Below are 416,436 nucleotides of genomic sequence, written 5' to 3' on the forward strand. Positions count from 1 at the left end.
ACCCAAATGAGTAGGAAACCTGAACCTTCACATTCCCATTTTTGCTTAATGGAAGTATTGAGAAGCAAATTAAAGAATAATCTGGTGTAATCAAATCCAAGCAATACCCTGATGTGGTAGCGTAAGTCTGTAATAATGTTCTTGCCGCACACCTCTGTCCTATTCTTTACCAATTAAAACCTACTAAAGAGTCTAAAGACAGCTGGATCAGGTTCTGCTTCATGCCAACATTATAGTTTATAATCTGCCCTCCAGTGACTCTGAAATACAATAAATGGTATAATTGTGGTTCCTAAAAACTAGAAGCAGGTGCAGGATTTTTCTTGAATTATTGTGTTGAACAGGTCTGAGGGGACAAAAACACGCAAGTTTGCTACAGTAACGGTAAGCATGATTGATATTTACTTTAAATTACTGAACACATTGTGTCAATTGGTTAGAATTAATTTTGTTTTCGTTTTTTTACCCTACTTGATTATTTACATAGTGAAATTACATTCACAGCATTTGCTTGAACTCACCTTATTTATATTAAAAAAAAAAAATATATATATATATATATATATATATATATATACATATATGTATAAAAATTTTTTTTTTCTTACTATATTGTTACTTGAATTGTTTTCCTTTGTGGGATTCTCTTTCCAAATGAGCGACACTAATGATTTTGTGTGTGTGAGAGTCAATAAATGTTTTGTAATAAGTAAAACTATAAGTAAAAGTACTTTTGTTAAAAAATACATTGTAAATGTACAAGTAATCTTAAGAAAACTACTGAGTATTAATTACTTTTAAAATGTTGCATATATATATAATAATGAAACAAAAGTTTATGAACAGTTTAAACATCCCCAATTATCTAAGACAAACTAACCAGTGAACAAGTGTCATTGATAAGCTTCTAATCACAGTGTATTAGCTGAGATTAGCTAACGTCTTGTAAGCAAACAGAAAGTTTGCATCTGGATGTCGTCACCTTTTCTCCTTCAATAAATGAAAAACTCCTCCAGATATGGACATGTGGGCTCGTCCTTATGAGGGACATTATTAGCGCACTCAAAAACACATGCATACGCTTAGGATTGCATATCGCTTTGAAACATTGCGTCACACACTTGCAAATCACATGTGCCACTGACACAGGTTTGGTCAAAGGGCGGGGTCCAACAAACGAGGAAGGGCGACAAAGGAAAAGCATCCCAGAAGTTAGCCTCTCTTGGCTAACCTGGGAAACTAAATGCTAATCCAATCAATGACAACATTCAAATGGAGATTTATATTGATATGCATTGACCTTCTCCATGTGTTGTCCATCTTATTGGATTTGTCCGGTCTGTCTGGGACCTGGACCAGTATCGGTGGGTCAGGCAGATCAAGGAATGAACAAAATGAACTGATTGAAAACAAAAATGATTAATTCATGCGTTTGTACATTAGGGTTTGTCCTGAATCCTCCTAAGACTGAGGTCACAAACTGGGAGATAGATGTTCTCCAACATGTCCTGGTATTGATGGGACCTCATACCATCATAGGGCATCCGTGGCTCAGTCGTAAAGTGGGTCGTCCAATAACTGAACAGTTGGGTTTGAACCCTGCTCTATCCAAGTCATTATCATTGTGTCCTTGAGCAAGGCACTTTACCCACATTGCCTCGTATGAATGGGTTTCAATTGTGCATGAATGCTGGTGGTGGTCAGAGGGGCCGTAGGCGCAAAATGTCAGCCATGCTTCTGTCAGTATGCTCCAGGGCAGCTGTGGCTACATTGTAGCTTACCACCACTGGAATGACTGATGTGAGTGACTGGGGTTACAGACTAATGGTTTCTTTACGTGCTTTGAGGGGCGACCCCAGGGAATCAGGAGTGCGCATCTTCTGCACGTTATGATGCGCCCACAATCCATTTAGCATGTTTCCCTCTGATGAAATAAAAAAAATAATAAATTAAAACATTTGTATATGTTTATTTTGTTTTCTACATTATTAAATGTTTATGCAGCTGACAGATAAGTCCACCAGCCTCCAATTGAACTTCTTCAAATGTCAAAAATGTTCAAAAAGACGCCGCTGATACCCGGCTCCCTCCACCGGACACCGCCCCGCCGGGTCACCCGTCCCCAGTCCGCCCCAACCCTGGCCACAACGCTGAAGGGGGCCGACGACAGCGGCGAGGCCAGGAATTGGGGGGGAATGCCACCAACGCGGTGAGGACGGCTGAGTGTCTGTTTGTTGATTTTTGCGTCAGTGCTGCGGTGCTTGTTGCCACGAGGGGCGCTTGAAGTGAAAGATACAAGTCTAGCGCCCCCAGTGGCCAAAAGTTACACAGTATCTTTAAAAAAAGCGCTATATAAATCCAAGCCATTTTTATTAGTATGGTTAAAACTCTGTCCTTTTTACAGGAATATGTGGAACAGGTAAGAACATTAAGCATATTGATCCCTAGTTATCCATTTGCTCAATGACTAGTTTTACACTGAAAACACATGGATGACCATGCCTTGTTCAGGGGGATTTACAAATCCATCGAAATGACTCGGTTTCCCACCAAACGCAAAGTGTCGCCAACAATCCACCAAAAGCTTAGATGTTGCTCTTCACAGCTAATATGGTTTCATGACAGTAGTTTCACTTATTCATGTGACGGAATCCACTAAAGAAACCGTTTAGTTTAACAAAAGTGTTGTACACAAGGCAGAAAAAAGAGCAAGAGGGACAAAAAGAGACAAAATAACAGAAGATTTGAATGAATAATATCAGTAGGAAGCCCCTCCTGGTCTAGCAAACCTCCATGGAGGGTCAGAGAAGGAATTTACCACAAATGACTAATAAAAAAAGAAACTTTTAGGGAAAAAAATTAAGGTTAAGGTCATTTCAATTTCTTGATGAATTAATGCCATTCTGTGTTTTTTTCTTGCTTGCCTTTAGTTTGAATTAATTAAGTATTAGTATTAGTATTTTGGGAATTTTTCAAGAACAGATTTTTTTATTGCATTTTATTTATTTTGATCTATTTGCATATTTCATTGCAATAAAGGTAATTCACTTGACTCATCTCTGATCTCAGGTAACTTTATTAATAGTTCTCTCAAGGGTTTTAATAGCATAAATTTTCAAACCTTACGGAGGACAACTACTTTTCTACTATCAGGAGTGGACTCGTCATCTGGCATACCGGGCATCGTCCCGGTGGGTCATCAACCCGAAGTGGGCTGGTCGGGTCCGCTACATTTTTGGTTTTGACGAGCGAGTGGTAACAGGTGGCCAAAAATGGCCAAAACGTGGCAATGAAAGAGTGAAAAGTGACTAAAATTGGCCAAAACCAGTCAAGACTGGCAAAACATTGGCAAATAAAGAGGGACCAGGTCTTATGTAATGGCAAAGGGTAGCTTAAATGGGCAAAATGTGTCAAACAACAGCAAAAAGGGGTAAAACTGTGGAACAAATAAAGACAAAATGTAGGGGAAAAAGGATATCTAGTGATATCAATTGGGCAAAAGTCAACAGATTTGGATGAAAAGTGGCCAAAAAATGTTTGAAAAGGGGCAAAAACAGGACAAAGGAAATTGGTAAAAAAGGGTTCAAAGTTTCCCCATTTGAAGGTTTTTCTGGGTGAATAATAATTAAAATGAAGACGTAAAGAGCCACATGTTGAGCATCACTGACTTAATAACGTAATTTTTGTCCCAATCCACCCATGTCTACTATATTCAATTCTAAAGCATATTTCAGGAAACTTCCAGTACCTTTGAAGTATTTCAAGGCTCCTTTTTAGCGTTTTTGAAAGCCTTACTTTCCTCACTGGCTTGTTCCTCTGGTGTCTGGGCAGCTGAATGACATTCAATTAGAAGTGTTTTTATCAGCTTGGAGGTTAGGCCCTTGTCTAATTCACTCCTACTCTGTTGTCACAACATTAAGACCCACCAACTTACCTGCTCCTCCCCCTGTTATCAAAACTAGACTCATTGGCTATCAGATAATAATCCCTGATTATGATGTGTACCCCCCCCCCCCCCACACACACACACACACACTAATTCATTTCAAGTTAAATGAAAGCAGGGAGCAGACGAGCTGCCCTAACAGCATTAAGGTGTTGGCGAAGGTACGGTTTCCAATCAATTTTATCCAGGACGAAACACGAGACTTACCAGCATCATTAGTGAGTAGATATAATGTAATAATCACCAATGACTGCAGTGTGTGTGTGTGTGTGTGTTACATTCTCAGTGGTTGGAGGTTATTAAAAGTAAACTTACTTTGTGAGAGCGTTTGAGTACATGTGTCATTTCCATCTGCAGCAATGATTACATTTGAACCTGTGTTGGTAAAGGAACAAGTGAACATAGAGGTCATTTATTTATCAAAATGAGGTGTCATTTACACAGTGTGGGCAGGTCATTAAAAAGAATGGAGACAGAATAGTCAGACATGGAAAGTGAAGAGAACAAACTGAGTCAGACACTCATATGTTAATAAACATTCAACACACGCAGATTCAGGGTAATTAAATAAGAAATACAAATAATAATAATAATAATTGCATTTTATATAGCGCTTTATCATAGACACTCAAAGCGCTTTTCAGAATTAAGGAAATATTCTTTCACTCCACACAAGCTACTGTTGTAGCCACAGCTGCCCTGGGGCAGACTGACAGAAATGAGGCTGCCATAGTGCGCCATCGGCCCCTCCGACAACCACCAACACTCACTCACACACTACATTCATACTAGGCAATGCGAGTGAAGGACACAATGACAGATACCACTGGAGCGACTGCCCCCCATAAAGCATGTGTATTGTTTTTGTTAAGATGCCTTTTGTTTTGCATTCCAAAAGCGCCTCACAAAGAAATGAGTTTATAAACACTTTGCTGAATGTTAATTTCAATATCTAACCAATTACAGCGATGAAATGATGAGGGTGTGAAACAGGGGTGGACTAAGACTGAAATTCAGCCCTGGTGATTTCTGTCCAGACCAGCTTACTGCACACCATACAGAAGCCATTATTAAGTCAGTGATGCTCAACATGTGGCTTTTTATGTCTTAATTAGGGCCCGAACAACAACGGTGCTTAGGACCCAATTGTAATGCACCTTGTTTTTATTATTATTATTATTATTATTATTACTATTACAAACAAGTGATCACATTTTTGAGGGCCTCACCATGTTCAAAAACTCATGAAAATTTGATTGTATATTCAATTTTATATTTTGGGGGAATTGCACATGTGAATGGCAAAATCACTCAGTAGGGGGCTAATACAATTAGTTTTTTATATCAAGAATTTCTGGCAACCTCAAATATTTTTTTTCTAGAATTTGTTTTTGATCATGTTTGAGCTCAGACACATTTTACAATTTACTGTATTTTAGTTGAACTCGAATTATATTTCACAAAGTGAAAATCACAAAGTGAAAATCACAAAGTGAAAATCACAAAGTGAAAGTATAGAAATACAGTTCTTTAAGGTTGGGTGTTTTGTTAAAAAAAAAAAATTAAAAATTTGAAAATTAAAAAAAAACATTTTTTTTTTTCCAGAAATTCCAGGCAAAACCACATCTTGCGCCTGCGGTGGGACCCAGACTTCAAGTACCCCCTGTAGTGCCATTACATACCCCCATTTGAGAAACACTGATTTAATGGTAGGGTAGGCGATTTTCAAAAGCTAGCATGATTTTGAATGTAGCTTCCCCAACGGCTGTCAGCGGTGATGTGCTTTCAGTGTGAGCTCGTGCATGCAAGGGGTTGAGAACGAGAATGGAGACAGGAAGAAATGATTGGTTAAAAAAAAAAAACAGTTTGTTTTTTTCCATTGGTCAAAGTTTTTACAGATTTACAGCTGCTGCAATAGATGGATTTCCTTCGTTCCTTTTTCAGAGCACATAATATCTTAATTTCTGTCAGGACATGAAGACAATTTCAGTGATGAAGGTGATACAAATGTGTGAGGTAAAGGTGAACACTATCCATGAGGCAGACTATCTCCTTCCTCTTGATCAAGCAACATTTCATGAGTGCTTTTTCAGCACAAGGATCAGAGTCAGAAACAAAAGCAACAAGGGAGAAAATGTAATTTATACGACATCTCTGCAAATGTTTTTCAGTCATGAATACTCCATAAATAACCTTCACTTTAATGCTCAACTTTTTGATACACCTTATGGAGTTTAGGTTTGCACATCATTATCCATTAGAGCAAAATGATTAACAACCAGCACAATATAGTAAAAAAAATAAAATAATTAAAAAAAAATAGGATGGAGGACCTATGTGAAGAAAGGGGAGTGCCTCTTTAGGTGTTCCATGAAGCAATCATAGCACTACAAAGCTTTTCCACTCTGTGTGTGTGAGTGTGTATCTGTGTGGTTAAGTGGGCTTTTTGCAGTCCATCTCCACGCTGCAATTCTGTACTCAGGCTCATGTATGACATTGTGAGTGTGCCAACCTCTCCTAACCTGCTCAGTGCTCACACATCCTAATAGAACGGAGTCAGGTCGTCACTGGTAAACACAAATGGCCCAATTCACCAAGATTCCAAATAAAGAGTGCTAAATATGGTGCACAAGCTAACTGTGTGTTTGCTTGTTACATGTCATCTACTAAGATCTCACTGTTTATATAAGGAATCAGGGTTGGGGTCAATTATAATTGCAATCATGACATTGGTAATTAATTACAATTAGGATGTAATTACAATTGAAATTGTAATTTACTTTAGAAAAAATGTCAATGTACAATGTAATTAAACTGGGGAACCATGTAATTCTATGATTTATACATAGGCCTATGTAGTAAGTAAAAGATTATTAAAATGTGTTTCATATCAAGTAAACCCGTTTGTTCTCTTGAGGATCATTGTATCATTAAAAAAAAAGTTGAAATCTAGAGGTATACTGACAGAAAAATGATGAATTCTGTGCTGATTTAGACAAAGGTTGTCAATGATTTCATCACTCAGAGCATTGAGTCAGTGCAGCGATGCATCGGGTAGAATAAATGTTCAGTAGAGTTGTTTCACTGCTGTTTGTCCACCAGGTTGTCAGTCTATTTCTTGAACCCCACAGGATTTTTGATGTCATTTCCAACAACTTTTGGAGATGTTTCCCATCTTGACCATTGGGTATAAAGCAGTCTAACCCCCCTGTATAAGACGCCACTCTTATTGCAGGGTTTGAAAGAAACAAGTTGGTGGTCACCAGTAGGGGTGTGTTTTTTTTTTTACTGAAATTTTTTTTATTTTTTTTATTTAAAGGGGACATATCATGCTAAATTCACTTTTTTAGCCCTTATATGCATTTTGATGTATATTTAGAGTGTTTAGAAGTACAGAAAAGTTCAAATTAGTCTCTTCAGGTGCTCCATTGATATCTTTATATTCTGTTTTGGTCATATTTTTCAATCTGTTTCGATTTTTCGATTCTCTATTACGTTTTTTGAACAATGACGTCACAGTATTTGCAGCGGAACTGCCAAATTAGGACATCAACTCCAGGCCCAACACTTCGAGCAATCCGCCATTTTTATTTCTCGCTGTGATTTTGTAGTTCAAAATGTTCGGTTGTTGGATGTAGTAACCCACACGCTTCATTACACCGTCTCCCAGCATCAGAACCTTTTCGAAGTGCCTGGTTGAGTTTTATTTTTCACGGAAATGTACCCACATCTGTGGGTAAGGTCATTTTTGTGTGTGCAAAGCACTTCAAGGGTGACTGCTTCATCAACCTCCACCAGTATAAAGAAGGATTTGCCGAAAGACTTTGTCTGATTGAGGGTTCAATTCCTTCTATCTTTGGAGACGACGAACATTGCACTTCGGTAAGCTGTAAATAACGCTAAAAATTGTGATGATAAGACGTCCCTGTCATTGTTTTGTTAGCATTAGCAGTTGCACCGTCTTCATTTGTTAGCGCTCGTTTTAGATCTTGATGATATGGCCTACATGGCTTAATTTAAGTCTAAAGTTTTCATTATTCATTTCATTTTGCCATTTTTGTCTCTGAAAAGACTGTATTAAAATGCATTTTGTGACGTTAGCTTGGCGCTAGCGTTAGCTTGGTGCTTGTGTTAGCTCACTTGTTAGGGTTCTGCAGGTTCTTCATCTTCATATTCATCTCGCTCCGCCAGGTCAGACTCTGGCTCGAACATGTAAGGCTGGATGGACAAGTCTTCTGTGGTTGACATTTTGTAAATAACATGTGAATAAAAAGTTTCTGCGCCGCTAAATAATCGTATCTCTTCTATCAAACTACAAAAATGGCTGAACAGGGTGGAGTTGAGCCGAGTGTCACCTGAAGAGGGGGCGGGGTATGGAGTGTCTCATTTGCATTTAAAAAGACCGTATCAAAGCGAGTTGCTCTCAGAAGCACATCAGAAAAGGGGTAGAAAAGGGGTGGAGCTATAATACTGAGGAATTCAGACCCAAGCATTGCAGTTCCGCTTTATATAGACCACAACTGTATGATTTATATCTAAAAAGGAAGGACTTAAATGCATGATATGTCTCCTTTAATGTTTAATTTTTTTTTTTTTTTTTTTTGGGGGGGGGGTATTTAATCAATATTTTTGTGTATTTGTGAAATATTTCAGTGGTTACAATGGTTTTGTGTTGCAATGGTTATTTGATGCACTTGATTTTATGATGGCAGTGTGTAATGTCTACAATATTTATGTATGCACAGGCATTTTATTTTCATATAATCTGTTCAGATCAGTGTTTAAACTGACACAATAAGATAAATTATAAATTGTTCTTATTTTTGTGCATTGTCAGTAACTCAGGGTGATTTGTCCTTAATGTTCTCACTTACCTTTGTTACAATGCTGTAATAATGTTGTCATGGTTACTTTGAGACTTCTACACAGTAGTTTCAGTGAAAAGAAACTTCATTTTATGATGGCAGTGTGTAACACTGCATTTCATTTTTTTCAGTGAAGATGTAAAAAACACTAATAATAAATAGGATGTTATGAAGCAAATGGTTTTGACTCAATTTGTCCTCTGAATGATCAATATCTTCTGATTAACATATACAGCAACTTGATTTTTCATCTCTATGTTTAATTTTGATATTAACTGGGTAGAATATCATGATATATTGTGACATATCACATTGTCCTTGCCAATACTCACCCCTAGTCACCAGCAGGACTTGAACCCACGATCCGTGCCCTGAGAGGCAGTGATGCCCACCAGTGCACCCACAGAGTGACCCTGGAGAAAAGTCACCTCTGCATCTTCAGGATTCATGCATTGAGCAAGACAATATCTGTCATCAAATGTGTTGAATGAATGCTAAGTTTTAACACACACCACAATAACTCATCACATCTCTACTCCAGACAAATGTCTTGGTATTCACACATCAGTTGAGTCAAATTGAATTCCTACTTCTCTGCATTATTTCTAATGATGTATCTTTCTCATGGTGGTTTCCTTCTGTCTATGGGCCTCTCTAACAAACATGATTTATACATGCAATTTGGCTTTATTTTATTGTCTTTATTTCTTTCATTCATAACATTTAACGGAGAAATAAATGTCTCAAATTGGATTTCTCTCAATATCAGCTGGGACTTTGTATGATGAGCTTCTGCCTAAGACGAAATAAAGGGAAGTGTGGCACAGCAGCCCTGCTCGATGCTGGATAATGATGGAAAATGTCTGTTTGCTTTCTCACAAAGGATGTCCAACAAGTTCATAACATTTACCAACCGTTAATCGCTTCTTTGTCAGATAATAATCTCACCAGCCAAGATATAGAATAAAGTGTGATTTGCATGGTTTCATGGGTTCAGGACAGGGTTTCATGTCCACAGGGCGTCCCAACCATTGAGTTTGAATGGGAGCAGTTTGAAAATAATGATTAAATTGTCGATAGTGCTTCGTTTTTTACCGTAGAGTTTAGCAGTTGATGAGATAATAAAGAAAGAAAATGAGAAAATGTCTTTAATTCATCATAAAAGTTATACATGGTCCCCAGACGTGTAAAGAGTACGAATATAACCTACTCAAGTAAAAGTACTGTTTCTTGATTAAAATTGTACTAAAGTACAAGAGTAGCTGAAATAAATAATACTCAAAGTAAAAAATACTTGTTACTTTCCACCCCCTACGTTTATTTTTGGTAATAAATCTTGCTACCGTGTCATTGTCTGAGTTTATCTCGTACTGAGATCGATTATGAGCATGTGCACTACTGGAAAATGAATTTTTGCAAGTTCCGCTATGAGTTTTGCTACTTCCGCCATGCTGAGATTGAAAATTCAATTTCAAAGCTAATGTTCAAGGCTAATGTTATTTGACGAGTGCTGAATGGTTCCTTTTCTTGGGTAAAAATGTATAACTGCTCAATATACGAGGCAGGGGAGGTTCCAACGTCACAAAGCCTATAAACTACTGGCCCATATCTAAACTTCCGTTCATTTAAAAAATCATGGAAAAAGTGGTGACTAAGCAGTTGACCTAGTTCATGGAACAACATAATATTTATGATAAATATCAATCTGGCTTTAGATCAATCCACTCCACTTAAACTGCTCTTCTGAAAGTTTCTAGTGACGTGATGATGGCCGCTGACTCTGGTCGCTACTCAGTTTTGGTTTTACTTAATCTGACAGCTGCCTTTGACACTGTAGATCACAGTATACTGGTTGATAGGCTTCAAACCGAGATAGGATTTTCTGGTGCTGTTCTCCAGCGGTTTAGTTCTTATATAAATGGAAGAACTTTTTAATGTTGCTTTTAACGATGTAATGTCTAATGTGTCGGACCTGTCATGTGGAGTAGCCCAGGGCTCGGTTCTCCCTGTTTTCTTTTTGTTGTACCTGATGCCTCTTGGTCGGTTGATCCGTGGTTTTAAAAATGTGTCCTATCATTTCTATGCAGATGATATTCAGCTGTATTGCTCTTTCAATGATTCTGAGTTTCACTTCTTATCTGAATTCCAGGAATGTGTATCTGCTATCAAAAACTGATTGACATTGAATTATCTGCAGATAAATTCTGGAAAAACAGAAACTCTGATCATCACAAAAAGTTCCCTTTGATCAAGAACTCCCTTGGTGTTCTGGGAACATCTGTGAAAAACAGTCTCAGAAACATTGGGGTTGTTTTTGATAAATCATTGTCTTTGGAGGGACACTGTCGTCAACTGACTAAAAACTGTTTTTATCATCTGAGAAATATCTTCAAAGTGTGGAATTTGTTGTCCAAATCAGATCTCGAAATGATCATACACGCGTTCATCTCGGCACTGATTGATTACTGATTCGGTTTTTCCCTGTTTTAACGAGTCAACTCTAAAGAGATTTCAGATTGTTCAAAATGCTGCTGCCAGACTTTTGACCGGTGCTCCCAGAACAGCCCACATTCTTTCCGGTTTTCATTGGCTTCCAGTCAATTTTTGTATTGAGTTTACTTACTTTCCGTGCGATGCATGGTCAGGTCCCTCAATACATCACTCACTTGTTGTACCCCTACACTTCAGGGCGCACCCTTCGGTCATCAGGCCAGGGTCTCCTAATGATCCCAAAAACTAATTTTAAAACCCGGGGTGACCTGGCGTTCCAGGCGGTAGCACCAAGACTCTGGAATAGCCTACACCAGTCCCTCCGTGAGCTTGTCTGTGTGGACTCTTTTAAAAAGCATCTAAAGACCGCGCTTTTCAGAAAAGCTTTTGGTTAAATTGCTTTTCATTTTTATTATCTTTTTATGATGTTCCAATACTGTTGTTTTAAATCATCTTGTGTTTTATTATCCTTTTGTGATGTTGCTGCTGTTGTTTTAGTTTCATCTTTGCCTGTACAGCACTTTGTGATTTTATCTGTGAAAAGCACTATATAAATAAAATGTACTTACTTAATTACTAAAGAAAGGATAGACAGGTGAATCTTCTTCATGGTGAAGGGTAATTCATTATAATATACATTTTTTTCAAACATTAATCATTGTTTGATTTTTTATTGGTGGTCGACTGATGTGATGTTTTAAGCATTTTTTAAATCAGTACAGCAATCTCTGTGCATGGCTAATCCAGCACGGGTACATCTCAGTACGTAGCGGTCACGTACTGAAATTGTAAGAGAATCACAGTACGGAGGTAAACTCAGACCGTGACACCGTTTCCCTTGCATACAGTAAACATCACATGCATGAACTGAAAAAGGAAGAGACGACATCTTGCACTATTGGAACTTACTTTTAATTTTCCACAAAGGCATCTGTACAAAATAGGTGAAAAAGGGTTTGTCTAAATGTACAATTGTTATTTAAATAAAATAACCTCAATAAATTCACTTCAAAATAAAAAAAAATATCAGGCTCTAGATATAGCTGCATTTATGAACTCTAAAACTGAGAAAATAACCTCCATTTAATGCTGTTTTGGCACCATGCATTACGTTTAATCTGATTGGTCGGCTATGATGTGATGCATTTGATTGTTGTCTGGTCGTTTTATTTTTTGTAGTTTCACAATGTCTGTTGATTGTTTTAAAACAAAAAATAATAATTTAATCAGTTACTTTTGAGTGTAGAAATGTAACAAATTACTTATTTTGAAACGTACTTAAGTACAAGTAAAATCACTGATTTGGAAATATACTCAAAAAAAGTACATGAACCCATAAAAGCAACTCAATTACAGTAACGTGAGTACTTGTAATCTATTACTTTCATCCCTGATGGTCCCAACTTACTGCTTAACATGCAAAAACATAAATAACAATACATCAGTTTTATATAGCGCTTTTTTGGACACTCAAAGCGCTTTACACTTTCTCTACACTTAGTGGTGGTAAACTACTATTGTAGCAACAATAGTACGGACGCGCAAAGTGCGCCATCAGCCTCTCTGACCACCACAAACACTCACTCACACACTACATTCATGTCGGTGAAGGGTCTTGCCCAAGGACACAGTGACAGATACCACTGGTATGTAGCTACTGTCCCCCACTGTGGCACCTGGAATTCTCCGTGGTCTCCCATCCAACTACTACCCAGGCCCAGACCTGCTTAGCTTCTGAGATCTACCGAGATCGAGCAATGACAGGCTGGTATGACCACAAAACACGTGCTACATAAAGAGCGACACAGTCCCAATGTGATGTGATGTCATCACACACTCATGATTGTAACCAACTTTGATAAGCAGTGTTTCAGATCCTTCAGTGTCTAAATGCTGAAGTCCTTCTTCCAACCTGTGGTGGCCAATCCTATGTTAGTATTTATTTTTGTTGTTCTTATACTGTGTTTCTGCAAATGTGAATTTCCCTTCTGGGGATCAATCCAGGTGTATTCTATTCTATTTCTAAACACATACACTGAGGAAGTTCTGTGTCCTGTCATGTACGTAGATATTAAAATATTGTCAATTTTTAGGTTTTGTTTTTTTTAAAGAAATTCCTTCCCTACAGGTACGTCCACTTATGTCATCTGCAGTCAACAGAGTATGAATAATTTAGGTAATTGTAACGTACGCTCTCAGAAGTTTTGGGAGAATTCCTGCTACAAGTCACCGTGTCCATCACAAATGACCCCATGACCCGTGACATCACCAGTCCCCTTACACAGTTATGAAAAGGTTGATCATGGTCCTTGGAAAGGGAGCAACATGGGCAGGGAGAGATATTAAATTGAGATTAAAAACTAATATTGTTATTATTGTCCAAGTGTCCTTCAGTCGTATTTGCAAAAACACATTCCAATGTGTCTTTAAAGTCTCCAACACTTTGCCTAATATGAGTGCATTACACAATCAAATCAAATATTCTACTCAAACACTTCTTAAACCAGCGTCTATCATTTGGCATAATGAACAAAAGCCCAGTGGGTCCACCTCTTATTAGAGATGACTGTAATGGATTGATGATGATGACAATGTGATGATGCCTCATGTGCACACACACACACATACGCACACACGCACACGCGCACACGCACACGCACACCTGCGCACACACGCACACACGCACACACACACACACACACACCTGCAATTAACGAGAACAATTGCACCTTAACACAGCATGAAATTGAAACAGTTAAAATTAATGGAGATGATCAGATGGGTAATGTCAATGACATCTTCAAATTAATGCCAGTGATACACATGTACATGTCTAATATCTAATGTCTAAATGCTCCCATTTACCTTTCTATAAAACTTTTACAACTTAACATATTCTACAAGAATCTGTTCTGTGTGTGCGTGTGTGTGTATGTGTATGTGTATGTGTATGTGTATGTGAATGTGTATGTGTGTGTGTGTGTGCGTGTGTGTGTGTGTATGTGTATGTGTATGTGTGTGTGTGTGTGCGTGTGTGTGTGTGTGTGTGTGTGTCCGTCCTTTACTAATCACCCTTGATACAATGATAAGACCAAGCGTCACAGGGCTTCAGTGGTTTCATGTATTCCAACAATGAGATTTAATGTTTTTTATGAACTTGATTTTTCATCTATTTGCTAAACCAATACACATCACTCAGTAATGTTTCTATATGTTAATACGAAGATGTACTGGTAGATTGGAACGATATACTTTATTTTTAAGGATTTTATTAGACAGGGTTGGTGTCAATTATAATTTTAATCACGTAATTGATAATTAATTGCAATTATGATGTAATTCTAATTGTAATCGTAAACGGAAAATATATGTTGCTGCTGTAATCGGAATCAAGTTCATATAATAGGCTTTGTAAATGTAATTGGCCTGCGACCCTGACAAAGGATCAGAAAATGGATGGATGAATAAAATATGTTTGTTTCAAGTTTACCTGTCAGTTCTCTTGAGGATCATTTTACCATTTAGAAAAAAAGTTTAAATCTAGAGGTATACTGGCATAAAAAAAGGTTCAGACTCCCACACACCAAAAATATTAACATCAATATTTCAATTGACTAGGAAGCCTAACAAGGTAACCAGGAGATGAGAAACAAATGATGGATAATAATATTTAGTGTATTTTAAAGGTGATTTAAGACATGGGTCAAACTGAGCCGTTATCATAAGTGATGCTAGCAGAAAGCTAACACAAGAGTCTTATGGGGTTATTTATTAAAGGCTCAGAAATTGTGATTCATTGTAATTTAACTTTAGTAATTGAGAACGTAACATGAATTGACTTTCAGGGGAAAATAATAATTGTAATTTCAATTGTAATTGGAAAAAAATGTTGGTCAAAGTGATTGAAATTGAGTTGTAATTGAACATGGATAGTTGAAGACGCAATTGTAATTTAAAAATGGAATTAACCCCAACCCTGATTATACTGTAGATATATTTTTTTACTTATTTCTAATGCTTAAAGCAATCAGTAAAACATCCATCACACTTAATTTCTGAACATAATCCCTGAGATTATGAGAGTGAACGAGGAAATTTCCTCGCTCCTCTTTTAAGAGGATGGATTGAGTGGCTGAATCATGTAAAAACAACCTAATAAAGAATGAAACTATAATATGGATGATCTCATCTATGAATAGGTGCATATCAACACTTTGTAACATAACTAAATGTCACAGAGTAAATGTTTAGCAGGGCTCTATCTAGCCCTCACATCTCTCTGGCTGCCAATAGTAAATGAAATAGCAATTAGTTGAAGTCATTTGTTAGCCTGTCTGACACCTGACCAGCTTCGGGGAGGTGCAGGAAGACAAATGGTGCGCACCACAAGAACAAAGTCAACAGGTGAAGATGAAGTGTCTTTAATGAGGCCATTTACCTAATGTCTTTCAAGACTGCCTGATTTTTTTTTCTCAGTCAACTGTGATGAAACGGTGGCCAAACATTGTGAACGATAACAGTGATGTATGTTTAATCAATGATGCAGATTCAGTTTCCTCTGCACTTCAAAGCATGTCAAGATAAATCCAAAATGTGTCACTGCAGCAGCTTCTTTTGTGTTTTTAAGCTTAGCTGTAATGCTGGAATGATTAGAAGTTCAATTAGAAAATATTTTTCTTTGTGTTTTATTTTATTTTTTTAAACAATAACTATATAACATTTGTGATAACATTTGTTTGGATTTTGTTGTCCAGCTATTGATCTAGATCAGTGGTTCCCAAACTTTTCTCAGCCCCTTACCCCTTCAGATATTTAACCTGAAGCCATGTACCCCCCAATCCTGCTCACTAAAAATATAATAATGTATTGTCATATACAATGTAACCCTACAGTGAATTTTACCTATCCCATTGAGGAATAATAATAATAATAATAATAATAATAATAATAATAATAATAATAATAATAATAATAATAATAATTGCATTTCCTGAAGAAAATGCAAGTAAGGATGCAGATGCTGACCTGCATCACACTGCATTAGCTTATCATTGGCATTGGCTAGCTTTAGCATTAGCTTTACAATAGCAATAACCTGGCAATAGTATTAACCTAACATCATCATTAACATTAGCATAGCATAGTATTGCCATTAGCCTAACATTAATATTGACCTGGTATTAGCATTCTTATTAGCCTAGCAATAGCATTTGCCTAGCATTAGCCTAGCAATAGCAATAACCTAGCGATAGCATTAACCTGGCATTAGCCTAGCAATAGCAATAATCCATCAATAGCATTAACACAGCATCATCATTAACAATAGCATAGCATTAACTTAGCATTACCAGTAGCCTACCATTAATATTGACCTAGTATTATCTTTAACCTAGCATTATCATTAGCCTCACATTAGCATTAACCCGGCATTAGGATTAGCCTTGCATTAACATTAACCTAGCATAACATTAACTGCTCTATTTACATTCTAGTTTCCAATGTTACATATGTCATCAGCAGTGGCGGCTGCTGGTCTTTCATGCAGGGGAAGCTCATTTTCTGCCTACTTCAGAAAATGTATCTGTTTATTTAAATGTGAATTCTAGTAGAATTCACATTTTGTTGTCAACAACTATTTGTAGATTATCGCGCACGCGCGCGCGTAGCTGCTGCGCGCTGGAGTGTGAGTGTTTGGTCAAAAGTCTCACAACACAAGCAGTAACAGTCTCCACAAACACCAAAAACAGACACTAGGTTTGTCAGAAGTTAATTCGCTATGAGAGGATCAGCAAAGTCTCCGTGTCAACACAGAGCAACGGACTGAAATATTTGAAAAACCCGCCTGTGTGCTTATCAATCAATCAATCTTTATTTGTATAGCGCCAAATCATAACCAATGGTATCTCAAGGCACTTTACAGTAGAGCAGTCTTAAGGACGGACTCTTCATTTTATGGATACACACATATGCATATATACGTATATACACATACATATGTATCCCACACCCAACATGAATTCATCATGGCGGCAAGGAAAACCTTCTGTTAAGCAGCAGGAACCTTGTGTGGATCCCATTCCTATGATGAACAGCCATCCACGTTATGCTGTGTTGGGTGTGTGCAGAGAAAAGGGTGGAGACAGAGCCGCTGAGTCTCTGTAACTCCACACTGCTTACAACGTCATACTCTCTGATTGGCTCATTTCGCTGTCAATCAAAATTGAATTAGCCTGAGACAGATCATCCAATCATCATCCATTATTCCAGCGTCCGGAACAGACAGATCCAGCCCACTGCTCCATAGACCTCCTGTGAAGCCCGGCGTCCGATGGGCGGGACTAAGTGCGTCATAACCGAGCATTTATCCAATGAGCGTCTAGTTTGACTGCAGTGGCTCAACCACTAAACCCTCTCCCATTGAAGTCAATTGAAGCTGAACTTCACCACTGTTTATTAACACTGTGACGCTGCGGTAATGAATGAAGAACGTCACGCTGTCACTGTCAGTTTCCTGTTATAAGAAGCTGATTCTGAACTAAACATACATGTGTTCTGTCATATATTTAGTCAATGAAATGTACACACAACACTACATATTTGACCACTGATTTTAGGGGAAGCTGAGGTTCCCTTGTAGTCTTAAAGCATCCGCCACTGGTCATCAGGGCTGCCAAGTTTCAGATAATGTGAGTGAGAGTGAGACTTTAGTGACATGATGCGTTCCAGCGAAAAAAAATGTGTCCTTTTTTAACATGGCTTTGGCCTGTTTTAACATTGATTTCTACCTTCAGACTGATGTCCTCACCTCAATACCAGCGACTCTTCCTGCACTGTGGCCTCCTAATGCTAGTTTTAATCTTATTTAAATTGGGCAGTCAAGCACAAGTGTTTAAGCATGTAAGACGGGGTGTGAAACACATTTTAGTTCAGGGTTGGTTGAATATGGATGGGTTTTGGGCTGCAGATTTTTGGTGGAGGAAGAAAGAGCAATTTTAACATTATTGTGCTGTAGTTTTCAGTCCATGCAGGGTGTTCACTTCATAAAATTCATGATTTTGTAACCATTTTTTGTGGATATTTTGAATGTTTTTTATTTCTTTCCAAAATTTGTTATAAAAAATGACTGCATTTATTTGATATACAGTAAGCATTCTTCTGTGGGACAAATTGGATGCTCTAAAGGGCCAGATTTGAGTTTGACACATGATGTAAAAGATTTAGCAAGCTTTATTTTAGATTGTAGTAAATCTTCCCCTCAATGTGAAAAAATAATTGTGCTCTAAAATGAATTATCTACCGGTGTTTCCGTGCTGCTGCATCCTCCATCACCTTAGGTTGAGGACACCAACCCCGCCATGGATGTTCTCCTGCTGGATTTACTGCAGGGGATGGATACTATCAGTCAGAGCCCATTGACAGTCATAGATCTCTGAACATGTGGTCTTGCCCATAAACATGTGTTGGGTTTCCTGGGATGTCTAGTGGTTCCCAAACTTTCCACAGTACCGTACCCCTTCAAACATTTATACTGAAGCCATGTACACCCTACTCCTGCACACTTAAAAACATAATAATTTAATGTCATATACAGCCCTAAAGTGAATTTTACCTATCCTGTTGAGGAATAACATATGATAATAATAATAACGAGAATATTTGCATTTCCTGAAGAAAATACAAGTGAGGATGCAGGTGCTGGCCAGTGTCACACTGCATTAGCTTAGCATTGGCATTTTCTAGAATTAGTATTATCCTAGCGGTAACAATAACTTGGCAATAGCATTAGCCTAGCACCAATATTAACATTAGCCTAGCATTAGCATTAGCATTAGCATTAACACTAGCCTAGCATTAGCATTAACCTAGCATCAACATTAACATAGCAATAGAATTAGCCTAGCATTCACATTAGCCAAGCATTAACATTGACCAGTGACGTGCCGTGAGCACTAGGATTGGGTAGGCAGGGCTTTGCAATGTCAACACCAATGACAATTCCAGATGTTTCTGCTGGCAAGTGTTAATTCAGTTCAATTCAACTTTATTTGTATAGCGCAATTTACAACAAAGTCATCTCAATGTGCTTATCAAAATATAAAATTCATAATAAGAAAGAAAAAACCCAACAAGATCCACATGAACAAGCATTTAGCCATCAAACAAAATCAACATCGTATAACACCATTGAAGAAAATGCTACAAAATGCTGACACTTTCAAACTTGTAGGTACTGTAGGCAATCGGAAATTGAAAAATAAATGATTAATAATTATATTATAATTAAAACAAATAATCAAAATATCCATTCACTCTTGGGTAGGTACTGCCTACCTTGGCTACCCTGACTGCACGTCACTGACATTGACCTAGCATTAATTATAACCTAGCATTAGCCTAGCAATAGCATTAACCAAGCATTAACATTACCTGTTCTATTTATATTCTAGTTTCCAATGTTGTCATTGTTTCCCACTTAGGCTGTAGGGGGAAAAGTCAGGGTATGAGATACTTTTTTCTCATCCATAGCACTACAGACAATGTGAGGCAGGATTGGAGAAAAAGAACATTGACAATTTAACATCTACATAAAATACACACGGAAGCACACATACACATACACTCTCTCATTTCATGACCCCCTAATGATGTAAATAGCAGAGAACCTTTGTTTTTAGAGTCTTTATTGCTGCTCTAAGACATTAGGATTATGGTTTTCTGATGATGATGTAAAAGTCAAATGTCAATTGTGGAGCCTGGCTCACTTTTAATGACTGTAGCAGGGGATCACTTCAATGAGAAGAAGCCAATTAACTGTGACCTGCTCATCTTTGGCTACTCTCGTATGATGGCGCAGACATACAGCAGATGATAAATGTTTGATGCAGTCATCAAGTGAACTATTTGAAGGTGAGCACTAAGATATTAGAGTCGGTCTGGAGTTGGTCGAGGGAATACCTAAAGTCACTGACAGTCCATTAATATCATTCAGTGTTGGACTATTGTAAAAGGTTAAAACACCATCAAAGAGAGTGAACAGGGCTAAACCCTTATTCAGATCAACTTTATACTATTTTGCTCATTCGCCTCTAATTCCTGTGAACAACATTGATGGAGAACCAGTTCTAAGTATCTTCATATAAGAAAAAAGCTATAATCATAGTGAACTTTAATGTTCGATATTAATTATTATTCATGTACAGCACGTGTTAAACTCATGGCCCAGAGATCATATCTGGCCCTTTGGAGCATCCAATTCAGCTTGAAACACTGTGAAAATGAAACTCAACAATATTTGCAGGTGCTCACAGTTTTCCCAGTACTTACTGTATATTGCATGATTGCATTCCTAAGGTTAAACTATTGAAAAACTCGAAATTCTTTCAAAATCCTTAAATTATTACAAATGTTTCCCCTAATTAAATAGAAATTGGTCATACAATTTAGGAAACATAAAGTGAAGATCCTGTTGGGACTGATATCTGTCACTTATTGCTTGGATACAGTTTCTTATATATTTAGTATTTTTGTATACTTATAAGTGCCAACTAGGGCACAATATTGTCGAAAGTACTTGTTTTTCTGCATAAAATCTGTGGCCCATTTAAGATGAAACTATTCCGTAGTTGGCACCCTGAACTACAATAAGTTTGACGCCCCTGTTGTACAGTAAGTTAGATGAAATATGATCTCTGTTGAAGAACAGAGCCATCTAAACACCAAGAGATTTTTACCCTTTAGGAGCTTAAGAAAGGCTTTTAGGAGGTATCCACTCATCTACCAGTGAAGGCTTTTTAACACATTAATGAGAGCAGGTTTTGAACGTTTTTCAAAAACTCAAGAATTCTACTGTCTCGTCCTTTCAACGTCCAAATTTATGTCTCTTGCAGATACATGATTATAGATTATTAATTAGGTCACATGTACCTTTGTGGCTTTTTTAACCACACAAATGAGGCAGGGGTTCACATACGTGTGTGTATGTGGAAAAACAAACAAAATCAGATGATATGAGTGTGATGGGGATTTTTTAGCCACACCTTGTTGGTCAATTTGTGTGTCTATGTCTGTGTGTTAACAATGAGGAGTGCAGGGGAGGGGCTAAAGACACACAGCAGCATGGTGCTCTGCTCAAACAGGAGGGAAGGAGCCAGGTTTACTGACAGAGTGGACATGATGGAAGTGAGGGAAATGAGTGAAAGAAAACAGTAAGATTTTGACACAAGTGACTGTAGTAGACTGTGTCTTAAAGGGGACATATCATGCTAAATCCACCTTTTTAGCCCTTAAATGCATTTTGTTGTATATTTAGAGTGCTTAGAAGTACAGAAAAAATCAAATAAGTCTCTTCAGGTGCTCCGTAGATATCTTTATATTCTGTTTTGCTGATATTTTTCAAGCTGTTTCGATTTTTCTATTCTCTATTACGTTTTTTGAACTATTACATCACAGTATTTGCAGCGGAACTGCCAAATTAGTACATCAACTCCAGGTCCAACACTTCGAGCAATCCGCCATTTTTATTTCTCGATTTTATTTTGTAGTCCAAGCTCAAGGATGCAGAAGTTACGAGAGGATAAGTCAAAATGTTCGGTTGTTGGATGTAGTAACCCACACGCTTCATTACACCGTCTCCCAGCATCAGAACCTTTTCAAAGTGCCTGGTTGAGTTTTATTTTTCATGGAAATGTACCCACATTTGTGGGTAAGGTCATTTTTGTGTGTGCAAAGCACTTCAAGGATGACTGCTTCAGCAACCTCTGCCAGTATAAAGAAGGATTTGGCAAAGACTTTGTCTGACTGAGGGTTCAATTCCTTCTATCTTTGGAGACGATGAACAGAGCACTTCGGTAAGCTGTAAATAACGCTAAAAAGTGTGATGTTAAGACGTCCCTGCCATTGTTTTGTTAGCGTTAGCAGTTGCACCGTCTTCAGACTTCATATGTTAGCGCTGTGTGCTCATTTTAGATCCTTGATGATATGGCCTACGTGATTTAATTTAAGTCTAAAGTTTTCATTAGTCATTTCATTTTGCCGTTTTTGTCTTTGAAAAGACTGTATTAAAATGCATTTCGTGACGTTAGCTTGGCGCTAGCGTTAGCTCGGTGCTTGTGTTAGCTCACTTGTTAGGGTTCTGCAGGTTCATCATCTTCATATTCATCTCGCTCCGCCGGGTCCGACTCTGGCTCAAACATGTAAGGCTGGATGGACAAGTCTTCTGTTGTTGACATTTTGTAAATAACCTCTGAATAAAAAGTTTATGCGCCGCTACATAGCCGTAGCTCTATCAAACTACAAAAATGGCTGAGCAGGGTGGAGTTGAACCGAATGTCACCTGAAGAGGGGGCGGGGCATGGAGTGTCTTATTTGCATTTAAAGAGACCGCACCAAAACGAGTTGCTCTCAGAAGCACATCAGAAAAGGGGTAGAAAAGGGGTGGAGCTATAATAATGAGGAATTCAGACCCAAGCATTGCAGTTCTGCTTTATATAGACCACAACTGTATGATTTATATGTAAAAAGGAAGGATTTAAAACCATGATATGTTTAGAGGAAGAGTCAGACGGAGATTGATGATGACATTTTGAATGAAAACAGAACAGCCAGTGCTTTAAAATAATAACTATTGCATGTGCTTTAGGCAAATCAAACATTTGGACAGTTTTTAGGCATTTTTTAGAAAGCTCTGATGAAGAACAGATATTTTGTTGGTCAGCTTCTGTTCCTTTTTGGTTCAAATTACAGTTTCGAGTTTAAAGTACCGGTACATTTCATTTCATATGAATAAGCATCAACCTTGGGTATTCCCCTCAGCCCGAGAGGAAAACTTATTATGTGCAGTTAAAAAAACATCTTATTTTTTAAACATTGTGAAAAATGTGTCTTTGTTCAGAAATTTGAAAAAAAAAAAAAAACAAGTAATAATTTAGTGAATAATAAAGATATAATTTTTCACCAAATAGCATCATTATGTCATCACATGGTATTACCATTTAGCAGTCAAGACCGAGGAAGCTCACGTTACAAAAGAAAGAGCAAAAAGAAAAAGTCATTTTAAAGAAAAAACAACACACATTGAATCCTGCCTGTAAATGACATCAGCTGTACAGTCAAACAATGACAGCTTCACTCGTCTCCTCTTTCACGTTATTTCAAAGGCCTACTAAGAATTGTAACAGTTTCTTTGACAGACAGAAAACAGAACCTCCCACGCTAAAAGAGCAGGAAAAACTGTAATCGCCCACAGACTGAGAAAGTGCAGGCCAACAGGTGGGGGGACATGTGGGTGGATATTGGTGACATGGGGGGTTTAAGGATGGAGAAACAAAGAAACACATCATCATCAGAATATATAAATCTTTTTTTATTATACGTGAAGGTTCTCATGTCACCAAGTCATGATGTTGATTCTGGTTGCTTAGGTTAGGCAACACAAATATACCTGAGTCAACTAAAACCTGGGAGCCCTTAGTCTATTGTTTGACTCATTAGCAAACTAAGGCTTAGTCTGCTTCTGAATATCTCCTTTCCTTTACACTTTTCCTTAACCCCATGGATGGCGTCACAGGCTTAAGGAAAGGAGTTAGGAGACCTCCTAAGGGAGTTAGAGAAAGGCCATTACGTTGTTTTGACAATCAGACACACTTCCACTAGGTGACGTAACAATCTGTTGGTGGTGAAGGTTAGTGACATCTGCCTTGGTGAAAAAACTACAAATTTCCTAAAATGGATTATAAAAGCACAATTATAACAATTTCCCCTGTGCCTCTAACCGCTGATATAAACTCAAATATCACAAGCTTTGGAAGTAAATCAAAGGAAAAGAGGCTACCAGGCTACGAGGAACAAAAGTAAAACTAAAAGAACGTCTTAAATCCAAAATAAGTATTAATTTAATTGTTACATTTATGCACGATATCGGCCTACATAATGTTGTAGGAATACACATGTACAACCACACAAAGTATTCCTAGGTGAATTAAATATGTTGAATAAAACGTAATGTGGCTAAACATGTCTCTGATACCTTTTTCTTGAAAGACAGAGTGCTCTGTTTTCAGTCATTGTGAACACTCAGATGAGTGAGTCCCTTTAAATGTTGTCGCCGCAAGGAATTGTGGGTCAGCGTTATCTGGTCTCTTTTGGTATAGGATGCATCAGTTTTTCCTAGGCTAAAGGAGGTTTTAAAGGAAGCATCGAGTCTCCTTCCCTTAGCTTTTAGAGAATTGGAACGCTAACGCTAACGTTAAGGATAAGTTGCTAATAAGTCACACAAGAAGCTAATCAAGGCTAATCAACTAAATTCTCAACTTCAAGTCAAGTTGCCACGACATTGTTGTACCAACTTTAGTTATATGTTGCTTCCTAGAAAATAACTGACAACTAACTCATTTTCTAATGATTTTACATTTTCTAACAATGTTAAATTTTAACAAAGTTTCTTAGATGAAAGATGAAAAAAGTGTGAAGTGTCAAAATGGTGAAAAAGCTTGGATGAGACTGAAATAAAGTAAACCTTGACACTGTCTAATCAACAACTGTAAAGATTTGAGAAATGATTTTAGTGCTGCTCTGAGCTTGAGCTACACTTACAACTTATACTGCAGGCATTTTATATTACAGAGATAGGAAATTTAAGAGGATTTAGCTCAGTTGGGAATGTACTTACTGTGGATCTTTAGTTTTAAAACTTGAAGTTTATCTGTAGATCAGTGTCTCCACTGATCAAACCCAGAAAGAGAATTATAAAAGTGTGTAAAAAGTTGTTGAAACCATGGATTAGTTCATAAATTCAGTCATCCATTGTACAATCATTTCCAGCAAGATTTATTTTGGTATTTTTCAATGTTTTGTGAATTCAATTAATATTAATCATTCTGATACTCATTATTTGTACTCTTAAGACAAAAAGAACAAAGAACAAAAGTAACTATATTGAATCAAATGCAGAGTGCAGTTGTATTTCCACATGGTGTTTGGAGCTTTATTTGCTGCTCCACAGATATACAGAAACCCAACGGGATCATGTAAGGCTCTGCAGTGGAGGAAACATGATTGATGTGGAGATCAGGGATTCAACGATGAAAAAATGCAGCGGCCTGTAAGATGTGGATCTGCGAGTGATAGGCCTTCAAAACCCAAAGGCCTCATCAGCCTCTGGGTTTTCTCCTCCCCCACTCATTTGTTGTCTTTTACCAATTGTCTTCCCCTCGACTTCTGATACTCCCATTGTCTGTAGAATCATTATAAATGCTTTCATTTCATTTCCTCTCTCATCTGCTCCAAACCCAATGACATTTACTCTCCTCTCTTCCTTTATGGGTTTGATCTTTTTGTTGTGTAGTCCAATCCAACAGACGTCCTGCTGGAGCTGAAACAGTAAACAAATTAGGGCTGCAACTATAACGATTATTTTAATAGTCGACTAGTCATCGATTATTGAAACGATTAATCGACTATTCGGATGATAAATCGTACATGTATTTGCTCTATGATGCTACAATCTTTAAAATTTGGCTTGGGGCAAATTACGACAAATAAATAAATAAATAAATAAATCAAACAATTCCCAACTTAGTGTAAATAGGTTCCTTACAAACACAAAAGAAACTGAATACATCAACCCTAGAATCTGCTTCAGTAATAGCATTTACACATTAAAAAGTTTGTGCATATTGGTCATTCCATTAGTGTTATTGTATATAATTATTTAATTTCCTCATTAATAATGAAATTATTTTCTAAAAAAAAATAAAAAGCACATGAAAAGCAAAAGTAACTGCATTAGTGTTTTTACTGTTTAATATAAACCACTGCTGCTGAATCTAGTTTAGTTTATATCTAATAAATTACATAAAGTTATGGTTGATAAATATCTCTCTGATCACTATAATTAAACCAGATCAAGCTGATGATTTAATCATTCAGGAAATTTAGGTATAATAATCACAGTAGTTAAATTACTGTCTAATGGGACCAGCTTTGTCTATGAAATATAATGAAATATATTGCGTTTCATAAGCTGGCGACGGCGTAGATGTGACGACACTTGCACTGGCCAGTTCAGACGTTGATTTCACACAACAGTTTCCTGCGATAGCTTAGCTGTGGCACTATCCACTCGCCATAGCAGCTAGGAAACCACGACTCCACCCCAAACCCCCCCCCACACACTCGCCCTTCACTACTGACTGTCTCTCCAAATTAAGTCACATTTATACTAAGGTAGGGGGTGTTTAAATCAGATGGGCAAGAACGGGACGCCCTCCTCATGCCATGGAAACACGTCTCGTGCCGAGATGATGTTTTTGTTTTCCCTTACATCACATGTGTCAAACTCATGGCCCAGGGGCCAAATCCGGGCCTTTTGGAGCATCCAATTCGGCCTGCAGGAGAAAGTAAAAATGACAGAGAAAACATGAATCATTATGTAAATGAAACTCAACAACATTTGCAGCTTCTCACAATTTTCCCAGTGCTCATATTGCATGATTGCAGTCATTTTTAATGTCAAACTGCTGATAAACCTCAAAATTCTTACAAAATCCTTCAACTTTCCTCAAATTATTACATAAAATATCCCTTATTTATTAGAAATTGGTCACAAAATTTAGGGAATTTAAAGTAAAGATTCAGTTGGGATTGATATATATATCACTTATTGCTTGATATTGTCAGTTTCCTCCATATTTAGTATTTTATGTATACGTATGTCCCTCCCTAAACATCACTGCCTCTGCCAATCTACCAGAAGCCACGCCCCTACTTTTGTGCACGCCCATCATGTAACATAACAAGGTTGCGTTGATATAGGTCTATGGGTCATTGTTATTCTTGTGGCAATGGACATTTCTGAGGTAAGAGCCAGAATCATATTTACCTGTTTGCTGTTGTGACGCAAGGCCTTGTTACGCGCACGCATTCACTTTGATTGACAGTCTCTGCTACAGGAAGTTGAAGCCTATTGGCTGGGCGATCGCGGCGCAATTTTTTATTTGTATAGGGGTCTATAGGAGGAAGGCGGGACTTATATACATTGACGTATATGAATGACCACCGGCAGTCTACCATAGTAAAAGACTAGTTAGGTATTTTTTCGCATTTCAAAAGGATTAAGTATAAGTAATTTATTTATAAAGCACTTCTTGCCGATAAAATCACAAAGTGCTGTACAGAGCTGTGGGGAAAATAATACAAGTGCAACATCATAATAGAATAGTAAAACATGGGTGCATATACATCATAAGAGCAGCATTATAAAAGGATAAAAAAAACATTTCAAATCTAGTTAAATAAAAGTTTTTCTGAAAAGCAAAGTCTTCAACAGTTTCTTAAAAGTGTTCACACTGTTGAGCTTCCAGAGAAACTGGTGCAGGTTATTCCAGAGTCTGGGGGCCACAGCCTGAAACGCCAGGTCTCCTCGGGTTTTAAATTTAGTTTCTGGGATCTATAGGAGACCCTGCTTTCACTGATATTAGGTCCTTTTTTAGTTATTTTTTCATATTAATCTCAATTATTCTTCATAGCCTTTTTTGTGTCCGTATATGCTTTCTGTACATTTCCTGAACCCTATCACTTCTCGAGTAGATTTTCTTCATTAACTATGTTTTATCCACTGAGTTCCACGTCCCCGTTGGACACATCCCTCTTTCTCCTCCTTCTTTTTAAGGGGCTTTCACAGCTCCCTCTCTTCTTCACCACAGAATGCAAACATTTTTGTGTCTGTGGGCGAGACAAGAGAAAACAGGCAGCATTATCTCAGGACCTTTGCGCAGCCAAACTGTTTCCTCATCTTCAGTTTGTGTAGGCGTACGAGAAACATTCCTGAAAATGCAAAACATTCAGATGAGGCTTATTAACGCCAAGGCTTTTCAAAAGCTTCCAGTGTTCTGCAGGAACTTAGGAGCTTTTGTGGTGGTTGGGCTATTGTCAATGGACTGCTCACATAATCAGCATGTCATGTTTGTGTGTGCAACCTCACTGTGGTGCATGCTGCTTTTAATGATCTATTAAATAATGACTCTTTGATATGATGTGTCTGTTTAATAATCATATATAATGTTGATTTCTTAACCATTGGCGGTATATTGACAATAGGACTTCAGACCAGTGGAGACAGTGGACACACACACTCATCAACACAAACCTATTCACAATATGTCTACAGTTTGTTCCTTTTATATTTTATGCTATATTTCTAACAACACTTTACAGCCAAACACTGTCTCACCGACTCGTGTGTCAGAAAAACCAAACACTATCCCTGGACACCAGAGTGGTTCACAATATGATGGCATAAGTAAACGTTTTCAAAAAACGATTGACATTCTAAACATCTGTACCAAAAATTGAGCCAATATAACTTCAGTAAAGGGTGGCACAATATGTACTCGACAAAAGAATTCACAGAAACTTGAATGATATAAATCTAAGTATGGTCATTCATAGTCTCTCCCTGTATTTATACTAAATGAATAAGAACATTGGAATAGTTCAAACTCCCAATTACAATTGATACTTCGTTTTTATTTGCTTTTCTATTATTTCACATTATTTCTATTATATTTTCCTATTTCCTTTCATGTGTGCTACCTCTTTATTTTTATTTTATTTTAAGTTTACATATGCATACTTATCTTGTCAACACCGTGATTGTGGTACATTGACTCACTTTTATTTTTATTTTTTGTTCTTCTTCTTTTTGTAATTATTTGAAATGATCACCCTCTGTGTAACAAAAAAAGAAGCATATATGCCTTGTAGAGCCTGTATCAATGTTGTTTTACGCTTTTGATAACGAATACTTGAAACAAAACAGTTCAAACTCTATTCCTGATAATTGAAAAACATCAACATTGTGGAAAAAGTAATTGACTCAATGTCAATTGGAACAAGGCAAAAAGTGATCTGACAAAATTCGATGAAAATTAATTTTGTGAACCACTCTACTGGACGCTGAGGGGCCCAAAAAACTTCCTGTGGCACCAGTTTTGCCAATCAAGCTAAACTAAACCCCAGTACTGTAAACCAGTGATTCTCAACTGGTGGGTCGGGACCCAAAAGTGGGTCGCGGACCTGTACTGGGTGGGTCGTAGACAGCTGGTCAAAAATAAATACTTAATGTCTCTCATTGTTGGACTTGTCTTTTATTTTGAAAGAAACGTTTATTTTGACGTGAATGTTGCACAGGAAAATAAATAGATTTATGTTTAAAAGAATATTACATGTTGAAATTCTAAATATTGGTTGGTTGAATTCTAAAAAAAAAGGGGGTCGCGATTTAATGAACATGACAAAATGTGGGTCCCAGGGTGAGACCAGTTGAGAAACCCTGCTGTAAACAGCATGTTACATTACAAGCATTAGGTGACAGTTTACAGTTTACACCACTTCATCATTCATTCTGCTAAAGTAACATTCATCTATGACCTGATCAAAACCATAAAATGACCATTTCCTCCTTTCATCCTCTAGAAAAAAAACCAATAGAAAAATTGTGCAGAAAACCTTAAACCAAGAAACAAAACTTTACTTTGACAAAGGGGGAAATTCATAGCGGGAGGCTAAAGAAAAAAATAGAATTAAATATATAGACCGCGCCAAACACAATGTGTATAACATATGCAATAACGCAAAAATTATTAGTAACATAATTCATAATGTTGACTGCAAAAATTTGCGTTGACACGTCATATACGTCCACTGTCAACATGCATGTTGTCATTCATTCATGCTCTTAATGGATTAAATGCTTCTCGAATACAGCATATATATATATATATATATATATATATATATATATATCTTTTTTAAATGAATATATATACAGTATACAGTATATACCATTTGAAAACTCCTCATCTTTAAAGTGATGCTATCAATAATAATAATAATAATAATAATATACATTTGATTTGAAAAATCAGCACCTTTCAGGTCACCCAAGGTCAATTTACAGTGCATAATAAAACCACAACTGTGCATAGTATAAAATCATAATAAAAGTTAAGCTAAAACCATATAAAAACAACAGTAAAAGTGAAGCTAAAACACAGAGGCAGGTGCGAAATGCTGTTTTAAAGAAGTGGATTTTGATTCCGGCTTTGAATAGTAAGAATGAGTCCATGTTCCTGAGATCCAGAGGTAGTGAGTTCCATGGTGGTAAGGCTGGCTGGGGGAGTGAACAGATCAGTCAGGTAAGGGGGGGGCAGTGTGGTCAATGGACCTAAAAGTTAACAGAAGGATCTTCAAGGGGATGCAGAATTGTATGGGAAGCCAGTGAAGCTGGTGGAGAACAGGGGTGATGTGGGAGATAGAGGGGGTTTTGGTGATGATGCAGACAGTTCTGGACTAACTGGAGTTTATGGAGGGATTTGCTGGGGAGACCAAAGAGATATATTCCATATATAACATATATTCCATCAAAAGTGGTCTCAGAATATTCCAAAGACACTCAACAATCCAATGAATCTCAGCATTTAGTCCAAAACACAGTAAAACTCCTGTAAAAAAAAATAAATAAAAAATAGGCAGCTCTGCCCTGATTTCTTCATTCTTTTTCTTTTTTTTATTTTTTTTTTAGCTCTGTGAGGCTGATTGTGTCATTAAAAATTCATGATAAAATCAGGCCGGCAGCCGCTTTCTGCTTCATTTTTGCTGCAGTGTACACAAACTCGAGTGCCAAAAAATAACTTGTATTTTTAAATTAACAACAAATGAATGAATATAAAACAAAGTCTAGATCGTATGAAGTAAAAGTGGCTATTTTTACAAACGAAATCATTCAAATACAACATGGTGTTTATTATTTTACTAAAAAGGCAGCAAAGGTAGAAAACCCCAGAGTTTAATAACGACTGAGGGTTGACTTAAAAGCTGCCAAAGAGATTTCAATGGTACGTTCTGACACACCCTGTGCCGGTCCAGTAGTAAAACTGTAGTATTCCAGAGTAAAATATTTGTTCTTAGACCAGCGTGTTTGAAAATAATATTGTTTTTGTGATCCACTGAAGGTATTAGATGGCAGAGAAACATGTAAAGAGGAGCCGGCCATGTAATCCAGGGTGAATAACTGTAGAAAACATTTGCCAATAGTCTCCAGAGGAAGCCGATGACCTACGGGTCAACACTGTTGATGGGTGATGGCCTCATTATTCACAGCTTTCACCAAAGCATTGTATGTGTGTGTGTGTGTGTGTGTGTGTGTTTCTCCTCTAGCATGCATCATGCACAATATATGTATGGGCATGTATATTCAAAGTTAGTGTGTGCGTGCATGTGTTTCCTTGTGTGTCTCATTTGTTTTTCGTCTTTGCGTGTCCAACATGTTCCTATTGACACAAGCGTCACACGGCCTCAGAAGCTTTGTAAAGCAATCTGTCACATTAATGTGTTCACGTGTGTGTGTGTCTGTGTGTGTGTGTGTGTGTGTGTGTGTGTGTGTGTGTGTGTGTGTGTGTGTGTGTGCAATTCAACACTTCTAATTCCTCGAGTGTTCAGGCATTGGTCTTACAGAAGAGTTACTGTGGATTTTTTAGGACTCAAAATGCCACTGTTCTCCTTATTGTTGTGTGCACTAGTTAAAATCACTACTATTCTGTTACTGGTGAACAGATCAGGCTGAAATTTGGTAGCTATAATCTACCCCAAGGGGCCCCAAAAGAAAAAAAAAAATCCTAAGTCGATTTCTCATTTATTTGCCAGTCAAATATTACGACGGTTGGTGGTACTGAATCATTCATTGGCACATACATATATATAAATGAGGCCCATTACCCCGTACGTGTCACAGGGATGCCAGGGGGTCCCCGGGGGCCCCATTTTTCGAATGACTACTCCTCCGTTAATGCTCGGTGAATCGGGCTGTAATTTGACATGGATATTCCATGAGCAGATGTCAAGAGCCTCTAGGAGAGCTTTTTTTACTCGGTGGAACTGAGTCATTTCACTGAATTCTCAGAAACGTACAGCTTCTATTTGGCATAGAGACGTTCTACGGGCCTGGCCGTAGTTCATTCGAACTTGTTATGTATGTGTGTATGTGTGACAAGCTGCTGTTTTTCCAACTAGGACTCGAGTTTTCTATTTTGGTGATATAGAAAATTACAATATCGCCGATATTGATGTATTTCTTATAGCTTATTTTGTTTTAAAAAATACTTGTTTTAGAATTTAGAATTCATCCAAATGTTGTCTTTTTCTTTTTTTCTTCTTCTCCTAAATGTATTATTATTTTAATTATTATTTTTGTTATTATTTGTTAAATTCCTTTTTGTATTGTTGGTTTAGTTTTTTCTTCTCTTTGGTTCTCTTCTTTTAAAGAAATGTAGGTCCATAAGCATCATGGGGTGGGGGTGGGGGTGGGGTGTATGGTTAGTGTGTTACTACTCATGAAGTTGTTATTAAAAAAATGACTTTCAAAATGTGTAACTTTTTTGTATTGCGCGATGTTGATTGTTAGAATGTGAATGCTGAAGTGGTGGATCTTTCATTTTTCAATAAAAAAAAGTCTATAACAGCATTAAAAACACACTTAGATGAGTTTTCTGAATGCGTACTAACCCAGACTTTCCCCTAAACAAGCCACACAACAGAACTCACTCACACATGCTGTCCTTTATAGGAGATAAATGTGTCTGTGTGGCATTTTGTTCCACCCTGAATCATCTTTTTGGTCAGACTTCATTTGAGTTAAAATGATCAAGATTTACATTGTATATCACTATTTTGAGAAAAATGATTGAGATATGAGTTTTGGTACATATTGCCCAGCCCTAATTCCAGCAGCACATCTTTATAACACACAGGTTTGTCTCATGAGATCATTGATAAAGTCCTTCATGAAGAAAAAGGATCATCACTACATTGTTTTTTGCTGTCTGAGTTTATGATGATTCAGACATTTATTACAGTCATTTTACACTTAGAAAGTCCAGATTAAACGTCCCCCTGTGTTTGTGTGGGGATTTTTCCTCCCACAGACGAAACAGATATTGTGGATGTCATAGTTTGTCTTGCTGTGATTAAAAAGTTAGTGTCTGGAGCTAACTAGTTAGTAGTAGCTGATCAACATCACAGAACAACAGTGTGGTTTGAGGATTTCCACTTAGGGTGGGCTGTTGGAGGGTTGTGAGTCAGAGCACGAGCACCACAGCAGCACCACAGCAGCACCACAGTGTGGTGGAGAGCAGAGGTGGATGTGATGGAGAGGATGACTGCACACGTTCAGCTCTGAGGCTCCACTCTGGAAGCTCACAAGGGTGGACACATTGGTTAGATCAGTGCTTCTCAAACTTTGGCTCAAACTTTTGAATCCCCTTTGTCCTACTGCAGCATTTTTCTCAGAATACGATGAAAACATACTATAGAGCATAATGATGGAATAAATGAGTGATAACACATTTAAATTTTGTAAATAAGAGAATGAAACAGTATTCAGTGTCTCCTGAATAGATTTATTTCTATAGTTTTTATCATTTCTGGTCATCTCCCACCTGACGTGGGGACTGACCTTTGTATTTTCAGTTCATGTTCTAATCAAGATCATTTCTATCATCATTTTGTGAGTTTTTTGTGCATATAATTTTGTGTTCTTAGTGTAATTTTGTATATTTTGTTGTTGTTTGTCTGTTATTTTTATTATTCAGGATATTTTTCTCTCTTTTTGTGTGTTTTTGTTGTCGTTTTTGTGTGTTATTATTTAAATTATTCTGTGTTATTAATAAGTGTATCATTTTTGTCAATTTTGTAGTGATCTTATGTATTTTTCTCTCATTTAATGTCATTGTTGTGGGGTGTTGTTGTTGTTTTGTGAAAGATTATCATTTTTAACTAAAAATAAATATTATAAACCCCCATATTTCTAATGCTTTCATTTGTTTATTTTCCTCTCTCTCTCTCTGAAGTACCCTCTGTAGTGCTAACGCGTACCCCTAGGGGTACACGGACCACCATTTGAAAAGCCCTGGGTTAAACGAGAGGAACGCATACAGCACAGAAACCAGTCTGTTAGAGTCATACCCAATAGACTTCTAATTCTACAGTAAATATGTCAAACTATTTGTTATGTTTATTTATTTGCTGTAACAATGCTTCTTTGTAACAAATCTTATACCATTGGAAAGCCTGTTTATGTACCTGTACATATGTGACAATAAAGTATATTTTATTCTATTATTTTACTGTAAATGGGGCCACATTTGTCAGGAACACGTGTTTGTGGGATGAGCATTACAGCTGATATTGTGGGTTTTGCCCATGAAAAATTTGCCACATGCCAAACAACTTATTCTCCCTCATTGTTCTATGGAGTACCAAATGTAAAAACTTGATCATTGTTTCATTGCCGACGTACTTTAAACTTTTAACTCACTTTCCTCGCATTTATCTTAATTTTCTTTCTATTGAGACAAATTCATGTAAAACAAAATGTTCTTTATCATTGTTAAAAATGTGCACACATTACAAGAAAATCTAAATCTAAATGTTAAATCTAAATCTAAATGTTAAATTGGTCGCCAAGTGTAAAGCTAAATGTTTAAAAATTATACAAAGTGGGCTGGTCAGCGCCTGTCAATCATGAGGCCCCGCCCACACTCCACACACATCTGAGGGCACTTGTCCACACATTCCCTCGGCTGATGTGCAGCCCACACATCTGTCATTACCACTCTTTCGAGTTCGTCAGTTTGGAGCAATCCCGCAATGTCTCGCTCTTCCGATCTAATCACTCACTGAGCCGCAGTCAGTGGTGTGGGCGGGGCCTCGTGATGACAGGCACTGACCTGCCCACTTTGCATAATTTCTAAACATTTAGCTTTACTCTTGGCGACGAATTCAGATTTACATTTAACATTTAGATTCCACATTTAGATTTATATTTAACATTTAGATTTACATTTAACATTTCAATATACATTTATTTTTACATTTCAACTAAACATTTTGATTTACATTTAACATTTAGATTTCGATTTAACATTTACATTTCGATTTAACATTTACATTTCGATTTAACATTTACATTTTGATTTAACATTTTGATTTACATTGAACATTTCAATATACATTTAACATTTACATTTCGATTTCGATTTAACATTCTGATTTACATTTCGATTTCGATATACATTTAACATTTACATTTCGATTTAACATTCTGATTTCGATTTAACATTTATGTTTAGATTTATTTTTAATGTGTACACATTGATATAGAAGATTTTACATTCTGCACCTCATTATTCAACCTGCATTTGTTAGAAATTAGCCGACATAGCTAATATTTGATTATTTGTAATCTATATCACACACACATTTTGTTCAGCTTTTATTTGAAATATCTGCTGAATCCTTGCCCTCACTGTACAATTATAAAGACTGAAGTCAGTTCACAGTTGTGCAGTTTACCTTGAGCACACACTGAGTGGGTCTGTCTGGGACAAGGCCTGCCTCTATGTTGCTCGTAGCTCACTCTGTATTTTACCTCTTTTATCTCTTTCTGGAGTTGTGCTCTTTTCTTCTTCTGCATTTTGGACCAGTATCAGAGCTTTTCCTCCTCCTTTCATGTTTCACACTGCAGCTGATGAAAGCTGTTAGTCAGAGATACAACAAAGCTTACAGTCATGGTGGCGGAAAAAGCAGCTTTAAAATAAGACCTACAGGTTTAAAACCAGTGACCACCAGAAATGCAGTAATGATGTTTGCCTATCAAACGAAGTGAAAAAAAGAAAAGTGAAAAAGGAGGCATTTGTCTGCCAATAAGTAACAAAGTAACATCAAAAGTTCTCTGTGTGAGTGACACCTTTATGTGTGTTTGGTCATCCAAGCCAAACCCACTTTAAGACCTCATTTAGTACCAAGAATGACTGTGATACTATGGGCTGTATGATGCAAAATGTGTTTCTCAAATGGGGGTACATGTACCCCTATGGGTATGTGATGGTACTACAGAGAGAGAGAGAGAGAGTTGACTGTGTTGACTGGAAATAATAAAAACTATAGAAGTAAATCTATTCAGGAGCCACTAAATCAGTGTTTTTCAACCTTGGGGTCGAGACTCCATGTGGGGTTGCCTGAAATTTATGAAAAATAAATTAAATTATTATTCTTTTTTTTTTTTAAATTAAAACAACACACAATCTTAAACAATTGTATGTCTATACTTTAAAAAAAAATGATCTTTTGGGTTGCAGAAATTCTTGATATCAAAATGATCAAAAAAGGTTAGTAACCACTGCACTAAATCCTTTTTTTCCCACTTATTTACAAAATGAGATTCTTTAAAATGTGTGTTATCGCTTGTTCATTCCATCTTTATGCTCTATAGTTGTTTTCAAATAGTTTTCTAAGCAAAATGTTGTAGCTGGACAAAGGGGGTACTTGGATTCAGAAATAAGAGAAAGGGGTACTTGAGCCGAAATGTTAGAGACCCACTGATCTAAAGCATGCAGGAATGTTGAATGTTGAATGGTGACATGAAAAAGTGAATAACTTTGTCCTGTTACTTTTTAGGACCTGTGGTGCAGGTCCTAGATTAAATTAAAAAATTTATTATTATTTTAAATTATTAATAAATGTAAAAAAATATTATAAATAACCAAAATTCAACTTGAATTGAACTAAGTTAAAATCAGGACTCCATCAAACACAAACATGTGGTAGTTTTTTTTTTTTTTTGAATGCTTACACTCAAGAACACAAATGCTTAAACCTCTGACCAAACTGTAACCATACCTTAAACACAACGTGGCCATATAGACCAGGGGTGTCACACTCATTTTAGTTCAGGGGCCAAATATGGACCAGTTTGATCTGACGTGGGTCGTAGATTTAGGCGAGAAAAAGAACAATTTTAACATCATTGGGCTCTAGTTTTTCATATCTTCACATCAAAATTCTTGATTTTGTGACACATTTTTGTGTCATTTAGAGGAATTTTGTGGAATGTTTTGTAAGAGATGCCAAGATTTGTGGAATTATGATATAATATCATGTGATATAAACAAAGGAAAACTATGAGCCCCTAAAAATATTTCAGTTTCAATAAATTGGTGAATTTGAGATATCTGCTGCTGGATTAATTGGTAATTCATACAATAATTCATGTTATCGCTGTCATTTTATTTGCTGAATTGGATGCTCTAAACCCCGGACCTTGAGTTTGACACATGCCTTAGACCCTAGGTTCCCAAAGTGGGGTACGGGTACCCCCAGGGGTACTCGAAATGTCATGGGGGTATGTGAATAGAAATCAAAAACAGTGTGACAACATTAGAAACTAGAATATAAAGAGAGCAGCAGTAAGGAGCCTCCATGCATTGCCACAAATTACACATCTAACAAAAAGCAATAATATGATGAGAGCTACATTACTTTGCGCTAACCAAACCTTCATGGTGACCTTTCCACCACGCACTTGTGTGAAAGGGGATTTTCATCAATACAGAACAAGCCTTTGCGTGGAGAAAGAATTCAGCCAAACATTGGTGGTGTGCATCCTGTCAACCTCATGCTTCAAATGTTTGGTATATTTTTCCAAATTAAAGGAGATTTTTTTTTATTAAATAAATCAGGTGATAATTCTGAATAACATGTTTTATTGTGTGAATCCTGAACAGGAAAGAAACAAATTTCACTACAGGGATACAATGTATATGACATTACATTATAGTACATGTTTTCAGGAGTAGGGGTAGGGGTTCAGGTTAAATGCCTGAAGTTTGGAAATCACTGCCTTAGACACATGTGCTGCTTTGAAGTGTTTCTAATTCACACAAGAAAACAAGACACTATGTCACAGAGGAGACACTTTGCTCACACCAGAGACAAACAGCACAAAGCTCTAATGGAGAAAAGTGAAGAGCAATCAGTCAGTGCCTGAGCACTGTTTACGTGGTGGGTGGAGTGGGACAGGTGGTGGAAGAGGGTTCGTCTTCTGATTGAGAGGTTCAGGGTTTGTTACCAAGGTTAAAGCTGTTCATGTGTGCCAGTGTCCTTAGGCAAATACTGTACCCTAAATTATAATGACTGATAAGATTGCTTGGCTCACTTTTACAAAACTCCAAACACAAGCACTAAGTCAGTGGTTCCCAACCAGGGGTACGTGTACTCCACTGCAGGGGATACTTGGAAACCTTGATGAATCTATTTCCAACATGCTGAGTCATTTTTAAGCTTATTTCAGACACTGTACATGAATATCCAACATCTTTTCCACCAGTTGTCAATAAACGGCACTAATGGAATAAACAATATAGTGGCCTTAATATCCTACTAAATTGTTACGAACATGTTATGCACATTACTAAAAATGGAGGTAAATATATTCTCTGATATACAATAATTGTAATTCACAAAATTGATATTTAGTGTGTGTTAAAGGTACAGGTTGACATTTTCAAGCTATTTCAGTGGCCAACATGTTAACAATATGTAAATAAAACATGAAAAGTTATTCAGTTGGAGTGACAAAGGGGTTCTCCTAATCTGTAGAGAGGCCTCAGGGTTACATGAGACAGAAAAGGTTGGAAAACATTGCACTAAGCACTAGTAATAGGCCAATAGGGGTTAACCAGTTAAACTGGACACATGTGTTACTGCTGTACATTCCTGGAAACGATGTGGAGAACATCTTTACCACCACTGGAGCCAAACCAACGTTAATATCTGCTGCTCCCCAACATGAAAGAAAGATTTGATTGTTTTTGCTCGTTTTATATTTGTTTAAGTGCATTGTGTAGTAATGTATATACAGTATACTAAATACAGAGTTGATACATTACTTATTTATCTTTCTGTTTTGGTTATTTTGGAAATAGTTTTAAATGTGAAAAAGATGCTTGATATCTATTTTGAGCTTTTATGTGTGTAACTTATTGTGTTGCTACTGATCTGAAATTATGTGCATATAATGAAAGTGACATGTGTATCCTTTGTCATTAATATTGCATGTTCACAAATGATTTTTGATGACCTTGTTTTAAAAGAAAATCTAATAAATTGAGGCTTCTGCCTTTATTTATCATCATATATATTTTACACATATAATTGCCATTAATGTGAATTGTCTATTTGTAGAAGTTGTGTCTTTGTTAAGTTTTTTTTTACCTGGTAAGAAAAGTGTTTGTAAAATCAGTTCAAGCAACCACAAAAAAACCTAATGCAGGTTATATTATGTAGTTTAATCTAACAGGCCTATTATCTCTTTACTAAGAAAGTTATTACAAACATAAATTATAAAAAGCATAAACATATTTACCAATAAAAAAGAATCATATAAAAGTATCCTATGAGCCAGTGCAGGGTAAAGCTGGAATAAAATCATTAATTCAATTAATTCAATGGATTGCTTTCATCTACTTGAGGAGCAAAGTCTGAAATATCCTGTTTTTTTTAAAAAAAATCATAATAGTATATGAATGATATACATACATACATACATACATACATATATACATACATACATACAGTACATACATACATACATACATACAGTACATACATACATACATATATACATACATACATACATACATACAGTACATACATACATACATACATACATACATACATACATACATACATACATACATACAGTACATACATACATACATACATACATACATACATACATACATACATACATACATACATACATACATACATACAGTACATACATACATACATACATACACACATACAGTACATACATACATACATACATACATACATACATACATACATATATACATACATACATACATACATACATACATACATACATACATACATACATACAGTATATGCATACACTCATGTCTAAACACTACACACTGTTTCATATACAAGACACTTTGTTCAAAGATAAAAGGTTGTTGTTACCATTAGAAAAACACTTTTGTTTGTGGAATACTTCGACTCATACCTGAAACACTGACTCAGAAAACTGAACACTAATCAGTCATTGCATAGAAAGGTTTCAGGTTTGCCAGTTAAACAAAGAGGGCGTGGATGAGGAAAATCAGCCACGACTGAGGATGGAATCAGAACAGTATCATAATGAATGAACTCTTACAGGGTTTTTCACGAATACACATGCTTTGTTTCATAGTTGTATTTGAAATTCACAAATGCACACGTTCTGTTTCGCAAATATATATTTTATGCAAACTTGTAATACAAATCCTGAAATGCACACCCTCTACTTCACAAATATTATTTTGAAGCACAGTTGTAATATAAATCCACGGATAATGCGAATTGCTGAATGTGCATTTACAAACTGCTTCTGTGCTGTGAAACCTGTGTATTTGTGAGAGAAATGTGTGTGGTGAATTTTAAGACTGCCCTGACGTCACGGGTCAACGAACGTCACCATTGGCTGATAAAACTGATTGACAGATTCATCAGCCAATCAGGTGTGTTTGCTTTCAGCCAATCATAGACTACAATGGCGGACAGAAGAGACAGCATGGAGAGACTTGCGTCATGTTGACGACATGCCCCCGGCGTAAGTCCTGACGCTGAACTTTAAACCAGGCTTTTGGTAAATTTAAGTCTGGTTTAAGGTTCAGCGTCAGTACCTACGCAGGGGGCAGGCCGTCAACGTGACGCGGAGGTTGGCCCTTTTATTTCTGCGTGGAGGGAATGCCTCGTTATGCGATTGGCCGCCATGCCGCTAGGGGGTGTGGCTGTGTGTTGTTGTTACAAATGAGCATTAAAAAGCCCTTGTTTATTTTCCGGTCTCAAAAAAATATGTGGATATCTGGATTATTACTTACCTACTGTACCAAACCATGTGTATTTTGTGAACACAAACATTAAAACAACGGTTTCAAAATGTACACTTTATTATTCAATATAAACATAGGCAACACGTAAACAAAGTATAAAAGTGTATCGAGCGGACTGTCGACTGCTCTGGTCAACAGTCACGCCGGGGTGAGAAGACCCCGACCCCATTGTAGAGCGGAGAAAGCAGCGAGGAAACAGAGTCCACGGCCCCGGGAAGTGGGGAGTTGGAGCGGGACACCACTGTAAAGTTTACTTTAAACATAACGTCATGTCTAAGTGAATTCATTATGATACTGTTCTGATTCCATAACTCAGGAGGCCCTTTTCAGATGAAATGAGGATAACTTTAGTTGGTAGATGGGATGTTGATGAAGCTTTGTGACCAGATGCCAAGAGACGACATGACCAATAAGCCCACACAGTCACTATCATAATTTACAAGTATTTACAGTACAGTCATCATTTTAATTAGGTTTTATTTTACCATTGTTTTATTGTTATTTTTGCATGTGCTGCGTTTGCGGGGGAGGGGGATCATTGCAGTTTTCCCAAATTAATTAAACACAAAATTTATATAAATAATAACACAAATTGATTCTAACATATTACTTAGTTTCACGTCACAGATGTTAGTTCTACCTCAGATGTGTAGTATACCTTTTCAGTGAAATTGTTCCAAACTTTTGAGACTTTAGGTTGGTTCTTCTTCTGTTGCGCAATACTTATTTACAACGTAAAGAGTGAAGCGACACTGCACCCAGCAGTTCATGTATGGTACTGCAGCAAAAATTAGGCAGACAGCGGCCGCCAGCTTGATTTTATCATGAATTTATATCGTTAAACAATGTATCAACACAAATGTTTGTAGTCAACATTATCATTTATGTTACTAATCATTTTTGCATTATTGCATATGTTACACACATTGTTGTTGACACGAATCTTGAGACAGTCTATATATTTAAAGGGGACATATAATATCAAATTTTCACCTTTTAAAACAGGTCCCTGTGGTCTAAATGACATATCTGTGCTGGTGTTTGGTCAAAACACAACATGCATTAAGCAAGAGGGGAGGTTTTTGAGAGCACTCTCTTTGCAAAGACCTCCTCCTTCCCCTCCCCTCTCTTCCACGGTGTGGCACACACTAAAGGTGCATTCACACTGAACGTGACTGAAGTGACAAGATTACATTCAAAATCAATGTAAATGATGCGACTTCAAGAGGTCCTGCGTGACCAAGTCGCTCAAAGTTGAAAAATTTGAACTTTTTAAGCGACAACTCCCCCGCCCTTCACTGCCTGTAGAGTCGAGGCAGCAGCGTCTCCCTCCCACTACAGTGAGACGGCTGCAGTAGGAGGCTTCCTCAATTTACCGGGGCAAAATTAAAGCAGTTAACTTCTTGAATAAGCCTACATTCTGAGTGAATCATCCTTTAGTAACTTCATAAGTTGAACATTTAAACCGTAAAAAACGGCGTTGTTAATGAAAAGTGCTGTAAACATACGGCCGGAGAAAAATTGATCAGCCCTCTCTCTCCCCCGTCACTCGGCTCCGCACACACACACACACACACACACACACACACGCACACACACACTGTTCACTGGAGCGATGAAGTGACAGAGTGACCAAAAAGCACCACTATGTTCAAGCGACTCATGATGGGTGATTGAAGTGACTGAAGTTTGGTATGAAAAACAATGGCGGACTTTCGCAAAAGTCTTCATCAGGTTGGGGGTGGAGTCCATGGGTGGAGTTACCAGCAGAGGGGAGGGTATTTTCTTTCCAGATTTCACTTGTGACATCACAAACTTAGAAAGTTTGAAATTGAGCAATTTTCTCTGTTTTATAAGACTCATACATACCACAAACAAACAACTGGATGGTTTTATTTCACATTTTGTGTGCTGGTGGACACTTAACTTACCTCAAATGTGATAAAAAAAAAAAAACTGCAAATGTGGATTTTTCATAATATGTCCCCTTTAATTCTATTTTTTCTTTTGCCCCCCGTGGCAAACTCCGCCTCTGTATTTTTGTGCATGTATACTAATATTTTTGAGCTGACGCCTAATGCAGTACTAATTCCATTGCTTTTTCATGTTTGGCTGTTGGAAACTATTTGTTGTGAGGCATTCTGTTCTGGATCTGTTTTGTGTATTTAGTGTGTAGCCACTGATTTTATGTAATGTGTGTTAAAATAATGGAAGTGTGCTGTTTCATATGACAAAGGATTGTTAACCCAATCGACACAAACTGCAATTATTAAATCAGGTCCAAATATATGTAGTTGAATTAGTAAAAACACTGGTGACATTCCTGCCTCAGGTGACCTAAAGTCCAATGAAAGCACCACAAAAGACACTTTTTTTCATTCTTGTGTTAAAATGTGACAGATCTGTTTGACTATTTATTTTTAAACCAATATCACAATCATTATCTTTGCTGATTTCATAATCAATAGGAAAACAACTATAGAGATGGGGCTTTTATTTGAAATAATCTCGTGATCCACTTTGCTGAAAACATAAAGTTACATTTTTCTATTTGGTAATACTAATGTTTTTTAGCACAAACTACAGTTCAAACCCCTGCAAGAACATCACAATGATTGGTGGTAATGAATTAAACATTTCCATATTTCGAGTATCGAGTTATAACTAGAAAGTTTTATAATTATATATATTTTAAAAAAAAACATTATAAGATGTAATCTAATTACTTTATAGCAATGAAGATGGTAATTTGGTGTTTTATGGTGTCACCCAAGAAGATATTACTGTAAGATTAAAAAAAAAAAAAAAATCCCTGCCAGACGTTGATGTGCTTTTTGTGTTGTTTCACCAAATCAATCGCCCCCATTTCTAAAAAAAAAAGTTGTTTTTCTTCTATAAATATCTGTTCAGGACCGCAGCCAAACGTTCCATGCATCAGTTTATTCTTTCAAATTAGTCATCACAACAGAAGTTTCCAACCCCGTGTGTGTGTGATGGACTAAACACACACCCATCCCTTCTTTATCAAAGCATGGTGTGGTTCACAGTGTGGGTGGCTCATCGCTACAAAGACGAAGAAAGAAAAAAGCAGACATTGAGAGTGAAGCAGAAATAAAGCTGAGGGTTTGCCACGTATTTAAAAACACAGTCGACAACACTGAGAACGTTCCGATGATCATTTGACGAAATTGAAACCACACATGGAGCATCAGGGTGTTCCCCATCGCACCGGATACAACCTTTTATGGCTCCAATAAGCCGGAGGTCCTCTTTACAAGTTGAATATAACACAATTATTGCAGTTGTACAATATGCGATTAATTCATTTTTATTTAGTTGTTTGCACTTTGTGTGAGTGAATTTTATTTCTGTGCGTGTTTTTCTTTTCTTTTCTTTTTTTTTTCTCTCTTGCCGTTATTGTCGTCACGGAGCTTTCCAGCCAATCATCGTAGACGCGCTCTTCCACTTTCACATCTGCCAGCCTACTACCATATAAGGGCAATGACGTGTGTAGGGGCATTCTGAAGGATCCCCATTTATAGGCCCCGCAGTGAGGGGCCCGGTCCCGTTACTTTAGAGAAGCCAGCGGCCACGGAGGATGCACAGCTGACCCTCAGCTTTAAAAGCCACACACATTTGAAGGCAGCTCTGCTTGCTTTGCTCCAACATGACTGCGAAACCTCTGGAGAAAGTTCCAGTGAACCTCGGGGGGTTCGTTCACTCGGTGCCGGAGGGTGTGTACGCGGTGGATGACGCGTCTGTGGCTCTGTTCTCCAACAGCGACATGGGAGCGCATTACGAGCACATGGGCACAGGTAAGAACCTAATTTAATACTTTCATTACATTAATACTTTAAACTGCAAACACTATATATGGCGTTGTTGTTGTTGTTGTTGTGTGTGTGTGTGTGTGTGTGTGTGTGTGTGTGTGTGTGTGTGTGTGTGTGTGTGTGTGTGTGTGTGTGTGTGTGTGTGCTCATGCTGATGCTCAGGTGTGTGTTTCTATCAGATGCTGTGATGGGCGCAGAGATGAGCGCAGACAAACGCTCCCTGGACCTTTCCTGCTATTCCGGAGGCCTTCCTCAGCCCGCGCCCCACCGCGGACAGACCTTCACCTACATGGGCAAGTTTTCCATTGACTCCCAGTACCCCGGGAACTGGAACCCAGAGGGGGTGATCAACATTGTTTCTGGCATCTTTAACATGAGTCAGCCTCCCGCGTCCTCCGCCTCCTCCTCCCCGGCCTCCTCGGGGGCTCCGTGTCACTTCCCCGGCGGCAATCTGAGCCAGGACCCGGACCACCAGCACCTGTACTCACCCCCGCCTCCGTACTCCTCGTCAGGCTGCGGGGAGTTGTACCCAGACCCCTCCGCCTTCCTGCCCTCCTCCACCTGCCCAGTGGCCCCCTACCCTCCTCCCTCTTACTCATCACCTAAGCAGCCGGGCTCCGGGGGGGCGGAGGCTGGGGGCCTTTTCCCCATCATCCCCGACTACTCCAGCTTCTTCCAGCCCACCTGCCAACGGGACATGCACGGAGGAAGCATCCAGGACCGAAAACCTTTCGGAACGTGTCCGCTCGACACGTTCCGCGTCCCTCCCCCTCTCACCCCGCTCAACACCATCAGAAACTTTACGCTGGGTGGGCCGGGGGGTGGGGGGGTCTCTGAAGGAGGGCCACCGAGGCTTCCCTCAGCCTACAGTCCACAGAACTTACCACTAAGACCGATTCTGAGGCCGAGAAAGTACCCGAACAGACCCAGTAAGACGCCCATTCACGAGCGTCCATACCCGTGTCCGGCCGAGGGCTGCGACCGCCGCTTCTCGCGCTCGGACGAACTAACCAGACACATCCGCATCCACACAGGACACAAACCGTTCCAGTGCAGAATCTGCATGCGCAACTTCAGCCGCAGCGACCACCTGACCACACACATCCGCACGCACACGGGAGAAAAGCCCTTTGCCTGTGACTTCTGTGGACGCAAATTCGCCAGAAGTGACGAGAGAAAGAGACACACTAAGATCCACCTGAGGCAGAAGGAGAGGAAGTCCTCCACCGTGTCTTCATCATCTTCTTCATCATCATCACACTCGTCCAGCAGCTCCGGGCCAGAGCGGCTTCCTGTCGGGGTTTGTTCGTAGGTCGGATCATCTCACGGTAACACACAACTATCCACGTGGGATTTTCAAACTGCAGCGGTGTTAAACTGGAAGCATTGGAAACAAACTGATCTTCGTGCGTAATGACGCGCGCCATGCAGTCTCTTTCCGCACAGACATTAAAGACTGATAAAATTGCACTTTGGGCGCACTGACTATATTGAAAGTAAATAAAACCATTAGTCCAGGGGTGTGTGTGATTGAGTGGGGGGTCCCAGACCCGGGGCCAAGCACGGCCCTCTCTTTGTAAATGTGTAAAAGCTGCAATAACGCCTGTTATAGGCGGATATAAGTTCTGTAATTAAAACACCTGCTTTGAACGTGTTGCTTTACGAGTGTATTTCCCCGTATAGTGCCTTTCTGTGTTTTTTTTCCACGTTCACTGACACTGAAGGACATTTCTATTGTTATTTGTGTCCACCCCCCCCCCCTTAATTGCAAAGAAAAACATCTATTTTTGTAACTACTAAACCCTTCCCCTGTTCAGAGTGTAAAGTTGTAAATATGTTGACATGGTACCTGACTATTTTGTTGTATGTGCTAAAAATTATTAAACTTCATGAGGATGAGAAACAGTTCAAGTTTTGCTCATTTTTCTGATTTCAAACGGACCGTCTTCAGTGAGTCACAGCGCCATGTGCGCAGCGCGCGGACGGTTCTTCCCCTTATGGCGTTCAAATGAAAAATGAAGTCATGATTTTCTGTTTTCTGAGCAATAAAAAAAAAACACACACACAATTTTAGACACTTTCTAACACCTGACATGGTCAAAACCTACTAATATGAAGGAACAAATTATATAAAACTAAAGTGTTTTTCGTCACACACTTTGTTCTTTTCTGCGACCATTATTATTATTATTATTATTATTATTATTATTATTATTATTATTATTATTATTATTATTCGTGGTTTTGTCTGCAAATGTTGAGGTTTTGGGGAAACTTAAATTGTTTAGTCATGAGTAATGGTGCGTTTTTGGTTTTGAAGTGAGTCTCCTGACCGTGGGTCTTCTCATGTGTAGCTTTGCATTTCCATCCGTCATTTATATATATTTTTAAGTTAAACAGTTAAATCTGCACGAGTTAAAATGATCTACAATCCAAATTCTATTTTAAAATGTTACCATATATACTGCCGAAAACGATTTCTTGCCAAATGCCTGCAAACATCCAAGAGTTCTAAGATCCTAAACTGCAATGATTGCTTTAGTTTTTTAATCTTTGAGATAAATAAATAAATGTTTTCAGATGTTTATACAAGTATCGGATATATATGCTACTTTGTAAATTAATGTGACCTCAGAATTTTTCTTTTGAGAACTAAAATAGATTTACCTCCTACTTTCGATTCATTTATTTATAGTCTCTTTGTAAAACTTGTGCATTTTACTCCTCAAGTCCATTTTGATCATATTGGTTGGAAGTCTGTCCCAAATGATTTTCTTGCTGACTCTCCAAAACACAAAGCTGTTAAAAAAAGACAGCATAGCTAAATGCAATGTATCATGTCCCCTAACGTATACCTAAAGGTATATGCATGCTGTCTAAACATAGATCTATTTACTTCTTTTTCTCCTGAAGAAGTCCTGTCTGTAATGACGCTGTAAAGCAGAGGATAATAATTCTCATTAACTCTATATTTTTGCCTTATTTTACATCCGGAATTAATTGGGTTCGCTGAGCTTCTCAAAGAAGGTGGGAATTCATCAGGTAAACTTTGTTATATTTCAAGACTAAAAACCCTTTTTTTTGTTAAAAAAAATGCAACAATAATCAACCCATACTTACATCTTATTCAGAAATTAATGCATGCCTTAAAACTTTTTCCTGTGTTCTTTTGGTAAATAATAAACTTAAAAAATAAATACACTGACTTTAATCTGCACATGTGCTAAATAGTTAGTATAGTAAGACAGAGGAAGGTGTTTATATCATGTTTACGCCACATGTTTCTATATGCTTCAACTTAAATGAAATAAAGAGTATGCAAGTTATTGATGAGCATTGGGATCTGATTTATTATTCCACATTCTGTCAACAAACGTCTCATACACACAGCAGCAAAAAAGGAAATGAAGGCAACAGTAAAGAGCAACAAGTTTATAAAAACAAACGTCAATGGGTTCCTTTAGAGTCCTCTTAGATGATCAATCGTGATCCTTAACTGCAGCATGCTTGTAGTTGTTGTTAGCATTTGAAAAAAAAAAACAAAAAAGATCAAGGTCCCACTAAACCTCCCAACGCGTGCTGCGTTCAGGGTACTAACTATAAAATGGTTCTTGTGAAAAAAGTCTTTAGTGTTAAGAATCTTAATTCTTCTCCTTTAGAAAACATATTTTATAATTCAAATGTTCATCTGGAGAACTTTAGTTACAGCTAGCATAGTATTTGACTAAAATGCAACATAGTCAGTATATAGTCATCAGGACTATTTCACTTATATATTTTAGTTTCAGTCAACTAAATGTCATTGTAGTCACTCAATCTGTTCTAGATGTAGATGACTAAAATATAAAGTATAAGAGTTTATGCAATTAACATTAATCAACCTGATTGGATTTTATTCCAGGTGTTGAAATTATAGTTTTGTTTTTCTTGGTTGATGAAAATACAACATGATTTGTCACTTAAAAGAATGTAGTCAATGAAAATTTTTGGTGAACAAAATTAATAGTAGTCACAAGATGCCAAGCTATAGCATCCAGTCCATATTAAAGCTGCAGTATGTAGAACTGTGGCTTTCTCCTCTGACACCAGTACGTGGTGCGGACTGTGCGAGGTAGCGTCCGTTCTGCGTATGTTCCACCCGAATATGTTTGGGCTTTGCCGTGAAAGCCACGATGAGGACATTTTTTCTGCCGAAACGTCCGCTGTTGCACCTTCATAGGATGTGAGCGCGCATGCATCGACTTTTGTCGAGCAGCCAATAGTAACACCTAGAACAGCTGATGGGGCACATTGTAAGTCTACGATTGGCTGAAAAGTCGCATCCCACGCCTTGATTTCTAAAGCTTCAACACAGAGAAGGTGCCGAGGCTAGTGTCCTCAGAACACTTTGAATTACAATATGCTCAAAGGTTGGAATGGATTTTTCACCAAACGACACACACACTAGAGCTGGGCAATATATCAAAATTGAAGATATATTGAGTTTCCTATTTTGGCAAAAAAGAAAATTACAATATCACATATCGATATATAAATATATATTTAAATTTTGTATCAAAAACCTTGTTATGGGAGTCACTGCTTTTACTGGTCAGAACAGCATGTAAAGCTCAGTTACTGGATCACTGAGTGCATCCTAACCCACACCTTCCCCTAAACAAGCCACAATACAGAACTCACTCACACGTCCTGTCCCTTAGAGGAGAACATTTTACCAACAATTGAAAAAATATTGAGATATGAGTTTTGGTCTATATCGCCCAGCCCTAGCACACACAAACAATTATTACATACTGCAGCTTTAAGGATAATTCCAAGACTTTTTGAAGTGAGTTTTTCTTGGTGCCTGTGTTTGTTTACCATTTCAACTAGTTATTGGAAGCTTAGTATTTCTACATTTTTGTGATAAAAAGGAAGCATCCCAAAAATAATTCATATAGGCACACTATTAAAAAGGGCTTATTATGATTATCATAGTTAGCATTCAGCTATATCCTTTAAATTATATTTTGTTTTATTCTTCTTCTGACACTTTGTTTCGGCTCGTTCTGTTTTTAAATAACAAGGCATTTTATATTTAAGGGCATTAAAAAACATAATATATGTTTATCATTAATGATTTGTATAAAACAAATAAGTATTTGGAAACATCATATATGTACAGATTGAATATTTATATTCAGGGGTCTTTGAACATATTTTTGGAATGGGGAAAACTATAAAGAGTCATTAAAGCACAGAAACAATGAAGATAAATCTAACAGAAACCATCTATTGAGACTTAGAGTCCAGTGTGTACAATGGAGATTCTATCAGGTGGGGATGGTTAACAGATTGTTACATGCTGGGCGGGTTCCCTTCACATGGACACAGGGGGGCCGGGGTAGGGCTCTCCACCACACCAGAAGTCCTCCGGCTGAGGGATTTCAAGCAAATACACCTCTTTGGTCTCCTCCTGCTGCTCCTCACTATCCACAGCTTTGTCTGCTACAGTTTGCAGAACTTTGTAATAGTGACAGTCTCTCCCATTGTCAGGGTTGTAGGGAGGGGCCAGGATATCCAGGAAAGCAGCAGGACCGTCCACTGCATCGATCTGATGGAGGTTGTCCCTCATGGGAGTGAGGAGGCACGGACCACTGGGCTCTGAGTACTCGGTGATGGAGCGGAGCTTGGAGCGCCACACGGAGCTCTTCTGCATTGGAGCTAACGGGGGGTCAAAACAGGGTGGGGCGGGGCTTACGGTCAGGCTGTCCTCCATCTTATCAAAACAGCTGACACTCACCTTTCCATAAAGAACCTGGAGGAGACAGAAACATGGTGAGTGTAAGGACAACACTTCAATCAATTATTACTAAAGTTACAACTAGTGTTTCTGTTTGTCGTCAGCCTGATCACTGATGGTATGTTAGATCAGCGCCCATATCTGTACCATCACCATGTGCTTCTTTTCAGGAGAACCTACAGGCAGTGAGTTCAACCTTCTGTAGGGGCATAGAATTTCCACGTTAAAGGAATCATGGACGGAATCGACCAATGAAAACAGAATCCACTGTTGAACCCGGAAATGGACAGAATGTGAATAAAACGCTGTCACCGTGAGGCAAAGAACGTTTTTTTTTTTTTTCTGGGGAAATCTTTATGGGTACTGCTCATTAGGTGCACCGCCCATCCTGGCTGCTTCAAACACCAACTAAACCAGGGTTTCTCAAATGGGGGAACACAATGGCATTACAGGAGATACTTGAGAGAGAGAGAGGAACATTAACAAATGAAAGCCTTAAAAATATGGGGTTTTATCATGTTCATTTTTAGTTAAAAATGAAAATCACACTGAATATTACGAGACACTCACAAAACGACAACAAAAACACATGAAAATATACATAATAATAAAAAGAACAAACAACAAAATACACAAAATGACACCGAAAACACACACACACAGAGAAAAACACTTACTATTACCAGCAAAACACAAAATGACAATAAAGGCACACTAAATGAGAAAAAAATACACAAGTTCACTACAAAATAGACAAAAATAAGAGAAACATACAAAACAACATAAAAACAACACACACACTGAAATAGAATAATTGAAATAACACCAACAACAAACAAAAACACTCAAAATAAGAGAAAAATATTCTGAATAATAAAAAGAGCAGAAAAACAACAACCAACTACATAAATAAATCTATTGAGGAGGCACTACATACTGTTTCATTTCACTTATTTACAAAATAAGATTATTCAAAATGTGTGTTATTAATCATTCATTCCATCATCATGCTCTACAGTTGTTTTTTTTTTTTCAGAATTCTGAGGAAAATGTGGTCGTCAGACATAAGGGGGGATTAAAAATGAAGAGAACTTCAGCCCGTAAAAAAGTTTGCGAAACACTGGTCTAAACAAGTGGTTCTCAACTGGTCCCACCATGGGACCCACATTTTGTCACGGATATTAAATCGCAAATTCAACCAACAAAATGTTGTTTGTCAAAAATAGCTGTTGAAAACACATATATAATATTTTTTCCAACATAAATCTACATATTTTCCTGTGTAACATGCATTTCACAGCATGCCTATCCAAAGAAAAGTTTCTTTCAAAATAAAATACAACATGACAGACATTAAGCATTTATTTAATTTTGACCAGCTGTCCGCGACCCACCCAGTACACGTCCACGACCCACTTTTGGGTCCCGACCCACCAGTTGAGAATCACTGGTCTAAACCACCGGAAACACCGGCGAAACTGCCAAAAAAACTCATCACTCACTCCAAAATACGGAGCCACCAGTTCCCGCCTAACTTTTATGTGAAGCTCCGCTCGTTTCTCGTGAAGCGCTGCAAATGATGGAGGGACGTAACCTTCATCAGCTTCACCTGCTCAGTGTTTAAACAACATCTGATCAGATCTACAGACGATCTGTGGATAAAATTGTTTTGTTGTTGTGGACGAGACCATTGATGTCAGGGATTGTAGAGTCTGAAACATCGTAGGTTAATGATAACTTCTGATACTGTCAAATATTCTGATCCCTAGTGGTGAAATAACTGATGCATCCTTGCATCCATTTGTTTTTGTTTCATTATTATGGTCTGGAATGATGTCATCAGGATCATTTAAATTAGGTTGATTAAAACTTAATCAATAAACCTGCTCAGATTCAGTAAACCATTGATCCCTGAGGTGATATTAATGCTGCTCTCATACATCTTTATATTACATAAATAATTAAAAAGGAGCAGTCAGAAAAATCCATGTAAGTACAACTTAAATATACTTTTAACTGTAGCTTATTCATTATTTTAAATTACATTTTTATTTTTGACATACATTTTTATTTAATTATGGTTTGTTTTTTTTTTCATTAGTATTTATTTGTTTCGTCACAGGGAGTTAAAAACTAATATTTTCTGAAGAAATTAATTAATATTTCTAAAAAAACGTGGAAAACGGGAAATTTGTAACAAAATAAAATGGACCGTGTTTATTGTTGACATTGAGTCCAGTCTGTGTCCTGATGTCAGTAAAATCATCAAGGGACCAAAATGAATAACTGACATAAAATCAAGAGGCTAAACAGAATTCATATCTATTTATTCACATGTCTTTGTGTTATGTTTAAGTCTATAAGGAAAGACTGATACGAAATAATGCTTCACCAAAATATTGTTAATGATGTTTGTGCAAATTAACTTTAAATCATTAAAAACAAAATGAATGCAGAAAATACTAAGTTGAGTGCTAATACTATCAATTTCTGACACACGTCAGTGCTGCTTAACAAGCAGAATGAACTTGTTTTATGAAAACTGGAAAATGTCACTGCATATTAAAAATAAACTTTTCAGTCAGTACATTACCCTGGCATCAATGGTCTCGCCAACACAACATGCAACTTTTCCAACGGATCTTCTGTATGCGTAGTTTTTTTGACAGTTTAGATGGTGTTTCAGGTGCTTTAGGTGGTGTTGAAGGCAATCAAGATGGGTGGGGGGAGGGCGGTGCACCTAATGAGCGCTCCCCAGAAACATATGATTCTGTTTGCAATTCTGTTAACGTGGATTTTATAGCGCCCTATACTTCCCTTGAGTAATAAGAAAAAAAATATAATTTTTTTTTTTTTTTAAATAAATACATTTAAAAAAATGTAAAATAAATATTGATATTAGACCTAGTCTAAAATACCAACATTTTGAGCATATTTAGTATCACAACATTGATTAATAATCACAATAAACCAGTGTTTCCCAACCTTTTCTGTGATGTGTACTCCCCAAACCTCAATTCAAATGAAAAGTACCCGCAGCACTCAATTTACGTATGTTTGTTTCTGAACTCTATTCTGCAGCAAGAGCAACACTGGCTTCTACACATCAACACTATAACTGTTTACTCAAATTTAGAACACTTTTTTGCCATTTCTGGTGAATACAGGTCTGCTTTCCCCTCCGATATTCTATGACTAGAGATACAACTCGTAAAACTACCTAACTTTTTCCTACTATGTATTCGAACATATTCTATAGCTGATAATAATTTCAAAAAAAGGATGCACTATGCAATTTTTTTTTTTTTTGCGTCATCAGTGGCAAAATGCCACACAGGCACATTTATTAACAAACAGCTGCACAATATGGGCCACTTTAGTCTTTTTCTCCTTTGAGAGACAGCACGAGTGAGTCGCCACAGTTACATGACATTATTCTAATTCAGAATTAAGTATTAGGAATTAAAGTGTTCTGCTTCATGTTTACATGGAAATAGTACTTCCAATTTGAGGTTTACATGGGAAACAGGTTTATTCGGCTTTATTCAATTCCGGTTTAGATCTGGGGGTAACTGCTTCTCATATTTCACTTATTTAAGTATTTGTTATTTTGGCCTTGTTTTTTTCTTTTGCACCAATACAAATTCCTTGTATATGTAAATGTACTTGGCAATAAAAACCAATTGTGGGGGTGGGGAAGGGATCTGATTGGACAGGGGGCTAACGTGAAGTATCACATCTATCGGATAAACAAAAAAACAAAAAAAAAACAAACCTTTTCTTTTCGGCTACAACATGATAGGAACTATTTTCACTTTTATTTTGATTGTAGTTTTAAAGCAGCAGCTCAACGATAACACACTTTCACTTTTGTCTGCTGAGAAGGAGAAGTTTTCCATTTTGGTGATATAGAAAATTACAATATTTCCAATATCAACATATATTTCTTGTAGCTTATTTTATTTTAAAATACTTGTTTTAAAATTGTGAAGTTTTTCTTCTTCTCATAAATCTATTATTACTTCCATAATTATTTTTGTTATAGATTTTTTTTAATTCCTGTTTGTGTTGTTTGTTTATTGTCTTCTTATCTTTGGTTCTCTTCTTTTAAATAAATGTAGCTCCCATAAGCATCATGGGGTGGGGGTGGGAGGAAAGGGAAGTTAATTTTGAAGTATATATATATATATATTATTCAAGATTGGAGGTACCATTGTTTATTATACCTTTAATTTCTTTGAAATTGTTTTACTTTTTTGTTTTTCTAGATGTCGTCACCATTGCCACAAGCATGCGCAAAACAACCAGAAATTATTTATTATTTAAAGCAGAATTAAACATGTATGAGATCGAGGAATTTTTCCATTCAGAAGTCAAATCAGAATAAACCAGCTACATAATTTGGATTTAAGTTTTATTGGAGTTGGCCATTTCATTTCAAAATTAAGTGTTTTTCACAAGGTCTGTTTAAAGACGAATGAACTTTTATTCTGAATTAAAGGGGAATTAAAGCTCTCATGTTAATGTGGTCAGTGAGTTCTGTAGTGTGGCTTGTTTAGGAGAAGGTCTGGGTTAGGACGCAGTCAACAATCATAATATATTTCCCAGCCCTACAAGAACAAATAAGGAAGGATTTCATAGATATTTATTCCATTGATGCTGTTAATGTCAGTCGGTGAAAATACTACTTATTGGACACATACAGTGTCTGAAATAGGGTATGAAATTATAAATGATCCTTTCAATCAGTTATGCTAATGGGCAAATATTTACCATTTTTAAAATGGTGTTTTATTACAGATGTCATCAGGTAATTTAATCAAGTTGAAGAATGTTACTTAAACACTGCACTACGTTTTTGAACGTCTCTCTGCACTGACATGATGTGAGATTTAAAAACTTTTTTTCAAGAGCTGCTGATAAATGTGAGGCTTTAGAGACCTTGATCATGCCGTTCATTCCTGGGTGGTCGTGCAGCGGTATGGATACCCCGGTCCTCAGGAGGAACACCCCCATGCTGAACACGTCGCTCTCACAGATGTGCATGTAGGTGACCGGAGGCTCTTCACGCCCCGCCGCCCCGGAGCTCGGCTTACATTTCCGGGGAGCGATTTTCAGGTCCGCAGCCCTGACGGAGGACACCAGAGAGATGAGTTCATTCAGTTTGTCAGCGAAGACTTCATTGTCCTCATTGGCAGAATAGTTGAAGCCTTTAAAGGTGATGAAGGCCTGCTTGGCTATTTTCTGGATAAGCGCAGTTTTGTTGTCCCGAGGCATTGTAGCTGGGAAAAACTAACGGTGTAGCGGGAACCGTCACCCCGGCCGAATACTTCCGGTAGTTTGCCACCAAAATCACCCAGTGTCGAGAAAACCTGGACTGAGTTGGCCGAGCAACGTCAACTTATAACGTAAATCCGAGTTTTGGTAAAACAAACCAATGTTGCTGACGAAAACGTGTGTTTTTTTCGAGAATAGCTTCTGTCATCTTCCTTCTTTTGGCTTGCGTTCACGGAGCCTGCGCACAAAACGAAAAGCATCATGGGATATGAAGTCTTCTATATTCCACAACAGCAGTCATTAATAATAATAATAGAAATATGTCATCACTGAATTACATAGATTGTCCCATTTAGATTATTTATGGAAGAAATATCAAATTAATATGAACATATATGCTCCATATGCTAAAGCAATCAATGTCTGCTTTTACTCGAACTACATTTCCCAGAAGTCCTGATGACGTTTATGGTACGTGCCTTGGAGGGGGAAGGACTTCCAGGCCATTGAACTCTGGCAGTCGACCGTAGCTTACATTCTCCACGCCAGGAAACCATCGCATTCCATCCGCTGTCCAATTCCACTTACATTTATTCTGACATATTGTGTGACTTTCCTGTTCTGTGGAGATTTAAATCTTTATATATTTATATTTCACAATGTCTTACTCATAAATTCAACTTTAAAAAAAAAAAAAAAACATAATATCAGAAGGTGAAAGTAACTGATTACTCACGTTACTGTAATTGAGTTGCTTTAATCGGTCCTTGTACTTTTTTTGAGTATATTTCTAAATCAGTAATTTCACTTGTACTTAAGTATGTTTTAAGTATGTCATGTAATTTGTGATATTTCTACACCCAACTGTTACTAAGTAAATTATTTTATTGTTTTAAAATGATCAACAGACATTACAAACTACAAAAAAAATGAATTGTCCAAAATACAATCAAATGCATGGCATCATAGAGATTAAGATTAAAATGTTATTCACGGCGCCAAAACAGCATTGAGTGGAGGTTATTTTCTCAGTTTTAGAGTTAATAAATGTAGTTATTCTTAGAACCTGATACATTTTTTTTGGCATTGAATTAATTGGCGTTATTTTATTTAAAATATTATTTTATTTCATACAGATGTTTATACATGAGATGTTTTCTGTATGCAAGGAAAGTAACTATTACATTTTACTTTGAGTACCATTTAATTGAGCTACTTTTTACTTCTAGTTGAGTGTTTTATGTATGAGTTGTTTGTACAAGTACAATTCCAATCAACTAACAGTACTTCTACTTGAGTGGGATATATCAGTACTCACTATACCTTTGCATAATATTATCTAATTGTGGAGCCTAAGGCATTTGCAAATATTACAATATAAAATACCAAACCAAATGTGTATTGTGAATAATTTTTCACAGCTGCATAGTGATTGGTTATTGGGAAAACTGCCAGGTCTGTTTTGGAGCCAAAACCCAAACTTGTAAAAAAGGTCCCAGTAGGATAGTAAATGTGACTGTGTGTGATTTTCCATGCAGAGATACTAACAAAGATAAACTATTTATGCACAGTGTAAACACAACAACTCAAAGTTAACCCAACAGTTAACACAAGACACTAACGCTTCTTTGGCTCTGCAGATCATGTGAACAAACTATTAACAAGGACAGGTGGCAAAAGTACAAGTCTTCAGTACTCAAGTCAAAGTATAGATACTTGAATAAAAAATGACTGGTAAAAATAAAAGTATTTAAGTTGCTCCCTTACTTGAGTAAAAGTTAAAATAAAATAAAAAGTGCATGCTACTAAATGTATTTAAGTAAAAAAAACATTTTTAAAAAGTAAAACAAATGTCACTTCAATAATAAGATTGGGTTTTTAAACCACTAAATTTCATATCTTTTGTTTTTTTTTAATGATTTGTAGAAAACTGGTACATGGAAACAAATTAAATATGTTACCTTTGAACACCTGGAGAATTTAGCACTCATAATAAATACATTTTGTAGATAAAATGTGTCAAGAAAAAGAAATGTAAATGCTAAAGTAAACCCAGAGCAGCTTTGAGTTTAGCATGTTAACTATAAAACTAAGGGACCGGTCTAACAGAACAAAAAGCTCAAACTACCACAATTTTGGAATGGAGACGTGTCCTATTAGGTCTGAACATGAGTTGTGCTGCTGAAAAGCCTTTCACAAGCAGCAGAAACAAGTAGTGGCGTGTTTGGTTTGAGTGACAAGTTCTTAAAAGGAACAAGCTCATTTTTATCACGTTCTGATGAATTATAGCCGGACCCGCGGAACGTCTCCGTGCCGAACCACGTTCCCGAGAAATCAGTGAAATGACTCGACTCCACCGAGTAAAACAAATCAAATTGTGCGACGTATACTGTAATGGTAATCTACGATGAATTGCCTTTGAAACATTATATCACACGACAATGTGTAGATAAATCTAGAAATTACTGGAAAAGGGGATGGGCCCCCATCCCCCTCCCTTTCAAAAAGGTCTCCGAGAAGCTCTTGACATCCTCTCATATAATATCCATGTCAAATTACAGCCTGATTCAACGAACATTAACGGAGGTGTCAATGATTTGGTACCACCAACTGTCACAATATTTGACTCACAAATAAATGAGAAAACGACTTTAATGGAAATTGCTTAAAAAAGGGGGACGGGCCCTCGGGGTCCTAATCGAATTGTGCAAGACATAATCGTAATTTACGTTGAATTATCTTTTAAACCATATATCACACGACTATGTTCCCATAAATTTGGAAATGACCGGAAATAGGGTAATTTGGGTAATCCGAGCGTCTCATCATATTTATTCATAGAGCATTCATGCTAAACTGCATTCCGATCTAACGAGAACTAACGGAGGAGTTGTCATTTGAAAAATGGGGCCTCCAGGGTCCTCCGTGATGCGTACGGGGTAATGGGCCCCATTTATATATTAGTATGTGCCAATAATTCGGTCCCACCAATCGTCATATAATTTGACTCGCAAAAAAATGAGAAATGTATTTTTTTTTCTTTTTGGGCTCAGAGCGTTAATGCGTACACATTCATAGATTATAACCTACCAAATTTCAGCCCAATTCGTTCACGTATAACAGAGGAGTAGTGATTTTAATAAGTCGTGTACACAACAACAAGAACAAGAAGAAGAACAAAGTGAGTGGCGTTTTGAGTCCGGTAGACCGACATAAAAAGCAAAGATTAGAAAGTACAGATATTTGTTTAAAAAAATAAGGAGTAATTCAAAGTAAAAAGTTATAAAAAATAAATAAATACTTAAGTACTGTAGCAAAGTATTTGTACTTAGTTACTTGTCACCTCTGAATAAATTAGTGTCAACATTTATGTTCAAACAACAAAATGTGCTTGAACTTGCACGCCTTTAAACACAGTTTGTCTCGCTTAACACGTTCAAACTACGATAGAAACATTGATTTTGAAAATATTTTACTGAAATGTAATTGTTGATGCAGTGATTCTTTGTGAATGTGAAACTTGAATAAGAACAATAATCTAGATAAAAGTGAGTTTTATGTGCTAAAACGCATGTACGCTATATAAATGAAGTTAAAATACAGTGATGATGTTTCTGTAAAATGTCATTTTTCCCTGAGGACAATGTTGAAATAACTCCCTTTGGTGAGTGATCCTTTTTGCATCCCAGTGCATAAAGCCAACATTATTCTCAAGCTGTTTAATATGTGCATGACTTGCATTGTAGGAAGGTCAAGCAAGCTTCATCCAGCTGTTTGCAAAGCTGGAGCTGAGAAACTTTATTTTTTTTTTTTGGGTTGTGTTGTATTTGCATAGCAATATGTGCAAATGCACACACACACATGCACACACACACTGGTTATTGTTTCTCATGCGAACTCTATCAAGATCATTGATTGAGGTGGAAAAAAAAAACAGGTTTTATTTCCAAAGCGTTCTCTTTAATTCTTCCACTCATGTTCTGGAGGGTGTTTTCTGCAGCTTCCAGACTCTGCATGCAGTTTCTCTTTGCAGGCAGTTTACACACACACACACACACACACACACAAAATTACATTTATACACCTTATGCTGTGGCATAAACAAATATAGGCTATTGGAACAAAGTACACACACATGCAGAGAAGCACACACGTCTCTGTTCTTTGGAATCAGCATATTGCAACAATGAGACAATGATAATAGCTGCTTATGAATCACTTTATGGCCTTTGTGCTCAGTCAATGTGCAGCTTGTTTTCTGTCATCAGAGTTGTCATTATTTTGCAATGTGTGTCACTGCTGAAAACACAGGAAGTCATTGTGGCCCCATGCGTACCCGTTGAATCAGGCCTTCATTGTGAATAGGACAACTTTGTTGGCTGAAAAAGAACGCATACAACTCTGGCCAAAATTAAAAATTCATTAACTTGTTGGAAAAATACCTGCATAACTTTATTTCTGGCTTTGGAACAGGGATGCAGCGCTAATGTTGGTTTATCCATCACATGTTTGCTTTCTTCAGATTGGGCTGTGATTTTGATGATATTCTATTTCCACTTCTTTCAACTAACTTTATGCTTTTGTTGAGAAATTTTCTAGACAATTCCCTCATCCTGTCATTGAGTAGAAAATCATCCATCTTGTCAATATTCTCTGTCCACATCTGTAGAACGGGTTCATTCCCTTTAGTGACGTGTTTAGGAGAGTTTTGAAGAGCCCAGATGAAGGTAAAGTGAAGAACTACAGCTATTATTACATGTGTTGCTTACCTCAAAAAATTAAATCAAGCCTTATTTATGTTTAACAATTTCATTTCTCAGCTGTTTCATACACTGCTAGCAGCAGTAAGAGTAATGTTTGTTTAGCAAACATTGATAACATTATCTTTAAAGCTGATATCCAGAGTTTCTGAGAATCTATTTTTATGTATGATTCTTTTGAAATGCGAAAAAAAAACACTTAACTTGTATTTTACTATGGTCTACTGCCGGTGGTCATTCATATACATTAATGTATATAAGTCCCTCCTTCGTCCTTATAGACCCCTATACAAATGGAAAAGATCCCTGAGTGCACCCAGCCAATAGGCTTTGACTTTCTGTTTTTGAAACTGTCAATCAAAGTGAATGTAGAACTGTGCATGGAAACAAGGCCAGGTAAATATAATTTTGGCTCTTATCTGATCCATAGACCTACATCAATGTGACCCGATGTGACCTTGTTATGTTCCACAATGTGCGTGCAAAAAAGTAGAGGCGTGGCTTCTGGTAAATTGGGAGAGGCAGTGTGAGGAAGTGAAGCTGTTTAGGGCGGGACATTGAGACGTTTCTTAGAAACTCTGGATAGCAGCTTTAAGACTCCTTAAAGTATACGACAAAATAGAAGCCTCAGAAATTTCCTCATCGAGGTGAGTGTGGTATGTGTCACATCTTTCACTTTCCAGGATTCCAGTTCGTAATCAGTCATCAAGCTGGAAACATCGTCCTTTGCTTTATTGCGTCATTCATACATGGGCTGCAGACCCTGACCACCCAGATAAAGTGTCGTGTTCACTAATGATGACACAATCACAAAAACCGGCGCACCGGAAAAATAGGGGGAGAGTTAACAAACTAAATACAAGAGAAAAAAATGCAGGAAAAACATGAAAATTCAATACTGTACATCTTTGTGAGTAGTGGATTTATGCATTAAATGTGCAATCTAACTTGAAAGGACATGGTTCAAACTAAGGCTGAACGATTAATTGCATTTACGATTTTATCGCGATATAATAAAATGTAATTTTCTAATCGCAAAGGCTGCAATTTTTTCTCTTTTTCATTGTCTGCACATACAGTCAAAGGTTGTTGGTTAAAGCAGATATTAGTGACTTTTTCTGCACTTTAGTATGTGTGATGTTACTGACTGGATATTAGTAATCTTTATTCTTTTTTTCATATATATATACAGTATGTGTTTATTTTGTTTATTTATAGACTGTCCTGTAAAGTTCAGAGAGTGTTAAGGAAGTGCAGTCCACATGTTTACATGTTTCATGAAACAACAAGTTAGTTAGATATGTTAAAGAGGTAAAGCCACAGATTTGTTTGCTTTATTGTTGTAATCTGTGCTTTAAAATGTACATTTTATTTCTATTTAAAGTTTAAATACATCTGAAATGGTTTATTATCAAACAGATTCATATATTGCTTGTGTTCATTGAAAAATACATGACAAGAGGCCCTTGAAAAAATAATCGCACATTAAATCGCAATTGCAATATTGATGAAAAAAAATCACAATTGGATTATTTTCCATAATCGTTCAGTCCTACTTCAAACTGACATGTGACATCCAAACCGGGACAGGAAAGAAGGTTCAGGATTCATTCTAAACATTAAAATAAGAAGAAGTATGTTTCAACTTTTATCTTTTATTATTGTCAAGCACAAGGACACCCAGTTTAGCTGTAATATTAATAATAAGTAACTACAGACTTCTGTCAGAGCAATGACCCCTAGCGCCCAGTTAAAAAGTGTGGAAAAAAAACTATAATCAGATTATAACTGACATAAAACAGACACTCTGTGGTTCTAGAAAAAGGGATCAGAGACATGTTTAGCCACATTATGTTTTCATGTTATAAATGTTTGTTTAGTAGTCCATTTTCGGAGATTTGTAGATTTTTCGCCACGACAGACCGACGTCACTAACAAACATGATGGCCTTTTCCTTACTCCTCTCCTAACACCTTTCCTTAACCCTGTGACGTCATCCATGGGGTTATGGAAAAGGAAATAGGAAAGGAAATAGGAGGAACTATTCGGATGCAGCCAAAGTCTCAAATCACAGAAAAATTATTTTCCTTGATGAGAGGATGGGTGTGTGTACGTAACTGTTGGACACTTAGTACTCACGTTACTGTAATTGAGTTGCTTTTATGGGTACTTGTATTCTTTTTTTGAGTATAATTCTAAATGAGTAATTTTAGTACTTAGTTACAGAGGAAAAGAAGTAAAGTCATTTGTTACATTTCTACACCCAACCGTTACTGAGTAAATTATTATTTTCTGTTTTTAAATTATCAACGGACATTGTGAAACAAAAAGAGATGAAACGACCAGACAACAATCAAACGCATCACATCATAGTCGACCAATCAGATTAAGCATAATGCACGGCGCCAAAGCAGCATTGAATGGAGGTTATTTTCTCAGTTTTAGAGTTCATAAATGTAACTAAATATTAGAGCCTGATATTTTTTTATTTTGAATTGAAATAATTGGTGTTATTTTATTTTTAAAAAAAAGTATAATTTTGACAAACCTTTTATTACATACAGATGCCTTTGTGGGAAATAAATTTAGTACCAATTGTGCAAGATTTTGTCTCTCCTTTTTTAGGTTTATACATGAGATGTTTATGCAAATGAATTATTTATTACCAAAAATAAACGTGGGGGGGTGTAACTAGTAACTTTTACTTTTGAGTACTATTTAATTGAGCAACTTTTAACCTGTACTTGAGTATTTTATGTATGACTTACTTGTACTTGAGTACAATTTCAATCAAGTAACAGTACTTGTACTTGAGTAGGATATATCAGTACTCTTTATACCTCTGTTAGTTTGTTACCTCGACCAAGGAGCTTATATTTTTACTTGTGTTCATTTTGTCTGCTATCAGGATGATGTTAAGCTAGTGGTTTTTGACAATATTTTAAACAAAGGCAGACCTTTTTGCCATGGATGATTCCATTACATTTTGGAGCAAGATCCGGATTAAGATACTGATTCTACATAAGTTTAAAAATGGAAAAATCTCTCATCATTGGGGAAATTAAAAAAAATCCTATCTCTGTTCTTAATAGACCAATCTTTATGAAATTAGGAAAATTCCTCAATTACCCCACAGAGTTTCTTCCGGATCTGATCAGGATTGCGCAATTTATTGAGATTGTTCATAAAACTAGTATGTATTGATATTTAATGTTGTATTATGTCACAAAGCTAGATTAGTGAGTGACCTCACAATCTTATTCCATATTATATATGTATTTGCTTCCAAACCATTAGAGTGGCTACAGTAAATTCGGTGATACTTAAAATTTGAACAGACTTGATCCTCGTGTCACAGCTGAGAATGGTTAAGTTTTGTGAAAGACCCCAAAGATGAGGCAGGATTAGTGCAAAACCTAGAGTCCATACAATGCCAAGCAAAACAAACAAACAAAACCAAAAGGACAAAAGTGTCCATCAGTGCACAACTCAGACTGTTTAAAAAACAGACCATGAAAACCAAATTAACTCAATGGAACAGACCAACAGACACAGGGGACAGCAGCAACACATGAGATAATGCAGATAATGCAGCAGCATCTTGTTGTTCTTCTTCTTCTTCACTGTTTTTTTAATAGACATTGACAACCACTCTGTGGGAGCATTATCACTACTTACTGGGATGGAATGTTGGACATTAACACTAGAAGTCCCAGGGATTTCTATATCCCCCCAGAAGTCCCAGAGCAGGGTCAAATGAACTCTAGGACCAAACTGACGACTCTGATGGCTACAATTTGCATCTATTCATTTGTAAATGAATCACCTGAGAAATCAGCAGGGGGGAGAGCCTGACTCTAACAATGGAAGTCTGGAATGTTAGGGGGAAGTGCCCTGGAAGCTAAAGTCACAATGCCCCGTTTATTAACTCGTTCTGCTTGATGCTGGGGGAGAACAAACACAGACTACAAACATTGAAAGAAACAGAGTCACCTCTTCCAACACACCTGATTCAAATGATTATCAGGCTTCTGCAGAGCTGGATGATCATTTGAATAAGGTGTGCTGATTAGTGGCCCTCGAGGACCGGAATTGGACACCCCTGGAATACCCTGTTGTCATGCAGCCTTTTGTGCTGTGGGGAATAAATAGCTGGCTGCTTCCACCTGCTGACACTCCACACTTATTCTACTCAAAATGCAGAGAAGATTTACCACTCAAGAAGCATTGGAATTGATCCTGAACAAGGCAAACCCTTGTGACTCAGATGGAGAGGACATAAACCTTCAGCCAAATTTGGATTCGGACTCTGAGCTGTCTTCAGGTTAGATTTCCCAAACATCCTATTTTCATTTCCTGACTTTATTTTTATTTAAAACCGAAGAAAGGAATAATTTGAATTTGTTCACATTGCAGATGACGAGACTGCTCCTCATCTGGAAAAGAGAGCTCGGTTGGAGAGTGAGCCCACAGAGACGGCGAAAGAGGGCACAGTGTGGCATGAAGAACATGTGGGTACAATTCTCCGTTTCACTCCAATGGAACCGTACGCTGCAGATGGAGAGCCAACAGCAAAGGCCAGAAGAAGAATCAGGAGTCGCCTTCAGAGCTTCCTCTGTTTCATTACTGTTGGCATGCTCCGTCCCATTCAAGAATGGACTATTCAGCATGCACGGCAAACGGAGCAGACGGACTGGTTCATGATCCTCCATGAACTAATGGCATTTATTTCTGTTATTATTTTGAGGGGGGTGACCAAGGTTCCATCTCTGCATGACAGCTGGTCAGCATGCCTGGGAAACCCACTTATCACTGGAATTATGTCACGAAACCGTTTCCAAGACATCATGCGTCACCTACGATTTGATGACATGTTTACGCGCAGTGAGCGAGTGCAGACAGATGAGTTTGCTGCAATTTCGGATGTGTGGGGATTGTTTGTTACCAACTGCATCACATGCTACAACCCTGGTCGACACATCACAATTGATGAACAGCTTTTCCCATCGAAGACTCGCTGCTGTTTCCTGCAGTACATTGCAACAAAACCCGACAAATTTGGCATAAAGTTTTGGGTGGCTTGTGATTTGAAAACAAAGTACATCTGCAATGTCCTCCCATATCTTGGAAAGGACCCCAGTCGTCCCAGTGAGGAGAGACTTTCTGAGAGTGTGGTGATGAAGCTGATGGAACCATTTATGGACAAAGGCAGGACGGTCACCACGGACAATTTCTTTACATCACTGACACTTGCACGACGACTGCTCAGCCGGAAAACCACCATCCTCGGGACAGTCAACAAGATTCGCCGGGAAATTCCTCAGTCAACTAGAAAGATGGACAGCAAGGAATTCACCACTCAGGTATGTTGTTGGTCTTTTTATTCCATCAACACCTCTGAGTGTGTCATTGTGTTTAAAACCGCTATAATAACAACAATTTCTTCTTTTTTAGGTGTTTTCCACCACTGGTGCCACGCTGACGGTGTATGCGCCCAAACGAAAAAAGACCGTCTACATTCTCAGCAGCATGCACAGCGTGGTTGAGACTGAGGAAACCATCAAAAGGAAGCCAAACACCATCACCCAATACAACACCACAAAGTGCGGAGTGGATGTGATGGACCAGATGGTGCGGGAGTACAGTGTGCGCACAGGAACACGGCGATGGCCAGTCGCCGTGTTCTACAACATGATCGACATGGCGGCACTCAATGCACATCTGCTTTATCAAGCATGCACCGGGGTGCAGGAGAGACGGGTGGACTTCCTGGTTCAGCTAGCAAGAGAGTTGGCTAACTCTCATGTGAGTGAAAAGAAGGCACTCAAAGAGCAACTGCGCCAACAACAACCGCCTACACCTGGCCCTGGGAAAAGGGCTAAGTGTCAGATCAACCATTGCTGCAAGAGCAATCGCGCAACTGTGCGATGTGTTCATTGCCACAAATACACATGTGGCAAATGTAGGAGAGAGATACCGTGGCAGTGCCAAGTATGTCACGAGTCTCAATAAGAGGATGAAGGAGATTCTTCTAAATATGTGCACAGTTGCTTTGTTATTATCATTATTTTTATTTATTTTTTTTTTTTTTTTTACACAAATAAAAACCATTGAAAACAAATCACAGTTGTTCTTTTGCACATTTCTCACACCACACTGTCATTAAAAATAAATAATTTTTGTGTTCTCTTTGGGTCAAATGACACCTCTCTGGGTTTTATAGGTAAAAAGTTCATTTGACACCTCTGTGGGACTTCTAGTGTTAACCACCTATACCTGTGTTCATTTTTCAGTGTTCAGCATCCTAATCAGAGTCTTAATCTGACTGCAGTTCATCATCATTGCCAACTTGAGGTATAGAAATAAACAAGAAATAAAGAAATAAACAAGAATCTGCCTGCTAGTTTTTCTGTCCCTGAGAGGAGAAAGTAGGGGCTACAGACACAGAACTGTGCACTAAAAAGATGACGTGCACAGGAGAACACGTATTCAGACATGGAGACTACATAGTTGTGGTTAGGGAAATGAGTAAAAGAAAACCGAGCAAAGATTTGGACATATTTTAATGTCATGGACCATTCCAGAGCAGAGTGTAGACTGAACTATCTAAACATTTAATATCACCTGGGCTCCACAAACAACCAGTGAGACATCCATCAATGACACTCACTGCACTTGAATGTATCTTTTGTTATTGTGGCACTCATTTTGAAGTTAGGTATACAAATACACCCAGCACGGATCATAAACTGGCCAAAGGAGGAGATTGAATCCACAGATAATAAGACACTGTGCATGGAGGGTTCCACTCCAGGTCCAATACACTGAGGCTGTACACTTATCAGAAAGAGGGAGACCAAGAACTGGTCAGCATCAGAGCTAACATCCAGGATGAAACATTCAAACTTAAGGGGTGTGAACCAACTAGTCTATCCATAAACTCTGGGTCAACATACCCCGCGATGGGAAACTCTGGGTACTGATTCCATTACAGCAGGTATAAGGTGGGTCAATCAACCCTGAGTATGTAAACCTTGGGTTACTTACGTGCACGCACGTGATAAAAAGCCACCGGGAAGAAAGTGATTTATTCATCCTGATGGGTGAAATAAGCCTGCGTTTGAGGAACATGAGCCTGTTCTAAAGGTGCGTTCACATTGAACGCCACTTCAGTTACTATAGTGGCTTTAATCACCTGTGATTAGTTGAGCTTTTTGGTCGCTTCATCACTTTATCGCTTCAATGATGTGACTAATATAAATAATATAAATAAAATGTGTTTGAGGAGACGTGGCAGCAGCATAGGATGGCTGCATAGAGAGCCCTCTAGTTATACTGACTATAAAGACAATGACTGCCGCTCTATATCGATATAAATAGTGTTCTCATTCTAATTTTTGTTGAAAAAAAAAAATAAGAATGAGCAAACGATGTGCCTCTAAATTAGCTGGACTTACCCAAACAACATTTAGTCAAGTCGTAAAAAAAACCTTAAATATCTACACCCATAAAAGGCAAGAGATAATACACAGATACCAAGAAATACTAAACAGATAAACACAAGTACAATCTACAAAGCAAGGCCACTCGTCACTTTAAGGCATATAGTACAACAACTTAGACTATACAAAATGTATCTATAAATACATATCTACAATTACACAAATTTAAGCATATATACACAGATTTACACATTTTTCTTGGTTTCTTTTAAAACACTAAATACTAAATACTCGACATAAACTGTCAGTATATTCTCCTGTATCATGTAGGAGCCCTTAACTACAACAAAACATTTGTTTATTTTCCATTTTCTTTTGTGTATATGATATTTGACCACAATTACCACTATGTTACAATGTCGCTTTTAAAGCGACCACCAGCTAGTTTCCCCAGGAGATTCCTGCCATACGTCACAATGCCATGTACTATGGGTAATTCCTTAACGATAAGTCTGCAGAGATGGCCACTAACGGAAAGGGCGCAAGAACGCCTGAAGAAGTCACCGAAAGTTCCCTCTCGCACTTCATGATTTTCCCAATGGGACAGCCCTGAGCCCTCACTGACTTAGCAGGAACCTTAAAGTCAATGAGTGTGTGAGTGTGGACATTGGGATTAGACTATTGCTTGTTCCCTCTCCTGCTTTTTACTGCTAAAAATACATTCTAAAAAACTCAATGATGCACAATCTGTTGAAGGCAGTGGTTAACTTAATGGTTAAGGAAGCAAGGTTGTAACCCCAGGGACAACGGTCTGAATCCCACCTGGACCATCACTGTGATATGTTGAGAATTCCCTCAACCCTACCTGCTCCCAGGCCGCTACACTGTTGCTGCTCACTGCTCTTCAAGGATGGGTTAAGATCAGAGAACATAATTTGTGTATGTACCTGTACATATAGTACATGACATTAAAGTTTATTCTATTCTAAATCATCTCCAATGCACAATTTGAATTGCAGCACATAAAAAACAGGCAGCTATTGATAACTTCGTCAGTTTGGATTGATTCTGCCCATTGTGCCCAAATCCAGAGCAATCCCTATGTTTAAGCAGCCCAAGTCCATCACTTAAAGCCTTGATCTCAAGCTGAGGCCATGTGTCGACATACAAATGTATAGTGTAAGATAAAGATAAAAACTACTCAAGTTTTCACATGCCTTCAATTCTAACGGATGGAAAATGTCAGTTTCACAAACATACCTTTGTTCTTAGAACTGATGTAACCTCTTAGACGCTTTGCTTTACTCCACTGGTTTCTCCCCACAGTCCAAAAACACATATTGTTTCAGTTAATTGAAATCTCTCCATTGCCCCTGTGAGTGAATGGTGTGTCCTGTCGTCCTACGTTTAGCACAAGTGACAGAGTGAACCTGCACCTAAATATAATCTTAGAAAGGCCTTCTCTATGCTTTGTTGTCTCACACTGAGCTAATGATGGATTCTGCAGCACCTTTCTTTGGAGAAAAAGATATAAAACAATGAAGCGGAAAAAGGCCATTTGTCACTGTTGTTGCTGTTTTGATAGCACTATAACCTCTGTGTGGACTGTCTAGCTCGTATGTGTTTTGTGGAGGTGTATGCCCCCCATGCAATAAATTAAATTGAAGCATAAAGATAATGGTGTGTGTCACATGGCCACTTAGCAACCCCGTAATTATAGTGGTTAGCCCTTTGACCTCACATCTGAAACGCCATGGGTTTAACTCTCAAAGCAGAACTGGATTTTTGAGGAGAATTACAATGTTTTCATTTGTATGGGTTTTCTCTGCATTCTAACATATTCTTCTACAGTCAAAAACGTGTTTCGTTCAGTAAAGGGAAGTCTTTAATCTGATGTAAACATTGATGTAAATGGGTTTGTAATATTAGTTTTGGCAACTGGGGAACCATTTCCGGTGTACAAAGCACCTTTCTATCTGTACCCCCACATTCTTTTTAAATGTAAGTTTTTGTTTTTAATGCTCTCTCTCTCTCTCTCTCTCTCTCTCTCTCTCTCTCTCTCTCTCTGTCAAACTTCTTTTTTGTTTAAGTGCCAAATACAGACCAGTTTGATCTCAAGTGGGCCACAGATTTTAGATTGGGAAAAAGAACAAATTAAAGTCGCTGCTGGATCTTCACTTAAAAAGTTCTTGATTTTGTAACCAATATTGTGGAACTGTTAATGAGAAATTGCAAGATTTGTGGAAAAATGAGTCTCCACAATTTTCAATTAAAAATGAGTGCATTCATGTGTTAGCCCCCAAAAATATTGTTGAGTTTCAATAAATTGGTGAATTTGAGATACTGAAGCTACAACTGGGTCATTTGGTAATTTACACAACAATTAATGTCTCCTGTGGGCCAAATTAGATGCTTGTGTTGTATGAGAAGAACAAGTCTGAACCCATATGCAGACACAGAGTTGGCTTTAGAGTTTAAATGTTTAATCCACACCGTGTTGGCGAAATCAATACAAGACACATGTGTGGAGGAATGAATCAGGGAAACAGCAAGGTTCAGACAACGGGAAGTCAGTTCGATTGTGCAGAGTAGTGATGTTATGAGATGTGCCGAGGCTACGAAGCCTGTGTTGAGTAATGGAGGGGGCGTTTCTGCAAAGCAGGCATACAGACTTGCTACATTTGGGGGAGGAGCCAAAATGATGATAAACGAAGCTTTGCTGCCTGGCTGTACCACGTGACTGCTTTAGGAAGCGGTTCAGCGTTTGTCGGGTGGTTTGACAACATCATAAGCCCCCAGGCCTTGTTAAACCTGTAGGTTTTTATTTATTATACCTTGCCACAAGTTGTCGAAGGGGGATATAGGTTTGAGCTCCGTCCGTCCGTCCGTCCGAGTCAAAGGGGACAGCTTTTCTCAGAAACTGTTTAAGATATGATAACCAACGTTGGTGTGTGGCTTCAGGGTAACAATACCTTGATGGAGTTCAAAAATGAGAAGCAGGCAATTATTTTTTATGGAGTTATTGCCCTTGTTCTATTTTTTGGACTCTGTTTGAGGTATCTTCAAAGGGGACAGCTTTTCTTAGAAACCGTTTAAGATAGTAATTTTATACTCAGTGCTGTTTCACTTAATCAGAATCAGAAAATACTTTATTTAAATAAACGACCAATTAACAAATCCCATAAAGTTTACAGAGTATATAATTAATCAATTGTATTTGTCAAAATAAATAAATGGAGGTTGTTTTGGCAAATGTATGGATCCTGGCTACACTGTTTAGGCTCCATAAAGTTTTCTAGGTATATTGCACTGGTATGATGTACAGTACTAAACATGATAAAAGGTCAAAATAATGGTAAGATTCAAGTGATTAGAAATAGGCAATACAGTATATTCTGTTCTTCTCTGTGTATTTTCACCATCTCACAGTACCGCTACCATTAATATAAGTTTATTTATCTGTGACGGAGCAGCGCCGTCACTAACCGAGCAGCAGCGCACGCACACAAACACACAAACACGTCACACACATTCTCTTTCTCCCCTCCGTATTTCTCCTCACATCATGTATTTAACTAATCTCCTTTTTCCCCAACTGTTGCTAGAGTCAGCCAGGGGTGAACACTTGACTGTTCTAGGCTTCACCTGCTGCACAAACATTCACACATGCTCACACACACACACACACACACAGAAACTCTTACCGGTGACATGACCTCTCTGAGCAGCTGACGGACAAAACGGGGCGGAGTTAACTAAGGGATTATGTAAGGCAGTAGCGCAGGGTGGGAGATCATGTGATCAGGGGTTATTTTGTCTTAATTGTTTTTACATTTATATGGGGATTAATTTAGGATGTGATTTGAAAAATGCATTTGTTTATTAGAAAATCAGTTGTCATTTGAAAAGGATGTGAATATTGTTTTTGTTTGTATTCCTTAATAATTGTTTTTGGTTTAATTTAAACCACACCCATGGGAGGGGCAAACCTGTTAAAAACAGTGTAGGAAGCTGCATAGAGGGCAGTTTTTCTCTGGAGGTGCATGTGGGAGCAATGTACCTGGACATTTCTGAAAGCCTCTCAGCTGGAAGTAGAGCTGGGACCAGGTTGTGATTTTCTTTTCTTTTCATGTAAATATTTGTGTTCCACTGTAAATATTGAGCACCGGCACCATTTTTGGAAAAATAAATGAAAGTCGACTTGCCATATGGATGGTCGTGGTTCTTCTTTTAGAATGAAAATCGAACCCCGCCACAGTTGGTGTCAGAAGTGGGATATGGCAAGTCGAAAGAAAAGCGTGCGTCTGCCAAGACAGCGCACCGGACTCCGGTCTCAGCAGAGGAAGCAGCAAGAGGAGGATGCAGCAGTTGGTGATCCAGCATGGGAGTCTGTCCCACCATCATCATCTGAGGAGGATGAAGGAGAAGGTGGAGCTGGGTTAGCCACAACGTCAGTGGGTCAGCCAGAGCCTGAGCTGATGACTCTGATGAGAGGCTTCCTGGAAGCACAAACCAGGAGAGAAGAAGGACTGTTGAGAGAGCTTCGCAACATAAGAGCTGGCCTTCCGGTGAGCAACCAACCACCTTCACGTGCCACTGTGTCAGCAGCTCAAGCTTTACCTGTGACACCAAGTACGCTGACCGCCAGCAGTCCCAGGTTTGACCTGCCCACACCAGCGCCAAGTCATCGGCAACAGTCGGCAGAAGCAGCCGCCTTTTCGGCACCAGTTGCCAGCAGCAGACTTGAGGAGCAAAGACCTGACCACAGGAACTACAGTGACCCCAAAATACCCCCTTTTAACACAGGGGAGGACATTGAAAACTATCTCCTGCATTTTGAACGCATCGCCAAAACCTGGAACTGGCCAGAGAGTGAGTGGGCGTGCCGGCTTGTTCTGCTTCTGTCGGGGAAGGCATTGGAGGCCTACACGGCGATGGATGAAGAGCGGGCTCACTGCTACAGAGACTTGAAGGCAGCGTTGGTGGTGAAGTTCGACATCTCACCAGAGACCTATAGGCAGCAGTTCCGGACGACGATTGTGCCAGGAGGAGAGAACCCCACGGAGACTTACCATCGCCTAAAGGGACTCTACCGATGCTGGATTCGTCCCGAGCAGCACACCAAGGAGAAGGTCGGTGAAATCGTCATCCTGGAGCAACTTCACGTGCTATCCCCGGAGGTGAGGACCTGGGTGAAGGAACACGAACCTGTTGATGGGCTTGCAGCTGCCAAACCGGCTCTCCAGTACCTCAATGCCAGAAGAGGACCAGCTTCACGGGCTAGTGGTGCAGCACCTAGACCACCACCACTACCTCAGCATCAGCCAGCAAGGAGGGAGTCGGTGAGCCAGGAGCCACGAGGAAACCCCTACTCTGCCCCAAATCAACGAGGATCTGGTAAGGACTTTGTTTGCTTTTATTGCCAGCAACCGGGTCATAAAGCGTCTGTGTGCCCATTAAGAAAGACAAAACTGACTGGTGCCTGTTATGCACCCAGACCTGAAGCAGGAGATGAGGGTGAGCGGTTACACTGCTACAAAACTGTGACTGTAAATGGACAAAAAGTAACTGCACTTTTGGACAGCGGAAGTTGCAAGTCTTTAATTCGACAGGATATGGTCCCTGTGGGCTGTCTGGACTATAGCCAGCAAGAGGAAGTGACATGTGTGCATGGGGATAAGCACCCTTACCCGACAGCTGAACTCACATTGACTATAGATGACCAGCCCTATCTTATAAACTTTGGTGTCGTTGAGAGATTGCATGTTGCAGCTCTTCTGGGTGTGGACTTACCTATCCTTTTAGACTTGCTGGGAGAGAATAAGCAAACTGTTTTTGGGGAAAATGAATATTAACAGTGTTGTCTCCTGTCCTGTTTTAACTCAGTCCATGACTAAAGTGGGTGCCCAACCACTCCCAGACCATAACAGTGGTCTGCGTGAGCAGGACACCACAGAGTCCACTGATGACCCTTGCGTTAAACCATTTGCAGACTTTGACCATAGTCTGTTTGATGGGGGAACGAAGGGCCCAATAAAGTCCCGTCGCCAGCGCCGCTTTGAGAAGCAACTGAGGCTGGTAGAGCCAGACACTTTACAGTCAGATACGTTGTGGAATGTGCCTGATAACATTTCTTTGCTGCAAAGGGAAGATGATACTTTAAAAAATGTGCTTTCCAAGGTTGTTGGGGAGGCAAAAGAAAACTGTGTGGGGAAAGAAACTTTTCTTATGGACAATGATGTGCTGTATGCTGTTTGTAATGACCACAAACGTCTGGTAGTACCTGCTATGTGTAGAGCACTGATCATGCACCTTGCACACACTGTTTCATGGTCTGGACACCTAGGTCGCCACAAGACATACTTACGCATCAGTTCACGCTTCTATTGGCCTACTATGTACACAGACATCCAACAATATTGTGCAACATGCCCAACATGCCAAAGAACATGCCCTGCCCGTAAGTCAGACCGTGCTTTCTTGCAACCTCTCCTTGTCATCTCGACTCCGTTCCGCAGGATTGCTATGGACATTGTGGATCCTCTGGTGAGGAGCAGTGCAGGACACCAGTACATCCTGGTAGTATGTGATTATGCTACCCGGTTTCCAGAGGCTTTTCCGCTCCGCACAATCACCGCCCCAGCTGTCCTGCGAGCGTTGGTGCAGCTCCTTTCCAGGGTCGGAATCCCTGACGACATCCTAACGGATCAAGGTACAAACTTCACCTCAAAACTCATGCAGCTGTTTCATAAACAGTTGGGCATATCTGCCATCAGGACTACACCATACCACCCACAGACAGACGGCCTTGTTGAAAGGTTAAACCAAACCTTTAAACGCATGCTGCAGAAATTTGTGGATGACACAGGCAAGGACTGGGACCGTTGGTTGCCGTTTTTGCTCTTTGCCTACAGGGAGGTACCGCAGGCGTCCACCGGTTTCTCCCCATTTGAACTGCTGTATGGCTGGGAGGTTCAAGGGCCATTGGATCTGCTGCAAAAAGGTTGGGAGGCTCCATCCACAGAGGCGTCCTGCAGTTTGTGCTGGAGATGAGGGAGGGACTGGCGAGGTACCGAGAGGAGGCGGAGGTCAACCTACGTGAGGCCCAAAGAAACCAGAAAACCTGGTACGACCAACAGGCCCGCAGTCGTGAGTTCCAGCCAGGCCAGAAGGTGCTTCTTCTCCTTCCCTCATCCACCCACAAACTCCTCACAAAATGGCAAGGTCCGTATGTTATAATTCAGAAAATGGGTCCAGTCACATACGAGGTATCGCACCCAGAAAGAAAGAAATGGAAGCAGACGTACCACGTGAACCTTCTGAAGGAGTGGAAGGACCGTCCTATCCAGGCATCGAAGGTCGTTCTGCTGGCGCAAGAGGTGGACAGCGATGAGGAGCTGGAGACAGGACCACAGACCTTCAAGGATGGAACATCTAGGACTGTGCTGGCCCACCTTAACTCAGAACAAGAAATTCAGCTCCTTCAGGTCTTCAAAGAAGCGCCATCGTTGTTCTCTGCTCAGCCTGGTAAGACCACATTCGTTGAGCATGTTATACGCCTTAAAGACAGCCAACCCATCCGTCAGCGACCTTACCGGGTTCCACAGCAGCTGGTCAGGAGACTAAAGCAGGAGGTGGAGGAGATGCTTCAACTTGGGGTAATTGAGCCATCGAACTCTGAGTGGTGCAGCCCAGTGGTCATCGTGTTCAAAAAAGATGGTTCACTTTGCATATGTATGGACTTTAGAAAGCTTAATGCAGTCTCAGAATTTGACGCCTACCCGATGCCAAGGATTGAGGACTTGCTGGAGAAGATCGGGACAGCCAAGTTCATCACCACCCTTGACCTATGTAAGGGATACTGGCAGGTGCCATCGGCAAAAGAAAGTCGGCAATATACAGCTTTCCGGACCCCAGCAGGATTGTTCCACTTCACCATGATGCCTTTTGGCCTGTATGGAGCCCCAGCTACGTTCCAGAGGCTGATGGACAGAGTGCTCCAGGGGTGTGACCACTGCAGCGCTGCCTACCTGGACGATGTGGTGATCTTCAGTAGCACATGGGAGGAACACATGCAACACCTGACTCTGGTACTGGGAAAGTGTGAGTGGGCACGACAGGAGGCACGATACTTGGGCTATCAGCTTGGACTGGGAGAGGTGAGGCCCCAATTGGATAAGGTGGAAGCTATCCGGGACTGCCCTCGACCCCGCACCAAGAAAGAGGTCCGCTCATTCCTAGGTTTGGCTGGCTGGTACCGGAGATTTGTGCCTCACTTTGCTAGCATCGCTACCCCACTCACAGCTCTGACTTGCAAGGAGAAGAGGAACCCCGTTACCTGGACAGATGACTGCGAGAGAGCCTTCAGGACACTTAAGGCCCTTCTCTGTTCATCCCCTGTTCTCATGAGCCCAGATTTTTATAAGAAGTTTGTGGTGCAGGTGGATGCATCAGAGGTCGGACTGGGAGCAGTGTTGGCCCAAGGAGATCCTGAGGAAGAACGGCCAATCATGTACCTGCGTCGGAAACTTCAGCCCCGTGAGTCCAGGTATTCTGCGGTGGAAAAAGAGGGCCTGGCTATTAAGTGGGTGCTGGATAGCCTGAGGTACTATTTGCTTGGTCGAGAATTTGACCTCGAGACCGATCATCGAGCACTCACCTGGATCAACACCATGAAGGACCACAGCAGTCGGCTTACACGGTGGTATCTCTCCCTGCAGCCCTTCAAATTTGAAATCAGGCATCGAGCAGGAAAAGTCAATGTAGTAGCAGACTACCTTTCCAGGTTGCTGCACATCGCCAACCTCCGGGAGGAGGGGGATAATGTGACGTATGTCCGTATTTCTCCTCACATCATGCGTTTAACTAATCTCCTTCTTCCCCAACTGTTGCTAGAGTCAGCCAGGGGTGCACACTTGACTGTTCTAGGCTTCACCTGCTGCACAAACATTCACACATTCTCACACACACACACACACACACGGAAACTCTTACCGGTGACATGACGTCTCTGAGCAGCTGACGGACAAAACGGGGTGGAGTTAACTAAGGGATTATGTAAGGCAGTAGCGCAGGGTGGGAGATCATGTGATCAGGGGTTATTTTGTCTTAATTGTTTTTGCATTTATATGGGGATTAATTTAGGATGTGATTTGAAAAATGCATTTGTTTATTAGAAAATCAGTTATCATTTGAAAAGGATGTGAATATTGTTTTTGTTTGTATTCCTTAAGAATTGTTTTTGGTTTATTTAAAACCACACCCATGGGAGGGGCTAACCTGTTAAAAGCAGTGTAGGAAGCTGCATAGAGGGCAGTCTTTCTCTGGAGGTGCATGTGGGAGCAATGCACCTGAACATTTTTGAAAGCCTCTCAGCTGGAAGTAGAGCTGGGACCAGGTTGTGTTTTTTTTTCTCTTGATGTAAATATTTGTGTTCCACTGTAAATATTGAGCACCGGCACCATTTTTGGAAAAATAAATGAAAGTTGACTTGCCATATGGATGGTCGTGGTTCTTCTTTTTGAACGAAAATCAAACCCCGCCACATTATCTTTTATAATAATAAACAATATAATTTATATTCATCAATTGTATTCACACATTCAGCTAACCATAGATTATGCCAGACACATTATTTTTTGTGACTCCTCGTCCATTACAAACAAATAAAAAATCGGGCTCCAAGCGTCGATGAGTACACATCCATCAGTGACGTGCAGGGTAGGCAGTGCCTACCCAAGGGTGAATTGATATTTTGATTATTTGTTTTGATTATAATATAATGATAATATAGTTATAAATGATTTATTTTTCAATTTCCGATAGCCTACAGTACCTATAAGTTTGAAAGTGTCAGCATTTTGTGCTTTTCATAGCCTAAATGACTAAACATCGCTATTTCCTGGTATGACAGAGACACTGCGCAGTCTCACTCCACCGTATGGCAGGAGGAGGCCACACCCCCTCCCAAAAGCACATTGCTGCTCTGCCTCTGTTTCCATAGCGTGTTTTTACATGTTTGCGCATGCACTGTCAGTTCCCCAAGATGAAAACCATTTACGTAAAAAGGCAGTTCTCTTCGCTGCCTTTGGACGTAACCGTGCTATGCTAAATGCTATATGTAAGTTCACAGTGCATTAGTGAATTGATACAATGTGGCCACTGCTGCTACGTTCTCTAGCTAGTGGGCGGGATAACACTACAGGCAGGATGACAGCGCTAGAGACGATAAAGAAACTCTCTTTTGAGGAAAAACGACAGCTTTCAAAAGATGGGAGACCAACATCTGAGCTACCAGACCTTCAGCAAAGGTAAGGTCAGGACATCGTTCATACTTTCTACAGTGAATGGTACAAAAGGAAGGATTGGCTTTGTGCATGCAACTCACTGCGGCTGTTCTGAGTTGTTGTTGTCATTTTCTCCATGTTTCTGTGTTTCCAACACAAACAACAGATGTGCTGCCGTGTCATGAGATATATCTTGTTAGGAGAGTATGGAGGCTATATTAAATAATTGTTTATGTTTCTTTTATGGTGTTTTACAATGTTGATTTTGTTTTTTAATAACACTTGCCAGCAGAAACATATTAAATTGTCATTGGTGTCGACATTGGTGGTCTCGATTTGCAACATGCCTACCCAACCCTAGTGCTCACGGCACATCACTGACATCCATAGTGACGTGCCGTACCAAATTTCAGCCCGATCCATTCACAAATAACAGAGGAGTAGCGATTTTAACTAAACTAGTGTACAAAACAACAACAACAACAACAAAGTGAGTAGCGTTTTGAGTCTGGTAGCTTGGCCTAATAAAAGCGCAAATATTCAATGAAACGTGTTCGTTGAAAGCCGGTATAGGTGAGTAACTGCAGTCTGAGTGTTGCACTTGTAATATATTGGAATGTCAGATAGATTAGGCCTACCTTTATTGTACAAAAAGTCAGCTGAAAATCTCAGCGCATAGCACAAATAGTGTCTTTTTACAATATTTTTATACCTCTTGATCTATGACCCACGCAGGTCGCGCATGCACACTTCCAGAGTGTGAAGAGGCTATTGGCTCAAGTGGTACGATGCCTCACAAGGCTTCATCTCACCAACTCTAGTGCAGAGGCACTGCAGGATCATCTGAGGAGAGAAGAACCAGAGGTGATCAGAGTGGTCATGAGAACTCAGACAATCTGGCAACTGCATGAGAGCCTAAAGAGTAACTAAACCCCAAACCATGGGCACATATTTGTGACTATAGCAACAGATGACAGCTAAAACATGATTGGCTGAAAATTGCTTAATAAATATACACCACCTGGAGCAGAAAAAAGTGTGTATGAAATAACATATGATTTCAAAGGCCAGCAATTCTCACAATCCACAACTGGTGAAAGTTGATTTTTATCTGGATTATTTTGGGGGATTGTAGAACAAGGTAAATGAATCACGTGATCTACCAATAATAACTAATATCTATACTCATGAGATACAGAAGAGCTCAACCTGCACTGAAGTTTGAGTAAACTTTGAATGAATAAACTTTGCCGAATCAACCCCAGTAGTTTTTGTTTTTTTATGCACCTAATGCAGTGTTTCCAAACTGCAGTCAGAGTCAGGCATGAACATTGCCATCGAGTGTTTCTGAATGCATGGGGGAGGGTTGGAGTGACAGTAGAGATCCTCATTTCTATGCTAATGTTCACTTTGCCAATTTTAACTAACACAGGCTCCCCTCACAGGCATTCTCTCACCACGACGGTACATGGAAACACAGTTCCATTAACAACGAAAGTTGAGTTACCTTTTTAATCGTCCTTTACCTTTTTGATGCTCCATTCTGTGTGATGTCAGCAGCATTGTAATCATTGATGGAAAATGAAGAGTTAAAGTCAATACAAGATGCTAAATCTGTATAACAGCATGTACTGTTCGGAGTTTTGTCTTTTTCAAACACACACTGCAGTAAAATGTCCTCCGTTTTCTATTGTGTGCACTGCAGGCTAGCTAATCCTAATCCTCTCCTGTTTCTGAGATTGAATACATTTTTTATTCAAAACGTAAAACATATTTTTACCTAGTCTTATTCATTATCAAATGGATTTGGACATATACAGTAGATGAGTAGGTAAATGCTTTAAATCTGTGGTTCCATTCAACCCTTGGGGTTGAATGGAACCACAGGTTAGGAGCCAAATAACATATATGAGGCCTGATCAGAGGTGAAAGTAACAAATTGCAAGTATTCACATTACTGTATTTGAATAGCTTTTATAGGTACTTGTACTGTTTGGAGTATATTTCAAAATCAGTAATTTTACTTGTACTTAAGTACGTTTAAAAAAAAAAAAAGTAAAGTAATTTGTTAAATTTCTACACCCAACCGTTACTGAGTAAATTATTTTTTGTTTTAAAATGATCAACAGACATTGTGAAGCTATTAAAAAAAAAAACAGCATTGAATGGAGGTTATTTTTTTCTCAGTATTAGAGTTCATAAACGTAGCTATACTTAGAGCCTGAGAATTTTTTTATTTTAAATTAATTTAATTGGTGTTATTTTTATTTATTTATTTTTTTAAGAATTGTACATTTTATTTTATACAGATTGTGCAAGAGTTGGTCAAAGTACATGAGATGTTTACTGTTTGCAAGGAAACCGTGGGGATGAAAGAAATTAGTAACTTTTACTTTGACTTGAGTTTTTTATGTATGACTTACTTGTACTTGTACTTGAAAACAATTCCAATCAAGTAACAGTACTTCTACTCGAGTAGAATATCAGTACTCTTTACACCTGGGCCTGATTTACTAAATGCGTTAAAAGTGTCCTAACTTTTTTTTAAAAATTTAATTGTATTTAGTTATTGATTTATTTGACAGGAACAATACAATTCAACATAGATACAAAAGTTTGCAGCTGATGTGATGCACATGGAGGATGTAGCTAATGCTATTTCACAACTTCTGTCCCTGGTTAAGCCTTTCTACACTACAGTGACATACAGTCAAAACAATACAACTTACCAAATATTATAAAAAAAAAAAAATGTTTTAAAATCAAACAGGCAGCACGTGCAGTTAATCGACTGAGAGGAGAAGATACAGGTAGGTCTTAACTGTCACAACTCAACACACGATTGGCTGTAGTGATGAGTGAGAAGGAGGCGTAAACAAGACAAAAGTAGATTTTATATGCTCTCGTCAACATTTTTCAAAAGATTGAATAATAAGTCTTTTCCTTTGTGTTTTTTATATCTTGCCTTATTTTCTTGACTTCATCTGCCACTTTTTTACCTGCCATCATCTGCGCAGGCATTCTTAATCACCTACAACAGGTGAACAAACAACAATGTGTGCAGTCTGTTGTCATGCGCCCCTATTTTAGATCTCTTTATTTGGCATCTTAGTCTATCAGGCCCGTATCAGTCTGTACATGTACAGTGTCTAATGAAAGCTTTTTACTGAAGGATTTGTGGTTCAATCAACAGTTCAATGAAAAATTATATGTAAAACAATGTGTAAATTTATTATTATTATTTTTTGTGAATATCTTGTCTTTGTCTTCTAAATATTAAAAAAATGTATGTTATTAATTAACATTTGTACAATGTATTATTATTAATAATAGAAATAATAATGTCTCCATTAACTGATAATAGTTGCAAGTGTGGGGCATGTAAATTGCAACACTTGTTCTTTGCCTTGATCTAAATGAAAAAAAGTTCAAGCCACATGTAAATAAAAGTATGCACACTACCATACAGGTGCACATGGGCCAATCTGGGTGGATTACTTTGATCCGTTCAATTAAAGCAGAACATACAGTGAAAAACTGCCGTCACGCAGGCATTACACAATTCATTTTGTGGAACAAAGATCTTAAAATAAGTTTAGCCATAAGGCTAATTCTAAGTCTGATCAATCTTCAATCAGTTTGATGTGGATGTACTTTGGGGATGACACTGAGGGGAGCTAAAGGGGTGAGGGTCTCAGGGGCAGGAAGGATCCACCTCTTCTTTTAACCCCCCCAACCAGGCCCTTTTGTTCCCTGATGATGTATGAGACAGCGTCTCTTTTGCAGTACTACAGGAACATGACAGCAGAGCAACAACACTGTCCTATAATAGAGACTGATGAGACGGCTCCTGCTCTCTTCACTTTGTCCGCTACTAAGATTGAGTTGGCGAGGCACTCGAGGCTTTGAAGGGCCTCTTGGACAGCTCCAACAGGAGCCCTCGTAAGGGAAGATTCAACCTGACAGCAGCTCACGCCTGTTGACTGTACTGTGTCCTGTAATAGATGGATGGATGACGGAGGAGTTGATGGGTGGGTAGATGGTCATATGGGGGACCTGAGCAGGTCTTTGTGGAATGGTGACAGTAAAAGTGAGGTGAAGGGGGATCCTGGATACTTCGTTTCTGTTGGAAATTCCTGAGATGACTGAGCTCACAGAAATGCTTCAAATCAGAGCATTGGGGGAGCTTTAAACCACTGGTGATGTGATAAGGACAGACAGGCGCGTCTCACCAATGGGGGATGCAGGAGATGTGACACCCGGACTTTCATAAAAGCAAAAATTCATCCACCACACTTTTTACAAAGGGATTCATTGTTGAAAGCCTATTGGTTTGATTAAATGGGGATCAAGCCAATCACAGCCATTTGACGAAGCCGCCGTTCCAAAAAAGTAAACAAAGAGTTGTAAAGTGGCAAAAAATGGTCAAAAAGTGGCAAAAACGTGGCAAGAAAAGAGTCAAAAGTGACTAAAATGGGCCAAATGTAGTCAAGAGTGGCAAAAACATTGACACAAAAGTGAAAACAGTGAAACCCCCCCATATGACCACAACATAAATGCACATACATTTCAAATTTGTATTTATTACAATTCAAAGGAAACAAGACATTTAATGCCAAGCACTTTTAAAGCAACAACTCAAATACCACATTTCTGGAAGCTATTCTTAGAACTGCTCTCAGCATCTACATCAATGAATTAGTGGTAACTTTTTTGTTTTTTTGGGAAAGTAATTTATTTTACAACATACAAAGAACAAAACACAACAAAGCACAGATGGGCAAAAAGAAATAGGCAGGAGGAAGATTAATCATAATGAAAATGTGTACAATTCAAGAAATAGTGTTAGATCCAGGGTTTAGGAGCACTTCAGTCCATTTTATTTTACTTGTCCATAGTCTTTCATCTCCATCAAAACCGAGCGGAGGCCTCTTCATATAAGTGTACGAAGAGGGAGAGTACATCGAATGGGTAATTAGAAAGCATCCTGCTCAAACAAACAACAAAACACAATAGTTACATAGGTAACATCCTGTTGTGAACAGGGGCCATTTATTCAAGATATAGTTCATTTGTCCATGCGTATGTTCAAGGGAAAAAGTCAGTTTTTCCATGTCATATATTTCTTTAACAATAGCAATCAACCTCGTTTTTACTTAGTGATAACATGTATAAAAAATATTAAATTTCCTCCTTCACTAACAAACATATGCTGTACTTTTATTAAAACATCTGACAGGATTCATTGTTCTGCAGTTTTGCATGTTGACTGGTATTTACCTAACTTTTTGTCCTTCAATTCCAACCAAGATTGCCTGTTTCTAAATTCCCCAGCCTGACTTTCGGTCCACAGGGCTGGCCAGGAATTCACATTGAGAAAGAAGAAAATATTAAAGATACTGTAGCAAAAGCATTTCTAATTCTATTATATCCACATCCACACGCGCACATGTGGCTTTATTGGCTCCACAGAAATGTCCACATTACATGCAATTCTCGAATTAGCTTGACTGACAACTAGATACAAAACCAGCTAGCATTAGAAGACTTACAGAAACGCTAGCGGAGTCGAGCTCATCTTCTTTGCTAGAACCTTCATCGGGAGCCGCTGAAACCGAAGGGCGTTTTTGAAAACAATCAAAAAGTGTGGCTTGTTTTCGTTTCATTTTCTGAGCCAAAAATCAACACATTTCTTGAGGAAGGGGTGGGCAATATGGAAAAAAAATATTTTTTTCTTTGTAAAATCACAATCACGATTTTTTTCATTCAGGTGATTTAGACTTTTTTCATGTTATTTACAAGTAAACAAACCAATTCACCTATATAAAAGGTAACACACTAATGTTTAATAAAATACAACTTTAAGCAGTGTTTGAACCCCTCATTTCCCACAGTTTAGACAATCATATCCTTTACAAGATAAAACTTTACTCCCTTGGTTACCTTCTGTCTCAATGATATGGACCAATATTCATATCACAATATTTTTCCTAAAAATGGCAATAGGCAATTTAATCTTGATTTATTTATTATTCACTACATTTTTACAAGAAAAATAATGAGTTAAAGTCAGTGGATAATTTCATTAATCACTAGCAGCTCAATATCAACATTTTATTCCACTTTTGTTTTTGTTTTCACGCGTGTTGATTTTGAAACTAATGTGACACCATAGCCCCTCCCCCCTCTGCTCAGCGCAGACAGAGACACATACTGACCAATCAAATGCGGCATGAAGAGGAAAAAAAGAGAGAGAGACACAAAGTTCCCGTCGTTCACATCCAAGAGCTGACTTTCAGAGCCTGTTCGTACGCGACCAATACGTCACTAACACACAGTGTCCACATCTATGGCAGAGGTGACTGTTGGAAGAACAGGGAGAAAATTAGCGAGCGCGAGGTTTATTTACACTGGTACGTATCACAGGGCAATTTGTAGTGGGTATACGGAAATTCTGAGGGTTTCTTAGTGGTTATACAGCGTATACCTGCGTATCACGTAGACTACACCACTGTGCTGCACAACCCAAGAGCGCTTGAACTTTAAAGGTCCCATATCATGCTATTTTTCACCCATTTCCATTTGTTCTAAGAACCCCAAAAACATAGTATTTTAGGTTTATTTTTCTGCCTGTTTTCCAGAGTTTTAGCCTCTGAAAAGTCACTTTCTGAGCAACTCTGCACAAACAGGCTGATTTGCATCCTACTTATGCATTTTCAGGAGTGGGCGTGTTTATAGATGGGACACTAATTTCCTCCTCCCCGCTTGGTGACATAGAGCCAGAGAACGGCCCGCCCTCCTCCCATCCACTCCGTAGCCGAGCTCATGCTGCTTTATAAACCCAAGACAGAGCGTGGGGGCGGGGCGTTCACCGGTACATACATAGACCATAGAAAATACATACATAGACTGAAGGACGCTGAAATGCTCACCTTCTTGGGCATGTCTGTTTACATGTCAATCACGGCAGAGAGCTTCCTGGAGGCGTGGCTTCTCCAGCTCGGTGCCGCATCAAATTAGTCATCAAAGTGGGAACGCGTCATCAAATTGGAGTTCATCAATTGATGTTTGGGCTCACCCTGCAGTAAGAAAGGAGCAAATCACCCTCGATCTAACAATTGAGGGAATCAATGAAAAAAACACTTTGGGCATGTGTATGAAGCCCATATAGCACTTTATGATGTTTAAAGCACAGGAAAGTTGATTTAGCTTAACATGGGCCCTTTAAGGCACACACTTATAGCTGGACATTCACCTTCAGGATATTCTGCTAGATGGCACAATTCATTGTTTTATCAATCACAGCAAGTCATGGAGCAGCCCTAGAAAATCACACTGCCACCACCATGTTTGACTATTGGTACAATGTTATTTTTCTCTAATGCTATGTTATTTTTATTTCAGATGTAACAAGCCGAACAACTTCCAAAAAGTTTAGTTTTTGTCTTGTCGGTTCACAGTATATTTCTCCAAAAGTCTTGGGGATCATCAAGATTTTTCTTGGCTAATGTGAGATGAGCTTTTGTGTTCTTTTTTTGTGAGCAGTGGTTTTCGGTGTTCTTTCGATGTCATTCTGGGATCATTTGTGACCTCCTGGATAACTTGTCATTGCTCTCTTGGACTAATGTTGGTTGGTTGAACAGTCCTGGGAAGATTCACCACTGTTTCCAGTTTTCTCCATTTGTGGATAATGGCTCTAAACGCTGTAGTCCCAGAGCCTTGGAAATGGCTTTGTCACCTTTTCCACACTGTTAATTTCAATCACTTTGTTTCTTATTTGTTCTTGAAATTCTCTTGGATCCTGTTTAATTTTTCGATACAATACGATACACTTTATTGTCTCTGTAGGGAAATTTGTTTTGGACTCTTAGATCTTGTAGCATACTTCAGTTTGTCTAACAACTTTTATTTAAGTGATTTATCTATTCAACAATCATAGCAATAATCAAGCCTGTGTGGCCAGTGAAACTGTAAACTCACATTTCCAAAGAAAACTTTAACTCAAATTGAGCTGGAGATGAGCACCAGCAGTTGAATCATATTTTAACAATGGGGGGAATTATTTTTTGACATTGGGTCAGATGGGTTTAGATTCCCCCTCCCCTTAATAAATATAATCATCATTTAGAAACTGCATTTTATATTGATTTGGGTTGGCTTTGTGAGATAATAAAAGTGATTTTATGATCCGGAACATTTATGGAAAGTGTCATAAATTTTGTGTGATTGTGTTAGGAACATAAACAAAAGCAGCGTGTGTCACAAGGGGAATCCACACAACAAGGAAGTGAAAGCGTCTGATCAACACCAACTCATAGGTCACAGATGATAGAGTGACAAGGCCGAACTGATTTGAAATGTCAGACTGATAGACGTGACCATTTATGATTCTGCAACATGTGACTCAGTTAAATGAGTGGGAGGGACCACAGGAAAAGAGGATGTTTTGCAGCTTTTTTGATGTCATGAATCGGTGTTAGTCAAATTTAGCCGTCAATCACTATATAAATAGCTTGCTGTTGACATTCAAATCTAAAATAGAAAGTCATTGTTTATCATAACATTGCAAAACAATGTGGAATAAAAGTTTTTTATTTTTTATTTTATTTTTTTACTGATTCATTTTACACTAGAATGACCAAATGTCAAGCTGTGGTAATGAGTAGTGATGCACCAAGATGGATTTGATTTTTTGAAACAATTGCTGATCAATTCCAACCTTTTCTGGACAAAAACCTCTGGCGAAAAAATCCAACGACTTACATTTTGTAAACAAATAGTAGTGCCTTTGTTACTCTTTTAAACAACAAACAATGAAGTAAAACTATTATAGTTGATAATTAGTTGATTACTTTTGTTTAATCTTTCTAACAATACTTTAGATAGAAAAAGCACAAATATCAAAATGAACCAAAAATTGCAAATAATAATAATTTAAAAAATGAGCCTCCCTTAAAACATTGGTTTCGCTAAAATGGTAAAGCCCAGCCAAAGTTTAAACGGCCAATGAAAATGTATCGTCACTGCCTGTTTTGGCAAATCTTGGAGATATTATCACTAGAATATTGTGCGGTTGTTAAATGGAACCCATGTCTGGGCTCTAAGCTCTATTTAGTGCCAGTAACAGTTTTCTATTTGTGATCTGCTGAAGCATGACAAAGTTCAAAGTTAAAGGAAAGCAATTGAACAGATTAAAAATGATTCAAAATGCTACCTCCCTCATTACAACAGCTGGAGTTTAACCGAGGAACTGTTAACTAAGAACAGCTTAGACATTGGCAACTTGCGGTCCAGGGGCACACATGTGGCCCACATTTTTTGCGGCCCCCAACGCAAATCCCCAAAAAATTTAATTGAAGAAGTTGGAAGGAATATGAAACTTAACATAATACACAAAATAACTCCCAAAACACAGAAAACGGCTAAGTACACCAAAAACTCCCAAAGTACACAAAAAAATCCCAAAATACACAAAATGGTCAACGGTTTGAATCCCACCTGGACATCACATAACCCTAACTGCTCACGGAGTGCTACACTGTGGCTGCCCACTGCTCCTCAGGGTTAAATGCAGAGATTTGACTTCCCCCCCAGGGACAAATAAAGTTTCTAAAGGAAAATAATAATAAAAATACAGAAAGTGACCCCAGAAATGCAAAACTTGACAACACAAATGCAGAAAATGGTCGAACACAAAAAACAAAACCAGACATACATAATGATCCTTATAACACACAAAGATTACTAAAAACAGTGAAAACCACAGAAAAAAAGTGTTATAGATCTGATAGGTCATTATTCTAAATTCTGACATTAATGTTAATAATGTGGCCCTCTGATCAATCACATTTTTCTGGTCCTCGCTGTGATAGAGTTGCCATCGATGGCTTAGAGCAACTGTACAATATGTGGTAGAAAACAAGCAGCCTCTTTAACTAACTAGCATGATAACATGTCTGGGCAGCACTGGTAAATGGTACATCAAACATATAACATAACGATAGTGAAGTGTCTGTGAAGGTTTTCAGTCATCCAGCTCAAACGGACTGAAATGTTTCCTCTAAGGTGTTTCAGCGCTCATAGAAGAGACAACTTATGGTCTTAAACTGACTGGGAACCTGGGATTGACACTGCCTGGATTAACCTATTATTAATGAGTATTATTCTCTATTCAATAACAGTAGTGATTGAAGGCTATAAAGGCATTAGTTGGACTCAAATGTATTTTGACAATAACTCATATAATCAGTGACGTGCCGTGACCACTAGGGTTGGGTAGGCACGTTGCAAACCGAGACCACCAATGACAATTTCATACGTTTCTGCTGGCAAGTGTTAATTCAATTCAAATCAACTTTATTTGTATAAAGCAATTTACAACAAAGTCATCTCAATGTGCTTATCAAAATATAAAATTCATAATAAAAAAAAAAACCCCCAACAAGATCCACATGGACAAGTATTTAGCCATCTAACAAAATCATCATCATTAAACACCATTAAAGAGACATAAACAATTATTTAATATAGCCTCCATACTCTCCCAACAAGATATATCTCATGACACGGCAGCACATCCGTTGTTTGTGTTGGAAACACAGAAACACGGAGAAAATGACAACAACTCAGAACAGCCTCAGTGAGGAGCATCCACAAAGCCAATCCTTCCTTTTGTACCATTCACTGTGTAAAGTATGAAACATTTTCTGATCTTGCCTTTGCTGAAGGTCTGGTAACTCAGGTGTTGGTGTCCATCTTTTAAAAGCTGTCGTTTTTCCTCCAAAAAAAGTTTCTCTATCATCTCCAGCGCTGTCATCCTGACTAGTGTTATCCTGCCCACAAGCTAGAGTGAGAAACGGGTGCAGAGGTCACATGGTATCAATTCACTAACGCACTGTGAACTTACGTATAGCATTTAGCATAGCACGGTTACGTCCAAAGGCAGCGTAGAGAGCTGCCTTTGGACGTAAATGGTTGTCATCTTGGGGAACTGACTGCGCATGCACAAACACATAAAAACACGCTATGGGAACAGAGGCAGAGCTGCAGTGTGCTTTTGGGAGGGGGCGTGTCCTCCTCCTGCCTTACAGCGGAGTGAGATGGCAGCCGTTCCAGGAAATAGCACTGTTTAGTAATTTGGGCTATGAAACGCATGCAAATGTGGACACTTTCAAATTTATAGGTACTGTAGGCATTGGAAATGGAAAAATAAATAATTTATAATTACATTATAATTAAAACAAATAATCAAAATATCAATTCACCCTTGGGTAGGCACTGCCTACCCTGACTGCACGTCACTGCATTTAATAATAACTCAGTAACCCTAATCCCTCCTAACCTGTATAGTCAAATAGTTACAATGATATTCTGTTGGGAAAATGCATGGAAAACAGTTCATTAAAGTCTTTTTGACTCCTTTTTCTATTAGTATTGTAATATTTAAAATTACATCTTTCAAAATAATGACGTGGTTTCATTTGAATGTGTCTGCAGCCAAAGCAGCAGGTAAACTAAGCCTGCTACTTAAACCTGGTCGGAACAGGTTCAAGGGCGGTTGGATCCTGGTTTATCTCTTAGTTAGTGATGATGAACCATCACCACATTATTTGAAGCCCTGCTGGCCTCCTAGTGGGGGCTTTCCTTGTTGCAACAGTGTGTTGTAACAGGGTACTACTACTTATAATACCCCACCTACACACTACAGGTTTGTTTTTAGTTCAAAGAGCAACGGCTAAAGCCAATGATGCGGAAATGTTGGACATGGTTTTGTTGTGGTGTCATTCATCTCTTCATTAGTCCTGGGCCATTGTCTCTCACGCAGCTATAACAACACACTAAATGACACATCATTCAACCTCAAAGATTCGGGTGCACAAAGTGAACCCATTTATCAGCTCCCCTTTAAACTGTGTGTAGAATGTGTTTGTGAGTGTACGTGTGGAAGGTCTGAGTGTGACCTTGTTCCTCTTTTGGAACAGTACTTGAGTACACTCCAGTTCTCTGATTTAAACACTTTTTTTTTCTTTTCTTTTTTTTTTTTTTTTTTTACTAAATATTATTTTATATTATAATAAAAAAAAAAAGATATTGCAATTAAATCTATTTTGATAACGTTTAAAGTGGCAATTAGGCCTGGGCAATATATCAAGATGAAAGATGTACCGAGATTTCTATGTTAGCGATATAGAAATTTACAATATCACCAATAACTACAGATTTGTATTTTATTGCTTATTTTGTATTAAAATACTCATTTTAGGATTCGCTGTTTTTGCTACTTCTCAGATCAACATGAAAAGCACAGACCGAGACCTTCCCCTAAACAAGCCACACTACAGAACTCACTCACACATGCTGTCCCTAATAGGCGAAAAAGCCAAAAGTGACACACATTGTGCAATTGTTTGTTAATTTTAAAAACAGGCTCAAGACCCAATTTTTCAAATAACCTTTTAACAAATTATTTACTTATTTTAGGATTGTTATCTTTCATGTTTTTATTGTTATCTTTTGTGTTGTTTTTATAGTTTTTAGGTTTATTTTTTAGGATTACTGTCCCAATGTTTCCTCAGAGGGAGCCCTCTGCACTCGGGGCTGTGATGGGCCGTGGCTGCAGTGCTGCTGTATCGTGGCCCTCAGTGTTGGTGAATAGCATTTGCTATTTTACAGGATGGGGGCAGACAGAGCCCCCAGTCCTGCTCCTGGTGCAGGCGGCTCCTTGTGATGTCTCCTTACCTCGATCCTCTGTACCCAGCCATGTGCCATTGTCCTTGTTTTAACTTGTGTGTCTGTGTGTGGTGGACGGGGTTTGTACGGGGTGGGTGTATTTTTAGACCGGGCTACCGGACACAAAACGCCACTCAACTTGTTGTGTACACTAGTTAAAATCACTGCTCCTCTGTTATTTGCAAATGGATCGGGCTGAAATTTGGCAGGTGTAATATATGGATGTGTACGCATCGATGCTTGGAGCCCGATTTTTGATTTGGGGCCCAGGGGGGGCCCAAGTGGCCCCAAAAGAAGAAAAAAATGTAAGTCGATTTCTCATTTATTTGTGAGTCAAATATTACGACGGTTGGTGGTACCGAATCAGTGACACATACCAATATATAAATGGGGCCCAGTACCCTGTACATGTCACAGTGGCTCCAGGGGGACCCCGTTTTTCAAATGACTACTCCTTCGTTAGTTCTCGTTAGATCGGAATTCAGTTTGGTTTGAATAATATGATGAGATGCTCAGAGCTCTTTTTTTGAAATAGGGTTGGGGCCCGAGGGTTCACCCCCTATTTCCGGTACTTTCCAAATTTATGGGAACATAGTCTTGTGATATTCAACCTGCGAGTCCTATGTGAGAAGTACAGCCAGCATCAACAGGACATATACCACGTCTTCATTGATTTCAAAAAGGCGTTCGACAAGGAATGGCATGAAGCATTACGGGCCACAATGAGGAAGTTCAACATGGGACAAAAGCTCATCCAGACCAACAAGGAGCTGTATGCAAAAGCAACCAGCGCAGTACTTGTCCAAGGCTTGCTGACATTGTTCAACATTTTCCTTGAGCACATAATGACCGATGCTTTAGAAGACCACACTGGCACACAGGAGGGCAGACAGTCACCAACCTCAGGTTCGCTGATGTCATCGATGGACAGGCGGGAACCGAACAGGAACTAGCCAACCTGGTGAACCACCTGGATGAAACATCCTCCAGATACGACATGGAGATCAGTGCCGAGAAGACGAAGCTCATGACAAACAATGCCCAGCCAATCACTACCAAGATCAATTAAATTCAACTTTATTTATATAGCGCAAAATACAACAAAGTCATCTCAAAGTGCTGAACAAAATATAAAGTCCATAGTAAGAAAGAACCCAACAATATCCACATGAACAAGCATTTAGTGACAGTGGGAAGAAAAAACTCCCTCTTTTTTTAGCGGAACCAGGTTCCGAGTTGGCAGCCATCTGCTTCGACTGGTTGGGGTTAGTGAACAGAAGGTCAAACAGAATAAGATAGAAGGATAGTCCATCCAAGTGTCCCAGACTAGTTGAGCCGTGAACCATTGATCAGTCTATCACAATGTCCCACAGATCACAGTCAGAGGGAAAAAAGCTTGAGACTGTGGATCACTTTAAGTACCTTGGAGCCATCATTAGCAAAGAGGGTTCTTACTTACTGTCTTTCTGCACAAATTGCAGACTTGCAAAGGAGGATCCAAGCGGTGGAAATGAGATGTCTCAGAAGACTCCTTGGCATCTCACACACAAATCACATCACCAACAAAGAAGTCTGACAAACCATCACCCAACAAGTAAGGTACTATGAAGACCTGCTGACCACAGTTAAGAAGAGGAAGCTCAGATGGTATGGGCATGTGACAAGCTCAAATGGGCTCTCCAAGACCATACTATAAAGAAACAGTGCGGGAGAAGAGAAGACGAGTTCGACCAAGGAAGAAATGGGCAGATAACATCACTGAATGAACCAAGAAGCGCTCCACCACAACTCAGGCACTTGCCCACAACCGACACGAGTGGAGCCAGCTGGTGCAGCATTTGTCACGGCAGTGCCCCTACGACCCCGGCGGGTTATGGGATCAGTGACCAGTCGTGTGATATATCGTTTCAAAGATAATTCAACGTAGAATTATCTTATGCCTCGCACAATTTGATTAGAGGCCCACCCCCTTTTTTAGGCAATTTTCATTAAAGTCGTTTCCTAATTTATTTGTGAGTCAAATATTGTGACAGTTGGTGGTACCTACCAAATCATTGACACTTACCAATATATGAATGGGGCCCATTACTTCATATGTGCCACAGGTGCGCCAGTTGGCCCCTGGGGGCTCAATTCTTCAAATGACTACTCCTCTGTTAATACTCGTTGAATCGGGCTGTAATTTGACATGGATATTCTATGAGCAGATGTCAAGATCCTCTCGGAGACCATTTTGAAGGGGGGGGGGGGGCACCCTTTTTTGGTCATTTCTAAATTTCTAAATTTAACCCTGAACTGTTTTTCTGGTAAGTCATTATTTAGTTCAAAATATTGAGATTTATATTGTATGTCGCCATTTTAATAAGAAATATTGAAATTTGAGTTTTGGTCTATATCACCCAGCCCTAGTGGCAATATCTAATGTAGATTGTAGAAATTAATTTCCTTCGTATTAGGCCTCACACAGATTGTCATCCCACTATCTATGAGCTCTGTTAGGAAATCTGTGGTCTATGTGCATGTTTGCTTCATAATCCTAGTTGGCTGAGTGCGTACATATGAGGACGTATTAGGGAGAAAGTGAAAATGGATCATCCACTACATAAGCACTTCAGGGGAACACTACAGAGGATGTTCAAAGAAAGCTCAGGGTTTATTGACTCTTCACAGCATGTTGCTAATGAAAGCAGTCATATCAGTGGAGTGCTCCATAATAACAGTGACGACAGTGATCATAATGATTGCTAAGAGTCAAGCATGCAGGTCAGCCAGGTGAAATGCATGAAAAACTGCCTCCCCTTTTTAATGGTGAGTCACTCAGTCCTTTGTCACTTTGGCTTATTTTTACATCTGTAAATCCTACTCACATGTTACACATTACATCCACTGGCACCATCATGTGGAGGGAAGGTTTCACTGTCGCTACATAGTATCCTACAGTTTGACCCTATCTCAACCCAGTGGTGAAAGTAACAGATTACAAGTACTCTGCTACTGTAATGAGTTACATTTCAATCAATCAATCAATCAATCTTTATTTGTATAGCGCCAAATCATAACCAATGGTATCTCAAGACACTTTACAGTAGAGCAGTCTTAAGGACGGACTCTTCATTTTATGGATACACACATATGCATATATACGTATATACACATAAATATGTATCCCACACCCAACATTTATGGGTACTTGTACATTTCTAAAGCAGTAATTTTACTTGTAGTATGTTTAAAAGAAGTTATGTAATTTATTACATTTATACACCCAACCGTTACTGAGTAAATTATTATTTTTTGTTTTAAAATGATCAACGGACATTGTGAAACTACACAAAATGACAACCAATCAGATTAAACGTAATGCACGGGACACCAAAACAGCATTAAATAGAGGTTATTTTCTCAGTTTTAGAGTTGTAATCTATGTATCTATACTGAGAACTTACTTATTTTGAATTTAGTTAATTGGTGTTATTTTAATTAAAAAAGAATTGTACATTTTGACAAACCTTTTATTTTATACAGATGCCTTTGTGGAAAATAAATTAAGTTTCAGTTGTGCAAGATTTGGCCTCTTCCTTTTTAAGTTTATTCATGAGATGTTTACTGTATGCAAGGGAACCGTGGCAAGATTTATTACCAACAATAAACGTGGTGGGGGGGGAAGTAACTAGTAACTTTTACTTTAGGCAATATTTAATTGAGCTACTTTTTACTTGTACTTGAGTATTTTATGTATGACTTGTACTTCAATAAAGTAACTGTATTTCTACTTGATAAGTAGATATCACTCTTATTACAAGATCCATTTATGAACTATTAGGGAAACAATTTGGCACTTTACTTGACATTTTATACATGACATTACGCTTCATTATTATGACACAACACCTGCCATTAGCATGAATAAGGTGTCATGAAGGCTACCATCAAGTGTTGTTTGTTACCCTAACCCTAACCCTTTGTTACCCTAACCCTAACCCTTTGTTACCCTAACCCTAACACTTTGTTACCCTAACCCTAACCCTTTGTTAACCTAACCCTAACCCTTTGTTACCCTAACCCTAACCCTTTGTTAACCTAACCCTAACCCTTTGTTAACCTAACCCTAACACTTTGTTACCCTAACCCTAACACTTTGTTACCCTAACCCTAACACTTTGTTACCCTAACCCTAACACTTTGTTAACCTAACCCTAACCCTTTGTTAACTATCCCTAACCCTTTGTTAACCTAACCCTAACCCTTTGTTAACCTAACCCTAACACTTTGTTAACCTAACCCTAACACTTTGTTACCCTAACCCTAACCCTTTGTTAACCTAACCCTAACCCTTTGTTAACTATCCCTAACCCTTTGTTAACCTAACCCTAACCCTTTGTTAACCTAACCCTAACCCTTTGTTAACCTAACCCTAACACTTTGTTAACCTAACCCTAACACTTTGTTACCCTAACCCTAACCCTTTGTTAACCTAACCCTAACCCTTTGTTAACCAAACCCTAACCCTTTGTTACCCTAACCCTAACACTTTGTTACCCTAACCCTAACCCTTTGTTAACCTAACCCTAACCCTTTGTTACCCTAACCCTAACCCTTTGTTAACCTAACCCTAACCCTTTGTTACCCTAACCCTAACACTTTGTTACCCTAACCCTAACCCTTTGTTAACCTAACCCTAACCCTTTGTTAACCAAACCCTAACCCTTTGTTAACCTAACCCTAACCCTTTGTTACCCTAACCCTAACCCTTTGTTACCCTAACCCTAACCCTTTGTTAACCTAACCCTAACCCTTTGTTAACCAAACCCTAACCCTTTGTTACCCTAACCCTAACACTTTGTTAACCTAACCTTAACCCTTTGTTAACCTAACCCTAACCCTTTGTTAACCTAACCCTAACCCTTTGTTAACCTAACCCTAACCCTTTGTTAACCAAACCCTAACCCTTTGTTACCCTAACCCTAACCCTTTGTTACCCTAACCCTAACCCTTTGTTAACCTAACCCTAACCCTTTGTTAACCAAACCCTAACCCTTTGTTAACCAAACCCTAACCCTTTGTTACCGTAACCCTAACACTTTGTTACCCTAACCCCTAACCCTTTGTTAACCTAACCCTAACCCTTTGTTAACCTAACCCTAACCCTTTGTTACCCTAACCCTAACACTTTGTTACCCTAACCCTAACCCAATCTAATCCCACTAGATTCCTCCACCTAACCCAAAAAAATGCCAACATAGCTCCAAAGGCGTCATAAGATAGCAAACGCCACTTAATGACAACTTGACAGCCTTCATGACACCTTGTTTATGGTAATGACAGATAATGACAGCGTAACGTAAGCTTTATGTATAAAACTTCAAGTAAAGTTATGCCACATTTTTAAATTACATATATATATTTTAAGTAATAGCTATCATTAACATACTAGGGTACGCTGGCTTCCTCTTACAATCAAAAAACATGACTGTTAGGTTGACTGGAGTCAAATTGCCTGTAGGAGTGAATAGGAGAGTCAGTGGTTGTCTGTGTTGCCCTGTAATGGCCAGGGTGTACCCCCACCTAATGAGAGTTGGAGATAGGAACCAGCAGACCCCGGTGACCCTGAAAAAAGGAGCCAGCTGGTCATTCTTATATTATACTATTATTTCTAGAAGTTTTGATAAAAGTTTCTTACTTAAATATATATATAAATCGGATCTCAAGGCACATCAGGAGGAGATCAGGGTTAAATATAGGAACAAATGGTCAGTTTGTAAACAATAAATAATAAATCTAGGGCAATGGGACATTTCAGCTAAAGTGTCTTTTTGAACTTTGGCTGAGGAAAAAAACAGGACATTTATGCACATAAACATATCTACGTAAGGCATATACAAATAAATACATACATAAACAGGTGAAAATAACACGTCAATTTAAAACAATAAATTATTAGCAAAGTCTAAACATAACTTATTTCTAGGGCCAAAAAAAACCAGTTTGAAATCACTGATAAATCCGTAAAAGGAGGGCCTGTTTTTTTCTCCACTTTGAACAATGACTATGACACATCCCCAGGAATAAAATAATACTGACAAAATCTGAAATGAAAGAATCCAAATTGTCCATCTAGTAAACAATATGTTGTAATTCAAAGTTTGGAACATCAGTTATTTTTTGTGAAATCAAATTATTAATATTTTACCAAACGGATTGAGAGGCCTGACACAGAAAAAACAAAAGTTCTATAGTTTCATCTACGTTGTTACAGAAGCAGCATAACTCCGCCTCAAAATTAAATCTTTGACACAGGATATATGTTATTGTAAGATTTTTAAATGTGTTTCTTTATCTTTAGGTGGAATAGGCCACTTAGTATATTCAGAAAATCAGAATAGGTTTTTTTTTGTGGCAAGGTTCCCCAGCTTTGGGCTTTGCTATAACCCCTTGCAATAACCATGGAATATTTAGCATTTTAAAACATAGCTAAAAAACTTGTTAATTATTTTATGAAACAAATTACATCAATCAAAAGGTTTTGTTCAAAACAATTACCAATAAAAACTGAATTCCTGCCAATAATAATTACTCTGGTGTTCCATATAAATGAAGAAAGTGTCTATTTGTACGATTGCCGTGCGGGGACAACCCCCAGTGCTATTGGTACGGTTACCAAAGTACAAGTATGTAGCATCTTAGGGTTAGGTTAGGGTTAGGGTTAGGGTTAGGTTATAACCCAATATCGCAACAATTTTTAGGATTAGGGTTAGGGTCAAGTTTAGTCTTAGTCACACGACTTAAACTGACCAATGACTGACCTATCACATAAACTGGCCAAATGGGGCACTGTGGACAAATAGAATGTCGTATATTGATACGGCAACCGTACGTATAGCAACTGCCATAAATGAATTGTGAAGGGAAAAGTTGTGGGAAATAACCATTTTGGAAAAAGAAGAGCCTGTTTATGGAAATTAGACAATTTTCTAGGAATTCTCTTCACTCAAAATCACAAAATCCAAGTCTCCTATTTGCTTAAATAAAGGTCTTGGCATGTGAAACCACATAAAGTTTGGTTGAAAAAGACAAGATGGACAATAACGTATCCAGTTCAATCTGTCTGCATAAGAGAGAGTGATTCTACTAAAGACAGTCCCTAGACCATAGATATCATATAATAAGGGTTAGTTGTCTTAGGGCGGAGTTTCCAACCTCATCATCAGTGGTCATCTTACGCAATGGTAGAATCTGTGGTACCTGGGGAAAGGTGAGTGATCTTACAAATGTTTTTAACATGACTACAAGACTTAATCATGCAGCATAGTTGTGTAAGGCAGAGACCACCAGACCACTGGTTAAAGGAAGATGTCAGACATTTGTGGAGCCATACGGGTGCTCTAATCACCGTTGTATTGAAACCAGTGCCCGTGGGATCACCTTTCATCTGTAATATATTACAATCCTATCACCATACTTAGGATAATCGTTAGTTACTTTGTGGAAGTATTTCAATAAGATCCTGTTACAAAGGAACAGCGGGCTGACAGAATATTGTTGTTGACACAAGGTTTTTTTTAGAATATGTTTGTTTAATCAATCACTGAATGTTTACAATATTATATAATACAATATTTAGTAAGGATGCAGGAGGCATCTGTATAATTTATTGTGGTTATTATTATTCTTCCGTCCAGCTCTAACTACTCCCGCAATTTTCAACCGATTTCAACAAATTTGGTCTCAAACTGTTCAAATAATTTCTGTCATTTATGCGATGCTCATGTTTTTTTTGTAACTATCCAACTTATTGAGTTATTGCCCATGCAACTTTTTTCTCCCATCCACTTTCAATGAAACTTTTAGGCCCTTCATTTACAGCCATTCTTCAGCTGATTCAAACCATTCAACCTTAACATGTTCAGCTACTACCTTCAACCCATTTCAACTTTTTTCAACCAATTTCAACTTTTTCAACCCATTTCTATGTCTTTCAACCTTTTTCAGCCTAATATTTAGCTATTGCTAGGTTACTGCTATTTCTAGATGAATGCTGATGTTAGGTTAGACGAATGCTTTCGCTAGGCTAATGCTAATGCGATGCTAATGGGATTGTTGGGCTATTGCTAACATTAAGCTAATGCTAATGCTAGGCTAATATTAATGCCAGGCTAATGCCAACGCTAGGCTAATATGATTGCTAGGCTAATGATAATGCTACATTAATGTTAACGCTAGGTTAATGCTAATGCTAGGTTAATGCTAACACAAGGTTTTTGCTAATGCTAGGTTAATGCTAACACAAGGTTTTTCTAACGCTAGACTAATGCTAATGCTAACCTAATGCAGAGGCAAGCAGCTGCATCCTCACTTGTATTTTTTTCAGGAAATGCAAATATACTAGTTTGAATTATTACTTGTTTAAACTAATCATGTAATAATTAAGATTATTTTATTGCATATATTCCTATCATTAAAGTATACATATATGTCATGATATTGATTTGACAAAATTACTGTGTGTGTGTGCGTGTGTGTGTGTGCGTGTGTTTTTGACCGGAAGTGTAACATAATTATCCATAAGTGCAGTGTTATAACTACACCTCTGACTTTTATAACAAACAAAGCAGTTTGAAATTCGGTAGAAAATTGAGCAAGTTATTGTTATTTACAAAGTACATGCACCACTACTACACAATAAGTGACTGTGGCAAGATGGCCGCTACCCAAATTAATATGTCTATGCCCTCGACAGTCAATGCATCGTCTATTGGGTATGTCTATGGTTGACACGTGGCTAAGGATGTCCGGGTCAGAGGTTGTGCTACACATGTGAGCGAACAGGCGGTTTCCATAGCACAGAACTCAGGTATGGACCTAAATATAGATGTTTTCTCTGCTTTGGACGTCTTATGGTAGTGTTACACAGTCGGTAAACTGCATTGTTTATGTTTTTTTGTTTTGTCGTGAATGAATTTAAAAGCTGTTGCTATTAAGGCTATTTTTTTTAGCCCTTTAAGATACTTTTTCGGGGTCCTAATATTTACAGATTTGGTTGTTTTCCTTGTTCTGTTTGAGTTTACGCCTCTGACTGGGGGATAAACGTCAGTGTGAGTAACATTTAAAACAACTAAAACTGTTAAAGATTAAAAACTGTTCATTGCAGACGTGAAGCCGTCAAAGATGTGGGTTTTTAAAGACACTCAGCGGAAAATGAGGTGTTAGCATGTTTGGTTAGTATCAGTTCAGAACTCAGGGATAACAGACACATTGTGTTCTTTGCTCTAAACCTTGTTCACACTGTTCTAGTGCAGTGGTTCTTCATTTTTTAGTCCCTTGTACCCCTTTGCATTTTGGTCAAATCATGTGTACCCCCTCTTCATATCATAAGTACAGTCTCTATAATTGTTTATGCCTGCCTTATACCTGTTTCCTAAGGCCTAATCTACCGATTCAAAACAATGAATGTAAATTAAAGTGGAATTTATTTATTTTTTAGACATTTAAAATTAAAAAAAAAAACACTAACTTTTATGTGATTACTTCAATAGTAAGCAAGTAGTTCATTATTGTCTCCTGTTGTCTGATGTGTTGGGAGTAACTAATTAATTTTGTAATATATTCCTTTTTGAAGTAACTCACTATTAGTGTAATTCATTACAAAAGTGAAAAGTGGTCATATAATACTAGTTACAATTAAAGTAACTCAAGTTACATGCATATTTAATTTAAGTGCACATTTGTGTTGTTTTCTCACTGTTTGCAATTATTTGAGGGAAAAAAGATGATCATTATAGTTAAATATAACTTATGGGGAACAAAAAAGAGCTTTTTGCTCCTGAAACAGCAGAAGTATTTAAAAAAACAAACTTGTTATTCGAACACCATCAGTGTGATATAATTATAATTAGTGTTTATAACTCAAAGTAGTGTAACTCAGTTAACTTTTAAAATACAGTAATATTGTAAAACAAATATATAAAAATTTTATCCCAGTAACTAGTAATATAAATATATAACACATTTAGAGTAACTTAGCCAACGTTACTGATGACTTCTACACCATAAAATAATCCTGTTTAAAAAAATTACAAGAAAATATAGTATTTTATTATGCAATAGTTCAGTTGTTAGTTTGTAGTGGATTTGTTAAAAAAAAAAAAAGAACTAGGAATATTTCCCAATTATTTGGTAAATATTTAGTAGTTATATTTCATATAGTACCGCCTGCAATGTGCTCCTGTACCCTATTTTGAGAAACACTGTTCTAGTGCATGAAAAGATAATATTAGCTGTAAGTGGATTTTGTCTATACAAAGGTGATGTCCAGTTGTAAATTAATACATTTTACAGGGAAAAGTGGCTTGAATGGAACCATTTTCCTGAACCAAATACATCAAGATAATGTTGCATCAAAATGCTCGACTTCACAAAAAAGTAAACAAGTCTTTTATTTTACTGAGTTACAAAACTTCAGGAAACATTGTGCTTAGAAGCTCTACGTGAATTTGTTTTCAAAGTGTTTCCTGTGTTAATCTTAAAGCTGTGAGTCAGCCGTGACCACTGAGTGAAGTTCCTTCACTGTTTACAATATCAAATAGTTATCTTTTAATATCCAGCAAGCAACGTTTTTACTCCAAACGCCCTTAGGGCGGCAGTAGCTCAGTCCGTAGAGACATGGGTTGGAAACCGGAGGGTGGTTCAAGTCCCAATGCGGACCAAAATACAGAAGTTGTTCTGGTAGCTGGAGAGGTGCCAGGGCACATCTCGAGCACTGTCGCGGTGCCCTTGAGCAAGGCACCAAACCCCAAAACTGCTCTGGTGTGCTCCCTTCATTGTAAAAGCAGCCCCACTCTGACATCTCTCCATTAATGCATGTCCACAGGTCCTGTTTGTGCATGTGTGTGATTCGGCCTATGTGTGTGAGAAGCATGTCCCTAAAAATAACAATGTAATTTCCCTTCATGGATTAATAAAGTAATTCAAATGAATAATCCAGGTGTAATGTGGATGAGTGAGATCTGACCCTGTTCCCCTCAAACTAAGCTTGTTTGAAGAACCGTACGCGTTTGTTTGTTTGTGTCGTGAAGCAGCAGCAGCAGCAGCAGCAGTGATGGATGGGAAAGTAAGAAAACCAAAGCAGCATCAGCAGAAACACAGCGGGCCCCAAGCTGAGAAAAAGAAACTGAAGAAACATGGAGCCTCTACAGAAACAGATGAACGTAAACGCAACCCCAAAGCATTTGCGGTTCAGTCTGCTGTTCGGATGGCAAAGACCTTCCACCGGTTTGTTGTGATGATTGTCATATCTGCTGAGTCATCAGTGTGTATCAGTTAACTGTAACGCTGTTTCTGGATGTTTTTAAGGGCCCAGGATATAAAAGCCAAAAAACACCACATTCCTCTGGTCGACCGCACCCCTCTGGAACCTCCTCCAATTGTGGTGGTGGTCGTCGGGCCTCCAAAGGTGGGAAAAAGCACACTGGTTCGTTGTCTGATTAAGAACTTTACTCGGCAGAAGCTTGGGGAGATAAGTGGACCTGTGACCATTGTATCTGGTGAGCACACTTTGACCTTGAAATATTACTTCTCTCATCTTCATCTTCTCCTTTAATGAGGCAGACGCTGTGTGATTCTCCTCAGCTCAAACTGTGCGACTCAGTTGCAGAGACCGAATGTTTGCAGCTCACAATTCATGTTCTCACACTATACGGACTGACACGACTTGACTGCTCACACTGTACGTTTATACACGACACGTCGGCGTCTTGTTTCTGGAAATGCAATGTAAAAATTAGAAGACGAAGAATAGAAGCGTTGCCATTAAATCAGAAGAAAAAGAACCAGGAAGTGGAGAGACACTCACAATGCTAAGTAAAAAGAGCTTCACAAAAGAAAAGGCGTTGATGTGTGTGGACCAGGAACTGGCTGGGCAGACATGGGCAGTGTCAGTGCCTGATATTTTCAACGCATTCGCGAAACGAGTATTCATCCGTTTTGTCTATTTTATGGCAGTTCACTATTTAAAAGGTTGAAATTCTACTATTTAGTAATTAGTGTGTGCATTTTAAATCTGATGCCAAAATGTCCCAAATTATTTGAAATGTATGTTTTGAGTGAATTCCGATTTATTTTAGTTTTTATTTTATTTTCTGTTTGTTTTTTAATTGTAAATGTTGTGTATTGTGTTTTGATCCATTTTTGTATGTCGTCTTGTGGTAATTTTTCCTTTTTGTCTTTGTTTTTTTCTTTTTTAATTAACACTTAAAAACACCACAAAAAGTTACATATTTACCAGTACATGTGTACTATTAAAATATTATCTAACAAACGTCATGTGGTTGGTCTAAGATTGCGAGTGAGTGAAGTAACGTAGTCTACGCACATGCGTGGAAAGGATAATGTCTGTGAAAGGGTCGGGCACTGACGGCCAGTACAGTCCGTCAATTTTACAGCGGTCCTACGGTGTTGGCACATGCGCAGTGTGAGAGTTTGAGGTAACCCAGTCAGTGGCACTGCCTCAATAGTGTGATATCCTCAGGAGGGGTGACCAGGATTCCACACAGGTTTGATTTTTTACGATTGCTGGTCGTGAGGTGTTAATCGCTTCTTGTGACCCCATGTATACGACACAATGCACGACACACGATTTGGCCGAGACTCGGCCCGATCCTAAAAATCTGCTCAAAATGGTCCAAAAATCCCACAGTGTATGCCCGCCTTTAGTCAGCAGCACAGCAGTGTTTATTATTGTGACATTTCTGTAAATTCTCTTGAGTCATGGTGATAAAATTAAATTGGGCAGCAGGATGTATTTAAAAGAAATGACTTTTAGTTTAAGGACCACCAGTTACAATTCAACCATAAACTCTGTTGTGAGAGGCAAAGATACATTTTCCACAAAGGTTACACCAACAAGTGGTTGGGAATCACTTATCTGATCCCTTAACATGCTTTATGTCTTTTAATCAGAATTAAAGATTCATTAAATGAACAAAGTGAAGTCTGTATTTAACCTTAGGTGACTTCTAAAATTCACTGTTGTTGCTTATTTTCAGGTAAGAAGCGTCGTCTGACCTTCATGGAGTGTAACAATGATATCAACACAATGATTGACCTGGCCAAGGTGGCTGACCTGGTACGTGTAGGAGGTCAAAGTTAAACAACTACGTAGAATCTCAGTCTGCGTTTCCAAACTGTTTTGCCTGCAAACCGTAGAACATTTGGACATTTGACTTTTTCCTCAGTGGTTGGTGTTAATCTTTGGAATGCATTGCACATTAAAAAGTAAAAGAAATGACTTTATCACAATTACCCATTTCTCTGTGTATCTGTTTGGAATCCTAACCAGGGGCATGTTTTAATATAGCCAAGGCTAGAAAATTGGATGGCATTGACTTAGTAACATGCATTTGTCCCAGTCAAATAAATTAAATAACTTATTCATTTTGATTTAATGCAGGTCAGCTATAGATCAGCCTGGTGTTGATTTGATGCCAGAATAAGAAAAAAATGACTTAATGTCTTGTCAATGGTTTTTTTTTTTTGTCTCTAGGTTTTAATGCTGATTGATGCCAGCTTCGGCTTTGAAATGGAGACGTTTGAGTTTCTGAATATTTGTCAGGTGCACGGCTTCCCTCGAATCATGGGTGTTCTGACCCACCTTGATTCATTCAAAAATAACAAGACACTGAGAAAGACTAAAAAGAACCTAAAACATCGTTTTTGGACAGAGGTGTATCAGGTAAGTGTGGATTGTTTTCACTGGTTAAATTAACCATAAAGACCTGAGAGTTTGGCTAGTATTATATTATTTACTGTATTTGAATAGATCTATACTTCTATGATGTATGTTTGCTCCCATCAAGGGCGCCAAGCTTTTTTATCTGTCTGGGATGGTGTACGGTGAATATCAGACTCAAGAAGTGAAGAACCTGGGCCGCTTCATCTCTGTCATGAAGTTCCGTCCGTTGGTGTGGCAGACCTCCCATCCCTATGTGTTGGTGGACCGGTGAGTGAACCTCACCTACGATAAAACAAAACGACAACAAAGACCCACTAAATGAGAGAAAAATACACAAGATCACTACAAAATAACAGAGAAACATACAAAATCACCCAAGAAACAACCACACAACACCACACTGAGAGAGAATAATTTAAATAATGCCAAAACACAAAAACGACACCAAAAACACACAAACTAAGAGAAAAATACACTGAATAATAAAAAAACAGGCAATAACAAAATGCACAAAAAGACATTAAAAATGCACAAAATGACACAAAACTCAAAAAGTGATGATAGAAATGATTTTGATTAGAACATGAACTGAAAATACAAAGGTCAGTTTTGATCCCACACCAGGCGGCAAATGACCGTAAATAATAAAAATAATTTTATTCAGGAGGCACTAAATTCTGTTTCTTTCCAATTATTTACAGAATGAGTTTCTTTAAAATGTTTGACTTATTTATTCCATCGTTACGCTCTATAGTTATAATTCTGAGTAAATTGTTGCAGTCGGACAAAGGGGTACTTGCATTAAGAAGTAACAGAAAGGGGTACATGAACCACTGGTCTAAAGTGCTGGATCAGATCTCATCAGGGTTGGCAGACATTGTGACGTTTGTCGGGGTTAACTTAAAGCAAAAAGGGTTTACGCTGGTCATGGTGTTTCGGTTCAACTTGTGACCACATTGACTGGTGAACCCCTGTTATATTAAAGAAAAAAATCTACTAGCCCTTTAACTGACTGTTATAAAGCAGTTAAATGTATAACAGTTTCATGTGTTAATACCGGTTAATCAGAATCAGTTTCAAGTCGCCAAGTACGTTCGCACATACAAGGAATTTCTTTTCGGTTGCTGGTGTGTCTCTAAAATAAGAAAAAAAAACTAGGTGATATTGTATTACCTATATTGCCAAAATAGAAATCTCTATATATTGCCCATTTCTACCACAGCTACGTTTTTAACATAAATTAAACAGTAAGTATGGACATCATAATGCATTAAGAGCTGAATTCATAAATCACATTTCTACATGTAAGCTTGATGGGCATCTAAATAAGAATATTATTCTATTTCTTTGCAGAATGGAGGACTTGACGGACCCAGAGAAAGTCAGGATAGACCCAAAGTGTGATCGAACTGCCTCCCTCTATGGCTACCTAAGAGGGACACATTTGAAAAACAAAGGCCAGATCCATATTCCAGGTACGCGCTCCACCTAACAGAATACAGTATTCCCTTGTTTCAGTGAAATGCAAGAAGCTGTAGTGCAGGATGACCTGCTGCAGTCTATCATCATACTGTGTTTTTCTAATGGAGGGTTTTTAGATCCATTAAACAGACTAAAGTTTGCCTTTATAAACTCCTGAGTTAAAAATGATGGTTTGAAAAACCACTTGAAGAATATGGGGGCATGTTAATAACATGCACTGGCCTTTAGCGCTTTGTTTATTGTGTGGAAAAATCTGTGCAGGTGTCGGAGACTTTCAGGTGAAGGACGTGAACTTCCTCCCCGACCCCTGTCCGCTGCCTGATGCTCAGAAGAAGAGGGCTCTGAATGAGAAGGAGCGTCTGCTCTATGCCCCCATGGCTGGTGTCGGGGGGGGTCGTTTATGACAAAGATGCTGTTTATATCGACCTCCCTGCCAGCCATGTCAATCAGCTGCAGGTGTGTGTTTGTGATGAGTGTGGTCTACCTATAAACTAGGATTTACGCCCATTTGATTGACTATACCGATATTTAGTATTTTATGCAATTAATGTGATCGACTATAAAGTCTTAATTCGCCGATCCGATCAATGACATCATTGTCGCGATGAAACTTTCTGTAGATGCTCCCATTGCATTATTTTATCCGTTTCATTTACACCGTAGAGTTCCACACCCCCGACATGTTTGCTCTGCGTGACACGGCTTTATAGTATTTCACGCACATTTGTGCACAAAGGTGAAAACCTATGTGCGAACGGTGAAAAATGTCACTGGTTGGAGCAAAGCAGCTGAACCTGAGTCTACCAGCTCTGTAAGCAGGCTGTGTGTGTGTGTGTGTTTTATTTAACCCGTGCAGCTGCATGTTTAAGGAAAGTCCTAAGAGAGTTTTTTTCTCATTAATACTTGGCATTTCTGTCTGTTTCAGGGGGATGGTGGACACAGACACATGTGTGTGTGTGTGTGCCCCACCTCCGCTCTGAATAGGCACTTAAACAGCAGGATTTGCGATGAAACCGAACCAGGAGATACTGTATATCTGTGCACTTCACGGATGATTCTCAAATACATTATACCTGCTGTTTTTTTTCATGAATTAGAACCAGATTGTGCCGAAGGAATTCTGTCGGTACCTAAAACAACCCAAAAAACTAATTCGGTAACCATCCTTACTCATATGATTTTAAACTTATTAAATGGTGATCGGCCCAAAAATACTGATCGTGTATAGCCTACTTTAAACACCACTTGTCCTCTCATGGAGGCAACCGTGTCCAAAGTCCTGTTTTTAAAGAGAGGAGAAGTAGTGATGTGTTGTTTCTTTGACAGGCCGAGATGCAGCCCACCACAGAGCTCGTCCAGTCTCTCATTGACACGCACGCTACTTTGGATGCCAAAATGGCCGCCAGCAAGGTGTCTCTCTTTAGTGGTTCAGCCACACTGGATCCCACAGACATCAGTGAGCAAAGCGGGTGAGTAATCTCTTAAATCATTAAAGAACATAGCTGCATGTATCTGTAGATTAAACAGTAAATCATATTCTTTTGATATTTTCCTGCTAAATCCAGGTAAGCTACTACCTCCATCCATTTTCTTCCTCTTTTCCATTGCCGGGTCGTAAGGGCAGTATCCTTAGCAGGGAAGCCCAGACTTCCCTTACACCGGCCACTTCTTCCAGCTCCTCCGGGGTGGATCCCGAGTCGTTCCCAGGCCAGCCGAGAGACATAGTCTCTGTCAGCGTGTCCTGGGGATGAGATCCTGCTCCAAGTGGAGGAGTTCAAGTACCTCAGGGTCTTGTTCACGAGTGAGTGAGGGAAGGATGGAGCGAGAGATTGACAGGTGGATTGGTGCTGCATCTGCAGTGATGCAGAGTCTGCACCGATCTATCGTGGTGAAGAGGGAGCAGTGCAGAAAGGCGAGCTCTCGATTTACTGGTCAAGCTACATTCCTACCCTCACCTATGGTTATGGGCTTTGGGTCATGACCGAAAGAACAAGATCACGGGTACAAGCGGACGAAATGAGTTTCCTCCAAAGGGTGGCTGGACTCTCCCTTAGAGATAGGGTGAGAAGCACAGTCATCTGGGAGGGGCTCAGTGTAGAGCCGCTGCTCCTCCGCATTGATAAGAGCCAGATTAGGTGGCTTGGGCACCTAATTAGGATGCCTTCCTTGTGAGGCGTTCAGGGCACGTTCCTCCTGAAGGAGACCTCGAGGAGTACCCAGGACACGCTGTAACCTACTGTATTTACCAGATAAACCAGGGAAGAGAAGTTTCTGCAGACTTGGGATATCATGATCACGATTAATTGCATTATTAAACTTTACGATTAATTAATCATAATGTCTCCTAAACACTTTGAAAAATATAATGCTTGAACCCTATTGGTGGTACATCAGCACATCTTGCCTGGAACAAAAACTGTTTATCACTGCCTCGCGTTGCTTCGTGCAGGTGTGTCACAGTCCAAAAACTAAAGCATGAAGATGAACAGCTGTTCTCTCTGAATAAACCAATTTAGTGGATACATATTTATATCTGCCCATATATGACTAGACAAAGAAATGATTAAATAGATTTAAAATTATTAATAGCTTAAACATTAGTTTATGATATTCTCTCTGAAGATTAACATTTGGTCTTTTACATTTTTATTTTTTTAGTCACCTGCACCTTCAGGTCACTTGTTTTTGGTATGGCAGCTCAACAGCCGACTGTTGCAGAATCCTTGGCAAAAATAATCTTGATAATTGTGATTATTTCAATGAAAATAATCCTACCATTAAAATGTGTAATGGTGATAAACCAGGATGGGAAAGTGTCTGTAAACCTGTTGTAATACAGTTGTTGGTGTGTTATCTGTTTAGCACCTGCTTTGTTTTGCATTGTGCACCTGTGGCTTCTTTTAACTTTTTTTCAATTTTCATGTTGCTCAGTTGTCATGTTCAGAGTTGTTCTCCTAGAATGTAAAACATCTCTAATGTGTAAGGTCTTCATTGTGGTATTTGTAGCAGTTTGTAGAGGCAGAAATAAGTTGTGTCTTCTTCAATTTGTTTCACTTGCTTCTTTTGATGTTTTTCAGAGAGCAGGCATTGTGGGACCCTAAAACTCAGAGAGAAAGGAGGAAGGTGCTCTTTGCTGAGGAGATGAAAGACGATGATGAGGAGGACGATGAGGATGAGGAGGAGGAGAGCGAAGGAGGAGATGAAGGTGAATCCAGTGGCGAGGATGACCTGTCAGAGGAGGAAGACAATGAAGAAGACTGCTTGTCTGCATTTCTTAAAAAGAGCCGTGGTGACAGTGTGAAGGCGTCAGGTCCACCTGTGAAGAAATCCAAAGTAGAGGCAGAAAGTGAGAGGCCGGTGTTTGCAGACAGTGAAGATGAGCTGGAAATGAGCGAGCATGAGAGTGAAGGAAAGGACCAGCCTCTGGGAGCGGGAGACTCTGGACATTGTTCTGAGGATGAGAGTGATGAAGAATCAGAAGATGAATCAGAGGAAGGCTGTTTGATGTCAAACACAGTGACGAAGCAGAAAGAAGAGGAGGAGGACGAAGATGAAGAGGGTAGGTGAACTTCTGGATGTCCATCTCAACAAAGCATTGGGCCCATTTAGCACTGCTCCATGCCATGGTGTGGGAACATGTTTTCTCCAAATCTTATTACAAAGCCTTTGAATTAAGTCCAACATCTTGAAAGAAAACAAACATAGAGCAGTAGAGCTGAATCAGTTACAACAATAAGGTTCACATTACAGTAAAGGTGTAACGATTCATCCATCAGACCAATTAATCGATTTATATTCCTACGATTCAAATACATCGATTTGTGCTCGGCAAGCTGGCCTTCTTGAGAACATTAAAGCTACAGTATGTAGTTTTTTTTTTTTTTTGGCATCATTTGGTCAAAAATCTATCATCGTCTTGTGTAATGACAGACGTCCCAGCAGAAGTCTCCACAGCATAGCAAGCGGAAATAGGCAGACCGAGGTGGAGAAGCAACAGTTTAAAGGCACAAACATAGTCGTAAGGACCGGGCAGCTCTGCATCCTCGCGGATCCCCGTTACTGTGCAGTGTCTGCACTATGTACTGGTGTCAGAGGGAGAATGGGAACAGATGGAATACATTGCGTGTAAACCTAAGCTTATCCAAGGATGGAGAGAACAGACACAATTCATTTTGCTGTCTGGATCCCAAGTGATGGTTGTCACTCAGCCCTGAGCGGCAGCTGAGATCACAGCCTCACATGGCATGTTGGAGAAGCCGGCGAACATGAAATTAATCAATCCACCTTTGATGTCCAGTGTGTGAAAACACTTTGACTTTTGCACAGATGGAGATATTCTAAAGGAGACGCTCACTGTGTCCACCACCCACCACCACGCCCTTCTGGCAGTGTTCACTGCTGCAGCAGCAGTGCATGTAGCGTTAGCTTCTTAGCATTAGCTCTACAGAAGCTGCCTCAGACTCACCATCACGGTAAAACAAAAGTATCACGTTCAACCACTGCTCATTTAGCCTGAACAGATCTTGGTTGCACTTCATTTCTGATGTTGTATTATTTTTATGTTGAAAAAAAACAAGCAGAAGAGTCAGGTAAACCTAATATGTATTTTTATTGAAAACATATTGGGCATTGAAAATTAGAGCAGAAAAGTTGACATCCTGTTAATTTAAACTGAAGTGTTGGTTGGACTTTATTCAAATAAGATGTGAATACATTTTGACATTAAATGTTGTTTACTTGTTTATGTCCCTAATAAATGTATAGACTATTCCCTTACAAGAAACAGGAATCTAGGGATTAGGGATTTGTTTCAGTCACACTGGTTGAATTATTAATTTTGGCTAAAAAGTTACTGAATCAATTTCAAGTCACTGAATTGTTTTGGATGTAATCGTTACTCCCTACATTACAAACATCAGACTCTGGGAACTATTTGTATCTTTAGCAAGTGAAAGAAACTCAGCTCTCTGTAGGGTTTCTGTTCTAAAGGCCCTGTGTGTAGTTGACTGTGCAGAACTCCATGCTTCATTCTCTTTGTCTCTACAGGTGCTCTGAAGTGGAAGGAGAACCTGCAATTGAAGGCCTCCCAAGCATTTTTGCGGCAACAAGAATCTGCTCCAAATCTAAGAAAACTAGTTTATGGTTCAGGTATGTGTGTAAAAGTCTCTGTTCACAGCCTTCTTGTGTTTTACACGCATTAGCTGAGATGTAGGGCTGCCAAAGTTTAGTCAATGGTATCAGTTTTAATACCATAAAAAAAAATGCAATGCACTTATATAGGTGATAAAGATTAAATATCAAAATAATGTATTTAATGTCTTAACAAGATTCTATGTCCAGTTATAGCTCTGTGTAAGTGCATGTTGCGCTGCAACAACAAAAAAGTGTTGCACTTCAGCTGACAGTGCAGTGCGCTGTCCTCAGAGCAGAGGGGGAACAAATTAAGACAGGCTTGAAGCAAGCATCCACTGTGAAATCAATCCTTTTTCTGTACAAGAACATGGATTATCCTTATATTTGATACATGGATTTATGTAAATAGATCCACTGCCGTCTCTGACGCAGCGGGCGCACTGCACACCACATGCGCTGATCTGATGTTGACATCAACAGTTTATTAATAAAAGCATGCTTACCACGAAAACAAATGTAAATATGTCATTTGTATGAGGAAAAAAATAGGTTTTAATTGTCGGTTTCGGGCCGGCACGGATATAAATACCTAATGTCTGTCGGACCTGTAGGTTTCACTTTTGCTTTGTTGTGTTCTGGTCAAAGCTTGAATAAGGTTCATATCAGAAATGGTCTGTGTTTAACCACAAAATGCCAAAACAAAATATTTGTCCGTCTTTGTTTCTCATCGTCCTCCCCTGCACCTTCTCATTCATTCTCCGTTTTTTGTTTTTTTGTGTCGACCAACCATTTCCTTAGTTGACTACAGCCCTACTGAGATGTGCACTAAAGTTTGACCTGTAGGTTCTGGAGCCTGGTTCCACATTTCCTGAGCTTAAGCTTCACAAAGCCACTTGCAAATACATTTGGATTTTTGGTTTCAGAAAAATGGTATTTGTTTGTTTAAAGATGCTGGAGATGATCATTTATCAGATAAAAACACAGTGTCCTCATAGGTCAATGAATAAAGTGTGTTTTGATCCCCATTGTAAACACTGACATGTCAAAAAAAAACAAAAAAAAGCATGCGATGGGTCATTGCCATGGTAACAACTACAGATAACAGTAAAGGTATAAATAAAGGCTGTGAGCTCTCTGGGTGGCACTAAAGCGACTCTGCTGAAATGTTTTACTGTAAAGTAAAAATTAATATCTATCAGACTGTATTTCTCAGTGAACTTGTGTCCTTTTCTCTTTACAGTTGTTGAGGTGGAGGATGACGAGGATGAAGAGGAGCTGGGTGGTCTGTTTCGTGTCAGCCGCCCTCAGAATAACAAAAGGTTTCAGGCAAATGATTTGGACTCCTCCCACTTCCACCCTGACACCACCCACAACTGGGATTTGGAGGAGGTACAATGCTTTACAATATTCTATAATAATATTATTATTAATACCAGTCATATAATCGTTATTAATTAAGCTTCTCCTGATCAAATTCCTAACAGGCTTGGTAGAACATGTCATGTTTTATTAATAATTATTCACTCTAAATTATTCAGAACTTTATCACATTTAAGTTACAAGCAGTAAAAAATAAAAAACAATGGACTCTAAAAAAGGTGTCCATTTTAAGCTAGCACATTTTTATTATCCATCACATGATCGTTTAACGTTGTAGGGGGGGCTCATGGAAACTCATCAATCGATTCATTACATTAAAGGTTAATTTGGTCTAAAAGAAATCTTGACAATAATGTTCATCGTCAATAATTTGTGGGACAATATATTTATCTTCCCAGGCCTAACGTCAACAACACTAGGAATAACATGAAAACTAATGTTTAGTTCAGTATCAGTTAGTGTTGTAGTAGTCGAGACCGGTCTTGGTCTCGAGACCAAATTTTAAAGGTCTTGGATTTTGACTCGGTTTTGTTTCAGACTCAGGCTGAACGGACTTGGGATTTTCCCTGAAGACCGTTCGAGACCAGCGCTATTTCCTGCTATTTTTAACCTTTTTTATAATGCGATAATAACAAGGAGAAGAACGGGATAAAACAATATTTTATTAATTCTTTAATTCACCCCGTGTGTGTGTGTGTGTGTGTGTGTGTGTGTGTGTGTGTGTGTGTGTGGGTGGGGTGGGTGGGTGTGTGTGTGTGTGTGTTTGTGGGTGTGTGTGTGTGTTTGTGGTGTGTGTGTGTGTGTGTGTGTGTGTGTGTGTGTGTGTGTTGTGGATGAGTGAGTGTGTGTGTGTGTTTGTGTGTGTGTGTGTGTGTGTGTGCGTGCGCGCGCGCGCTGGATTGCGGAGCGGAAGGGAGATAGAAACTAATCACCAGTAAAACTCCAGAAAATAATCACCAAGAATAAATATTAGCTCTGGTAAAATGATAAACTCGTGATATTACAGCCTGTACATGCAGTATGGGGATGCATTTACTCAGCCTCTGGGTCCTAGTGCCTGCGGTCCGGTGAAGCTTGTTCCGTTTACCGAGGTCCGTGTGTTTAATAAGTCCGTGTGTGTTCGTTCGAAAGTCTGCATGTTCATGCCTTCGTCCATCCACTCTTTTCATTATATCCATGTCTTTTAAGGCTCTTATTAAATGGTGTCGGCTGTAGTTCAGGCCGCCGCCATCTTGGATTATGTCGTCACCAGCACGTCATCGTCGCAAGTCGCGCAAGTGCAGAATGACCCAAATAACTGTAAAGAGGTCTTATATTAGTTTATTTTCTTTTTAAAGTGGTGTTTTTTTGTGGCTTTAGACTCCAATTACATATTTGTATATAATATGTTCCTTACAATATAAATAGGTTCACAATAAAACAATTTTTTATAGTTTCTGTTTCCACTGTATCCAGAATAATAATAATAATTCTCAACAAGAACTGTTGATTGATTTGTCACATGACTGTTCCAGGGTTTGTTTGAGTTTGTTTCACATCTACCTGTAGCTCTTTGTTTTTTACACTGCTGCTACGTTTGTAGTTTTATTTCATCAAGTTTCACTTTTACAATTACAGTCGGGACCTTTGTGATTGAATACCTTAGTTACATTACAGCAACCAAATTAAACTATATCAACTCAGTGAATTAATAAAAATGGCCTATGTAAAGGCTTTTTCAAACAAAAAAATTATCTTGTGAAATCTCTGACCTGTTGACCTGCACAACTCAAAGAATCGGAATCGTTATTTCTTGGCAGAAATACTTTTAAACACTTGCTGTACATTCAGCTGACATAAAAATCTTGCTTTCAAATATGTAGAATAATTGTGAATTTAGCAGTAGTAGTTTTAATATTTTAGTTGTTTTTTTGCAGGCACCTTTTTTGTCCATCAAATGTATTTAAAAGAAACTGAAATTAAAGAGAGAATGTTATTTAACTGTTGAACCTTGCCATAATTTTATTTATTTATATATATTTTTTTAATTGAAAAAAAAAAAAAAAAATGTTTATGGTCTTGGTCTTGTCTCTGTGCATTCTGGTCTTGGATAGTGTGGTCTTGAACACAACACTAGTATCAGTTAATACTGATAAAGGCACAGCAGCACCAAGATAAATCCAACTGTTATTTGTTATGTAAGATGATGTGACCTGAGAAAGTATCAAATTAATGAAATATTCTAAAATTTTTTTAATAGATGTTGAATTCGATCAGAGACTGTTTTGTAACTGGGAAGTGGGAGGAAGGCCAAGATGCAGCCACACTCCTGAAAGAGGACGGTAAGAGGACAGAATCAGAGTTGGGCATCGGTCAAACACTTCTTTTCCTCTTTTTTGTCAGTGTAACCACAGCATTGTATTTTTAATGATAAAGACTGAACACAATAAATACTCATGTTGTCATAGTGTGCTCTACGTGGTCATTTAAGACCTGTATCTATTGTTTACTTTTTTCAGAGGAGCTGTATGGAGACTTTGAAGATTTGGAAACAGGAGAAGTTCAAAAAGGCCAAGCGATGCGGGAAGATCTTTCTGAGGTAACACTCACAACTAGGGATGCACTGAAATTCCGGCCACCCTAAACTTGAGGTGGAAAATGGCCCAAAAGGGCATTTTTGGTTTTCGGCCAAAACACTTTTCTTACCAGAATAAACCGACCAAGCAGGATGTTGTAAAGATGTTTGCAAACACAGCGGTCAGTGCATGCGCTTGTCTGGAAACGGGACAACTTGTCCGTGGACTCACGGAGCGGCTGTAATTCAATACATCTGAGCACTAAAGCATTTACTGAACCAAGGTTAAAACGGAGCATGTAAAAATTTCTCTGTGGGAGTATCCCCCAGACCCAGCTACGACGGATTTTTTTTGGTCACCTTTTTCATGCTTTGGTGTTTGCATATCTGCATATGTTAAATAATATTGTACAGTCCTATAACTGACTGAGCTGCGGCTAGAGTCAAAATAAATATGTTCTCTCATTAAAACACAAAGTGCATTTAAGTCACAGAGCATGTGCATCTCTAATAAGTGCCGTGTGCATCATTTCTTGTGCGCGTTGCTTTTATCCCATCAAAGAAATTATCTTATTATGCGAACCAAGTATCGTTGTGACTCGTGATGTAGTAAAAGGATCTCTGTTAAACGTGCGCTGATGGACTGAAACCAGATTCTACTGCTGAGACGAAGCGACACGCATGGCTGCTGTGTAGTATGTGTTAACACGTGGCGTAACTACAGTGTTGGCGTGACACAGAAACTCACACATGCGTGCTTCGTCAACTCTGCTTAGAAAAATACAGCCACTCCGTGAGTCTGCGGACATGTTGGTCCGTTTCCAGACCAAGCGCTTGCTCTTCATCAAAACATCCTGTTTCAGTCGGCTTTATTCTGTGATGAAAGTGTTTCATCTAAATCTTTTCTAATTTGGGGTACACTCTCATAATGAACCATATTGATTGATGTTGGTGAACTCACCCCCCCCCCCCCCCTTTCCTCTCATAAACATATTTATTTACTACTTCAAATTAGGGTCCTCCTCAACAGAATCATCCGACTCAGACACATTTTCTTTTACGTCACTTTCACTGTGAAAGAACTGTTCCAAAACCTCATTGACAATAAACCTTTTTCTGGAGGACATTTTCAAGAGAGAGAGAGCGAGAGAATTGCTATATGCACAAATCACAATAAGAAATGAATTGGATAAAGGACTGCTAAGCAAGCTTTTGTGCATGAATATATAAATATTAGTTCTACTTGAGGACATTCATGCCCATGGTGTGGGAAATTTCTCTGCAGATGTGGAGATGTAAGGTCACACACAGACAAGTTTTGCATAGCTAAAACAGCTTGGGGTCAGATTAACCCCAGAGGAACACCAATGTGTGCAATGTGTTCAGCACATTGAAAAAATATCATCATGATAATTTTATGCTTAATCAATTGTACCCATCAAATTAGGAAAAGAAAAGAAGTCAACTATTATTTTTTCAATGATAAACATTGAATGGGGTCAAACAAAAATCATAATTTGCACTGGAGAGGTTCCAAATACTCCCTAATTTACGCTTTTACGTGATTTGTCCTCCCATCAGAAAAGTGAGGCAGATAGCGACGATGATGGTGATAATGAAGTGGAACAAAGTGAGGTAAAGATGGATGAAGAGGAGTCTCGGAAAAACAAGCGCTTGGAGAAAAAGCGGCGTCTGAAGGAGCGCTTCAATGCAGAGTACGATGACGGTGACGCCACATACTTTGATGACCTGAAAGAAGAGCTGCAGAAGCAAGCTGAGGTAAACTGATGCTTCAGTTATTACCATCTCTGTGTTAGTGGAATTATCAGTTTTTAGCTGGAAGCATTGTTCTGTTCTTTGTCCTCAGCTGAACAGAGCAGAGTTTGAGGATGTGGATGATGAGACTCGAGTGCAGTATGAAGGCTTCCGCCCTGGAATGTATGTCCGATTAGAAATATCCTCTTTACCTTGTGAGTTTGTCACCAGCTTTGACCCTCATTACCCCATCATCCTGGGAGGCCTGGGCTCCAGTGAAGGAAACGTGGGATACCTGCAGGTATGTGCTCGCATCTCTTCACATGGAATACAGTGCAAAAGAGTCTATAAAGAAATGAGGTCAGAGATGTCTTTCATAATCTACACAAGTGCTACAATTTAAAACTACCAGTCGTGTTTTCAAAAAATCTGTTTAACCTCTCGAGGCTTTGTTATAAAATTTGCTCGCATCTGAAAAACAGCTTATCTTGAATATTTACTGTTTAAAGGTGAAGTTTCATATGTGAATTGTTATTGGAAAGTGACTTCTGATTAGTTGTTCGGTGGAGGGAAATTAAACAAAAAGAAAAAGGTATAATTTTATATATATAATCTAGGGCTGAGACTTTAACGCCTTAATTGCGATTAATTAATTACAGAAAAATAACGCACTAAAACAATAATGCAGTGGATCACTTTTTTTTCCACTCTAAACAGCGCGGAACATTTCTCATTTCACGAGTTCCCTGTATAGCCATAATGCTGATCCACAGATCGGAGAACCTGAGAAGTCGCTGCTGTGCTTCGTGGGCATTAATTTTAGTTTATAATAAAACCGGATGGAAAACAAAAACTCAGTTGTTGATCATCAGAGCTCTTGCAGGACCCGCTACCACCTCAATGCTAAACATGTAGCAGCTAGCACAGACACTACTCCGAGCAGGCAGTGTCTCCAATCAACACTCAAGATGACAGGGTTCAGAGCCAAAATGAATAAGTCAGTGGATAAATGATTGTAGTGGACAATCGACCACTTTCAGTGGTAGAGGATGTGGGCGGGGCTAGAAGCGCTGCTACAGATACCGTCACCTAACTTATCTACTGCTATTTAGAAAGACAGTTTTAAATTAAAGCCATCAGCTTCATCAGTTCGTTTGTTAATTTGTTTTGCAATGTTCAGTTTCCACTCCTCTGGACTGTTCTGTTCTAATTGCTGTTTTTTATTTTAATACACAAAAACACATTTGTTTTAGAAAGTTTAAAAAATAAATGATCATAAAAAATCTAAAATAATTACGCAATTACAATTATAATTGACCATAACCCTGGTTGTGTTACTGTATCAGATGCGGCTGAAGAAGCACCGATGGCATGACCGTATCCTGAAGACACGGGACCCCCTCATCCTGTCTTTAGGCTGGCGGCGCTTCCAAACCATCCCTCTCTACCACATCGAGGATCACAACGGGCGCCACCGCCTGCTGAAATACACGCCACTGCACATGCACTGTGGAGCGTCGATTTGGGGTGAGTCGCACCACAATCTAACAAACCAGTGGCCACATTTACATGTGAGCTTTAAGTCTCCTTTTATTCAGAATAAAAGTTAAATCCTCTATAAACTGAACTTGTAAACACTTCATTCTGAATGTAACTGTTATTCCGAATGAAACTTAAATCCTAATTAGGTGGCTGGTTTATTTCAGATTTTAATTCCAAATTAAATATTCATTCGATCTTGTAAACTTAATTCTGCTTTAAGTTAATTCCGGTCGTTCTGCACATGCTCCACTTCTCGCGATGACGCGCTGGTGACTACATAGTCCGGGCTGGTCGCCCGGACTGGAGCCGAGACTATTCATTTAATAGGAGCCTTAGAGGATATGGAGAGTGGATGTTCGAAACATTAACATGCAGACATTCACACGGACTTCTTACGCACACATGGACATTGGCAAAAGGATCAGGCTTCATCTGGACATGAAGCAACAGACCCACAGAGCTTCACTAATGATGTGTGGATCATTATAAAGATATAAAGAAAGAAGGTAGAGCAGCTGCTGCATTAACCACTGGCTTTGATTGAGCAAAGTACAGTTGTCTGCCTCCCTTCTCTGCTAATATATCTCCCTCTGAATGTTATTGTCGAGCTGCTGCTTCAAAACTACAATCAAAAGTAAAAACAGTACTTACTATGTGGTCTTCTATGTTGCAAAGAAAAGGTTTGTTGTGTGTTTTGTCCGATAGACGTGAATGTCACGTTTGCCCCGTCCAATCAGAACCCTTCCCAGCCCCCAGACCTAAAGCCGAATAAACCTGTTTTTCATGTAAAAACGAAGCAGAACACTTTAATTTCGAATAATTTAATTCGTAATAATTAATTCTGAATTAAAAAACATCATGTAATCATATGCACTGGCTTTAGTGGAATATTTATTGTCCTTTCATTTAGGGATGTCCCGATACAACTTTTTCGTTTTCGATATGATACCGATTTTGCCGCCTTGCGTATCGGCCGATACCGATATTGATCCGATATCAGCATGAATCATGCATACTTTTATTACTTTAAAAAAAATAATAATAATAATAATTACTTATTTTGTAGTGTGGAATGATAGAAAAGTCTTGATCAAGTGATGTTACTTGATTCAACAATAGTCAGCAACAGTAGGTATGAGAAAAACTTAACCATCTATTCTTAACCAATTGGTTACATACATTTTAACCTTCAACATAATATCTACAGCATTTTACAATTGAATAAAATAAATTAAAAAAAATTAATTGCAAAAAATAAAATAAAAAATCTGAAATTTTAATCTAATATTCATTTTCAAGCTGATATCGGACTGTAATATTAATTGTTGCAATATGAAAAGAACGGAAAATAAGGCTACAAAATTTGACTGGGAAATAAAAATAAAAAGTTCATTGTTGAGCTTTGGTTAAACTAAATGTTTGCTTCCTGTATTCTTGTACACTGATCATAGGTCCTCAAGAATTTTTTTAAATTTCAAAAGTTCTGAGAATGATAATTAATGACCATTATTGTCCTTCCTTTAAGGACCCATCACACCACAGGGCACCGGCTTTTTGGCTTTGCAATCACTGACAGGAATCAAGGTAAGTTAAATTCTGTTCCTCACATGCTCTGCAAACAGTTTCTTATGTAATGAGGAGCCCTAGAATTTTAACAAAAAATGTTTTTAAATTTGGTTGGATTTATAGTAAACACATAGACAGACCAGTATGGGCAGTATCACTGTGTGATGAAGCACTGGTTTTTCTGTTCTTCAAATATAGTTTTGACTCAAACTTGGAAGTCTGATGGCCTTAAGCAAATCTTTCTTAAAGGGCCTATATCATACTAAATCAACTTTTTTGAGCGTTTAACCTCGTTACAATGTTAATTCCTTATCAAAACACCCCCAAATTATTATTGGGCTTCCTTCCTGCATCTCTGAGAAATCCTCACAAATCCTGCTTTCTGAGCTGCTGTTCTGCCCTCTTCTGAATTCTAAACTGTTCCTCCAGGAAGTGCATGCTGCTGAGGCGTTCCATTTTTAGTATTCGTTATATCGCCTTGTATCTTTGACTTGATCTGACGTGTTTGTGACACAATGCGACGCAGTGGTTGGACAACAAAAAGAAAATCGCTTTGGTTATCACTGTTCTCCCTTGTGAGAGCGAGGCTGCGAGGCAGGAAGTCAGCGTCTCCAGACACGCCTACTCGTGAATATGCATGAAGGCTCCAAAACAGCCAGTTTTTAGAACTGCTCAGAAAGTGAGTTTTCAGAAGGCTAAAACTCTGGAAAACAAGCAAAATTGGGAAAATAAACTTCAAATACTATGTTGTTTGGGTTCTTAGAACAAATGGAGATGGGGAAAAATACATAATACTGGACCTTTAAACTTCTGCAGCAGCTAGAAATACTTGGTAAAAATGGTTTTCACTGTGATTTTTAAGCAGTGCTTCTTTTTTTGGTTAAATTTCCTTGTCAACCTTTCCTTTGAGGCTGAATGTTCTATGGGTTATTGGCTTTTGTTTTCCACATGCATGATGTAGATTAGTTCCCATTCCAGAGTGTCAGCATGAGAGGCCAAACAACATTTTCCTATGAACTCAAATGCAGGTTTCTGCAAGGAATGTCTGCAAGTTTGTAGGTCAAGTGGTTTTGAAACTGAGTACTTTGTTATTTCAGTTAAACTAAATTTTTAAAGCTTGCTGTGGTAGACGAACCCTTGGTTTTCAGCCAAAAGTGTTTTTCAGTACTATTTTTTTAGACAGTAGTCATCACCAGATATTAATCATACACATATTACTAAACTTTTTATTCTCTCTGCAGCCTAACTTCCGCATCGCAGCGACGGGTGTCGTCTTGGACCTGGATAAATCAGTGACCGTTGTAAAGAAGCTCAAACTGATCGGATATCCCTACAAGATCTTTAAGAACACCAGCTTCATTAAGGTTTGAAGGCTGGCCTTTCTGTTTAATCAGTCGACACCTGATAATGCACACCTCTGTTTTTAACCAATGAGAGAGCTTAACTTAGTAACTTGTGCTTAGCGCCCCCCCCCCCCCCCCCCCAAAGGTCTCTTTTGGTTGTGTCACTGTCGTAAACACAACCAAGTGAATTTGTAGACAACCATGTGCAGCCACGGGGCTGGTCATAATCTAGCATTAGTTTGTATTGGGCTGCCGTAAAGCAGTATGTCTTGCCACCGGGTCGGAGGCAGGAGAGTTGCAAGTGCAGTTTTCTAGCCAGAGACAGCAGAGGGAGACCCCCCAATCACCCCATAAACACTTGTATTACCCTCACAGGGACTATGAGAAGGATTTATTAAGGTGAAAATGTTACTCGAGAGGAAGTTGTGATTCGGCCATAGATAATTACACCAGTGTTGATATTTCACACAACAGGACAATCTCAAGTGTGATATTGCTTTTATAAAACAGTTCTACAAGCGCATTTTATTAGTTAACATTAATAAGTACATTGCTTATATAACTAGACTTCCTAACTCAGCCCTACGATAAACTTACAGGCCTTTCTTCAATTCACCTCCAACGGGAAATGCAAGATAAATCAAGGTTCCTGCCTCTGGTGGAGCGAATCCTTAGCCCCCAACCTGCTGAAGCAGTGGAAGGGGAAAATTGCTGATGATGAAGTGACATAAGATTATGATTTGTTCAGGGCAATTACAGGGGAAAGGATAAAAAGCTGCTACAGGCGCTCCTGGCAGCAAGCAAAAAGAAAATGGCTCAACCCACAACCACCCACAGTAGGTGATTGAATTGGAGTGATTTTGGAAATCTTTAAAATGCAAAGGTTGACTTATCTTATGAGGATACAAAAGGACAGGTTTTATGTTATTTGGATCACATTTATTGCCTCCATAAGATCAGATTTTGTTGAACCATTTTAATTGAGTCTAACTACTTTTTTATTTGTCTTTATTTCAAGAAAAAGGACTTGAAAAGATCACAGGCATATATTATTGTATCTGTCAAATTGTGTTGTATGCCGCCCTATGTTAAGTCTATGTGATTGTTCAAACAAAAATACAGAAAAATAAAGAATGGCTCCACCAACAAAAAATACTTCCAGAAGTGGACATATGCGACCTGTATCATTGAAGCCGCTGACATCCCTCTCCCACCACTGTTGACTCTGACTCCACATCCAAACAGTCCGTTGTAAAGATATAGCAGCATCACAGCAAACAGCTAGAGCGATAAACCAGGATCTCATATTTTTCACTGTCCTTAAAGTTATGAAGTGCTGACTTATGTTGGAAAGAAACTTAATTAGCGTGTCCTACACTGGACGCCTCCATGTTTACTTCAGTAAACACTGTACATGCCTGCAGGGTCATGGGTGTCCTGAGGACCTTTTCTGCACATGCGAATCACTTCTGGGTCGCATTCCGTTCATACTCCAAACTGATTGAAGACGCATTTAATATGTAATATGAACAATCACACGCAAAAAAATCAGATTTTTAATAAAAAATCTGAATTGTACATTAAGACCTGCAGTGTGAACATAGTGACTGTGTACCATGGTGTAATGGTAATTAACGGTAGTTAGATCAGCTGTAAAGCGGAGTGATATGATCCATAAGAAGTCCTGATGCTGTTGTTGCTCTATATCAGCACTCTTTGAATGTCTGTCGTCCAATCAAATCACTTGGTCAGAACTAACTGTTGTATAATAGCCTTTAATTGCGAACATGCTTTTTGTCTCTACAGGGCATGTTCAACACGGTCCTGGAAGTCGCCAAGTTTGAAGGAGCCTCTGTTCGCACAGTGTCCGGCATCAGAGGGCAGATAAAGAAGGCGCTGTCGACTCCACCTGGAGCTTACAGAGCCACGTTTGAGGACCGCCTGCTCATGAGTGGTCAGCCACTTCCTCTGTTTGCTTCTGTTAACATTTGATTTGATCGTTAAAATTGTCTCCAAACTGCTGTGACATGCAGAGACGTACAGTAAAGTACATTGAAGAAAAAAAAAAAAGCATTGGCCATCAATGTTGTGCTGTGGTGGGTATAGTGTTAGAAATGAACATATCTTCAGTCTAATGATAGTGACGGACTGGATTTGATGCTCGTGTGTTCTTCCTGTTCTGTGCAGACATCGTGTTTCTGCGCTCCTGGTTTCCCGTGGCGGTTCCTCAGCTCTATAACCCCGTCACCTCTCTGCTCCTTCCCATTGGCCAGAAGGACAGCTGGTCAGGCATGAGGACGCTGGGCCAGCTCAAACATGATCTCGGCATCCGCTACAAACCCAACTCTGACTCTCTTTATAAGGTAGTTTAAAAACAACCCACCTGGAGTTTTGGGGAAATCCTCACATGAACTGTTGGAGCTGGAACCAAGACTACGTTCCTTTTGTGTCTGAGTGTTTCTTTTGTCTTCTGTCCCATTCTAAACCTCTCTTTCTTTCTAGCCAATAACACGAGCACCAAGGCGCTTCAACAAACTCCACATTCCCAAGGAGCTCCAGAAAGCTCTACCTTTCAAGAACAAGCCCAAACAACAACAACCCAAAGGAAAAACGTCCAGGGACCTGCAGAGGCCCAGCGTGATCCGGGAGCCCCACGAGAGGAAGGTGAGCAAAGGCACTCGGCATTCATTGGCCTGGCTGTTGAAATGTTTCACAGCTGCTGTTTATTGATGGTGTGTAAACATTTAACACGATGAGTATCACTTAGTTCAGGGATTTGACAAAGTTTTCAAAAAACCCAATTTTTTTTTTACTCCCTCGTGGTTGTTGTTAATCTACACGTTTCAATTGCAATATGCTGCTTCATTAGCATTGCTGTTTGTGTCGGGTTGTTTAATAATATATTGGTGTTTATCGTCATGATAAATTGTAGACATAATTTCATTAATGGATTTTTTTTTGGATTGATTTTATACTCCATTAAATTATCATGTTAACGATTTGATCGAATTGTACAACGCTGGAATGTTGCAAAACCTACAAACTTGACTTGAGTCTAAACAAAGCAGAAAACACAGTATTTACAGGATTATATACTGAATTATTAGTCTAGGTTTTAACATATAAAGACTGCATTTGTTGTGAAAGTGGATAAACCAACATGAGGACCATTGACAAACATTGGCCCTCATGTGTCCTGAAAAAGCTTACAAGTACTGGCGTACTGAGCAAAAGACATCTAACAGGTCAACCAAGGAAAATGGCAGCAGTTGACAGCTCTGAATAAAACCCCCAAAACATCAGTGACATCACCAACAACCTCCACAGTGCAGGGGGGAAGGTTTCACCAGAGCAGAAATATAAAGACTAGGCTTTACACAGATACACGGCTATGATGGATCAGCAGATATTTTGCATTTAATGCAATTAATGTGATCGACTGTAATGTCTTAATTCACCGATCCAATCAATGACGTCATTGTTGTGATGAAACTTTCTGTAGATGCTCCTATTGCATTGTTTTATCGTCTCATTTACACCAAAGAGTTGTTTGCTTTACGTGACACGCCTTTATTTTACTCACATTTGTGCACAAAGGTAAAAACCTATGAGTAAATGTCTGTCGATTAGAGCGGAGTGGATGAGCGCAGGACCTCTTCCCCAGTCTACTGGCTCTAAAAGTGGGGACAGCGTCTGCTGTTAGTGTTTGTGTGTGTGTGCACGCTTCTTTTCTTTATTTGTTTATTATGCATGTTAAAAGGGAGAGTCCTAGTGAGGAACAATGTGCTCCCATTTACTTTTTCTTTTATACCGAATACTTCTGTCCATTTCAGTGTGATAGTGGACACAGCAGTGCGTGTGCGCGTGTGTGTGCCCCACCTCCGCACCTGTAAACACTGACTTATAAGCCACAGCAGGTTTTGCGATGCCACAGTCAGTAAATATTGTATTCGCTCCTAATGCTAATGCTGATGGAGGCTTCATTTAGTTCCAATGTGGTCTGCCTCCATGGCTATCCTCAGCTTCGGGGTTAACTTCCTGGCTTCACAGCAGTCATTAAGTATGACATGGGATTTCAATTTAATTCAACTGTTGCAACGGTTATTTTGCCAATCACACAAAAACGGCAGAAAGCTTATTATCTATCTGCTCCAGACACGCACGGTTACTCACTCCACACACTGATCGAGTGACCATTACAATCACTCGCAGTTAAAGGGCCACACAACCACACACTTTAACAACAAATGTTATGTTCAGGTCCTGCATTGAAATTCTTAAACTCTTCCACTCCCTCACAGTCACAAAGCTGCATTTAGGTCCTGAATCATAGTACCATTTAATTTTCCATGAATCTGTATCAGGTAGTACCAAAGGAATTTGGTCGGTACCTAAAAAAAACAGCCTGAATTCATATGATCGCTGATTTTGTTTTCTTTTTTTTTTAACTCACTGATCGGTGATCGGCCCAAAAATCCTGATTGTGTAAAGCCTAATAAAGACTGTAACATAAGATGCCAACAACTCATCAGCAGTAAGATTCAGAAGGTTAGATTAGGGTTTGCGAAAAAGAAAAAGTACAGAGATGAGCCGCAAAAGTTCTGAAACCCAATCTTATGGACTGATGAGAACAATCTGTACCAAAATGATAGAAAGGCCAAGGAAGTGCTCCGTTCTTCAGAAGTACACAGCTACATATTGTCTGCCAATTTACAGATAACTGCATCTAAACTAATCAAGAGGAAGCTAAACCTAAAGCACTGCCAACAAAACAAAGGACTTCATCAGAGGAAAAGTGGAAGGTTTTAAGCTGACCTTAACTCAATAGATGATGGATTTCACCTCCTGAAGAGGAGACTTTCAGAGAGAAACCCCCTGAACTGAATAAGCTGCTGTAAATGCCTGGAATAGCAACAGTTTAGTGATGTCAATGGGTCACAGGTCTAAAGTAGTTATAACAAGCAAAGGTATTATTTGTTCTTTTACCTAAAAATGTTGTGGTCTATTACTACATGTGGTATGTTCTAAGTCAAATAACACCTCTAAATGTAAAACGCAGGATAGAAGCTGAAAGCCAGAGGTGGTGATTCAAGCACTGAATGATACCGTCTCGTGACGCAGGTCGAGTGTAATACCAACAAAATCACGTGTGATCCCGAGGACCTGTAGTCTATAACTTCCGGTTCTGTCCGAGGTTCTGACTCTTCAGAATCTACTCGCGAACTGAGGATTCCGAATGACTGACTGCTCTGGCAGCCATCCAGGGTTCATAGAACTGCACTTACATTTGTAACTCTCGTTCTATTTCACCCTTCCTGACCGCCAGAGGCGGTGCTTCAAGCACTGGATGACCCCTACCAACAAAGTCATGAGGGACCATCATCAACCACCTACCTATTGTGTAGATGAATGTGAGAAAACCATGCCCAGGGGATGTGGGAGAGCAACGTTCACCCTATAAAAACTTGTAAAGGTGTTTGGCGATGTCCATGATGCCGTCGCACAAATTGCCTCCCTAGGCCAGTTATGCTCCGAGTGGAATGGCTCCTTACTCCTTGGGGCGGAGAATCACCCTTTGCACAATATGCATCGGTGATGGCATCAACAACCGAGTGGGAAAGCCTTTGTTTGGATAAGGCACGCCCCTTTCGGGGACCGCTGTGACACACAAACAGTTGATCTGAACAGCGAAAGTTAGCTGTAGCTGCCATATAGGCACTCAGTGCTCGGACAGGACACATTAGCTCAGATTTCTCACTTTCTACTTCAACTGAGGGTGTAAATCGTGCCAGTTGAATAGGCTGGTTACTATGGGATCCTGATAGAACTTTGGGCAAAAAGGCTGTATTAGGCCACAGAGTAACCCCAGACCCATCTGGGTTCCACCTCAAGCATGACTCACTGACTGATAATGCATGGAGCTCACTCACATGCTTAGTAGAGCTGATTGCCAGCAGGAAAGATGCCTTCTGACACCCATGCCAACCCCACCTGCGGCAAGGGCTCAAAGGGGGGAGAGCACAATCCCTCCAGGACTGAGGGCAGATCCTATGATGGAGCCTTTGGGGCTATTGGCGTCCTAAGCCTTTAAGTGTGACACCAGTTTATGAGCTCCCACGGTAGCACCTTCCACCCGCATGTGTTGGGAGGATATTGCTGCTACATACACTTTCAGTGTGGAAGGAGAATGCCCCTTCTCCAAGAGTGACTGGAGAAAACCCAGGATTACTGGAACAGAGCAGTGTGTAGGGTTCTCCCCAATATTTAAACACCAGGCTGAGAACAGCCGCCACCTATTCTCATATTGTATCCTCGTAGAAGGAGCCCTGGCATTAAGGAGTGTATGGAGGACAGCATCTGAGCACTCACTTTAGGATTAGGATACCAAATCCGACCTTCCAGTTAGGACAGGAGGTCTGGCCTGTTTGGTAGACTCCTGGGTGGAGCACAACAAAGCTGGCATGGCAGGGGAAACCTGCTGGAGAGCCCTCTGGAGCACCGCTGGGATTAGCGGTAGGGAGGGAAAGCATACAGAAGCCCTTCTGGCCAATCGTGTGCCAGGGCATCCTGCCCCAGTGGACTGGTGTCCTTGGTCCAGGAGAACCACAGGGGGCAATGTGTTGTCTAATCTGAGGCAAAGAGATCTACCCCCACCCTGCCATACCGGCCCCAGATATGGAGTACCTCCTCTGGGTGAAGCCTCCATTCCCCCAAATGAGGGCTGCTGCGGGATAGGAAGTCCGCAACCTGATTTATCCGACCTGGCAAGTACATCGCTTTCACACTGGCCAGGCGGGACACAGCCCAAGTCAGGAGATCTTGGATTACTTGCAGCAATTGTGGTGACTTTGTGCCCCCTTGGTGGTTGACATGGGAGACAGCAGCAGTATTGTCTGCCTGAATCAGTGCGTGCCTACCCCTGAGGTAAGGGAAAAAAATGCCTCAGCACGGCATGCATGGCTCAACTCTAGCACGTTGATGTGTGCTGGGAGCTCCTGGGCCGACCAATGTCCCTGGGCTATGCGGTTCTACTAGACCGTTCCCCACCCTGCTAGGGAGGCATCTGTTGTAATAATCTCCCTGCGGTCCGGGACATGGTTATGCCCTGGAGCATGAAGGACTGATGAGTCCATTCCGATAGGGCCTGGATGCACTGTAGGGATACTCTTTTTTTCTGTGCCTGTGACTGTGCAGCCTGGTGTCCAGGCACAAGCCAATTAGCCAGCGCTGGAGTGGGCCCAGTATTCCCAAGCGGCACATAAAACGGATATAAGGTAGCCATGACCGCTCTCGGAAATTGAGGGAGAAGACTCAGGATGTCGTCTACCCACCATCTTGATGGACACGCCTTCATGACTATAGTGTCCAGATCCACTCTAAGGAATGTTATAGTCTGGGAGGCAACCATGACACTTTTTACTAAGTTCACCCTGAGGCCCAGCTGAGCAACATGGCCGAGAAGGACTGACGTGTCCCGAGTTACCTGTGCCTGGGAAAGGTGCACACACCAGCCAGTCGTCCAGGTAAGGGATTACCTACATGCTCGTGCTGAGAGAGCTGCTGCCATACACCTTGTGAATACCCGGGGTGAAAGAGACAGGGCGAAAAGAAGTACCCTGACTTGAAATTGTTGTCCCTGGAAAGCAAAGCGCAGGAATTTCCTGTGGCGGGGTATGATGGGGATGTGAAAGTTGGCATCCCTGAGGTTGATCGATGTGAACCACTCTCCCCTGGTCAAAACACGTAGGACCGCTATAATGGTTAGCATGTGAAATGTAATGACTTTCAGGTAATGGTTGGGACCCCTGAAGTCCACCGTCCCTTTTTGGGACAAGGAAATATGTGAAATAGAATCCGCCGGGCTGAACCTGGGGATCTCTCCGCTCGATGGCACCCTTCTCGAGGAGAGCAAACAGCCCCTCATTTAGGGCAAGGGCTTTTGCCGGGTCTTTCATGATGGTCTGCCTGACCTGGCAATAGACTGGGGGCCGGCGTTGAAACTGCAGTCTGTTACCCTGGGTCAAGGTTGCAATCACACAAGGGTCCATGGTGGAAACAGCCCAGTAACTGAGCTGCTGCTGGGAGAAGCAGCCGACAGCTGGCCCCCAAAGCCTCAGGACCTCACCTAAACAGGCTTATAACTGAATTTAGTCAAGCTAACTGCGCAAATACCAGGAGAAGGGAGTGAAACACACTTCCTTCACCTATAAATTCTTAGATTAAAACTTTGCCAGTACTGGGAGAGCGGAGCAGAGACACTACCTTCACCTATAAAGGCTTATAATGTAATTAATTAATTAAACTGCGCCAATAGTGGGAGAGGGAGCAAAGACTCACTACCTTCACTATAAGACTTAGACCAACTGTGTCCAATATCAGGAGAGGGTAGCAAACAAATACTACCTTCACCGAAAAAGACTTAGTTTAATTAAAGTAAATTAAACCATGCCAATAATGGGAAAGCGGAGCGGAACACACACTCCCTTCACCTATAAAGGCTTATGAAAGTATTGGTTTAAACGGTAACAAACAAAGCAATGCTGTAAACAGAGTAACTAATGAAGCACCCGCAGAGGAAGAGGGAAGCTAACACGTTGCCTTCACCTCTGCAAGGTGTGTACCAAACAACCTCCACATGGAAGCGACGCACGCGCCCCCCGGGGAGATGTGAAAACGGGAAACAAAACAAGCTGTACTCACAATTTATCGGTGCGTCCTTAATCGTCTCAGAAAGGAGTGAGTTACAGCTTATCGGGACAGCTGCTGCAGCTCCTGGAGGGCGGGTACTCAGCTACTCCTACCGTAATATGTCACGGAGCGGCTACAAGATAAACCATGGGCTTCCTTTTCAGTGAAGCCACGGGCACTGTCAAAACACAACCTACATACGCGAGAAGATTCAAGAGACAGAACCTCGACTACTATTGACTACCGGGTCCTCTGGGTCACACGTGACTTTGTTGGTATTACACTCAACCTGCGTCTTCATGAGACGGTATCATTCAGTGCTTGAAGCACTGCCTCTGGCGGTCAGGAAGGGTGAAATAGAACATTTAAAATCAGCAGAAAATTTTAAACCAACCATAACATGAATAAAAATCTCCCTCTCAATCATACGCTGGAGAGAAAACGAGTGCCTTTAACTTTGATTTAAAATTGTTCACATGTGATGCAAACTTCAGGTCAGCTGGCAGTTTGTTTCACTTCTTTGCAGCATAACAACTAAACGCAGCATCACCATGTTTACTGCGAGCTCTGGACTCCACTATCTAGTGTTGTGGTAGTCAAGACCGGTCTTGGTCTCGAGACCAAATTTTAAAGGTCTTGGTCTTGTCTCGGATTCTGAAGCATTTTGACTCGGCCTTGTCTCGGACTCGGGATTTTCCGTCAAGACCGTTCGAGACCAGAACTAATTCCTGCTATTTTTAAACTTTTTTATATTGTGATAATAACACGGAGAAGAACAGGATAAAACAATCCTTTATTCATTATTTAATCCACCCCGTATAATGACCACAACCTTCCTTAATGTGACTGAGTGACGTGTGTGACACACTCATACGTGTGTGGCTACGGTGTCAGTTTGGACCGCAGAGCGCAAGGGAGATATGAACTAATCACCGGTAAAAATCCCAGTAAAACTCCAGAAAACAATCACCATGAATAAATATTATCTCCCTGGTAAAGACAGTAGCTCTAATAACTGGTAAAATGATAAACTGATGATATTACAGCCTGTGAAGGCTGGATAGGGGACGCACTTACTCTGCTTCTGGGTCCTAGTGCCAGCCGAGCGGTGAAGCCTGTTCCGTTTACCGTGTGTACTGAGGTCCGTGTGTGTTTAATAAGTCCGTGTGTGTCCGTGTGAAAATCCGCATATTTATGCCTCTGTCCATCCACTCTTTTCATTATATCCATGTCTTTTAAGGCTTTATTACATAATGTCGGCTGTAGTCCGGGCCGCCGCCATCTTGGTTTATGTCGTCACCAGCACGTCATCGCCGCAGAGTTGCACTAGCCCAGAATGACTCAAATAACTGTAAAGAGGTCTTATATTAGTCTATTTTCTTTTTAAAGTGGTGTTTTTTTTTTGTGTCTTTAGACTCTAATTACATGTATGTATATAATATGTTCCCCACAATATAAACAGGTTCACAATATAATTATTTTTTATAGTTTCTGTTTCCACTGTATCCAGAATAATAATAATTCTCAACAAGAACTATTCCAGGGTTTGAGTTTCACATCTACCTGTAGCTCTATGTTTTTTAGACTGCTGACAACTTGTTTGTAGTTTTATTTCAGAAAGTTTCACTTTTACAGTTACAGTTGGAAACCTTTGTTAATTAAATATCCTAGTTATATTACAGCACCCAAATTAAACTATATAAACTATGTGAATTAATAAAAATGGCCTGTGTAAAGGCTTTTTCAAACAAAAAAATTATCTTGTGAAATCTGTGACCTGTTGACCTGCACAACTCAAAGAATCAGAATCAAGAATCATTATTTCTTGGCAGAATTGCTTTTAAACACTTGCTGTACATTCAGCTGACATAAAAATCTTGTTTTCAAATATGTAGAATAATTGTGAATTTATCAGTAGCAGTAGTAGTTTTAATATTTTAGTTAATTTTTTGCAGGCACCTTTTTTGTCCGTCAAATGTATTTAAAATAAACTAAAATTAAAGAGAGAATGTTATTTAACTGTTGAACCTTGCCATAATTTTATTTATTTATATATTTTTTTAAATTGAAAAAAAAATGTTTATGGTCTTGGTCTTGGTCTCGGCTTGTCTCGGTCTTGGTCTTGACTCGGTCTCGGCTCCCGAAAGTCTTGGTCTTGTCTTGGTCTCGGATAGTGTGGTCTTGAACACAACACTACCACTATCTGACCTGTGGCAAAACTTACATTCTTAATTAAAAAGCACAAGGATAAGATTCTACTCAACAATTTAGTTTTAACAATGTCAATGACTTCCATGCTGTAAAAATTAAGCTTTTCACATATCTGATCTTATCCTATAGGTGGCAGCACTTCTGCAAGCTCTGAGCACCGTCCACAACTACAACAGGAAGAAGACTCACATGGTGCAGCACTCCAAACATAAGGAGTTCCTTAAAGAAAAGGGAAAGCAAGAGGACGCGAAGCTGAAGAGGCAGAAAGAAGCTCGAAAAAAACTGTACCGCGTTATGGGTCAGATGGACCAGAAGAAGCAAAGGTCCAGTTTAAAGGGCGCACCTCAGGATGACTGATGGTTCCGTCTGATTGGCTATAGAGTGCTTTTCAATAACTGTGATGTTCAAATGTTGTATTAAACTACAAAATAAACCAAACCATTTTTACTTCAAATCTGCATATTTAACCAGAGTTTACCTTGTTCATAACTGATGTAACTATGATGTCATCATGATGACGAATAGGTGTGGGTGTGTTCGTGAGCAACCTAAATAATAGCAGCATAAAAACACATTGGTTGGACTCGTGATGAGTTCACTGCCGATTGTTATAAATGTCCACTTAAGTTATTAGTTTGCTTTGGTTGTTTGAGTAATCCAAATAAATGACAGTAAATATGTCTTAACATTGGATGCCAATGCCTCATAGTTTTCATGGCCTTAAATAAAAATGCGGTTGTCAGTGTGATGCTGAAAAAAAGAAAATCCATGTTATTGTGAGACAAGGTCATGTATTTTTAATGTTAAAACATCTCAGTAACTGATTAAAAGAAGTCATTTATTCATTTTAAAATCCTACAGCAGGAGTATTAACAGCAGTGAGCAGTATAGAGCATATGTTTCTCCAGCTTTAGCTTTTCTTCACTGGCTTCCAGTAAAGGTTTTGTGTAGTTGTATAGTTTTAGTTTGAGCTGCTCTGGAACTTTTTCTTTTTTTTTTTTTGGTGCACTATGAAAGACTTCTGTAACTGTTTTTACTTTCCATGACACTCTTATGCTGCCTTTAAACAATGTAAAGTGATTGAAAGGAGAACATCTTGAATATGTACCTGTCACATTATGTCCAGTCATTTAAAAAGTAAAAGAAAACTTGAAAATTTTGGATCAAATTAGAGTCCTCTTTTTAAATGTAGCTTTAGATTTTTTATTCTGACTGTGACTAATGATCAAATTTCAAGGGAACCAGAAAACACAATCTTTCTTTTGAAGTTACCAATATACGGGGCAGTTGTATATACTGTATACAGGTATGTGTCCTACAAAGAAGAAAATCCATTCAGCTTCAAAGGTAGTGAAGGTGAGATGATGTATTATGTGGGAACATCACAATTTTGAAATGTCACAAAATGTATAGTCAAGGGTAGGAGCGGTATCACGATGGGGTTTTCATCAAAAAAATTCCTTAAACTCAAAATAAGTAAAACTAAACAAAGTTTCATGACTTACTGCATAAGTAAGTGAAGAAGGTCTCCTTTGTAAAATATAGCTATTGTATTGTCTGATATTGTCACAAGTGTGGCATCTACAACATACATTAAACATTGAATACATTACAACAAAGGACTTTTTTAATGAGCAACATTATTGGTAGTTTGTGGTAAATTTGTCCAGGGGGAAAAAAAAGCTTATAAAAGAACTATTAATGTTCTCTTTTTATTTTCAAATAAATTGATACATGTTTGAGTACTCACTGCAATGTGCTCCTGTACCCATAGGGGTACGCAAACCACTGGTTGAGAATCACTCTGATTCAGACTATTGTATAAATCTTTAAATAATAGGACATAAATATGTAAATTGTGATTAATTACATCATAATAAAGAAGATATTGGAATCAAATTTTCTTATACTTTAGTTAAATTAAACAGGGTTGGGGTCAATTAGACTTTTCAATTACAATTACGTCTTCAATTATCCATGTTCAATTACAACTAAGTTATGATTACAGTTACCGGCATTTTTTCAATTAAAATTAAAACTATGTTTGGCTTTTTTTTTCTTTTTTTTTTTTTGTTGCCTTAATTGTAATTCATTATCAATAACGCGATTACCCCAACCCTGAGACTACTAGTCTGATGATCTGTGAAATGTTGCGTGACCTTTACTTTGAAGGTTCAGGAGCGGAAGTATTCAGTCAGTGTGTGGACGCAGACAGCAGACTGGGGACACTGGAGAAAACGTGTTCTCCAGGTTTCTTACCGTATCACGGAGGTGGACCGCGGTGCTTCGTACCGGGATGGCTCCGACCAACGTGTCGACCGGGAGCCCCCCCGCACAGGCCGGTAAACACGCCACACACACCGTGAGCTTCATAAAGTCAGTCTGGCAAAGTGGAGTCGCACAGTTTGTTGGATCGTTTAGCGATTTCACGGGTCGAAATGAAAGTAATAAAAGCGTGTAAATGCAAACATAACATGTTATAACGTAAACAGTTCACTAACACCGCTCTGAACAAACTGGGGCTCTGATCATACTTGTCAAGTTTTGGATTTGAAAATAAGGGAAATTTCCTGGCGCCCACTACAAGCCGTCCCACGCGCCCAACCAAGCTCCAGTATCCCTTATATTTTAAGATAAGTGTACAATAAATCTAAAATACCTACTTATCAACCACTTACTAAATACAATTATGTGATTAGAATCTGGTAGGTCGATCTTTATTAACATTGAAATGCTATGAACATTCCTAACTAGGGCTGGGCAATATGGACCAAAACTCATATCTCAATATATTTTCTCAAAATGGTGATATTTGATATAAACCTCGATAATTTTACTAAATAAAGTCTGACCAGAAAAAACTATTCTGGGTTAAATTTGCTGATACAAAATGCCACACAGGGACATTTATTAACAAACAGCTGCACAATATGTGTCACTCTTTAATCCATCTAACTGAGCTTTACATGTTGTTCTGAGAAGTAAAAGCAGCGACTCCTAAAACTAGTATTTTGTTTCATATGATATATGAAATATTATAGTTTTCTATTTCGCCAAAATAGAAAACTCGATACATCTTGAATCTTGATATATCGCCCAGCCCTAATTCCTAAATAATAAAACAGCCTAAATAAAAACATAAATGTGTATATGAAGCATGTGTTTATTGAATATACTTACAGTTTATATATAATTCAACACATTGCATATTTACTGTTAATTTCACATTGTCTTTAAGTTAAAGATTAACATTATATATTATATTATATATTAAATTATATTAAATATTATATATTTTCTGATAATTTCTCATGCTCACTCATGTGGTTCTCTGGTATTCACTTATGACTTATTAGACACATTTTTTACAGACTTTATATTCTTTAACTCTTTTTAAAACAGTGTGTATTTGTGGGGCTTGTGATTGGCTGATTTTTATGGTGACTTGCGTGGTTCTTTCCACTGTGGTAGACGTTAAAATCTCAGTTATTAATCTAACAGAACGTGTAACTGTGTCACATCCTGCTGCTCTTTATGAAGATAAACTCTGTCACATTTTACAACGTATTTACACCAGTTCTTAGTTTTTTTTTCTCGCTGGAACGTCTTCATTCATCATCTCTGTTCTGAGTTGTTTTTGGGTTTGTTGCCGCTGTCAGCACTAATATCACGAGAACTGTCACTCAGTCCATTTCAGGTGGCAGTTCTCGCGAGGCTAGTGACGGCGTTCAGTTTAGTAAGGCATCTTTGAATTATTATTACATTAAAATACAGGATATTTACGGGAAAATAATAATACGGGACGATGGCGGGAAAGAGGGGTAAAATACGGGAGTTTCCCGGCCAAAACGGGATACTTGACAAGTATGCTCTGAGTGAGTTTGGATCCCTCACCCCATCTCTAATGTATCATCAGTTCATAATGATCATATAACATGCATTTAACTTGACAACCTGTATTAATATCAGAGGTGACAGTAATAGATTACAATTCACATTACTGTAATTAAGTTGCTTTTATGCGTACTTGCACTTTTTTGAGTATATTTCTTAATCAGTAATTTTGTACTTAAGAAGTTAAGTAATTTGTTACATTTCTACACCCAACAATTACTGAGTAAATTATTATTTTCCATTTTCAAATGATAAACAAATATTGTGAAACTATTAAAAAATAAAATCACCAGACAACAATCAAATGCATCACATCATAGCCGACCAATCAGATTAAACGTAATGTATGACACCAAAACAGCATCGAATGGAGGTTATTTTCTAGGAGTTTTAGAGTTCATAAATGTAGCTATAGTTGGAGCCTGATAGTTATCTTATTTTGACAAACCTTTTATTTTATACAGATGCCTGTGTGTAAAATAAAGGCAGTGGCTATCACTACGTAACACACGTATTTATAGGCTCGTTCAAGATGCGGCTGCGGCTCGCCTGGATGATCGATGGGAGTAGACGGGTGCAGCAGGGGCGGGGCTACAAATCTGCTGCCAAGTCAGACAACTCTGTCAACAACACGATGGCTGAAGTCGTGTTTGCGTGAGGCTTTATTATAAATCCAACGTTACATCCTGAAATGCAAGTGAAAACTTGTCAGGGAGATCACAAATGTTGAACATTGCATCACACCAGACTGTGGTATTTGGGAATTATACAAAATCATGGCACTACTTTGAGGAACATTGTATTACTATAATAATGATTATAATCATAATCGTATATGATAGATAGATAGATAGAATGGTTCTTTTACAAATTCTCAAGCTGAAACCAAACGTTTCTCACCAGCCACACAGTGTAATAATAATGATTGATATTTTATTTTTCTAATTTCTTTTGTGTATTTCACTTGCTGCAGGGTTATTTATCCAAGTTCACTTCTGTTTATTTTTCCTTTTTTGTTGTGGGTACCATAAATTATGATGACTTGATAGTTCTAAACTCAGGATTAGGTGTGTGATATTTTTTTGTCACTGAACTCTGATCCAATCATCTGCCAGTTCTCTGCTGACAGGTGGGCGTTTTCCCATCATGCACGGGGCCATGTAGTCTCTGCAGTTGCTATTGGGGTACTGCAGCGGCTGACCCAGATGGCAAGTCTCGTTGGGGTCTCACGAGCTTTCCGTGCCCCATGTGCCCGTGACATCAGAGCAAGTCTGGAGCAAGTTGGTCAGAAATCTAACCAGCATGCACCGTGCGTCTGCAGTCGGCTGTCAAAACTGTGTTTGTCTGGCTCATCTCGAATGAGCCTAGTATAGCATTCTATCCGTACGCAAACGCCACTCATTGGCCATTTAGGTCACAGTAATCTCCAGCCCAAACTAAAATATCAAACTTACTAAGATGGAGTAAGGAGCAGAAGGAGGTGTTTTCTAATGGCCCTTTTATACACCACCTCCTCCCTCCACCTGATTACTGTTCAGAATCAGGTGGTTTAGGTGAGAAAGGAAGGAAGGGTAGGCTGACAGGCCGCAAGGCACCAGTCGTAGTAGTGAGGTATATATTTATTTACATTGAAACCGATCGTTATTCATAGTTGTAACATGTTGTTCATTTTTGAACCATTCTGTGATGAATGAGTTCTATCTCATATATGTATATATATACATACTAGGAGTGGGAACCTCTGGGTAGTTCATGATACGATACGCGATACAAAACTCACGGTAACGATTATCTCACGATATGACTATCCAGCGATTGTCGGTATATTGGTCAGAAATCAATCTATGATAATCTATGACACAAGAAAAAAAAAGATTAAGTGAAAAAATAAAATTTTTATTTTATATTTATGAAAGACAATAAATTGAAAAAGTGTCCTATGAACAGTGACACTATTTTAGTGAAACATTTCTGTACATAAGTGTCAACATACCAATGTAAATTATCTCTAATAGTGCTTTCTGTAAACAAAATAGGGTCTTTCTTACCAGTGACATCATTATAGTGTAATATTCCAGTAAACAATATATCGGTTTCTTCAACAAACAGTGACAACATTTCTGTGAAGATGTACCTGCACATTTTAGTGAAAAAGCAGAAAAGGTTTTGAAGAAAAAAAAAAAGTAAAAATCGATACTTAGCGTGAGCATATTGATAATCGATCGTGCGAAAAAATATTGTGATATATCGAGATATCGTCACACCCCTAATACATACAGTGCATATAAAAAGTCTACACACCCCTGTTCAAATGTCAGGTTTTGTGATGAAAAAAAATGACACCAAGATAAATAATTTCATAACTTTTTCCACTTTTAATGTGACCTATAACCTGTAGAATGCAATTGAAAAACAAACTGAAACCTTTCAGGGAGGTGAAGTAAAAATATAAAACTGACAGAATGAGGTTGCAAAAGTGTGGACACCCTCTTATAACTGGGGACGAGGCTGTGTTCGGATTTAATCAATTACATTCAAACTCATGTTAAATTGGCGTCATCACACACCTGTCACCATTTAAAGAGCCTCTGATTAACCCCAGATAAAGTTCAGATGTTCTAGAAGCTTTTCCTGACATTTTCTGTAGCCACATCTTCCAGCACAAGCCATGATCCGCAGAGAGCTTCCAAAGCATCAGAGGAATCTCATTGTTCAAAGATATCAGTCAAGTGAAGGGTACAAAAGAATTTCCATGAAATTAAATATAACATGGAACACAGTGAAGACAGTCAATCAAACTGATGCTGGTTTGAAGGCAGAGGTTTGTAACACTAAATGTTGCACATTTTGATTTGATTTTGAAGGCTAAAATAACATGTTATAAATGATATGAAAACTGTATTTCTGCAGTAATTCTGCTTTCTGTTCAGGTGGTTCCAGTCTAGTGGAGTCAGAGCTGCAGGCCGTGCTGAAGAAAAGGATCATGGTCATGGATGGAGGAATGGGAACTATGATCCAGCAGTGGAAGCTGGATGAAGAACACTTCAGAGGAGAAGAATTTAAAGAGCATCAGCTGCCGCTCAAAGGAAACAATGATCTCCTCAGTATCACACAACCAGATATTGTTTACAAAATTCACAAGGTATCTCATCCAGTGAGGGAGTGGGTCCATCAGTGGAAGCGTAGTTTGTAACCTCTCTTTAATGTGAACAGGACTACCTGCTGGCTGGTGCTGACATCATAGAGACCAACACATTCAGCAGTACATCCATCGCCCAGGCAGACTACGGACTGGAACACATGGTACTCTCTCTATCTACTTGACCGCTGCAGGCCTAAATCACTAGATTCTGAGCTGACCACATTGTCAAGTCTGTTTGGGTTTTTTTCACCACTGCCCAACTTAATAGGCCAGAGAGGAAGACAGAGGATGCTGAGAACAAGTCAATGCTTGTTTGACAGAAAATGATATTCAAACTATTTTCTCATGCTGGGATTTTATATATGCGTTTAAAATGAAGAAACTAAATTTACCAGTACTTTTAGTTTTAGTTAACTTGATCCCTTTTAAACAGTATCCGCTCAAATGATACTTGCACAATAAACCCATACACAATATTCTGTAAATCAAACCTAAAATGGACTCAATTTATAAATAGTTATTATAAATAGTTATAAATCCTTAGTTTTAAATGTATTTTTACCTAAAAAAAAAATTGTATTTCCAATTAAATATGTATTCATCTATTTATAAAAGCAAGAAACTTCTGCGTGTGTGTGTGAGTGTGTGTGTATCTCCCCGATGTGGTGTCTGTTCAACCTCAAACTTTGTCAACGACTTCCACATACCCCGAGTGTGTGCATTTGGTTCACCAGTTCATGACGTCACTGTGTCGCAGTTTGTTTAAAAAAGGTCAATATTAAAAACGTTTTGTACTGCTAATAGTTATTTAAGTTAATAATTAATCGTTATTTAGAATTATTCAATTCAACTAAAGACTTCATTTTAATGATTTTAATGAGTTATTAAACCAAATAGTTCCCTTCTCTAAACTTAACATGTCTCTAATCAAATTGACAACAAGAGATGGCGTTTACCTGATCAGGCCATACCATCTTGTATTTACATGCCTGTCAAACTTGTGCCTTTGTCCTAGTATTTCCTCCATAACGAACATTAACAGCGATTAACATACCGATGGCGTCTCTGCTCTTCTCTCACACAATTCACTCCCGTGTCAGCTGGATGGTTCTGTTTCTGAGGTTGCTTTCTCTGGCAATTACACAGCTTCTCCAGCTGATCCAAACCAATCCTAATGGCCCACCGCCCTTTTAAGGCCCTGTCCCACGTAACTATAGACATTCCCGAATAAGAAAATGATTTAGTTTAAAAGAATGAGAAGATGAGAAGAAAAGGTACAAATAAGAAAATGAATATTTATAATTCTTCTTTGGATCGTTTGGACTTCACACATATTCTACATGCGGAGAGGAAATCCTCACCAGCTTCTGTGATCTCACTGTTTTCTCCATCTTGGACCTCAGCTGAAAGATTTAACAGAAAAGTGCAGCACGGAGGGTCTCTGTTCAATTATGCAGTTATTTATAGATGTGCTGCTGCAGCAGGAACCACACACTCACTCTCTCTCTAACGGTTCATCCAGTTTTCACCCATTTTAGGAGAGGACTTAATTATCTACTAAGATGTTGCTGGACAGTGACCCTACCATGTTTGACGTCTCATTGATAATAGTCTTAGATTGTTGTAGCGCGTGTTTTCCGGAGTTTTAGCCCTCTGAAAAGTTACTCTCATGACGCTTCTAAAAACAGGCTGATTTGGGGCCTTCATGCATATGCACAAACACGTCAGATCATGTCAAAGGTGTTACAAGGTGATATAACGACTACTAAAAATGGAACTAATTGTGAGCAATCACACTGCACTTCAGATTATCTATATACTAGATTATCTATATACTGAACATAGATATATTATCAGTGTATAAAGGGACTAGTGGTTAAGGGAGCAGGCTTGTTATCATAGGCTCAGTGTTTCTTATATTTCTGGTCCATCACTGTGGGATGTTGATCAGTCCTTTATATTAACCCTAACTGCCCACTGCTCTAAGGGAGGGGTTAAATGCAGAGAACACATTTTGTGTATGTAGCTATACACATATGACAATAAAGTATCTATATAGAACTGCAGTGTTCGTTTTACCTGGGAGGTAGTTTGAGAGGGAGGGGCTCACATTCTTATAGGGTAGGAGGAGTCTCCGCGATGTGACGTTTGAAGCTGATTTTTTTTACAAAATATGGAATAACAAGGGAGATAGGAAACTCTTGACTTTGTCCCTCTGAATGAGGCTAAAGGAATGTAAATCACTGTAGCAAAACCATTAGAAAGTGATTTTTTTCATAATACTGCCACTTTAAGTCACCTGGATTATAGATCCTGATAACTTTTCAAGCAGGTGTTGTTTTACTTCTTAACAGTTTTCCAAACTAGGATTTTCTTTCTCCCATGCAGCGATCTTCCGACAGAGTGGCGTTCTAAACGGTCCGACTGGATCCCTGGTCCCTGCTGGCCCTTCCCCAGAACCGCCACTGCTTGCTGTTACATTTAATTAAAATATTTTGTCTCAATCATTATTCATTGCTCTCAGTCCTAAATGAACAGTGGCGTAAACTTTCAAAAACAAGCCACTTACGTCATCAATCAATCAATCAATCAATCTTTATTTGTATAGCGCCAAATCATAACCAATGGTATCTCAAGGCACTTTACAGTAGAGCAGTCTCAAGGACGGACTCTTCATTTTATGGATACACACATATGCATATATACGTAAATACACATACATATGTATCCCACACCCAACATGAATTCATCATGGCGGCAAGGAAAACCTTCTGTTAAGCAGCAGGAACCTTGTGTGGATCCCATTCCTATGATGAACAGCCATCCACGTTATGCTGTGTTGGGTGTGTGCAGAGAAAAGGGTGGAGACAGAGCCGCTGAGTCTCTGTAACTCCACACTGAGGATCCCACGGACCTGCAAGACAAAAGCCAGAAGGAGTACAGGAGCAAACACACAAGGGAAGAAGCAGACATAGAGGGAGTGTTTGAGAGAGGAATGTGACCCTCTCCGGTCCCTCTCTAACCTAAATGACCTCTCTCTTAACGCCCTCTCCAACCTCTCTCCAACCGAGCATGCCAGACCCCCCCCGGCAGTCTATGCCTATTGCATCTTAATTATGAGCTATGAGCTGGTTCCTAACTAAAAGCTTTATCAAAGAGGAATGTTTTGAGCCTAACCTTAAAGGTAGAGAGGGTGTCTGCCCCCCGAACCGTGGTTGGTAGATGGTTCCAGAGAAGTGGGGCCTGATAACTGAAAGCTCTTCCTCCTATACTACTTTTAGAGACAAATGGAACAACGAGTAGTCCAGCATTTTGAGAGCGTAGTGTTCTGGGGGAATATTTGGCACTACAAGCTCCTTGAGATAGACTGGTGCCTGTCCATTTAGGGCTTTATAAGTGAGAAGAAGAATCTTGAATTCTATTCTATATTTTATGGGAAGCCAATGCAGAGAGGCTAATACAGGAGTAATGTGATCTCTTCTCCTAGTTTTAGTCAGTACACGTGCTGCAGCATTTTGAACCAGCTGAAGTGTCTTAAGCGACTTGCTCGGGCAGCCTGCTAAAAGAGAATTACAATAATCCAGTCTAGAGGTAACAAAAGCATGGACTAGTTTTTCGGCGTCGCCCTGAGACAGGATAGATCTGATTTTAGCAATGTTACGGAGATGAAAGAAGGCAGTTCTTGAAGTTTGTTTTATGTGAGAGTTGAAGGATAAGTCCTGATCAAATAGAACCCCAAGGTTTCTAACAGTTGTGCTTTGTGCCAGAGTAATGCCATCTAGGGCAGTTAGGCTAGCATAGGTTTCTCTAAGGTGTCGCGGACCCAGTACAATGACCTCAGTCTTGTCTGAGTTGAGAAGAAGAAAATTTTGGTCCATCCAGGCCCTAATGTCCTTTAGACAGGCCTCAAGTTTAGATAGCTGATTTGTCTCACCTGGCTTCATTGATACATACAGTTGGGTATCATCAGCATAGCAGTGGAAGTTAACAGAGTATTTTCTCATAACATTACCAAGGGGGATCATATAGATACAGAAGAGGATTGGACCTAGCACAGAGCCCTGAGGAACCCCGTAGCTTACTTTAGTGTACACAGAAGACTTATTATTCACGTGTACAAACTGGTACCTATCAGATAGGTAGGACTTAAACCAGTTTAGGGCAGTCCCTGTGATTCCAAGTAATTTCTCTAATCTCTCTAGTAGAATATAGTGATCTATAGTGTCAAAAGCTGCACTAAGATCTAATAAAACCAGCACTGAGAGTCGTCCTTCATCTGAAGCCCAGAGTAGATCATTATTTACTTTAACTAAAGCAGTCTCTGTGCTGTGTTGAGCTCTAAAGCCTGACTGGAAGTCCTCGAACAGGCTGTTGTTTTGAAGAAATTCACAGAGCTGAGCTGCCACAACTTTCTCAAGAATCTTTGAAATAAAAGGAAGATTAGATATAGGCCTGTAGTTTGCTAAAGTGCTGGAATCAAGAGTAGGTTTTTTGAGAAGGGGTTTGATTACAGCTACTTTAAAGGACTGTGGCACGTAGCCTATTGATAGGGATATATTTATTGTCTCCAACAAAGATGGGCAGACTAGGGGAACAACTTCTTTAAACAGCTTAGTTGGGATCGGATCTGAAAGGCAGGTCGATGGTTTGGAGGATGAAATAATAGAGTTAAGTTCCCTCATCAATGCAAACTAGGGATGTAACGATTTACTCAACTCCCGATACGATTCGATTCACAATACTGGGTTCACGATACGATTCTCTCACGATTTATTTTACAAAATGAGAATGTAGACAAATTTTTTTTTTGGGAAAAAAAACTAGAAAATACAGTACTATTTTCCTTTTATTTTTCATTGTCAAAAGAATTCCTTGATAAACTATTCAAAACAATGCAATTTAACTAAAAATAAATCTTGAATGAAATAAATAAAGAAATAATACAAATGAAAATGAAGCCTATTAATTTAAATTCTGGTTCTATAATAAACAATGCAAAACTGCATAATAGGTATTTTTCTTTTTAAAAGTGCAACTGAAAATGTATTTTGTGCCTTAACAATTGGACTTTAAAAAAAAAAAAAAACCCGTGATTGCACTGATTTACATCATATTTGTTTGGACCAGCAGAGGGGGCTGGTAGCACAGTGGTCGGTTGGCATGCAGATATTCTAGCAGTGAAGAAGAGAAGCTATGCTAGCAGACAGAGCTAATAGAAAAATGTGACTTTTACAGATATTCAAGTAATATTACAGATATTCTTTCGGTGCTAAAGGGGTAATGAATCATTTATTAACATATTTAAGAGTAGAAGGCGGACAGAAAGAAAGTATTAGCAGACTCCGCCCGCCGCCTACACTTGTGGTTAAAAAAAGTACTGCGATTCAATTTTCAGAAAATCGATATCAACCGTGATACCTATGAATCGATTTTTAACTGCCTTACGATTAATTGTTACATCCCTAATGCAAACACTATCTTTATCTGGTCCTTTGCTAAATTCCTGCAGCTTTGTTTCCTTCAATCCGACAGCTTCTGTCACTCTGTCTCCTCTGCACATGTTCAAACCATATCAGCCTGACTTCTCTGACCTTCTATGACTGCTGCTCCTCAGCATAAGCATAAGACGTTCTCACTCCAAAAAAAAAAAGTTCAGCTGTCTCTAACTCAGACTGTCTCAACTGTCCATCATGGCAGCTCTCGTTTTCAGAGGGAAAGATTGGTTCTGTCATTCAATCACACATCACCACCAGCGGTGGGAACCTCTGGGTGCCTCACGATACTATGCGATACAAAGCTCACGATAACGATTATCTCACAATATGACAATACTGCAATTATCGATATATTGGTCAGAATTCATAATACGATAATCTATGACATAACAAGAAGAGAAAAGATTAAGTGAAAAAATACAATTTTTATTTTATATCTCTGAAAGACAATATTAATAATTAATAATGTCCTATGAAGAGTAAGGTTGGGCATTGTTTGGATTATTCCGATTCACAATTTCGATTCCTGTTCTTCTCGATTCCGGTTCTTTGAGTTGTGCAGGTCAACAGGTCACATATTTCACAGGAGAATTTTATAATCACATTACACCAAAAAACAGACATTTGAGCAACTACAACTCAAAGGAAATCAATAACAATAAGCCTTAAGAATTTAATGTCATATGACACACGTGTGTAATACAATGTGTTTAAGAGAGAGGAAAAAAACAACTGCTAAAGTGACAGCGTGACTTCAATGCTCTCACTTGCTATAGTAACAATCAAATTGTTGTTAATTCTTAAATGAAATAAAACAAGAGGGTTAACCATGTTTTTACACTTTTCAGCATCCATTGCTTTTATTAAAAAGCAACATTAGATAAAACGATTCCTAGTTAAATTAAAACACCATCATGTATTGCTGCTCATTATAATAATGCTGTGATTAGTCCTCGGATCCAGTAGATATAGACCTGTCATTTTGATAAGTCTATATATTTATTATTAGTATTGACAGGTGTGGTTGATTCAGCATGTCACACACACACATGCACTAACGCTCACACATACACAGTACACATCTCTCCTATGGCTACGGTTGTGGATGAGGTGTTGGACCCAGATGCAGAAAGAAAGAGGATGACGAACGAGGGAATTCAAAATAAAAGTATTAGTTTAAGGAATCAGAAAACCAACAAGCAAATTAGAAAACAAAGATTAATCAAAACAAACTGATTGACTGACCAGAGGGGTATTCCATCTAACCCAGCTCAGGGTTAAGTCCAGGTTTACTGGAACGGGAAAACACCTTAGTTACCAGGCTTGGCTTAAGCTGCACTCTCATGAAACCACGTCTTCATTAATAAAGAAGTCATTTTGTGGTGCTTTAAAACACTCCACAAATATCTACAAATGGAAAAAGGAGTCTTTTAGACTTCTGTTATACTTTTTCTTTTTAAACACCGCTTTAATACAATATTTTAAAAGGAAATTAAACAGAATATCATGGTAAATGTTTAAATGTGATTTTTCGATACAAATGACGATAGAATCATTGTCATATTACATGTTTAATGTGTACCGTATTTTTAATTAGATGATCACAGTCTCCATGTGTTTAAACCATCAGTTCTAATATGTCTATATAAGGATACATGTGTATCCATCGCCTCCGTTTACAGCACGGTATAAATGTGTTCATTCATTGATCAGCGATTAACAATGAGAAAGCTCTGAATACAGAGAGGCAGAGGCTGTTCAGGGACAGTCACAAGGCATAGTGAAGGCAATGACTACAATTTCAACAAACACTCAAAAGTCTCATAAATGACATATCATTTGTTTGTGAGTTACAGCATCTATTTTATTAAATGCTGACAGGTGTTAAAAAAAACTCACATGATCAGTGTATGATCACATGCTTCAGTTGTTTTCTATGATTGTGTGTGTGTGTGTTGGGGGGGGGGGGGGGGGGGTGCAGCTTCACGTGGGGATAGTGTGTGTGATTGTAATATTTGATTACAGATGTTACTGTGCGCTGTGAGTGGGCGTGTCTTACTGTGTCAGCAGTAACGCCCATAATCAAGGCAGTTTTTGAATTTCCCCCTAGTGGCAGGTGAGCAGAAAGCAGGGGTTTAGTTACTCTTTAAGCTGAACACTGTCAGCTGATTGGCTCAGCTGGGCAGCTCCAAGCTGAGAAGAGTTTGATGGAATGGGAAAAGCCAGCAAGGTCACGGACGGCTTAGGTAAACCAGGTTTAAACTGTAGGCCTAGCTCTACTAAGAAGGCTTTGATGAAATACCCCCCAGGAACAAGACTTAATGACTGACTTGTAGGGAAAACAGAAGACAATGAATTAGCAACCATTCTCTGTCCAAACACACGTCTAAATAGTGAGGGATGCTAATAGGTAATGAAGCCCACCTTAGATCCACTCAGGAGGAGCCTATTAAAGAAACTGGAAAAAAAAAACATACATGTTAGGAACTCTGAAGAAAAACACCTAAGCCTTTTAAACTTTAACCCTAAGGCCATAAATGTTATTGTTGTGTTATACTGACCACAGTCGTTCCTCTACCCAGACCCAGGATTTAACACACACACACACACACAGACATCATGATGACTCTAGATTCAAGAAATTAGGAGCACAAAAACATTCCAATGCAGAAAACAGAGGATGTTGCTGTTAAAAGTTTCAAGAAGATCCAGTGCAAGCCTTGTTATCTATTAGATAAGATAACGTGATATAGGACATATTCGCAGTGTTAGCTAACCCTCCATACAGTTCTGTCAGATGTTCTTCCAGACTTTAAAACTATAGCGAACTTACCTGTATGTTAGACACTGAGCATTGTAGATGGATCTGTACTATATTGTTTACTATGGCGTTTTTTTATTTTTATATTTATTATTGTGATACGGTTCCCCATTTGTCTGAAATTAAGATTAATATGATTACAAGAACAGTCAGAAAGTTCCCTAAACATCATCAAGCACTACAACCAGCCCAGCTTGTATGGTTCTGGTGAACGTTCATACTGCTAAGATCTAATGGGTTCAAACAACCCAACAAAGCCATGTTGTCCCCAGTGTGAGGCAGTGTAAAGCCCTGAGGCTGTGAACCAATAGCTTTTAAGCTCTGCATTGACAACAAACTGGATGACTCGACTCATTTTAAGCCAAACAGGCACAGCAATAATGATTTCAAGCAGGGGTCACCAACCGTTCTGAAACTGAGCTGCTTCAAAGGTACTGAAGAAGCCAATGGGCTGCTGGTTTGATCACTTTTAAATACTAAACTTTCACGGTTTGACTAAATAAAAGGTAAGATTATAAGGAAAACTAGCAGTGACAAAAAGGTAGCTAATGTTTACTAGCCACTAAATACCTTTTTTTTTTTTTTTTTTAAACTAAAACACATTTATACTATTTCTGGGACTTAAACGCATTCATTGCGATTAATTAATTACAGAAAAATAACGCACTAAAAATGTAAACAATTTAACAATTTTGTAATCAACAAAAATATTTGATCACAATGGGCAGCTTCTTTAATCAAATTCTATTTGCAACACTTAAACAAATTTGTCCCGATGTTTCAGTGAAAATAAACATTTAAAGATGCTTAATTGAATACAAAAACGTATCAAGCGCAGCAGTATGTAAATCCGACATTGCACACCCTTGAACCAAGCAGCAGCCATGTTGAAAGTCTCAGGTCAATTTGAGCCTGATTCGCAGAGATTTCTGAGGAACACACACACACACACACAGACAGACAGACAGCGATTCCTTGCTTTTATAGAGAGATATACGTTGTACTTTATTGTCAGATATGTAAAGCTACATACACAAAATGTGTTCTCTGCATTTAACCCTTCCCTGAGGAGCAGTGGGCAGCCACGTTGTAGCACACGGAGCAGTTCAATTTTTATTACCCGTTATATCGCCTTTGACTTGATCTATTTTGTGTTTGTGACACAATGCGATGCAGCGGTTGGACAAAACAGTGGAATGTCACCTTAAATGGACTATTCCTGTAATAAGTAGTGGAGAGGAGGAGAAGAAAGCGACGTAGCAGCTCCGGTGAGCAGCAGCTGACTCACTAACTCCGCTGCTGCTGCTGCCGCACACACACACTCACAATAGCCGCTTAAATAGCCATGTGTTTTACTGTAATGAATATGCATAAGTAGGCCCCAAAACAGCCCGTTTTTAGAAATGCTCAGAAAGTCACTTTTCAGAGGTCTAAACTCTGGAAAACAGTTGAATTTGGGAAAATAAACTTCAAATACTATGTTGTCGGGGTTCTTAGACAAATGGAGATGGGTGAAAAATAGTATAATACTGGACCTTTAAAGGGTACAAGACCAATGAGATTATGGTCTGTATCTGTTTGCACTTCATCTGTGGTTCAAAAGATAAACTCATCACTGCCATCATGCAGTTTTTCATGTTTACTTACTGGAATCTGTCCAGGTGTTCTGAATTATTTGATACCGTTGGCTGGGATTTTTACAGTTTATTGCTGATAAATGTTAACTTGAGTTTTCACCTGTGCTGTAATTCACCTTTTAGCCAAACTGAGATGTTTTTCTTCAGTTAGTTTATTTGTTTTTACTAGATTACAGCTTTGCCATATGAAAGGCAACCCCCTTTAAAATCTTCTGTATTTGTTTTTCAGGCCTACCGCCTCAACAAGGCTGCAGCAGAACTTGCGAGAAGAGCTGCAGATGATGTGGCCAAACAAAGCGGTGTGGCAAACACTTCCAATCGACTGGCAGATGCTTCAAACTTTAGTCCTGAGTTTTTCTAATACGTGTCTGTTATCAGGCTGTAAACGCTACGTGGCTGGAGCAGTGGGTCCTACAAATAAAACCCTGTCCGTATCACCTTCAGTGGAAAGACCGGACTTCAGGAACATCAGTTAGTGCCCTCACCACCTTCTATATTCTGGAAAAGAAAGAACATTCACCATGCTTTTAGCAGCAATAGTTTGATTTTTACTGTTTAAAAATCTGCAAAGCCTCTTCATTTATTAATACTTCATTCACACAACAACTTCTAGTTCACCATGGGCTTAAAGTTATCCATGTGTCTTTTTAAAAAGAAAAAAAGCACAAAACCTAAATTATTATCACCCTTTGAGAGGTTCAAATCTGATATTCTGGTATGGTCTTCTGTTAGGCTTTTTGTTTGACAAAAAAATACATTTGATTGTCCTCTTAAGTCATGGAGAAATGTGTGTTTGCCCTTTTAAAGCCTTTGATGAGCTGGTAGAGGCATACACGGAGCAGGTTCGAGGTTTATTGGACGGAGGAGCAGACATTGTCCTGGTTGAAACCATATTTGACACTGCCAATGCCAAGGTAGCTTCTGTTGACATTAAACGATGATGATGATGATGAATAATTTGATGACTTCAGTTCTCTATCTTTACAGGCTGCCTTGTTTGCCATTGAGCTGCTGTTTGAACACACATATGAAAGAAGACCTGTTTTTGTGAGTTTGTGCATTTCATTAAAGCTATAAAATAAGGAATAGGGGCTTGAATGTGTAAAGTAGAGCTAATTATTTTTCTTAAAGGGGCAATCTTGTGAAAAATTTACTTTATAATGTTTTTGCTACAGTGACATACATTCCTTTAGCCTCATTCGGAGGAAGTTGGAATAAGTTCTGTTTTATCTTTGTTTATGTTGCTATTCCACATTTTGTAAAAAGTGAGCTCCAAACGGGCGAGTTGGATTTTTGCCACCTTATGACTCATAAGGGGTAAGCTCCTCCTCCTGACAATCCTCACTCCTCCTACCATATAAGAATGTGAGCTTCTCCCTGTCAAACTCGTTCCCTGGATAGAGTCCAGGCTGGCTAAGCCTGGAAGTCTCTCCCATTGATTTTCCAAAAGTGTTCAGATCGGGCCGAACAAGGTATAAGCGGAAAGGTCTGATCCACCTGAGTTCGAATATGTTCATCATTCCCAGGCAGAGTCCAAATTGTGCCTGGTAGAGTTGAAATGCACAATTTATGTGCCAAAAAAAAGTCCTCTCTGGTCAAAAAGTGGTATCAGCATACAGGTTTTATTTCCCCGAGTCCGAATATGTGATCGGTTTTTGGCTAGAGTCCGAATTGCACCTGCTGAAGGACTCTAGCTAGACTTAGCAATGAGGGTGCTCGTTGCTAAGTCCCATCAATGGGACCATGGGCATCTCTGGTGACCTTTTGGCCGAGCAGGGTGTCTCGTCCCTGGGTAGAGTCCTGGCTGGCGGCGCCTGGATATCTCTCCCATTGATTATCCATAAGTGCTCGGATCAGACCAAACAAGGTATCAGCGGAAAGGTCTGATCCCCCGAGTCCGAATATGTGTATCATTCCTGGGTAGAGTCCAAATTGCGCTGGAGGCTTTAAAATGTTGGTTGTTTCCCTCTACGAGGGTTAATGGGTCAATGGGTGTCGGCGTCTACAGACACGTTTGCATAGACTCATGCATACTGTATGCATGAAGTCCCAAAAATGGCCTGTTTTTAGGAGCGTTCATGAAAGTGACTTTTCAGAGAGCTAAAACTCCGGAAAAATAAACCTCAAATACTATGTTGTTAGGGTTCTTAGAACAATTGGAGATGGGTGAAAAATAGCATAATACTGGACCTTTAACAGTTGCATTGCTGTCTCACAGATTTCCGGCACTATCGTTGATCGAAGTGGACGAACTTTGTCTGGTCAGACAGCAGAAGCCTTTGTAATTAGTGTATCCCATGCTAAACCATTGAGGTGAGATTTTATACATCCTTGCTTACACATCAGCTTTTCGCAGTGACCAATGGCCAGTGGTCCTCCAGTGAAAGCGCTCTCTCCTCCTCCATTGCAGTATTGGTCTAAACTGTGCTTTGGGGGCCGCTGAGATGAGGCCGTTTATTGAAGCCATCGGGAAAAGCACTACAGCTTTAGTAATTTGTTATCCCAATGCAGGTAATGGCTATATTTATTCCTGAAAGTATTTTTGCAAAATATAATGCATTCCTTTAGATTTATTACATATCTTTAGAGCAATAATGTATATATGTATGTATGTATGGCCTGTAAATACGTATAAATACAGCATTTTAAGGATTGAATCAAAGCTTTTGTATAGTTCTAGCTGTTCGTTACATGCTCATCTATAATTACTGTACATTCTTGTTAAGTTAAATGTTAAAAGCATGCACTGTCTGGTCTTATTGGGTTTGGGTTTCCACTTTTCTTTCCTGCAAGGCCTTCCGAACACATTTGGAGGATATGATGAAACACCCCAAGTAATGGCCTCCAGCCTAAAGGTGAAGTTATATTTATTTTATTTTTTATTATTGACTCAACTTCTCTAAAGCTAATATGTTGACTACCGTTGTGGGACTTACTGGGAAATGAGATTGATTATTAAAGAATCCCAGATGACCACCTCATTATTCTTTCGTGCTTATTCTCAACTTTAAGAAATATTCTCCTGAGTCGCCTGTGGGCCCTTGAAGACCTTGGAAAGGCTCCTGTATGTTATTTTTTTTACAAGAATCTGGGAATCATTGGAATAAAATTAAAAACAACCTTCCTTATGTGCACCATTGCCAAATTGAGGCTAGCGTTCATGGATACTTGGGTCATTCACATACAATCCATGTTTGTAATGGTCCTTACAATGTGATGTTACTAATATCCCAAATAAATAATGCTAAATGTAGTGTGCACACAAGGTGTTGGCCTGCTATTAAGGATTTGCATCATAACGGGGGTTTCCAGTGACGTAACTGATGGAGTAACAACTCAACAACACAGCTCCGAAGAGTAAAATACAGAATAGTGAAAGAAGTAAATAAAGGATATTGATATAATATATCCATGTTTCCAAGACAAACTGAGATGGAATGATAACCGAATATATCAGAGTCCATATTAGAGTAAAGGAACAGATATGGTTGGGTTTGTAAAAGACATGCTCCCAAAGGTACTCAAACTGCCAGCAGGCGTAAACCTTTAGATTAAAACAGCTCACTGTGTACCCAAAGACAGCAGCATCCCCACAACAATCATAGATGTAATTCTAAAGTAAGGACTGGTCTGTTTCAAAGGCAAACTGATCTTCTATCCATTTGTTTGAACCAAAGTTTACAAAGTGTTGCAACCTAAAAAGAAGAACATACAAAATCTATGCAAATCTGAGAGTTACACGTTCTGGTTGAAGTTTATCTGATTTCAATATGAGTGGCGCACACTCTCTCTGACCTTTACTACCTTTGTATATAACCCACATCATCAAGGGTTAGACATTGGCAAGGTTTAAATAGGGTGACTAATTGGGAGAATGGAAGCCAACTTTTTTATGTTCTATTGATCATATGTTCTTTACTAAATAGTTTACAAACATTTTATTTTTGTACTGTCTTTCGTGCATGGAAAAAGATAAACTGAGGGTATATGCAACAAATATGACTTATTTGAGATTCATTAGTTACAATGTAAGAGAAATTAACAACCCAATTAAAAAAAGTGTGACGTATCTTCTTAAGATAGCACTGTTTGCAGATGATGTTTTAGTTTTCATAAGAAACCAACCTCTTATGGAATTCCTTCATAGCTACTGCTCAATCTCTGGCTATAAAAATATGAAATGCAAATTCGAGGCCATGATGGTTTTCAGGTTATGGCCAAAAATCTAAATGCTGGTCAATATATGGCTTTAAAACTTAAGGGTTAACCTTCAGTTACTTTATTTGTACCCGTTTGTAGTAAGGTGAGGTGACACAAAACACAAGAATGTAACAAGGAAGCCATACATTGATTAGAATACCTTTGGTTCCACAAATAGAGGATTCAAATATTTAAAAAAGACAAAGATAAAAATTCAGGAAAAAAGTAAGAGCAAATAAATGACTTATGTGCAAAAATGTGCTAACAGCAGCAGGAACAAAGTCTTTTGAGTCTGTTTCGGCATGTACAAAAAAAAAATGTAAAAAAAAAAAAGTGAATGTAACCATGTCGGAAATAAACTGAATAAATAAATAATACATTTTTGGAAATTGAACTTGAAGCTTAAAGTGCAAGAGTTGGGATTGGTCACTTAAAATGAGCTAGCTATCCTCTGTACCTGCCCACTGTACAGCGAAGCTGAATTTAGCTGTGACTCACCCAATGGTGCACTTGACCATTTGGTTGATGGACTTCTTTTGTGTTTTGTCACACTTAATAAACACTTTTCTTTGATGCAAATGATAGTAAGTTAACTACGCTATGAAAAATGACCTGATACAAGACCACAAGAACAATGTTATAAACCCATCACAATAGAGAATTACATTACAGACCTTTGGACATTTAGCATCAACCTTTTGAATGTGTTGAATAATAGAACTACTGAATAATAGAAAATAAATGGCATGTGCTAAATTGATCCTCCTCCCAATATTTAGCACGCTATAACAATTCTGTCTTAGCTTATTTAAATTGCACACACAATGACATTAGTTCTAATTATTAGGCATGCAAACTGTTAATAAATCAGACCCATAGACATTTATATATTATCTTAGTAGAGCAGAGTAAAGCCTTTGAGTGTTGACTTGAATTTATTTACATTTCTTGACTTTTACATGATAACTTTCCAACAGCATGTGACCCAGTGTAAATAGTTCATGGGGGAAAAGCTGCACTGAAGTAGTCTGAGATGTATTTGTTGGGACTGTTGCCAGCTTATGATGTCATATCATATGCCTGCAGGAGTTTGCTGCTGATGGACTGCTGAATATTGTGGGGGGCTGCTGTGGGACCACTCCACAACATATCAGGTCATTATCATGTGTTGTAGATGCCAATGAAAGGCCAACTAGTCATTTTTGGTACCCTCTATTTTATTTTTACTTGACATCATTATCTTTTGTTATTGCATATGATTTATTTTTAGTGAAGATGCAGGATGCCAATATTTATGCTTGTACTTTTATAATTTGTAACTTTTACACTTTTTGAGTTATTACATTTTTTGTGAAACTGCATTGACTTTTCAGACCTAATCCCATTGTTAGAGTGGACAGCTGGTGAAGCTGAGTGGAGCTGCTCCAGTTTGACCTTAAAATCTTTGCAAACAAGTTACCGGTAAAAACCATTCAACCTTTAACATGTTCAACCTTTTTCAACCTTATTGCTAATGTTTAGCTATTGCAAGGTTAATCCTTAGCTAATGCCAGGTTAATGCTAATTATTGGCTCATGCTAAATTAGTGTTAATGCTATTGCTAGGTTAATGCTATTGCAAGGTTAATCCTTAGCTAATGGTAGGTTAATGTTAATTATTGGCTAATGCTAAGTTAGTGTTAATGCTAAGTTAATGCTATTGCTAGGTTAATCCTTAGCTAATGCTAGGTTAACGTTATTGCTTGTCTAATGCTAAGTTAGTGTTAATGCTAATGCTAAGTTAGTGTTAATGCTAGTGCTAGGTTAATGCTATCGCTAAGTTAATGCTATTGCTAGGTTACTGCTAATGCTAGGTTAGGTTAATGTTATAGCAAAGGCTAATGCTAGGTTAATCCTTAGATAATGCTAGGTTAATGCTATTTCTTGGTTATTGTTATTGCTAGTTTAATGCTAATGCAAGGTTAGGTTAATTTTATAGCTAGGTGAATGCTAATGCTAGGATAATGCTATTGTTAGGTTAATGCTAATTCTAGGTTAACGTTATAGCTAGGCGAATGCTAATGCTAGGTTAATGCTATTGTTAAGTGAATGTTAATGCAAGGTTAGTACTAATGCCAGATTACTGTTAACATTAGGCTAATGCTAGGTTAGTACCTAATGCTAGATTACTGTTAATGTTAGGATAATGCTAAAGATAGCTAGTTCTAGGTAATGCTAAGCTAATGCTATGCTAATGGTAATGCAAAGACATGGGCTAGCATCTGCATCCTCTTGCATTTTCTTCAGGAAATGCAAATATTCTAGTTTAGTTTTACTTTCATGGTCTTTTCTTTTTGCTGTCATTTATTTTGTTGACATTATTTAAAGACACTTTTATAAAAAAGAAGCTACCAATTTATTTTACACTTCCAGATAAACTGCTGTGTTGTTTGAAGTGTTTCACCTTTTTGCCCCATCATGTCTCCTATGATGCCACTGCTATAGCTAATGTCATAAAAATAAATGAAAAACAAAAGATTTATACTTTACAAATACCAGTTTGAATAGAAAAACATACTGTAAACACGTGTGAACCTACTACCCCTTTGTTCAGTTTACGTACAGTGCATTACAATATTGCGCTAATGCATTTGGCATGTGTATATTACGTGTGTATTACTTACGTTCCTCACTAAATGCATTATTATATAGTAAAACAACTGAAGTAAGTCACAATACCAATCTACTTTGCAAAACAATCATCAGTCACATTATTTTGAAAATAAAAATTAAACTAATAATGATAAAGTACATTGGATTATATATGTCAATTCATAATATATGGATTATTAATTGATCCAGCGTTTAATGTAGCCGACCTTGTCCTTCATCCATATAAACTTTAATTGTTTCTTTTTATTATTTTATATTTATTTTTTATTTTTTTCAATTTTTAAAAATTGTATTGGTTTTATTCATAATCCAATGTTTTCAATTTATGTTTCACTGTTGTTTTCAATGTTATTTGAATGCATTACAACTGTTGATCTTTTTTCCCCACACAGGGCCATATCAGAAGCAGTCAAACACTGTCGGCCAAGAGTTCCCCCTGCAGATGTTTACCAGGACTACTTACTGCTCTCAGGTCAGAAACCTCTGGGTATAGATATTTATAAGATGACATCACATGACCTCTGCTTCCATCATCCAGACAATCCTGGATGCTCTTTTTTTGCATTCACAGTATTTCACTTGATTGAATATTCACTGTTGGAAAATCACAATTATAATTTTGATCTGAATTTGGAGTGACATGGACATACTGTTTGACATGGACGATGTCACATTGTATGTTCACATATAGCCCTTGTCACCCTTTAGGTTTGGAGCCATTCAGGATTGGTCCATACACCAACTTTGTAAATATTGGCGAGCGTTGTAATGTGGCTGGTTCACGCAAGTTTGCTAAACTAATCATGGCCGGAAATTACGAGGTGACAGTTTTAATGTTTTTAATTGCTTTAAGGGGGGAAAAAACCTGATTTTAATTCATCATATGTGTTTGGTTTTCTGTTCATTATGCAGGAGGCGCTGAGCATTGCTAAAGCCCAAGTGGAGATGGGAGCTCAGGTTCTAGATATTAACATGGATGATGGGATGCTGCAAGGACCAGTCGCCATGGCCCGATTTTGCAACCTCATTGCTTCAGAGCCAGACATTGGACGAGTAAGACACAATATACGGTCATTTGTGGACTATAAGCTGCTACTCTTTTCCTATGCTTTGAACCCTGTGGCTTAAACAATGACGCGGCTAATTTGTGGATTTTTTCCGGTTTTACAAGTTTCATGTTGCCAAAAAATTTAGCTCCGTCACATTTGACGGGGTGGACTAATGAAACTGTTTACATTAAATCGAGCACGATCCCACTGAATCATTGTGATTAGTCATCAGACACGGATAAATGCATAGGATGCAGCTTTCAAGTTGTCACAGACAGAAAAAGAGAGGGAGACAGCTCTGCAGCTGCCTGGATAAAGTAAAAGTCAACCAGTTTGTAATAGAAAGAAACAATATTATTAAACAATATTATTATTATACATCAGTTTTGTATAGCACTTTTCTGGCTACTCAAAGTCGCTTTACAATAAACAACATAACGTTGTTAAATCACTGCATTAGGCTTGTTCAGGAGCGATAGGTGCTCTGGACTCTGAGGCTGATGAAGAAGCGTACGTAAGGAAACTGACAGACGGAGAAAGAGCAGAGATCAGAACAACCTGGATAAAGTAAAAGTCAGCCAGTTTGTAATAGAAAGAAACAATGAACAGCATAAAGTTGCCAAATAAAAGGTTTAGTCTCAAAATCCGGACTCGATGTGATCGCTCTGTGGTAGTTCACGGTAAGAAGAACAGACGGAGGAAGTCACGTATTAGTCTGTTTCCAGTAAAAAGTGACCGTAAAAAGCTGTAAATGGACTGATATGCAGACATGTGATTTGGATAACATTAAAGCTAGGGTTGGTAATTTTCTCCAGGTATACTTTTTAAGTTTTTGGTTGAAAGTTTCTTTATGTCCTGACAGAAATTAAGATGTTGTGCGCTCTGAAAAAGGAGCGAAGGAAATCTTGTCATCTGTAGCAGCTGTAAACCTGTAAAAACTGTCTTTTTTTTTTTTTATTTTTTTTAATCAACCTGGTCTAAAGGCAGAGCCCTCGGAGAATGCTTCATTCAAAATCATGCTAGCTTTTGAAAATTATCTAGCCTGCCTTTAATTAGAAATTTCTTAACTTGTAAGGATTCTTTCAAACAAGATGTTATTTTATTTTATGGACTTGATTTAGGAAAATAAATTCTGTGATTGGTTTAAACCTCATTACCTCCACAACCTGCAGGTTAGCTACAATTATTTAAAGTCACTTCTTTACACTATTTTGTTTACTACTATTACTGCTTTGTACTTAAGTTTGTGATGATATTTTATGTGTTAAATAACAACTACACTACAAATACATTTTTTATGTCACACATTCACTGGTGGAAGGATTTAAGCAGGTGTCTAGTCGACTAATCGAAAAAATAATGGATATATTAGTGGACCACAAAAATAATTGTTAGTTGCAGCTGTAATCAGTTGAAGCTGAGTATACGGAAATCTCAGCCCGCCTACTTGCCTGTTCTGATTGGCTGAGTCATCTGAAGGGCACCCTCATCAGCCAATAGAGAGCGACCTATGTGACGATGCTGCCTTTGTTTGGATTTTTCTTGGAAAATTGCTAAATTATTCAAATGCGGCAAATACAGCTGTACACTTTATAGTCCGGAAAATACGGTTATGCTGTAGTTAAGAGAGTGTAATCCCTTCTGGAATAATGAAGACCAATTATTAGTCATAACCTTATAGATATTATGGTTAACCTGCTAAATGACAATAAAAACCTTCCTTAAATAGTGTTTTTCTAATAATGATAAATAAATAATACTTTTTCTGAATTATTATTATTATTATTGAATGAAAATGAAGAGTTTCCCTAAATAGTGTTTTTCTCCACCAGGTTCCGCTGTGTATCGATTCCTCTAACTTTTCAGTGATCGAGGCTGGTCTGAAATGCTGTCAGGGGAAGTGCATCGTCAACAGCATCAGCCTGAAGGAAGGAGAGCAGGAGTTCCTGGACAGAGCTGCCACTGTGAAGCGCTATGGCGCCGCTGTGGTGGTCATGGCCTTTGATGAAGAGGGACAGGTGAGAAGACGCATACACAGCCGGACACACACACTCACAATCAATCAATCAATCAATCAATCAATCTTTATTTGTATAGCGCCAAATCATAACCAATGGTATCTCAAGGCACTTTACAGTAGAGCAGTCTTAGGGACGGACTCTTCATTTTGTGGATACACACATATGCATATATACGTATATACACATACATATGTATCCCACACCCAACATGAATTCATCATGGCGGCAAGGAAAACCTCACAACGTCACAAGCAGGGACGTAGCACCACATTTTGGGCCCTGGGTACAAACCATCTTATTGGGCCCCTACTGTAATTAATTTACACTTTTTTTCCACCTGGAAACTGTACTAGTATTCTTGCATTATTATGTAAGCATTGTTTTTTTTTTCACATTAACACAGAAGTTCCCAACCTTTCTCGTGTTGTGACCCCATTTTAATATCACAAATGTCCAGCGACCCCGAGACATTTTTTTTTTTCTAGATTTAGTTTTTGATTATGTTTATTAAAGTGTTATAAATACAGAGTAGCCAGGGTTAGTGCACAAAGTGACAAGTGTGCCACCTCTGAAATTTTGTACTGCATTTTATTTGAACTAGATTTATATTTGAAAAAGTTTAAGTATAGGATACAGTTATTTGATATTTACTGTGAGTAATGTGTAATAACATTAAAGGCGACCCCCTTTTAATTCCAGGTGACCCCACATGGGGTCCTGACTCAATGTTGAAAAAACTGCAATAACCTAATGACTCCAATATCCATTGCTTGTATTTTATAAATCTGTTCTACTATATTTTAGTGGTTTATTGAATATTGTTTGTGACATATTTTTGCTACAATTTAGGGGCAGCTGGTATTTTTTAAATTTTATTTATTAATTTTTTTGTGGGGGGGGGGTATAACTAACACACACAAAGAAAACGTGTACAAAGGTTAATAAAAGGTACATTTATAATGATTAGAATCATGGGGACACTCTGGCCACCTACTTAAGACTTGGTGGCAGCAAAATTTTGTCTTAAAAATATATATATATATATATATATATATATATATATATATATATATATTTTAATAATTGTTTTTCCAATTAAGATTTGACTTGCAAAAGGAATGTTCCAGGTTTTAAATCTGCAACAGTGCACGTAGTGTATTTAAAACAAAATAATATATCGCCTGGAAAAATTGAGTAAGCAGCAGATTTCCCTGATTTCACATTCTCTCCCTCTCCTTTCTTTCTTTGCGTTTTTGGCCTGATTTTTCTTTCTTGAGGAAAACATGCTGCTGTGTATCTCCCTCTCCATCCATAGCGCAGCAGCAGCACATGTGGGTCGTACCATTTGCACTGTTTTAAAGGGGGTGGTAGGTAGGGCTCTGATGCTGCATAAATAATGGTGTTAATGCAAAACTGTGATTAACAACCAGCTTATTTTCACACAGGGCCCTTTTCATTCCAATACAAACAGTTTAAAATGTTTAAAATGCATTTTCATACCCCCCTGCCTTGCCCACATCACATCACTACACGGTGTGCAAAGAGCAATTTGTACAAGAATGAATTAGGATTTTGTTTCCTCATTGAATTGAGTTTTTAGGGCAAAGTCCTTCAACATTTAACGCTTTGATTGGTTTCTAATAATTGCTCTAGATTGCGTCACTTTGTGAGGTTGTGAAGGATGTGTGAGTGTGTACAGATGAGTGTGTTGTTCTTTCCCAGGCCACAGATACACAGCGTAAAGTCGAAATCTGTACTCGGGCTTACAAACTGCTTGTCAGCAAAGTGGGATTTGATCCCAACGACATAATCTTTGATCCCAACATCCTTACTATCGGCACGGGAATGGAGGAGCACAATGACTTTGCTCTTAATTTCATCAGAGCTACCAAGCTTATTAAGGTAATCAAAGTAACACACACACACACACACACACACACACACACACACACACACGGGACAGAACAAGCAATGAAATCACAGTTGTGATTTTGAAATGACATCTTAATATGGGGTTATTCATGAGCATGCAATTAGTTAAAATAAGACACATTTTCTTCAAAAAGAACAATCAGAATCAGAAATGTTTTATTGGCCAAGTATAGTTTTTAGGACAGTGCAAGGAATTTGTCTTGATAGTTGGTGCACGAAACAAAGAAAAACGAAACAACCCAGCAATAATATAATAATGATAAATATAAAGGATGAGGGATAAATAAAGGATAGATAGAGAATATAGGATATATATATATATATATATACACACACAGTGCAGCAGATAATGTCATCATGGAGGTGGTGATCGGGTGGTGGGGGGGGCTCAGTGGGTGACTTGGGGTGTGTTCATGTGGCAGAGGGAAAGAAGCTGTTTTTGTGTCTGGAGGTTCTGGTCCTGATGGACCGAAACCTCCTTCCAGAAGGGAGAGATTGAAACAGTTTATGACCGGGGTGGGAGGGGTCGGCCACAATCTTTCCTGCACGCGTGCAGGTCCTGGAGGGAGGGCAGATTGCAGCCGATGACCTTCTCTGCTGAGTGGATGATACGCTGCAGTCTGGCCTTGTCCTTGGCCGTAGCTGCAGCGTACCAGATGGTGATGGAGGAGCAGAGGATGGACTGGATGATGGAGCTGGAGAAGTTCACCATCATCTTTGTTGGCAGACTGAACTTCTTCAGCTGCCGCAGGAAGTACATCCTCTGCTGAGCTTTTTTGATGAGGGAGCTGATGTTCAGCTCCCACTTGAGGTCCTGGGTGATGATGGTCCCCAGGAAGCAGAAGTACTCTACAGAGCTCACTGTAGAGTCTCCCAGGGTGAGGGGGGCTGGGTTCTTCCTGAAGTCTGCTATCAGGAAGAACAACAATGTTGTCTCACAAATGCTCTCATTTAATATTGTTTTAACTTTCCACTGCTATTGCTGATGCCAACATGAAAGTTTGGAACACGTCCACATCTGAGAAACTTTTACCAACAAGTTTAAGGAAGCATGTAATCAGTTCAAATCCAACCTGGTCCATCACTGTGGGATGTTGAGCAAGTCCCTGAAGCCTGACTGCATGTGTTGCCATTGCTTTGTATAAAAGCATGTGCTAAATTAATTTGTAATCTTGTTATTGTTTCATGGCAGTCTTAGATTAAGAAATCATAGAATTCATTTTACTATTAAATAAGACAAATAATCTTATTGTAAATTCATTTTATATCCCGTTTCTGGTTCATTTTATCTTATAATTATCTGGTATATCTAATCTAGAAAGATATAGTGGCATTTTCTTAAAATAAGATTGATAAATTAGATTTTCTTTTTGGGCTAGAATTAAGACTTATTTTCTTGATACAAAGCTTTTTTTACTTAAATTCATTTTCTTTTGTTGACGACATTAGACAGTTCCTGAGATAAACAACTTTCTTTGAAAACATAGCCTAAAGGTTGCACGAAACAAAGATGAAATACTTCTTCTGAAAACAGAAATGTACATGATTGTACATGATTCCTTCTCCAACTGATCTCAACTTTTGTACCATGCGTGCATGCACATGTGTACCTGTGTGCCAGAGTTGGGGTCAATTTCATTTTTCAACTACAATTACGTCTTCATTGTTATGCAATGTTATGCATTTACACAATTACAAATACAATTATTACTTTCAATCAATTACAGTCACAAATTCCAATTAAAGATTAAATCGGGGCTTTCGCCTTTAATTGGCCATGTAATGTTATTACATTAATGGAATTTGTCCTCTGCATTTAACCCATCCCCGAGGATGCAGTGGGCAGCCATTTTGCGGCACCTGGGGAGCAGTTTGGGGTTAAGGGACTTGCTCAACATCCCACAGTGATGGCCCAGGTGAGGCTTGAACCGGCAACCCTCCGATTACAAGCCCAGCGTTCTTAACCACTAGGAACCACCACTCCCCTCACAATTGCTGAGCCTGAAATAAATAAAATTATAGAACTTGTCTTTCCTCTTGTGCTTTCTGTTAGCATCTCTTATGATGTGTGTTGGTTTGTCCTAAATCAGCTGTAAGATACACTAAGAAATATTATCTATCATCCAATTTGTTTTTCATCTCCTGGTTACCGTGTTAGGCTTCTTAATCAATCAAAAATATTGAAATCAATATTTTTGGTGTGGGCGTATACCCAGAGATCTTTTTTTAATGGTAAACTGATCCTTTAGAGAACTGACAGGTGGTGGTTGATATGAAACATATTTGAATAATTGTTTACTATGTATGTGTAAGCCATAGAACTGTAACAGGTTGGCATTTAAAGCTACAATGTGTAATTTTTTTGGGGCATCATTTGGTCAAAAATCCATAATCATCTTTGAGCTTATTTTATTAAAAGTGTTTTGAGTGGTCAGTGAATCTGATCTCTTTCTCCTGGCTCTGTAAAAGACATTTATAAATCCTAGTATCTGGATTTCAGCCAATCAGAGATCTTTCTACAAGCACGTGTGCTCCATGAGCTGTTTTTTGCATTACTATTGGCTGCTCGACTGAAGTCAGACACTTTCAGGTACCCTTGGTTTTAAAAGTGTAATGACGGACGTCCAAGAAGTCTCCATCGCAGCGTTAGAGACAGGAATAAGGCAGACCGAGGTGGAGAAGCAACAGTTTAAAACAGAACATAAGTAACTTGCAATTAGAACACCCCCTAAAGGTCCATTTTGGTTATGTCCCTGCACCTCCCGCTGCCTGCCCCACCCAGTTACATGCACACCTTTGGTCTCCCAAGATGATAGCAACCGATCACTGAAATGTGTGAACAATATGAGGAAAAGAGACAAGTAAAATAAATGAATGATGTGGGAGTAATACGGAAGGGAGTGTGGAAATGTGTGTGATGTGTTTGTGTGCTGACAAAGTAGCTCTGAAAATGGATGGATGGATATTTGTGTGTGTGCTGCCTGATGGAGCGCTGGGTTGCGCTCACACACACTACGACGACTGTGTGTGTGTTTCTGCTGAGCTGTCACTGCATGGAGTTGCTCAGTTCCTTGGACAAAGGTCTTCTCTACCTTTTTAATGCTGACTCTGCCATTATATAAGTTTGCGAAAAGTTAATTTGTAGACAACTGTGTGTCCATAATCTAGCATTAGTTTGGGCTGCCTTAAAGCAGTACGTCTTGCCATCAGGTCGTAGGCAGGGAAAGTTGCAAGTGCTGTTTTCTAGCCAGATACAGCAGGGAGAGATGAATGACCCCCAATCACCCCATAAACACAGGGACTACGAGAAGTATTTATTAAGGTGAAAAAGTTACTTAATTCTGCTTTAAGAGGCACAAACACTGAGGAGGAACGGATCGCTTCCTCTTTGTGTCCTCGTGGACCTCCTTGACTAAGGAGGTCCGCACCACACACACACTGGTGTCAGAGGGAGAGAGAGAACAGAGGGGATGAATCATGTGTAAACCAAGAGAAGCTTATTCAAGGTAAACTAATTTTATAGTCTGGATGCGGAGTGATGGTTATGAGTCCGCTCAGAGCGGCAGGCAGCTAGGATCACAGCCGACGGAGTAATATGTGTATTCATGTCAGAGTCTCTAAAACACCAGAAAAATCTCCAATAACACACGATAAAGTTCATACACTTGTCACTCGTCTATATTGAGATGAAAGTTGCTAAGAGCGTTCACAAAAGACACTGGTAAGGTAGGTTGTGGATGGAGGATTCTGCTAACTGCAGCTTTAACTAAATTGTAATTGACAATTTTTACATAATTTCCATGCCAATTACAATGACAAAGTCAATTATCTGAGCTCAATTAGGATTACAACTGCAACAGATTATTTTACAATCATAATAGTCGTAATTGTAATTAATTATCAGTTACACAATTACGATTAGAATTGACCTCAACCCTGTTGTGCGCGTGTGTATGGTGACGATCATGAGCAGATTCATCACAGTCAGACTGTGTTTCTCTGATTGTAGCCTGTTGAGCGTAGAACTTATGATAAAAGGCTTTATCCTCTTTTCGGTTTAAAAAAACATGTAGAAATAAATGAAACAGCTCCAGAGCCCAACATCATCACTTAACTGTAACTCAACAACAAATTCAACATGACAATCAGAAACGTACATAGTTATATCAACAATCATATTTGTTTACTCTTCTAATAGATTTATGATTATTTATTCAAATTCACGCCCTTATTACATCTTCTGTGTGCGTGTGTGAGTAGGAGACGCTACCAAGAGCCAGAGTGAGTGGAGGTCTGTCCAACCTGTCCTTCTCCTTCAGAGGAATGGAGACTATCAGAGAGGCCATGCATGGGGCCTTTCTGTACCACGCTATTAAGGTACAAACACTCATAACACTGCTGTTCTGTCAAGCTTTATGATCCACACCCTCACCCATAATCTTGTATTTTTTTATCTTTTGTTCAACATGAACACTCCTCAGATGCATTATGGAGCTTTATCCATTTTATTACTGTTCTTATTACCGTTTCAAATGTAATATTTCCAAAAAAGATTGAATTTTATCAACACAGTAATTTTTTTTTTAATTTAATTTTGTATTTTGCCCATTTTTAGACTTTGATATGAAAGTTTGAGAGCCGCGTACTGTCATGTGCTCTGAGTCCTGTCCTTTGTGTTGTCAGGATGGGATGGACATGGGAATCGTGAATGCTGGGAACTTACCAGTGTACGACGACATTGACAAGGAGCTGCTCTTACTTTGTGAGAATCTCATCTGGAACAGAGATGCTGACGCTACCGAGAAACTGCTGGCATACGCACAGGTACGCACGCACGCACGCACACACACATAAATCAGCTGTCTCTCTGTTTGCTGAATGCATTTTTAACTCTTGTTACCAGAACAATGCAGACAGAGGAAAGAAGGAGGTTCAGATGGAGGAGTGGAGGGAGAGGCGTGTGGAGGAGAGGTTGGAATATGCTCTCATCAAGGTAAATCTCTCACATTAATGTACATAGAGGTGTAAAGAGTACTGATATATCCTACTCAAGTACAAGTTCTGTTACTTGAATTAAGTTATACACAAGTACAAGTAGATAACATACTTAATTACAAGTAACAAGTAGCTCAATTAAATAATACTCAAAGTACAAGTTAACAGTTACTTTCACCCCCCAAGTTGCCACGATCCCCTTGCATACAGTAAACATAAAATAAAAGGTTTGTTAAAACATACAATTCTTTTTTGAATAAAATAACACCAATGAATTCAATTAAAAAACAAATATAGATACATTTATGAACTCTAAAACGGAAGAAAATAATCTCCATTCCAATACGGTTTTGGCGCCATGTATTACGTTTAATCTGATTGGTCGGCTATGATGTTCAAAAAAGTACAAGAACCCATTAAAACAACTAAATTACAGTAATGTGAGTACTTGTACTGTTACTTTTACCTCTAAATGTACATTGGAACTCACTGAAAGGGTTACACTGGATTTCCACTGGATGCGTATCTGCTCGGCTGCGTAATTGCAATGCAATCTGCAGTCCGACACCCCCTCCCCCTCCGTCTGTTATGCAAATCTGTTGCAGCAAGGACTCTGGAGATCCAACTAATTCACATGTAATTGCGCGATATAGCGAGTTGTAGTCGATATAAAGAGAAGCACAAAGTTCATTGTGTCCATGGTGAAGAGCAGAAGGAAATCCACTCGGTCCTGCCCTGTAGATCTTTTGGATGGAATTATGATCAATCAATCAATCAATCAATCAATCTTTATTTGTATAGCGCCAAATCATAACCAATGGTATCTCAAGGCACTTTACAGTAGAGCAGTCTTAAGGACGGACTCTTCATTTTATGGATACACACATATGCATATATACGTATATACACATACATATGTATCCCACACCCAACATGAATTCATCATGGCGGCAAGGAAAACCTTCTGTTAAGCAGCAGGAACCTTGTGTGGATCCCATTCCTATGATGAACAGCCATCCACGTTATGCTGTGTTGGGTGTGTGCAGAGAAAAGGGTGGAGACAGAGCCGCTGAGTCTCTGTAACTCCACACTGAGGATCCCACGGACCTGCAAGACAAAAGCCAGAAGAAGTACAGGAGCAAACACACAAGGGAAGAAGCAGACATAGAGGGAGTGTTTGAAAGAGGAATGGGACCCTCTCCGGTCCCTCTCTAACCTAAATGACCTCTCTCTTAACGCCCTCTCCAACCTCTCTCCAACCGAGCATGCCAGACCCCCCCCCCCCCCCCCCCCGGCAGTCTATGCCTATTGCATCTTAATTATGAGCTATGAGCTGGTTCCTAACTAAAAGCTTTATCAAAGAGGAATGTTTTGAGCCTAACCTTAAAGGTAGAGAGGGTGTCTGCCCCCCGAACCATGGTTGGTAGATGGTTCCAGAGAAGTGGGGCCTGATAACTGAAAGCTCTTCCTCCTATACTACTTTTAGAGATGAATGGAACAACGAGTAGTCCAGCATTTTGAGAGCGTAGTGTTCTGGGGGGATTGTATGGCACTACAAGCTCCTTGAGATAGACTGGTGCCTGTCCATTTAGGGCTTTATAAGTGAGAAGAAGAATCTTGAATTCTATTCTATATTTTATGGGAAGCCAATGCAGAGAGGCTAATACAGGAGTAATGTGATCTCTTCTCCTAGTTTTAGTCAGTACACGTGCTGCAGCATTTTGAACCAGCTGAAGTGTCTTAAGCGACTTGCTCGGGCAGCCTGCTAAAAGAGAATTACAATAATCCAGTCTAGAGGTAACAAAAGCATGGACTAGTGATCCACTTTGAACACGAGTATTTTAGTTGAAAAATAAAGGGGACATTTTTTATGTGTCTGTGCACTACTTCCTGTCCTGCATGGGCTTATCTTTGTTGAATTTATGCAGCACAGCTCCGGCGTCTGGCAAAAAATAGAAGGGCTGTTCAGAGGGCTCTGGTGTGCTGGAGCAGATTCGAATGACACATTGACTTTCAATGAAATCAGCTGTGTTGCTGTTCTGCAGCAGGTTTGGAGCAGTTATGGATTGGTGGAAATAGAGGGTTAGGTTTAATGCTGTGTGATATGAATATATATGTTGTAGTGCGATATAAAAACGACATAAGCTTCTATTGTTGATATTGTTATTTTTAGTGATGCTCTGAAAATTTGCATTGCATTTACGGTTTTTGTCCAAAACACTTTTATCACTGAAACAGGATGTGATGACCCAACAGACCACCGCAGGATACGGGTTAACGTGTCCATGCAGGTGCCGTGTTTCAATACATCTGAGCACTAAAGCATCTTCTAAGCAGAGGTTGAGACAGAGCGAAAACAAAGAAGAGTTCACACTCGAGTGAGATTTATATTTGTGTCGCGTCCACGCTGTAGCTACGTGTAGCCCTCTGCTCTGTGTCGACACAGACTCCAAACTACGCATTAGCAATATGAGTTTGGTTTTAGAGTCTGTCAGCGAATGTTTCACAGAGATCCTCTGCACTTCATTGCGACTGTACTTGGTCCACGTTATAAAGATCATTACTGGGATATGGTATTTAATGCAAGGCGCACATAACATTTATTATTATTATTATTATTATTAGTAATAATGATAATGCACCAATTTTATATAGCGCTTTATCATAGACACTCAAAGTCGCTTTACAGAACTAAGGCATTATTCTTTCACTCCACACTTAGTGGTGGTAAGCTACTGTTGTAGCCACAGCTGCCCTGGGGCAGACTGACAGAGGATAGGCTGCCATAGTGCGCCATCGGCCCCTCCGAATGTAGTGTGTTTTTTGTGAAAATAAGACGTTGCTGGTCAGATGCACACATGGATTACTGTCAAAGTTGCACAGGCAGAAACAGACAAACATGCCTGTAGCTTCAGCAGATTTGCTTGGGGTTCCCGATGAATATATTATTGCTTAGTTTTTCACAGATTTCAGAGTAAAAAGTTGCTTATTCAACAGACAGTGACTTTTAATTGCACTAATGTGTTTTCAGTGTATGTAGAGTTGAGTTTGTGTTCATACTATCACGCTTTAACTTTCTTAGTATAGATATATTACTAATAATAGAAATAAATTGTCTCCATCTTGTTATTGTTCTTAGGGAATAGAGAAGTATGTGGTGGAGGACATGGTGGAGTGTAGAGCGCAGGTAGACCGCTACCCTCGACCTCTTCATATCATTGAGGGCCCACTGATGAATGGCATGAAGGTGGTTGGAGACCTGTTTGGTGCTGGGAAGATGTTCCTGCCACAGGTATGATGAAGTCATCCATGTGTTCCTTACTCAGATGTTGCATATTATAAAGTTTGCCTTGTAAGAGACAAACGCTCTCCGACCTTGTGTCTCAGGTTGTTTTTCACTGTTCTGTACAGTGTTTGAAAGTCTTTCCAACAAGTTTCTTAGAGTCCTGAGCACACAGTAGTTTTTTGCTGACAGATAAGCCGCTGAAGTGTGCTCAATCCTGTTTCAACAGGTGATTAAATCAGCCCGTGTCATGAAGAAGGCTGTTGGTTATCTCATTCCTTTCATGGAGAAAGAGAGAGAGGATATGATGGCATCATCAGGGTCAGCGGATGTCATGGTCAGTTTGAACGCTTTTCTGTTATGCAAGTGTCTTTCCTCCCACATAAAATATGACACATTTCCATCTAACAACCTAATCTCATATTAATCCCACTCTTTGGATTTAATCAAATTGTTCATGAGTGAGTGTTTTATTTTATTCACCGGTTCATTGTAGCAGGAATCTGACATAGGTTTGTTTCTCAATGACATCATTACACACAAATGATCCTCCAGTTTAGTCATTTAGTCGTTAGGTTGTACAAAAGGGGCGATGAGTTAAGGTGCGCCAACAACAAGATTAGTTTAAAAAAATACATTATGTCAAGTTAGGAGACATCTTTAATACAAACACACACAGGTTTTTTCTACAACAAATCGTTGGTAATTCAAGGCCGTATATGAAGCAGTATTTGATTAGTTGATTCAAGGCAGAGACAACTGTGAGTGCAAACAGGCTAACATGGCTTTGCTGGCTCTCACCGTCCACCACTGCACGTACAGTATTTATCAGCATTGTGTTGTCAATGCACAATAATAAATGAGTGCTTTAAATGTCTGAAGTAAAAGTTCATCAAGATAAATTTGTTAGATACAATTAGCGTTGTATTAATATATTTGTAAATACACAGACACACATTGATGTAATCAGTGCGTAAGACCTCATGATCACATGAGCTCTGATTGGGATTTTGTCCCATGTGACGAAACTATAGTTTATTAGTTGACAAAAATATCAATATATTTTGATGTAGTTTTCGTTCACATGTATTTATTTTTCTTTTTTAAGTAGTCATTGTCATATATTGTCACAAAATGTTGTCAATGAAAACTATTTTTAGTCAACAAAATTACTGTGCTTGTTAGGAAAAGTCTCATGAAACCGTCGTAGAGAGATGGTCCAGTGTTTTTTGGCCATAGCCCCAACCCCATATCTGTCACCTGAGACCCCACTTTGGAAAGGTGAGGGTGAGGCCAAAAATGAATTGCAGTGGAAGGCCACAGGCCAAAATGAAACATTAATGTACTAGTCCATGAAATATAATGTACAAAATAAACACTTAAAGTAATTTTGAAATTGAAGAACACTTTTCTTTATTGTGTTTCATGGCATAAAATTATGAAACAGCAATACAAAAAACAAAATAAGACAACATCCCCCTATATGAACAAAACACTACATTTTCCCTGCCTTGAAAAATTAAAAATAATGTAAGTGGACCTCAGCTTTATTAATAATAAAAATAAATCAGTTTTGTATAGAGCTTTCCAAAGAAAACTCAAAGACGCTTTACAGGAAGCTTTAGATTTGATTGGATGGCCCTGTTTTAAAGAATCCTACAAAGATCGTTTGATTTGTAGAAATGACATTTGAATTTCATTGTCTGCCTGCAGGATCCCTATCAGGGCACTATTGTCCTTGCTACAGTGAAGGGGGATGTTCATGACATAGGCAAGAACATCGTGGGTGTGGTGTTGGGTTGCAACAACTTCAGGTAAAGCTTGTTTACAGGGTGATTGTTGAGTTGTTCAGTTTACTGTCTATGTTCGATTTTCCCAGGCTCATCCGAGCACATTCCTAAGTCTGTTCTTTAAAGTATTAAACTGATAGTCATCGAAGATACCCCTACGTTGTGGTGTCAAAATCAACTGCTGCTGCTGTTGTAGGTTTGAGTAGTTGTGTATGCTCAAATCACTTTTTCAAGACACACGTCTTCAAAAGTCACTGTGCATTTCCTGTTCATTATTAACCCTTCCAGGTATAGTTAACCTCACTGATGACCTCCTGCCATTGGGTGGAAAAAATAAGCAGCAGGTGAACATGTTCTTCTCAAATGTGATGTGTTAAATGCAAGAAAAATGGACATACATAAGGATTTGAGTCAACTTGACAAGTACCACAGTGATCGGCTAGATGACACTGTCAAAAGTGTCAAAATGGCAGCGCTTGTATGGTGTTATTGAAGCCTGATGTATAGTTCCGCATCAAATCTACGTCGTAGACGCACGTGGACCCACCTCCCCGTAACCTGACGTGCGCCTCCCTTAAATCCTGACTGCGCATCGAGGCGACGTGTAACATAAGGGCTGTGATTGGTCAGCTCCAAATGAGCCCCGGTCTCTACCTTTTCCAGTCAACACCGCTGTGTTTCAACTTTTCGCGTAGCGATAAGGGAGTTGTTTCTACTGTGGATTGAGTCACAGAGAGAACCTAGATGGACTAAAAGTTCTTTAGAGTTTTATTATTTCCTTTCATGCCTGCAGCACACGTGAAGCACCGCCAAACGGAGTCAATCACAGACGAAAGGTGTGTGTTTACTGTTATCACTACTACTGCCTCGAGTGTGTGTGTGTGTGTGTTTCATTAACGGTAAACAACGACTAACATGCCGTGGAGGCCAGAGGAGCAGACATGACGTTATGTTTAAAACAAGTTTTACATCAGCTTCCCAGTTGCCGCTTACCGGGGTTGTGGATCAGGTTACCTCGCTGCTCCCTCTTTGCTCTATGGCGAGGTCGGGGTCCCGTTGCCCCCCGTGTGACTGTTGACTGGAGCAGTCAACAGTGCACTCATTACACTTTTATACTTTGTTTACATATGTTGCATATTTTTATATTGAAAAATAAAGTGCATGTTTTGAAACCGTTGCTTTAATGTTTGTGTCCTATGAAGCACATAGTTAGGTACAGTAGGTAAGTAATAATCCACAAATAAATTAAAAAAAATTTTTTTCCACTTTGTCTGCACATGCTGTCAAAGGTCAACACTACAAGAAGTGCATGTTTTGTTATTGCAATTAAATAAATAAATGTATTTTATTGCATAATTGTGACCATCACCAGCCCTCCCCAAGGAAGGGTAAGAAACACTTTATTAAAGGAATAATATAAAAAGAGAGGGCAGTGTTGGGGGGTGGGGGGAGGTGGAAGGGGAAGGGAGCACGGAGGAGAGATTCAAGGTAGAAAAATGGAAGGGTGGGGGAGAGTTGATTATTGTAAAGTGAGAGTGAGATGTGAAGTTGTAGGCTTGAGGCTTAACTATAATGGTGGTGGCTGTGGACAGAGGGAAGGAGTGAGTGGTAATACCTGAAACAGGTATTTGGGATCAACGTGTCTAAAGTTAAGCCCACTACAAGTTTTATCCCACAGTCCAAGGCATGCCAGTGCTTCGTAGACAGATGTGCAAGAAACCGCCACTGCAAACCCAAGCGGTGCCCTGGACCCGATGATGCAGCCAGGCTAGCAGAAAGAGCGGGGGCCAGGGAGCGTATGTGTATGTGGGGGGCAGTGGCTGCCCCCCACATACACACCCGAGAAAGCACCAAGGAGCCCAGGACCCAGGCTCCTACCCACCTCCCTGTTATGGTGTCTCTCCATTCCCCAATGGAGAGGCACCACACAGGGCACCACAATACAACGCCCTCTACAGGGACCCCAAAACGCTCCCTCAAAGACCCACCCCCGGGGCCCCCCCGCCCTGGCGCAGCGCCCACGGGGCCGGCGCACTCAGCCAGCAGACCAATTAAATTACATTTTAAGATGCTTAAAACACCTAAAAGTTTTCTGTTACCGGTAAATAAACAAGGGCTTTTTAATGCTCATTTGTAACAACACGCAGCCACAACCCCCTCGCGGCAAGGCGGCCAATCGCATAGCGAGGCGTTTCCTCGACGCAGAAGTACAGTTGGCCAATATCTGCGTCACGTTGACAGCGTAGGTCTTGACCCAGGACCATAAACCAGGCTTGAGGATATATGAAAAAAATCAATTCACCAATTTATCCCGATATTTCACCCAGCGATTATCGTATCGATCCAAAAAATGTCCAAATACATTTTAATCATGTCTATTAGCAAAAAAGCATATAATTGCGCTAACAAATGCATAGCACGTAAACGCCTGGTCACTAGGTGTCAGTGAACCACGTCAAACCTTGTTAAATTAATTAGCTGGAAGTTGATTGCACTTGATTTTCATAATAATAATTGGATTTACAGTATATAGCACTTTTTTCAAGAAGTTTCAAAGCTCATACAGAAACCATTATTCATTTACACCAGTCATACCGGTAGTAGCAAGCTACATTGTAGCCACAGCTGCCCTGGGGCATACTAACATAAAACATACTGAGCACTTTTATAGATGTATGTGGTTTTAAAGAATTTAAGAACTTAATAGAATCTGAATCTGTCGTAGAAGTAAAAGTTAAACTTTTATGCAAAATGGAATTTGACAGTTTGATAAACATACCATTTGTTTTTGATGTTGGTACTTGAATTACAGTTAGTTATCATTTACTTGTTCTCACAAGTTTAGAAAAATTTAATGAATTGTATTTCATACCATTTTGTACTTATAAAGGTGAAATTTGTAATTATTGATATTGCGATATATCATGATGTATATCGTATTGTATAGTATCAGGATATATCGGGGTATATCGTATTGTGATATGCACATTGTGAATCGTATTGTGTCGTCAGATACATGGCAATGCACACCCCTAGGTGCTGGTCTGCAGTTCTCAGTCGATCCCAAGGAGCTCAAGTAAAGAGAAACTGATGCTCATTGATGCACGTGTGAAGGAAAAGCTGGCCTGGAGCTCCAACTATGGAAGATTATTGTGCTTCTACTTAGCATTGACCAAATGTTTAATAAACAAGGAATGTGTAATAACATTTTACTAAATAAAACTTCATGAAAAGTGTAATAGGTTTTATTGTGATAAAGTATATTGCATGAGGTGTAAAAGCTTGCCCTTGAACTTTTATCTGTTTAACTACCAAAGTTCATCAGAGAAATCTAAGCTTGTTAACCTGTGCCCTTTTGTTTTGCAGAGTAATTGACCTCGGTGTTATGGTTCCTTGTGAAAGAATCCTCAGAGAAGCCGTGGCACAGAAAGCAGGTACCATATTTTAAAAAGTCATTAATGAGCAAACCAAAAACCTTCATAAATATCAGAGGACCACATTTCGTTCAGTCTTATGATGTTGGTTAGCCATTCATGTCTATACGCACACACACAAGGTCCGCGTCAGGTGTTGGTTAACTAATCCAATCTGATGGCAAATGGGTTACTCAAACAAAGCAAATATGTACGAGGGCGAAAAACACAGAACTGATCAACTGTACCCACAATCCTAGAGAGAGGGGATACATGCAGAGCATAAGGGACATCAGAACCTTCAAATTCCACAAACTAAGAAAACTATGAACCCTCTTGTTGCACAGTTTTACAACATTCCTAGCTGCCAGCTGCTTTTCCATGTCATTAACCCCTCCACAAAAAGAGATTGTGTACCAAGCCTCAGCAGATATGAACAACCTCAATGAAAGCTGCTGACCTGAAAAGGGAGATTGTGAATACAATGGAAAACTGGATCCTGAAAAAACTACCAAAGCTACGTTGGCACAAAACTTCAGACAATCTTTATTATAAAGTTATAAATTCTGCCTTAAAGAGTAACTAAACCCCAAACCCTCTATTTTCTGCTGAATACATAAATATTTGCGTATCAAGCAGTGCTGTTGATTGATCCTAGTCCAACTTTTAACATTTTAGTAAAAGTATTTTAATTTTGCTTATTTTGTTGTAAGGGTTGAACTCCAGCTATTACAATTGAGTTTTGCTATTGGCTGAGACAGATTATAGGGCAGAGGTGGGGAACCTCCGGGACGTATATGGCCCGCGAGACCATTTCTACCGGCTCACAATGCAATAAAAAAACAATTGTGTACATGAATAAATTAAAAAATCTGGGGAAAAACATAAGCCATTAGTTTTCTGAGATAAAACGGATATGGATGTCCAAGTCAATGTCAGGGTCAGTAAATGTAGCATGTGATGCAGGTGCACACTGCGTAGGAGTGATTGAGACATATGACAGGTGAAAACCATGGCGACTCTCAAAAGAAGGAAGGTAGATGCACAAAACCAAATATTTCAGGAAAATGGACAAATTATTTTTTCTTTGTTGAGGTGAAAGGCAAGCCAGTGTGCCTAGTTTGTGGCGATGCGCTGGCAATAATGAAAAGGGTAAATTTGGAGCGCCACTACAGCTCGAAACATGTTCAACTCAACGAATTGACAGGACAAATGCGCTTGGATGAAATTAAAGCTCTTCGTCGCAGTTTGGATGATCAACAAGCAGCTTTCACGCGACCATAAACCAACGGAGAGAATATTACACGTGCAAGTTTTGTGGCGTGTGAATTAATAGCCACAAAGCTGAAACCTCATGCCAAAGGAGTTTGTGAAGGAGTTGCTCCCGCCTAACAAAGTGAAGTTGTTTCAAAGTGTCAGTTTGTCTCGAGGAACCGTAGCAGACAGGATTACTGATGTGGCACAAAATATTGAAAAAACACTGAAGAACACCCCAAAAGACTTTGAGTGAGCCTGTGATGAGACAACGGACATCACAAACACAGCGCAACTTGCCATTTTTGTGCGTGGAATTACGGCAGAGTTTTAAACAAAGGAGGAGTTGCTGTCTTTACAAGCCATGCATGGCACTACTAAAGATGAGGATTTATTCAATGAAGTTATTGTCACCATGAACAATTTTGAACTTCCATTTAAAAAGTTGAGAGGGATTGCCACTGACGGAGCACCTGCAATAATTGGCGCGCAAAAACAATTGACTCCATTAATAAAAAAGAAAAGAGCCATCTGAGTCTGGATCCAAGTGATTTTGTTGTTTGCCACTCTATCATACACCAAGAGAGTCTATGTGTACATTCCCTGAAGCTGATGAAAACCGTTGTGTCCACCATGAACTTCACCAAAAGCAGAAGGCTGAACAGCCGTCAGTTTAAGGAGCTTCTGAATGAGCTTGAGTCAGAGTACGGTGATCTTGGTTTATCACTGTGAAGTGCAGTGGCTGAGTCAAGCAAATATGCTCGCGCGGTTTTATACACTGCAGGAAGAAGTCAGAAACTTCATGGAGATGAAGGGGAAGCCTGTCATGGAGCTCAGTGATGACAGGTTCCTTAGTGATCTTGCATTCATGGTGGACATCACCAAGCACCTTTCAGAGCTAAACATCAAGCTGCAATTTCTCAACCAGCTCATCAGCTGTGCTTTACAAAGAGAAATCATTTGAAGTTAAGTTGAAGCTCTGGTAATGCCGAATCCCAATCACCATGATGTAAAAAATATACAAAGGGAGCTGAACATGTTGTAATATACAAGAATCTGATGTGCCAGAAAACCTCCAGATGGAAATAATTGAACTGCAAAACAATAGCAAGCTCAAAGCTAAGTACAACAACCTCTCTCTCTGATGGACGTGTACAAACTGTATGTTTCTGCTGAGGATTTCCTTATCCTGAGGAGGCATGCCTTGAAGTTTGCATTTCTGTTTGGGACAACATACCTCTGTGAACAGTTCTTTTCAAAAGTGTCTAGCAGACTTGCTTTCGTTCAAGACTAACTGACCCAAACTTGGAAAACCATCTTCGAGTGGCATCATCATCACTGCCAGCTGACATCACATGCCTCGCCAAAGAGAAACAGTTCCAACCATTGCATTAGATGAGTCTCACATGCATAGAAATGCAGCAATCATGAGGCTTAGTGACAAAGTGGGTATATACTTTTTGTTTGTTTATTTTGCATCTCTATATATGCGTTCATAAAAGTGTGGCCCTTGGAGGCCTTTATAAAAATATAAAAGGCCCTTGATATGAAAACGATTCCCCACCCCTGTTTTAGGGTTGTCATTTGGACCATTGTGCATCGACAACTGTCACAGTTGGCTCCGCCCCTCCTATAAAAACTGGGAGGAGAAGGAGGGTTTCCTCCAATCACAGACACGTGTGTGTGTGTGTATTCCCGTCAGTGTCTGCCTGTGCGCGAATGTGTGTGTACTTTTTTTTTACCGTGTGTGCGTCTTCCTGGTTTGTGTGTGCGTGAGGTGGTGTTCCAGGGCTCATGGCTGAAATAGAGCAGAGGCTGTTTGCCCCTGAGTGCTATAGTGTCTGTAGGGCTGTGTGTGCATATATGAGCTTCAGGGATTCTGTGTGCCTGTGATTGTAGTAGTAACAATTGTAGTAGCAGAGCAGTTTTTGAATTCCCCCCTTGTAGCAGGTCAGCAGAAAGCAGGGATTTAGTTACTCTTTAAGTAACCTCCCTAAAGGTACAAACACTAAGAGCAACCAGCTGATCAACATCAATAGTAATCCCAGACATGCTTGAATATAAGATGGAGATGGTACATAAGAACCACAATGACAGTTAGAGGCCAAGATAAAGGCAAAAAGAGAGAGATTAGCCTGCTACCAGAGCTATACAGGGGCAATGGGGTGATTAAAGGGGCACCAAGGAACTACAACAAGCACTTGTTTCCTGAGGCATTTCAAACTGCCAAACAAAGACTTACAGCCATGACCATGTGACTGAAGAGGTGTAGCAAAAAAGTGAAGGCCAGGAGAATAAACAGGACATTCTCCACAAAACCGGCTAAGGTGTCCTCTTAGTGGTAAAGGAATAACGGCAGATTAGAGCCACCACGAGCTGCGATGGAAACATACTGGAAAAGCATATAGGAAGAGGAAGCATCACATAAGATGTCAGATGGCGAGCACTACTCATGCACAATGGATGACTCAAGGGACTGTCATGTCTCGTGTGTGCGTTCGCGTGCGTGCACGCATTGCATCTTAAACTGTAATGGTTAGGGGAAATGTGCACTTTATTTTGCAGAAGAAGCTAAATAATCTAGTGTACAGTAGTATGGATAAGAGAGCAGGAGTTCAGGTTTGATAAGTGCACAAATCAGAAGCGTAAACAATCAAACTTTGAGTGAACACAAGGGTTAAGCAGAAACACACAAAGATTTAAGAAGTTCTTTAGGACACAAACATCCTCAAAAGAGAAACTGCAAAGAAAGGTCGTAATGTCATTTCTCAGCTTTTTAAAGGTTTTCATTTTTGCATTTTGCTTATGATTCACCAGCAAAATCGGAAAACTCTGAATTTTCCCCTTAGTCTTGAAATCTTGTGCAGGAAGGTATTGCCAACCCCTTGCAGGATATTTTACAAGTTGTGTTCTTGGCATCGTAAAGGTGGCAGCTTGTCCCTGTGCCAGATCAGAGTCAAACTGTCCTCAAGCGTGATTTGCAGTCATATGCACTCATTGGAAAGCCTCTTTCTGCCTGTGGGTTTGACTCGCCAAGTTACAGCCTTATTGGTGACTTTTCACATTCAGACAATGTAACGCTCTTTCACTGTTACCACCCTACAATGGCCACTCCTAAGCTTTTTGTCCTTCTTATTGTGTTCTTGCAGATATCATTGGTTTGTCTGGTCTCATCACCCCCTCCCTGGACGAAATGATCCATGTAGCCAAAGAAATGGAAAGACTAGGAATGACAACACCTCTATTGATAGGAGGAGCAACGACATCAAAGTAAGTGAAACGTGCATCCACACACACGCACACACACATTCGTCCTTTGGATTCAACTCAAAAACACCAAGTGCAATGAGGTAATAATATCTTTCTGATTAGAACACACACTGCAGTGAAGATCGCCCCTCGCTACACGAAACCTGTGGTCCACGTTCTTGATGCCTCCCGGAGTGTGGTGGTGGTAAGGATGTCATACTTTGTTATTATCTATGTGGGTTGAAATCCTCATATGCGTGATTTAACACTAATTACATCAATAGATTTGACTGACTCAGGAAGCTGTACTCACTCAGACTCTGGCTGTAGTTTGATAATTGTGTGATTGTGTCAGTGCTCACAGCTGCTAAATGAAGCGCTGAAGGAGGAGTACTTTGAGGACCTGCAAGAGGAGTATGAGGAGATCAGACAGGAGCACTATGACTCCATGAAGGTAAGGAGGGGTTGAACATCATCATTTGTGAGAAAAAGATTTGCATGTGGCTTATTAATGTAAAAGAAGTCTAATAAAATACACTTGATGTTGAAGTTTTATGGTGTCAGGCATTTATTGTAACTTTCTGTGAGTGTTTGTATTAAACCTAGAAAAGTCTGACCAGGCATTCCTTTGGTTTCATGTTTATTTTGCTCTCTCCTCAAACTAAAAACCCTAATGTTAAAAACTGTTACTTTTCTCTGACGGACTGAAAAGTAAACATACTTTTTGAAAACGCAGAACGTTCTGGTTCCTCGGCCTGGGGTGGGGTTGGATGGTTCGAAGACCAACCCTCCTCAGGGCAGTTGCCTGCCTCACCCCAAAGTTCACCACCCGAGTCACCCCAGTGCGGACCCCCGAGGGGCCCTCGCCTTTAATGGTTTTTAAAGAGGGGTCCGGGTCGGGTGGCTCCTTCCCCCTCTGTTGTGGGCAGGGGGTTGCAGTCCGTAAGGGTTCTCCCCCACAATGCCCCCCGCACCCTGGTAGGTTATTTGTCGTGCCAAGGCAAGCTGTCTGGGCGAGTCCCCCTTGCGCCTACATGGAGACTTCCCACCAAGCAAGGAGAATGATCTGGTATCCTACAGAACGTCATTATCATCATCATCATCGCTCTCATTCTGTATTCCTGTACTTCAGCACCAATAGCAGTGTCCCCTAGCGGCCAACATTATTCAAATTTGGCTCATACCCACACAGCCACATTCCAACCAATGATCTCAGATTTGGTGTTAACATTTATTTTGATCGAGATATGCAACAGTTCGCGTTTTTATTTCTAGCTAGAAAATAATTAATTTGCACATATTTTAACAGAAAAAAATTATTTACAGAACTTTAGATCAGGTCCAACTGATGACTCTACGTGCCAAGTTTCACTCTGATTGGACAAAACCACAAGGAGGAGTTCAAAAAAGTAGGTTTTCGCGATTTTGCGTCAACACAATTATAGGCGGAAATGGGCGTGGTCCAGCCCAGGTGATTTAGGGCTTTTCAGGGAATCTGTGGATATGAGGTTTTTGAATGTGCAACATTTGGGAGATATAGACACAAAGTACAGTGACCTTGGTTATAGTGCCACCTGCTGGCGGATATATGTGAGTTTTTGCGTCCGAAGTACGTATAGGTTTTCCCAGCCGATCCTCAAAGATCAAGCCGATATCTCAAACAAACACAAAACATCTGCCTCTAGTGTTATTGTGATTACTTACACTTGAACTTGCATGATTTTTCTAGTTTGTCCTGACATTGGAAATAAAACAATTACTTTTTCTCTCAAAACTATAGGTTAATGCATTCATGCTACTCTAAACTACAGAAGAGTGTATTTTGTGGTTCAAATGATGTCTATAGTAATAAGGGTGGAAAGGAGAGAAAAAATGTTTCATGTTTCTTCTCATACCTCTCACCACTTTACTGTGTTTTAGGATCATCGCTATCTGTCTCTCTCCAAAGCCAGGGATAAGGCCTTACATATTGACTGGGACTGCCTGCCCACACCAGGTGAGTAAAGAGCAGAGGCCACTAATTCAGGTTGAACTTTAACTGCTGATTAACTTCCTAATGATTAACAAGAGTTACTCTAAAATCTGGAATTTAATTGATCAATAACTCAATTTAAGCCAGACTGAATGTCAACAGTGTTTTGCTTTTTGTTCCCCTACCTGCTGATAGTTTCTCACAATATGCAAAGTAATCAAGCCTCAGCCCCCAGTAGGGCTGGGCGATATGGACTAAAAGTCATATGTCAATATTTTTTCTTAAAATGGTGATATACAAAATAAATCTCGATAATATAATTTCAAATGCAGTCTGACCAGACTGACAATATAGGGTTAAATTTGCTGATGCAAAATGCCACACATATTTATTAACAAACAGTTGCACAGTATGTGCCACTTTTGGCTTTTTCTCCTATAAGAAACAGCATGGGTGAGTGAGTTCTGTAGTGTGGCTTGTTTAGGGGAATGTCTGGGTTAGAATGCACTCAGAAATCCATCAAAAAAAAATGATATGGATGATATTGTAATTTTCTATATAGCCCCCTGCTCACACTGGATTTCCACTGGATGCGTAACTACTCCGTAACGTCTCCGCTGCGTAACTGCAGCCCAATCCGTTGTCCTTCAGGCCCCATCTGTGATGCGTATCTGTTGCAGCAAAGACTCTGATTCACATGTAATCATGCGTAATGGCATCAAAAAGTGGAACCAAAAATAGCATTGCGCATGCACCGCAGAGACCTGAATAAAAATGGACGTGTTTTTTTTCAAGCCAAATTAAAACATCTAGCGCTCAAGACTAACAATGATTGGCATCATTTTGACTGACCAAACTTGTTTCCAAACTTGTGAACAGTTGTGGCAAACGTGGGCATCCGCCTGAACTTTTTTGTACAAAAACATGTCTATCATTGGTCTAATGTTTATTATCATCACCAAACTTGCTGCAGTTGATGTCCATACATTAGTTCAATTATTTCTGTTTTTACAGCCTTTGATAATGATAATTGGCTTTATATTTGAGATAAATCTCTAGGGGTTTTTTGGGCGGACTTCAGATTTCTGTATTTAAAACATGATTTATTGTAATTCAGTATCATGTATTCTAAAATTTCCCATCATCTGTAACCACAAAGAGTCCTACTTCAATCTGAACAAAAATTAGCCATGTAGGTCATATAGAAGCTTAGAAAAACAGTATTTGTTATGGGTAAGTGATTTTTGGCCAAAAGTGGCTGGGGCTTAAGAGGTAAATAGTTTTCTAGACAAAATGTTATAGTCAGACAAAGGGGGTACTCAGAAATAAGAGAAAGGAGTACTTGAGCCAAACAAGTTTGAGAACCACTGGTGTAAGTAATGTTATTTACATACTGTATGTAACATTCTACTTTCATGCAGAAGTGGCATGTCTGTGTCTGTGTTGCAGTGTGTCCTCAGTTCCTGGGCCCACGAGTGTTCCCGAACTACGACCTGAACCGACTGATGGAGTTCATTGACTGGAAACCTTTCTTTGACGTGTGGCAGCTCAGAGGAAAATACCCCAATAGAGGATACCCCAAGATCTTCAAAGACAACACTGTTGGTAAGAGCATCTTCTCATCACGTTTGCAATCAATGGTGAGGAGGAGGAGGAAGTAGTGTGACATCCATCGTCCTGCAGGTTCAGAGGCTCTCCAAGTGTTTGAAGATGCCCAACGACTGCTCAACCAGATGATCGATAATGGTGCTTTAACGGGGCGGGGCTTGGTGGGCTTTTGGCGAGCTCAGAGTAATGGAGATGATATCAATGTGTACGGAGATGACGTCAAAGTAGACAAGAATACGAAGCCCATCAGCACATTCTATGGTTTACGGCAGCAGGTTAGAGATGGAGCTCAGCCTTTAGTGCAGAAAAATGTGTCTGCTTCATTTGTTTCTCAAGTGTGTGTGTGTGCGTGTGTGTGTGTGTGTGGGCTGCAGCTTGAGAAAGACAGCTCGAGCTCAGAGCCCTTCCTGTGCGTGTCGGACTTTGTGGCCCCTGTGGACAGCGGCGTTGCAGATTACATCGGCGTGTTTGCTGTTGGCGTGTTTGGAGCAGAGAAGCTGAGTCAGCAGTTCCTGGCTCAGGGAGATGATTACAGCAGCATCATGGTCAAAGCGCTGGCTGACCGTCTGGCTGAGGTACTCACAAAGGTTTTCATGAAAAACACACATTTTGAAGAGTTATACATGCTGTTATTTATATATGCAACTGTTCACTGAGTGAGTGTGTGCAGTTTATCAAAGTAAAAATAAGTAATGTTTGTATGCACATATTTCACCCCCTTTTCATTGAATAAAAGTCATTAATTACTTTGAACAGAACCATTTAAAATGTGACCTGTATCAGATTCAGAATCAGAAGTACTTTATTTATCCCAGGGGGAAATTACTTTCATTACATAAATACGGATTAAATACAGGTGCACACATTACAGTACAACAAAATAAAATAAGATAAATAGTATTAATACACGTGCAAATACAGATATATACAACAATCAAATCTGTCAGGTTAAAGAGTTTGATCACCACAGGCAGGAGTGATTTCAGGGTGAACTGACCCACATGCACATTTTTGCGTTTGTCTCAAAGTTTTTATGCAGTGGAGAATGAATGATCAGGTGGAGGAGGACGAGGAGAAAGAAAGAAACAAATATTTTGTTTGCTGAATTGCTTTTAAACATGGTATGAACCAGTGTGCTAGTGTTGGAGTCACTTATAATTGTAATCACGTAATTGATAATTAATTATAATTATGATGTGATTATATTAATTGTATTTGTATTGTAATTGAGAATGTAATTGCAATTGATAGGGGTGTCCCAATCCTTTATCAGCCTGAAAACGAATATTGGATATTGGATTCAAATTTCCATTTTTTTTTTTTTTTTGTGATTAATGTTTAATTTATTTTATTCAATTGTAGAATACTGTAGATATTATGTAACCAATTGGTTAATAATAAATGGGTCAGTTTTCATATACCTACTCTTGCTGACTATTGTTCTCTGTTTGATCACTTGATCAAGCCTTTTCTAACATTCCACACTACAAAACAAGTAATTATTATTTTTAATAAAAAAAATAGTAATAAAAGTATGTATGATTCATTTTGATATTTTATCGGATCAATATCGGTATCGGCTGATACGCAAGGCTGCAATATTGGTATCATATCGGAAATGAAAAAGTCGTATCGGGACATCCCTATTAATTGACTTTCAGGGGGAAATAATGATTGTAATCTTATTTGTGATTGAAAAAACTGCTGGGCACTGTCATCATAATCTCTAATCTGCCTTGGTCGTTCACACTGAGGTCCCACTGGAAAAAATCAGATCTGTATCACATTCAGAACCACATATGAGAGTGGTCTAAATCTGTTTAGAAAAACACAGATATGAGCCAGATTTTAGTGTTTACATTGCTTCTAAAAAATCTGACCTGGTCACTTGAGTCCTCAAAAAAAAAAAATCAGCCATTTTTGCCTGCAGTGTGTGAACATACCATGGTTGGGGTCAATTAGAATTGTAATCGCGTAACTGATAATTCATTACAATTATGGTGTAATTATAATTGTAATTTTAAAAATCTGTTGCTGTCATAATCATAATGAAATTGTAATTTTGTTCAGATAATTGACTTTGTAATTATAATTTCCATGAAAATTCTATTAAAAATGTCCATTTTAATTTAACACAAAACTGAGCAACCATGTTACAGTTCTATGTACAGGTCTACACATATGTATAGTAGTGAACAATTATTGAATATGTTTCATATAAATCTTTCCCACATTTTACCATTTAAAATTTTTTTTTAAATTGAGGCGTAAACTGACACAAAAAAAGGCTCAGACGCCCACACTAAAAATATTCAATCTTTATTTTCATTGATTAGGAAACCTAACATGGTACTGTAATCAATAAATAGGAAATAAATTAGATAGATAGATATTTGTTTTTAGTGTATTATACAGCTGATGTAGGACCCGTTATCATAAGAGATGCTAACAGAAAGCTAACACAAGAGGAAGGTTAACTATTTATTTTTTTATGTGCCACTTTTGGCTTTTTCTCCTTTAAGGGACAGCATGTGTGAGTGAGTTCTGTTTAATGAAAGGTCTGGGTTAGGACACACTCAGCAATCCATCAAACTGAGCTTTTCATTCTGTTCTGAGATGTAGTGAAAGCAACAACTCTGAAAGTGAGTATTTTAATACAAATCAAGCTATAAGATATATATCTCAGAAATATAGAAGTAGTGTAAAATGGATAAATCAAAAAAAGATCTATTTTGATATAAGCGATATTGTCAGTTTCTATATCGTCAAAATAGAAAACTCGATATATCTTGAATGTCCATACATTGCCCAGGCCTACACACTACACATTTATATTGTTAGCAAACACACTCGCAGTAATACACATTTTCTTTTTATCGCTGAGCTAATGTGGAAGCTTGGAATGCTCCACAGAAAAGAATTCACCAATAGGAAGGTGTTTGTGCTTCTCCACCTCCACCTCCAGGCGTTTGCAGAGGAGCTCCATGCCCGTGTGAGGAAGCAGCTCTGGGGCTACAGCGCAGATGAATCTCTGCAGGCCTCCGACCTCCACAGAGTTCGTTACAAGGGCATCAGACCTGCTGCTGGTTACCCCATCCAGCCTGACCACACGGAAAAGAACACCATGTGGAGCTTAGCAGGCATACTGGAGAAGACGGGTGAGAGTGCAATCATTCACCCTTTACTGCATTTTTACAAATATTAATTGGTAACACTTTATAATAACTATCCGTTATAAATAGTGAAGCAAATATTCAACAAGCCATTTATAACTAATTAACTAACACTTTATTAATGATCTAACAGTTTGTTTAGGATTTATAACTGTGCCTTATAGATAGTCAATAGATAACTTACAAGCTATTAGTTAACAATTTATGAATCACATGTTAACTGTATGTTAATGATTTAGAACAGTGGTTCTCAAACATTACTGGCTCACGTACCCCCTTTCTCTTTTTTCTGAATCTAAGTACTCTCTTATCCGACTACAACGTTAGAATATTCTAATCAAGATCATTTCTATCATCATTTTGTGTTTTTTGTGCCATTTTGTGTTTTTTGTGTCATTTTGTGTGTTCTGCTGTAGTTTGTCTGCTCTTTTTATTATTCAGTATATTTTTCTCTTATTTTGTGTGTTTTTCTTGCCGTTTTGTGAGTTTCTGCTAATATTTACAATGAGAATCATTTTCAACTAAAAATAAACAATTTAAACCCCCATTTTTTTTAATGCTTTCATTTGTTAATTTTTCTTTCTCTCTCACGTACCCCCTGCAGTGCCATCGTGTACCCCTAGCAGTACACGTGCACCCCTTTGAGCTCAGTCCGCGGGGGCTTGGGCTGGGAACCGGAGGGTGGCCGGTTCAAGTCCCGGTGCGGACAAAATACGGGAGTTGCTCTGGTAGCTGAAAGCACTGCCGAGGTGCACTTGAGCAAGGCACCGAACCCTGACACTGCTCTGCAACATTGTTGATCCCAAACGTATCAATAACTAATGGCTTATTCATGATCTATTATGTAATTATGAAATTGTTAACTAACAGCTTGTATGTTATCTATTGGCTATCTACTGTATATATAAAGTGTTACCTGTTTGTATTTGTGATCAACTTTTTATTCAGGTGTGGTTAGCGATTGCAGTTTAATTTGTTACTTTTTATCCCTCAAGTCCATTCCCCTAGTGATGGGCATATTCATAAATATACACAAATGAGTTTAATACCCATAGAAATCAATTCCTTAAACAATAAATAAATAACAATTCAATTAAAAGAAATAAAAAGAAGAATTATAAAAATAAAGACAACCTTGTCCAGATTCCCCCAATGTATAGAATTATGCAATAACAATATGTCATACAGTACAAAACAGGTGCTGATTTACAGAAATAGCAATATATACATAATAGCTATGCACAGTACAGAGTAGTTAGCAAGGTACATATGGTTATGGAATTTACTTTCTCAATTATTTTTCCTCAAATTTAAGAGAAAATTATATCAGGTGTTACACTGTGATGTTAATAGTAGTCTAATCCAGTCCCATTTTAGTTAATAAATTAGACCAGCAAGACGAGCTGAATTATATCTGTACGATAGGAGCCATTTTTAACAGCTAATAATACCCAATGATTATTAATTGATACATTTCATTTTGAAGTATCATCAAGCACAAAAAAGCCTTGACGTGCAGGGTGTGGCTCTACCAGTAATATTGGACAGTTTATTTGCTACAGTTTCCCAGAAGTGAAGAACCTCTGGGCATGGCCACACTATGTGGAGAAAAGTGCCTACAATATTGTCTGGACAGAAATCACAATATTTAGTCTTTTAGTTTCATTTCATGTAGCCTCCTGGCATATAGGGATATATTGGATATATTACTCTCCTTTATAACATTTTTATATCCATAAATCCAATCTAATAAAGGTATAAACTTGAGTGAGATCTGATGCAGTTAGTGCTGGCATTATTATAACAGCTGGAGGTTCTGGACGATTGGCTGTTGAAGTTCATTCAAGAGCAGAGCAGATGGAGGAACCTGCTCACTGATGCTTTCCTTTGGCTTCTGTCACTGTTTCTCCTGCTTGTTATGAATTAATGGGACTCTACAGCAGCATTTTGATGAGGTTTGATGAGGATTTTAATACTGGAAAAGAGAAAATAGTGTAGTAGATCAATCCGTGTACTGTTCGTTTTTTGGTTATTCTGTTTTAAAACCAAATCAAAATAACAAATAAACGTTGTGGTTATTTTGTTTTACTGATTTAAAACCTAAACAGAAATACAGAAACATCAGAAACCAGATAAGCAGCGTTTTTCTGTTTTTAAAATATTAATGGCAAAATCTTGTTCTGTTTGTGAGATATTTAGAAATTTACAGGGAAATTAGAGTACCAGTAGATTCATTACACCTCCTCTGGTTCCTTTAATCACATATAATGTGCATGCTTTACATAACATCATCTTTTTGTTTTCATTTATTTATGTATTAATAACATTTCATTTCACCATTTCATCAGTAATGTGACTTTATGCGTTGCTTCTTTGTTGTCCAGGACTAAAAGTCAGCCCCCGTCTGTGGGTCTCCTATGTGTGGTGAGCTTAAAACATTAGGCTCTTGTCGTAGTTTCCCTAGAATATTCAAATATAACACAAACAGAACGATATTTAATTTTAAAGCAGAAAAACGCTGCGTCTGGTTTTTGATTTTGATCAGTAAAACAAAAATAACCACACCGTTTGTTATTTTCATTTAGTTTTAAAACGGAATGACCAAAAAAACAGTCAGGTTAATTCTGTTTTCATGGGTGAATCCATCTTGCATTTTGATTCACTGCTGTAAAGAACTGTTGTTTGAGATCATTTTAAAATGTATCAGGTTTCCTATCCACAAATCATCTCTTCTCACAGGTTTCCTGTTTACATTCACTGTGCAAAGCTGAAAACTACCTGTGCACATCCGTCCCACGTATTGATCTTATGTTCTTGTGTCTATGTGTGTGTTTTGACGCACTTATCAAAGCTTAACTCCTTAGATTGGTGGTCCTTGACATGTTTGTTTGTTTTTGGCTATTTTCTGTTTTTTTGGGGGTTTTTTCAAAGTCATGAAAAGATAAGACAATCCTTATGTAACAGTAACCTGAAATGACTTTTGTTGTAGTTTTACATTTTCAATATATATAACTTATAAGAAGTTATACAAAATGTATTTTTAATGCATTTTAGATAAAGAGTAACAGGCTATTTTTAGTCAAAGCGTTTTTAATTTGGCTTATTTAGTTGTAAAATGTAAGAGTGACCTTCAATGGGTTGAATCCAGGTATTAATATTGAATCTTCTTATTGGCTGAGAGAGGAGGTTTGTGATGTTTTGGTGGCTTCTTACATCACTGTTGGCCCCGCCCCTCCTATAAAAACTAGCAACTGTTGATCTGTGGTACATAGGTTGGATCGAGAGAACTGTGAATAGAGAGGTATAGTGAGTATTGAGTTGCTAGTTAGCATAGCATAGAAAATCCCCCTTGATGTAAAAAAAATAAAAAATAAATAATTTATACATATCACATTTTTTATATATATATATATATACACCGTATTTTTTGGACTATAAGGTGCACCGGATTATAAGGCGCACTATCAGTGAATGGGTCTGACTGGGTCTATTTTCATACATAAGGCGCACCGGTTTGTTGTTGTTGTTGTTGTTGTTGTTATTAAGAGGTATTAAGTGAAACAAAATAGTCACATAAGTCAAACTTTATTCAACTCATTAACAATAACTCTCAACATTGTTCAGGTTTAACACATAAAATACAGAACATTACACTCACTTTTTCAGTTCAGTATGTTGAAGCACAGTACAGGTACATATCACTCCACGAGCCGCCTGACTACGGTAGCCCTAAAGCGCCAAAAATCCATCAAGAGGTGCAGCTTCATAGTTTGCCAAAGTTGTACTAAAACATTTTGACATATTAATTTCATATATAAGGCGCATTTTTGAGAAAATTAAAGGATTTTAAGTGCGCCTTATAGTCCGAAAAATATGGTTTATATATATATGTACATTTGTCACAATTTTTCAGTGAAAATGAAAATTTAAAGAAAGTTAATTTCATAAACTTTATCAGTAGTATTTAACTTTACTAAGTAGAACAAACTACATCTCTCATCTGTATGTATCTTTGTGAGTTTGAATTTGAATTGTTTGAACCTGACTGGTAATAAGTCAACAAAGACATTGTTAGCTGTTGTTTCTTCCAGGCGGCTCTAATAATAATAATACATTATTCCTTACTTTCCCAAACTTCTTCCTAAAGAAAATGAAACTTCGCCCAAAAGTTTTTCTGATGAAATTACAGTGACTGTTAATGTTTTTAGAAGCAATTTCCCCCTGGGATTAATAAAGGAATTCGGATTCGGATTCTGATAAGACAAAATATCTTTAGTGTCTCACCACATGTGATACCTTTAGTTGAAAATGTGACATTTTTAATGGTTTTAAACTGTTGCCTATATTAGTTATATATACTGTTAAAAAGACTTCCTTAACGCTATAAAGAATTGCACTTCCTCTGTTTGATAATCCTGTGTGTTTTGTGTCCGTAGGTATCAGCTTGACGGAGTCCCTGGCCATGACGCCAGCCGCTTCAGTGTCTGGACTTTACTTCTCCAATCCTCAGGCCTCATACTTTGCTGTGGGAAAGATCACCAAAGAGCAGGTTTTTAAAAAATATATATTTTCATTTTGTAAGAGCATGAAAATACAGTGCACACTTTCAGACAACATACATTGATGCATCTTTTGCCACTCACAAATAAGATTTTCATACTCCAGAACAAGGAGCAAAATACAGAAGGTCAATTGAATTACTTTTGAAAGCTCAAGATACAATCATAAACAAGAAGACATAGTCAACAACATCCCCTGTCAAGAAAAAAGAAACAAGGGCAATAACTCTGGAAAAAATAATGTGCGCTTCACATCTATGGGAAAACTCATGTATATGCTCATGCTAACATTTACCGCGATCGGCATTGATTTATATAACACACCGTTTTTGCATAACTTTCACAAACACAGTCTTAAGGTGCTTTCACACCGAACGCAACTGCAGCGCTGCAGCAGTTTCCATCTCCCCTGATGTGTCGCTTGCACATAGTGGTACTTTGGTCACTCCATCGCTCCGGTGACGCGATCACTAGGGAAGTAAGTGTGTGTGCGTGTGCGTGTGCGTGTGCACAAATCATTAGGCCCAATAAAGTATACTGCTAAGAAAGAAGGTCCACACAACTGCGTGGTTAGCTCCCAATTTCAGTTTTAATTTACAGAAAAAACGTGACGTTTCGGGCTGACCGCCTTTCATCAGACATAATAAAGTATACACAGAGAATTATAGTCATCCATCCACTCCTTCTGTCTGTTAAGGGTTTAACATATCTGGTCCACAACATAACAAATGTGTTTTTCTGAAAGCAAAGAGAGAAGGTAATCCTTTCCATAAGATTTATGTAATTTACTACATATAATTCACTCATGTATTGTGGGCGGGTCAGGGAGTAACCAACATTGTTAAATTTGTTCATTGATCTCAGTAAAACCAATCACTTAATTCCTCTCAGATGTTTAAAATCCAATCATACTGACTTCATACAGCCAAAAGTCAAATGTAGTTTTCCAAAGTCAATACAACAGAAACATAACCTACTGCAGGTTAGACCCGACACAGCGAGGGTCCAACAGAACACAGCTCAAAACAGAATGAAGCAAATTTTTTTCAGTTTTTTTTTTTTTTTTAAATTATTTGGTTTTTCACATTTCACAGAGAAACTCATTCGCCCTCATTTATCAAAAGTTCTTACGTTCAGAGCGTTCAACCAAATTCATGCAAGCTCTGGTATATACAGTATATATAAACAACATATATCTGTGTTTCTCTTCAGGATCTCTGCCCTGATATGAGGTTTGGTCATTGTGCAGCGTGCATGAGGGGTGGGGGCACATGGGCTCACACTCGCCAGCCTGATGCGTCTAAATGTAAAGAATTATTTTTAGGATGTAAATGAGTAACATTTCATTTAAACCATAATTTGCTCCAATACAGAAACGCTGTTCTGTGCCTCCGTTATTCTCTTCCACAGAGCGTTTAAATGAGCTCCTTAAATTCCAGTTTTCACACTACCAAAAAGCACATTTTTGTTTTTCTTCACCTCAGCTGTGAGAATGTTGCTTTTCATCTCGGAAACGTTTATTTCTTTGCAAATATTTGTTTGACCTCAGTGGGCGGGGCCTCCAAACCTGGAATATTTGAGGGCGTAATATGTTAATGACAATTAAATCCATTCGCAGCATTTATCAACACCCGATCGTTGGTGCGCTTTGATTGGTCAGATACGAATGTTTCATAAGTCCCACGTTGGTCCTGTCACAATGGGAACTCAGATTTGCACCTGTTTTCACGCAAGGTAGAGAAATGACTGCATTAAATCTCGATTTCTTAGCCTGATGATCTAACCTGCAAGCGACTGCCAATGGCGTCCTTTCTCGCGGAGTGGGTCTCCAGCTGCGCTGCTTGGCGCGTCCCTGTTGCTGGGGGCTTTCTTCACGGGGTCTCTCCGGGCAGTGTTGGCCCGGCGGGGCGTGGGGGTGCCGCTTCCCTTTGGGTGTGGCTTGGTGCTTGTCTCATCTCCTGGTTGCCTTGGGGTTGAGGTCGGTGGCGGGGTGCGTTGGGTCCTCGGTTCCTTGGTGCTTTCTCGGATGTGTGTGTGGGGGGCGGTGGCTGCCTCTCGGCTTGGGGTCATAGGCGCGTCTGGAGGGCTGCTCGGCCGTAGGGGGGTTTCCTGGGCTCCCTGGCCCCCACTCTTTCTGCTAGCTTGGCTGCATCTTCGGGTTCGGGGAAGCGCTTGGGTTTGCAGTGGCGGTTCTTGCACATACATTGGTCTATGATGCACTGGCACGCCTTGGACTGTGCTTAACTTTAGACACGTTGATCCCAAAAACCTGTTTTAGGTATTACCACTCACTCCTTCCCTCTGTCCACAGCCACCACCATTATAGCTAAGCTTCACGCTTATCACCACACTGGCTTGATTACACAACACAATATGCACAACTACAACTTCACATCTCAGTCTCACTTTACAATAATCAACTCTTGCCCACCCCTCCCTTACCCCTCCACCTCCCTCCCCAGCCCCTCACCCAGGTGTAACACTGTCCTCTCTTTTTATATTCTCCCTTTAATAATGTGTTTCTTACCCGAGGTTTCCACCAGATACGTCTCCGCTGCGCCACGGCACCCATCCGGTATTTCACCGCTGTCCGCCGTCCGGTAATTCACACCGGTTGCGTTTTGAGTGCGCCGCGGTGCTCTCCGGTTGAACGACTGTGATGTCACAAGACAGAGCAGTTCTCACGATATTTATATAATTGCGCGAGAACGCGGTTAAATGTATGTGTTATAAACACAACAATAAACAGATAAACAGATCAGTGTTCCTAACGAAGGAGAACAAGAAGTTTGGACTCTGGATTTGTCAGAGACACATTTTTTATCAACAACCAACAGAGAAGAGATAAAACTGCACCAGTAAAACATGAACTAAATCAAAGTTGCTGCAGTTTACAGTGAGTTACAGTATGAGAGGAATCAATATAGTGGATGTGAATTTGTTTTTACACATTATGATGTTTTGGTGATGTATTCACTTGAAATATAATCTGAAGTGTTTTATTTTGAAAAGTAACCCGATATTTTATTGCGGAGTACGTGCTTAATTTCCTGTTTAGCTTCATTTGCTCTGTGCTGATTGATGCGTCGTGCTCCGGTGTCCGTCAGAAATAGAAGTCCTGCGTATATCTGGTGGAGGGCACCGGACTACCGCATCTGGGAAGGAGCAGACACACACCACAGCGGACCCGGTGGAAATTAACACATAGACTAAAGTGGAAACATATCAGCTCCGGTGACGCGGCGGTGACGTAATGCAGCGGAGCCGCATCCAGTGGAAACTGGGGGTTCCCCTTCCTTAGGGAGGGCTGGTGATGGTCACAATTATGCAATAAAATAAAGTCATTTATTTAATTGCAATAACAAAACATGCATTGCTGTCTTAAAAAGATTACACTTACGCTTACAGCATGTGCAGACAAGTAAAAAAAGAGAAATGAGGGCCATTCTGTAGGAACAAACATCCCAACACCTGAGGAAAAGGAAGAAAACATATGCATACCTAAAAAGACAAAATAAAAATTGACATAGCAAAAATAAAATATATAAATCGATTAGCTACAGAAGTATAAAAAATAACACTTGACATTCAAGGACTGTTCGCATTGATCATTTGACATAACAAATTATAGTAGATGCTTAGATGTACAGCTTCAACACTATTGTAATATGTGCCCGAACGCAGCACGAGGACGAGTCGTTTATATGTTCACTTATCACTCATTCATTTCATTATTATGCTCTATAGGCGTTTTTTCATAGAATTCTGAGCAAAATGTTGTCGTCAGATAAAGGGGTACTTGGATTCAGAAAAAAAGGGGTACTTGGGTCAAAAAAGTTTGAGAAACACTGGATTAGAGAAACACTGAATGTTGCACAGGATAGCAAGGACTGATTCAATGACTGCATACTGACCCACTATCAAGAAAAGGAATTAAAACATCCGACAGACTCACTCACAGACATGGGGAGAGACGGTGGAAGAAAATGGGAGGAGACGTACGCTGACAGAAAATCACACACGCTTCTGTATCCCTGGACTTTTTGGCAGTAATGAGTCACTGTTGCTAGAGTCTAAAGTGACTGTAAAACAAGTTCTAACGTTTCCTTTCCAATTGTTTGCAGGTGGAAGATTACGCCCGCAGAAAGCAGCTGAGCGTTGAGGAGGTGGAGAAGTGGCTCGCGCCCATACTGGGCTACAATAGTGATGCATAGACTACATCGATCAGTTCACTGATGCAATAGCTGCCTTTCTTTTAATTCTGTGTCAGTATTCACTGTGCGCTGTAACTGTACATTATGTGGAAGCGTTTGTGTAAACATGGACCTGTGTTTAAGATGTCTTAAGGATTACACGATTATTCATTAGTGTCACAGACAGTCTTAATGGTTTGAAGATCAGGGTTTTCTGGGACCCACTGTGTTTCATTGATAATGTTTAGTCAATACTAAAAGTTCTCAGCTTATATATTTCAAATGTTTGATTTGGATGTTTTTTTATTTCCCCCTAAAATATAGACCAGGGATTTTTTACTTCTGTGCTAGAGCAGACTGAAATGTGCCTTGAGGAATTATAAAGTGTTAAATTCTTGAAATTTTTAATTTGATGCTCCAGGAAATGTATTATTGGTTTATTGCAGTTGTTTCATCATTGAACAGTCCATTGAGTGGCATTCCCTTCTGTATGCAACCTTTGTGAAGGAGGACATCAAAAGCCACATCAACAAAGCCAGGCATGCGTTCCACTTGGAGATTCAGAACACTAACCCCTCACAACAAGATCAGGACCTTTAACACCAATGTTAAGGTGATACACCTCTACAGATCTGAGCCCTGGAGATGAATCTACTCCACCAAACTCCAGAACTTCAACACATCCTGACCATCAGATTGCCCAACAACAGCATGTGGGAAGAATCCAACCAGAGCTTCGTTAGCCTAAGACATCAAAGATACAAGTGGGGATGAATTGGTCACACCCTACGCAGACCAGACGGCACTAATTATCAAACAGGCACTGAACTGGAACCCTCAAGGAAAATAAGAGTTGGGAGGCCAAAGCAAACATGGAGACGATTTGTTGAATGATGCAAAGGCAACCGGTATGAGTTGGGCTTAGCTGAGGAGGGCCATTCCAAAAACGGGGCCGTTTGCTGTCCAAGGAGTCTAGAAGAAGAAGTGTTTGTTTTACTGTCAATCAGCAACCGTGCCTTTAAATTTAACAATGACTGATAGAGTAAGCAGACACTCTTTCATCTCACCTCCTGACATTAAGGAGTTTAATTGGGTGTGCCACGCCTTAGACCTAATACAAAATATTCCTTGCTTTAATCAATGAGTGTGTTCTCAAGCTGTTTAAGTTTATCTTCCTGACACTCACAGCATTAAAAGCAAGAGCAGCTAATTTACTTTATGCCTGATTAGGATTTTTTCATTTCATTCAAATTTGCCTTTACATTTGGATGGTAAATAAAGGTCACGGCCTGTGTGCATGGTATATAATGGTCTCTGGCCTCTATGGGTTGAAACCAGTGGGCGTGCACTGTAGCTGTTCCCACTCAACGTTCTTGAAGCCAAAATACGGCGCTTGCAAATTTGATGTCATTTAGAACCAGAGTCTGCACAGTAGGGTCCGAGGTAACACGCCCGCCGATTTAGTGTTCTGCCCTGATGATTTACGCAGCCTAGCTACGCCAAGAACATAAGTATCTTTCCCACTGGAAATTCTACCAATGGTTGTTCAGATCATTGAGGTTTGTACAAAACCACCATATATTTCAACTCAAATATCTAAACGTACTCTATTTAAAAATGAAGAAAATTATGCGTCTCTGCTTTCCTTCACAACGTAACCGCTATTCACAAAGACAACTCTACGGCTGTCAATCGTCATATACAGTATGATGTAAAATCCTGTTTTGTTGCTTCACATAAAGCAAGTCATGTAACTCTGCGACACTCCCGTCCCAGACACATTGATCACTAATACAGGTTACGTGGGTGGGGGGCCCGACGGAAGAGAAGGGGCGAAGGAGATGAAGCCAGGGGATGCCAGGACGATGCTCTCTTTCAGCTTCCGGAACACGTGTGATGGAGTCCTGGGGGCCAGCGCTGAATAGTACCTCACTCACGCATTAATCTTATCTGTAATGAATGGTGTCAAATCCATTCCTTCACTTCATCTTCATTATAAGTGTATCATCATAAATGTGTGTCTTCCTCCAGCATTAAAGAACCGAGCGGGTTATCAGCTCCGGGCGGGACCGGAGCGCATGTCGGCTCTGGTCGTCAGTGTAGATCCTCTGGGGACCGGACCAGAGCACATGTAAAGAATACAACCCAACACCTCCTGAACGAAACTCGGCTTTGCACATGCACACTGTGGAACTCTGTGCGACTGTTTTCTCAATAGAGACCAGTAACAATTGCTTTAAGATGGCCGAGTGGTCTAAGGCACGAGACTCAAGGATTTTGCTGATGTGGGTTTGAATCCCATTTCTGACATTTTTTTTTTCTTTTTCATTTTAACATATTTATTACGGAAAATTACACCTTTAAAAATACATATACAAAAAAAAGAACATTTTAGGGTATTTCCAGGGCTAGGGCTAAAAAAAAAATTTGACGAAACTATAGCTAGGTCAAAACTACCGGCATGCGGACGCATGCACACAGGAAGTGCCGGTGAAGTGTAAAAGAACCCGACCGTGAAAGTTTCCTATGGTTGACGATTAGCAAAAAAAGGTAAGAATTTTTCCTTTTATTTTTAGGAGTAAGGTAAGAACTACGATTTATCATAGTAGGAAAATTTAAGGTCGCAAAATATTGTACGCATACATGTAAATATTTACTTCGCTATTAGTGCGCATGCGCCTGTAGGACCCTTTCACGCATATGATTATTTTACCCTCCACCAGAACTATAGTCAGGTTTGTTTGAGGTCCTTGTCCAGACCAATAGCAACAGCCTTATTATTATTATTATCATTATTATTATTATTATTATTATGAAATGTTCACTGTGAGCAAGGGGACCGTAGTAAGATTTATTACCAAAAATAAACGTGGGGGGTGAAAGTAACTAGTAACTTTTACTTTGAGTACTATTTAATTGAGCTACTTTTTATTTGTACTTGCGTATAATTTAATGTCAATGTCAGTACAATTTTAATGAAGTAACAGTACTTCTACTTGAGTCGGGATATATCAGTACTCTTTACACCTCTGGTTTTCCCTCACATGTACAGTATTTATTCTTAATTAGCCATAGTTGTCACTTAAAAAGTATTTAGCTAAGACTATGAGGAATATTTTTAGTGAAGTTGTGGCTGAAATACACACACACACACACACACACAAGCTTTGATTTGTGGATGATGAACATTTTCGTCAGCAGGAGAAAGGACGTGCCCACGCGAGATGCCGTGCTCGCGCACGCCCGCTCACACCTGTGCTGCCCCGCCCCCGCAGGGCGCGTGCTATCCAATGAGAGGGCTTCCCCTGCACGCACGCGCGCGCTTGCACATCGTCAGACCGCACTGTGCACGCAGACAGAGAAATACACCATGGCTGAAGCAGCGGAAGGTGACGATGAAATTCAGTTCCTGCGAACCGTAAGTGTTCCGTTCTTGTAACGGGGGGGTGTGTCCCCGCTCCGGTGCTTGTGTCGCAGGCTGTGGTCACGGAGTTTACCGCATTACGGAGGGTAGAGGGCTGAGCAGAGCCTCCATCAGGATGGAGCAGGAGTTTGGATGTGTGTGTGTGTGTGTGTGCGGGACGCAGTGCGGTGAAACCTGCTGCTCTCTCCTGTGTGTGTGTGTGTGTGTGTGTGTGTGTGTGTGTGTGTGTGTGTGTGTGTGTGTGTGTGTGTGTGTGTGTGTGTGTGTGTGTGTGTGTGTGTGTGTGTGTGTGTGTCCTCTGCAGGGCTCTGACTGCACACTGACACAAAAGGCAGATGACTGCAGTGGATGTTGATGAGGGAGTGAGTGCACAGTGGTGAACCAGTCCCAGTCCACAGCTGGGAGTTCAGCACTTCATATGGTCATTGTTGCACAGGCAGCAAACTGGGGAGCACTTAGAGGTTCAACTGCATGACTCAACTTTAAATGATAAAATCTCTGAAGATTATTTTTTAAAATGGCAAATATTGATATGAGTCCTGTGCATCATCATCATCATCATCATCATCATGTTACAGTCCTGTCTGGGGGTTTGTTTTTCTTACTCAGGGTTGGCAGCTGTGGAATTTTCACAGCCAATTTCTGAGTCATAGTCTTTTGAATAAAATGCAACTTAGTTTTAGTAATAATTTTGGTTATCAGGACTAATTCAGTTATACATTCAAGTTTTAGTCAACTAAATAATGACTGTGTTTTTAGTGTATTAAATCTGTTACAGATAAAGTCGACTAAAATATAAAGCACAAGATGTTTTTGCATTTAAAAAAAGAAAAAGAAAATTCAATTGGAATTGATCAACCTGATAACGGATGGTATTAATGTTTGTAAACACACAGACATATTTGATGTGATCAATGATAAGAACACATGATCCGTCCTACATCCACAAACAGCTGACTTCCTATTGGATCACTTACCAGCTTGTCCCACCATCCACGCAACAAAAGTAGTTGTTTGGAAACCTTAAAAAAGACACTTGGTTCAGATTTGATTTAGTTTTTATTTGCTAACAAAATTTTTGTTCACATTTAAAAAATTTTTTTATCAGTCATAGTCTAGTTATTGTTGCTTGAAAAAAAATGTAGTTTAGATTGTAGAATGCTTTATGTGGGCACCCATGGATTCAGGTTGGACTCACCTGGCTTAAGTGAACTTGTTGATAACCAGCTTTGTAGTACAGCTGCTCGGTGAATGTTTGGTTAGCTGAAGCTAACAGAGCAATATCAGATATACTTATCCAGCTACAGGCCCTAAGTACACAAACTGATGGTGGACATACAAACACAAAGAGGTGGACACACACACGCACATTCACTCATACACTGATACATTTGGACACTTTGAATTTCAACCCCTAAATTCTTTATTGTCAGGCACCAACAATAGCTGTGTTTCCATTACCCTTGGAAATGCGCAAAATTTAAATAGCTCAATAAAAACTGGTAACGGAAATACCTGAATTTAGAATAAAAACACTAGGGATGTAACGATTATTCGTAAGGCAGTTAAAAATTGATTCATAGGTATCACGGTTCACATCGATGCTCTGAAAATTGAACCGCAGTACTTTTTTAAACAGCAGAGGGCGCTATATATCCTTCTCGTCTAAAAGTGTAGATGGCGGGCGGAATCTGCTACTACTTTCTTTCTGGCCGCCATCTACTCTTAAACATGTTCATAAATGATTCTTTACCCCTTTGGCACCCAAAAAATATCTGTAATAGTAATATAATATCTGTAAAAGTCATGTTTTTCTATTGGCTCTATCTGCTAGCATAGCTTCTCTTCTTCACTGCAAGGATATCTGCATGCCAACCGACCACTGGGTTACCAGCGCCCTCTGCTGGTCCAAACAAATATCTGACCTAAATACAGTGCAGACTGTTTTCTTTTTTTAAAAAAAAATTGTGACGGCACAAACTACATTTTCAGTTGCACTTTTAAAAAGAAAAGGAACTATTATGTAGTTTTGCATTGTTTACTATAGAACCAGAATTTTAATTAATAGGCTTCTTCTTCATTTGTATTATTCCTTTATTTATTTCCTTCAAGATTTATTTTTAGTTAAATTGCATTGTTTTGAATAGTTTATCAAGGGATTCTTTTGACAATTAAATGTAAAAGGAAAATAGTACAGTATTTTCTAGTTTTTTTCCCCCAAAAAATAAAGGAATATTTGTCTACATTCCCATTTTAGAGATGAGTGAATCGTTACATCCCTAAAAAACACTTAATACCGCTAAAAAGTTTTCATGCTTTCATGAGGTTTTTCAGAGGTTTCTATATTGAAATGTGTCGCAAAAGCGCTATGGAAACACTTTTTCCACAACTACACTTCATAGAACGTGACGTACATGGTCACATGACCATTTCTTTCCGAGAAAACAGGAGGCGTTACGTGTGGACAGAAGAGGAGACCGGGACATTTTTTAGCATTCTACTACTATTACTGCCACATTAGACGTGAAGCAAGAAAGCAATGCAGAGTGTTATAAGGAGGTTCTGAGCGTCCGTCTTCCTGCGACAGTCTCGCGGGATGAGATTTCATGGCAGTAACAAGTCTCCTGCCCAAAACAATCTTCAATGGGAACACGTTCAAAGCGCAATTATACTTGGTCGACATTAGGCCTAGGCGATTATGCCTGGAAAAAAAAATCTCAGATTTTTTTAAAGAAAAATTTTATTCGATTTTTAATTTATTTATTTTTTAATGCACCTAAATATTACTGCAGACATCAGATATATTGACAAAAGTGCAACTTTATTGCTGTGATTGTCCTCAAGAGTTAAAATGCATTGAACAATCCCAAAATAAAAAGTAAATGAGGCTGTCATTCAAAAATTTCAAGCTTTAACCCAGGTTTAAGCAAAAGTGCAACAGCAACTTCACAGTAGCTTAAAATTTCTGATTAAGAAATCAGTTAACTACATATTTTATAACATTACAATTAAAACAATAATAAACTCTTTCCTTAGCATCTCAGCATAGTGCGAATAAAAAATGAACGTGGGGGTGGCCTGGGCTCTCTTGCCCCCGCTCTTTCTGCAGGCCTGGCTGCATCTTCGGGCCCGAGGCAGCGCCTGGGTTTGCAGTAGCGGTTCTTGCACATACACTGGTCTACAATGCACTGGCACGCCTTGGGCTGTGGGATCAAACTTGTACTGGGCTTAATCTTAGACACCTTGATCCCAAAAACCTGTTTTAGGTATTACCACTCACACCTTCCCTCTGTTCACAGCCACCACCATTATAGTTAAGCTTTACACTTATCACCAGACGGCTTGATTACAAAACCCAATGAGCACAATATGCACAAGTACAACTTCACGTCTCACTTTAAAATAATCAACTCTTCCCCACCCATTCCATTTCCTACCTTGAGTCCCCCCCCCCCTCACCCAAGTGTAACACTGCCCTCTCTTTTTATGTCCTCCCTTTAAAAAAGTATTTCTGACCCTTCCTTTGGGAGGGCTGGTGATGGTCACAACTATGCAATAAAATAAATTAATTTATTTCATTGCAATAACAAAACATGCATTGCTGTTTTAAAAAGATTGCACTTCTTGTAGTTTGACAGCATGTGTAGACAAAGAAAAAAAAAAAATATAAGCCGCGACTGTGGCTCAGGTGGTAGTGGGTCGTCTTCTGATCGAGAGGTTGGGTGTTCGATCCCAGTACCTGACTATGTGTCGAAGTGTCCTTGGGCAAGACACTGAACCCTAAGTTGCTCCCAGTGGTCGACTAGCACCTTGCATGGCAGTCTGTCCCACTGGTGTGTGAATGTGAGAGTGATTGGGTGAATGAGCTGATATGTAAAGGGCTTTGAGACTGCTTCAGTTTGGTGATAAAGTGCTATATAAAATCAAGTCCAAGTCCAAACAAAAGCACCAGCTAACTGAGCATGCTCATTAAACCAACACCGAACCAAATTGTTCATATTGGTAGTCCTTTCCAGAGGGGGCTGATTGGTCAGTGGGTGTTTTGTTGGGATTGTGAAAACATGACTTTTCCTAAAGCAGTTCAGATTTGCTGTAGCACTGAAATTTGCGATCACGAGGCTCTAGTTTGACTGTAAACTATATCTTAGTGGGAAACTGAAGCTGCAAAGTAAATCCTGAGGCTGCATTATCAAACACAAACAGTCTGGGCTGCTTGTCAAGATTTTAGTCTGCATGAAAGTAGTGCAATGGGAAAGGAACCCACAGTGGGCAGTGCTGAAAAATTACGTTTTTATTAGAGAGGCGCTCAAATAAAAATTATTGGACAAAACCAAAAATGAGGAAAAAAAGGCCGAAAAACAAAAATGCTCTTTTGTGTCATTTTTAGCTTAAAATCTTCAGTGCATCAGTAATTTTTTATTTCTATACTTGTGGTAAAAATGTATAAATAATGAAAGCGATTCTTTGCCCTTATTTCTTTGAATGCAGTCACTCAGAAAAGGCAGGAGCTTCCCGTGATTCCTGGGTGTGCGTGCGTGGCTGATAGGTTTGGAGAATGACACCAAGTAGATTGTTTGCTTTGTGAGTCGGGACAAGGTACTGTTGTTAATAGTGATTCAATTTCATCTAAGGGTGCAATGATTAGTTCACATTGTAGAAAAAAATCAACAAAAAAAACCACAAATGTTTGTAATGGATGACAATTGTCTGTTACGTCATCTTTTTCAAGCCGTGGATGGAGCGGAACATTGTTTTTAACGAAGAGTGGCTCATCTCACCTTCTATATAGGGCGACCGTGGCTCAGGTGGTAGAGGGTCGTCTTCTGATCGAGAGGTTGGGGGTTCGATCCCAGTACCTGACTATGTGTCGAAGTGTCCTTGGGCAAGACACTGAACCCTAAGTTGCTCCCAGTGGTTGACTAGTGCCTCGCATGGCAGTCCTGTCCCACTGGTGTGTGAATGTGAGAGTGATTGGGTGAATGAGCTGATATGTAAAGCGCTTTGGGACTGCTTCAGTGTGGTGATAAAGCGCTATATAAATCAAGTCCATTTACCATTTATATATCTTTGCTCAGAGCTGTATGCACGTTACGGACGTGATTAGCGGGAGATATATCGTCAAAAACATTTCCACTGGTAAGAATATGTCATCCCACGATAGAAACTCTAAATTGTCTTAAATTAGCGAGGGCCACGGGCCATTTGTCTCTCAATTTAGCCAAGAATGCCACTAAAAATCTTGTTCCATGGGCCAAAATTGCCTCCAAGTCTTTTGTCAACAACTTATTATTCTCTGGAGCGCTGTTACAGGGAGCTCCGCGCTGTCGACATTGATGACACACACGTTCGTCACAGCCTGAAGCTGCCATGCAGCAAAGTACACATCACACACCACTACTTGGTTAAAGACCAGACACCCAACAAAGTGCACCAGTCAAAGTTCCTCCGTCAGATCTGTCCAAAGTTCCTACAAACATGTTGACAGAGATGCATCTGCTCTACTAAAGCATGCTAAGCTAACCCACAAAAACACAAGCCTGGACTATCGCTAATGCTAACGACTTCATAAAAGGAATAGATCAAGTAAAAAGTACACGGCTTACTGTCACCAAACCACAGAGAGCCACCAATTTGCTTTATGATCAGATTTAACACTTTTATGGAAGGATAAAAGCTAACATGTCACACGTTGTGTGAAATACATTTTAGCATTAAACTAACCTCACTATTCATCTGTCCCAACTGTGAAAAGCAATATTTAAAATTCTATTTCATGTGTTTACAGACAAAGTTGGCCCCATTAGACAGTAATGTAAATATTGTGATTATTACACCTAAATATCCTGTTATTACTGCTCTCATGAATTAAAGATTAAAACATCAAGTCTGATCTGGTTTATTTGTAGGAAATCAAAGAGATATTTATCAACCCTAACTTTATATAACTCATTATCAGATATAAAATAAACATGATGTATATTAAGCAGTAAAAACATTATTGGAGTTATTTTTGCTTTTCATGTTTTGTTTTTTTTTAGAAAATAATTTTATTATAAATGAGGAAATGCATGTATACAATAACACTAATGGAGTGACCCACATGCACAAATATATTTTATAAAATATCAGCCTATGAAGATTCAGCAGCCTTTTTTAATGTGTAATTGTTATTATGAAGCAGATTCTAGTGTTGATGTATTCCATTTCTGTTTGTAAGGAACCTGTTAACACATTAAGTTGGGAATTGTTTTATTTACTCTTTTTATTTGGCATAATTTGCCCCAAGCCAAATTAATAAGATTGTTGCAACATAGTTGTACGATTTGTCATTGGATTAGTCGATTAATCGTTTAACTAATCGATGACTCATCGACTATTGAAATACTTGTTAGTTGCAGCAGTTGTATTTACTGTATTATAACAAATTTCTAATGTTGATTTTTTATTTTCTGCCATTTCATGACAATAAAATCTTAGAGTTCAAAATGACTTTAAAGTGTAACTAAACCCTAAGGCTTTGGCAGACTTGGCTGGAATTTAAAAAGATGCCTTGATTATGGGAGTGGCTAGTGGAGAAGTTAGACATGCCCAGTCTATACTATAAAATCTCCAAAGAACAATCCATGCAATGCTAACTACCTACTTAATACTCACTAGACCTCTGTTGATAATTCTCCAGGGTTTTCACCAGGAATTTTTCACAGCATAGGGGGATTGTGTGGTGTGCAAATTTAGTCAGTAAAGCTAAAGTTTTTTCTTTCATTTTTGTTTTTTGTTTCAGCCTTACTGAAAGGTCCCATATCATCCATTTTTCACCCATCTCCACTTGTTTGAAGAACCCCCAAAACATAGTATTTGAGGTTTATTTTCCAAAACTCACCTGTTTTTCAGAGTTTTATGCCCCTGAACAGTGACTTTCTGACCAACGGGCTGTTTGCTGCCTGCTTATGCATATTCATGAGTGGGCGTGTCTATACGCTGACTTGCCCGCGAGGCTCCTGCATGACTTCGTCTGAGGCAGATCATTGATCACCAAAGTGATTTTCTCTTGCTATCCACACACGGTTGTTATTGTTTACAGCCAAAAAACTGCACATTACAGTAAAACATGGATATTTAAGTGGCTATTTTGTGAGTCCGTCTCTGACCTGAATTTTAAGCTGCTAATTCACTTTCTTCTCCTCATCTTTATTAAATACAGGAATAGTGCATTTGAGGTGATAATCATTTGTTTATCACCTCAACCGTTGCATTGCATTGGGTCACAAACACGTCAGATCAAGTCAAAGGCGATACAGTGTCTGCTCCCTGGGTGCCTACACTGCAGTGTTCACCCTGGAGGTGTGGCACCGGCAGCAGGCACTTCCTGGAGGGGACGGTTCATAATTCTAGTGACGTCACTAGCATTTGAATGGCCCGTTTTTCAGAAGGGGACAAAAAAGTTGCATGATATAGGACCGACCTTTAAAACTTAAAGCTAAAACGTATTTGTTGATGGTGGTGATGAATGTAGTTATAGAGTTACTCATGCGTGGTATATATCCTCCACTATTAAATACACACACTAAGAGACAATAATTAACATTTTATTAAAAAAAACTGTTCCAAGACATGTTTTTCCAATTTAAATGAGGTATTATATGGGACCTGCAGTAATATTGGAACACACACACACTCTCACACGCACACAGTAGAGCTTTAATCAAACCGAAAAAAGACCTGTCACGAGAAAACAAAATGAAGCCCAAACACGTTTCAATTTGACAGTGTTCACAGTCGTGCGCGTGCATGTAGAATGATTCGTTATAAGTTATAAGCATGATGAGCATCTTCATGTGCGCTACGTCTGGTTGAAGCTACACTGTTTATATTGGACGATGCACACAGGCAGCATCGGGGGCAGCTAAGTGGCTGCAGGGGTCCTCTGGTAAAGACGGAGCATCTGAGCAAATCGCCTGTATTAAATAGACGGTGCGGCTGATGTACTGTATGTGTTTCTGGGTTATTCAGATTAAAAAGAGGGTTAAAACAATCTGTGCACATCTGGAAGTCCCTTTTGTGTCCAAGTGTGCAACAATTATTACGACAGTACCGATTAAAAAAGAAAAAAAACAAGAGAAAATTCCCCCTACGTTGCTGAAAACTGAACGTAGGGGGCCCCTGCGCCCAATAGCGCTGGCGATAACCCTGTTCTCTCAATCTAAGATTCTAGAGGTGCTAGTTTTTATAGGAGGGGCGGGGCTAAAAGTAACGTAAGAAGCCCCCATTACATAACGAACCTCCAATTTCAGCCAATAGCAAAATGTGATTGTAATAGCTGGGTTTCAACACAAAGAGGTTTATGATTCTCTCACAGGTGCTGATCTAAGTGAGCAACATTTTAAATAAATTCAGACTTTACCAGGTTCAGGAAGCTCAGTGATGTCGAGCAGAGGGAACTGAAGAAGGATTGCTTTGTTTTTTAGCTCATTTATGAAGTGCTTTAGCTTTAAGATGATATTTATTTATTACAGAACTCATTAAACACTGACTTGCTAAATTATTAATATTTTGTGAAGATGACTGTTTTAGCACATTTTTTGTGTTTATAATTAAGTTAATGTTCAGAAATTAAATGTTTAACATTTAAATATATTATTTTATGAACTACTGTTACTGCCTGTTATCGGCTGTGCTCAGACTCGTGTCAAGGTTGTGATTTTTGCCACATTCGGTGTCCTTTCATTCAGCAGAGGACACACGAGAAGTGGCAGATAGCCTGCCGAGAGTGTTAGTTTAATTTGAGAATTGAATAATTTCACACAGATATGTGGACGTTTGATGCATATAATTTATTTGATTTGATTTACACTTTATTGTTAAGAAGATATTTATGTTAATGATTTTGAAACACTAAATATTAAAGAATAGTTGGTTCATTTGTATCTGCTTGTATTCACTAATGAAAAAGTCACTACATGCCTTATAAAAGCCTTATGTTATGCAGTGTGAGATCAAAAACAGTCTCAAGAAGATACACAGCTTTATTAAAAATAGCTGAATTTGTGCACTTCCTGTTCAAATATGGAGATGAGCATCACATTGAGACACAGATCTGCAGAGCCTGACCTTGGATCGCTCACCAACTGTGCTGCCTCTTGTGAAACTAGCTTCTGTCTCTGTCTCTCTGTCGTTCGCCATCTTACTGTTCAACGCTTTTATTAAACACTATGGCTTTCTGTAATTCTACATATCATAGATGTGTGTGTCACATGTTTAGTCATTTGTAAAACCACAGTGAAAAGTGGGTGAGTGAGGCAGAGTGAGGCCTTTGGAATCACTAATTCATTATAAAATTATAATTCAAACCTCCCCCAAGCTCCAAATCTCCTCTTTGTCACATATTTTCAGTTATCTGGATCATTCGCACGTTAAAGACTAGCAACGGAAGTTATGATTAGAGCATGTAATGCACAAAGTGATCAGCACGAGATGCTGTAGAACCATCTCAAAGAGCTGAACATAGGGATTTATCCATTTGAAAACTGATCTGGATTATTGCCAAAATCTAATCACTTGTTCCTGATCCCATTTCAGATATTTCATCAAAATCTGTGCATTAGTTTTTCAGTTAGACTGTTCACAGAAATAAATAAACAAAATAAAGCTGGCTAAACCATGTCCTCGTTTTCAGGCATAACAATGTGGCTAAAATAGTTCAGGGAGATGAAGTGATTGAGATCAGGGCTCTACATTAACTTCAAAGGTCACTTGTCATTTCGGGAATCCAATCTACTCGCCACATGATAAGTTAAGATTTTGTTATCAAACCAAACGATTCAGTATATCATTTTGTAAAAAGGCTACTTATAAAACGTTTAGCCAGTCTGTCATCATCCTAGGTGTTCTGCATGATATAGATGTAGCACAACAGCAGCCCCTGGACAGCTTTAGGAGAACTCTGAGCGCTGAATGAGGAAAGATCAGAGAAATACGTCTTCAGCTGAGACGTGTTTTAAAAGAAATTGTGTTTCAGAGAACTTGAATAAGAGATGACGTTTAAACTGGTTTTGTTGGAGGTTTTCATGTTGTTGTTAGTGGAATTGCATGTTGAGATTTTTAGGGATATTCACGTCCTTATGTTGCACCTTCATTATTTGGAGCGACCAGTCATCACATTGGGCCCTATTCTTTGGTCTTTTGCCTCTCTCCTGCACGTATTCTCTGGTCCAGGTTCGTGACACACCAAGTCCACCAAAGGCGGGACACGTGACTGACGTGCGCGTGCATACTTTGTACAGAAACCATGTGGTTTACATATGTGACGCTTGAAAAACAGAAAAATGGCAATGAATGAACCGCTGTTAAGGCTTGAAAATAGTTCGTAGTATGTAGAAAGTTTGTCACCTGAGGACGCTGCCGCTTATTTAAGGAAACTCATTTTAAATACAGGTGAACGATTGCAGGACCCGTGCAGCATTCCTGAAAATGAGTGGTCATCTGATGTGCGCTCCTGGTCCGTTGTTCACTGGCCAGATATTTATACATATCTGATAGAAAAACCCAGTGTATATACAAAAGAAATCCTAAAAGCATACTAGTCTCTAGATGCTTATAACTACTTGTTATGAACGGGCAGGTAGGACGGCTGCTGTACTCCTGTTACTGAGGGTTTTCTGTGTATATTTGCGTATTCTGAGCAGTTTCAATGGATGAGTTTCCATCTCTACATTAAGTCTCCTCCTCACTGTCCCACGTCTGCATATCAGTCCATTTACAGCTTTTTATGCTCACTTTTTACTGGATCCAGTCTGAGATATAACGCTCCCGTGCACCATTGCCTCAGCAATCCTCTGGTTGTTTTGCACCAAGCCTGCGTGCGCATGCACCTAATTAAGTATTTTGTAAATTTTGTAAATGGGTCTATATAACCCCTGTTTAAAATCTGCATGATGGGTGAATGCCCATACTCTGGGGGCCTCTGGGCCGCCCTTCCAGCCCCCCCATAGCTCCGCCCCTGCGCAGTGCGTCTTGCTTTAATCTAGAGGAGGTTTTAAATATAAATTGTTTAAAGCCTTATGGAGCTGATGTGAGTGAGTCCGAACTAAATATGAGCCTCATTGAAATACATGTGGGAACAGTTTCTATCAATCGTTTAATGCATATTTCACCAACCTCTGCATATGACAGCTTGTTTCACTTATTATTTACTCTGGAGTGGATTAAACTGTGGTTTTACGTTGGACATAGTATGAAAATAGTTGGACATCCCTGCGACCAATGTGGACAGAAGTCTGATGTCTGTCAGTTTCCTTTATCAAGCATCAGCAGCAACTTGGGTGAGCATATCTGGTCAGCTCCACGACCCAGCACCAACTCTCTCTGCAGAAAAAGGAGTGGACAGCACAAACAAAATATAATGAAACGTAACACATTTTGTCTCATCTAGAACTGTTAAATGTGAACATATTGTAACAGTGTGACAGTGTCAGTTTGGATAAATTCTTTCTGGGAGTCTCTTTTGAAATATTATGAGTCGGTGTCTCTTAAATTGTAACTAAGTCCAAACTTCTTGTGAAATTTAATGTTTCACCCTCACGGAGCGCTGCACTTATTCCAGGTTCAGAAGCGCATAAGAGGAAAAGAACTAAAGCAGACGGGAGAATGCGAGCAAGGTCGGATTTAAATGGGAACGCCTACATTTCAGGGTTGCTCCACCCAGAGTGCGTAGCTGGGATGGCGGCGTGCAGTGACGGGCTTAAGTACAGGGGGAGAATAGCACGTAGCTTTTTTTAACTTTTTTGACGCGCATAGGAGAATAGACCCCATTGTGCCATAGTTCACAGTAGCTGTTGTTACACACACATCAGCTTCAGGGAAGTTCTTTGGGCTTGACTTAAGATCTGTTGGATTCCAGCCAGGTGTAATCACCCATCTGTTCACGCTCACACTCATTGTACTGGAGCAGTGTGATGTTTCACCCTCTTTATTCTTTCGACATGTCACTACACTGGCTCAGCAGTTTACACTCCACTGCATAATAGTAACATCACTTTAGACTTTTCATCAAAACCAAAAGTGGCTTAGTGCTAATCCTTCCTTTTAATGTCCCACCCTAACTCTCTCTCCCTTGATTCCCCCTCACTATAGGGCGTAACACTGCCCTCTGTTTTTATATTTTTCCCTTTCTTAAGATTTATCTTATCCTTCCTTAGGGAGGGCTGGTGATGGTCACAACTAAGCAATATAATAAATATATTATATTTTTGTTGTGTTAAACAACATATGCAAACAAAATAGAATATCTAAATTCTGTTTTAAAATCATCATTCCTGTATACCATATGTTAAAGTGAATGATTGTTTTAGAATATTTTCATCAGTTTTAAGTGATTTACATTGAGCTATATTGAATGGAGGATTGTCATGTCAAAAATACATTTATGTTGTAACATTTTAAAATATTATGTAAAAAATACAGTTCTAAAAAAAAATGCATACTTTAGCTTTTGCTATTTCAAAAGTGGCTACTTTGAAATCCTCATACATCATTTGACCAAGTTGCAGTTTATTTAGGTTTGTCAGTAGTGTGAGTCAAGGTAAGTCCATCTGAGTTTCAGTTGTTTTCTTCCTGTCTGTCTACTGTTGAGTTTAGCTCCAACCAGAGACATTTTTCTATTTCCTTTCTAACGAAGACCTTCACAAGGTTGTCCTGGAACATGGATTGTTTAAAGGTCCAGGATCTTCAGGAGAAGCTTGATCTAGTGAGACACATGAGTTTTGTTGTTTTTAAGGCCAGAGTAGTATGGAGTTCCTGAGATAATGACTCAGCTAGAAAAAATACAGTAGAAAACTGCTGCTTTAGGGATCCAAATCAATATTGTAAAATTCTGTTTAGCTTTACTGTATCTTAGCTTCTGACCTGCTCAAACCAGCTTACATTGGCTGCAGAAAGGCCACTGAAATCCATCCTTTGTTTAACAGTAGAGCATTGATTAGCAGTCATAAATGTAGATGGAAGCCGTTAGTTTCTCCTGGTCTGTGCACTCTCCTCTCCCCTCTTTGTTCATTTTATCTCCATTCTCTCCCCCTCCGTGCGTGCATCCTTCTGCTTAATGCACTTTGAATGCAGACCATCACATGCTTGTTGGTCACTGCTGACGTCTCAGCACAAAGCAAACAGTACAGTAGCACTCATGTGTTTAAGTTTAATCTTAGGTATATGGGTCATCTGTGTGTGCAGACTGTTAATAAAACTAAGTACAGATGTCATTTCACCTCATTATATTTTGTCCTCATTAGAGCAAAAAATGACAGAATGTTTTCACTATAATCACACAAAAAGGATTTGACACCAGCCTTGCTCACATTATCTAGTTTGGCTTTGATAAGGTGGTAATTTGTTAGATTTGAGCCTTAGAATTATTAAAAAAAAAACCCAATGAAGACACTATGTTGTAATTCATATCTGTACAAGCGTGGGTTTTTTAAAAATTAGGTGTGAGGCATGAACAGGCAAATGCTTTAAACAGTTTTAGTAATATTCAGCATGGTCGGTGTACAGAAGTTCAGCTGGCAAGGCAACAATAAAGACGAGAGCAGCACAAAAATCAGTGCTCCAGGTTATTATTTCTGCTCAAACTGAGGTGGAGGTGCTACTGGCCTGATCTTTCACTTTTGTGCTGCTCAAAATGGAACAAAGTACTCTTTTAACAAGCAATGCATTTTGTATTAATGGGATGCTATGAGAATGTTTTCAATTCTTCAAAGGGTGGGTGCAACAGAAAAAGTTTGGGAATCACTGAGCTAAAGGATGAACACATCTGATTTAGCTTCTTATAACACAGCAGAGAGAGCTGCACAGGGTTGTCTCTTTAAAGCAACTCGTTTATGGACCACACTGTTTCCACGTTACGGAGGCGGGGCTGCTCTGCTATAAACTCGACTTGCTCTTTTTTCTTAGGCAGTTTTGGGAGGTTCTTTCGACGTGCTGCTCATACAGCGCCCCCTATAGCAGTGGAATATCTCAGCAAAGAACAAATCTGATGTTCATCTTGTGCAGCGCTTGTAAAAAAACACCTAAAGACACGAGAGGCAAAGACGGTATGTCACAAAACAAAATCATGGCAAGCTTGGAGATGTCGACTTCTAGAAAGCAGGAACATCCCTGTATTCCTGTGTTAGTTATGAACCACAGGAAAAGCAAGTGAGTGTAATTGGGGGTAGGACAGGAACTGCAGTGGGAGCGTGACAACAGTATCAGTCCAACAAAAAAGCTAACTTACTTCACTAGCTGGAGTAATCCATCATAAGGAGGGGGCACTCTCTCCCTTTTACTGCAAACTAGAGCTGTAACAATGAGTCGACGCGTTCTGCAAACTATGCAAAAACCAAATGGCATACCACACGAGTACGATAGCAATGAACGAACATTTGAAAAGAAAACAATGGAACGCACTGTCACGATAGCAACAAAACATTGAGTACTATTTCCTATCTCACTTTGGAATGTGTGATTATTAGGGCTGGGCGATCAATTGAGATTCAAAATACAGTATATCGAGTTTTCTATTTTAGAAAATGACAATATTGCCTTTATAAGGATATATTTTTCTTTTTTTACTTGTTTTTATTTATACAATCACACAGTATACTTCCTGAACCAGTCACGTGATACAGCCAGGCAGCGAAGCTAGTCATCATTTTGACTCCTCCCCCAAATAAAGCAAGCCTTGATGCGCGTTTTGTGGAAACGCCCCCTCAATTACTTTACAGAAGCTTTGTAGCCTCGGCACATCTCATAATATCACTAGGTATTACAGAGCGGTTAAGTACACATATAACTGCAGCAGTCCCAATAAAACTTTCTAAACTACATACTGTTTCTCTATGGTTACTAAGTGTAGTGATGAGAGCTCCACTCATCTCCTTTATTTAAAATACCTGCTAGCTTAGCTTGCTAGCATGCTAAGTGCCACTTTACACTCATTCACAGGTAAGCAAATGTTCACTAAGCAGCTATGGCAACAGACTTAACTCATGAAAAAGAACACCATTCTATCTGATGGCATGATGTTAAAAGAGTTGAAATAATGTATTTTAGCTGTGAGAAGAAGCTGTATGCATCATATATCACCCTAGTCTTGGGTTAGTCCCATGACAAGTAGCATTGATCAAGTAATGTTAAATAATCATTACCTGTGTTACAGTTGAGTGAAGTTACTTTGTAGTTGTTCAATCCTGAGAAGCATCAGAGAGACAGAGTCAAAGTTTTTGCTTTGAATCAATCAATCGTTTAATAACAGACTTTAAATGAACAGAAAGTGAATCAATGAGAATATCAAGTCAATAGGAAAACAAGCACTTAACGGCTCTGTTCTTCCATGCACGTAAGTCAGAAAAGCCTCGCAGTGGTGCTGCTTTTGGCCGCGTGCTATTCTGCCCCTGTACTTAATCTGTGTGGAGTGGCCATGGAATGTGTCCATTCCCATTCAAATCTGACCTCACGCGCATTCTCCCGTCTGCCTAAGTTCTTTTACTTTTTCGCACTACTGAACCTGGAATAAGTGCAGCGCCCTGAAAAAGTGAAACATTTTATTCCACTAGAAGTTTGGACTTGGTTACAATTCAAGCCACACGGACTCATAATATTGCAAAAAATCTAAACTGACACTGTCAGATTGTCGATATTGTAGATAACAAGTCAAACATTGATGATGATGACTAATGCGCGCTGATCATTTCTGAATGCAGGAATGTAAGAAGTTATTCAAAGATTTGTGTAGTGTAGTGGATGCACGTGTGTGTAGTGTGTGTGCGTGTGTGTGTAGCTGCATTTAATCTCCCTCGATCTGGGGCTCCACGCAAGATCTCATACCGTGGGGTCAAAATGATCACTAGAACGATGAGCAAAAATCCCAGAACCACACAGGGGTACCGAGTGAATGATCTGCTGAGAGCTGGGACCAAAGTAACAAAGGCTACCATCAGTAACACACTACGCCGCCAAGGACTCAAATCCTGCAGTGCCAGACTTGTCCCCCTGCTTAAGCCAGTACATGATCGGGCCCATCTGAAGTGTTTGCTAGAGAGCCTTGGGATGATCCAGAAGAGGATTGGGCAAATGTCATATGGTTAGATGAAACCAAAATAGGGGGGTGGTAACATCATGCTTTGGGGCTGTTTCTCTGCAAAGGGACCAGGACGACTGATCCATGTAAAGGAATAATTGAATGGGGCCATGTATTGTGACATTTTGAGTGAAAACCTATCAGCAAGAGCATTGAGGATGAAACGTGGCTGGGTCTTTCGGCACGACAATGCTCCCAAACACACCGCCCGGGTAACGAAGGGGTGGCTTCGTAAGTAGCATTTTAAGGTCCTGGAGTGGCCTAGCCAGTATCCAGATCTCAACCCCATAGAATATCTTTGCAGGGAGGTGAAAGTCCTTGTTGCCCAGCGACAGCCCCAAAACATCACTGCTCTCGAGGAGATCTTCATGGAGGAATGGGCCAAAATACCAGCATCAGTGTGTGAAAACCTTGTAGACTTACAGAAAATGTTTGACCTCTGTCATTGCCAATTAAGGGTACATTACAAAGTATTAAGATTAACTTTTGTTATTGACCAAATACCTATTTTCCACCATAATTTGCAAATAAATTCATTAAAAATCCTACAATGTGATTTTCTGGATTTTTTTTTCTCATTTTGTCTTTCATGATGAAAATTACAGGCCTCTCTCATCTTTTTAAGTGGGAGAACTTGCACAATTGGTGGCTTACAAAATACTTTTTTGCCCCACTGTCTTCATTCATACTCTTCTATAGCAAGACAATATGGATAGTAACATGAACCACAGACAAATTATTAAGTTTAGGCATTTATTAATCAAACAAGTTACTGCTTCTGGGCCTGGAGGCCTCACAGCTGAGATGTACTGTACACCTAGTCCCAGGCTGGCCTTTAACAACGTTAGCAGGCTTTGCCCTCGTGTGGGCTCTTAGTCGCTCCGCTCACAACAGTGGGGGAATGGAAACTTTTCTCTGAAGTGCGCAAGATGTAATAAAACACTGTGATGTTACAAAGAAAAATATAAAATAAATTAAAAGATATTGACGATATTGCGATGGAGTATCCGGCGCCTGTGGATACTCGGGTCAGTTTTGGCTCCCGTTGTTTTTGCATGCACATTGGTCTAGGATGCACTGCCATGCCTTGGGCTGTGGGATAAGATCATATTGGGCTTAAACTTAGATAGGTTAATCCCAAATATCAGTTTTAGGTATCACCACTCACCCCTTCCTTCTGTTCACGGACATATCATGATAGTTAAGCCGGGTGGCGTTTCATCCGCTTCAATTTCTCCACACTGTCACCAGACTGGCTTAACTAATGGTAAATGGTAAATGGACTTGATTTTATATAGCGCTTTATCACCACACTGAAGCAGTCTCAAAGCGCTTTACATATCAGCTCATTCACCCAATCAGGACTGCCATGCAAGGCGCTAGTCGACCACTGGGAGCAACTTAGGGTTCAGTGTCTTGCCCAAGGACACTTCGACACATAGGTACTGGGATCGAACCCCCAACCTCTCGATCAGAAGACGACCCTCTACCACCTGAGCCACGGTAGCCCATAATAGTTACTAATGACTGTAACATAACATTGCACTCTCACCTAAAATAGTCAACTCTTCCTTACCCCTTTCATTGTCCTACCCTGATTCCCTCTTCCTTGTTCCTTCCCCCTCAGCTAGGTGTAACACTGCCCTGTAATTTTATACTTTCCCTTTAACAAAGTTTTTCTTACCCTTCCTTAGGGAGGCCTGGTGATGGTCAAAATTATGCAATATTTTTTAAAATGTATTTAATTGCGATAATAAAACACATAGCTGTCGTGAAAAGATTGCACTGCATATAGTGTTGACCTTCTGCAGCGTGTGCAGACAAAATACATTTTTTTAAAAAGGAAAAGGATAGAAAATATATGTAACCAGGATGAAATAACTGTATTTTATTTGATTTCCCCAATCTCAGAGTTTGGGTTCAAAAGGTCAAGAGAAAGTACGTACATTATGCAGTGCATGTCTGCAGTATACAGTCCTTTGCAGGCTGGTTTCATCCCACAGGTTTGTAGTCGGGCACTAAACTTCTGGTTTAAAAGGTTTTCGGCTCTGTGTTTGTCGACAAACTATGGCTTTGAAGGTGACCTTTAAAAAGTTCAAAAGATGAACACAGACTGATGTAGGAGGTGGCAGGCAGAAAGCAGTGACTTAGCTTCCATGACGGTCGGGTGTGTTTATGAGATACTAAGAGGCATTAAAAATGCAACACTGAACTAATTTTATAATTTTATCACTATATTTAACCATATCAATAACATGTATAATTCCAGAATAGATATTTCAGACCAGGACAGAGGTGAGCATAAAAACAGTGTTGTGGATCCCATGTGTTTTAAGCGTCTGTAGCCATTAGCCGTTGATGTTTCTCTTTGTGATTTGATTTATTTAGAACCTCTTTTATTTTATTTTTAAAATGTATTTATTGAGACTGATATTAATGAACATTTACATAGAATATGCAAGATTACAAAATTACAGTACAGTACAAGATAAAATTACAAAACAACAAAAACCTTTATAAGTATCTAAACGTGCAATCGTGCATACATGTCAATAACAAAACACAGCTACACATACCACGGAAACATAATTGCCAATGCTCACACGTTTGATTATCTAAGATTCAGTTCTTTAGTTGCACTTTAAAATTCCCAAGTGACGTACACTGATATCGATGAACAGCTTGTTTTTTTCCAGACATCGCTGAATGGACAACACATTTTTGGCAAATGTTGTGCGTCTAAATTGCACCTGACAGTCCCTTCTTTGTTTTGAATTAACTCTACTGGTAGTTGTAGTCTGTAGCACCAACCTTGTTTATTAGGGCCCGAGCATTAGGACCCTATTGTTATGCAAGTTGTTTTTATTATTATTATTATTATTACAAAAAAGTGATCTCATTTTTGAGGGCCTAAACATGAAAAATGTGATATTTTTGGGGGATTGCACATCGCAAAATGACTCAATCGCGCCCCCTTGAAAATTGGCCTTTAATGGCGTTATTGCAATTAGATCCATGACATCATCAATGTGGAGATAGGACTGATGAGCCTTTGCAGGCTTTGATTACCTTTGCCTGATTGTCTACAAACTACATGGTGTCTGATTAATAAATTTAATGGCCATTCATAAATATACATCTTGCATCTAACACTGCACTGTTGAAGTACTTCATACATTCATATTTTTGTTTTCAACATGCATGGTTATTTGGTTGTGTTATAAAACAATCTTGACAATAAAGTTGAATCTTTATAGATTTAAATATTGAGAGTTTGTAGAGCTAAGTAGATGCGTTATGATTTAACCCAACCGTTATTCATAGTCATAGCGCCGCCTATTGGTAAAAGGAAACCATAGGCATTATATTTGCACAGAACATTGCTAACCCTATAGCGGCTTAAATCACCCATAATTAGTCACACTTTTTGGTCGCTTCATCACTTTATTACTTAAGTGAAGTGACGAGCGGTGAATAATATGAAAAAAATGTGTTTGATGTGACGTGGCAGCAGCATAGGGTGGCTGCATAGAGAGCCCTCCTGTTACACTGGACATAAAGACAGTTAATGCTCTGCATCCACAATGTTATAAAGAAAACTACCGTTTGCACACAAAAAAAAAAAAAAGACATAAAGCAACACAACATTAGTAATGACGTAATGACGTGAGCACGTCTGTGGTGTGTGATTTTACTAATGTGTTTCAGAGAAGAGTGTTAAGGTTCATTTAGGTGTTCAGAAACGGTGTTCAGGTGGGCGGAGCCAGGTAGAAACCCAGGGTTTCTTTGGTATACCTGCCAGTGACCAGGTTTAGTTCACGGACAATGTTGCCAGGGTAACATACTCAGAGAAGAACATACCTCACGTTTAGGAATGAGATACTCAGAGTTTCTCTCATTTGAGCCTGAACTCAGAGTTTGAACATAACCCGCTTTATGGAATACCCCTCTGATGGCTTTCTGGAGGTGGCCTAACTTGTTGCTATACTATAGCCATTAGGCTCAACCAAGACCAAAGACAAACAAACATGCTGTACCAAACCACATTTGGTTAAGGATAGGCTCCTGATGACTGAAACCACTTCTGTCGCCAATGATGCGCAACACCTAGGGGAGTCGGGGGGCTTTTGGTGCATTAAATTAGTGTAATTGTGGCTTTTAAGGATGTAACGATTCACTCAACTCCTGATACGATTCACGACACGATTCTCTCACGATTTATTTTACAAAATGAGACTGTAGACAAATGAAGATTGAAAAATCTGGCTCTACAGTAAACTATGCAAAACTGCATAATAGTTACTTTTCATTTTAAAAGTGCAACTGAAAATGTATTTTGTGCCTTAACAATTGGACTTTAAAACAAATCCTATATCAAAGAAATAATATAAATAAACAATGGCTTTCATTCTCTCTCATTTCTCCCTTTCCTCTCTGTGCCCCTCTTACCTTGGATTTGACATGTTCTTTCTTTCTCACTTCTTTCATTTTGTCTTGGGGAAGCTTACACACTTCTGATTTAAAACACAATGGTCCGTCCTGAATTTGAAATTCTAAATAGATAGCGCCCTTTGCTGTAAAAAAAAAAAAAATTAAAAAGTACTGCGATTCAATTTCAAAGTATCGATGTGAAAGGTGACCTTTGAATTTTTAACTGCCTCACGATTAATCTTTATATCCCTAGTGGCTTTTCTTCTGTCTATTTTGTAGCACTTTTCTTAGCATGATGTATTTTTTCACCTAGTTTTTTTTTGCGTGATGCATTTACTAGTTGAAATCTGGTATCCATGGTAATGATGACAAAGAATTGCGCATCATTATCAGTTTACCTCTTTCCATTTGAAAATGTACCAGCTTATAGTATACCAGTAGTATGAGCGCTTGGTCTTTTAGTAGTCCTCTGTAGAATGCTGTCTGGCACTGTAACATATCTGCATGATTAACATAATTTTTGTAATGCTACGTGCTAGCAGACAGAGCTAATAGAAAAATCTGACTTTTACAGATATTCACAAAATAGTACAGATATTCTTTCAGTGCTAAAGGGGTAAGGAATCATTTATGAACATGTTTTAGAGTAGAAGGCGGCCATAAAGAGAGTAGTAGGCGATTCCGCCTACGCTTCTGGACATCCCTGCACTTAACCCATTACACACACACATTCACACACCCTGCTTCATGTTTGGTGGTTATACCACAGGGACAGTGAGCCAAATAGTAGGCTCCATATTTGTACGCCTCCACTACAGCAAACACCTCTCATTCACTTCCATTCAATAAAATTATTATTATTATTATTATTATTATTATTTTATTTATTTTTTTCACACTTGTCTGCACACGCTGTCGAAGGTCAACACTACAAGAAGTGCAATCATTATGAGACAGCAATGCATGTTTTATTGCAATAAAATAGATTGATTTTTTTTATTGCTTAATTGTGACCATCACCAGCCCTCCCTAAGGAAGGGTAAAAAACCTTTTATTATAGGGAGGATATAAAAAGGCAGAGCAGTGTTACACCTAGGTGGAGGGGAAGGGGAGCAGAGAGACTCAAGGCAGGAAATATAAAGGGTGGGGAAGAATAGATTATTTTACAGTGAGGGTGAGATGTGAAGTTGTAGAATATATTGTGCTTATTACGTTGTGTAATCAAGCCAGCATGGTGACTAGTGTGAAGCTTGGCTATAATGGTGGTGGCTGTGGACAGGGGGAAGGAGTGAGTGGTAGTACCTAAAGCAGGTATTTGGGATTAACGTGTCTACAGTTAAACCCAGTATGAGTTTTATCCCACATCCCAAGGCGTGCCAGTGCATCATAGACCAGTATATGTGCAAAAACCGCTACCGTAAACCCAGGAACTGCCCTGGGCCCACAGATGCAGCCAGGCCAGCAGAAAGAGTGGGGGCCAAGGAGCCCCAGGCCACCCCCCCACGGCCGAACTGCCCCCCACACAGTCATCCGAGGAAGCCTCAAGCAGCCAAGCCCCCCGCCAGCATCCCACCCACCCACACCTAACCCCAGAGAGCCCCCCGCCTGAGACCCCAGCAGAGGACCCAAGGCCCACGCCCAGCAGACGACCAGAGCCGCGCCGACGGGCCCAGAGCCAGCAGAGACCGGACCCCAGGCCAAAAGGACCCGGAATGGAAGCCGCACTGAGAGCAGCGCCCCCAAGGATGACGACCACACCCATAGCAGCCTAGGGCACCAAGGGGACGCTGCAAGTCACCCTGCCAGCCCCCAGGTGCACCGACCGAGCACCCCAGAGCGCACCAGATCGCCTTTCCTTGATTCTGCCCGTGCGATGAGCCCTAGACAGCTCCCCCACCCCCGCCGAAGGGCCCAGCCACACCGCAAAGCCCGGCTCACAGGGCGCCACCCAGCGGCGCACCCGCATCCAACCTGTGTATATATGTGGTGCAATAGCTCCGGAGGGTGGAAGTGGTGGTCCCACCCTCCTGGGGGTGGTGTGTTGAGGTGTAATTAAAATTGGAGGGATTAGTAGGGCAGGTAGAGGTGGGAGTGCCGCCCCCACGCTACTACTTAGTAGCACAGGCGGCGGCCCCCTCCATCCCTAACCCCACCCTCCAGCCCCCCAAGGGTTCGGTCTGTGAGTGTGGTGCAACAAGTGGGTGAGCCAGACCAGCTGGGAGTGAGTGACGTGAAGTGTCCATGTAGGAGGCCTGTCTGGTCACCGGAGAGGGTAGATGGCGCAGACGGGCGCGCGGCACTGCGGCCCTCAGGGACGCGCCGAGCAGCACAGCCGGAGACCCACCCCACGGCACATCCCGAACCATGCCGGCCACACGCCAGGACCCCCCACCCCCCAGGCGCAGCCAGGCACCAGCCACATCCCCCAGCGGTCCAGGAAGCGACTCCCGCCGCCTGCCAGGCTAGAGCGGCCCGCCCCGCCAAAGCAGGTGGCGGCCGAGCAGGAGAAAGGCCAGCGCCAGCACAGGCACCACGACATAGCACCCTCCACAGGGAGGCCCATCCGACGAGAGAGGACGCCACCAACCGCCGAAGCAGGGCCACCCCACCAGCCACGGACCGATAGGCAGGCGAACCCAACGGCACCCTCAGCGAAGGCGCACCCCAGGGAGCCAGGCCAAGGCGCCCAGACCGGCTGGCGGAGCAACCCACAGCAACACCCCGCCACCCAACAACCCAGGACACAAGCGAGAGTAGCTGTATATGTTCATAAGAAGATATTGATCATTCAGAGGATAAATGGAGTCAAAACTATTTGCTTTAAAACATCCTATTTATTATTTATTATTAGTGTTTTTGCACATCTTCACTAAAAAAAAGAAAATGCTGTGTTACACACTGCCATCGTAAAATAAAGTGCAACAAGTTTCTTTTCACTGAAACTACTGTGTAGAAGTCTCAAAGAAACCATTACAACATAATGACGGCATTGTAACAACTGTAAGTGAGAATATTAAGGTTAAATCATCCTGAGTTACTGACAATGCACAAAAATAAGAAAAAATATTTTATTCTCTTGTATCAGTTTAAGCACTGATCTGAACAGATTATATGATAAAAAAAAATATTTCAGGCATTACACACAGCCAAATGTGGAAAAAAAAAGAAATCGGCACCCAAAAAATCTCGATATATCATGAAATTGATTTTTGTTCACACCCCTACTGCCCTGAACAGTAAAAACCGGGATTTATCCGTGAAGAGAACACTTCTCCAATGTGTCAGACGCCATCAAATGTGAGCATTTGCCTACTCAAGTCGGTTGCGACGACGAACTGCAGTCAGGTCGAGACCCCGATGAGGATGAGCATGTAGATGAGCTTCCCTGAGACGGTTTCTGACAGTTTGTGCAGACATTCTTTGGTTATGCAAACCGATTGTTGCAGCAGCTGTCTGCATGGCTGGTCTCAGGCCATCATGAAGGTGAACATGCTGGATGTGGAGGTCCTGGGCTGGTGTGGTTACACGTGATCTGCGGTTGTGAGGCTGGTTGGATGTACTGCCAAATTCTCTGAAACTCATTTGGAGGCAGCTTATGGTAGAGAAATGAACATTCAATTCACAGACAACAGCTTTGGTGGACATTCCTAAAGTCAGCATGCCAATTGCACGCTCCCTCAGAACTTGCGATCTGTAGGTTTCCAAAAACCTAATGTTTACAGTGGAGATAGAAACAAACTTTAAAAATGGCATTTTCTACTTTTTAAATTGTTTTTCCAGCAAATGATCTTCTATTGTTTGATCTATGAGACCTACACTATGCCTTATCTGATTTTAAAAATATCATCCCCAGCAGCTTAAAGCATATGCCTAATGCTATTTTTCATTTCCATGCAGATCTTTGTACATGAGGTCCCAGAGAACTTGGGTTGGCAGAAGAGCTTTTTTTTTTTAGCTTTTTTTAGTAGGGAACAATAACTCATAAAATTGTTCTAAAATTGTTCTAGTGGATTTGCCAAAATAATTATTTCTTTGCTTGCTTATGTAGGGTAACTAGTAAGTGTTTTTCCAAAGTAATCTTTATTAAGCCTTTCAATAGTTTAAACTTGGTTTTAATTTATTTTTACTTTTAAGTAGGGCTGTCAAAATTGACGCATTAACATGTTAATGCAAATTCCCTTAACGCCACTATTTTTTTAATGCGCAATTAACATTGTTAATCACCGTTGGTCAACTTGCAGGAGATTGATTGAGCTTGGAGCTGTTCCCCGCACTCCCTGTCAGTAGAAGGTGGTAATGCCCCAAATGGTGGAGGCAGACCACCGGTAAAGACCACAAAGAAGAAGAACATCCGGGCGGCCCCGTGCGTGGTTGGCAATTTAGGTAGCAATGTGTTTGTGGATAAAGGTAGAGCAGCGCAGAGCTATGGACACGGAAAAAGGGCTTTTGGAATGAAAGTTCAGCTTCAAAGTCCTGCCAGATGGTTCACGCCACAAAACAAAAGTCATATGCGTGTATTGTCGGTGTGAGTTGGCATATCATAGAAGTACGTCATGTCTAAAATATCACCTGCTTGCTAAACATACAGCCGATGCTGCGGCCCCACCTCCTCCACGCCAAAGGCAGACCACGTTAGATTGTTTACAGAGGAGACTCGACAAATCGACAAGCAACAAACTTTCAACAGCAATCGCTAAATGGGTGGCTCCATCCTGCAGGCTGATTAGCATTGTGGAGGACGAACGTCTGCTTGAAATAATTTGCATCGCATCAAATGCCTACACGTACAAAGACTATGCTGAATACAGTATGAGAGCTGTGAATGGCACAATTTCTTTGTTTTAGTTTTTTTTTTTTGTAACACCCTATGTTGAGCCTACTTTGTAGTCGGGGATGATTTTATGTTTTATTTCTACCCATGTGAGGTGGTTTGGCACAATCATGTTGTGTGCTATTTGCTTTGAGGTGGTACGTTTAGATGACGAATTGAAAAAGTCTATGCTGTGATGCAGAAGGATCAGTTATTTATTTTATGATCTTTGAAAACTGGATGTTTAATAATTCTTTCCAAATGTTGAGTTGGATACTACATTGTTGATTTTGAATTCATGTTAATGCTCCCATTTGATGATTCCTGTTGGGTTGAGTTTTAAATGTTGCAATAATACATATTTTTGCATAATGTAAGCACATTGGTCCATTCCTATGTTTTAAGAGTATTATAAAGTTGAAAAATATCCTTTTAATGTACAATCAGAACAGATATAAAATATGCGATTAATAATATTTATCCTCATTAATCATGAGGAAGTGGTGCGATTAATTAATCGTTTGACATCCCTACTTTTAAGATTATCCTCAAATTAGAGTGATCAATTGTAAAAATGTGTGTAAAGTAGGGAAAACAGGGACATTTTTTTTTGACTACAGCTTCTCTCTTTTACAGCTTCTTACTGCAGTGCTCTTATGTAATCTGATTGATCCTAACAGAATGTTCCAGTGCAGAGTGAGTGCAGGGAATAAAGATGAGGAGGAATGGAAGCTCAGGAGAATGTGGAAAAGGAAAGAGGGAAAATGAAATAAGATGGTGAGTAGGTTCTGGAACTGGAACACCATGTGAGTGTGAAAGCGCATTGTTTAGCTCACTTTACTGCACCCATAAATGGGTGCAGTAAAGTGATGAGTCATTAGGCTACATCATTAAGAAAACACAATATATATCAGTACTTAAACTTCTACCTCAACTAAACATGCTTTGTGCTACAAACAATTGTGATCAACTGCTTGACACTAGGGCTGCAACTAATGACTATTTTAATAGGTGGTAGAGGGGTCGTCTTCTGATTGGGAGGTTGGGGTTTTGATCCCAGGCTATACCCGTTTATATACAATAAATAAAACTATTCCCAACTTAAAGTGTAAACGGGTTCCTTGCTGACTCAAAGAGGTCAAGGGCTGATATTTTATGGAATATATGTGTGCATGTGGGTCACTCTATTAGTGTTATTGTATGCAATTCATTTATTTCCTAATTTATAGTTAAATAATTAAAAAACAAAAAGTATCTGAAAAGTAAAATTACTGGAATAGTTTTTTTACCCTTTAATATAAACATTTTTATGGAGTCATTAGCTTTAGCTCTTAGCCCAGTCTGTGTTTCAATGGGTTAGCTTAGCTTAGTTAGCTTTTAGTCCAGTTTTCAGTTGATAACCGTTGTCAACGGAACTTTGTGACTAATTCCGTTATCGATTTTTGTCGACAATGTCCACTAATTGTTGCACCCTTACTTGATGCACACTGTCAGTTTGATCACCTGCACTCGATGGCACTGTCTTTATTTGATTCAAGTTTCCAGAGTTCAAAATATTTAGCAGCTCTTTCTATCACCATCAGAAAGTTAGTGGGAACATTAGGAGCATTTGCTAGGAGAGCAGTCAAACCTTTTGTATTTGATGGCTAGTGTTTTTAAAGACCTATACTGCTAATAAAAACACATCCAGCGTTCTCGACAAAATCATTTAATGTTGCTGTATGAATAGACTGCATCTCTTTCCACTATGGGCTGCGAGTCGCCTGCTGACACTGACCTTTAGGGCTGTACATCTTTACTGGTCTCACAGTTATCATACCAGTTTGATTTTAAATTTTACGATGCATCACAATGGAAAAATAATGCTGAGCAATCTCTTTTATCCTCTATTTTCTACACCACTTTTTCATCAGTGAATACATGCAGTCAGGTGAGTCTTTTTTTAATCCAGAAAGTGATTCAGTAATAAAAAAAAACATAAATGTATTCACAATGAATTATCTAGCTTCCCTATATCTGTGAAATTATTCAGTCAACAAAGAAAAGTAACACCTTTGCAGTTTAACTGCTAGTATTTGTCCTCTGCTGAAGGAAAATACACAGAATGTGGGAGAATTGACTTTGAAAATATTACTTATTTATTTGTACATTAGAATCTGCTTTGTGAAGTACATCCAACTCAAAAACTGGGAAGAATAAAAGTTCCCCAAACAGAACAAGAGGCAACATGAACTGATCCCAATACAAGCAGAAGAAACACATTATTGGAGGATGTCTGTGAGAAGAAACAATAAAAAGCAGATAAATTCAAGAAAACATGAACAGATGTAAAAAGGAAAAAAATACTTCCTAAGAGAAATGTTTCTTTGTTTTTTTACTTTCTAGTCATTTAAACACACACTATCAGTGCACATATCTGGGGCTGCAGCTAACAATTATTTTTTTATTAAATTAAATCACTTGAACTTAATTTAATAGTAGGATAAACATTCTTATTGGCCGACATAGTTTGAATTGAAAGCAGAGATCATCTTCTGGAATCCTTCATCCTCCACCATGGACAGTGACATGTCTGTGATAATCATGTTCAGAATGTTGTCTGTGAACTCGGAAGCTTGAGCAGTTGAACATGATGGAGCCCTCTGTACGAAGTACCAAAAGTAGTAGTAGAGTATAATTAATTGTGTTATTTATTCATTGATTACTAGGCCTAAATGAATGGCTAATGTACAACTGATGACCCTACTTTCTGCTATACAAATAAGATGAATAAACCCAATATATTGTAAACATAATATACATAAACAAATATCAGACGTGTGTGTGTGTGCCAATACAATTATTTCCCCTGTTAATGATCAGCCATTATTCAGCTACTGTATGTGTATGTTCTTTACACGCTGTAATCTACACGAGCAATCCCTGATCTAAATGAAATACTTTTGTGGACGTGACATTAACATTGGACCTACCTGTTGAGTCCTCTCGGCATGCTCGATGCATACAGCGGATACTTTCGGCTCAGGTGCTATAGTATTTAAGAAGTGTTGTTATGGAAAGCTAATTCTGTCTTGCAGTACACGCATTGTACTGTGTTTTGCATCAGATTTAGTTTATAATGGTCCCACACTTTCAATAGTTTACGTCAATTTCTTTGCTCTCCCTGTCGCTCGTCTCTGTCTCCATTTTGCATTCTGCGCTATGCGTGGACGTGACAGCATCAAAAGTGGAAGTGGCTTAAACGAAGCATCGAGTCAGAGAATTTTGCCTCGACACATTTTAGTAATCGAATTATTCAAATAAACTCAAGGACGCGTTGCACATATTCAAAGGACATTTCATTACCTTGGCTCATGGTGGGATGGTCACATAAATTAGATAATAAAAGCCAAATTTTGAATATATACTGTAAAATTACTCTAATCAAAAAATAAAGTGACAGTGGTGTTTTGAGCGTCATAATATTGACTTTGCACTAGTTCACCAGGTATTTCACCTCCTCCCTGTAGGTCAGTTTGTTATTGTCCTGGATAAGGTTTACAATAGTTGTGTCGTCTGCAAGCATCAAGAAGTGGTTGGTGCTAAATCTGGGACGACAGTCGTGGGTCATCAGGGTGAACAGCAGGGGGCTGACAACACAGCCCCGGGGAACCGGTGTGCAGGAAAGATTCTTTCCAGTTTGTGCATGTTTGGATTTTGTGTCTGTATCTTATTAAAAAAAAATAGGCTATGGATAGTGTGATCTACAGACTAAAATGGGAACGCATGCACGTACACACACACACACACACAAACCTTATCTGACAACCACACGTCACCCAAATATAATAACACTCTGGAGTTCATGAAAGTTGTATTTCACACGCTTTTGTAGAACCTTCCAAACTAACTCATTTTCTTCGGATCTGCTACAAATATTGCTGTTAATCAAAAAACACAACTTGGTCCTGGATTTTTTCATTTGTAACTGCATGAACAAATAAATGTTGCAGTTGAATTACTTACCCTTGTAATCAGGATCAAATCTGTTAAACACACAAAATACACCAGCAATTTATTTAGTGTGTTTGCCTTTATTGAATATGCAAATATAATAGCGGAAAGTGGAAGGAGGAGATGCAAATACATCATTTAGCACCTGCACTGGGGTTTACACAAATGTAATTTTTTTTTCCACTAATTAGTTTAATTATTGAGTTAATTTGAAAAACAGGCATTCACTGATAGCACAAAGAAGCCTCTGGCTGTGTCCAAATACTCCCTCCTATCTTCTTTCCTATCCACTTTTCCTTAACCCCGTGGATGACGTCACTGGGTTAAGGAAAGGTGTTAGGGAAAGGACATCAAGTTGTTTTGACAATCAGATGCACTTCCACTAGGTGACGTAATATTCTGACGGAGGCGAAGGTTAGTGACATCTGCCGCGGTGAAAAAACTACAAATTTCTGAAAATTCTCCTGTGCCTCTAACCGCAGATATGTCAAATATCACAAGGTTTGAATGTACTGTAAATCAAAGTAAAAGAAGCTACTACGAGGAACAAAAGTGAAACAAGAAGAACGTCACATTGAGAATGGTTGCTCACACTCACCTTCTGCTCAGAAATCAACATTAATCCAAATTAAATATGATGTGCTCTGTTTTATGTCGATTATAATCTGATAATATGATGTGTGTCCCTTTTCTGTCGTTGTGAGTTTACTTGAATGCTCGGATGAGCACGTCCCTTTAAATGTTGTCCCTGCGAGGAATGGTTGGAGCAGCATTATCTGGTCTCCTTTGGTAAAGGATGCATCAGTGTTTCCTAGGTTAAATGAGGGTATAAAGGAAGCATTGAGCCTCATTTCCTTAGCTTGTAGAGAATTGGAATGCTCCTCATCATGGCCACAATTTAAACTCTTCCGGGGTTAAGGAAAAGTGGATAGGAAAAAAGATAGGAGGGACTATTTGGGCGCAACCTCTGCTGTTAATCACAATATAGGGGCATTAGACTCTGTCTCTGTCAGGCTCTCATTACTTATGGGCTAGTTGTTCAGATGATGTAGTGGGCTTCCATACCTTCTTTGAGGGTGATGTGGTATTCTATTGGCTTCTGAGATGATGTGTCTGTCACAGGAATGTCTTTCCTAGGGCGGTGTATGATGCTGATGTCATACTGTAACTGTATGGTGTGGTTGTGGCTGCTAAATAGCTTCTTTAGGATGGATTCTTAAGACTTGTGGTCAGATTCGACAAAGATTTTGCAACCATATATGTACTGGTGAAAATGCGTACAGTACTCCATAAAGCTCCTTCTCAATCTGTGCATAGTTTTTTTTTTTTTTTTTTGTTCTAATGCCTCTGAAGCATAACTGGCACCAAGACCACTTTTAAAAGGTAAATGGACTTTGTTTATTAAGTGCTTTTATGACCACCGAAGTAGCCCCACCCCACCCCCAAGTGCTTTACAATATCACTTATTCATGCTTACATTCACAAACCATGGGACAGAGCTGCCATACAAGAAGCTAATCGACCTTTAGAAGACCTAGAATTCTGTGTCTTACCCAGAGATACTTCAACACATAGACAGGTATAGCCTAGGAATCAAACCTCTCAATCAGACCCCTCCACCACCTGAGCCACAGTAAATAAAACTTGGTGCATGAAATAAAATCAAGTAAAAAGTGCAGAGGACCCCTATACCGCAGCCTGATGCACCTTCAAAAAATTTGAACTACGCTGCCGATGCATACATTAGACTTTGGAGTCTCATGTTCCCAATGTGTTGTCAATGAGAAGAGGAACATGTTTCACTGGAATAAAGCAGAGACGCTGCTCTTCATTAAGAACTTTAATACACTTTAAGTTTCAATGAGAGAACATTTAATTTGTCAGTTATAGGCCTATACATTAATATTTAATGAACACATAAGTGTTATTTTATATTGTGCATTGTTGGAATGTCAGTGCTAAATAACTGATTTGTTCTTTGATGCATTATTCCCAATTTATGCAATGGTTTAATTTTAGTCAGGCTAGTACACAGTCTTAGCCATGAATGCAGTAATTGGCATAAATAATTAGTTTGGTGTTTACGTTTTTGGCTTTGGTTGCCTTTTTTCATTTTTCAGTGTCAGCCAATAATCTTAATCTCTACTTTAAAGACATTAGTGTAATAAAATGAGGGTGGGGGCTTCTTGATCATTTACTACCCTAATCCTAATGCCTTGTATAGAAGGGCAATAAAGCAGAAATACACTTAACCTAAGGGGCCTGTCCTGGTTTTTCCTCCTAAAGACAGACAATATTCTGCACATAATAACTGCCAAAAAGATTACTGTGCTTTATCAGGCGTTATTTTAATCCAGGCCACTACAGATGTGACACTGATTACATGACCTGGAGGTCAGCTGCCTGTCATTCTACTACACTCATTGATGAATGACTTGAAGAGAAACTTGCACTGCGTCAATAAGATGGAAAGAGTGGAGCCCGGTCTGTGGTAAATTGGTTGGAGTGCATACGGTAATGTTTAGGTGCTGAAACATCCAGCTTAACCGTCTCCTTTATCTCACTGCTCTGGTGTAATAATCAGTTTGCTTATGTCAAAGTTGTATCTGGTGGTCTCATAAATCTGTCTGGCAGTGTAACTCTTGAAGATGTCTTAATGGGGCTATTGTACAATTATTATTATTTTCTTTGCAATAATCTCTTCATCCATTGGTAAGTCTGGCCGTATGGCTTTACTTCCAAATGAAGACGAGGTTTACATAACAGCAGGCTCCACCTTCCATCCCTCTGCCTGTGGACCTGCGCCATTTAATCCTTCTGCTACGTTCAAGTCTTAACCTCTGTTCTGTCCGCCTCCCAGCATTAACATGGTTTTATCTGCAGTCTAGCTTTGCGCAAGCCATACAGTGCAGCTTTTGTTGTAATTACAGAATTATTCATTTCTTTGCCAAGATTATCACGGTGTAGTCCTGTGTGCGCGTGCGTGTGGTATTACTGCTGTCAGAGAAGTGTTGGCAGCACTTCCTTGTTTAGAGCTGAAATCCTACAAATCCTGCTGGCAGCTGTGAGTTATTGGTCCATGCTTAGGCCAGCTGGAGCAATAGTATCATACTTGTGATGCAGTGGGAGCTTCATGAGAGGAGGGAGAGGATGGTGGCCTTATGGTCAAGTAAACAGACTTGTAACTGGAGGGTTGCTGGTTCTCCTTGGTTCCTGTCTGGTCCTGCCTGTTTGGCTGATGTCATAGGTTCAGGGAGACTCCATGGTTCGCACATCGGTGGCAGATACACTGGCAGTCATTGGGCTTTAGGAAAGTTCACATTTGGGCTTAACTTTAGACACATGATGTCTCACACTCTTCAATCACTCTACATTTATCACCACAACCCCAACTCCATCTCCCTTGTTTTCCTCCCCCCACAGTGTTTGTCATTTTTTTTTGCAAGAATAAAATGTGCATAGCTGTCACAAAAAGATTGCACTACACACCACACTCAAATCCAACTCTAGGGGGGCCGTCGCTTATTTTTCCATGTAGTGGCACGGGGGCGGCACTCCCTCCTGAATTTGCTCTGCCAATCCCTCCAATTTTAAACACACCTCAACACACCTCCTCCCAAAGGAGACGACCGCTGCCTCTACCCTTCGAAGCTAATGCACCACATTCTGTATATCCACGATGGTTGGGTGGGGAGCACTGCCCATCCCCTTTCTTTTAATTGGACCTCATACATTCACTAACCACACACATCCACACACGGGTGTATATGTGGGGGCGGATGCACCCTGGACAGTACGGAAGTGGATTGTATTTCACATAAATATTGCACTTATCCATGTCTAAATTAATTAACTCCACAAAAGCAAAAGATCTACATGGCAGGACAGACCATTTTCATACGAGAGATGAATGCAAAGATCAATAAATCACAGATATTTTTTTCTGAAAAACAAGATAATTTAATCACATTTAATCACAAACTAATGTTAGAGGTTGAAATTGCTGCTCACAAGTTTGATTTTGACTCCATCATAAACGAACGGTTTATTGACAAATGGTCATGTGACTATTTTGCTGAAGTGAAATAAGTTTATTTGAGAAGGGTTTTCACTTGATTCTTGCTGTTATTTCTTGGCAGGCAAAGAGGACAGTGATACGCTTGACACCGTTATGGGTCTGATTTGTTTATGGTGTGAAAACATCACAAATGTCCCTTTGGCAGAGTTTTTGGGGTCACACTCCACATACTCATCAGTAGTGGATGAGAACAACTTTTGGATGAACTACAGGAATGGTTTAAAAAATGTTCACGTCCAAATTAATTTCATTTCTTCCGGTTTTTCCATTGTATTATTTCATAATTTTTCAGAATGTTTCCCTGTGTATGAATTGTAATATACAAATTTACTGCTCTTGTTCTTTGAGCTGACATTATAGTGACTGTAATAATGTAATGATTGTAAACTAATCTCCGGTAAATCACAGAGATAATGTAAAAAGCAGTTGTCTTTAGTCTGTTTCCAACCAACAAGAATCCCTTACCGTGAATAGTTTGCTTGTTTTGATGAGGTCTAAACACTCTCCTGAACTCTGATTTAAAAACATTTGTACTTTTGAAGCTTCACATCACAAAAACATGTCCTAAGGTTTTGCTGTGGTCCTATGTCTGTCCATTGGTGTGTTTATTATTATTATTTGATCCTGCTGGCTTCTCTATCACTTCTCTCTCTCTCCATAGAAGGTTGGAGTGCAAATGACTGCTGACAGACACCAGACTTCTTTGCTGAGGAGTTGTTTGCAGTCGCTGTATTAAATGTCACTGAGGCATGATTCAAGTTAATGACAAAATAAATTGTTAAAAAAATTCTAAGAGAATGTGTGAGGGAGGCACTCGTGCCATTACGTCGGCACCACAATAGAGATCCCAACAATCTTAACATCTCTCCTCCTCGCTCTTTCTTTCTCACACTCTACCTCTATCTTTTTCTTCTATTCTTTTGTTCTGCAAATATATTTGACTAGAAACAAGAAGCTAATTAGTGGTTCAAGGACTGTTTATCTCTTCTTAACACAATGAAGTTAAGAATTAGGCCTTGTGCTACTTCCAAGATAATTTTTCTAGATAAAGATGTACCAAACTGATTCAATAATCAATAGTTTTGAATTGTTATTGCTGAAAACTTATCAAGAAAAAAGTAAGAAAGTTAAATCTATTACAATTTATAACCAAACACATTCTAGTTTATACTTTTATTGCTTTAGCTGGAAAAAAATAAAATGTTCACATAAAATATGAAGACAAATGAGATCTAATCTCTTAAAACATCCATTCATCCGTTTTCAGACCCACTTTGTCCTATTTCAGGGTCACAGGGGTCTGCCGGTGCCTATCGTTGCCTCACACTGGGCACTAGACGAGGGTACACCCTGGACAGGGCACCAGTCTTCTTAAAAACATCTCTTAAAAAACTACACATTTCACAATACTTTTCTCACAGACAAGAATAGAGATATAATAGATCTGTTCCTGGCAAAGGTAAATTACTGAATGTAAAAGCTTTAACCAAAAATATCATTAAAGTGTACCTGTAGTAAACTTTAATAACTTCAATATAATATAAGGCAAAATTTGGCGAATTAACCCCTTATCATTGTACCTGTAGGCACCTCTGACTAATTTCCACTCCTTATTTTCCTCCAATTAAAATCACCACTTTTTACATTCATTTTCAGGTCAGATGCTTTTATTCTGCATATTTTGATCATTGTGTTGTGGGCCTCGGGAGGGTTACCCTAATCCTAAACCCAAACCCTAGCCTACAAATTAATCCCAAAACAATTTTAATTTAGAGAAGGAAAGTGAAATGCAGGCTAATTTTGCATATGATCTGTATTTGGGTGCAGTTTGTTGGATCCAGTGACAGCAGAAGCAGAATAAGCACAGTTGGTTCTTTTATTCAAAACAATGGTTCTTGTCTCCTATGAGGTGGATCTAATACAACAATTAGTGTTGTAGACATGGTGTATGTATAGTTTGTTGAGATGGAGAAACTTTTAAATGTATCTATAGGCATACAGTTTACTACTTATATACTTAATAATTTAACCGTGTAGGTTAGTATAGCATTTAGTTTTTGTCCCCTCCAAGAATTACTTTCTGAAAGTTTACTCTATAATGTCTACCGCCAACATTGAAAAGGGATTTTCGCCGCCCTTAGGTTGTATTAACATTGGATGAATATTGAACATAATGATTATTGCTTATCATACAATGTAAATCTTGGAAATGTATCTATAACCAATATTTGTTATTAATTAAATAGTAAGTAAAATCACATACAGTATCATAGTAAAGGCAACTAATTATTGTTATATATACTAGTACAGTGCCCGTCGGAAGTATGCATTCATGTGGGCGCATAAGGGGTATATTTGCGGGTCCAATTTTCCTGGTTTAATTCTATGGGACATGTGCATGACTTCATCATCACTTTTATATTTTTTTGTTTTGTGTGTTTTCCTGTAACATATGTTTTTTGGAGTCATGTGTATTTATTAGGGATGTAACGATTCACTCAACTCCCAATACGATTCGATTCACGATACTGGGTTCACGATACGATTCTCTCACGATTTATTTTACAAAATGGGACTGTAGACAAATACTGTACTATTTTCCTTTTATTTTTCATTGTCAAAAGAATTCCTTGATAAACAATTCAAAACTAAATGAAATAAATAAAGGAATAATAGAAATGAAAATGAAGCCTATTAATTTAAATTCTGGTTCTATAATAAACAATGCAAAACTGCATAATAGTTCTTTTTCTTTTAAAAGTGCAACTGAAAATGTATTTTGTGCCTTAACAATTGGACTTTTTTATAAAAAAAAAACCGTGATTACACTGATTTACGTCATATTTGTTTGGACCAGCAGAGGGCGCTAGTAACACAGTGGTCGGTTGGCATGCAGATATCTTGCAGTGAAGAAGAGAAGCTATGCTAGCAGACAGAGCTAATAGAAAAACGTGACTTTTACAGATATTCAAGTAATGTTACAGATATTCTTTCGGTGCTAAAGGGGTAAGGAATCATTTATGAACATGTTTAAGAGTAGAAGCAGAAAGAAAGTATTAGCAGACTCCGCCCGCCGCCTACACTTGTGTCTTCTGCTGGTTAAAAAAAGTACTGCGATTCAATTTACAGAAAATCGATATCAACCGTGATACCTATGAATCAATTTTTAACTGCCTTACGATTAATCGTTACATCCCTAGTATTTATGTATCTTTCTGATGTCTTTTTGTGCATAAATGTTTGCAGTTTTTTTTTTTATTTTAATTTTTTATGTTATGTATGTTTTTTGGGGTCATGTGTATTTTTGTATTTTTCTGTTGTCTTTTTGTGCATTGTTTGTACAATTATTGTTATGTTGCCATTGCAGTGTGATTCAGAAGTCATTTTGTGTATATTTTTTGTAAATATTTAGTTTTATGTATTTTTAGTATAAATGTTTAGTTTTATGTATTTTCAGTATAAATATTTAGTTTTGTGTATTTTGAGCCATTTTCATATTTTTGTTATATTTTTCTGTAATGTATGTTTTTTAAGTCATCATTTATGTGTATTTTTGTGAATTTTTTGTATAATTATTGTTTTTTGTTGCCATTTTAGTGTGATTCTGGAGTAATTTTGAGTGTTTTAGAAAATTAATATTTAACTTGATCCCACTCATGTTTTAATAATTATGTAAGTCTATAACTGTCTAAGCTTCATAAAACAGAGTCAAATTAACAAACACATATATATATATATATAAAATAAACTGTCATAATATATCCATCACAATCCTTTTAGTGGTAATACAAATTTCATAAAATAAATACACATCTTATCATAACCTAACCACTAGAGCGGACATGGGCTCGTCTGTGAGCGGTCGCATTTACAGACCTTGGAGTCGCTGTTAGCTAACCAATAAACAGGAAGAGATTTGTTTTCTTTTATAATAAGTGTTGACTAGGCCACTGGGAGTGGCCTAGTCAACCAGTCGACGCAGATGGCTGCCACCTCTGAACCTGGTTCTAACGGAGATTTCTTCATGTTAAAAGGGAGTTGTTTCTTCCCACTGTCGCTAAATGCTTGTTTATGTGGATCTTGTTGGGGTTTTTTCGATCTTATTATGAATTTTATATTTTGACAAGTGCATTGAGATGACTTTGTTGTAAATTGCGCTATACAAATAAAATTGAATTGAATTTCTATAACAGTTATTTATTACTATAATTGGCATTATGTTTACTGTGATGAAGTTGATGATGTATATAGTATAAATACTGTACATAATAGTGATAGACCGATACGGGCTGCTGTGTTTGCCGATCCACATTGTTTACAGTGAGCAGAAATATTTTTTTACTTATTCTTGTTCTACATCACCTGTTTTTAATATTTGTTAAATATTTTTTACTTGGTGTCATTTTACCTCACCTTTGTTAATTTAAATAAATGTTCCTTTTTTAAATATTGAAATTTGTACCATTTGTCATCATCATTGTGTAATTTTTATGATGTAAATTAATGCAGCAAAAGTAGTATCCTTTCCAAATATAGGCTCAAAAAATCGGCAGTCCGTATTGTCATCAGCTAAGGCTGATGGAAAAAAATCGGTATTGGCATCGGCCCTAAAAATCCATATTGGTCGATCCCGAGTATATATGGTTTATTGCTGGAGTTGATTGATTATATAAATCAATGCATATCCATTCTTTATGTATCAGTTATAATGTAATTATTATTATGATAAGGGGGTGTGACTTACCAAGTTTATAACTCTCACTGCTTCTTTTAGAACTGATTACTGTAATTTTCTTTATTATTATTATTATTATTATTAGAATTATTATTATTAATAATAATTAAATAAACTGAAGCTATACAATTTTTTTATGAGAAGTGTCTAATCTGAATTGAACATGCTGATTTATGATTTATTTTGTTTTCAGGATGATGAGGTAGTACTCCAATGCTCAGCTACGATCCAAAAGGAGCAGCAGAAACTGTGCCTTGCTGCTGAAGGCTTTGGAAACCGACTCTGCTTCCTTGAGTCCATCTCGAACTCCAAGGTAGAAAGAAATCAGTGTTTTATATTTATTGTTGTTAAGATACACAAGATAATTACAAATACATACATAAGGGTAACTATTGGTCAGTGGATTTAAAATCAAATCTGTAACTCAACATTAACATTTACATCACACATTTTAACATATAACTGTGTTCTTTTAAGAAGCAGAAAGTCTCGATCTTAAGTTCACCATATGCACAGCAGGCTAAGTGATTTGTTGAGACCACACACTCAACTGTGGAATGATGTTCCTGTTTCAGAATGTGCCTCCTGATCTGTCCATCTGCACTTTTGTCCTGGAGCAGTCACTGTCTGTACGGGCTCTCCAAGAGATGCTCGCCAACAATGAGGAGAAGGCTGAGGCGGTGAGTCTGTGTTTTTATGTCCTGTCCATAGTGGGTCAGTTGTTTCTTCATCAGAACCTGTTAGTAGTCCTTGTTTAGACAATCTGTCAGATCTTAAAGTCTGAGTAAAGCAGAAATAAATTTCTGTTATGAGTTTGTCACACCACAGAAACATGTGTCATTGACCACTGAGCCAAATTTGAAAAATGCCTGTCAGTTGGAGGGGCTGGAACCATGCCAGTGACGTGCCGTGAGCACTAGACTAGGGTAGGGTAGGCAGGGTGTTGCAAATTGAGACCACCAATGTCAACACCAATGACAATTCCATATGTTTTTACTGGCAAGTGTCACTTAAATTCAATTCAACTTTATTTGTATAGCGTAATTTTCAACAATGTCTTCTCAATGCGCTTATCAAAATATAAAATTCATAATAAGAAAGAAAAAACCCAACAAGATCCACATGAACAAGCATTTAGCCATCTAACAAAATCAACATCGTAAAACACTATTAAAGAAACATAAACAATTATTCAATAACAGCCTCCATACTCTCCCAACAAGTAATATCTCATGACACGGCAACGCATCCATTGTTTGTGTTGGAAACACAGAGAAAATGACAACAGCAACAACAACTCAGAACAGCCTCAGTGAGGAGCATGCACAAAGCCAATCCTTCCTTTTGTTCCATTCACTGTGGAAAGTATGAAACATGTCCTGACCTTACCTTTGCTGAAGGTCTGGTAGCTCAGGTGTTGGTCTCCATCTTTTAAAAGCTGTCGTTTTTTCTCACAAGAAAGTTTCTCTATCATCTCTAGCGCTGTCATCCTGCCTGTAGTGTTATCCCACCCACTTGCTAGAGAACTTAGCAGCACTGTGAACGTACGTATAGCATTTAGCATAGCACGGTTACGTCCAAAGGCAGCGTAGAGAGCTGCCTTTGGATGTAAATGGTTTTCATCTTGGGGAACTAACTGTGCATGCGCAAACACAAAAACACGCTATGGAATAAAGGCAGAACAGCAATGTGCTTTTGGGAGGGGGTGTGGCCTCCTACTGCCTTACATCGGAGAGTGAGACTGTGCAGCGTCTCTGCCGTACCAGGAAATAGCAATGTTTAGTCATTTGGGGCTATGAAAAACACAAAATGCTGACACTTTCAAACTTACAGGTACTGTAGGCTATCGGAAATGGAAAAATAAATAATTTATAATTATATTATAATTAAAACACAATCAAAATATCAATTCGCAATTGTGCATCTCGCCCGCTAGAGGCAAAACACACAATCGCTGTGCATTTTATTCCTCCGAGTCCGAATATGTGGTTTGTTTCCGAATTGTGCCCGTTGAAGGCCGCGTAAGTCTGGTGTGCTTCAGCAGCAGGGTCGGGTTTATGCTAACGATGGCTCCGTTATGTAACGCGGCTATGATTTCTGACCCGCCCATTAAATCCTGAACATTGAAATTTGATACACAATTCGTGAAGCTAAGCTCCACAATTAAATTTTTAATGGTTGAATGGCTTTTACATGTTTTAAGGAATACATTTATGTATTAATGGCTGAATTTTCTTTACACTGTCTTTAATATTCCTTGTTTGATTGGTTTGTCTCTGCCAAGTCCTCACTGCCATTTTTTTCCTAAGAGGACTGGACACTTGCCCTCTTTTTCACCTCACATCAAGATTATCTTCTGCTCTCTACTTAAAAAAAAAAAAAGCTGGTCTACCTCGCCCTATAGTCTGAAGGCTTTGGGGTGTGACCTGCTTGGCCATGCCACGGTAGACAGTATGTTGAGAAGAAAACAAACAGAGATCATCTAAATCAAGCTGCTTTCAAAATGAAGCACTGTTTTTCATCATTCAGACTTTGGCTGTTCATATCTTTAATCGGTTCCCTAGCTATTTACTTAGATTGGATAAAAATATGCATGACAAAAATAATAAAAAAGGATCTGAACCCTTCAGTACAAGAATAGAATGACTTCAGCTCCTGTTTTTGTTCTCGTCTCCAAGGAAAATGTTTTTGTTTACCTTGCTCTGAAGCTTAAACTAGTGTCTGCCGGTACGTATTGACAGCCCCAGTATAACTGCAGCGACAGATCTAACTTGCCTCTTGACTTGCAGTATGACAGTGGTGTAAAAACAATAGGTTCTATGAGGTGCTTTGATTCTCTGCTAATGCTGCTATGAAGGCCAATGGAAAGAAAAAATATGTATTATCACAGCTGACTGTAATTTTATCCTTTGTAATGCGATTTGTCCCACAGACGGCCCAGAGTGGTGGTCATCGGACTCTGTTATACGGACACGCTATCCTTCTACGACACTCTTACAGCGGAATGGTTTGTACACACACACACACACACACACACACACACACACACACACACCAGTAAAAAAGCATAGATAGTGTATATAAGACTCATTTCCAGATGCCTTTTTCAGAACATAGAATGGAAACCTTCAGTGTAGTAGAACCACTGGTGTTGGTTTTCCTTTTTTTTTTGCAGTACACAAATGTCTTTCAGGAGAGATCTGAGGTGTTGCTTGGTTTTCTTTGATCTGTGATGGCTGAGTTGATGTTCATAATGCTGAATATCTGCTCACACATGTAGGTCAGGCCAAGCAACATCATCATCATCATCTTTTTCCTTTCTGGGACTTAGTGTTCTGTAACTTGTTTGTCACTGATTACCAATCACATCTCTCTCTCTCTCTCTGTTGAATGAGTGCATGCTTCTCTGTTCATGTCTCTGTGTGTTAACAGACGATGTGTGATTTTAGCGCACAAAAAGGATGTGCATTAAAATGTGTATGCACGTACACGTATGTCTCATTAACCCTCTTGTTAGCCTTGATAACAAGGATATCATTTAATGTTTGACGTCTCTAAAATGTTTGCTAACAATATTTTATCTTCAAATGTCATTACTTTTTCTAGTTTAGCGGACACTACTGTACACATCTGTGTTTCTTGGGTTCAATGGTGGTGGTAGTGGTGGTGGGATTATTTAGTGGTACATTTTGAGGTGAGTATTTATTGTCTGGTCGTACGTTGTACTTACCTAATTTTTACAATGAATAAAGTAAAGATAAATTGAGATCTTTATACTTTACAAAAGTATAAAACACCAGCCATTCCAATTCAGAGAGGCTGATACTTCGTACTAGACAAGAATCTAAACACTGGCGTTTAACATTAGAATGTACATTTAGATATTAGTTGATCCTGTTGATTCTTTAATGTTGATTTTGATTTTTTAAAATTCATGAATTCTTCTGATAGTCGAGTCTTTTTTGAGTGTTTTTGCTTAGAATTCTTGCAGTCAAAGGTCAAATGTCCTTGGTTAAGTTTGTCCACAGAAACGTTCCTTCCTAAAATTCAGAATGTCCATCCTGTTAAAGTTTGTTGTAGCCAGTTTTACTATTACAACAACACATCATGAATAGGTTAAAACTATCCTGTCTTATGACGATATGTTGTACTGGTGTATGTTCAAACAACAAACACTTTTATTTTTCCTAAAAAAAATCTCGCAAAATGCCAGTTGGCCTATTAATTATATATATTGAACAAATGATTATTCTGAACAAAGATGTTTTCTTGTCTGATTACGGAATGTTATTCTTTTTATTAAATATTGTATAAATTTTACCGTAGGGCTACTTTGTACATTACATTATTCTGGTTTTTTTTTTTTAATGTGCAGGAGTAGGGGGTACGTGGCTTTAGGTTAAATGTTTAAAAGGTACGGGACTGTGAAAAGTTTGGGAACCACTGCTCTAGGGGACTGGCATTTTGCTCTCCTCGCTGACTGAGGTCCCCCTAGAAGTGACTGTGTGAACAGGTGGATGTTCACCTGACATCCCATTTCACAACACATGTACACAAGTACAGACTAACACACACACGTGATATTAAGATGTGTTTTTGGTATTTTTCTTGTTTTTTAGTATTTGTGCTGTTTGTCCACATCCCGATCATCCACTGACAAACTGGCTTTTGACGTAGGACTACAAGAAAACACTTCAGGTAGGTGCTCACTCTTTTTGGAACTCATTTTGGTAAATGGTAAATGGACTAGATTTATATAGGGCCTTATAACCACTCTGAAGCAGTCCCAAAGCGCTTTACATATCAGCTCATTCACCCAATCACTCTCACATTCACACACCAATGGGACAGGACTGCCATGCAAGGCGCTAGTCGACCATTGGGAGCAACTTAGGGTTCAGTGTCTTGCCCAAGGACACTTCGACACATAGTCAGGTACTGGGATCGAACCCCCAACCTCTTGATCAGAAGACGACCCTCTTTTTTTGAATGGCTGCTGCTCGCCTGGTAAAAAAAACAAATAATTCACTGAACCAGTTTCATCCAAAGGACACGATACCAGGACGTAAACAGAGCAGTGTAGTCCCTGCTGTCCAATGCAGTGAGGAATGCTCAGATCTGTACCTTAGAGAGACCAAATAATCCCTACACCAATGCCTGGCACCACACAGGAGAGCACACACCTCCAGTCAGGACTCATTACTTTTTAATTTAAATTATCCAACATTATTTCTTGTGTGCGTGTGTGTGTGTAGGGGAGGCTTGCTGGTGGACCATCCATCCAGCATCAAAGCAGCGTTCAGAGGGGGAAAAGGTCCGAGTCGGAGATGATCTCATCCTGGTCAGCATCTCCTCTGAACGATATCTGGTCAGTGGCATCTCAGAATCATTTATTAATGGCCACACAACAGAGTTGGTGGAATTTGTTTTCGGTACAACACATCATGCTCACATCTCCTGTGTCAGTCACATACAGTACATAGTTACAAACAGACAGACAGTTAAACAATGCAATATCACAGATATACTGTAAATTACTGTAAGTATTCATTTAGTGTCCGTATGGCAGTGGGGAGAAAACTGTTCCTAAATCTAACTGATTTGGCTGTCAAAGATCTGTAGCGCCTCCCAGAGGGCATGAGTGTGAAAAGGTGGTGTGGAGGGTGTGTGGTCTGAGGTTATTTTCAATGCTCGCTGTGTGACACGTCTGTGATACAAAGTCTCTATGGATGGGAGTGTGTGGCCAGTGACTTTGGATGATTTGTTTGTTGATTATGTTGGAGTTTTGTGCGTGGAATAATGTGTGCGCTAAGGTAAACACTGTTTGTTGGCTCTTTATTTTCTTTCCTTATGTCTTTGTTATGCTGATTTTTTGCTCTAATAAGAATTGCTACATTCACATTAGAACAAATGCATTAAAAAACAGTTTGGTTTGGTGACGGTATGGAAATATGGTTCTCAATAAATACATTTCCTCTAGGTATCCTCAGGGACTTTGTCACTGTGCCCAACACATGCAAGAGCAATAATCTATACTAGAGGGGTTTTTAACTTGTGAGTTGGTTTGTTTTTAGAGAAAATACGTTTGTACGCCATCCTAATGAAAATGGTAGAAAGTAATAATTCATCCTTTGCAAAAGTAGCTAGTACAGTAAGTCAGAAAAGTGTTGGCATCCCTGATCTGGACCAGGGGTCAGCAACCTATGTTTTTTTTGCCCGTCCCCTGAGGCTCAGTGACTAATCACCAGGCTTGTTGTCATTCAACATAAATAGTGCACGCTTACTGAGAAGTCTGAACACCAAAAGAGGCAATATTTTTCCCCAATTAATGAAAAACAAATATACAGGCATTGATTAGCACACACAGGGGTGGATTTATTAAAGGTTTAGGGGTATTAAAACGTGTGTAAACATCACTCCACATGCTAATAAGGGGTACAAACCCCAGGGAATCAGGACTGCGCTTGTTCAGTGCGTCACAATTCGCCTACAATTCATTTAGCGCATTTCCCTCTAATGAATATGTAATGTGGCGGATCTAATAAGGGGCACAAAAAAATGGGAGCAGGAAATGCAAAGAAAATTAATGCAGTGAGCGCAATGCAATTCATCAAATCTGGAACTGTTTGCGATGACTGTTTTCTGCACCGGAAAATAGTACGACTGACAAGCAGGTGAAAACTCACACAGAGATCAGCTGCAGTAAATGTTGACACAATACACAGCGGAGATGGAAAAAAAGGCTCCAGTTAACCTTTCTACTATAAGAAAATAATTTAAATAAAACAATTGTCAATATTAACTGCCACTGAAAGAAAATTCAGAGTAAAGTGTGTGTGAGGGAGAGAAACAGCTGGAGTCCAGTGTGGCTCCGTGCACGTCCTCTCCTCTCTGCGGGGCTGGGAGTCGCTGTTCACGATGTCGCTCCGGACGCTCCAGGGAGCTCTTATATCTTCCTCTCCATGTTTTAACTGTCACACTCTCGTGTCTCGTTGATGGCCAGAATCAGCTGCGTAATTTTTGCAGTGATGGAACAATGTTCACATCTTGAGTGTGCGTGACACAGCGCTGCTCAGGAGCTCCGACCTCCTGGATAACGTTTTTCATGGACTGATAAGAGCAAAGTTACAGGAACTGACGGAGCAGTCACATTAAGTAGGGGAAAAAATACATTAGGTTTTAAACTTTATTAAACAGCATGTGTATTTGTTTATATTGTTGTTTATATTATTGAATGTTTGTACAGCAGACAGAGAAGTCCACCTGCCTGCAATTGAACTTCCTCAAATGTCATTTTGTTCTTCTGTGCACTCATGTCTCCACATTGAACGAGAAAAATGTTCATTTAAATAGGGCGGTCTCAACAATAGTTGTTATAATTAATATTGCAACAACACATCATCAGTAGGGTAAAACTAACCTGTCTCACGACATAGAGCAGTTAGTTTGCAAGTATCTACAGTACATCATTCTAGGGCTGGGCGATATGGCCTTTTATAAATACCGCGATATTTTTAGGCCATGTCACGATACACGATATATATCTCGATATTTTGCATTACCCTTGAATTAACACTTTGATGCACAAAATCACACCAGTATGATGATTCTATATGTCTACATTAAAACATTCTTGATCATACTGCATTAATATATGCCAATTTTAAACTTTCATGCAAAAAAGGGGATATCACAACTAAGTCAAAGTTGACATAACTGTATTTATTAAACAGTGAGTGGCTCAAACATAAAATTGTCAACAGAAAGTGCACGTTCTGTGCAAAATTGTCACAGAGACATTTCAAAACAAGACATTAGTGCAGGATGCAACTCACATGGCATTTCAAAACACAAAATTAAAGTGCACTTTTTGTACATAATGCCACTACAATATTTTAAAAACAAATAGTGCCGTTTTGTGCATGTTGTCATTAAGATGACATTTCAAACAATTTGCACCTTTTGTGCATAATGCCACTAAGATATTTAAAAAAAAAAAAAAAAAAAAAAAAAAGTCCGCGAGTTTAACGGTATGGTCATTTTCAACACCGCACAGACTACAAGCTGCGATATATCGAGTATATTCGATATATCGCCCAGCCCTACATCATTCTGCTTAATTCTACCACAGCAAATCCAGCACATAGTGGCAGAGTGAAAGATGCAGGCAGGATCTGCAAAACCAAGTGGCTGGGGTCGTTTACAGAAACATCTGCACCCAGTATGACTGGAAGCTCCCAAATCCCCATGGAACAACAAGGCTAAGATTGTGTATGACTTCAGCTTTGAGACTGACCAACAGCTGCTGCTAACCAAGAGGACGAGGACATAGTGATGGTTACAATCCCCAGTAGAAGGCAGTGCTCATAAATACCAGCTGACTGTAACATCAGGAAAAAGGAACAGGAGGAAGTGGAAAAGCACCAAGGGATTCGAGAACAACTGGAGCAGATGTGGAAGGTCAACGTGGTCCACGGGGTAGGAAGAGACCTGGAGGCAGTGACCCCCAAACTGGGAGAACTGGTGGCTTCCAGAAACAGATTCAGTTTAGGAAGAGCTGAGATACTGAAGAACCCTCCAACTCGAACTGTTTAAGACATTTTTAGGCATCTTAAAAGTCCTCCTCACTACTGCTAACAGTTTTTCACTTTAGGAGCTCTCTTTAGGCCTAAGATGCTTTGTGAATTATTTTTATCCTAACAAGGAAAAATTCTAAGAAAAATCTTAAAATCGAGGAATTCTAAGATTTTTCTAAGAGTGACATCACTAAGAGCTACTTTTAGCCTTATGATGCTTTGTGAATACGGGCACAGATGACCATAGCTGCTGAAAGGCCACGTAACCAATCAGTGCACTGGATAGTTGAATCCTACTTCATCCCACTGCGTGTCTGCCTGACCTTGGATGGAATGGCAGGAAGTAGGTGCCCTGTAGCGTTCAATTGTGCCAGGTCAAAATGAACATTACAGATATCAACGGTATTCTGCTGAGGTGAAATTACGCCATCCCTTTCCCGTTGATGTTTATGTGGTACGTCATTACAAATTTTGAGGCAGAATAAAAGTTAACATCTTAAATGTCATTTTGCCTATTTAAATCTCACTTTAAAAATGAATTGATGTGAAGATCTATAATTGTATGATCTCTAACCAATATCCTGGATAGTTTTTAAATAGCTTGTCATAGCCTTTCACAACGGTGGTATTTGTTACGTGGTAACAGGTAGGATATCGCCGTCTGAATGTAAAAACATTGAGTAGAGTCATGATAATTCTTTTGTTTGGGAATTTGCAATTGCAGGCTAACAGGTGTTGAATTGTGATTTCCACTGCCTGTTTGTATGAACTGTCTTCGCAGCATCTGTCCTATGGTAATGGGAGTCTCCATGTGGATGCAGCCTTCCAGCAGACATTGTGGAGTGTGGCTCCTATCTGTTCTGGTAGTGAAGTAGCACAAGGTACTTTCAGTATTTCTATAAATTTTTTTTTTGTGTCTTTGGGGTGTTTGTGCTGGAAGCTAATACCCCCTGATCACTTGGTCTGTCTCTCATCTTTGTTATTTATGGATTCAAATCTTGTAGCGGTGTTGGTTGCTACTTGTGCCCATAGCTGTCTATTCTGCATCCCTCTTGTTTTTGTGTTTGTGTAAGTTCACATTTAACAACATCATATGCATCAGTTCTCTAGCTGATGGTTAAATACAATCAATACAGATCATTTTACAATGATTTTTCCAATTTCTACAAAACTTGGATGAGTTGATTGTGTCCCTGCAATTTCAATCAGCTGATAGTGATTTTCAAGTTTGTGCTGATTGATTGCCTCTTGTTCCTAAATATAAATAAGACATGTAATCAAGCAGGTTTTTTTTTTATTTTTTATTATAAAATATAAAAGACATGTTTGTTTATGTCATATCACAGTGATTACCATGGTCCTCTGTTGTTACTGCTGTCATCCCAATGGTCAAGTTTATCACACAGAATAAAGGAAAATGTGCTGTATGAAATAATAGTGCAGGTTTGACACCTCTGCTCTGTCTATTGTTGCTCAATTTTTGCTTTTTGGCTGCAGGATTTTTGATAGGAGGGGATGTCCTACGGCTACTTCATGGTCACATGGACGAGTGTCTCACCGTTACATCTGGAGAGCACGGAGATGAGCAGCGACGGTAACAATATCTGTGAAGTGTTCAGTCAGATTTTATCTCGTTACAAACACATTATGCTGTTCTATCCTTTAAAGAGGAATTAAGGGTTTTTTAGCTGCCAGGTGCTAAACTAATACAGTATCAAGCACAATGTTAAAGAGGGAGTTTAAATACGTGCATTGGATGAGTTGTCTGCATAATACTGCTACTGTTGATATGTTTCCAGGACCGTGCAATATGAGGGCGGCGCAGTGTCCAACCACGCTCGATCCCTATGGAGGCTGGAGACCCTGCGGGTTGTGTGAGTACAAAGTCAATATTGGAGGAAATATTGATTTTTAGGTTGAGTGGTCACAAGATATTTGACACATCCGGTGTTGGAGGTCCAGTGGTGCTGTTCTGCTCTGCTGTCTGACAGATGGTGGAGCCTTTGGATAGTTGCAACTCATCCATGCTAAGGGATTGTTTTTGATCAACACAAGATTACATTTTTAAACGTATCTACTATAAATTCTTCTGGCCCAGACAGATGGACTCTCTGCACTTCTCTTAAAAGCATGGTGTCACGTTTTCCTAGCATCCATCTGTGAATCTAAACACTGTACCTGCTCTCTGGAAAAAAAACCTCTTTCACAAAACCAATTAGGAAATCCTGTCCCACTGAGAGAAATGATTTTAGACCCATTGCCCTGACTCCATTTGTTATGAAATGCTTTGAAAAATACAGTACATTGTGTCTCTGCTTAAGGTAGAGGTCAACTCAGCACATGATTCGCTCCAATTCACTTCAAATCACAGGGCAGAAGAAGCACTGAACAGCATCACCCACCTCACTGTTAAGCACTGTTATTTGCTGATTTTAGTTCAGCTTTTAAGGGAGACATATTACACCATTTTTTCACCTTTTAAAACAGTTCCCTGTGGTCTAAATGACATATCTGTGCTGGCATGAATAAAGCATCAGGGGAGGTTTATGACCCTGTATTAACCAGCTCTTTCAGAGCGCATTGTTTTGGGGGGTGTGTCCCTGGAGTTGCAAAGACCTCCCCCTCTCCCCGCTCCTCTCTTCCGCGGGGTGTGCCGTAACAAGCCAAACATGCTGGTCTTTGCAATCTACAACCGAGCAAGTTCTTTATTTTGTTTTACCGGTAGCCATCACTTCTTCACTAGCGGACGTTCGCAAAATTTTTTATTAGGTTGGGGGTGGAGTCCATGGGTGGAGATACTAGCGGAGGGGAGGGTATTTCCTTCCCCGATTCAACTTGTGACATCACAAACTGAGAAAATTTAAAATTGAGAACTTTTCTCTGTGTTGTAAGACTTAGACCACAAACAAAGGTCTGGATGGGTTTATTTCACATCTTGTATGCCGGTGGACACTCGAGTTGCCTCATGTGTGTTCAAAAACACTGCAAAAGTGGATTTTACATAATATGTCCCCTTTAATACACTGCAGCCTCATCTTCTCAGTGTCAGCTCCTTTTTTAAATTTAAAAAATAAATATTTCTGCATTTGAAACAAAGTCAGCAGCATCCGTTGTGAGGGATCCATCAGTATAGATAACATGCACATTTGTGACAGCTCTCCAATCCTTTTTACACAGTACACAAATGAATGCACAGATAGCCATGCTGGGTATTTAGTTTTACGGCTATCCTCAGCTCACTGCAGAAAGACCAAAGGTCATCATCCTAATTCTGTACATTGGTGTGACTCTAACCCCCTCATTTTAACTGTCACTAAAATAAAGCAGATGGTTCTGGATCCTGGATCAGTGGAAAGGTCGTACGTGGTACAGATTTAGCAGGTTACTCAGACTAATATCTCAATGTGAACTTAGACTACATCTTAATTTGTTGTGTTCTAGAGCAGAGACTTTGCTCTAAACCCGCTCCAGGGGACTCAGCAAACAGACCTTGCTTTGGTTGGGCCGGGCCCAGCGGCTCTGCTCTGGCTGAGATGTGTATTAGTTAATTTTCTTTGGACTTGCCGTGTCTGGAAAGTCCTAAGAAAATTGGCGAGCTTTAATGTTGAGGCCTGCTATTTCACATTAATCCTGACAACTCAATCAGAGGATTGAGCTCCAAACTTCAATTCAATCAGGCCTTGAGCCCAAAGATGATAACAGCCTAGCTTCACCGTTTGTCTTCAGTGGTTTAGCAGGCGTTTTATCAAATTTCTCTCACGTTAGCGTTAGGGTAACAGTAACATGAAGAGTGCGTCCAAATAGTCCCTCCTATTTCCTTTCCTATCCACTTTTCCTGAACCACCGGAAGTCTTTAAGTGATGATGATAAGGAGCATTCCAATTCTCTAAAAGCTAAGGAAAGGCGGCTCAATGCTTCCTTTAGCCTAGGAAACACTGATGCATCCTTTATCAAAGGAGACCAGCTAATGCTGACCCACAATTCCTTGTGGCGACAAGCGTACCGAGCATTCATGGAAACTCATGATGACTGAAAACATTTTTAACCACATTATGTTTTATTCAACATATTTCATTCACTGAGGAATGCTTTGTGCGGTTGAACTTTTGTATGCCTACAGCGATATGTAGGCCTATATCTTGTATAAATGTAACAATTACATAAAATCACACTTATTTTGGATTAATGTTGATTTCTGATTGGAAGGTGAGTGTGAGCAACCATTCTCAATATGACGTTCTTTTAGTTTCACTTTTGTTCCTCGTAGTCTGGTAGCCTCTTTTCCTTTGATTTCAATTCAAACCTTGTGATATTTGAGATTATATCAGCAGTTAGAGGCACAGGGGAAAGTGTTATAAATGGGCGTTTAGTAGTCCATTTTTTGAAATGTGTAGTTTTTTCACCAATGGAGACGTCACTAACCTTTGCCGCTGCCGGATTTTTACGTCACCTAGTGGAAGTGTATCTGATTGTCATAACAACTTGATCATTTTTCCCTAACTCCTTTAGGAAGTCTCCTAACACCTTTCCTTAACCCTGTGTTGTCATCCAAGGGGGTTAAGGAAAAGTAGATAGGAAAGGAGATAGGAGGGACTGTTCGGAACCAGCCTTAGACTTTTTCTCACAGCTTTCCTCCTGTGATGATTTAACCCTTTCTACAGAACTGGGGAGGATCCATTGGTAACAGCAGTTATAAACACATACCCACTATAGGCTTTGGTAGATAAAGCTCACATTCTGTTTGGTCAAACACAAATTATACTCCAGCTTCCACATCCAAACATCATATTACATTCCCATTCATTTAATCTGTGTCAGTTAATAAGTGTGTAGTCAGATATTACAATTCTTAGAATAAATCTACAAATTTTATTTAACGAGTATTTTTTTTTTCTAAGACAGTTTTTTATTCATTTTTAGAACATAACACACATAGCATACATTAAAAAACACCACACAATGCCTATTTAGAAAAGTAACAAAGATAAAGCAAACCATTACACTGTTTCCCACACTCAAAGGCCTTTAACATACAACATAAATGGCCCCCATACACTCACAAAAACATTTTGTCTGCCCTTCAACACATACAGTAGGTGATCTTCTCCAGTGGGAGGGTTGACAACATCCGTTGCCTCCACTGATCCACAGCAGGTCCATGACCCTTTTTCCAAAATAATGATATACATCTTTTAGCATTCAGCAGTTTTATATTTCTGAAATTTTTTTGACTTTTTGTATATGTATTTTTCTTTGAGTATAAGCCAAATAAGAAAAGTTTTTGGTCCAATTTAACATTCTTACAACATATTTTTTCAATGACGCCCCTTATTCCTTCCCAAAACACTGCAATCTTCCTACAATACAACATAAACCAGTATTTTTGAATAAAAACTGTGAGGTTTATATGAGGCTTAAAATGGAGGTGAGGAATGGTGCCCTAACAGTTTGAGGTATTTTTTTAAGGAACAAATGTTAAGAACACACAAATGTGCAAATACTGCATATGCTACAGGAGTCGCTTACATCTGGGATACACCCGTAAAGAGACAAACACTCAAATAAGTCCATATTGCATCTACGGAACCTGATTAGCTGTGTATCAGTTAAATTTTCCATCTCTCTCATACCTTAAAATACCAAACAGCTGAATTAGTTTAAAGTGCATTCATGAGATGAGTTGCGTGTTGCTTTAAGAAGTACAGTAAATACAAATACGGATATATGGAGACTAAAGTTAGAGATGGTAGAACATTTTCAAACTTTCAGTCACAGTTTATTTCACCTTTGATATTTGTTGCAGTTGGAGTGGAAGTCATATCCGCTGGGGTCAGCCATTCAGGTTGAGACACGTGACCACGGGGAAATATCTGAGCCTTCTTGAGGACAAATCTTTGCTGTTGCTGGACAAAGAGAAAGCTGATGTCAAGTCCACAGCCTTCTGCTTCAGGTCCTCCAAGGTACAGCCTTTTCCACGGTGCTTCCTATAAACTCTAGAGTTAGAGTTCTCCAACAACAACAACAGAGTGTAACTGTGCACTTTATCAGGGTTTGTTTTTTTCCTTCAGGAAAAGTTGGACCCTGTGGTGAAGAAGGAGGTGGATGGGATGGGGGCTCCGGACATTAAATACGGTGACTCTGTGTGTTACATCCAACATGTCAACTCCTGCCTGTGGCTCACATACCAAACTGTTGATGCAAAGTGTGCACGAATGGGTGGAGTGCAGAGAAAGGTACAACACAACACTTATTGATACAGTAGGTTTTGGTAAATCTGTCTGTGCGAATCTCTGCTTTTTGGTTTATATATACTGTTTTTAGCCAACTGGATGATCCAGCTTTGGCAGAAAAATTTAATATTATGTTATCTCCAAAATTATGAAGAAATGTGTCATTGAGTAAAGCCAAAGATTGGATTTTATTGACATGTCTTTTTTTATGCAGTGTAGCAACATGAATGTCTGGCTGTCTACGTTGCCTTTTTTAAAAGTCCAGTATTATGCTATTTTTCACCCATCTCCATTTGTTCTAAGAACCATAACAACATAGTATTGGAGGTTTATTTTCCCATACTCGCCTGTTTTCCAGAGTTTTAGCTCCTCAAAAAGTCACTTTCAGATCGCTCCTAAAAACAGGCAGTTTTTGGGCCTTCATACATATGCATGAGTAAGCATGCCTGTAGATGCCAACTCCACGCCACAGCTGATTATCATAACCATTGTCTTTTGCTATCCACACACTTTTGTTATTGTTTTCAGCCAAAAAAAATCCACATTACAGTAAAACACATGGCTATTTAAGAGGCTATTGTGATTGTGAGTCTGACAAATGCTGCTTCAGCCTGTGTTTATCACTGCAGCAGTACATCATTAATAGTCTTTCTTCTCCTCCTCACCTCTTCTGACTACTAGAATAGTCAATTTAAGCAGATAGTCCATTTTTTTGTCCTGCCGCTGCATCGCATTGGGTCACAAACACGTCTGATCATCCCATAAAGGCGATACAAGGCAGTATGATGGCTGCTAAAAGTGAAACTGATTGTGAGCGCTCATGCTGCACTTCTGATTATCTATATACTAAACGTTAAGATATTAACAGTGATATTAACTATGACATCCACCTGGTTTCACCATTTTTGTTTTAAAGTGAGGTAGTTTGAGAGGGAGGAGCTCACATTTGTATAGGGTCAGGAGGAGGAGTTTCCACCTTTTCAGTCATAAGGGGGGAAAAATCCAACTCGCCCATTTGGAGCTGACTTTTTACAAAATGTGGAATTGCAAGGACAGAACTTTTTCAACTTTGGCCCTCTGAATGAGGATAAAGGAATGTACAGACCTTTTCCAAAAAATTAGAATGTCATGGAAAAGTTGTTTAATTTCCATAATTCCTTTCAAAAAGTTAAAACTTTCACAGATTATAGATTCAGGGCTGACAATTTAAACAATTTGAAGTATTTATTTGAAGAACAGAACATTGCACCCCAAATCATGACTGACTGTGGATATTTCACACTGGGCCTCAAGCAGCTTGGGTTCTGTTCCTCACCCGTCTTCCTCTAAACCCTTGGACCTTGATTCCTGAATGAAAGGTACACTTTACTTTCACCGGAAAAGAGGACCTTGGAACACTGGCCAACAGTCCAGTCCTTCTTCTCCTCTTTTTTCTGCAAAAACTAAGAAGTAAAGTGATTTCTTCATAGTATTCTAATTTTTTGAATTCCTGTTTTTGTGGGTTTTATCAGCTGGAAGCCCAAATTATGTAAAAATAAACAAATACTTGAAATTGTTTGAATTGTTGAATGGAATTATGGAAACGAAACAACTTTTCCATGATGTTCTATTTTTTTTAAAAGGGTCTGTATATCATTGTAGCAAAACCATTATAAAGTTAATTTTTCATAATACTGCCCCTTTTTTTGACTTGTTTCCACATGCTGCTGAAGGTCAACACTTCATGAAGTGCAATCTTTTTACTACAGCAATGCATATTTTATTATTGTAATTAAATAAATGAATTTATTTTATATTTGTGGCCATCACCAGCCCTCCCTAAGAAAGGGTAAGAAAAACTTTATTTAAGGGAGAATATAAAAAGAGAGGGCAGTGTTACACCTAAGTGAGGGGAACAGGGAAAAGGGGGTTTGGATAGGAAAACGGAAGGGGTGGGGAAGAGTCGACTGTTTTAAGGTGAGAGTGCAATGTGATGTTCTAATACTGCCTCTTTAATGTTGGAAGTTAAATCAAGCCCAGGACTGGAGATGGTGTCAGTCTTAGTGACATCAGACTGTGTTTTTAAGGCCATCATGCACCACGAGGGACACATGGACGATGGACTGACGTTGTCTCGCTCACAACATGAGGAGAGTCGGACAGCCAGGGTCATCCGCAGCACGGTGTTTCTGTTTAACCTCTTCATCAGGTTGTTTATCACAAACACACACACTGTACAATCATAAAATAAAGTTATATTTCATCTCATTGGTTAAAAAGTAAGCAGAGAACACTGAGACAGAGGCTTATTTTCTTGCAATAGTAGAACTTTCTCTATAATGAGAAGAACCTCCTCCATTTTGGACTGCAGGATTCCTTTATCTCCAAATCTTTGTTTGATTGGAGACCTGACAATGCTTCAACTTCCAGCAAACCAATCACAAACAATCCTTGCGGCACTAGCCATAGCAAAAAAAACAATATTACTAAATTGGAAAGACAAAAAATCCTTAAACATAAACCAATGGCAAAATCTCCTCACAGAATTTATTTCCATGGAAAAGATGTCTGCTCTCAGAAAACAAAAAAAAACAATGTGCTTTGAGGAGCGTTGGACTCCTTTTTTAATTGCATTAAATCTAAATTTTTAAAAGCCTGATGATCTAGCCTGCAAGCGACTGCCAGCACCACTAAAAAAAAAAAAAAAAAAGAGAAGAACCTTCACTATGTGGGTCATTTTCAGCAGTTTTTTAAGTCATTTATATACTTTATATATAAAGTTAATAAATGAAATATGTATATACTATAAATATATATACTTTCAAATTTTTTATATATAAATACTTTATTCAAACTAGTTTAAACACCACATAAAAAATGATCAATTGTGTTTTTCAGGGGTCTGGACACACTAAGAAAAAAAGGGAAAGGCCCATCTCTACAGCTTCCCATAGACTCTGTCAGCTTGAGTTTGCAGGATCTGATTGGTTATTTCCAACCACCTGGAGATCACCTGGAGCATGAAGACAAGCAGAATCGACTGAGAGCTCTGAAGAACCGACAGAACCTTTTCCAGGAAGAGGTTGGTGTGTTTATATTCACTCATGAACCGAACCAGCTTCAACAAATTGTCTGCTTTTATCATCAGCTTACTTTTCCACATGCTTACAACAAGCCAAGGTCCTACATCTCCTGGTATTTAGCATTAGCAAATAAATGTGGGTCTTTGCAATTATTTTATTCTGGACCTTTTTTTTTTTATCCCTTTGTTAGTGAAAGTGTTTTAGTTTGGAAGAGAAATGGAGGTGTCGGGGGCGGTGTGTAGCTCAGTGGGTTGAGCGCCCGCCCCATGTACGGAGGCTGTAGCTCCTCACCTGCAGCGGGTCCAGGCTCGATTCCCGGCCTGGGACCCTTTCCTGCGTGTCATTCCCTGCTCTCTCTCACCCCCTTCCTGTCAAGCAACTGTCATATAAAGGCCACTAGAGCCAAAAAAATCCTTTAAAAAAAAAAAAAAAAAAAAAAAAGAAATGGAGGTGTCGCTGGCATTGGCTTTATGTGCCCAGATGATTAAATGACCTGTGTGTTTTTAGGGGATGATCAGCCTGGTCTTGGAGTGTATTGATCGTCTCCACGTTTACAGCAGTGCAGCACATTTTGCAGAGGCAGTCGGGAGGAAAACCGCTGAGGCCTGGAGCTCCATCCTCAACTCCCTTTACCAGCTACTGGGTAAAAAACAGAGCTCCACTGCATACAGTGTTATCATGACTTTAAACTAGTGAGTCTTATTCAAACTTTCAGTATGATGAAGAGGGTTTAGCCAAAAGAGACTCACAGAATAGATGGAAAATAAAAATGTATTCTGCCAGATAAACTAAAGCCTCCTACAGAATCTTTGATTTCAGGCTCAGATGTGCCGTCTTGGTGTTTTTTCTTGTTTCAAGATTCAAAAGATTCAAAGTGTTTATTGTCATGTGCACAGTAAGGAAGATATTTCCCCGTACAATTAAATTCTTACTTTGACGTCCACACTGGATACCCCCAAGATTAGAAAGATCAAAAACAAGGAAGAACATAAAACACATTCTTTTTTCTCCAGCTGCTCTCATCAGAGGAAACAGGAAGAACTGTGCCCAATTTTCAGGGTCACTGGACTGGCTCATTAGCAGACTGGAGCGACTGGAGGCTTCTTCTGGTAGGTCATGTCCTCTTTCACAAGGTACTGATATCACATGATTTCAAGAGAAAGGATCTAAAGGTTCGACATGATTTTTGTTACAGAACAACAACAAACATTCAATATACAAAAATCAATATGAATATTAGGTAAAGTTTAGAGAAGTAGTAAGAGCAAATCATTTTCTATAGATATTAAACATTCTGTCTATATATGATTTAAACAAAATATATTGTTCTCTAACAAAGGGGAATAAAAGAGTAATGCTCATGTGGAGCAGTGGTTCCCAAACGGTGTGCTGTGGGATTTTATGACAACCATACATTTTTTGCAATACTGTATACAACTACACAAAAATAATATTTTTTTAATTTACTACTTTGTATGCACTTATTTCATAATACAGAGGCAAACTCTATACCTAAAATGTGTTTGAAATATTTCGTTGATAAATATTTCTTGAGTAATATAGTTGTCTTTGTCACATTTTATTTGCCGTTAGTAAATAATTATGCACAGATATTGCACTGTATTGTACTGTATTAGTGATAACAAGTGTTCTAAAGGCTATTTTGCATAATAGGTGTTCCTTCAGATTTGTACTCGTCCTTTGGTGTACCTTGGGCACGAAAAGTTTGGGAACCACTGAAATGTAGGATACCAGAATTCTCCTCCACAATCCCCGAATATGTCATCACCATCACTTAATGACTGATCAATGGTCATCTTAAAGAGGAAATGTTCCATCCTCAATCAGAATCATTCATTAACGAAAAAAGGACTTGCTTGAAGTGAGATGACTTTCCCCTTTTTGTCAGTTAATCTGCTCTATGTTCCTTATCTTTCTCTTTCTGCTCAGTGAAAGATTGTTCATGAAGTTTTCATGAAAGCCCTCACGTTACTGTACATGTTTCGCCTTTATGGGTACTTGTACGTTTTAAGTATATTTCTAAATCAGTAATTTTACTTGTACTTAAGTACGTTTTAAAAGAAGTACAGTAATTTGTTTCATTTCTACACACAACCGTTACTGAATTAATCATTATTTTTTGTTTTAAAATGATCAACGGGCAATGAAATACATCACATCATAGCCGACCAATCAGATTAAACGTAATGCCAAAACAGCAGTTTTGTTCATTAATTTATAAATTTAGCATAGCATAGAATGAAGTTACAGCTGAGTGATCAGCTTTCTATCATCATCTCTACCTCAGATTCTGTCTCTGTGATTGGTCTGTATATCACTTAAAACAACTTTAAGAAAAGGTCTTGACTTTGTTGTGAACAGTTTACTTTAGTTTACAATGATCTCCTTGAAGGTTTCACTATTTTAAGTTGTTTGGAGAACCTCCCTGGTAGATTTTCCAGGACTCAAATGGAATTTGATGTGAATTGTTTACAGGTTTGGGAAATAATGTTTTTCTTTTAATAATTTTTTATTGAAAAAAAAGGAAATTCAAGTAGACAGTTTTTCCACTATTTAGCAATATCCTGTAGGGGTAAAAGCTGCATCTTTCTACTACTGTGGACTGAATGGAGCAACAATGGGGAAATGCCAGGATTCTGAGGGGAATAGTTTGCAGCAGCTTATTGAGAAAAAAAGTACTATGAACTGGTTCATTTTTGGAACTCAGAGCTTAGTTCAGAATTTAGTATTATGAACTATGAAGTGAACTGGTTTATTTTAGAAATTCTTAACTGATCTTTTGAACTCGTTCATGTATGAGTGAACTTTCCAAACACTGGTTATTATGTTTGAAGTTTTGGACTGTGTTAATAAGCAAAGCCCCTTTAAAATGTATTGATTGTGTTAGTCATGTGTTCTTTTATAATAATGACTTAAATGTATCTTTTAGACAGGACATTAGTCCAATATGGATGTCTTCTTAGCTTGCTTGCTAACAGTTTAGGCTGTCCCTGCAGCCTTCCTCAGAGTGCTCTATGGACTGGGAAAGGGGGAAAGTTCTCTCATCTGGTAGCCGTACATTTAAAAGATGGATTAAGGAGGCCATAGAAATAATGGGAGTGGGAGCAACAGCATTAACAGCGATGAGTGGGCATACTGTACAGTACATGCTCCCGCACACCTGGGACACCTTTCTTGGCCGGCGGCGCAAGGACGGAGAGTTGACACAGCCAAGTCGAAGACTTTTATTTTGAAAGTAACTCATCCCGATTTTAATGTGTCACACGAGGAAGTGAGTGACAACATTGACAGCGCTGAGGAAGGCTGCAGTGACAGTGGAAACTTCTAGCAAGCAAGGCAAGGGAAATGTATTTTTATAGTGCATTTCATACACAAGGCAATTCAGTGTGTTTTACATGATCATAAAGTTCAACGGAAAACATTCAACAGCTTCAAAATAAATAAGAACATTAAAAAAAGCAGTAAAAACATGAAATCAACAATAACATGATTAAAAATCTCCCTCTCAATCAGACGCAGTAGAGAAAAAAAGTGCCTTTAAATATGATTTAAAAATGTTCACATTGGATGATGACTTCAGCTTTGCTGGCAGTTTGTTCCACTTCTTTGCAGCATAACAACTAAAAACAGCGTCACCATGTTTACTGTAAACTCTGGGCTCCACTATCTGACCTGTGTCCATAGATCTGAGAGATCTGCTGGGTTCATACCTGACTAACATGTCACTGATGGATTCTGGACCAAACCCATTCACACATTTATAGACCAGCAGCAGAACGTTAAAGGTCCTGACCTATATCATGCAAATCAGCTTTTTTGAGCTTTTAACCTTGTTACAATGTTAATTCCTGATCAAAAACACCCCCAAAGTATTATTGTGCTTCCTTCCTAGATCTCTGAGAGATCTTCAATAATCCTGCTCTCTGAGCTGTTTCTCTGCCCTATTCTGAAAATCCTTACCAGACTAATACACTGTGTTTGTCTAAAAGAGACTTTGGCATTTAAATGTATAACACATGTATTGTAACATTGTAACTCTTGTGTTTGAAGGTATACTGGAGGTGCTGCACTGTGTGTTGGTGGAGAGTCCAGAGGCTCTGAACATAATCAAAGAGGGACACATCAAATCCATCATATCCTTGCTGGACAAGCACGGGCGCAATCACAAGGTACTGACATCACACTGTGTGTGGATTTATATACAGTAAATATGCTTTATGTGCAGCATTGTGGTTGTGCTTTGTTTTGGGCAAAATGTCACAGTTAAAAAGAAAATCCAGAAGCGTACTTTCTGGACCGTAAACTGCTACTTTTTTCCCTACACTTTGAATCCTGTGGTTTAAACAAAGACGCGACTAATTTCTGGATTTTTGGCCGACTCGTCTGAAGGAGTCTCTTATTAGCCAATAGAGTGTGGCCTATGTGACGATGCAGCCTTTAAATAGATTTTTCTTGGAAAATTGCTAAATTATTGGAATGCGGTTAATACAACGCAACGCTTCATATTCTGGAAATTACAATAGAATTGATTCTTCCACAATTGGTCATCTGGATTGTTTGAGTCAAAGATTGTTCTTACTCTTAAATAAAAACCCTCTAAGGGTCAGAGCATTTGGTGTAGTTCTTGTAAGATTCTGGCAGTGTGATTTAATTGACAGCATGAAGGATGTGTATACCATGCTGCTCATGCTGTGATGACGTCCCTATAGGTTTTGGATGTGCTGTGCTCGCTGTGTGTGTGTCATGATGTGGCAGTGCGCTCCAACCAGCACCTGATCTGTGACAACCTCCTACCAGGAAGGGATCTACTTCTGCAAACGCGCCTAATCAACTGTGTGAGCAGGTAGCATTTCTATCTGTCATGCTGTCTGCTTCTGTAGCAGCCCGGTCACTGACGGTGTTCCTCGTCCCTTCTTCCAACAGCATGCGCCCCAATATCTTTCTGGGCGTTAGTGACGGCTCTGCCCAGTACAGGAAATGGTATTACGAGCTCATAGTGGATCAGGTGTTGCCCTTTGTCACCGCAGAAGCCACTCACCTCAGGGTGGGCTGGGCCAACACCAGTGGATACGCCCCCTATCCCAGTGGAGGAGAAGGCTGGGGAGGCAATGGCGTGGGTGACGATCTTTACTCCTATGGATTTGATGGACTCCAGCTTTGGTCAGGTGAGCTGCATGTGTATTAAAGAGCTCGATCAACATTGTTTCATGGTCTCATTTGCTGCTATATTACATACTGAACTATATATGTTGAATTAGACCTCCATGTTTATCCTTTTAACATTAACTTTAGGCTGTAATGATTCTCAGCATTTTATCAATGTGCAATTTTTTAAAAAACTGCATTCGTGGAATTATTAGTTCACTCTCCTTTGTAAACATTATTCTTATTTTGTCATTTATTTCTCTTGTGCAGAGAAAAAAAACATTATTGTGCGTGATGACAACATAAAAAAAAATCACAAAGGAAAAACAATGAAGTATTACTCTCTACGTATACACTCAGTTGTATATATATGTACACTAAAAATGAAAGGAAAAAAGGCAAAAATCAATTGGATGAAACTTTTAACACATTTTTACCAAATAAAGTATATACATAAAGGTAATGTCCAAAGTTCGGAATTGCTACCTGATAATGTAACCATGCTAGTATTTTTGCGTAAAAATTCCAGCAAGTCAATTTTGTCTTCTTTTTGAATAATATGTTAACGTTTCATTTATTGAGACAACATTTTTAGAAACTTTACTTTGATCTCCTGACATGTTTCAGCTGCTGACTTGCAGTTTTCCTCAAAGGTGTCTGCTGATCGCTTTGATGTGTAATTACAAGTTTGTTACAGAACTGTCAGGTTGGCCACACCCCCTGCTGCTCATTAATCTCTGGAGAAGAGACTCCCAGGTTTGGGAGAATGAAAACTCTCCCTTGTCCTGGTTGATGGTGTTGAAGCCCTGTTTCCTTGACCAGCCACAGGTACCTTGGTGTTCACTTGGATAACAATCTGGACTGGAAGAGCCATGCAGAGTCTGTTGCTTATTGGGGAGAGCCTTAACACAGCAGATAGGAACAGGCTCAACAAACGTATTAAAAAAAAAAAGCGGGGTCTGTGGTTGGTACTAAACTATCACCAGTCCAGCAGGTGGCAGAGGGGAGGATACTTACAAAACTCAAGGTCATCATGAGTATCTCCTTCCACCGCCTTCATGCCCTGGAGATGATTAACAACAGCACCTTCAGTCACAGAAAGTGCACCAAAGTGCAAGATGGAGTGCATCAGAAGGACCTTTATCCCATTTATCTATCTATCTATCTATCTATTTAATCTATCTATCTATCTATCTATCTATCTAATTTATTTTATCTATCTATCTATCTAATTTATTTTATCTATCTATCTATCTAATTTATTTTATCTATCTATCTATCTATCTATCTATCTATCTATCTATCTATCTATCTATCTATCTAATTTATTTTATCTATCTATCTATCTATCTATCTATCTATCTATCTATCTATCTATCTATCTATCTATTTAATCTATCTATCTATCTATCTATCTATCTAATTTATTTTATCTATATATCTATTTAATCTATCTATTTCAATGACTTCCTTGATCCAGCATTTGCATTCCGTTGCCCTCCATCCCTATTACTGAGTTGTCTAAGTCCATGACGTGATTCTGTGTTTTGCAGTGGTCCGTTATTGCAGATTTGTGATTTTCTTCCTTTTGTTCCCGTCCTTGTGAGTCGTCCTGCTGTCTCCTTTTCATACTGTCATGGCAGATTTTCAGCTTTATTTGTTTTAGACAGTATACTTGCACTGTGATGATGAAATCCAGATGGAGGCAATGTGAATGAAAGTAACAAAAATGTATTAAAACAAAATAATCTAAAAACATACTATATTATGTATCATGTTCTAAGCTAGAGGGAGGAGAGAGGAGAAAATAGAGAGAGAGAGGAGAAAATAGAGAGAGAGAGAGAGAGAGGATGAGGAGGATGAAGGAGGAAGAAGAATGGAGTCACTGCTATCTGTGTGTGTTTGCTATCTGACTGTTTTGGGTTTCTACGTGTGGAGGCGCTGCTCTCGTGACCTGAAGGTCCTGTACTAGGCACGTACTGTATCTCCTTTGAGGGTGTGTTATCTATTGTGACTCACCAGGCAGAGAGGCATGGGACAGGTCATTAGGAGGACATAGAATAAGAACTGCACAATGTGCAATTAGATAACACACTACAATATATGGAGCTTTGATGTGAAAGCACACAACTTTAATGAATCCCCACACATGAATATTGTAGATGTGGAGCATAGATATGTAATCACACAGATCATCACACGCAAATATATGATACATTAATTTTGCTCCAACAATACTCTATCCGATGTTCGTTTTTCCTTGTATTCAATGTTCTCCCAGTTTGTCCTACATACAGTATGTGTGTTGGCATGATTTGCATGTAATTTCATATATTGTGTTGGATTTTTTGTCTTGGTTCTATTTTTTTCTGCTTTCTGTCTGAGTTTTTTTTTTGTTTGGTTTGTTGTCCTTGTTGTTTTCCCATTTTGACGGTCCATGTCAGGTAGCTACTGACAGCACTTTAGTGCTTGTTTCATGTGTTTTTGCTCCTATTTGTCTGTGTCTGCTAGCATCATCACAGACGTAACAGACGCATACGCTGGATCAAGGAAGCCATCGAGATCAGGAAGCGGGGTTTCAACACCATAAATCATGACAAGGGAGCATTTTCATTTTCAGCCTGACAGACTTGTAGAATTACACAATGTAGGAGTGACAGGTGGTTAGATAAAATACATTCCTTAGCTCCTAATTAAAAAAGAGCTTATCAGTCTTTATGCAGACTCCTATCTCACGCTAAGCTGCTCATCACATATAGAAATAATGAGATATTAAATTGATCAAACTCAAATCCTGTCTCCTTTTCTAACTGATGGCAATCACTGCCTGTGAATGTGATAATTTTCTAGATGATTAGTAAATGTTTCTTTTAAAAAAAACTGTCTAATGTCCGTCATTTCTGCTCAGGTTGCATTGCACGAACTGTTAGCTCTCCCAATCCACACCTTCTGCGATCAGAAGACGTAGTGAGCTGCTGCCTGGATCTTGGTGTGCCCAGCATCTCCTTCAGGATCAATGGCCAGCCAGTTCAGGGCATGTTTGAAAATTTCAACTCTGAGGGCCTGTTCTTCCCTGTTGCCAGTTTTTCTGCTGGAGTCAAGTAAGTAAAACCCATAGAATCCATGATTGTTTATTTTTCACCTGTCACATTCTGATGAAGCAACGCAATGTGATCTGACTTTTTATCACTCGTAATGATCACTGTGTCACCACATTACGCTCTCCTGCATGTGTCCACCTCAACATTTAATACCTCCACCTCACATTGAGTGGAATTTGTTTTATTTGCTTGTTTTACCCCTCAGTCCGCCATGAAATTTGTATTAGTGAATATTATTTCAGGGCAATCACCTGATCGTTTATGGGCACCAAATGGGAGGAGAAAGGTGTTTCTTCACGTGCGCCAACTTTCGAGTTAATTGTGATTTATAAACGGAAACAGGCGTGGGACGTACGTGCGCCCTCGTTTATAAATCGTGAAAAAAAAGATTTGTACGCACTTCCTGGTTTTTACCACTTCCAGCTGAAGTGTGCTTACCTAGGCACACTTTAATAAATGAGGCCCCAGGTGTCTACTGGATTGGGATGGATGTGACTGAGGTGCAGTGCAGTCACCTCACCGAGGACGCAGTGACAGGCCTGATTTTTCAAAAGTAATCAGATCAGATTCTGGATCACGGATTGGATCAAATCTTGAAGAAGTTTGAAATACAATGCAAAGCAAGAGATGTGTTAAATCCATCATTACTGATTATCTTCAGTTATTTTGTATTTGTACATGTAAGAATTACGTACATATATGATCGTGTGACGATGCTAAGTTAACTAGGGCAGGGATGGGCAACTTATCACAGCAGGGGGCCACAAAAATGTGATTGTATCTGATCCGAGGGCCATATTATAAACATTCATGTTAGCATTAGAATAATGATTGATCTGAGCATGAATACGGAGGGCGAGGGGGGTTGTCTTTTTTCTTCTTATTGTAATTCTGTGTATTCTTCTGTCATTTTTTGCATTTATGTTGTCGATTAATGTGTTTTTGGGGTCACCTTTTGTATTTTTGTTGTTGCCTGTATTTTCCTGTCATTTTGTGTAATTTTGTTGAAAGGTTTGTGTTCATAGTAATTTTGTGTTTGTTTAAGTGGATGTTGTGTCTGTCTTTGTTGTCATTTTGTGTTTTATGAGTCATTTTGTGTATTTTAGGAACTTTTTGTGTGTTTTTGTGTACTTTGTGCAAGTTGCTGTCGATTTGTGTGTTTTTGGAGTTCTTTTGTGTATTATGTTGTGCTTTATATTCCTTCCAACTTCTTGATATACAATATTTGGGGATCTGTTTTGGGGGCCGCACAAAATTAGACCAAGAGCTACATGTAGCCCCCGGGCCGCCAGTTGCCTATGTTTGAACTAGGGCAAAGGTAGCCGATGAGTAAGGGACGACAACTGACATCGCAGATGTTGTGTTGAAGGCAGTTTTCTGGACTCCTTAAGAAAATCAACAGCAATACGAGGTTCAAGTTTGTGTCAGAAGAATTCATCACTGCTGGATTTCTTCCATAACCAGGGACCTCATTCATAAAACATTGATTAGAATTCATACTAAAAGTGTGTGCTGCACCAATTTTTTGATGGATTTCCCACCCTCAACACGCCCACATTCAACCATAAATTAAATGGTTTATAAATCAAAATGGCATTATATTTGGTGGTCACGGTAGTGGCATCACTAATAAATGAATAGCAATATAATTGCTGTAAATAGTGCCACAGAGAGAAAAGTGGCAGAAGTTTAGAAAAAGTGAGTTGAGATGACTGGATTTAATTCACCACCACCACATTGTTTTCCGACGTCTCCAAAATGTTCATGCACAGGGTCCTAGTTATCGTACCGATGGACACATTTTGGTTAGTGCCCAATTCTTTCAGATCTTTTTAACGATCAGATCAGATGGGACCAAAGGTTTCCTTTGGTTGTTATGCAAAGCAAAAAGAGATGCAATGGTAGTAGATATTTTCTCATGGTTGCCCTTTCATCCCACTACAGGGTACGTTTTCTCCTCGGCGGTCGACATGGAGAGTTCAAGTTCCTCCCTCCTCTAGGTTACGCTCCATGCTATGAAGCAGTCTTACCCAGGGAGAAGCTAAAGCTGGAGGCCAGTCAGGACCAGACTGTAGCCAGAGAACTGCTGGGCCCCACAGTCACTTTGAGTCAGGCCGCCTTCACCCCCACCCCTGTGGACACCAGCCAGGTACAGACCCCAGCACGCTTCCTGAGGACGACCCTTTGCACATTGTTGTTTTCTTGTTTGTTCACAGATTATTCTGCCGCCTCACTTGGAGAGGGTCAGGGAGAAACTTGCTGAAAACATTCACGAGCTGTGGGTGATGAACAAGATAGAGCTGGGATGGACCTACGGTGCAGTAAGTGTCAGAGCTGACAAATGTAAACACGCTGCATACCCTCTTAAACTTTAATTTTCATCATTGTGGGATCTAAAAGTCCTTGATTCTTTTGTCAAACCCAAAATAATAAATAGTGACAAAACATTTTTCTCTGCTCGTCAACTTTTGAAAATTTACTGAGGTCACCAGTGGTCTAAACAGACTACATGTTTTTTTAAATGTGCAATGCTTTATTTGTCACTTTTCCCTGTTTAGTATGTCACAAGATCGTCGCTTTATTATTTGTGACCAAATCTTCTCGGTTTCAGGTGAGAGATGATAACAAGCGGCAGCATCCTTGTCTGGTGGAGTTCTCCAAACTTCCTGAACAAGAACGAAGCTACAACTTACAAATGTCTCTGGAGACTCTCAAGTAATGCACTAATGCTGAGAGACATGGGACACTTTACATAAGCAAACTCAAATTTCATTCACTGACAACACGACACATTTTCCTAACTGTTACCTTTTTAACTGGTGGTGCAAAGGATGCAATAAAACTTACTGTTTGTTTACATTTTACAGAACACTTTTGGCTCTGGGTTGCCATGTTGGCCTTGCAGATGAACATGCAGTGGAGAAGGTCAAGAGCATGAAACTGTCACCAACGTAAGTTTCCCCAATGATCCGTCAGCACGTCAGGGTTGTAGAAACTCTGATACTCACCAGTTCTTGAACAGAACCTTCACTCACTGTTTGTGTGCAGCTATGAGCTGTCCAGTGGATACATCCCTGCTCCTCTGGACCTGGGTCATATCCGACTAACATCCACCCAGGAAGCTATGGTGGATAAATTAGCTGAGAATGCACACAATGTATGGGCCAGAGACCGTATTCGCCAGGGCTGGACCTATGGCATTCAGCAGGTGGGTCACTCACACATACTTACTGTGCATGTGCTTTGCCACTTACCAATCCAATTCAATTCAACTTTATTTATAAAGCACCTTTAAAAACCCAGAGGGACAAAGTGCTGTACATGGTGACATCATATGAAAAACATTTAACATACATTTAACACACATAAAACACAGTAAAACTCCAATATTAAAACAAGAAAACACTGTAAAAACACAGCGTCCATGAAATATTTTAAGTGCCGTAGGCCAAAGTGAAAATGTGTTTTTAAAAGAGACTTAAAAACAGGCAGAGATGAAGCCTCACTGATGTGAAGTGGCAGCGTGTTCCACAGCTTTGGACACACCTCTGAGCTTTATCCTCATGTCGTGGACCCTCAGAAGAAGCTGATCAGCCGATCTGAGAGCCCGAGCAGGGACAAGACCATGCAATGGTTAAAAAACAAATACAAGTGGGCAGCCACAGTGTAGCGCTCAGGGAGCAGTTATGGTGAAGGGACTTCCTCAATGTCCTACTGTGGATTTGAACTGGCGACCATCCAGTTACAAGCCAACTTCCTTATCCAATAGGCATTGATGCCATAACTGCCACGATTACAGTTATACAACAAGCAAAACTAATGAAAGAATAAAATTCAAACTGTGAAATCAGAAATTTTTAGGAGGGAGAATAAATCTTTGACATTTTGGTCTATTCATTTAGAAAAAAGAAGCAGAGTGATTGTGTTGCATCACTACAGTAGTTTGTCTGTTATTTATCTTGCTTGGCCTTTAGGATGTAAGGAGCCGGAGAAACCCTCGCCTGGTCCCCTACATCCTGCTGGATGACAGAACCAAAAAGTCCAACAAAGATAGTCTGCGAGAAGCAGTGAGGACTCTGCTGGGATATGGATACAACCTGGAAGCTCCGGACCAGGACCACGGTACTGTCCTCTTCTCTCTCTCTGTAACAGTTTTAAAGAAGAAGCTCACGAACCTCCGTCACTGTTTCTCTTTTCTTTTTGTTTTTCCTCTCTCATCTAGCAGCTCAGTCTGACCTGAGCAGTATGTCTGCAGAAAGGTTTCGCATTTTCCGTGCTGAGAAAACCTACTGTGTTAACAATGGAAAGTGGTACTTTGAGATGGAGGTAGGAAAATCCCTCCTTTTGAAAACAGGAAGACAGAAAACGTACTCAGGAATTACAATTATCCAGAACTCTAAAAGTATTAGTTAATGATTATTCTTTTTCAAAGACCCAGTAACTGGTACAGCCTGGATTAGAGCCTTGACTCACTTCACCATCCTGTGCTGTAAATACTACACAGGCTAAAATATGTTGACTGATTTGCAGGGATGGACCTATTTGTTTAATCTGTCATACTATTTTCTGTTATTTATGAAATCTAATAATCTAATCTTATTTAGTGATGCCTCGAAAATTCGGCCAATAAAAATGTTAAGCTAATAATTTTTTTTACTGAAACAATCCTGTCGAAACATGATGTTGTTATGATGAGACAAACAGGCCAACGTGTCCGCGGAGCGGCTCAAAACATCTGAGCACTAAAGCGTATTCTAAGAAGAGGTTGAGATGGAGCTAAAACTATTAAAAGTTCACTCTCAATTGTGATTTATGTTTCTCTGTCACGTCGACACTGTAGCTTCGTGTAGCCCTCTGCTTCGACGCCTGACTCGTGTCTCCAAAGAATCCTGACTACGCATTAGAAGAATAAATTCAGCTTCGGAATTTGTCAGCAGACGTTTCACCAAGATCTGTTTAGATCCTCTGCACTTCATTGGGACTCTACTTGATTCGCGCTACCAAAATATTTACTTGAATGTGGGATTAAGTACAATACATGATACACGCTGCAAAGGATGCAGAGAACCTGCTTGGAGACTGAGAAGAGCGTAGGAGATGGATAGCAGAGTGAACAATGTGAGATTGTCAGGAACAGACTTCATCAAAAACTTAAATACACTGTGGGGCGGATTCACTGAGATCTGAAATAAAGGGTATTAAACCAGGTGGGTCCCTAAATCCTTTGGTGGCGCTGTTTCCTCACCTGCTACCTACCGTAAATTGGTGCACGTGTAGACGTGGTTGAGACCGCCCTATTTAAATGAACGTTTTGCTCTTTCAACGTGAAAAGAAGCACAAAATTACATTTGAGGAAGTAAAATTGGAGGCATATGGACTTCGTCTGCTGCACAAACATTCAATAATGTAGAAAACAAAATAAACAAATACAAGTGTTGTTTATTAACCTTTAAAACTTAATTTTATTTCCCCCCTAATTTAATGTGGCTGTTTTGTCAGTTTCTGTAACTTTGCTCTCATCAGCCCCTGGAAAACATCATCCAGCAGGTCTGAGCAGCGCTGTGTCACGCACACTCAAGATGTGAAAATTGTTCCATCGCTGTGAAAATTGTTCCATCGCTGCGTAAATTACACAGCTGATTCTGGTCTGACACTCCTTGCCATCAATGCAACACAAGAGTTTCACAGTCAAAACATGGAGAGGAAAACACTGATGAAGTGCATTGTGCCCACTGCATTAATTTATTTGCATTTCCCCCTCCCATTTTTTTGCCCCATTTATGAGTTGCGCCTACATTACATATTCATGAGAGGGAAACGCGCTAAATGGATTGTGGGCACATTGTGACGCGCTGAACATGCGCAGTCCTGATTCTCAGGGGTTTGTACCCCTTATTAGCGGGTGAAGTGACGTTTGCACACGTTTTAATAACCCTAAACCTTTAGTGAATCCGCCCCTTTGTGTTTTGATGAGAGAATATATTTGTTTTTACTCTTTAAGAAGCCCTAGCCTGTACATTATTATTTAATGTATAATGGGGTCAAGTTAAACATTTTATTTGGTATTTTATTTTATATTGAGCATTTTTTCAAATTCATTTATTCTTTGAAAAACGTTAATATTAATTCATGCAATTGCAATTTTTTCATTTTAGTGAGGTTTGTACATAGTCAGAGCCAGAAATGCATAATAATAATTGGCATGACTATTTATTTCGGTGTTTTGGTTTTGTCATTTTCGGTTTTCTGTTTCGGCCAATAATTTTCTTTTTTGTGCATCCCTGCTCTTATTATGTGACCAAGTGTTTCTGTGTCTGTTTTCAGGTACTAACAGGTGGAGAGATGAGGGTGGGCTGGGCCAGGCCAGGATGTCTGCCAGACCGGGAGCTTGGATCTGATGACCAGGCCTTTGTGTTTGATGGCTTTAAGGTTATTAAAGTCCAGCACACTGCTTCAATCATCATTTGGTTTTTTCTGTTTTTTTCCTCCATCAGTGTTTCAAATTATTGAAAAAAAAATATCAGGAGTCCAATAAATTGATACAAATTGGTTATGGTATTTGAATATATTGGAGCTGAGTTCTTCTGGTCAGCTGGGAGCTACTGGTTGCTGCTGTCATGGTGAACTAGATGCTCTCATCCAATAAACAGTCACTCCAGCAATAATAGTAGCGTCTTGCATCATCAAGATAAAAAGTGATTGGATGTTGCATGTTGCTTGTGTTGGTTCCAGGTGCAGCGCTGGCATCAGGGCAATGAGCATTTTGGGCGTGCGTGGCAGCCGGGGGACGTGGTAGGCTGCATGGTGGACCTGAATGAGCTCACGATGATGTTTACACTGAATGGGGAAGTTCTACTTGATGATTCTGGATCCGAGCTGGCCTTCAAAGACTTTGACGAGAGTGAAGGTCAGTATCGTCTCTCTCCCAAAAACAGCTCAATTTATGAGTCATTCCTCAGAGATTCTCAACTTTTTGCTGATGTTTGAAGCTATATTACCAGTGCATCTTTACAGTGGCGTCATCCATTGGCTTATTTAGGGAGTACTTAAACCCCTGCTTTCTGCTGAGCTGCCACTAAGAGGGAAATTAAAAAAATACTTTGATTATGGGCGTTACTGCTGTGGCAGTCAGACACGCCCAGTCAGGCAGCACATAGCGCTGTGCACACAGACAGATGGTAATGCACACAGTGATGTGTCTGTTCACACACATATAGTGAGTTCACAGCTAAGATGTGTCACTACAACCACAGGCACACACAATCACAACGTGAAGCTCTCACACAGCCCTACAGCCCTTTCTCCCACCACCTCACGGACATAGTGATAAGACGTACACACATGTCCGTACACATGCAGAGACAGATGATAATACACTCATGATGTGTCTGTAAATACACACATAACTTGATAAATCATTTGATTAGCACAGAATCTGCACTTTATAGAAGCAGAGTCAACAACGTCACTGCTACAGCGGCTGTTTCACACGGAACACAGTGAACTTCCTCCTTTAGGCTGTCAATCAATATTCACTGAGGGCTGTGATTGGAGGAAACCCTCCTCCCTCCTCTCAGTTTTCATATGAGGCCAAAAGTGAAAATTGATGAACCAGGAGAAACCAAAGAATACGTCTCAGCCAATAGCAAAATTAATATGCAATAGCTGGCGTTCAACCCTTAGAGGCCAGTAACTCTGACATTTTACAACTAAACTTTACTTTACAACTAAAATTAAAACACAAATGTTAAAGGTTTTTGGGTTTAGATACTCTTTAAGTAAGAAATACAGGGTAACATACTGCTGTTACTGTTCTCTAATTTCTGAACAAAATACTACGTTAAAAGTATAATGTATTCTCTATTTATTTACCAATAAACTTTCCTAAATTCTGTCTTGTATTTAATAAATTAATAATCCAAAGGAAATATCATAAAAATACAGAACGGTCATGGAAAATATATTCCATATATATGTTTGTTGAGGCATTGAGTTTAATTACTGTATTAAAAAAAAAACCTCGCCCTGTATTACCACTTAATTCTATCTGAACAGCCAAAACCAATATTTGTTTTAGTTTCCACTCCGGCCACTTAATGCATATATATACAATATTTATTAAAGAAAATGAAACAAATATAATTTTTTTTTATCAAAAGCAGCTGTATTTCAAGCAGCAGAAATAACATTTGTTTCTATGTGCAGCTGGCTGCACACACATTTATACATGTATACATGTGTTATTTTAGTTTCACTTTTATCCCCACATTAAAAATAGAACAAAATTAGGTTTTTATCACTTGAAGAATGTAGCCAGAGTCCGCCCCATTCTCTCTCAGACCCACACGGAGATGCTAATGCATGCTTTTATCACCAGTCGAATTGACTGCTGTAATGCCCTGCTGTCTGGTTTTCCCAAAAAGAGTTTTTCAAGTTTGCAATTACTCCAGAATTCAGCAGCACGTGTCCTTGATAAAGACCAGGAGGCGGGAACACAATATACCGGTCTTCTGGTGCTGGCCTTTTAGTAATCCCTACAGTTAGGACACGCTCTCACGGTGAGGCTTTGTTCCAGTTTTATGGCCCCCGTCTATGGAACAGTCTGCCGGAGCACCTCAGGGCTGCAGAGAACGTTCATATTTTTACAGGCTCAAGACCCACCTTTTCAATTTAGCTTTTCACTAATTATTTATTCGTTTTAGGATTGTTATCTTTCATCTTTTTATTGTTATCTTTTGTTGTTTTTATACTTTTAGGATTGTTGTTTTTTATGTTGTTTTAGGATTACTATACTATCCCAGTGTTTCCTCAGAGGGAGTCCTCTGCTCTAGGGGCTATGATGAGTCGTGGCTGCAGTGGTGCTGTATCGTGGCCCTCAGTGTTGTTTAATGGTTTCTAAATTGTGGATGTATTTGTGAATGTTTTTTATGACAAATCTCTTCTCATACTACAAGTTTTAACAGATAGAAAACTGATGAGCATTGATAAAAACAGTAACAGTCAATGGCTCTGATCAAATTAAAGATTCACACAAGGTGAGCTTTGTAGCTTTCATCATTTTTTTTGTCAACCCATCGTGTTGCCTTTGAAATCACTTGGTCTTCTGTCACTTGCTGTATGAAGCTTATTGTATTTAAATATATATATGTATATACAGTATATATATAGGTTGTCATAAATAAGTATACAGCAAACAAAAGAAACTTCTGTCTTAGCCAAAAAAAAACCCAAATCAAACACAATCTAAATCAGTGTGAAAGTGTTATTTGTGTGATTACATCATGCGGAGTTGTAACTACTATAATCACAAATGTCTACCCTAGGGTTCATTCCTGTGTGCAGTCTGGGAGTGTGTCAGGTGGGCCGGATGAATTTTGGTAAAGATGTCAGCACTCTAAGGTACTTCACTATATGTGGCCTTCAAGAAGGCTACGAGCCGTTTGCCGTCAACATGAACAGAGATATCACCATGTGGCTCAGCAAAAAGCTGCCTCAGTTTGTGCCCGTTCCTCCAGACCACCCACACATCGAGGTGAGCCAACTTTAATTTTTAAGAACATTTCAGAGCTGTATCAAGTATGTAAAGACGTCAGGTTTCTCAATACATGATTGTATTCCAGGTGACAAGAATGGATGGGACAATCGAGTCATGTCCATGTCTGAAGGTCACCCAAAGGTCATTTGGCTCACAGAACAGCAGCACGGACATTACCTTCTATAGACTGAGCATGCCCATAGAATGTGCTGAATCTAGATCTCCACCCAACTTCTTCTCACCAATTAAGGTAATAGCTGTGTGTAAATGTATTACTAAAATCTCCTGTGCAATCGTTTGTTGTTGTTGTTATAAGGCCAAGCCCTATATGCAACAAACTTTTAGTTCCTTATTTCACTGCTGCTAGTCTCTGGGAAATCTGTGTAGCTCTGTGTTTCAGGAGATTATTTTATGTGCAAAATATGGAAGCAGTTGTATTCTACAGCCCTGTTTCTCATTTCCAGAGTTAAACTGCATTTAAGCAAGGTGTCGCTTTTGCCTAAAGTAGTCGTGATGTTCTGAAACAGTATGCACGACGTAAATGTCATTTTTTGCATTTTTGTGGAATTAGGTTGCTTTCTGAACAGCACACTGACAGTTGCTGCTAAACCTGCTGAAGATGGAGAAGTGCAATGCCAGTTTCTAGAACAGAGGAGAAACAGAGGCAGACTGTACCCGTTACATGCACATAATAAAAATAATGGATTGGATTTTATATAGCGCTTTTTCATAGACACTCAAAGTGCTTCGCATTGATGTGCATTATTCTTTCACTCCACATACAGTGGTGGTAAGCTACTATTGTAGCCACAGCTGCCCTGGGGAAGACTGACAGAAGCGAGGCTGCCGTAGTGCACCATCGATCCCTCCATCCACCACCAACACTGACTCACTCACCACATTCATATTAGGCATTGTGGATAAAGTGCTTTGCCCAAGGACACAACAACAATGACTTGGCTAGAGCAGAATTTAAACCCCCAACCCTTTGGTTATTGGACAACCCACTCTACACACACACACCCTCCCCTGCATTAACGTATAAATATGATACTTTACTTTCCCATTGTTGGACTAGTTGGGTATAATTAACATGGTCTGTCTAATGATTGGTTTTAAAAGCAAGTAGCGACAATGATTTCCTATTGTCATGTTATGTTCAACAATATTATGAACGTAGAGCTGTAATCAGGCATCAAGTTGATGCAGCCGTAACGAGTTGCAGCCCGACACATTCAGACGTGCGCTCAAGAACATTATTTATACATCAGAGGCCAGTATTTCATTCACTTCCTCAGCATCCGTTGGCATATCTTTGTCACGCTAGTTGAAGCACATCACTGCCCCGCCAGAATTCAGAAACGATGGAACATTGCTAGATAATTAATAAGGAAATAAGGTAATAAACAACTAAAGAGCAAACTATTTACTGTGATTGTGTGTGTGCATTTGTGTGTGTGGTTTTTCTAGGAACTAGAGGACTTTGAAACTGTGTCAGACTTTGAGGTGTTGATGAAGTCACCTCATGGACACAATGGTCCAAGTGGACTCGACAGAGACGAATTCAACAACCATAAAGATTACACTCAGGAAAAACCCTCCAAGCTCAAACAGCGGTAAATCATTGTTCTACTAACTCTAGTTTTCTCATGGCATAATTTCACTCGGTAAGCGTTGTCAATAAACCCCCTCCAATGATCTTCCAGGTTTACCCTGAAGAGAAACAAGCCAGACAACAGTAGTCCTTTATCAACACGTCTGACTGAAGAGCTCATTCCTGAAGACAGAGATGGTTATGACTTCCTTACACAAGTCTCTACGGTCAGTCTTTTACCACTGGATGTTATAAAGAAGAGCTAGATAAACTTTCAAAAATAATCACACTTGAAGATCCACAGGCTGTCATATTAAGGACATCTTGTCCCATGTAACCCATGTATAGAAACTGGAGTGAGCGTGGAAATGTGCGGTCTTTCACATCAAGTCCTGAGGTGGTGTACGTACATTTCTACATACAGTAGTTGATGCTTTAAATTCCAAGGATTTATGAGACACACTATCAAAATAATACAATACATTCACACATGAACCTCTGAGATGCTGTTGACCTTTATTATTTACAATTTGTTTTTGAGTTAAAGTTTATTTTACAGTATATTTTGTATCTGTCTAATTTGAGTCAGCCACATGTTGTTCACTACCTGTCAGAGCTCTGTGTGCTGGGATCTCCATGCAGGTGGTACCAGCCATCCTCTGAGTAACAGACATGGTTATGTCTGAACTCTTCATTAATGCTTTCAGTCCAGGATCATTAACACACACACACGCACACACACGCACTCCAACAGACTGTTCACCGCGACCAACCAGTACATGACGTGTGTGCGTGAGGGGGATCGGCGGTAGACGGGACTCGGTGGAGTTGGCGTTTGACGTATTAGAACAGAGACAAACATTAAGCCTGATGTACGCGATCAGAATGTCATATTTTGCAATTATTACCGGTATTATTATTCTTAACACACCCACAGTCAAGCATTCAGTGAACTGTGTGTCTATATTATTTCAAGTATCTTCACTGTTGAATCCTTTCTTGTCATACATGTTGCTGTTGGTCTCATAATTTAAAAAATCCTCATCTTTCCTGTGTTGCTGGTGGTTAGATCGCAGCTGTTTCTGAGCATGTTGAGGGGAATCCCAGTGTCGATCTCATTTCAATATGATTTACATATGTAAATAGGGGCGTGAACACGTGCACTCACATCCACGCTGATTCAGGTGTTCAAAGGATAGATGCGTGGATCCAGTCCTACGCACAGATTCAAACATCTGCATTTTTACGAGTGTACCCCTGTCTCTGTATCAAGACGTACGCTTTTTTCACACCATTTTTCATGGAAGTCTTTGTACTACTCGGCCACTTCTTTTACTTTGGTGCTCTCCACCACTTTTGTGCACACATTCTTGGTGAATCACATGCAACAGGCGGACACAGCACATGTATTCTAATTTAGCACCCTTTATTTGGGTCAATCAGACCCTGGGAGTTTAGCTGCTCTGAGAGGATCCAACCAGGTTTTACCACTATTTTAAAACAATGCTGCCAATTTGCAATTTTACTACTTAAACTTATCACACAGAACTTGTGTCTTTGTCTCTGCAGCACTACTACTCTGTCCGAATCTTCCCTGGTCAGGAGCCCAGCAGTGTGTGGGTAGGCTGGGTCACATCTGACTTCCACCAGCATGATCTGGGTTTTGAGCTGCACAGGGTCCGGACGGTCACCGTCACCCTGGGAGACGAGAAAGGCAAAGTGCACGAGAGGTTAACGTCACACTTTTAGCTTTTGGGAAGAGGAAGGTTATGACTTGGGGTGCTTACTGTGTGGCCCTTTGAGTTTCCGCTGTTGGTTATCTCTTAAAACACTAACCATAGCCATTGTAATGTCCAGGCATGGAACAAAAAGTGTCCCAAACTCTGCCATATCCCATGCAGCGCTGATTCCACTTGCTGCTGCTGCTTCATCTGCCCTGGACATGATTTGTTAGATTACTGTGACTGTCATAATCAAGTTGGTTGTTTTGATGGTTCTTAATTCAGTCATTGTAACATTAGATTGTCCTGTTGTGCATCCAGTAATCCAGTGATTTCAGATGGGCGGATCTTTCAGGAGGTCTGTTATCCCGCTCTTTGTGATGAGAGTGAACTTTTTCTCTGCAGTGTAAAACGTAACAACTGCTACATGGTGTGGGCTGGAGAGAGCAGTAGTCCTGGTCAGGGGAGAAACAACAATGGCTTAGAGATCGGCTGTATGGTTGATATCACTAATGGACTCCTGACTTTCACAGCCAATGGAAAGGAACTCAGCACATACTACCAGGTACTGCTTTATGTTGTTTCTTTTGATGGAAACACTGTTTCCTGATGCCAGTGGCCTCTTCGGGCAGCATTTTGCTCCCAGCAGCAAAGCACTAGAAGATTGAGAATAGCTTTAGTAGCACAATATCTGTTTGAGATGTGGACTTGGCCTCCAAATTCCCCAGATCATTTTACCCAAGTACTTATTTGACGAACAAAAACAGTCATCTGACAGACTCGCTAACGCCTTGGTTACAGATACCACAGTTCCCCTTCAGTGTGTAGTGGAGTCAATGCCTCACCTGAACTGGGCTGCTTGGTAGCTAACAGGATAGAACGCAGAATAGCAGGCAGATGCTAAGTTAGTGGTTACAGAGACATTTGGCTGTTGTTTAGTTTTGGCTTGTTAAAGAAAGTTTGATCTGTGTAATGTGTGAAGTGAGATCTAGGCCACGACCTTTCCTCTGTTACTCATCCTACCCACACTCCCCAGTTTTCATTGATGTTGCAGCGTCACCACTCATTGGGCATGCTGTCCTGTTTAGGTGGAGCCCAGTACTAAGTTGTTCCCTGCGGTTTTTGCCAAAGCCACCAGTCCCAATGTGTTCCAGTTTGAACTGGGCCGGGCTAAGGTAAGGAGCTCCAAATATTAATTTCGACCATTTATTTCCTGTATGTAGGTACATGTTTTGTTTTCCTGTTGTCTCTAACAAATATTACAAAGCACCAGACTTGTGCATAGTGATTTATTTTATTAAAACCTCTCACACCTGCAACACCAAAGTTTTCTGTGTGATTAGCCTGAATACAGCAGCCCTGATGTAAACTATCATTTCCTTTACTGCAGTGCTTTTTACTGTGGGACATACAGCTAGAAGGCCTTTGCATTTAAGGCTTTATCAACATTAAAATGACATGATTGGAAAATGTGTAAATGTGTCGGGTACTTTTTGATGTAGTTGAATTCGGAAATGAGGCAAAATATCTGCGTGGATTGTGATTCAAATGTGGTTCAATACATTATTAAATAGACATACAACCAGCCATACCATAGGTCGATTGAAAAAGGAAATCCATAACATTAAAAGTAAGTCATGAAGCTTGTTTCTTATTCTGATTGCACCTTTAAATGTTTTTTGGAGGTTTACAACTATCCTAAAGCCACACTCCTATAACTTTATTGATTTTGTCCCACCTCTTGAAGTTTGCTTAAAGGTAACTGTATTCACTCAGAAATAAATATAATCTGCTTATGACCCACAGTTCTTGGCGCTTGTAGTGTAGGGTTGTCATCATTCCAGGGCACAAAAGTGACTTCACTGAGTTATCTCGACATTAGAAATGACAGCAGGAGAAACACGTTAATAAAGCTGCAATAAAGCTTCAGCTCACATTACTGTAAACAATATACAAACAAATAATAAATGACTGATTGAATTAATGAAGGCTGGAGAGGCTTCTGTTGTTCTGGTTTTTGATTCTTTGTAGTCCTGATGCAGTATCAGTTTCTCCCTTTCAAAACCATTTTATTGTTTTTGTGTGATCTGCCTGTATGTTAAGGCCAGGTCACCCTGAAGGAAATGTGAGTAGCACCCAGACCTTTAATATCTGTATAATGAATAATCTTGGTAGCAGGAGCCTCCGTCTTCAAATAGTACAGGACCAAAGTAGGACCTCTCATCGACCCTGAAAAGAGTAGCAGGGGTGTGTTCAGGGGAGAAAGCAGTTGTTTGGAAAGCACCTACTATATATAATGCATTTGCTCCTTTGTCTGCTGTGAATTGTTCACTCGGTATAAATTTAAAAAAGATGTACAAACAGTAGAAGCAACTGTAACAAGTGTCTAACTAGGTTTGTCCTCTATTTATAATTTTTTAATGTGGATTTCTTTTCTAATGTCATCATTTCTTTAGACCAGGGGTGCCCAACCTTTTTGACTCACAAGCTACTTCTACCATGGAGAGCTCTTCATGAACTACTTTTTTTGGGGGGAGGTTAGAATTGTAAATAATCTGATCTTTCAATATTTCAACTATTACAATTATTACTAAATATTTGTATGTTATTGTTATTGTATTTGTTAAAAAACAATAATAATATTGAAGCAGTAACACTTAAAAACATTGATTTACGTTTATTTAAAAAATGTAATTACAATCAATAAAAGTATTTAAAAAATAAATTTTGTAAAAATGTAGCATTTTCATTTCATCATGGCAGAACCAAACCTGCGTGAAAGTGTAATGGTCAGCAGTTTGTTGATCTCAGATCATCTCACAGTTCTGTTCTAGCAGAATTATATGCACATTATACCAATCCACAAAAGCTTCAAACACAGTTGCTCACTTCATAAAGGCTCAGGTAGCAGAACACACAAATACCTTCTCTGCATTAACACAAATCTAGCGAGTTCTCTGAGAAGCTGCTGTTCATACAACTGAGAAGTAAAATGAGGAAAACCCGCGGAAAGCCGACTTAAACAAAGGAAAACACTTTGCAATCAAACCTGTATTGGTGACGGACTACATGGCTTATTACAGGAAGAAGCAGAATTGTTAGGTTCCATTTCTGGTAAACGTGACAGTGCCGTTCTCATTCATTTATGATGTCTTGTGGACCCTCGAATGTGATCGACACAAAATGCCTCTGCGATCGACGCTTTGGGCACCACTGCTTTGCCCACCTGCTCATGAGTACTATGGTCTGTGTCGATGCTGCCTGTAATCTGTCTCTGCTCTGTGATGTGTCTGTGCTGTCAGAATACCATGCCTCTGTCCGCTGGTCTGTTTAAAAGTGAGAAGAAGAACCCAGTTCCCCAGTGTCCACCAAGGCTTCATGTCCAGTTTCTCACACCTGTCCTGTGGAGTCGTGTTTGCAACCACTTCCTCAAGGTTGGTTTTATTTACTCGCAGGCTGTATGATGTTTGACTTATAAAATGCATGAGAAAAGCTACTAAAAGGCTAAATGTCCAATAAACAGCAATGGTAGAATACTGCTGTGTAACCATTCCACAACAGAATGACCCCCCGACAGAAAACATTGCACAGTGATGTCTGTATCATTTGATGCCAATATGGAAGGAAGACTGAATAATCAGAACCCCATCTGTTTAATTCAAAAGCCCTCAGTAAAAAATGACTGTGAATTACTTATATAGAAAATAAATTGTGAAATAGCAAGATAAAATAGAATGCAAGATGGGTTGATTCTTTGTGGGGGAAAGAATGTTGTAGCAAAAATATTGCATAAAAATCACAAATTATCTGTCAAACTATGCTAAAGGCAGCTCCGACCTGTGACTCTCGACCTTTAACCTCAACAGAATGAATCCACTAAATGAGCATCTATCAAACATTAGACATACATCAACTGTAGCAGGAGTAAGAGTCATTTAAGTTTAAAGCCTTTACATTAAGAAATTAAACTTAGATAAAAAACATATTGCAGAAGGTAAATTGTGTTTTTATTTTACCATAAGTAAAAATACTAACAATTGCTTTTTGTTTCCACCAGGTTTCTGTATCAAAAGTGAATGACCGACATGGCTGGTCTGTTCAATGTAACCAACCACTGCAGTTCATGTCCCTACACATACCTGAGGAGAACAGGTGGAACGCACGCACATATGGGGGGTGGAGCCATTCTAAATTAATGCGCACCAGTCTAATGAACGCGTAAACGAATGCGTACCCTGCCAGTCTGATTTACATTTCCTATAGACTTAGAATGGGTACTCGGGCACAATGCACAAGTCACATCCAGATGTGTGCTTGCAGACTTGTTAACGTTTGCAGATGCTTTAATGTGCATACACATGCACACATACGCCACAGCTGGATGTGCACCTAACAAACATAAATGTATCAGTCACACGTAGACGCAGGTGTGGTGTGAGTGAAGCTCCAGCGATCAGGTGTGCTTCACTATCAGTGACCGTCTACATGACATGTAAACACATTCTTAGGCCTGCCGGCATGTACACGTGTGCAGGTATGTAAGTGTGTGTGTGAGTGTATAACGGACCACCATTTAGTCCGGTTACAGTCTGTGTCACGACACCCGTCCATAGAGTGATAGTGACTGTAGTGTTACACTCTGAGTCAGATCGTTGCTGTGATTGGACAGGATACAACACTCACACTTATAGACGTACACGCATGTACGCGCCTGCACTCGTAAGCCCCTAACAATTTTTTAAAAAGTGTTTACATGTTACGTGATTGATAGTGAAGCGCACCTGATTGCTATAGCTTCAGTCACGCCACACCTGCCACTACACCTAACTACTTAAATTAGGTGAGTTTAGTGAAAGTTAGGCAGGCAGGTACACGTGTGATGGACTGGTGGGCATGAATTTAGAATGGATTCACCCCCCATACACACACACACACACACACACACACACACACACACACACACACACACACACACACACACACACACACACACACACACACACACACACACACACACAGGTTTTCTCATCTGTTCATCATCACGCTCTTGTGTCCTCTCTAGGTCAGTGGACATTCTGGAGCTTTCTGAGCAGAGGAATTTATTAAAGTTCCATTATCACACATTGAGATTGTACTCTGCGATCTGTGCACTGGGAAACAACCGTGTTGCTCACGTCCTCTGCTCCCACGTTGACCAGCCTCAGCTCCTGCAGGCCATAGAGAACAAGTACATGCCAGGTACTGTTCATACTGTCTAATGGAAAAGGACAAACTCATACTCTGTGCCCTGCCCAAGCACATTTGTCAGCTATATTTTGGATTGTTTGGTTTGATTGGGGCCCTTGAGCCCAAAAGTGGTGGAAAGAGTTTATAAGTTCCGAAAATGTATTGAAAGTGGAAAAAATTTGCAGAAAAGGCATTTATATTTGATGGAAAAGTGGCAGAAATGGGAGTAATGTAGCAAAATGCATTAAAAGGAGCTAAAATATGGCAAGTCTGGTGTAGTTGCAGAAAAAGGGTAAAAATAAGCAAACAAATGGGCTCAAACCTCCCAGTTTCTCACGACCCCAAATCTCGATATTTTGCCCAGGTCAAATGTTTGGGGCTGAGATTTCTCAGAAAATGCGTGAATGAGCCTGATCACCTACTTGATGTGTAAAAACAAAATGATTAAGCTAAATGTTGTTGTCTAACATGTCTTGCAGGTCTGTTACGTGCTGGTTACTATGACCTCCTCATTGACATCCACCTAAGAAGCTACGCTACTGCTCGGCTAATGATGAACAATGAATACATTGTTCCTATGACTGATGAAACAAAGAGCATTACGCTGTTTCCAGATGAGAACAAAAAACACGGCTTACCAGGAATCGGACTCAGCACATCCCTGAGACCCAGAATGCACTTCTCCTCCACAAGTTTTGTATGTAATCATGGGGCATCAGGTCGTAACAATACAAACAGTGGATCAGGAACAGAAGAGTGCCTCCAGTACAGCCCAGAGTTTCCATTGGACGTACTGAAGATAAAGACCATTGAGATGCTGACGGAGGCGGTGCGGGAGGGAAGCATGCATGTACGAGATCCAATAGGAGGCAGCACTGAGTTTCTCTTTGTGCCTCTTATCAAACTTTTTTACACAATGCTTATTATGGGAGTCTTCCAAAATGGAGACCTAAAGAACATCCTTCGACTTATTGAGCCGTCGGTGTTCTCGGAATGGCGTGTGGGGCAGGAGGCCCATTGCATCAATCAAAATAAAATGACAAAGGAAAAAACTGAAGCTGCCAAAGATGCAGGAGGAAAGAACCTCCCTAAAGAAGGACTGTTGCAGATGAAACTATTGGAACCTGTAAAACTGCAGGTATGGTTCTTTAAAGCTTTACCCTAACTTCTGTATTTATTTGCCATAATAGCCATGTTTGATTTCCACCTCTAATGATAGGGTTGATTCCTGGTAAGCTTAGTGAGGGTGATCGGACTCAGTCTTTCTTTAAAGATCTTTAACCTTTCATTGAAGGCTTCTGCAATTCTGAAACAGATAGTTTCAGTGTCCAGTATTTGATCTGGAGATACTGAGTTTTAAAGGGATCTTCCAATGATTGTACAAATTAGAAGATATATGCCTGACAAAACACATTTTATTTAATTGTCTTTTAAAATGGGACAACTTTACAATTTAAAATCCTATTTCCACCATCTTGAATTCACGTGATTGATGATGTCACAAGGCCCTACTGCCTATAAACATCCCATTGTTTTCTATTGTAGTGAAACATTCAGCCTGATTTCTAGATACTTTAACCTGCTTTTTCGATCAAAATGCAAACTTGTGCTCATTTTGGTTGCTCTAAAAAACCAGGAAAAGTTAAAGATGCTGATGTATTAGGGATGGGAATAGGTAAGAATTTAGCGATTCCGATTCCATTATCGTTACTGCTTATTGATTCAATTCCTTACCGATTCTATTATCGATTCTCATTGGGTGAGGGAATTAAATAATACAAATGGATTTGTTTGCTTTAACTCTTTATTATATTATCTTTGTCTCTTTAATTTCCTGCAGGAATATCAGCTCTCTTTTAATCCACCAGATATAGATCGTTTTCACTGGATAAAAATATATACAAAAGCACCATATAAAACTGATGAATTATTATTATTATTATTAGGTAACACTATGATTATTATTACAACATATGACACATTTTGGCTACAAACATTTGAGAATATTTACACTGCTCCTTTTGAACTTGAACATCTTGATCCAAAACTAATTCAGACATAAAACAAATAATTATTCTGTAAGAAAAGAACATATGAACCAAAAGTACAGCTGCAATTATTATAATTTATAATTGGTGAAGCTTTATTTTATCCTTTGTTTACATTTCTATAAATGGACCTTCAGAGACGCCGTCCCCGTTGTTGCGTGCGTGCATGCGATGCCTGCGTGCGTGCAGTGCCTGCGTGCGTGCGGTGCCTGCGTGCGTAGTAGACAATGAAGCAGAGAAGAAGAGCTTTCCTAAGGGGCCTTTACTCTCCCTTAAACAGTGCACTCTGATGGCGAAGCTAGCGAGTAATAAAGGACAATTGGAGACAGAAATCCTGAGGATAGAAGGGCTGCCAGTCCGCCCAATATATCTTCCAATAAGTATATTTAAAAGATTTTAGGGTATTTGTGGAGGATCCCTTTATCATAATGAGTCAATGGGCTGCTCACTCAGGGCTCTATTTTCCCATGTGCGTAAGTCCAAAAAGCCGCGCAGCGGCGCTGTTTTTGGCTGTGTGCTATTCTCCCCCTGTACTTAAGTCAGTCGCTGCGCGCCTTCATCCCAGTTACGCACTGTGGGTGGAGCAGTCCTGAAATGTGGGTGTTCCCATTCAAATCTGGCTTTACACGCATTCTCCGCATTCTCCCTGGAATAAGTGCAGCGCCCCAATAAAGTGAAACATTATATTGCACTAGAAATATGGACATAGTTACATTTGAAGCCACACGGACCCGTGCGTTGAGCAGCAGCAGCTGTGATCACTCAGCTGCTGCTGTGTAATTAATTAAAACTCTGACAGATCAGGTCGCTTTAAACAATTTATATTTAAAACGAAGAGTTACGAATGTAACTATGGTTCTGTAAATCCCGAATGATCCCCAGAGGCGGTGCTGTAAGCACTGAATATTCCCCTTCGCGCATGCGCAGTACGAGTATGTATACCAACAATGTCACCCATGACCCCTGGATGACCCGGAGGAAGTTTATATCTTCAGGTATCACTCCAGGGCACTTTCCTACAGAATCTTCTCGCGAGCACACGAGGATACACGAGTGACAAAGAGCTCTGGTGGTCATTCGGGATTCATAGAACCATAGTTACATTCGTAACTCTTCGTTCTATTTCATCCCTGCTGACCGCCAGAGGCAGTGCTTTAAGCACTGACGTAACAACACTCCTGGTAGAGTGGCACCGTACACCAGACGGGAGAGATGGTTACTTGCCCGATATGCATGGGCAATCACATCGACAATCCAGTGGGACAGGCGCTGTTTGGAGACAGCACCACCCCTGTTTGGGCCACCATAACAGAGAAAGAGCTGATCAGACCCCCGAAAACCTACAGTAGCTGCAATGTAGGCTCTCAGGGCGCGCACTGTGCACAACATGTCAGACTGGACCCCTGGCTCCACGGAAGAAGGGTTGAACCGTGCCAGCCGAATGGGCTGGTTGAGGTGAACGCGGGACAGCACCTTAGGGAGAAAAGCTGTGTTCGGCCACAGAGTGACTCCCGAGCCGTCCGAATGTCACTTCAGACATGTGTTGCTGATTGACAGGGCGTGCAGCTCACTGACACGCTTTGCGGAGGAAATGGCCAGAAGTCTTAAGGGAGATCCCTCCTGTCGGGAAGGCGCCACGGTGCGCCGTGACAGAGGCTGTGCAGCAGCGGGAACCAGCTCTTTCCTGGCCAGAAGGGAGCTACAAGCAGGATCCTGTGGCCCTCCTGAAGGACCCTGTGGAGTACCAGCTGAATCAGAGGAAACGGAGGGAAGGCATACAAGAGGCCATTCGGCCAGGGATGAGCCAATGCGTCCTGGCCTAGAGGACTGGTTGTCTCGGCCAAGGGGAACCACAGAGGACAGTGGGTCGACCGCTCCGAAGCGAAGAGGTCCACCTCTGCCCTGCCAAATACGCTCCATATAATGTTTGTTACCTCCGGGTGGAGGTGCCACTCCCCTGACGGAGGTTTTCGACGGGAGAGGAAGTCTGCCAAGTGGTTCTGCTCTCCCGGTATATGCATCGCTCGTATGCTGATCAAGCGGGGGGCTGCCCATGTGAGGAGCTCCTTTGCCACTTCCAGCAGCCGTGCAGACTTGATACTGCTCTGATGGTTTATGTGATACACTGTTGACGTGTTGTCCGACCGCACAAGGAAATGCTTGTCCCTCAGATGTGGCAAGAAGTGCCTGAAAGCTAGGTGAACCACACGCAGCACAAACACATTGATGTGTGCACCTCGGTCTTCCACAGGCCTACGCCAATGGGCTGTCCTTCTCTGCCACACTGCACCCCATCCCTGCGAGATGGAACAGAGCCTATAGGAACGCCTCTGAGCAAGGAAGCCCTCTCCCTCCACGGAGCCAGGGCACAAAGACACTGTTGTGAGACCTTGAGCTTCCTGCTGCTTGGCATCCAAGTGAAAGCTGTTCGGCCACCTCTACAGCGGGCGCAACGACAACAAGCCCAGAGGAACTACCCCCGAGACTGACGTTAGCTTGCCTAAAAGACAGAGGAAAGAGACATAGGTCAGCCAGCGGCCCTCCCTGAATAAGGCGAGCTCGCGAAAAATATCGTCTACACGGTAGGGGGAGGGTTTTGCTGTCATTGTTACACTGTTCAGTAAAACCCCAATGAAAGTTGTGACCTGGGATGGCACCAGGCAACTCTTTTCTACATTCACCTTGAGTCCAAGTCGAGCCACATGAGACAGGAGACGCTCTGTGTCTTGTGACGCGTGGGCCCGGGATGGAGCACAGATCAGCCAGTCGTCTAGGTATGGGAGAACCTTTAAGCCCTGAGACTGTAGAGGTGCTAGGGCTGCAGACACACACCTCGTGAAGACCCTTGGGGAGAGAGAGAGGCTGAAGGGCAGCACCCTCAACTGCCAGCGGCGGCCGCGGTATGCGAAGCGCAGAAAATGCCTGTGTTGCTGAGCAATTGGGACGTGAAAGTACACGTCCTTGAGGTCTATCGATGTGAACCAGTCCCCATGAGCCACTGTTCTGAGGACATCTGCTGTGGTCAGCATGTGAAAAGGTATGACCTTCATAAATTCGTTCAACCCTCTGAGGTCAAGGATTGGGCGGAATTTGCCTGTCTTTTTCGCCACTAGAAAATAGGTCAAGTAGAACCCTCCATGACCTGACTGAGGGTCTACAGGCTCTATGGCGCCTTTGGTCAGGAGGGCGGACAGCTCCGGGTCTAATGCGAGAGCCTTTGCCGGGTCGCTGATGGATGTCATTCTGACCTGGCCGGATGTGGGAGGCGGGCGGCGGAATTGAAAACCAGCCGGGGGGCCCCTAAGCCTGCCAGCCGGGGGTCTATCAGGAGGAGGCATCCGGAAAGCTGCTGCCCGGTTTGCCCCGCCTGGATGGTTCATTCCAGCGCTTCCTGGGCTGCTGGACCAAATATCTCCCCGGGTTCGACCGAAAGGCTGCGCAGCATTCTCCTGGCTGCCTCCGTTAAGTTCGACTGGGACAGCCAAACCTGACGACGAGCTTGGACCGAGATGGACATTATATGCCCAAGCTCTCTAGACATGAGCCCAAAAGCCTCCAATGAGGCATCGTAAAAGGTGACCGCATCGGCATGTACACTGGGGTCCGGGGTCACAATAAGAGAAGCAATGGCAGGCTCGATGGGCATTATGCATGGCTGCCAGGGTCCGCCCATCTGCTGAGAGATGGGAGCAAGCCTTACTGTCCCTCCAACAGGACTATAACTCCTTCAGATAGTCCTCTGAATGTGGAATAGCGAAGGCTGTGGGGGCAGGCCTGCGCCTGAAGAAGGCGCTTGCAGGTGCCGCATCTGCCTGCTGTGGGACAGCTGTGTGCAGCCGCTGTAGAGCCAGGCGCATGACAGCGCGCATGGAATTGTCTTACACCTCGGCCCCTGAACTCTGACCTGAGGAGTGGGAGCCCTGCTCAGACATCTGGGATCCGACATCCAAATTCTCCCCATAATCACAGAAATGGCTTTCCGAAGCCGCCAAAGAGAGTGTATCTTCCTCGGGCAGCATTGGGGGAGAGATCACATCTGAGCCAATTCAGCAGACAGCTGCTCGACTTTAGATGATAACCTAATTTCAACACAGGTATTCTAGCTCAACAGAGGGAGGGGGCGCGTACGCCTCCTGTCTCGTTTCACCCTGCACTCCTCGGGTCAGCCTGAGCGTAAACGCCGTAGCTTGGGCAAGTATAGAGACCATATATTGGGGAAGGGAGGCCCAAATATACTAAACAAAAAACAACCACCGTACCAGAAGATGAAGCTTACAGCCGGTGAAGCCGGTGAAGCTAATGTAAACAAATCCACGCTGGGCTCCGGGTGTGCGCACACGACCCACCAGCAAACAAACAAAGTCAGCTAACTTAAACTTTGGGAGTAGGCTGCGCAAACGCAGCCGTCACCGACAGTCTGTCTTTTGTTTTATTTTTCTTAAGACAAATCGTTGATCTGCCGAATAAGATGCTACTTACCTCGTCAGCATGTGTCGTAAGGGGGCTGTGCCAACAGAGGTTGCTAATGGCTGAAGCTACCGCTATCCAACACTCACCGTCGCAGCTCCTGGAGGACGATTGCATGCTGCTCCGACCTTCCACGGTCACGGAGCTACTAGCAACGGCAGCTGTATGAACAATATTCCAGCAAACTGCGCACGAGAAGAAAAAAAGGAAAGTGCCCTGGAATGATACCTGAAGATATAAACTTCCTCTGGGTCATCCAGGGGTCACGGGTGACATTGTTGGTATACATACTCGCACTGCGCATGCTCGAAGGGGAATATGCAGTGCTTAAAGCAGGGATGAAATAGAACTGTGTATTATGGAAGCCAATAGTTCTGTTTCACTGCAAACATCCCTCTGTATTAACGCAGGACTCTGCGGCCGTATTATTTCCTCATATCTCCAGCGCATCTAACTCGGTTACGCTTTACAGCAATGATGATGATGATGGTGATCAAGGAGAGATATTTTAACTGTGACTCAGTCACACTGCAATAATCTGATCAAATCAACCTGTTACATTGTTTATCAATTGAGGCGTTTCAAATTAAAAGTGAACTTTATCATTTTCACGGATTTCAATGAAGGAGAATACGCGTAGGAGAGAAGCGCGTAACTGCGGGAGCGCAAAAAAAAAACGCTTTAATCCAGACAGGAGAATAGACCCCTAAGATCTGGTACAATTCATTAACCCAGACGATGCTTCCATTTAAGGTATTAATGTAACCACAGATCTCCTAATATGTACAATTGGAACATATGATGAAACATTTGTAGAAATAGTAAAGGACTGGTTTAAAATGTTTTCTTTGTGTATTACAGTGACATGCATGTCTTCTACGGAGCATGTTTACTCGTTTGTCATCTGTGTATTTCTGCATAGATGTGCCGTGTCCTGCAGTACTTGTGTGACTGCCAGCTACGTCACCGCATTGAGGCAGTGGTGGCCTTCTCTGATGACTTTGTAGCCCGTCTCCAAGAGAACCAGCGTTTCCGCTACAATGAAGTGATGCTGGCTCTCAATATGTCTGCGGCGCTCACGGCCAAAAAGACAAAAGAATTCAGGTCACCTCCCCAGGAACAGGTAAGGAAGTGGATACGAACAGACAACAACGAGCGTGAAATTATCCAATTGGAAGCAGGAGGGTGGGCTCTCTGTTGTGAGGATATTTTATGTTAAGATTGTGCTCTGCGTATTTACAGATCAACATGCTGCTGAATTTTAAGGATGGGAAGCTGGACTGCCCATGTCCTGAAATAATCAGAGAACAACTTTTGGACTTCCATGACGATCTGATGAGACACTGTGGTCTGTTTAAAGCCCAATGAACCACTTGTAGCAAACACAAGGAACAGAGATTTAATTAGAATGATTCTGGATACAAGTTATAAGAACAACTGAAACAATTTAGAATTAATTGGACGCTTTAAACTTTTTTTTTTTAACACATCCTTCAGACGCTTGAGTATAAATAGGAGGTAATATAAGGTCCATTATTATGTCAAGGTAGAAGGTAGAAACTAATAATTTTATACAAGATTTTAGTACTAAACTTCTCCTTTGTGAATTCCTCAGAGTTGGATGAGGAAAGGGGGACGGACAGTGACAGTGACTTTACCATACGAGGTCGACTCATGTCACTGGTGGAGAAAGTTTCATATTTGAAGAAAAGGATGGCAAACCTACCCAAAGAGACAAAAGACAGAGAACCCAGTAAGTCATTTGGAAGAAACCCATAGAGTTTGTTTCTAGTGGGATTATTTGTAACTTTTTGTGAAGTCCAGGGACTCAAATATAAATTGAGGAAGGAGCACATGCTGTATATTGGTTGGAACCAAAATAATGCAAATTCATCATGTATAAATACCTACAGTAATAGTTTATCTATATCCTTAGATCAGCAGGTTTAGTTCTAGTTCAGATGTTGTACTTTAGAATGCGTATCATTAAAAATAGGCTATTCTGTCGATATACAGTACCTGAGGCTAATCTACAAGGCGTGTGTCTTTGCAGGTACGTTGCAGCAGTTGATTTCTGATACAATGGTGCGCTGGGCTCAGGAGTCCGTTATAGAAGATCCAGAGCTGGTCAGAGCCATGTTTGTCCTGCTGCACCGACAGTATGATGGCATTGGAGGACAGGTGTGTGTGTGTGCCTCAAAGGTCATCATATTACCACAGGAAGCACATTTGCTTGTTGTGTGCATGTATTAAACATTATTGGCAGGTTTTGAAAAAAAGGATTGATGGTTTTAAATCCGTGAACTGTTCGTTCTTTGGTGATTACATTCTAAAATCAAATCAAAATAACAAATAAATGGTGTGGTTATTTTGGTTTACTGACTTAAAACCAAAACAGAAATACAGAAAAATCAAAAACTAGATAAGCAGTGTTTTTCTGTTTTAACATGAAATTATTAATGGCAAAACGATGAACAGGACCAGAACTGCTGCACCTATGCACACACTAGGTCTGTTTCAGATTTATATATATATAAAAATCTAAAATATTTATTTTGCAAAAACAATTACATCTTTTTTGAGGGCAGTAAAAATATTTATTTTGCATTTTTTAATACCGCCAGCCACTAACAGCAGCCGTCAACACACAAGTTGATCACAAGAAATGAGGAGCACCAGTAGATTCATTACACCACCTCAGGTTCCTTTACGTATGCTTTACGTAACATCCATTTTAACGCTTTTTTTTTTTTAAATGTATGTATTTATAACGTTTTAATTCACCAGTTCATCATCCTAGTTTCACTTAAAACTCCAAATATCAGAAGATTTCATTTTAAAACAGAAAAACGCTGCTTGTCTGGTTTTTGATTTTTTTGTATTTCTGTTGTCAGTAAAACAAAACCACACCATTTATTTTTTGTTTTGGTTTGGTTTTTAAAACGGAATAACCAAAGACTGAACAGTACACAGGTTGTTTTAAATTACCAAAATATTATTGTTGCTCACTATTCTAAATGGTTTTTTTTAAGTCACCCAAAACCTTCCAGATTAATTGATTTTTAAATGTCCAATTTAAGCTGCTAAGTTAAACTTTTTCCACACTAGTTTTTGTTACACTGACAATTTATTATGTGAAAAAAGTCAAAGCTTAAGATGTTTAGAGAACAGTTAATAGATTAAATGAACCCAAACAGGTGTGTCCTTCTCCGTCTAGGTACGAGCTCTTCCCAAGACGTACACCATAAACTCCGTTTCGATCGAGGACACCATCAACCTGCTGGCTGCTCTGGGTCAGATCCGCTCCTTGCTGAGTGTTCGCATGGGGCGAGAGGAGGAGAAGCTAATGATCAGAGGGCTGGGGTATAAACACACTCCTTAGTGTTGCTTCTGCTTCAAACTAGGTCCATTCATAACATAAATCCTTAAATTTGCAGTGACATCATGAACAACAAGGTGTTCTACCAACATCCCAACCTGATGAGAGCTCTAGGGATGCATGAGACGGTCATGGAGGTCATGGTCAACGTTCTCAGTGGAGGAAACTCCAAGGTGTGTACATTCAGGGTATTTTGCATTGCACAACATGTTAAGATGCTAATTTTGTGACTCTGAGCTGGTTTTAGAGGAACATAGGGGCGGGTTCACTAAGATAAAAAATAAAGGGTAGCAAACTATGTGCGTCCTTGAAACCTTTGGTTAGCTCACCTGTGGGGAATTCACTAACATTGTGGCACAAATAGGTGAGGTTGTAGACATAGTTGAGACCGCCCTATTTAAATGAACATTTTGCTCATTCAACGTGGAGAGGTGAGTGAACAAAAGCACAAAATTACATTTGACGACGTTAAATTGGAGGCCGGTGGACTTCTCTGTCTGCTGCACAAATATTCAATAATGTAGAAAACAAAATAAACAAATACAAGTGTTGTTTGATAAACTTTCAAACCTAATGATATTTTTGCCCCCCTAATTTAATGTGTCTGCTCCGTCAGTTATTGTAACTTTGCTTTTATCAATCCATGGAAAACAGGCAGCTTTGGACAGATCAATAATCTGTTGATGCCATTGATCAGAGTTATTGCAGCAACAGTTAATCAGTCTGCTGCACTTAAAGATGATTTACTGAAAATCATCCAGCAGGTCTGTGAGCTGCCCTGAGTAGTGCTTTGTCCAAACCTTGTTCCATCACTGCATAAATTATGCAGCTTGTCAGCTGATTCTGGCCTGACACTCCTTGCCATCAACGCAACACAAAAAATGGAGAGGAGCATAGACACAGCTTAGGGGTGTCTGGAGGGACATCCATGGAGCTCCTGGCACAGCATCCTCTCTGCACCTCAGCCACACCGAACTCCAACTGTTTCTCTCCCTCACACACACTATACTTCCTCTGCATTTTCTTTCAGTGGCAGTTAATATTGACTATTTGTTTATTTAGATTATTTTGTTATACTAGAAAGGTTAACTGCAGCCCTTTTCCACTGTGTATTGTGTCAACGTTCACTGCAGCTATGATCTCTATGTGTGAGTCTGCACCTGCCTCTGTCGTACTATTTTCGGCGCAGACAGTTCCAGATTTGATTAATTACATTGCGTCCACTGCATTAATTTATTTGCATATCCCCCTCTCATTTATTTGCTCCCCTTCTGTGATCCCCCTACATTAGATATACATCAGATAAAAATATAAATGGATTATGGGTGCATTGTGATGCGCAGTCTGATTCCCTGGGGTTTGTACCCTTTATTAGTGCATGACGTGACATTTTAATACCCCTAAAACTTTAGTGACCTTTAGCATTTTTACTACATGATCCGTCTCAATCTCTGCTTGGAAGAGGCTTTGGAGCTCAGATGTGTTGAAATACGGCCGCTCCACGGACACTTTGGTCTGTTTCCAGACAAATGTGTGCTGACTGCAGTGTTTGCCCGCTCGCTGTTTCAGCCGAGAGAATATCCACTATCTCTACGTTGTCCACCAGCTTGTAAACACTGCAGCGTGTAAGCTACTATGGGAAGCAAGCAGGTCAAATGTAATCTTGCCCCTTCATGTTCTTGAATACTTTAATTTGTGCACCTTTGATTTTATATTGCTGTTCTTCTATATCGCACATGCTTAGATTTAATAAGATGTAATTGCATGAAGTAACTTCCAAAACAACTTCTTCAAACATGAGTCTGAAACTCGTATCTAGCAGCACCAAAACATTTGGAAATAATCTCAGCATGCACAAAAATATTTTTGTGATGGTGTCACGTGTCCGTGTGAGATGGTGTTCTGATGTTTCCTCTTTTCTGACCACGTTCTATAAACACTGGGGGCCGTTGTTAGGTAAATACATTGTAGGTCAGCAGGTATTAAGGTACTTTATTAATCCAACTCACTGTTGAAGCAACAGCATCAAAAACCAAGTGTATTCATTAGGCTGACTTAAGAGCATTTCAGACTTTTCTGTTTGTTACAGTTTTGTTTCCAAATAATCATTTTTAGTAATACCTGTGCTTGGATGTGTTTTGAAATGATTAAGGAAGTATGATAATTATTAGTCCTATTACTGGGTGGATAACAGCATCTTTCTTTCTTCTTTTTTAATCACTTCTTATAAATATATGCTAAAAGCAACATGATTCCCAGTTTTTTGTTCATTTATATTTCTTGTGTACAGGAGATCACCTTCCCTAAAATGGTGGCCAACTGTTGCCGTTTTCTCTGCTACTTTTGTCGAATCAGCCGTCAAAATCAGAAAGCCATGTTTGACCACCTGAGCTACCTGTTAGAGAACAGCAGCGTCGGCCTCGGTGAGAACTCTCAAAGGAAAGTCTAAACATTACACATTGGATCAGGCAAATGTTATTGACTTTCCCTTTAGAGAAAAGTATCTACATAATGAAAGGGAAACAGGATACATTTGAAAAGACACGGGGCGGGGGGCGTTTTTGTGTATATAGTATGCTTGGATATAAGCTATTTTCATTGCTCTTCTCCTTTTTGTGTTTGTGTTTATTTGAATTTTTTTGTTTTTTGATTGATTGCATTGTTTTGATGTGTATTGTTGTTGCTTCTGTTCAACTATATAAAAGTAAATAGATATATTGGGGGAAAAAACCTAAAACTATATGATGTAATGACAAATAACAATAAACAAGAATTGATTGTCCTCTAATTTCTCACTCTTTAGCATCTCCAGCCATGCGAGGATCTACGCCTCTGGATGTAGCTGCAGCATCAGTCATGGACAATAATGAGCTGGCCCTGGCTTTAAGAGAGCCGGACCTGGAGAAGGTGAGGTTGAAACAGTAGAACTGTTCTACTGTGAGCTTCAAACTATTTAATTAAAGGTCGACCGTTATATCAGGCTGATATATGGACTTTTTTCAATATATATATTTATTTTGTTTGTTAGTTCATTCATTCATTCATTCATTTAATTTATTTAGCACTTTAGAGTAGCCATTAAAGGAAAAAAGAAAGAACATAAATAATAATAAAAATAGCATGTGCATGGGAAAGGTAGAAGCAAATAGGCTTACAAATAAAAAGCCGATATAATAGGATAAGGATATAATATAATAGTGACTGATCAAATATCCTTGTCCTATTATATCCTTAATAGTTTAAGGATTTTTATTTTACTTGGTTGTGTACGGGTATATTTAAAGTTCAATAAATGTTAAGAGTTCTATTGATGTATTTAACTTAATTTCTAATATATACATTTATATCATATGAGTGTTTCAATTGTCTTTCATAATCAATGTGCTTTAAAAAAAAAAGTATATCGACCTCAAATATCAGCTTCCAAAATGGGCTTTAGATATCGGCCATCTTCTAAAATTAACATTTGCAGATTAAAGGGAAGATTATTGAATAAAACAACAACATACAAACCCATAATTACAGTGGGAACATGTGACTCTACAGTACCTTATGGATTTAAGATTATTTTTGATTCGAGATAGATATTTATAAGAGAGAACTAAATACAAATGTTTGGATGACGTGTTTCTCCTGTGCAGGTAGTGAAGTACCTGGCTGGCTGTGGGCTTCAGAGCTGTGTAATGCTGGTCCATAAAGGATATCCAGACATTGGCTGGAACCCTGTGGAGGGCGAGCGCTACCTTGACTTTTTACGATTTGCCGTTTTCTGCAATGGTGACATATCATGTTTTACTTTTGTTTTGATATCTCAACATATAAAACATGATGGATCCTGTTGGGTTTCTAGGGGAAAGTGTTGAGGAAAATGCCAATGTCGTCGTGAGGCTTCTTATACGCCGTCCTGAATGTTTTGGCCCTGCCCTTCGTGGGGAAGGAGGTGACGGCTTGTTGGCAGCAATGGAGGAAGCTATTAAGATATCTCAGGATTCCTCAAGAGACGGTCCATCTCCAACGTCTGAAAGTAGCAAGACACTGTAAGAAGGCCATTGATCTCTTAATCTTAAAAGTACTCTGCTCAGTGCTGGTTGGAATAATCTGACCTAGTTTTCATAGATGACTGATGCTATGAGTTTACATTGTCTTCTAGCAGTGGCATGCTTGAGGAAGAGGAGGATGATACTATCCACATGGGGAATGCCATCATGACCTTTTATGCTGCTCTCATTGACCTGCTGGGCCGCTGTGCTCCAGAGATGCATGTGAGTGACACACACGCTCTCAGACACACACACACACACACGCACATGAACACTGTCTGGAGTTCACTTTGACCTGAAATTAGTAATCCTAACCCTAAACCCTAAACAGCAAAAAAAAATCTGGGTCCTCAATGAAAAGGAGTGACAGCAGAAGGTGCCTTGACTGGAAACTAAGCCCTTCTCTGCTAAAAGCAGACGGTGACGTTCCAAGTGATTCTTTTCTTGTTATGACTTATAGACCAACTTATATTTCTCCATTACAAACCACATTTCTGATTCTCTTTGGAGCAACAACAATGACTTCTTTTGCTCAAAGGTCAAACCAGGAGAAGAAACAGGCAACTCAGGACTATGCAGAAACTTAGTATCAGTAAACAAACAAAGTTTAATTAGCTCTTCTTTAAAAGCTGCTCTGATGTTTGTATTTCACTGCCCATCTCCAAACACATGCACCAAAAGATGATCTGTAACTGTTTATTATCAAAGACCTCCAACACTTCCTCAGAGGGTGGGATCAGAATCAATGTCCACAGACATCAGAGCATTGAATTTGGACAAAGCCTTCACGTTGTCGCTTGATTTAGGGCAGACACAGTCATTGTCTTAAAGTGTAAGTACACCGTTTCTACTGAATACAAATATGATTAAGTTTGAAGTAATGTAGTTTATTGATCCTAGTCCTGCACTCTTCACATTTTAGTTTTAGTCATTAAATTTTGCGTTTTTAGTTGTAAAATGATGGGCTATGGGCTGTTGCAATTACATTTGGCTATTGGCCTAGATTAGATCAGTGACGTCACTAACCGTCACTGGTGACCCCACCCCTCCTATAAAAGGTGGGAGGCGGGACTAATTTTTTCCTCTCAAAGCCTCCAGTGAGCATTGATTGACAGCTCCATGTGGAACTGTGCAGCGCTGTGGGGGCGGGGCTGCTGTGACTGGGCGTGTACTCTCAACAACCATAATTGAGGCATTTTTTGAATTTCCCCCTAGTGGTAGATCAACAAAAACCTGGGGGTGTACTTCCACTTTAAACATGGGTTTATTTAGTCAGAATTTGCACACACACAGATCAATGCCATTGATTGAAATAGAGAGTGAGTGCAGCGCTGCACATTAACCGCTCCAGTCCAGGTGCTCCTCATCTCCTCCATTGGACCAGCACCGCCCTAGTAGACACAAACAGGGATTAGAACTCAGAGGAAGATGTCACACATATGTTGTTGAAAGTATCTGACCTGTAATTGGAGACTCTCACTAATAAACACACCACCTCCTTTTATCATAGCTGATTCATGCCGGGAAAGGTGAAGCAATCCGTATTAGAGCTATTTTGCGGTCCCTCATTCCCATTGAAGACCTGGTGGGAGTCATCAGCATTCCATTCTCGATGCCTAATCTGGCTAAAGGTGAGCAGAGGCTGTCACACTCTCACAAAAACAATTATACTGTTTGAACTTTTATTCAGAGGGTTGTAACTGTTCCTCCTCTTTTTCTGTGTGCCTTTTATTGCCTAGATGGGTTGGTTGTAGAGCCAGACATGTCGGCGGGGTTCTGTCCAGACCACAAAGCAGCTATGGTTCTGTTCCTGGACCGCGTCTATGGCATTGAAGATCAGACTTTTCTGTTCCACCTCCTGGAAGTTGGATTTCTACCTGATCTGAGAGCCGCTGCCTCTCTGGACACAGTAAGGCAGTGTTTTAGTTACTCTTAATGCTCTTTTGATTCTCATCCTTGGATGTGCTGAAAAGTTGTCTTAGTCATTGACCCATACATTTTTTGTGGGTCAATTAAAGAGCCAGGAGGTGGGTTGATGGTGTGTTCCGGGTAAACTGCCTTGACTTCACACTGCACAGCCCAGTGACTGAATGTGTGTGTGGCTTTGTTTGCATTAATACTGATAGATTTATGGTTGGATTAATCTAAAATAATATCACAATAATATCAAATTACCTGACTTCTTTGCTGCACAAAGAAATTAATAATCCAACAAAGTTCATCTAGAAATGCCAAACACAGGAATTTACTCTTTAATTTTCTTTAAACGAGCCAGTCTTGCCATTTGCTGAGAGGGGATTCCATATTTTTACCAGTGTTATTTATTTATTTGTTTGTCTGTCTTTTTGCAGGATTACATCAAAAATAGATAGATGTTGCAAATTAGCACATGCTAACACACAATCAATACATATGTGTCATAACCAATGTAATTGTGACGTCCATATCACAAAAATGAATAAAAAGACAAGATCTTGACAAAATTATAACCATAGGACATGAAAGATTAGGCAGACGTGAATCAGTGGTCAATTGGCTCGTCCAATAACTGAAGTCACTGTTGCTGTGTCCTTGGGCAAGGCACTTGACCCTCATTGCCCACTATGAATGGATATGAGATGTGCATGAATGTTGGTGGTGGTCAATAACCACGAATTGGAAGTCAAGCTTCTGTCAGTCTGCCCCAGCCTGGGGTAAAGAAGCGATTTAAAAAGTCAATTTAGTTTTTATGATACTCTAATTGAAAATGAATGCATTTTTGCTTTTGATTACAATAATATGCAAGTTTCAAGATGTACATTGGAGTACCACACACTTCACATCAACATCCTTCAACACTTTTCTTGTACTGTTATTGTTGAATTTTGCAATTATTTAATACTTTTTCTTTAAGATAGCACAAACCATGCCCATGACTCATACCCAGTGTCATTTGGTGATATTTTAAAGCAATGATTATCAACTGGTGGGTCGGGACCCAAAAGTGGGTCGTGGACAGCTGGTCAAAAATTAACAAATACTTAATGTCTCTCATGTTGGACTTGTCTTTTATTTTAAAATAACCTTTTCTTTTGACAAGCATGCTGTAAAATGTTTGTTTCAAAGAAAAATACATAGATTTATGTTTTAAAAAACATTATACATGTGTATGTTTTCAACAGCTATTTCAAATAAAAAGTGGGTCGTGATTTAATTACCGTGGCAAAATGTGGGTCCCAGGGTGAGACCAGATGAGATCCCCTGTTTTAAAGAAAACTGCAGCCTTTTAATATGTCTTAAACCTATTGTAAATCAGTCAACTTAAAACCAGTCTCAGAAAAGGTTTTTCCCAATGAGCTTTTTATCAATTCCTGAACAAATTATGCAAAATCCTTGGGATCATAAACCATGTGTCATTCAGCCTAAGCCATGTTCTGTGAATACAGCCAAAGCCTTACAGTCAGTTAACATTACAACACACTCTTTTATTGCTTCATTGATCAAGATGGTACGTCTGAATCACACACAGTGCCTCCTTTGTCTGTCTGTCTGTCTGTGCTAGGCGGCTCTGAGTGCCACAGACATGGCTCTGGCTCTTAACAGGTACCTGTGCACAGCCGTGTTACCTCTAGTGACCAAATGTGCACCACTGTTTGCGGAGACCGAGCCGTTCGCCTCACTCATCGACTCCCTCCTGCACACGGTCTACCGCCTATCCAAAGGCTGCTGCCTCACCAAGGCCCAGAGGGACGCCATTGAGGAATGTTTGCTGGCTGTTTGTGGGTAAGACTAATATCGTCCTACGGTATCGTAGAAAACTGTAAGGTTCTAAATGCAAATATAGACAGAACATGCATCAACACAATGTGAAGACAGATGAGCGACAGTTGGCATAAACCAGGGTGTGGTTGTCCAATATGAGGAAGACTAAAGAAACCAGTGATTGCAATAATTACAACCACATATTTGCATGCAAATATGTGCTTGTAATTATTGCATTCACTTTGCGCTTCATATGTTAAACACATAATTATCTGTTATCATGGGACACTGACATCACACAGCATGCACAGTATTTGAAAATTCAATAACAACATTCAGCTTCTGAGTGAAATATAACTTTACAAGAGTGTACCTGTTTTAAGTCGTCCTGAGTTGTAATGACTTTCTAAGCTTTGTAATCCTAACAACCTGCAGCAAACTGAGGCCTTCGATGATGCAGCATCTTCTGAGGAGATTGGTGTTTGATGTTCCTCTGCTCAATGAGCACACAAAGATGCCTCTGAAGGTGAGCACCTCTTCAAAAAGACCAATGCCTAACACAACTAAACAACCCTCACACCACAAAGTATGAAAACATTTTATTGTAAAACTGATCGAGTGTGGTTTTCTTTGAAGGAATCTACACAAATTACCTCATAATGATTAAGTAAACATCTTTTCAGATATTGTTCATTTTTTATAAAATAATGACATGTAAACATCAGATTTCAATTGATCTTCCTCGAGATTCTTCTACAACCTGAAAGGAGTCTAGCTGTAGTAAAAGCCACATCTAACTAACATGGCAGCCCGTTCAGTTTGCCAAAAAGCCCACCAGGAGAAACCAAATATTCTGGTCCGATTAAACCAAAATAAAACAGGTGTCATACCCAGAAAAGAAAAGGCACTGCTCATCACCTGGCCAAACCAATCCATATTGGAAACCACGGTGGTGTAGGGATTTTTGTCGCTGCAGGAAGTCAGTGACTAGTCTGCATAAAGGGTATGATGAAAGCAAAGAAACATGAAAGCTCAATCTTCCAACATAAAAATCTCCCAATGCACGAAGTCAAGAAAACAAAGATATCTGTGAATGTTTTCTGACTTAAAGCTGCAGTATGTGATTTTTTTTTTTTGTTTGTGTTATTTGGTCAAATCCATAATTACTTATTCTCTACAAAAATGCTTTATGAGATTGGCAACTTTTGTTCTCTCATTCAACAGAAGCTTCTGCTCCACTTTTTTAAAAAGTCAACATTGATTCAGTTTATGATATAAATATGCATCATATATATGTGTTTTATTATACATGTTCTTACCTTTATTTTAATCATCATCATTTAGAACCTACTTCAAATTAAATTCACCAATTAATTTACTATGATATTATTTTTTTATCTAATATTCTTACACAACGATGAACATACTGTATGCGGATGTATGTATGCATTTAATGTGTTCTTACTGAAATCTTGATTATTATTTTCAATTTTTCTCTCTTATAGAGAGGTGAGGTATAACCCTGATGGCTTTTTGACCTCTCCTGACACATTTTTGATATGTTTCAAATTAAATTTTATGTAATCCCTTATTGTGTGTTAAACTAATAAACTAACGAAACAGGAAGATGCTTCAATTTGTGTTTTTTTAATGTTTACATTGTAACTTCTTGCTTCTCTCGACGAGGAAAGTCGCACTCTCTGTTTCTCCCTCCCTTCCTTTCTTATCTCTCCCTGCTGCTGCTTTGTCTGGTCCTGTGATTCTAACAAGAGCCTCTCTCTGTAACTCATCCAAAACTGGAATAATGGAATTAATTAGTTGGTCTCTCAGTGCTATCGATCAGATTTTTTTGACGAAAAGAACCGGGGGTGGTGAACCCGCATGTCCAAGCGGGACATTTGCGGCTGGATACACACTTGACCCGTGGAACAAGTGGCGAGTTGTGTGTTTGTCCATCCTTTCCGTGGAAGACGTGGAGGACATCTACATGATTGGAATAATGATAGTAGGCATGTTGCTGATCGGAGCTGGTGGCTTCCTAATCTATCGAAAAGTCCGTACTACGCTGGCGACTGTTTTGGAAAAGCTGCCAGTGATTTCTGAAGGATGTAGCAGGGCTCTGAACACTCAGACTCATGTGTTGATCGATATCAAAAGCAAGCAAGAGCTGCCTTTGGATCATCTACGCGTTATGGATAACAATTAGGAAAAGATGGAGGCCCGGCTTGGAAGTAGTAGTTAGGCCACTCATTGGATTACAGCAGAGAGACCCAGGACAGAAGGCTATTGAAATTTGACATAGCCTGTATCAAATCACATTGCTTATCTCCCTTTCAGCTCCCCAGCCAGCCAAGGCTAAAGCCAAGGTTGTCTCATCTCTTATCACCAGGAAGTTTCTGCAGACGGCGGCTCTTACCCCTACTCCCTCCCTCTGCTTCTTTACATTCCCACCTGGAACTGTTGATGCTGAACTTTGCCACACGTCATCTGGCTGTTGTCAGCACAGCTACAGGTCTTCAACTTCAAATGCCTCGTCGGCCATCTTTCCCCACCTCCCTTCCGCAGCTGCATGGAGGCGTGGTTGCAGCGCCCATTGGCAGCACGCCCATGTCCCCAAACGGCTGGAATTCTGCTGTTCTTCTACCCGACCCCCTCCCCCAGCCAACCTCCCACCCAACCCTTCCCACGTGCCTTGTCTCGAGTTGTTTGACTGTGTCATGCTTACATTTATGTTTGCGGAGGCAGTTTTTTTCCTGGTTTCACACTGCTTTCTCTGTTTAGGGAAATCAGTTTCAAACTGGCAGTTTTTTTCCCCTCACCCCTCCTCTCCTCCTGTTGTTGATCCCTTTTTCACCTATATATGTGGGTGCCGCAAATTGCTGCTCCGGTGTGTTGATGTGTCTTCTTTCACTGCAACTACCAAGTCAAATTCCTTGTATTGTTCTAAACTGTACCTGGTCAATAAAGCTGATTCTGATTCTGATTAATGAATTCACACAAATGTCTGAAAACTTGATTTTACTTGGTCCTTATATAATTTTTTGTGTAAATATTTATTTTTTGAGTACACTAAACACAAATTGATTTTGTAATAAATGTTTAACATGTACAGTTTCTCCTCAGACTGATAATCATGCTCTTCACTCTCTTCAGCTGTTGACCAATCATTATGAACGATGCTGGAAGTATTACTGCCTCGCTGGAGGTTGGGCTCATTTCGGAGCAGCATCCGATGAAGAGCTTCACCTTTCACGGAAACTATTTTGGGGAATTTTTGATGCTCTGTCGCACAAGGTAAGTTTTTTTTATTTATCTTACTATTGGATAGTGACTTCTACAGTACAGAAACAAACAACAATACCTGTGGGTTTGATTAGAGATAAACAGCAGCTTTTGAGGATTTAAAGAGTAACTAAACCCCTGCTTTCTGCTGACCTATCATTAGGGGGTAAATTCAAAAAAATCTTTGATTACTGGTGTGGCAGTAAGACACGCCCACTCAGGCAGCCGGTCAGCGCTGTGCGCAGAGACAGATGGTGTTGCACACAATGATGTGTCTGCACACACACATAGCGAGTTCGCAGCTGAGATGTGTCACTACAACCACAGGCACACACAATCACGATGTGAAGCTCACACACAGCCCTACAGCCCTGCTCTCCCACTACCTCACGCACACAGCGATAAGACGTACACACACTCGCACACACGCAGAGACAGATGGGAATACACACGATGCGTTTGTAAATACACACATAGCTTGATGAACTGTCTGATTAGTGCAGAATTTACTCTTTATAGAAGTACAGAGTCAAAAACATTACAGCGGGCTGCCTCACACGGAACACATACCAGGGGACTTCCTCAGTGAGGCTGTCAATCAATGCTCACTGAGGGCTGTGATTGGAGGAAACCCTCCTCCCTCCTCTCAGCTTTTATAGGAGGGGCCAACAGTGACAGTTGATGACGCAGGGGAATCTAAAGAATCCATCTCTGCCAATAGCAAAATTCAATGGTAATAGCTAGCGTTCAATACTTAAAGGCCAGTAACGCTGACATTTTAAAACTAAATATGCAAAATTCAAATACTTTTACTAAAATGTGAAGAGTAGAACTAGGATTAATAACCAGCACTACTTAATATCTAAATATACATGTATTTAGCAGAAAAAAGTGGGTTTTGGGTTTAGTTACTCTTTAAAGAAACTAAATGAGTGAATTAAATGTATCATATTCCATTTGTATTGCTACGTTTGCTCTGTCTGTGTTTTTGTTATGTAGCAGTACGATCAGGAATTGTTTAAACTGGCACTGCCTTGCCTCAGTGCTGTGGCAGGGGCTCTTCCTCCGGACTATATGGAGTCCAACTATATGACCATGATGGAGAACCAGTCCTCAATGGACTCAGAAGGCAACTTTACCCCTCAGCCAGCAGAAACCACCAAGTATTTTTATAGTTTCATACGTATTATGATAAATGATTAACCATCTATCCATCTGTTTATATGTTAACCTGATGCAGTCACCGTTATGTTTGCTCAGCTGGTTTTTGTTTGTTTCTGATTATGATAATGCCTTCACCAGTGTGACTGTCCCAGATGAACTGGATTATTTTATCACCAAATATGCAGAGCACATCCATGAGAAGTGGTGTCTCGAAAAGGTAAAGTGGGCGTGTTTGGTGCCATATTTCATTGTTACCATTTAATCCTATTATAAGGACACATCAATGTCTTCTTTATTTTCAGTTTGCCAGCGGGTGGTCACATGGAGAACAGATGTGTGAAAGCAGCAAGAGCCACCCTTTACTGAAGCCATACAAAGGCCTCCCAGAAAAGGTGCATTTATAAAGAAAGGCTATCCAAAAAGCAAGTCAAAATTAAAATAAAAATCACATTATGACATAGCGAGATTGGTTTTGTTAAATGTATTGCTAATTGTGGCTAGGTTTCCCCACTGTGTATTCATTCACCTCATTGTTTGAGGTGGGGGGTCCGGGCAGCGGCAACTACGGTGGCCGCAAGGTTTGGTCCTCAGCTACCTGGGCTTGCTTTGGTGTGTATGAGGGGGCGGGTGCCGGCTCTCGGCCTAGGATCTGTTGGGGGAGGCCTGGGTTCACAATAGTGGCTCTTGCCGCTATTGGTCGTGGATACACTGGCATGCCTGTGAGATGAGCTCATATTGGGCCTAATCTTAGACAAGTTGATCCCAAATATCAGTGCAAGGTGCACTCACCTTTTCCCTCTGTTCATTGCCACCATTATTACATTTAAACCGGGTGTTGTGTCATTCTCTTTAATCTTTCCACATCTCTCACCAGACTAGTTCAATATATTAAACCCCACAACCCAGTATGCATAATTGTAGCATCACCTTATATTTTCAGCACAACCCTAATAGTTGACACTGTTGACTTGCCCCACTCCTTCCACTGTCCCACCATAACTCCCTCTCCCTTGTTCCTTTCCCCCTCACCAAGGTGTAGCACTGCCTTCTCTTTTCATATCTTTCCATTAATAAAGTTTTGATTGCCCTTCCTCAGGGAGGGCTGGTGATGGTCACAATTATGCAATTAAATAAATGTATTGTTATTTCATTGCAATAATAATACATGAATAGCTGTTGGAAAAGGATTGCATTACATGTAGTGTTGACATTTGACGAGGTGAAAAAACTAACAACAAAAACTATTAAGACTTCAGGCTGTGTAATGAGATGATAGTGAAATATGTTTTGTCTGAAACTCTGAAGTAGAAAGAAATAAGAGTAGCATGACTGGTTGGTCAGTCTGGGCCCATCAGTTAGTTATAGTAGGTGTTGACTGATCAATCATTTATCAGAATTAGAAATGTTTTAATGACCAAGTACAGTTTTTAGGACAGTACAAGGAATTTGACTTGGTAGTCGGTGCGCGAAACAAAAAACAAAGAACAAAGAAACAACCCAGCAACAATAATAATAATAATGATCAATATAAAGGATGAGGGATAAATAAAGGATAGATAGAGAATAAAGGATATATAGGATATATATACCTTTCTTATTTCAAGTAACTCCCCGGGTCAGCTTCCTAAAAGTTAATTGAAACTAAGCTATAACTTATTGTTTATGTATCCAACATGGAGGCTAACTTTTCCATTGTGATTGTAAAGGACAAGGAGGTGTACAGCTGGCCTGTTCGAGAGTCTCTCAAGACGATGCTTTCCTGGGGTTGGAGCATCTATAGAATCAGAGAGGGAGACCCCTCCCACCTTCACAACAAGTCCAGAAGGATTTCACTGGCCAGTCAGGTACTGAAAAGTGTTACACAACACATTGTGAAATGGAAAGCTTCATCATACGTTCTACTGTCCTCAGCTGTCCTTTGAAGGAACGGCTGCTTTCAGCCCAAGACCCATTGACATGAGTAATGTGACACTGTCCAGAGACATGCAGGTAAGTGTCGAAACACATGCATTGGACTAGGTTTAATGACCTTCACATGAACAGAAATATGCAAACTCCGTGCAGCAGAATGTTTAGCACACTCAAATATAATCAGTAGTTGCTGTTGTTGTTTTGGCCTCCTGCACAATATATTGTCCAACGTTGTAATTAGATTCTGTTTGTAAATGTGGTTGACCATTTAAATGTATTTTCTCCTCCAGTCAATGGCGGAGCTGCTTGCTGAGAACTACCACAATGTCTGGGCCAGGAAGAAGAAGACAGAGTTGGAAGCCAAAGGTATGTATGACACAAAGCATGCCTAGTTTTTAAATGATTTAGAAAAAGCCTCATGTCCCCAGATTTCCCAATTTCCAGTACATGCACATTCCTCACAATTTTTTTTGAAGTAAAGAATCATACTGTGCTGTTGTTTTCAGGTGGAGGGAACCACCCACTTCTGGTTCCCTACGATACTCTGACTGCCAAAGAAAAATCCAAAGACAGGGAAAAAGCACAAGACATCCTCAAGTTCTTGCAGATCAACAGTTACACAGTGAGCAGGTAGGAAACTCCATCCATGCAGGTTCCATGGACACATTTGACTAACCAATATTTGTCAGTAACATTGGTAAAGGCTTACACTTGTATTCATCATTTGAAGAAAAAAGGCATTCTGCATGCACAGAATACATAAAAACTACAGTGTTTAATTGCACAGGTCTACAGCAGCCTTGAAACCAGGAAACATTTTGATATAATCTGCTTATAGGGGTGTGAAATCACAGGAACTGGATACCCCAGCAATAGAAAAACGCTTTGCGTACACCTTTCTCCAGCAGCTCATCACCTATATCGACCAAGCACACCTACACATGATGGACTTTGGTGAGACCCTTCAGTCTTCTGACTATTTTGGGCGCAGAACAAAACTGTTTTACATTTCATGACGTTTATTTCTCTCAAATCCCAAATCATATAATCTATTGGATTGGACCGAATAAATAAATCAGTCTTTGTAATAATGTACATCACATCACTGGTTGATTTTGTCTTTATTTCATACGTGAAGCCCTGCAGGAAGACTCCAAACAAAGATCCAGAATCCCTGACACAGTCTTCTAGCCATTACTATGTGGTCCTGATGAAACGAAATGTAATGAATATAAGTTCTGTTTGCTGAAGGGGAGGAACAAGGTTAATTTGTCTATAAATGTATCATCCTTAAAGGCATATATAGTATGGAATATCACATCCCCGCATGCCCGATTGAAGACTCCTTTCTTCACGCCTTTACGGAAGATGATCTGTGGTGACACGTGAGGCTCCGCTCACATAAATACGTGCACCCATCACAGTCGTCCTTCAGTTTGATAGTCGTTCTTCATCGAGCCCAGCTGCACAGTGGTTCCTCTCCTTCAGGGAACAAAAGTTATATTCATAACATGTTGTTCCCTTTTAGTCGATTAACTTGGTTCAACACATATAGTATGGGACTTGTATGCACACCCCACAGAGCAGCCATCAATCTGGAGTCAATCCTTTGGAGTCAAAACTCTAGTGCATCGGAGACCCAGCTGAAAGGACAGAGTGAGCCAATGAAGGGGCTGTCGCGTCTAAACGATAAAACCGAATAAGAGTGTGTGGTGATGACCAGCTGGCTGCAGCACAGATATCATTCACCGAACCCCCTTTAAAAAAGGCCCATGAAGCTACCATGCCCCTGGTTGTGTGTGCTGTCACTCCTTGGGGCAACAGAAGCTGCTGCTGTACTCTATGGAGATGGCCTCCACCATCCAACCGCTGTTTGGACAGTGCCTTGCCCTTAGTCGGATTAGAAAAACATACAAACAGCTGCTTACATAAGCGCACACCCTGGGTGCAGTCTATGTAGATGCGTAATGCACGCATGTGGCACAAACATTTTGTAACTCTGCTGCTCCTCAGGTGCAAACGGAGGGGGGTAGTAGCTCAAAAGCTCAAAACTCATTGAGCTATAGACCATGGGGGTAGACTTAGGCCCCGTCCACACGGAGACGAAGTGTAGTCTAAACGGTCATGTCTTTTATCGTTTATTCTTTGCGTTCACACAGCAACGATCCCGTCCACAAGCAAATCTCCTGTCTTGTCTTTGTCTCCATCTCTTTCCTCTTTTCTTTTGTGCATCCTAGGGTCTTCTTCTTCTTCCTCTATATTTACGGCAGATTGGATGCCACAAGGTGTATAATTGCCCTCCACTGATCTTTATTGTAGCTACTAGATCCTTTGTACGTTCCATTGTCATGCAGGAACTGCAGCAAAACCTTAAAAATCCTCTGGTGGTTCTCTTTGTGACCAAAGAAAAAACCTCCACTCTTAATCCAGACATGCTTGCAAATAGATGTAGCCTTTCTCTCGGCGTCTCCTTTCCTGTTTTGGTGTATTTCCGTGGCAGCGTTACAGTGCCACATAGAGGCCCCTAATGTTTACTACAGCGTTTTCTGCCTTTTCGTGTGGACACACATAATTACCTGTTTTAGGGGAAAGTGTTTTTGTTTTGTCTCCGTGTGGATGGGTTGTTTGGCAAGTACGCCGCATTCGGAAATAATGTAACCTTAGACCCATCTGGAGTGAACTGGTTTCAATAAGGATGCACAGACAAAGCATGAAGGTCACCCACACCCTTTGCAGAATAACAGTGCAGTTTTGTATGAAAGACATTTCATACCCGCAAGCTCAGTAATGGGGGTCCACGAAGAGCCTTAAGCACCAACACTAAATCCCATGAAAGAACGCTGAATTTAAACACAGGCCTCAGCCTGCGGACTCCCTTAAGGATGTGTATAATCAGAGGGTGAGCGCCTGGCTTCACCTCAGCCGCCAAATACACCTCAATCGTTGAAAAAGAAAGACTGCAGCTACTGCAGTTAGCCTGACTAGGTAGAGGTGATTTTAGCGAGGTGAAGAGCAAAAGAACTGAAGGATGACTGTGACGGGTACATGTATATACTGTATGTGGGCGGGGGCTCACAATCGTCACCACAGATAATCTGCCGTAAAGGTGTCAATAGAGGTGTTTTCAGTCAGGCACATGGAGGCGTGATATCTCATACTATGTGTTGCACTGAGTGAATCGACAGAAAGGGAACTTTCTTTTCCTTTAAAGATGATAAAAATTTTTAGATTTTAGCTACTGTACATCTATTTAACATCAGAGCATCTAAATGACTAAATGTGGCTCCCAAGGACTTTCAATAGCACACTTCCAAGTGTTTCTGGAATGGTTGATAGATGCCTTTCTTTCCTAGTTAGCTAAACAAAATCTTTACTGTCTCCTGTGCTGTGTCTGTCATTTAGACCCTGGAAAAAGATCCAAAGGACAGAAGATTCCTTATGAGCAGCAGATAAAATTCTTTGGAAAGGTCAGCACCTGTTTTTGATCTATAACTTCACAGCTTCTTTACAGTCTAGGGAGCCTGGTGACAAGATTCCAGAGGCTTTCCATCCCACATTTACATTTTAGGACGAATAAAGTTGAAAACGCTTTGGGACATAGGAGCTGAATAAACAAAGACACTTGACAATTGGTTCCTGCCAAAGCAAACACACATTTCTAGTTGAAGTTGCCATCTATGTAAGTCAGATTAGTTCCTCCAGAAAATCAGTCATCCTCACGAAATAAGTCTCTACCAATAGGCATCATTACACCACATAGTCCAGTACATAATTGAATTGTCTTTTATTGTGTTTCTGGTTTTTTTAATCATTTCTAGGAACAAATAAAACTGGAAAATTGAGGTTTAAAACTCACTGCTACAACCCAAAGTTGACTGAATAATAGACAGGAGTTTGGTTTTTGAGCCATCTCCATTGATAGGCATTTACTTTGTGTGTCTGTGTCCGTTCATCCCCAGGTTGTCTTACCTTTGGTGGACCAGTACTTCAAAAATCACAGGCTTTACTTCCTATCTACAGCTATACACCCAATCAGCAGTGGAGGCCACGCCTCTAACAAAGAGAAAGAGATGGTGACCAGGTGAGTAAGAGAGCCATTAGTAATTCTTCAAAGAGTAGGGCTTTGTCAGATGTTGCTGGGAGCTTTTATTTCAAACGAAGTGAATTCAAACATTGTAGTTTCCACTGACCTAATGGTGTTATGGTAAATTACAAGTGAAAGTTACATTATTTATCTTTTAGATTCTGTGCTTTGGACAATAATGAAATGAAAGGTATAGATAAATTGGGAAAATAATCTAAATGGTGGTAGGCTGCTAAATACAATAGCTACTTCCTTAGCTCACAAGGCAAAGTGCAGCCTGCCCAGGAGGTTAGGCTAACAACAGGCAAGAGAACAATTCAAGACCCACACACTTTTATGGCCACAACGGCTGCAGTATGAGAAAACTGGAGTACCAATCAAACCAAATATGTCATGACATACACATTAAGTTTCCAGACAAATCCTTTGGTATCAACACTGGCATGCTGGTGGGCGTGACCACGATGGTTCGATGAAGCAAGGGTTTCTTACACCGGATTTCCACTGGATGCGTATCTGCTCCGAAACTGCTCCGCAACGTAACTGCAGTGTAATATGCACTTCGTCAATCCCCACCGCCTTAGTCTGTAATGCGTATTTGTTGCAGCAAGGACTAAGGAGATCCAGCAATATAGCGAGTTGTGTCCTTTCAGGGGGGCAGAAGAAAATCTCCTCAGTCCTGCCCTGCTGATCTTATGCTTTTGTGGAGATTATTGTGATCCAACCAGGAATAAGTGCAATATGTATATGTGAAATACTATCCAATCCCACCTAGAAAATAAATTATATATTTTATTATGTCTCTGCAATACTTCCTGTCCCACACGGGCAGCTGTGCTGGAGCAGATTTGCATGCGGTGGAAAAAGGCACATTGACTTTAAATGGAAAATTATCAGCGACATTGGTTTTTGAAACAAAAAGTGATTTGTATTATAAAAGTCACGATATAGATAAAGATAGCTAAACAAATGGCTTACTGCACATTGCATTACCGGTTGTTTAGTTTTTATTCAATATACCTTGTGACCCCCAAATGCTACTACAAGTAACAGAAATATGTTTTCAGTGGTAAAGATATAGTTGTTAGATTTGTTTTCTTGGTAATTAAAAACAGTTGTAATGGTGAAAGTAGCAGAGTTAGCTAACTGATTTGTTAGTTGTTGTTGGCTAAACATTATTTGATAAATGTTATTGAATGCCTAGAAACAGCATTTCGCTCACTTGGGGTCCTATCCTCCAGTCTGAACTTGAGAGAATTTTTTCGCGCCTGGCATTACGCACCTTTCTCCTGCGCGTATTCTTCGCTCCAGGTTCCTGACACGCCCAGGACGGGGCCATGATGTCATTTTTTTGGGGGCTGTCGATAAATTATGGCACATGGAGTTTTCCTAACGCTTGTAAATGTAATTAAATGTAATTAAAAAAAAAAAAATTGAAAAAGATAAAGTTCACTTTTAATTTGAAACGTCTTCGTTGATAAACAATGTAACAGGTAGATTTGATCAGATTACTGCAGGGTGAAGATCGGACACATTTTTCTGTCTGAGCCACAGTTAAAATCTCTCTTTTTCCCCCTTATACTAATGACAGATTAATGTTTGTTTATGTGGAAAGCCTGATTTCATTTACTACTTACATTCCTGCATTCAGAAATGATCAGCGCACATCAGTTATCATCATCATCATCTGTCATCAATGTTTCACTTGTTATTTACTCTTGTAGTGTGATCAAACTGTGGCTTTACATTGTCCACAGTGTTAAAATAGAATCATCAATCTAACATCCATCAGAGTTTCTTTGTAACGAGCTGCAGCAGCTGATGCTCACACCACGGCACACACAGCTGATCAGCTCCGCGGCGCACGGAAAAAATATACTGTAATTAAATGTAACACATTTGAAATTCTGATGGTCAGTCCTTTGGCGTGGTTGTGTTACTCCCCCACCCCCGTGACAGTATCACTTTGGATAGATTATTTCCGGGAGTCTCTTCTGCAATATTATGAGTGCGTGTCGCTTAAATTGTAACGAAGTCCATATTTCTTGTGCAATATAATGTTACACCTTCTCGTGGCACTGCACTTATTCCAGGTTCAGGATGGAGGCGTGGAGTGACTGACTTAAGTACAGTGGGAGGGTAGCACACAGTCAGAAACACTGCCGCTGCACGGCTTTTCTGACTTAGGCGCATGGGAGAATAGAACCCTTGGTGAATAACAGTGATTTGGCTGGATGTGGTTTTTGTACACCAACCTAAATGTATTGTAGGTAATAAAATGTCACATGGTGTTATTAAGTTGTACTACTATTGGGTACCTGTTGCATTAGTGTATAAATAAACATGGAACAGATTCTGCATCAGTGTGTACTTAATTGCACTTATAATGATGAAAACTTTGTTCGCCATTTTTTATTTGCTTTCAATACTAATATTGAAGCTGATAAATATTTATTCGTTTTTTCTATGCATTTACTTCAGCACTTTCACTCAATAAAGTATTCATACTTTTTCTCAAGTAATGAAGTTAAGTACTTGGTCCACCTCTGCTAATAACCAAGCACGAGCCAGGGACTCAGTAGAGGAATTGAGGCCAGCTAACCCAGTGCTGGTTCCAAAGGACACATCTCTGCATACTGCATATTACCTAAAACCTCTAAAATCACATCTTTTGTTTTCTCAGAATAATTCTAATACTCTTCTTTTTTTTTTTTAAATATTGTAATAAACTCTTCACGGCATCCATCAGGACTTGTGAGGGTTTTATATTTATGGAGGTCTGTCTTTGAATTACAATGACTTAGGTTGCAGTACTGATTAACAAGGACTTGTATTTACACATCTTAATATGCTGATGAATGAGGCTCTTTATGTTCAGAGCAAGTTATTTTAATATTTAAGTTTAAGATTACATGTCTGCTCTTTTTCCTTCTTGTCATTATCTTCCTTTAAAAAAAAAAAAAAAACAACTCTTCTATACTCTTCCTTATTCTCTTCTGCTTTTCATTAATCTTTTCAGTCTGTTCTGCAAACTGGGTGTTCTCGTAAGACATAGGATATCGTTATTTGGTAAGGACACAGAGGAAGCTGCATGGTTTCCCTTCACTTCACACTGCTCGTTGAGTTCTATGAAACATTTGCATTTGTGTTGGAATGCAACTTTACACCTTACACGACGTAGAATGGGCGTTTGCTGTTTTGAATGGAAACATGGTGAATGGACTGTCCTTATTGACATTGAAAGTTTTAAATGATTTCACAGTGTTAGTGATATTCACCTGTTCAGTTAAACACCATGTGAACTAAGCAGCCATGTTACGTCTCCATTTGAAATTCAGTGTCAATGAGATGCACTGCAGGGATGAGTCCATGTCACCTGTTTGCAGCTCAGGCATTCACATCAGATCAGTAAACATGCATGGTGTTGTTCCAGTATGAATATGATTGTGTATTTGGATGTTGTGTTTTTTTTACAATCTTTTTAGAGTAAAAAATATTTTTAGTTTATTGTAAATGGACAGAGACAGCGACTAAAGTAAAATTTGGTTTGTGTGGATTTAATTTATCAAAATAACATCTGGCATTGAGTCAGATGAGTTCCGAACAGCTGCTTTTATCTTTAGCAAATCGTAATATTGAAAAAAACAATGACGTTCTCCTTTTTGTCTCCAGGTAACAATGCCACATCCATAGTCAACTGTCTGCAAATACTGGGACAAAGCCTGGATGCAAGGTAGAGATTAAAAGTATGGATGATGATGATAACAGTGACACATATACACTTAACTTACAGTATAATATAATATGAGTAAGAACTTGATTCAAATTAAATAGCAGAAAAGTCATCACTGCCAAGGGAGTGGGTGTAATACACTGTAGTACCAGTGTTAGTGATAAGACAGGGTAGTAAATGTCCAACATGGACAGAAAAACCAAGATGCTATTGGCAACGAATAGTTGTTTAAACATCAACTCAGCAAATGAGCAAGAGGTGGTTTGGGATTGAAGTGTGATCAAATCCTAATGTGGCATATTAAAAGATTGCAGTCTATGTTCCAAATGGTGTAAAGGGAAAATATAATTGCTGATGAAGTGAATCTTCATGCCACTTCAAGGTCAGAACTGAGAGAGAAAGCTCACCTAATGTTACATGTCGTTGGAGAAGAATCCTGTCGATTACTAACACTAGCATAGTGGTCTTCACCATATCCACAAAGACGCTTTACATAAGGAGAAAACATGAGCAAAATTACTTTTTTGACATTTTATTTAATTTTGATAAAATAGTTTCACATACACATATAAAAGAATACAAACAAGTAAATAAAAGCCAATTTAAATATCTTAGTCACAGGTTCAAAACACATATTTATATTATTAGGGTAAGGCATTGCACAAAAACAAGATACAGATAGATAGATAGTGGTGGATTAGCTCATCAAGTATTCTTTTTAATTTAAATACTTGACTAAAATGTTTTACTATTGACATTCACATTTTGTGAAAAGATGCAAAACTTCCAGATTGAACATAACAATACTGAAATTGTAATAATGAACACATCAATTTAAAAAGAGGTATTGCACAAATAAACAATTTAGTAAAAATAGTCTAATTTTTTGGTGGTTTTTTATAAAGCAGCTTTAACCAACACAAGCTAAAAAAAAAAAGCCTAATCTATTCTATGGGGAGAGATTTGTCTCAAAAATATTCACAAATAGATCCACAATTTTCACGTTTTTTTTAGCTTTTCACGTGTTTGTCAAATTCACAAATATAGCCACAATTTTCACGTGTTTTATCATGCATGTGTGTGTATTTATCATGAAGTATCATGTGTATATCTTCAATTGTGCTTGTGAATTGTGTAAAGTGCATTTGTGGAGCGACCGGTGTGTTGAGACAAACGTAACGCAGCTTTGCTCAGATTCACACACACAGTCAAACCAAGTGTTGTAGTTTGATCAACAGGAGACGGGGGAAGGCTTCAGTGATTTTGGTGACACTGCAGTAAATACCAGTGACTTTATTAGATGTTCTTGTTGCTTCTATCAGTAAATGGAATTAATATACATTAGAATTTAATACTGCCCCCTAGTGGAGGTTGGGGCTTTCCACACGTGGATCAGGAGCTCTGTGTGTGTGAATCTGAGCAAAGCTGTGTTATATTTGTCTCAAAAATAAATGCACACACCGGTCGATCCACAAACGCACAATTCACAACACAATTGAAGATATACACATGATACTTCATGGTAAAAACACACATACATGATAAAACGTGCAAATTGTGGATGTATTTATTGATTTGTAAAATATATGAAAATTGTGGATGTATTTGTAAATTTGAAAAACACGTGAAAATCTAAAAAAAATAATTTGTTTGTGAATATTTTTGAGACAAATCTCTTAACATCCATTCTTCTTCCAGTCCAGCCTCACAAGTTTGTTCTCCTGGTTTTCCTGCCAGCAAAGTCATCAACGACATCATCACATTTCCTCAGTGAATTTGAAGAGGAAAATAAAGAATGTGAACCCACTAGCTAGTCTATCAATCAAACCAAGTCATAGGATATGCTAATATGATATGATGTGATTAGAAATGTATAAATATTTAGTTATTTATAAATAGAAAAAAATGCTGCACAAATTCGAGATGTAGCACAAAGCAGATAAAATTAGATGAAAATGATTATTTATTAAGTAGATTGACACAGAATACTAATAAAACACAAGTTTACATATAAAATACAGTTTTATTTAAAGTTAAAAGGCCTCGGATAAATTAGAAATATTAATGTTCTTCTTAATAATTTACTCGTCTATATGTTTACCTATCTATAGATCATGTCATTTATACTATATATATATATATATATCTCGATTAAATCATAAAGGAACCAGCTATCTCTGATCCTGTATAAAACACAAACTGTGACATCACTTCTTACATGTACATAATAATACATAGTTCCCCTAAAATGACGTTAAACTACAATGTAATAAATTAATAGACCGCTGTTGCCATGCAATCAATGTTTTTGTTAAGCTAGTATTTTATCTGTTTCTGTTTAGCACTAGCTGCTAACATGCCTTAGCATGGTCGCTCTGCTAGCTTGTTTGATAATGCACAACAATTCATTCATCCATGAAAGTCAAACACTGACTTACCTCTGGCTTTTCCACATTTTCCTCCTCCTTTTCTATTTTTTAATTAAAAGTAGACTAACTAGATATTAATAATGCTATCAAGTTAAGTATACTAATATCAGCGCTTTAAAAAAATTATAATCTTTTTTTTGGTGCCCCCTATGATGGTTGGTGCCCCTAGCATTTGCCTATATTGCCTATGCCCTGGGTCAGGAGGTATTTTTTTTATTAGAGACATTATATGAGACATTGAAATAAAATCACGACAAACTTTCTTAAATTAAACAGTAACAACTTCTTCTTCTCATCAGCACCAAATCCTCCTTCTCCAAAGTCAACAGCTTCTCACTTTGCATTGATGGTACCTCAGTTTCCCCCTCTCCTCAGGTTAAGAGTCTCATGTCATCCTCAACAGAACACTATCATTCCAGTCTCATATCACACATCACCTCATCTGCTTATTTCCTCCTGCGCTCCATCAACCATCTCTGTTTTTATATTGTTCTGTACAGTGTCCTTGGGTGACCTGAAAGGTGCTCTTAAATTGAATGTGTTGTTATAAACACCAAAGGCCTGATTGACCAAATTTTACAGATAAAAAGCACAATTGAAAAAGTTGCATGCACTGTGTGTTCGGCTGTTGTAGCCAACGCAGTCGATAACAAGAGCAAGTCTAGATCAGCTGATGAAAATTTCATTTAAATCCGTTCACAGCTTTTTGAGATTTCCTGCTAACAAACATCCATATTTACAGACGGGCGGATAGACAAAAGTTCATAGGAAATGTTTAATCTGTTATTGATCCATTCATTCTGTGTGTGTGGTTAGTAGATCAACTGCAATGTGACTGATAACCCTAACAGTGTTCACCCAGAAAGTGTAGAGGAAGCACAACGATATACTGGACTACGTGTTTAAAAGGATCCTCCACTGTTTTTACAAATCTGGCTTAAAAAGATCTGTGTCTAACAAAACACATTATTATGCACCATATTCATTTTACTGCCGTTTAAAAATGGGACTACTTTACAGTTTTAGAGCATGTGTTCCCTCATCTTGATGTCATGTGATTGATGATGTCACATGGCCCCACTGCCTGGAAATATCCCATTGTCTTTTATTGTTGTAAAGCATTCAACCTGATTTTTAGATCATTTAGCCAGCCTTTTCAGTCATAACACAACTTTTGCTGCTTTTGGTTGCCATAAAAAAAGATAAAGATGCCAATGTAATCCTCTTTTGTTTACCAAAAGAGGATAAGAGTTTAAATGATTGTGTTCCTATCAGGACAGTGATGAAGACTGGCCTGGAGTCGGTGAAGGCAGCCTTACGCTCATACTTTGACAGTGCAGCTGAGGACTTGGAGAAGACTCAGGAGAATCTGAAGCTGGGTCAGTTTACTCACAGCAGGGAGCAGCCTCAAGGCGTCACTCAGATCATCAACTACACCACCTTCGCTCTGCTGCCGGTTCTCTCCTCCCTGTTTGAGCACATTGGACAGAACATGTTTGGAGAGGATCTCATATGTAAGGGCCACAACTGAAACCAAGTGTGTGTGTTTTATGTGTCAGACTTGACCTGTGTGTTTGTTCTGCTCCAGTGGATGATGTCCAAGTGTCCTGCTACAGAATCCTCAACAGTCTTTACGTTTTGGGAAGCAATGACAGCATTTACGTGGAAAGGTACTGCTATGGAGCCAGAACAACAACTTCAATACTGAAAAAAAACTTTGGCATTGAAATTAATAACTGGCACAAAAACACAATGTTGGCATTGAAAAAGCAATTGAAACTGAAAAAGGCACTTTTTCAATGCTGATTTCCAATTTCAATTACAATTTATTTTTTCAACATTAGGGTGCCAGAAAAAATTGGGATTGAAAACACAAGCTGAAACTAAAAAAAGAAATACTGGCATTGAAAAATGTTTATTGCAAATAAAACTAATGGCATCAAAACATGTATTGGCATTGAAAAGCTGATATCAAATGTTATATTTCATTTTTAGTATTTTTTTTTGCTTTTTGATCATATTTGTTTATTTGACGTCACCATTTTGTCGATGACGTTTTTTTTTTGGTTACGTATTTCTCTGTTAATCATTTTTTTTCTGATTACTTCTGGTTTTTCAGCTCCAGCTTTTTCTCCCCAGTCCAGAAACTTCAAACACCTTATTTTAGTCATAGAAAATAAAAAATAAATACCGTATTTTCCAGGTATTTGAACGTACCTCTGTATTGGCTGCATTCCAATAATCTAGCAATTTTACGAGAAAAATACACGTGAAAGCCCCACCACCACATAAGCCACATTCTATTGGCTGATGAGGGTGCTGTTCATTTGACTCGGCCAATCAGAATGGGCAGATAGGTGGGCTGCTAGACTTCCTTGCGGTTTAACTGAGTTTTTCCTGTATTTCCGTGTGATGAGTTTCAACTGATGACTTTCCATCTCCACATGAAGTCTCCCTCTCACTGCTCCACGTCTGCATATCAGTCCATTTACAGCGACACGAGAGTTTGACAGTCAAACCATGTAGAGGAAGACACAGGAGCTCACTGGAGCAATGTTTTCCAGTGCAACATCCATGGAGCTCCGCGCAAAGCATCCTCTCTGCACAGCAGCGACACACCAGACTCCACACGGGCAGCCTCGACTGTTTCTCTCCTTCACACACACTTTCTTTCAGTGGCTGTTGATATTGACTATTGTTTTGTTTAAATTATTTTCTTATAATAGAAAGGTTAACTGGAGCATTTACTTCCATCTCCGCTGTGTTTTGTGTCAACATTCAGTGCAGCCATAATCTCTGTGTGTGAGTTTGCACCTGCCTGTGGGTTGTACTATTTTCGGCGCTGAAAACAATCACCGCGAACAGTTCTAGATTGGATGAATTGCATTGCACCCACTGCATTAATTTATTTGCATTTCCCCCTCCCATTTTTTTGTGCCCCTTATGAGATCCTCCTACAGTACATATTCATCAGAGGAAAACACGCTAAATGGATTGTGGGCGCATTGTGACGCGCTGGACACACGCAGTCCAGATTCCCTAGAGTTGGTACCCCTTTTTAGCGCGTAGAGTAACCTTTGCATACATTTTAATACCCCTAAACCTTTAGTGAATCCGCCCCATAGAGTGCTTGCCGTATTGGCCGTATTCTCAACTTTAAATGAAAAAAATAGCAGCCTACACGCCGGAAAATACGGTACTTGATTGTCAGATGGTCACCGTGATTGGTCACGGATCCTCAGGGGTAGGGCAAGGGAGCCGCTGGTAGATGACCCCTGTGCTAGTTGAATCAAATGTTACTGTTTGCTTGATTGTTGCATTTAAACAAAGTCAGAATAAACTCTTGTGGTAATTAACAGTTCTTTAACCAGATACCAACATGATGTTTAAACGATACTAAGCGTTGCCCTCAATTTTTCTTCTCTTTTACAGACAGCGGCCGGCCATTGGAAAGTGTTTGGCTGCTTTTTCATCGGCATTTCCTGTTGCTTTTCTTGAACCACACATTAACAAGTTTAACAGTTTTTCCATCTACAACACCAAAGGAAGTAAAACCCGAGCAGGTACATCATATACATTTATCATCTTCATTTTTTGTAATTTAACCAATATTTAACCACGAATGTTGTTTTCAAATTATTAATTTTTTTTTTGCAAAGGAGTCATCAACATACAGTACAAACACCTTACCTAAACAACACATAAGACATAAAGTGAATTGAACGTACTATCAGCGCTGCTTGTAGCCAATGTTGGCTGGGGTACAGTCCACTGATGTCATTTAATCTAAACACTCTATGAATTATTAACATGACTTATTGATTCAATAACATGGTCACTGAAATATTTACCAACAGACAGGAAAGTCAACCAAGAAGAGACACTCAGACAGGAGTGTGAGGTCTTTGCTTAATGTCAACTTCCAACCAAAATACAGCGACCGGCCTCTAACCGGAAATACATCACGTATCACCTGTCACAACTCGTCTTATTTGTGTGAGAACCCCCCCAAACACCTAATATGACACATAATCAGAACCCACCCAAAATCCCACTCAACAGTGTCCAAAAAAAAAACCAGGCCTTGAAAACTCCATGAACAAAAATCTTATTCCCTCACTGGAGGCATAATGATCCGGCCGAAACAACTGCTTTTCAAAGTTACTGGGGAATGATCCAGGGCAGGATTAGCAGCCGGATGACATCCCCGTTGGTGTTTGGTGTCGAGGCACGACAGAAGGGGCAGGCACACCTGCCTGAAGGAGGAGAATAGGTTGGGGGCAACCACGGTGTGGAAGTTGTCCCAACTTCACCTGCTCGTCCTTGACTACATGAATGAGCCGGCTTAAGACAACCCACCGAAATCCGCTCCTGACGTCCTCCTACATTCACAACAAAATTCTTTGATCCAACATCCAGGACACAGAAAATCCCATCATAAGGCACCTGCAGAGGAGAACAGTGAGCATCGTGACGGACAAAAACAGATCTTTGGGATGTAGGATTCAGGGAGACAATGATGCACGGGCACGGAAGCAAAGGCCGTAGCCGCTTCCCTGAAGGTTGAGCAGACACAGAGCAAAGGGCCAAGGCATTTGGAAAAAATTCCCCCGGAATTCTCAACGGTTGACCAAAAACCAGCTTTGCCGAGGAGGACTGAGGTTCTCTTTGGGGCAGCACGAAGACTGAACACCACCCATGGAAGGCGGTCAACCCAATTATTGTCTTTATTGGCTGCCCGGAGGCCGGTGTTCATTGAACGATGGAACGGCTCACACAACCCATTGACTTGTAGATTATATGCAGTGGTTTGATGCAGCTTCATCCCTAGTTTTTCAGCGATCATGTTCCATAGCTCTGAGGTGAACTGAGGACCCCTGTCTGAGGTCCGATGGCGTACCAAAACAGGCCACCCAGGCATAGACGAAAGCACGAGTCAACTCTGCGGATGTAGTGGACGACAAGGGAATGACCTCCGGCCACCTGGTGGTCCTATCCACCACAGCTGATCCGCTGCCATAGCAACGTAACCAATGCCAAGGTGCATCGAGCTGATGTGCATCCGAGAAAGCAGCCCGCCACATGCCGTATGTCTGTGGTGAAATGGCAGATAGATGACATTGTCGTGCCAACCACGATTCAGAGGTATTGGCTATAGCAAACGTGAAAGGCTTATACTCAACAAAAGTGGTGAACGGGGGCCTTCCAGTATGAACCTGAAATGAAGCATAGCCAGAAAAAGGGCCAGTCCCTCTCAAACGTGCTGTACTGACACCCACTGCTCACACGCTGCCCCCACAGCAAACTCTGAAGCGAATTCTGATTTAAAACCAAATGAAAATAACAAATAAACGGTGTGGTTATTTTTTTTTTACCGACTTAAAAACAAAACAGAAATATAGAAACCACACAAACAAGAAAAGCAGCGTTTTTCTGTTAATGGCAAAATCTTGTTCTGTTTGTGAGATATTTGGATATTTATGAGGAAATTAGAGTGAGAGCCTAAGCAGTTCATATTCTGTCAGAGCAAACAGGATGGTCCAAATAGTATCCAAATAAACAGGTGTCTATCGACTCTGAGGCTGGTGTGAGGAACAATAGATGTTAGAACTTCTACGATTTGACAGTAAAATATTTTTTTTAAAAATACCACTAGCCACTAATGGCAGCCATCAACTCACAGGGGAGTTCATCACAAGAAACGAGGAGCACCAGTAGAGTCATTACACCACCTCTGGTTCCTTTAATTATATATCATGTGCTTACTTTTCGTAATATCGATTTTTTGTTTTTATTTATTTATGAATAATAATGTTTCATTTCACCGGTTCATCATTAATGTGACTTTATGTCCGGGAGTAAAAGTCCTCACCCGCCATCTGTGGGTCCCCTCTGTGTGGTGAGCTTAAAACATGAAGCGCTCATCCTAGTTTCCCTTGGATATCCAAATATCACACAAACAGAACAAAAGTTTATTTTAAAACAGAAAAACGCTGCTTGTCTGGTTTGTTATTTTGATTTGGTTTTGAAACGTCATAACCAAATAATGAACCGTACACACAGTCTATTTATTCAGTTTTTGTCATGTTTTTTTTCTGGTACGTATATTCAGGAGGATTTGTTTGGGTCTCTCTTTTTTTTAAATTAGTGTCTTTTAGGGCGCAGGTTTTTTAACACTGTTTGAATTGATTGTTTTAATCCATTTTGTGTGTGTTGCGTGCATTTCCACAGTACAGTTCAGTATCATCTATCCTATTCTGCTTGAAGTCCTGCCTTTGTGTACATGGTCTGCATCTCCAAGAATGAGACTGTGGAGTTTACAGGTTTAGTTTTTTAAATAAGTACCTTCATATCACTGAGCCTACTTCAGGATTAACCCTTTTCATTCAACCACAACAGTGAAAAAGATTTGTGATTTTTACACTTTTTGTCTTGTTCTTGTAAATCATCCTGACCAAATATAACAGCTGGTTGGCTGTTCTCCTTAAGCTTTCAGACCAGGCTTATTAATCTTACTAATAGTACTGTTAGAAATGGCATTTCATTTAATGTAATAGTGGAAATGAATGGGACAACAATGGTTGGATAAATACAACTGAGAGATGCGATCATCATTAGTGAATTACTGTATTCCTGGAGGTGTTTTAGGTCCTGTTGTGTATTAAATGTAGTAATTGTTTTTGTTTCGCTAGTTTTATTCTGTGCTTTTTTCAGCGTTTGGTCTCCCAGCTCAGGTAGAAGAGGTATGTCCGCTTATTCCAAACTTGGAGAAATCCCTGGAGGAAATCATGGAGCTTGCAGAGTCGGGTATGAGATACCCCCAAATGCCTCACATCATGGAGGTAAGTAACAAAGAACGGGACAACAGGTTATGCCTTGCCTAATGGAATAAAATAAGTGAGTTTCTGTGACTGTTAGTCATTCAATGCATTGAGCTTTAAATGATTGTTTTGTGGAAGGAGAAACTTTTGGTAAAAAGATATTTAATGCCTAAATATTTTTACTGTGGAACTCTGTTGTTGGTATGAGTGCAGAAAGGTCTTCAATTTGACATTTGAAAGATTTGAACTCCTGTCTTTTAGTTAAATATTAATACAGTTGACTTTTTTGTCTAAAACAAGGTCACAAGTATAGTTGGATAACTGTATTATTAGTGAGAAGCTGTGCCAAACCGTCATTGGTGTGTTTTCTGGTTTTATGTGCCTAGGTTGTCCTGCCTATGCTCTGCAGTTACATGTCCCACTGGTGGGAACATGGATCAGAGAGCAATCCTGGAAAAGCTGACACCTGCTGCACGTGTGTGACCTCTGAGCACATGAACACTCTGCTGGGAAACATCCTCAAGATCATCTTCAATAACCTGGGAATTGATGAGGGTGCATGGATGAAGAGACTAGCTGGTATGACAGAACATTGCCCTCTTTTTGTGTCTTCTCTACTAAGTCCACTAATTCTGGGATAGGATTTTCTTTATGTATATTTCAATTACAGATTTTTTCAGGGCCGATACCGATTATTAGTAGTCAAGGAGATTGATGACCGATACTTGGATCAATGTAAATTTGCAGTGAAAGTAAAAATATTGGTGTGAAAATGTTAAATAAAACTAATTCCAACACTTAACTTAGTTTAATTCCTTTAAGCAACATGACATAGGTTTTGCCAGTTTCTGCAGCTTTTTATTAGGGCTACACACACTGCACAGTGTTATTGTTTAGTCTGTAGTAAGATGGCCGCCTCAGTGGTGCTGCCTCGTGGAAGTCATGTTTATTCTCCTTTGTCTACGCTTTGAGGACTGACCCACTCAATACATTACACATATTTTATATTATTATTCTTTAGAACCATTTATTCTATATTAGTATCAATATTTTACTGTCAGAAGTTTGTATTACTATTATCATTGTTATTTTTATACTGACATCATTTAGTTTATTTTTAGAGCATTTAAAAATGTTGATAAATGTGAAAAAAAATGAAACCCACTTTTTTATTTAAAATAAATCCAGAGGACAAAGTTGTAATTATTTTTTTTGTGAATATTTATATATTGCTATACAATGATTTTCATGGACTGACCCAACTCAATAGCTCAGTTTGACTCAATACAATTATTTTTATAAAACAATTTTTATTCATTAGTTCTTACCTTTTATAGCAGCTTCTTCCTGCACTCGAGGTCGTGGTGGTCCGCTGGTGCCGCACCATAAAGTTATACCTTTCAAGGAAGAAAACCCAACATTTCCACATGAGCAAGCATTAGCGACAGTGGAGAGGAAAAACTCCCTGAGAACAGCAAGAAACCTGCAGCAGAACCAGGCTCATAGGTGGCAGCCATCTGCCTCGACCGGTTGGTTAGTGAGGGAGAGAAAGAGAGAGAAAAGGATAGAAAGAGGAGGGAGAGAAAAGGATAAAGAGAGATGAAGATAAGATAGGGGAACATGTTAACGAAGGAGGGATAGAGATTGAAAGTTTTCATTGAAAGTGCTGTGTTTGAATGTTTGTTTTTTGAGGTGAACCAGTGCCTGATTCTTTGCATAAGTTTTTTTTTTTTTTTTTCGAGTCCCAGTGTTCATGGGAAGGCTGTCCTTTGCTCAAACACAGCAGGACTTGGAAGATCTACAGACTCTTTGGCCTCTTTGGCCTCTTTGGCCTGACTCCTGCTGTGTTTGAGCAAAGGCTGCTTCCAGGGTGGATATAGTCTGTGTGTGGTAGGACCCCCCCCCCCCCCCCCGGTCTTTTTGTTGAAAAAATTTGATCGATTGCATTGAGAGACCAGCTGACCAATTCCATAATTTCAGTTTTTGGATAAAATGCAGATAGAGTCTCCTATTAGATTCACAAGACAAAAGACAAAACAAGCAGCAAGGGCCGATAGTGAGAATGCATTCGCCTTCATCAAGTAGCAGAGCAGACAAAAAAGTAGCAGAACCGACAAAAACTTTTTAAAAATGTTTTAAAAATTGTGTGTTTGTATCTGTGTGCACCATATGTGCGCATCGTTTTAAGAGCATTGACCAGCAGCTTCTCTTTTAATTTCCCACATCTAACGTCCCACAGAGAGATTTACTGAAAAGTTACTTTTATACTAACATGATTTTACCCCTAAAAAAACTATGCCAATGAGAATGTTTTTGTCTACTTCTGTGTTATCCTACGTGTGTTTTGGTGAAGTGCTGTTGACCTGCACACATGTTGATATTTTCTGTCTAACCAGTTGACTCTATCTCTGTTACCACCCAAGTCTTTTCACAGCCAATCATCAGTAAAGCCAAAGCCCAACTGTTAAAGACACATTTCCTTCCTCTGATGGAGAAACTCAAAAAAGTAAGCAAGTTTTCAGCATGATTGCAACACAATTTGTTAATAAACTTTGTTAATAAACAAGCATTACACAATTTGTTAATAAACGAGGAGGTGACAGATTCATAGTTTTAGTGGACTGTATATATTGTTTTAGCATCAAAAGTGTCAAATTGTAGAAGTTCTCACATCTATTGTTCTTCACACCAGCCTCAGTCAATAGTCAGTCACCAGTTTATTTTGATACTAATTGGACCGTCCTATTCGCTCTGATAGATTGTGACGTGCTTAAACTCTTGCTCTAATTTCCCCATAAATATCCAAATATTTCACAATTTCACCATTAATATTTTAATATTAATAAAGACAAATGCTGCTTTTCCGTTTTTTTTGGTTTCCATATTTTTGTTTTGGTTCTAAGTCAGTAAAACAAAATAACCACACAATTTATTTGTTGTTTTAATTTGTTTTTAAAACGTAAGAGCCAACAGTACACAGCTTAACCTTGAAATATAATTGAAACCTTAAACAAGAAGGCATCGGGCATCGCAGCCAAAGCATCGCAGAACAAAAGGAAACACAGCAGCTCAGTAAAACAGCCCAGGAATCCAATGTAGTGGTAAGAAATTTGGAAGGAAAAAAAGATGTTTTAGAGATTGCACTCGCTGCTCAAAGTTTCCTGAAAATTGACTAATTACCTATACATTATACATATATAACATTATGGAAACGGAAGGTTCAGAGATTCCACCAAAGCCTTGTGACGCCCTTATTCAAGCAGATTATAAAGGGAAGCAGATCAGTGATTTTAGTCATGAAGCATTTCTTTGAAACCCTTATTCCATGTTGTCAAAAAGCACAGGAACATGTCTGTGATGTCAACAAACTTACAGTGGTTGCTGGACTTTTTAAGTAACATTTTTATGCAAGTTTCAGTTTGTTTTTGCAGAACAAACCCACATATTTTGCAAAATGCCTTTTTTTATTTGGCCGATATGTTATATTGTCGACTCTAGCAATTTTGAAGTGTCTTGTGTAGCCTCTAAATGTTAATTCATTTGCATAAGATTAGGACCCAAATCATTTGTCAAAATATGGAGCCAAATGCAGGGTTCTAACCTTTTTTGACCACCCTAATGTATATTTTATAATTTACAGAAAGCGGCAGTTGTTTTGATGGATGAGGAACACAGCAGAGCCGAGGGCAGGGGTGAGATGTCTGAGACGGAGCTACTCATCATGGACCAGTTCACCATACTGGTCAGAGACCTGTATGCTTTCTACCCAATCCTGATAAGATTTGTTGACTACAAAAGGTACAGAGCTTATCATTGTTGTAATCAATACAACACTAGAGTGATGAGAATGGTGTAATCCATAACACAAAACATGACACATGAGCACAGTGCATTTCTATTGGGTAACTGTATTTGTGTTAGCTCACATCACTCATTGCCTCTCTGTATTCATAGGGCAAGGTGGCTAAAGGAGTCCAACCCTGAAGCTGAAGAGCTGTTCAAGATGGTGGCCGAGGTTTTCATCTTCTGGGCCAAATCTCATGTAAGAGCTCTGAAAAGCTACAAGTTACAACGTTCAACTTGTGGGGGGAAATATGGCAACAGCAGATCAGAAGTGAAATACTAAAGTAACCACCATCCCAAAGCTAAGGAGTGATTTTCCTCCACTGGTTATCCCACAGTGTTCTGTTTGAAAGTGTTTAATGTCACTGAAAAGCTAGAAGAAGGATAATTGATTTGCTGCTTTTGTTTTGCATCTATAAGGCAAAGGTACATTTCTTACACAAGGCAACTTATTGTGCTTGACATGATTTAAAATGCAGTATTTAAACAGGGATAATGTGTGTGTCGGCATGAATCTGTCACGGATAACAATGTGTGGCTTCTGCTGCGTTTAAGGTTCCTTTCTCTGAGTTTTGTGAGGTTTCTTTTGACGTCATTGAGTAGACCAGCATTGCTCTCCAGTTATTGTGATCTTTGGATAGGCTAGTCCAGGATTCTGGTTCAATGCCAAAGTCTTTCTGATCTCGCTTGAGAACATTTTTAAACCTTAGCCTTGGACTGCCAGTATAACGACTTCCTGAAAGAAATGACGTGGGATTCGGTGTTTTGGCATTTGATTGACACGGCCGGTCCAGCGTAGCCGGATAAGCTTCAATCTCGAGGAAAGCGGTCCAGAGCCGGTGATTTCAATGACATCTTCAAATAAGAATCCAAAAGGATACATTTTACCAGATCTGGAATAAATGGATTTCATTTATAGCCCCACAAGGGCAGAATTTATTTGATAGCACTGGTTTAAACATATTGTAACTTAGTTATTGTTTATTTCTGTGACCGTAGCACATAGTTTTGCTTTAATTGTTCTTTCATTTATTGAGCTGTGTCAGAATTCTCTTTAAGTTAGCTAGTGAGCCCCATCTGGCCCGTTTACAGGGACAATTACCTACATTGTTTGGTTAGTTCGAGCCTGCTCGCGGATCTTAATCCAATCTAGATTCGTAGCATACCCCCTCAGTCTCCACATTCTCAGCTAAATAGTGCAGGAGGCCTGATTGGGAACGGGCCACACCTAGGTGTAAAACATGAGGCAGCTAATAACTCACAACCCAAACACACTAACATCACTGGGAGGAGGAGACCAGAACAGGAAAACCAGAGAAGCCCAAAGACAAGAGTTAACATAAAACAAGAACTAGAATGGAAACTAAACAGAACAAACAAAGACTTAATAAAAAGAGGACCATAAAGTGCTACAGACAACTAAAACTAAGCAGAACCTGACAGGAGTTTTAAATTTGGTGTTTTTAAGAATAATTCATTTGTGTGTTCTCTGTATCCTGTGTTATGCATTAGTCTGATGGCTGTTTTTTGCATTATGATATAATGGTTCGATGTTAGTTCTGTACGTATTTCCCCAAACTTCTAGAAAGTAACTCAAATATGGGAAAATAAGTGTACAATAAAGAGTGTGCAATGATTTTGATTAAGAATGTGCTTATTTTGCCCAGGACAGCAATACCCCTCTCCAACTTCCCTTTAATGTATTTAATGTGTGACTTCCAGCAGATCCTGTGGTCCAAGATCACACCCAAACATTTTACTTTGTTCACTCTTTCTTTGTTAACATTGACTATATTTAATTTTACATTTATATATTTCCTGTGATTTCCAAATAACATAAACTTAGTTTTATTTAGGTTTAATGATAATTTATTAAGATCAAATAATTTTTTTTAGTTTACACATCTCCATAGTGACTATCCTCAGTAGCTGCTGCAAGTCCACATCAATACAAAGGATATTGGCATCATCTGCAAATAACACATATTTCAGTTTTTCAGTTGCTTTACAAATATCATTGATATACATTATGAACATTTTTGGCCCTAAAACTGACCCCTGTTGTATCCCACATGTAATATTCTAACACAATGAGTTGTTTTCTGTTTTCTGTTGCATAAATAACTTTTTATCCAGTCCAAAAAAATACCCCTAAAACTATACTGTTCAATTTTTCTTATAAGTATATTGACTAATCATTGTTTTCTTCTATTTTCAGAACTTTAAGAGAGAGGAGCAAAACTTTGTGGTCCAAAACGAAATCAACAACATGTCATTTCTAATCACTGATACCAAGTGTAAGATGTCAAAGGTAAGAACACAAAGGTGGAAAGGTTTGAGGGGAGGAGGTGGTACACATAAACAAATGAATAATCTAATGGTATTATCCATTTTGCTTTTTAAAGGGAATAGTTTCAGATCAGGAAAGAAAGAAGATGAAGAGGAAAGGCGATCGCTACTCGATGCAGACGAGTCTGATTGTTGCTACTTTGAAACGTCTTCTGCCTGTGGGACTCAACATCTGTGCACCAGGAGAACAGGAGCTCATCACACTGGCCAAGAATCGCTTCACTCAGGTAACAGCAGTGATGGTGTGCCCATGAGTAACTCTGTCTGCTGGTTCCTCTCCGTGGGTGAAATATATCATACAACAGATAAATGTGTCGTACTTAAAGCTGGAAAAATAAGGATTTGAAAAACTGGTCATTTCATTTCTAAAAGTGCAGCTGTTCAGTTGTGTGATGTTCCCGGTCTGCAATGGTTAGTATTTATTAGAAAAAAAGATAAGCAGTGAACCTATGACCACGGCCCATTGTGGCTCCATTCAACAGATTTAACTGCTGAAGAAAGAAATGCAGACTCTGATGGAAAGATGCCATCAACACAATGAATGTCTGCTTTTTAACGTGGCTGCTGTGATTCCTCCCTGAGGTCATTAGGCTTCATTGTTGGGGCTGAGACCTGAGAACTCCTCTTCTTCTATTACAAAAATGTAATACTTTTTTTCTGATAATTGATGAATCCGTGTACCTTTCGTTCTTTGGTTATTTTTCGTTTCAAAACCAAATTAAAAAATAGAAAAAAACAGATTTTTTGTTTTGTTTTATTAATTTAAAACCAGAAACAGGAAAAACAAAAACCAAACAAGCAACTTTTTTTCTGTTTTAAAATTAAATCTGGTTTTATTTGTGTGATATTTACGGGGAAACTAGGACAAGAGCTTCATGTTTTAATCTCACCACACAGAACGACACACAGACGGACTTTTACTCTGCTGCGTTTGATAAAAAATAGTCTTGTATCATGTTGTCCATCTCACACCGATGGCAGAGGTGTAATTTGTGTGTCGATAACGTTTCGTTAGAGTTATTGATGTGGAAGTCCGAATCCGTGAATATCCGCCAACGTTCCCGAACAGTGTTACGGTCCGAATAGTATCCAGATAAACAGGTGACTGGGCGGACTTTTGCTCCCAGTCTGGACATAAAAAGAAGCAATGCATAAGTCACATTACTGGTGATTTGAAACGTTATTAATAGATAAATAAATCAAAACCAAAAAATGGATACGTAAAACATGCACATGATATGTGAAACCAGAGGTGGTGTAATGAATCTACTGGTGCTCCTCGTTTCTTGTGATCAACTTTTGTGTGTGTTGACGGCTGCTGTTAGTGGTAACTATAACTTGCAAAATAAACATAAGCACACAACGATGCTTATCTGCGTTTTTGATTTTTCTGTATTTCTGGTTTTAAATCAGTAAAACAAAATAACCACACTGTTTATTTGTTATTTTGATTTGGTTTTAAAACGGAATAACCAAAGAACGAAGGAACCTAAAATTGATTTTAAGAACCCTCTTTTTTATGTCAGTTAGTTATAACTGAATGAAGGCTTGTTCTCTTTCATTAACAGAAGGACACAGAAGATGAAGTTCGAGAGCTCATCAAAAGCAATCTGCATTTACAAGGAAAGGTAAGAATCTTCTAAGCACAATGTGTAAGTTTTGGTATTTGGATGATAAAGCAGAGAGGATCTGTGTACCTTTACAGCTGGAGGATCCAGCCATCCATTGGCAGATGACTCTTTACAGAGACCTTCCAAACCACTATAAAGACACCTCTGACCCTGAGAAGACTGTGGAGAGAGTGCTCACCATTGCCCATGTTCTTTTTCACCTTGACCAGGTAGGTGAAGCACTGAAGTGACAGTGAAAGTGTTTATAATTAGGAATAGAGTACGGGGGAAACAGCCAAAGTGTTTGAATTCTTGCCTTAAGGTGGAACATCCACAGCGCAGTAAAAAGGCTGTGTGGCACAAACTGCTGTCCAAACAAAGGAAGCGGGCTGTGGTGGCGTGTTTCAGGATGGCTCCGCTTTACAACCTGCCTCGGTAAGCCCATGGGACTGTTTCAAAGTTGGCATGACTGAAATCCTTTGACTATTGTGTAGCAGACATATTGTTTGTCCCAACATAATTTACATTATAGAACGTGAGTGTGTCAAACTTTACTTCAAACAAGAGGTGGGGCTCCATTAAAAAAAAATAATCTAATGAATTAGAGATGATTAATCTAAACAAATTGCATAACAGTATTTGACACAAGAAGCAAAGTTTTTCAATTTAAATTGATATTATGATTGCACTGTTCACAAAGCACAAACTTAAATTTTAATAAGCTACATTTATGCTCTTTCTTGCACAATTTGCACTCAACTGGACTTTTATTTTCCATTCAGTGTTTTTTTTTTTTTTTTTTAACAAATTAACGTCCACGAAACACAGCATTGACTTGAAATCAATTGAATATACTTTGTGACATATGTAGAGCTACATACAAAGCATTTGTTCTCTGCATTTAACCCCTCCCTCAGTGGGCAGCCACGATGTTGTGTTGGGGTTAAGGGCCTGGCTCAGCATCCCACAGTGATGGCCCAGGTGAGATTTGAACTGGTGACCCTCTGATTACAAGCCCACTCCTTTAACCACTGGACCACCACTGCCTAGACTTTTTTTCAGGTTCTCCAGTGTATCAGTATTATGGGTGTACTGAGAATTTGTGCACTATTTTTTTCCAGTCCTTCCTGAAATGAAATCCAGCAACAAGAACAAAAAACTGAGACAGGTTTTTCCTTTGAGTTTTACAGAAGAAGAAGAAGAAGAAGAAGAAGAAGAAGAAGAAGAATAAAAGTGGCTCATATTGTCTGTTTCTTCCTCAATTTAGGCACCGGGCCGTAAACCTGTTTCTTCAGGGTTATGAGAAGTCCTGGATTGAGGCAGAGGAACACTACTTTGAAGATAAACTCATTGAAGATCTAGCTGTAAGCTTATTTGACTATAAATGCTGAACAAGGCAACATGTGGACAAAATCCAAATAATGATCAGAGCTTTGTACCTATCTAAATAAAACTTGAATTTGTGTGTTCATTTAGAAGTCACGGGAACAAGAGTCATCTGAGGAGGAAGAGGGAGTGAAGCACATCGATCCACTGCATCAGATCATCCAACTGTTCAGCAGGACGGCACTCACTGAGAAATGGTTAGGTTTTGTCATTGTCAAAAGTATCCTGGGTTATGTTTAATAACTCCTTGAGTCAATTCGCTAACACTGGTCTTTTTTTGTTTTTGATATCGGATTTCATCCTGATATACAGCTGGAGTAGCTACAGAAAATCAGCATTTTAAAAACTTTATTAATTTGTAAATACAACCAAATTGTGACGAACACATTTGATGTAAAACAGTCAAGATAAACTGCTGAAGCTCAACGCAGGTGGCAAAATAGACAAAAGTTTGATTCAAATACCAGTGAAAGGGGTATGTTTACTGGTGCCAGACCAGGTGGGTTGAATATTTGCCTACAGCAATCAGCAGAGTAGAAAATAGGCTGAAATGAAGAAACAGAATAGAAGCAGCACCTGGAGCAGCCCGCCCAGGGACGACGACCACACCCCGGCTGCCTAGGGCAACAAGGGGACGCTGCATGCTGCCCCACCGGCCCTGAGTTATGAAAGAACACTCAAATATTACTAAAAAGTTTTTACCATATTTTCATATTGAAATATATTATATATATACACTTTTACCTAAATTACACGTCACATCACGTGACATACCTGTTCACATGACCACTTCTCTCCAAGAAAACATGGCACACAGTACGTGTTGACAGAAGAGGAGACGCACATTTCTTAGCATTATACTAAAAAATGATTTCTGCCACATTAGACTGCGAACAACAAAGGAATGCAAAGTGTTATAAGGAAGCACATCTATCGTCCTACAGCAAAGTCTCGCGGGATTAAATATTTTGGGAGTTACGTGGTTCCAGTCCACAACAACCTTCTATGGAAACACGTTCAAATTATACTTTGTCCAAATTTTAGAAATAACGCTTTTATTTTTTTTGAAAAGCTGTAATGGAAACACAACTTCTGATTGTTCTCCAATAATCACTCAGTGAAACCAAGGTACTTTAAAGACTTCCATACTCAACGCCGATGGACCACAGCAGCAGCAGGAAGCCAAAGGGAGAACAGGAATCTGAGGTTCCAGTTCAGACTCGCTCACCAAGCTTGGACCATCAATGATGGGAGGAACGTTGGCTTCTATGATGAGTCTGGACCTCACAGTTTGACTTGAACGCCCTGAGAGCATCGATCCATCCTGACTGTTCTGATTGTTGCTGCTGCCGGTGTTCCTTTAGTACCACCTCGTCCATGGTTTGAACACCCCAGTCTACCAGATTGTTGTTGTTGACCATTCCTGTATGTATTCTAATAGTTTCTTTCGGCAGAATAACACTTAATGTGAAATCACAATAAATTCTAAAATTGTCGTACATGAGAAAATGCCTACGAATTTCACAATGGACCAAGGGGGAAAATGTATAAAATTTCACTCAATGCGAGGAGGAGGTGTTAATGGTTGAGATGGACACACCAGAATGCCTGAAAGGCAGAAGATTAGAAGCATGTGGCTGATGTTACGTGAGCAAAGTATGACTGAGGTGAACAAGAAATTGTCAGACATAAAAGCGGAGCTGAAAAGGCTTAGCACCTGTTCAACAGGTGAGGGAAAGGGCACAGGGTGAGCTCAGCCTTACTGACAAAAAGCTTGAGGTGATCATTGGAAATCCCTCTGTGTTATAACAGAGGCTGAGGACACAGATGCACCAAATAAGCCAGAAGGACAGGATTAAATTGTATTCTCTTGTTTCAAATCATAAAAATAAACACAACTTCGTCCGCCGTCCTCCCTCAGCCTTGTTTTCAAGGGCGCGGTCCTGCAAATAGGTGTCGCTGGTCTCTGGAGTTTCTCCTGCGCCACGTCCTCCAGCAGTGCCAGATAAGCCACTGTGCTTCTTTACGCATTGTGAGGGCATGCCTTTTTATAACAGCTACATGGGTTTCAGCCAAATGATCAGAAGTTTTGTGCAATACTCATGTCATTTTAATTACATTTAGTATTAAAATAAAATTAATAATTCATTTCATCGTTCTCCTGTTGGGGTCGGAGTTTCTCTTTTTCTCCTGGTTTTGTGCCTGCGGCAGGGTCAGAGCTGCGTCCGTTTGTCCGAGATAAATGGGACAGCTTTTTTCAGAAACTGTTTAAGATAGGTTAACCAAATTTGGAGTGGAGCTTCAGGGTATCAATACCTTGATGGAATTCGAAAATGAGTTCCTGCCCTTGTTCCTTTTTTTTTACTCTGTTTGAGGTACCTTCAAATGGGACAGCTTTTCTCAGAAACTGTTTAAGATAGTTAGTAATTTTATATTTTGATGTGATATTTTTTTATGTATACATCTAAGTTCTTTAGATTTAGGACATTTAGGAAAAGGTTTTGAGTTATAATGACAACCAATCTGGCGGAGGATGTTGATGACTGTCTTGTTGTTCTGAAAGCTCTTAACTATGATTAACAATATCTGGAAAGTTGGTGCAGTTGCTTATAAATTGTCTTTAAATAAAAGATTTTGAAAGAAATGAAAAACTGAATCCAAAGGTTGAACGTTTCCTTAGTTCCACAACAAGAGTCATTTGGAACGAAAATGGTCATTATTGGGTGTCCATTTTTGGGGAAATTTTAAAGGTATCCTCACAGTTTTTACAAATCTGCCCTAAAATCTTTTAAATGTACTTATTACAGGATTTATGTCTAACAAAACACATTATTATGTACCATATTCATTTAATTACCTTTTAAAAATGGGACTACTTTGCAGTTTAAGAGCCTATATTCTGCTGTCTTGAAATCACATGATTGACATCACATGACCCCACTGCCTGTAAACAGCCCATTGTTTTTTTATTGGAGGGAAGCATTCAACCCGATTTTGAGCCTTTAAACAGTGGCTTATAATGATGAAATGAGAATACTGATAAAATGCCTAGAGGGACTAGTGCCAGTGCAATGTTTGTGACTGCCCATGTGAAAACTCTTCAAGCTGTACTGAGAAATGTAATGTATAGGTTTATCAGTCGTCTAAATGACTCTGAAAATGACATTGTTTTGTTATAAGTGCCTTTTTAAAATGACTGTTAGACCTCTTTATATGCGTTTTTGTGTTTGTTTGTATGGTTTTTATGAACGCTGAGTCTGAAATAAAGGTATCTGTCTGTCTGTCTATCTGTCTATCTATCTGATGTGTCATCAATGAATCCCACCCAAATGGTCCTCGTGGTCCTATTTTTAAAAGGCAATAAAATGAATATGTTGCATAAAAGTTAGTCATATTCAAAGATTTTAGGCCAAATTTGTAATAACAGTGGAGGATCCCTTTAAAGGTGCAGCCCGCAACTTTCACATCCCTCTCTCCCCCTCCCTACCCGCTGCTCTCTTGCCCTGCCTCCAAACTTTCCCTCTCTCAGAGGAGCTAACAAGCTAACATTTAGTCCGACAGCAACATCACAGTAATATAACATGCTCTGTTAAAAGTGTATTACTGCAGCACTTCTCTCTCTCAATGTGCACACACCTCAGCAGCAGCCCACGAACAACACATGCACTACAGAGTTCTAGTGTAACAATTACAAATCAAACATAATGTAAATCAAGCAGCAGTAATTACCTTTCAAGCAGAAAAGTTGCGAATTCCATCTTCTCTAGACCATTCACTGTAAAAAAGACGGCGCTCCAGATCCGGGAAAGGGACGAGGACTGTGAGCAGCAGCTGTCAGACAGTCCATCAAGCACAATCCTGGCTCTGATTGGTTCTTTTTGCTCGGTCGCTGCAGGAGCAGCAGGGGGGACTCAATGAGCCATTTTTTTCACACAAACTACTAGTTTCATGTAAAGCTGTCTTTACATAGTGACACCTTTAGTAAATTTGACAAAAAGTCACTTTTATAAGAGTTGCAGACTGCACCTTTAAGAAAACAACTGTTTAGCTCATTGACAGTGATTAATTGGATAACTTGTATTAAGCATATGTTTAGACTCCATATTTCCAGATGTGTATCAAAGAACAAAAAGCAAAATGGAAAAGCAGAAGCCTATTTAGCCCCAACCCACACACATTTTTAAAAATAAAATGTGTAGGCACCCAAACATATGGATCTGCATAATATATCCACATGTAATATACATACATACAGATTTATTTGTATCTATTTGCATTGTTCTTTAGCCAGGTGGAGCTAAGTTATTGTGTTAATGGATATGTTTATGTTTCCTCTGCAGTAAACTGGATAAGGACCAGCTCTACATGGCCTATGCAGACATCATGGCTGAGGTAGCATCCACATAAACCACTCTACTATTGTTTTTCTCTATCAATATGCTCTGTAATAGTCATAGGGATGATCAGTTACTCTCCATGTTGTGATTGCTGTCCTAGAGCTGCCACAATGAAGAGGATGACGATGGTGAAGAAGTGAAGAGTTTCGAAGTAAGTAGTCCGTCACTCGGTTGTAATTATGCTGGAAATCATAATACAGCTTCCTGTAAGATGCGTTGCAATTTCATGACCCCAACAGGAAAAGGAGATCGAGAAGCAGAAGTTATTGTATCAGCAGGCGAGGCTGCATGAGCGTGGAGCTGCTGAGATGGTGCTGCAGACGATCAGTGCTAGCAAAGGCACGTCATTCCCAGTCCTGCCTTTGCTCCACACACATGCTCACTGTTCTTATTTGTTTACATGTTATTTTCTAGGCGAGATGGGTCCAATGGTGGCTTCCACTCTAAAGTTGGGCATAGCGATTCTAAATGGAGGAAACTCTACCGTACAACAGGTAGCCTAACTGTAGCTTCCTCAACTACTGTCTACGATGTTTAACAATTATTTCACAATGATTGGGGTAATTCTTAATTCACTCTATAGACGCAGACTTCATGCCTTGCTCTTGTAGAGGGTGACCAGTGATCACTAAAATGATTTTATTTTGCTATCCACACACTCTTGTTATTGTTTTGAGCCAAAAAACTGCACATCACAGTAAAACACATGGCTATTTAAGGGGCTATAGTGATTGTGAGTCTGCTCCACGGTGTGTGTTTCAAAAACTCATCAGAGCTATCACATTGCTTTCTTGTCATCCTCAGATTCTGACCACAGAAATAGTCCATTTAAGATGATAGTCCAACATTTTTTTGTCCAACCACTCGTCGCATTGGGTCACAAACACGTCAGATCATGTCAAAGGCGATATAACGGATACTAAAAGTGGAACTAATTGTGAGTGCTCAGACTGCACTACGGATTATCTATATACTGGATAATAATAATAATAATATAATAATAATAAGGAAGCAGGCTTTTAATCGTAGGCTCACTGGTTCTAATCTCCCTGGTTCATCACTGTGGGATGTTGATTAGTCCCAGTCCCTTATATTAACCCTAACTGCTCCCTGGGTGCTGCACCTTGGCTGCCCACTGCTCCTCAGGGAGGGGTTAAATACAGAGAACACATTTTGTGTATGTAGCTTTACATATATGACAATAGTATAATGTATATTCTATATTAAACCGCAGTGTTTGTTTTACCTATGAGGTAGTTTGAGAGGGAGGAGCTCACATTCTTATAGGGTAGGAGGAGCCAGGATTGTCAGGAGGAGGTGTTTCCGCGATGTGATGTCACAACGCGTAAACTGAAAAATATAACTCGTTCATTTGGAGCTGAATTTTTACAGAATGTGGAATACCAAGAGAGGGAGGAAACTGAACTTTTTCAACTTTGGCTATCTGAATGAGGCTAAAGGGATGTACATGATTGTAGCAAAACCATTAAAAAGTGATTCTTTTTATAATACTGCCCCTTTAAGTCAATTTGTGATCATCAGCTCATAGCAGTGGGGCACGTTATTTCAACAACAAAATTAAAGGTTACGTTTTTGATTATTTAATGATATTTATGGTGTAATTTGCTAAATGTCCTTAACCGGTTATCTCATAATAGGTAATTAGTGACGGTTGTTGCCAGGACAACTGCCTCTTGTACTAAGAGCATGTTTATTTTACAAATCCTGTTGGATGGTGAAGGGTTAAAAGCGACTTTGAGTTCCCAAAAAAGCACTATATAAAATTATATTATATATATATAATATATTATTATTAATATTATTCAGGATTGTTATACTGTAAACCCAAATAAGTTACCACAACTCAAAAAAATTAAGGCAATCGATTGCCTCAATTTTTTAAGTTGATTAACATAAAAGTCAAAATTTTCCACAACTTAAAAGGTTGGATGACTGGCTACTTGTACTTTTTGATAACAGTTAAATTAATGAATTGTTATCCTTGAATGCTTTTAAAATGAAACTGAGAGAATTTGAGACTGCCTCAGTTGTCTGTAATTGTTTTATTTGATTCTTATGTTTTCCTGTCATTTTAATGTAATGTAAATGTATTTCTGTTTAGTGTTGTAACTTTGCTGCCTCTTGGCCAGGACTCCCTTGAAAAAGAGGTTTTTAATCTCAATGGTATTTTTTTCCTGGTTAAATAAAGGTTAGGTTAAATAAAAAAAAATAAAAAAAAAAAATTAAAGTGCTATATGAATTAAGGTTATTTTTAAATAACCCCTATTTGAAACAATAGGACTTTATCATTCTTAGCATGTAATTACTTAAGTTGTACTCAAGTTGTGTTTTTAAGTTATGCTTACTTATAAACAAATATAGTTCCATTTACTCAAAAAATATTATTTTAAGTTACTTAAAAAAGGAATAACATGTTACACAAACTTGGCATAATTAAGTTAGTAGAACTTTTTCTATCACTTTAAGTGATAAACTACTTCATATAATTACTTTGAACGTTCGGGTCATCAGTGTACTATTTGTTTGCTTTGCTCAGCTAACTCATTGATCCCTGTGGCTCTGACAGAAAATGCTGGATTATCTCAAAGACAAGAAAGATGTTGGTTTCTTCCAGAGTCTGGCTGGTCTCATGCAGTCATGCAGGTAATTTAGTTTGTTGCAGCTCTGCAGATAGTACACTGTTTTTATTGGAGTAATTGCCTGTGACAGCGCGACCTCTGGTTGTTTTATTTAGTCAGTTTATCAAAGTTCCAAATAGATCTACTGCTAATGATGACTTTAAGATGAGCTATGGTGGGGCTCATTTTCTAGTTTGTGCCTTTTTAACAATACCTCAGAAACATTCATCTCTGTTCGAATAAAAATAGAATATCTAACTTATCATATTTGTTCCAGTGTTCTGGATCTCAATGCATTTGAGAGGCAAAATAAAGCCGAAGGACTAGGAATGGTAACAGAGGAAGGATCAGGTAAGTAACATTCCAACCACAATCTTGCATTTTACAGATTGAAATGAGAGTGTATTAATCAAATGTGGTAAGGCGTGTTTAAAAACATTCATTCCTTTCTTCAGTTCAAAAACTTCTTATTATAGCGTATAATTGGCTCTTTCAAACAACACATTTCCTGCAACGGTGCAAAGAATCTCACTATTCAGTTTTAAAGTGTGTTGCTTTTAATCAAAAAAGTTTCATCTTTCCTTGTTCAGTTGTCCTTTCTGTATTTTAGTTTGTTTTGTGTATCCCAGCATTTTGTGTATCCCAGCTATTTATTGAGTTTTAATGGCATGGTTCTCTCATATTGATTAATTGGTCAGTTCCAGTGATTTACCTTTCACTTACTGAATATAATATGTCTTAATATCTGATCTACGGTAATGATTATCAGCTCGTTATTCACGGTTAACATCAGGGCCTGATTTACTAAGACTCAAAATAGAGATCACTAAACTGGGTAAGCACGCAATTATGCAGTACATTTACTTAGATTGACTGCATAAATGACAACAGGTGCAAAAACAGTGGAGACCGCTATGCGTATACAAGGCTTTTGCATGTGGTTTGGTTTTCATCATAGAGAGGGAGGAGGAAGCAGGAAAATTGTATCCAAAAGTCCTTTTAATCTCAAATCAATAGCCGAAGGAATTTCCAACAAAGTGGCGAAAGACACAAAATTTAAGAATTAAATACAAGGAGAACCAGAAAAACACAAAGACACAAACTTTAGGAAAGAAGAAATAATTATGAGGAACAAAGACAATCCACCAACGCCATCAACACTGACTGTAAACACTCCTTTAATAGTGCCGGGAAGTAATTCAGAGAATGGGATTTACCTGTGATGAACACATTCACTCTGCACTTACAAGCAAGGAAAGACCAACCCAGACTACAAACAATGACCTTGTGTACAAAGGCTGCGTAGAAGGTGCAAAATCTGGATGTATCAAAAGTAAAATGTGCGTGGAAATTGAATTCGGTGTCACCAAAAACATATTGATGATTCAATGAGAAACATTAGTGATGCTGTGATACACAGCTGTGAGTGTGTTCCCTCTCATGTCTCATAGTTTAAACTAAAACATTCAATGAATACTTAATCATGTATCGTATTTTAACATATCCTCTTCCATTTTAAAGTTTCAATTCTACAGATTGTCCACCACATCTGACAATGCACTGTGCGCCTTTTATTACCGTTGGCTAGCTGTCCTCTTTATGGCTTCTCGTAGTCAAACAGAAACGAAATGTTTCGTCTATAGCTTCTGTTCCTTGAAGGAGAGAAACGAGGTACAACACATATAGTATGGGATATCATGCCCCCGCGTGGCCTACTGAAGAAAACCTCAAATCACGCCTTTTAAGGCAGATGATCTGTGATGACGTAAGTGAGGCTCCGCCTGCCTCATAAATACGCTGTCATCACAGTCATCCTTCAGTTCAGTAGCCGCTCTTCACCGAGCCCAGCTGTGTAGCGGGGTAAAGAAGTGTCGTTCCCTTTCAGTCGATTCACTCGGTACAATGTATACATGTATGGGACGTGTATACACGCCCCGCAGAGCAGCTATGAACCGGAAACCAACCTCCAGCACCTCTAGTGCATGCTAGACCCAGTGGAAAGAACCGAATCGGCCACCGAACGGGCCGTTACATCCAGACGGCAAAACCGAACAAAAGTGTGTGGTGATGACCAACTGGCAGCACGACAGATACCATACTTAAAGTTACCCCCTAAACAAAGCCCACGATGTACATACGCCCCTGGTCGAATGTGCTCTCACGCCCTGAGGTAACTGAAGACCCCTGCTGTTGTAGGCCAGGGAGATAGCCTCCACAATCCAGTGAGAAAGCCGCTGTTTAGACAGGGCTTTACACTTAGCTGGATTAGCAAAACACACAAACAGCTGGTCACATAAACGCACACTCCTAGTGCGGTCTACGTATTCACGTAGAGCACGTACAGGACACAAGGAATGCAACCTCCTTTTCCCTCAGATGCAAAAGGAGGACGGCAAAAACTCATTAGCTCAAAAATCATGGAGCTATGAGCTGAAGGGACGATCTTAGGCACATATGCCATTTTTGGGCGTAATGTGACCTTGGAACCATCTGAAGTGAAGTGGGTACAAGAAGGATGCACTGATAAAGCATGAAGGTCGCCCACTCGCTTAGCGGCGGTCAAAGCGAGAAGTAGTGCAGTCTTATATGAAACAAATTTCATATCTGCTAGGCTCAAAGGGGGGGCCACAGAGAGCATCCAGCGCTACAGGTAAATCCCATGAGGGAATGATGGATTTCACCACAGGCCTCAGCCGGCGAATTCCCTTTAAAAAACGCATGGCCAGTGGATGCGCACCTGGCGTCACTCCATTGAAACCAACATGGCAGGCAGATATAGACGCCAATTAAACCTTAATAGTGGAAAAAGACAGACCTTTATCCAACAATTCCTGAAGAAAAGTCAAAACCTCCACAATTGAACACTGAAATGGGAGTACATCTCGGTCCTGACACCATTGCTCGAATGCTCGCCATTTATTAGCATATAAGCCACGAGTGGATGATGCCCTAGCACTCTGGATCGTTGCCACCACACTTGGGGGCAAACCCTGAGCCATTAAATTTGACCTTTCAACAGGTAGGCGTGTAGCTGCTGCAATTCCGGACGTGGATGAACCACTTCTCCACCCGCCTGCGAAAGGAGGTCCCTGCGTAGAGGAAGCTATCATTTCTCCGCTTCCAGCAGATTGATTATCTCGGCGTACCCTGATTTCACGTGTTGGGCCATGGGTGCGCTAACGCATCCATCCCCAGAGGTGCATTGTGGTCTCTTATCGAAAAGAACAGGGGGCAGTGGGCGTTTGCCCTGGAAGAGGTCCACCTCCGCCCTGCCAAATCAAACCCATATCTGAGCCACTACCAAAGGGTGTAATCGCCACTCTCTCACAAGGGGACCCACTCTGGAGAGAAGGTCTGCACCCAGGTTCAGGCGTCCTGGAACATGAGTGGCTCTCAGACAGAAAGTGAACCCTGCCCCACATCAACAGAGAGTGAGTCAGTTTTAGCAGGGGAAGTGATCATGTGCCCACTTGCCTGTTTATGTAAGAGACCACTGTACTGTTGTCCATCCTGATCAGAACATGTTGTCTGTTAGCACAGAGTGAAAATACTTCAGGGCCAAGAAAGCTGCCATTAGCTCCAGATAATTTATGTGAAGCCTGCTCTGTACTGAGGTCCAGAGTCCTCTCACTGCGGCTCCATTGCACAGAGCCCCCCATCCCATCAGGGAGGCATCTGTGGTCACCACTTTGCGAAAGCACACCCTCCCTACCGGAGAGCCCTGGCTTAGTAACCCGAGATCCCTCCAAGGGTGGAGAGCAATCATACAAGACGGAGTTTTTATCAACATCCGCTGGAGGTGACGCTGTGGACACAGCCGGTGTGAGCGAGACCAGCGCTGAAAAGCGCGCATCTTTAACAGTCCGAGCAGCACTACAGCAATCATGCCCAAAAGCTGCAAGACCAATCGAAAATGCAGTTTGCGTCCCAATTGAAAATGAGCGAGGCAGTGGTGAAACGCGGCCACCCTGCCCTTCGACAGATGTGCTCGGCCGGTTAAAGAACATATCTCCAGACTGAGGAAAGAAAACTGCTGACTTGGGGTTAGCGAGCTCTTTTTCATGTTCACTGAAAAGCCCAGAGCTTGGATATGGGACAGAACAAGAGACAGATCTGCTGCTGACTGCTCTCTCGAACCCGCTATCAGAGCCCAGTTGTCCAGATAGGCTAAGACACGCACACCTGTGTTTATTACAGAAGTGAAGCGTGGAGGTCTGACCCGGAACTGTAACCGGTAGTCCATAGCAACCGTCCTCTCTACCCAAGGGATGAGTGCGCATGCACACCACCTGGGAAGGTGCGCAGTGAGCGGACTGACCTGTAGCACTGTGAGTGGAGTGCTGCTGCCCTCTAGCGTGCTGGGGGTAGCGGCCTCACCTGACCGACCAGGTTCATATGAGTTGGAGCTTGTTTTGGTTTTCTTTGTGTTTTCATACAAAATGCACTTTTTATTGAGTACCACATGGGCACATTTGCAGTAGGCACAGAGAGAAAGTGACAAAATTGCAAAACTTTACAGTTACCTGAGAAACATTCAACACACCCAAACTGGGGTTTATAAACAGAGGTAAAAGATTTGCATTTGTGTGCATGGGGGGTTTGTGCTTGGGAGACTGTGTTAGGAGAGAACAATGCCTTTTGGGATTGGGCCCCTGAACAGAACTTGGCCGGCGCCTTTTTGGCGGCAACAAAATAGGGACAGCAACGTCTCCCTGCTGCTGAAGTCCCTCTCCACTCAGTCCCACTGCTAGGAGGTGTGTGGCTTCCCTTTTGGAAGCCCTGTGGCGGACCTTTGCTCCAAGCCGAGTGATGTGGAGCATGATGAGGAACCTGCGGTGCAGGAGGCTGCACATTCCCCGGTTGTCCAGAACCTGACGGAGGTGTAGCCTTGTTGTAGGGCGGCGGAGGTGGCGCTGCAGGCCTGTGTGCACCTGCAGATTGTTTGGGTTTAGCATCATGCCTGGGAATGATGCTGCGCAAAGCTTCAGCTTGTTTCTTCCCCAACTCTAAATGTGCCTGAATGGCGTCAAGAGATTGCCCGAACAAACCCATGGGAGATACTGGCTTTTCCAAATAAACGGCCCAGTCTCTCTCTGAAACATCCGATAGAGTCAGCCACTGGTGTCTCTGTGACACCACCATTCCTCTGCCGAGGGAGAGCGCTGCACTGCGAGACACCCGGAGAATATAATCCGTGGCGATCCTCACCTCGTTAAGGAGAGGAACCAGAGAGCTGTCAGGGGGAAGTAGCGAACTGAGCTCAGCCAGCCGCATAGCCTGATAGGTCTGCAGCATGGTGACAGAGCTCAGTGCACGAGCGGTGCCTGCCCGAGCTGTGTAGATTTTATCCAGCTGCGAGGAGGAAAATCTACATTGCTTGGAAGGAAGCGATGTGGGGCCGCTCACGCCATGGTTGTGAGAAGGCGCCAGATACGCAGCTAAAGAAGGCTCCATAGGTGGAGGGTTGACTAAGCCAGCCTTTTCCACTCCATCTAAATCCAAACACTGTCCATAGCCGGGGACCGTGACGCGGGTGGACAGTGGTTTGTTCCATGTTGATGTTAACTCCGAGATGAAATCCGGGAACATGGGCAGGCTATTCTTAACCGTCTTAGGCTCGGGAGGGAGAAAAAAATCCTGCAAACCGTGATGGTTTTTGACCCGGGGGAGGAGTGGGCCATTCCACTTCCAGTCTGTCAGCTGCATGGCGGCACAGAGAGTAGAAAGATGTGTCGTCCTGGTTAACCGGCGCAGTTTCTTGTGTTACTGATGGAATGGGCTGCAGTTTTCTGGTATTTTTCAGGGGAATCCCAGTGCAGGTGTCATTTTAACATTATTTGCTTATTCAAACATAGACAAACTGATTCAGATATTTTTAGGAACTGTGCAAGGATTTATTCGAACATACAAGTACATACAACTGAATCCTTTTCCTGGATTCCTTTTCCAAGCTGTTTTCTACACAGTTTCTTTGTACATGAGCCAAGCCGGACAAATGCAGAGTAACCGAAGTAACAATGTAAAAGAGCCACATATGGACATTGAGTCCATAACCTTCATCATAACTAAACAAACCTGATCAAAGCGCCACAGACTAAACAGAACACAAACCCAACAAATCCCACAGAGGTTCCAGTTCCTTATGATCGGTGCGTAAAGCTGTGCCAGTTAAGACCTACGGGCCAAATCTAAACAATCAATGTGCAGAAACAGCCACCACAATCAGCTCCAGAATTGGTTTATCCCATTGCATAAACTAAACTAATTCCATAGCGTCCCTTCCTTATGTGCGTTCTGGCAGAGGTGCCAATCATGCTAAATAGATTATTCGTTATTTTGCAGTTAGTGGATCAACATTCATCATTGCCACACATGCAAATCTTTAGTAAATCAGGCCGTAAGAATTCAGCTTGAGGATCTATGAAAGCAGAGGAGCCTTTTGTTATTGAGGAGAGTTGTTGAATTTGTTACAATACAGCAGAGAAATATTACACAAGATTTGTCATTTGGGTAGAAATAATCTCTTCAGTATTGCAGACATTTATCAAGAATGTTTGGTTGCATCCTGGTGATGCAAATAGAAAATAAAGGACAACTACATTTGATGCTGAATTTAAAAAGAGCTCTTGGTGGAGTAAATACAACTGATCCTTTCCCTCGATGTAACAGTTTACTTTTTCTTAGTGTCTTTGTTTCTTAATTTTGTTTCCCTCTCTTTTTTCTACCCCTCCTTCCCCTTTGCCCCATTTGGTTCACTGCAATTCTTTCCCTTCCTCAGTCATCACTCATGAGCGTGGTAATTATGCCTTTTCCTCGTGTGTTGGTCGTTCTCTCTGTTCTTCTCTCACCACAGCTGGGTAGCCATTGTGTTGGTTCTGTCCAGGTCCTGAGTGTAGATCTTCAAACCTTGTTTTACTTTATCTGTTCTTGTGGCCCATTCTCTGACACTCCTTCCTCATTCTAACCCTTCTAAACCTCCATGGTTCCTTCTATTTTAATGGATTAATGCTCCAAATGGTAAAGTGGGTTCCATGTCCTGGCAGAGGTGCTGGCACTCCACCACAGCCTGTTGTTTGTGATATGTATGGGAGCCTCAGGGTTTGTACACAATCTGGTCCATTTTGAACATGACTAACATAAATACTTACTTTCCCCAACCTTGTCTGCTACTTCCACCTTCTCTCAGTCAACCTTTAGTCAGCTGTTTGTTCTGTTGAGTCATGGTGATGGCTCTTGTCCCGAGTGTCTCTGTTGTTTGTACGATTCAAACTGTCTAAGTTATTTGCTCTTTTCTCTAACTCTTAGGGCTGCAATGAACACCAACCAAACCCCAAAAATAGAGATAGACTAGGCTTTCCTTTTTGTCTAGAGCAGGGGTGCCCAAATAATTTTCATTGAAGGGCCAAAAATTCATTGCGGTGGAGGGCTGCGGGCCAAAACTAATTATTCATGTTGCAGTACATGAAATTAGATATGCCAATAATTTAACTGTGCTAAATAAACACTTAATGTAGTTTGAAATTGAAGAACACTTAAAATTATGAAACATCTAAATGTCTTCAGACATTTAGTACAATATACTTGAATTATACTGTAAATTCAACAAAATGGGACACAACATACCCCTCCTATACAATCAAAACACATTTTCCAATGCCATGAACAATCCTTTAAAACTTGAGAAAAATACTGTAATTGGACATCAGCTTTAGATTTTTTATCTCATAAATCACTGAACTATATTACTTACATTTTCATATTTTCAAAAATATCAAAAAAACAAAAATGACAATTTCAAATATGGGCAGCGTGCCAAAACTAATCGTTTGATTTCGCGAGAATTACAACTAACCAAGTCCTTTTGGATATAGCAGAAATTATGGCTGTCAAGAATCTAAATCTATTTACCATGTAAACTCCTGGTTACCAACCTGTTCATTCCTCACTTCTGTAAAAAATATATAAAATCCCATTAGGATTTGGGATGAAAGTTATTCATCTTTGCTTTTTACATGGGTTTAAAACTTATATATAAAGTTAGAAAATCTGTCACCTCTCTAGTCATATACACAGTCCATTCTGGACTGATCACACACTGTAACTCATCAACCTTAAATCTTTATAATTGTTAAAAAAAAATAATTCAAGTACATACAAAGTTTTCAGTTATATGAAAAATGTCTCACAAGTAAAGTCTGAAAACTCTGATGAAAACAAACACCAAAACTTAAGGAGCATGCAGCATGTGTGAGCTTCTACTCATGCTAATATTTAGGTAAATATATATGAAGTAATGACATTATAAACACAAATCTCTGTTGTTGCAGCCCTGCTCCTTCATCACTTCGTCGCTCTCTTCTCTTTTATTACTTCTTCCTCTTTTCACAGTGTGACACTTGGAACTTAGGCAGCTGGTTTTTGCCCATGCTGCTCTGCCAGTGGAGGCTTTACTCTGACCCATTTCTCCACTCTTACTTCTTTCTTTCTTGTCCTCTTTCACTGTTTGTAAGTTGAGTAATGTTTTGTAGTGTTTGTAAATGTCTCCTGTACTGTAGGTGTGAATAACCTCTTCTATTTCTAATTGGACTTCTGGTCTTGGACATCAGTGGTATTGTGTTTGTCGCCCATGGTCCAGTTGTAGTTTTTTCCATGGCTATACAGATGATACAGCCATGGAAAGAGCCTTTTTGATAGTCCTTTAGGTTTCACCTATATTTTAACATTTGTGTGGTCAAAAATGTGGAATACTCAAAGCCAATAGATATGTTTACATCTGAAAAAAGCCTGAAAGTGCGTTGGCAAAGTAGCTCATTTTACTTTTCATTTGCGCTTCCAAACCCAAACATTATGTATGGCATACAGTATATTTATTCTCTACAACTTTGTTGTACTTGCCATTATGTTTATCATGAAACCCATTCTCTTAAAGTCATCACACTATGCATGGTAATTATGTCTTATACTGTACTTAAGGTGGGATAATCATTCCCACTGTGGGTAATTTTTGGGGAGTTGGTCAGAGCTTGAGTTTTGGTGAAATAAGTGTCCATTGGAAGAAAGTCAGACTTTTGAGGACGACCAGTCAACACTCAGTTGCTGTTTAAGATGAAGCACCAATTCAGTTCAAATATAATGAAATAACAAGTTTGAATCATTTTAAACCACATTATCACATAGTTTGTGCCACAGAATCAATAACTGTGCCCAGTCCTTATTTAAAAAAACTAAAAATTATATGTTCATACAAGATGAACACTGCTGCACACACACGTCCTTTACATGGTGCAAAAAGGATTACTCCGAAGATATGGACCACCTCTGTTAAATACATTTCTAAGCCTATTGACCTACTTGATGATTTAAAGCACGCAGTGAATGGGCGGAAGTTTGAGAAAGTTCAAGAGCGACTGATTTCTTCTTCCATTGGTGATAGAAGACAATTAAAAAAATGCCTTGATTATGGGCATTACTCCTGAAGCAGTAAGACACGCCCCCTCACAGCGCACAGTGATCAACACTACAATCACACACAGAGATACAATCCCCACTTGAAGCTGCACCCATGCATACACAACACTCCAGACGCCATCTCTTAACAGCCTCTACAGTACTCATGGCTGAGCAGAAGCTTGAACGCCACCTCACGCACACACAGAAAGACGCACACACCCAACAATAACTACACTCACGTTCGCGCACAGGCAAAGACAGACGGGAATACACACGTGTTAGTACATACACGTATAGCTTGATGAACCCTCTGATTAATGCAGAATCTGCTCTTTATTGAAGCACAGGGTCAAAAACATCACCACAGTTTAGCATGGAGCTGCTCAGAGAGAATTGTTGAGCTGTGATTGGAGGAAACCCTCCTCTCTCCTCTCAGCTTTTATAGGAGGGGCGTGGCCAACAGTGAAAGTTGATGCAGGTCAATTCAAAGAATCTGTCTCAGTCATGAAGTGTATCGAAGTATTTAACATCTTGATATTAAAAGGTTTATACGCTAACAGTTTATAACTAAATACGCAAAATGAAAATGAAAAGTAGGATCAATCAACAGCACTACTTAATACCCAAATACACATGCATTTAGCAGAAAAAATTGGGTTGGGATTTTGTTACTCTTTAATGGACAATTTGATAGATAGACTCTGTGTCTGACTTGTCATTATATTGAAATATTGACATATTTTCAGATAAAGAACAAGATAATATTGCTAAAGTGTCATGGGTTTGGGAGTTTGGGAAAAATGACGACCACACCCAATACTGAGAAAATATATATAAATATAGTTTACAGAAGGAAACCGTAACAGTGTTTAACTTATTGAGAATAACATTATCTCCTTTTAATTAATTTTAATTTAATGTCTCGGAGCTCATGTTTTTATGGTTACAATATAAAAGAAAATGTGGAGAAAAGCACTGCAGAAACCTAAATATAACGAAATATCTAAGAAATCAGATGGGACCTAATGTAACCACTCGCCTGGTGATGAGCCACACCCACGTCCTTACTTTTTGAAAGAAAATCCCCTGTATTAAAGATTGAATAATACAAACTTAATTAGGATCGATTCCAGGCTATGTAAACACTGCCCTGTAATCAAAGACTTCAATTCAATTCAGTTCAACTTTATTTATATAGCGCAAATTACAACAAAAGTAATCTGAAAACACTATCAAAATACAAAATTCGTAAGAAAGAAAGAAAAAAAAAATCAACATGAACAATTTTTAGCGACAGTGGGAATAACAAAACAGGAAGAAATCTCCAGCCGAACCAGGTTCAGAGGTGGAGAACATCTGCTTTGACTGGTTGGGGTTAGTGGACAGAAAGAGGAGAACAGAACAGGATAGAGAGACTTGATGTCAAATGTGGCCAACTTTGGCTGCTTTAATTATATTTAAAGGTACTTGTAGTGTAAATGATAACATATATTGTGTTTAATGTTTAATCAATCAACAAACAAAATATGTGCACATTTATTTCAAAAAACACACAATTGAAGTACTTTTTTTTTAATGTTGACGTTATCTTATATTCATATTTGAATCTTTATTGTTATTGTGACAAAACTGCATTATATATGATGAAAGAAGATTTTGGATCAATTAAAATAATTGTACCGGCAATTAACTCAAATTTTGCACTTTCAGTCTTGTTTCAGACCAATACTGTTTGCTTCTTAATTTATTGTCATTTTGTATTGTTTTTAAGGTTTTAAAAAATAGATTTAAAATCTTGTGCATTGTCCCGTCCTTCATTTTTTTCGATGTGCATTCCATGGTTAAAAGCAGCATTTTACCTCAGGCAGAGCAGTAAGCTTTCCATGTCTGTGCAGTGGAAAGCAGCAACCAACATGTTAATATAACTAACCCCTACAACGTGTTCAAATCCAGTCCTGACCATAAAATGCTGCAGTATAAAAATCAGACGTCAGTGTGTATGTGCTTTAAAAACCTAACACCACAAGGTTAAAGCTATACCCAATGACTTCAGAATTAGTTTGCGCTCTCTCTCTCTTGCAATTATCCAGATATTTTTTTATCTACTTCCGACTGTAGCAGATTGAGATCTGCTGATGTATCGTGCATAAAAAATTTTTTTTAATTTCTTTTCTCTGCACTTTTGAACATAATCACTAAACCAGGAGAAATATTCTGATATTGCTCTCGTGGATCACAACTGGTGATGTAGGTATTGCTTCAAAAGACGCAAGAACAGTAAAATACAGAAAAGAAAGAGTCAAACTAAACTTAAGCTCTCTCAAATTTAAATTTTAAGTGACAGTGGATGGCAAATTCTTTAGATAAGAGAGATAAGTTGAGCTGACCAAGAAAGGCCTCCCACAACATGTCATTGCTGCTGAAATGGGCATAAATAATATATATATATATATATATATATATATATATATATATATGTATATATATATATATATATATATATACATACATACATACTGTATATCAGATCTTTTAAGATCCAAAGGGTTGTAGAAAATGTTTTGGATGGAAGACCCAGTAGGAGATGGGCTGATCCTCTCCAGAATGAATTCCAATGCTGACTGTAGCCCAATAACATTAAAAAGCATTGTTAACGCATACAGCTCCTCCCACAGAAGCCATCAACTTTATTGTGTGGACTTTCCAGAGGGAGCACCAAATGTGAGACACCAAAACATGTCAAAAATATCTTTCTTTTTTCATATCATTCACAGTTAAATTTACCAGAAGGCTTCATTTTGATAACTGATCAGGCGTTAAAGTAAACCAGGTGTGGGCGGAGATTTGAACAACTGCACTGAATTACAATTAACCAATAATACAAATTCTTTGAGTGTGATCCAATAGTATTGTCTACTAATGCAAAACAAGTTCTTCAAATGCTTCTGCAAAATGCAGTAGAGTGAAAGTGTCCGTTTTCTAAAAATAACCACTTAAAGGAGCATAGGGCAGGATCTAGAAATCAAACTTCATAGTGACATGACGGCCAGTAGTATAACTGTAGCCATCAGCTAAGTCAGCACAGGTCAACTCTTTAGCACTGCAGCTGATGCTGGGACTAGAGGATGGATACCCAACCGAAGCCTGACGGTCCCCGGTGGGTTAGGCTGGGTTCGGAAAAAAATGTAGAACTGGTGGTCGAGTTGGGTCACATAGTGTCCTTGCGCGCAGCGATCTTTCCATGGAGCAGAGGAGGATAGCCTTAAACTACAATCCTTTTCTGCACTAGAACATGGATTATACTAAACTTTGAAACATGGATTATGTAAATAAATCCACTGGGTCTCTTTTGCGCACTGCACCCCTGTTTGTGTTTAATGTGAGCTTGTTACCCGTGGGCTGCAGTATGTAAAAAATTTTTGCCATTATTTGTTTAAAAATTAATGTTTTTTGAGCATATTGTAATCCAAAGTGTTCTGAGTGGACAGTGATTCTCTTGTCCTTCTCCTGGCCCTGTAAATTAAGATTATTATTAGAAATCCAGGAGCATGACACTGGATGTCAGCCAGAGATTTTTCTACAAACACATGCTCCATTGGCTGTTTGGGCGATACTATTGGCTACTCGACTGACGTCAGGCATGTTCATGTACCAAATGCAATGGCGGACATTACAGCAGAAGTCTCCATCACAATGTTAGACTCAACAGTTACAAGCAAATCAAGCGGAAAAAGGCTGACTGAGGTGGAGAAGCAAAAGTTTAAAGGCTCAAATAAACTCAGGAGGAACGGACCGCTTTGCGTCCTCGCGGATCCCCGTGACTCTGCAGGGTATGCCGCACACAATGGTGTCAGAGGGAGAGTGATAACAGATGAGATAAATTGCGTGTAGACCTAAGAGATGGTTGTCACTCTGCCTTGAGTGGCAGGCAGCTGAGATCACCACTTGTGTGTGCTCTCTGGGGGGGAGGAGCTGATGACAGCAGCTGCTGCTCAGGACAGTAACTACACAGTGATACGTGCATTCATGTCAGAGTCTCTAAAACATTAGAAAACTCTCCAATAACACCAGATAAATTCCCTACATTTGTCGATAGTCTCCATTGAGAAAAATAGTCGCTAAGAGCTTCCACAAAACATACCCATAAGGGGGGCTAAGTTTCAGTTTGGGTTTTGAAACGAAGCACAGAGGATTCTACATACTGCCGCTTAAACAGTTGTTTGTTAATAAAAACGGGCTTACCACTAAAACAAATTTCAACGCTTGATCACCCATTAGCATTAAAAGACTTAAAATTAAGGTTTATTTTTTTCGCAATCCCTGCCTTATGCTGCTTTAAGTACAGTAACAAAGTAGAGTTAGTCTGAAGTCTATTTACGATAAAATGCAATATTCAACATTTTGCTAACTCTTCTTTTAATGCTCTTCTTTTGTTGTGTCCTATTTTTTATGTTAAACTTGCTTAGATCCTGGTTTGGACCTGCCAGTGCAAAATTAGAATACTTTTTCCCTGGTTTCAAGATTTTGTTGAGCGCCATCAATTTAATTCTGATGTATGATTGTGAAGCTGTGAAAATTCCTCCCAGATTTTCAAAATGTAGAGTAAAGAAATACATTTCCCAGTTCTTAAAAGTTGTCACATGGTTGTACAAAGTGGAACTGATTTTCCACTGAAAAAACTAGTGGGAACTGGGTATGTGATATTATTTAAACTTTGTGGGGAAAGGGTTGCAGATGGTTATGAAGGAAAGAAGTGTGGCAGAATCCTTTGAGTGACTCATAGAAGACATTTGGGGGTTTCATATTTGTGCCATTTGAAAACTTCTTCCTCTCCATCTTCTTCTTGGTCTCTTCTGTCCTCTGTTTTGTCTCCTTTTTGTCTTTGTTGTCTGACCTTCTCTATATCTGCGTGTGTGTTTATATGAATGTGTGTGCACATCGATGTATGTTTTTGCACATGCCCGTGTTGCGTGTACTTTTGTGCATAACTTTGTACGTGCTTGTGCAAATATACGTCTGCATGTGTGTGCATGCGTACGCGTGGGTGTGTTTCTTTTCTCTGGCTAGGTGAGAAGGTCATGCAGGATGATGAGTTTACCTGTGACCTTTTTCGCTTCCTCCAGCTGCTCTGTGAAGGACACAACTCAGGTGTGTACGTTGTGCTAACTCTGGATTATTAACTGATGGCTCATTTGTGGCCGCGCTGATAAAGCTGCATTACTAGGTAAAGACAAGATGATGAGCACAATAATGAGTTTATTCTAACTATAGTAAAAGCTTTCCCAGAGAGTGTGTTTATGATGCTTCCTTGCTCCAATAAATCTGATTGAACACTTTTTGCCACAGATTCATTTCAGATGTAGGACAGCTACTGCACAGGATTAGTGTTTAAACATGTTGTATGATTGTCAATATCAGTGGTTCCCAAACTTTTTCTGCTGCGTTCTTTAAAGAATGAAAATCTCCTCGTCCCATTGTGTCAACATTATAAAAAAAAAGTTTGACCTTTTCTGAAAACATTTGGACTATTCTTCAAATCTCATTTAAAAAAAAATGCAAATTTTAAAATTTAAATTTCAAATTTTAGAGCAGTAATAAAGCTCTTTGATAACATAGTGCAAATAAAAAAAAAAACATTTTCTATTTTTAATGCTTAAGGTTCTTTTTCAGTAAAGCCCTTCTAGGGCCCCCCGCCCCTCCTTCCACCCCCTGCGAAATCCCCTGGTATGACGTCACAGAGGCACGACCCCCAGTTTGGGAACCACTGGTCAAACTGATGGCCAGAATTAATAAAAAAATGCAATAATGCCGAAAATTCCTTGGACACCATCAGTATTAGGAATACTTCTCTTTTCATCGTCCTTTAAACTAACAAACGCAGGCTTTGTATTTTGTATTTTGTTTTTGGATTGCACTGAAATAAGATACAAATCCTTTTTATCTTCAGGCACACGGATTTTTACACATATTTAAAATACTTGAATCATGAGTCAAAATACTGTTATCTAACTCAGTTCTGCTTTTTAAGAGCTTTAAGCACCAGATAAATACAATTAACTATTGCATATATTTCCATGAAAGTTGCATTAACTTCTCTCCCAAAGCAGTCACATGACCTCGTCGTTTTTAACGAGCAGCACGTTTTTCTCCACTTGTTGTTGGTGGTTGAGTGCTGCTTTATATTCTGTAGTTTAATGGCCCAAACATCGCTAAAACATTGTGCACTTTGTTACTAACCAGTGTATCTGTATTTGAACACTGTTTTTATGGTGTCTTGTTCCAGACTTCCAGAACTACCTGAGGACACAAACAGGAAATAATACCACTGTTAACATCATTATCTCCACTGTTGACTACCTGCTCAGAGTTCAGGTCGGATCTTCCTTCTGTAGCTCATTTTCCAAGGAATAATCTGAATTCAGTCATAATAAAAAGTCAAATATAATATAACGTTGTATGTCATTAACTGTAACTATGGAATCATTTTATGAATAATTTTCTTGCATGGATTGACTGTTAACGCTGAAATCTTCCTTGGCCGTTTATTTACCAATGTTGCTGTTTTTTTTCCTAGTCTATTGGAAGTATGGATGTATTGGAGTCTAGTCCACAAAAATGGCTTTGTCCAAAGCATTATTTAATGTCTTACATTCACAAAAGGTAATGCTATTATTTACAGGTACCCATAAATAGTATTTATGCCTCTTTTTCAGGAATCAATCAGTGATTTTTACTGGTATTACTCTGGGAAAGATGTTATTGATGAGCAAGGTCAAAGGAATTTTTCCAAGGCTATCAATGTGGCCAAGCAGGTTTTTAACACCCTGACAGAATACATCCAGGTACGAACCCACACACTTCTACACAAACATTCACACTGTGTTCATTTGCCTTGACAAAGAAGAGACGACTTTTAACCTCCATCATTTATTGGACAACTTAAATCTGCAGCCTGGAGAATCTCTTTAGGTTTTATTTCCGTGTCTTGTAGACTTAACTTTTTACAATACTGCTCTATTATTTATTTCAGAACACGTTTTAATGCAAAAAAAGCACGACTGTAACTTTATCAGAGTTCTACTATTTTTTTCTGGGTCAGATTATGTTGTCCAGGACAATTTCAAGAGTTGCTTTTTGTAATTTGAAAGCAATTTTCAATATTAATGATTATTTTATTAATGAATAATTAATCGCTTTTTTCCAAACTTGGATTCAGTTTTAGTCATTGTCTTTTGACTAAAATGCAGTTTAGTTTGGTGAAAATGTAGTCATCAGCACTCATTCAGGTATAAAACTCAATAGTTTATGCATTTTTAAAAAAAGATTTGGTTGACATTTATCAACCTAATATGAGATGGAATTAATGATTCTAAATAGAAGCTCCTCAATCATTGATTTTATCTGTCTTTTTTTTCAAAAAGTTATTATCAGGGTAGTAAAACTGACCCTGCTCTTCCTTTGATAGCTATGTGTTATTAACAAAAAATAACTAAATTAAATGTATGCTGTAAAAGCAGCAGTGCCATTAGTGCAAAAACAATATAACAAGTGAACTATGAATAATTTATCATCATTTTTATTTAAACTGTTTTACAAATTTTAAGAAAAAACATTATTGTATATTTTTTAATGAAAGTATCACTACACTTTGATATAGTTTACTTAAACGTGCTTTTTATTTTTAATTCAGTCATCATCTCGTTTTTGTCACATTAAAAAATGTTGCCTAGGTAACGTCATGTTTTACTTCCACTATTTAATGTGCCAGAAAGATTCCTCTGCCAAACTTTATTTGATTTGATTGTAATTTCTTCTTCTAGGGTCCGTGCACTGGTAATCAGCAAAGTTTGGCCCACAGTCGACTGTGGGATGCTGTTGTTGGTTTTCTCCATGTTTTTGCTCATATGCAAATGAAACTGTCTCAGGTAAGTTAGCTTTAGCTTCTGCTTGTTCCAGCTGCTTAAAAATCTATTAAATCCAACTCACAGAACAAGGTCTGATGGCAAGGCAAATTTATTTATATAGTGCATTTCATACACAAGGCAACTCAATGTGCTTTACATGATCAAAGTGCAACAGACAACAGCTTAAAATCAATAAGAGCATTGAAGTCGGCAACAAAACATTTAAAATCATCAGTAAAAACATATAAAATCATCAGTAAAAACTTTTAAAATCATCAGTAAAAACTTTTAAAATCATCAGTAAAAATATTTGAAATCATCGACAAACATCAACAACGTGACCAAAAATCTCCCTCTCAATCAGACGCAGTGCCTTTAACTTTGATTTAAAAATGTTCACAATAGATGCTGACTTCAGCTCTGCTGCAGTTTGTTCCACTTCTTTGCAGCATAACAACTGAAAGCAGCATCACCATGTTTACTGTGAGCTCTGGGCTCCACTATCTGACCTGTGTCTATAGATCTGAGAGACCTGCTGGGTTCATACCTGACTATCATGTCACTGATGTATTCTGGACCAAACCCATTCACAGATTTATACACCAGCAGCAGAACTTTAAAGTCTATTCTGAGGCTGACTTGGAGCCAGTGTAAAGACTTTAAAACTGGAGTAATGTGCTCTGACCTCTTTGTTCTGGTTAAGACCCGAGCTGCAGCGTTCAGAACCAGCTGTAGATGTTTGATGCTCTTTTGGGGGATTCCTGTCAGAAGACCATTACAATAGTCCAGTCTGCTGGAGATAAAAGCATGGACCAGTTTCTCCTGATCTTTCTGAGTCATTAAACCTTTCACTCTGGAGATGTTCTTTAGGTGGTAGAAGCTGTTTTGTGATAGATTTGATCTGACTGCTGTGTTGTCTGACTGCTAACTTCCTTACAAACCATTTCAACTCTTAAAGCAAAATAAAATGCACATTTCTCAATTTATCACCATGCAAAGTAGAACTTTGCATACAAAATTCAAAAAAGAGGTGCCTTTCTTCTTTTAAAGTGCAGCTTATTTTGTGTGTGTGTGTGTGTGTGTGTGTGTGTGTGTGTGTGTGTGTGTGTGTGTGTGTGTGTGTGTGTGTGTGTGTGTGTGTGTGTGTGTGTGTGTGTGTGTGTGTGTGTGTGTGTGTGTGTGTGTGTGTGTGTGTGTGTGTGTGTGTGTGTGTGTGTGTGTGATTTTGGTCATTATACCACGGGCTTGGGCCAGGTTCGGACGTTGCGCGGTAAATCAGGTTTCGATTAACGCGAGAAAGACACACAAATGGATGCTGACACAGATGTAAATAGTGTTGGTTTGAAACTGGCTCGGGCTTAAAGAGACATCTGCTTCATTCGGGTCGGACGGGTTTGTGCCGTGTTCTGTCGGGCTTGGGCCAGACAGGGTCTTCTTTTTTTGGCCCGATTAACACTGTTCTCCTGCTGCTGCTCTTTGGTCAGCAAGCTCGCTTGATGTCCGCCCTGAGTGGGCGGGCTGAACGTTAACACAAGGGGCACTAGAACAGTCATTGCACACCCTATTGTTCAGTATCGAAGCACATACTGTGCTGTATCAACTTTAATCCCCTCTTAATTGAATACATTTTTAGCTGATTTAGAATATCTCTGTTACATCCTTAATGAAGAGATGTAATATGCTGATTTATTGACTAACCTGTGTGCCTATATTCATTTGTAAAATACATATTCTAGAGTACATTGATCAGGGATGCCTGGTTTAAGACTTTCTTTCTTTTCTTTTTGACATTCAGGACTCGAGTCAGATTGAGTTATTAAAGGAACTAATGGATCTGCAGAAAGATATGGTGGTAATGCTGCTTTCCATGCTGGAGGGTAGGTTTCACAGATGTAATCAAAGCCATGATAGAAAAGATCTAGGAAATGTGTCATGTAGTGAATGTTATAAGCCAGTAGATAGGACGTTCCTTTATTAAATTCTACGAGGTCCTTTGTTTGTTTTAGTATTTTATTAACGACAATGCCATGCAGAATGCTAAACGTGTGTCAGGCACTTGTTTCATGTTGTGTTGTCTACCTGTCCTGTGGCAGGTAACGTGGTGAATGGGACCATTGGGAAACAGATGGTGGACACGTTAGTGGAGTCCTCCAACAATGTGGAGATGATCCTCAAGTTCTTTGATATGTTCCTCAAACTCAAAGATTTGACCTCCTCTGATGCCTTCAAGGAGTTTGATCCAGATGGAAAAGGCAGGACTCAAACCCATCTTCCCTTATGTTTGAATCTATTATGGATTATGTAGACTTGTATATGCTGATAGTTTTATGGTGAACCTACAGGGCTTATCTCCAAGAGGGATTTCCACAAAGCCATGGAGAGCCATAAACACTACACCCAATCCGAAACAGAGTTTTTGCTCTCCTGTGCTGAGACTGATGAAAATGAACTCCTGGACTATGAAGAGTTTGTTGAGCGTTTTCATGAGCCAGCAAAGGTAGATCAAGACCACTTTAAACACACTAAATAAAGTTACAACACAGGTTATGAAAGATGATTAACTTTGTCTCATTTGTGTTATGCACATGTGTCTCACGATGTCTTTTAGTGATAAATGTCATCTGGAGGTTTTCCATTTCAATAACACCAAAGGAGGACATTTGTAGGACTCGACAAAGAAAATTATTAATAATAGAAAAATAAATAAATACTGAGAGAAAATAGGTTTGAGAGTCAAATTGTATGCAAAAATACAACAAAGACAGTCGTCATATATTTAGTCTTATTGTGAGTTTCATACAGCTCCGTTAAAGTCAGCTATCTCAGGTAAAATATTATTGATAATATAATCTGCTTTGCTGAGATCTCCCAAAATTTAATCTATTTGCTTCTGTATTTATTATTTTTCAAGTACAAAACAGTTATTTTCTGCACAAATTTACTCCTTAACTATCAAAGTGAGCACTCATTTAACATTTCAAACACTTTAAACTGACTAACCGAGCACTCAACAATGTGTCGGTGTTTGAAAAATCTCACCCCAAAACGCAGCCTGCTCAGCATTGCCAAATAGTTTATAGATGTGTGGATTTTTCAGTCACTTGGCACACTTGTCCATTGAAAGCGGCTGTCAGGAGGCAGAATATTACTGACAATCCCCTGCGGTGGTGGGAGGACTGAACTGGAACAGCCACTGAACATCACGCTGAACTTAACATTAAAAAAAGAGCTTTGGATAATGTGGGAGAGGGGAAAGCACTCACAGCTTTAATAACTCTGCCTTGTGCTCCGTATGCAAGACGGCGTCCGAGTGGAGGAAAATTGTGTGGGAAGGAGTCAAAGCAGAAGTCGTACATCTGTTGATTATTTGTTTTTATTTTATCTGACTAAAATAAGATGTTTGCTTAAAAAAAATAAATCCAATACCGGTAATACATTGAGGGTTCATAACCAGGGCTGGCTCGTATACATTCACGGTGGGTAGAGCGTATAAAAAGTACAATTTGGTTTAAACTGTAAGATCTCTCAGCCAGTTTTTAATAGTAGGAAATAATAAACAGCATAAGTTGTTAAATCACCACATTAGGGACTCTAAGGCTGATGGAGAAGCTCACATAAGGGGAGCTGACAGAGAGAGCGGGAGGAACCGATAAACATGTTAGGTTTGCACAGGAGCATCACGTCCGGATTCTCACTCAGAGTCTGGCCTCGACGCGATTGCTCCTCTCTGAGGGTATCAGTCTGGATCCAGTAAAAACTGCCAATAAAAGGCTGTAAATGGACTGATATGCAGACGTGGGGCGGTAAAGATTTAAACTTATCAGTTGAAACTAATCAGAAAACATGGAAATCTCCCCCTTCAGACACTCTAAACTCAACCTGGAAACACAGCTTATGTTGACTTTCCTATCTTTGCTGCTCTGTTTTGTTTCTCCTCTCACTCATGTTCACATATTCTTTGCTCCTTAAAAAGGAATTAGGACGTGTTTATTTATTGTTTACTGATTCATTTTTATTCAAGCTAATTATATAAAATTACATCTAATAGAAATTTGGGATTCTCTCAAAGGGAGGCCAAATAAGTGTCTCCCATAAGGCTGTACCAAAAGACGCACAGGCCTTTAAAAGACCCAATGTCTCACCTGATGTCAGCTGTATAGCCATAGTATGTTCTCGTACATTCAACATGTTTATCTGAAAACTGCCCCAGATCAGATATGGTTGTTTTTTCTGACCTTCTGACATTTGTTATGCATTTGTCTTTATCAAACTGCTGTGTTTCTGAAGGACATTGGCTTCAACGTGGCGGTCCTCCTGACCAACCTGTCCGAGCACATGCCTCACGACACTCGGCTGCAGACCTTTCTGGAGCTGGCAGAGAGTGTGCTCAACTACTTCCAACCTTATCTAGGCCGCATTGAAATAATGGGGAGTGCAAAGCGCATTGAGCGCGTCTACTTTGAGATCAGTGAGTCCAGTCGGACCCAGTGGGAGAAACCCCAGGTAAAGATGACTCAGCAAACATCATGGAAAAGGTTTCTCTTCGTATATACATAATGGAAACATTATGTATACATTCTTTCCTCTTATTCAGGTGAAAGAATCCAAGCGTCAGTTCATCTTTGACGTGGTGAATGAAGGAGGCGAGAAGGAGAAGATGGAGCTCTTTGTCAACTTTTGTGAAGATACCATCTTTGAAATGCAGTTAGCTGCTCAGATGTCTGATACCGGTGAGCGCTGCGCTATTAAAGAAGAGAGTGAGCGAGAGAAGCAAGAAGAGGAGAATCCTGACATTGGGTTTTTCTCTGTGACCACGATCCGCACGGCTCTGCTGGCTCTACCACACAACATCGTGCTTCTGATTAAGGTTAATGGCACACACCACACAGCCACAATCCGTACACTATCATCTCCTTTGTAGCTCCTTTCAGGACATCACAGACACAAAGACTTCTATTCTTTTCCTCGCCGTCTCAACACGCCGTGATAACTAGTGCTGCACGATTTGGGAAAATTTTGCTATTGCGATTATGGTAAACAGTTTTGCAATTGCGATTTGATAAATGGTGTAATGACACTACTTGCCTGGTATATAATTAAATATAAATTAAAGCTTTTACAGTAACGTTTTCAATTTATTTTCCCCTGAAGAAGTGCAAAGATAATAATAATGCAGCATTACTGTAAACTTAAGGTATTTCTATTGGTTTTGCTTCGTGTATGCATCTGTTTTTCATTCCACAAACTCTTGAGAGCTTGATGATTAGTTACCCAGATGTATTGTGTGAGTGTATTAGCACATGTGCTAGTTTACAGCACTTGAAACCAACCAATTTGGCAACTTCAGCAGAAATCTTTGATTCTTGTTGCAATCATTGAGTACTTCTATCCATCCATCCATCCTTTTTCAGACCTGCTTGTTCCTGTTATTCAGAGTTGCGGGGGGGGGTCTGCCGGTGCCTATCAATGAGTACTTCTAATGTTTTAATGTGAGACGTTTTCAAATTCTTTCAATTCGCAGACACCTTTATTTATTTTTGGCGATCCATCTAGCTTATCCCTAAAATACTTCCCAATCATAAATGGTCTCCAAAGCATTTTGTCAACAACTGCCAGTTCCATCATGTCCTCCGTTTCTACCGAGTGGATGTGAGATTTGTTAATTTTAATGTGGGTCTCTGAGGCCATATCAGACATCTTGAATGACTGTGTTATGTGTAAAGTTAGCTGTATCAGCTTATGTAAACCTCACAATGGCCTTAAATGTCAAACAAAATAAATGTGAAATTACTCAAATTCACATTGACATAGCAATCACCAGCACATTCACAAGTATGCAATAAAATCAACTCATTTTTTTTTTTTTTGGCAAAGTAAATGCATATTTGTCAAGAATAGTTTGCACTGCATGCAGTGACAGCCTAAGACAACAAATGCAAACATTGGGGAAAAATAAAATAAAAATAAATGTAAATTCTAGGGATGTAACGATTAATCGTAAAGCAGTTAAAAATTGATTCATAGGTATTACGATTCATATCGGTACTCTGAAAATTTAATCGCAGTACTTTTTTTAAACAGCTTGTCCAGAAGCGTAGGCGGCGGGCGGAATCTGCTACAACTTTCTTTTTGGCCGCCTTCTACTCTTAAACATGTTCATAAATGATTCCTTTCCCCTTTAGCACCGAAAGAATATCTGTAATATTACGTGAATATCTGTAAAAGTCATGTTTTTCTATTAGCTCTGTCTGCTAGCATAGCATCTCTTCTTCACTGCAAGAATATCTGCATGCCAAAAGACCACTGGGTTACCAGTGCCCTCTGCTGGTCCAAAACAAATATCTGATGTAAATACAGTGCAATGACTGTTTTTTTTAAAGTCCAATTGTTAAGGCACAAACTACATTTTCAGTTGCACTTTTAAAAAAAAAAAAACTATTATGCAGTTTTGCATTTTTTACTATAGAACCAGAATTTAAATTATTAGATGGTAAATGGTAAATGGACTTGATTTTATATAGCGCTTTATCCCCACACTGAAGCAGTCTCAAAGCGCTTTACATATCAGCTCATTCACCCAATCACTCTCACATTCACACACCAGTGGGACAGGACTGCCATGCAAGGCGCTAGTCGACCACTGAGCGCAAATTAGGGTTCAGTGTCTTGCCCAAGGACACTTCGACACATAGTCAGGTACTGGGATCGAACCCCCAACCTCTCGATCAGAACAAGACCCACTACCACCTGAGACACGGTCGCCCAAATAATAGGCTTCTTCTTCATTTGTATTATTCCTTTATTTATTTCATTCAAGATTTATTTTTAGTTAAATTGCATTGTTTTCAATAGTTTATCAAGGGATTCTTTTGACAATGAAAAATAAAAGGAAAATAATACAGTATTTTCTAGTTTTTTCCTGAAAAAAATAAGGGAATATTTTTCAGTCATTTGTCTACAGTCCCATTTTGTAAAAGAAATCGTGAGAGAATCGTATCGTGAACCCAGTATCGTGAATCGAATCGTATCGGGAGTTGAGTGAATCGTTACATCCCTAGTAAATACCGATATTTCTTTAGCCGATCATTGCATGCCTTTCTCATTGTAAACCAATATTCTCATGTCTTTGAAAGTAGTGAGATATTTGCAACCTTTCGGCTTACCAAAATTAAAGCAAGCAATTCTTAGTTTTAAAACCACGTTCAGCATGTTTCTCCTCTATGTTTTATAGTCAAGAAAACTTGAAGAATAGCTTTAATTTATGGACTGTGTTGCTCATTTCACAAAAGTGCAGAACAGTCAACTTACTGTGAACTTCTGTGGGTGTAGGTGCTGTCCATGAAGAGCCTGAAGAAACAGATGAAAAGGATGAAAAAGATGACCTTCAAAGACATGGTGACCACCCTCGTCTCCTTTTATTGCTCTGTGCTGCTGGGATTCCTTCATGTTGTGTTCAGTGTGGCTCGAGGATTTTGCAGAATCTTCTACAACACATTTATGGGAGGAAATCTAGTGGAGGGAGCAAAGACAATCAAGGTTTGAAGACATTTATTTATATTACTCCTCCTGAACAACTGTTAAAACTTCAGATCTATCAGGCCTACACTATAGATCAGTGTTTCTCAAATGGGGGTACATGTATAGAGGAATGAAATGGCACTACCCACAATGCAATGTACCAAATTTTTTCTGTATTTACGGTGGAGATGAAAACAAACTTTCCATCAGCAATTTCAACCTTTTACATCTTTATTGATCTTTGATTTCATGATCTGTTTGTTAACCTGATAAAACCTGATCGTCTCCAGCAGCTTTAAAAAAATGTAACCTCAAAATGTTCATAAAAAACCTGTGACCTAAATCAGAAACAGGCAACACTTCAACACATCCATGTTTCCACACACCACATTATTTTTGACAATAGAATTGAAGTCCTTGTATTAAGATGCATTGTTTTTTAAGTGTGTATGTTCACATGAATGAATCACTTTTGTCTTGAGGTGTCCGAGCTGCTGGCGAACATGCCAGACCCCACCCAGGATGAGGTGCGAGGTGAAGGAGAGGACAGGGAGAGGATGTCCTCGGAGCGCAGCTCTTTCCAGGAGGACCTGGCAGACCTGGCAGTGAATACTAGTGAGACGGAGCTGCTGTCAGACATCTTTGGGCTTGACTTGAGAAGGGAAGGGGGACAGTATAAGATCACCCCCCATAACCCTATCGCCTCTCTCACCGAACTTCTCAACTCCCCAGTTCCCTCCCCAGTCCCACCTCCTTCACCAAAGTCCCAGCTCAGACACAGACATCAGGTGAGTGTGCTTCCCTCATTGCTTTTTAAACATCATTTCATGTTCTTACAAAATGACAGTTTTTATAAAAAGGATTGTGAAGCCACGGTTTGTCATCACCATCAGCACACATTATTCAAAAACCTAAAGTAAGATAATAAAATAAGGATTAGCTGAAGTTTAGCTACCTGGACAATCTTCTCAGGATTTCTCCACCTTGGGGCGTCGAAGTGACGGATTCAGCTAACACATTTGTTAGAATGAGATGTTTTATTGGCCTTTAAGTGCTTAAAACAAGTCAGTGAGATTCTATGCAAACATCCTAGAACTACAATGTCACACGAGTTGACTTGTTTCTGTTTGTTTTCTCTGCTTAAGTCAAAGAGTTTTCCTTCCAAAGAAACTGAATCAACACCAGAAGCCGATTGTGACCCGGAGAAAACTTCTGAGTAGGTCCAGATTAAGCTGTAGAACCTTAACATCACACACATCTGTACCTGTAAAACTATTCTGTAGAACTGTTTAATGTTTTTAACCTATTTCTTGTTTGCAAGTTTTAATTCATGATACATCAATTTGTTGCCAAGTGATAATATATAATCTCTAACATTATAGCTGATTTTCACTCTGTATTTCAAATGCCTGTTTTATGACAAAACTTGATCTAGTAAAAAAAAAAAAATCAGTTTGCTCTTTAAAGCAGATGTTAGTGATAGAACGTTCTGCAGAGAATGGGCTCAGTCTTATCTGCTTTCAGAGTTCAACCTGCTGAGAAACATCCGAAGATAGAGAATATCAAACCTAAAGTGAGAAGACGTCCTAGGTGTGATGAGCCTGACCTCCAGGAGTCTGCTGTCTTAAAGAAGATCATAGCCTATCAGAGGAAACTGCTGGTACTTTTTGCAGGCCGGCATAATGCTATGTGATGTGGTCTTTCAGTCAAACTGTGAGAATTCATGTCTCACTGTGATCTAAAGACATGCTTTTAATGTTTTACCTACAGAATTACTTTGCGAGGAACTTCTACAACATGAGGATGCTGGCGCTGTTTGTTGCCTTTGCAATAAACTTTATCCTGTTGTTCTATAAGGTAACAAACACATTTTCATTCTAAATATTCATGAAATTAAGGAAATGAAAACCAAACCGATTAAAAAACCAAAGCAAACCATAAATCTAAACTAAATTTAAATGTCATTAGTAAAAAAAACAGAATTTGACAAATCTGTGTCTTTTTAGTCATGTCATTCATTGGTCTAACTTTCACTACATTATTCACTATAAAGAAGGTTTAATCTGTAAATACACCCCTAGGTTTTTGCTGACCTGCCACTCAGGGGAACTTAAAAAAAATACCTTCATTATGGGCAGGGCTCCTGGAGCAATTAAGACACGCCCAGTCACACCAGCCCACATCAGTGCGCGGTTAACAGCTGATCTGTGCTCATCTCCTACAAACACATGCACAATTTGGACGTGATGACACAATCCTACAGATACTATACTGTACATACACAGGCAAACAGCTGCAGAAAATCCACTCACACCCACACACACTAGGAAGACGGACACACAGCGACAGGAAGTACACGCTTGTCCGCGCACACGCAGAGACAGAAAAGGATACTCACACGTTGTGTCTGTACATACTGTACACACATAGCTTGATGAACCTTCTGATTAGACCAGAATCTGCTCTTTATAGAAGCACGGAGTCACAAACCACAGATGTTGAACACAGTCTGTATGGAGCTGTCAATCAATGCTCACTGAGCGGAGGAAACAAGTCCCTGCTATAAGCTTTTATAGGAGGGACGGGGCCAACTGCGCTAGCTCGTGGCACACAATGGTCCAATGATGTCAGAATCTTGTTCTTAACCAACAGCAAAATTAAATTGTTATAGCCAGGTTTCACAACCCATGAGGCCAGTCACTGACATTTTACAACTAATTACACCAAAATGAAATATTTGTACTAAAATGTTAAGAGTTGGACTAGGATCATCACCACTTAAAGGAGCAGAGGGCAGGATCAACAAATAACACTGCATAAGGACACTATGGCCATTAGGTTGACTGCAGTCATCAGCCAGTCACACGCATTAGCCAGTCACACGCACTCTCGCGCCAGGCGAGAGTGCGTGTGAACTCTCAATTCGTGTTTTTCAGTCAGCTGATGTCTTTGTTTATGTGTGCATTTCACCTCTGTCTGTGTGCATCTCCCTGTTGGTTTATGTCTCCCGGTCCGTTTTTGCGTCTGTGTCTTGTCTGTTCCCTGCGTGTGTAACTCTAGTGTGTCTGTGCGCGCTAGCAGCAGATCATGGATTAGGACCCTTTATCAGTCCCTGACTGACAGGCGGAGGTTCAGTGATGCGGAGTGTTCTCGGTCAGAAGTTTAAGTTCATTACAGTTTTTCGCAAAATAAATTCGACAAAGTATAATTACGCTTTAAACGTATTTCCATTGAAGGTTGTTTTAAGCTGGAGCCTCATAATTTTTGTGAAATCTCACCCCTCAAGACTTTGCTGTAGGAAGATGGACGCTCAAACACGATTTCACGATATGTCACGATTTTTTGGGTGCCGATTTTAAATCGATTTTTTAAATAAAAATTTTTTTTTTTTTTTTTTTTTCATACTTAATCATTATTTTTGTGTATTTGTGCAATATTTCAGTGATGGTGACAATGCTTTCAATGTGTTGCACTTGATTTTATGATGGCAGTGTGTGTAATGCCCCAATATTTATGTATGCACAGACATTTTATTTTCATATAATCTGTTCAGATTATATGAAAATAAAACACAATAATTATTTCTTCTTATTTTTGAGTGCTTTCACCTTAATATTCTCATTTACAGTTGTTACAATGCCGTCATTATGTTGTCATGGTTACTTTGAGATTCTACACTGTAGTTTCAATGAAAAGAAACTTGTTACATTTTATGATGGCAGTGTGTAACACTGCATTTTCTTTTTTTCAGTGAAAATGTGCAAAAACACTAATAATAAATAATAAATAGGATGTTTTGAAGCAAACAGTTTTGACTCTATTTGTCCTCTGAATGATCAATATCTTCTGATAAACATATACAGCAACTTGATTTTTCATCTCTACATTTAATTTTGATATTAACTGGGGAGAATATCGCGATAATATTGTATCCTGACCCACGCATCGATACTTATATTGCGACATCCTTGCCAATACTCACCTCTAAATATGGCAGTAATATTTTTCTCAGGTATAATGCTTATTAAGGTTTCTTCTGTCCATCCATACCGCGCCATGTTTTCTCAGAGAGGTGGTCATGTGACCAGGTACGCCACGTCCTGTGACGTGTAATTGCGGAAAAAGTGTTATATTTAAATATCGAAACGTCTGGAAAAACTTCCTCATGAAAGCTTAAGAACTTTTTAGCAATATTTGTGTTTTTTTTAAATTTAGATGTTTCCATTACCAGTATGTATTGCACAATTTAAATTTCATTCATTCCAATAGGAATAAAGTAAAAATACTTCTTTGCATCTGTTTACAGGACTCCACATCCCACAAGGCAATGCATGAAAATGTCAACAGACGTAGTGTTTTGATCTACGAGGCCTACGTTATGATTGTATTTAACAAAAAAATGACCCTGAGTAACATCTTTAAGTTATCCCTGGCAGGTGTCTTCATCCTCCTCTGTGGGTGAAGAAGGAGAAGTGGGCTACAGAGCCAGACAGCTGGACAGCAGAGCGGAATGGGACATACTTGGTGGAGAAAAGAAGGAGGACAAGCAGGAGGTGACGGATGAGACGGGGGAGCCTGTGAAGCCCACGGCGGTTCATTTTGTCCTGGAGGAGAGCAGTGGTTACATGGAGCCCATGCTACGAATCCTGGCCATCCTGCACACTGTCATCTCCTTCTTCTGTATCATTGGATACTACTGTCTAAAGGCAGGACACACACTACAACATCAACACCAACATTATTATCAAATTTACTGTTTGATTACAATTATGTACTTTAAAAAAAGACTGAACAATGATGTTATTCAAGGCAATAAACAGATATACTCTGAATACTAATCTTAGTTTTTTTTATTTGCGTGTTGTTGTGTGTGCAGGTGCCACTGGTGATCTTTAAGCGTGAGAAAGAAGTAGCGAGAAAGCTGGAATTTGATGGGCTTTATATAACAGAGCAACCCTCAGAAGACGACATCAAAGGACAGTGGGACAGACTCGTAATAAACACACAGTGAGTACAACTGGAGTTTAAACTCCTTGAAAAGTGATTAGAAATTAAATTGAAAAACAAATGAGATGAGATTGTTTCATCTAATATGCCAATAAATGTTTTAGGTCAAACTAAGATTCTACTCAGCTGTAATTGATCATCAGATTGATAAAGCATAACCATATCTGTGAATACATGTGACAGAATAGGAGCTTTGGTGAATCATCATTTACATTATCCGACTTTCAGATCCTTCCCCAATAACTACTGGGACAAGTTTGTGAAAAGGAAGGTGAGTGTCTGATTTTCTTGAACTACTCTCCAGAAACAGAATGAGTCTGTGAGTCTTTGGAACAAACCTGTTGACTCTTTTTTATTCTTGTTCAGGAAATTCATTCAAATTCATGTACAACAACAAATTATTCATTCACTCATTCAACATTTTATAACATGGCTCATTTAACACTTTTCTCACCCAGTGTCAGAAACGAGCAAAGGCCTTTTGGTCCTCAATTTAGCCATGAATGCCCCAAATGCCTCGTTCCTTGGGCCAAAATTGCCCCAAAATTTTATGTCAACAACTTATTATTAGCGCTGTTTACGTAAACTCGAGGGTGTGCGCCGCTGCTGCCACTCCCACCCCTCACACACAGACAACGCTTCTCATGCCATCGCCTACCTGAAGCTGCCTTACTGCGATACATCATGGGCCACTACTTGGTTAAGACCAGACACCCATTCAACAAGTGAATCAGTTCAAGTTCCTCTACCAGATCAACCCAAAGTTCCCACAAACACGTTGATGAAGAGATGTACCTGAAGCCACGATTATGAACTGGAAACTGGACTAAAGCATGCTGAGCTAACCCACCGAAACATAAGACTGGGCTAAGCGCCAACGCTAAAAACCTCATAAAAGGAAGAGACTAAGTAAAAAGTACACAGCTTACCGTCATCAAACCAGAAAGTGCCACAGATATGCTTTACGGTAAGATTTAAAACCGGTATGGAAGGCTAAAATGTCATCATGGTAAAATAAATGTTAGCGTGAAACTAATGTCACAGTATTCTTCTGTCCCGACTTGTGAAACGCAATATTTTTTTAATTATATTTCATGTGTTCACAAGACATTAGACAGTAATGTGACTATTTTGTGTGTAATGTGGTGAAACGCCAAACTGCCCTGTTAGTACTGCTCTCAATAGATTAATGATTAAATAAGCAAACCTGAACTGGTTTAATAATAGGAAAGTGATATTTATCAACCATAATGTTATGTAACTGATTATCAGATGTAAAATAAACAAGAATCAGCAGCAGTGGTTCATATTAAAGAGTAAAAACACTACCAAAGGTTTTTTATTTCTTTACATGTTTTTTTTTTTTTTATAGAGAAAGACTTATATATGAAAGGAAAAGAATAGTGACCCACATGCACAAATACAGTATATGCCACAAAATAGCAGCCCACAAAGAATAGCGCTTTAAATTAGCTTGTTAACACCCCTTCAGCTCTAGGGATGCAACACAACCAGATTTTAAATGGTAAACCAGAATAAGTTATTTAATAATTTAACAAATAAAGCAATATAAATCAAATAAACAAGTGGAACCAATTACAACTATTAGGCAAAAATCCAACTAAGAACTACACTTTGCAATTCAAACAAAAAAAGTACAACTTAACACACAAATCACAGAATGTAACAACAACACAAGACAAACTGCTAGTGAGTCGATCCAAATGAAGGGGAATGAGGTCCTTTTAACTGCTGGGGCTGATTCAGAGCGATTGTGTAGAGGCTGCTCAGGTTTCCGGTTGGTGAATCAACCATTCCTTAAGGTGAAACTGTCTGTTTTGCATGTGGGTGGAGTCTTGAAAGAAGCGGGGACCAATCACAGGTGTGCACTGACACAGCCTGTTTAGTTAACACACAAACACACACACACACACACACTGCATCTCTGACATCGAAACCTCGATGGACAATAACTTCTTCATACTCAACGCCAATAAAACTGAACTCTTCATCACCGAACCCAAATCTCTTCTTCCCTCTGTTCAGAACATCACCCCCCTCATTGACTGCCTCAATGTCACCCCCTCCCCCTCTGTACACAACCTTGGCTTCATAATGGACTTCACCCTCTCATTTAAGTCAGACACGCCCGGTCCCGAGAACACAACACCCCCATCCTCCAACAGCTCCACTGGCTCCCTGTGCGATATCACATTCACTACAAGCTCCTCCTCCTCACCTACAAGTCCCTCCATAACTTGGCCCCTGCCTCCCTCACTGACCTCCTCCAACCACTCTGTCCCACCCGCCACCTCCGCTCTGCCTACGCCCACCTCCTTATGCCCATCTCCCTCACTAAGCGTTGAATCTTGGGAGACAGAGCCTTTGTTGCCGCTGCCCCCGCCCTCTGGAACTCACTTCCACAACCCATCATGAATGCAGACTCATTACAGAACTTTAAAACCCACCATTTCAAACTTGCTTTTCCTTCAATGTTCTTTTACTTTTATTGTTATTTCTTTATTTCTTTATTATTCTGTATTCTGTAAAGCTGCTTTGAGTTCCAAAAAAGCACTATATAAAATTGATGTATTATTATTGTAGCATTTTTCAATGTGTAAATGCTATTACTAAAGCAATTTCTAGTGTTGATGTATTCACTTTAATTTGTGTTTGTAAGGAACCTGCTAAAGGTCTAGGTCTATTAAACGTCTATTATACTTCTGCTCGCATTTCACTGTTTTTAAGGTTTTGTTTTGAGTAATATTTACAGGCTGTTAGAGCTAAATAAACCCATAGTTGCCCTACATCTGTCTTCTTATTTCTATAATAGCTACCGTACTACTTGCAAACTTCTCTCTGAAAAGGAGAGACTTTGCTTTTCATTCATTTGCATTGGCAGAAGCTACTCTGCATTTTAATCTATAAAAAGCTGTAGCTACATTTATTTTCATGGCGCCCAATCATTTTTTAGACAAATTTAGCAAAATGTCCCTCATAATATTTTCTTAATTTCATACCCTGCTCTTACCTGAGCTGCCACTTTTAAGTTTTGATATTTTGAAATATTTAATTAATACGTTATTAGCAATGTTATTATCATGACTTGTATCCACTATGCAGTGAGTGTTCACGTGCACGCTGCACACCCACTCATTGCCTGCATTCAGCTGTTGCTTTCATAATGTATGTAAGTAATGTATGTAAGCCGGGCGGGGCTGCTTCGGGTGGATTAGCTTGAGGGTGGGCCCGTCGGGCGGCCTGGGGTGGGGGTGGCTACTGCTCGGGGGTGGCGCCTACATCCTGGGTCGCTGGGTGGCGGGGTGCTGCCGTGTGTCGCTCCGCCTGCCTGTCTGGGCGCCTCAGCTTTGTTCCCTTGGGTGCACTGTCACTGTGGTTATCGCTAACGCGATGCCCCCACCCCTACCCCCCCTTCCCCCTTTGGCTCACTTGGGGGACCGCATGGGCCGGTGTGCGGCGCGTAACGGAGGTGGGGCCTTGCCCGTTCGGGGCCCCCCCGGAGTTGTGCTGGGTGGGTGTGTGGGGGCGCGTCGGGGGTGGTTGGTCTGTTGGTTGGGTGCGCCAGGCCCCGCGCTGTTCTGGGGCGGGGGTTCCCCGGGGGTGGGTCTTTGGTTGGGGCGTCTTGGGGCGCGTTCTCCTGCCGTCCACCCGGGAGCTGGCTGCCGTTTGGTGTGGCGCCGCACAGCCTTTGGCGGGGTGGGGCGGGTGGCCTGGGGCCCACCGTCCTCCGGACTGTGCTGGCGTTGGGGGGTGGGGGGGGGTTGGCGTGCGGCGGGGGTCGCTCCCTGGACTGCTGAGGGGTGTGAGGGGTGGATCAATTTGCACCACATGGTCACAATTATGCAATAAAATAATGCAATTTATTTAATTGCAATAACAAAAAATAAAAATAAAATGCATTGCTGTCTAAAAAAGATAAGTAAGTAACTTGCACTTAGCGCTCCCCCTAAAGGTCCCTTTTGGTTATGTCACTGTCGTAAATACTCTGCACCCCCCGCTGCCTGCCCCACCCCACAGCTACATGCGAACCTTTGCTCTCCCAAGACGGTAGCAACCGATCACCGAAAAATCCTAATACAACAGTGACACGAAAGGGTGCTTTCACATATATAGTCCCATGTGACCATGAACAGTATGAGGAAGAGAGACAAGTAAAATAAACGAATGATGTGGGAGTAATATGGAAGGGAGTGTGAAAATGTGTTTGTGTGCTGAAAAGCGGCTCTGAAAATGGATGGAAGGATGGATATTTGTGTGTGTGGTGCCTGATGGAGTGCTCGATTGCAAGTGTGTCTGCGTGCCTGTTGCCGCGACAACAGTGTGTGTGATTGCTGTGTGCTGCTGCTGAGCTGTCACTGCATGGAGTTGCTCCATTCCTCGTACAAAGTATGAGAAAAGTGAATTTGTCGAAAACCATTTACATAATCATAATCTAGCATTAGTTTGTATTGGGCTGCCGTAGCAGTACGTCTTGCCACCGGGTCGGAGGCAGGGAAAATTGCAAGTGCTGTTTTCTGGCCAGAGACAACAAGGGGGGATGAAAGACCTCCCAATTACCTCATAAACACTTGTATTACCCTCACAGGGACTACGAGAAGGATTCATTAATGTGAAAAAGTTACTTAGTTCTGCTTTAATGTCGGCTCTAAGTAAATAAAGAATGATTTGCTATTGGTAAGTTGGTTGATTTCTAAGCAGTTCTGCTTGTCCCCAGGTCATGGATAAATATGGGGAGTTTTATGGGCATGACCGCATCAGTGAGCTGCTTGGAATGGATAAGGCTGCTCTCGACTTTAGCAATGCTCACAAGAAGAGGAAGCCCAGAAGAGACAGCTCCCTTGCTGCTGTGTGAGTAGAAAGCACAATTAAAATCTATCTACAAGTTTTACAGATTGTTTAAATTATACTATTTCTAGTTATTGTATGAACACGTTATTTATTGTCACAAAAAAAACTGAAGAACTTCTCTTCATCGTGAACATGTTTCAGCTCAACAGGTTTAATGAGACAATAAATTGCATTATTCACAAAAGAAGAAAACAGTTTCATCTTTCTTTATGTTCAGGCTGAATTCCATTGATGTCAAGTACCAGATATGGAAGCTGGGGGTAGTGTTCACAGATAATGTAAGTATTCCATGTAAACTGCTTAAAAGAAGGAAACAAGTACTAGATTACAATAGATCAGACATTGAAGGGCATCTACTAACTCCACGCAATCAGGATTGTTTCTTTAAAGGGGACATATCATGGTTTTAAATCCTTCCTTTTTACATATAAATCATACAGTTGTGGTCTATATAAAGCGGAACTGCAATGCTTGGGTCTGAAATAAAAATGGCGGATTGCTCAAAGTGTTGGACCTGGAGTTGATGTACTAATTTGGCAGTTCCGCTGCAAATACTGTGATGTAATAGTTCAAAAAACGTAATAGAGAATAGAAAAATCGAAACAGATTGAAAAATATGAGCAAAACAGAATATAAAGATATCTACGGAGCACCTGAAGAGACTAATTTGATTTTTTCTGTACTTCTAAGCACTCTAAATATACAACAAAATGCATTTAAGGGCTAAAAAAGTGGATTTAGCATGATACAGTATGTCCCCTTTAAAAAATGCATTATAGCGCGCATAATCCAGTTAGTTTGTTTGCCTTCAACGAATATGTGATGTGGGTGTAAACACATTAATGCAGCCTGTGCAGTCGAAATTATCAAACCTGGAACTGTTTGTGGTGCCTGTTTTTAGCTCATACATAAATTATGAATGAATACATAGATTTAGCAGGTAGTAACTGTTAGTGTTCCACTCAGAGACGGCTGCAGTTCATATTGCTAGATGACACAGGAGAAACTAAAGGAAACATTCAATACTTGATAACATTTTTGGTATCAAAATAATTGACTGAGAATAATTGAAATCTAACTAGAAAAAGAAGCTGTGTAAATTAAACACAATTAACTTAAAACAATGTAAATACAATATACAAATAAACGTATTAAATAAAATTCACACATTTCACATAATATGAAATACAGCAATATAGTATCAAACAATATAAAAATAAAGTTTTATGTGGAAATTAGCATCAGTACTAGGGTTGTGGTCAATTATAATTGTAATTACGCAATTGATAATTAATTACAATTATGACAATTATATTTGTAATTGTAATTGACATCGACATTATATGAAATTTGTCAATTACCTTTTAATTATACACAAAACTGTGGAACCATGTTACAGTTCTATGGCTTACACATACATAGTTAATATTTATATAAATATTTTTCATGTCAACCTTTCCCACTACCTGTCAGTTTTCTTCAGGATCATTTTACCATTAAAAAAAATAATAAATCGAGGGGTATAATTCCAAAAAAAGGCTCACACCAAAAATTTTAATATCAATATTTTCATTGATTAGGAAGCCTAGCAAGGTACCCAAGAGATAAATAACAAATTAAATAATAGATATATGTTTTTAGTGTATTTTACAGCTGATTTAACACATTGGTCAAACTGACCCATTATCATAAGAGATGCTAACATAAAGCTAACACAGGAGGAAGCATGAGCTCTATGGGGTTATTTATTTCAGGCTCAGTAATTGTGATTAATTGTGATTTAACTAACTAACTTTAATGGAGGACGTATTTGTAAATGACTTTCAGGGGGAAAATAATCATTTAGATTTTAGTTGTAATTTGAAAAAATGCCGGTCACTATACCCATAATTAAGTTATTAATTAAATTAAACATGGATAATTGAAGACATAATTGTAATTGAAAAATGTAATTGACCCCAACCCTGTTCAGTAAGATGTAAGCGTATCTTCATCTTAAAACGTTTGCTGAAACATAGTCTTAATCTTTTTGGTAAAGAGTGCTAATGATCTGGGGCCTTGTTCATAAAGCATTGTGTAGAATCCAAACTAAGTGTTGAAAATGACCGTGAGAGTGTGTCTGCTACAGGTGGGGGACACCTGAGCCCACACCTCTTTACACCTTAACAGAAACTTTTCATTTCAGGGAAGTTTTGCCTAAAAACCGAGCACACAAGAGCGTGTGCACATTGAAGCGCACCGTGTCAATCTGCGCTCTGAGGGTTCGTTAAGCACGTAGTACGTCTGCAGGCTGTTCCAACAAAGATTCAAAGTGTTTATTGTCATGTGCACAGTAACGAAACATGTTTCCCTGTACAATTATATTTCTATTTTGCTCACCACAGTGGATGCCACAAAAAAAACCAAACAAACAAAGAGAAACAAATAAAGAGAAAGTATAGTAAGATGCTGTGCATCAGGAAGATGAATGCATCTTGTGTTGATGTCACTATTCACCACTTTTGTCTGACTGTATGTTGATTATATGCACCTTTTACCGTTCACATGCATTCAGACAGCTGATCTGCCCACGTTGCATAACCATCAGAGACTAAATGTGCTAAATGGACTGTGCGTGTTATGTTGCATACTTGACAGACACAATCTCAATTTTGTGGGGTTTTTACAAACTTTTATTAAATCTGTCCTTCCGATCATGTGTACAGTAAATGCAAGCCACGCACTGAATCAGATATTGTTGCAGTTGCTGCCATATTCTGATATTTTCCACAGACTTGATCGTCCATTTCCTCTTTCTTTAAATGTCCAGTATTATGCTTTTTTTCACCCATCTTCAATTGTTCTTAGAACCCCAGCAATACAGTATTTGGGATTTATTTTCCCAAACTCGCCTGTTTTCTGGAGTTTTAGCCCTCTAAAAAGTCAATTCAGAGCACTCCTAAAAACAGGTCGTTTTTTGAGTAGGTGTAAATCACAGCCTCCTTACCTCTTACGACCACAGAAATAGTTCGTTTAAGATGATAGTCCATTGTTTTTTCCAACCGCTTTGTCGCATTAAGTTACAAACATGTCAGTTCATCCCATAAAGCGATACAAGGCGGTATAACAGCTACTAAAAATGGAAATGAATTTGACCGTTTGCGCTGCGCCACAGGGAAGTCAACTATCAGCTGAGTCAGCTGTTTCAAATACTCACATGAGCTTCTACGTCACTTTCTTGTCATCCTCAACACTTCTGACCACAGGAAAAGTCAATTTAAGAAGATAGTCCATTGTCAACCGCTACATCACATTGGGTCACAAACACGTCAGGTCGACCCATAAAGGCAATGCAAGGCGGTATAACGGCTACTAAAAGTGAAACTGATTGTGAGCGCTCTTCGGTTTATTTATATACTGGATTATCTATACACTGAAGTTAAAGATATTAACTGTAATATCAACCTGCCTTTGCTATGTATGTTTTAGCTGTGAGGTAGTTTGAGAGGGAGGAGCTCACATTCTTATAGGGTAGGAGGAGCGAGGATTGTCAGGAGGAGTTTCTGCATTATTATCTCATAATGCGAGATAAATCCAACTTGCTCATTTGGAGCAGACTTTTTACAAAATGTGGAATAGAATCAACTCCGTCTGTCTGAATGAGGCTAAAGGGATGTATATCACTGTAGCAAAACCATTATAAAGTACATTTTTCATAATACTGCCCATTTAAAAACAATTCTATTATACTTCTATTTAAAATCCATCCATGAGTCTTCAGCCTCTTTCTTACTGCTGCAGTCTTTCCTCTACCTGGCCTGGTACATGACCATGTCCATCCTTGGTCATTACAACAACTTCTTCTTTGCTGCACATCTGCTGGACATCGCGATGGGATTCAAGACACTGCGCACAATTCTCTCCTCAGTCACTCACAATGGCAAACAGGTAAACCACTGCAAAGAAGTGGTGTCAAGTGAGTCAAAATACACACCTGTCAAAATGCACTGGGCTATGTGATATTTAACCATTCATAAGTTCATTATAGAAACCCTGGAAAGAAAAAGAAAACCAGACTTAAATTAAAATGAAAGTTAGCAGTAAATAATCAGTAATCTGATTGTAAAAAAATATCAATTCATTAATTATACAAACAGTATCTATCTGTATTTATACTACAGGTTAATTTATCAACTAAATCCACCATCCAAAAACATAAAACCTAAACTTTATCAAGTTATTGATTTACTTATACAACACAAACACAAAAAATGATTATTACTATAATAAGCGGACTCTAAAGCAGTGTTTATTTTTTATTTTTTTGTCTTGCGACATTGTGTTGCAACATTAATCTTTTTTTTTTGGCAGTTTAATAATGTAGTATTAATATATTTAAGTCCTGGAAAGTCAGCAATTCATAGAAAGGGATCACAACAGTGTTCATTTAAACAGCAAGTCATCAGGGCTTTTTCAGTTCTAGTCTAGTTTTAGAAAACTAAGTGACATTAAAACAGATTTACAGCATCAGAATTTATGCATTTTTTGAAGATTAAATTATCATCAATCATCCTGATATACAATGGTATTTGTTTGTAAACACACAGACGTGATCAATGAGTAACTTGATCACATGAGTTGTGATTGGATTTCGTCCCATGTGATGAAATAATAGTTTAGTTTTTTATTAGTTGATGGAAATATCAATTTATTTTGATATATTTTTTGTTTATGTTGATGTTTTTTTTGTCTAGTTATTATCATATACAAAATATAATCAACAAAATGTATATATACAGTATCTTCCTATTTATCTGCTGCTAAAACTGCAAATTTCCCCTTTGTGGGACTAATAAAGGTTATCTTTAACTTTATCATGAAAATGTTTAGTTAACACTGGATCTCAAGCTGAAAGCCATTATAAGCTTCTGCATGAGAGTGACATGTTGGTGCTGCGGTGTTCAGGAGTTTCATGTTACTTCTCTTCCTTTTATTTTGGAGCTCACTCTTGTTTCTTTGTCCTAAAGCTGGTGTTGACTGTGGGCCTCCTGGCTGTGGTGGTGTACCTCTATACCGTGGTGGCTTTCAACTTCTTCAGAAAGTTTTACAACAAGAGTGAAGACGGAGAACTCCCAGATATGAAGTGTGATGACATGTTGACAGTGAGTACACAATGAGTGTCTGAACAGGACAAACCAATATAAAAGTGCACATTTCATACTGATTATACAGTAACAGTTTACTTTGAAGTAGTTCCACATGTCATCTAAGACAGTGTTTTTCAAATGGAGGTCAATAGCACTACAGGGAGAAGCCAGAGAAGGAAATTAACTAATGAAAGCATGAAAAATATGTGGTTTTATAATCTTTATTTTTAGTTAAAAATTATAATCACACTGAATATTACCAGCAACTCACAAAACAACAACAAAATACACAAAATGACACCAAACACACACACTGACAGAGAAACATACTTACTATTACCAGCAACACATAAATGACAACAAAAATACAACAAAAACAACAAGAAAAACACCCAAAATAAGGGAAAAATATACTAAATAATTTTTAAAAAAAATTGGACGAACAACAAAATTCACAAATTGACACAAAAACACAAAATGATGATAAAAATGATCTTGATTAGAACATGAACTGAAAATACAAGGATCAGTTTTGGTCCCACATCAGGAGGGAGATGACTGTAAATGATAAAATAAATAAATCTATTCAGGAGACACTAAATACTGTTTTGTTCGACTTGTTTACAAAATGAGATTCTTGAAAATGTGTGTTATCACTTATTCACTCCATCATTATGGTCTGTAGTTGTTTTTTCACAGTGTTCTGAGCAAAATGTAGTAGTCGGAGATAAGGGGGTACTAGGATTCAAAAGTAAGAGAAAGTGGTCTAAGAGGACTGGTCTGTGACTGCAGTCAAGCCTCAGTTTTCATCACAATATCATTTGAACATTATTGAACCATATGTTGCAGAGGCTTTAAGATCTGTCGTGGGTCAACATTGCTGTGCTTATTACTATTAACACATTCACATTAAGATAAATGAGATGGTAAAATATATTTATTGACCCATTTATTAAACTCCTGCTGGTATAAGATCCCATCTCTGTATGATGTACTGCATCAATTCTTCTCTGTCAACTCAAAGTGTTGGAACTGTTGAACCCTGGAATAAATCTGTCTCATTTTAAGGCTTTTTCCAACGATTGTTTGGGCCTCCCACTGCAGCAGCTCTATTTTCCACTGTATCGTTCCTGATCACAGAGCACATCTCATTGAAAATGAGGAAGCATTTCATGCAGCGTGTCTGCGAAGCTGGTCCACATCCATTTATGGAGAGGAAGTCATGGATCAGAGTGTTTGGTCCTTACAGTCATCACCCTCAGGCTCTGTTTGCTCTCTGCTTTTGTTGCTGTGGAATTTAATTGGCCTTCTTATTTTTTCAAGCCATGTCTGAGGATTTTTTAAGAAAATAAACCTATTAATGTTAATAGCCTGATGTTAAAACCCAGGAAAAGGAAGGTGTCCCCATAGCATGAGTAAAGCCTCTTCCATGGCATCAATATGGGTTATTTAGGAAGCTGAATATACAGTACTATTGGATCATTTTACCGTTGAAGTGTTTAAAAACAAAAAGAAAAACAAAACATGTAAAATAACACACAGACACAAATTCATAAGAAATGTGAAGAAATCAAATTCAGAGGAGGAACACCAGGATGAAAGAAGAGGTAGGAATGAGGAAAAGGGACACGAGAAGACACAGCCAATCATACGTCAGCAGCTCAGTGTTTGCTGATTGGTTGACGTAGTCAAGATAAAAAGTGGAAGTCCAAACTATGCTTTAGGTTAAAATCAGTTTAAGTTCCTTTGAAAGTAGAAAAAACAGTGAACTTAAAGATTTAACATAGACCAAAAGGTTAAATGCTACAGAAGTCTTCCTGATTCACCTCCATTAAAGCAGTGTTTAAACCTGTCTCACGCATACACTCACTAGTTTAGTCTCTTCTTTTCTTTGTCTTCTGGTCTGTCTTCATCTTTCTGTCTCTAAATTCAATTCAAAAGTTTTCTTGGCATGACAAACATATTTACATTGCCAGAGCAAGTGTGCCATGGAACAAGGTACAGTACACACAAGAAGACATTAAAGCTGATATCCGGAGTTTCTGAGAAATCTATGTTTATGTTTGATTCTTTTGAAATTCATAAAAATACCTAACTCGTCTTTTAGTATGGTCTACTGCCAGTGGTATAAGTCCCTCCTTCGTCCTATAGACCCTATACAAATGGAAATGATCGCCGAGTGCGCAGAGCCAATAGGCTTCAACTTCCTGTTTTTGAGACTGTCAATCAAAGTGAATGTGGAACTGTGCACGGAAACAAGGCCGCGCGTCACAACAGCAAACAAGTAAATATGATTTTGGCTCTTACCTGATCCATAGACCTATATCAATGTGACCCCATGTGGTCTTGTTATGTTCCGCGATGCGTGTGCGCAAAAGTAGAGGCGTGGCTTCTGGTAGATTGCAGAGGCAGTGGGAGGAAGTGAGGCAGTTGAGGGCGGGACATCGAGACGTCCTCTCAGAAACTCCGGATATCAACTTTAAAGAAGCATTGTTTACATAGCGCAAAAAGAACAAATATTCAAAAATAGCAACATTTCTGTTGTGCAAAAGAATGAAAATAAAAAGAGGTTTTTACTTTATACATGTAAACAAAATTAACATTTAACTTGTATTCATATCCATATACAGTACATGCACGTGTGTCCAGTTATCACACACATATATATATATATATATACACAAACACATGCATGTGCAGACTATTCATATATATTGTACATAATCCAGTTTTCTGGTCTTGGTCTTTCTGCTTGGGTTTATGAGGGCTGTAGATCTCTCTCTCTCTCTAATCCCTGACGGTCAGCCACCCGTAGCCTTGCACTGAGCTCTGCTTTCCTATTAAGGGGTCTTTCTCCAGCACAAAGGGGTGACAGAGGTTCAGTGAAATGGAAGGATGGATTGATAAAGGTCCACTGCCCTGGAGATGTTTGATTTTTTTTCTTTCTTACCTTCCGTTATGTGAAAAGATTTCTTAAAATAACCGTCACAGCAGGGGGAGATGATCTGAAGTGATCTCTCCTTTTCTGTACACTCGTTTCTCGTTCTCATCTCACTGTTTGTGAGATGAGGGCGAGATGTGTGTAGAAGAATCTTCTTCCTCACTGATTCATTTAAGGTGTTTCTCTAAAATCAGCTTCAGCCTTTCAGGTCAGACCAATATTTTCTTGTATTACTTGTATTATTATTAAACTCAGCTAGTAGCTTTGTTGTAATGGATGAAAAGACCTTTGTCTTTGTTGATCATTGATGATGCTGCTTAAAAAGTGTCAGAGGGAAGAAGGTGACCTAGATCTCCTGTGACTAACAAGCCAAGGCCAAGTCACTCACAGGTTACATGTGCATGTGTCGCTCACAAAGCGACAGTGGCTCTGTTACACAAAGCTTTTACCTCATCTTTGAGGAGTAATGGACAGTAGCAGAACTGTGCAACATTAAGACATTAAGTTCATGATTTATTATTAAAGTAACTAATTGTGACACAAAATGGGTAAAATTTTACACATCAAATAATGTATCCCTCTCTGTTTTTCTCTGTCCTTTCTTCTACCAGTGCTACATGTTCCACATGTATGTAGGTGTACGTGCAGGGGGTGGGATTGGTGACCAGATAGAAGATCCAGCGGGCGATGAGTATGAAATCTACCGGATCATCTTCGACATCACCTTCTTTTTTTTCGTTATTGTAATTCTTTTGGCAATTATTCAAGGTACGCACGCACACACGCACCCACACACACACACTTACAGACAGACAAGGTCAAAGATGTTGATATGTGCATATGTTCAAAGCAAAGTTTTGTTATACGGAGCAACACAATTTGATATGGATCATCAAATATTTCATCAAACAAAAGAGAAAGGAGGATGCTGACTCTGCACTGTTTCATCTCAACACTGTGATGTGTGAACTTGCAGGGTTGATCATCGATGCTTTTGGTGAGCTACGAGATCAACAAGAACAAGTGAAAGAAGACATGGAGGTAAAGTGAAGATGTAAAGGCTGCTCCAGGGCACCGAGGACGGCTTATGGGCGATTGGTTCTAATGTAAAATGATTATGATTCTGTTACAGACTAAATGTTTTATCTGTGGGATTGGTAATGACTATTTCGACACTGTACCTCATGGCTTTGAAACGCACACGCTACAGGAGCACAATTTGGCTAATTACCTGTGAGTATCTAAAGAGCTTGACCTCTGTGTGCAAGCGTTCATTCATTTATGTGTGTTTTTATTTGTGTGTGTGTGTGTTTTAGATTCTTTGTGATGTATCTGATCAACAAAGATGAAACGGAGCACACCGGCCAGGTAAACCAGTCTGCAAGTGATCATCTATGGTCTTTTCACAAATAATCTCTGAATAATTGAAATCAGTATAAATTATTTGCAATAAAAAATAAATAAAATGTGTTTACATTGGGGGATGTGGTGTAGTTATTATGATGAACAGTTTTGACAGTTTCTAGGTTTGAAAACTTGTTGAAATGGAAAAACATTTGCACTTTAAAGACTACTGTCCTGTTTTTGTTTTCATAATTTTCATTAAAAAAAGTCAGTTCAAGCAGAGTTTTCCTCCTGTTTTGAAGAATATCCTGTTGGGGTGAAACCTGCAGATTTCTAGTGCTGTGGACTGAAGAGACAATGCAAGGATTCTGTGTGGAATAGTACATTTTTGGAACTGAGAACTTAAAAATGCTGAATTATGAACTATGAAGTGAATTACCAGTAGTTTGTTTTTAAACTAGTTCACGTAAAATGAAATGTTTTCCTAAAAGTTCTTGATAAAGCAGATGTTCTTGCATTTGACACTCTATAGTTTCCCTTTTTATGTCATTGTGGTCCTGACAGATTTCACACCTCACCCGTGGTTTCCACCAGATACGTCTCCGCTGCGCCACGGCACCCATCCGGTATTTCACCGCTGTCCGCCGTCCGGTAATTCACACCGGTTGCGTTTTGAGTGCGCCGCGGTGCGCTCCGGTTGAACGACTGTGACGTCACGAGACAGATCAGTTCTCACGATATTTATATAATTGCGCGAGAACGCGGTTAAATGTATGTGTTATAAACGCAACAATAAACAGATCAGTGTTCCTAATGAAGGAGAACAAGAAGGTTGGATTCATTTTTTTATCAACAACCAACAGAGAAGAGATAAAACTGCACCAGTAAACATGAACTAAATCAAAGATGCTGCAGTTTACAGTGAGTTACAGTATGAGAGGAATCAATATAGTGGATGTGAATTTGTTTTTACACATTATGATGTTTTGGTGATGTATTCACTTGAAATATAATCTGAAGTGTTTTATTTTGAAAAGTAACCAGATATTTTATTGCAGAGTACGTGCTTAATTTCCTGTTTAGCTTGATTTGCTCTGTGCTGATTGATGCGTCGTGCTCCGGTGTCCGCCAGAAATAGAAGTCCTGCGTATATCTGGCGCAGGGCACCGGACTACCGCATCTGGGAAGGAGCTGACACACACCACAGCGGACTCGGTGGAAATTAACACATAGACTAAAGTGGAAACATATCAGCTCCGGTGACGCGGCGGTGACGTAACCAGTGGAAACTGGGGGTTATTTATCTATATCTTTGATTGTTTCTTTTAGTAGGTAACTCGCATGTTAGACATTAGCATTGGAATATTTATCTATTGTTTGTTTAATTAAGCAATGATTTTGTGTTGATGCTGCAGGAAAGTAAAACGTCTCTGCAGTCTTTAATAAGAAAGTTGTTTTATAGATCATGCTGAATAAGTTCTACAGACAGAATTTGTTCTTTTTTCCTGAACATTTCTCAGTGAGGAAACACACATAGTGTACAAGACCAAGACCATAATGCATGAAGACAAAATCAAGACTTTTGGGAGTTGATACCAACCCTAAAAATCTATTTTAAAAACCATGTTGAACAGTGAAAGAGTTTGAGTTGTTTTCTAAAATACATCTGGCAGATAAAAACAAAGTGTCTGCAGCTCCTTCAAACACAACATGCAAAAATCTGACAAATACGTTCATCTGAATTTTTGTAAAAAATAAATTGTATTCATTTAAAATCCATTGATATGTCCTGAATGATTTATAGTAGCTGTAAGTGTTCAGAGGTATTTCTGAATGGAAAAGGGATGGACTGATATCTGACACAACATGGAAAACATTTCCAATCAGTGAGCTAGCGCTAAAAGTTTTAAGATATGGATTAATCAGGAACAGTTCATAGTGATTCATTAATGAAAGTGAAGAATAGCAGATAAATACTGGTCTCCACTGGTATTGATCGAGACAAGACCAAGACTGCCTGCCAAAATGTGGTCTTGAGACCAAGACTGATCTTTGGTGCTACAACACTACTTAGCACTGCACAAAAATTGCACTATTCAATTTGGTATTAGATATATTGCCAATAAACTTTGTTAAAACAAAGGAATAATTCACTAAATCTTTGATAGATGGACTCGGTCGGTGTGTGTTTCTTTTTGCCGTTTGGTGAGACTAAGTTGATCCATGTTTCATTTTCATTTTTAAGTAAATCCAAAAATGATTTTTGAACAATTATCCAAACATGTGAAGCACCTCCCTCTCTCTCTGCTGTCTGTCTTAAAGGAATCTTACGTGTGGAAGATGTACCAGGAGCGTTGCTGGGAGTTCTTTCCTGCCGGCGACTGTTTTCGGAAACAGTACGAGGACCAGTTGAATTAACTTGTTGGACAAGACACTCTGCATTCATCTGCCTATCCTTCACACCTTTTGGGAGTAACCACTGCGGAGCACTTTTGTTTGTGGTCTACTTAAACAGGTCCGACCCAAAAGAGGCCACGACTCCAACGTGCCTGACTGGTTTCACACTCTGATTCAACCAGTTTGTTTGCTTCTCCATCACACTTTGACTTATTTTTGTAAAAAGTCTGAAGCATTTAAAACACATCATATGCTGTACAATATGTTAAAGGTGGCACGACATGAGTTTAGTTCAAAAGATGTTTATTTTAAAATATTTATAGGAACAAGCAAAAGAAATAAAATACAAAAGAATAAAAGAATTGCAGGGAAAATAGCGGGTTGGAGTTAAAGGTTTTTCCTAAAGGAGACAAGCAGAGAAACAGTAGATGTTTCCTGCTCCTCTACAATGCACGCTGCATGTCAGTACACATGGTGGAGATGCACCAGAAATACAAACTCCACCGCAACAGCTACCAGAACCTTCTCCTTTACAGTTGTATATGTGTACATTACATCGGCTGAGAGATTTTATCTACATTACGAAGAAGTGGGACATGAGCAGAACATTACCAACTGCAGCCCTGACATCTTCCACTGGGTTCAACCCCCAAAATGTTGAACACCCCTGAAAATGAGCTGCTGCACTGGACTGTTTGCAATACATTCAACATGAAATTACTGTGTGAAGGAGTTTCATTGCTTGCCTGTTCTTTTTATTCGGTTTTTTGTAAAGCTGAGTGACCTGGAAACTCCAAAGCATGGACCTGTTATAATCCCCTGAAATAAACACCTCCTCAAAACTCTGCTTAAAATGCTTGAATTCATTTCTGACTAACTTGGGATTTTATGTCTTAAAGCTGCTGATCACATCTTTTAAACTGTTCCTGTATTTCATTCAAAGGTTGTTCTCATCCTCTACTGATGCCACTGTGACCCCAAACACTCTTTTTCTGCTCCTTTCACTGATTGTTCCCAAATAATGGAGGATGTTCATTTTGCAACTTCCACAGAAACACTAATAAATGTCTAGCATATCATGGGTAACACCATAAACCAATCAGAACAAAAATGGAATCAATGCTGCTGTTTCCATAAACACTGTACACACCTCACAGTCTTCTTTCATATGCCATGTCAGCACAACGCTCATCTCACTTATGAGGGGCTGAAGTGTCAATTTTGAACAAACACACATATGGCCATTTCTTCAGTTACGTGCCCCTGTTAGGCTACAGCCATTCTCCTACTCTGGGTGTTGCCCGCCTCATGGTCAGATATGGCCATCAATGTGTGCCTAAATCTAAGTTCTGTGTTAATATTATGGGCCTAAACTTATTCCATGCCCTGGGGTTTACTGTGATTTTAGGGGCCATCATGCCCTGCAGGTTGCCACCTCCTGGCCTGACCGCTGTCTACAACTGTTCCACAGAATGGGCTTTCCATTGGTGTGATAAAAGTGTTTTTTTGGTTTTTAAAACTGACCTCTCCATTGTACAAGCTGTTTTATGTAAGACTTTAAAATTCTGTTCTAGACTTGACAGGAAGGCAATGAAGAGAAGCTGCAGCTTTTTGGATCAACTGGAAATTGTTTAATTAGTAGTGGGATATCCTGGCATGAAAGGAAGTCTTCATGTAAAAAACACAGGTGGAAGGAAGGAGTCGAGGACATTTTCCTAATACGAGGGTTAAAGGACAAAAAACACAGATCTTTTCCTGTCTGAGTGATGCCGTCCAAAGCTGAGATGTTAATAAGCTTTAGTTATTGTTAAAACCTTATTCGCTGCTGTCGAACATAATTTGAGCATATGTATTTTTTCTGAATAATGTTTAAAACCCAGTGCTGACATCAAACAAGAATCTTGACATAAATCCTAGAAAGTCATAAAGAAAGAAAAAGAAAAAACACAAAATTCATGTAATTCATATACTTAATTGAATCACTCTTGATAAAGATTTTTGAGCATGAATGGAATGTTTAATTAGGAATATTTAGTTTTTTCACTCATTCTTATAAAAATAAGCAAACCTAAATTTGGGAATCATCATTTTCAGGCGGGCACGTTGTTGTAGGTGGAGCTGAGCTTATCTGTGACGCTCCAACTGAACAGTGTGCATGCTGGACGCAGACCTGTGAGCTGCATGAGCAGGAAAAATCCTATCAGGTTATCCAACTCCAAACTGGGAATACGATCAGACTGGTAAGAAACACATTATACTTCCTATGTAAATGTAAGTTTAAGCAGGCTTTAAAGCATGCTTGTGTTGGGAATAGATGCAAACATTCAGAGTTCTTTAGGTCTGAAAGTTATGACTTTGTCATCTACTGAAATTTTTTTAGCTCACGAGAAAAAATAACTAATTTGTTCTTTTATCTTTAAATAATGTAGATCGTTATTTGTTTGTTAGCTGTAAAGGTAATTGAAATTTTGGGGGATTTTGATTTAAAATGTATTTGTGGTTTATTGGTTTTCCTTTAGTTTTCTGAAATAGCGAAAATAAAATGTACTGAACTAATTTAAAATTGTATCAATTTATTTGTTTTGGCTGGGTTGTTTTGAAAATTGGCTCATCTTTGTCTCGTGGCAGTAAAACCACTACCTCAAAACTACCATCAAACTCATTTTCAGGAAGCGATGATGACATTTGCATTTATTAGAGATGAACCAAAAGCCATTTTAAAGGACGAGTATGAAGTGATGACGCTGTGATTGGATGCAGGGGAACATGTTTCATGAATGTTTCTTTTTCTTTACTTTGTCTGCAGGTCAACATGACAAGCACTGCAATCTTTTTAACAGCAATGCATCTTTTGTTATTGCAATTAAATAAATAAAATTATTTTATTGCATAATTGTGACCATCACTAGCCCTCCTTAAGGAAGAGTAAGAAACACAACAGGGAGAATATTAGAGTTTCATTAATGTTTCTCTCACACACTGTACAATTCAGTAAGTTGTATTTTTTTGCCACTTTTGTAGTAATTTTCATATTTATTTATTCATTTTACAAAGCCAATCCTACCATTCACTGTGGAAAATATGAGCAATTTTCTGACCGTACCTGGTCTGGTAGCTCAGGTGTTGGTCTCCATCTTTTAAAAGCTGTCGTTTTTCCTCAAAAGAAAGTTTCTCTAGCGCTGTCATCCTGCCTGTCGTGTTATCCCGCCCACTAGCTAGAGAACGTAGCAGCAGCATTCACGCTCTATCAATTAACTAATGCACTGTGAACGTACGTATAGCATTTAGCATAGCGCGGTTAAGTCCAAAGGGGAACTGACAGTGCTTGCGCAAACACATAAAAACACGCTATGGAATAAAGGCAGAGCAGCAATGTGCTTTTGGGAGAGGGTGTGGCCTCCTCCTGCCTTACAACAGAGTGAGACAGTGCAGCGTCTCTGCCGTACCAGGAAATAGCAATGTTTAGTTATTTGGGCTATGAAAAGTACAAAATGCTGACACTTTGAAACGTATAGGTACTGTAGGCAATCGTAAATTGAAAAATAAATAATTTATCATTATATTATAATTAAAACAAATAAGCAAAATATCAATTCACCCTTGGGTAGGCACTGCCTACCCTGACTGCACGTCACTGCACTAGAGCGACTGTCCCCCACTGTGGCACCTTGAATTCTCAGTGGTCTCCCATTCAACTACTAACCAGGCCCAGACACGTATAACTTCCAAGATCTAATGAGATTGACAGGCTGGTATGGCCTGTTCCTATGAACTAGCCAATAACTAATAACTTTCAACTAATTGTAAAATGTCTAAAATGTAACAATTTTGTAATATTTTAAAAAAAATCCACTTTGCATTTTTTTTTTTTTTTTTAATTTGCAGCTTCTTTAACAAAAACCTATCTGCGCAACTTAAACAAATTTGCCTCATTGACTCAATGAAAATAAACATAATACTAATACAACAACTTTTCAAGTGTAGCATGTACTTGCCTGGCAAATAAATCAGATTTTAAACAAAGTTCGTTGGTTAATAGAATTAGAAGAGGCCCGAGGGCACCTCTGAAGGTCCATGCGGGCTAACTGGTGCACGCAGGGACCATGTTGATGACCCCTGCTTTAGACCAACGTCAGTCACTCGTGTGAAATTGATGGAAGTGTCTGCCAGAAAGAAATGTTTCTTAGTTTTCCCCTGTGTATTCTGCTTGCTCATCACTCTGTGTAAAACTGTGACAGTAACCATCTTCCTGTAGGACAGTCAAAATGTATGAGCAAAAACAGGCATCGCAAACACTTCCAGGTTTGATAAATGTGACTGTGTGCTTTTTTATATTTTCTCCTTATTTCTTGCGCCCACAGCTGATCTGCCTACATTACATATTCATTAGACAGACACACTAAATGGACTGTGTTGCATTCTTGACAGACTCAATCCTGATTGCGTGGGGTTCGCACCGCTTATCAGCGTGTGTCAGCACATGTTTTTACAGCCGCAAACCTTTAGTAAATTTGCCCCTTAAGCCACTTAAGGGGATAGTGACTGATGGCCAAGTTATGTCAATCGGCAAAGGGCCGAGGTGATTAATATTTGAAGTCTGATTGAAAAAACACCATCTGCATTAATTGTGTAGCTTAGTCACATCCTTAGTGAGGAATGCCCTGCAGCCCACCGAAATGGGCTCCACCCATTCTCCCTGCAGGACTCAACAAGCTCAGCGTACTTCAACTTCTTCCCCTTGTGGGCCTCCTCGATTCATTCTTCTCAGAGGACTGTTAGTTCAAAGAGCTTTCCTGGAAGAGACAGATCTTAAAATTATGTCCGGCCTAAGTGCAGATGTGATGATGTGTTCTAGAAACTTCAGCTGTTTCCTACGATCCACTTGCAGCTGTGGGTCCTGAGCCGAGGCAAGTAAGCCCACTGTGGTCCTCTGCTGTGTTGGTCGGAGGTCTCCTAATTCCTTACTGGGAGCTTATGTTTACTCTGCTGTATCATACAGCATTCCGTCCAGGTGATCTTTTGAGGAGCTGCATGGTTCCAGTAGGTTCAAGCTCCTTGCTGACGTATTGCCACTCTCTTGCTATGCTGCTCCTCCTCCACCTCTGCCTGGATCTCTTCCTCAATCAGCCTTCACCTTTTTTCCCCACTGGGCTTAGTCAAACATGGTTCTCGTCTGCCTACCAGGACTGTATGCTTGCTCCACTGCCTCCTTCGCTCACCATTTCCGTCCAGTCCTCACTAAAAAGCCTGCAGAGGATAGTCTTTTGTCAGGCGAGTCCCTGTAGAGCAGGACTTCCCTGGCTCTGGTGACCTTTAACTCTTCTATCATTTCCATTCACTGAGCTCTGCTGTGCAGTTACACATCGGTCCGTGTTTCTAGACTGGTCGGATCGGGTGGGTGGCTGACATTGCCACCGTCCCCTTGCCCCAACAGTCGTGATCCGGTTCCTGTGTCGGGGTGCACTGAGGACAGTTCGTGTCAGGGGTGAGGTGGGTCCGTCCCCGCCGGAGAGCGGACAGGACTCAGCGAGGTAACCATGTCCAAGGCCCCGGTAAGCGGCGGGTTGGAAGCGGGGCGGTGCCTTCGATGCTGGGCCCTTCCAGACAGTCCGCACTCCTCGGAGGTTAAATATGTGGATGGTTATTATAGTTACGTAAGCAAAGGATGCACACAGGCAGCATTGGGGGCAGCTAAAGGGCTGCAGGGGTCATTAGATAAAGACGGAAGCGTCCAAGTCAATCGCCTGTATTAAATACTGTGCGGGTGATGCATGTGTTTCTGGGTTATTCAGATTAAAAAGAGAGTTAAAACATCCCTTGCACACCTGGAAGTCCCTTTTGTGTCCATGTATGTAACAATCATTATGACGGTACCAATTAAAAAAGGAAAACACTACGTTACTGAAAGCTGAACGTAGGGAGCGCCATTGCACCATGGGGGGGGGGGAAATTACAATGTCGGGGGCCCCTACGCTCAACGGCGCTGGCAAGAACTCTGTCAACATTCCACTTCTGCCGCATAGACAATCATGTTTGTTGCCAGAGCAAACGGCACCACTGATACGGTGCAATCAGTGATGGTGCCTTTGTCCAGCCGATGCTCTGCAGATGTTCTGTTATTCACGGATAAACTGGGTAATCATTCCTGTGTGCTCAATACAGCATGGCATGCCTGGAACCCCCCCTTTCTGTAGAGCAGTGTTGCTTTCTTAAATCCTTTGGTGATGCAGTTTCCTTACCTGCTGCAATGAATTCACAAAGAATGCAGCAATGATTAGTGCACGTGCAGAAGTGGTGCTGACCGCCCTTACTTAAATGAGCATTTTCTACGTGTTGTGTTGAACATGGAGCGTATAGGAGAGCTGAGAAGCAAAAAAGTACATTTGAAGCAGCAGAATAGGAGGTGATAGTTAGAGGTGTGAAAAAAAATCAATTTCACAATATATAGCAATTTTTTGGGTGCCGATTTTAAATACATTTTTTTATTTAGAAATTTTTTTTTTTTTTTTTTACATTATTTTTTTTAATCAATGTTTTTGTGTATTTGTGCAATAGTTCAGTGGTTACAATGCTTTCAATGTGTTGCAATGGTTACTTGATGCACTTGATTTTATGATGGTAGTGTGTAATGCCTGCAATATTTATGTATGTTTTGACTCAATTTGTCCTCTGAATGATCAATATCTTCTGATGACCATATACAGCAGCTTAGATAGATAGATAGATAGATAGATAGATAGATAGATAGATAGACAGACTCTTTATTCATCAAGACAAAGTGGTTTTAACATGTTCTTAAAATTGTTAATTCCTTTCATCCCAAATATATTCACTCAAGGTTTGAAAATGCGCGCCCTCAGTTGTCTTTCCTCAAAAATATCACTGCAGACATCACTGCGCAAAAAGCTTTGACAGTTACTACTTGGTTGTGGGCTGTGCTAAATGTATACGGAAAAACAGAGGCAACAATGAAGTCCAGGTTTGATGAATTGCATTGCTTCTCCTTAATTTATTTGCATGTCCTCCTTCCATTTTTTTTTTGCTTGCCTTGTAAGCTCCACCTACTATACATACCCCTAAACCTTTAGTGAAACCACACCTCAGTAGGGAGATGGTACACAACTGTGTGATGTCACTGCCATTCTCCTCCTTTGGTATCCAGACACCCTCTGCACCCTGTGCCACTGCTCATCCACCTTATCCCTCTGCCAAACAACGCTGATAAGTCTCCAAAGCCTTTGCAGGAGTCTCAGACAGTGCTTGTACTATTCTAAGTAACATTGTGTCAACATAGAAGCATCTTTGCTTCTCTTAAGGAACTTCTTCTATAACAGCTAATTAATGTAGCCTAAGTACCTTTGCTAAACATTGCATAGTGTTGTTTTTATTAATCTTTTGTAATAATCATAATACGTGTTTAAATGAAGTTCTTAAAGAGACTGATTTAAGATGTATGTGTTAAATTATAGAAATAACATAATGATGTTTTAGGAAAATAGTTTTTTATCTATGTTTCTATATTTCTATATTTTAAAAACTTTGACCCAAATGTAAACAATGTCTTTGAAAAATGTAATATAGCAATGGCTTTTTTGTGTTTAAAAAGTGTCATTTTTTTGTCCAAACAATGTTTTAAATGCATTTATAAAGTTGGTAAAAGTGTGAAATACTTCTTAACCATAATCAACATGTTATTTTCTCCCCTCGATACATTATAGCTGGTTCAGAACGCTGCAGCTCAGAACTTAACCAGAACAAAGAGGTCAGAACACTTTACTCCAGTTCTAAAGTCTTTACACTGGCTCCCAGTCAGCCTCAGAATAGACTTTAAAGTTCTGCTGCTGGTGTATAAATCTGTGAATGGGTTTGGTCCAGAATACATCAGTGAGATGTTTGTCAGGTATGAACCCAGCAGATCTCTCAGATCTATGGACACAGGTCAGATAGTGGAGCCCAGAGCTCACAGTAAACATGGTGATGCTGCTTTTAGTTGTTATGCTGCAAAGAAGTGGAACAAACTGCAGCAGAGCTGAAGTCAGCATCACATGTGAACATTTTTAAATCAAAGTTAAAGGCACTTTTTTCTCTACTGAATATGATTGAGAGAGATTTATGGTCATGTTGTTGATGTAATGTGTTTGTTTATGATTTGAATTGATTTTACTGATGATTTTAAATGTTCTTATTGATTTTAAACAATTGAACATTTTATCATGTAAAGCACATTGAGTTGCCTTGTGTATGAAATGCGCTATACAAATAAATTTGCCTTGCTTTGCCTAAAGACCTATTCAGAGATGTGATGGTTCTGGCTTTAATTAGTACAGCCTGTATCAGTAAGGTTATCTATTCTTTACAGGCTATGCTAATCTATGCCAGAACCAGCAATGCAGTGGAATCCAACTCGGTGACCAGTCACTTGCAGAACTCGACCAATCACGGCAGAACCCTGGGTGTAGTCACTGACGTTTGGCTGAAAATATATCAAGGAAGACAGAACTAATGTCACAGCAGGACCTGGAAAAGTCTGGACCATGCATTTATCTTCACTTGTTTTAAATACTGGAACATTGTCTTTAACAGGTTCCCCTAAAAGATCCTCTACATTTAATCCAGATCTGACAGCAGACTCAAAGAAACAAGGAATTGGGACAATCCAGGTCTTCCATATTTACACTGAGAACTTATTTGTGCACACTCAGAGCTTTTGAACAGATATAATAAAGCATCCATTCCAGCGATGAATAAAGAAAGCAGCACTAAGTAGGAGTCAGCACAAGGAGAATCAATAGCGCTATTACTGACAACCTCGGTACACAATTTGCTTGATTACATTTTTCAGTTACATTAAGGGTGCTTTCACACATACCTCTTTGGTCTGCACCATGCTTTGTTTCCTTGGATACTCCTGCATTTTTCTGACCAAAGTGTTGTTTTCGTCTTCTTCTTTGCCTGAGTGTTGACAGTATTTTACTCAGGCAAAGAAGAAGGCGGAAGTGTTCTGTCCAATAGGTGACTGACCGTTTTGCCGACGTGACATTGTTCAGAAAGTTTGGTGCGCTTGGCAAAGAGCAGTGTGAAAGCGGAGCAGCCCAAATTAAAATGCAACATGGATGCAGATTCACCGCCTGAACCACACCAAGTCCACCAGACTACATATGTGAAAGCACCCTACGTACTTTTACTGCAGGCTGACAAAGAACCAGATTCTCTTGCTGTGATAGAAATCGTACCATTAGCTCTGTCCTGGACATGATTAGCGTGGCTGTATATTTGCCTTTATGGGGCGCGTGAAGGTTCACGCGCTTCGCGAACCCGATGTGTCATTTGGATGCACAGGCATGCCTGGAACTTACCTGAACCCCTGGAGCCTACCCCTACATGCTATACTTTACACCCCTGAGCTAATGTCAAAAAGCTTCAAGAACAAAATATTTACTATTGTAATGCAGTTAATCTCCAACCCTCTTTGATCTCAGACTCATATTTTGTTAAAGGTTTGCTATTATTTCTCTGTTTTTATTCTGGCTTTGTCAGTCTACAAAAATGACTTAATGGTTATACACATTTGAGACCCTTGGAGAATCTGTTGGTGTCCTGTTTCAAAGTCTACCTATATGTTACCTTTCAGCTTCTACTCCGAACCGTAGTTGGGAGCGAGCTAATACTTCTCTGCTCGTGGCAGGTAACTTATGTCCAGTTGTCCGGGTTTACACGGCGAAGAATCAGACAGTGAAGCAGTGGTTGTTAAGATGAACTCTGGTCTTTTATTTCAGTCTCTGTACTACACTTACAGTATATATAACAGAAAGGCACCTTACAACCCACGCTACTACGCTTTTGTCTACTTCCCAGAATACACCTCTTTCACACGTCACACATTCCCACAATGCACCGCTCTCCTACGTCACATGCATTTTCCCACATTTGCCACCTGGGGGAAGAATTGCAACATATAGCCTTCCTATGGACAATGTGATTGTTCATGTTTTGTGTAAATATTAAAAGTGCAGTTGTTAACTTGGAGGAGAGAGAGGACTTGGCATCAAATTTGTACAACTTTCAGATCCCTCCCCCTCCCTCTCTGCTGTTCTCCTGCCCTGCCTCCAAAGTCCCTCCCCCAGAGGAAGCTGAGTATTACTAAATGGCCAGTAAACCACACAACAAAACCGAAAAAACTTTCAGGTCACTTTATAAAGATATCTTCTGCTACTTTCTAACGTAACGTTAGCATTATTATCGGAAACAAGGTAACGTTAGCGCGACTGCAACATGCACTACGGAGTACTAGTGTAACAATTACAAATCAAACATAATGTAATCACGGAGTTCCCTCCACCTCAGAAAAGCCACTCCGGTGTTGATTAAATTCTTTAGTTTTAGCTTTTCTTTTTTCTTACTTCCGCTTTTTACTTGTTGTCTTTGCCGTGTAAACTGTTGATGCTAACTAGCGTGAGCATGAGCTAGCTGAGGAGGAAGGGGGCGGGAGCTGTGATCGACAGCTGTCAGACAGTCCATCAAACACAATCCTGGATTCTGGCAGAGCCGTCACGTGATTCATGTAGACACTGATAATAATAGTAATATAATCCATTATGATTATTTAAATGTCTTACCATTCAAAAGTGCATCACAAACTGTCTAATCAGCACTATCTTTATTGCGCTGCAACAGTCAACTGTTCACTTCCGGGAACGATTGTTAGGCTCCATGAACCACCATTGCTGTAAAAAAAAACTAACCATTGGAGTTTTTTTATGTTTTTTTTTTTACAGATTACTACAGATTTTTACAGATTTTTACAGATTACAGGGGCGACTTACCGTGGATCAGGTGGTAGTGGGTCGTCTTCTGATCGAGAGGTTGGGGGTTCGATCCCAGTACCTGACTATGTGTCGAAGTGTCCTTGGGCAAGACACTGAACCTTAAGTTGCTCCCAGTGGTCGACTAGCGCCTTGCATGGCAGTCCTGTCCCACTGGTGTGTGAATGTGAGAGTGATTGGGTGAATGAGCTGATATGTAAAGCACTTTGAGACTGCTTCAGTGTGGTGATAAAGTGCTATATAAAATCAAGTCCATTTACCATTTACTAGTTTCATGTAATGCTGTCTTTACATAGTGACAGTTTTACAAATATGACAAAAAGTCACTTTTATAACAGTTACATATTGCACCTGTAATGCATTGTCAATGTGCACATTACATTAGAGGGCAAATTGCATTTCAACGTAATGTGTATTTTATTTCACTATATACAGTAAATAAATAGTTCCCTCTAGTGGCCATCGATACACTTCAGACTACATCCTCAATGAGCCCTGAGAGAAGCTCATGCAATCACATTTTTTGATTTATAATATTTTTTCCAAAACAGTGTATTTAGTGTGAGCAAATACAATCTAACAAAATGTTTACACTTTACAGAGACAAAACTAAGGACTTATATAAATATGTGCAAATATGATTTGTTGTCAGTTTGTTTTCGTTTACAACAGTAACAGCCTGGACCTCATCTATGTCCTAAAGCACTTCTGTTCTCCTTTTCCACAGATGTCCATTACTAATATGAATCTGTCCTACAGTTTTCATCCCGTCCGGTATCAGACCAGCAGCTCCTCAGGTAGGATATCATAGCCACATGTCACCACCCTGCACGAGTTTTATGGAGGTAGATTTGTGTCTTTATTCTGCAATGAAAAATAAATAATACACTTCAATAAATTACTTAATCAGTAAACTTTACTTCAACCCAAAAAGAGACCAAAATATTGCATTTGAACACTTTTCTTTTTTGATACAAAAGTTTTTTTTTTTTTTTTTTTTTTAATTGAAGAAAACTGTTTTTTTTTAATTTAGGCCATATTATGGGTAGTACATATTTGTCTTTAATAGCTGATCTCCTCCTCCTGGAGGTACTGAGGTCCAAACAGAAGGTCAGAGGGAACAGAACTTTCTCTGGTGCAGCTCCTAAGCTGTGGAATGAGCCACTATTACATATTATAGGTAGTATATTTGTCTTTATTATTCAATCAAAACAAAACCATTTTCAACAAATGAAAAAAAAACAAAAAACACTTTAATCAAAAATAAGTTTTTTTCAAATAAAAAAAGTGTTCAAATGCAATATTTTGGAGACAATATTGTGCCTCCAGACAAATTAAGTAATGATGTAAGAGCAAACAGAAGTTGATCAAAAGGTACTACCTTTTCTGATTTTATTTAACATATTATCTGATAAGTAGTTACACCCACTATATCTAAATATAGCAGCCACAGGATAAGGTAAATTAGGTAAATATTTTATTTCATTTGACTTCATTCACAGGGACATTCGAACCCTGTGGGAATGATCTTAGTGCTAAAATAGGCTGTGCTTGACAATCCACATAGGTAGAATAAAAACAACAAAACGTTGTTTCCATAACAAAGATAAAACTTCCTTCACATACATCAGTGTTGTTTGACGGTAAGGTTTTGGTTGATCAGTTTATCTCCACTGCATGAATGCCTTTGCCTTAGAGTTCTTAATAATAATAATTGTATATGGTACAAAGAAAAGTAATATGTTGATCCCAATTGAAACATTTCCAGATTCCTCTTTCCAGAAGGTGACACTATCCTCCAACAGAGAGTGGTACCAGCATAATGTTAGTCATCCTCCATGGCCAGAGGAAAACTTCACTGGTCCTCCTGTGCTTTCATCTAAGGACTTTGATCCTTTAGGAGGACATACAATCTGGCAGGTGATTATTTTGACGACAAACCTTTTTGATTGTAGCGTGTTCATATAAAAATAGATTAAACAGAATGTGCTTTGGTCTGAAAATTTCATGACAGGCAAAAAAGCCAAAATGCAACTTAATATGAATCAGACAGCACTGTAATATATATACAATAAAAGTTGAACTTTCTCATTTGAGCTCATTTTGAATGGAGTTTATTTGTTTAGTAATATTTTTTACCGTCTCAGCAGTATAAGAAGCTCTGTAAACGCTCCAATTCAGACACCAACCTTGCGCTTTATCATCTTGGGTCTTAGCCATGGACACTTCAACACATGCACTGGTGGAGCCTAGGAGTTAAACCCACAACCTCTGAATCAGGAGAAGACTCCTGTACCACCTGAGCTATGGCTGTGCTTAATATTATTACCGTATATTGTGACATAACATTTTTCAGCATGCACTGAATGTGAAATTGGATCTTTTTGATAAATGAACACCATCCTAAGATGAGTTTTACTTACATTTCTGCACCACTTTCCATGTTCATTTATTCCTTTGTTGTCCACGTTACACTAAATAGAAATGCAGTAAGCACAAGGTTCAACCCAGAGTTCATTTTCACAGCAAATATTGATTAAGTTTTGGTCAAAGTCTTTTGACTAAAAATGCAGTCAAAAATCATTCATCAGGACAATTCTAGTTAAATATTCTAGTTTTAGTCAACTAAAAAAAAAAGAGATTTCTGTATTTATTTTTTTTAAAGCTTCAATTACCATTTATAAACCTGTTATGGAATGGTATTAATGTTTCTACATGACAAAAGTTTTGTGGAAGTTTCATGAGTCCATGATTAACAAAAATGTGATATATCAAGCTGCTGTGATTAGTGATCATTGAAAGATGTACGTACAGTATGAAGACAGTGAGACAGAGACGTGTGTGCTTTGAGTAACAGATGATTCAGAGTAGAGGTGAGACAGAGGTCGTCATGCAGGAATCCGTGCAGATGATGATATTAAAGAAAGTAGGTGGAGTTGATCATGTATCTTAAGGTTGAAGCCCTTGTTTTGGAAATTTTCAGAGCATACACAAGGTCTGATAAAAATAAAGTACAAAATGGACCAAAAGCTCTTTTGCACAGTTTTTCCAGAGCTCTGGCATGAAGATGGTACAGACACAGTGGTCCCTCAGGAAACAAAAAGATAGAGTTTCACAGTAACCGCACACATCTCTTATATTAAAAACCAAGGAACGCTGATCAGGAAGAGAGAACCAAAAATGTTTGTGAACTTGTCTGTGGGAAATACAACAAGGTGAAACACAACAAGGTACTGTGTCTGGAAGGAAACACAGTTGAAACAGCTCTGAGAAGCAGGGAAGGGGAAACATATATATATATATATATATATATACATACATTCCCAATGTAAGCTTCATATAGTGTGTTTTTGCATGTTTGTCCTCAACCTCTTCTTTTGCCTATCTGTTATTTGTCAGGATTCATTCTGCCTTTAAAGTGGGATTTTACTCCCTGTTCCTTGACTTGGAAGCTTATAGATATAATTTTGGATTAATCTAAAACCTTGTTGCAGGTCTCTGTCTTTGGGAACATTACCATTTATTACCAATTACAATTTACATTAGCATTCAACATTTCAATGCTGGACATAGAGATATGCATGGCAGAGTAGAGGAATTAACATCAGCTGGAACAAAATAGAACCCATGTCAAATGATGATGATCTGAAGGATTCCCATACTTCTGAGAAGAATTGATTTTGCCACTTAGAAAAACCTGTAAAAAGCCTTAATAATATATTTTTTTTTTTTTTTTTGTCTTTAGGTCGTCATAATTGTATTCCTTACAGGATCCCTTTCTCTTGTCACAGTTATTGGAAACATTCTAGTCTTGGTCTCCTTCAAGATAAATAAGGCCTTAAAGACAGTAAACAACTACTACCTACTTAGTCTGGCATTTGCTGACCTGACAATCGGCACGCTGTCAATGAACCTCTACACCACCTATATTATCATGAACCAGTGGGCACTGGGACCTTTGGTGTGTGACCTGTGGCTTGCAATTGACTATGTGGCCAGTAATGCCTCAGTCATGAATCTTCTTGTCATCAGCTTTGACAGGTAAGAAAAATATTCTCATTATTTTTCTTCATATGACCTTAAACAGAGGTAGGGCATGTGTGCAGAGAATACAATCACTGGTCAGTTACTTTGTACAAAGAAGAATAAGCTGCAGGGTCACACAGACTTGTCCACCAATAGGGCTTGTGCTAACACATTGCACGGTGCAGTCTGGTTAGCTCTAAATGTGTTATTTTAATGAAAAGATTCAACTTAAGTTGAATCTTGATTAATTTGATATATTGATTAATATATAAAATAAAATTATCCTAATTATCCTTTGCAAAACTAGATTGACCTCTGAAATTATATATTTAGCAAAGTGAAAAGTTCCTGTTTTAAACGTTTGCTTATTCTACTTGAAAACAAAGACTCAGTCAGTTGTTTTTTTTTAAAAAAACATTTTTGCATCGAATATGAAATGTGATTAGTGCGCATCTGTTTCTGTTACTGTGAAATAACCTGGAACTAAACATATCAACCCTGGAACAATCCTGTCACTGTGAAATGTTCATGGACATAATTTTTTCATTTAAATGTTCACCTGCACTACTCATCAATGCACTACTGCACTATTATCTTATTATTATTATTATTGTATTTTTATTTTATTTTATTATTATTATTATTATTATTATTATTATTATTATTATTATTATTATTATTATTATCTGTTATTTTTATTTAGTTTGCACATATTAGTCTAACTACTCTTATATTTATGTTTATACTTCTTTTTTTTATTTATTTATTTTTCTTTACTTTCTTTACTTTCTTTATTTTTCTTTATTCTAGTTGATTGTTATTATTTAACGTTACACTACCTGAGAGAGCACAGGTCACCATAAGAAATTCCTCGTGTGTATTCATACACCCCTGGCCAATAAAGTTGATTCTGATTCTGATTCTGATTCTGATTCTGATTCTGATTCTGATCTGGAGGCTGAACATTGACACATTTTAGGGTCAGAATTTGTGCTAAAAGGTCAGAGTCAGGACTTACTAAGGTGCTTGAAGAACATCTAAACAATGCAATACTATGGGACACTAAAATTCTCTGAGTTTATTAAGAGGTAAAGTTCTTTGCCCCAACCCAATGGGACCCAGTGGGTCATGTAACTTTTGAGGCCCAATCCAGTTCTACCGGACTTGTCTTCTTTGGAAACATGGGTTTCTACTGTTTCACAAATTGGCAGAAAATCTGCAACAAACACTTTATTTCAGGTAGGAAGTAATAATTACTTGCAAAAATCATTAAACACACACATGAGCAATTTTAATGTATTTGGCTTCTGATAAAAGAATATAAGAAATGTGACATTTTCTCTCTTATTTGTGTCAGGGTTTACTCTATTTTTGTTATTTTGTTAATCTGCTGGTTCTTGTGGTTTCATCAAGGTTTTCTTTGTAGTTTCTGACAGAATCATGTCAGTAGTAGGCTGTGTTTCCCTATCACTTGCTATGTCTTCAGAAAGGTGTAAGAAGACATGGCAACTTTCCCACACCATTGGCATAAATGTGTGTGCGTATGTGTGACCTTCTACTTACATCTGCTAAAGTAGAACTGATATTTCCTGCATTGTAAAGGGCGGGGTATCACCGCAAGGACATTCGTAGTTCATGCAAACTAAGGGAGGAGCAAACATATTGTTAAACCTTTCCTGTAGGCACAGGGGAGATCCGCGTTCTCCAGGGCCGGAGGCTGCTACTCCTCCGGGGCTAACACCCGCTCGTCACGCTCGGCAGAGTTGATACCGCCCGCGTATAAGAACCAGGCCGTGTCGTTGTTTCAAGGCTGCACTTTATTCCTCTCTTAAACACTTTAACTCCCCTAGCTATCTCCCAGTCGCCGTGTAGGACTCTCCCTCGTCTCCGCGGCTCTCTCTCCTCCACACACCTGCGCGCGCACACCTACGTCACTCACCCGCGCCACTCACATTCACGCACTGAGCTGCCCTACCTTAGACACATCTCACAACAATATAAAAGCTTGTATGCCAGCCCTTCAAATGCCACCTAGGAAAAGGTTTACTGTCAATGAGGTTTTGGAACAGCTCTTTCACAGTGAAAGTGACATAAAGGAGAATGTGTCTGCAGGGCTGCCAAATTTAAGAAAATGACAAGAGTGAGACTTTAATGACATGATGCGTTCTGGCGAAAAAATGTGTCCTTTTTCAACATGGCTTTGGCCTGTTTTAACGTTGATTTATACCTTAAGACTGATGTCCTCACCTCCATGCTAGCGGCTCTCCCTGCACTGTGGCCTCCTAATGTTAGTTTTAATCAACCAGAAGTTAGAAATGAAAACTAACAAGAATTTTGACAAAATACATTTATTTGTCAATATTTAATTTCAACCAACTCGTCATCATTTAGCTGGGGACATGTCTCATGTTGTAGGTGTTTGTCTCAGATTTTAATGCCTTGAAGACAGAGGTAGGGGGCTCCCACTTAAAACACTGTGACCTCAGCTCTCCTTGTCTGCAACAGAAAGGAGGTCATTAAAAAGATAATCATGTAAAAAACATGAAAACATCAAGTGATTTTTGAATGAATGAATGTCTTAGCAGCAGACTCAATGTTCATAGAAATACACTATTACATACAAATATAATCAAATAAGAACAGTTCAAATGAACATTAGATTAGACAAGGCATTTGTTTAATGTATTTATGCTGATATAACCTACAAGTGCAATTCAGCTATGAGCAGTGTTCATTACACTGGTAGTAGCTGAATAAGAGTTTTAATTAATTTAAGTTAATGTCTAGCACAGACACACACACGTAGGAGTGGGCGATATAAAAAAAAAAATCATATCACGATTTTTTCTTTGTAAAATCACGATCACGTCACAATTTTTTTCATTCAAATCATTTAGACTATTTTAAAGTTATTTACCAATAAAACAAACCAATTCACCTACTTAAAATCATCATCCTAAATGGAAAAAAGGAATAAAAGATCATTTAAGACAAGGTAATTTTCTAATTTTTTTCAAATTGTATGTAAGCAATTTATCAAAGTGGTTCCAAATACAATTAACATCAAACAAAAGGGCTGACATTTTCTTTTAGTCACACACAGTCTTTTAACTTTCTTTAACTAAATCCTTCTGATTGCTTTATTATTGTGTGATGCCTGCCATGGTTGGTTAGATTTAGGCATAAGGAGACATGGATTGGTCTGGGATTGGTTATCTCCTTCAGTCAATCAGAGTTACTCGAGCTACGGCAACTCACGAGGACCGAAGATCATTATCATGAAAAAAATAAAAAGAGTACTGAATGGGGAAATATAAGCGTGAGAAATGTTAAGTGTGGCGTGTGGTGTGAGAATGCATCAAATTGCGTGACTGTCACACTCAGAGAGTGAGGCTTGGCAGCTCTGTGTCTGAGACAGAGGATTGTATTGAGGAGGAGCATTTTAATCTGAAGTAGTAAATAAATATGTTTTTAAGATGAAAGGTTAGTGACCAACATTAATCAATATCGTTCATTCCGTTAGAGTCATGCACCCAAAATTAGATTTAGATCAGGGGTGTCCAATTCCGGTCCTCGAGGGCCACTATCCAGCATGTTTTAGATGTTTCCCTCTTCCAACACACCTGATTCAAATGATTAGGATCGTTATCAGGCTTCTGCAGAGCTGGATGAGGAGTTGATCATTTGAATCAGGTGTGTTGGAAGAGGGAAACATCTAAAACATGCTGGATAGTGGCCCTCGAGGACCGGAATTGGACACCCCTGATTTAGATGATGGATTTCCAAGATGCACTTATTCTAAAACTAAAAGTTTGATCTAATGGTGGCGCTGCAGGAAAGGTCATATCATCACCACAATCAATAGGGTTCAAACTCTCGTGGTCTATAATGTTATCAGTGAATTTGAGAAGATTTGGATGAAAATTATTTGAGAGAAATTAATTTTAATTTGAAGTTTTGGCCTGATGGTGGCGCTAGAAAACAGGTCAAGGTTTCTTTATCGAGGGGTTATTCATGTATTCAACAAATAAACAAAGTGCCTGACACAAAAACTTGGTCAATAATTTTCTGAAAATCAGTTTCAGGAGGCAAATATCCCTGGAGTTAGAATAACCCCAAGGGTAAAAGGTGTCAAGTCTTGTTGCAGATCTCTTTTTTGGGAACATCATCATTCATTACCAATTACAATTTACATTAGCGTTCAACATTTCAATTATTAACATCAGCTGAAACAAAAAAGAAATGCAAGTTAATTAACTGCTGTTGTGTTCTGTAAAGCATGGCAATGTTGTAATATATACAATATAAGGGTGTTAGTAATAATTGAGGATAATAAGAGGGTTAATGCAAAGAAAATAATTAATTTAAAAAAAAGAAAGAAATGTTGCTCTAGAAAAGGCAGAATTCCTCTTTTGGAGCTTAATTATATTTAATCTTTTCTCTTTTAAAGTTTTTTTCTTTACTATATGAGCCAAAGTACAATTTTTAAGAACCTGAAAATATTATTTCTTTGTCTTTGTAGGTATTTTTCTGTGACCAGACCTTTGACCTATCGTGCCAAACGCACAACAAAACGTGCCATGACAATGATTGGATTAGCTTGGTCTATCTCGTTCATTCTGTGGGCCCCAGCCATTCTGTTCTGGCAGTACATTGTGGGTGAGCGGACAGTCCAGCCTACTGAATGTTACATCCAGTTTCTATCCGAGCCCATAATTACATTCTGTACTGCTATAGCCGCATTCTACCTGCCAGTGACAATTATGGCAATCCTGTTTTGGAAAATGTACCAGGAAACAGAAAAGCGAGCTAAAGATGTTCAAGGTCTCAAAGGATCTGGGGTAGGACAAAGTCCAAGCAAAGCTCAGAGTACAGGAAACGACAATGGAGAATCTGCAGGAGAAAGTGCTGCCAAAAGCAAGAGGAGTTTTTCAGCATTGCTCCGTCAAAAAAGCTCCCAGAGCTGCAGCAGCAACGATTTAAATCAACACTCATCAGAAAACCACAACAAAGACAGCATCAGCATGGAAAGAGTAGCAACACACACTTCAATGATGCTCTGCTTTCAGTTTACATCAGGACGCCATCTATTCAAGAGATGTTTCAACACTACCACAACTTTGGTGGGAGAAGTGAGAAATGATGGCCATAACAATAATGACATTGGAGCAACGGCAGAACAATCCTGTTCAGAGGTTGAGCCGGATCACCTAGACTCATCGAGGTCCCCCACAGGTTGTACAAGACTGTAATATAAAGTCTTTGTTTGCATAGTTTGTAAATATTTAGATGAAATTGTTATAAAATGTGTCAAATAGGTGATTTGGATGGGTGATGAATAGTGAATGCTTGCTGGATCCTACTTCTGCAGATATCCAACACAGGGTCACACTTCTGGTCTAGTAGTCATTATAGGGAAGATATTAATGAGAATTTATGAAAGGATTAATTTATTTCTGACTAATAATGTACACTGCACCCCATACTGTCGTAAATAGTGACCTATCAACATTATTGTTTGTGTTTGACAACCTAGCAAACCACGCATTTAGGGCTCTATTCTCCCATCTGGACTTACGTGCTTTTTTGCGCGCCTGCAGTTACGCACTTCTCCAATGTGTATTCTCCGGTCCAGGCTGCTGACACGCCCACCGCGCGTAAGGAGCCAAAAAGCACGTTTGTGTGAATGACGGCGGGCTGAAGGAAAGGAGGTGGTGAAAATCACGGAACATGGAGTTTTCCCAAAGCTTGTAAATGTCATTGAAATCCGTGAAAATGATAAAGTTCTCTTTTAATTTGAAACGCCTTCATTGAGAAACAATATAATAGGTTAATTTGATCAGATTATTGCAGTGTGATTGAGGATCGGCCACATTCTGTTCAAGTCACAGTTAAAATCTCTCTCCTTCATCATCATCATCATCATCATCATCATCATCATCATCATCATCATCTTTGCTGTAAAGTGTGACAGAGTTAGATGCTGGAGATATGAGGAAATAATTCGGCCGCAGAGCATCCTGTTTTAATACACAGGGGTGTTTGCAGTGAAACAGAACTATTAGCTTCCATAATATGCAGTTTTAAATATAAATTGTTTAAAGCGACCTGAGCTGAGCCTCATTAATATATGTGTGGGAACAGTTTGTGTTCCATCCTCATCTGTATATGACAGCTTGTTTCACTCTGTAGTGGATCAACTGTGACTTTACATTAGACATAGTATGAAAATAGTTGAATCACTGTGACTAATGTGGACAGAAGTCTGCGTCTGTCAGAGCTTTAATTAATTGCACAGCAGCAGCTGAGTGATCACAGTTGCTGCTGCATGACGCACGAGTCCGTGTGGCTTCAAATGTAACAAAGTCTATATTTCTAGTGCAATAAAATGTTTCACCTTATCGGGGCGCTTCACTTATTCCAGGGTAAGAGGCGCGTAAGAGGAAAAGGACTTACGCGCACCGGGAAATGCGCGTAAAGCCAGATTTGAATGGGAACGCCCACATTTCAGGGACGCTCAGCCCACAGTGCGTAACTGGGATGAAGGCGTGCAGCCAAAAACAGCGCCGCTGCGTGGCTTTTTGGACTTACGCACATGGGGGATGCGATACAGTAGCCGATAATAGGCTCTCGATAAAGATAAGATAAGATAAAGATTAAAAAAAACACAAAGAAATTTGGTACCACTCGTACCCTTAAAGATGATTCCTGCAATGATAATATCTTGTCGCGCAATACATCGCCCCACCTTTACTGCTGGTTCCTTGGATTTAAAGCTGCAGTCTGTAGAATCGTAAGACTTGTATGAAATCAACAATGCTCCCCTCCCCTTCCTGTTTCAAATTCACCGGCATCCTCGTTAACGCGCACTGCGTTAACGAGCGATTCAGCTGCAGGTCAGAGCAGACCCACACCACTTCGCATTCAGACTGAACATCTTGGATTTCTAAAGCTTAATTACAGAGCCCAGTGAAGGTGCAGAGGCCCAGTGTCCTAAATGCCGCCAAATAAAACATACATACTGCAGCTTTAAGAAAATGCAATTTTCCCAATTAATTTTAGTTTTTCTTTCTTTTCTTTCCAGAATATGTTAGAGAGTTTCATGGGTATTTCTTGATTGACTATACAATCTGTGTGTGTGTCTCTCTATAGGTTGTGATATGTTTTTCATGGTAGTTCTGATGTTTAATCTCTGTCTGTGTTTTAGATTGCAAAAAACCTGGAAAGCTGGGGAAGAAGAGCAAACTGCCATCTTTATCTATCAAAAGTCAAAAACTGTTACAACAGAACACAGTTGTTGACTCTACAGATCAATCAACATCAGGGATCACCATGAAAGATGCAGCAATGGCCAAGCGCTTTGCTTCAAAGGCCAAAACAGAGATCAACAAACGCAAGAATGAAAAAAAAGCCAATGATAAGAAAGCTGCTCGCACGCTGAGCGCCATCCTGTTTGCATTCATTACAACATGGCTGCCATATAATATTATGGTTTTGGTTAATACGTTCTGCCAGGACTGTATCCCTGAAACTCTGTGGGCTCTGGGTTACTGGCTCTGTTATGTTAACAGCACAGTCAATCCGATGTGCTACGCACTATGCAATAAAACCTTCCGGACAACTTTCAGGGATATTTTGATGTGTCAATGGAATAAAACTAAAAACAAGCCTCAGTTTCAGCAGAGGCAGGCAGTGGCATTCAGGAAGAAAGAACCAGTGTAATGCAATGTGATGAACAATTAGCGACATTCTGCTCCCTAAAACTCTTACAAACCTTGTGGGTTTTACCAAAGGAAGGTCTCTGCTCTGTTCAAGACGCTCAGTGTGTTTACATGCTGCTCGGAAAACCGTATAAATGTCTTAGTCTGATAGTAAGTGGGTTTTAGATGCATGTTAACAGGTTAGCTCAGCTGGAATTAAACAGTTCGTTGATTATTGAGCGAATAGTGAAAGTAGAAATGTTCGCTCCAATGGGATGAGCCAAGGCGCTCTGCACATGCACCAATGACCGTCCACGGAAGAAGAAGTTGATTGATGGTGGGCAAGAAGCAGAAGACACACTTCTTAAAAAACATGTATGGGAGAAAAACAAGGAAAAGAGATATGTATCCTTTCTTATCTCCCTCTTCGGGTCACCAATAACTACAATTTGTAAAGGTTACAGCGCCACCTATTGAGGCGGTTGGAGACGAGAGGTTCTTAATCAACTTGTGAGCGTAGCTGTGTGCATGTAAACACACTGACCCTTGAACATGGTACACCAAGATTGGATTAAATATTCACTTGGCCAAACTTTATTAAAAAAGGTACATTCTATATTTTTATTTCTGATAAGAATTGATGGCCATCACAAAAGGCTGTAAAAACAATTGTACTATTTACTTTAATATCTCAGATATGTTGTACACTGCGCCACAGTCTCAATACCATACATTTTGCACTTGTGTGTTGTTTGTGTGGGTTGTGCACCTCATGTAGTTCTAACCAGTATCATCTAATGCCAGTATTACATAGAAAGTTCTCATCATCCACAGCAGGATCATATTTCTCATGCAATTTCAGTTATATGTTAACATTTGGGATAATTAAAATTCATGTAGCTGTTTTCTATTGCTACAGAAAAAATGTGATGGAAGATTATTAATGTATAAAGATCTGTTAGCAATAAATGAATAATAATAAAGTATAATCAAAGGCAGGTTAATCCTTTCAAAAGCCAAGACATGGGTGCTGATGGAAGTCTACCATCCATCCATCCATCCATTCATCCATCCATCCATCCATCCGTTTATCCATCCATCCAGCACAAATATACAACTATTAAAAAACATAAATGTTGGATTACAGATTGTATGATTTTGCAGGGATCACTGACTGTCACTATGTCTTAATGTTTTGTAGTCTGCCTGTACAGAACTGAGTTGTACACAAATTTAACATTTTTGTGTGTTGATTCCAATAAATTGCACTCGTGATTTTACCTTTTCTAAAACAGTATGTTTTTTAAATTTCTTAGATTTTAGCTATATTTTCTTCTACAAAACTGTCTATTACAAACAACCCTGAGAAAACGAAGGGCAAAGGCAGATATGCCCTGGAAATGTCAGGACTCTTCTCATTATCAAAAGATTATTTACTGGTGTTGTCATTTTGTATACAATGCAATTTTTTTACAGTAATGTTGGATGTGTTCTGATTGCCAAAAGTGTCTTAACAGCATGGTTTTCTATTGTTCAACCAATCAATCTATTTATAGAGCACCTTTCTTACAAATTAAATTGTAGTCCAAAGTGTTGTACAGGATTTTGCTAAAGTGATTGAAATAAGCTAAAATGTTAAAAAAATAAATAATTTTTTTTATTAAAAAAGATGACAAGAAAAGAATCACAGATTAAAACAAAGCAGAGAAGAGAGGAATTTATTAAATAAATTAATAAATAATTAGTTTAAAAACAGTAAAAGCTAAAAACAACAATAATAAAAGATTTAACATATTAAATAATTTCAATAATAAAATTATAGGCATAAAAATGATAAAGCACTACATAAAAGCCAGACTGAACACATAGATTTTTAGCGTTGGAATTTTTTTACATTCTGAGCTCCTCTCAGATCATCTGACAGGCTGTTCCACCGTCTTGGAGCATAAGGAGTCACCAAACGTTTTAGTTTTGCTCTTTGGAAAAGCTAAAAGGATCAGAGGGTTCATAAACTAACATCATCTCTGATCAGAATCAGAAACACTTTATTTATCCCAGGGAATTTACTTGCATTACACAGACTCAAGAAATATTACAAATATAAATATAATATAATAAACACTAAACAAAGAAAAAAAGAAATGGACAGATTTAAGTAAAAGATTGTTAATTAAATAAGGATTAAATACAAGTGCTCACATTACAGTAGAAAAAAATTAAATCAGTGTTAATAATAATACTAATATACAACTGTGCAAATATAATACAAATATATACAACAATCAAAGCTTTGAGGTTGCAGTGATGAATTGTAAAGTTTGATCACCACAGGCAGGAGTGATTTCCTGTGGCGTTCTTGTGGAGCACAGTGGTTGGATCAGCCTGGTGCTGAAGGGGCTTCTGTGACTGACCAGCACATCAAGGAGTGGGTGGGACTCATTTGACCAAGGCCTTCACCTTGGACAGGCTCCTCCTCTCTGTCACCACTGTCAGAGAGTCCAGTTTAATCCCAATGATGTCACTGGCCTTGTGGTTCAGCTCACTCCATGTGACAAAGCTGTCCACAGCAGCCCTGTACTCCACCTCGCGCCCCTTTTAAAATAGGAGTACTATGTGCTCTCCTTCTGCTCTGGGTCAGTACTCTTATTGCAGGATTCTGAATGAGCTGGAGCTGATTTATTGTATTTTTTTTTTTGGTAGATCAGAGAGGAGAGCATTACAGTAGTCAATAAAAGTATGCATTAGTCTCTCAGTTTGGCTCAGAGAGAGAAATGGTGTGATTCTTGCAATCACAATCAAAGATCACCCCAAGGTTTCATGCTTCTTGACATGGGTTAAGTCCTATTTTGTGAAGTTTGGGGGTCAGTTTCTCCCTCAAAGTTTTAGTTCAAATAATTAAAACTTCTGTTTTGTCCAGTTTAGCTGCAGAAAATTCTGTGACATACAGTTAAAAAGTGAATCAATTTCTGTGTTGACATCAGGAGACACGGCCACATAGAGCTGAGTGTCATCAGCATGGATGTGAAAACAAATGGTGAGAGCTTTTACTAAAAAAGCTAAAATAAAAAAAAAGGATATGTTTTTTCTTCAAAACACATACCAATTACATAAAATCTGTCATCACTTATTTTAGAACAGCAATAATAAAGTCACAGTGAGTCATTTTCAATGTTCGTTATCTTTGTATCTTGTCATGATCATATAATCAGCAACTATCTCTCCCATGTTCGTTTTACTGTCTATTCCCTCAGATCTGTTCAATGCTATATGGGCTGCTTACGGTGGCTGGGAAGTGTCAAGTGAATGCATTTACAGAAACGAACACAAATGCAAACAGGTCACAACACGAATGCAAACCGGCCACAACGGAAGTGTTTCCGACGGACCGGTATTACAGTCGGACGGGTATTATGATATGATAGCCTGATTTGAAAAATATAAGAGTATCCTAATCAACTTTCACTTACTTTCATACGCGTTTCGATGTCTTCTTGTTCTTAACTGTTCTGGTGGGTTAAAAACATCCGCCAGAAACGTGTCCGTCTGTAATACCAGTCCGTCGGAAACACTTCAGAATCAGAATCAGAATCAGAATCATCTTTATTCGCCAAGTGTATGTTGTACAATAGTGAAAACATTCAATAATAAACAATCAACTAGAAAAGATGATAATAAGTATAAACATAAGTATAAATATAAACAGTAGTTAGACTAGAATGTGCAAACTCGATAAAATAACAAGATAATAATAATAATAATAATAATAATAATAATAATAATAATAATAATATAAAAAAATTAAAAATTAAAAAATTAAAATAAAAATAAAAAAATAAGATAAAAAGAAGGAAAATAATAGAAAAGAAAGATAATAATAAAATATAATAATAATAAAAGGAAAATAGTGCGGTAGAGCATTGATAAGTAGTGCAGGAGAACATTTAAATTAAAGGTATGTACATGAACATTCTCAGTGTCAGATTGATCCAGGGTTGTTATGTTTTTATTTGCCTGGTGCAAACCCCATCATGAACATTTTGTGACCCGTGTAGTGATACCTGTGGACGATTTTATATTGAATTAATTGGTTGGAGTTTCTAGTCATGATCAATATGTTTGTTTGCCATTTCATTGATGATTGAGGTTGTTTTGTTTGTATATTTTGGAGAGTGACTTCTTTTTTGTGAGCGGTATACTTAGTAGTTCAATGGATTCAGTTGTAAAATTAATCTTACTTATAGTATTTTTTAGTTTGGACTGTATGCATGATTGAAGTTGTAAATATGTCAATAATTAATCACTCCCGATGCTGTACTCCCAGACGAAGTTGGAGAATGAAACCAGTGTGTTCATTTAGATAGTCCTAAGGTGCATTGTATGATTTTGTGGTATTTCCACTAGGCTGTCAGAGTTTCTGCTATGGTTAGTCCTAAAACATGGATGGCGTTTGATTGACTGATTGAGAAATGGTAGATCTAAAATAAGTATATCTGTGCAGTGTTTGTTCTATGCCTAAAGGTGCGTTCACACCTAATGCGACCACAGCGCTGCACTTGCTTCCATCTCCCCTGATGAGTCGCTTGCTTTTTGGTCACTCCATCACTTCATTTCTCCAATGACTCAATGACCAGGGAACAATGTGTGTGTACGTGTAGGTGTGTGTGTGTTGAGCTGGTGACAGGAAAGAGAGAAAGAGAGAGAGGGTTGATCACTTATTTTTCTTCTTGCTTCATTTTTTATGGTTTAAATGATCAACTTACGGAGATATTAAAGGATGAGTTCACTCATAATGTGTTATGATCAGTAGTTACTGTGACTTTTAAGAAGTTAACCGCTTTAATTTTGCCCCAATAAATTGAGGAAGTTGTACAGCCCTCTGCTGCAGCCGTCTGCACTGAAGTGGGAGGGAGCAGGGAGGGGACGAGGGATTTGTCGCTTTAAGTAGCTTAAAAAGTTCAGATTTTTCAACTTTGAGGGACAAGGTTGAACGCGACCTCATCGCTCAAATTACACGTCACGTCGCTTTAGGGGAGATAACTTGAGGTTGCGTCATTTACATTGATTTTAATGTAATCGAGTTGCTTCAGTCACTTGAGTCGCATTCGGTGTGAACGCACCTTAACCATGATTTGTCTGAATTGGGAAGATCCATTTGAGTAAGTATTGAAGTTGTTTTGCTAAACTGTTGTGATCAAAGTTTTGAGCATCCAGTCCACCATATAGTTTGTTTTTTTCTAGAGTTGTTAGTTTCATTGGTGGTGTTTCATTTTTCCAGTAAAACTTGGTTATTAAAGAGTCCAGCGATTTAAACCAGTTGAGAGTGGGCTGTTTGGGGATCATTGAGAAGAGGTATTTTATTTAGGTAATATTGTCATTTTTATTGTCGCTATTCTGCCCATGAGTGAAGTGCTAAATTAATCAAGCAATGGAGGTTGACAGTTATTGTTTGAAGGAGTGGAGTGAAGTTGAGGTTAAACAGATCTGACAGGAAATAGGAGGAAAAATTGATACCCAGATCAGAATCAGAATCAGCTTTATTTGCCAGGTACAGTTTAGAACAATACGAGGAATTTGAATTGGTAGTTGCAGCGAAAGAATACACATAAACACACCGGAGTCGCCATTTGCGGCGCCCACATATTTAGGTGAAAACGGGATCAACAACAGGAGGAGAGGAGGGGTGAGGGGGAAAAAACTGCCAGTTTGAGACTGATTTCCCTAAACAGAGAAAGCAGTGTGAAACCAGGAAAAAAAAAATGCCTCCGCAAACATAAATGTAAGCATGACACAGGCACGTGGGAAGGGTTGGGTGGGAGGTTGGCTGGGGGAGGGGGTCGGGTGGGAAGAACAACCGGATTCCAGCCATTTGGGGACATGGGCGTGCTGCCAATGGGCGCTGCTACCACGCCTCCATGCAGTGCGGATGGGAGGGGGGGCGGGAAGATGGCCGACAAGGGCATTTGAAATTGAAGACCTGTAGCTGCGCTACTGACAACAGCCAGATGACGTGTGGCAACAGTTCAGCGTCACAGTTCCAGGTGGGAATGTAGGGAAGGAACGGCATCTGCAGAAACTTCCTGGTGATAAGGGATGAGACAACCTTGGCTTTAGCCTTGGCTGGCTGGGGAGCTGAAAGGGAGATAAGCAATGTGTTTTTGATAGAGGCTATGTCAATTTTCAATAGCCTTACTGTCCTGGGTCTCTCTGCTGTAATCCAATGAGTGGCCTAACTACTACTTCCAAGCCGGGCCTCCAAATTCTCCCAATTGTTATCCATAACGCGTAGACGATCTTTTGATATCGATCAACAGGAGACATGGCCACATAGAGTCTGAGTGTTCAGAGCCCTGCTACATCCTTCAGAAATCACTGGCAGCTTTTCCAAAACAGTCGTCAGCGTAGTACGGACTTTTTGATAGATAAGGAAGCCACCACCTCTGATCAGCAGGCAGCATGCCTACAATCATTATTCCAATCATGTAGATGTCCTCCACGTCTTCCACGGAAAGGATGGACAGACACACAACTCGCCACTTTTTCCAAGGGTCAAGTGCATATCCAGCCACAAATGTCCCGCTTGGACATGCGGGTTCACCACCCCTGGTTCTTTTCGTCGAAAAAATCTGGTCGATAGCACTGAGAGACCGACTAATTAATTCCATTATTACGGTTTTGGATGAGTTGCAGAGAGAAGCTCTTTTAGGCTCACAGGACCAGACAAAGCAGCAGCAGGGAGAGATAAGAAAGGAAGGGAGGGAGAAACAGAGAGTGCGACTGTCCTCGTCGAGATCAGCAAGAAGAAGGTGATGTGTCCTGAGCATAATGGGATAGATAGTTTTGGACTGCCACATCCCGGCTGTTGGTGTTGAGTGGAATTATGGATGATTTGTTCCAGTTGATAGAGTATTCAGAAATTCCAGAAAATTAATCTATAAGTGTAATTGTTTCTTTTACTAATGAGGCAGGGTTTTGGAGCAATAGAATGATGTCGTCTGCATATAAACTTAACGTGTGTTTTGAATTTTTCGAATGGATTTCTGTTACATTAGAGTTTTGACGGATTGCAGCAGCTAATGGTTCAGTGAATATAGTAAATAGAAAGGGAGAGAGTGGGCATCCCTGCCTAGTCCCCCTGGGCAATGTGAAACTTTGTGAGATGAGTCCATTAGTGAGAACGGTGGCTGTAGGTGAAGTATATAGGATTTTACCACAGTTGATAAATGATTCCTCAAGGCCAAATCTTTTGAGTGTGTTGAATGGGCTTTAATCTTTTCTAAGGTTCTTGATTCCTTCACTTGTTTTTAAAAAAATTAGGTGGCATTCTTTTGTTATTAGGATGTGACTTTGTAATATCAAAGTTACCGGCCGAACTTTCCGTTTTTCACAAACAGGTTTTGCCATACAAACACAATTTAAATCCCCACCATGTACCTTTCTGCAATAATAGAGTTCCGATCAGGGGGGCCGTTCCTCCCAATCACGCCCCTCCAGGTCTCACTGTCGCTGCCAACGTGAGCGTTGAAGTCCCCCAGCAGAACGAGGGAATCCGCAGAAGGAGCACTCTCCAGTACTCCCTCTAAGGAATCCAAGAAGGGTGTGTGGGGGGCGAAATTATTAGTTAGGCTTAATAATACATTTACTCATATATTTTAATCCTTAAGCCTTGGGTAACTTTCCATTGTCTGATTTTCATGTCTTCAACTTTGCTGGGTCAGATTGCCTTGTCCAAAGCACACGATATCTCCCCAAAACAATAATCGCACAAGGACGCATAGGCACTCTGTGTGCGCACTCACATGCTCACACAGTCACATGTCACACATACACACGCCATACACATTCATTCACACACACAAACACATAAGCGCACACCCCTCCGTCTCTATGACAACCGGCAGATAACAGAAACTGTCTTTTCTTTTTCACCCTCTGTCCTCACCTCCTCCCTCTATCTCTATCTCCTGGGGGGAGGAGGGAGGGGGACTGAGGGGAATATACGTGTTGGATCAGAACTGTGTGTCTCTCAATCATCGGACCTCCGGCCGGGACGGTCACTTCTTTTGTTCCATCTTGTACTTTTTAACTTAGTTTAGAATAAACCTTTTTTATAAAACCATCAATGCTTCGCCTGGACTCCATCATTCAACCAGAGCAATAAATCATGTCTCCAAATGAGGTCAACCGTAAATTCAGCCGTAACAGGTGGATACTCCGAGCTGCTGTTTGGCCCATAGGCACAAACAACAGTCATGATCCGTGCCCCCACCCGAAGGCGGAGGGAGGCTACCTTCTCGTCTACCGGGGTAAACTCCAACGTACAGGCACTAAGTCGGGGGGCAAGAAGTATAGCCACCCCGGCCCGGCGCCTCTCACCATTGGCGACTCCAGAGTAGAAGAGAGTCCAACCCCTGTCGAGAAGGCTGGTTCCAGAGCCCTTGTTATGTGTCTAGGTGAGACCGACTATATCTAGTCCGAACTTCTCCACCTCGCACACAAGCTCAGGCTCCTTCCCCGCCAGAGAGGTGACATTCCACATCCCTAACGCTAGCTTCTGTAGCCGGGGATCAGATCGCCAAGGCCCCCGCCCTGGACGACTGCCCGATCCACATTGCACCGGCCTCATATGATCCCTCCTGCGGGTGGTGGGCCTACGGGAGGGAGGGCCCACGTCGTCCTTTCAGGCTCTGCCCGGCCGGGGCCCGTGGGCAAAGCCCCGGCCACCAGGCGCTCGCACTCGAGCCCCAACCCCAGGCCTGGCTCCAAGGTAGGGCCCCGGTAGCGCCAATCCGGGCGACGTGAACTGCCTTTGTTGTTTAATGTACATATATGGCTATTGAATTGTCCTAAACCTGTGGAAAGCAAATCTGTGAACATAGACCTTTTCTCTTTTCGAACTATACAGATTGGAATTTTCATGGAAAACAAAAAAAATTAAAAAAATTCTAGTAAATTATATTATCATTATAGCCAAATGGCAATTTTTTTTAATACAACTTATTTTAATCCCCTTGTTTGTTTATTTTTCTAAATTATTCTGATCTCTTTTTGTTCATTTTTTTCCTATTGTTGTAATGGATATATTTTATTTTCACCCTCTTATTCTTGTGTATTTGTATATTTATTATGTTTTTTACAATATTTTTTGTCATGTTCTTTTTTTTTTTTTTTTTCAATTATACATATAAACAAAAACATTAACACCAATGATGTTTTCAATTAAGAAAGTGAAACATCCCCCTCCCCCACCCCATAGCTCCAACTGAGCTATTCTCTAAATGTTTTATAAACAATAACAGATGTTCAAACATGCT

The 416,436-nt window shown here is 39.3% G+C and overlaps 6 protein-coding genes and 1 pseudogene across 12 annotated transcripts; 5 read left to right on the forward strand and 2 right to left on the reverse strand.

Annotated features, from left to right (window-relative positions):
* Nucleotides 1-12,965: 12,965 nt before the first annotated feature.
* Nucleotides 12,966-13,083, reverse strand: LOC114482063 (uncharacterized; annotated as a pseudogene).
* Nucleotides 13,084-44,671: 31,588 nt separating this feature from the next.
* egr2b (early growth response 2b) lies at nucleotides 44,672-46,725 on the forward strand. The gene is made up of 2 exons (XM_028476548.1): nucleotides 44,672-44,905; nucleotides 45,100-46,725. Exons 1-2 carry the CDS (start codon nucleotides 44,758-44,760, stop codon nucleotides 46,230-46,232), a joined length of 1,281 nt encoding a protein of 426 aa, XP_028332349.1. The 5' UTR covers nucleotides 44,672-44,757; the 3' UTR covers nucleotides 46,233-46,725.
* Nucleotides 46,726-49,615: 2,890 nt separating this feature from the next.
* adoa (2-aminoethanethiol (cysteamine) dioxygenase a) lies at nucleotides 49,616-56,214 on the reverse strand. The gene is made up of 2 exons (XM_028476218.1): nucleotides 55,644-56,214; nucleotides 49,616-50,717 (listed from the first exon to the last, which is right to left on the reverse strand). The coding sequence occupies exons 1-2, from the start codon at nucleotides 55,977-55,979 to the stop codon at nucleotides 50,280-50,282; spliced, it is 774 nt and encodes a 257-aa protein (XP_028332019.1). The 5' UTR covers nucleotides 55,980-56,214; the 3' UTR covers nucleotides 49,616-50,279.
* A 43,767-nt stretch (nucleotides 56,215-99,981) lies between these two features.
* Nucleotides 99,982-133,267, forward strand: bms1 (BMS1 ribosome biogenesis factor). Its single transcript, XM_028477038.1, is given in 24 exon segments — nucleotides 99,982-100,047; nucleotides 102,269-102,464; nucleotides 102,546-102,736; nucleotides 104,237-104,316; nucleotides 104,734-104,922; nucleotides 105,047-105,189; nucleotides 106,276-106,397; nucleotides 106,666-106,790; nucleotides 106,792-106,860; nucleotides 107,731-107,873; nucleotides 109,482-109,963; nucleotides 111,451-111,552; nucleotides 112,778-112,926; nucleotides 115,157-115,238; nucleotides 115,416-115,495; nucleotides 117,053-117,250; nucleotides 117,339-117,527; nucleotides 118,573-118,753; nucleotides 120,294-120,352; nucleotides 121,576-121,698; nucleotides 123,484-123,631; nucleotides 123,865-124,040; nucleotides 124,180-124,341; nucleotides 132,706-133,267. Coding segments are annotated over 23 exon segments (3,594 nt in total). The 5' UTR covers nucleotides 99,982-100,047; nucleotides 102,269-102,291; the 3' UTR covers nucleotides 132,934-133,267.
* Nucleotides 133,268-134,754: 1,487 nt separating this feature from the next.
* Nucleotides 134,755-195,624, forward strand: mtr (5-methyltetrahydrofolate-homocysteine methyltransferase). Of its 2 annotated transcripts, XM_028475702.1 has the most exons (33): nucleotides 134,755-134,918; nucleotides 139,401-139,612; nucleotides 139,684-139,773; nucleotides 149,795-149,864; nucleotides 149,944-150,036; nucleotides 150,373-150,479; nucleotides 150,553-150,612; nucleotides 151,784-151,878; nucleotides 151,976-152,076; nucleotides 152,359-152,420; nucleotides 154,852-154,919; nucleotides 156,809-156,888; nucleotides 157,125-157,237; nucleotides 157,329-157,469; nucleotides 159,298-159,483; nucleotides 161,209-161,388; nucleotides 165,679-165,795; nucleotides 166,102-166,242; nucleotides 166,322-166,411; nucleotides 169,553-169,705; nucleotides 169,926-170,033; nucleotides 171,410-171,510; nucleotides 174,853-174,920; nucleotides 179,303-179,423; nucleotides 179,526-179,607; nucleotides 179,758-179,856; nucleotides 181,323-181,398; nucleotides 182,824-182,979; nucleotides 183,058-183,257; nucleotides 183,357-183,557; nucleotides 185,948-186,140; nucleotides 190,592-190,704; nucleotides 194,839-195,624. In XM_028475702.1, exons 1-33 carry the CDS (start codon nucleotides 134,873-134,875, stop codon nucleotides 194,926-194,928), a joined length of 3,813 nt encoding a protein of 1,270 aa, XP_028331503.1. In that variant the 5' UTR covers nucleotides 134,755-134,872; the 3' UTR covers nucleotides 194,929-195,624. The 2 variants fall into 2 exon arrangements, with proteins under 2 accessions (XP_028331503.1, XP_028331504.1); XM_028475703.1 differs by lacking the exons at nucleotides 134,755-134,918; nucleotides 139,401-139,612; nucleotides 139,684-139,773; ... (6 more) ...; nucleotides 152,359-152,420; nucleotides 154,852-154,919 and adding an exon at nucleotides 155,172-155,226.
* Nucleotides 195,625-198,211: 2,587 nt separating this feature from the next.
* On the forward strand, nucleotides 198,212-385,430 carry ryr2a (ryanodine receptor 2a (cardiac)). 6 transcript variants are annotated; one of them, XM_028475694.1, is made up of 115 exons: nucleotides 198,212-198,325; nucleotides 236,680-236,799; nucleotides 237,062-237,166; nucleotides 239,419-239,493; nucleotides 241,106-241,184; nucleotides 241,742-241,854; nucleotides 245,844-245,943; nucleotides 246,560-246,656; nucleotides 246,862-246,936; nucleotides 250,866-251,022; nucleotides 251,131-251,295; nucleotides 253,359-253,480; nucleotides 254,170-254,353; nucleotides 254,862-254,997; nucleotides 255,368-255,463; nucleotides 258,426-258,544; nucleotides 259,085-259,218; nucleotides 259,299-259,540; nucleotides 262,429-262,621; nucleotides 264,566-264,770; nucleotides 264,838-264,942; nucleotides 265,233-265,336; nucleotides 265,489-265,572; nucleotides 265,670-265,829; nucleotides 266,596-266,743; nucleotides 266,844-266,947; nucleotides 268,946-269,050; nucleotides 269,354-269,528; nucleotides 271,945-272,153; nucleotides 272,242-272,406; nucleotides 273,627-273,772; nucleotides 273,863-273,977; nucleotides 275,320-275,480; nucleotides 275,877-276,036; nucleotides 276,560-276,646; nucleotides 278,774-278,905; nucleotides 279,529-279,623; nucleotides 280,534-280,709; nucleotides 281,177-281,835; nucleotides 288,135-288,335; nucleotides 288,455-288,560; nucleotides 288,828-288,965; nucleotides 289,266-289,393; nucleotides 290,430-290,575; nucleotides 290,650-290,764; nucleotides 292,882-293,014; nucleotides 293,395-293,498; nucleotides 294,233-294,368; nucleotides 294,442-294,628; nucleotides 294,742-294,853; nucleotides 296,142-296,262; nucleotides 296,371-296,540; nucleotides 298,173-298,393; nucleotides 298,808-298,898; nucleotides 301,526-301,666; nucleotides 302,654-302,817; nucleotides 302,957-303,035; nucleotides 303,121-303,210; nucleotides 304,525-304,662; nucleotides 304,730-304,807; nucleotides 305,020-305,095; nucleotides 305,236-305,359; nucleotides 305,568-305,683; nucleotides 308,132-308,196; nucleotides 308,689-308,810; nucleotides 311,833-311,882; nucleotides 312,486-312,546; nucleotides 316,251-316,489; nucleotides 316,564-316,645; nucleotides 318,408-318,538; nucleotides 321,690-321,817; nucleotides 322,183-322,375; nucleotides 324,220-324,302; nucleotides 325,437-325,594; nucleotides 325,751-325,838; nucleotides 327,858-327,950; nucleotides 328,045-328,215; nucleotides 329,557-329,616; nucleotides 329,694-329,828; nucleotides 329,921-330,033; nucleotides 330,866-330,962; nucleotides 331,075-331,181; nucleotides 335,325-335,376; nucleotides 335,482-335,532; nucleotides 335,621-335,720; nucleotides 335,796-335,875; nucleotides 337,969-338,045; nucleotides 338,298-338,371; nucleotides 344,799-344,816; nucleotides 352,538-352,618; nucleotides 353,754-353,842; nucleotides 354,184-354,312; nucleotides 355,291-355,395; nucleotides 357,170-357,251; nucleotides 357,468-357,626; nucleotides 357,717-357,871; nucleotides 359,662-359,877; nucleotides 359,969-360,241; nucleotides 362,704-362,910; nucleotides 363,375-363,680; nucleotides 364,038-364,108; nucleotides 364,417-364,552; nucleotides 364,663-364,749; nucleotides 367,329-367,598; nucleotides 367,769-367,899; nucleotides 368,128-368,170; nucleotides 372,635-372,768; nucleotides 372,986-373,046; nucleotides 376,549-376,695; nucleotides 377,775-377,909; nucleotides 381,447-381,603; nucleotides 381,812-381,876; nucleotides 381,968-382,068; nucleotides 382,152-382,203; nucleotides 384,502-385,430. In XM_028475694.1, the coding sequence occupies exons 1-115, from the start codon at nucleotides 198,278-198,280 to the stop codon at nucleotides 384,595-384,597; spliced, it is 14,886 nt and encodes a 4,961-aa protein (XP_028331495.1). In that variant the 5' UTR covers nucleotides 198,212-198,277; the 3' UTR covers nucleotides 384,598-385,430. The 6 variants fall into 6 exon arrangements, with proteins under 6 accessions (XP_028331495.1, XP_028331499.1, XP_028331498.1 ...); XM_028475698.1 differs by having other exon boundaries at nucleotides 266,847-266,947; XM_028475697.1 differs by having other exon boundaries at nucleotides 266,847-266,947; nucleotides 292,885-293,014; nucleotides 294,745-294,853.
* Nucleotides 385,431-396,141: 10,711 nt separating this feature from the next.
* chrm3b (cholinergic receptor, muscarinic 3b) lies at nucleotides 396,142-407,147 on the forward strand. The gene is made up of 5 exons (XM_028476935.1): nucleotides 396,142-396,196; nucleotides 397,168-397,319; nucleotides 399,145-399,440; nucleotides 403,948-404,660; nucleotides 406,633-407,147. Exons 1-5 carry the CDS (start codon nucleotides 396,142-396,144, stop codon nucleotides 407,145-407,147), a joined length of 1,731 nt encoding a protein of 576 aa, XP_028332736.1.
* The last annotated feature ends 9,289 nt before the right edge of the window (nucleotides 407,148-416,436 follow it).

This window comes from Gouania willdenowi, chromosome 19, assembly GCF_900634775.1.
Source record: "Gouania willdenowi chromosome 19, fGouWil2.1, whole genome shotgun sequence".
Taxonomy (NCBI): domain Eukaryota; kingdom Metazoa; phylum Chordata; class Actinopteri; order Blenniiformes; family Gobiesocidae; genus Gouania; species Gouania willdenowi.

Bases quoted from the DNA above. Each gene is read 5' to 3' on its own strand.
- mtr (XM_028475702.1), top strand. From the start codon at position 134,873: ATGGCTCCGACCAACGTGTCGACCGGGAGCCCCCCCGCACAGGCCG. The intron at 157,238-157,328 runs GTGACAGTTTTA...TTCATTATGCAG, and splicing joins TCATGGCCGGAAATTACGAG to GAGGCGCTGAGCATTGCTAA. The intron at 179,424-179,525 runs GTAAGTGAAACG...CTTTCTGATTAG, and splicing joins GGAGGAGCAACGACATCAAA to AACACACACTGCAGTGAAGA.
- ryr2a (XM_028475694.1), top strand. From the start codon at position 198,278: ATGGCTGAAGCAGCGGAAGGTGACGATGAAATTCAGTTCCTGCGAACC. The intron at 273,978-275,319 runs GTCAGTCTTTTA...TTGTCTCTGCAG, and splicing joins TCCTTACACAAGTCTCTACG to CACTACTACTCTGTCCGAAT. The intron at 293,499-294,232 runs GTGAGGTTGAAA...TCTCCTGTGCAG, and splicing joins GAGAGCCGGACCTGGAGAAG to GTAGTGAAGTACCTGGCTGG.
- egr2b (XM_028476548.1), top strand. From the start codon at position 44,758: ATGACTGCGAAACCTCTGGAGAAAGTTCCAGTGAACCTCGGGGGGTTC. The intron at 44,906-45,099 runs GTAAGAACCTAA...TGTTTCTATCAG, and splicing joins TTACGAGCACATGGGCACAG to ATGCTGTGATGGGCGCAGAG.
- chrm3b (XM_028476935.1), top strand. From the start codon at position 396,142: ATGAATCTGTCCTACAGTTTTCATCCCGTCCGGTATCAGACCAGCAGC. The intron at 397,320-399,144 runs GTGATTATTTTG...TTTTGTCTTTAG, and splicing joins GAGGACATACAATCTGGCAG to GTCGTCATAATTGTATTCCT. The intron at 404,661-406,632 runs GTTGTACAAGAC...TCTGTGTTTTAG, and splicing joins CTCATCGAGGTCCCCCACAG to ATTGCAAAAAACCTGGAAAG.
- adoa (XM_028476218.1), bottom strand. From the start codon at position 55,979: ATGCCTCGGGACAACAAAACTGCGCTTATCCAGAAAATAGCCAAGCAG. The intron at 50,718-55,643 runs GTCTCTAAAGCC...TGTCTCCTCCAG, and splicing joins GAATGAACGGCATGATCAAG to GTTCTTTATGGAAAGGTGAG.